Source organism: Microcaecilia unicolor, chromosome 1 (genome assembly GCF_901765095.1).
Source record: "Microcaecilia unicolor chromosome 1, aMicUni1.1, whole genome shotgun sequence".
Taxonomy (NCBI): Eukaryota; Metazoa; Chordata; class Amphibia; order Gymnophiona; family Siphonopidae; genus Microcaecilia; species Microcaecilia unicolor.
Window position 1 is genome coordinate 173224865 of NC_044031.1, and position 576716 is coordinate 173801580.

The 576716-nt window shown below is 43.8% G+C and overlaps 3 protein-coding genes across 4 annotated transcripts in view; 1 reads left to right on the top strand and 2 right to left on the bottom strand.

Annotated features, from left to right (window-relative positions):
• Window positions 1–111647: 111647 nt before the first annotated feature.
• Window positions 111648–262363, bottom strand: HACL1 (2-hydroxyacyl-CoA lyase 1). The gene is made up of 17 exons (XM_030202542.1): window positions 262225–262363; window positions 254897–255001; window positions 247968–248008; window positions 247666–247746; window positions 233559–233631; window positions 224742–224819; window positions 223823–223917; window positions 220460–220572; window positions 212655–212790; window positions 179843–179948; window positions 170390–170473; window positions 159958–160059; window positions 149720–149874; window positions 135593–135751; window positions 128799–128906; window positions 120747–120933; window positions 111648–112097 (listed from the first exon to the last, which is right to left on the bottom strand). The coding sequence occupies exons 1-17, from the start codon at window positions 262288–262290 to the stop codon at window positions 112065–112067; spliced, it is 1722 nt and encodes a 573-aa protein (XP_030058402.1). The 5' UTR covers window positions 262291–262363; the 3' UTR covers window positions 111648–112064.
• Window positions 262364–265475: 3112 nt separating this feature from the next.
• Window positions 265476–352675, top strand: BTD (biotinidase). 2 transcript variants are annotated; one of them, XM_030189974.1, is made up of 4 exons: window positions 265476–265573; window positions 327996–328228; window positions 342483–342635; window positions 350917–352675. In XM_030189974.1, the coding sequence occupies exons 2-4, from the start codon at window positions 328007–328009 to the stop codon at window positions 352096–352098; spliced, it is 1557 nt and encodes a 518-aa protein (XP_030045834.1). In that variant the 5' UTR covers window positions 265476–265573; window positions 327996–328006; the 3' UTR covers window positions 352099–352675. The 2 variants fall into 2 exon arrangements, with proteins under 2 accessions (XP_030045834.1, XP_030045835.1); XM_030189975.1 differs by lacking the exon at window positions 265476–265573 and adding an exon at window positions 326869–326886.
• Window positions 352676–418446: 65771 nt separating this feature from the next.
• The window catches only part of ANKRD28 (ankyrin repeat domain 28), a 435540-nt gene continuing 277270 nt past the window's right edge, over window positions 418447–576716 (bottom strand). Inside the window, exons 11-21 of the mRNA XM_030205533.1 lie at window positions 565760–565961; window positions 535405–535492; window positions 527834–527951; window positions 510827–511046; window positions 485073–485160; window positions 484898–484981; window positions 476136–476281; window positions 456049–456131; window positions 452589–452671; window positions 442112–442203; window positions 418447–419903 (exon numbers count right to left, since the gene is read on the bottom strand). Coding sequence (XP_030061393.1) covers window positions 419617–419903; window positions 442112–442203; window positions 452589–452671; window positions 456049–456131; window positions 476136–476281; window positions 484898–484981; window positions 485073–485160; window positions 510827–511046; window positions 527834–527951; window positions 535405–535492; window positions 565760–565961 — 1491 coding nt within the window. The 3' untranslated portion in view covers window positions 418447–419616. The remainder of the gene's footprint in view (window positions 419904–442111; window positions 442204–452588; window positions 452672–456048; window positions 456132–476135; window positions 476282–484897; window positions 484982–485072; window positions 485161–510826; window positions 511047–527833; window positions 527952–535404; window positions 535493–565759; window positions 565962–576716) is intronic.

Here is a 576716-nt window from a genome sequence, read left to right on the forward strand (position 1 = left end):
TTTCCTTTAGGAAGCTGTTCAGACCCTTTTTAAACCCTGTTAAGCTAACCGCCTTTACCACATTCTCTGGCAACGAATTCAAGAGTTTAATTACACATTGCGTGAAGAAAGATTTTCTCCGATTCATTCTAAATGTACTACTTTGTAGCTTCATCACATGCCCCCTAGCCCTAGTATTTTTGGAAAGAGTAAGCAAACGATTCACGTCTACCCATTCCACTCCATTCATTATTTTATAGACCTCTCTGCATGTCTTCATCTCTTCAAATCTCTAAACACCTTTCCAGAGCTAGGACCAAAGTTGTGCTACAGGACTTTCATCAGGCCCCGATGCTCAAAAGTAAACGCGAGTGCTAGAGGCCACTAGCGCTGGACTAGCACCCACATTTACCTGCGCAAAATGTTCAGAAGCCCGGAGCCTGGGAACAAACGAGCACGCAGATGAACATTGCAAATAGCATGCTATGGTAATCATTTGTGATGATTGTTTCTTCAAAATCTGCCAGTTTTGATTGCTTTTGAAAGCAGAAGGAAGGCCATTGAAGCCCTTAAATGCTGGCTGTGAGACTAAAAGTGAAAGCACACATTGGTATCTGCTTCCTGCATTTAAATATAAGCGTCCAAGGAGTGTATTGAGATAGCTGAGAAATCTGTTATTATGCTCTGGGATAATTTTGAGACAGTTGCTCATTCATTGGTCACTAAATTACTTTCAAAGGTTAAGTCAACTTACTTTGTTGTAGATTTCTGCCTATACGGTTAATCATTTGAGTACCAACTTGTCTGCTTAGCAAGACAAGTTGCTCACCACTGCCCTCTTTGATGTTTTGTTACTTTGTTGTTTGATGAGCGAGTGCACGTTGTTTTATTGTCATTATCGTCTTTCTATTTGATAATGGCATTCTTTTCTAACTACATTTTAGTCTGTACACTGCTTTGACATAGTAACATTAAAGGTGATTTGGAGGGGCATAATCGAACGACGCCGGCCATCTTCTGAGCCGGCTCCGCAAAGGGGCGGTGCCAACCGTATTATCGAAAAAGATGGCCGGCCATCTTTTCTTTCGATAATACGGTTGGGGCCGGCTAAATCTCAACATTTAGATCAAATGTTGAGATCGCCGGGTTTACAGATGGCCGGCTTTGGTCGGCTTCAAAAAAAGTGGAAAAAAAATTGAAGTGCTCGTCAGGGATGGCTTTTTCAGTAGTACCAGTGGGATTTGAACCGACCACCTCTGGATTACAAGACTGGTGCTCTAAATGCGCTAAATGCGCTGTGATTGGCTGAGAGAGACCTGAACTGGCATAATCAAAAGGGAGGGACATCCAAGTAAGTGGAGCTGTTGCCAAGTGGTCTTGTAATCCAGAGGTGGCCGGTTCAAATCCCACTGGTACTACTGAAACAGCAGAGCAAAAATACTTTTGATTTAGGACGTCCCTGACGAGCACTTTTTTTTTTTTGGGTGGGAGGGGATTGGTGACCACTGGGGGAGTAAGGGGAGGTCATCCTCGATTCCCTCCGGTGGTCATTTGGTCAGTTGAGACTCCTTTTTGAAGCTTGGTCATGAAAAAAAAGGGACCAAGTAAAGCCTGCGAAATGCTCATCAAGCCTGGCTTTTTTTTCCATTATTGGGCGAAGCCAGCCATCTCGTGAGCACGCCCCCGTCCCGCCTTCACTACCCTACTGACATACCCCCTTGAAATTTCGCCGGCTCTGCGACAGAAAGCAGTTGAAGCCGGCCAAAATCAGCTTTCGATTATACCGATTTGGCCGGTTTCAGGAGATCACCGGCGATCTCCCGATTTGTGTCGGAAGATCGCCGGTGATCTCTTTCGAAAATAAGCCTGATAGTAAGTCACTAATAAACAAGTACTAACTCCTTAACTGAGGCAATATTCCCAAAGGTCCTGAAAAGAGCTATTTTTTCACCCACTTCTGAAAAAGCCATCCCTAGGTGCACTTCTTCCAGAAAGTTCTAAAACCATATTTAATCTTGAAGAGCAAATAATTGAGCAAATAGCAGGCACTTAGTTAAAGTGCTGTCTAAATCACTGACTCCTGAACCTGTCCTTCTGGAAAAACCCCAACCTGTAGGGTTTTCAGAATATTTGTGATGAATATTCATGATAGGGATATGGATTTGTTAAACTTCACCTACAATTATCAGTTTAGAATTGTCCAGACTCAAGGTTGAAATTAATTTGATGAATAACATAAGGTCAGATCACACATGACTCGGGAATATAAGCCAAACATGCCCCATCACTTACTTTGTACTAAGAGTACCTTGCAGTTTTGAGAAAAGGAAGCATTAGTCTGCTGAAGTTGAAGATCCTACAAACCAACAAGAATAGAGGCTGACTGATAGACAAACCAGCTCAGGAGATGATGTTGGAGATGTTTTATTGATCAACTTGCACAGAGGACCCGACACGGTCCATGTTTCGGCGCAAACAGCACCTGCCTCAGGGGTCGCAGATAAAGTTTACAACATGTATTGGCTCGGAGAGTTCCCTCCAAACTTGTGCATGGTGAAATAAAAAACAAACTCTCCCTCTGGATGTTACAGTGGGGGAAATAAGTATTTGATCCCTTGCTGATTTTGTAAGTTTGCCCACTGACAAAGACATGAGCAGCCCATAATTGAAGGGTAGGTTATTGGTAACAGTGAGAGATAGCACATCACAAATTAAATCCGGAAAATCACATTGTGGAAAGTATATGAATTTATTTGCATTCTGCAGAGGGAAATAAGTATTTGATCCCCCACCAACCAGTAAGAGATCTGGCCCCTACAGACCAGGTAGATGCTCCAAATCAACTCGTTACCTGCATGACAGACAGCTGTCGGCAATGGTCACCTGTATGAAAGACACCTGTCCACAGACTCAGTGAATCAGTCAGACTCTAACCTCTACAAAATGGCCAAGAGCAAGGAGCTGTCTAAGGATGTCAGGGACAAGATCATACATCTGCACAAGGCTGGAATGGGCTACAAAACCATCAGTAAGACGCTGGGCGAGAAGGAGACAACTGTTGGTGCCATAGTAAGAAAATGGAAGAAGTACAAAATGACTGTCAATCGACAAAGATCTGGGGCTCCACGCAAAATCCCACCTCGTGGGGTATCCTTGATCATGAGGAAGGTTAGAAATCAGCCTACAACTACAAGGGGGGAACTTGTCAATGATCTCAAGGCAGCTGGGACCACTGTCACCACGAAAACCATTGGTAACACATTACGACATAACGGATTGCAATCCTGCAGTGCCCGCAAGGTCCCCCTGCTCCGGAAGGCACATGTGACGGCCCGTCTGAAGTTTGCCAGTGAACACCTGGATGATGCCGAGAGTGATTGGGAGAAGGTGCTGTGGTCAGATGAGACAAAAATTGAGCTCTTTGGCATGAACTCAACTCGCCGTGTTTGGAGGAAGAGAAACGCTGCCTATGACCCAAAGAACACCGTCCCCACTGTCAAGCATGGAGGTGGAAATGTTATGTTTTGGGGGTGTTTCTCTGCTAAGGGCACAGGACTACTTCACCGCATCAATGGGAGAATGGATGGGGCCATGTACCGTACAATTCTGAGTGACAACCTCCTTCCCTCCGCCAGGGCCTTAAAAATGGGTCGTGGCTGGGTCTTCCAGCACGACAATGACCCAAAACATACAGCCAAGGCAACAAAGGAGTGGCTCAGGAAGAAGCACATTAGGGTCATGGAGTGGCCTAGCCAGTCACCAGACCTTAATCCCATTGAAAACTTATGGAGGGAGCTGAAGCTGCGAGTTGCCAAGCGACAGCCCAGAACTCTTAATGATTTAGAGATGATCTGCAAAGAGGAGTGGACCAAAATTCCTCCTGACATGTGTGCAAACCTCATCATCAACTACAGAAGACGTCTGACCGCTGTGCTTGCCAACAAGGGTTTTGCCACCAAGTATTAGGTCTTGTTTGCCAGAGGGATTAAATACTTATTTCCCTCTGCAGAATGCAAATAAATTCATATACTTTCCACAATGTGATTTTCCGGATTTAATTTGTGATGTGCTATCTCTCACTGTTACCAATAACCTACCCTTCAATTATGGGCTGCTCATGTCTTTGTCAGTGGGCAAACTTACAAAATCAGCAAGGGATCAAATACTTATTTCCCCCACTGTAACTCAGGGGATAATACAGATACAGCGTACCGCCAGGAAACCATCAACTCGTGACGCTGTATCTGTATTATCCCCCAAGTTAACATCCAAAGGGAGAGTTTGTTTTTTATTTCACTATGCACATGTTCGGAGGGAATCCTGGGGGGGCTTATCTCTCCCTGAAAAGACAATAGGAATGTCTGGTAATTTGGGGTCCTTATGTACAGCAATTATCTCCCAAGGCATGTAGTGAGGTTCTGAATATATTTGCCTGGGGGAGGAGGTAGATTTCAGTGGGTGGGATTGCTGATCACCTGTAGAGCAGAGTCATGGCCTCAGATGACGATGATGTTCTGTACTGCTTTATCTTTGTTTTGTGTTACTTGTTTTTCGATCCATACAGAAGGATGTAAGGGGGTGGTGAGGTTGGGTATGGGATTATATACAAGATTGTACTTGTTTTTATGTTTAAACTTCAATAAAAGGATTGCGTTGGAGGCAAAATCTTTTTTTTAGGTATATTAAAAGCAAGAAGCCAGCAAAATAATCAGTTAGACCACTAGATGACTGAGGGGTAAAAGAGGCACTCAGGGAAGACAAGGTCACAGCGGAGAGATTAAATGAATTCTTTGCTTCAGTCTTCACCAAGGAAGATGTGGAAGAGATACCGGTGCCAGAAATGGTATTCAATGCTGACGAGTCAGAGAAACTGAATCAAATCTCTGTAAACCTGGAAGATGTAATGGGGTAATTTGACAATTGAAGAGTAGCAAATCACCTCGACCAGTTGGTATACATCCCAGAGTACTGACAGAACTGAAAAATGAACTTGCAGAACTATCTTTGGTTATACCCTACACTGTCAGTTAAAATGTTCTATTACGTTTTGTGTTGACATTGTAAGTAGTATTCTATCCAGCTTATTTTCGAAAGTGATGGGTGCCCAGATTTCGACCCAAATCGGGAGATGGGCGCCCATCTTCAAAGGCGCCCAAATCGGTATAATCGAAAGCCGATTTTGGGCGCCTTCAACTGCACTCCATCGTGGAAACGGCCAAAGTTGACGGGGGCGTGTCGGAGGCGTGGTGAAGGCGGGACTGGGGCGTGGTTATCAGCCGAGGAGAGATGGGCCCTTCGGCTGATAATCGGAAAAAAATGGGCGTTTTTAGCGCAAATTTAGGGCACTTTTTTTTTTTTACCCTTTTTTTTCACGAACAAGTCCCCAAAAAGTGCCCTAAATGATTAGATGACCACCGGGGGGAATCGGGGAAGACCTCCCCTGACTCCCCCAGTGGTCACTAACCCCCTCCCACCAAAAAAAAGAAGTTGAAAAACTTTTTTTTTCCAGCCTGTATGCCAGTCTCAAATGTCATACCCAGCTCCCTGACAGCAGTATGCAGGTCCCTGGAGCAGTTGTTAGTGGGTGCAGTGGACTTCAGCCAGGTGGACCCAGGCCCCCCCCACCTGTTACACTTGTGGTGCTTAATGCTGAGCCCTCCCAAAAACCCCAAAACCCACTGTACCCACATGTAGGTGCCCCCCTTCACCACTTAGGGCTATGGTAATGCTGTAGACTTGTGGGCAGTGGGTTTTGGGCGGGATTTGGGGGGCTCAGCACACAAGGGAAGGGTGCTATGCACCTGGGAGCTCTTTTAAGGTTTTTTTTAAATTTGTAAAAGTGCCCCCTAGGGTGCCCAGTTGGTGTCCTGGCATGTGAGGGGGACCAGTGCACTACGAATCCTGGCCCCTCCCACGACCCAATGCCTTGGGTTTATTCGTTTTTGAGATGGGCGCCTTCGGTTTCCATTATCGCTAAAAACCGATAGCGCCCAGCTCAAAAACGCCCAAAGCCTAGGCATTTGCCCCGCACAACCCATATTATCGAAAAAAAGATGGGCGCCCATCTTTTTTTCAAAACGGTTTGTCCCGCCTACGGAGATGGGCATTCACGTTCGATTATGCCCCTCTGTGCCATACTTTGTATTGTTAATTGAATATTTTTACTGCTGTAATTGTCTATTGCTCATGTTTCATTTATTCTTATTGTACACTGCCTTGAGTGAATTTCTTCAAAAAGGCAGTAAATAAATTCTACTAAATAAATATTGTTAGTAATATGTAATTTATCTTTAAAATCAAGCATGATACTAGAAGATTGGAGGCTGGCCAATGTAACGCGGATTTCTACAGAGCATATTCAAAAGCATGGATTAATGAGACAAAGCCAACAAGGATTTAGTAAAGGGAAATCTTCCCTCACCAATCTACTACATTTCTTTGAAGGGGTGAACAAACATGTGGATAAAGCTGAGCCGGTCAGTGTTGTGTATCTGGATTTTCAAAAGGCATTTGACAAAGTACCTCATAAAAGACTCCAGAGGAAATTGGAAAGTCATGGGATAGGAGGTAGTGTTCTATTGTGGATTAAAAACTAGTTAAAAGATAGAAAAACAGAGAGTAGGATTAAATGGTCAGTATTCTCAATGGAGATGGGTAGATAGTGGGGTTCCCCAGTGGTCTATGTTAGGACCGCTGCTTTTTAACATATTTATAAATGATCTAGAGATGGGAATACTACTACTTACTTAACATTTTTAACTAGTGAAGTAATTAAATTTGCTGATGACACAAAGAGGGCCATAATCAAACAGGGCACCCAAGCTTTCCTGAGGGCATCCTTGCAGGACGTCCCGCGAAGGGGCGGGGAAACCCGTATTATCGAAACAAGATGGGTGGCCATCTTTCGTTTCGATAATACAGTCGGGGATGCCCAAATCTCATCACTTAGGTCGACCTTAGAGATGGTCATCCTTAGAGATGGTTGTCCCCGGTTTTTAGCAATAATGGAAACATTGGACGCCCATCTCAGACCGAGGACACCCATCTCAGAAACGACCAAATCCAAGCCATTTATTCATGGAAGGAGCCAGCATTTGTAGTGCACTGGTGCCCCTGACATGCCAGGAAAAGGAAGGTGCAGCCTATGAGTGGGACAGTTCCTTTCCAGTCTCTTGTGGAGATCTCCAGTCCTGGCCCAGCCACAGAAATAAGGGGGTCTTTTAAAAAGTGGCAGTAAGCCCAACACGGGTTTACTGCTTGCTAATACGGAACTACCAACAGCCTAACACGGCCGCCAGCGGTAGTTCCAGCTGGAGTGCATGCCATTTCCAGTGCTCCGGCAATATTTTTTTTCTGTAGCACGGCGCTAATCCGGTGACAATCGGGCATCACCACTCGCTGCCCAGTTACTGGGGGAGCCCTTACCACCACCTCAGTGGGGTGGCAGAAAGGGCTTCCCGTCACATGGCCACATGGTAAGCAGGGCTGTCGAGAGGGGGGCAGGGGGGACAAAATTCCCCAGGCCCAGGCCTCCAAGGGGGGCCCAGCGTCACAGTCCCTGATCTCACCTGCCCTCGGCTCCATCGACCGTCCGCCACCGGGCCAGGCCCCCGCATTGAAATCATCACAGCGTCTGACACGAGGTTAGCGCAGCATACAGATGTACGCAGAGGACATATAATAACAGAATAACTTTTCATAGGTAGAGTAGTAATTTGTTATAAATCGTAATCAGTGTGTGTCATTTTGAGGTCTGAATTAGGTTCAAACCTAGTTTGGGGGTAATTCTGGGGGGAGGGGAGAGAAGAGGGGAGGGAAGGGAGAGGATGTTAACATGTGGGTTCAGATAGTATTGTTCAGAAGAAATATAATGATGGATATTGCTATATGGTTATACAGATGCATGGTGTGTTATAAAACTTAAGTTAAAAAAAAAGCTAGTTTGGGGGGTGTGGGGGGGCATTGCTCCCCCACCCACATAAACTGCAGTTTGTATTTATTTATCTGTTTATTTACTTATTTATGACATTTAAATCCCAGATTAAACATGAATTAAGTTAAAACCTAGTTTTGGGGGTGTGGTACATGAACTGCATGTCTGGAAGGGGAAAGGGATGTGTAAAAGATAATGTTGTAGGAGGTGCAAGAGGGTATTGGCCCCCCAAACAATGTGGAAGAGAAAATGGAGGGAGGTTATTTATTTAGATTTTGCTCACACCTTTTTCAGTAGTAGCTCAAGATGAGTTACATTCAGCTACACTGGATATTTCTCTGACCCAGAATGGCTCACAATCTAAGTTTGTAGATGAGGCAATGGAGGATTAAGTAACTTGCCCAAGGAGCAGCAGTGGGATTTGAACCAGCCACCACAGGATTGCAAGAGTGGTGCTCTAACCACTAGGCCACTCCTAGTCCTAGTGTGCTTTGTATTTTGGGGGTTATGGGTGGGAATTGGTTCAGTGGGAACTGTCCTAGGTGGGAATTGTCCAGATGGGAATTGGTAGGTGGGAACTGACCTAGAACCGAAATAATAAGTTAGATGCTCAGAATAGAATAGAATGGAATGCCAGCCTTTTGCAGATGTAAATTTTCACGCCTGAAGTTAGGCGCAAAATGCGCAATAAGTTAGTATTCTATACAGGATGCCCTTTACAGAATTCTAGCTTAGCATGGATCATCTTGGCACCTAACATTGAGCACCATTTATTGAATCTAGCTCTATGTACATGGGGAATTATATGAATGGCACACAAAATTGCACACTATTCAGAGATGCTTGCACAACTTAATTGGCTAATGAGCCAATTAGTGTGAGTAACTAGGTGCTAACTAACAATTACTGGCGCTAATGGGCAAAAATTTGGAGTTGTGCATTTATCTTGCTAAGTGCTATTCTATAAAGATGTGCGTGCAAATCTTTTAGCATGCAACTGAAAAAGGGGCATGTACATCAAGAGTGTTCACTAGAGATGTGCGCACTATTATAGAATTTGGGGGATCCACGCCTAATTTAGACACTGAGATTTGCACCTCACACCTAAAAGCTGGGTGCAGACCCTGGTGCTACGCGCTATTCTATAAACAACACCCAACTCGAAGAACCGTTTATACAATAACGTCCACCAATGTGGGCACCATTTACTGAATCTAGTCCATAGTGAGCACTATGGGAGAAATTCTATATATGGCACTGAATGTTAGGCACTACTTCTGTGCCAAAGTTTTGGCATGACAAAAGAGTTGTAACAGATGCAAGGCATCAAAATGGGGCAGTGTGAGGGGGTCTATAGAGCACTGCCCCTCTCCCTTAAGAACAGTCCCTCCAATCACCTGGACCACCTTAAGAGCACGAAACCCGCCCTGGGAGGAGGTGAGCTGGGAGGGGTGGAGTCAATACCTAGGAAGTTTAAAAGACCGGACCCAGGCTGAGGTTAAGGAAGCCCAGGGAAGAAAGAAATTAAGTATAATCGAAAGCCGCTTTTTGGGTGTGTTCAACTGCAATCTGTCACGGAAACGGGCAAAGTTGAAGGGGACGTGTCAGAGGCGTGGTGAAGGAGGGACTGGGGCGTGGTTATCGGCCGAGCAGAGATGGGCGTCCTCGGCTGATAATCGAAAAAAGAAAGGCGTTTTTAGCGCGAATTTGGGTCACTTTTTTTGGACCTGTTTTTTTCACAAACAAGTACCAAAAAAGTGCCCCCACTGACCAGATGACCACCAGAGGGAATCGGGGATCACCTCCCCTGACTCCCCCAGTGGTCACTAACCCCCTCCCAAAAAACCCACTTTAAAAACTTTTTTTCCCAGCCTGTATGCCAGCCTCAAATGCTGTACCCACCTCCATGACAGCAGAATGTGTTCTACCCTCTGACAGCCTTTCCTTGGTTCTGATGTGGCTCTCGGGTGAGTGTGACACCTTTTCTGTTATGCGCACTGCAGACTCACATCAGCAATGCATTGTGGTGGGTGTAGGGTATTGGGCTCCGTGATTCCACTAGCTTGTGGTAAATGCTCACAATGTTGGTAGTTGGTAGGCTGTACTCCCATGGTGCTGTTCCCCCTGCTTTCTGGGTCAGAGTGTGCTCTGTTGTGTTTCCAGTAGTCCATGAGGTAGTGGCCATTTCTGTAAGCCACTTTTAGATCCATTTCATGTGTTACCCACGTTAGAGAACTTAGTTATTACCTTGAATGTGGCTGAAAGAGGGCATTGTACACCATTCTGCCAGCTCTGACCTACTGCTAATCTCAGTACCAGGGAGACTCGTTGCCAGTGGGGCACAACCTGTCATCTGCACTTAACTGTGAGTAAACGTGCTTATTGAAATAAACCACTTTTTCAGAGAGATTAGTCTTCAGGTGTGAACTGGTGTGCCAAGGTTATATAGCAGCAACAAGTCCTGTCCCTGGAGGAGCCCTTTTAGTGAGTACTGCAGTGCACTTCAGGCAGGCAGACCCAGGCCCATCCCACCCTCCCTGTAACACTTGTGGTGGTAAATGGGAGGCTTCTAAAACCCCCATGTAGTTGCCCCCTTCACCCCTAATAGCTATGGTACTGTTGTACAGTTGTCCCTCCCACGACCAAATGGCTTGGATTAGGACGTTTCCGAGCTGGGCGTTTTTATTTTCCATTATCGCAAAAAATACAAACCGCCCATCTCAGAAACGACCACTTCCATGGGATTCGGTCTTTACAAACCGTATTTTCGAAACAAAAGATGGACGCTCATCTTTTTCAAAAATACGGTTCAGACCACCCCTTCTCGTAGACGTTCCCGGAGATGGGCGGCCCGTTTCGATTATGCCCCTCTATGTCTCGGGGCCTGTGAAGGAACAGGCCTGGGGAGTTCTGTAGATAAATACTTATTTTGTGTTCATACCTTTTGTCCGGCTGCGTTATTTCTCCGGCCCACTCCCAACCCTCGCTTGGGGTCTTACAGGCAGAAACAGCAGTTCTGCATGAAAACACACTTACATGCCCATTTATAGAATACTGCGTGTTTCCACGCAGATCTGCAAAGGGGGGCATGGCTATGGGAGGGGCATGGGCAGGCCAGGGGTGTTCCATTAAAATGCGCAGTGTTACATAATTCAAGGATCACGACTAATATGTGCACTGGGATTTCCACCTGGTTTCAGTTGGTGTAACTCTGCGCACCTAAAGTTAAGCATGAATCCCAGTGCTACGCACTATTCTACAAAGGGCAGCAATCTCGGAACACCCTTTGGAGCATACCATTCAGTGCTGAGTTTTTTTCAGTGCTAAATTTTGAGCACCATTTATAGAATCTTCCCCTATATGTAAACAGTGTGCATTTTGAAACTGACAAAAAAACAAACGAGAAAAATGAAATTAAAATTGGCCCCAGAGGTTCCATAGTATTCCCCCTGATGGAGTCCAAAGTCTGACAAAAGTCGCAGGAATAACTCAAGACAGCAGCTGCAAAGCTGGCTACCGCTTTTATAAAATCCAACCGACAAAGCTGAAATTCAGACTTTTTTAGTACTGGCACTGCAGAGTAATTAAGAGATAACCCTCAATTTAGTCAGTTTGAATATCATTGTTACATATATCCCAGACAAGTCGGTGGTAAGGTTTGCACTTGGTTATTATTTCAGCATCTCTCAACAACAACAAAAAAAAACCATAATATTTTTCCAGCCTCACTTCACATATACAGTACCTGATTTGGCCTTAGAATTCAATATCATTAAATCTGCAGTAATGCGGTCTGCGACAACATTATCAGATAAACAATGGGCTGTCTCCCTTCCTCCCTCTGTTCCACTTTGCATGATTATTGCAGGAATGTTTCAATGATGATTGTCCAGTGGCTTTTATCTGAACTGCAGAATGCTTCAATGTACTTAAATAGAGATCGCTATCTGCTTTATACAATTTCAGCTGTATTTGAACAGTGCCTGTGTGTTCTGGCATGAAATGCTACTAGCTTTATGCAGCGTTACTACCAAGGCACCTCTTTAAATGACCCAGTCAGCAGTTTAAAAGAAGCAAATTATTGGCCAATGTCCAGAAAACCAGCTGAAAATTATTTGCCTCTTCTCTTTCCCCCAGTCTGGCTAAAATCTGTCAATTTGAAACCACTCTGTGTACAGATACAGCCAGACCTAAAAGGGGCCATATCAGGGCATGCCTGAGGCAAGGTTTTCAAATGTAACTAGTTAGTGCAATATTCAGGGCTTGCCAGCTAAATATGGGGCTGCAGAAATGGTTGCCTTAAATCTAACAGTGCAAGAATAATGTGATTAGATATAACCGGATTTTGAACTGGTTAGCTGAAGCCAAATATTTGGACAAAGTTGACTGTTAAAAATGAACTTGTTAGTTTCATTGCTCAGCAACTCTGTGAAAAATTACCCTAAAGTTCTGATGATTCCCTTAGGTCAGCTAATATTTGATAAACTAATTCTTTGCACAGATACTGCAGTGAACTCTGGCTCTCTGTTTCACATATCGCTTTCCTTTCATTCTGTTGTGTGGTGATTCCAGAGCCCAGGAGCTGGGGTCAGGTTTTATGGGCGATCTGGAAGAGGGATTCGTTTTGAGAGTGGAAACATTTACATCATCTGCACAAACATTTCAAGCTAAGCAGGCTACCCAATCTGATTCCAAGCAATCTGATTTTGATGTGATTAGTTCCTGAGAATGACCTTGTTTCACTCCACACCTGTTCAGAAGGTCTGTGTGGCTGATACTAATGGTGAGGTTCAGCCAGGTCATGTCAGGCAGCTGACCTGGAACCTCTTTGAACTATTTCCTGTTGCAGCTGCTGTGGAAGGTGGGCCCCTCACCCCTCCTGCTGGACCTGATATCTCCCCCCCCCCCCCCAGAAAATGACCTCTTGCATCCACTTTCTTTATTCCAAACACAGGTTTAAGGCACATTGGCAGGGAAGATTCCACTGTTGCTGCTCCTGCCTGTGTTGTAGCTGTTTTGTGAATAAATAGAGAGGGCTTTGACTTACTACTACTACTACTATTTAACATTTCTAAAGCGCTACCAGGGTTGCGCTGCGCTGTACAATTAACAAAGAAGGACAGTCCCTGCTCAAAGGAGCTTACAATCTAAAGGACAAAAAGTGCAGTCAATCAAGATTGAGGCAGTCTAGATTTCCTGGATAGAGGAACAATGGTTAGGTGCCGAAAGCGACATTGACTTCAACTGCTTTTAGTCTGGAATCTCATGAGCAATAGTGTTCTCTTGAAAATTTTTAAACAAAACAAGTTGGAAACTGCACATTTACAGGAGGCCAGATTTCAATTGTGGCAGTGGAAGAAGGGGAGAGTTCCTTTGCCCTTCCCCATTGATTGCCCCCACCCAAATCCTACCCACCCTGTGGAAGTCCCACCCACCCCTCTTACACAGCTTCCTAATACAACAGAAACCCATGCGAGGGGAGGGTCAGAGTGCTACTGTACCTGCTCGCACATGAGGGCTCAGAGGCCACTTGCTGAATTTTGTTATCAAAGTTGCTGCAGCTGCTGCAAGGACCACTGCAAAAGGTTTGGATTGAGGCACTGTAGTGGAGATGGCTCAGGTGGCATTGCTGCATCTGTTAAAATTTGGCCCTAGAGGCAATTGTCATTGTTACCAGTGCCTAAATCCGGGTCCATGTTTACAGTGTAACACGACAGCAGATTTCCCTCTGTTAGCAAAGTCAGGCATGTCTGTGTGAGGGACTTGGAAAGAGGCGTGATGAAATGTGCCTCTCTAGGCCAAGGGTTTTCAACCCAGTCCTTAGGGTACACCCAGCCAGTCCGGGGTTTTCAGGGTATCCCCAGGATACCCTGAAAGCCCCGAGGACTAGGTTGAAAACCTCTGCTCTAGGCTATCAGGGGATGAGTGGGAGGTGCGGTATGATCTCTCTATGGAGAGAGTTTGTGTGTCTATAGCAGGGTTGTCCAACCTCAGTCCTCGAGGGTCACAATCCAGTAAGGTTTTCAGGATTTCCCCAATGAATATGCATGAGATCTATTTGCATGCACTGCCTCCGTTGTATGCAAACAGAATCCAACCTGGGAGGGCCGAGGTTGAACACCCCTGGTCTATAGGGATATCTATGTGGGTGTGTATCTGGAGGATGCTTGGGTGTGCGGGAAGATGCTGGGGGCAGTTGTATGAGAAGGTGTGTGTGTATGTGTGTGTGTGATGGAGGCACAGGATGTATCAAGGCATAGGGGTTTGTAGGGCGCACTATCCCCACCCCACCCCATATTCTCCTTTATCTTTCCTATCCCCCTTCTCTGCCCTTTCCCCTCCATAGTCTCTTAGCCCCCAGTGCTCCTCTCCTCTGTACCTTCCATGTACCTTACCTTCTAGGTAAGCCTGACATCAGTGCCAGGCAAAATAGTGGAAACTATTATAAAGAATAAAATTACGGAACACATAGATAAATATGGTGTAATGGGACAGAGTCAGCATGGGTTCAGCCAAGGGACGTCTTGTCTCGCCAATTTGCTTCATTTTTTTGAAGGTGTGACTAAATGTGGATAAAGGTGAGTCGATCGATGAAGTGAATCTACATTTTCAGAAAGCTTTTGATAAACGTCCTCATTTTATTTTATTTTTATTTGTAGCATTTGTATCCCACATTTTCCCACCAATTTGCAGGCTCAATGTGGCTTACATTTGCCGTAATGGCGGTTGCCATTTCCGGGTAACAGAATTACATATGGTATTACGTTAAGGTGCATACATACATGGTAAAGAAGAATAAAATCTGGTATTGCATGAAGGTTCCTGAGTAATAAATTGGATTCTAACATACATTGGGTCATTGACTATGGAGAGACCCTATTCAGCATACGGTTAAAGTGGTATTGCTTGATCATTAATATCAAAGAGGTTAGTCAGTCATGTGATAAGAGATCGGTTTTGTATAGATCTTGTATGGTATTGTTATTTATTATTTAAGATGGATGTTTGTGGTATGCCTTCTTGAAAAGATCTGTTTTCAGTAGCCTTCGGAAGATGGATAGGTTTTGTGTTGTTTTTATGGCCTTCGGTAGTGCTGCGTGCAGATGTATGAGAAACTGGTTGCGTATGTGGACTTATACTTTAGCCCTTTGCAATTAGGATAATGGAGATTGAGGAATGTGTGTGATGATCTTTTTGCATTCCTAATAGGCAAGTCTATAAGGTCTGACATATAGGTCGGTGCTTCTCCATGAACGATTTTGTGGACCAGAGTGCAAACTTTGAACGCAATTCGTTCTTTTAGAGGGAACCAGTGTCGTTTTTCTCTTAGGGGTTTGGCACTTTCATATTTCGCTTTCCCAAATATGAGTCTGGCTGCTGTCTTTTGAGCGGTTTTAAGCTTCTTAATGATTTGTTCTTTGCATCCGGCATAAATGGCATTGCAGTACTCTAGATGACTTAACACCATTGATTGTACTAGGCTGCGGAATACTTCCCTTGGGAAGAAAGGTTTGATTCTTTTAAGTTTCCACATTATGTAGAACATTTTCTTTGTTGTATTTTTCGCATGGTCTTCGAATGTGAGGTTTCGGTCAATTGTGACTCCCAGAATTTTCAGGCTGTCTGATATCGGAAGGGTGTAGTCTGGGGTATTTATGGTATTGGGTTTGTTTGTGTTGTATTGTGAGGACAGGATGAGACATTGTGTTTTTTCTGCGTTTAGCTTTAGTTGGAATGCGTCCGCCAATGAGTTCATTATTTGGAGGCAGTGTATGATTTCATTTGTGATTTTGGTTATATCTTGTTTAAACAGGATGTATATCATGACATCGTCTGCATAGATGTACGGGTTGAGTCCTTAGTTGGATAGCGATTTGGCTAAAGGTGTCATCATTAAGTTAAAAAGGGTTGGTGAGAGCGGTGATCCTTGTGGTACTCCGTATTCCGGTTTCCATGGTATTGATGTTCTTGAGTTTGAAGTCACTTGATAAGTTCTTGCTGTTAAGAAGCCTTTAAACCATCTTAGTACTTTTCCTCCTACCCCGAAGTAGTCTAGGATGTTCGAGAGTATTTGGTGGCTGACCATATCGAACGCGCTGGACATATCGAATTGTAGGAGTAGCACATTGTTTCCTGTTGCAATTAGTTGTTTAAATTTGGTTGAGAGGGTGGTTAGCACTGTTTCAGTGCTATGGTTGGATCGAAATCCTGACTGTGATTCATGTAGTAGTGTGAATTTGTTTAGGTAGTTGGTGAGTTGTTTGGTTACCATGCTTTCCATTAGTTTTACTATGAGGGGGATGGATGCAACTGGTCGATAGTTGGTTGTGTCATTTAGTTTTTTCTTTAAGTCTTTGGGTATGGGTGTAAGTATGTCATGAAAGACTCCTGAGAAAATTAGAGTTATGGGATAGGAGGCAAGGTTCTAGTGTGGATTAGGAATTAGTTATTGGACAGAAAACAGAGGGTAGGGTTAAATGGTCATTTCTCTCAACAGGATGAATAGTGAAGTACTGGGACCGGTGCTATTTAACATATTTATAAATGATTTGGAAATCTGAATGATGAGTGAGATGATTAAATTTGCAGATGACACAAAACTATTCAAGGTTGTTAAAACACATGCGGACTGTGAAATATTGCAGGAAGACCTTAGGAAATTGGAAGACTGGGCATTCAAATGGCAGATGAAATTTAATGTCGACAAATGCAAGGTGATGCACATTAGAAAGAATAATCTGAATCATGGTTACCTGGGGGTCAGTACTGAAGAAAAAGATCTAGGTGTCGTTGTAAATATGCTGAAATCTTCTGTTCAGTGTGCAGCGGCAGCCAAAAAAGCAAACAGGATGCTAGGAATTATTAGGAAAGGGATGGTGAATAAGACCAAAAATACTATAATGCATCTGTATCACTCCATGGTGCGACCACACCTTGAGTATTGCATTCAGTCCTGGTCACCGTATCTCAAAAAAGATATTGCGCAATTAGAAAAGGTTCAAAAAAGAGTGGCCAAAATGATAAAGGGAATGGAACTCCTCTTGTATGAGGAACAGTTAAAGAGGTTAGGACTCTTCAGCTTGGAAAAGAGACGGATGAGGGGAGATATGATTGAGGTCTACAAAATCCTGAGTGGTGTAGAACGAGTAGAAGTAAATAGATTTTTTTTTACTCGTTGCAAAAGTACAAAGACTAGGGGACACACAAGGAAGTTACAAGGAAATACTTTAAAAACAAATAGGAGGAAATATTTTTTCACTCAAAGAATAGTTAAGCTCTGGAACTCTTTGACAGGAGGATGTGGTAACAGCGGTTAGCGTATATGGGTTTAAAAAGGTTTAGACAAGTTCCTGGAGGAAAAGTCCATATTCTGCTACTGAGACAGACATGGGGAAGCAACTGCTTGCCCTGAGATTTATAGCATGGAATGTTGCCACGATTTGGGTTTCTACCAGGTGTGTACTTGAGACCTGGCTTGGCCACTGTTGGAAACAGGATACTGGGTTAGATGGACCATTGGTCTGACCCAGGATGGCTACTCTTGTTTTTATGTTTTTATGTGCAAACGAACAGATATATATGGAGGAACTGACAAACAGTCTGACCCTTGACAACAGGTACTCTTGTATTTTTGCAAAACAGGCCTAAAAAGACATGACATTCACTCCCAGTAAATGCTTTATTGCTACTAATGATCAGTTCCTGCAGCCAGAGTATTAATTGCCAGTAAATGCTCTTACCAGGGGCTATCACTGCTCTTTTCATTACCACCAGTAGCTTGCATTTCTAAAATATCAAACACAAGGAGTATAGTGGAATATTTATATAGACTTGAACCTCTGTAACAATGTAACGCAAAGTTTAAATATAGACAACTTTTTAAAAATAGCCAAACTTCCAGCTGTTTCCCACACTGCTTTAGCACCAGCTCTGAACTCTCAGAGTGAGAGATGGTTAATTATTGATCAGTTGATGCAGGCCAATTGAATTTATGAAACTGCCCGCCTGGGCTTGTGATTAATGGCGATTTAGTTAAACAGAAGGCCACCTCTCCTCTCATCTACTTACTATCTGGCAGCTCTTTCATCCGAAGGCCAAAGGAGACAGTAAGTGAAACAAATGTGCGGACGCATCACAAGGCTGAAATCCCTGTGCAAGCACAAGTTTAATTAAGGGGCAGAGCTAAGCAATAGTCTTTGTACTCCATCTGAACAAGACACCTGGAGCAAAATAAATTTAAAAAACACTGTGAACACAAAATTTCATTTGCATTTACGGCAGGTTTTCAAAAACAAGACAACATAACACAGATGCACTAATCTGCTTCAGAAATATGAGAAATGACACAGGGGAGCAGCACCATTTTTACCAATGCCACTCATCCTAACACTGAGAGTGGTAAATCCTGCCAGCAGCGATACAGTTTTTTAAACATTTTTTATATTGAAAATTTCTGCAGTATACTACTAACATTTCTTTAAGAAGAAACCCCCCAAGTATTTCAAGGTGCCCAAAGACCAAGCAAAGGGAAAGGTAGACATCTGCTTGCAATCGCAACGGAGTGAGACAGGAATAGCCTCAGATTTCTCAAAATTAATTTTTAGTCCCGAAAAAGAGCCAAACTGGAGGATAAGGGAAATCAGCCGTGGAACTGTAACAGTGGTGTTATCTAAATATATAAGCATATCATCTGGAAAGAGGTTAATTTTGTACTTTTGGGAGCCCACGCAGAGGCCCTGTATATCAGATGATTGCCGAATCTTTGCTAAAAGCAGTTCTAGAGACAGCACAAATAACATTGTCAAAAGGGGGCATCCCTGGCGTGTACCACATGCCAGGGTAAACTCCAGTGTTAGTGCTCCATTAATCATAATTCGGGCCCGTCAGATGATGATAAAGTGCCCTCACCCCACCCCCTAAAAACTCACCCAAGATACCAAACTGAGGGAGAACCCAAATTAAATAATCCCAAAGAATCCTATCAAATGCCTTCTCTGCGTCTAGACTAGTTATTATTGCATCCCCCAGTTCTCCACACCTGAACTGTAGAGCTGCCATGGCCTGCAAGATGTTGGTAGAAGCATAATTCCCTTGCACAAATCCAGCCTGACCTGCATGGACCAGCAAAGGCTCCACGTTCCAAGTGCAGGGCCCAAGACACAGGCAGAGTTCCGGAGTCCCAATGCGTAGATGAGACGATGGTGCAAGGAGTGTTTTAGATTTGTTAGGAACTGGGCAACATTCTGGGGATGAGGGAGCCTATTCCGAAAGGATGGGCTCCACCTTAACCAGGGTGGGACCAGGCTGCTGGCATCGGTATTTAAAAAGGAGATAGAGCAGCTTTTAAACTAGAAACTGGGGGAAGACTGACAGTTGCTCAAAAGCGCATGGTTTGGAATAAAGTATCTTTTAAAGATATCACAAAAACAGGGAAGATAGGGTATCCCGATAGCGAAGTTGCAATAGAGAGCATAGTAGACCAGTTGTCTTTAAACAAAAAGCAGAAAGGTTTTCAAGATTGCACATTATCACTGTCAACTGCTGAGCCAGATGTAAATAGGAACAACAAACATAGTTTGAAATGTCTATATGCGAATGCCAGAAGCCTAAGAAATAAAATGGGAGAGATGGAATATATTGTACTAAATGAAAAAATAGATATAAGAGGCATTTCTGAGACCTGGTGGAAAGAGGATAACCAGTGGGACACTGTCGTACCATAAGTACATAAGTATTGCCATACTGGGACAGACCGAAGGTCCATCAAGCCCAGGATCCTGTTTCCAACAGTGGCCAATCCAGATCACAAGTACCTGGCAAGATCCCAAAACAGTACAATGCACTTTATGCTGCTTATCCTAGAAATAAGCAGTGGATTTTACCAAGCCCATTTTAATAATGGCTTACGGACTTTTCTTTTAGGAAGCTATGCAAACCTTTTTTTCAACCCTGCTAAGCTAACTGCTTTTACCATGTTCTCTGGCAAATAATTCTAGAGTTTAATTACAAGTTGAGTGAAGAAATATTTTCTCGAATTCGTTTTAAATTTACTACTTTGCAGCTTAATTGCGTGCCCCCTAGCCCTAGTATTTTTGGAAAGAATAAACAAGCGATTCATGTCTACCCATTCCGTTCCACTCATTAATTTTATATACCTCTATCATATCTCCCTCAGCCGTCTTTTCTCCAAGCTAAAGACCCCTAGCTGTTTCAGAATTTCCTCATGGGGAAGTCAGCCAATCTCCTTTATCATTTTTGTTGCCCTTCTCTGTACCTTTTCAAATTCCACTATACCTTTTTTTGAGATGCGGTGATCAGAATTGCACACAGTATTCAAGGTGCGAGCGCACCATGGCACAATGCAAAGGCATTATAACATCCATGTTTTCATTTTCCATTCCTTTCTGAATAATACCTAATATTCTATTTGTTTTCTCTGCTGCCACAGCACACTGAGCAGGAGGTTACAAAGAGGGGCATTTTCAAAAGGGACGTCCAAGTTGCGATTTGGACGTCTTTGCAAAACAGCGAAATCCAGGGGCGGGGGAACCCCTATTTTCAAAACAAGATGGACGTCCATCTTTCGTTTTGAAAATACCGTCAGGGACATCCAAATCCTTAAATTTGGTCGTCCCTAGATTTGGATGTCCCTAGACATGGACGTTTCTGACTTTCGGCGATTTTCGAAACCAAAGATGTCTATGTCAAAAACGTCCTAATGCAAGCCATTTGGGCATGGGAGGAGCCAGCATTTGTAGTGCAGTGGTCCCCCTGACATGCCAGGACACCAACCAGGCACCCTAGGGGGCACTGCAGTGGACTTCATAAATTGCTCCCAGGTACATAGCTCCCTTACCTTGTGTGCTGAACCCCCCAAATCCCCCCAAAACCCACTACCCACAACTGTACACCACTACCATAGCCCTTATGGGTGAAGGGGACACCTAGATGTGGGTACAGCGGGTTTATGGTGGGTTTTGGAGGGTTCGCTGTTTCCTCCACAAATGTAACAGGTAGGTGAGGTATGGGCCTGGGTCCGCCTGTCTGAAGTGCATTGCAGTACCCACTAAAACTGCTCCCGGGACCTGCATGCGCTGTCATGGACCTGAGTATGACATCTGAGGCTGGCACGACATATTTTGAAAGATGTTTTTTGAGGGTGGGAGGGGGTTAGTGACCACTGGGGAGTAATGGGAGGTCATCCCCGATTCTCATCTGGTCATTTCGGGCACCTTTTTGTGCCTTAGTCGTAAGAAAAACACATCCAGGTGAAAACGTGTTCGCCAGGGACGTCCTTGTTTTTTTCGATTATGGGTCAAGGACGTCCAAGTGTTAGGCACGCCCAAGTCCCGCCTTCACTATGACTCCGACACGCCCCCTTGAACTTTGGCAGTCCTTGCGACAGAGTGCAGTTGGAGACGTCCTAAATCGGGTTTTGATTATACCGATTTGAATGTCCCTGGGAGAAGGACGTCCATCTTTTTTTTTTTTTGTTACATTTGTACCCTGCGCTTTCCCACTCATGGCAGGCTCAATGCGGCTTACATGGGGCAATGGAGGGTTAAGTGACTTGCCCAGAATCACAAGGAGCTGCCTGTGCCTGAAGTGGGAATCAAACTCAGTTCCTCAGTTCCCCAGGACCAAAGTCCACCACCTTTCGATTTATGTCGAAAGATGGACGTCCTTCTCTTTCAAAAATGAGCCCAAAAGTATCTCCTATCTCCTGTTCCTGGTTGGTGACTTCTAACGTGGAACCTTGCATCACGTAGCTATTTTTTGGGTTCCTCTTTCCCACATGCATCACTTTGCATGTAATTTCCTGGATCACCTCTGGAACCCTTTATATTTTAATCTGTTTATTGATATTTCCAGATTATAAACACGAATCAACAACAGAGCAAATAAAACCATATTACATGAGGCAAAGTACAAATCAACAAGAGTATACCACTAAGGGCCTTGTTTCTTATAGCCCTTCACTAAAACTCAGCACCTCTACCATGTACAGAATTAATGACAGTTACAGATTACTAATAGTATGTCATCAATTGCATGCTGAATTTTTAATACCGTTGGGTGAATATCAACTGGACCAGGTGAATTACTGTTACTCAATTTGTCAATTTGACTAATTACAACTTGATTCACCAAGATTTGTTCTAGTTCATTTGTATTGTCACCCTTAGTTGAAATCATTTTTAAATTTCAACTATTTTATTGTTGATTCCATATCACAACCAGCCAACAGGCTCCATATACAACAAATTACACACAAAAACCATCATACCAACAGCAGGATAATATTCCCATCTTCAACAAACCAAAATTTGTTTTTTAAGCACTTTTACTCTTCCCCTGCCCAAATTCCCCTCCCACCCCTCCCTCAAGTTATATATAAAACATTGTTATGAAAACAACAAGAAAACACAGTTATTCCCGGAACACAAGATCCTGGTGCAAAAACTGTACTATTATAAAGTTACTACTTCCTTATTCCCCAACAACTCACTATTCCCCCCCCCCCAATCCTCCCCCCCTACTCAAATGCCCATCCCAACTAAGTCCAGGGAAGGTAACAAACCGCCTCTTAGGGGAAGAGATCTGGAACCCTTTATAAAAATCGGTGTCACATTGGCCACCCTCCAATCTTCTGGTACCATGCTTGATTTTAAAGATAAATTACATATTGCTAACAATAGTTCTGCAGCAGTGGCATAGCAAGGGCGGGACGGTGGGGGCGGTCCGGCCCGGGTGTCAGCAGGTGGGGGGGGTGCTTCGCTCCCGCTGCTCCCACCCTACCTTTAAAAAAAAATCAGTGAAGCGGCGGCGTGGCAGGCAGCACCTCACGTCTGCCCTGCTTGTAAAAGAAGTAGATCTCCTCCTCGTCATTGGGCCTCACTGTGTCCCGCCTTCGCGGAAATAGGAAATTACCTCAGAGGAGGGCGGGACACAGTGAGGCCGGACGACGATGAGGAGATCTACTTCTTTTACAAGCAGGGCAGACGCGAGGCGCTGCCTGCCATGCCGCCGCTTCACTGATTTTTTTTCAAAGGCAGGGTGGTGCCAGGAGAAGAGGGCTGTCGTCTCGATGGAGCTGGTAGGCGAGATGGGTCGGGTCGGGGGGCCCAGATGGGAGAGGGGGATGAAGTGCTCAGATGGGGGGTGGGGTGAGAATGGGAGAAGGGGTTCCCAGATGGGAGAAGGGGGCTGGAACTGGGGTCTGAGAAGGTGCCATGCCTGGGGCTGGTGGGAAAATGGGGCATGCCTGGGTCAGGTGGGAGAATGGGTCTGGGGCTGAAAAGGGGGGCCCTAATGCAAGGCATGTGGATGAAGGGGGCTGGAACTGGGGCTGAAAAGGAGGGTAGGTGGGATAAGGGGGCTAGTACTGGGACTGGGGGCTGAAAAGGAGACAGGGAGAAGTGGCTGGGGCTGAAGCTCCGGACTGGTGGGAGAAAAGGGCTAGGGCTGAAACTGGGGACTGGTGGGATAGTGGGGCCAGATCCTGGATGGAAGGGGGAGTGAGAGGGAGGGCAGACCCTGGATGGATGGGAGAGGGAGGGCAAATGGTGGATTGAAGGGGCAGAGAGAAAGGGCAGACAGTGGATGGAAGGGATAGAAAGGGCAGACAGTGGATTGAAGGGATAGAAAGGGCAAACAGTGAATGGAAGGGGGAGAGAGAGAGGGTAGACAGGGGCAGATGGTGGATGGAAGGGGCAGAGATAGAGGGCAGATGTAGATGGAAGGAGCAGGGAGAGAGGGCAGACATTGGATGGAGGGGACAGCAGAGAGGGCAGACACTGGATGGCAGAGAGAGAACAAAGACAGATGCTGGATGGAAGACAGTGAAAAGAAGATGAGGAAAGCAGAAACCATAGACAACAAACTGTAAATAATATATATATATATTTATTTTTTTGCTTTAGGATAAAGTAGTATTGTAGCTGTGTTAATAAATGTTTATAATAGAACATGTAAACAAGGTAATCTTTTTATTGGACTAATTTTAATACATTTTGGCTAACTTTCGGAGAACAAAACCCCCTGTCTCAGGTTAGGATAGGATACTGTAACAGCACTATACTGTATAGACCTGAGGAAGGAGGTTTTGGCCTCTGAAAGCTAAATGTATTAGTCCAATAAAATGGTACCGCATACAGTTCAAGCTTCTCCTACTAACCTACAAATGCACTCAATCTGCAGCCCCTCACTACCTCTCTACCCTCATCTCCCCTTACGCTCCTACCCGTAACCTCCGCTCACAGGACAAATCCCTCCTCTCAGTACCCTTCTCCAGCACCGCCAACTCCAGACTCCGCCCTTTCTGCCTCGCCTCACCCTAAGCTTGGAATAAACTCCCTGAGCCCATACGCCAAGCCCCCTCCCTACCCATCTTCAAATCCTTGCTCAAAGCCCACCTCTTCAATGTCGCTTTCGGCACCTAACCATTGTACCTCTATCCAGAAAATCTAGACTGCCTCAATCTTGATTGACTGCACTTTTTGTCCTTTAGATTGTAAGCTCCTTTGAGCAGGGACTGTCCTTCTTTGTTAATTGTACAGCGCAGCGCAACCCTGGTAGCGCTTTAGAAATGTTAAATAGTAGTAGTAGTATTTTATTTTCTATATTTATTTTATTTCTATTTGTTAATTTGTAAAGTGGTGATTGGTTCTTGTTAGTTTTTTTCAAATTTACATCTGCTCTCTTTATATTTTGCACAGTACTAGGGGACATTTTCTGTTTCTGTGGTGTTGCATTGTATGCAGAGTCTGGCATCTTGGGGGTTCAGTTTAATTTTTGTCTAAATAGAAAGTTTATTATTACTTACTCTATAGTGGATTAGGGTGTATCTGTGTTTGTGAAAAAGATGTGGCTTTCAGTTGGCATTGACTGTGCAGGATCGACGATCTGTACTATTCTGTTTGGTTTCGTTTTACAATAGGTGAATTGATATTCTAGTGCTCACTGTAGTGTTTAAGATGATTTCCTTTTCCTTATGTGATTCATAGAAATGACTGCTTATGGTATGGTAGAATTGCTCTATAGGTCCTGAGTGTTTTGTATTCTCGGCATGCCTAGTACTAGATTTTGGAGGGGGTGTTAAAAAATGACCGGCCCCGGGTGTCCCCCTAGCTACGCCACTGGATCTGCAAGTTCCTGTTTCAATTTTATTAATACTCTGGGATGTATACCATGTTATCCTGGCGATTTGCTACTCTTCAGTTTGTCAAATTGTCCCATTACATCTTCCAGGTTTACAGAGATTTGATTCTCTGACTCATCAGCATTGAACACCATTTTGTCTTCCCTGAGTGCCCCTTTTACCCCTCGGTCATCTAGCGGTCCAACCAATTCTTTTGCTGGTTTCTTGCTTTTAATATACCTAAAAAAGATTTTACTATGCGTTTTAACCTCCAATGCAATCTTCTTTTCAAAGTCTCTCTTTGCGTTCCTTATCAGTGCTTTGCATTTGACTTGACATTCTTTATGCAGTTTTCTATTATTTTCAGTCTGATCCTTCTTCCATGTTCTGAAGGATTTTCTTTTAGCCCTAATAGCTTTCTTCACCTCATTTTTTAACCTGCCAGCTGTCGTTTGGTCTTCCTTCCTCCTTTTTTAATACACAGAATATATTTGGCCTGGGCTTCTAGGATAGTATTTTTTAACAGCATCCATGCCGGATGTAAATTTTTGATCTTTGCAGCTGCTCCTCTAAGGTTTTTTTTTCACTATTTTTCTCATCTTATCATAGTCTCCTTTTTGAAAGTTAAGTGCTAACGTATTGGTTTTCCTGTGTGTACATACTCCAGAGCTTATATCAAATCTGATCATGTAATGATCACTGTTATCAAGAAGCTCCTGCACCAGGTCATTCACTGCACTAAGGACTAGGTCTAGAATTGTTCCTCCTCTTGTTGGCTCCTGAACCAGCTGCTTCATAAAGCAGTCCTTGATTCCATTAAGGAATTTCACCTCTCTAGCATGCACTGATGTAACATTTATCTAGTCAATATTGGGGTAATTGAAATCACCCATTATTATCGTGTTCCCTAGTTTGTTAGCCTCTCTAATTTCTGATAACATTTCTACATCTGTCTCTTCATCCTGGCTAGGTGGATGGTAGTACACTCCTATCCTTTTCCCTTTACACATGGAATTTTCCTTACACAAGCAATTGCATGCTTCCCAGTATGTTATGGGACAACAGCCTCTGGGTCATTTTCCATCAAATAATCAACCCAACTTGGTGCAGAAATGTATGAAACTGGGGGTCTAAGTATAGAGTAGGACTCATACGCCACACCCTTGCTATATCTCCTAGACACCAACAAACATCTACCCACACTAAACAGTAATCTAAGATTGCCCCATCATCAATGCCAGCAGCTGTCACCTGAGAAAAAAGGAAGGGGCCCAATAGCAAGTAATCCAATCGCGCATGTACTCTGTGCATATGGGAAAACAAAGTGTAGTCGTGGTCTTCAGAATGCAGCACCCTCCAAATATCCAGCAACCCTAACTCTTGGATAAGCAAATTGGGAGGGTAGGGGAGCCAATCTACAGGTCGGTGCTTAGAGGGACGACAATCTATTAAGTGATCTACCGTAACACTGAAATCAGTTGGTACCCGCTCAACGACACTAGTTGGGTCAGTAATCGAGAAAAAAAGGAGTGGGAATATATATTAGGGGGATACACTGAGCACGAGGCCACTTTAGTTCCTACAAGTTCCCCTGCCCACATGACATACCACTCATCAGGATCTTGCATAAGTTCTACATGATATTTTTTGTGGATTAGGATGGCCACTCCCTGTTGCCTCCCATTGAAGAATGAATAAGCCAGCTCCCCTACCCAATTTCATCACAGTTTTAACTGTTGCATGTTAGACAAGTAGGTCTCCTGTAAGAGCACTACATCCAATTTCATCTTGGAGCAATACGATAATGCTTTCGTGCACTTTACTGGAGAGTGGATGCCATCCACATTCCAAGATGCAGTTCTCAATTTACCCAGTTTGCAGAGAGCATGACCACTCCAAAAGGTTAATCAACAGGTCGAGGAGGTGAGGGCAGCATCCCAGCCATGCCTCCCCCACCAGGCTATTCCAAGGGCATGGTAAAATTATCTGTTCCGAGCACACTCTCAAGAACCCCAGAGACCCAGAAGACTCAATGCAACCCCTCCCCCTGACCCCCATCCAAAAATCCCCCTATATTTTCCCTGTCTGAACATGCCCACAGAAAAAGAACCACATACACAGCCATTGTCCATTAGAACATTCAATTCAATTCAAATCAGGTCTTATATATCACTAATATCCCCTACTTAGGGTTCACTGCGGTTTACATCATCAGTGAGAGAGAAGTAGGTACAATATTATAAGTAAGACATAGGGCGAATGCAGTCTTGCTGGTTATATTCAGTAAGTACAACATTATAGTGGGATACTGGGTGGATGCAATCTTGATGATTGGATTCTGTTATTCTATTGAGTCATAAAACTATTGGGTGTGGGGAAGTGATTGTTTCATGTAGAAGTTCTATGGACTGCTGGGAGCTGAGGAGTAGTTCTTGTTATGTAGCAGCCTTTGGGAATAGGTAAGTTTTTAGCCTGTTCCGGAAACTGAGGTAGTTGGTCTCTAGTCTCGTGGCCAAATGGAGTAAGCTCCATATTGAGATTCCTGATACCAGGAAGAGTGAGTTAAACATCCACACAAACATACTCACGCTTTAACCAAGAGAACTTCTATTTGATCCAACCCCCCCCCCCCCAAAAAGAAAAGAACAGCTAGGAAAACTTGATCCCTTTCAAATAGTTGGGAGCAATAGGGAGTCAAGTGCTTACGCATCTCTGATACCCATGACGAGAAGTCTTGAAATAGTAAAAGCTTCAAACCTTGATATAGCACCTCTTTGCACTGGCGATATTTCGTTAGGAGCTGAGCTTTTTCTGCATAGTTGAGAACACGGGTTAGAACCGGGTGGGGTCAAGTGTTTTGATCTCGCAGCTCTCCTATATCATGTACCTGCTCAATCCGCAATCTCTGACCTTCCACTTCTAGGCCAAGTTCGCTGGGCAGCCATGATTCCACTATGTTCCAGAGTTCCTGCTCTTTTACACTCTCGAGTAAGCCTACAATCCGAATATTGTTTCGGCGGCTCCGATTTTCGTGATCCTCGATCCACTCTTCCAATAACTTACAATTGCTTTCTACACTGTTGAGCCTGGTATTCTTCTCTGCAGTTAAATCCTCTTGCCGGCCAGTCCGTTCCTCCGCCTGTTGTATATGTGTTGCATGTGTGGATATGCTTTCTTTTAATTCATGTAACTTGGAAAGTTTGTCATCCAGTATATCAGCCATGCTTCTAGTTATTTCTTTTATAGCTGCCTCTTGTAGTGCAAACAATGGCGGCTCCCGTGCTCCCTTTGGCGAGGTTTCCTCCACTGCCATCTTTGCTGCCTGGCTGATTCCTTACTCTTTAGTGGGCTGCGAAGTTTTGGCGGGCATACCCTACCACGCACTTTCAGGATCCTTCCAAAACTTGTCTGTGGGTAGCCCGAGCAATAAGGCACAGAAGCAAACTCACTAGCACTTCATTCAGATAAAACTGAAGGTATTTTAGCCGTTTTAACAGGGAAGAGGAGAAGAAACACCAGGCATCCATTCAGGATGAAGCCATTATGTGACCCCCACTCTGAGAAGGTAATTCTATAAAGGGATGGTGAGTAAATTAATAGAAACACTTCCACAACAGAATAATGAGGTTTCTGGAATCCAATGGATTGCAGGACTCAAAGCAGCATGGTTTCACAGATCATGTCAGGCAAATCTGATGAATTTCTTTGACTGGGTGACCAAAGAGCTGAAGTGAGGGAGAGCACAAGTGGTGTAATTAGATTTTAGCAAAGCCTTTGACACAGTTTTGCATAGAAGACAGGCGTGCAGTGACATTTATAGCAGGGGATTCAGTAGATATGCTAAACATTTGTGCAATGCATACCCTTAACTAAGGCTAATGTGCTGAACAATGTCACCTATAACATTTGCCACTTCTCATTTTGACTTCTGTGTTGATTTGAAGAAACAAGTTCTGTATCACCATCACCTTTCTGAAATCTATCCTTCATAGTTATACACAGACTGATGAGTGGCATGTTCGTATTCCTCACAAAAATTAAAAATATTACCCCATTATATCCCACAGGAGGTAGAAATGGTGGGGGCACTGGGCTATATGAGCTTAAGTAGTACAGCAGCAGCAGGAAGTGGTGGAAGCAAACCACTGACAAACTTGGAGGGAGGGAGGGAGGAGAAGGAACATATAATCTCACAAACTGTGTTTCTTGGTTTGGATCCCTAGGTAAACATATTTGTGGCCCCATCCCCCACCATCATTTCACTTCAGGGCCTCCAAGAGACACAGCTGGGCCTGAGTTGATTGCCTGGGTCCCCACCGGCAGAACTGGACTGCCAGGCACTGCCCACCTCACTCGCACCACCACTCCCTCCCGCCTGTCCCTTACCTTTCTGTCTCTACCTCCAAGGTGCCGGCAAGCCTCTTTCTGCCTGCCTGCACCCACGGTCTTTCCTCTCCTGCTCCTGTCCTTGCCAGGAGTCGGGACCTAGATGATTGCAGGAAGACAGGAAGAAGCTTGCCGGCGCCGGGACCAGCCCCCCCCCCCCTTGGAGGCCGGGCCCGGGGAATTTTGCTCCCTCTCTCAGCAGCCTTGTTTCACCTCTTCTGAAGTAGCAGCAAAAAGTTCATAGCCTAACTGTGGGTTTGATAACATTATAGTTTTTGAGTGAGCATGGGGACTATGCAAGAACATGCTTACTAGTTAGAGCTGGAGAACTGCCAAATTACCCAGTTCCAGGATGGAAATTTTGGGACAGTCCTGGATTTCTGCAACCCTATCCTGGTACATTATTGGGCTTATTTTTGAAAGAGAAGGACGTCCATCTTTCGACATAAATCGGAAGATGGACGTCCTTCTCCCAGGGACGTCCAAATCAGTATAATCAAAATCCAATTTAGGATGTCTCCAACTGCACCCCGTCGCAAAGACGGCCAAAGTTCAAGGGAGCGTGTCGGAGTCATAGCAAAGGCGGGACTTGGGCGTGCCTAACACTTGGACGTCCTTGACCCATAATCGAGAAAAATAAGGACGTCCCTGACGAACGCTTGGACGTTTTCACCCGGACCTGTTTTTCTTACGACTAAGGCACAAAAAGGTGGCCAAAATGACCAGATGACCACCGAAGAGAATCGGGGATGACCTCCCGTTACTCCCACAGTGGTCACTAACCCCCTCCCACTCTCAAAAAACATCTTTCAAAATATGTCGTGCCAGCCTCAGATGTCATACTCAGGTCCATGACAGCGCATGCTTTTTTGAGATGCAGTGACCAGAATTGCACACAGTATTTTAGGTGCAGTCGCACCATGGAGTGATACAAAGGCATTATAATGTCCTCATTTTTATTTTCCATTCCTTTCCTAATAATACCTAACATTCTATTTGCTTTCTTAGCCGCTGCCACACACTGAGCAGAAGATTTCAACATATCATCAGTGATGACACCTAGATCCCTTTCCTGGTCGATGACTCCTAATCTGGAACCTTGCATTACGTAGCTATAGTTTGGGTTCTTCTTTCCCACATGCATCACTTTGCAGTTGCTCATATTAAATGTCATTTGCCATTTGGATACCCAGTCTCCGAGTCTCGAAAGGTCCTCTTGTAATTTTTCACAATCCTCTTGCGATTTAATAACTTTGAATAACTTTGTGTCATCAGCAAATTTATGTTTCAAATATTTTTTATTGACATCACAGTACTCAAACAGCACATCAATTCAAACGTTTCTCACAAACACAGTATTGTGCATCTTTTCTGTAATCAATCTTCAAATTCGTCAGCAAATTTAGTGACCTCACTAGTTACTGCCATCTCTAGATCATTTATAAATATGCTAAAAATTTTAACATTTCTGGATTGCCAGAAATGGCACGCGCTCGACCTGAAACTATATCTGGTGGCCACGTTGGGCCGGCGGTAGTTCAGATTTAGCATGCAGTAAGCTGCTTTGTAAAAAGACCCCTTTAATGCAGTGACAAAAGTGTTTCCAACCTCTTCTTTAAGTGCATGTTTATTTCATCTAGGACAGTGTCTTTGGAGGAAAGTGCAGGATACAGGTTTATCAGAGGTGTACAGAGAGAATGAAGATATCAGGATTAACAAACATACCTCTTGCATTGAGTTTCCTGCCATTAGATGATGTCCCAGCAGGGTTTGAGAACATCGTCTAGACCTGTCCTCCTAAGATAACACCAATTGCAATTTGGAAATTCGGAACCGTGTGCTGGATGGTTTACCATGTACTAATAACTCTGTAGAAGCATGGCAGCGGTCATTTCAACAAACCATCGACTGTCACCATCCATCAATATTTAAACTTGTCAATCATTTTGAGGGAACAAAATCGCATTGAAATAGAACTTTCTTGTTATCGTACAGGCATTCGACACCCAGAGTCTTCTAAGTCAAAGTATATACAACTAAAGAAACATTTGAGAGCACTTGTTCCAATGTATAATACAAATGATATTATTACCTTCCTTAAAAGTGTAGCACATACTCTGTCTATTTTTTTTTATTTATGATTTTACATCCATTTCAAAAATGTAATAGATACAGAAAATATATTAAACATACCATAACATAGGAAATATTATTGTTTCTTCTTTGACCGCAATCAACACCACATTATGAGGCAAGAAACTAGGAAAAACAAAAATAGAAAAGAAAATTAATTGAGTTTAGTTTACTCTGCTAAGAGGAAGAAAACCCTAGTTACTCGCTAGCCGATATAACTGCATATTTAAAGTGGGGCCTCAGGTCTGAACATCAATCTTACTATGCTCTTTTGATTCTATATATGTTTGCATTTTTCTGGGTTCAAGGAACATATAATTAACACCATCAAGAGACACAAAACATCTACATGGATATTTAAGAACAAATGTCCCAGATAATGCGAGAATTCGTGGTTTTAACATCAGGAATTCTCATCTACGCTTTTGTGTCTCTTTGTTAAGATCAGGAAATATCTGGATCTTGGCTCCAAAAAAAAGTGCATTCATATGCCTGAAATACAATTTAAAGATATTATTTCTGTCAAACTCTAGAGCGAATGATACCAGGAGAGTTGTACGCTTGGTAACCACCTCCAATGAACTCTCGAGGAACTCGGTCAAATTCAAATTAGGATGGGATTGAGAAATCAGGGGTTGAAGTCGAATTCCAGATATATAATGAGCCCCAGTGATGGGTGGAAAGCCCTCCACTGGAATTCCTAGAATTTCTCCAAAATATTTTTTAAGCATGTCTTTAGCAGGAATTAAAGGGGACTTCGGAAAATTAAGGAATCTTAAATTATTTCTTCTCCCCTGATTATCCAAATACTTCAGCTTCCTAGTTAGAGTATCTCTGTCTTTTACCAAAGTTCCTGTCAAGTCTTGTAGTTTCTTAAGCTCACCTCCCAGTGCTTCAGTTTTTCCTTGATTTTCTTGTATTTTCCCACACAGTTGCTCTTGAGTTTGTTTTAAGCCTACAATTTCTTCTTTTATGGAAGTTGTTACCTTAGTAAGGCTGGTGTTCATCCCCTGTATGGCATCCCACAGCAACTCAAGCGTTATCACAGCTGGTTTTATTCTTTCACCGTTTTCCACGGAAGATGCCACCAGGACAGGAGTGAGTGCAGGACTCACTGCACCCAAATCTGTAGCCGCTAACTTCTCTGGGGTCGAATCTTCCACGGGGCCTCCTCCGGTCGCTAGTGCAGTAAACACTTCGGTTTGCATTAGCTGCCCCTCCGATGGAGAGCGAATGCTTCCGGGTTGTGGTGGAGCTGTGGTTGGAGGCGGGCTAAGTGACGCCGCCTCTATGCTGCGGTCCGATAGACCAGCTACGGACCCCATCATCGCGGGTACTGGCGTTTTGTTCATCTGAATGCCGTACTTCTCCAACGTTTGTTGCTGGAGCGCCGGGCTTGCAGGGCAGGAGAAGGACTGAATCCCTGTTTTCCCCTTCCTTTTCCCCATGAATCCTCATGGGGAAAGTGCTGCTCTCTCAGGTAACTGCGTCGGGTTTCAGGAGCTCAGACACTACTTCCTCTCAAATCGCCCATAGGTATAAAATATAATACACAGCATTTGGTGCATGCTAATTCTGTTAGCTCGCACTAAGCTTTAGTAAAAGGGCCCCTATGTGTATTCAGCACTGCCACCTATCCATATAGAGGCACTAAATATATGTAGTTTATAGTTTATTCACATTTGCTAGACTGCTGTAACTGACTGAGCAGAGCGGTGTACAGTATGATGAGAAAGAGAAAAGAACTCCATTTAAAATAGGAAAGCAAAGTGATCACACAAGCAAAGCAGTCATCCAAGGGGCTGAAAGGAGAGAAGAGGGGAAGGAAAAGTAACTGTCACAGGGTGGGTGGGGTGAGGACCCTAACTGGCTGCCGCAATCAAACTGACCTTCATCAAGAGCCTGTTTAAAAGCCATGTATTAAGCGCCACTTTTAAACTCTTGAAAACAAGATTACTACGAATAGGGAGGGGAAGGTTATTCCAGATGAAAAGAGAAAGAAAAAAAGAAAGCACTACGTCTGGTTGATTCACAGTGTGCAGCCTTAGGACCCAGAAGCACCAACAGTAATGATTCAGGGAACGGAAGAACCCTAGTGTGTGTGTAGAGAATGATAAGGTTGGATAAATAACCAGGGGCACCTGTTCTGAACAAGTCCAGATTGCAAGTGCTGTTCTACAGATAACCAGTTATACTGTTTGTTATGGAGTTGTGTGATCTGTACGGCAGGCATGACAAAGCAATCTAATAGCAGTGTTTTGAAAGGTGTTTTTTAATATCTCAACTGGCTAAAAAAAAACCCAAAATTGCTAGTAGACCTGAATATTTACAAAAAATTGCCATAAAAGTACTATCAATAAAAAATTTTTTTTTAACATTCCATCCTTCATGCAACTCTTATGAGACAAAAAAAAAATATTACTCCAAGCTACAACTTTCATCTATCAAAAACGTACAAATTAGTAATCTGGACATAAAACAAAGAAAACATTAACCATTATCAGATACAAATCTGCCACTACAATCTCTTTCCTGTCCCCCCCTCCCCCAGCTCTCACACCTCTCACCTGTTTTCCTTGGTCTCAAGCAGTATTCCATGCTAGAAGATTCTGATTTACTTCCTGGAAATCCTGCACTTCCTTTATAGTCCTGCAAGAGGAGCTGACTGATGTCATCACTTCCTGTCTAGTGGTATATAAGGAAGTTCCTGACTCTCAACCAGTGCCTTTGCAACGGGTTGCCTAGCCTAGTTTAGAGTGAGTCGCAGCCCTGTTCCAGTCTGTCGTACGTCCTATTGCAGCCAGCCCCAAAGGGCTCTTTTAAGAGCCACTCTCTATGCCTCCAATGGCTTTTTAAAGAGTGATTCCTGGCCTAGATTCAGCCAGTTCAGCCCCCAAGGGCTCTTTTAAGAGCCACTCTCTGGTCTGGTCTTTGCCAGGGTGTGATTCGCCTGCTACCAGCCAGGGCCCACCTAGTCTTCAGGTTGGGTAGGCAGCGTAAACCAAACTGTGGCCCAATGGCTCACCTACCCCGAGCCGTGACATCAGCAAGCTAGCAAGCATATCATCTTCAACCTACCCAACACCTGAAATAAAATATAAGAACAAAAGTGTTGCCATACTGGGACAAACCAAAGGTCCATCAATCCCAGAATCCTGTTTCCAACAGTGGTCAATCCTGGTTACAAGTGAGATCCTAGAACAGTACAATACATTTTATGCTGCTTATCTTAGAAATAAGCAGTGCATTTTTGCGCAAGTCCACCTTAATAATAGCTTATGGACATCTTTTTTAGAAAGCAAGCCAAATCTTTATTAAACCCCACTAAGCTAACTGCTTTTACTACATTCACTGGCAACAAAGTCCAGAGTTTAATTACATGTTGTGTGAAGAAAGTTTCACCAATTTGTTTTAAATTTACTACTTTGTAGCTTCATTGCGTGCCCCCTAGTCCTAGTACTTTTGGAAAGAGTAAACAAGAGATTCACGTCTACCCAGTCCACTCCTTCCATTCCACTCATTTTTATAGACCTCTATCATATCTCCCCTCAGCCATCTTTTCTCCAAGCTGAAGAGCCCTAGCCCCTTTAGCCTTTCCTCATATGGAAGTCGATCCATCCGTTTTATCATTTTCATCGCCCTTCTCTCTACCTTTTCTAATTCCATTATACCTTTTTTGAGATGTGGTGACCACAATTACACACAGTATTCGAGGTGCAGTCACACCATGGAGTGATACAAAGGCATTATAATGTCCTAATTTTTGTTTCCCATTCCTTTCCTAATAATACCTAACATTCTATTGGCTTTCTTAGCTGCCGCCGCACACTGAACAGAGGGTTTTAACGTATTATCAACAATGACGCCTAGAACCCTTTCCTGGTCGGTGACTCATAATGTGGAACCTTGCATTACATAACTATAATTTGGGTTCCTTTTTCCCACATGCTTCACTTTGCACTTGCTCACATTAAGCGTCATCTGCCATTTAGATGCCCAGTCTCACAGTCTTAACAACTTTGAATAACTTTGTGCTGTCAGCAAATTTAATTATCTCACTTGTTACTCCCATCTCTAGATCATTTATAAATATGTTAAAAAGCAGCAGTCCCAGCACAGACCCCTGGGGAACCCCACTACCTACCTTTCTCCATTGAGAATACTGACCATTTAACCCTACTCTTTGTTTTCTATCTTTTAACCAGTTTTTAATCCACAATCCCTGCTCGACAGAGCTTACAATCTAATTAGGACAGACAAACAGGACAAACAAGAGATAAGGGAAAATTAAGGTGAGGATGATAAAATAAGGGTTCTGAACAAGTGAATAAGGGTTAGGAGTTAAAAGCAGCATCAAAAAGGTGGGCTTTTAGCTTAGATTTGAAGACGGCCAGAGATGGAGCTTGACGTACCGGCTCAGGAAGTCTATTCCAGGCATATGGTGCAGCAAGATAAAAGGAACAGAGTCTGGAGTTAGTGGTGGAGGAGAAGGGTGCAGATAAGAGAGATTTACCCAGTGAATGGAGTTCCCGGGGAGGAATGTAGGGAGAGATGAGAGTGGAGAGGTACTGAGGAGCTGCAGAGTGAATGCACTTATAGGTCAATAAGAAGAGTTTGAACTGTATATGGAAACGGATAGGAAGCCAGTGAAGTGACTCGAGGAGAGAGCTAATATGAGCATAATGACCCTGGTGGAATATTAGTCATGCAGCAGAATTTTGAACAGATTGAAGAGGAGAGAGATGGCTAAGTGGGAGACCTGTGAGAAGCAAATTGCAATAGTCTAAGCGAGAGGTGATAAGAGCGTGGATGAGGGTTCTGGTAGTGTGCTCAGAAAGGAAAGGGCAAATTTTGGTGATATTATAGAGAAAGAAACGACAGGTTTTAGCAGTCTGTTGAATATGTGCAGAGAAGGAGAGGGAGGAGTTGAAGATGACCCCAAGGTTACGAGCTGATGAGACAGGAAGGATGAGAGTGTTATCCACAGAAATAGAGAATGGGGGAGGAGGAGAGGTTGGTTTAGGGGGAAAGATAAGAAGCTCAGTCTTGGTCATGTTTAGTTTTAGATGGCGCTGAGACATCCAGGCAGCAATGTCAGACAGGCAGGCTGATACTTTGGCCTGGGTTTCGGCTGAGATTTCTGGTGTGGAGAGGTAGATCTGGGACTCATCAGCGTAAAGATGATACTGAAAACCATGGGATGAGATCAGAGTACCAAGGGAAGAAGTATAGATGGAGAAGAGAAGAGGCCCCAGGACAGATCCCTGATGTACACCAACTGACAGTGGGATAGAAGTAGAAGAGGATCCACTAGAGTATACATTAAATGTACGCTGGGAGAGATAAGAAGAAAACCAGAAAAGAACAGAGCCCTGAAATCCAAGTGAGGACAGCATATCAAGGAGTAGGCTGTGATCAACAGTGTCAAAAGCAGCAGATAGATCGAGAAGGATGAGGATAGAATAGAGACCTTTGGATCTGGCTAGGAACAGGTCATCGGAGACTTTAGCAAGCATTGTTTCAGTTGAATGAAGGGGGCGAAAGCCAGATTGAAGTGGATCAAGAATAGCTTGAGATGAAAGAAAGTCAAGGCAACGGCAGTGAACAGCACATTCAAGTATCTTGGATAGGAAAGGGAGGAGGGAGATGGGGCGATAGTTGGAAGGACAGGTAGTGTTTGACATGTCCAGCACATTCAACATGGTTGATCACCAAATCTTAGAAAGAATACTCAATAAAATTGGAATTGGAAGAAAGGTGATCGAATGGTTCAATGAATTCCTGACTACTAGGTCTTATCAAGTAAAGATGAATTCCACAACCTCTTCCCCTTGGAAAGCAGACTGCAGAGTTCCCCAGGGTTCACCGCTCTCCCCAATATTATTCAATCTATTGATGGCATTTCTTGCCCAATCATTGTCCAAACAAGGCTTCAACCCCTTGATATATGCCGATGATGTGACAATATTCATCCCTTTCAAGAAGAACTTGGCTGAAATCACTACCAGGATCTTGGGATTGCATAAATGCCATGGAAAATTGGGCATCGGCATTCAAATTAACAATGAATGGGGAAAAAACACATTGCCAAATACTAACATCACCACACAATACTGAACAATTCACAAACATCAGCACCATGGGTACAACATGTTCTGTTTATAGTTTACAGTGAGGGGCATAATTGAACGCGAATGCCTATCTCCATGGGCGTCTATGTCCGAAAACGGGTACGTGAAGAGGCGGGACAGACCGTATTTTCGAAAAAATGGACGTTTTTCAGCTGGGCGTTTGTTTTTTTTTTTTTGCGATAATGGAAACTAAAAACGCCCAGCTCAAAAACGTCCTAATCCGAGCCATTTGGTCATGGGAGGGGCCACGATTCATAGTACACTCGCCCCCCTGACATGCCAGGACACCAACTGGGCACCCTAGAGGTCAGTGCGGTGGACTTCAGACAACGCTCCCACATGCATAGCTCCCTTACCACGGGTGCTGAGCCCCCAACCCCCCTCCCCCAAAACCCACTACCCACAAATGTACAACACACCATAGCTTTTAGGGGTGAAGGGGGCACCTACATGTGGGTACAGTGGGTTTTGCAGACCTCCCATTTACCAGCACAAGTGTTACAGGTAGGGGGGGATGGGCCTGGGTCCGCCTGGCTGAAGTGCACTGCGGTACCCACTAAAAGTGCTCCAGGGACCTGCATACACGCAGGCCTCTAGGACTTGTTGCTGCTATATAACATTGGCACACCAGTTGACACCTGAACACTAATCTCTCCGAAAATGTCCTTTATTGGAATAAGCACGCTTACTCACAGTTAACTGCAGATCAGAGGTTGTGCCCCACTGGCAACGAGTCTCCCTGGTACTGAGATGAGCAGTAGGTCAGAGCTGGCAGAATGGTGTACAATGCCCTCTTTCAGCCACATTCAAGGTAATAACTAAGTTCTCCAACGCGGCTAACATGTGAAAGGGATCTAAAACTGGCTTACAAAAATGGCCACTACCTCATGGACTACCAGAAACAAAACAGGGCACACTCTGACCCAGTAAGCAGGGGGAAAAGAACCATGGGAGCAGGGGCGTAGCCAGACAACAGATTTTGGGTGGGCCTAGGCAAGAAGTGGGTGGGCACCAAGTGTTCTCCCCCTCTCCTCCCCACACCACCACAAAAAAAAAAATATCTTAGCTGGCGGGAAAACGCTTCTTTCCACCTTGGCAAGACTGAGCATGCGCAGGTACCAGTATCAAGGAGAGTAGTGTTTTCATTACCATCAGGGGGACGTCTTCAGCTGGTGGAGCTGGGGATCCCCATCAGCTACCACTAAACGTGTGCTACTGTTGGGTGGGCCTGAACCCTAAGTGGGTGGGCCCTGGCCCACCCAGACCCACCTGTGGCTACGCCACTGCATGGGAGTAGAGCCTACCAACTACCAACATCATGAGCATTTGCCACAAGCTAGTGGAATCAAGGAGCCCAATACCCTACACCCACTACAATGCATTGCTGATGTGACTCTGCAGTGCGCATAACAGAAAAGGTGTCACACTCACCCGAGAGCCACATCAGAACCAGGGAAAGGTTGTCACAGGATAGAACACATTCTGCTGTCATGGAGGTGGGTACGGCATTTGAGGCTGGCATAGAGGCTGGGAAAAAAGTTTGTAAAGTGGGTTTTTTTTTGGTGGGAGGGGGTTAGTGACCACTGGGGAGTCCGGGGAGGTCATCCCCGATTCCCTCCGGTGGTCATCTGGTCAGTTGGGGCACTTTTTTGGGACCTGTTTGTGAAAAAAAGGGTCCAAAAAAAGTGACCCAAAATTGCGGTAAAAACGCCTTTTTTTTGATTATCAGCTAAAGACGCCCATCTCTGCTCGGCCGATAACCACGCCCCAGTTCCGCCTTCACCACGCCTCCAACATGCCCCCATCAACTTAACCCCTTTCCACGATGGATTGCAGTTGGAAACGCCCAAAATCGGCTTTCGATTATACAGATTTGGGCACCCACGGGAGAAAGACGCCCATCTCCCAATTTGGGTCGCAATATAGGCGTTTTTCTCTTTCAATTATAAGCTGGAGTGTGACCCTAAAATGTGTTTAATGCTTTTACCATTATTCTCACTTCTAAGGAATTTTACTGCTGCAGTCCTCACTGCAAGATATATGAGCAATGCATTGTGTGTAATGTAGTCTCATATGTAATGCAGCCACACCTGCCTGTCTGTATAAGAACTGTTACTATTGGTCTATGCTGCTACCAAGATCTCTTCTCTTTCTCAGCCAAGCTTGGCTCCTTTGTCTACCTGCTGTCATTTCCTGGTCATTCTTACTATCTCTGTCCTGAGAGGTCAGCCAGCATGGGTGTAGTTTGGGGGGGGCGAGGGGGCATTGCCCCCTAAACACAGGGCTGGTGCAATCCGGCTGTAGGCAGCTCTTGGTCCCTCCTCCCCCCCCCCCCTCAGCTCCCTAACAGCCCTCCTCTCCGTTCCTGCCACCTTGCGATTCAACCTTTATTTTAAGTCGCAGTGATGGCACTGGAAACAGCACAGCGGGCTCGCCTCCAGCTTTTCCTGTCCCTCTCAGTGTCCCGCCCTCGCAGAAATAGGAAATACATCATCAGAAGAAGGCAGGACACTGAGAGGGAAGGGAAAGGCTGGAGGCAAGCCCGCTGTGCTATTTCCAGTGCCACCACTGTGGCCTAAGATAAAAGGTTGAAACGCAGGGCAGCAGGAACAGAGAGGAGGGCTGTTGGGGAGCTGAGGGTGCGAAGGAGGGGCTGGGTTTGAACTGAACTCGGGGACTGAAAAGGGGGAGCTGGGGAAGTCACTGGACATGGATGGGAGGGGAGGGTGGGGGGTCAAAGGAGAGTTCGTTGGACATGGAGGGGATGGCAAGGGAGAGAGGAGAAATCATTGGGCATGGATGGGAGGGGAGGGCAGGGGGAGAGAAGAGAAATTGCTGGACATGGAGAAGAGGGCATCGGAGAGAGGAGAATTACTGAACGTTGATGGATGGAGGGGGCAGGAGAGAGAGGAAATTTGCTGGATATGGATGAATGGAGGAGAGGGCAGGGGAGAATGGAGAGTTGCTGGACATGGATGGATGGAGGGGAAGGCAGGGGAGAGAAGAGAAAGTGCTTGACATGGAGAGGAGGGCAGGGGAGAGAGGAGAATTGCTGGACATGGATGGATGGAGGGGGCAGGGGAGGGAAGACAGGAAGGAGATGCACATGGATGGAGGGGAGGAAAGAGAGGAGAAATGCTGGACATGGATGGAGTGGAGAGCAGGGAAGAGAGGAGAAATGTTGGACAAGAATGGAGGGAAGGAAAGACAAAGGAAAGAGATGCACACGGATGGAGGAGAAGGGAGAGAGGAGAATGCTGGACATGGATGGAGGGGAGGGAAGACAGAGGAAGTAGATGCACATGGATGGAGGGGAGGGAAGTGAGGAGAAATGCTAGATATGGATGTAGGGGAAACTGGTGAATTTAAGGGCTGGATTGGAACACTTTGAGAGCAGATGCTGAAACAGGAGGAAGGATAGGGACAGGGCTACAGATGGTAGACAGGACGCATAAGGACACAGGAGGATTGGTGGACATGGTGAGTGAAAAAATATCAAATGGAAAGAAGACACTGCATGCATAAAACAAGACACTGGGACCAAAGCGAATAGAAAAACTAAATGCTCAGACAACAAAGGTAGAAAAAGGGTATTTTATTGAGAATTTATTAATTTGAATATGTCAGCTTTTGGAAATGTGCATGATGTGCATCTGTGATATTTTGCATGTAAGTTTCAATTTCTCTAGTATTGCTGCATGCCGAGTCTGACTTCTTGAGGTAACTTTCCAGTTCAGTATTTTGTCTTCATATTTTTTGATTTCTAGTTCCTTGTGTCATGTTTGTTGTCATGTGTTTTTCATGTGTGATCAAGGTGCAGTATTCTGCTAGCTTGTAGTATTTGTAGCCCTTTTTGTTTTGTTTTTTTCACAAGGTAGTGTAATGATGTTTTAGAGCCTGTTGTAATTACAGTGTTGCCTTTCCACGCATAAGGTTGTAGCTTGTCCTGTCCTTGGAATTAGTGCTGTTATGGTTTGGTAAGGTTATGAGTGTGTTTTTGCACAAGTTTGTGTATAGCATTTTGCAGTGGAGAGATTGTGTGTTGGCTTTACTGAGGTGGTACCAAAACATCAGAAAGGGATTTAGAGCCTAAATCATGACACACTACTTCTTGAATGATCTACATATAGAGCCTATGCATTTCTAAGGTCAACACTGGCATGGTATGAGAAAGGGGGTAGGGAAATACTACTGGAGAGGAAGAGGGAGTGCTGGGTAAGGAGGAAAGCAGGAAGGAAGGGAGAAAGAGCTGGCTTTTTATTCCCAAAAAAGCCAGCTCTTCCTTCCTTCTTTCCTCCATATTAGCATATTCATTTGCATATATATATATATATATATATATATATATATATACACACACACACACACACACACACAAATGAATATGCTAATATGCCCCGCCCCATCCTTTGCCCCCCCCCCCCTCCCAAATGAAACAGTCAAACTACGCCCATGTCAGCCAGGTATGACATTTCCCTCCAATTGAGGGCTGCCCTCTTGGACCACCCCTGCTACCTGATGGCAGGCTCTGTCCCTCTTGGTCCCTTTACTTCCTCCTCCCTGGTCCTATGTGAGCCCCTTCTTGGCATCTCTTTCTCCATGAGGCATTCTCCATCTTGCTTCAGACAACACTTGTCCTGCTAAGCTCCTTAGAATGAACTCAGTTTTTACCTTGTTAATATCTCTATAATGATATATTGCACTTTCCAGCCACCCAGCTCTGATCTACTTCTACCTATTTAACTATTTTCCCACCTCTGCAATAAAGCTGCGCTCCTTCAGATTTCTACCTCCTACCAACCACTGATTCAGCTCTCTGAACCACGGAGTCTCTGTTGCCATGGGGCAATACTTCTGAACATCTGACTGTGAGTACATTATCTATATTTATTCAATAAAGGAAACTTCAGAAAATAAAGAGGCTTCAGGTGTGTGCTGGTGTGCCGAGGTTATACTCCAGGATATTAGGACTTTACAGATATTAAGTCCTGAGAGGCCAGATGCAACATTCCCAATAGCAGACATACTGCAAATCCTAGGAGTTATCATAGACTGCAAGCTATTCTTCAATGATCAGGTAACAAACACTACAAAGAAAATGTTTCACACTATGTGGAAACTCAAGCGGTTAAAAAAATTATTTCCTTAGAGATGTATTTTGCACATTTGTCTAAACAATGGTCCTTGCCCATGTGGACTACTGCAACAGAATCTACGTAGGCTGCAAGGAACAAACACTAAAGAGACTACAAACAGCACAAAACACAGCAGCAAGACTCATACTTGGGGAAAAAATGAATTGAAAGAGCAAATCCACTACTCCAAAAGTTACACTGGCTACCCATCAAAGCATGCATATCCTTCAAGATATGCATCATGACCCACAGAATAATCTTCAGACACGCACCAGAATACATTCATGTAGAAAATAAATAAAAATAAATAAATATTAAATGCTGGACACATGCCCAGCATATTTCTATACAGTTAGGACCAAATTCTATAAGTAGCACTAAAAAAAAACCACACTGACAAAAAGGCCCGTTTCTGACACAAATGAAATGGGCGCTAGCAAGGTTTTCCTTGGAGTGTGTATGTTTGAGAGAGTGTATGTGAGAATGACTGTGTGTGAGAGAGAGAGAGAGTGAATGTGCGAGTGTGTGTGTGTGACAGAGAGAGAGAGAGAGTGAGACTGGGTGCGAGGGTGTCTGTGAGAGTGTGTGTGTGAGAATGAGAATGTGTGCGAGTGCATATGTGAGACAGAGGGAGTGTGAGAGTGTGTTTCACACAGATACACGGTGTGTGAGAGAGAGAGTGTGTGTGAGACAGAGAGAGTGTGAGAGAGTATGTGTGTGATACACAGACTCTCCGTGAGACCGAGAGTGTATGAGACCGAGAGTGTGTGAGAGTGAGTGTGTGACACAGAAAGTGAATGATAGAGTGTGAGACATAGTGTGAGAGACTGTGTGAGAGTGAGAGAAAGACACTGACTGTGAGAGAGAGAGAGTGTGTGTGTGTGTGTGAGAGAGAGTGTGTGTGTGTGACAGAGATACCTCCCACCCTCTCTCTGTGGTCTCAGGACCCCCTCCTCCCCCTCTGGTATGAGGCCCCCCTCCCCTCTGGTCTCAGGATCCCCTCCCCCCTCCCAGGTCTTGGGACCCTCCCCCCTCTCATGTCTCGGGACCCCTCCCCCCTCTCAGGTCTCGGGAGCCCCTCTCCCCTCTCAGGTCTCGGGACCCCCTCCCCCCTCTGTGTTTCCCTCCCCTCCCCTCTGGTGTCAGGACCCCCTGCCTCTCCCCCCCCTCTGCGTGTTTGGCAGCACCATGCGAGTGTGTGTGTGTGACAGAGAGAGAGTGAGACTGGGTGCGAGTGTGTCTGTGAGAGAGTGTGTGTGATTGTCCTCTCTCCCCTGCCCCCCTCCAGCCACCCAGCAATTCTCCTCTCTCCCCTGCCCCCCTCCAGCCACCCAGCTATTCTGCTGTCTCCCCTGCCCCCCTCCAGCCACCCAGCGATTGTCCTCTGTCCCCTGCCCCCCTTGACCCATGCAGTGATTCTCATGTCTCCCCTGCCCCCCCTTCAGCCACCCAGCGATTCTCCTCTGTCCCCTTCCCCCCCCCTCCAGCCACCCAGCGATTGTCCTCTGCCCCCCCCCCCCCCTGCAGCCACCCTGCGATGTTTAAGTGCAAAATTAGGGAGAAACATAGCCAGGCTGTTTAGCCTCACGTTCATGAGCTATGTAGTGTAATAAAACGCACCTGCAACGTTGTGAAGCTGACACAGTGGCTTCATTGAAGGGTTCGTATCATTCGTAAGTCTGTCACATCTGTCTGTGCCCCGCCCTTGCGTCATGACGTTTTGGCGCGGTTCCCTCTGATAGGTCCGCTGCCCTCGACATCATCACGTTTTGACGCGAGGGCGGGGCAAAGAGAGATGTGACAGACTTACAATGTTACGAACCCTTCACTGAAGCCACGGAGTCAGCTTCAGAACGTTGGAGATGCGTTTTATTATAGTAGAAGAGGTGCTGAAAGTTAGGTGCTGTTTATAGAATAGCGCTTAGTGCTGGAATCTGCGCCTAACTTTAGATGTAAAGATTTACACCAACTAAACCCTGGTGTAAGTTTTCATGCCTAAATTAGGAGCAAATACCCCTTATTCTGTAATAGCATGTGTAAATTGTAGGAACACCCCTGATCTGCCCATGACCCTCCCATAGCCTGCCCCTTTTTGGAGCCGCATGTAAAATTTACACGTGGATCCCTGCGACTAAAAATGCATGTGTACATTTTAATTAATTCCAATTACCCAATAATTGATTATTAGCACTCAATTATCTAATTGGCTTATTATTTAATTAAAGTGTGTGTTCAAATTTGTGCACACTATTCTGAGCGCTATGTATAGAATTTGGGGGTTAATGCAAATTTTCAGTGTGTTAAGGGGGCAGTTTTTTAACTGGTGGGGAAGCAGAGGTACATGAGATTAAGTAGGGTCTGAGCTACTGAAGTCTTTATTTACTGTAGTCAGTTCTTAAAGCCTAGGAATCTTATTACACCCTAAATTTAGACTGGTGATCATACACTGAAATCTTGTCATGCAGACATGTGGTATCCAATAAAATAATTATATTTAGATTAATTCTGTTTACATTATGGAGACACAGATGCTACTTGAATGAGTTAGATATAATGAGACAGCATTTATAACTAACAAAGGATCATACTAACAAAGGATCATTTGACCCAAAATATTCTATGGGCATATTTCCATGCTTTATATGTATTTATATAGCAACATCAGTGTGAATGCCAAAACAGCCTATGCTTTTTGGAGTATGCATTTTTAAATACTGGGGGAGGAAGGGTGCTTTCTTTTAGTACTGACTAATTGTGTTTTTGTCTTTATATTTATATTCATCTAAGAAGGTGCAAGTGTCCCTTTACTAGTGATGCATGAGTCTCTAGAGACATGTGCAGGACAATTTTACATTTATTTATTTCATTTAATTTTTTTCTGTATAACCAACAAGCCCAAAAGCTATCAAATCAGTATACATTTATGTACAGTAAGCATTTTTCTGTCCCTAGAGGGCACACAATCTAAGGTTCCCTTTACTAAGGTGTGCTAATGGATTTAGTGCACGCTAACAATTAGCACACGCTAAATGCCGTGCAGCCCATTGTATACCTGTGGGTTGCATGGCACTTAATGCACACTGATTCGTTAGCATGCGCTAAATCTGTTAGCGCATCTTAGAAAAAACACCCCTATATTTGAACCTGAAGCAATAGAGAGAAAATAAAATTCAGAGTGCAGAAATTTCAGAGTTCTGTCTGCTGAGGTATTCTAGGACTCCAGGTCAGAGAGGCTACAAGAGAAGGAAAGGTGCTTGAGAAGGCTAAAAAGGACGACAGGCAGAAATTTTGGTGAGATTCTTTTAAGAAAGACTCCAAGTACAAATGTTGGTGAGTTTCCTTTTGAAAGGAAATTTATCCCAAGTTTCTTGATCATTTGAAAATCATCCAGAGTTGTGTGCTGTAAGGAGGAGAGAAACACCTTTGAGAGAAATATATCCACCCTGCCTAGTTTAAGAAGTTCTGCACCCAGGAGAGAAGAAATAGTGGCTTCTACTAAGGTGGAATCTTCAGGAAATGCAAAGGAGAAACCAGTGACAGAGAGGGGCATTTTCGAAAGAAACGTCCAAGTTGCGATTTGGACGTCTTTGTAAAACGTCGAAATCCAGGGGCAGGGAAAATCGTATTTTCGAAACAAGATGGACGTCCATCTTTCATTTCGAAAATATCGTCAGAGACGTCCAAATCCAAGGACATCCTTAAATTTCGATGTCCCTAGATTTGGACGTCCTGTCACAACTGTCAGGAATGGTGAGCCCTTGGACCAAAGCCGGAGCTTTGGCAGACAAATCTCCTGGGCTGGCACAGGCAGGAATCAGAACAGACTGGACTAAGATAAACTAACAGACTCAACAAGGCAGGACAGAGGTAACTAAACACAATGGATAAAACAAGGACCGGATCCAGATGAGGCAAGGAAAAGAAGGCAAAGGGGCCAGAACTGGAACTCAGACAGGAAAAGGGAGACTCGGAACTGGATTAAAACTGGGACTGGGACCCAGAAATGCAAGACAAGGCAAAACATGGAAGTAGATTAAAACTGGGTCCAGAAAAGGGCAAGACAAGGACAAGGCAAGGACTGGATCTGGACAGGACTAGACTGAAAGAGATAAGTCAAAGCACACCTAGACAGGCAAGACAGGGTAGGAGCTAGGCAACAAGAATAACAGAAGCAAGACAATAAACAAGGCAGGAACAGGATTCAGGATTATGGAACAGGCTTGGCTGGAACAGGATTCAGAATTCTCGAACAGGATTCAGGATTCTCGAACAGGCTTGGCTAGAACAGGATTCAGGATTCTGGAACAGACTTGGCTGGAACAGGATTCTGGAACAGGCTTGGCTGGAACAGGATTCAGGATTCTCAAACAGGCTTGGCTGGAACAGGATGCTCGAACGGGCTTGGCTTGGCTGGAACAAGATTCTGGAACGGGCTTAGCTTGGCTGGAACAGGATTCTGGAACAGGCTTGGCTTGGCTGGAACAGGATTCTGGAACAGGCTTGGCTTGGCTTGACTAGAACAGGATTCTGAAACAGGCTTGGTTTGGCTTGACTGGAACAGGATTCTGAAACAGACTTGGCTTGACAGGAACAAGATACTGAAAAGGACTTGGCTTGGCTTGACTGGAACAGGATACTGAAAGGAACTTGCCTTGACAGGGAGCAGGGACAGAACTAGTTCAAACACAGAGCAGGGGCAGAACCTGGCTCAAACACACAACAGGAACAGTACTTGGCAGAAACAGAGCTCAAGAGCCAGGAAGCAAACATAGCAGGCAAAGGATTAAGCAGACTAAGGGAAGACAAACAAACAAAGAAGCAATGTGCTTACCAGCACCCACAGCTGGAAAGGGAAAGGCCAGGCAGACTGAGAGGCAGCAGACACAGCTGCATAGCAGTGAAGTAATCAGGGATGATGCTGGCTTCTACAGACTCTCAGAATTAACAAACAAGAACTACACACACACAGGAAACAGAACAGGGAAAACAGGAACAGAGCTTGGCTAAACACAGAGATTGGCTTAAACATAGAGCTTAACTATAGCAATAGTCAAAAGCAGGGCTAGACTAAAAGCAGGAGCCAAGGGTAGAGCCAAACAGATACAGACACCAAGGGCAAGGTGTGCTCTACAGCCAGGATTTCAGGATCAAGGTTCAAAAGCAAACACAAAGAAAAAGCAAAGCATAGAAACACAAGACTCATAGAAACATAGAACAGACCTTCAGGAGCAAGACTCTCAGGAACAAGCCAAGCAGGGGACTATCTAACTTACTCTATAATTTACTCTTCATTTAAAAACTTTAATGTAATACCACTTTGTATTTCTCATTCCTTAATGGCGATCGTTATTACGACGTTCTGTAAGCCACATTGAGCCTGCAAAAAAGTGGGAAAATGTGGGATACAAATGCAACAAATAAATAAAAAATATGAACTAAACAGGTAACACAAAGACGAGATGAAGAGACTTCTTGAAAAGGCACCACATGAGAGTTCCCAGGTGCTTATTAAAGGACTTGCTGATGATGTCACAACTTGGAATGAGGCTTGAATTGCTGGCACATCAGAGTGAGGTTTGGATTGCAAGCACACCAAAGCGAGGCTTGGATTGCAGACATACTAGGCAGCAGATGCATCAATGCAGGAACAAGGCAGTCCAGAGAAGTCACAGAGCCAGATCACTGAAAAAAGGCGAGTCTGGATGCAGGGGCACAGCCACAACTGTGACACGTCCCTAGACATGGACGTCTTTGACTTTCGGCGATTTTCGAAACCAAAGATGTCCATGTCAAAAACGTCCAAATGCAAGCCATTTGGACGTGGGAGGAGTCAGCATTTGTAGTGCACTTGTCCCCCTGACATGCCAGAACACCAACCGGGCACCCTAGGGGGCAATGCAGTGGACTTCATAAAATACTCGCAGGAACATAGCTCCCTTACCTTGTGTGCTGAGCCCCCCCAAACCCCCTCAAACCCCACTACCCACAACTGTACACACTACCATATTTCCTCCACAAATGTAACAGGTAGGGGGGTACGGGCCTGGGTCTATCTGTCTGTAAGTGCACTGCAGTACCCACTAAAACTGCTCCTGGGACCTGCATATGCTGTCATGGACCTGAGTATGTAGCAAAAAAGAGGAAGTAATCTGAAACTCTAAACCTGTGATATATCAAAAGCTATCGTGAAGAGTCAAGTTATTGTCTATGGCAATATATAATTCTTTCTTATATATTGTTTGTCTTAAAAAGACAAGGAAAAGACCTCAAAATGCCCTACCGCTTACTTTTAATTTTCAGCGGCTTCAACTGGAGGCGTGGTGTTCATCACTGGTCAGAAAAACCTCATCATTTAATTTTTAATTTTTTAACATTTTTTATTATTTTAGAAACTTCTTCAACCTCTATTCTTTATTTGTTGAAAATATTCAATGCTTGCTTTCTTTCAATTATAAACAATTCTTCAAAGCATATGTTATTAATAATTATTTGAAGCAGAAAAAGTTGAGCACTTATCTGTTGCGCGACGGCGGCCACATCCGTTTCGCTTGATTGGCTTTTTCAAGGGCTGCGCATCGACATGGATAGCATTGATAATTACCTGAAAGATATATACCATTATGTTCATTTTTTAGGGAAACAAACTTCAAAAAACCTTCCTTTTGACTTACATTTTATCCTGTTGGCAGTTGGCTCAACAAAGCTTCAAATACTGAGCATCTGAATGCTCGTGATATTTAAATCATGAAAACAATATGAATGGACCAATCCAAAATTTCCCTTTGGCTCTTTCAATTCAAGAAAACTAATGGGGCACAGCCCTTGAAAAAGCCAATCAAGCGAAATGGATGTAGCTGCCGTCAGGCAACAGATAAGTGCTAGACTTTTTCTGCTTCAAGTAATTATTAATAACATATGCTTTGAAGAATTGTTTATAATTGAAAGAATGCAAACATTGAATATTTTCAACAAATAAAGAATAGAGGTTGAAGAAGTTGGCCAGCCAAGTCCCGTCTTCGCTACACCTCCAACACGTCCCCTTGAAATTTGGACATCTTTGCGACGGACTGCAGTTGGAGACGACCAAAATTGGCTTTCGATTATACTGATTTGGACGGCTCTGTCTGATTTATGTCAAAAGATGGACGTCCTTCTCTTTCAAAAATGAGCCTGATAGTAACAAAGTAAATGAGGCAGTTAAAGACCTGAACGGGCCATCCAGTCTGCCCAAGAAGATAAACTCATTTTACATGGTATGTGATATTTATATGTATACCCGAGTTTGATTTGGTCTTGCCGTTCTCAGGGCACAGACTGTAGAAGTCTGCCCAGCACTGTTCTTGTTCTAAAAGTTCTGAAGCTAACGTCAAAGTCCCTTAAATTTACACTCAAGCCCATCCATATATATTCAGTTATGATCAGAGCATAGACTGTAGAAGTCTGCACAGCCCTGGTTTTGCTTCCCTATTACCAGGGTTGCCACCCAATGTCCGCTAAGATTCCAAAGATTCATTCCTTCTAAGCAGGATTCCTTTGTATGTTTGAATTCCATTACCGTTTTCATCTCCACCACCTCCCGCGGAAGGGCATTCCAAGTATTTACCACCCTTTCCATGAAAAAATACTTCCTGACATTACTCCTGAGTCTGCCCCCCTCAACCTTAATTCTGCCCCCTCAACCATAATTCATGTCCTCTAGTTCTATCGCCTTCCCGTCTACAGAAAAGGTTTGTTTGTGGATGAATACCTTTCAAATATTTGAACATCTGTATCATGTCACCCCTATTTCTCCTTTCCTCGAAGGTATACATGTTCAGTTCGGCAAGTCTCTCCTCATATGGTTTGCAACACAAATCCCTTACCATTTTTGTAGCTTTTCTTTGCACCGCTTCCAGTCTTTTTACATCTTTAGCAAGATACAGCCTCCAAAACTGAACACAATACTCCAAGTGGGGCCTCGCTAACGACTTGTAGAAGGGCATCAACACCTCCTTTCTTCTGCTGGTTTTACCCCTCTCTATTTAGCTTAGCATCCTTCTGGCCACAGCTGTCACATTGCTTCTTCACCTTCATATCCTCTGACACCAACACCTCAAGTTCTCTCTCCTGACTAAACTAAGTGCTATCAATGAATTTGTATCATTTCAATATTTTATTCATTGCAGAATGTTGGCAGAGAATGGCACTGTTTTCATGCAAATGTGCCCTCCAGGCTTCATGGCATTTTCTCAGGGTACACTTATTGGCAACAGTGGAGGATTAATTATTATACTTACCTCTTTGGTTTGTAAATATCTTTTTGTTTTTGGATTCTGGTAAGGGCTGGGAAGTTTTGCTGTTAGAATCTGAGTACTCATCTAAATTGTATTTATTACTCTGCTATTTGCTGCCTGGAGCTGATGCTCTGCAAGTTGGTGAGTTAATTTAATTAATTGCATCAGCGCAGATGGAATGATTAATGCTGCTGGTGTTCAGAGAGCTTTATCCCCCTATCGACACTGTGCATAATATGGAGAGTGATTTTTTGGAAGCCCTCGATTCTGTACAGTTGGCACAGATAATATGGGAAGCTACCTCTTTAAGGGGAGATGTCTTGATCTGGCATTTCTTACACATACTTCTACACTTCCCATTCCATACACATGTATCCCCCACAATCACCCCTAAAAAAAACACTTCTTTCCATACAATTTCCATATATCTCAATAGACGTTTCCTATATATGCTCCCTCCATACACATTTCCCCCACAAGCATAACCTATACAAATCCCCTCACTTTCTCTCACATTCCACACCCCCAGCAACCTTCCACACACAATGTACCCCCACCTGCTCTACATAATGTCCATCACATACCCCCCCCAGCGCATATCTCACAAACATATACCTCCATATACCTCTCCATTCACTGCTGCAATATATGCTAGAGACCGTCTAAGTATGTCTGTTCTTATCAAGCTCTTACTTTCTAGTCATGGCCTCTAATGTTCTAGTTCCTTCATCCCATATCCAACAATAAAAGCAATGGGAAAATACACATAAATGGAAATCCTAAAGTGAATAGCCAAGAAAGGCGAGAGGAAGAATTCTACAAGAAATCTATGTTGAAAAGCATTCCTGAAGCTAGGGTTCTGTATACATTCTCTGTTTGATACTTATATACTGCCTATGATTCTTTCTTCCATGGGTTCAGTTGAAGTGTTTATTCAGCTCTTACTATACTACCTTTTGTAGTTGCATCAAAGTGGTTTACAATTTAAAACATATACAGAAACAGAAAAGGCAACAAGTGTCAGAAAATGGAACTCCATTTTAAAAACAGGATAGAGAAATAATTTGTTCCGAAAGACAGCAGTAGTAAGTTCTCTTAAGAAGAGGGAAGAAGGAAATAGAATGCCTCATTGTCATCTTCACTGAAATGAAGATATGTTCTAATTTTCTAGAAGATACTTCTACCACTCTCCATTTTAATGTATATGTATTTGTTAGTAAAAACAAGGCGTGAAGCACCACATTTGAGGCCAGAAGAGAAGAATTATGGGCTAGGTGTATAAAAAGTATTTAGAGTCCGCATGAGAGACTGAATAATGGTGAATTTGGCAATAATAAATGTAAACTCTGCCCACCCTAAAACCACAAAATGTATGCATCTTGGGCCCAGTATTCAAAAAGCACTTATGTGTTTAGTACCACACCAAGCATATAAGCAATTTAAAAAATAATTAGCTAGCATTATGGCAACAATTTCACAACTGGGCACTTCCATTTAGGCACCTCAAGGATGTGTGGTAAGATCCTATTCTGTAAGAGAATCTAGACACCCGGGTTCTGGTATAGAATACTAGTGTAACCCAGTACTGGCACACCTAACATTTAGACACTCGCAGATACACCAGCCATAGAGCTGGCATAAGTGTGGGCACCTAAGTGTGGCTGGGACACATGTGATGTTTGCCAAAAACATCTCAAAAAAAGTCTAGCTCCTAGCCATAATCGAACCAGAAAAACATCTAAATTTCTGGTTCAATTATGGCTCTGAGCTAGACGTTTTCATGCTAAAAACATCCATCTGCCGCTTTTGAGTCATTTTTCTCTTTTGAAAATGAGCAGCACTGGCATCTGTGTCCTTTTAAAATAGGCACCTTCTTGCCCTCTCAATCTAGGTGACCTGTTATAAAATGTATTTATTTATTTGGATTTTGCTCACACCTTTTTCGGTATTATCTCAAGGTGAGTTACATTCAGGTACACTGGGAATTTCTCTGTCCCTGGAGGGCTCACACCTCCATAGGGCCTGATTCTATATTTGATGCCGAAAAAAAATCAGTGTGAATGGAAAATGCGCCTACAAATATTCTATAAACTGCGCTTAAAGTTAGAAATGGTTTATAGAATACGTATAGCACCGTCCACACAACTAAAATTTAGGCACAGCCATTTACACCAATGAAAAGCTGGTGTAAATGCCCACACCTAACTTTAGGAATGGAATGGGTTATTCTATAACACTGCAGGTAAATTTCAGGAACGCCCACAACCCGCACATTCTCCTTACATGGCCATGCCCACTTTTGAGATCCGCATGGTAGAATTTCTGTGGACTTTATAGAATACGCTTAACGAGTAGTGCAAACAAATTCTTTTTTTCCATTTTGCGTTTATTACATTTTTAAAGAAAAGTTACAATACAAAATCAATCCCCAATACAAAACCCAACAAAGCAGCAATCCTAGTAGTATATAACAACTGACCCAACTCCCATTCTCAACTGTCTGTCCCATCCCCCCCCCTCCCAAATACACAACCCACATTAGCACAATACTGAGAGAGAAATATAAGCCTGATTCAATATGGCATAATTCCTCACATTCCTACTGTCCATCCCCAAATAATGTTACATAAAAGCTTTTCCCAAACGTCAAACTACTACCCTTACTAATTTTGATACCAGTGGAGAAAAGGCTCTCTGAAAGGCAGCCATCTGACCACGTCTTTGCGCGGTAAGTTTAATAAAATAATATGCCTCCCACAAGGCTCTCCTCAATTGAGGCATCTACGGAATTACCACAGTTCGCCAACATTTTGCTATTTCCCTGCGGAGAACCGCTAATCATGGGAGAAGAAGCAAACAAATTCTTCATTGCAGTCCATGGGTAAAAATTGCTTTCAGAGGGAACAGTTCTCATGGTTTTCTATAGAAATGTAGACCACCATTCCATTCCAAAAGCTCCCAGCTTCATCCTTCCAGCATTCTGCCATAGAGGAACCCTGGAACACAGCGTAGAGGAAAAATAACCAAAGTAGCAGTGACAGTTGGTACTAAAAGGCATCTTCAAAGCCACCTCTGCCACACTTCCACATCCCCCATGTCCCAAACACACAGGCACCCTCACATTCACTGCACAGACATGTACCTTCTCATATCCTTGAGCACACATGTTCACCCCTTCGTACACACATTTCTACAATTCCACATCTACTACACACACAATACTTACCCACATACTTCTGCACTCCAACACACACACCCCAACGTATCAATATACTCACAGCCACACTCACCCTACAACTCCAGTCACACACATAACTCCCTACATACTTATTTATTTTATTTTAAAAATGTATATATCGCCTATAACCTAGGTGATTTACAGTTTAAAACATACATAATAAAAACAACATCCATCTGCCTACCTCCTACTTCATCCACATACACCTACACATTTCTGTAATGCCACACTCACCACATACCTGTATATTCCTATATACCCCTACCATTCCCACATATGCATCTCTGGGCACAAACCTGGCAGTGGGGTCAATAAAGTAGGTTTGGTACCCACTGACTTAGGGGTCTTTTTAATATGGTGCGCTGAAAATTGGCCTGCGCTGTTGTAGATGTGTGTATTGGATGTGCACAGGTCCATTTTTCATTGCGCCTGCAAAAAAAGGCTTTTTTTTGGCCAAAAATGGATGTGTGGCAAAATGAAAATTGGCGCGCGTCCATTTTGGGCCTGAGACCTTACCACTACTCATTGACTTAGTGGTAAGGTCTCACACGGTAACCGTCAGTGCACGCACAATACTCTCACACGTTAACCGTCAGTGCACGCACAATACTGATTAGCACCTGATTAGCACCGCACACCAGAAAGTTTCCAGGATACATAGTGGGTTTGTGTAAAAAATGATATTACCGCCCAGGCCACATGGTAGCCAGGTGCTAGTTCTGAATTGGCGCATGTTGGGCATGCGTAGGCGTTTAAGTCTAAGCGGCTTAGTAAAAGGGCCGCTTAGACTTTCCAGAATCTGGTTCACTTGTCAGCTTTTCTCTTGAGTTATACTCATGAGAAATAGGAAAGGCATTAGACATGATTCCTTCCTTCCGTGGTCTCATCTGGGCTGTAGCAACTTCTTTTGAAAAGACAAATTAAATTCTTTTACTGTCCTATCAGCTGGTGAGCACTGTGAGAAAGCAATACTGTGCTTCTGATTAAATCATCTGATACATTCAAGTCTTCAGCCTCTTGTATTCTCTAATATCTCTAGAATTGCTTGATTAGACTTGATACAGTACAGTAAATTGTCTATGGACGATGCAGCCAAAAGCAATTATTCTGTTTGAGTTGGAGTCTGGATCTTGTCACCTGTTACCTGATGTTCTTTAAGTTTAAACTTTTGAGTACTGTACATTTATTAGTTATTTAACTATCTGGATGCCATTCCAAGTAATCAAGATTTGATATTTTGTACAATACTGATTTTGGTGGAAATGGTGAATGCAGGCTGTGCCAACCTGGTGGTGGGGGGAAGCACATTCGTGGTGGGTTTCAGCAACCTGTGGGGCTCAGGAGTGATCAAATTCTCTGTGAGAGGACTGATTTTAAAATTTGCATTATGCTTGGTCAGAGGTATTGCAAAAAAAAATATATAATAAAAAAAGTAAAGAAAAAAACACCTCTGTGCCAACTTATGTATTCCCTTCAGTCAACCCAATTTCTCAAATTCATGGAAAATGAAATGCACACTAAACTTGTGCTGACAAGATTAATGAGAATGGTTATACAATTGAGGGCATCTCTCTGTGAACCAATTTCATATGATATATTTCATTTAGGAGCTATTTAATTGGGAAACTGATTGCCGGCACCCCGCCTATAAGAGACAAATGGATTCTTTTGTCCTTTGCTCTTGCCATCTCTGTACAAGTCGTCATCATGTCTGCAGTATCTCTCAGAATTGCCCTTTTCTCACCTCTCTCTCTGTTAAAACTTCTCATTGAGGCCCTTATCATTCTTTCTTTTTAGATTTTTTATAACCCCTTGTTTTCCATTTGTCCTTCTCTATTTTCCAGTGCTGCTGTTCTAGAGCATGGGTTCTCAACCCCAGTCTTCGGGATACACCCAGCCAATCAGGGTACCCAACAGTGGCTAAAGGGGGCAGTGTAAATGTAGTATGGATAAATAGAATACAAAAGTTTTACCTCTCCTTTTTAGTGCTGGAGGGTCTTCGGGGCTGCAGAGGCGGTCTGAGGCATTCTGAGATGTATTCCGGAGGAGATCAGAGGCCAGTTTAAATCTTTTTGTTTTTTCCCTAATTTGGAGACCGTCCATGATACTCCTGGTTCATTTTTGGGACATTTTTAGGAGCAGGAGTTGTTTGTGACCAGCCCTGATGGATGGCTGGCTAGCTTTAAGTGAAGGAGAGGCAGAGAGCATTACTGGGTAATGGCAAGTTCTGCACATGCTCAGTAGGGTTCTGAAGCTCTGAGGAGGCCTGAAATCGAGGCCTAGACAGGGCTTTGGTGAGGATTAATTAATTAATTAAATAGCGCTATAGAAATGTCAAGTAGTAGTAGTAGAATTAAATCCGTTTTGTTAGTAAGGGCATTTGGGGGTCCTATTTGGGTGAACTATGGGGATCTGACTCAGAGGTGTAGCCAGGTTTTGATCTCAGGGGGAGCAGACTTTTATAAAATAGGCGCCCAGTGTTGCCAGGTGGAAAATTTTTTTCCCACCCAATCCAGCATAAAAACAGCCCAAAACCCGCCCAAACTCAAACCCCGCCCCTGACACCCCCACCCCCGCGTCATCACCCCGCCCCCGCCGTCATCAACCCCGCCCCCGCCGTCACCGGCCCCGCCTCCCCCGTCACGGCCCCGCCTCCCCCGTCATTGGCCCCGCCCAAAACGTCACTAACCCCGCCCAAAACGTCATCAAACCCCGCCCAAAACGTCACTAACCCCGCCCCCACGGCCGAAAAAACCGCCCGAAAAACCGCGGAAAAGAAAAAAAAGCCCAAAAAACCGCGACCCGCCGCAGGCAAAAATTTCCTGCGGTGGGTCGCGGAAAACCGCCCAATTGGGCGGTAAAACCGCCCACCTGGCAACACTGTAGGCGCCAGTTGGTGTCAGCTAGACAGCAGTGTTTGTGTTGTTGCTCAAGGGCTATGGCGAGCAATGATTAATACAGGCTGTCTCTGTTGCGTCCTGCCTACAAGGAAACAGTAAGTTATATCAGTAGGCAGGACGCAGAAGAGGTCCCTGGACTGGCCAGAGCAGGCAACCTGTCTTCTTAACTTCAATAAAAATATTCAAATCATGACCATCACTTCAGGAATAGCACACCCAGTCCTTCCACTGCTAGACTCCTTGTTTAAATCAAGATGGGCTTTTGTTTGTGTGGTGACTCTACAGGATGTGAAGAACACTAGTCTTGAGCATTTTTATTTTGGGTGCCCCAGAGCCTACTTTCAAATAGGGCTAGACACATTCAGGCTGAGTTTCGAAAGGGATCGCCGGCAATCTTCCGACACAAATCAGGAGATCGCTGGCGATCTCCTGATCCCGGCCAAATCGGTATTATCAAAAGCCAATTTTGGGCGGCCCCAACTGCTTTTTCGTCGCAGTGCCAGCCAACCTTCAAGGGGTTGTGTTGGTAGGGTAGCGAAGGCGGGACGGGGGCGTGGGTACGGGATGGCCAGCTTCACCTTATAATGAAAAATAAATGGCCGGCTCGATCAAGCATTTCGCCGGCTGGACTTGGTCCATTTATTTTTAGGACCAAGTCTGAAAAAAGTGCCCCAACTGACCAGATGACCACCGAAGGGAAGCGGGGATCACCTCCCCTTACTCCCCCAGTGGTCATCAACCCCCTCCCACCCCAAAAAAAAAACTAAAGCTTTTTTGGTCAGCCTGCATACCAGCCTGAAATGTCATACCCAGCTCCTTGACAGCAGTATGCAGGTCCCTGGAGCAGTTTTTAGGGGGTACAGTGCACTTCAGGCAGGTGGACCCAGGCCCATCCCCCCATTACCTGTTCCACTTGTGGTGGTTAATGTTGAGCCCTCCAAAAAACCCCAAAACCCACTGTACCCCCTTCACCCCTTAGGGCTATGGTAATGGTGTAGAGTTGTGCAGAGTGGATTTGTGGGGGGGGGATTTGGGGGGCTCAGCACCCAAGGTGCTATGCACCTGTAAGCTATTTTTTTTTTTATTTTTTAAGTGCCCCCTAGGGTGCCCGGTTGGTGTCCTGGCATGTGAGGGGGGCCAGTACACTACAAATGCTGGCTCCTCCCTTGCCCAAATGCCTTGCATTTCGCCGGGTTTGAGATGGCTGGGCCCGGTTTCCATTATGGCTGAAAAACGAAGCCGGCCATCTCATATAAACCCGGTGATCCTGTTCTAAACCCGGTGAGCGATTTGGCCGGCGCCAAGCGTATTTCAAAAATATGCTTGGCTCCGCCCCGTTGCGGAGCCAGCCCTGAAGATGACCGGCCATTGATTTGGCCAGCGCCATTCGATTATGCCCCTCTTTGTGAAATAACAAACCCCTGCAAAAAGACACCCAAAACCTATACTGAAAATTTACCACACCATAAGAGCCCTAACCCACCTATGAAAAGACAGTGCTATAAATATTACAGTGGGACCTAGACAAGTGTTTCCATAGGTGGTCCTGGAGTACCCCCTTGCCATTCAGGTTTTCAGGCTATCCACAATGAATCTGCATGAAAAAGATTTGCAGGTAACGGAGGCAGTATATGCAAATCAATGTCATGCATATTTATTGTGAATAGCCTGAAAACCTGACTGACAAGGGGGTACTCCAGGACTGCCCTAGAACACAAAACTTGCTACACCATAACAGCCCTAACCCACCTATGAGACGACAGTGCTATATATAGTACACTGGGCTCTGGAGCACCAATATTCCTACTATTGGGAAACTGGAACAAGCTGCACCGTTACACATTCCTACACAGATACTACATATGAGTTTATCTTGTTGGGCAGACTGGATGGCCGTCATCTACTATGTTACTATGTTACATGCTAGCAGATTCCTTCACCTCAGTCACACATGCAAAACATGGACAGACCCTCATCTATATAACATAAGAGTAGCCATACTGGGTCAGATCAATGGTCCATCTAGCCCAGTATCCTGTTTCCAATGTGGCCAACCCAGGTGACAAGCACCTGGCAGAAACCCAAATTGTGACAACATTCCATGCTACCAATCTAATGCAGAATAGGAAGCCACAAAAAAAAATAACAACAAAAATTGAAATAGAGAGACCCCTGCCCAAGGAAGCCAGACTCTAAACAGTGTCCCTATCTCCTTCTCCCCTTTCCAGTAGTGCCCTCTTTGTGTCCCTATCTCTTCCCCCCTTTCCAGTAGTGCCCCTCTGTGTCCCTATCCCCCTTCTTTTCAGTAGAGCCCCTATCTCTGCCCCTTTTCCATAGTGCCCTGTGTCCCCATTTCTTCTTTTTCTAGCATTGCCTCTTTGTGTTCCAGTGTCCCAACCCTCTCCCTGTCCAGTATTGACTCTGTGACCTTCTCCCTCCTTGTCCAGCATTTACTATATCCTTCTCTCTCCCCAAGTTAACCTTCTTCCCCGTCTCTTTCAGTGCTCCCCATCCTCCTTAGGGCCACATATCTCCCTGGCCTGCTCCCATGGTCCATCCTCTGGCAGCTCCAAGGAGGTTTTAATAGACAGGAGACCAAGTGACGTCAAAATGTTAAAACCAATTAGGCCAGTCTCAGTTTCCCCTTCCCCGTGCAGCTGTCATCGTCGCATTCTCAAAAGAAAGCAAGCAAAGCTATGAGTTGCTGCATCCACGTTGTCACTCTTTATTATTGGTAGCATTTGTATTTAATCTCACTTATATTTTCAAACATGTTGATTTGTTCAGTATACGGATGTACACAGAAGTATAATAACAGAATAACTTTTCATAGGAAGAGTAGTAATTTGTTATAAATCGTAATCAGTGTGTCATTTGGAGGGGCTGGTTATAGGGACACTCTAGCATGTGTTATATGTAAGCCACACTGAATCCGATTTTGCTTGGGATAATGTGTGATATAAATGTAAAAAAAAAAAAATCCTTTATCCTCCACGACACTGCCTATCCTGCTAGATAGTGATGGCACAAGGAAAGCAAGTTTGGTCCAGTGAAGACTAACTCAAAATAACTTGTTCCTTAACTGGGCCCTAGTATTAGCATATTAAAAATGCAACCATACCATGCCTCTGTGGCTACGTTCCACTAATGTTAAACAATTAACTGGATTTATTGAAAGGATTATATAAACGTAGGATGCATGACTAGTGACACAAACATATACAGTACTTATTTATCCAATATCACAATTCCTCATGTACTGCCACAAAACAACTTTTTTAGGGTGGATAGTGTTCCTTTTATTATCGACCAGATAGAGATAAGAGTTTTCAGTTTTGGCTTAGTATAAGTCATCATAAGAACAAAATATAAGAAAACAAATGGACTGCATTAGGGGCTTATTACCCATTTATGTTTAAACAAAAGAGATCTGCATGAAACAAAATATTTAATTTTATTTTTACTTATAAAATCACATGCCCCTGAAACATGTTCAAAAAACAGAATAATCCATTTGTGTATCTAAAAGGTAAACTTCTACAACACAGATGAAGATGTGATTCCATGTGCCCCAATGAAAGGAGAGTTTAATTCTACTTCCATTTAATTTCAGTATATTCTATCATCTGAAACAGCTTTAGCATTTTTACAGATGGACCAACAATAAAGAACGACAACGTGTATGCAGCAGATTGTAAGTTTGCTTGCTTTGAACGTCAACAATGGCTGCGCGGGGGTGGGGGGGGGAGTGGAAACAGATTACCAAAATTGGCTTCACCCTCTCTTCTGCCCGTCTCTGTGTGATTCACAGTCATCCTTCTGCCAGCGTCGGGGCCTCTCTCTCCTCAGGAGCGTCCTGCTTATTCGATTGCAACTTCCTGTTTTCCGCAGACGTGGGACGTGCCTGAGGAGAGGGAGGCCCCGACGCTGGCAGAAGGCTGACTGTGAATCGCCGTTGCTGCGCAGGAGGGAGACAGAGAAGGCTTCAGGGAAGTAAAAAGTGACCACGCGGACAGGACGGGAGAGACGGGCAGAAGGGGACTCGGGAGGGAGGGAGCAGAAAAAAATATTGCCACGAGGCGCATAGGCGCCATTTTTTCAACACAGCTGTTTAGGGGAGCGACCACTCCCCCTGTTCCCCACCTTGCTAAGCTACTGATCTAACTAAAAGAGATATGGTTTTTAGATTGTTTTTAGGGAGATAGTTTCAAGGGGGCTGCGCATCTTCGGGGGTACAGTTTGGAATTTTAATGGCTGTATAGGATGGAGGGGGATTTAAGGGAAATTATTAGATGGTGGCCAGGAAATTTAGTTAATTTATGGGGTTTTTTTATGAAAACGCGGTCGTGGGAAAATGTATTTTTAAATTTTAAAGTTACCAGGGTACCTGGAGAGATGTGCTACACCAGCGCAGCGAGCGGGAGCGGTGTGACATGTAAGGGTATCAAAATATTTAGGAAATGTGATTTCCCCATTAAAGTCTATGGGACTTGTGGTTTTAAAATGGAGCTGACTGACACCAGGAAAATTCAGATTCCATATTCTCAGCACAAACTGTAACTTTAGTGCTGGAGCGTTTGATTGGCTCAGGAGGGACAGATGATGTAATCTGATTCTGGTTTCCTTGACTACGGCTTGGGTTGAGGGACAGAGAAGTATAGGAAAGAGAGCTGACAGGGAGGTTGTTTGTAGGCTGGCAGAGAAAGAAAGTTTTATTTCTGCAGAGAAGCCAGGAGAAAGACAGGGGCTATTTCAGTGAAAGCTGTTAAAGCAGAGATTCATTCTGGAAGCAGTACTGGTAGGAGTAGGGAGATTAAAAGGGACTCTCCAGTACTTCAGGGAAAGGGGGTTTAGCTCTTTATGCGAAAGGCCAAAGTGGCACAGAAGCTATTTACCCACAGTTGTTGGGATTCTGAGAGAGCACCTTAGGGGGAGGGTTTATTATTTTAAAAGGGCAATGGTACAACCAAGTAGTGACATTTGAAGAATAAACTCCAGGATATAGCATATGATTCTTGAACAGGGTGGCTTAGGGGAGGATCTGTCAATTGAAGAAGCTGGGCCTGGGTTTAAGGTTAGCCAGTATTAGTGACAGGACTCCTGTTTCAGAGTCACAGTAGTGTTGAAGTTCCTGTTCCTGTGCCCCAACTAATGTAAAGCAGGTTCCTGTGGGTTCCAGCAGCAATTCTGAGTGGCAGCTGCTGATGTTCCAGAGTCGCTGATGTTTCAGAGTGGCAACAGTGATTCCTGACCGTTCCAGTTTCCTGCAGCAAGAGGATTCCTGATTGAAGTTGTGCAGGAGAGGATAAGTTATTTACTTTTAAAATTTTTAAAATAATTTTCCAGAACTATTTTTTTGTGTTTTGTGTGCACACATAATTTTAGTTTTGGACAGTTGAAACGGTTAAGGAAATTTTAAGCCTATGCAATAATTTTTTTTGCAAGATTTAAAGTTCATCACTTACCTGAATGCTGAAAGATCCTGAAGTTCCTGGAAGACTCGGATGTCTCTAATGTTGTTTTCTTCGACCTGTGGAAAAAGATAAATAATTTTAAACCAAAGAAAACTTGTTTTGGCAAAGGTTAAAATAGGAGAAAGAGTTCTGGACTATTAAAGTACTTATCTAATGCTTTGCTGAAGCTTGGGTTCTGCTGGGTTTTGGTTCCGAGTATTTCTGAACTTGGTTCCATGAAATCCGGAACCCTAGGAGGGAAGTGAATTTCTTTGTTAGTGCACAGATTAATGATATGTACTTTTGCATTCATTAGATATGGAAGGTTAAAAGGTATTCTTTAAAGTACGTTGAGTTCCACAAGGTGAAAAAGAATTTGACCTGTAAGATTCTTAAAGGGTTGTGAAACGTTTTAACAGAAAAAGTAGTATTTTGGGCTGTTTACATTATTTAGATATGTTAACTGCTAGACAAATATTGGTTGTGGAATAAACAAAATATATTTACCTGTTAAAAACTGTGGCTTATTGCTTTACCAGCGTGAATGGGGTTCCTCACACTATGAAAATAATCAACTCTGTTAATAAAGATTATTTTATTTTAGTTATTTTATTCATCCAGCGCTGGGTGGAAGTGTGCTGTGCTTCAGGGGAAACATCTTACCCCGGTGCTGTGACCAATAACAGATTTTGTTATTGTTGCAAAGCGGAGCAGCACTGAAACCTAGGGGGCCCTACATATACAAATGTATTACATGCATATTCATTGGGGATAACCTAAAAACCTGATTGGCTGGGTGTGTCCCAAGGACTGGGCTGAGAATACAGGGCCAGTATTCAGACTGAGGGCCATACTTTGGGGGGGTAGAGAAAGAAAAAGTATACAGTAGAGCTAATAACAATAATATAAAATCCACAGTACAGAATTGTTAATGTTAACAATTACCAGACTGTAATGCTGTTCTGGTGCCTCAACTGAAAGGTTGAAAATCAGCACAGACAGTTCCTTAACAAACACTAGAAAAACCTCACTAGTGCTGATGGAGTAAACAAATAGCATGCACGTAACTGCAGCCTGAATAAAGTACACATTAAGCCACAGTAATATGTATATACATTTTCTGCATTGTGTCTTTCTGAACACAAATTTAATTTATCCATTAATGTCAGCAATAACTGCTCCCTTTTCAGTAAAGGGGCCAGTCCCCATTTAGTATTCAAAGGTGTTTTGAATACTGAATGGGGATTGGTCCCTTAAATGACAAAGGACCAATCATTGCTGAGGTACAATGAACAAATGAATATTAAACACAGCTATAGCAGCACTTAATATTCAGCCCCTTAGCCTCCCTTCCTTTTGCTAGGCTTGCAGGGGTGAAGATTGGGTGAGTGGTCAACTCGGCCTGCTACATTTAAGGGGGTAGTTATCAGCGTGGGCTACTGTTAAGTCAGGTTATTTTGCCACAATTCGGGGGGGGGGGGGTAGCACAGAGTCCCATTTTATGCAATGAGACCTTGTGCTAAAACAACCCAACTTGAGCTAAAATACTATGGCTTTCAGTAACCCACATTGATAACATCCCCCCCTTATTTTATTTTTTATAAATTGAGGATCAGGTCCATTGCTGGCTCACCTACCTCACCTGGGGAGATAGGTGAGTAAAAAGAATTGTAAATCAATCATGCTGGCACATGAAACTGGAAAAGCAACCTAGACTAATGCTAACCTATTGCTCCCCTCAGATCAGGCGTTATATTCCCAGTGTTAACCATGTGTTTTGGGGTATGTACATACATCTTTATGTTGAGTGGTAATAGATTATGCCTTTACCAAGTTAAAGCGAATGATACATACCTGTAGCAGGTGTTCTCCGAGGACAGCAGGCTGATTGTTCTCACGACTGGGTTGACGTCCACGGCAGCCCCTCAAACCGGAAGAAAAAATCTCGCGGGAGGTCCCGCATGCGGGGCACGCCCACCGCGCATGCGCGGCCGTCTTCCCGCCTGTGCGCGACCGTTCCCGCTCAGTTAAATGACAAGCAAAGAAATGAGGAAAAAACGCAACTCCAAAGGGGAGGAGGGAGGGTAGGTGAGAACAATCAGCTTGCTGTCCTCGGAGAACACCTGCTACAGGTATGTATCATTCGCTTTCTCTGAGGACAAGCAGGTTGCTTGTTCTCACGACTGGGGTATCCCTAGCTCCCAGGCTCACTCAAAACAACAAACATGGTCAATTGGGCCTCACAACGGCGAAGGCATAACAGAAATTGACCTACAAAGAACAACTAACTGGGAGTGCAGCCTGAACAGAATAAAACCGGGTCCAGGAGGGTGGAGTTGGATTCAAACCCCAAACAGATTCTGCAGCACCGACTGTCGCGTCGGGTATCCTGCTGAAGGCAGTAATGAGATGTGAATGTGTGGACAGATGACCACGTCGCAGCCTTGCAACTCTCTTCAATAGTGGCTGACTTCAAGTGGGCCACTGACGCTGCCATGGCTCTAACACGATGAGCCGTGACATGGCCCTCAAGAGCCAGCCCAGCCTGGGCGTAAGTGAAGGAAATGCAATCTGCTAGCCAATTGGAGATGGTGCATTTCCCGACAGCGACTCCCTTCCTATTGGGGTCAAAAGAAACAAACAATTGGGCGGACTGTCTGTGGGGCTGCATCCGCTCCAGATAGAAGGCCAACCCTCGCTTGCAGTCCAATGTGTGCAACTGATGTTCAGCAGGGCGGGTATGCGGTCTGGGAAAGAATGTTGGCAAGACGATTGACTGGTTAAGATGGAACTCCGACACCACCTTCGGCAGGAACGTAGGGTGAGTGCGGAGGACTACTCTGTTATGATGAAATTTTGTATAAGGAGCATGAGCTAACAGGGCTTGAAGCTCACTGACTCTACGAGCTGAAGTAACTGCCACCAAGAAAATGACCTTCCAGGTCAAGTACTTCAGATGGCATGAATTCAGTGGCTTAAAAGGAGGTTTCATCAGCTGGGTGAGGACGACGTTGAGATCCCATGACACTGCAGGAGGCTTGACAGGGGGCTTTGACAAAAGCAAGCCTCTCATGAATCGAACGACTAAAGGCTCTCCAGAGATGGCTTTACCCTCTACACGATGATGGTAAGCACTAATTGCACTAAGGTGATTCCTTACTAAGTTGGTCTTGAGACCCAACTCTGATAAGTGTAGAAGGTATTCAAGGAGGTTCTGTGCAGGACAAGAACGAGGTTCTAGGGCCTTGCTCTCACACCAAACAACAAACCTCCTCCACTTAAAAAAGTAACTCTTTTTAGTGGAATCCTTCCTAGAGGCAAGCAAGACACGGGAGACTCCCTCAGACAGACCCAAAGAAGCGAAATCTATGCCCTCAACATCCAGGCCATGAGAGCCAGAGACTGAAGGTTGGGGTGCAGAAGCGCTCCGTCGTTCTGCGACATGAGAGTTGGAAAACACTCCATCTCCACAGTTCTTCAGAGGACAACTCCAGAAGAAGGGGGAACCAAATCTGACAAGGCCAAAAGGGCGCGATCAGAATCATGGTGCCGCAGTCTTGCTTGAGCTTCAGTAAGGTCTTTCCCACCAAAGGTATGGGAGGATATGCGTACAGGAGGCCCTTCCCCCAATGGAGGAGAAAGGCATCCGACGCCAGTCTGCCGTGTGCCTGAAGTCTGGAACAGAAATGAGGCAGCTTGTGATTGGTCTGGGAGGCGAAAAGGTCCACCGAGGGAGTGCCCCACACTCGGAAGATCTTGCGTACCACCAGGAATGGAGCGACCACTCGTGCGGTTGCATGAGTCTGCTCAGCCTGTCGGCCAGACTGTTGTTTATGCCTGCCAGGTACGTGGCTTGAAGAAGCATGCCATGCTGGCTTGCCCATCGCCACATCCTGACGGCCTCCTGACACAGAGGGCGAGATCCGGTGCCCCCCTGCTTGTTGATGTAATACATTGCAACCTGATTGTCTGTCCGAATTTGGATAATCTGGGAGGACAGCCGATCCCTGAAGGCCTTCAGTGCATTCCAGACCGCTCGGAGCTCCAGGAGATTGATCTGAAGACCGTGTTCCTGGAGGGACCACACCCCTTGGGTGTGGAGCCCATCGACATGAGCTCCCCACTCCAGGAGAGATGAATCCGTCGTCAGCACTTTTTGCGGCTGAGGAATTTGGAACGGGCGTCCCAGGGTCAAGTTGGTCCGAATCGTCCACCAGCGCAGCGAATTGCGACAACTGGTGGGCAGGCGGATGGCATCTTCTAGATTCCCTGTGGCCTGGCACTACTGGGAAGCTAGGGTCCATTGAGCTGATCTCATGTGAAGACGAGCCATGGGAGTCACATGGACTGTAGAGGCCATATGGCCCAGGAGTCTCAACATCTGCCGAGCTGTGAGCTGCTGGGACGCTCTGGCCTGGGAGGCGAGGGACAGAAGGTTCTGAGCCCTCGCTTCGGGAAGATAGGCCTGAGCCATCTGTGAATTCAGCAGAGCTCCTATGAATTCCAGAGATTGGACCGGCTGGAGATGGGACTTCGGGTAATTTATCACAAACCCCAGCAGCTCCAGTAGTTGAATAGTGCACTGCATGGACCGAAGAGCTCCCGCCTCTGAGGTGCTCTTCACCAGCCAATCGTCGAGATACGGGAACACGTGCACCCCCAGCTTGCGCAGGTACGCTGCAACCACCATGAGACACTTCGTAAACACCCGTGGTGCAGAGGCGAGCCCAAAGGGCAGCACACAATACTGGAAGTGACGTGTCCCCAGACGGAATTGCAGATACTGTCTGTGAGCTGGCAGTATCGGGATGTGAGTATAAGCATCCTTTAAATCCAGGGAACATAGCCAATCGTCCTTCTGAATCATGGGAAAGCATCCTGAACTTTTCTCACACCAGATACTTGTTCAGGCCTCTCAGGTCTAGGATGGGGCGCATCCCCCCTGTTTTCTTTTCCACAAGGAAGTACCTGGAATAGAATCCCTGCCCTTCCTGCCCGGGTGGCACGGGCTCGACTGCATTGGCGCTGAGAAGGGCGGAGAGTTCCTCTGCAAGTACCCGCTTGTGGTGGGAGCTGAAGGATTGAGCTCCCGGTGGACAATTTGGTGGGGTGGAGACCAAATTCAGGGTGTATCCGCACCGCACTATTTGGAGAACCCACTGGTCAGAGGTTATGAGAGGCCACCTTTGGTGAAAAACTGTCAACCTCTCCCCGACCGGCAGGCCGTCCAGCACGGCTACTTTGATGGCGGCTATGTTCCCATGGATCCAGTCAAAAGCCCGTCCCCTGCTTTTACTGTGGAGGCGCAGGGGGCTGCTTAGGCGCACGCTGTTGACGGGAACGAGCGCGCTGGGACTGTCCCTGTGCCAGAGGAGGCCTTCGGGCCGGTTGGTTGTACCTACGCTTGCTGTAAGCGTAAGGTGCAGCCTGCCTGATCCGGGAAAAACGTCCACCAGTGGGGGCGGATGCTGAAGGCGCCCGGTGGGAGAGCTTGTCGAGAGCGGTTTCCCGCTGGTGTAGTTGGTCCACCAACTGCTCGACCTTCTCGCCAAAAATGTTATCCCCCCGGCTGTTGCTGGGTGCGGTTGTCCAGGTCAGAGGCATGCAGCCATGAGAGTCTGCGCATCACTATACCCTGGGCCGTGGCTGTGGATGCCACATCACAGGTGTCATAGATACCCATGGACAGGAATTTTCTGCACGCCTTCAGCTGCCTGACCACCTCCTGAAAGGGCCTGGACTTGTCAACCAGGTCCGCCAGTTGCCGCACATTGTTCCGCATGTGGATGCTCGTGTAGAGCTGGTATGATTGGATTCTGGTCACGAGCATGGACGAATGGTAGGCCTTCCTCCCAAACGAATCCAGAGTGCAAGACTCCCGCCCTGGGGGCGCCGAGGCGGTATCCCTTGAACTCCTTGCCCTTTTGAGAGCAGAGTCCATGACCATTGAGTCATGTGGCAGCTGAGGCCGCATCAACTCCGGGTCTGTGTGGACTCTGTATTGGGACTCTGCTTTCTTAGGGATGGTGGGATTAGATAAGGGCTTCAACTAGTTCTGAAGCAGTGTCTCCTTGAGGACATTGTGCAACGGTACCATGGAAGACTCTCTAGGTGGTGATGGATAGTCGAGGACTTCGAGCATCTCCGCCCTCGGCTCATCCACGGTGACCACTGGGAAGGGAATGCTGATAGACATGTCCCGGACAAAAGAGGCGAAAGAGAGGCTCTCTGGAGGCGAAAGCTTCCTCTCCGGTGAAGGCGTGGGGTCGGTGGGAAGACCCGCAGACTCCTCGGAGGAGAAATATCTGGGGTCTTCCTCCTCCCCTCACGAGGCCTCCTCCTCGGTGTTGGACATGAGCTCTCTGAGCTCAGACAGCAACTGGGCCCGACTCGACCCCGAGGAACCACATTCCCGACGATGGTATTGAGAGGTGGACTCCCGCGCCGGCAGGGGCGAAGCTCCCTCCATCGACGTCGACGGGGATTCCACCTGAGTGGCGATCGAGACCGGTGCCGCAAGGGCCAGAGCCAGCCGGCGCGTCCATCAACGGTACCGTGGGCGCAAGCACCCTCGGTGCCGGCAAGGCCTGGCGCATCAGCCCCTCCAGGATCCCTGGGAGGATGGCTCGGAGGCACTCGTCTAGGCCCGCTGTCGGGAGAGGCTGGGGGGCTGGTGCGGGCGTCGGTACTGGAAGCTGCCCGGGTCCAGGAGACGGTACCGGGGTACCCGACGACCTGCGCATCGACACCTCTTCAATAGAGGGGAGCGCTCCTCCCTGCGTTGGCGCTTCTTAGGGATCGAGTCTCTTGATGTCCCGGAGCTGCCAATCCCATGCGCCGTGGGCGACCGATGACGGTGCTTCTTCGCAGCTTTCTTCCGATGCCCGTCATCGGCGCTCCGCGGCATGGACGAGGAGGAGGTGGAGTCTCCGTGCCCTCTGGGGGTCAGATCCGACAGGGTTTGGTCCCGATTGCCCTGAGCTGCGGGAGCGGCCAGGGCGGACTGCCCACGCGGACACTCACCGCCGCCGTCGCTGGCAGGTCGTCGGGCCAAGGGAACCTGTACTCCTGGGGTCGGTGCCATAGTCGGCATCAAAGACGTCGGTACCGAAGACCCGGCTGTCGACACCGATGCCGCCGAGGTCAACGTCAAAGGGCCGGCGCAAGTTCCAAAAAGACGGTCCCGAAGAACTTGCCTCGCCACCTGCGTCCGCTTTCTCAAGCCGAGATACAAGGTGCACGCCTTGGAATTATGCTCCGGACCGAGGCACTGGAGACATCAAGCGTGAGGATTGGTCTGCGAGATCTGCCGGCTGCACCGACCACACTTCTTAAATCCGCTCATGACCTTCGAGGACATTGACGGAAAATTCGCGTCGGCGAGGTCAAAATCGTCGATGATGGCAGTAAAAAGGAACACCACAAAATAAGAACGGATGCGCGGCCACAAGGCTGCAACGAGGCGAAACAAAAGGAGAAAACTCGATGGAAAGGAAAGTTTTTTTTTTGTAAAAGGGGGCGCGCAAACAAAGCGAAAGAAAATAAAAGAAAATCGCGGACTAGGCCGCAAATCGGTTTTCCAGGGCTGACACAGAGAGGGACGAAGACGCGTCTCTCTTCAGCGCAGAAATCGAAAAAACTGAGCGGGAACGGTCGCGCATGGGCGGGAAGACGGCCGTGCATGCGTGGTGGGCGTGCCCCACATGCGGGACCTCCCGCAAGATTTTTTCTTCCAGTTTGAGGGGCTGCCGTGGACGTCAACCCAGTCGTGAGAACTAGCAGCCTGCTTGTCCTCGGAGAATATTTATTTATTCATAGCATTATTTCCAAGCAACAAGTAGCCCACATCATGGAAGAAAAGGAGAGCAGTTACATCATATAATCAACCAAAGAAATTTAGGGGTCCTTTTACAAAGCCACGGTAAAAAGTGGCCTGCAGTAGTGTAGGCGCGGGTTTTGGGTGCATGCAGAAATATTTTTCAGCGCACCTGAAAAAAGGCTTCCCCCCCCCCCCCGAAAATGGACGTGCAGCAAAATTGTTGCGCGTCAAAATTGTTGCGCGTCCATTTTGGGTCTCTGACCTTACTGCCAGCCATAGACCTAGCAGTAAAGAATTTGGGCGGTAATGACCTACGTGCGTCAGATGCCACTTGGCACGTGTCCGCTATGTGCTCCAGAAAATAAAACATACCTTTCAGACGCGCGTAGTGGACACATGCCAAAAATGAAATTACCACAAGAGCCACGCAGTAGTCGGGCGGTAAGTCCATTTTGGCGCACATTGGGCGCTCATAGGCGCCTACATAGCTTAGTAAAAGGAGCCCTAAGAGAGCAATGTGGACACGATGACAACACTAGGATTCACACAAGTGATCAATTCTCCAACCCATGAAAAGGGTCACATACTAGACTTGGTTTTCTACAAAGGGGTTGACATCCCAGAATACTGGGATAGCAGTATTGAAATAACACCCCTATCATGGACAGACCATTTTCTAATTAAGTTTTCCCTAAGTGACCACCTGACCCAAATGGCACCTCCCAGAGTTTGGAAGGAGATCAGAGACAAGAACAATCTGACTGCTGAGAATTTCCTAGAGGCCTTGGACTATCCACATGTGGATGAAAAGAAAACTACAGTGTCAGAACAGGTTGATATGTAGAATACACACTTAGGTAAGACCTTAGAGAAAATGGCACCACTAAAAGAGGTCTTATGTCCCACTCACAAACCTTGGTTTTCTCCAGAACTTTGGACCCTTAAACACAAAGGACAGAAACTGGAAAGGAGATGATGTAAATCTCGCCTGGGTGAGGACAGACAAAACTGTAGGAATCACATAAGTACATAAGTAATGCCACACTGGGAAAAGACCAAGGGTCCATCGAGCCCAGCATCCTGTCCACGACAGCAGCCAATCCAGGCTAAGGGCACCTGGCAAGCTTCCCAAACGTACAAACATTCTATACATGTTATTCCTGGAATTGTGGATTTTTCCCAAGTCCATTTAGTAGCGGTTTATGGACTTGTCCTTTAGGAAACCGTCTAACCCCTTTTTAAACTCTGCCAAGCTAACCGCCTTCACCACGTTCTCCGGCAACGAATTCCAGAGTTTAATTTCGCATTGGGTGAAGAAACATTTTCTCCGATTTGTTTAAAATTTACTACACTGTAGTTTCATCGTATGCCCCCTAGTCCTAGTATTTTCGAGCCGCAGCAGTACACTGAGCAGAAGGTTTCAGTGTATTATCGACGACGACACCATGATCCCTTTCTTGGTCCGTAAATCCTAATGTGGAACCTTGCATGACGTAGCTATAATTCGGGTTCTTTTTTCCCACATGCATCACCTTGCACTTGCTCACATTAAACGTCATCTGCCGTTTAGCCGCCCAGTCTCCCAGTCTCGTAAGGTCCTTCTATAATTTTTCACAATTCTGTCGCGAGTTAACGACTTTGAATAACTTTGTGTCACCAGCAAATTTAATTACCTCGCTAGTTACTCCCATCTCTAAATCATTTATAAATATATTAAAAAGCAGCGGTCCTAGCACAGACCCCTGAGGAACCCCACTAACTACCCTTCTCCATTGTGAATACTGACCATTTAACCCCACTCTCTGCTTCCTATCCTTCAACCAGTTCTTAATCCACAATAGGACTTTTTCTCCTATCCCATGACCCTCCAATTTCCTCTGCAGCTTTTCATGAGGTACCTTGTCAAACGCCTTTTGAAAATCCAGATACACAATATCAACCGGCTCCCCTTTGTCCACATGTTTGTTTACTCCTTCAAAGAATTGAATTAAATTGCTCAGACAAGATTTCCCCACACAAAAGCTGTGCTGACTCGGTCTCAGTAATCCATGTCCTTGGATGTGCTCTGTAATTTTGTTTTTAATAATAGCCTCTACCATTTTCCCTGGCACCGACGTCAGACTCACCGGTCTATAATTTCCCGGATCTCCCCTGGAACGTTTTTTTAAAATGGGTGTTACATTGGCCACCCTCCAATCTTCCAGAACCACGCTCGATTTTCAGGATAAATTGCATATCACTAGCAGTAGCTCCGCAAGCTCATTTTTCAGTTCTATTAGTACTCTAGGATGAATACCATCTGGTCCAGGAGATCTGCTACTCTTCAGTTTGCCGAACTGCCCCATTACGTCCTCCAGGTTTACCGTGAAGTCAGTAAGTTTCTCCGACTCGTCCGCTTGAAATATCATTTCCGACACCGGTATCCCACCCAAATCTTCCTCGGTGAAGACCGAAGCAAAGAATTCATTCAATCTCTCTGCTACGTCTCAACAGCAGACAAAAAACAACATTTCTCTCAATGCATTGAACAGGCTACCAATTCAACCAAGCACCTATTCAGTATAGTAAACAGCATACTGCAACCCCACAACAGAACCAGCCTACACAGTCACAACTGAACTGCAGTGCTTTTGCTGCATACTTTGCCAACAAAATTAAAAGTCTCCGCCAGGATTTGCAAGCAGTCCCACCTAGTCTCCAATCTGCTTACCAGGAGTGCACAAACTCGACCCCTCCTGAAACAGACACATGGAACTCTTTTAACCCAATAACAGAGAAGGGCCTTGACACAGTCCTAAGAGACCTTTGACTAACTACCTGCTCCCTCAACCCCTGCCCATCAAAGATAGTGCAGCAGGCAAGGAGGGACTTCATAGATGGTGCTACAAAAATTGTGAACTCCTCTCTTTCTAATGGGCAACTACCAACAGCATTTAAAAAAGCGATGGTGTGTCTTATGCTTAAAAAAAAAGGTACAACCTGGACCTGGACAAATTCAAAAGTTACCAGCCAGTATCCAACATCCCGTTTTTAGAACAGTTTGTGATCAACTCAGTGATTGGCTTGTAACCGCCGATCAGTGGGTTCTCCAAATAGTTTGGAAGGGTTTTACCCTCAATTGGAGTCAAGCTCCTCCAAATTGCCCACTGATTGTCAAACTTCAACTCTCAGCATTGGGAAATGTATGCAGAGGAACACTCCTCCCTTCTAAAGGCCCACTCAGTTGAATATGTTCCACCAGGGGAAGAAGGGAAGGAATTCTATTCTAAGTACTTCTTTGTGTCCAAAAATATGGTAGGATTTCATCCCATACTAGACCCAAGGGGTCTGAACAAATATCCCATGGTTCAGAAGAACGATTGGCTATTCTCTCTGGACTTGATGCTTACATCCACATCTAGATATGTCCCAGTCACAGGAGGTATCTCAGATTTCTCAGATTTTGGATGGAGAACCACCACTACCAGTACTGTGTCTGCTTCCAGAGTGTTTACCAAGTGCCTTGCTAAGGTTGCAACGTTGCTACATAGATTTCTAGTTCATTTGTTTCCCTGTCTGGACAACTGGCTGGTCAAGAGCACATCGAAAGAAGGTACTCAAGAATCAATGCACAGAATGATTTGGGTGCTGGAGTTGCTAGGGTTCATTATCAACTACCCCAAGTCCCACCTGCTCCCAGTACAGCAATTTGAGTATATTGGAGCCCTGCTAGACATGGTTCAGGCTTCAGCCTACCTGCTTCATGTACAGGTGGATGCTCTCATGTGCATCAGCATTCAGGTTTAGCATAGTCAGTAGGTCACAGCTCAGCAGATGTTGAGGTTGTTGGTTCATATGGCCCCCATGGTGCATGTCACATCCATGGCTTGCCTCCATTTGTGAGATGCCTAGTAGCCCCTTACTTCCCAGTGATGTCAAGCCATGGGGAACCTTGTGGATGGCACCTCGGTCCCCCCTGAGTTGGCACAGTTCACTTTTGTGGTAGAAATTCAAAACCAATTTTACACTAAACAGTATAGGATACATAACAAAGAATAATGCATAAGAAAGTAATTTGTTGTAAGGATCCAATTTTACAATACAGTATCATAAACATACTGGGACTTTCATTCCAAGTTCCTCTTCACCAGAAGATACATCCAACCTGGGATGGGATGCTCATGTAGATGGGCTTCACACCCAGGGTCATTGGTCCACTCAGGAAACCCAGCTTCACTTCAATTTCTTTCTTTCTTAGGATTTATTTACCACCTTTTTGAAGGAATTCACTCAAGGCGGTGTACAGCAAGAATAAGTCAAACATAAGCAATATACAATTACAGCAGTAAAAATATTCAAACAACAATACAAAGTATGGTATAGTATGCTACATTACAATGCCAAAACAATACACAATAAAATATTTTAATAGCATAGGGTATAAGCAAAGATGGAACATATAGATAGATAATATAGAGTAACAGGAGTAAGAAAAGAAGGGACTAGTTTAAAGAGAGTTACAAATGAGGTCAGAAAGGTGCTTGAACATTATCTTGGCTAGGGTAGGAGTGGATAAACATGTCCTGCTATAATATTTATTTATTTTATTTAGATTTTGCTCACACCTTTTTAAGTAGTAGCTCAAAGTGAGTTACATTCAGGTACTCTAGATATTTCTCTGTCCCAGGAGGGCTCACAATCTAAGTTTGTACCTGAGGCAATGGAGGGTTAAGCAGTGCCGTAGCGAGGGTACCTGACACCCGGGGCGGGTCGCCGCTGCGCACCCCCCCCCCTGGGTGCAGGGCATGGCGCACCCCCCCCCCCCCCGAAATGCACCCTTACCTTGCAGCGGAGGGCAGGCAGGAGGGCCGATCCGCCCCCAGTGCACGTCACTGGGAGCTGCGTCGGCTCTGCTGCTTCCCTTTCTCTGCCCCAGAACAGGAAGTAACCTGTTCCGGGGCAGAAAGAGCAGGGAACCAGCGAGCCGACCCCCCCCCCCCCCCCTAGCGGCGTGCACCCGGGGCGGACCGCCCCACCGCCCCCCCCCCCTTCCTGTGCCACTGGGGTTAAGTGACTTGCCCAAGATCACAAGGAGCAGCAGTGGGATTTGAACCGGCCACCTCTGCATTGCAAGACTGGTGCTCTTTTACTTCTTCCATTAAAGGCTGTTTTTAATTAAAATAAGGCTGCTTGTATCACCTCCCAAGTTAGTACTCACCAACCACCCACAATTTAGAGAGAGATAAAAGACTATGAGGGCTAGCATATGAGAAAGGCAATTCTTTATTATTCTGCTTACCAATTACAAATACATTTCTCAGGAGAGAATCATACAGTAACATAACTGGATGTTATTCTGTTCTCATCTCCCAAAATATTCTTCTGAGAGGATAGTTTATATACCTGCTTCAGACAATGGTTCCTTCTTTTGCAAGACTGTCTCTCTCAGGGCTTATCTGATTTCCAGGGATCTGGCAACATCTTACTGTTTCCCAGGCCTGTCTGTAGGGGCCCCATAAATTCCAGGGACCATAAATCCCAGAGATCATGCAGGCTTATCAATTTTGAACAGACTTCAGAGTCCCACATCTCTGACAAACTCCAAAGTTGTCTCAATTGCAATAACGTGGTAGTGGGGTTCATTCAATAAATATATTACTGTTATTATCACCACTATCGAGTAAGAATGAATATATATTAAATATAGGCCCTTTGGCCCCACAAATTACAAAAAAATGGTTCTGTGGTCCCTAAAATCTACTTCATCAATCAGGGGGTTTATTAGGAACAAGCTACACCAATAAAGATAAGAATAAGTCCCAGTATCTATGCTACTAAACTGTTCACTTTCAGCTAAAGTTAATAATGTGTGCTCCCGCTTTATCAAGAGCTAATACCATTAACATGTGCTATTAGTAACTCTAGCTGTTTACTGTCACCAGAATGGACTCTATTGTTCACCATATTCTACTCAGCCAGTTCTTCACCCAATTTACCACTTTCTCTCCTACTCCTGTAGTGTCCAGCTTGTTTACAGGCTTATTATTAGGAACAGTGTAAAGTCTTACTGGAGCCTGGTTATGTGAGCAACATCTACGCCACCTTGTTGGTTCACTATTTATGTCTCTTCATTTTGAGTTCAAGAAAGATCGTCCAACAGGATATTCCCTTTATGAAACCACATTGTCTGTGATCCTACCACCTGTTGTTCACAGTGTGACACACTATCATGATAGTGTTTCTATAATTTCACCTTCTACTGAAGTTAAAGGGGCTGTAGTTACCTGTTCTCTTCCAATCTTAGAACCTCTACGTTCTTCAAAGACTAGTGGAAAAGAGTTATGAGTTGGGGTGTGTTCAGCACATTTAAGTATTTTAGACTGTATAGCATTGGGTTCCACAGCCTTATTTACTCATTTATTATGCACTTCCAGTACCTCCTTCTACAATTTATAGACCCTTCTCTAAACAGATTTCATTTTCTCCCTTTAGCTTTGGTTTTTCATCTTTCCCTTATATATCAAAAGAAGGCTCCTTTTAAACTTAAGCAATTTTTTTCTGCATAGTACCTCTTCCTCCTTGCTCTGCCCTCCCTGCCTTCCTTTATTTTTTTTTCTGACAATTGTGATAAGTGACTTTGTTTAATGTTTCTTTTTATTTTATTCTTGCTACCTACTTGGACAACATTGGTCTCTTCTTCCTTTCACACAGAGAATTGTTGCCTTCGCCTTGCTCCCTTTCAGTACTGATCAAAGGTCCTTCATACCCATCAGCTTTTAAGTCCCTGCTGAGGCCTTCTCAACACAATCAATCATTTTGAAGTCATCCCCCCCAAAGTTCAATACCTGACTTTTTAGTGTGGGTCAGTAGAGACAGACTTAATATCAACCACACTGTACATGAGCACTTGCAGCAAAATATCCCTTGAAATGGAGAGAGAATCCAGGGCACAAAAGGACAAAGCCAAACAGCAATAGCACAACTGACCTCCAAGAGTGGATTTGCAGCCAAACTTTAATGAGGGACCCAGGGTCATCAATATCAGTAACACAGTCTGTGGTGTCCTCCATTCTTTCTGGGTCAATGGGCAATAACATCACATAAAAAAAAGGTAACAGCAATGGGACCTGTTCTTTCAAAATGTTGAAAAAAACACTGCCAAGGCTCAAGAACTTGGAAGCGGAGAGTCTCTCTGTCACAGCAGTGAAAATGTGTCAGTACAAGATGCAGTGTAACTGCTCCAGGAGTGAGCCTTTGTACTGGTTACCTCAGTGCACCTTGAAGACAGGCCAGGACACCTCCATTCCTAGGTGAAATTTCTGCAGATAGACGCCAGCTCATCTTACATACACCAATACAGACAAAACATACAACAAAATATGTTCACTTGCTTTAGAATCAGTGGCATGGTAACTGGTGGGCCTAGGCCCACTCACTTTGGGCTCAGGCCTACCTAGCAGCAGCATAACTGGTTTTTGGCTGGGGGGGGGGGGATCCCCAAGCCCCACCAGCTGACAACTCCTGGCATCTCTTAACTTCTTCGCCCAAACACCCCTACCCCCCCCACTCCCACCACCACCACCACCACCACCACACACACACACACAGGTTCCTTTTAAATTATTCAGTACTGGGCAGCACACTCATACCAACTGCCTGTGCAGGCTCTGAACCTTTCCTCTGATGCAACTTCCTGCTCGCAGGAGCAGGAAGTTGCATCAGAGAGAAGCAGTGGTGTAGCAATGGGGGGTCCTTGGCCCCCCAGTATGGGTTCAGGCCCCCCAAAGTCTGCTGGTGTGGCTGGCGGAGGTCCCAGTGGGGAGCAGGGCAGACAGCATGGCAGCGAACATTACTGGAGGAAGGTTTCTGCTGGTGCAGCTTGGGGACCCCTGCCAGCCCAGGCATGTAGGGTTGTGGTGGACGCAGACAGCACCAGGGTGATGAGGCAAAATGCCCCCCTTTGGGCTCCGCCCCCTCCCCCCAAGCTGAGGTCTGACTACAACACCTGGAGGGAAGGATCAGGGTTGATGTGAGAAGCTGGTATGAGTTGCAGTTTGCTGCCAGCCCAGCACTAAAGGATTTAAAAGCTGCTAGGATGAGGTTAGGGGAGTGAAGTTAAGAGATTCTTGGGGGGGGGGGGGGGGGGGATTCTCTGCCCACCCAAAATTGGGTGTCTGACTACACCCTGTTCTGCACAGAACTAAAATAGTCATACATAAGAATAGCCTCCTGAAGCTACATCTACAGAATTACTAATGGTTAGTAATTTTGTATGTTTTCAACAAGATGAATATTTACTGCAGCTTCTTGTTTTTCTGAGGTGAGGTGAGGTAAGGTGTACAATAAAATGCAATAAAGAATATTGGGGGAAAACAAACTGTAAAAGAAATGACGTCTCAGCAGTTTTTCTTTCTTTTCTATTGAATTCCCTTGGCAGTACCGCCCTCTGCAGCCCCCTGTACTTTCTGCACTAATGCTGCAGTGCTGCAGGAGGCATCAAAATCCCCTCTGGTGCCAAAAGCTGATATTAGCAGGTTAAGCACAGCTGTCTGCAGTCACATGACCTGCAGTCACATCTCTCAGAAGCTAGCATTCTAATCGTCATCAGTCTTGTGAACAGCTTCCTTAAAAAAGAATCTTTGCAGCAGGGAGCAAGCGTCACACTACTGCAGGCATGAGCCTGATAAATAGAAATGTTTAGTCATTCCACATATATTGTAAGATCCATACGTTTAAATTTCAGCAAAAAACATAAAAGTTCTCTGTCACTCAATCTGATAAAAATTGAGTTGCTTAAGGGCTACAATTACACAGATGCAGTAGTGGAATAATGGATGTAATTTGCCAAATAATACATGTTAATTGACACTATTAATACCTATGGCAACTTTGGATCAACATTGTTACATCCTGGATTTATTGTGATCTTAGTTGTAATCTGCTATGAACTATGTGAATGGTATTAGTGGGCTATAAATTAACTAATTGTAACTGTGATAATGTGTCATTTTCGTTTAGTACATGATTGCAACAAAGGTAAATAATAATGATATACAAAGCAGCTCATAGTGGCAGATGAATAAAACAGCTTGCCTGAAACCTCACAAGCTGCGCTATTCATGGAAAGATAACGCCAGCTCAAGAGGGCCTTATTCCTGTCTACCTTATTTTCATTTACCCCAGTGCCACTATTCCTAGTTTCCCGTCTTGTCTTTTTCCAGTTTAAACAAACATAATTTCAAACTTATAGTCCGCTATACCTCTCAGTTCTTAGTGGAGTACAAGCCCAAGAAGCTGGAAATTACCAGGAATTACCATTGACAAAAGTAATAATATAGTCATAATACTAATACAGCCATCTCTACTCTGATCAAATATTAACAGTTTTTGCTGCCCAATACATATTGTTGAAAAAGAAACGATTCAATATTCTGTCTAAACATATTGTAATTCTGCGGAGAAGCTAAGAAAAGAGTATCTCCTTTCCAAGTTTTGCTGCCTGAAAGGCCAATAGTTTCTCAAACAATTTTAATCTCTTCATACCTCTAGAAGTTGGGAAGAGGAAGAAATTAGGTTTCCTGTATAACTTAAATGGATTAGTGAATAAGACATGATCGTACCAAAAGTAAGGAGTTATTCCATTTAAGATTTTAAATAGAAAGCATGCCAGTTTAAATTGGATCCTTGCCTCTACTGGAAGCCAATGTAATTTAATATAAAATTAGGAGACTATCCTGCCTTTTTAATGAAAAAATGTCTTATTGTTATGTCTTGAATAGACGGAAGCTTTTTCAACATATATTTAGGGCATCCTAAATAAATTACATTACAATTGACTTAATAATCAAGCTTGCAGTAATAAGCAAATGATTTTCTTCAGAGAATTTATGAATTGAATGAAGTTCTCTCAATAGTATAAACGATTTCTTAATTAAGAAATTAACCTGATGCTTGAGTGATAAAGTACTATCTAGATAAATTCCCAATATTCTTATAACTAATGCATGCTTAAATTCTGATTGATCAATAACAATAGAAGAGAGGTTGGGATCAGGACAATAATCAAGATGTAAAAATTTAATTCTCAGTGATCAATTTCAGTTTATATGCAAGCATTCAATCTTCCACCATATTAATGGCGTTTTTTAATGATTGAGGTCTCTGACTGAATGGAATGTGTAAAAGGGATCAGAATGGCGATATCATCTGCATAACTAAGATAAAAGAAACCATACTCCTGACATATTAGTACCAAAGAATAAGTGACAAAGGTGAACTCTGAGGAACACCACAAGGGTTACACAATTGCCCTGAGAGACAACCAGATGTCTTAATTAAATGAGCGCTTCTTATATGGTAACAAATCCTTGAAACCAATTATAAACCTGACCCATTATCCCTACATCCTCAGGAGTGCATAATAAGAAGTCATGATGAACAAGATCAAATCACTGTGTCCGACTGCCTTTCTGTCACAAAGCAGAAATTAAACTACTAGTGGTTAGTGCAGTGGACTTTGATCCTGGGGAACTGAGTTCGATTCCCACTGCAGCTCCTTGTGACTCTGGGCAAGTCACTTAACCCTCCATTGCCCCTGGTACAAAATAAGTACCTGAATATATGTAAACCGCTTTGAATGTAGTTGCAAAAACCTCAGAAAGGCGGTATATCAAGTCCCATTTCCCTTTCCCTTCCAAAAAAATATTTCCATTTTAATTTTACAGATCTTGCATCCCACTATGCCCAAAACAAAGTGACTGACCTTTAACATATACATCCTTCTTAAGTACCACTCTTAAACTGGAAAAGTCCACCAGACTCAGTGGTTTTATATTATACGGGCCACAATGGCCTCTTCGCATCTGAGTCATGCAGGACATATTTATCCACCCTTACCCCTACCCTAGCTGAGATAATATTTAACCATCTCTCTGACCTCATGTGCACCTTTCTTTAAATTAGTCACCTTACTTTATAACTCCTCTTACTCTCTTACCTATCTATTTAATAATCATCTCTTTGACCTCATGTACAACTTTCTTTAGTCTCTTACCTATCTATATGGTCCATCTTTGCTTATACCCTACACTGTCAATTAAAGGGGTATGTTTACTAAGGCACGTTAGCATTTTTAATGCACCTTTAAAGTTAAGGCACAAACGCTAATGTTCCAATACATTCCTATGGGCGCATTAGTGTTTAACACCCGTCAACCATTAACGCACATAAAAAATGCTAGTGCCTACAGCACGCTTTAATAAACATACCCCAAAATGTTCTATTATGTAATGTGTTGACATTGGTAGTATACTATGCCATACTTTGCATTGTTATTTGAATATTTGTGCTGCTGTAATCGTCTATTGCTCATGTTTGATTTATTCTTACTGTACACCGCCTTGAGTGAATTCCTTCAAAAAGGTGGTAAATAAATCCTAATAAATTTAGACCAATACTACTAACCCCCAAAACACGGTCAGAAAAACAAACCAAATAAGATATTGGGGCTCATTTTCAAAGCAATTATGACACACATTGTGTGTCTAAGTGCTTTGAAAATGAGCCCTATTACCTACCAACCCACTCCCACATCCTAAAAACGTTAAAACCAATAACTCCAATAAAATTTGCGTTTTACAAATTTTTTTTAAACGCTCAATGGGTTTCTAAGCATGCCACAGGAGTATTGGTGCCAACTGATGACTACTTCCACCCTTGGAGCGCATCAGACTTTGAAGATGACACAAAAGTAACAGAATGCAAAAAGCTGAGAAGAAAATGCCTCAGTTCAAACTGTTAATTCACAAAGTGCACAGCTAACAGCCCATCCTGGTTGGTCTTTCGTTCTTAAGAAACGTACAGGTGGCAATCAAGGAGAATTTATTTATAAAACTTATACCCCACTTAAACCTAAGTGGCTAACAGCAAAACATACACGTTAAAACAAAACATACAGATTCTGTTCCCTGCTAAAGCTTGTAGGGGAGGACTATTGAAGGGCCCCGTAGGGTAGGTGGGCAGGTTGGTAGGATTAGAAGCTCGCTGATGTTTAAAAATGGAACACAGATTTAAAAACAGTTATCACATCAGCTTGAAAAGCAGAACAGGTCAATTCACCCACAGATGCATTGTACCTAAAGCAACAGCTTGAAATATTAACATACACTGACCTCTGCTGGTCTGGAAAATAATTAGATAATTTTGTTCTACAATATAAATAGTTACACATTGGTGGATGAATTATTTTTTATTCTTCTGATCCCTCCTTTAACCTCAGTTAAAACTTCTGTAAAAGATGTTTTCTTGTTTTTTTTTCTCAAATATGTTTATTGATTTTTAAATACAAAATATACAACATATGTAAGAAGGAAACAAAGATTGAACATTATAAACAAGAACATGGGTATTACATGAGTACCATGGAGTCATGAGTGAATAGAATGGGCAAATGTGAGGAGTCAAATTTAAAGGACATAAATCCCAGTGGTAAGAGGATTATTATTAAGAAGAGAGATCAAGTTTCTACCATTTATATTGTCTGCTGAAGCAAGGAGAATGAAGTTCCACAATGTTTTCATATTTCCTCAAGAAAATAATACAGGTTCCACCATATATCGACATCCAACATTGAGTTATCTTTACAATGATTGATAACTAATTTTACTGCTATAGAAATAAGCATTTATGTTATTTAGCAGGTTCACAACAGCACATGAATTTCCATATCACGTTTAGCTTGCAGATTTTCACGAAACTGCAATATAAGCAGGATTTTATAGTCAAGTTTACGCATTCAAATAACATGTGAATGTATATCCCCTATGGGTGAGGTTTTTTAAAAGAGGGTGGTACAATAATAAAACCAAGGTGTAGGGTCCCACGCTAAACTCTCACCACTTAGGGAAGGTACAAAGAAAGGTGGGGAAATTCTGTATTTTGTATATTATACAGTGTGCAATGCAAGATGTTAAGCGAATTTTCCTAGATGTTACAAAATTTTAATGATGACAATATTGCACACTAACTTTTAAATTATAATAATTTATTGCACAAGATGTTTCTTCTTAACTTTTCAGAAAATGTATCAACTTTCAATCAATAAACTTTCCTCTGAAATTCTCAACACCACAAATCAGATAAGTAATACAAATAATTACTTTCTCTGTTACTCAGAATTTACTTTAACTATGAAATTCTAACAAGAAAATTGATTCTTTGTGTCAATTGCTTTCTTACAGATGTCCACTTCCTTCACTTTGCAATGTAACTGAATCTCAGCATAAACCTCCAGGTAAGTATTTACGTGTAAGTTTTAAAGTCTCTGAAACGGTGTAGGTGGTGATTTTTGTACTTAGCTGCTTCAGTTGAACTTTCTTGTATGATGGTAACTTTTGTCTTTTGTGGTAGTTGGTGCACGTGTCGCTCCTGCGATGGTCCTCTTGCGTTGCCCAACAGCCTCTGTACCTGTACTCTTGTTAACCAAAAGAAATTGAAACCCTGTCTCCCTATCCTGTGGGAATTTTTATAGGGATTTTTGTTATCAAAACTGTGGCCAACCTATCTAGAGTAAATCAATAGATAATTAATGTTCCCTATCGCAGGACCTGCCTTATTACTTTTCCCTGCCTAATGAGGAACACTCTTTTATGCATGTTAATTACACCTTGTAACCAGTCACACCTTTCATACCTCACTGCCCTCATACACAGCAGTTCAGTTAAGGACAACAGTCCTGTTTCAATTTTTAATCAGCACCAATTCTCACTGCAGACCGGTGCAAGGTGATCACCACCCTGCTTCGTGGTAGGTCAGTAGGAACACACCAGATTTGCACACTCACCCTTCACCAACAGGCTTCTACACAATTTGTAGCCCCTCCAAACTCAGGCAGACCCCTCAGTACAACCACCCATTAACAAATATGCATTGCACTCAAAGTGTCAGTCAAATGCACTGTGGCCACAACTCTGCTCTGAGACAGATCAGTGGAAACACAACAGTTTTCCTGCACACTCACTGTCACTAGCCACCTTCACTTGTTACCAGCAGGCTATTATACAGCTTTTAGCCTATTTCAACTCAGGCAAGGCTTTCTGTATAACCACTTAGCAAATTAACACATATGCACTCCCTTAGTGCCAGTCAGGTGTACTGTGGTTTTCAGCTTGTCTAGTCACACAAATTTCTTATACATACATGAGCAGATCATCTTTCATGCAGGTATATCTTACCTTTACCTACAGTCTCTCAGCTTTACTGAATTCCACTCTCTCTGTATCACCAGGTGTTCCGATTCAGTCAAATTATACTCTATTGAGGTTTTCCTCCTCATCCACACTCAATTTTCCAAGCACACAGAGCGAGCACCTCTCATACTGCGGTCCTGTCTCTCCTGTGTCAACAGTTCCTCTCACCTTGTATCAGACAACTCTTTATTTAAGCTCTCTCTCCTGTATAAATCAACTCTTACACACACACAGGTCTGTCTTCTCTTGTGTCTTCTGTTCCTCTCATAGTATCCAGCACTGCCTCCCCCTAGCAACAGGACTGCAGCTAGGCCATCTGACCTAGCAGCACCAATCAGACGCTAGCTTATGGCAGGTGAAACAACTATTACAGATTGTAAACTTTTCACAAACTCCATTTTAAAATCAAATTTTCCCATTAAAGTGTATGGAGAAAATGGATTTCCATACAAAATACACTATAACTCTTTAATAAGAATTATACCATCATCCAGGCCACATTTTCCTGAATCCAATCCATGTTTTTCATTTTGTAAACCATAAACAGGCACCATTTCACATCATTTTCATGTAAAAACCCCCCATAGTGCCAGCAGACCCCGGGGCAGCCCTAGCAGACCCAGGATGGCTCCTTTACAGGGGACACCCAGCATTTTATTTATTTTTTTAATACCCCATCTACATGAACAAGTGTACCTGTTCATGAACCACAAGACCAGCACTTATCAGATTTAGCAGTGCCAGCAAGTTTGGATTTTCTTAAGGTCCATAATGCTCTAGGTTGCATAAAATACAGAGACTGAGCAATATTAACAGAAAGAGAGTACCATGGACCACAGGACCAAACGACATTCCATGTTTCTGCAGGGATAGTTTTATCTAAACCTAGTTCCCAGACCCTTATGTACCAAGACAAAGTCTCTCTTGTTGAACTGAAAAGAACTGAAAAGCTTTGTAAAAGAGGGAAGCTCTATGAGGAGCTGGGACCATTTTAGCAATAAATTTGTCAAGAAAACAAGTATCAAACATAGCAGACAATTTTTAATGTGATGATTTAACAGCAAGCTGAATGAAGAGTAAAACAGAGGAGAGACGATTGAATTTGGACATTAATTGAGAAAAAGTCTTAAAGGAGCTGTCATGTAAAAGTTGTTTAACATACCAAATATCACATCATTGCCAAATTGACCATGATATAGGCTTACGGTTTATCAAGATGTCAGTATTGTTCCAAATGACAAGGTTAAAGTTATCTTTTTTTGGAATTAGGAATAGGGATTAATTTATGGAAAGCATAAATTGAGGATGACAGAACCAAACAATTGCTTGAGGGAATTAGGAATAATCATGTGTGCCAGAACATTAAGGGGGTATTGGGAGGATAATGCACATTTCAGTTTTTAACCGAGGAGGAGTTAAATGATCATTGGATAAGAAGAAAAGATTGGTTTGACTAAGGGTATAAGTATGATGATTATTTTTTAAAATCTGGAAACTTCACCTCGCCTAAGTAATTCGGCCCTTTCAAAATCTTCACAGCTATGCAAGGTTTTTTCTTCCATAAAATCTCTTGAGTATTTTATCTATCTTTTTAAAAGAATTAGGAGGAAATGAGACCAGAATCATACTAAGTAGGTAGTTTACTTGTTTGGGGGCTTGTGAAATTGATTGCTTTTGAAACAGGTGGGGAATCAGGCGACGAAAGGCAAATTTTGGTTCCAAACAAGGCAACTTTATTGCTAGCAAGTGAACAGCACCGAGTAGTCTCGGGACACTGTGTGTCATAAATCATCTGACACTTACATTTATACTCCCCTACTGGGCCTGCGCATTTGGCCCCTTACACGTCACAACCGACATGCGCAGTAAACATTTGTAGTTCTTACAGTACAAAATTGTAGTCCCAGTACGTACACACGTCATAACACTGAAATGATACTGGCAAGAAAAACGAAACTTAGCAGCTTATTCTTGAACACACAATGCTCCTTTCTAGCACAGGAGATAAGGTTCATTCGGCTCAGGAATGCAGGGCGGGGTGTCAGCACCCACCAAGGTCGTCTATTCAGATGGCGTTGCTACATGCAAGCTGGTCTTGTATAGGCCTTGCAAACTACTGTTACAAGCTATATGTCTAATAGCCCTGCATTCTGTCTTTACATTAGTAAACAGCAAACTTCTTTCGTTAGTAAACAGTAAAACTGGATAAGGCACAAATGTCCAGTGCAGTGATAAGGTGTGGCTAAACAGCCAAAAGCAGAGGTAGAGTGCATAAGTATAAGTCCATCAGTAGGCACAAAAAGGAAAACATGAGGTTGTCCTGTTGCTCAGTAGTATTCATAGTATTCGAGCAGTATCCGGCGTTCCACTCCTTCATTCCCCCCTTTTGATACTTGAACATCCATTCTGGTGGAGAGTATCACCTCCATGAACCCTGAAAAGGAAAGAAAGGACAAGGATAGTTAGCGAGGGAGGCAACAAGCAAGCCCTAAGCCCTTGCGCAGCCGGTGGTTGCTTCGCCGGGGTTGAGACGGAGGGCCCCTAGTGGAATCCCCCCCCCTTTGTATCCGGTCTTATGCTGACACAAGGGTACTGGCCCATTAAGTGACTCAGGAGGTGAAAGGTGCACGTCAGCCACAAGGTGCTTCATCGTCAGCTTCATCAGACTGGGGAATGGGGGAGTACATTTGGAGAGCCATAAGTTGGGCAGCAGCACGGCGATCAGCGATGCTTTCCATGGTGGAGCGGAAGCACCTGAAAACCAAGGGGAGAGACAAAGGCATTAATAAGCAGGACAACAAGAACAGGCCACCCATGACGAGGAGGCCATGCAGGCTCCCGGAGGTTGGTAGCCAGTTGGTTAGGGAGGAAGTCCAATCCCACGCACTGTTCCAGGTCTGGACGGGGACGTGGGCTAATTTGATCATCCGGTCAGTTATTTCTCTGATGACATGGCTCTGGTCATCAATCTGTAAGCAGCAATTACTGAGGTTAAACTTGCCACACACCCCGCCCTCCTGGGCTAAGAGGTAGTCAAGAGCCAAGCGATTTTGGTAAACTGCGGTAATGAGCTTAGTGTTCTGTCGAGCTAGGATATTGAGGGCAAGGGCCGAATCGTTGGTAAGGATTTCGAGTACGGCCTGTAGGCGAATAATGCGATTTAGCATGTAGATAGGGGTACGGTACCCGTATGTACCATCTTCAGCCCATGTGGCCGGTCCATAGTAATGAATGATGCGTTCAGGCGGCCACTCGTTGTCTTTCCAGTCTCCAATTTGGACTTTGGGCTTGATGTTTGGGAAAGACCGTTTACGTCTGGCAGGGTTATCAGGCCCCTTGTCCACGTATAGGGGGATACCCAAAGTTTCGCCGACTCGCAGGGGCAGAAGGAAAAAACTAGGTCGGACAGTGCCCAAGAGACAGGTACCGTACCAGCGGGCCGGGAGCTGTTCATAGGCCCTGCGTCCGCAGATATAGTAGTAGCCCGCCGGGGCTACCCACTTGAGGGAGGCGTTTCCTCCGTACGTCCATGTCGTGTTCAAGGTGGGTTCTGTCCAGATAGGCTCCGGGGCGGGCAGGTTGTCTGTTTGCCACCAGGTCGTCCGGCTTCCATTATACTGAAGAACCCCCGTGCAAGCGGAATCTCCCACTGGTACAGAGTAACGCTTCGATGGCGCTCGACTAGCGCAAAGGGTACCTATGATATTTGTTCTCAGGGCCCATTCGTACGGCTTCGGCCGCTGGGGAAAGGTAATGTTGGTGGTGTTGAGTGTATCCCATGTTTGCTGTCGAATCTCTCTCGCTTCCCAGGGCCATTGTTCACCCATGTCGGTGCCTCCACAGACGAAACAGTTGGCAATTCCCAGGGAGAGGGCAATGTTTTCAGCCAAGTTGAGGAACATATTCCGGGCTTCTGGGGAAATGGGGAATTTAGTCTCGGTCTGTTCAGCACGAGCGATTTCATCGAATACGTCTTGGTAGCCGACGACAGTAGTCTGGTAGTGCGTAGGAGGCTTCGTTTCGAGACTCTGATATATGGTAATATATGTCAACGGATCCATTCCTCCGCCGTCAATGCCGAGGCCCCACGTCCCCCTCCATGGCATGTCGTGTCCTCGAATGGGCCAGTCTAGGGACACATAGTTACCAGAACCTCGACGAAACTCGCCCAGGCCGGTACATCCAGCATATCCTCCTCCCGTATAAGCACATACTCGGTCCCAGCCCGAGGCTCGAGTGTCGCCGGCGCATGGGAGCCAAACCCACGGGGAGCAGCATCTCATGTCTGGACTGAAGGGGCAGACATACTTGTGGTCGTTAACATATGCCTTACGCCAACTCTGGCTGCCACACTTGCGAGACCAAGGGTGTTTGTCCATGGCGGCACAGACGTCGAAGGTTAGGGTTGCTACAGTTTGGATGCCACCGACAAGGATGCGAGTGGAATTTATGTAATACAGAATGCCATCTCCCTCGACTCCCGGAGGCCCGGCCACATACGCAGGGAGTCCTAAGCTGAGGGTGACATTGTAGTATCTCGGCTTGGTAGGGCTATGGCAGATAGTGAGATTTCCTTGGAGGCATCTGTGGAACTGTTGGAGGCCATTCGGAGTGATGAGGGCACAAGTCGGGAGAAGCCGGCAATCGCCTTCCGGGGGCTGCGTCTGGTGAATGAGGGTGGTGACTAGGTGATATCCTCCCTCTATACGATGGCGCACGAGGCGCAAACATTCAGTGCAATTCAGGCTCAGGGTGGCAGGATAGCTCGGGACTGCACACAGGAGAAGGAAGATGGTCAGCATTATATATGTGGTGGGAGGTATCCGAGCTTTTGCAGCAAGAAGATAATGAGGCCCACGATGAAGGCTGCGATAAACAGAGAGCCAAAAACGCAGTGGGTCCAGAAGCTGAGTTCCTGTTGCTGGGCAGGCATGAATCTGGTGGTTCACGTCTTTCTTAGAGTCAGCCGTAATGGAGCGTCAGGATGTTGGTGCGCAGTCCAACGCTTCAGGGTGCTGCTAGTGGGAGCAGCAGGTTTCAGTCGGGTCCAATGTATCCACACTGGGCTTCCTGCAATTTTAACAGCAGTTGAGGTCGTTAGGAGAACAAGGGAGGGCCCCTTCCATTTGGGCTTTAGGCAGTCAGATTCATCCCACTCTTTTACCCAGACCTCATCTCCTACCCTGAACCGATGTGTGGGACTGGTGAGAACCAAGGGAGCTACTCTTTCAGTGTATTGCTGGATGTCTTGCACTACCTCATGTAATGCTTTCATCTGTTTCACTAAGGAACTCTCGCCCTGTATCTGCAAGGAGTCGGGAAAAGAGGGTAGTGGTGGTGGCCTAGCATACATCATCTCGTAAGGAGTGAGGCCGGTAGCCTTGGGGGTGCACCTAAGATGCAGCAAGGCCAGTGGGAGCAGGTCGGGCCATTTGGCTTTTGCTTCTTGGCATAGCTTGGCTAGCTGGTTCTTCAGGGATCGGTTAGCCCTCTCCACTACTCCACTGCTTTGGGGTCTCCAGGCACAATGCAACTTCCAATCGAGGCCCAGTCTGGTACTGAGCTGTTGTGTTACTTCGCTGGCGAAGGCGGGACCGTTGTCAGAGTTTATTTGCTTGGGGAGACCGTATCTGGGTAGGATTTGATGAAGCAGTAGGGAGGTGACTTCTTTAGCCATTTCCGTTCTAGTAGGCTGGGCTTCAATCCATCCGGTGTAGGTACACACGGCGACGAGGATAGCTTTGTAGCCTCGTGCCGGGGGCATGTGTGTGAAGTCAATCTGGCATACGTGGAAAGGGCTGGTGCCTCGGAGAACATGTCCTGGCATAGGGCCGGGCCCCGTTCGAGGGTTGTTCCGGGCACAAGTTGCGCATCGGCTGGAAGCGTTTTTGGTCCACAGGGATAGTTTGTTGATGTAGTAGGTCTTCTCAAGTAAGCGCCCCAGGGCGTCCCTGCCCAGGTGGGTGCGGTCGTGAGCCTCCTTGGCCACCGTCCAGGCCAAGGCTTCGGGTATCCATATGCGCCCATCCTGTAGTATCCACCAGCCATTGCGTGACTCCAGACCCTCTTGTTGGGCCCACTCCGTTTCTTGGGGGGTGTAGATAGGGGTCTCCGTAGGGAGCTGGACGACGAGTACGGGGTCAGAAGGGTGAGAGGAGTGGGGGAGCTGACTTGCCCTTTTTGCAGCGTCGTCTGCCCGCTGATTTCCCCGGGCGATAGGATCCGTTCTCCCGGTGTGGGCCCTACAGTGCATCACAGCCACCTTCTTCGGTTTCCATACTGACTCGAGTAACTGGCAGATCTCAGCGGCATTTGCAAGCCCTCTCCCCTCAGCTGTCAGAAATCCCCTCTCCTTGTACAAGGCTCCATGCACCTGGAGGGTGAGAAAAGCGTATTTGGAATCTGTGTAGATGTTAACAACTTTTCCTTCAGCCCACCGGAGGGCTCTGGTGAGAGCTATCAGTTCCGCCTTCTGGGCTGACGTTCCGGGCGGCAGAGCCATAGCCTCGATCACGTGGTCCTCAGACACAACAGCATAGCCAGCTCTTCGAATTCCCTCTATCACCTGGCTGCTTCCATCTGTAAAAAGGGTGATGCCCCCTTGCCAGGGTTGGTCCTTCAGGTCAGGTCTGCTCGAGTGCACAGTGGCCATTACCTCCTCACAGTCGTGGAGTGGTGATTCAGGGGCCGGAAGGAGGGTGGCGGGATTAAGGTTGGTTGTGTCCAGGATCCGCACCTCCGGATTTTCGCACAGGAGGGCTTGGTATTTAACCAATCGGGAGTTGGTCATCCATCTAGGTCCGTGGCTCTCGAGTAGGCCGCGGATGGTGTGGGGTGTGGTCACAAAGAGTGTCTGGCCAAACGTGAGTTTATTGGCCTCGTGTATCAACAGACAGGCCGCCGCAATGCTTCGGAGGCAGCCCGGCCATCCTCGTGCCACGTTGTCCATGCCCTTGGAGAGGTATGCTACAGGGCGTTGCCAGGTGCCGACCAGTTGGGTGAGGACTCCAAGTGCCAATCCCTTCTTTTCGTCGATGAACAAGTGGAACGGCTTAGTCACATCTGGCAGTCCGAGCGCTGGTGGGGCCGCAAGGGCATCCTTAAGGTCCTGAAGGGCTTTCAGTTCGCTTTTCTCCCACTGGAGATCTTGGCCCTCGAGTTCAGGCCCCTTCAGTTTGGCATACAAACTGTGGGTCAGGATAGCAAAATTGATGATCCAAATGCGGCAGTATCCAGCGGCTCCGAGGAGTGCCCGCAATTCCTTCTTATTTGCAGGAGTGGGTTGGTCGCGGATGGCTTGGGTTCGGGGGGTACCGAGCCTTCGGGTTCCTTCTCGGAGGCGGAAACCCAGGTATTCGACTTCGATCTCGCATATCTGGGCCTTCTTGCGACTGGCCCGGTACCCCTGGGCTTCCAGGGTTTTCAAGAGGTAAAGGGTAGCTTCTGCACAGTCCGTGTACGTTTCACGGGCCACCAACAGGTCATCCACGTATTGGACGACCGGCCCGTACTCGTCTTGGTACGTTTTCAGGTCCTGGGCAAGCTGGTCACCAAAGAGGGTGGGGGAGTTCTTGAACCCCTGAGGAAGCCGGGTCCATGTATATTGCTGCTTGGTTCCCGTCTGTAAGTCTTCCCACGTGAAGGCAAACAACTTCTGGCTGTCGGCAGCAAGGGGGATGGAGAAGAAGGCGTCCTTCAGATCAATGACACTATACCACTTGGTCTGGGATGGCACTTGGGCTAAGATGGAGTAGGGGTTTGGTACGAGGGCGACTATGTCGGCCACCTGGTTGTTGACCTTCCTTAAGTCCTGGACGGGTCTGTATTCGGATGTTCCTGGCTTCTTAACGGGCAACAATGGGGTATTCCATGCGGATCTGATTGGTTTAAGAACCCCCTGTTGAAGGAGTTTCTGTAGATGAGTGTGCATACTATGCCGGGCTGCATAGGGGATGTGGTATTGTCCTTGGTTGACAACTTGAGCATTCGGTTTGAGCTCAATCCAGATGGGGATAGCGTTAACGGCCAGTCCTCCGGGGTTCACTTCTGCCCATACATCAGGCACTTCATCCATTATGGCTCGCGGCAAAAGGGGTATTCTGGTCGTAACGGCAGTCGCCAGGTCCTACAGTTGAGGGAGCGTGTAGTCTCCATTCTTCTCTTACTGGACAGATAAGTGTTACTGGCCGATCTTCAAAGCGAGCTTCCACTTCACCCGTGGTCTTGAACTTCAAGGTGGCCTGGAGCTTACAGAGCAGGTCTCGACCAATCAAGGGGACTGGGCATCCAGGGATGTGTATGAACTGATGAGACACCATCGTCCCTCCGATCTGGACTTGGCGCTCCTTGAGGAGGGGGGCCGCAAGGGATTTCCCGGAGGCTCCCACAATTGGTATAGTTTCTTTCGTGGCTGGGGCTATGGCGGTGGTGATAACAGATCGCTGGGCCCCCGTGTCTAGTAAGGCCTTCATAGACTCTGTCCCCACCCGAATTTCCACCAGAGGGTCAGTGGGGACTCTGCCCTCCCGGTATCTTCATGCTGTGCTGTCTCGGGTAGCGTCCACAGCCATCTGCCATTCCCTCCGGTCATCCCGTCCTCTATCTCTTCGGCCCCTTCCCCGGCCTCGTCTGGGGGCCCCTGTACGGTCGCCCGTCTCCTCCTCTCTCTGCCGGTCCCATGGTTCCTCTTCTCTCGGGCTGTCCCGTATCTCCTCTGGACAATCAGCCCACCAGTGTCCTTCTTGTCGACAATTTGCACACTGGTTCCGTCCTATGGGGGACCGCGTTCCTCTGGTTCTTCTGCCCCTCCCCTTTGGTCTAGACCTCATCCGTTCTTCCAGCACCGTGGCCAACACATCTGCCTTCTCCCGCATCCGCCTGGTCGATTCCTTTCGGGCCTCCGTCTTCTCTTCCTGGTCGCGATATCCGAATACGCGATCAGCTATAGCTTTCAGTTGGCTGAGGCTCATCCCTTCGAACCCCTCCGTTCTCTGTAGCTTTCTTCGTATATCCGGTGCTGACTGGCTAACAAAACTCATAACCACGGTTGGGAGGTTCTTAGGGTCTTCGGGATTTATCGGGCTGTGCCTTCTGAATGCCTCCATAAGTCGTTCAAGGAAGTCCCCTGGACTCTCGTCCTTTTGTTGGACTACACTGTGGATTTTCCCCATGTTGGTAACCTTCTGCTTCCCTTTCTTTAAGGCGGTCAGGTACGCCTGCTGGTATCGGCGGATAAGGGTTTGGCCTTCAGCGGTTCGGTAGTCCCACGCAGGGGCAGCGATGGGCGCCTCCGTCTCTATTAGGTTCTGTAAGTTGGCATGGGTAGGGTTCGCATCCCGGACGGCTTGCTCCATATTTTGTTGTAAAAGGCGGCGTTCTTCAGTGGTCAGGATGTGGGCGCTCAACTGCCTAAGGTCTCCCCAAGTCGGATTATAACTGTATATAATGCCTTCCACCAGCTCTACCAACTGCTCGGGTTTCTGGTCGTAGGACGGCCCATGGAATTTCCAGTTATACAAGTCGGCACTTGAGAAGGGAACGTGGCTATAAACTGTTGATTCAATGGGCTGGCCCCCCCCCTTCCACCGGGTTAGGGGTATAGGTGGTAGATTGTCGAACTGGAAATAAGTGGGTGGCTCCCCCTTTCCTACTCGAAGGGAGGGCATTGCGCGGACTCGATTGAGGGAATCGAGTAATGTTCTTCACAACCCGTTTACTCTTCCGTATGGTTGCGGGGCCAGGTGACTCAGGTGAGTCTGGACGGGACATCTCTCCGGCATCCGACTCTGACCCGGAAGCCTCAGCGTTATCCGGGCCCTCCTCCAGGCTCGCGATGTCGGGGTATATCGGGGCATATGGCGGTGGCGCGATGTCATCTTCGTATGCTTCCGCCGTAGCAAGTATCGGGGCTTTTGGAGGCTTCTTTTCGGGCAAACCCTGAACTTTCCCTGGGGTTTTCTTTGGGGGTTTCATTCTAGAAAGTGTGTTGGTCGTACTGGGCGTAGCTCCTGCCTTACCAATGGTAGCAGGGGGCGTGGTCTCAGTGGCTTCAGCGCTAGGGGCGGTAGGCCGTATGGGGGCGGTCCCTGCGGCCTTCGGGACGGCAGCGGTTGCCGAGCTTTGGAGAGCGAAGGCATGGGTCGGCAGGGTTTTAAGTTTAGTTTTCCGGCCTTTTCTCTGCTTTACCAACATGAGGGCGGCCTTTTCTACCTTTCGTTGGGCCCAAGCCGGCGGATCCCGGACTACATCCAACCACGCTTCTATGTGTGGAATGTCCTCGGGACAGCCTGGGTTTCCCTCGACTATAACAATATTCATGACCGCCGCCACTTTTTCATACTCGAATGACCCTTCCGGGGGCCATCCAGCAATTCCTAGCCCTGGCCACATAAATTGACATCTCTGTATCATCCCGGCCCTGCTACATTTATCTAGGTCGAACACTTCGCTAAAGTGTTCCGTCATTAAATCTAACGGTGAAGACCCACCCCCGCCCATCCTAACCTGAGTGCCAAAGGACAGGTGACGGACAAAGGGGGAAAGGGGCGGTGGAGGAGTAAGGGGTCTCGTTCCACCAGACACAGAAGGGTCAACACTCGGCCTGACCAGGACGCGGTCGCCCGGCCTGGAACTGCAAGCCCATTCACACACTTTCATACGCCACAAGAAACCCTCCCGTTCGCCGCTCGGTTTCGTCGTCGGAGCCTAGTGAGTTTCGGGACCTAGTCGTATACCAATAGTCCGTATTAGTCACTGGCTAAAAGAGGGTGATCACGCCTCTTCTTCGGTCCTTACTGGGCCGGTCACTACGTAGAGTATACTCGCCTGTCCGCCGTGGTCGCAGGCCGCGCCGTCGTACGCTTCTCTCTGAAATGGAAAAAGGTGCCTTGTCGGAACCACACAGCCCCCTCTACAGTCAGGCGGAGTTGATCGGCCCTCCTCCGGGAGATGGACGCTGAAATCAGCGGTGGCCACTCACCACCTTCTCGGGTGGGGGTCGATGACCCGATCCGACCGCAGTGGGGGAGGGGAAGAATATAATCCGATTCCCCTTTCTACTTCTGTCCCATCTGGGTCGCCAATGAAACAGGTGGGGAATCAGGAGACGAAAGGCAAATTTTGGTTCCAAACAAGGCAACTTTATTGCTAGCAAGTGAACAGCACCGAGTAGTCTCGGGACACTGTGTGTCATAAATCATCTGACACTTACATTTATACTCCCCTACTGGGCCTGCGCATTTGGCCCCTTACACGTCACAACCGACATGCGCAGTAAACATTTGTAGTTCTTACAGTACAAAATTGTAGTCCCAGTACGTACACACGTCATAACACTGAAATGATACTGGCAAGAAAAACGAAACTTAGCAGCTTATTCTTGAACACACAATGCTCCTTTCTAGCACAGGAGATAAGGTTCGTTCGGCTCAGGAATGCAGGGCGGGGTGTCAGCACCCACCAAGGTCGTCTATTCAGATGGCGTTGCTACATGCAAGCTGGTCTTGTATAGGCCTTGCAAACTACTGTTACAAGCTATATGTCTAATAGCCCTGCATTCTGTCTTTACATTAGTAAACAGCAAACTTCTTTTGTTAGTAAACAGTAAAACTGGATAAGGCACAAATGTCCAGTGCAGTGATAAGGTGTGGCTAAACAGCCAAAAGCAGAGGTAGAGTGCATAAGTATAAGTCCATCAGTAGGCACAAAAAGGAAAACATGAGGTTGTCCTGTTGCTCAGTAGTATTCATAGTATTCGAGCAGTATCCGGTGTTCCACTCCTTCACTTTGAGTTTACCCCATCAGTTAAAATACAAGGGAGACCCCAGTGTAACCAAATCATTAATATTTTTTTAATGAAGTGTCAACGTTTTTCTCAATACTGTCCTCTAAGGTGCAACAAAAGATACTTTGCACCGATGCGCGCATGTTGCAATGAACTGCATCTAGACAGCACCAGTACGACAGACAGGACCAGCTGTGACCCCTTGATAAAGCGTTCTGTGAAACGGGTGCCTGTCGGGGTCCCGTTGGCAGATAATAGACTGGATATTACACATAAGTCTGGCTGGTTTTTCCGGGTGCTTCATTCTTATTGCCACCATAAGTTACATTTTGTAGCAGAGTTTTTTGAAACAAATTGCATAAAAGAAAATTTGTGCACATTAGGAGAATCTGTAGTGTGCACACCAAACACTTTTTGGATAGAAAAAATATAAGTAACATTTAAAAATTAAAGATATTAAATTTGGTAGGAGGGGGATTAGTCAATGATTACACAAGGATATCATTAGGCAAATACTCCAATAAAGGGGACAAAAAGCCATTTGAAAGCCCGTGAGAAGTATATGAGACTTGTTCTTCCCCCTCCGACTAAATGTGAATCAGTATTGCAACACACACAGACGTGAACTTCTATCATTTATTTTCAAGTGATTGGTTTTTGATGATAAATCAGTATTGTGTTTCATATAAATTGAAGGTATTTCTAGAATAAGCAGTATAAAATGTATTTTACTGTTCTGGGATCTTGTCAGGTACTTGTGACCTGGATCGGCCACTGTTGGAACCAGGATGCTGAGCTTGAAGGACCTTTGGTCTGTCCCAGAATGGCAATACTTATGTACTTATGTAAGATCTTGGCGTACGCAGATGATATTTTATTGTACACTACTCCCGACAATAATACATATTTTAGACAATTAATAAATATGCTATGGAATCTGGCTATAAACTGAACATTACAAAACTGAAATAATGCCTCAATGCTTATATTTATAAGGAAGATATTAAACAATACAATTTTCAATGGGAACCAAATAAACTAAAATATTTACAGATATATTTTGGCCCATTCATTTAATTTACAATTGACTACAAAGACTGACCATATCATTGATTCTGTTAAACGACTCACAGGTTGGTCACTGCTAAAATTATCCTGGTGGAGTCTACTTGAAGCTATCAAAATGATGATTGCTCCAAAATTGAACTATGTCTTGAGTATGCTACCCTGTCTACTATATGAACAGACTTATAGAAAGCTTGATTCCATCTTATCCAAGTACTTATGGAATAATAAACCCCCAATAATCGCTCTGAAAAAATTAAGAGCTGTGAAAAGTAATGAGGGAGTGAATTTCCTTACTTAATTATCATCTAGCCTATTTATTGACACACTGGAGCCATTGGACTATGAATGGTCCCTCATCATGTACACTTACTTAGTTGGAAAAATTCCTCTCATTTAAGGGGCCCTTTTACTAAAGGGTTGGCGTGTGGCACTAGGCTTGCCGCGCGCCAACCTGGAACTACTGCCGGGTTCCGCAGGGACCCGGCAGTAATCCCGCCCCCAGCATGCACCATTTCTGATGCCATGGAAATTTATTTCCTTATTTTTACCCCATGGCAACAGGCAGCATCATGTCCTACCCGGTTACTGCCAGGTTAGCACAGGAGCCCTTACCGCCACCTCAATGGATGGTGGTAAATCTCCCCCCCCCCTCCAAAAAAAATGGCCACATAGCAAGTGCAAACTTACCGCATGGACATTTATTTTTTCAGCCTTTTTACCCTCTGTGGTAAAAGGAGCATCAGCGCATGGCAAAAACACACTGGCACAGTGCCCTTTTTACCGCAGCTTTGTAAAAGGGCCCCTAAATTACACCACTTGGTGGAACATAGTATGCCAATATGCTAAATTTGAAAAAAGTAGAAGCAGAATGTTCCGGTGCTATACGCATACTTGTACCTGGTCTCCTGTATTAACATAGTGAAATACAATAATCAATTTCTATAACATTCAAATTGCAATACTAACAACCTTGACCATATGTGAATGATGTTAGGCTTATATTTATAGCAATATTCTATTTTTAATATAATCCTTTTCTGTCAATTGTACATTTTCAATAGACCTGCTTCAAGGACATATCTATTGTTTGATTGTTGATGTTTTGCCTTGTTTTTGTAATTCTCATCATTCTTAAATAAATAAAAATTACTGAACTTAAAGTTATTAAAAAGATTTCCACTTTATTATTAACCTCCAAAGCTTTTGTACTCAGTATGAATATACCTTATTGTTCACAATCATAAAAATTACCATAATGTAAATAGTATTATACATACATCTTTAATTCATGTCCCAGGGAATACAACATACTATCCCCAATTAGATGCTAACATGGCCATTAGAGCATGTCTTTACTGTTGATTACATGCATCAATAGGCACGTTATTTTGAATCAATTTGTTTTTTTCTTTTTTTCAAAAGTTGTATGCCAAGAGAATTTAACAAAATTAAATGTGGTTTCAGACTATGGTTTACATGTTCTGCCATACTTACGTATTATTCCTTAAGAAAATACAATATTTGGTTCATCAACTGCAACTTTATTCAAAAGAATTTGATATATTCCTAGTCAACTGAGCACGGAGTAGGACATCCATTGTTACAGCTGTTACGGGGTCACCTCAGTTTGGTACACAGCAATAAACTGGAGAAGCCAGCTTGAGTGGTAGGAGGATTCTGTGAGAACTGATCTTGCCATCCTTGGAGAGCACCTGTTACACGAACTAAGTTACTTTCTTTGAGGACAAACAGGACATGAGTCCTCACAACTATATTCCTATCCAGAGGCTGCCTTCAACAAAGAGGAGGGGGGAGGGGAGAAAACAATTTTATAGCACGTCAGCAGGCAACAACTTAGAGGCTGATCTCAAGAGGGCTACCAACACTGCCGTGGCTCTGATATTGAGACTTGAAACTGGAGTGCAACATCAAGCCTGCCCTGCTGTAATGGAAAGCTATACAATCTGTTACCTAATTAAACAGCATGCACTTTGCAATAGCGTTGTTTGAGTCCCCATGTTTGAAAATGCCGAAAAGATAAGTACATTTAAATTGTTTGAATATAAAAATTAAGCCTATGAAGATTTGAGTGCTAATAAGATTGCCAAATGTTATTGCTGGACAATTAAGCACCACTGAGGCAAGGGTGGGATAAGTTTTGAAAGCTGTATAAGAAAATGGTCTAAGAACTGTTTTGATAAAGAAATCAGGAATATTGGGGCCTATTGGGATTTGATTTTGTTGATATATGGTCCCAAAAATATTAATTGAGATCTGCCTTGATGGTTGTCTTTGCAATAGCAATACATGTCTATTGGTATCAAAAGAAACAAAAGCTTGGTTCATGGTTTTATTTTATTTATTTGTAGCATTTATACCCCACTCTTTCCCGCTAATAGCAGGTTCCGTGCGGCTTACAGAGTATGGTACAAGGTATCAGAGAGACAATACAAAGTATGTAGCAATGTATCACAGAGATAATACAAAGTATTTTAGTCTGCTCCAGGCAGAAGGCTAAGAGGCATATTTTCAAAGCACTTAGCCTTCCAAAGTTCCATAGAAACCTATGGAACTTTGGAAGGCTAAGTGCTTGGAAAATATGCCTCTTAGGCTCTTTCCCATCCAAACTGTGAGGAAAAAAAAAAACTCTGGAAAGATGATTGACTGATTACAGTGCAAGTCTAATATCTTAAGAATGAACTTAGGAGATGTGTGCCAAACAATCATCTTATGGAAAAACTTGGCTTGGAGCTCTTGTTCTGTGCACTGAAGTGACCGCCATCTGGGTTAATGGCTCAAAGGGAAGTTTGATTAGCTGAGCTAAAAGCATATTGAGAACCCACAGCAGTGAACTTGAGGGGAAGCTTAAAAAAAAAGTGACTCCTGTATGTATCTAAGAACTAAAAGATTTACAGAGATGTATTTATCTTCTAAGTGGTGACAGTTAAATGCCAACTGCACTGAGAACTCTAACAGAATTAGTTTTTAACTGTCAGATGGTATTCAAGTAGTTTTGTGTGGGTCAAGAGAAAGGCTCTAAGAGACCTTTCCCTCACAGAAGATAGCAAACCTCTTCCATTGAAAACTTAGTAGAATCTCTTCTATATGCCAGAAGAACATGAGATTCCTCTAGCAGAATTGGGGGAACTGACTACTACCTCCCCAATATCCAAGCTGTGAGGGCTAGTGATGCAAATTACCCAACTGAACCGGATCCCTGATGGATAATTCATGGGAGCATGAACCAAAATTTGTTTCAGCCAGTCTCAGAGTTTAGCAGTCTTTTCTACTGGAGGAATCAGAGGATATGCGCAAAGAACAGCAATACTCCAAACCAGGCAGAACACATTTAAGGCTAGTTTGACATACGACACTATCTTTGAAAAGAATTATTATTAATGCCGTATCATGCATTGCCTTGATTAAAGTTTTTTTGCTAGGAAAGTTATAAACGTAATAAATAAGGAACCTTTCTTTTCAAAGGAAATACAAAATATACACTACAGGTGTCCTCCACTTGCAGAATATCTGGTCTGCAGTAAGCATTTAATGCAGCAGTTAGCACAAAGCTCATAGTTAATGTGGATGATTTGTGTCTGGTTAAGCTTGACATACAGATATCAATAGTAAAATCCAGTTGGAAGTGGTTAGACCACGGTACTGGCTTAGATTTGAATGAGTTAATCAAGCTATTAGGATAGGAAGTCTAACATATGGCCTTTTTCATGAAGGATCTTTTTAGAACTGCGGATACCTGTGGTGCAAAGGTAAGAGAACTGTCAAGAAGGACCTCCAAGATTTTTTTATAGTTTTTAATAATAGGCATAGAGCAGAGAAGAATGGGTATTTTTTTTTTTTGTTATTTCCTTGATGAAGAGGATGCATTTTGATTTCTCAGGGTTTAGAATGAGTTTGTTTTTCTTCATCCAGTCAGCTATTCATGTTAGTTTATTATTTAGAGTCTGAGCATGAACTTTCCCCCTGATGAGCAGAAGCACCCGCTGTTACAGAGACATCTGCAGCAGGACTTGGCCTTAAGCGTCCTCAGGGTCCAAGTGGCAGAAACATGCTTGGCTCCTGGTCAGGCTGGCCCTCCCACAGTGGAACGGTAACATGGTGCTTGGAGCCTTGATGGCTTCTCCTTTGGACCATTAAAAAGAGCCTTGCTTAAGGATCTCACTTGAAAGGTAGCTTTTATGGTAGCTATTGGCTCTGTCAACTGGGTGTCCAACCTGCAGGCCCTGTCTTCCCTACATGTCTTTTTCAGACACTGCTGTTATACTGCTTTGAAGAGTTCCTTCATTTTTGCCAATGGTGTTTTTCTCCGTTGTGTGTGAATTAGGTGGTCTCTTTTTCTAGACTTTTTGGACTTGGTGACTCGGTTCTTCATAGAAGCTCTATAAGTTGGATGTTTGCACAGTTTTACAGTTTTTTACAGGTTACCAACTCTCTCAGATCGGCTTTTCATGTGCAACAGGCTGCCAGCCTCTAAATCCTCCATAGCACGGTGGAGTAAGACTGTGATTTGAGGCAGCATACATCATTCATCAGAAAGTTGTACCGGCTTGTTTGTGGGTACATTCCACAAAGACTCAGGTGACTTCTTGGGCAGATGTCCAGAACACATTTGCAAAGTGGTGACATGGTCCTCACTGCATTCCTTTGTGAAGCACTACAAAAATTGATGATCTAGCTAGAGGGTGATGCAGCCCTTAGCAGGACAGGGAGCTTTGTCTTCCCCTTCCCAGTAAGGTTTTGCTTTTGTACATCTCATTGGTCTGGATTGGTCTAGCAGAATAAAAAGGAAGGTGAAACATATTCATACCTTTGGTTTCCTTTTCCCAAGTCCTGTTAGACCAGTCAGTGTCTGAGATATTTTTGGAATTGCCTGTTCTGTTCTGTTAGGATTTGTATATAGTTATTAGACTTGTGGTTTGTTGAGAGATGCTGCAGTGGTTCCGTGTGGGATACAAAGCGAGTCTAGCAAGTTCCTTGTTCTGCTTTGGCAGTGGCATACCGAAGGCTTCCAAGCTGCACAAGCCCTTATACAGGTGATGTCACTGAAAGAGTTCAGTATCTTTACCTCCATCTACTGGTACAGGAATACAACACTGGACTGGTCTAATAGGTATTAATACATTTAACCACATATCCGTGGGGCATTTACACATGTAAAAGCTGTGGCAGACCTTCTTAAAATTACCCCACATGATTTTTTTTTTGCACAAGTACCACCACTACTAGCTCCTTTCCCTTAAAATTCCTTAGTGTTTTGTTTTGTTTTTCTTTTGAGTTAGTCTTTTTCAAGGCTTCATTCTTGTGCAAGTATCTGTGCCCACTGAGTGGCAGCAAGTGGTCTTCATCATTGAGTTATTTAATTTCATTGGAGCTATTTTTTCCCAATGTCCCCAAAACACAAGGAAATGAGCTGTATAATGTTGGATTTCAGCAGTCATGATATATATGTCTGGGATCTAGGCATATCACTAATGGTGACACTTGTCAGAAGGTGACAACTAGGGTCTTAACTGTCAAGAGACCACGGGGAAAGCTGTTTGGTTATTAGAAGTCTGATTCAGGTGCATTGGTGGCACCAGACTCCTGTCCCCCACAGGAAAGGTGAAGTTATCTCCCTGAACACCTTTAGCAAGAAAATGTGATAGCCATTCCTTTCACTTTGGATGAAGGAGGAGGATGAGTTCAAGGTAAATTTGTTGGATATCCTCCAGTTCATTAATCCACTAAAGGATGATATAGCAGTGCCCCTTCATGATCTGCTGAAGGAGGGGCAGGTAAGAATATGGGAAACAAATTTTGAGTGGGGTACAGAGAAATAACTTCTGTCCTCTAAAGAAATGTTAACTTCTTTGTCCCCTCAGCCCTGGAAGGACTTTGTTCTCATCCCAGACAGCAGAGGGCCTTAAAGCCAGAGTGGGCTTCACAGACAAAACTTAATGCAGAGTTTTGACTGGCTCCAGGAGTTCTTACCCAATATTCCAGACACCATTTTGAAGACCCTTCTGGGGGCTACAGGGGGAGACAGTTTCCTAGTTTCCATAAACCACTAGCCCAGTATAACATCTAGTACATTTAGGAGGTCATTTTAGAAGCATCTACATATGGAAATAGCAAAATTTATATATGTAGGTTGCATATATGTATAAATGGTGATTTCAGAAACACGCTCTATACAGACAGAGATCTCCAGGATGCAAATTTACATGTGTATTCCCTATCTTACAGTAGAAATACATGTATATTCAAATTTCATCATTGGGTTTTGCACCAGCTCAGAGAAACACACAGATTTTCAAATACTGCTTATTCTGGCCAGGAGTTTACACAAGGAATTAAGGGAATAGTTCTCTTTCCTCCCCTCCCCTGTACATGGGCTTTTGTTTATTTGACCAGTATCTTCTCCACAGTACTTCCAATTTTGCATGCTTTTTACTTTTTTTTTTTTAATTATTATTTCTAGTATAACCTTGGTCATCTGGGCTGCTAATAGGTGACGTCTGTAGGCATTGCATGTGGGAAAACCCTGCGGATTGCCAACTGAGAAGCACATGGTCCACCTCTCAGCATCAGGCACTACTTCTCAAAGAACTCTCCCTCTTTAAAGACAAAAGAGGGTGGAGATTTTATTCCCAATTATTTGTACTACCCTGGATCTAAGGGCCTTGACAGATTCTTAAGGGAAATGTTCAAGATGGTTTCTCTGTGCACCTGAATCCCCTGAAGAAAAAGGAAATTGACTATCCTTTAAATCCAAGAAGCTTACCCAGATCTTTCCACCTCAACTGTGCATGTTGTGGTATGGCCTACCATGAATACTCACAAATGGGTCTATTTTTCTAAACCACAGTAGTTATTCAACAAGGCTTTTAACACTTACTAATGGTTAATGCTGCTACGTTTGCCAGAGTAGTATAGCTGTTCACCGCATGAGATATCTCTGTTAGCAGTATATGTGCTTTTCATCTGACCAACAAGGCATCATTTTGCATCAGATACGACTGGACCCCTGACTCAGGCCTTCACGGCCAAAACACGTCATTTGTGCAGATTTAAATAAAGACCTTGTTCAGGAAGACACCCATTGTGAGAGGACTTTTATTGTATCCACTGTTTGTTCGCTTGTCTGAGCTAACAGATTCCTTCACTACTGCATCTCCTACACATGGTTCGATCAAATCCTGCTGGACGCCAAGGTGAAAGCCATACTAGACAAAACTGTTCCATTTACTACTGAAAAGGTCAAGACATCCAGAAATTCGCCATGGTTTACAGAGGAACTATCCATCCTAAAAACGAATGTCGACACCTAGAAAAGCAATGGAGAAAGAACAAAGATACTACTGATAAATCCAAATGGAAGTCAGCCTTTCAAAGCTACAAAAAGGAAGTAGCTGACTCAAAACGCCAATACTATAGCAGCCTAATAGGTCAAGATGATCTTGACAACAAAAAACTTTTCTCCTTAGTTAAAACACTAGCTTCCACTAATAAGGATGATTATTCACAGAAAACATGTCCCAAGATCCTCCAAATTAGGTCCAAACTATCTAAAGCTACACCAATGAGGAAAATAGTCTAACACGTAGCTCAACATTAATCACCCAGAGATCCTACAACCCAAGGACTCAAAACTGACCAAAACTGGGAATCCTGTCAACCACTACCAGTTGAGGATGTAAGCTCAATGCTATTGAAATGCTCCTGAGCCAACTGCTCCCTGGATCAATGCCCAAAACACCTACTCAAATCCATCCCTATGGAAGCTACTCGATAATCTCAATGAGCTGTTAAAAACTGCTCTCTTCCTCCTGACCTGGGCAAAATTGTTCTCACTCCACTACTGAAGGGATCTGGGCTAGACATAACATCGCCTGCAAACTACCATCCAGTGGCAAGCATACCCCCTTTTACTGAAGTATTACAAACCTACATTAGTAAACATCTCTCTTTATATCTGGAAAAATGTTCTATTTTACACTGGTCACAATTTGGCTTCAGAGCGTCACATAGTACGGAAACTTTGCTGCTAGTTCTAACTACATATATCAAACAAAAGGTGACCAAGTAATTCTTCTCCAATTCGATATATTGGCGGTGTTTGTTGTGGTTGACCATAAATTGCTACTCTAACACCTGTATCAGATATGAATAACAGGGACTGTGTTCAAATGGTTCAGCGAATTCTTTTCAAATCAAAACAACCAACTTTCCAACTTCTGATCTCCTAACTGCGGGGTCCCGAAGGGATCTCCCCTCTCACCTATCCTGTTCAATCTCTTTATGTCATCTCTTGCCTGGGACTTAATGAACTACTATTCTATGCAGATGACATCCTGCTTCTCTTACCAGTGACAGCATCAAACATAGATCCAACTCCGTCTGTAGCAAATGGTATGACTGCTGTCGGCACCTGGGCCCTGACCAATAAACTGAAATTGAATGCGCAAAAAAAACAAGGTCCTGTGGTTCCAAAATCAGGGATTGAAACCAGAGTGTTGCTCGACTCTTCACTCACTTTCGCCTCCCACATTAACCAGCTATGGAAGAAAACACTATTTAAATGAGACAGCTACATCGTTCTTCGATCAAAGAGCCTTCGCATTACCAGCTCAAAATGTTAGTCCTACCTCACTTTGATTATTGTAACGTTCTATTTCTTGGTATTACATGTCAATATCAGAAAAAACTGCAAATCATACAGAACACAGCTACTAGAATAATATACAGATTAAATAGATATACTAGTGTTTCAACTCATCTAAACAAACTGCACTGGCTTCCTATAGCAGAAAGACTCAGGTTCAAAGCTGCTTGTTTAGTTTTTCAAATCCTACAGGGCTTTACCTCTGAACTGCTAAGACCACTTCACTATGTCTGGTCCAGTATAACAGACAAACAACAACTGATACTAGAATCACCGTTCTAAAAGACAATTAGAAATCAGAAGATTTTCAGCACTCTATTCCCCGTTCTTGGAGTCAAAATATGGAACTCTCTACCTATTCCCATCAGAACAGAAAACAGCTACCTCAACTTCAGGAAGAAGCTAAAAACCTCTCTTCCCTAAGACTGCTTCATAACAAATCAACCATGACTTCTACCTCCCAGTATTATCCATTCCTTAATGTTTTTAGTCTCATGCATTACTCCAATTGTCTCTAATGTTTCTCAACTCTCACACTAACACTATTGCTTTTGTCTCACCTAGAATGTAAACCACACTGAACCCTGGAATGGGGTATTAGAGGTATACAAGAATTGATTTGAATTTGAATTCAAGTTTTGATTAATCCACTCCATAAAATCCCTTTGCAACCCCCTGTGTTCACCATTCTAGTTCACTCCCTAATTATTAGCAAACTAGATTACTGTAACTCTCTATACAGTGGACTCAGAGTTAAGGACCTCCATAGACTGCAACAGATACAGAACATTATCATTAAACTGATCACATGCACTAGGAAATTTGATCATGTGACACCCCCCCCCTTCTAAAAGCAGCACATTGGCTATTTGTAACCCACAGCATCACTTATAAGATTCTACTCCTAGTATTCAAAGTTCTACAATCTGGTGACTCTCTATATCTTTCCTGGTTTAACTCCCTACTGCTCAACTAGAACGCCGAGATCATTACAGAAAAAAACATCGGCATATACCCTCTTTCAGAGAGACTGTCTATGACTACACACAATGCACCACCATTTCAGTCTAGGGCCCTGAGCAGTGGAATATGTTACCACAACACCGGTTACAATCCTCACTGCAACAATTCAAAATAGACGTCAAAACTTTTCTGTTAACTTATGCATACGCCAAACCCTTCTCCCTATCAAAGGATTGCTAGGGGCTAATCTGGATGATACAGCTCAGCCCCTCATGTGCCACCCCATTACTTTTCTAACAAATATTGTAGTTCTAAACCCCAACCTACCTCTTTCTGTCATGTCCAGCCTCCTTATTCCCCCCTAAATTAAGACTATAAGCCACTCAGATAACTTTGTTCATGGGCAGGATAGCAAGTCTTTAATAAACTTGGAAACTTGGTGCACCAGCACTCAGACCTGCCAGACATGGACATATGTTAAAGATGTAGACTGTCTCTGGGCCTTGAGTAAGGTAGAAACAGAGGCAAAGTAATCACTGTTTCTCACACAGGTGCCACTCAAGAGCCCTGCAATAAGCCAGAAGGGGTTCTTGGTTCCCGTCTCAAACAGATCCTGTTGCAGAATCTTTGGCCCTAAGACAGAAGATGACCTGCCAGTAACTGCTCGAGATTTGTGTACCATGGCTGGTGAGACCAGTCCAGGGACACAAGATCACAAGAAGTGGGTGCTTGGCTGTTCTCCTGAGAATCCTCCTGATCAAGAGCCAGCATGGAAACACATATAGAGGCTCCAGCAGTGGCCAGTGCTGCACTAGTACATCCATTCCCACTGAGCTGCACACTTTCCTGAGACTGAATTGGGAACACTTCACATGCCAGTGTAAGGCCATTAGATCACAGCATGGAGCACTCCACTGAACAATCAACAGCTAGGCTCCTATTCCCCTGGATCCAAGTCATTCTGACTGAGAAAATCTGCCTACACATTCTGTCCCTCAAATGTGCACCACCAAGAGCATGGGAAAGATAGATCTGTGCCCAACACCTGGGCCAGCCTGCTTCCAATTATCACTGCCACACTCTGGGTTCCCCCCGCTTGCTATGTAAACCATAGCTGTAGCATTGTTGGACTTCACCTGGCCCACCATTTCCTGCAACAGGGGAAGGAACTGCAGCCACTCTAAGCGAATGGTCTTGCTTCCAGACAACTGATGGATCAGGCAGCCTCCCACTGGAACCACTGACCAACCCAGACAATGGGACCCTCACCCACGGAGACTTATATTGGTGGTATCCATAGAAACCCCTGAAGCAGATGGTTAAGACTGTCCTGCCAAGCCAGACTCTGTCAAAGAGACCTCAAGGAGCAGGAGGTGAGTACTAAATTATTGGGATTGGGGGCCTAGTAAGACAGCAATACCTTCTGAAGCTGATGCATGTGGTCCAAGCCATGGAACCGAGGAGCTGAAGGTAGTCCCAAGCCCAAGGGGGTCTCCTGAGATATAACTCTCTGGGCCAGCAATTTCAGCATGCAATCCTATGGCAGGAATAGTCTCCCACTTGGTATCTAAGCACACTGAAGATCTGGATCCTGGGAGGGCATCAAAATACTTTTGGCACAATACCATCTAGCCAAGCCTTTCCAACAGATGAGTCACATCACCGTGGTCGCCTTTGAGTCAGCCTGGATCAACCAGTCATCCAAGCAGAGAAGTACCCGGATCCCCTGCTTGTGGAGATGTGCTGCCACCACTACCATAACCTTGGAAAAGGTCTGTGGTGCTTTCACCAGGCCGAAGGGCATAGCCCTGAATTGAAAGTGCTAGCTCAGGAAACAAAACTACAAAAAGCACTTGTGAGATTCCTGCATGGCAATGTAAAAATATGCCTCCACCAGGTCCACTGAGGTAAATTTGTCTGGCCTAGTTAAGGCCATCACCGGAGTACAGAGTTTCTGTAAACGCAGACTCAGATGTTGACCTCTATCAGATCCAAATAGGGCGATAAAGCTGCCCATTTTGGGAACCACCTAATAGATTGAACTGTGTCCCTTACTCTGTCCCCGGACCACCTGTGACAGGGCCCTATGAAGTGGGAAGGCCTCTGCATGTCCTCAAGGATGGAATCCCCAACAGCTCCATCTGCATCATAGCCAGGATCTGCATGGCTGTGGTCACCAAGTTGATAAGCTAACCGAGCTCTTTTGCGCCTGAACAACTGGACTATAGGAGACTCCTCTGGCAGGAGGCTCCCTGGCTCTGGTAAGGCAGCCTCCCACAGGAGTACTCAAATCCTTTCTCATCCAGTCCCCATGTGTCCCCCAGTGGGGCTACTACCAGGAGTAAGGCCCAACCAGGTTCCAAATTTCTACTGTGCCACCATAGGCACTTGGGGGTCAAGGGCCAGGACCCCCAAAACTCAGAGACCCTGTGCAGTCAGGGTGAGGGCTCCCATACATGGTGGGGAGGGAAGCCCCCTGGCCAAGGCCTACCTCTCACAAATTAGCAATGGCAGATAGCCATTTGGGCCCCAAGGTAGGCAGGGGACATATCTGCACCCATCCCACCTCAATAGCACTTCTCCCCTCATGTAGCTTCACATTTTGGTGGGAGGTAAAATGGCTGCTGTTCCTACTAAAGTCACGTGAACTGCAGCCAGCATGGATGGGCTTAAAAGGGGACCAGCAGCACTGTGATCCCTCTCAGAGCTCCTCGGAAGACAAGCCCAAGATTGCATCTGCCTCAGTAGAAGCCAACTGTAATGCTTAGCAGCCAGCTTCCAAATGTACCACACCACTGCTGCCTTGGGCAACAGGAAGAATTCTCCTTCCCAAAATCTACCTCATTGGAGGGGACCCAGGTCTGTGTGCTGGCTGTCCTTGCCAACCACAATAAGAACTGCTTCCTGCCAGGTTGCTTTGTTTTCAGCCTTCTGTGGTTTTTTTTTAATTAATAGCTGCTTTATTCCCCAACACTAGCAAGGAGAATAAAATTGAACAGCCAATTCTTTTTTTTTTCCTTTTAAGGCTGCAGAGGTGTACTGGGCAGGGTGGGGGTGGGGGGGGGGGGGGGGGGGGGGGAGACACATCCAAGTTCACAATTTCCCATATACTTAAAAGGCTTGCCAAACATGGAGGCTTTTGCAAAATACATATAAGGACGCAGGGAAATATCTGTGGTTTGCAGCATGTCCAGTGGGAACAGCCATTTTAGAAAGAAATATTAAAAAAAAAATCTTGGGGGCTTTGAATAAGTGCTGTATTTTACAAAACTGGGTATTTAGAAAGAGCCAATTAAGGAATCAAGTGAAAACACTTGAATTTTTTTTTTTAATTTATAACCAGAGTCTTTACTGAATGACTTCAGCAAAAATACAGTGTAACAGACACATATCTTATCATCATCTAACATAAGAAGTCAACTCTCTGAAGGTCTCCACAATGTGGAGCCCCCTCCTCTATACATCACAGTTCCCGGTTGTATTTTTAAACTTTTATAACAGAGTTATTAATAAAGATACCTCCTATGCCCCCCCAACAACCCCCCCCCCCCCCCGTATTCCCAGAGTCACCCTTAAACAGCTGCCCTTTACCTGCATCCAGCCTATTACAAGCTTTATTTGAGTCTCAAAGGAGTCCAAATCTGTTCCCATTTGGCCATGTTTTTTCCGTTCCTTAGCCATTAACCTCTCGCTCTCAGCAATATACTTCAAAAGGCTCTGCCACTTAACCACAGAAGGACACCCAGTTTGAGGTACTGTTAATCACTGAGGAACTAATCACAATTGTCCCCTTGATCACTCATGCAAGCCCTGTTGTCAAACAAGCAGTTAGCTGACACACCTGTTCTGAGCAGGTGTAAATGCTGATGTTTATATATGTATTACCATTGTGAAAATGGAAAATATGTATATACTTTTCTAGCCCACCTAACCTACACCCACAATATACCCCTTTGGAAACAGTGCCTGCTACAGATCTACACATGTAAATAGCAGTTTTCTAAAATAGATATTTCCTTATCTTGCTAGACCAGTCTAGACCTATGAGTTGTGTCCCCCTAACAGCAGATGTACTGATGCAAATAGAGATATTGAACACTTCCAGTGATATAGTGGATATGAGGGCTGATATAGCCTGGAACTCTTCAAATGATATAGGTTGGATTTGTGCAGCAGGTTTTTCTTAATACAGGCCTGAATCCCTGTCTGCATCCTCTGAGGTTGAGTACCTTAGTCAGTGTAGTTCCTGGGGTTCATACCATGGTTCTTAACCTTAGTTGAGCCTCCATATGCGCAAGCCTTAGCCCATGGGCTCTCACTCAATGAAGAATAAATAGCAGTGAAAGCAGTGAGTAAGTTGAAGGGGAAAGCTACTAATAGTAGCTTCATTGTGTGCCCTTAGTCCTTGTATTTTTGAAATGATTATACTCTGCAGGTTAGCCCCTAGCAATCCTTTGATAGGGAGAAGGGTTTGGCGTATGCATAAGTAACATATTCCACTGCTCAGGGCCCTAGACTGAAATGGTGGTGCATTGTGTGTAGTCATAGAAGGAGGAAAAAGAATGGCTCCAAGGCATTATTGTAGATCTCCATGTCTGCCTAGCCATGGCCAATGACATCAGGGCATGTTAGGAAACATAGCTAATTTATTTTAGCACACGCAAAGTCTTCTTAACTACATTTCCCATGCTGCTGAAATTCAAAATGAAGCATACCACAGACCAGGCAAGTGCAAATACAGCATTGTGACTCCTATCACAACAGTAGTACAGAAGGTGAAAATGCTGGTAATGTTGCAGCTGTGAACTCAATCAGCATTTACATGTGCAATTCCAGATCTCCCATTACAGGTTTGAACGGGTTAGCCAGGGAAAATCCTAAAAATGAAAAAAAAAAAAAATCCATAATGTGTTATAAATAAAAGTGCAAAATTAATTCTGTTCAACGTCATATTGAGATAATAAGCTTATTGCTTCCTTTCCCTGCTCTAGCAAGATGGATATACTTTGTTCAATTATTGTATTAATGATTGATGTAAAGAAACTGTAGTGCCCTGAAAGATGACACAACAGTGAGGATACTGGACTGTGTTAGTACTTATTTCCAGCTGTTGGCTTAGGTGCACAGTTCCTGCCAACTAGAAAACATCTTGACCTTTGGATGAGACATTGCCACAAACTATAAGAATATCTGGCAGGCACTGTCCTAATATGTGAACAAAGTTCAGGTCCTACACAAGTCACAAGATACTGGTGGTTATCATAACTAAGGAGACAAATATCAGTGGCGAAATAAATTTCATTTTATTGTCTGGACAGGAGGCAGGGTTCCCTTGACCATCCTGAAGTTTCTGCGAAGTGTTTTTTTCCCCCTATTTCCAAATTAAAAAAATTTGGGGGGGGGGGGGGGGGGATAGTATGCTTCCATTTTCTCCTATCACAAGATACTTCCTAAAGCATTGCATCTCATCACTGGCTTTCATACATCATTCCAGAACTTTTGAATGCAGTACAGCTCAGACTCTTTTTTGCTTTCAAACAGGTAGAGGACAGAATACTTTTATTATATATTTGCAATACATTATTTTTAAGGTCTAACACAATCCATTTATACTCTAATGGTAAGGGCAAGCAGAGAACAGCTAGGCTTACAGAATCCTAGGAGATCAATTATTTCTTTTGAAATCTGTACTTACTATAAAGGTGCTTTTAAGAATCAGCTACACAGGTGACAGCAGCCAGAATGTGTGTTAAAAAAGCTGCAATTTTAGGGGTATGTTTACTAAGGTGCGTTAGTGTTTTTAACGCTCCTGTAAATTTAAGGTGCATTAAACGCTAACGCGCCTATACATTTCTATGTTTAAGATATACTTATTACCAACCACAGGGAAAATTCACAATAATTAGTCACATATGAACTATCACCACTATTTGACTAATATAATTTTCTTAATATCTAAACATATTACCATCACATCGTTGTGTGCATTTGATTATACAATCTTTATTATGAAAATCGCACATATCTAAAAATAAAACACTATCTGCCCCACACTCTCACAGTAGTCGCTCCCCAAATCGCTCATCCCCAGAATCAAAGTCAGCTGTAGTTTGTCTCACAGTGTTGAAACGTGTTATCACACTGAAAATCTGAAACACTGTGAGACAAACTACAGCTGACTTTGATTCTGGGGATGAGCGATTTGGGGAGAGACTACTGTGAGAGTGTGGGGCAGATAGTGTTTTATTGTTAGATATGTGTGATTTTCATAATAAAGATTGTATAATCAAATGCACACAATGATGTGACGGTAATATGTTTAGATATTAAGAAAATTATATTAGTCAAATAGTGGTGATATACATTTCTATGGGCGCATTAGCATTTAACGCACGTAAACCATTTACACGTGTTCAAAACGCTAACGCGCCCATAGCGCAACTTAGTAAATATAGATGTTAGAAAGGAAAAAGTACACATATGGGGGTAAATTCAATAAATGGCGCCAAAATTTAGGTGATGGGATGATACGTGCTGAGTATGAATTCTAACACAGCAGAACTGCCATTATAGAATACTAGCATAACTCCACCTTTTACAAAGCCGCGTAGCAATGTTAACACAGCCCATTCAAAGTGAATGGGCTGTGTCAGAACTACCGCATCAGTAGCCGCTAGTGGAGCTTTGTGAAAGGGGGCCTAAGTTTGAAGTTCCTAACCTTAGGAACAAGCACTGCTGGCATTCAATAATCTGTGCACGTTAACTCACAGGCACACCCCCTCCCATGGCCATGGCCCCTAGAAGTTGCACTCGACAAAATGTATGCACAGCTTTGCACACTAACTGCCGGATTCTATATATCTCCCTTAATTTCCGCGTGGAAATCGAAGCGCATTCTATAACTGTGTGCATAGCATAATTGGTTAACTAGCTAATCAGTGCTCTCAACTGGATATTAACAAGCAATTATCAGCACTAACCGACATTAAGATTTAATGTACACAACCCACTACGCTTATTCTGTAACATGGTGCGTGTAAATTCTAAGTTGCATAGTTGAAAAGGGGCATGGCCATGTGTGGGGCACGGGTATTTCTAAAATTTATGTGCATTGTTAAAGAATACACCTGCTCTGCATCTAATTTAGGTGTCGGGATTACGCCTAGTAAAATGTGACGTAAATGGCCACGACTAAATCTGGTTGCGTGGAGAGGTGCTTGTCGTAATTCTATATACCATGTGGAAATTTAAGCCTATTTTATAAAATTTAGGTGTACTTTAGAGAATATGCCTAGGCGTATTTTTTTTCTGCGTGGAATTTTCAGGCGCCATATATAGAGTCTAGCCTAGAGTAAAGTTGGATGCCCGATGTTATAGAATTAGGGGGATATTGTGCCACTTTATATATGCACCCAGCAACAGCAGGCATCTAAAGCAAACACACACATATATGCCTGACAGGTTATGAACATAAGCTTTGTTCTTTGCAAAGTACATGTGCAAACTCCAAACATCCGCTGCCAGTAATGTCTACCTTATATATGTATAAAAGGATACATAGGATTGCAAACTGTGTATACCGTAGTAAATTTTGTGTACAGATCAATATTTAAACCCTGCAGTTTTTTTTTTTTTGTTAAATGTCACATCGTGACATCATGACATAAGCTACCCAAACTATTTATTTTGAACACTATGCCCCAAACTTGCCTCCATACTCCTAGTACATGCCTTGTTACCTTTTATACTTTTACAAACATGCAATTATCCCATGGGGTAAAAGAGGCTTTTTATATACATAAAACAGTTTAAATATTCCCAATATAGACATATAAAACAAAGGCCCCTAGTCATTAAGCTGCGCTAAGGTTTTGCAGTTATCATGCATTAATTGCTAAAATCAGAGTGTATTAACAGAAAAATCTGTGCTAAATGTTGGGGCGCTTCTTCTTGCAATACCCAGCTACCCTGCGGATTCAACAGAATAACCAGTGGCATGTGTTCACTACCCCAAAGGAAGCTTCATCTTGGGCCAAATCACTAAATCCCACTTGACTAAAAGACCCGATTAATTTGGACTGCACAGGTTAGAAGACTTGGGAGTGTGATGTTGTTTTTACAGTTGAAATACTATGCTGTAATTTAAAATTCTTTTTGAGAGGGGAGAGAGTTCCCTTTGCTCTATAACATCGAGAACGCGCCCAGTCTCAATCTCCCTGCAGGGGCGACACTATAGGATGTTGAAAGGGGAAGGTAAGAGGGGTTGGGCAAGGGGGGGGAGAATAAGGGGTGGGTAGGGAGATCTCAAGGACGAGGGGGAATGGGAGAGGGTGAGGGGTTGCTTCAGGAATATCTGCATGGTTGGGCATTTTATGATGTGAGTTGGGAACGTAAGTGTGCGAACAATATGATTTTTGTGAGTGTAAATGAAGGCCTATTCAAACAGCCTTTGGCTCTTTGCTCTGATGGCTTACGGAGATCCCCTGGGAGAGGGGCTGGGACCCGGGGGACTAAACACGACACAGTAGGGCCCGATTTCTCTTTTCCCACATTCCCCGAGGCAGATGACACATAGTACAGTCCATCGCATTGTATCATGGAACGTCTCGGGTATATCTTCCCCAGTAAAACGCTCAAAAATACTAGCCCAATTGAAGCACCGCCAGGCTGCAATAGCGTGCCTATAAGAAACTAAACTGTCCAACTCAGAGCATGCAAAATTATGCCAGCAACGGGTAGGCGAGTATTATTATTCCTCCACGGGCAGTGGACGTGGTGGCGATTTTAATCAAAAAGGGCCTGCCTTGCCAGTCACGCATGGTTCACAGGGACAAAGAGGGGAGAATAGTCTTGATTCACTTATCTCTTTATGGGCAAAAATTTTGTCTGTGTTCTATATATGGACCAAACGTATACACCCCTCAATTTTTTCAAACAATATCATTGGGTTTCCAATACGCAGATGCACCTTGGGTGTGGACAGGAGATTTTAACCAAGGAATGGATCCGCAAATGGATAGATCGGGAAGCCGACCTGGGGCTGGAACAGGCATTAGCAAGGGATTACCCCTTATGTGCAATTCACTGAGCCTCATAGATGTATGGCGCCTTCTTAATCCGACAGCACGGGATTATACACATCAATTCAAAGTGCACCAATCTTGGTCACACATAGACTACTTTCTTCTATCTCAAAACTGGTTTTTAAAGTGCAACAGGTAGAAATAGGCCCCATAGAAGTTTCAGACCACTCATTAATTTGGCTAGATCTAAAATTTGAGATCCCAGAAGGGGGCGGTTACTGGCGCTTTTCTGGCTTACAAATATCAGGACACCACCTTTTTGGCCTATCTGAGAGAACAGTGGGACTTGTACATGGAGAACAACACAGACTCTTGCAAATCACCAATTATACTTTGGGAAGCCTCGAAAGCAGTTTTAAGGGGTGGGGTGATAGCTTACATGAGTGCCCAGGCCAAGAGGTTATCAGCAGGCATTCTTAGGCTTGAGCGGGAATATAAAAAGTACTACTACTACTACTACTACTATTTAACATTTCTAGAGCGCTGTACAAATAACAAAGGACAGTCCCTGCTCAAAGGAACTTAGATTTCCTGGATAGAGGTACAATGGTTAGGCTAAGAAATCATTCGTATCCCATCCGTCTCAAAAAACTCGGGACAATATGTCTGCGGCCTTGGCAGCACTTAACTCAATTCATGAACAAAAAAAAAAAAAAAACTAGAAATGAGGCGCCTATGCTTTCATAGATTTAGGAACAAGTCTGTTAAGCTGCTTGCAAACATTGCTCGCAAGGGCTCAGGGCGTCAGCTGATTTCGGAGATAGTTAGCCCTGGAGGATTACAGATAAATAGCCCTGAGGGAATCACCCATGCATTTCATGATTATTTTACCAAAATGTTTGTCAAAGATAGTACTGATGAAGGACCCTCTGTTATTGATTACTTGGAGGATGCAGGCCTGCCTAAGCTGTCTCCGGCTGCTCAGACCCAGCTCTCCCAACCACTTAGTGCTCAAGAAGTACAGAAAGTAATCCCAACCACTTAGTGCTCAAGAAGTACAGAAAGTAATCAAATCGCTTCCTTTAGGATCGGCCCCGGGCCCAGATGGCCTGTCAAGTGAATATTATAAAATGTTACCCCCACAATTTTGTAGCTCTCTTATGGATTATTACGAATCCGTGATACAGCAGGGTTCTTTCCCACCACACACAAATGAAGCTTTAGTTAATTTGATACCCAAGCCAGGCAAAAGGCGAGACTGGTTAGAATCTTACAGGCCAATCTCCTTATTAAATGTAGGTATTAAAATCTTGGCACGGGACTTAGCAGACCACCTGGCATTGCATTTGCCCACACTGGTGGGAGTCCACCAAGTGGGATTTGTGCGGGCCAGGCACTCAACTCTAAATGTTCGCAAGATCTTTCTATCGCCCACTGTCAATCCTTTAGAACACCATTGCTTTTGACCAGCCTAGATGCGGAAAAAGCGTTCGACAAGGTTAACTGGAACTACTTATTCAGGGTATTGTCCTATGTAGGGGTGGGGGGCTGGTATCTCCAAGCAATAGAGACTCTTTACAGGAGACCAACAGTGAGACTGTTGGTCAACACAATGAGGTCGCCTCCTCTGGAAGTGCAAGCTGGAACGAGACAGGGGTGCCCCCTTTCCCCATTGCTATTTTTATTACATTTAGCACCTGTCTTGCGCACTGTTCTAGCAGACCCTGATATAATGGGAGTCAACGCAATCAGTAAAAGTCCTAGCCTTTGCGGACGATCTGTTCTTGATGCTCACCTCCCCGCAGAGGTCACGGCCTCATCTGTTGTCAGCCATTGATGAATTTGGGTATTTTTCGGGCTTCTCGCTTAATTTACAAAAGTCCATGGCTTTGCAAACCAAGCTGTGATAAAAGAATGCTGGGAGAGAGACTTTCCACTGAAGTGGGCACAACACTCATTAACTTACTTGGGAGTGCAGATTCCAGTGGACCTAACCTGTTTACACTCTGCAAATATGGAACCGTTAAAAAAAAGAGCTGGAGATATCTTGGGAAGATGGCAGGCCCTTCCACTCTCTCTATTAGGGGGAGTGGCATTATACAACATGGTCCTTTTCCCGATTTGGATTTATACCTACCACATGTTACTTCTATATCTGCAAAATAGGGACGAGCGATGGTTAAACAAACAATTAAATTTGTTCATATGGCAAGGGAAAAGGGCCCGAATGAATATCTCGAGAGCGCAACTTCCCCGCAACATTCTTTTCCATAGCAAGCTGCTCGAGACACATATCAGACTGACTTCGGGCTACATCCTACTTTTCTTGCACCACTGCGGAAACCCGATTTTTTGGTCAATTACACTTTATTTATTAGCTCCACGCGCCTGGGGGATGCGTGGGGCCCCTGGGCCCGGTCTCTCATATCTTTTGCCCATTGAGACAAACTTGGGCAGACTTATACGGTCTGTGCCAGAGCCGGTGGTGGGAGGAGGGGCTGGTGGTTGGGAGGCAGGGATAGTGCTGGGCAGACTTATACGGTCTGTGCCCTGAAGAGGACAGGTACAAATCAAGGTAGGGTATACACAAAAAGTAGCACATATGAATTTATCTTGTTGGGCAGACTGGATGGACCGTGCAGGTCTTTTTCTGCCGTCATCTACTATGTTACTATGTTACTTGGCGTTGGCTGAGTAGATTCTTCTCCTTAAACAGAGAGGTCTCTCCCCTGCTGCCAATAAGGAGAGACATTTTGTGCAACATAGGCCCCTTTTTGGGACTCACCCCCCACAGCTCGCAGTAGAATTCTGAATTCCTGAAAGGGTCAAGGGAAGGGAAGAGGGGTTGGGGAGGTTGGAAATGATACAAGATTTGGGAAGGGAGAAAAAAATAAAATGCCTATTAAAACACTCTATTGACTTTTTGTAAGAGAAGTTTCTGTTTACCCATGATGGTTTCTTTTTAAGTTGGACATCAAGAATGTTGTTAAATATGCTTAGTGTCAATAAACATGATTGAAAAACATTTTTGTAGATGACACAAAACTATTATAAAGAATAAATTTATGGAACACACAAACATGGTTTAATGGGACAGAGTCAGCATGGATTCAGCCAAGGGAAGTCTTGCCTCACCAATTTTCTTCATTTCTTTGAAGACATTAATAAATATGTCGATAAAGGTGAACCATTTGATGTAGTTAATCTAGATTTTCAGAAAGCTTTTGACAAAGTTCCTCAGGAGAGACTCCTGAGAAAATTAGAGAGGCATAGGATAGGAGGCAATGTTCTGTTGTGAATTAGGAATTAGTTATTAGACAGAAGACAGAGGGTAGAGTTAAATGGTCATTTTTCTCAATGGAGGAGGGTGACTAGGGATCTGTACTGGGACCAGTGCTATTTAACATATTTATAAGTGAACTGGAAACTGGAACAAGTGAAGTGATTAAAGCTTGCAGATGACACAAAACTATTCAAAGTTGTTAAAACACATATGGACTGTGAAAAATTGCAGGAAGACTTTAGGAAATTGGAAGACTGGTCCACTAAATGGCAGAATAAATTGAACGTGGATAAATACAAAGTGATGCACATTAGGAGGAATAATCCAAATCATAGTTACATGACGCTAGGGTCCACCTTGGTAGTCAGCACCCAAGAAAAAGATCTAGGTATCATTGTAGAAAATATGCTGAAATCTTCCACCCAGTGTGTGGCGGTGGCGGCAAAAAAAAAGCAAAACAGGATACTAGGAATTATTAGGAAAGGGATGGTAAATAAGAATAAGAATACTATAATGCCTTTGTATCACTCCACGGTGCAACCCCACCTTGACTATTGTGTTCAGTTCTGGTTGCCATATCGCAAAAAAGATACATCAGAATTAGAAAAAGTTCAACGAGCAACCAAAATTATAAAGATGATGGAACTTTTCTCATATGAGGAAAGGCTAAAGAGGTTAGGGCTCTTCAGCTTGGAAAAGAGATGGCTGAGGGGAGATATGATTGAGGTCTACAAAATCATGAGTGGTGTAGAACAGGTAAAAGTGAATCAATTTTTTACTCTTTCAAAAAGTACAAAGACTAGGGGACACTCAATGAAGTTACATGGAAATAATTTAAAAAGAAATAGGAGGAAATACTTTTTCACTCAACGAACAGTTAAGCTCTGGAACTTGATTAGCTTATCTGGGTTTAAAAGGTTTGCACAAGTTCCTGAAGGAAGAGTCCATTGACTGCTATTGAGATAGACATGGAGGAAGCCACTGCTTGCCCTGGGATGGGTAGCTTGGAATGTTCCTGCCTGTGACCTGGATTGGCCACGGTTCGGAACAGGATACTGGGCTGGATGGACCACTTGTCTGATCCAGTATGGCTCTTCTTATGTTCTTATTTAAGAAAACGACAAAAACAAATGCACAGATTTTGAGGCTGGCTTGCAGCAAAACTTGTTCCACAAGAAGATTTAAAAAGGCAGATATATGAGGTCAAATCAGGCACTTACCTGTTTCTTCCTATCTGAAAGTGGATTGATCATGACGTTGATCAGAGAAGGCATGGCTCTGTCTGCCAGGCTTGCTTTCAGGGCATCTTGCAACGCCTCTGGTGTTTGAACAAAGTAGCCTTTACCCCCAAAAGCTATCATAACCTGCTCATAGCGGGAATTCGGACTCAGGCAGAGAGGAGGTACACTGAAAAGAAGATGATTTTGATCACCATTAGAGTTACAGTTATACATGCATGAATAGGGATGAGATGCCAGTACTCAGGTTTAAAGTAACTTTTATGATGACAACAGATATAATTTTGATTTATTCTCAATTGTGCACTTCTTTATTACTTATGTAACAAATGAATGGAAACCATTAAAACAGTCACATAGCTAGCTTACACTGTAAGACAGAAGTCATCAGACCTACAAAAACTAAAGTTCTCTCATCTCATAATGAAACAAGGATACATCATAAAGGTAAATGGTCCCAAACTGAGCCAGTGCCGTTCCCCCCTTCCCTCTGGACTTCCACTATGATCTGGACCCAGGAGTCGGTGAATGTTCACAGGCCTTACCCCCAAATCCTATGTGGGTTTTCTTTACGGGTGGGTCTGCAGGCCAGCGCAGCCTTATTCCCATGCTGTATCCTGCTACCAGTGGCATAGCTATGGGGGGGCCATAGGGGCCTGAGCCCCCAAAATTGGCTCTGGGACCCCTGGTCTGGCTGGTGGGGGTCCCCAACCCCCACCAGCTGAAGCGTTTGTCCCATGCTTGTCTCGCCGCATTGCCTACCCTGCTCTTCTCTGTCACGCTATGCACGCTCATTTTAGTGAAACTGAGCATGCACAACTGAGAACAGAGCAGGGCAGGCAATGCGAGACCAACACGGGACAAATACTTCAGGTGGTGAGGGTTGGGGACCCCTGCCATCCAAGGTACCATCATGCGGCAGCAGCAGCGGCGTGGGGGGGGGGCAGGGCAGGGAGGCAGGCCAAAATGAGTGCCCTCCTCCAATTTGGGTTCTGCCACTCCCCCGGCGAGGTCTGGCTAAGCCACTGCCTGCTACATCCCCCTCATTCATATTTAATGCAGTTCCCCTCCCACCCTCTACTATTCCATTCACCCCGACCTCCTTTTATTTCATCTTTTCTCTTCTACTATCCCTACAACTGTAAGTTGCTCAGATATACTGTTTAATGTGCAGGATAGCAAATTATTTAATAAACTTGGAAACTTCTTGTTAAGACTGGAAATCCAAGGACAACGCTAGGGTTGTGAGTGCACACTGGCCCCATGCTTACTGCTGCTATTGTTGCCGTCATGGTGTAGGTAATAGGAAATGGATGGTAGAAAGGAGGGGGGGGTAAGAGGTCTGCTATTTTGTTTTATCTTCTGGGTGGGGGTGGGTACAATATGATTTTTTTTAAGTGTTAAAGTGGGGTCAGACTTCATAAAAGTTAGGGAAGAACTTCCCTAAGGAAACAGCATGAATGTTAAGTAGGAGTTTGGTCACCCAGCTTTATTTCTCCACACCAGACATCACTGCGGAAACCCAGGCCAAAGTATCGGCCTGCTTATCCGACATTGCTGCATGGATGTCCAATCGCCACGTGAAACTGAACATGGCCAAGACCGAACTTCTTGTCTTCCCACCCAAACCCACTTCTCCTCTCCCTCCACTCTCTATTTCAGTTGATAACACCCTCATCGTCCCCATCTCATCTGCCCGCAACCTCGGTGTCATCTTAGACTCCTCTCTCTCCTTCTCTGCACATATCCAGCAGATAGCCAAGACCTGTCGCTTCTTCCTCTATAACATTAGCAAAATTCGCCCTTTCCTCTCTGAGCACACCACCCGAACTCTCATCCACTCTCTCAATACCTCTCGCCTTGACTACTGCAACCTACTCCTCACTGGCCTCCCACTTAGCCATCTATCCCCCCTTCAGTCCATTCAGAACTCGGCTGCACGTCTTATCTTCCACCTGAACCGATATACTCATATCACCCCTCTCCTCAAGTCACTTCACTGGCTTCCGATCAGGTACCGCATACAGTTCAAGCTTCTCCTACTAACCTACAAATGCACTCGATCTGCAGCCCCTCCTTACCTCTCTACCCTCATCTCCCCTTACGTTCCTACCCGTAACCTCCGCTCTGAAGACAAATCCCTCCTTTCAGTACCCTTCTCCACCACCGCCAACTCCAGGCTCCGCCCTTTCTGCCTCGCCTCACCTCATGCCTGGAACAAACTCCCTGAGCCCATATGCCAAGCCCCCTCCCTGCCCATCTTCAAATCACTGCTCAAAGCCCACATCTTCAACATCGCCTTCGGCACCTAACCACCACACCTATACTCGGAAAACTAGACTACACCAACTTGACATTTTGTCCTTTAGATTGTAAGCTCATCTGAGCAGGGACCATCCTTCTTTGTTAAATTGTACAGCGCTGCGTAACCCTAGTAGCGCTCTAGAAATGTTAAGTAGTAGTAGTATTTAGTCATGGAGTTTATTGTAAAGTCCTATGATTAACACTGTGCACATAGGCAGGATATTTCAGTGGGAAAAACTGGTCTTTTGCCCTTTTGATGTGTGAGCAAGCTTATGCACATACCGTCTGTCATCCATATGAAAGGAGATGTTCCTGGAGATGGCGTTAGCATATACCTGTATATGCACATAAATTAAACCAAGAAATTTGTATGTGCCAAAGAGCAGATGTAAGTACGCACAAACTCGCGGGAGGATTGTGAAAAATTACAAGAGGACCTTACGAGACTGGGCGTCTAAATGGCAGATGACGTTTAATGTGAGCAACTGCAAAGTGATGCATGTGGGAAAGAGGAACCCGAATTATAGCTACGTCATGCAAGGTTCCACATTAGGAGTCACCGACCAAGAAAGGGATCTAGGTGTCATCGTTGATGATACGTTGAAACCTTCTGCTCAATGTGCTGCGGCGGCTAAGAAAGCAAATAGAATGTTAGGTATTATTAGGAACGGATTGGAAAACAAAAATGAGGACGTTATAATGCCTCTGTATTGCACCATGGTGCGACCGCACCTCGAATATTGTGTTCAATTCTGGTCGCCACATCTCAAAAAAGATATAGTGGAATTAGAAAAGGTGCAGAGAAGGACGACGAAAATGATAAAGGGGATGAGGAAAGGCTAAAGCAGCTGGGGCTCTTCAGCTCGGAGAAAAGACGGCTGAGGGGAAATATAAAAGGTCTATAAAATAATGAATGGAGTGGAATGGGTAGACGTGAAGCGTCTGTTTACGCTTTCCAAAAATACTAGGACTAGGGGGCATGCGATGAAGTTACAAAGTAGTAAATTTAAAACGAATCGGAGAAAATCTTTCTTCACTCAACTTGTAATTCAACTCTGGAATTCGTTGCCAGAAAATGTGGTAAAGGCTGTTAGCTTATCAGATTTTTCAATAGGTTTGGACGGCTTCCTAAAGGAAAAGTCCATAGACCATTATGAAATTGGACTTGGGGAAAATATTTCTGGGATAAGCAGCATAAAATGTCTTGTACTTTTTTGGGGGATCTTGGATTGGCTACTGTTGGAAACAGGATGCTGGGCTTGATGGACCTTTGGGCTGTCGCAGTATAGCAATGCTTATGTAACTCTAGGACAGACGGGTCAAAACACAATCAAAGCTCTAATCTGACCTGCTGAGTTCTATTTCCAAAATTACCAGCAGAAAGGGTCAGCATCCCCATCTCATAATCCAGCATTTCTTGTTCTCATTCGGTGGGCCAGCATCTCCCTTTTCCCTTTCCTATCCTTTGCCACTGCTGCATCAGTGGCACAATGAGAGGGACAACCAGAGTTCAGTGAATATCAGCAGCAAAAACAAAAAGGAAACGCAAGGCCTTTTAGCCCAGGTGCATGCTAAACATCCACCACAGTCCACATTCATTAATCACCCAACCAAGAGTGGGGACTGGAGGGTTTGGGTAGCTCTTCAAGTTGAGCTGTATGATATTATCATCTTTAACTGTAGGTGTGTTTTGGGTTGGTATGATTGAGAGCAGTAAATGAGGAGGGCAGCTGGTATGTGAGAGTGGATGAGGTGAGTGTGGGGGATGAGGGGACACTGGGAGGTTGCAATTTGAGGGCTTCATTTTAGCATGGTCTGCTGTGGTGCTCACTTCTCCTAAATCTACATGACTGGGTGAGGGCTGGTAGAGGAGGGTAAGGATTGGAAGGAGATGCTTCAGGGAGAAGGATGGTGAGGGTGAGGGTGAGGGGGAGGAGGATATAGAGGGACAGTTTGCTCAGGGACAGTGGATTTTCATTGTAAAAGTGGTATCCTTTGATGTTAAGGTGTTCAATTCCCCACACAAGCAGGGTTTGTTATTCAAGGAACTGCTGAGACTAAATTGTGACATTGCCCTGGTGCAGGAAACTCATTTACTTAAGAGCGCTGAGTGTTCACTTCGTGATAAATGCTCCTCTTAGATTTATCGCAGCTGTAGCTCCATGGCTAAGAAGATTGAAGGTTGGTTCTTGACCCCTCCTGGGATAGGTTCCTAGAAGTACAGATGTGGCACAGGCCTCCCACAAACAGTTGCTCACTATTACACAAGCCGTTAACCTTGCAGATTTATGGTGAAGTCTTTATCCAGCGGATAAAGAATATTGTTTTTGGGAACAGCACAGCAGTAGAGCCAACCTGGACAGGGATCCAGCAGCCGGTCTCTGCAGCCCAGGTATGCTCACAACGGGAGCAATGGATGGGGGAGCCAGACCTGGTGGTAACATGCGTTAACATTTTTAATGCACATTAAACATTTAACTAGTTGTGTTATTAATACATTAAATGTGCAGTCCTAGTTATTACAGTGTATGATTTTTGTATCATGATCAGACATTATTATGTATAGTAGGACTATGCTATTTTGTATTTGCTGATGGTTGTAGTTTGTCCGGAAAACTTTAATAAAAAGGTTACATTTTTTTTTTTAATTCAGTCACAGGTATGGACCAATTACATCTTTAAAAAATGAGAAAAAAAATGAGAAAAGTGTTATCAATAAAAAAAAGTAAGCAGCCCCAGAAATCACATACCCCACATTAGGTACCTGCAGTTTTTAGGCTGTAGAACATGAAAATCAAAGTTGTGAAAAAAAATTGCATAGTCCTATTCTACTAACTATATAGTACAAGAAACTTATTTACCCCTCTAAAATTGTAAAGCCATTATCCTCTGTTATTGGTAACCCCACTTTTGGTACTTTTTTGCTCTGCAGGTCACAAATGCTGGACTATGGAGGAATGGAAAAGAGGAAGAATGCTGACTGCATGGCGTTGGAGGAAAAGAAAGATAGAACAGGGAGATGCTGGACCATAAGAGTTACATGGAAATACTTTTAAAACAAACAGAAGGAAATATTTTTTCACTCAACGAATAGTTATGCTCTGGAACTCTTTGCTGGAGGATGTAGCAAGAACAGTTAGCATATGTGGGTTTAAAAAAAAGGTTTGGACAAGTTCCTGGAGGAAAAGTCCACAGTCTGCTATTGAGATAGACATGGGGGAAGCCACTGCTTGCCCCAGGATTGGTAGCATGGAAAGTTGCTACTATTTGGCACTTGTGACCTGGCTTGGCCACAGTTGGAAACAGGATACTGGACTACATGGACCATTGGTCTGACCCAACATGGCTACTCTTATGTTCTTATTTGAGTAGAGGGGAAAGGAGAGTGAGGTATTGGACTACAAAGATGGTGAAAGGAACGGAAACAGAGCTGCAGTAGTGGTAAAAAGAGGGCAATCTAAGTCTAGGTAGGGATTTAAAAAAAAAAAAAAAAAGGAACCAGAGGGGATGAGTGACAAGAAAGTAGCAGAGACAGATAAGGGGCTGAGAAACAGAGGATAAATGCTGGGGTGGGGATGAGTACAGCAGGTAGAAATGTGGTAATGAGAACTGGGCAAAAGACAAAATGGAATAAGAAGCTGATGAATGAAAGACAGGGGAAATGGGAGGGCTAGGGAGCGGGTGAGAATGAGATATGGGCTGAGGAAATGGTGAGCAAAGGAGATGCAGAACTAGAGGGTGAGAAGAGGGTGAACTCAGAAACAGAAGCAAAATGAAAAATGGAAGAAAAAACTGAAAGGGAAACATCAGAGACAGATATGGAAGATGAACGGAAGAAGCCAGGAAAAGAGGAGAAATGGCATAATGGGCAGCATAACTAGGAAAGAGTTAGAAGTCAAAAGGAGGAAAGCAGAAGGGAAACTAAGATCAATGTGAATGAAAACAAAATGCTTAGATAACAAAAATGTAGAAAAAATGTTTTCTTTTGCATTTATTGACAGGAATACATCAGCAATGAGTAATGTGGATCTCTGATTGCATTTTTTTTCTGTGTTGCTCCCTTGTCCAGTTAATTTTGTTTTATTTTTAATGTTAACATAATTTAATATGCAAAGTGTTCCTACTCACACCAGAGGGTTGCAACTTTGGAAAGGGGCTCTCAGGCCCACATTTAGTGCATTTTTCCCCAGTGTGGCCCAGCATCAAAATGAGCGACACCCTTGCCCAACAATAATTTTAAAAAGTGAAATTCATGCCCAATTTAATTTTGAAAATTCATCAGTACCCGCACAGGGAAAAGTATGCATGCACTATTTATTTTCTCTGAGCAGTTATACAATTAACCTGAAAGAGAGGAGTGAGCAAATGTTGAAATGGCTTTCAGCTTCTGAAAAAGGGGAAATCTCTGGTGCTGAGTGCAAATGCAAAAAGGTCAGCATCAATTAACTAAAGATTTGGAATAGGCAGAAGTCGCTCTGAAGCAGCTATAACTGAAAATATCTTTGTTTTCTAATCTAGCTCTTCTGACAGTCAGATAAAATGAGAGGACAGCACAAGGCACCGTCATCCCTCAGACCAAGTACCACCTGTTGCTACCAGTGTGGATTTTCATGCCAGGCCACAGATCTGTAACATTCTTGCGCTGCAGAATTCCTAATTCCTTCTTTCTAAACTGTAACTAGAGTGGAAAGTGGAGGCTGCTGCTAGTCCCGATTTATAAGAACATAAGCATTGCCATACTGGGAAAGACTGAAGGTCCATCAAGCTCAGTATCTTGTTTTCAACAGTGGCCAATCCAGGTCTCAAGTACCTGGCAAAATCCCAAAACAGATTTTATACTGCTGAAATAAGCAGTGGATTTTTCCAAGTCCATCTTAAAATATGGCTTACGGGTTTTTCTTTTAGGAAATTATCCAAACCTTTTTTGAACCCTGCTAATTGCTTTTACCACATTCTTTGGCAACAAATTCCAAAGTTTAATTACACGTTGAGTGAAGAAATATTTTCTCCAATTTATTTTTCAATTTATTACTCAGTAACTTCATTGCATGCCCCCTAGTCCTAGAAGTTTTAGAAAGAATAAACAAGTGATTCACATCTACCCATTCCACTCCGCTCAGTATTTTATAGATCTTTATCATATCTCTCCTCTGCCATTTCTTCCCTTTAAGGAAAGGCTAAAGCGGCTAGGGCTCTTCAATTTGGAGAAGTTGTCCCATCCCCTTTATCATTTTTTGTCTCCATTCTCTGTACCTTTTCTAATTCTGCTCTATCTTTTTTGAGATGTGGTGACCAGAATTGCATAGTATTCTAGGTGCAGTCGCACCATGGAGAAATACAAAGGCATTATAACATTCTCATTTTTGTTGTCCATTCCTTTCCTAATAATTCTAACACTCTATTTACTTTCTTAGCCACCGTTGCACATTGAGCAGAGAGTTCAATAATGTATCATCAACAATGACACCTAGATCCTTTTCCTGGGTGGTGAATCCTACTATGGAACCTTGCATCATGTAGCTATAGTTTGGGTTCCCCTTTCCCACATGCATCATTTTGCAGTTGCTGACATTAAACGTTATCTGCTATTTTCTTTAATTTTTCCCCTCAGAAAATCAGCACTAGGTGCTAACCTTTCACAGCAGTAACATTAGTAATACAGATATTAAGGTTCCTTGATCTTCTCTGATAAAGGTTTTACAATGCACAGGGGTTGTTGGTGGTACTCACTGTATGGCAGGATCTCCCTGTTTTAGCATCTCCTTCCAAATACTCTCATCAAAACCGCTGTAAATTCCGTTGTTATTTACCACAATAATAAGGACTGGTAAGTTATACCTGCAACAATTCACATGTACACAGTTGAATGATTCTTCATCTGAAACAACAAGGACTTTTGTCCTACTGCAGCATATGAATGGAGAATTATAAACATGAGAACACATTGCATGTAAAGTGATGCTCAAGCAGCCATGACGTAACCCACCACACAATTTTAAAATAGACAAGATATCCCTTTAATGTTACATAGCATTTACACCAGCTATATAATTGGCATAAGTATGAGTGCCACAAATAGAGAGGCTCCTCAGATCTGCAACAAAGATTGATTTAACACAAAGTGGGTCCAAAAATGGTCTCAATATAAATATCTTTGTCAGTGGCATGCTGCTGTCAATGATGTGCTGGAGAGTTGTGCTATATTTGTACATTGAGAGTGCAAGGTGCTTAGCACTCTCACCTTTTTATCATACCCCTAAGGCAACCTATGAATGGGTGAAACATGGACCACGTCCAGTGGGTGATTATAGTTGATAAAGATGAGACCATTTTTGGACCTGCTTTGTGTTGCATCATAAGTACGAGCATCTACATTAGGCATACATCTACATTAGGAGTGGAGGACTGGCCTAATGGTTAGAGCACCGGTCTTGCAATCCAGAGGTGGCCAGTTCAAATCTCACTGCCGCTCCTTCTGATCTTGGGCAAGTTACTTAACCCTCCATTGCCTCAGGTGCAAACTTAGATTGTGAGCCCTCCTGGGATAGAGAAATATCCAGAGTACCTGAATGTAACTCATCTTGAGCTACTACTTAAAAAGGTGTGAGCAAAAACTAATAAAATAAATATTATAGCAGGACATGTTTATCCACTCCTACCCTAGCCAAGATAATGTTCAAGCACCTTTCTGACCTCATTTGTAACTCTCTTTAAACTAGTCCCTTACTAATGTGGGGCGCAAGGATGTGATGACTCTTTTGTTTGGGATTGCTCCATATTAAAAGAAAGATACATAACAGTGAGGTAAAGGACTGGGGCTCTTCCTAATAATGATGCATGCTAATTTCTTGGATACAGTTTAAGCTTGATCTTTTGTATATTTAATAGTGAAGATGCCAAATTTGTATAATAAAACTATTGAAAAGGTACAATTAATGGAATAGGGAGGAGAAACAAAATGAAAAAACTTAAAGATAGAATGTGCCTGAGGGGTCCTATTATAGAGAATCAAAAGTACCGGAGAATTGTTGATGACTTATGGTGCATCTATGTCATTGATGTTGTCATTAATAAAATATTGTTGAATTTTTAAAAAAGAGAGGGAGGAGGGGGGGGGGGGGAATTGTTAAAAGTTTGATGACTGCCTTAATATGCTGTTTTTATTGTGTACATTTGATATTTGAAGTTCTGTACATTCATATTGTTGGATATGTTTCTTTCAAATTGTCATCAATAAAAAAAGTTGAAATATAAACTAGTCCCTTACTTTCTTACTCCTGTTACTCTATATTATCTATCTATATGTTCCATCTTTGCTTATACCCTATGCTGTCTATTAAAATATTTTATTGTGTATTGTTTTGGCATTGTAATGTAGCATACTATACCATACTTTGTATTGTTTGAATATTTTTACTGCTCTAATTGTATATTGCTTATGTTTGACTTATTCTTGCTGTACACCACCTTGAGTGAATTCCTTCAAAAAGGCAGTAAATAAATCCTAATAAAGAAAGAAAGAAATTGAAGTGAAGCTGGGTTTCCTGAGTGGACCAGTGACCCTGGGTGTGAAGCCCATCTACATGAGCATCCCATCCCAGGTTGGATTCATCTTCTGGTGAAGAGGAACTTGGAATGAAAGTCCCAGTATGTTTATGATACTGTATTGTAAAATTGGATTCTTACAACAAATTACTTTCTTAAGCATTATTCTTTGTTATGTATCCTATACTGTTTAGTGTAAAATTGGTTTGAATTTCTACCACAAAAGTGAACTGTGCCAGCTCATGGGGGGACCGAGGTGCCATCCACAAGGTTCCCCATGGCTTGACATCACTGGGAAGTAAGGGCCTACTAGGCATCTCACAAATGGATGTGACATGCACTATGGGGGCCATATGACCAACAATCTCAACATCTGCTGAGCTGTGACCTACTGACTATGCTAAACCTGAATGCTGATGCACATGAGAGCATTCACCTGTACATGAAGCAGGTAGTTCTGAAGCCTGAACCATGTCTAGCAGACAAATATCCAGAGTACCTGAATGTAACTCACCTAGAGCTACTACTGAAAAAGGTGTGAGCAAAATCTAAAATAATAAATAAATAATAATAAATAAATACCAATGCCAGGTTACATTAGTGTTCAGTAATAGAACCTAGGCACCTTGGTTCTGTTTTAGAACAGGCTCTTAACATGAGGCCTCAGGGCGCCTAAATGGAGGCACCTAGTTATAGATTACCCCCTTGTGCAGCCTACAAATTAGAAGATTTTTTTTTGGTTCGGAGCTATATATGTATAACAAGTACATGCGCACACCTGTAGAACCTTTTAAACAATATAAGAACAGGCATTCCTGGGTGTGACAAACAGGCAGAATGGGGGACAAGCTGGGTGCTCATGAGTGCTTTATCTGCCTATTCTTTCTGGTACACACATGCATACAATTACACCTGCTCTGAGACAGGTACAATGTCAGGGGCATAATCGAAAGAGAAGGGCTCCCATCTTTTGACACAAATCGGGAGATGGGCATCCTCTGAGGGTCACCCAAATCGGCATAATCGAAAGCCGATTTTGGGCGTCCTCAACTGCTTTCCATTGTAGGGATGACCAAAGTTCACGGGGGCGTGTCGGCAGCGAAGCAAGAGGGGACAGGGACGTGGTTAAGAGATGGGCGTCCTCAGCCGATAATGGAAAAAAAAAGGGCGTCCCTGACAAGCATTTGGCCGACTTTACTTAGTCCCTTTTTTTCACGACCAAGTCTCAAAAAGGTGCCCGAACTGACCAGATGACCTCCCCTTACTCCCCCAGTGGTCACCAACCCCCCTCCCACCCTAAAAAAAAACCAAAAAAAAAAAAAACATTTTTTTCCAGCCTCTATGCCAGCCTCAAATGTCATACCCAGCTCCATCACAGCAGTATGCAGGTCCCTGGAGCAGTGGGTGCAGTGCCCTTCAGGCAGGCGGACTCAGGCCCCTCCCCCCCACCTGTTACATTTGTGGTGGTAAATGTGAGCCCTCCAAAACCCACCCGAAACCCCCTGTGCCCACACGTAGGTGCCCCCTTCATCCCTAAGGGCTATGGTAGTGGTGTACAGTTGTGGGGAGTGGGTTTTGTGGGGCTCAGCACTGAAGGTAAGGGAGCTATGCACCTGGGAGCAATTTGTGAAGTCCACTGCAGTGTCCCCTAGGGTGCCTGGTTGGTGTCCTGGCATGTGAGGGGGACCATTGCACTACGAATGCTGGCTCCTCCCATGACCAAATGCCTTGGATTTGGTCGTTTTTGAGATGGGCGTCCTCAGTTTCCATTATTGGCGAAAACCAAGGTCGCCCATCTCAACATTTAGGTTGACCATCTCTAAGGTCGACCTAAATGTTGAGATTTGGGCGTCCCTGACCGTATTATCGAAACGAAAGATGACACCCATCTTGTTTCGATAATACAGGATGCCCCACCCATTCGTGGGGACGTCCACAGAGATGGGTGTCCTTAGAGATGGTCATCATCGTTCGATTATGCCCCTCTACATGTGCCTAATTTCCCGGTGCAAATTTTATAAAGGTACAGAGGTGCATATTTTATATTTTTACAATACGACACAACATATCTGTCTATATATTTTTTCTGCCCAAACTACCCTCATTCTTGCATTATGCATAGCTCCATGTGTGTCGCTCCTTTCCTCTGACTTAACTTAGATTTCATTAACAAATTAACTCTTCTTCCTCTCTTGCCTATCCTTATTCACTAATCTGGTTCAAAAAAAGCTCTAACCTCCTAATTCTAGAAGCTTGGGCACCCAACTTCATGCTTAATGCACAAAATTGGGCAAACAATTTAGGGGTCCTTTTACTAAGCCGCAGAGGCACCTAAGCGTGCCCAACGCATGTCAATTTTGAGTTACCACCCAGCTACTGCGTGGCCCTTGCGGTAATTTCATTTTTGACTTGCATCCGCTACGCACGCCAGAAAATAATTTTTATTTTCTAGTGCGCAGCAAAAACCGGGCGGTAATCATCATTCTACGTGCGTAGACGATTACCGCATGTTTATCACGTGAGACCTTACCGCTAATCAATGTTTGGCAGTAAGGTCTCAGACCCAAAATGGACATGTGGCAATTTTCAATTAGCCACACGTCCATTTTTGGCAAAAATTTTAAAAAGGCATATTTTAGGTGTGCTGAAAAATGATTTTGTGTGCGCCCAAAACACGTATCTACACTACCGAAGCCATTTTTTGGCATGCCTTAGTTAAAAGGGCCCCTCAGAGAATAAGGTCAGTTATGCATGGTATTTAATAACTGGCTGTTATTTTGACTGAAATTGGTATTAGTTAGCACCAATTGGCAGTTGCACATGCAACCAACCTTAGTCACTATTCCAGAAGCTATACGCTCATTTTCTGTCAAGTGCAACTTCTTGGGGGTATGGCTGTGGGATGGGCATGGGCAGGTCAGTGTGTGCCTAGGAGATATGCATGCACGTTCTAGAATACCAGGGGTTACGTGCCAATTGTTAAGCACAAGCACTTACACCAGCCTTTGACATGCTGCAACTATTTGCACCTAAAGTTAGAAGTGACACTGCAAACTTACACAACCTATTTATGTGGAGCTTCCATAACAGAATTTGTGCTCAATGCATATCATCCCCGCGCCATTTATAGAATTTCTAAGTACATTCAACCATTTAAAACATCCAACAATATAGAACAGCAAAAAAAACAAACAGATTTTCAATAAAGACACTATGGGGTTAATATTCAACCAGCAGCACTTCGCGTTTTACTGACCGCTGCAGGCGTTATACTCAGAAATTCAATGTGGGGTCATGTCCAGGCTCCAGCATTGAATTTCTGGGTTTACAGAGCTGGCAAAACCATAGCTGGTTAAGTGCGATATTCAGCAATTAACAGGAATGGCATAGGACTGACTTTTATTCGGTCCTATTTATGCGGTTACCTTGGCCGGTTAAATGCTGAATAACAGGACTAGAGGATGACATGGGAGGGGGACCCATGGAAAACCATGGTAAATCTGCGGTAACAAATATATATAGCAGAAGCAGAACTTTTTACCGTCCTGCGGGAAAGTAAAAAGCCTTGATCCCATGGTAAAAAAAAATTTAATAAATTGTGATTACCTCTTTCGCAGGTCCAGTACCTTGCTTCCCTTCCCTTTGCTCTACGTTTTGCTCTCCCCTCCTGCCATGGTGCCTCTAACCTTACTGAGCTGCTACAGCGATTCCTATAGGCCTGCTCTGGGGCCTTCCTTTTCCGGGTCCCGCCTTCTAATGCAACTTCCTGCTTTGCAGGTGTTAGCCAATATTCAATGGCATCACCCACATAGCTAACTTGGCAAAGTCAGTTCTTTTTATGTGGTCCTACATGTCCAGTTAGCTATGTGGGTACTGCCATTGAATAATCTTGGTACCCACATAACTCCTAGCTTCTCCCTGGCTCTGTCCCCTCTAATGCCCCTGACCTGCCCACTTAGGACACGGCTCGTGATTGCTGATACTCAGCAGCACTGTCTGGTTAAGAGCCAATGAATATTAGCGGCTAGTACTACTACTACTTACCATTTCTATAGTGCTACTAGGTATACGCATCGCTGTACACATTATATGTAGGTACTCTCTCTGTCCTTAGTGGGCTCATAATCTAAGTTCTTGTACCTGGGGCAATAGAAGGTTAAGTGACTTACCCAGGATCAGAGGGAACTACATTGGGAATTGAACCCAGTTCCCCAGGATCTCAGCCCGCTGCACCAACCATCAGGCTGAGCCTCCACGCAAGCACAAGTGGTTTAACCTGGCAGCTCTCCTGCCTGTTCAAATTGCTTTAAATAATCGACTCTGTAGTACCCAGTAGATAATTACCTGGGGACATGTATATGCCATTGCTCAAAAGACATCTACTATAGTGGAACGAATGTGTTCCTCTTCCCACTCTTTTCTCCCGTGATGTATATATTATATAAAGGGGGAAATTCTGTAATGGTGCACCTTATAAGGGCCCATTCTATAAAGAAATATATGCACCTACTTTCCTTTATACTAGGTGCATATATATATACACGTGATCACTTATGCCAGTCATAGAGCTTAAGTGCTGCAGGAACACATGTAACTTCCAGTATTCTATAAGTTACACATGCTATTTCAAATCCTATCCATGCTCCGCCCCAGTGTACATCCTGCCTACAAATACACACTATGCAAGTTGCATGTGTTGTTACAGAATAGTACTTAGGCAATATATTGATGTATCATGTTAAGTGCACATATACACGCACATATGTCAGCATGAAAAACAATTACACGCATGGGTTAATTTTAGTGTCTCATTTACAGAACTGTCCCAAAGAAATACATGGTGGCTATAACAGCAGGGCCACTCACTTCTGTCTGAAACGTAACAAAAAACAACTACAACACACATGCAACCGCCCACATCCACTGTGCCACATCCTGTTAAGTGAAAAAATTCCATTCAGTGGATTAATAAATTTTACCTGCAAATAGTTTCCACTTCCATACCAGAAAATCCAAAAGCACTATCACCTTCCACACAGACCACCCTCTGCTCTGGATTCCGATCCCGGGCCACCATTGCGGCTGCAATGGCAAACCCTAATCCAACGCCCATTGTCCCAAAGGTACCAGCATCAAGTCTGCATGTATAAAAATAAAAGAAAGAACAGAGCATGTTCAACACAGTATTTCTCAAGGGAATATAAAAAAACCGTATTTTGCTACGATTATCATGGATATGATCATGCAATATATATACTGTATATACTTTTTCCCATTTTGTTTTTGCTACTAGGGTTAACACTTTTTTAAAATGAATATATGATTGATTATGGTTTGCTATGATTATCTTTGACAAGATTAGATATACATGATATGCACAATATATAGTCAATTTTGTACTTTTGTTTTTGCTGAAAAAATACAACTATATAACCTATATTGTATCCATAGATATTGCTTCAACGGATGTTCTCCAGTACGATTTTACATGGCCATAAAGTTGTCATCGTTTCTAAGTTTCAGTCCTTAACCACCTTGTTTTTCCATGGTTGGTATTGCTAGTCCACGCTAAACATTAGGCAGGATATTGTGCTTCATTGACTAGTTTTGACCTGCATTGGAGCAGAATGGGCTTCTACATTTCACTTTATATTTTCATCTTTGGGATTCATGGCTTAGGCACACTTGTGGTGTTCTTTGCAAGGGTTATTCTTCTTCAGTTGTGTTTTACGTGATATTATTTAAAGTTTACATTTTGCTAAAGTCCTTATTCTATTATTCGTCGAGTGCAAACACTATGTGTGGTTCATGTAATATTAATCAAATTCACTTACCACTTGGGTCTTAGTGCACCACTCACACTGTGCACATAAGAGGGAAGTTTCTTTTAGACATTTTGCTCCATTTTGTTCTTTTTAAACTAAGGCTGCACGTCTCTTTGGTGTTGTTTTATCTTTTAAACCCACAAGTGGAGGATCTATACTGATTACATATTTGCTCTTGACATGGTTGCAGAGAAGATTGTAGACTTCACACTCAAGTAATCTTTTTACCTTTGTATTATGGCAGTCACCATTTTTGGCACAGATGTTTTACTTTTTAAATCAATTAATATTTTAGCCAAGCACCTCTGACTTTAGTATCATGGCAGTTTCAGCTATTTGAAGACAAAGTTCACATCTCCCTTTCCTTTCTTAACTCTTTTACAGAGCTATGATTGTCTATTACTGTAAGGCTCATGGGTACTGATAAGTATTGGTAGTTTTTTTTTTTTTATAGCATGTGTGACGCAGGTATGTGGGACTGACTTCATGAATGCTCTAATGCATCTTCATCACTATCTTTTGGTGTGGGCAAGTCTAACTTCTTTTCTGTGCCGCGGTGAGCATTTGTCGTCCAACATCATTCAGTGTTACAATCATCTTCTGGAGAATGGCTCTATAGTGTGCTGTTGCAGTCACTGTAGTGTTTTTATATTCTTCATAATATTGAACTTCACCTTTGGACTGCACTGTAAAGCTCTATAATACTGGCAGCAAAAATAATTCTCCTTTTTTTAATTATCTTCTGGAAAGTGACCCCATAGTGCGTGGTCAAGGTTATCAATTGTTTTTATAGTTTTTATATTTTTGGATGGCACTATAAAAGTTCCATATTACTAGCAGTTAAGAAATACAGGAGAAGCACGCTGACATTCTGCATCATTATTATTATCCCAAGAGCAATTCTATAATGCGCCAAAGCTAAAGCGAATGCTACATACCTGTAGAAGGTATTCTCCGAGGACAGCAGGCTGATTGTTCTCACTGATGGGTGACGTCCACGGCAGCCCCTCCAATCGGAACACTTTCTAGCAAAGTCCTTTGCTAGTCCTCGCGCGCCGATGCGCACCGCGCATGCGCAGCTGTCTTCCCGCCCGAACCGGCTCGTGCCGGCCAGTCTCATGTGTAGCAAGACAAGACAAGGGAAGACACAACTCCAAAGGGGAGGCGGGCGGGTTTGTGAGAACAATCAGCCTGCTGTCCTCGGAGAATACCTTCTACAGGTATGTAGCATTCGCTTTCTCCAAGGACAAGCAGGCTGCTTGTTCTCACTGATGGGGTATCCCTAGCCCCCAGGCTCACTCAAAACAACAACCATGGTCAACTGGGCCTCGCAACGGCGAGGACATAACTGAGATTGACCTAAAAAAATTTACCAACTAACTGAGAGTGCAGCCTGGAACAGAACAAACATGGGCCTAGGGGGGTGGAGTTGGATTCTAAACCCCGAACAGATTCTGAAGCACTGACTGCCCGAACCGACTGTCGCGTCGGGTATCCTGCTGCAGGCAGTAATGAGATGTGAATGTGTGGACAGAAGACCACGTCGCAGCTTTGCAAATCTCTTCAATAGTGGCTGACTTCAAGTGGGCTACCGACGCTGCCATGGCTCTAACATTATGAGCCGTGACATGACCCTCAAGAGCCAGCCCAGCCTGGGCGTAAGTGAAGGAAACGCAATCTGCTAGCCAATTGGATATGGTGCGTTTTCCCACAGCCACTCCCCTCCTGTTGGGATCAAAAGAAACAAACAATTGGGCGGACTGTCTGTTGGGCTGTGTCCGCTCCAGATAGAAGGCCAATGCTCTCTTGCAGTCCAATGTGTGCAGCTGACGTTCAGCAGGGCAGGAATGAGGACGGGGAAAGAATGTTGGCAAGACAATTGACTGGTTCAGATGGAACTCCGACACAACCTTTGGCAAGAACTTAGGGTGAGTGCGGAGGACTACTCTGTTATGATGAAATTTGGTGTAAGGGGCCTGGGCTACCAGGGCCTGAAGTTCACTGACTCTACGAGCTGAAGTAACTGCCACCAAGAAAATGACCTTCCAGGTCAAGTACTTCAGATGGCAGGAATCCAGTGGCTCAAAAGGAGGTTTCATCAGCTGGGTGAGAACGACATTGAGATCCCATGACACTGTAGGAGGCTTGACGGGGGGCTTTGACAAAAGCAAACCTCTCATGAAGCGAACAACTAAAGGCTGTCCTGAGATCGGCTTACCTTCCACACGGTAATGGTATGCACTGATTGCACTAAGGTGAACCCTTACAGAGTTGGTCTTGAGACCAGACTCAGACAAGTGCAGAAGTTATTCAAGCAGGGTCTGTGTAGGACAAGAGCGAGGATCTAGGGCCTTGCTGTCACACCAGACGGCAAACCTCCTCCATAGAAAGAAGTAACTCCTCTTAGTGGAATCTTTCCTGGAAGCAAACAAGATGCGGGAGACACCCTCTGACAGACCCAAAGAGGCAAAGTCTACGCTCTCAACATCCAGGCCGTGAGAGCCAGGGACCGGAGGTTGGGATGAAGAAGCGCCCCTTCGTCCTGTGTGATGAGGGCCGGAAAACACTCCAATCGCCACAGTTCTTCGGAGGACAACTCCAGAAGAAGAGGGAACCAGATCTGACGCGGCCAAAAAGGAGCAATCAGAATCATGGTGCCTCGGTCTTGCTTGAGTTTCAACAAAGTCTTCCCCACCAGAGGTATGGGAGGATAAGCATACAGCAGACCCTCCCCCCAGTCCAGGAGGAAGGCATCCGATGCCAGTCTGCCGTGGGCCTGAAGCCTGGAACAGAACTGAGGGACTTTGTGGTTGGCTCGAGATGCGAAGAGATCTACCAAGGGGGTGCCCCACACCTGGAAGATCTGTCGCACTACACGGGAATTGAGCGACCACTCGTGAGGTTGCATAATCCTGCTCAACCTGTCGGCCAGACTGTTGTTTACGCCTGCCAGATATGTGGCTTGGAGCACCATGCCGTGACGGCGAGCCCAGAGCCACATGCTGACGGCTTCCTGACACAGGGGGCGAGATCCGGTGCCCCCTGCTTGTTGACGTAATACATGGCAACCTGGTTGTCTGTCTGAATTTGGATAATTTGGTGGGACAGCCGATCTCTGAAAGCCTTCGGAGCGTTCCAGATCGCTCTAACTCCAGAAGATTGATCTGCAGATCGCGTTCCTGGAGGGACCAGCTTCCTTGGGTGTGAAGCCCATCGACATGAGCTCCCCACCCCAGGAGAGACGCATCCGTGGTCAGCACTTTTTGTGGCTGAGGAATTTGGAAAGGACGTCCCAGAGTCAAATTGGACCAAATCGTCCACCAATACAGGGATTTGAGAAAACTCGTGGACAGGTGGATCACGTCTTCTAGATCCCCAGCAGCCTGAAACCACTGGGAAGCTAGGGTCCATTGGGCAGATCTCATGTGAAGGCGGGCCATGGGAGTCACATGAACTGTGGAGGCCATGTGGCCCAGCAATCTCAACATCTGCCGAGCTGTGATCTGCTGGGACGCTCGCACCCGCGAGACAAGGGACAACAAGTTGTTGGCTCTCGTCTCTGGGAGATAGGCGCGAGCCGTCCGAGAATCCAGCAGAGCTCCTATGAATTCGAGTTTCTGCACTGGGAGAAGATGGGACTTTGGATAATTTATCACAAACCCCAGTAGCTCCAGGAGGCGAATAGTCATCTGCATGGACTGCAGGGCTCCTACCTCGGATGTGTTCTTCACCAGCCAATCGTCGAGATATGGGAACACGTGCACCCCCAGCCTGCGAAGTGCCACTGCTACTACAGCCAAGCACTTTGTGAACACCCTGGGCGCAGAGGCGAGCCCAAAGGGTAGCACACAGTACTGGAAGATGGGCAGAAGGATATGCTGAAGCAAAGCTACTACAACTTATTTCTATAGTGCTACTAGACGTACACAGTGCTATACACTAAACACATAAGAGAGGCACAGCAAGATAAAAGGAACAGAGTCTGGAGTTGGCAGTAGAGAAGAGTACAGATAAGAGAGAGTTACCCGATAAACGGAGTTCCCAGGAAGGAGTGTAGGGAGAGATAAGAGTGGAGAGGTACAGAGGAGTTGCAAAGTGAATGAACTTGTAAGTCAATAAGAGGAGTTTGAACTATATGAAGAAATGGATAGGGAGCCAATGAAGTGACTTGAGGAGAGGGCCAACGTGAATATAAGTCATGCAGCAGAATTCTGAATGGATTGAAGGGGAGAGAGAGTTTAGTGGGAGATCTGAGAGAAACAAGTTGTAGTAATCTGAGCGTGAAGTAATAAGAGTTTTGGTAGTGTGCTCAGAAAGGAAGGAATAAATTTTGTTGATATTACAGAGAAAGAAACAACAGGTTTTAGCAGTCTTGGATCCGTGCACAGAAAGAGGAGTGAAAAATGACCTCAAGGTTATGAGCTCACCAGACAGTGAGGATAGGAGTGTTATCCACAGAAATAGAGAATAGGAGAAGAAAGTTTGGTGTAGGGGGAAAAATGAACTCAGTCTTGGCCATGTTCACTTTCAGACGGCGGTGAGACATCCAGGCAGCAATGTCAGACAGGCAGGTTGAGACTTGAGCCTGGATTCCTGCAGAAACTTCCGGCGTGGAGAGGTAGACTTGGGAGTCATCAGCATAAAGATGATACAGAAAACCATGGGACGAGATCCGAGAACCAAGGGAATAAGTACAGATGGAGAAAAGAAGGGGTCCCAAGACAGAGCCCTACACCGACTGATAGTGGGATACCAATGGAGGAGGATCCACTAGAGAATACACTAAAAGTGCGATGGGAGAGATAAAAAGAAAACCAAGGAAGAACAGAGACCCAAAATCCAAGTGAGGGCAGCGTCTCAAGGAGTAGGCGGTGATCAACAGTGTCAAAAGCAGCAGAAAGATCGAGAAGGATGAGGATAAAATAAAAGCCTTTGGATCTGGCCAGGAACAGGTCACTGGAGACTTTAGCAAAGGCTGTTTCAGTTGACTGTAGAGGGCAAAAGCTGGATTGAAGTAAATCAAGAATAGCTTGAGATGAAAGTCAAGACAACAGCAGTGAAAAGCACACTCAAGTAGCTTAGAAAAGGAAGGGAGGAGGGAGATAGGTTGATGGTTGGAAGGGCAAGTAGGGTCCCAGTGAAGGTTTTTTGAGGAATGGTAACTATGGCATGTTTGGAAGAATCAGGAACAGTTGCAGTGGAAAGTGAAAAACTGAGGATATGACAGATAGAAGGGATGACATAAGAGAGAGAGAATGCCAAGTAGATGGGTGGGAGTATGATCAGAGGAACAGGTAGTGAGTTTGGAGGAGGAAAGAAAATGTGCAGTTTCCTCTTCAGTGATTTCAGAAAAGGAAGAAAAAGGTGGCAGGGGTTGAAAAAAGGTTGACAGACTGGATTGGGGGAAGGAGAGGTGGAGGTGATTTGGTTGAGAATTCAGAGGTTAATCCCGTGAACTTTGTCATGGAAGTACTCAGCCATAGTCTGGGGAGAAAGTATTGGTGGATATTGGACAGAGTGGGGGGGAGGGTGATTAAGTCTTAAAGTTATCAGATGATGGTCAGAAGGGAAGAGCTGGAGAAACTGGAGAAGTTCTGAGAGAAGAAGACATTTCTCTGGTAAGTGATCATTATTTTGCTCTGTGCTTTGGGAACTTAAACATTGGGGTTTAAAGGAGGAATTGTAGGTTATTGATAAGCAGAATAAAAAAAATAAAAAAAAAACCTATCAACTAGTCTCCATACCCTAGTTTTAAAACTTGAACTTTGTACCACAACATTAACAGATAGCCTCTAGTAGGCATAGCAGGGACTAGTTCAGTCTTAAGAAAATTAAAAAAAAAAAAAAAAAAGCAAGCAAGCATTATTAACTAGTTTCCATAGTTTTAAACTGAAACTTTCTCTAGAGGTAGGCACTTTTCCCATAGTTTTAAACAAACTTTTTCTAGAGGTAGAAACTTAACAACCAAAGAACATTAAAAAGGCCAGTAGCAAGGCTCAATTTTATTCTAAAAGACAGTTATTTTCTGTTCTTTGGCTGCTGGAGAGGTAGCACTGCTACTGACATGAATTAGGTGTTAAGGTGTGAGAAATTAGAATATTTGCAAAGATTATTAAGGGCAATCTGATTATTCAGTTAGCTTGAACTTTCTGTCACTGCATACAACATTAACAGAAGACACAGAAGGGCCTAGTTTAGTCTTCAATCCCATCCACCCTCCCCATCTCCCGTCCACCCCTAGCACAACTCTTCAATTATAGTCAGTTATTCTAATTAGGATAACAGGGGAGGAGTGCTCTTACAGAGTTTTATTTACATTTCGTTACTTTCAAAGAAGAAAATACTAAATAAATCACACAATATACCACAGAAGCTAAAGACTTTCTTATATTAGACTAATATCCTTAATACCTCAGCAAGTTTTAAATTATTGAAAAACTCAAAAATACTAAGATGGAGACAGAAGTACTCCCTCCTCCTGCAAGCGCTGCCTCAAAATGGTGGCTCCCTCCTGCCCGGTTTCTCCCTTATATGGTACCAAAGGCTCACCCAGTGCATCCCAGGATGCACCAGGCAGGTGCTGCCATTTTGAGGCGGTGCTTACTCCCTCCTCCTGCTTCCAGGTACAAGGGGGGGGGGGTTGGAGGGGCACTAGACCATCAGGCTAGGGTGGGAGAGAGGGTGCAGCTAAAGGTGAGAGCTTCTGTGTATGGTGGGGGAGGGGCTGGAGGTCCACTGGACCTCCAGACACTTTGTATCGATGGGGGACCGTAAGCTACAAATGAATGCTGGACAGGGTCTCCCCATTCCTCCCCAATGCCCTGGCAAATCCTAATGCCAGGTGTAGGGTTTGGTGCACTGCCCGCTGAATATTGAGGAGGAATAGGTAATGCGCTGTTTAGCATGCATTTGCATTATATTTTCGTTCAGAGCCGGCAAGCTCATCGTTACACGTGTTTGCTGGCTCTGATCATCGGGCAGAAGCTGTGTTTGCTTTTGTTGATCAGATATCTGCCTGTGAGGACCTTGCAACACCAAGCAAGCAAGATAATTGTCGTGATGAGGTATCATTGAAAACAAAGGCACAACTGAAAATCAAAGTAACTCACACTGAATGTCACCTGAGAAGGTATGCATAGAAGCTGAATTCCAAACTGCAGTGTCTCTAAGACTAAACCTTTAGGTGTTAATCATGATCATGCACAAGCCAGTGTTAAACCTGTGACTTTCAGGTGGGAAGGTACTCACTCCAAAAAGGAGATACTTTGCCATTTATTATGTATTCATTTATTTATTTTGAAATGTAACTGCTCCTAAAACATTCCACACATCCTGATTGACAGTGTCCAGAGAGCAGCCTAAAAGTCTGACCAAGTTACCCCACATAACTAAAAGACTGTTCTGAAAGACTCTACCTCCCCTTCCCCCACCAAAGTTCCAGCTTTATGTGCTATGCACTTTAAACTGAAGGACTGTTAGTGTTTACCATAGAAATCTGAAAATTCTAGCACTCCCAAGAACTCACACTCGGGTGTCAAACACTGTAAAATACTTAGTTCTGCACAGTTTAAAGAAGCAGTGATAAAATACACCTTACCAATGCGAAAAGTGGAGGGAGGTATGGGAGGTTTCAAACCTCCCTGAAAATAATCCAGTCTGCCACAAGAAATAGGAAAACAAGCTATTCTCAGAGGGCAGAGGCACACACACACTCAGTGGCAGAGTACTGACTTAGGGAAAAGGAGAAAACGCCAAAACATAAAACAGAACAAACTCACTATGCTGTCTTAAAGGAAACTTCCATAGTCAGGGGAAGGGATCTCAGAGACCTCTGAGATGTACCTCTGCTCCGTTTCTCTTTATTTTTTTATTTATAGACAGGAACTAGAGCAAAACAGCTGAACATAGGTATAAACTAGGTTAGGAGAAGCACAAAAGGACAACCCCAACTCAACACAGCAGAAATACTGGTTTGAAAAAAAAGCCACAGCTCAATTGAAAAACCAGTTAGAAACCAAGTCAGGTGCTGCACAGTTACTCCATCATCCACGGCAGTGTGGAAGGAAAGAAGGGGGGGGGGGGATCTGAAAACACACTGCCGAAAACTAGGCTCACCTCCCAGGCACTTAAAGCCCCTAGACAACACTAGGGGCCAAGGCACAAAAAGGACCTCCAGAAACAAAAGTACAGAAAAGGAAGGGAGAGGGACCCGGCCACCCAGGTTTGACACCCTTGGGGTACAATGTGACCTCCATGGGCCACAGCCCCAGCCAAGGAGCCCTGGGAGAGAAGCAGTGAAATTAGAAGCCAGAATGAAATACGAACACTGCTGATCCCAGTAACTTTTTTTTTTCTCTAGGACTAGGAACCCTCAGGCCTACTAGACCAGTCGAGACCGCACAGGCTCACACCTCTACCACCTGCTAGGAGACTGAGAAATACTGAGCCTGGGAGGGAATGAACAAATAATTTATTAGCTCCACCAGATGTCTGTAGTTCTCAGTCTCCACCCACCTGCTGGCAGGCGTGCATAACCCACCCGTCTACACCAGTCTAGAGGAACACTAAGGAACAATGTTTGACACACGCAAATAGGCTCTTACAAAAATGCCCATGGGGTAGGCATGTGTATGAATAGGCATACACATGTAATCACAAACAAAAATATGTGTTATATGTACAAGCATTCCTAGGGTTGCAAATAGAGTAGGGCAGGAATGACATTTATGCATTTAATTTATAAAATATGTGCATAAGTGCCTACTCTTTCTGACATACATGCTGTACAGCCACCTTGGTACAGATGTAAACATGTAACAAGGGTCTAGCAGTTAAAATGTAATGCCAAGAAACGCAGAGTGATACACTTGGGATGCAGAAACCAAAAGAGAGATACCGAATAGGAGGGGAGAGATTAGTAAGGTCGACTCAGGAGAGAGACCTTGGGGTGTTGTGTCAGAGGATATGAAGGTGAAGAAACAGTGTGACAAGGCGACAGCCATGGCCAGAAGGATGCTAGGCTGCATAGAGAGGGGTAGAACCAACAGAAAAAAGGAGGTGTTGATGCCCCTCTACAAGTCGTTGGTGAGGCCCCACTTAGAGCATTGTGTTCAGTTTTGGAGGTCCTATCTTGCTAAAGATGTAAAAAGACTGGAAGCAGTGCAAAGAAAAGCTACAAAAATGGTATGGGATTTGCGTTGCAAACCGTATGAGGAGAGACTTGCCGACCTGAACATGTATACCTTGGAGGAAAGGAGAAACAGGGGTGACATGATAAAGATGTTCAAATATTTGAAAGGTATTAATCTGCAAACAAACCTTTTCCAGAGATGGGAAGGTGGAAGAACTAGAGGACATGAATTGAGGTTGAAGGGGGGCAGACTGAGGAGTAATGTCAGGAAGTATTATTTCATGGAAAGGGTGGTAGATACATGGAATGCCCTGCCGTGGAAGGTGGTGGAGATGAAAATGGTAATGGAATTCAAACATGTGTGGGATAAACACAACGGAATTCTGTTTAGAAGGAATGGATCCACGGAATCTTAGTGGAGATTGAGTGGCAACGCCAGTAATTGGGAAGCTAAACCAGTGCTGGGCAGATTTCAACAGTCTATGCCCTGATTGTTACTGAATAGATATGGATGGGCTGGAGTGTAAATTTTAAGGGGCTTTGACGTTAGCTCCAGAACGTTTAGTACAAGAACAGTGCTGGACAGACTTCTACAGTCTGTGCCCTGAGAACAGCAAGGACAAATCAAACTCGGGTATACATATAAAGTATCACACACCATGTAAAATGAGTTTATTTTGATGGGAAGACCGTTCATGTCTTTATCTGCCATCATTTACTATGTTACCTGCTTTCTGAGTTAATTTTCATTTACTAAGAGGCACAAAGGTGCATAAGTTGTCTTTATAATACTAGTAAATAAGGCCCGTTTCTGTTTTAAAGGAAACGGGTGCTAGCAAGGTTTTTCCTCGGAGTATGTATGTTTGAGAGTGTGTGTGTGAGAGTGACTGTGTGAGATAGTGAATGTGCGAGTGTGTGTGACATACAGAGAGTGAGACTGGGTGCAATTGTGTGTGTGAGAATGAGAGTATGTGCCAGGGTTCCCCCTCCCTCCCAGTTCCAGGGTCGTCTCCCCCCCCCCCCCCCCCGGTCTGTCTCCCAGTTGCAGGATCTCCCTCCATCCCTCCCTTTTTCCCAGTTGCAGGGTCTGTCTGTGTCCCCCCTCCTTTTGTCCTCCACGTTTTAAGGCACCATCTATCCAGTTGAAACAGCTTTAGACTTGTTTCAGATGGAACAACAATTTAAAAACGACAATGTGAAGCAGCAGCTCCTAGGTTTGCTTGTTTTTGAGTGTATACCAATGACGGCTGTGTAGGGGAGTGGAAACAGATTAACCAATGGGCTTCCTTGCTTACCGTAGACTTGCTTAGCTCACTTCCACTCCCTGTCTATTAAATGTCCTGCAGCATCTATGTTTTTCTGTTTTAGCAAGGGCGTGTTGAGAGCTGAGATAGAGAGCCTGCCCTGTTTTTTTTTTTTCTTGACGTCTTCGGTGGGAGGGAGCTTTAATGTTGTACATGTATGAGGGCTTTTGATGTGGTGTTGTGTTCACTTTGGATGGTTGTTGGATTTTATCCCTTGGCTGGGGGTGGGGGTTGTTGCGTGTGTGAGAACGGGCAGAGCCTGTTTTTTTGTTGTTGTTGTTTGCGGCTTCGTTGGTAGGGTGCCTGGATCTTGTACATGTAGGAGGGCTTTTTTTCTGATGGGTTAAAGTGTGGGGGTCTGTCGGTGCAGATGCGTTTGCTGATGGGAGGCTGCAGATTATGTGCTTTTTAAACTTGGAGTCGGGAGGTAGTCGGTTGTGGAGGAGGTGGAGGGCGGTGTTCCAACGTCGTAGAAGAGAGGGAGGGAGGAGTTGGAGGGCGGTGTTTCGAGTTTGTTAGTTTGTATTAGTGAGGGAATTAGGCGGTAGCGTTTTGGGGTGTGTGAGGGGGGCTGTGTCCGGTTGTCGTGGTCTTGTGTTCAGTTTGAATGTGCGTTGCGTTTTTTCCGGTGGGTGGGGGGAAGGGGGGTGGAGGGTTTGGGTTGTTGTGGGTGTGATGGTTAACCTGTTGTTTCCGAAAGTGCTGATTGCCTTCTTCTTTCTCTGTCTGAAGAATTTATTGCGCTGTTGGCATTTTTTTTTTTTAATACGTTGTAGTTGACTCGCGCTGCTTTGCTGTGATTGGGCACAGTCGTTGGTGACGCTTCCGTGAGAGGGAGACGTCATCATGTCTGGAGATGGATACAGAAGCACGAATGCTTCAATGTTTTTGTCCACGCTGCCAGCTTCAGAACGTTGGAGGTGCGTTTTATTATATAGGATGTGGAACATGTGCCTAAATGCACTGTTATAAAATTACCCTCCTAGTGTGCTATTTGCCAATCCCTTCCAAAATATGCCCCAGGAGCACCTCCCCCAAGAATAGCTAGTAATACTTGCACCAAGAAACCATACACTCACTTTTAGACGGACTGAGGGAGGTCAATTTTCAGACGGTATATTCATCTTTGTAAACCACAGAGCCTAAATGAATAGCTCTGAACATTTTCACAATGGAAATTTGAAAGAGGCTCAAGCTGATCTTAAAACTTACCTATACCTATCAATAATACCATCTGTTTATAAGCAATCAGTCGGAACTGGCCCGATTGTTTCAGAGCTATCCTACTGATTTACCCTACCCACTTTACTACCCCTATTACTCTTATTGTGTTATGTCCTTTAGTCATGCTTCACTTTTTTCTTTTCTCACTACATTAGGTTGTAAACTGCCTTGAAGGTTTCCATAGGGCAGAGTAGCAAATATTAAATAAACTTGGAAACTTGATCTATGGAAGATAATCAAGTATGATTTAGGAGCCAGTGGGCCTGTAATCTTTACACTTCTGGTCTTTGATAAAAGACAGACTTAAGATTTAGTATTTCTTTCAATGGTCAAAGGTACTTATTACAATGGCAAAATTGTTTATCAATGGTTGACCTATGAGGTGAAGTCTTATTTTTAGTAATGCTTAACTACTTCTGCAAGTTATGGTAAAGCTATGTTTCTATTATTTCATCAACACTACTTCATTCTCTACACCAGGGAGTAATATTCTTAACAGTAAAACAAAGTTCTTGTTGTGAATGTGCTGTACCAACTAGAAGACCCACAACATGCTTCAAGGTTGAGAAAGCTTTGCATTCTAGTATCTTATTAATGGAATTAAACTCTTTCACATTACATTTCTTCCTTTTGGGTATACAGGTTACAGGCATAAAACCTCACCTTCCTGATGACTTACCTCTTGCTCTACTAGTCCTCTTACCTATGCCCCATTCTAATCCCTGACCTCACCCATGCATCTATTCGTTTTGATTTAGATTGCACGACTGAATCTGGACTACTGCCGGTGAATGGGCAGAAAAACAGTTGACCACCACACACTAAGACAAGGCTGTCTATCTATGGTCATGACTGTACTCTTCTTGGAAAGAAGTGGAGGAGTTACCTAATGGTTAATACATCAGGTTGTGGACCAATTCCCACTGCTGCCTAACAGTCAGCAGTGGGTTGAGATCCTAGGAAACCAGGTTTAGGTCCCTCTGCAACTCCATGTGACCCTCCACATAGCCCTACATTGCCCCAGGTACAATATACTACTTAGATTGTGAACCCATTAGGGACAGTCCCAGTACCTCCAAAAGAAATTGTACACTGATTAGGTCTAGGTGGTATATAAATAATTAAATAAAATTATGCCACAAAAATGTGTACAGTTATCACAGATACTCAATTGAGCAAAGCTTATTAGGGGTAAAATTGTAAAAATATACTGAGCACATCCAGATAGATCAGAAGACAGGAATGAGGAACTTACACCTAGGCAGCATAGAATTTAGTAACATTTCACCATTTATATTAAATGTATTTATTGTTTAATTGGAATTGCCCAATATAATATTCTTTTCTTTGGTGTTCCAACACTTCAATACTCACACTGCTGGAATATGAGTTACTGGCCTTAAATACACAAAGTAAGCCCACATCTGCAAACAGCACTTTTACAGTTAAACAACTTGTATTAGTGGATAGGCAAGAATGCAAAATGTATCAACAAATAGCCCAAACTCCCTGTAAGTTGGCAACAGGACCCAAAAAACTGATTAACAGACCTCTGACATTTACTTTGTAGAGCACTGCATATATTACCTGAACTGCGCAAACAATTAACTACTGTTAATTTACCTGTGACGGGGCTGATAGTTCTGAAGCATGGTGCGCCCAATGTCCATTGTGTTGGCTCCTTCACTAACAATGATGCAGTCCTTCGGAAGCAGCGATCTGATATGATGGAACACTGTATAATAGTTCATAGGCAGAGACTTCTGCATTGCCAGTGCCTTAAAATATAAAATATATTAAAAGTTCATGTGTGTGGTATGACAAGGCCTAAAGTTTCAATACCAAAATATGCCAGTCCTGTTTCGCCTTTTTCAGTTCACTTTAGTGGAAAGAGCCCCTTCCCCCTCCCAAAGTGGTTTGAATTAACAAGATTCAATAATTTACACTTAAGACAAACCATACTTAAACAATGAATTATCATGGTACTCGCAATACTTCAAATCAATCACAGCGAGGGTGACAAAAGGAGGAGCAGCAGACGATGTCCAAAAGACAGTTGGCTTTATTATGACATCCAAGACTCGACACAAGTCGTGTTTCGGCCTAAAAAGGCCTTCTTCAGGAGTCTTCTATTGGATGTGTGGTGATGCTTAGCTAGCCTTTGTGAAACTCACATGGTATCTTAATGCCCAAATCTCATTGAGGACATCCTGTTTCCTGATGGGTTCATTCTTAACTGTTGTTGCAATCTGCCTTGGGAAGCCAGTCCAATATTTTTCTTCTACGCAGTTAGAAGCCCTCACTTTGCACACGGAAGATTGGTCCTTGGATTCTGATTGGACAAGGTATTCCTTGCAGGTACTGTAAGCCAGTTTCAAAAAGGGAATCCCCTTCCCCCCACATAGCTTCCTTTGAAAACTGCATGTATGAAAGCGTAGATTTAACCTTTTTTTTTTTTTTTTTGCAAGCACAAAAGCGAAAGTGGGAAAAACCTCTCTGCTGCTCTCCGCTCTTCTGTGAGGAATCAGCAGCATCAGGGCTTGGTTCCACCCCCAGCTGTTCCTGCTGCCTCCTTCTATTGGCTGGCTGACATCCTAGAATGCCCATCTCCCTGAAGATGGACTCTCATTGGCTGGCTGCTGTCCTAACTCCTCCTCCCTGCAGGACTTCCCTGATGACATCACTTTAGAGTTGTGAACTGATTGGATCCGAACTTCCTGGTGTCCCCCTCCAGTACTGTCCCCCCTCCAGTAGTCCCCTCCTGGGACATCCCAGGCTGATGCTGTCCAATTGGTTTAGCCCCTCTCTGTGGAGGGGGACACCAGGAAGTTCGGATCCAATCAATTCACAGCTCTAAAGTGATGTCATCAGGGAAGCCCTGCAGGGAGGAGGAGTTGGGACAGCAGCCAGCCAATGAGAGTCCATCTTCAGGGAGATGGGCGTTCTAGGATGTCAGTCGGCCAATAGAAGGAAGCAGCAGGAACAGCTGAGAGTGGAACCAAGCCCATTTCCCACAGATGTGGTTCTTTGATGGACATCTTGTCTTCCTTGCATTTTTGGTAAGTCACCATTACTTTTATGCTTTACATTTCGGCACTGCCCCCCCCCCCCCTCCAATTTCTTTCCAGTAAACTGTCATTTGAAAAAGAAACATATGCCACAGCTTTCATACACGCAAAGAAGCTGTGTGTAAGCTGGTATACTTTTTTTTTTGTGTGCTCCATCTTCCCTGCCTTGTTTCTTCTCTTCTCCTACTTGCGATAATGAAGAATCAGCAGGTCTACACCTCCCGTTAAAATTTCCACGGTAAAGGTAGGGACCGCTTTTGTGCATGGGGTCGGAAACAGTAGTGCATCGCATCACATTCACATTATAATAGTAATTAGCTCATTATAATAACTTTGCATTCCATTTTTGTTAGCTGCTACCGTGACAGGAAAATGGCTCGGAGAACCCTTTTGTGCATGTCCCGGTTTACTACTTGCGTGCTAAACTGGCTAGAACTAGTTTAAAAACCACGTTGCTGGCTCGTTAAGTTTAGTGCATCTGGCCCTAAGTTAGAAGGTTTTGCAAGGAAGAGCGAGAAGAATTCCGAAAGCCAGAAAAGAACAATTCTTAGCTAGATAAAGGAAACATTTGGAGACTGTTATTTCTGCCAAAATAGGTGTTATCAAACATATAAATGGCGAGTGACCGACTCACTCGCAAATGCGCAGTAGAGACTTCCCTCTCTGTCCCGCCCCCGCGTCAATACGTGATGACAAGGGCGGGACAGAGAGAGAAACTGCGCCGCCGAGGTTGATACCGCTCCCCCCCCCACCCGCCCACCCGAGGTCGCCGCTACCGTTACCCCCCCCCCACACACACACACCCGGCCCCTCTCTCCGCTACTAAACTTACACATCCATTCGCCGGAACGCAGCACGCACATCAGCTGAGCTGCCGTCGGCCTTCCTTCCCTGCTTGTGTCCCGCCCTCGCTGACGTTACGTCACAGGAGGGCGGGACACAGGCAGAGAAGGAAGGGCCGACGGCAGCTCAGCTGATGTGCGTGCTGCGTTCCGGCGAATGGATGTGTAAGTTTAGTAGCGGAGAGAGAGAGGGCCCGGGCCGGGTGGAGGGATGGCGGCGGCGGCGACTCCGGGGGGGGGGGGGGGGGAACAGTAGCGGTGGCGACCTCACGGGGAGGGGGGGAGGGGGAAGGAAGGAAAACCCCAATACCAGCCCGTTTTTACGGGCTCAACGGCTAGTAATGTACTAACTGAAAGGGTGTTCAAACATCTTTTTCAGATTTTATTTGAAGCAGTAAAATAATAAACCAAAATGCTAACTGCATTAAAACTTTGAGAAAGAAGTCAGGTTTAATGTTACACCATGAAGAGTTGTGTTAGCTTCTGTTCACTTAGAATTCATTGAGTCACAATTTTACCAGGATGCCTATATTTTGCACACAAGCATATAACTTTACATGAATAATTTACCCGTACAAAGCTATATCTGCTAGTACTGGTGCCAAAATTAAATCAGTTATATAGATTATGCCTGAATGTTGCCATTCCTATATAAAACAATTCTGTCCCTAAAATGCCCTTGGCACCCTCTAATCTATAAGAATAAATTTTGATTGTTTGGGGGGGGGGGGGGGGAGTAAATTTACAAAGCATTTTCTGCATACAAAGCCTATTTTACACACAGAAAAAAGCTTTTATAAATTTGCATGGTGGCAAACATGCATGTGGCACCCAGAGGCTTCTTAGAGGAAACAGGAAAGTGTGTTACTTGAGGCTATCCACACAAACTTTTTTTTTTTTTAATTTTATAGAAGTCTTTATTGAACATTGCGAAATCAATACAATAACCACTCTATGCTCAACAATATACAATGGCACATTGCCCCGCAAGCTTTCCATGAGTGTGTAACAGTAATACCACCCATTCATTAACAATGTTAGAATAAACACCAATTCTACTTCAAGTTTTTTAATTTTTTATACTTATAACTTCCCCTATTCTACTCCCCCTTCCCCCCCCCCCCCCACCTTTCCGAATGCTCTATACTCAAACCAATTAATCGGAACAATTTTTTCGAAAGTGTTCCCACACCCTTTCCCATGTAGGCAAAGTTTTGGCTCTCTGGGCAGTCAATCTCTCCATTTCACATATGTATCGCACTTTGGTGTTCCACCTCACCATTGAAGGTACCGATGGTGACTTCCAATGTTGTGCTAAGTTCAAACGAGCTGCATGCAGGGATCCTCTCAACAGAAGCCACTGATCTGACGTAAGGCCTATTGGTCGCTGCCCAAGTAAGAAAATTAGAGGATGCCACCCCACAGACTTGCCAACCCACTTCTGAATACGGGCTTGTACCCCCTTCCAATAAGCCTTTGCTTTAGGGCAAGACCACCAAATGTGCCCCATAGTCCCCTCTCCCCCGCAGTTCCTCCACCATTCCTTTGGCACTCTAGCAAACATGTGCTGCAGTCTAACCGGCGTCAGATACCATCTATAAAATACTTTAATAGCATTCTCTTGCATACTCACTGCTCGAGCTGATTTCAAAATCATTTTCTCCAGTGTCACCCAGTCCGCCTCCGGTAAAGTGAAATGCAATTCTTGCTCCCACCTCCTCCTGTGTTTCACATATGGTCTGGCATTAGCCACCAAGTGTGCATACAGGAAGGATATCAATCCTCACTCAATCTTAGAGTCCATGCATATTTCCTACAATGGATGCGTCTCCCGCTTCAGACTTCCTCTGTAAGCCTGGCCTGTCAAAAAGTGTTGTACCTGTGTGTAGGCATAGTAGTCCTTATTGGAAACTGCACAGAACAAATGCAGCGTGGCTGGAGTGAAATATGTAACCTAATACCAAATGAAACAGCTCCAGCCAATATTAACTTTTGGTCGCAATACTCAATGGGTAAGATGGAGAAAAAGCCCTCAGAAACCACTAGTATGATACTGGTAGTTTAGTGCGAGGTTATACAAAGTTTTATAGAATAACTCACGCAGCGGTTCTATCATTGGGCAAAAAACTCCACTTCCCGGACTACTATTTAAATCTCAAGGTTCTACACACAATTTAAGCAATATTTAAGCAGTATTGTTTGTGTGCTCTATATTCAACAACACACAGAATGGCGAGTGGCACTTAGCTTAAGAACACAGATCAGCGGAACAAACCGTGGACGCGGTCACAGAAGTGAATTCTGCAGTTATTAATTTGTCGAGCAGGACATTATCCCTTGCAGAAAAGTCTATTCTTCTTAAGGGATTTTCTTACGTACCATCCACTCACTTCAATAACTTCCAATTTCATATTGATTTAGAAAAATTCATTAGGAAGTTAGAACTCAAATTGTTTTTCCACGACCGTGAAGACATGTATGACAGAACCATTATTAAACCTAAAAGCATTTGGAGACCACCAGTCCCACAAATCCCAGCATTGCAAACTTTCAAGACCATGATCCTCAAAGATTTGGATGATTTCAAAAAGAAAGATAGCCCCTTGCATTCCAAACACTTTAATACCACCAGAGATGAAAAAGAAGCACTTCGAACACTTAGAAAGGACAACGACATTGTTATTAAGAAGGCTGACAAGGGCGGTGGGATCGTTGTCTTGAATCGTAGTGACTATGTCAATGAGGCACTAAGACAATTGAATGACACTAAATCATACAAAAGACTTTTGCTTAATCCAACCAGTCGATTACAGTCTTTCATAAACAGAATAACTATGAAAGCGGTAGAAGAAGGCTTCATCACTTTCAAAGATAAAAAGTTTTTGTGTTGTAACTTTCCAACCGTTCCTGTTATGTACTTTCTACCCAAAGTACATAAAAGTCTCTCGAATCCACCTGGTAGACCAATCTTATCGGGCAGAAATTCTGTCCTTGAACCATTATCAACCTTCGTTGATTCTTTTTTGAAAGTTGAAGTACCCAAATATCCATCATATATCAGGGACTCCACCCACTTTCTCCAAAGATTACAAGAAGCCAAGGTTGATCACAACAAAATCATAATGGTCACCCTGGACGTGTGTTCTTTATACACGTCTATACCACAAGAGGAAGCTTTACAGACAATCAGACAAGTACTAGATAGTAGACCTAGACCACATCAGATACCTACTGACTTTCTTGTCATGCTTACCAGAACAGCAATGAAAGAGAACTACTTTATGTTTCTTGATAAGCTTTATCTCCAAACCAGTGGAGTAGCGATGGTGCCCCCTCGATTGCTAATCTGTACATGTCTCAGTTTGAATCGACATGGATCACACAATCTCCATTTAAAGAGATCATCCTGCACTGGTGGAGATACATAGATGATATCTTCATGATTTGGGCAGGCTCAACAGCGGATCTTCAGAGATTTTTGAATTGGCTTAATAGCTGCAATCAAGACATCCAATTTACGGAGCAACATTCGTCTAAATGCATCCACTATTTAGATGTGGAAGTCAACAATACCATTGATGGTTTCGTCACGAAAGTATTTAAAAAGACCACGGACAGAAATACCTTTCTACACAATTCCAGCTGCCATCCCTCACACCTTAAAAACAGCCTCCCTTTCTCACAAATGCTGAGGTTGAGACGCATTTACACTGATTTTGCCACTTTTAAAAAACAAGCTCATGACTTGATGGCAAACCTCTTGGACAGAGGTTATTCAAAGTCTGTCCTAAAGCATGCGTACCGGAGAGCAAAATATAATGACAGGCAACTATTGCTGTCCAAGCCTATGAAATACAAAGCTGAAGACAACACGCTTACCATGGTCATGCAATACAATGAACACAGCCCTTTTCTTGCCAATATGATTAAAAATAGATGGGACATTATGAGATCTACACACACATTTGAAAATACCAATCTTCGTATAGCGTTCGCTAGGACCAATAACATCAAAGAAACGATTAGTCCAGCTGACATCAAATCTCACACCAACAAACCAAAAATATTAGGACACTTTAAATGTGGCCATTGTCAAATTTGCAGCATCACCAAACAAATAAAACAGTTTGTAAATCCTCATACCAACACGGTACACAAGCTAGCACATTTTTCCAATTGCTCTTCTGATCATGTGATATATTCTCTATGCTGCCCCTGCAATAAAACATACATTGGCATGACAACGAGACCTTTGAAAGTTAGGATCCTGGAGCATAGATCAAACATTCGGAGGTCTGCAATAAAAGAACCTATTGTGGAACACTGTGTTATTCAGAAGCATAAATTTGAAGACCTGCAATGTTCTGTCATTGATTGGATAGCGCCGTCCAACAGGGGCGGCGATCGAAAACTCAAACTAGCAAGGAGGGAAGCAAGGTGGATCTTTGAATTGGATACTCTAGCACCCAATGGGCTGAATAGCTCCATTGATTGGTTCAATTTCTATTGATGCTTATCACGTCATCTTCACGCAAGTATATCTAACAGCTGTTTATACGTGAACGCTGAGGCGCCATTTTCAAATTTATGCCTCCAGCTCTAGTACGTCTGTCCGTGGGGTGACTTTCTGAAGGTGTGTTTACCAAAGATTTCTCGCACATTGACAGGCATTTAATATATAATTTGTCTGTTTCAGATTCTCAACATTACAAGAGAGCACTTCGTTCCTGATGAAGCCATGTTTCTAGGTGAAAAGGCGGTCCCCGTCGAACGGATATAGAAGAGTGCCGATTTAAATCTTAAGCTAAGTGCCACTCGCCATTCTGTGTGTTGTTGAATATAGAGCACAAAAACAATACTGCTTAAATATTGCTTAAATTGTGTGTAGAACCTTGAGATTTAAATAGTAGTCCGGGAAGTGGAGTTTTTTGCCCAATGATAGAACCGCTGCGTGAGTTATTCTATAAAACTTTGTATAACCTCGCACTAAACCACCAGTATCATACTAGTGGTTTCTGAGGGCTTTTTCTCCATCTTACCCATTGAGTATTGCGACCAAAAGTTAATATTGGCTGGAGCTGTTTCATTTGATAGTAGTCCTTATCCCTGATCCCAAAATCATCCACCAGCTGTACAAAAGGCACTATTTTCTCCTCTACATGCATCTGACCTAACATGTCCAGCCCAGATTCTGCCCATCTCCTGAAGGTAATATTTCCTATACCTGGCTCGAACATTGGATTATCTGCTATGGGAGCTAAGCTAGATACCTGCGGTTGACGTTCTGAAAACATAAGATCCCAATAGTAGAACGTAGCTTGTACTGTGGGCGGGAACATGTCAACTCTGCCCCTATATATGTTAGGAAGCCACATTAAATGGGCTAATTTCCGTGATCCCACTAAATCCTGTTCAATATCAATCCACAATTTATAACTATCTTTCCTAAACCAGTCCACCGCCGCTCTGGTCTGTGCCGCACAATAGTACCAGAACAAGTTCGGCACTCCCAACCCTCCTAACCTTTTACTTTTATATAGAAGAGCTCGTGATAACCTTGGTCTTTTCTGGTTCCAGATAAAGCGGATCAACTTATCCTGGAGACCTGATAAAAAGGTTCGGGGTACTCGTAATGGAAGAACCTGGAATAAATATAAAAGATGGGGCAAGATATTCATCTTAATCGCCGCGATCCTCCCGAACCAAGACAATCCCATAGTTGCCCATTTGTCTAAGTCTTTCTGCACCTCCCTCTTCAGAGCTGGATAATTAGCTTCAAAAAGCTCTGATAGGTCACTCGTAATCTTAACTCCTAGGTAACATAATGCACGACTCTCCCATTTAAATGCAAAAGACGTCTTCAGTGTCTCCATCAATCCCCGTGGAACTCCCACAGCTAAGCCCATAGATTTGCTAGCATTCAATTTGTAGCCCGAGACCCGTGCGTATTCCCCTATTTCTTTCATTAAGTTAGGCAAAGAAACCAGTGGATTCGTTAATGACAGCAGCACATCGTCTGCGAAGAGCACAATTTTATACTCCTGCCCTCTAGCCTGCACTCCAGTAATATCATTATTCTCACGAATAGCTGCTGCCAGGGGTTCCATTGCCAGAGCGAACAGTAATGGAGACAACGGACACCCCTGTCTGGTTCCGCGCCCCAAGGCAAATGTCACTGAATTCCCCCCGTTTACTCTCACACAAGCCCTTGGCAAAGAGTATAAGGCCTGGATCCAGGCTCTAAAATGCTGTCCAATTCCCACTCTATGCAAAACCTTATCTAAATATCCCCAGTGCACCCGGTCAAACGCCTTTTCCGCATCCAGACCGAGTAGCTCTGCGGGCCGTGTTTTTTTCTGTGTTGTGTATATAAGATCTATTGTGCGGCGTATTCTATAAATGGTGCCCAAACACAGGTCCACAACTGGGCACAAGTTTTAGACTAGGGTCAATTAAGTGTACAACAATTAACTAATTGCCACTAACTTGGCAAAGAAGAAGAAATTAGGTCTTAGTTCTTCCCAGTATTCCAGAACCTTCTATCCGTCAAGGTTGCGTCCACACAACTATCCCACAAATTCTGGAATAGTAGGAAGCTATGTAATGGAATTGGCTTTAACAAGCACTAATTTTATGTTGCATGCATAACAGACCACCCCTATTCCTATGGCTATTCTGTGTCTAACATCTCTTGTGCACAAATGCAAAGGGGTTGGTAATATGGGAGGGGTATAGGCACATCAGAGGCTTTCCTACTATTCTTGCTTGCTCTTTATAGAATAGTTGCATTTATGTGCCCAACTGCCGTTTTAGATGCCACTATTTACGCCAGCCATAGACATGGTATAAGAGGTTTCAACTAAAGTTTGGCATGTAACTGTGGACTTACACTAGCATTCTATAAATAGATTTGGCACGCACCTCTGCCATTATAGAATACTAGCTTGGCCTAACTTTTAGTACCATTTGTAGATTTCCCCCCCAATATGCACACGCAGCTTTTTCAGAGTAGATGCAAATTTGTGCTTTTGCATATTACGCTGCCTGATTCTGAAAGCCTATTTGATAAAACAAACAAGTGCCTACATTGTCTTTATAAATTAGGTTTAAATTAGGTGATCTGACTTTCCACATGGGTCTCTTATTATAAAGTTATCCCCATATTGACTTGTATGGCCCAAAATTTATTTGTCCAGCTGCTGGCACAATTTCTAGACCACCCCCATATGCAGTCTGTACAACTGCTGCTACTCACATAAGTGGTTCTCGGTATCAGCCCTGAGCACTTCTCCAAATTTACTTCATTCAGTTAAATGCCTCACGTATCCGGTTAGACCAGGGGTTCTCAACCCAGTCCTAAACAAAGGTACTTAGAATGCAAGTTCCCTTCCCCAGAGAAATTGCAGTCTGAACCCTGTCCTTGGTAGACATCGAGCCAGTCAGGTTTTCAGGATATACACAATGAATATGCATGAGATTTGCACAGAATGGAGGTAGCACATGTAAATTATCTCATGCATATTCAATGTGTATATCCTGAAAACCTGACTGGCTAGATGTTTACCAAGGACAGGGTTCAGAAACCCTGAATTAGACTACAATTTCTCTGGGGAAGGGAACTTGCATTATAAGTACCCTTGTTTAGGCTGCTACATAAACGTTGAAATAGAAATAAGATTTCCAAATGGAAGATCACTGAACTACAACAGCTAAGTAAATGTTCCATTTCATCATGAACTGTTTTAACAAATCCATGGAACAAGCCAGGTAAAATCTCAACTGCCAACCTTTACTGTTTTCTCTATATCATTACATTCTGTCAGGTTTATCCTGTTCTCAAGCCTATCTGATCGCTCTCTCCTCTGCAGCTCACTCTCTACTTCCTGGTCTAAGTTTCTCCAGTACTTCCTCAGCTGCTTCTCTGCAGTGTAACTAACCCCTTGGCACTTACCATGGCACTCTCTTCATTATTCTTCATTTTTTTCTTCAGATCATCCCACCACACAGAACTGGAAGGATATCTCCAAGACTGCTTACCCAACTGTTCTAAAAGCTTAAGAAAATACACAGTACAATTAATTTTAAGTAGTAACATAGACTTTTCAATCAAAGTAACATACCAGTGAATTAGGAAGGAGACTAGATAAGGGCCATACAACCCCAGTCTGCCCAATTTACTTCCTTTTATAGCAGGGAAGGGGGAATAGACCAATCAAGAGATAATCAGAGGTTGACTGCAGCAAATTTATTGAATGACACAATACATGAAGACTCTATATAGGAAACATTTTTTTAAATCTGGGATCTGGGTACTGCAGAGAGTCCAGGCCCATATTAAAATATTTTTTAAAACACTTTGTATTTAAAGATGGTGGGTTTCTAGGTAGGGATGAGCTCTGCAGAGACCATCCACACCAACATGAAATCTATAAACTTTGTTTAAATTTTATTTTAACCTGGGCACTGAGCCCATCTCCACCCAGAAACCCACTAGCAGTCCAGCATTACACATAATAAAAATTAAAACATTTGTTTTACCTGGGCTTGAGTGTCATTGAGTTTCTCAAAAGACTGCAGTTATGCACACTATGCAGTTAGTGTGCAAGTGGAACAGAGCACTGCAGACTGTGCTGGATCCCATGCCGGGTCGGATCCTAGGAGGAGCTCAGTACTGGCAGTGGAACACAGGCACAGTTAGAAGAGACAGGGTCCGACCGAGCCACATGCATGCTGCAGGGCGGGGGGCAGCAGGCACCAGTGACAGCAGCTGCAGAATGCAGACAAAGCACTATGGCAGCAGCAGTATTAGCAGCCGCGATGCAGTGTCAATTATGAGCTGGTAAACTACCCTCTCAGAGCAGGCCCTCCCGGCTCCCCCAGACTAACTCCATTACTACTACTACTACTTAACATTTCTAGAGCGCTACTAGGGTTACGCAGCGCTGTACAATTTAACAAAGAGAGACAATCTAATAGACAAGTGAACGGTCGGTCCGATAGGGGCAGTCAAATTGGGCAGTCTGGATTCACTGAACGGTAAGGGTTAGGTGCCGAACGCAGCATTGAAGAGGTGGGCTTTAAGCAAAGACTTGAAGACGGGCAGGGAGGGGGCTTGGCGTAAGGGCTCAGGAAGGTTGTTCCAAGCATAGGGTGAGGCGAGGCAGAATTACTGACTTCATGGTCCCGAAGTGTTAGGCAGGTTACAGGTAGGACTTAAGAGCTGCAAACAGGATACCGCTCCAGGCTTGAGTGGCTGAACTAAAAGGCTGTGCAGCCTAACCGGCGCCTAGAAGATTGGCGCCAATTGGTGGATCAGACAAACTGGGTGGGCTTGAGCCGAGATTGGGTGGTTACGCTCCTGCCCAGGACCCTTCACCTAGGTATCTTTTCTTAAAATGTAAACTTTTACATTTAAAGTAAAAAAATATTAACCCCTTGGGGGGGGGGGGGGTCTCATTAGCCTCCCATAAAATAGTGATTGCTTCAGCAGGGGTAGTCACTTTAATAAGCTTGTTATTCAATACAAAGGGTAAAGCTACCGATACCACACATTATTATCTGCCAGACAGCGTGTTACTGGCTACAAGTCCCTTCGCTGTTGCAAAATGATGGCGAAAATATCCTCAAAGAGCTCAAATTTGCACCTTCCAAAGTAATATGGCCCACTTTGCAAGCGGCCTGCAGAACATGTTCCTTAATGGGGAAGTGCAGAAAACAAGCCACAATATCAAACAGCCGATCAGCTGGCATAGGGCTCAATGCTCTGTGGACCCACTTGAATTCAATAAATGGTTGATCCATGGAGCTATCTGTAGCGTCCAAAAATTGACGACAAACGTGCTGCATAAGTGTAGCCATAGCTTGCTTTTTAAGCATTTCAGGAACACTGAATGCTCAGAGGTTGTTTCTGCAAGCTTTATTTTCACTGTCCTCTATTTTCTTATGCAGGTCCTCGTAGTTATGCTCTACTGAATCTGCATGCTTACGGAGATCCAGCACACTCTGGTCATGCTGAATCACACACTCCTCAAATTCATTTAGCTAGTGTCCTCATATCCAATTTTTTAATGAAGGTTTTCCACCACTGAATGCAGGGCCAAATTTATAATCTCAATAGATGGATTTGGGATCACTCATCCACCTCTGTAGGTCAGCTCTGCGAACCAGCTCATGCTTGCTCTGCCCCATTTCCTCATCCTCAAGCTTTTCATCCAGATCTCCCTGCTGCAGGGATGATAGAACCAGCATATTTCCCACCGCTCGATCCAATGGGCCCACTGTCTGGTAAGCGAACAATTTCAAATCGGGCTTCTACTTGCCATCGAATGCCCCACAAATTACTAAGCTGGACTCTGAACAACAGGAATCTAAATCCACCCCCTGGAGTCGCTAATTATTACAAATGTTCCCGGACAGCGAGGAGCTCGTTGGCTAGGCTGCCATCAGCTGAGAGAAGTCACTTCCACCTCCCTGGCAAAGAACTATTTTCTAATTGGTCTAAGAAATAGATCCCCTGCCTCCTGTTAATTCAAAACGCAGCTGCCAGCATCACTATTAACCACATATCACAGTTTGCACAAGGAAAATTATTTATAAGGCTACATCCATAAAAGTAAGGTAGATTTTCAGTCAACAACAGATGTATAAAACTATTAGAAAAACAGATTACTACTACTACTTAACATTTCTAAAGCGCTACTGGGGTTACACAGCGCTGTACAATTTACATAGAAGGACAGTCCCTGCTCAAAATAGCTTACAATCTAGTAGACAAGTGAACGGTCAAATTGGGGCAGTCTGGATTTACTGAACGGTAAGAGTTAGGTGCCGAACGCAGCAATGAAGAGGTGGGTTTTAAGCAGAGATTTGAAGATGGGCAGGGAGGGGGCTCGGCGTATGGTCTCAGGAAGGTTGTTCCAAGCATAGGGTGAGGCGAGGCAGAATGAGCGGAGTCTGGAGTTGTCGGTGGTGGAGAAGGGTACAGAGAGGAGGGATTTGTCCTGTGAACGGAGATTTTGGGCGGGAACGTAAGGGGAAATGAGGGTAGAAAGGTAACGAGGGGCGGCAGACTGAGTGCATTTGTAGGTAAGAAGGAGGAGCTTGAATTGAATGCGGTATCTGATTGGAAGCCAGTGAAGTGGCCTGAGGAGAGGGGTGATATGAGTATATCAGTTCTGGCGGAACATAAGACGTGCGGCGGAGTTCTGAACAGATTGAAGGGGGGATAGATGAGGGTGTTATCGAATGAGATAGAAAGTGGAGGAAGAGGAGAAGTGGGTTTTGGTGGAAAGACGATGAGCTCGGTCTTGGACATGTTCAGTTTCAGGTGGCGGTTGGACATCCAGGCAGCGATGTCGGATAAGCAGGCTGATACCTTTGCCTGGGTCTCCGCAGTGATGTCTGGTGTGGAGAGATACAGCTGGGTGTCATCAGCATAGAGATGATACTGGAAACCCAGCTGTATCTCTCCACACCAGACATCACTGCGGAGACCCATCTACATGGCATGGTACCTAGTAGTATAGAGGGTCTTTTACTAAGGTGCACTCACGTTTTTGGCGCACGCTAAACCTGTGAGCATGCTAAACGTTAGAGACGTCAATGCATTTCTATGGGTGTCTCTAACGTTTAGCGCGCCCACAATTTTAGCGTGTGCTAAAAGCGTGAGTGTGCCTTAGTAAAAGATGCCCATAGTGTCTGAGGCAGTATGGTGTGATGGACATAGAGGAAAGAACAGAAAAAACACCTAACATACACAAAATCAACAAAATGAGAGTAGGGGTGAACTCAAAAAATGACATCTAGTAGATGAATCAATGGGCAAACTAATTCATCTACTGAAGGTCATTTTTTGAGTCTACCCCAACTCCTGTTTTGTTGGCGATGACTTGGGTACTTATTTATTGCACATTTTGGAGGTAATGTTAGAATCAGCATCAGGATGTAGAACATTGTCTACACTCAAGCAGGTGCTTATAAAACTGATGCTAGAAAAACATAGTGCTTCCCTTGATGCAACATACATGTAGGCATTCCTTGGAGTGGGCAGAATAGCTTGCAGTTATTACTTCCGGCACATTTCTCTATTTCTAAAGACTGATTCATTTGTGGCTCTAATTGATTTAGATATCAAGCCCACTGATACTATTTTGGAAGACTCCAGAGTTATTTTAGAAGCCTCATCTGGCAACTCTGTATGAACAGTGGCATTTATCAGATGTACAGAGAAGCGACAAGACCTTTAGCAGAAATATTGGGGAAAGGAAAAAAGCTAGGAATGGAATTGTAAAACTGAAAGATGTTGAGAATGGCTATGTGGAGAGTGACAAGGATAAAGCAAATGTGCTAAACTACTACTTGTCTTTGGTGTTCACGGAAGAAAATCCTGGAGGTGCAGTTGGCTGCTGAGAGTATATCTGGGAATGGGGCGGATATTGCACCATTCATGGAAAAAAGCGTTTATAAACGGCTTGAAAATCTGAAAGTGGACAAAGCTATGGCGTCAGATGGGTTACATCCAGTGGTGTGCTGGAGCCGGCTCGCAAGAGCTGGTTGTTAAATTTTTAAAGCTCTTGCAAGCCGATTGTTCTGGCAGGCGAGCTGGATCCTAGGGGCGGCGCAACCCGGCGGTGAGGTAAGCATGGCAGGAGGGCTGCCACAAGCCATGCTTATCTCACCTCCCGCCGCTCTGGGGGGGTTTAAATCTTTGATTTACCTCCATCGCAGCAGCCGCAGTGAAAGCCCGTTTCTAATCTTCCCTTCGTTCCCGTCAGTGTCCCGCCTTCTTCTGACGTCATTTCCTCTTTCCACGATGGCGGGACACTGACAGGAAACAAAGGGAAGGCTAGAGGCAGGCCTTCACTGCGGCTGCTGCGACGGAGGTAAATCAAATATTTAACCCCCCCCCCTCAGGGTGGCAGGAGCAAAAAGAGGGAGAAGAGGGCGGGCAGGCGGGAGGGCAGGGGAGAGAGGAGGGTTGCTGGACATGGGTGGATGGAGAGTAGCGGGAGGGAAGACAGGAAGTAGATGCACATGGATGGAGGGGAAGGGAGAGTGAGGAGAAATGCTGGACATGGATGGAGGAGAAGGAAGGGAGAGAGAATAGAAATGCTGGACATGGATGGAGAAGGAAGGGAGAGAGGAGAAATGCTGGACATGGATGGAGGAGAGGGAAGGGAGAGAGAAGAAATGCTGGACATGGAGGGAAGACAGAGGAAGGAGATGAGATGAGGGAAAAGGAAGAGAGGAGAAAAACTACACATGGATGGAGAAAATAGGAAGAAGCTGTATCCACTGGACAGTCAAGTCTGCGGAGGACCAGAAATGAAGAAAGGAGGAAAGAAAAGAAATAAATGGAAAGGAAGCCCTGGAAACTGAGTCAAGGGAACAGATAGAGAGCAGCAGAATCAGATACTGGGCCAGCATGATCAGAAAAACAAAGTCACCAGACAACAAAGGTAGAAAAAATTATTTTCATTTTAGTGTTTGGAATATGTCCACTTTGAGAATTTACATCTGCTATCATATTTTGCAGTGTATAGCAACGTGTTTCTTTCTGTTTTTCTGGTATTGTGCTGCATGCAGAGTCTAACTTCTTAGGATTTCAGGTTAATTTTTGAAGAATTTGAATAGGGGCTCTCTCTATTCTGCATGTATGACTGCAAGGCCAAGTGTCTGAATAGGGATCTGTTTGTTAGGTTCTGAGATTTTGATAACACATTGTTTTTCAGAGTTGGCAAGACTGTCTGTTCTCTTAATTCCTGGTCTGTATGCTAATTTGGTTTGTGTCATTTTTGGGTATACTGCAGAGATTTTTTTTTTCCTGGTAAAGGGCTTCTAAAACAGACATCATGTTATGAGAATCAGGTTCTCAACGTTAAAAGCTTATATTTATTTACTAACTTATCCCACATTAAACATGAATTAGAATGGAACCTGGGAACATTTATTTATTTTTTTTCCTGGAGAAAGTAATACATTGCTGCCCCCCCCCCCCCTCTGGCTCTCTCCCCGGCTATAGCCAGCTCTGTGATTTGGAGGGAGCGCAGAGGTGGACAGGTGGGCGCCAGAGGTGGACCCGGGAGAGAGCCTGTTGTTAAACATTTACCAGCACACCACTGGATACATCCCAGGATATTGAGGGAGCTCAGAGAAGTCCTGGTGGGATCTCTTTAAGGATTTTTTTAATAGATCTTTAGAGACAGGAGAGGTTCCGTGGGATTGAAGACGACATGATGTAGTCCTTCTTCACAAAAGCAGGGAAGAAGTGGGAAGCTACAGGCTGGTAAGTCTCACATTCGTAGTAGGAAAATAATGGAATCATTGCTGAAGGAAAAAAAAAAGTTAACTTTCTAGAAGCCAAAGGATCTGAGGCAACATGGCTTTATCAAAGGAAAATCCTGCAAAACGAATCCGATTGACTTTGACCAAAGAACTGGATAAAGGATATGTGCTAGATATAATCTACTTGGATTTCAGCAAGCCTTTGATATGGTTTCTCACAGAAGACTTATGAATAATCTGAGAGGGCTGAACTCAGGACCCAAAGTGGTGAACTGGATTAGAAACTGGTTGAACGGAAGGTGGCAGACGCTGATGGTAAATGGAATCCGCTCAGAGGAAAGGAAGGTGAGTAGTAGAGTGCCTCAGGGGTCAGTACTAGGGCCAATTTTGTTTAATATATTTGTGAGAGACATTGCTGAAGGGTTAAAAGGTAAAAGTTTGCCTTTTTGTGGATGATACGAAGACAGCCAATAGAGTAGATACCCTGGAGGGAGTAGAATCCATGGGAATAGATTTCTAAATATTAGAAGAATGGTCAAAGGTCTGGCAGATAGAATTTAATGCAACAAGTGCAGTGATGCATTTGGGGTGCAGAAAACCAAAGGAGATGTGCCAGAAAGGAGGTGAGAGATTGATAAGCACAGTTCAGGAGAGGGACCTTGGGGTGATGGTGTCTGAGGAACTCAAGGTGACGAAACAATGCAACAAAGTGGTGGCACAACCAGAAGGATGCTAGGCTGCATAGAAAGGCGTATAACTAGCAGAAGAAAGGAGGTTGTTGATGCCCCTGTACAAATCGATGGTGAGGCCCCATTCGGAGTATTGTGTTCAGTTCTGGAGGCCGTATCTTGCTAAGGATGTAAAAAGACTTGAAACAGTTGTGAGAAAAATGGTGAAAATGCTATAGGGTTTGCATAGCAAGACATACGAGGAGAGACTTGATGACCTGAACATGTATATCCTGGAGGAAAGGAGAGACAAGGGTGATATGATATAGACATTCAAATATTTGAAAGGTACTAATCTACAAATGAACCTTTTCCAGAGACGGGAAGGTGGTAGAACTAGAGGACATAAATTGATGACTCAGGAATGTCATCAGGAAGTACTGGAGTCTTCAGCAGTGATTGAGGGAACAGTTTTGCTTACCGCTGTGACTCAATTGGCTCCTGATGTATTTGCTGATGCTTACATGTAAGTGCCAGTCTTACAACATAACACACGTAAAGTCTAGCCCTTATACATATGCATTTGTTGGCATTAAAGTCCTGTATGAAGTCACTTTTTTTTTTTTTTTTACATGTTTCTTTGTGAACTGGCTGCTGCTGCTCAATGTGCTGGCAAATACTCATTTATTTCCTGGCACCCTTATATTTATTTCACAAAAAGTAAAATGCTTGGTGAATTAACCTCTCAACTTAGCCATCCCAATTCCTACCTAGACATCATATACAAAATAGGGCTTCATGTCGCTAGATTACTGAAGAGTGCTACTGTGTTGGTGTGTGTTATTAGTAACTAGATCCTACAGCATAATAAAATAATATTTACAAAAATGTAATGTATTTTGTTTTTGTTATTCATTATGTCATACGTTGGTTGTAATCCATTAAGACTTGAGGCCCTAGTGGGCTATAAAGTTTTAAAATAAAAATAAGAAAAACCATGAGCTAGCTTCATTCAGCTTTAATAATTTCATAATATACAGACATGAATACTTGTAACAGAAGCCAGGGAACATTTATATCTACTATGGTGACTTACTAATCTGGCTATTAATTAAGGTGGAAAATAGTAGATACACCACTCAGTTTTTTGACGGTGAAGATTATAGTATAACCCAACACAACCCCTTTGGGCAAAACAAGGCCTGTGTCGGGCAGTGTATTAGGTTGAAACTCTACAATAAAGCTTTGTTTGTATCTCTCACTGATCTGCTCTGTTTGTTTCCACACTGGAGTCTGTGGATTGTTTGCCTTGTTGCTTTTTCGGACTATCTAGTGGTCAGGCCAGCCCTTCATATTTTGTTCAAGTGGGAGCCAGCTCTTCCTGCATCTCTTGCTCTGTCTGGTTCTGCGCAGGTACCCAACCATAGCACAGTCATTTTCATCACCATATGAGAATTGTCATCTCTTCAGGTCCTATGCAGAAGCTGTCTCTGTCATAGCACCACTCCTCCTGCTGATCCTATGCGAGAGCTAAGTCTGTCCACTGAAGGCCACAAAAATCTGCCCAGGGCCATATTTGAGAAACTCCATCACTTCAGAAATTTGTTAGATGCTTCAGTGGATCCCTTTGGGTATCTGTTTTATAATGGTCAATATTTAACTGCACTTTAAACACCTAGGAAGACATTTTAGAAGTGTTTCGCATCACTTGCCTGCATAAAGTTGATTTACATATGTAAATGTGCATATGCATATAGGCAGTGATTTTGAAAAAGCCAGTACTTACTTATGTATGCCTATGGCATGCACTGATTTTGAAGGGGGTGCAATTTATTTATTTCAGAAGTTCTGATATACCGCCAATAGGCCTGCAGATAGGCATCCAGCGATTTACAAGCATTAAAATTTTAATTAAAAAAAAAGTGGAGGCAGGCTGATCTAGTGAGCCTATGGGAGAGACAGAAAAAGATGTGTTTTTAGTGCTTTTTTAAAAGTAGACATTGTCGGTCAATTCCTGATGTGAAAGGGTAGGTTGTTTGAAAGTTTGGGACCAAGATACTGGAATAGTCAGGAAAATTGAGACGATCTGTGTGCATGCTTTGGGCAGATGTTAGAAGTGTTTTCCTTAATTTTCAAAACCCTTTCCCTGTCTGCATTTACTCCTCAGAGTCATGCATACCTGTCAGCTAACTGTTCAGAACTGAGGAGCTATTTATTGAGAGGTACAAGGGAGGGAGGATTGTTTGAGCTTTGGATTTCAGCTCCAAAACTGGCTCTCCTTGGAGTTGCAGTTTCAAAAATTCCACTGTTTGCACTTACATGTGGTAGTAGCAAATGTTGCTTACATGTGAAAGTGCCCCCTTCTTACCCATACAAAAGCCCTAAGTAATATCACTCTCTTTTGAACCAGTTTTGTAAAATGACTGTTTCTGCATACATTTTTTTCTACAGCCTTATGTGTATTTTACCAAAGGTTCCATGTTCAGTGAGCTTTTTGTAAAATACTTTGGAAATTTTGAATGCCCTGGCTTGGGCATCCCTTTCCTGACTTAGACAACCTATTAGACTGCGGGTATGCAATATTACAGTTATGTGCATAGTTTATTAAAAACTTTCTATACTGCCTTTCCAATGAGGTCAAGGCAGTGTACAGGCTAAAAACACATAGTAGAAAGGAACACCACTGAATAATATGAATGACTTTCTTGTATCTGTCTTCTTTCCTAACAAACTTGGGGAAGGGGGGAAACAAATAATTATGACATATGAATTTATAAACAGTTTATTTTTGAGTTTGTCATAATAATGTATGTGCTGAATATTTAGAAAGTCATTTTCAAACAGGTTTACCTGCAGGAACCCAGCCTCTTTTGAAACCTGTCCCCACTCAGTGGATAAAATAAGCATATTACAAAAGGACACATAGGGAATTGGGACTTGATATATCGCCTTTCTGAGGTTTTTGCAACTACATTCAAAGCGGTTTACATATACTCGGTACTTATTTTGTACCAAGGGCAATGGAGGGTTAAGTGACTTGCCCAGAGTCACAAGGAGCTGCAGTGGGAATCGAACTCAGTTCCCCAGGATCAAAGTCCACTGCACTAACCACTAGGCTACTCCTCCATACTCTTACTTGCCAACATGAGAGTGGAGCCGAGGCAGAAGGGGATTCAGGGGAGGCAGAGTACAAACAAGGCTTTCATTCTGGAAACCCCGGGTATACTTCAGCAGGTAGACTTGCACTTGATTCACAGCACTTGCAAATATAAGCACCAAAATCGGAGCCCTAGTCCTACAGGTAAGTAGGTTTTTACATGGAGGACACACACAGGCTTCTAGTCTTACGGGGATATTGTCTCACTAGATCTATAAAGCCCCCTAGCTAGTCTCAAAAAAAGAAAAAAAGCTGTCAGTTAGATGCAGAATTACCTGTTCAGTCACTGCATTGACATCACCCAACAAACATGCTGCAGGCTTCACATTATTGCCCAGCTCCTCTGCACAAATATCTACCTACAGGTTACAAAAATGAAACATTGGTTGTAAGGGTGAAAAGATGCAGGCCAATATTTTAATAACTGGTTAAGAGGGTAGTTCAGTACAGTATTTGTAAATGTAACACCACTTTTGCATGTTTAAAGTGTTACAAGAATAACACGCCAACTGCTACTAAACTTGGGTGCTTAATGCTGCTAAAGCAGTTTTGTTATTTTGACGAAGCTGTAATAACTCAATAAGAGGAAAAACACGCTCCATATAGGGCCAAAGAAGAGTGCAAACATCTGGAGATTCACACAGTCACAGACATTCACATAATTAATACACATCAGTAACTAGTCCCACTGCATAAGGAGAACCTGTGGTAAAATTATACACATGAACAGTATTATTGCACACTAACAAGGACCAACATAGAGAAAATAAAAAAAGACTGCCTGACATCGAGAGCCATTGATTTAAAACAGGCCACAAAACTTGCAAAGGAAATATGTACAAAACTTCCAGAAACTAAATACACACACACTTTCACTGATTTAGTATGCAAACTTTCAAGAAAGATTTATGTGCATACTTTTGAAAATCCCTAATTATGATCCGAAGTCCAAACCTGTCCCAGTTCCATCCTGAGAATGCCGCTACTTGTCACGAATAAAAGTATTCAAACCTATATTACAGGCAAACTTGAACCAGCATATACATAACAAGTCATTTTTACACATAAAAAAAAGAAAAAACACATAAAAAAGATATTTATGTCTATCATTTAATATTTAAACGTGGCAAACCACTTGGTTATCAATGAATGGTATATCAAATAGTAAAACTTTGACAGTTACTGTCCTCGGGAATAATTTTATAGGGGATGAGAGCATAGAAGGAAAAAATAGGTCTTACCTGATAATTTTCTTTCCATTAGTCCTTCCCACAATTCCAGAACCTGTGGGATAGCTGTATCAATCAACGAGCAGGAGGAGATAGATAACTGAAAACTAAGCTGAGACATCGCTTGGCATCCAGTCCAGCTACTTGGTATGTATGTAGACAAGCAGTAAGGAAAAACTCAAAATAGATACAACCTTAAACAACTCATTAACCTAACATTAACCAGATGGGCAAATATGTGTGCACCTCTCATCTCTGGACAACTGTTTATAATTAGGATCTGCCTCACCCATTTGCGCAGCGGAAGCCATGGGCTCTCTGTACTATCCTAGAGAGAACTGCAAATCCCCTCTAGATGCTTAATTACCCCAACCTTAAATCTGCTCATGACAGGCTTACACCGTCAAGGCAGTATAGACCCTTGTAATTAGAAAGGAACCCAGTATGTAGTAGAAATAATAAGATAGTTTATTACAATCTTACCAATGGCAGTACAGTTGAGTCAAGCATTCACATAATGGAACCGCATATCATGGTACGTCCTCTCTCTCTAGCCTACTGGAGTCTTCCTTCTCTGGTCTTCTACTACTACTACTACTATTTAGCATTTCTATAGCGCTACAAGGCATACGCAGCGCTGCACAAACATAGAAGAAAGACAGTCCCTGCTCAAAGAGCTTACAATCTAATAGACAAAAAATAAATAGTAAGCAAATCAAATCAATTAATGTGAACGGGAAGAAAGAGAGGAGGGTAGGTGGAGGCGAGTGGTTACAAGTGGTTACTAGTCAAAAGCAATGTTAAAGAGGTGGGCTTTCAGTCTAGATTTAAAGGTGGCCAAGGATGGGGCAAGACATAGGGGCTCAGGAAGTTTATTCCAGGCGTAGGGTGCAGCGAGACAGAAGGCGCGAAGTCTGGAGTTGGCAGTAGTGGAGAAGGGAACAGATAAGAAGGATTTATCCATGGAGCGGAGTGCACGGGAAGGGGTGTAGGGAAGGACGAGTGTGGAGAGATACTGGGGAGCAGCAGAGTGAATACATTTATAGGTTAGTAGAAGAAGTTTGAACAGGATGCGAAAACGGATAGGGAGCCAGTGAAGGGTCTTGAGGAGAGGGGTAGTATGAGTAAAGCGACCCTGGCGGAAGATGAGACGGACAGCAGAGTTTTGAACCGACTGGAGAGGGGAGAGGTGACTAAGTGGGAGGCCAGCAAGAAGCAGATTGCAGTAGTCTAAACGAGAGGTGACAAGGGTGTGGATGAGGGTTTTGGTAGAGTGCTCGGAAAGAAAGGGGCGGATTTTACGGATGTTGTAAAGAAAGAAACGACAGGTCTTGGCGGTCTGCTGGATATGAGCAGAGAAGGAGAGAGAAGAGTCAAAGATGACCCCAAGGTTTCGAGCTGAGGAGACAGGGAGAATGAGAGAGCCATCAACAGAAATAGAAAACGGGGGGAGCGGGGAGGTGGGTTTGGGGGGGAAAATGAGAAGCTCGGTTTTGGTCATATTTAATTTCAGGTGGCGTTGAGACATCCAGGCAGCAATGTCAGACAAGCACGCTGAAACTTTGGTTTGGATGCAAGGTGAGATATCAGGGGTAGAAAGGTAGATTTGGGAGTCATCAGCATAGAGATGGTAGGAAAAGCCATGGGATGAGATTAATGAACCAAGGGAAGAAAAGAGGAGGGGACCAAGAACAGAACCCTGAGGTACGCCGACAGGCAGAGGGATAGAAGTAGAAGAGGATCCACCAGAGTGAACACTAAAGGTGCGGAGGGAGAGGTAGGAAGAGAACCAGGAAAGGACAGAGCCCTGGAATCCAAGTGAGGACAGGGTATCGAGAAGTATGCTGTGATCGACAGTGTCAAAAGCAGCGGAAAGATCAAGAAGAATGAGGATGGAATATTGACCTCTGGATTTAGCCAGTAATAGGTCATTGGAGACTTTAGTAAGCGCAGTTTCGGTTGAGTGGAGAGGGCGAAAACCAGATTGTAATGGGTCAAGAATAGCATGTGAGGAGAGAAAATCAAGGCAGCGGCGGTGAACAGCACGCTCAAGTAATTTGGAGAGAAAAGGAAGGAGGGAGATGGGTCGGTAATTAGAGGGACAAGTAGGGTCAAGTGAAGGCTTCTTAAGGAGAGGTGTGACCACAGCATGTTTAAAGGCAGCAGGGACAGTTGCAGTGGAAAGTGAGAGGTTGAGAATGTGACAGATAAAAGGAATAAGAGTAGGAGAGATGGCATTAAGAAGGTGAGTAGGAATGGGATCAGAGGAACAGGTGGTACATTTTGAGGAAGAAAGGAGAAGTGTAGTTTCCTCAATAGTAACTTCAGGAAAGGAGGAAAGGGAATGAGGGGAAGGAGAGAGAGGGGAACGGACTAGTGGAGGGAGAGGTGGTGAGGTAGAGAAAGCAAGGTTTATCTTTTGAACCTTGTTGTGAAAGAATTCAGCAAGGGTCTGAGGAGATAATGAAGGGGGAGTTGGGGGAGGGGGCACCTTGAGGAGAGAGTTCAATGTGGTGAAGAGAAGTCGAGGATTAGAGCCAAGAGAGTTGGTCAGTTGGATATAATAATCCTGTTTGGCACTGTAAAAGAGCAGATTGGAAGGAGGTCAGCATGAACTTAAAGTGTAAGAAATCAGCAAGGGCCCGAGATTTCCGCCAGAGGCGTTCGGCGGAGCGGGTACAGGAACGTAGGTAGCGGATATTAGAAGTCAGCCAAGGTTGGGGTTTTGTACGCCTTACAGGGCGGGTCATCAAAGGTGCAAGAGTGTCTAAGGCAGAGGATAGAGTATTGTTGTAAGAAGAAACAGCCTCGTTGACAGACGTGGATGGTGCCACAGTAGAGAGGAGGTTAGAAACATGGGAGGATAGAGATGAAGGGTCAATATCATGAAGATTCCTAGATAAATTAGATAGGATAGGACGGAACTGGGAGGGGGGAGATTTAAGTGTGAAAGTTATAAGATGGTGATCAGAGGAGGGATGATCAGAGGCAAGGAAACTAGAAGGTGAACAGTTGGAGGAGAAGATGAGATCAAGACAGTGACCATTTTGATGAGTGGGGGAGGTGGAGCATAGTTGGAGATTAAAGGACGACGTTAAAGCGAGTAACTTGGAAATAGAAGAGTTGGAAGGATCATTAGCAGGAATATTAAAGTCACCAAGGATGAGAGAGGGGGAGGAAGGATCATGGAAGAAGGCAAGCCAGGCGTCAAAGTCACTGAGAAAGGATGAAAGGGACTTACCAGGGGGACGATAAATGACCGCTATTCGAAGAGGCAGAGGAGAGAAAAGGCGGATAGAGTGGACTTCAAAGGAGGAAAAACAGTGAGATTGAGGTGGAAGAAGGGGTTGAAATCTGGAGGAGGGAGAGAGAAGTAGTCCAACACCGCCCCCACGGCCAGCAGGGCGAGGAGTATGTGAAAATAGATAACCGCCATGGCACAGGGCTGCGACTGAAGCAGAGTCATCAGGGCAGAGCCAGGTTTCTGTTATGGCGAGCAGATGGAGGTGACGCGAGATAAAGAGGTCCTGGATATAGGGGAGTTTGTTACAGATAGAGCGGGCATTCCATAGGGCGCAAGAGAAGGGCAGAGAAGAGGAGGGGAGTAGAGGAATAGAGATGAGGTTAGAGAGGTCACGGTGAGATCTGTAGAGTTTGGATAATAGTTGGTGCGGAGGTCCAGGATTGGGATTGATGTCACCAGCTGAGAGTCCTCAAACTGCTCCTTATATACAATTTTGGCCCTATTCATTTCAATGGACCCCAGCTGTCTCAACAGGGCTCCTAGCCCTGATCAGTTGATCAGAATGACTTCATATGTTCCCAAACCTTCCTGTAGCCCCCCCCCCCCCCTTTGGATGTTCTCACCCGGGGTACAGCTGACCCAGTACTATCTCTACATAACCATAGCAACTCTTGCTTATGACGTCTTGCAGGTGCCAGTCTCAGGACTGTTTATAGAGTAGATTGCCCCCACCCTTGCCAGCTCTCAATTACCTCATTTCAGCACTTGCCACAGTGAAATGTAACTGTGTCAAAGGTGATCTCTGATTTTTACAAGCTAGCTCTCTTTTGTATCAGAGATGATTTTGATTTTAAGAAGCCTAGTTCTTATTATGAGCCATTGGCCTGTATTTTACTGAGAGCAAGGGCTAGCATAACTCTTCACAACTTGGAGAGAACAAGAAATACAAAAGACGTATAATGCAAGGTGACAGTCATTATTTGACCCATCACTTCACACTGACTAAACATCTCAGAAACCTCAGGGAGGTTCTGCAATAGTGGGAAGGACTAATGGAAAGAAAATGATCAGGTAAGACCTAATTTATCCTTCCATTACGTAGTTTCCTATTATTCTAGAACCTGTGGGATGTTCAAAAGCAATCCCTAGAATGGGTGGTATCCTGGCGCCACTTCCCTGAGGACCGAAGCCCCAAAACTGGTTTCCGAGCACACTGCAACATCCACCCTGTAGTGCTTAGCAAAAGGTATGCAGCATTAACCACGTTGCCTTGTAAATATCCACTGGAGATAGTAAGGTAGTCTCTACCCAGGATGTCGCTGTACGCCTCATAGAATGAGCCTACAAGGCCTGAGGAGCCTACTTTCTATGCAAGTAAATAATCTAGACGTAATAGTCTCCTTAAGCCATCTAGCAAGTTTGACTAGTACACTATACAGGTACAGCTCTATGTAGTTTCAGTTTAGTTTACCTTTTTTAACTGATATGCTATTTTAAATAGTCTGCATATTTAATTTCACCCTAGATATATGCATTTTTATTCTGTAACATGTTTTCAACCTTTATGCAGTCTCTATTTTTTTTGATAGATTTAATCTTTGTAATTTCTTATGGTACCTTTATTCATACAATGATTATATTATATTTCAATGGTGTACTTTCATGGTCCTTATGCTGAAATTATTTTTGTCTTGTTTATGAGTTCTTTACGTATATTATATCCTTTACTGTATATGCCTTATGTTAGACACACCTCATTTATAGACTTTTTATGTTTATTTTTTACATTTGGTTTTATAATATTTTAGATTTGCGCATTGCTTATAAAGTTTGTTGTACTGTGTCATTATTCTATTTGTTTTTATTATTGGTGTTTTTACAATAGCTAGTTATATATATATATTTATTTATTTATTTTCTGTATGATTTAGTAAGGAGGGCCTTCGCAGCTGAAACACGATTCGTGTTGAGTTCATTACATATTTTTGAATAAAACTCCTGCTCTGAACACTGAGTCCGTTGGATGTTTTTTTTCTACTTCTTCCCTTGTGTCACCTTCGCTGTGTTTGCCTGTTGTATTGACCTGTGCGGAGGTTTTTTGTTCTTCTGTGCTTGTCGATATATTATTGCAATGCCTCCTCCCCTTCTTTTGGTTCTGTTGATATGTATTATTTTGTATCCTGGTGAGCATAGATCTAGTAGTGCAGGGTCGTCTTCAAGGTGCAGCCAATTTTCAGTTATGAGCAGTAGTCCGAGTTGTTCCATTTCTATCCAGTCTCTTAGTAGTGTTGTCTTATTTACTGCTGATCTCGCATTTATGTAACCTATTTGTATTGGGACATACGTATCATGTTTAATGTTGGTGTTTTTAACAGTTTAATTGTCTGTGTGGTCTGCCTGTTTTGCTGTTGTGGTTTTGTTGGGAGTAGACTACCAGCCCTCGAATACGCCATGGATGTAGAGCATTTCCTAGCCTGAAGCAAGACAGCAACAACTAAATCAGAATAACCTTTTCATCACAAATAAGCCCTTTCAATGGCCAAGCTATAAAACCAAAGGGGCACGGATCCCCCATGAGCACTGGTCCTTGCTTCAGTAGGCTGTGTACCTGCAGAAGATGGAGAAGACCCCAGTCCAGTCGCCAAATCAGGTCTGTGACCAATCCAAGATGAGAATTATTCAACCCCGGTGGAATGCAGTCCTTTTCAACATATGGCCTACCGTGGGCCAAGGAGAGAAGACAGATGTCACTAGCCAGGGCTGCAGTACTGCATTGCCCCTATTGAGCCTAGTTCTTTCTGATGGCTGAAGAACTTGGGCACTTTGGCATTTCTTTTCATTGCCATCAAGTCCATAAGTGGAGAACCCCAGTGGTCCACCATCAGTGGAAACCCTGGCTGGATAGTTTCTATTCTTCCGGATCCAAGGGGTGCTTGCTGAGGAAGTTCCACCTCCACATTCAAGGACCCCGCAATGTGACCTGTTGACAAGCAGAGAATATTTTTCATCACCCAGCTCATGAGGGAGGCCACCTCCACTACCATCAGATGGCTGCAGGTCCTGCATTGCTTGTTCATATAAGCCACTGCCGTCGCATTTTCTGATATCCAAGCAATATATCGACTACCGAGACTCTTGTTACATCCATGTGCCCTGTGCCAGAGATGGAACTTGTAATGAGCTCCCCAACCTGACTTGCTAGTGTCTGTTGTCACCATCTCCCACTGTGTTATCGGAAAGGGAGCTTTGACAGTAAAATTCCTGGGCAATAACCTCCACTGCATACTCTGTCTGCAACCACCATCCAAGGCAGCTGTACTTCTGTGACACCGAAGACCAGCAGTCGAGAAGAGATTCCTGTAACAGCTGCATATAAGTTCTTGCCCATGGCACCACTTCCATCACCACCATCATTGACCTCACAATCTGAATGTAGTCTCAGAACCTGGGCTTGCCTTGACTGAGAAGACAATGAATCTGTTAAACCAGCTTCACCCTCCTGTGCTCTGTGAGGAAGATCTTCTCCTATGCTATGTCAAACAGAACACAAAGATACTCCAGTATCTGCGATAGAGTTAGGCTGCTCTTCTCAAAATTGATCGCCCAACCCAATTACTGCAGAAGACAGACAACTTTGACCTTCGCTGCCACACTGTCCGAATAGGACAACACACAAATGAGCCAGTCGAGATACGACTGAAGGATGCTGCTGCCACCACCACCATAACCTTGTAATGTTATTGGAGCCATGGTGAGACCGAACAGCAAAACTCTGAACTGGAAGTGATGGCCCAGCACTGCAAAAAATGTATAACCTCTTATGTGATTGGGGGCAGTGAGACATTTTCTCGCTTGAGCCAAGGTTATGACTGCTCTTAAGTGTCTCCATGTGAAGGAGGGACACTCAGAAGCAACGGTTTAAACCTTTGAGATCTAAGACCAGATGAAAGGTGACTTCCTTCTTTAGGATAATGAAGTAGATGGGGTATGTCTTCTCCCTGTTTGGCCTGAGTACTGGAACAATGGCCCAGAGCGCCTAAGACGCTATGGGGGCCTGAACCTCGACCGTCTTGGTTCCCATTCAACAAGACTGCACAAAGAGAGGAGTGACCGGACGGGAGAACTCCCTTGTAACCTTCTGTAAGAATATCCAGAACCCACTGGTCTGATATGATTTTGGCCCATTCCTCTTGAAACTCCTGAAGACGTCCTCCCACTGGAGGAAGAGAAGAGTGGACCACTGTGAAGCTCTGAAGGCTTTGGGCGCTGCCCCTCTGGAGGTGGCACTCATCGGAGGAGGGACTAGGATAGCATCCCTCCTCCATTCAAGGTAGCAGAGGTTTGAGGGAGGGGGGAAATCAGTCAGTCACCGCCAGTTGCCACTAGACCACCAGGGTATGGGCTGGAGGTCTGCTGACCTCCAGCTCTTTTTCTGTTGGAGTGGGTGGGGTATTAGGGGGTTGAGGAACCTTGATTAGCAGTAACTCCAGAGTTACTGCTAATCAAGGTTCCTCAAGACCAGAGCATTTGCTTCATTACTCTCTACATGTTGACGGACAATTCAACAAGTGGATGTTCCTATTTGACATGAGGCTCCTGATGCAGGCCTACCTGGCCGAAACACAGATGTGCCAAGTCCAGAACAATTTGCAATAAACTGTGTCTTTACTGATTGGAACATTGTCCGCTCATCCTTGTGTTATCTTCGCTGTCTCAGCGCATGTTGTGTACTTTGCGAAGATTTGTTTCTTCTGTGTATACATCACCTTTATAAAATGGGCATAAAATATGCACTTTTTTGCCATTTTCATATAAGCTCTCCGTTATAAAATTAGCTCCAACATCTTCACTCTTTTTGACTTTTAGAATTAAGCTAGATACTCGCACTGTCCTCCTCTTTCTCTATGTCAGCCCAGTTTGAGCTCCTCATTCTTCCCCTCCGAGTCAAGAACTTCAGTTCTCTACTATATCTAATCTCAGACATGAAGGCCTGGAGGCAGAACAAAGCCCACCCTTTACTGGATTCTCTGCCTTTTTTGCAGAACTAACCACTGACAATGGCAGAACAACTGCAGGAGGCAGTGGCCAACCGACTTCAATAAAACAAGCCCCTGTCAGGATTCAGCAGCCACAGCCTGGAAGGAGGTTACCATGAAAGAATAAGCCATGACAGTATCATTCACAATAAGAAAAGAGCAATCCCAAGCAGAGAGGCTGAAGGAAAACCCACATACAGGATGTTTTAATTTTCAAACCTGAATAATCTTCACTTTTGGTTGGAACCTTGGTGGAAGTCCAAAGTGTAAAATCCAGTTTAACCTAGCACCAAGTAGCACTATGACATCCGCATGCAGCAACGCACTGTAAGAACAAAACACAAGTGTTACATATGCCATGCAAAGGCCCAGTTTTGATTCTCTGGTTTGGGGCTGGGCACACTGCAGAAGCAGCCTTCATACCCTCGTAGTGAGTCCTACCCATTGCTCAGCAGCAACACCTACAGGCTGGAATTACAGTGTACACATATAGGGTTCTGGAGAAGGTGGGAGTTCTGGAGTGCTTCCCAGTCATGCACTGTCCCAGCAATGACAAAGATAGGAAAACTCATTAAGTACAAGGGAAATATGACAGATAGCTGCCAATGAACTTGTGGCTCTATGGCCCAAGTAGAGTTCAGTCTGGTTTGAGCTAAAAGCCCAAAAGGAGCAGGAGGAAATGGCCAGACTACAAATACAATTTTAAAAAACAGAATATGCTCCTTCTTGAAAACGGAAACAGCAAACATCAAGGATAAAAAGTAGGGCTGCATGTTAATCACAATTAACATGTTTAATTTTTTTAAATTGCGATTAATGATTAACCGGCCTCCCTCTATCCCTCCCCCCTCCGCATATCCAGTCTGGCATCTCTTCCTCCCTTCCCAGACCACCGGCAGATCGACTCTCCTCTCCCCTCCTAGTTTACCTTATTATTTGCAGTACATCTTCACCCTGCAGTGGCACTGTATTGATACGCTGCCTTGGCCTGTGCTAGGCCTTTCCTTCTGACCCGTCCTGTCCCCTTCTGACACAACTTCCTGTTTTCAGAAGGGGGTGCCAGGTCAGAAGAAAGGCCTGGTGCAGGCCCAGGCAGCAATACAATATGCTGCCGCTGCAGAGTGAAGACTTACTGCAAACAACAAGGTAAACAAGAAGGAGAGGGGAGGAGAGAGCCGCTGGTGGTGTGGGACAGATGGTGGGCAGGCGAGCGAGATAGAGAATGGGTGAAGGCATGGGAGGCACATGAGAGAGAGAATGGCTGAAGGCCCCCTCCAAAGCTACAGTACCTGTTCAATGGCTGGTGGGGTAGCTGAAGCCCTGCCAGCCAAAGAAATCCGCTGCCTGAGTCACCCCCTTCCTCATCGTACTGCCTCAGGAGCGAAAGTCGGCGGGGTGCCTCCATCCACCAACGCTTGCACTACCCAAACATACATAGTTCGTACTTGAACTGAGAATGCTCGGGGAGTACTGGCATCAGTGGATGGAAGCACCCTGCTGATTTTCTCACTCCTGAGACAACACAAGGAGGAATGGGTATGCTTAGGCAGTGGATTTCTTTGATTGGCTTCAGCATCCCCACCAGCAAAGGTATGATATCGAATGTAGGGGATGGGGAGAGAAAATGCATGCCCCCCCAGTCCATTCCTATGCCCCTCATTCCATCTCTTTGCCTCCCCCCCCATGAACAGCTGGCAATGCCCAGACTTTAATCGCACGATTAAAAATGTTAATCAGAATGCAATCCTAAAAATAAGAACATTTTATTTCAGCATCATTCACCTGCCAAGCTTGAGTTAATATTTCCAGTAGAACTCATACATTCACTTTCCTGGGTAGAAAATCTCTTTGTATCAAAAGCCCTTTAACGTAACTATCATTGTCCAGCACACAGCAGTCATACGTCATTTGAAGCAGAAGACATTCCAGAATCACTTAGCAATCCTTCTACAGAGCAAAAAAGTCAAGGTATTCAGGATATCATTTTAATGTTTGCACAGCTCTTGCTATCTTTTCGTCTAATTACCGCTCCATCTCCTGGGTCTGCAGCCCATACGCTACCTAGTATGACAAGAGTCTAAAACTGAAACACCTCAGGCTTAACGGTTAATGCAGCAAGCTTTGATCCTGGGTTCGATTCCCACTGTAGCTCCTTGTGACCTTGGGCAAGACACTTAACCCTCCATTGCCCCAGGTGCAAAAACATACGATTGTGAGCCCTCTAGGGACAGAGAAAGTACCAGCGTATAATGTATACATATCTGTGTACGTCTAGTAGCACTATAGAAATGATTAGTAGTAGAAGAAGCAGCTTTCTTCCCGCAATTCATGTCACTTCCCACTTTCAACCGTGCCTACAAGATGAGCAACACAGCTCATGGCTACATTTGGAGCCCAGAGTCAATGTAACCATTAGCTGGATGGGAGCTACTCCTGTTCAGGAATTAGTGGTGTACCTAAGACTGAACGGGCTGCAGGTAGAAAAGTTAAGATGGACCCAAACACCACCAGCCTGGTTAGAGAGGAGCCAGCAGCACTCAATGTGCTTCTCTTTCAAATATTTGCTGTTTAATAATGTATACTCCAATTTATAGTATTTTATAGTGAACTGCTATGATTTTTTTTTATTGAATGGTGGTGTATAGAGTCTTACAATAAATAAATAAATCTCTCTCCCAAGGTAGTGGAGTCTGGGAGGGGAAGGGAGGAACTCTTTAGAGGTCCAGTAACCAAACCCTGCAAAAGACATGCCAGATCAAAGCTATGGAGTCAGAAGCAATCGGAGACGGAGTTGGTAAAAATGTACTGGGCTCCAGCTTAAAAGAAAAAGAAAGAGAGATAGATTTGATAGATATAGAAAAGATATAGCTCTATCTACCTTTACCAGTACTTTAGATCCAGAACAAAAAATTTAAAGCTGTAAGCAGGGTTCTGAGAAAAGGCAGGAGGGAGACGAAAGAGCCGGGAGGTGAGGAGCTAAGGTTCTAAGAACAGGAAACTACAAGGACCAGAATTCTCTGGGGGTGAGAGAACGCCCTCTAGTGGGGAGAGATCGAATGGGGTACTCTAGACCGGGGGAGAACTACAGAAACCAGCACCACTTGCAGGGGAGGAGGGAACACAGGAAGCGGAATACACTCCCCAGGAGGCCATAGGGCCAAGAGAGGATTGGGAGATGGAGGATAAAGAAGGGGAGGAGGAACACCTGGAGGAGAGGGTGGGGAACGATTCTATGGAGGAGTTTGGACAAAGGAGAGAGGGAGAGATGGAGGATGGAGGGGAGGAGCAGATGGAAGTTTCTCTTCTAGATGCAGGGGAGGGCTTATGCCTGAGAGATAAAGAGGAGTGATTGCATGTGGAAATGCTGGACTTTGGTATCAGGAAGGGACTGCTAAACCAAGACTGGTATTATTATCAATACCTCTAAGGCAGGTCAGTCTGAACTGTGGGTGGTTGTCAGAGAGTTATTTGCTGACAAAGAGGGTGGTGAAGTTCAACCCGGTCTCTTGATTGGACTTGAAAGAGAGAGGGGTTAAAGACTGAACCTGGTATCTGTAGGACTGAGGATTCTACTGGTTTAGGGGGTACTGAGGGTTAACCTAGGGTGGGTGAAGAACTGTATGCTAAAGCAGGGGCTTTGAACTGAAACGTTAATAAAGGATCTTGGGGACAGTGTTTTAAACTGAACTATCCCAGTGACCCATGCTTCGGGGACTGTGAGGCTTAAAGATAGCCCGAGGCAAAAGAGGAAGTAATGGACTGTTTCTGTATTTGCCCTTACTGAGGGAGAGAAGCCCAGCCAGAACAGTTTGTTTTGAAGTATACTATAACTGCTCCCGGGAACTTTGGACTAACCGTCAGGACAAGGTCGGCTGGTTTCCCAGGAGGCAGATACTGGAGGTGATATCGGTGTGGCAAGGTTGGCGAACAGCACAGACTGGTGTGGAATTCAGGATGGACAGCACGGATGGCTGTTCAAACAGCACGGACAGGTACAGATCCAGTAGCGGACAGCACAGACGGAAGTGGCTGGCGGAAGCGAGTTGACAAGCCCCCTTCTCCCAGCCTAGCATTAAAACTCTTCTCCTATACTAGTAGTTCTCAAATCTGTCCTGGGGGACCACCAACTAACTGGATTTTCAGGATACCCCAAATAATATGCACGAGACAGATTTGCATGCAAGTCACACCTCCATTATATGCAAAACCTCTCTCATGTATGTTCATTACGGATATCCTGAAAACCTGACCGGATGGTGGTCCCCCAGAACAGGTTTTAAAACTACTGTCCTATAAACCATCCCTTACTCCCATTTCTAGCCCCTGTGTTAGCTCCAAGCCCCCTTCTTCCAGACTCAGCAGCAGACTTTTCCCAGCCCTAGTTATGAGCTTCCTTCTACCACCCTACCAGCTACCTTCATCAGTTCCCTTCTCCCACTCTCATGTCCAGTCCCCTTCTCCCACTGTCATGTCAACCCCAAGCTGCAGTATTAGCATTAGCCCCTTCTTCCTGCCCTCGTCTCAGCATCAGCCCCCACCTCTCTGCCTGTCTTCAGTAGGCTTTGCCTGCCAGCATCATACAGGAGTTGAGATTGGAGCGCAAGTGCTTCCTGTATTATACAGAAAGCATTTGCTCTCCTTTGTCAACTTCCTGTATTATACAAGAGGCACTTGCTCTCCGATCTCAACTCCTGCAGTGCCCATGGCCATAGCTGACTGGCTACTCTTATTGTCAAGTAATGCCTTCATGTGTACCTACAGTAAACATCATGGGTGACACTTTAAATATTTTAAACTCAATTATTTCAAGCATTTAGCAACATTAAACCATACAGACATCTATGCAAACAATTCAATTATATTTAAATATCCCTCAAGAGGCAGCATCTCAATTTAAACCTGATCAGACATATTTGCTATAAACGCAACTCAAAAATAAAGAGGAATGGAGGACTAATTGTCCAAATTCAGATAATAAATATAAATAAACTTCCAAAAATTAAATGTTCATTTAAATTAGAGTATCTAAGGAACTAATTCTTCCTAGGAGGAAAGAAAATGCCTCAGAATATTTTCAAACACTGAAACACACACATTTGAACACTTTCTCATGTTCAATCATCTACATAAAAATACCTCCTTTAGAATGTATCTTTCTTATCAAACAAGCATTTATACTTATATTTATGCGTAAATATTCATAAACTAAGAACTTAATGCATTCCATAGGTCCACCCAATGATGGTCAGCATTTTGCAGTTAAGATACCACCACTTCAGGAAGGTAGAAGCTAAAAGTAATGATCCTGTGTAAAAACACTCAGAACCTTACCATACTAACAACACTAACTCCCAGGACTGAAACAGCAACAACCCTATCCTTGAAAAGACAGCACAGTAAATATTACACTGGGCCCTAACACACCAATACACCACCTAGAGATACTACAGGACTGCTACAGATCACTACATAGAAAACTAACATTGCACTTTGGTCACACACACACAAGAGACAGACAGACCCTCAACAAATATGAAACAAGGGCCCACAAATCAGTACTACACATATGAAGAAAAAAAACTGAACTGGAAACCTTAAGTCAGACTCTGCACACAGCACTAATACAGAAATATAAACTGAAATGCAAGCTATCAGAGATACACACTTCCCAAAGCTGACATATTCCAATTAATTCAGAATAAAATACCTCTTTTAGGGAGCCGAGCGGCAAGATGGCCGCGGTCTAGAGGAGCTCCGCAACACCACTGGCAGGTTCTTTGTTCCCCCGCTCTCTGGACCCTCCTCGCAACATCTTGGAGATGCCCTAAGCCCCCCGGAATCAGAGGACTCCTCCGAATGTCTTCCGACGCGCTTCACAGTGCGGGAATAGCGGGCAATAGCGATGCACGCGACCCGAGCTAAGATGGCGGACAGTGGTGCATAGTGAAGAAAAACAGAGAGACAACAGCGCGGAAGAACGGCGAGTAGAGTAAGATTGTTGGGGCTGGTCATCGGGGAGACCAAAGGCGCGGCAGCATAGTGGGAGCGGGAGTATAAAATTGACGGCGCTTTCATTCTCCACCCCCCCACTGCCCCTAGCGAACAGAAATAGAACGGAATACCGAAGCACGGAGAGACCATGTGTTAATCATATAATACAAGGAGCCAAGAGTATTAACACCTGCTACAGAGTGCAAAATGGCTCCGCACATATAATAACACGGACATTTCAGCAAAGTTTGCAGTTACAGCACTTGTGGTAGTTGAGTGGCGGCTACATCGGCAAGAAGAGCAGTACGAGCCAGCATTAAATTGTAGCAGAGATTTAAAACAGCCAAGCTTAAATTGAACTTTGGCAGCTACAAAGCAGAGCCTATATAACTTTATTGTGCATCAACACAAGAGCCTGATGGTAAACTGAAGACTGTGGGCCCAGTCTGGCCAACTAGTTGAGGGAGAATTCGGGAAGAGATTAAACCTACAGCCTGGATAAGCGTGGAGAATTGGTTCAATAGACTCTTAAAACCTGACTGACGGTACACGTGAGCTTTTGGAAGCCTGACCCACCATACCATTGCATTACCCTCAGGTAAAAACACTAACATCACGAGATCAGACGCATAGAGATTAGTGAAAAAATTGCAGCACTCTCTGTATGGAGCAATTTTTGAGGCCCAAGTCATCAGGAACAACTACTACTACTACTACTTAACATTTCTAGAGCGCTACTAGGGTTACGCAGCGCTGTACAATTTAACAAAGAGAGACAGTCCCTGCTCAAAGAGCTTACAATCTAATAGACAAGTGAACGGTCGGTCCGATCGGGGCAGTCAAATTGGGGCAGTCTGGATTCACTGAACGGTAAGGGTTAGGTTGCCGAACGCAGCATTGAAGAGGTGGGCTTTAAGCAAAGACTTGAAGATGGGCAGGGAGGGGGGCTTGGCGTAAGGGTTCAGGAAGGTTGTTCCAAGCATAGGGTGAGGCGAGGCAGAATGAGCGGAGCCTGGAGTTGGCGGTGGTGGAGAAGGGTACTGAGAGGAGGGATTTATCCTGTGAACGGAGGGTACGGGCGGGAACGTAAGGGGAGATGAGGGTAGAGAGGTAGTGAGGGGCAGCAGACTGAGTGCATTTGTAGGTAAGAAGGAGAAGCTTGAATTGAATGCGGTATCTGATCGGAAGCCAGTGAAGTGACCTGAGGAGAGGGGTGATATGAGTATATCGGTTCTGGCGGAATATGAGACGTGCAGCAGAGTTCTGAACAGACTGAAGGGGGGATAGATGGCTAAGTGGGAGGCCGGTGAGGAGTAAGTTGCAGTAGTCCAGGCGAGAGGTAATGAGAGCGTGGACGAGAGTTCGGGTGGTGTGTTCAGAGAGGAAAGGGCGAATTTTGCTGATGTTAAAGAGGAAGAAGCGACAGGTCTTGGCTATCTGCTGGATATGCGCAGAGAAGGAAAGAGAGGAGTCAAAGATGACTCCGAGGTTGCGGGCAGATGAGACGGGGAGGATGAGGGTGTTATCAACTGAGATAGAAAGTGGAGGAAGAGGAGAAGTGGGTTTTGGTGGAAAGACGATAAGCTCGGTCTTGGACATGTTCAGTTTCAGGTGGCGGTTGGACATCCAGGCAGCAATGTCGGATAAGCAGGCCGATACCTTTGCCTGGGTCTCCGCGGTGATGTCTGGTGTGGAGAGATACAGTTGGGTGTCATCAGCATAGAGATGATACTGGAAACCATGAGATGAGATCAGGGAGCCCAGGGAAGAGGTGTAGATTGAGAAGAGAAGGGGTCCAAGGACTGATCCCTGGGGAACACCAACAGATAAGGGGATGGGGGGTGGAGGAAGATCCATGAGAGTGAACTTTGAAGGTGCGGTTGGAGAGATAGGAGGAGAACCAGGAGAGGACAGAGCCCTGGAACCCAAATGAGGACAGTGTGGCAAGAAGTAAGTCATGATTGACAGTGTCAAAAGCAGCGGATAGATCCAGGAGGATGAGGATGGAGTAGTGGCCTCTGGATTTGGCAAGGAACAGGTCATTACAGACTTTAGAAAGTGCTGTTTCTGTCGAGTGAAGAGGGCGAAAACCGGATTGAAGCGGATCAAGGATGGCATGAGAGGAGAGAAAATCAAGGCAGCGGCTGTGGACTGCGCGCTCAAGTGTCTTGGAGAGGAAGGGTAGGAGGGAGATGGGGCGGTAGTTGGAGGGACAGGTAGGGTCTAGTGATGGTTTTTTGAGGAGTGGCGTGACTACAGCATGCTTGAAGGTGTCGGGGACAGTTGCAGTGGAGAGAGAGAGGTTGAGGATATGACAGATGGAGGGGGTGATAGTAGGAGAGATGGTGTTAAGTAAGTTGGTGGGGATGGGATCAGAGGAACAAGTGGTGCATTTTGAGGAGGAAAGAAGGCGGGCGGTTTCCTCCTCGGAGATATCAGGAAAGGAGGAGAAAGAGGTCTGGGTTGGTTGGTTGAGGGAGAGGGTTGAAGGGTGAAGAGGAGGAGGTGGCTTGGTAGTGAACTCAAGGTTGATCTTTTGCACCTTGTCGCGGAAGTAGTCAGCCAGTGATTGAGGAGAGAGTGACGGGGGGGGTGGGAGCGGAGGGCACTTTGAGGAGGGAGTTAAGGGTGGCGAAGAGACGACGAGGGTTAGAGCTGAGAGAATTAGTCAATTGGGTGTAATAGTCCTGTTTGGCAAGGAATAGTGAGGACTGGAAGGAGGATAGCATGAATTTGTAGTGAAGGAAATCTGAATGGGTGCGAGATTTCCTCCAGAGGCGTTCAGCAGATCGGGCGCAGGAGCGAAGGTAACGGATGCAAGGGGTCAGCCAGGGCTGGGGATTAGTACGCCTTGTGGGACGGGAGGTGGATGGTGCAAGGGTGTCCAGAGCAGAGGAGAGAGTGGCATTGTAAGCGGAGACAGCCTCGTCAACAGACTCGGAGGACATGATGGAGGGGAGGAGATTAGAAATACTAGATGATAAGGTGGGAGGGTCAATAATCTGGAGATTCCTGGAAGTAGTGGTTAATGTTGGGCGGGGCTGAGGGGGAGGGTGAAGAAGTGTGAAGGTGATCAGGTGATGATCAGAGACAGGAAGAGCTGAGGTGTGGAAATTGGAGGGTGAGCCGGAAGAGGAGAGGACGAGGTCAAGGCAATGGCCATCACGGTGAGTAGGGGTGGTGGAACAAAGCTGGAGGTTGAAGGATGATGTTAGAGTGAGGAACTGAGAAGCGTGAGAGTTGGACAGGTCATCAACGTGTATGTTGAAGTCTCCGAGAATGAGGGATGGAGATGAGGGTTCAAGAAAAAACAGAAAGCCAGGCATCGAAGTCGGTGAGGAAGGAAGGGAGGGATTTATCAGGGGGGCGGTAAATGACTGCCACTCTGAGTGGCAACGGGTAGAATAGACGGATGGAGTGGACTTCAAAGGATGAGAAGCAGTGAGACTGTGGTAGGAGGAGGGGTTGGAAGCTACAGGAGGGCGAGAGTAGTAACCCGACGCCTCCTCCACGGCCAACTAGGCGGGGAGTATGGGAGAAGAGATAGCCTCCATGGCATAGAGCCGCAACTGAGGCAGAGTCGTCAGGGGAGAGCCAGGTTTCAGTTAGGGCAAGCAGGTGAAGGGAATGAGAGATGAAGAGATCGTGGGTGAAGGGAAGTTTGTTGCAGACCGAGTGGGCATTCCACAGTGCACATGAGAAGGGGAGGGAAGAGGGGGGGAGGAGGGGAATAGATATGAGATTGGAGACATCCCGGAAACGTTTGCATGGATAGGACGAAGACAGGTGTGGGGGACCTGGATTGGGATTGATGTCTCCTGCGGATAGCAGGAGGAGGAGCAAGAGAGTGCGGAGGAGGGTGGGGGAGGTAGGGCGACGAAGGCGACGAAGACGGGATGCGCTTAGGAGGAATGGGGATGGGTTAATGGCAGGAAGGAAGTGTTGAAGGTTGAGAGCTAGGAAGGAGGAGGGGGACAGGAGAGATGGTGAGGTGGTGAGGGACGGGGGTGAGTAGGGTATTGCAGTAGTGAGCAAGATGGGAGAGGACATGGGTGGGCAGTGAGTTCCAGTGGTAGACAGCGGTAGGGGGAGGGGAAAAAGATTAGGAAGGGACAGGGCAAGGAAGAGAATGTGTAAAGGGGCCATAAGTAGTAACTGAGGTGCATTAAGTACGATAAAGGGAAGAATTCCCCGCCACTCGCTGGGACCAAGATGGCAGAAGGGAAACTTGAAAAGCTTGGTGATTTCTCTGAAAAACAACTAGCACAGATCACCATGGCGGTTAGCGCCGCACTAAACCCAAGATTTGACTTGCTAGAACGCCAAATGAGCAGCCTAGAAGCTACCATGGCTGACACGGTGAGACGAGTGGGAGAGGCGGAGAGTAGAATCTCAGCGATAGAGGACACGAGGGCGCAGAATGTTCAAGATGTCACACGTCTGATGGAACAACTTAAGGCACAACAAGACAAGATTGAAGACATGGAGAATAGAGCGAGGAGGTGTAATTTGCGAATTGTTGGCTTGCCCGAAGCAATCCCTGAGAAATCACTTGGACATCTGTTGGAAAACTGGCTTAAAAAAGAACTAGCCTTGTCAGACAGCTATGGAGAACTGTGTATAGAACGGGCCCATAGACTCGGCCGCTGGCAGCAAGGACAACAAAGACCCAGACTGGTGATAATTAAAGTTCACAATTATCTACATAAGGAGGAAATCATGAGGGGCTTCCGACTGAAAAGAGACACTTTAAAATATGATGGGGCTCCAATAAAAATTTTTCAAGACTATTCGGCTGGTGTACAAGAGCAAAGGCGCCGGTTTCACCCTCTCTGCACAACGTTGGTAAACAGGAAAGCAAGATTCATGCTGATCTACCCGGCTGTTTTGAAGATTCAACATGAAAATCGATGGCGTTCGTTTCACTCTGTCCCGGAGGCCCAACAGTTTATAGACTCTGAACTGCTTGCACCAGTTGAAGCACCGCCATGATCTAATATTTTGTAGATTACACAAGGAGTAGAGAACTTTGCCTCGTTTCCAGCTTCCTAAGAAAGTGGTGATAATGCAAACATGCAAGCTAAGTTGTTCTTGTTAAAGAAAATGTGGATTAAGAGTTACTATGTTAAAAAGTTACAGTTGTGTTAATGGCAGACTGGGGGGCCTTCCCGGCAGAGGCGCCAGACTAGATCCAACTGTGTCGCCGGGGAGGTGGGGGGATCCCCTCATTAGGATGGGGGGGGGGGGGGGACGGCGGGGGGGATGAGCCACGTAGCGGTATTACATCTTTAGGAAGGAGAGAAGTTTAAGTCAAGAGGGAAGGGGTCCTCAACATGAGAAGGGGAGTGGGTGGGGGGAGGTGGGGCTCCAATGGGATTCAGTATTTAGGGAGGGGGGATTTTTGGAATACAAGGGTCAGGTCTCACACTCAGGTTATACAAAAGGAAAAAGTATGGGTAAGATGTCTAAGTCAGAATAATGGAACGAAAAAGAACACACAACATTTACAGCTGCTGGGGAAGGGCTGGGCCCCAGGGGCTGAGTATTTTAGGTATACTATTATGGAATTAGCATGTTCTGGTGGTATCACATTGTAAAGTAGTCACCTGGAATGTAGGGGGCATTTCGTCTCCCATTAAAAGGAAAAAGATATTAGCGCATTTAAAACGTCTCAATACAGATATTGCATGCTTACAGGAGACGAAGTTGACGGCTGCAGAACATGAAAAACTCAAACAGGGCTGGGTAGGTCAGGTGTTCCATGCGTCGTCGGAGGGGCGGAAGGGAGGGGTGGCAATCTGCATTCACCGGCAACTCGCCTGCACGGTGGAGACAGTTGTGCAAGACCCAAATGGAAGATATATTTTGGTTAAAATGTGGTTGCAGGGGAGGGAATTATACCTGCTAAACGTGTACGCCCCCACCCCCCCTGATGGCTCCTTCTTTCCTGAGCTGTCCAGGCAGCTGCTCCCCTATGAAAGCAAACACCTGATAATTACAGGGGATATGAATGTACTAATGGACCCCAAGATCGACTATTCAGGGGAAGGACATAGTGGAACGGAGAACAGGAAGGGGGCTCGGATGTTGAAAGAATTTAGTAACTCTCTCTCTGTGATAGATGCATGGCGGAATCTACACCCGAATTCAAGAGAGTATACACATCAGTCCAGGGCACATGGGACTTGGGGCAGGCTAGATTATATGCTTATTTCCCCAGCTTTGTTTCAGTGTGTCCGAGATACAAAGATTGAAGAGATATTGATCTCTGATCACAGCCCTGTCTGGTTAGAGTTGGGGGCGCCAAACAGCTTTCAGATGCACAGACAGTGGAGATTTCCCAATCATCTAGTAAAACATAAATCTTTTCATAAATTCCTGGTTAAAAAATGGGAAGAATATGAATCATTTAACAGAGAGCACAAGTCTGATCCGCAATTGTTCTGGTGTGCTGGTAAAGCAGTACTTCGGGGAGACCTGATTGCTTATGTGGCAAGTAAGCGGAAAAAGAACGCAGCTAGCCTCTTGCATCTGAATAGGCAACTACAGAAGGCTAGACGTCGTTATATGGAACGGCAAACCACAGTAAATAAGGAGGCCTATTTGTCTGTTCAGGCAGCTGTGAACTCACTGTTACATGAAAGAGTGGTAAAAAATAGGACTTTCCTAAAATATAGGTTCCACAGATTCGGAAACAGAGTAGGGAGTATGCTAGCCCGGATGGTTCGGAAGCGGGGAGGAGGTAGAACCATATCGGCTCTGAAAGAAAAGACGGGAAGCCTTACTAATAGTCCAGATAAGATCCTACAAATATTTCAGGAGCACTTTACACAGCTATACACCGCCGAGCAGCCAATCGGGGAGACACATATGACTGAATTTCTTAAGAAAGCCCAAATGCCAAGGCTCGGAGATTCCGATATCGCATACCTGGGGGCCCCCATTATGCCCAAAGAGCTATCAGAAGCTATAAAAGGGTTGAAGTCATATTCGGCACCGGGGATGGATGGGTACTCCGGAGAATTTTATAAAATGCTACAACCCCAATTGGTACGGTCACTATTTGAATATCATCAAGCAGTGATCCAAGAGGGGAGATTTCCATTACATGAAAACACTGCATGTATATCATTATTGTTGAAACCTGGGAAGGCTGCTGAGGAGCCAGAGTCTTACAGGCCTATATCGTTAATTAACGTTGATATTAAGCTTCTAGCGAAGATTCTGGCCACACGACTCAACAAATGCTTACCCAGTGTGATTGAGCCTGCACAGGTAGGATTCCTCCCCAATAGACACTCTGTGCTACATATTCGGAGAGTCTTACTCACAATGGCAAGATGCCGATTGGAAAAGACTCCTGGGATCTTGGTAAGCTTAGATGCCACCAAGGCTTTTGACAGGGTAGGGTGGGATTTTTTGTTTCATATGTTAAATTGGATAGGGATCCCTGCTGGAGTAAAGCAGGCAATAGCGGCTTTATATACTGGTATGGAAGCACATGTAACAGCAAACGGGGGGCTCTCGAATAGATTTCAGATAGGTAGGGGAACGCTGCCCCTTGTCACCACTCCTGTTCGACCTAACATTGGAGCCATTGCTACGTCTTTTAAACTATGACCCCAGAATCAGTGGAGTGCAGCTGGGTGAACAGGAAGTCCGAGCTTTGGCTTATGCCGATGATGTCCTCCTGGTGCTGACCAACCCACAAGAGTCCTTTAAGACAGCCCTGACACTGATAGAGGAATATGGGACGATGTCGGGGTTTGGCCTCAATCTTTCCAAGTCCTGCGCGATGTCTATGGACACGGACACTGATTTACATTGGCAAGGGGAGGCTCCTCTTAGATGGGAGACAGCGAAAATGAAGTACCTGGGGGTGTACATTACCTGCGATAGAACCATCATGTATAGGGAAAACATTGCCCCATTGTTAGAAATGACTAAAAGTAAGTTGTCGATGTGGAGGGAGTTACCACTCACTATTTGGGGTAGAATAGCATTATTAAACATGATGATTGCCCCCAGGTGGCTCTATGTCTTTCAGCAATTACCACTCTTTTTGAAACATAGAGATGATAAGCAGTTGCAGCACTTAATACAAGCATATCTGTGGCAAGGGAAGAAACCTAGAATACCGTACCACCAGATAGCGGCCCCAAGAGAGGGGGGCGGTATGGGACTTTTAAATATTAAATTTTTGGCAATAGCGAGTTCCATGCGGCACATAAACGATTGGTATAGGGGAACATCAGATTTCTCCGTGACACCAGTGGAGACCTCGATGTTTGCGGGTACACACTTTAGTCACTTGCTTCACTCCGGGACTCCACTGCCCACGGCGGCATTTCAGAGACACCCATTATTGAAATCTCTCAGGGAAACTTGGAGGTGGGTATGTAGACGTCATCGTTTCTCCCCCCGAGTATCCCCTTGGATGTCAATTTGTGATAACCCAGCATTTCCCCCAGGTCAAGGGGTCAGTATATTTAAAAGTTGGGCAAAAAAGGGGATCATATATCTGGCACATATAGTTACAGAAGAGGGACAAATTCTCACTTACCCGGAACTACAGTCCCGATATTGGATTCCTCCGACACATCGATTTGCATATTATCAATTACACCATTATGTAGCCTCCCTAGAATGTCGGAAACACAGTCACAAAAGAGAGGGACAACAGCATACAAGTACAACAAAGCAAACAAAAAAGAAGCAAAAACTGGGCCTTCAGGATTGAGAAAAAATGCAGTCCTTTATTATCATAAATACCCGACACGGGCCGTGTTTCGGCGTACAAACGCCTGCATCAGGGGTCTAACATAAAGATACATAAAAATAAATAAAAATAAATATAAATATAAAAACCATAAATTGGTTCAACAATATCAATAAACCATAATTGCACATCATTGTCATATCTTCAAGCCATATACATATACATTTATAACTGCTGTACTATATATACACACCACACACAAAAATACGTATATATATAAAAAAGAAAACATTTAAAAGAACATTTAAAAGAACATTTAAAAACATATTGAACAACATTTGAAACAAACTTTCAAAAAAATTGTTTCTGAAAACAACCCTTTAAAAATGTGTATTCCTAGATGATATCTATATATGCCCACCTATGTATATATCTCTATAAGCTCAAATGTCCATATACATATGTGCATGTACATACATATATATAAATAAAGAGATTAGTGGTGTGGAGATGAATATAACTACAATATTAAAGCTTCCACCTAATACAAAATTACAAAATTATAATAGTATGTGGGGAAAAGCCTCAAAGAGCTCCCAGATCAAACATCAATCCGTCGGAGCTAGAACAGACCATCCGGTCTTCTCTTCATCATAGGCATAAAAACCCACTCTAGGTAATTCTCGATGAAGTTCTATAGGCAAAAACCCCTGATAAACTACCCTGTATAAATTTCAACTAGGGCCGCAATAATTGCAATAATTAATTCAAAATATTTTTAGTTTCTCGTAAATTCTTATTTACGAGAAACTAAAAATATTTTGAATTAATTATTGCAATTATTGCGGCCCTAGTTGAAATTTATACAGGGTAGTTTATCAGGGGTTTTTGCCTATAGAACTTCATCGAGAATTACCTAGAGTGGGTTTTTATGCCTATGATGAAGAGAAGACCGGATGGTCTGTTCTAGCTCCGACGGATTGATGTTTGATCTGGGAGCTCTTTGAGGCTTTTCCCCACATACTATTATAATTTTGTAATTTTGTATTAGGTGGAAGCTTTAATATTGTAGTCATACATATATATACACATACCCAAATATGTATATTTTCTTAATTGAACCCTTATATATACATACAAGTCAATTCACCCATATAGTCATATTAAGTCACATGTTTCTGAATGGAGCATTGTCAGAGTCTACTAGACACTATAAAATCGCATATACTAAATGACCCTTTCTTACCAATAGACTCCTATCGGTCAGCTTGCAAACTGAAGCACAAAAGGTAAGTAAACCAATCGGGGTAAGAATCCTAATGTGAGAGAGCAAGAAAAAGAAAAAGGGGTTGTGCATAATCAATCATCTGATAGTGGCCAAACTATAAACAATAGATTCTTCAAACAGAGAAAAAAACAGAGAAAAAAACGCCCCCTGTCTCAAAAGGACTCCCTTATATCGTAAACAATATATTAACTGAGGTATATCATGATAAGGCCATATTCAACATCTCTTATACCGAAAAAACAAATAGATAAATGAAAAAGCGTTATTTCCAGAGCCCTAAAGACTTTTAAAATACAAGTGCTCGTATGCAGTACCGGATTGCATGGTATTCTTGGTTTTAAACCCCGATTGGGGCTGCTTTACCTCACCTCAAAGCCATTTAATATCCATAAGTGCAAGGGAGCATGTATAAAAATCATTATATAACTAACTTTCGTAGATTCGTCTTTTAGAATCAAAGGGTCTTTATAACACAGTTTTGATACAACCCACAACATGAGGGGAAGAACGGTGGGTATAAAACTTTCTAAAACAAGCCTAATCCCCAAGCAATACAATTATTAAGAAAAGACTAAAAAAAGAAAGACAATGCCTACCCGTTGTTCGAACCGCTTGTCTCTATTCAGAAAAACGCCTTCAAACCTGGCAACCGCCAAAAGTAGTGGCGTACGCACGCAAGTTTTCAAAAATATACTTCCTATAGTGACGTAACGGGGCGGGGTCCGACATTTAAGGTGGTCCTTCGGAAATCTCCACAATCGCCCACTCTAGACTCTGCATCAAAATCCCCATAATAAGGGGCATGCGCACAAGATTACTTCAGCCTGTATTTTCTGTAACAACGTGATAGGGCAATTTTCAACATTTAAAACAAAAAATATACTAAAGAAACTAAAAAACACTCGTAATGCCCTGCTTTTGACTTCATCCAGGAACAGAGAGCATGGGAGCTGAAAACTATTCATGTCCATTCGTCCAATTTTTTATTCTTCAAACTAAAGATATGATAAACCTCATCACATGCATTTCTATGGGATCACATAACAGACATGTTGTAATAGACAGGGGACACATCACTATCTAAAATTTCCATATATATTTGTAAATGTAATATCCATAAACCCACTTATTAAAATATTTATCATTAAAGCATAAAACATGGTTAATAATAACAATATAAATCGCTGTCACATGATACATACCAGTGTGTAATTCATATTTAAAAATCAAAAACCAACATCTAAGTCTGAAAATGTAGTAATAAATTATACTCATCAAAAGATTGATTTTATCAGGCTAATATCCCTCAAATATTGAAGAGAACCATTCTCATTTCAAATGAGATAAGATCAATCTTTTCTATTATTGATCACTGCTGATGTAAAAATTACTCAAAGTTCATCCATAGAGAAGAAAAGCGAAAAAAAGATATAATCAGAATCCAATAGAATTCTCTACAGTACTTAAAAATTTTACCAAACATCCAATTTAAAAATATTCTCAGGGATGTCATCTGTCCAAGTGCTCGTACTGAGCACAGACATAAAATGTAATCCACCATCTCAAAGGAACACAGATAGGTCCGTTTCTGAATTGAGTCCAGTGGGGAAAACCGTATTCAACTCAAAAATGAAACGTAGTTCCTGTTGTAGCAATATCTTATTTAAATCTGTTCCCCGCCATGAGGCCTTAGCTACCTTCAGTACCAGGAACCTGAGATCAGAAAAATCATGTGCACAGTCTATACAATGTTGAACCAAGGGGGCCGTAATATTCTTTCTCCTGATATTACTTCTGTGTTCAATCATCCTTAATTTAAGTTTTCTAATGGTCTTTCCTATATAAATCAAATTACAAGTACAAATGATAAGATAAATAACACCCTCTGTGTTACAGTTAGAAGAATGATTAAGATGATATTGTCTACCTGTCTGTGGGTGAATAAATGTTGAAACCGTCAAACTGGATGAACATACAGAGCAGGAGCCACAGGGCTGGTGTCCTGCATGTACTGATGGTTGTAATGATCCTGACGGTAATGCTGATGGTGCCACAATTTCTTTGATATTTCTACCACGTGTGTGGGCTATAGTGAGCCATTTATTCTGAAAACATTGGTGACCCTCCAAGATGTGCCAGTGTCTTCGCAATATTTTCTTAATGTCATGAGAGTAGTTGGAAAATCTCAAACTGCAAACAATATCTGGTGTACTATGTATCACTTGTTTAGACAGTAGTTCCTCTCTATTGGCATTAAACGCTCTCTTAATGCCCCTCTGAACACATGCTTCAGGGTAGCCCCTCTCTGTAAATCTCTTGGCCATAGGTACTACTTGATGTTTAAAATCCGAAAGGTCACTACATACCCTTCGTAGCCTCAGAAACTGGGAGGTGGGAAGATTCTCTTTCAAATTCCTGTCATGATAGCTCTGAAAATGGAGATAATTATTTTTGTCCGTAGGCTTTCTATAGATAGTTGTGTTGAAGCCGTGTTCATCTTTTTTGATCATGATATCCAGGAAGGGAATTTCACTGGTATCAAAATGCATTGTAAACTTTAAATTGGTGTCCAAACTGTTTAGCCATCCATAAAATTCATAAAGTCTATCAATTGTTCCCTTCCATAATACCAAAATATCATCAATGTATCTTTTCCACAACCGCAGTCCGTCCTGATATGGATGATTTTCCAGGAATTTCTCTTCAAAAAAGGCCACATATAAAATGGCAATATCAGGGGCCATCCTTGCTCCCATCGCGGTTCCTTTTATCTGTTTAAAGAATCTCCCTTGGAACGCAAAAAAGTTATTCTGAAGAGCTATTGAGGCTAACTGAGTGATGAATGCAGTTGGTACTCTCATATTTTGTTCTCTCTTGTTCAGATATTCGGTAATTATTTGAATAGCCTCCTGTTGTGGTATATTAGTGTATAAAGATTCCAGGTCAAAGGTGACTAGAGTGACATCTGATAAATCTTCTTCAAAGTCCTTCAGTATGTTAATGGCATGTGAGGAATCCCTAATGTAGGATTTAACCGACGGTATTAATGGTTTGAGGAAAGAATCCACAAATGCAGAGAGAGGCTCCAAAATTGAGCCAATACCCGAGACAATAGGTCTACCTGGTGGATTCTCCAACGTCTTATGGACCTTTGGTAATATATAGATGACAGGTATAATAGGAACTTGCGTTATTAAAAAGTCCTTTTCCTTTTGTGTAAGGAAGCCTGAATCGAATCCAAAATTGACCCAGAAATCAATCTCCTTTCTAATGTCATCTGTAGGGTCCACATCCAAAGGGGCGTAAAATTCATTTTTAGAAAGTTGCCTCTCAATTTCTGCAATGTAATTAACTTTATCCATAATCACAATACCTCCGCCTTTGTCCGCCGGTTTGATAATGATGTCAGAGTTATCTCGGAGTTGATTGAGAGCCACGTTTTCCTCTTTAGATAAGTTGTAGAACCTCCTTTTCTTTCTATTCTCCAAATGTGTTATGTCTCGCAGGACACATTGTTGAAATGCAGAAATTAAGGGGTCTGTGGGTCCTGGAGGGATCCATTTTGAAGGCCGTTTGACCATCGATGAATCATTGTAAATTGATTCTGTCTTTGCAAAAAAATGAGTGATTTTTAATTTCCTTTCAAATTTAAATAGATCTATTCTAGTCTGTAAAGGGTTATAATGATCCGTAGGAATAAATTTAAGACCCTTTTGCAGAACTGAAGTCTCAACATCTGATAAAATGTGTTGTGATAGATTGATTATTGGAATGTCTGGTCCCTGTATGATAGATGCCGTGGGTGACCTGCATTCCAGGTCTTTCCTCTTCCTCGACCCCTTCCCCTTCCTCGGAACTCGATTCTGTAGTTGTGATAGGGAGCCCTCTCTATTTTCTCCTGTGCCATGTTCTGCCGTATATGGACATTTGAGCTTATAGAGATATATACATAGGTGGGCATATATAGATATCATCTAGGAATACACATTTTTAAAGGGTTGTTTTCAGAAACAATTTTTTTGAAAGTTTGTTTCAAATGTTGTTCAATATGTTTTTAAATGTTCTTTTAAATGTTTTCTTTTTTATATATATACGTATTTTTGTGTGTGGTGTGTATATATAGTACAGCAGTTATAAATGTATATGTATATGGCTTGAAGATATGACAATGATGTGCAATTATGGTTTATTGATATTGTTGAACCAATTTATGGTTTTTATATTTATATTTATTTTTATTTATTTTTATGTATCTTTATGTTAGACCCCTGATGCAGGCGTTTGTACGCCGAAACACGGCCCGTGTCGGGTATTTATGATAATAAAGGACTGCATTTTTTCTCAATCCTGAAGGCCCAGTTTTTGCTTCTTTTTTGTTTGCCTCCCTAGAATGGACAGATCTTACAGAAGATGTGGTAGAGGTTCTCACAGAGGAGTTTACTCTGGGAGCGCAGCTTAGGGTACCATTGAAATTTCATCACCAACAACTCAAAGACACCACAGAAGAGATAGACTTCCGGCGACTAGCACAGGAGTGGTCTAGGGACTTGGGTTGTACACTTACCGAGGAAGAATATAGGTCATATTTGAAATCTATCTACAAGCAGCGGCTTTCCATTCCACAACGGGAACGGCTATATCGGTGGTTACTCAGAACACATATATCTCCTCATAGAGCACAGAAAGCGGGGTTTGATACAACAGGAGCATGCCCTAAATGTAATCAAGGTGCGGCCTCTCTTGGTCATATGTTCTGGAGTTGTCCCTGCGCAGGGCGGTTCTGGAAACAAGTTATAGGGGGGATGGACCAACTATGGCACTGTACCCTTGTGTGGGAACCTTTAATTTTATTTAATATCTTTAGGTATACTACAGATCCCCCAGAGGGCTTTAAGGCATTTGCAAAGATGGCAATATATTTTGGAATAACTACCATTTTGCAATTCTGGAGAATGAAGGAAACACCCCCTCTGCAGATATGGCGCTCGCAGTTAGTGAAACAAATGAGACTTGATAGGTGCGGGGTGCATGATTTGGACAGTCCAGCGGGCCTTAGGTTTAAAGCGCAGTGGGAGGCACTTTGGGTCACTCTCCCGCCCAGAGCGAGAAGTTTATTGCTAAATTTCTAACCTTTATCCGGTGCCCTCTGGTACCCTACATCACACGGGGAGCCTGTTGGCGTGGACAAGGTGGTATAGTACCCCGGACGAGAAAGCCCTCGTTCAAGCAATAGCACACAGGCAGTCATCCTGGATATATAAAATAACATGACAGACATCACCACATTTGATATTTGATGTTTGTGAGAGACCCAAACATTACCTATTGTTGAACCTATAGGAAACCTGAAGGGAAGGGTAGAGGGTGGGTTCAGTCGGGAGGAGGACAAGCGAAGAGACACATCAAGTGGGCAACACGGGCTAAACACTTTACACATGTAGCTTTGATATTATCAGAAAATAGTGATAATGCCCAAGAAGCATTAGTTGTCACTGGTAGGGAGGGAGGGAGGGAGGGTGGGTGGGTTGGGGAGAAATATAAATGCAATATTGTAATTTTCCATGTTGAATATGTGACTTTGGATGACATTCCTTTGTAATGTAACTTCTCTGACAAGTATTTGTTAATTGTTCATGTCAATTAATAATAAACAAGATTTAAACATAAAAAATACCTCTTTTACCTTTGTCTGAGCATGTTATTTTTCCCCCATTTACTTTGGTCCTAGTATCTTTCTGCTTTTCTCTTTTTACCTCACGCGTCACCTAGACAGGATTTTAGATAGTGCTGGGGAGGAGCCGGCTGTCTTGGTACATGTGGGTACCAATGACATAGGAAAATGTGGGAGAGAGGTTCTGGAAGTCAAATTTAGGCTCTTAGAAAGAAAGCTCAAATCCAGATACTCTAGGGTGGCATTTTCTGACATACAAGCCGTTGCACGCGCAAGGCCCAAGAGACAGGCAGAGCTCCGGAGTCTTAATGCGTGGATGAGACAATGGTGCGAGGAGGGTTTTAGTTTTGTCAGGAACTGGGCATCATCATTTAAAAAAAGAGATAGAGCAGCTTTTAAACTAGGAACGGGGGGGAAGGCCAACAGTCGCTCAAAAGCGTATGTTCGGAATAAGGTATCTTGCAAAGATATCGCCCAAACAGGGAAGGCAGGGTTTCTTGATAGTGAGGTTGCAAGATACTGTAGTGGATTCAGTGTCCTTAAATAAAAATAATAAAAACCAGACAAAAGGTAGTAAAATAGTTCAACATGATGTGATAAGGAATAAGTCTAGCTTGAAGTGTCTATATGCAAATGCTAGGAGCCTAAGACATAAGATGGGAGAATTGGAATATATTGCACTGAATGAAGAAATAGACATAATAGGCATCTCTGAGACCTGGTGGAAGGAGGATAACCAGTGGGACACTGTCATACCGGGGTACAAATTATATCGTAGTGATAGGGTAGACCGGATTGGGGGAGGAGTAGCATTGTACGTTAACGAGAGGCTTGAATCAAATAGATTGAAAGTTCTGCAGGAAACAAAAGACCTCTTGGAATCATTGTGGATCGAAATTCCATGTGCAAAGGGGAAAAGGACAGCGATAGGGGTATACTACCGTCCGCCCAACCAGGATGAGCAGACGGACGCAGTCATGTTAAAGGAAATTAGGGAGGCAAATAAATTAGACAACTCAATAATAATGGGTGATTTTAATTACTTCCATATAGACTGGGTTAATATAACATCAGGACACGCTAGGGAGGTAAACTTCCTCGATGAAATAAAGGACAGCTTTATGGAGCAGCTGGTACAGGAGCCGATGAGAGAAGAAAGAATTCTAGACAGTCATTTGTGGAGCACATGATTTGGTACAGGAGGTAGCGATCCAGGGGCCGCTTGACAACAGTGATCATAACATGATCGCCTTTGAAATTTGCTTTCAAAAAGGTAAGCATAGGAAGTCAAATATGTTAGCGTTTAACTTAAAAAAGGAAGCTATGATAAAATGAGAAGAACAGTAAAAAAAAAACTTAAAGGAGCGACTGAGAGAGTAAGAAACCTACAACAGGCGTGGATGCTGTTCAAAAACACCGTCCTGGAGGCCCAGCCCAAACATATTCCACATATCAGAAAAGGAGGACGGAAAACCAAACGAAAGCCAGTGTAGTTAAAAAGTGAGGTAAAGGAGGATATTGGAGCTAAAAAGTAATCCTTCAGAAGATGGAAGAAGGAACCAAATGAGGAAAATAAGAACCGGCATAAGGAATGTCAAGTCAGATGCAAAGTGCTGATAAGAAAGGCAAAGAGGGATTTTGAAAGAAAGATAGCGATAGAGGCGAAAACTGATAGTAAAATTTTTTTAGATACGTTAAAAGCAGAAAATCGGCAAAAGAATCGGTTGGCCCACTGGATGACCGGGGTGTAAAAGGGGCGATCAAGGAAGACAAAGAAATAGCAGAAAAACTAAATGAGTTCTTTGCTTCGGTCTTCACTGAGGAAGATTTGGTTGGGATACCGGTGCCAGCCAGGGTATTCGAAGCTGAAGAGTTGGAAAAACTTATTGAAATATCTGTAAATCTGGAAGACGTAATGGAGCAGTTCTGCAAACTGAAGAGTAGCAAATCTCCTGGACCGGATGGTATTCACCCTAGGGTACTGATAGAACTAAAACATGACATGCAGAGCTACTGTTATTGATTTGTAATTTATCCTTAAAATCGAGCGTGGTACAGGAAGATTGGAGGGTGGCCAATGCAATGCCGATTTTTTAAAAAGGTTCCAGAGGAGACCTGGGAAATTATAGACTGGCGAGTCTGACGTTGGTGCCAGGCAAAATGGTAGAGACTATAATCAAGAACACAATTACAGAGCATATTCAAAAGCATGGACTAATGGGACAAAGTCAACATGGATTTAGTGAAGAGAAGTCTTGCCTCACCAATCTGCTGCATTTCTTTGAAGGGATAAACAAACATGTGGACAAAGGTGAGCAAGTTGATATTGTGTATCTAGATTTTCAGAAGGTGTTTGATAAGGTCCCTCATGAAAAACTACAGAGGAAATTAGAGGAACATGGGATAGGAGGTAGTGTCTTACTGTGGATTAAAAACTGGTTGAAGGGGTCACGTGACGTTATGGTGGAGAGAAGTCGTGTGTGAGCTTTTCTCCGTGGCCTGACTGCTCTTATTAGACTCAGTAATAGATTCGGAGCCCGGAACGGAATGTTCCCTGAGACAACATACGGCAGTGAATGAGATAGTATAAGAACGAAACTTTAAAACAGCAGGATGGCAGCGAAATCCGCACAAAAAGACAAACTCAGAGGGAAGGTACCTGAATATAAAATGGCGGCCTCTCCTCCCGAGGCAGGGCCTTCGGTGTCGTCCGCCTGGATAAGCGAGATTACGGTGGTGATGGAGGATTTACTAGAACGCCGCCTCGCTCCGCTTGACAAAAAATTAGACAATAAACTTGAACAACTAAGTTCGAAGCTGGAAGAGCTGACCAGAGAATGCGGAGCGTACCAGACTAGGACCAGCGAAGTGGAGGAAAAAATGACTGTAATGGAAGGCCGCCAAATAGATCTAATAAGCCAATGCAAGGTAATGGAAGCTAAGATAGAAGATTTGGAGAACCGCTCCAGGCGGAACAATATCCGTCTGGTAGGGTTACCGGAGGCTCTCGGTGGCCGCTCGTTGGAGCGAGTGCTGGAGCAATGGCTTACAAAGGCAATTGATTTTCCCGCTGAATTGGGTCCCTTACGCATAGAGAGAGCCCACAGACTAGGAGTGCGGCAAGAGGAGAGAAATAAACCAAGAGTGGTGATATGCAGAGTGTTAAACTTTGCACATAAGCAACTGATACTCCAAGCAGCGCGTTCCGATAAGGCTCTGACCTTTGAGGAATCACGGATCCTGTGCTTCCAGGATTACTCGGCCGCCATAGTGACAAAACGGCGCGCTTTTTCAGCAGTGTGCTCCCAGCTGTTCAGCATGAAGATCCGATTCACACTTCAATACCCTGCCACTCTGAAAATTATATATAAAGGCACTACAAGATCATTTGTATCCGACAAAGAAGCTAGAAAATACTTGGATCAACTGGCGAACTCAGATCGACTGGCAACGGAAGATGGCGGGCAAACTTGAAGGACTATAGAGGCGCACTTATAAGGGATTACAAAGTACAGTGGTATATAAAGCAAGGGAATGGCGACGAGTTTAAGTCTGGAGGCCATATTGAAAAGTGGCACAGTATTTGTTTTATATTCATATTAAGGTTGAGAGTTAATTGTTAGATGTTACAGTGTTAAAGTTCCTCCGACTGCAGCATTTGGAACTCGTACCGTCCTCCTTAATAAAGACTCAGAAGGAACACACGGAGGCTATCTTTGTGGAACTAAAGGCAAGGTGAGAGACCTTTTGATTGGGAAGGTTTTCAATTGGGGATCTTAACATCTGTGAATACACCAGAACTCTGCAATCGGACAGCAAGTCCAGTGTGCGTGCTTTAAGCTCTGAGCTCTCAAATGGAGAGAGGTGAACATGCGACAAGTATTGAACTTAATACTGGAGTTATGAAGTAGATATACTTTTAAGAAATTTTCACTGACTTAAGAAGCCATAGCTCTGGTGCAGACGGGAGATGGGCTTCCGCTGAACTGGTGTTCTTGTGGAAAACAGCTAAAGATTACCGAGAAAGTTAAGCTGAACATTTCAACATGTGCAAAAGTGTTGATTACTGCATTACAACAAGAAGAGTATGTAAGGAATAGGTTGACTCTATTATGGTACTGTTGGGGGAAAGTGGGTTATTATAAATGTGAGACTTATACTGGATTGAAAGTGGGGAGAGGAGGTACTATCTACTAAAAGGTTAAAAGAGGGAAGAGGGGAATATGGAGTTAGGGACTAGGAATTCCATAGAGTAGTGGGGTAAACGTTAAGCGTGACGGCTTTCTATAGGGAAGCATGGAGAGATGGGGAATTTGGGAATGGGATGGGAGGGTGGGAAAGGGGGAAGGGGGACTTCAAAGAGAGGGAGGGACAGAGGGGTAACAGCCATTTCTTTGGAGGAGTTACATGTGTGGTTGGAAGGGCAGAAAATGTTTGGTGTGTGATATGGCGGGATGAATGGACTGAAGGGTTAGATCCGGAACAACAAAAGAATTATAAGACAGAGGGGAGCTATAGGCTGGGATGGCTCCACTCGATAACTACAAATGACCATCAGAGATTAATCAATGAGCTAGGAGATGGGGGGGATTAAAGTAGTGACTTGGAATGTAGGGGGCATCCACTCGCCTATTAAAAGGTCAAAAATTTTACAATATCTTCAAAGAATTAAGGCAGATGTGGCCCTTTTACAAGAAACCCACCTATCAGACCTAGAACATGCAAAATTGGTCAAATGGTGGGTAGGAGATTGCATAGCTTCTTCAGCGGTGGGGCGCAAAGGGGGGGTTGCTGTTCTATTTAGAAAAGGGATTGCCTCACAGATTCACCAGTTGCATAAAGATCCGGAAGGAAGATTTGTTTTTTGTAATGTCACCATTGCGAGGAGACAATTCATGTTAGGTAACATCTATGCTCCAAACACATTAGATATGAAATTCTATAAGAAATTGACTATGATTCTCAGTGAGAATAGCTCACTCCCTGTGATCTTAGGCGGCGATTTTAACGCGGCCTGGGATCCACAGATCGATAGATCGCACCCACCGGCAGCAGGGGGACCTAAGAGAACAAGGGGTTTACCGGACATGTGTGATACTCTAGACCTCATAGACATATGGCGCACATTGCACCCTGGGGATAGGGAATACACCCATCAATCAAGGGCACATCATACCCACTCTAGGATTGACTACCTGTTGGTCTCACGAACATTCTTTACCCATATTAATGAAGCTGTCATAGGCCCCTGTGTAATCTCCGACCATGCAGCGGTATGGATGACCTGGCAGATAGAAAACTCAGATCAGGAAACAAGGGGGTGGTCGTTTCCCAGTTATCTTTATGGCAATGAAAAATTTCGAGAATTCTTATGTAAAAAATGGGAGGAGTATAAGCAATTTAATGAGGGGACAGTACAGAAGGCCTCGACTTACTGGGAAGCAGCCAAAGCGGTGATGAGAGGGGAAATAATTAGCTTTGCTAGCCATTATAAAAAGACCCAAGATAGGGAGATACTATGGTTAGAGAAACGCTTGGCTAAATTGCGGAAGCAATATGGGAGAGCCCCATGTGTTAGAGTGAGGAAAGAAATGGAGGCTGACCAAATAGCACTGACCTCATTACTCCATGATCGAGCAGTAAAGTCTCAAGTATATTACAAATATCAATTATACAAGCATGGGGATAAGGGGGGCAAACTATTGGCAAGACTAGTGGCACCGCAGTATACATCCAAGCACATTCTAGGTATCAAGGATAGGGAGGGCAGAATAGTGCGCACTGATAAAAAAAATACAAGAAGTCTTCCGCAGCTTCTTTCAGAATCTTTATAAAGCGGGAGATTCTCAAGGCCTACAGGGAGATATATATCTACAAAATGTGAGGATTCCTACACTGACACAAAGAGAACGTATAAAATTGAACACTCCTATTAGCAGCAATGAAGTTCAGTGGGCCATTGGTCAAAGCAAGTTGGGGAAGGCCCCTGGCCCTGACGGATTTAAGGCCGAATTCTATAAGCTACTGGGTGACCATATAACTCCCGCACTCACTGGGGCATTTAATGAATGGGTGGAGGAGGGGCGTCTGCCTGATCGTTTAAACCTGGCTCAAATCATAATGTTGCCCAAACCTAACCGAGACCCGTTGTTAGCATCTTCCTATAGGCCTATTTCGTTGCTAAATAATGAAGTGAAGTTGTTTGCAAAGATATTAGCTAATCGGTTAAACAAGATATTGCCCAGGCTAGTCCATGAAGCGCAGGTAGGTTTTATCCAAGACCGGTCTGTTACTAAGAACCTACGGAGTATCCTAACGGCTTTAGAAAAACTTCGGCAAGACCCGGAACCGGCTATTTTGATCAGCTTTGATGCCGAAAAGGCCTTTGACCGGGTGGAGTGGGCTTTTTTGTTCTCCGTCTTGGATAATTATGGTTTCCATGGTTGGTTTGTGCAAGGATTAAGGCGCTATATTCTTCACCTCGGGCCAGAATAATGGTGAATGGGGGGAGATCTGAGGACTTTGAGATTAATAGGGGGACCAGGCAAGGCTGCCCTTTATCCCCGTTGCTGTTTGCTCTTTATTTAGACCCCATGATCAGAGACATCCAGGATTGTCTAGCCATTAAGGGAGTGAGGATAGGTCGGCAGGAGTTTAAAATTGCGGCATTCGCCGATGATTTATTGGTCATAATCACGAACCCGCGACCATCCTTGGAAGACTTACTAGATCTTTTTCACGAATTTGGAGATTATTCAGGCTTTAAATTGAACCTGGATAAATCAGAGGCCATAGCAGTAACATCAGACACTCGTCATTTGTGGGCTGAGGGATTCCCTTTAAAATGGGCGGAAGGTGCATTTCGATACTTGGGGATCCTTCTGACAGCTAACCCTGCAGAGATATATAAACTAAATGTCAACAGGCTATTAGCGCAGACAGAAAGGCAATTGGATGCCTGGAATGTGTTGATGATGCCTTTGGGAGGCCGCATTAGTCTTATCCGGATGGTGATACTGCCTAGATGGCTGTATGTATTGCAAATATTACCGTTGCGGCTTCTTAAAAAGGACATTAGGCAATTTTATAAGGTTGTGATGAGATTTTGCTGGGCAAAAAAGAAGGCAAAACTTAAGTCGCAGTTTTTGATGGGAAATTGGAGTCAGGGAGGTTTCAGCCTACCCCATCTACGGTATTATAACATGGCCTGTCTGTTGAGGGCGTTGAGAGATTGGATCTTTGGGTCTAGTATACATGTGCCGCGTGAGTTGGAAGAGGCCTTTTTTCAGCCCTTTAGTTTAATCGCATTGTTACATACCAGAAGACAGATGATACCAAAAGCCTTTGGACATAGTATTTTATTAATGCCCTTCTGGGACGCATGGCAATTTCTAGGGAGAAGTTTAGGGGGAGACCCGAAGGTATCGGAATTAATAACGATTAAAGGGAATCCAGAATTTTTACCGGACTTGAAAATTCGGTATTTCAGCAATGGGAAACCAGAGGATATTGTAAACTAAATAATATATTAGATGCCTCAGGGAAAATCAAACCCTTAGACCAATTAATATCACGTGCTGAACAGAGATGGGGGGATGTATTTGCATATAATCAGATCCGTCATTATGTTAAGTCCTTGGGTAAGGAGAATCTAGAGGTCAATCTGGGAGAAAAGGTACAGGCTTTTTACGATGAGATTTCGCCTGAGGCTCCATCTATTTCGGGACTTCACAGAAAATTATGGATCTTGATTCCGAGAGAAGGGCTGGCGCAGCTTCGGCAGAGGTGGGAAGCAGATTTAGGATTAGATTTAACCAGTTGGGATATTGACAGACAAATTAAGGGGATTCCTAAATTAATTACGGGTGCCCGGTATAGGGAATGTGCTTTTAGGACACTCCATAGGGCATATTTTACACAAACACAACTGTTCCGGTCAGGAGGGATTCACTCACCAGTGTGTTTGAAATGTGGACAGTATGAAAACACATTTTACCATGCCTTTTGGGAATGTGTAAAGACACAGAGATTTTGGCAAGGAGTAGTGGAATTTTTGTCTTATATATTATCAACACGGATAACAGGCACCCCCTGTCAGTTAATTTTAGACTGTTTGGGGTCATTCGGGGGTTTATCAGCGGTTAAGATATTTCTGTGCCGTAAGCTGAGTTTAGTAGCCAGGAAATGCATACTGCAGGTCTGGGTGTCAGAGAGTCCACCAGAATATTGGCATTGGCGTAACCAAGCACATCAATTGATGGCCTAGGAAGTGCGGGAAGCAAGAGGATCCTGCAAACGTAAAAAGCGCTTCCTTAGTATTTGGGGCCCACTCTTGGGGACTCTAACTCAGAAAGGTAGAAGCCATATTCTTAATACGCTGTGAATCTGCTGGGATACTACACACTATAAGAAAGAATATCCTGCTGCTCACAACCACACACACATAAGACCATACATCTGATTCCTACGATAGGTAAGGTAGGATAGGACGGAGGGGTGGGGAGGGAAAGTAGGAGAGGGGGGGTTAAGTATATTCAATGGTAAATGACAACATAAAAATACATGTCCAAGGGATTTAATGGGGATTTGATTAAGGTGGGGCACAAGGGTGTGGTGACTTGTATGTTGGGGATTGCTCCAAATTAAAAGAAAGATACATAACACTGAGGTGAAAGACTGGGGCTATTCCTAATTATGATGCATGATGGTTTCCTATATATGACTCCGTTGGAGATAGTTTAAGTTTGATTTTGGTATATTTAATAGTGAAGATACCAAAATTGTATGGTTTGCAATGGAACTGTTGATAGGGTACAATCAATGGAGTAGGGGGGAGAAACAAAATGTTAAAACTTAAGGATGGAATGTACCTGAGGAGTTCTATTGTAGAGAATCAAATGTACCGGAGAATTTTTGCTGACTTATGGTGCATTTATATCATTGATGTTGTCATTAATAAAAAATTGTTGAACTTTAAAAACTGGTTGAAAGATAGGAAACAGAGAGTAGGATTAAAAGGTCAATATTCGCAATGGAGAAGGGTAGTTAGTGGGGTCCCTCAGGGATCGGTGCTGGGACCTCTGCTTTTTAACATATTCATAAATGACATAGAAATGGGGGTAACTAGTGAGGTAATCAAATTTGCCAATGACAAAGTTAATCAAAGTAGTCAAATTGCGGGAAGATTGTGAAAAACTACAAGAGGACCTTACGAGACTGGGAGACTGGGCGTCTAAATAGCAGATGACGTTTAATGTGAACAAGTGCATAGTGATGCACGTGGGAAAGAGGAACCCAAACTATAACTACATCATGCAAGGTTCAGCGTTGTGAGTCACGGACCGAAAAAGGGATCTAGGTGTCATCGTAGATGATATGTTGAAAACTTCTGCTGAATGTGCTGCTGCGGCTAGGAAAGCAAATAGAATGTTGGGCATCATTAGGAAAGGGATTGAAAATAAAAATAAGGATATTATTCTGCTGTTGTATCGCTCGAGAATCGTGTTCAATTCTGGTCGAGGCACCTCAAAAAAGACAAAGTGGAATTGGAAAAGGTGAAGAAAAAGGCGACAATGATGATACAGGGGATGGGACGACTTCCCTATCAGGATAGGCTGAAGAGGCTGGGGATTTTCAGCCTGGAGAAAAGGCAGCTGAGGGGAGATATGATAGAGGTCTATAAGATAGTGAGTGGAATGGAACAGGTTGATGTGGAGCGTCTGTTTACGCTTTCCAAAAATACTAGGATAAGGGGGCATGCGATGTAGCTGCAGTGTGGTAAATTTAAAACGAATCTGAGGAAATTTTTCTTCACTCAACGAGTAGTTAAACTCTGGAATTCGCTGCCGGAAAAGGTGGTTAAGGCGATTAACTTAGCGGACTTCAAAAAAGGGTTGGATGGCTTCCTGGAGGAAAAAGCCATAGAATGTTATTGAATGGACGAGGGAATAATACAGTATTTCTAGGATGGCCGGGACAAATTGCTTGTTCTTTTGACCACTGTCAGTGACGGGGTGCTGGGCTCGATGGACCCTTGGTCTGTCCCAGCATGGCAATGCTTATGTACTTAATTCTCTCCATTTCCACCATATATCTGCCTTCTGAACATCCAAATATATCTCTGTTTGTCCATTTGTCCTTGTCCCTATGCTTTATCCATACCCAACTTCTCTTGTGTCCCCATCCCTCTTCATATCCAGCTTCTAACCTCTTCCCTTCCTCCCATACCCCCCCACCTCACACTTCAGGGCCAGCATCTCTCCCTATCCCCTATCAAGAGATGCCACACTGCAGGGGGGCAGAGAGCCAATGTATGAGAAGAGGGCACTTCGGTCCAACAGCAGGCAGCCTTGGGCTTTTTGCCAGACTTGCTCAATGGTAGCTATGTCCTGTCAGGAACAGCTGGGATCCCCTCTTGAAGAGCTATGAAGGTGAACATCACCATTATCACATCTCTTCATTACACAGAGTTTTGTGTTATCAGCAGGTAGGATCAAAAGAGATGATCATATGATGAGATCTTGGCATAGAAATATTGCCACTGCACTAAGTTCAAACATAAGAACACAAGTATAAAAGGGTTTCTCCCATTTTTAAATTATCTATGATACAAGACAGACAGCAGGAGATTTCACCAGCTTTATGAATAAGCAGCTAGGAATTTGAGGTCAACATGACTTGCTTGTTTACTCTTTCTAAATTCAGTGCATATATAGAAGGGACATTCAATATTGCCCATTTTGTTACACGCATTTCATTACAACTCAGTGGTACTCAATGTTTTGTGGAATTAAATTTCATGTCATGTGTACTACAGCAAATAGAAAACCCACCAATGCTGCATCTATACATTTCTGAATGCACTAAGTGCAACCACTGCATCCAGCCAAGAGAGGACACCTACATACACAGATATACAAGCATCATAAACCATGAATACAGAGGAGCATTAGTGTCGGGACTGAGGGCCCCTGCAGCCTGTGCTAACTCAAAGACCACTCGAACAATTCACAAAATCAAGCAAAGCACTTATCAGAAAAACTCTTTGGGGGCAAGTAAGGACTTGCCACAATCCACACCAGTTTGGTTTCTGCGTTCCTTTCATTCTTTTCTGCACCATTTTTATTTTGTGCAAATATAATACCCTACTAGTATTAATAGAAATTACTGTACTGGGAATGGAACTGAGATTTCAAAAGGCTGATAATTAAAGTTTCTATGCCACTTAGAGTGCTTAACTCCAGGTATGATCAAATTTTGGTTTCATGTTTTTTTTTTCCTCTTCTAGTCTGTTCAGTGTTTATTTATTTATTTTGTTCCTGCTAGAGGCAGTGTGAAAAGAAATGGGCTTTATTCTGCTAACCTGGATCTGGCTGCTGACACGCAGTTGGGATGGTTGTCGGGAACAATGCCTTTCCCCATTGGAGTCGGTAAGAATGGCAGCCCACACTGGTCCACCAGCTTTTGAATACTCTTCTCAGCACGTGAATAAGCAGCACCTGCAGATAACATAACAACAGAAACCTATATTATATCTTCCAACAGAGCACACTGAGCCTGCAATCTGATTTTATTTCCAAAGTAAAGTCAGTAATACAAATAGTTGAAAAACACCACAAAGATATTTCTTTCTTACTATCCGAGAATCCACAAGAACTATGTGCTCCCAATGCACACAGAAAATCCTGCAGCTTAAGTGTTCCTTCTTGCCATTTGTGATTTTAAACACAAGAGAGGAAGGTAAGATCCAGAGCCAGTAGTAGCAAAAGAGAATGGATCAAGGAAGATTAAGTACAGCACTTATTAAAAATAGCCCAACATGACCACATTTTGCCTAGTACAGGCTGCTTCAGGGGCAGCAACTAAAGGGGTCTCTTCAGCTTGCAGAAGAGACAGCCAAGGGGAGATATAATACAGAGCTATAAAATACTGAGTGAAGTGGAACAGGTAGACGTGAATCGCTTGTTTACTCTTTCCAAAAATACCAGTAGTTTCACTGCATGCCCCCTACTCCTAAGTAGTAAAATCAGACAAAATTCTTCACTTAATTCTGGAATTTAATGCCAAAGGATGAGGTAAAGAGTTAGCTTAGCAGGACTTAAACAGGTTTGGACAATTTCCTAAAAGTCCGTAAGCCATTATTAAGATGGACTTGGGAAAATCCACTGCTTATTTCCAGGATAAGCAGCATGAAATCTGTTTTACTGTTCTGAGATCTTGCCAGGTACTTGTGACCTGGATTGGCCACTGATGGAAACATGATACTGGGCTTGATGGACCTTTAGTCTGTCCCAGTACGGCAACATTTATGTTCTTATCACACTTCCCCTTAGGAAGTGGAAGTGTATTGTCAGAGACCCCCTTTAGTTGCTGCCCCTGAAGCAGTCTGCAACAGGCGAAACGTGGCCATGTTGGGCTATTTTATTTATAATTAAATTTTCCCCAAAAACAAAACCAAACACAGCTTATAAAAAATCGCATTCATAACATCACAGAAACCTAGCCCTCCCTACCCCCTTCCCCACCCTGTTCTTACACAACATCAATCCCACACTATTCACCAACATAACATTTCAAAGATCAGTGCCCCCGTGGTCTCTCTGCCAGGCCTCATAAATGTCCCAAACTTTGTGAAACTGCAATATGCACCCTTGACAGAGGGCCATCAACTGAGAAATCCAAAAGACATAGTCCAGTCTTCTTAACACTTGATCTTCAAATGGGACAGCAGTACACTTCCAGTTGGCCGCTAATGAGATTTTACTAACCGTGAACAGAGAAGTAGCCAGTTTGTGTATATCCAGTTTGACTCCCACCAGCTTAAAGTTCAACAAGCAGTGTTCTGCCCATAGAGCATATTGAACCTGTGTAATGCAAGTCAGCAAGTCCAGAATAGTAGTCCAGTAGTCAAGCACCTTGGAGCAAGTTCACTATACATGAATAAAGTCCCCTGGTGTTTCAGTTATGCCAGCATTGCCCCAAACCTGTCATATATTTGATAAAAATGCATGGGAGTATAGTACACTACCTATATAGTATCTTATAGCCATTTTTTTAATCAAGGTAGTAGCCAGCGATACTTTCAATAATGGTTTTAAACCCTTCTCCCACTGTCGATCAGTGAAGGCAGTACCCAAAATCAGTCTCCCAAAGGTTAGTATACTGTGACATAGGGGTTGTATAATGCAAGAGGCGTGAAACACAACCCTTGGCACCCCCTCCCCTGAGGGCAGCCTCCAGTGAAGTCTCTGCTAGACTTCAAGCGCCTTCAGCCCTTCTCAATACATAAATCTCAGACTCGTCTATAATGAAAACCATCCCTGGGGGGGGGGGGGGGGGGGGGAAGCCTGTACTCTTCCTGCAGCTCCGAGAACAGAATAAGGTCCCCCTCCTCCCAAAGGTGGCTCAAAGTTTTAAGCTCATGTTGCGCCCAGCAGGCAAATACTGGATCTAGATGCCCTAGCAGAAAAGCTGGTGCATATTGGATAGGCATCTGTCTGAGAAGAACCATTGGCATGTCCTATACCAGGTCTGAAGTGGGAATTTAAATAATCACAGAAGCCGAGCATACGGCCCTCAGAATTCAAGATCGGACAGTCAAGGAATTGCCCAGAGAGGAGTCTGTCTCATACTAAGCTGTTCCATCCTTGCCCAGATTTTTGTGGAGGAACCTCCCATTCACTCACTAGTTATACGAAGCTATGCTGCTATGTAGATACAGAGGAACATTCACAAACTCTTTGATGAATCAGAACCAAAACTTTGAACAAGATTCTGAATGATACTGGCAACCAATGAAGCTTTTTTTTTAACACTGGACTAATGAATGCTGATCTAGGTAGTCCAGCAATCACATGTGCCTCTGCATTCTGCACAACCCGCAGAGCCTGAAGTCTAGCCGATGATAAACCTAAGTAAAGAGAATTACAAAAACCCTTTTGGCAGCAATAGCCTCTTTTACTTTAATTTTTTAACCATGCTGGCTGTCGCTTTCTCTTCTTTCCACCATTGTAAATACGTGGAATGCATCTGGTCTGAGCTTCCAAGATGGTATTTTTTTAATTAACATCCATGCTTTATTTAGTGCCCTAACTTTAGCAGCAGATACTTTTAACTTCTTTTTAACCATTTTCTTTATTTTATTATAGTTGCCCTTTCGAAAATTAAATGCAGCTACAGTAGATTTTCTTTGCGGGTTCATCCCAGATAGAAGCTCAAACTTAATCATGTTATGATCACCGTTTCCCAGGGAACATTTGAAGAATCTGAGAAGCAGTCTACATCAATGGCCAACAGTGGAGGAGTGGCCTAGTGGTTAGGGTGGTGGACTTTGGTCCTGGGGAACTGAGGAACTGAGTTTGAATCCCGGCCCAGGCAGCTCCTTGTGACTCTGGGCAAGTCACTTAACCCTCCATTGCCCCATGTAAGCCGCATTGAGCCTGCCATGAGTGGGATAGCGCGGGGTACAAATGTAAAAAAAAACACACACAAAAAATAAAACACAGATTTTCAAGCACAGGCTACCCAAACAATTATACTCAAAAGGGGATGATAAAGCGAGAGCTTCACATAGAGAACCACTCATCTCTACAAATGTCAGATACATACACACACACAATTATTTTTCACACTTATATCCCGCTTTCAACCAAAGTGGGTAAGAAACATAATTAAATTACATTTTCAGAAGGCGTTTGACAAAGTACCTCCTGAAAGACTCCAGAGGAAATTGGAGAGTCATGGGATAGGAGGTAGTGTTCTATTGTGGATTAAAAACTGGTTAAAAGATAGAAAACAGACAGTAGAGTTAAATCGGCAGTATTCTCAATGGGGAAGGGGAGTTAGTGGGGTTCCCCAGGGGTCTGTGCTGGGACCGCTGCTTTTTAACATATTTATAAATGACCTAGAGATGGGAGTAACTAGTGAGGTAATTAAATTTGCTGATGACACAAAGTTATTCAAAGTCATTAAATCGCAGGAGGATTGTGAAAAATTACAAGAGGACCTTACGAGACTGGGAGACTGGGTATCTAAATGGCAGATGACATTTAATGTGAGCAAGTGCAAAGTAATGCATGTGGGAAAGAGGAACCCGAATTATAGCTACATCATGCATGGTTCCATGTTAGGAGTCACGGACCAAGAAAGAGATCTAGGTGTCGTCGTTGATGATACGTTGAAACCTTCTGCTCAGTGTGCTGCTGCGGCTAAGAAAGCAAATAGAATGTTAGGTATTATTAGGAAAGGAATGGAAAACAAAAGTGACGACATTATAATGCTTTTGTATCGGTTCATGGTGCGACTGCACCTTGAACATTATGTTCAATTCTGGTCACCACATCTCAAAAAAGATATAGTGGAATTAGAAAAGGTACAGAGAAGGGCAACAAAAATGATAAAGGGGATGGGACGACTTCCCTATCAGGAAAGGCTAAAGCGGCTAGGGCTCTTCAGCTTGGAGAAAAGACGGCTTAGGGGTGATATGATAGAGGTCTATAAAAATAACGAGTGGAGTTGAACGGGCAGATGTGAAGCATCTGTTTACGCTTTTCAAAAATACTAGGACTAGGGGGCATGCGATGAAGCTACAATGTAGTAAATGTAAAATGAATCGAAGAAAATCTTTCTTCATTCAATGTGTAATTAAACTCTGGAATTCGTTGCCAGAGAATGTGGTAAAGGTGGTTAGCTTAGTGGAGTTTAAAAAAGGTTTGGACGGCTTCCTAAAGGAAAAGTCCATAGACCATTATTAAATGGACTATGGGAAAATCCACTATTTCTGGGATAATCAATATAAAATGTTTTGTACTTTTTGGGATCTTGCCAGGTATTTGTGACCTGGATTGGCCAATGTTGGAAACAGGATGCTGGGCTTGATGAACCTTTGGTCTTTCCCAGTATGGCAATACTTATGTACTTATACAACATCAAACAACTAACATAAAAACTATTTTTAAGCAATACACAGAGATAAATCATTGAAACCCATATATACACTTGCAAAATATTGATCAGTCTTCTAAATACACTTATTTGTTAAGGGTTACCTTCAACAAGCACTTAAACTGTAGGACATTATCGCATAGTATCATGTACCCAGGGAGACTATCCCAAACACCAGGACCACCAGCAGAAAAGGCATGCAATCTGGTTTCAGCTTAATGAAAAACTGTTGCCAAAAGTAAACTGTTTAGATTTTTCAGACTGCAAAAACCAAGTAGACTGATACATTTTTAAAACATTACAGAGATACAGCTTGGAAAAGAGAGGGATGAGGGGAGATATGATTGAGGTCTACAGGGCCGCCGAAAGACTAGACCAGGCCCGGGGGCAAGGCTGCCCCCCCGCTTCCGCCGCCCCGTCGCTCTCCCCGCCTCTCTTCTGGCCTTCCCTCCCTGTGTCCCGCCCTCGTCTGATGTAACTTCCGGTTTCCGCGAGGGCGGGACACAGGGAGGGAAGGCCCAAAGGGAGGCGATCTGTGACTGCTGCTTCAAATGCAGGGGGCCCGGAGCTGAGGAGGCAGGCAGGTGAGACCGGGGACTGCAGCACTGGTGGCCTGACCCCAGTGCCGGGCCTGGGCCCTGGGAATTTTGTCCCCCCCCCCCCCTGCCCCCCCTCAGTGGCCCTGGAGGTCTACAAAATCCCGAGTGGTGTAGGATGAATAGAAGTAAATCAATTTTTACTCGTTCCAAAAGTACAAACTCAAGTTACATGGGAATACTTTTAAACAAATGGGAGGAAATATATTTTCACTTAACGAATATTTAAGCTCTAGAACCCTTTGCCACAGGATGTGGTAACAGCGGTTACCATATCTGGGTTTTAAAAGGTTTGGACAAGTTCTGGAGGAAAAGTCCATAATCTGCTATTGAGACAGACATGGGGAAGCAACTATAAAATAAGTCTACCTTATTATAAAGTTGTAAGTTTTTATTTTGAAGCTAGAGTCATATTTTTACCAACTTTTTTTTAATTGAAATTTAGAAAATAACATACGAGTTATAAGCTTGAATAAACAATATGGAACCACAACCAAAGGATAAGAAAACAATATCAGAAAAATCAAATTTTTTTTTTTTTTTTAACCAACTCTGATGCAACGCAAAATTTGCGGGGGGGGGGGAGGGGGGGGGGATATAACCATGAAGATTTTCCAGCTAACTCCCTGTGTTTGGCTGGCTAACTATTTCATAACTCTATGCATACATTTACATCGGCTCTTCTCTCCAAGCTCCCCATCTTTCACTGAGCATTTTCTTCTCTCACTATCCAATGAGTTAAAGCGAATGATTTTGCAGTTACCAGCTGCTTCTACTTAACAACTGTATGGATGCTTTTGCTCACAGTAACCACTACCAACATTTCAAATCTGTCTTTTGCTTCCGGACAGAGATGCATAACAATCCTGTCACACATCTGTTCTTCATTCCCCCTTGTCGTGTCATACACACTAAATTCCCTGATTACCCTCCTCTTTCTACACACACAGGAATGAAGAGAAGACAAGGATTATTCTTCACAGGAAATGGCAGGATGGCAATTCAAATCACCTACTCTAGTTTATGACCTCTCAAATTTTGTGGCTGTAACCCCATTTTTAGTAGGGGGGGGGGGGGAGCATACGATCCCCAGTGCTACCATGCTGTCTATACCATCACGTCAAGCCTTTGTGTTGTGTTGCCTGTGATGCTGCTGTAATTTCCCACGTTCTGTTGAGCGCGTGCAGACCTAGTTATAGCATTTCTCCCTGGGCCAATGAGGAGGTTCCCCCTCCCACACCCAATGTGGGAGCTGTGGCCTCATTTTGGGTCCCAACTCAGTGTTTGGGGAAGTGCTGCTCCTCTCTGCCCCTCCTCCCTCTCCCACCAAGAGATCCTAATGCCAGGAGTTCCCCCTTGTTACTGTCTGAAAGGGAGGTCAGAGCAGGCCAATGGTCTAGACAAATAACTAAAAAGAAGAACCAAATAGAGGGACTGTGCAGACCTGTCACATAGTTTAAAAACCTTAACGACAAGTGTGTGTGAACTGTGTCGCAGTGCTGGTGAGAATGTATGGGAGTTCAGTGGACTCTGAGCTTGGCAAAAATGGTGATGATATAAACTCTTCAGGCAAGGGACTTACACATATGAATTGCCTTAAAAGAAGCCTGCATGGAGATATGTGTTTTAACATCAGCTCCATATTGCTGCAGCATCCTCAGCTTGTATTTTAAGGAGATTACAGGAGCTAACTGACTCTGGAATGTTAGGAATTTACAGAAAATACTGTAGCTGGACAGGACAAAGAAACAGAATAAAAAGCGGGAAAGAGTATTCTGGAACATGGGAGAGATGAAGACTGGGAGAAAGATGATAGGTGGAAAGAACAGATAGGCAGATGAGTGGGAAGGGATAGAGAGCTGGGTGAAAAACCTATAAAATGAAAGAACGCCTTAGCCTCTGGGGGACAGTGGGCACTTGGGAAGCCAGGTGACTGCTAGCTCTTCCCACTTAATCTTTTCTCTTTCTTATGTTTTAGTAAACTGTTTGTGCACTGCTTCTGCTATGATCTAGTGGCCTAGTGGTTAGGGTGGTGGACTTTGGTCCTGAGGAACTGAGTTCAATTCCCGGCACAGGCAGCTCCTTGTGACTCTGGGCAAGTCACTTAATCCTCCATTGCCCCATGTAAGCCGCATTGAGCCTGCCATGAGTGGGAAAGCGCGGGGTACAAATGTAACAAAAAATAAAAAAATCGTGTTCGTCATTTTAATTAAAGAAAAATAAAGAGAAGTTGCTGAATTGACAACCGGTTGTGTGAGAATTATTGGGTAAGCGTCACCCTATCGCAGAGGTGGCGTGAAGAGGTTAAACCTCTCAAGTTGAGTGTAGTAGTAGTAGTAGCTGTGCTTTGGCGGTTACACCCTCCCCACACACCCCTTTTTTACACCCCCACCCCAAAGTGTAATGCATGTAATGTTCTGGAATTCACATTCCAGAATTAAAAAGTTATACTATCTTGAAATAAAATAAAAACAAGGGAAAGCTAAACACACCCTCATGAAAACAGAAGGCCTAGCATAGGAGGTGGAAGAGAAGGAAACAGGTAAAACATGATAGAGAATTCCCGTGAGGGAAGTAGTCAAGAACACTGGTAGATATAACAGGTCAGCTCTGCCTCACAATGCAGTACCTTTGCCAAGGATCAAGAGAGGTCGCTGGGCATTCATGAGAACAGAGACAGCCCGAGACACAGCATAGGCATCTGCCAGGCTAACAGGAGGTGTCAAGCAGCAATCAGCATACCTAAGAGGGACAAAAGGAGTCAAAGTCACAATATGGTACTCCAGGAATTGCATGCCAAGTGACAATAAAATTATGACCATAGGCTAGCCTAATGACCCAATAAATTATGAGTGTTTTATTTTGCTACGGTAGTTATGATTATGTTTTAGTTGTATTTAAGCAGAACTGAATACTACTCTAGTTCTCCTTGTACAAAGCACAGTGGCGTTCCTAGGGGGGCTGACACCCGGGGCGGATCGCCGATGCGCCCCGCCCGGGTGCAGCGCGACCCCCCCCACCCCGGCAAAAGAACCCCCCCTCCTGGGTGCACGTCGCTGGGGGGGTGCCTCGCGCCGGTCAGCTTCGTTCATTTCCATGCTCCCTCTGCCCCGGAACAGGTTACTTCCAGTTCTGGGGCAGAGGGAGCATGGAAACGAACAAAGCTGACCGGCGCGCGGCCCCCCCCCCCCCCCCCAGCGGCGTGCACCCGGGGCGGACTGCCCCCACCGCCCCCCCCTTGGTACGCCACTGACAAAGGGCGGTATATCATATTATGAATCTGGTTTCAATTGCAAAGCCTTTTTTCAGTTCCTCAGGCTGGGATTTCTGAAGCAGCAAAGTTTAGAACTGCTGACAAGTGGAGACCTCAGCTATCACACAATACAATACCTAGTGCTAGACTCAGAGTACACACATATCAGGTTCAGGAGGGTGTTATGGACTATGGCCTCCAGCCAACTGTTACAATGGTTGGACTACATGATAGAAAATGAAAAATGGGATGACTTTTCTATTTAGGAAATTTCTGAAGCTATAAATCTTAATTTCATTTTTAATTTTACATGTTTATTGTCATATCGGGGATGTTTTTTCCCCTTAAATTTGTTTTTATTGTAATCTGCACTAAACCTTCTGGTAAGATACAGACTAAGTCCCCTGTATTATACTGAATTGTACTGTACTCTATTGTACTTTCTGTAGATATTCCGACTGGCTTACTGCAGTAAGGGGGCCTTTTACAAAGCCACACTGGCATTTTTTAGCTTGTGGTAAAAATCAGTTGGCGGTAAACGCCAAGATGCCCATAGGCCCCTAAGGAAAGAGCAGTAAGGACTACTTATTGTTTAAAATTACAGCTAAAACAATCCAATCAATTTGCCTACATTTCACTTTTCTTCAGTTAGCCAGCTGGGGGCCACTTCCAAGCCATATCAATGTACAACAAAGACATGTACCAGGGTTATGTTATATTATACACTGCTTTTATTCCACAGATATGATTGGTTCATTGCGGATTACAAATGGTTAACCAACAAAAAGACTAACACATATCATCTCACAATATCATAGGTAAACTAGATAGCAATCATATCAAAATGATTCTGTAAATATAAATGTCTTAACAGCTTTTCTAAAAGCAAGATAATTTAAAAGAACCCAAAGTTGTATAGGTAACACATCCATACAGACACTGCTTGGTTGTAAAGAGAGGAATCAAACATTCTACATTTAGTGACCCGCCTAGTGGAAGGAAAGCACAATAACATTTGGTTTTGGGTTCTAGATCCAGCCTTCATATGAAGTAGAATAACTCAACCTATCAAGTAAAGAGGAGTATCACCATATATAATCTTAAATATTAGTGTACACAGCTTAAATTTTGATTTAGCGCAGACAGGAAGCCAGTGAACCCTCTGCAATGACGACAAAGCACAGCCATATTTACTTGATAACAGCCTAGTGGCTGTATTCTGATTAATTGTAAGCATTTCACTACAGCACATATATATTACAGTAGTCTAGCTTAGATAATATTAATGCCTGTCTTGCTAAAGATATAAAAAGACTGGAAGCGGTGCAAATAAAAGCTACAAAAATGGTATGGGATTTGCGCTGCAAACCGTATGAGGAGATACTTACTGACCTGAACATGTATATCTTGGAGGAAAGGAGAAACAGGGGTGACATAATAAAGGCATTCAAATATTTGAAAGGTATTAATCCGCAAATGAATCTTTTTCAGAGACAGGAAGGCAGTAGGACATGAATTGAGGTTGATGGGGGGGCAGACTCAGGACTAATGTCAGGAAGTATTTTTTCACACAGATGGTGGTGGATATGTGGAATGTCCTCCCGCGGGAGGTGGTGGAGATGAAAACGGTAATGAAATTCAAACATGCGTGGGATAAACACAAAAGAATGGTTCCATGGAATATTAGCGGAGATTGAGTGGCGACGCCGGTAATTGGGAAACAAAATGGGAGCTGGCCAGACTTCTATGGTCTATGCCCTTTTTGTGACTGAATAGATATGGATGGGCTGGAGTGTAAATTTTAAGGGGCTTCGATGTTAGCTTCAGAACTTAGTACAAGAACAGTGCTGGGCAGATTTTTACGGTCTGTGCCCTGAGAAAGGCAAGGACAAATCAAACTTGGGTATACATATAAAGTATAAAAACATTGAACAGTAATGGTGCTCGGGAAGATAGGTGGCCCAAACAAATACTGGGCCTAGGGTATAAGTTGAGTGTTCTCTAAGGTCTCTCTGAAAGGTACTTATTGCTTTTCCCTAGGTAATCTAGCATTTGTGCATTATTCTCACATTTATATTTTGTTATATTTGTACCCCGCGCTTTCCCACTCATGGCAGGCTCAATGCGACTTACATATTATATACAGGTACTTATTTGTACCTGGGGCAATGGAGGGTTAAGTGACTTGCCCAGAGTCAGAAGGAGCTGCCTGTGCCTGAAGTGGGAATCGAACTCAGTTCCTCAGTTCCCCAGGACCAGAGTCCACCACCCTAACCACTAGGCCACTATATTATATTACATGCTGCTAATTAAATAAAAAGCTATCTATTTTTGATATTTGAGCCTTCTGTCCATTACTTGTCGGTATAATTGGGGATGTGGACTTGGATCCATACATAAAAGAACGTATAATTGTTTTTCTAATCCCAGAATGCACCTTCCTGACTGCACCGTCTCCGGTGCGATCTGTGTTGCCCACTCAGAAACAGCTTCCAGTACCAGCTGTCCTGCTATGAAAGGCCTTGATTTGCTTACTGGTAGTTATGAAGAATCCAAAATTAAAATCCACAGTTTCTCAACAAAAACACAAACAAATTAATTCAAAACACCAAGATTTAGAAGCTGATAAACTTAACCAGACAGTTGTCTGTTAAGCTGTCTACAGGAAAATTATCAACTTTATTGGAGAAAGCAACATTTGTATTTCTGACTAAACAAATTAAAGTTTCTTGTACACACCTGATAGAAGTCTTGTTCACAAGGCTATTTACAAAGTCTCCAGGTATGTCAATGTAACAGGCCCCCGGACGACCATAGATGCTGCTTCTGACTGCCTGGATTTAGGATGATAGAAGAACATGAAATTATTTACATGACCGGGCACAGTACATATCAGTCATTCTGCACTGTGCTTTTATAATAATAATAAAAAAAAACATCTGTTAAATGCTACCGGTACAGTCCATTGGCCCTGCATAGAACTGCCAACAGCTCTTGACTTAAGTCACTGTGCTCACAAAAAACATTTAGTAGAGGATTTTACACAGAACATTGAGACTGGACTCCAGATGACCAGGCTGGAACATTCATAAATTGAATCTTTTGTAAAATACGCATCAGTATTTGCAGAAGTCCATATGGATTTGCCAACATGTACAGAGGAAAAGTCATCATTTTGCAAATATTCATACGGAAAAATGATTTTTCACGCTTTCAAAAAGTACAAAGACCAGGGGACACTCAACAAAGTTGCATGGAAATACTTTTAGAACAAATAAGAGGAAATATTTTTTCATTCAAAGAATAGTTAAGCTCTGGAACTCACTGCAGGAGGATGTGGTAACAGCAGTTAGCGTACCTGAGTTTAAAAAGGGTTTGGACAAGTTCCTGGAGGAAAAGTCCATAGGTTGTTATAGAGATGGACATGGGGGAAGCCACTGCTTGCCCTGGGATTGGTAGCATGGAATTTTGCTACTAACTGGGTTTCTGCCAAGTACTTGTGACCTGGATTGGCCACTGTTGGAAGCAGGATAAGCAGGATACTGGGCTAGAGGAACCATTGGTCTGACCCAGTATGGCTATTCATATGTTCTAATAGACACCGACTTTCATAGACAGAATGTGAGAAATACAGATTGCCTGTGACTGTACTTGGTACCTTTTCAATGACACTGGGAATGGCTTCAAGACTACTGGGTCTGGCAGAAAATTTACTGTACAGTCGACAAGCTTCAACCTGAAAAGGCAAAACAGAAAATACAAGTTTAATCAATGTTCCTCCATGTCACAGCAGTGAAAGCATAAGTTCAGATTATATCTGTCTTTTTTTTTTTTTTGAAAGTGTGTTTATTAGCATTTCCATATCAAACAAACATCATACACATCACATCCTAAACAGCATATCTTTATATCCCCATCAGAACTATACAATATCCCTTCGCCCTCCCCCCAGGGTATTCAGAAGGAGAAATCTTATCCCAGAACAAAGACAACCACCTCCACTAGAGATCACACTGATAAACCCCTCCACCCCATGTATGCAGTCCATGTTTTTAGAAACCGAATCATACCACCTCTCCGTAAAGCAGTAAGTTTATCCATTAGACAGCAGTAGTCCACCTTAGTCAAAACCTGATCCACCGTTGGGACCGCAGTTTGCTTCCACATTCTTGCAATTAAAGTCTGATGGCTCATATTGTTACAGCAGTCAGGAGAGTGTTGCGAACCACGGCGCATCTGTGGTGAGATATTCAGCAAACATAAGCCCGGACTAAGGGTGACCGCAACTCCCAGGCCTCCATGCAATCGGGCTTGTAAGTTTCTCCAAAACTGTTGAATCACCGGGCAAGTCCCACCATATATGCCAAGAAGTTCCTATGGACCCACATTTATGCAAGCATTGTGCCTCACCAGTTTTAAAAAATGCGGGCTATTCTGTTAGGGGTCATATACCACTGATATAACATCTTGAACCCATTTACCACCATTGGAGTGGCAACCGAAAAGGACAATAGATTCTTATAGATCCGACCCCACCGGGCTGGATCATATTTAACTGCTAGTAAGGACTCCCACTTATGAACACAGCGTTCTAAGAGTTGGGATCTAAGTAATAGTGCATGATAAATCCTGGAGATTCCCCCTCTCCATTCCTCATTGCCATTTCTAACACCGTTACAGGCAGGGAAAGTTCTGATTTTGCTCTCTGATACACAAAATCCCTGATCTGCATATAAGGAAATCTATCCCGATCTGTGAGGCCAAACTCATCCTGTAGGGTGTTAAATGAAAAGCAAGTCCCCTCTTCCCATATCTGCCCCAACAGACGCAAAGAAGCGGCTGACCATCGCCCAAATACTCCCTCTACCCAACCAGGAGTAAAATCTGTCGTGTATATAATGGGTGTGGTCAAGTGATATTTACACCCCGGAAACCAGACATTCCTACATCGTGCCCACTCACCCAATGCCACCTTCATCTGATCATTTAACCCCGATAGTAAGCCCCGTAGCAAAGGCATGGGCAACCATGGTGCCGCCCAAATAGGCACCCCTTTCAATCCCCATTGTGCAGTGTGGGTCCATAATTTAGTTGGCCCTTTCAGGCACATAGCTAACATTTGAAACAGAGCAGCTTTATAGTATAACCCAAAATTTGGTACTCCCATACCCCCATTTTTGCAAAGCTGATATAAGATCTTGCGGTTCACCCGGGGAGGTCTCTTACGCCAAATAAAGGTGAACACCTTCTTATTAAGTGTGTGGAAAAATGTATGCGGAATAGCAACCGGCACAGCCATAAATAGGTAAAGCAGCCTAGGCAGTATGGTCATCTTCACCGCCGCTATTCTCCCCATCCAGGACAAGCGAAGCCCCCCCCCCCCCATCTATCCAATTCCCGAAATAAGTCCTGTAATTTAGGGGGAAAGTTTTCCAGGTATAAATCCTCAGTTTTAGGTGTCAAAGTAACTCCCAGGTATCTAATACCTTTAGGAGTCCATTTAAATGGGAACAGCGGTTGTAATTCAGCTTGGAGCCCCTCTGGAAATTGTAGCGGCATGAGTTCAGATTTTTGAAGGTTAATCTTTAGGCCAGCGGCCATTCCATATTGCTTAAGAATCTCCATCACAGCTCTCAAAGAAGTCTGAGGGTGTGAAACCGTGAGCAGCACATCATCCGCATTAAGCAGAAGTTTAGTTTCTTGCCTCCCTATTCTGACACCTTGCACATTGGGATCCCGTCTAACCAAGCTCGCTAGGGGCTCCATAAACAACGCAAACAGCAGCGGTGATAGAGCACATCCCTGCCGTGTGCCCCTATAAAGTTCAAAGGGCACCTTATTGGAGCCATTAATCCGTAGTTGGGACATGGGGTGTCGATAGAGCGCTTAGACCCAGCTCATAAACTGCCCGTTAAAGCCCGCTCTTTTCAGCACTGCAAAGAGGAAGGGCCACAGCACTCTATCGAAAGCCTTCTCGGCATCCAAAGAGAGGAAAACCGCCGGTTGTCCCACCTTCTCAATCCGCTCCAATATATATTGTGCCCGCCTGGTATTATCAAAAGTTTGTCTGTTCGTTATAAACCCAGCCTGGTCCTCGTGAACCAGATGGGGCAATACTTTTTGCAATCGCCCAGCCAAAATTGTGGTCATGATCTTATAATCTGTCCCTAATAGGGAGATGGGCCTGTAAGAGCTGCAGCATTGAGGATCTTTATGAGGTTTAAGTACAAAACAACTGTTGCCAGCCTCCACGGTCTAGGAAGAGTCGTGTCCGCCTGTATGGTATTAAACAATCTAAGTAGTATGGGTGCTAAGAGTGATTTAAAGCATTTATAAAACCTATTGCTGTACCCATCCGCCCCTGGTGCCTTACCCCCGGGCAGGCCCTTAATGGCCCCTATCACCTCCTCCAGTTCTATAGGAGAGGACAGCATATCCTGCTCGGACCCCCTCAAAGTCGGCAAGTCCACCCCATCTAAAAAGGACTGCAGATCAGCATCTGACAGAGGAGCTTCCAGCTGGTAAAGCTTCTGGTAATATTGCAGAAACACTCTCTGAATGTCCTCTATTTGATCCCAGTGCTGCCCCTCCTCATCGCTCACACTACCAATGGCATTCCGACCTGCCAGTTATTTTAATTTATATGCAAGGAGCTTACTAGCCTTATTATTAAATTCACAGTGCTCCTGCTGCACTCACTGCATCTGTTCCTTAATAGCCACAAGCTCCAGCGCTAATAGTTGTACTCTAGCCCTATGCAGATCCTCCTGTTGATCTGCTGTAGCTTGCTGACCTTTGACCAGCATGTCTAGCTGTTGTATCTGTTGTCGTTCTGCTTCCTTTTCCCTGGTATCTTTATTCAGATATGCTTGCAACGAGATCACTTTCCCTCGGATCACCAATTTTAGGCTCTCCCATAATGTCTCCAGGCTGATGTCCGGGGCATCATTGAACTGCAAAAATTCCCTAATGTCCCCCTCAATACGTTTAACGTTTTTGGGATCATCCAGCAACCCATCAGGGAATATCCATTTTCTATCCCCCCTATTTAAGGGACCGCCCCTCGATGTTATAGTAATAGGGGCGTGATCTGACCAGGAACGAGTATGGATCTCTGCGGAATCTACTTGAAGGACTGTGCCAGTGCTACCCATCCACATATCGAAGATTATATCTGTCTCTATATAAAAGACAATTTGGTTTGTGTGCTTCTCCAGTGGGTTGCTCTGTGCATAAGCTGGAGCAGACTGAGAAACAGGAGTCCTACAGCTGACCCACTGGTATCTTGGATGTGGCGGGTCAGTGAGGTAGGAGTGATTAGGTATTCCTCCTGCCCCTGAAGGCTTTGGCAAACCAAAGGGGAGAAGTAATGAGCCGGAGCTGGCTAATCTGGGGTGAAAAACACCAAGGTATATAGGGAGAGGTCTAAAAATTGTGCAAGTTGTGAGGGCTTGATTTATTATTGTTTTACTGGCTTGGCTAGGGGAAGGAAATTATGTCAAGATGAGGAGGAAGAGAAGGGGCTTTACTACTAGTTTCTTAATAAAATATATGAGTTAAATAAGCAAAAAATGGCTAGAATGAGGAAATATATATCTTTAATATTTGCATTTAGCAAATACGTTAATACTTTATATATTTTCAAAACACAAGATGCAGAATATTGTAATAATACAGTATTTTTATTTATTATTTATTGCATTTGTATCCCACATTTCCCACCTCTTTGCAGGCTCAATGTGGCTTACAATACATCATGAATAGTGGAAATAAGAAGAGAATAGACGTTTGGTATTACAGAAGGATTTTATGTTACATGATAATGAAAAACATGATAGTAATATACCAAGAGAACATTTTAAGACAGTTTTGGATACATGTGGGGGAGTTCACATGTGTTAATCTTTGTGGTATGTCCTGTTAAAGAGATGGGTCTTCAGTAGTTTGTGAAAGTATAGGAAACTACAAAAAAAAATCCCCCCTCTCAACCTCCTCCACCCCTGCTCTATCTCCCGGGAAACGGAGTTTACCATACTGGCCAAATCCAAACCTAGTTAGAGCAGCTAATTTAAAGACTGGGTTTAAAAGAGGAAATGAAAGTTATTGATAAACACAGTTAGAATAAAAAAGAAACAGCAAACTTTATTAACTAGTCTCCATACCCTTTTCCCCATAGTTTTAAAACTTGAATTTTCTGCGACACAGCATTAACAGATAAGGCACTAGAAGGCACAGCAGGGCCCAGTTCAGTCTCAGAAAAAAAACAAAAAAAACAAGAGAGAAGCAAGCTTTAACAACTAGTTTCCATAGAGCGGCATAATCGACCAGAAACGCCTATCTCCATGGGCGTTTATCTCCGAGAACGGGTCCGTGAAGGGGCGGAGTGAACCGTATTTTAAAAAAAAATAGACGCCCATGTGTTATTCGCCAAGGTGTGAGCTGGGCGTTTTTGCTTTTCAGCGATAATGGAAAATGAAATCGCCCAGCTCAAAAACGAATAAATCCAAGGCATTTGTTCGTGGGAGGGGCCAGGATTCATAGTGCACTGGTCCCCCTCACATGCCAGGACACCAACCGGGCACCCTAGGGGGCACTTTTACAAAAACAAAAAAAAAGGTAAAAGAGCTCCCAGGTGCATAGCACCCTTCCCTTGGGTGTTGAGCCCCCCAAATCCCCCTCAAAACCTACTGCCCACGAGTCTACACCATTACTATAGCCCTAAGAGGTGAAAGGGGGCACCTACATGTGGGTACAGTGAGTTTGGGGGGGTTGGACGACTAAGCATTAAGCAGCACAATTGTAACAGGTAGGGGGGGGATGGGCCTGGGTCCACCTGCCTGACGTCCACTGCACCCCCTAACAACTGCTCCAGGGACCTGCATACTGCTGCTTGGGAGGAGGGTATGACATTTGAGGGTGAAAGTAAAACGTTGTGAAACATCATTTTTTTGTGGTGGGAGGGGGTTAGTGACCACTGGGGGAGTCAGGGGAGGTCATCCCCGACTCCCTCTGGGGGTCATCTGGTCATTTAGGGCACTTTTTGGGGCCTTATTCGTGAAAAAACAGGGTCCAGGAAAAGTGCCCTAAATTCTAGCTACAAACGTATCCATTATCGGCGAAAGGCGCCCATCTCTGTTCGGGTGATAACCACGCCCCAGTTCCGCCTTCACCACGCCTCCGACACGCCCCCGTCAACTTTGTCCGCATCCGCGACGGAGTGCAGTTGAAAGCGTCCAAAGTTCGGCTTTCGATTATACCGCTTTATTTGTTTTTGTGAGAAAAACGCCCATCTCCCGATTTAGGTCGGAACTTGGGCGTTTTTCTCGTTCGATTATAAGCAGGATAGTGTACAACCCTTTTCCACATAGTTTTAAACTGAAACATTCTCTAGAGGTAGAAACTTAACAGCCAAGAGGATTAAAAAGGATAGTAGCAAGGTTCAAACTTTGTCCTAAAAGAAAGTTATTTTCTGTTCTTTGCCTACTGGAAAGGGTGCACTGCTACTTATCTGAATTATGTGTTAATTAAGATATGAGGAAGTAGAATATTTGCGAAGGTTACCAAGGGCAATCTGATTACTGGGTTAACTTCAAAGGGTTTGTTTGAAGCAGTCTCCCTTGAATTCAAGTTATATAGAGAGGAAATGTCCCACTTAACTTTCTTTCTGAGAAGTTCTGAGAGAAGAGGATATTTCCCTGGGTAAGTGTAATTAATTTGCTCTGTGCTTGGGTTTAAAAGAGGAACTGTAGGTTATTAATAAACACAAACACAGAATAAAGAAAAAAAGAAAAAGAAAACTTTATTAACTAGTCTCCATATCCTTTCCCCCATAGTTTTAAAACTTGAATTTTCTGCCATAACATTAACAGATAGACTCTAGAAGGCACAGCAGGGCCTAGTTCAGTCCTCATTACCACCTACCCCTATCTTAACTCTTTCATTTATAGTTAATTATTCTAATTAAGACAAGAGAAGAGTTTTCATTATAGTTTTAATTACATTTAATTTGTTTCTGAGAAGCAAACACTACATACATTACATATTATACCATATAATCTTAAGGCTCTTTAGATTAATCTGATATCCCTAGTACCTTAAGTAGTTTTAATTAAACAACTTTATAATAAGATGCAGACAGCAGTCCAACAGCAAGAGGGGTGCTACCAGTCTTTTGCATTGAGTGTCACATGTATGGTTATCTCCCAGTTGGTGACAGATCATATGTGTGTGCTCCTAGCCCTCAGAGAGTGAGTCTGTTCTCTTGAGGCTAGAGTAGTAGACTTGGAGGAGCTGAGGGAGACAGAGAGGTATATAGAGAAGGCCTACAGTGACAACATAGAGAAGTTCCACCTCCAGTCTGGCAGTCCCTGTGCTGCCTTGGAGGATGGAAGTTTTCTAAAAGGAGAGCATCATTCTGGTGAAGCTGGAAGTAATCCTGTAGCCAGGACCAGCCCACCAGGGGATGCAATATCCTCTCTTACAGAGGATGTGTCTCCAAGGAGCTTCTGCCCAGGAGGGAAGGGTTAGGATGGCTGTTGTAGTTGGTGATTTGATTTTTAGGTATGTAGATAGCTAGATGGCTGGTGCGAAAGTGGTGGACATCATGTGTCACCTAGGTAGGATTTTAGATAGTGCTGGGGAGGAGTCGGTTGTCTTGGTGCATGTGGGTACCAATGACAGGAAAATATGGGAGAGAGGTTCTGGAAGCCAAACCTCTAGGGTAGTATTTTCAGTAGTGCTCCCCGTTCCTCGCGCAGGGCCCAAGAGACAAGCAAAACTCTGGAATCTCAATGCGTGGATGAGGCAATGGTGCAGGGAGGAGGGCTTTAGATTTGGAAGGATCTGGGCAACATTCTGGGGAAGGGGGAGCCTATTCCAGAATGTTGGACTCCACCTTAACCAGGGTGGGATCAGGCTGCTGGCATCAACATTTAAAAAGGAGATAGAGCAACTTTTAAATTAGAACCTGGTGGAAGACTGACAGTCGTTCAAAAGCGCCTGGTTCAGAACAAGGTATCTTTCAAAGATATCACCAAAACAGGGAAGATAGGGTATCCCAATAGTGAGGTTGCAATAGAGACCATAATAGACCAGGTGTCTTTAAATAAAAAGCAGATAACATATTGCAAATTATCTCTGTCAACTGTAAGCAAGATGTAAACAGGAACAAACAAACATAGTTTGAAACATCTATATGCGAATGCCAAAAACCTAAGAAATAAGATGGGAGCGTTAGAATATATTGCACTAACTGGGGCAGCAGCAATCCTCAGTCACTGATCCCCCTATCGTCTCCGCTGTCAAAATGGCTCACAAGACGGCTCTTGAAGGTTTCAGCAGCCATTTTGATGGCAAAGATGGCAGAAGTGACTGGGCATCATTTCTGCCCCACTTAGGCAACAAGACAACCAAGGTTTAAGGTAAGCCTGGGGTGGGGGAGGTGGGGAGAAGAAAAGAGTGGGGCCCGGCCAGTGTTATTCTCGATTGAAAACAGAGTGGCAAATTTCAGCAACAGATTTGGTTTCGGCCAACCTCTACAGCAGAGAGAGCTACTTGCGCATGCTAGTCTGAATATACACATTCTGGTTAAAAAAAAAAAAAAAAAAAGAAGGTCACAAGATGTGTGGGCAAGTTACAGAAGCAGAGTCATGGGATTTGGATTTTACATCACACGTATCAAATAAACTTCTACACTACTCTTCTGTATCAGAAGAATTGCCAGAAAAACATTCATATAAAGTGGAGAAAAAAAGACCTCAGTCAAAAAGGAGACACACCTAATTGTAAGACAAACCTACATTTTATAGGTGGCTCTTAATAATCATCAGTCATAAAAAAACTCCACATATATAAATCCCCAATTATCCACTTAGGAGGATACAAAACCAGCAACCTCCTTACTGATAAAGAAAAAAGCTGAACATTCTATCAAAAATTTTTTTGTTGCCACAAACTTCAATTCATATCATACTTATCTTGGAAATAAAAGTGTCCATATACTTCTGTTTGCAATCCAGTCACACTGCTCACATCCCAACAGGGGTTCCCTGTTTCGCCATTACAGACTTCTTCAGGGGAAAAAAGCTTTTCAATTAAAAAAAAAAGAAAACCCAAGATACTAATCCACAACGGGCTACTTCCTCACAGGAATTCCAGCTTTCGGCACTATCAATATGAATGTTTTTCTGGCAATTCTTCTGATACAGAAGAGTAGTGTGGAATATTTTTTGATACGTGTGATTGAAATTCTACAGGATCTTTTCAATTGTGGATTCAGCCATTTGGATTTTACACTCATGCAGTAGCTGGTACTACAGGTTACTAAAACAGTAGATGGTTCAGATTAATAGCATGTCAGATTACCACTCTCTAGTATATTACCACTCTCTAGTCTGAACACCGGTACATGGAAAAGTACCCTATAAACACATATAGCTGCAAACTTCAACCAGAATATTAATAACACGGCACATACCTGCGGAAACTCCTGAAAAGCCCCCGAAGTCTCCAGATTTCTGTCAGATGAGCCACCAATAATGAGCAAAGGCCTGGAATGGAAAGAGCATTATTCACCCTTCACACAAAAAGACAAACTTAACACAATATCCCAAGCATCAAGAGCTGCAATCTTGACAAAGTGCCTGAAGTGCCAAAGATGTGAAAAACCAACAAGTTTCACAATAAAATGCCCCATGGTATTACTGTCCTAACCAAAATGAAAGTCTGAGTGCAGTTTTTGCATGTAAAGCATAAAAACCTAATTAAAACAAATCTAAAAAAGTGGAGGACTCATGCATGCCTATTACAAAAGGGAGACACGGGAGATGGAGATGAAACTATTATAGCATCTATGATATTACACAATATCGAATTCACAAAACTACTCAGCAAGGATTCCTACTGAAGTCACTCATTAGCATTAAAACATACATCAAACTCAAAACAATCACCTAAACGTAGAGTACGGTTTCTTCAGATTTGGACGCCATACCTGCAAACCCTTAGCCCTAGGGGACGTAGTTTGCTTATTAATGCCTGATAAATCGAGGGGAACAGTGGGGGAGTGAAGGCAGCCTGGAGTTGTAGATTAAGACTAGAGCCGTATACTGCTTGCAGGGGAAGAGGGGAGAAGGTGGGAAGAGGGGGGTAGTTGGGGGTAGGACTAGGGAGGCGGGTGGAGGGAATGGAGGTTATTGAGTAATAGTGAGAATAGGATTCTGTACAAAATCACTGTCGCAATGCAGCTTCACATGGATCTTGGTGCCCTTAGTTTATGGGACCATTCAATTTGCTGGGGAATGGACGATGTGGAGAAGGGGGGTACTCCAGACATGTGGAGGTAAGAGAATGGACACATGAATCCGTTTGACTTGCGTATCATCAACACACCTCCATACATGCATAAAAGCAGGGGGGGGGGGGGCGCTGGGAGGGGGGCTGGAGGGGTTGAGTGAGGTGACTATCAATAAAAGTTTGGCATGGAGGAAGTGACGTCAGCAGCACGAATGGCTGCTTGAAACGGGAGCTCCTCAGCAACTTGTCGAGGCAATAGCAAACGAGCGGCACTAACGACCCACTCCCCAGCGAAACTATAAGAAAACGAGGGGGGAATACGAGGTGAAAGCCCAGATGGCGTCGGGGGCGGCCAAATCGGCCGAGTTGCAAGCATACGGCTTCAAACGTAGGGAGCCGAAATCGGGCCTCCTGCAAGATGGTGAGAGCACGCGCCTGACTGGAACGCAACAAGGGAGCCTAGAAGTAGCAGAATTAATGGGAGGCGACATGGAGAACATACCTCAGCAGGAAGTTTGGGCAAAACTCTGCACGTGGTTCCAGGAGATACGAATGGACTTAAAAGATTTAAAAGAGGTGCGTCAAGATATAGCAGCCCTTGGGGCGGAACTTAGAGGAGAGATGGTGGAGCTGGGCAACCGAGTAGCGGAGGTGGAGTCGGGCCTAGAGGAGAACGCGGAGGCAGTCCAGGCGCTGGAGCAGCGGGCACGAGGTCAGAGAGAGGACACCCAATTTCTACTGGACAAGGTAGAGGACCTCGAAAACAGAAGTAGGCGCTCCAATATCCGGATTCACGGCGTCCCGGAACTCCCAGAGTACATGAACTGTGAGCAGGTAGTCCAGCGTATAGCGGCTCAGCTATTATCAACGCTGGAGGACCCACGAGACCCAACTGATATCATAATTGAGAGGGCACATAGAGCGTTGGGAGGACGGAATAAGAATGCACCTAAGGACATAGTGGCCTGCTTCAAGGACTATAAAACTAAAGAAGAAATAATGAAGAAGGCGAGAGAAGCAGAGCCAGTGGAATGGGACAGTTATCCCATAGAGCTGTATCATGATCTGTCGTCCACCACGCTCAAAAGGCGGAGCGAACTGAGACCACTGACTGCCCAACTTAGGGACGAAGGGATCCGATATAAATGGCAGCATCCTTTTGCCCTGCTGTTCTTCAAGGACGGTAAGCAATGCAGAGTGGTGTCGCTGGAAGAGGCCCAAGCATATCTGGCGCAGGAAGAACCAGTTGCAGAGAGCGAGCGCTCCCAGGTAGCAGAGCGCCCAAGGAAAGTCAGGCCGAAATGGCAGCGAGTTACGCAGGGCAAGGGAAGACTGCGCAGGCAAATTTCGGAGAAGAAACTGACACAGTCTGCAGACAAGGGATGAGACTGGATTGAGCTGCTGGGAGAAGCAGACGCAATTTTGTGCTGAGTATACTTTGTATGCTTGACAAGAAGTTGTGTGTCGTTATGTTAAGACTGATAGCTAGTTGCTGAAGGTTAGACGTGACTTCCTCTATATGGACATGCCATGTATGGGTAACAGGGTATGTCATGATTGGAGGAGGGGGAAGGTAGGGAGGGGGTGGAGGGAGGGATGGGAGGGGAAAGGGCACTGGGGGGGGGATATGACTAGCGAGACAGAAATGGATAGTTATGACTGTATGCACATGTGTAACACTTAATGTGAGAGGTCTTAACACCCCCCAGAAACGTAGGCAGGTTTTTAGGGAAGTCATACGCTTAAAAGCGGATGTGCTGTTTATTCAAGAAACTCACCTAAAGCGTAATCATGAACATTTGATGCGTCATAGACGATACCCCATAGGGCATGGAGCATCCAGCTTAGATAATAAGAAAACAAAGGGGGTGCTTATAGCCTTTTCAAGCTCTCTTCCCTGGGAGGTCCATAAAGTACTAAAGGATAAAGCGGGCAGATACGTGATAGTGGTGGTATCCCTGTACAACACGTACTATACTATGGTATGCGCATATGCACCCAATGAGGGACAGGGTATATTTCTGGAGGAGCTAGAGGGGCTTTTGCTGAGATCTGCCAAGGGCCATTTGCTTGTGGGTGGGGATTTAAATCTAACAATGGACCCCTTGGTGGATAATTCGGGGGGAACAGTAACATACGCAAAAAGGGAGCGAGTAGCGCTGAAGGGATGGATGGCACGGTGGGGGCTGATAGACCTCTGGAGAGAGTCTCACGGGTCAGAAAGGAATTACACTTACTTCTCCCCCAAGTACAACACATACTCTAGGATAGATTATTGGCTGGGGGATGGTCTGATACGGGAAAAAATGATGGAGGTGGTTATTAAGCCTAGAACCTGGTCTGACCATTCCCCTGTGGTGCTGACTATGAAGATAAGTGAAGGGGGTAAACAGCGGAGGCAATGGCGTTTGAATGAGGCGATTCTCTTAGATCCACAGAATATATCTGCAATTGAAAAATACATTGTGGAGTATCTCCAGTTTAATGATACGGGAGAGGTGCATCCGGTGAGCCTATGGGAGGGATTTAAAGCAGTTTTACGGGGACAATTAATAGCTCTTAAGGCACATTTGGACAGGACGAGGGTAGAGCGGGAAACCTCCCTTAGGGTGGAGTTGGCAGAAATGGAGAGATCGCATAAAGCAGACCCGAATGATAGTATGAAGGCAGGAGAGCTACATAATCTTAGAGCCCAACTTAATGACCTACAAATGGCAGAGATCGCGATGCAACTACAACAAACACAACAAGAACACTTTGAATTTGGGAATAGAGCCAGTAGGTTGCTCGCGCTAAAACTTAAAAAACAGGCCCAACGTAACGCCATCTCGAGCATAAAGAATGAGTCGGGGGAACAATATACCCAAACAGAGAAAATAAAGGAAGTGTTCTGGGAATTTTATACACGACTGTATCAGTCGGAACGGGTGGCATTGCCAGAGGAAGTAGCCCATTATCTGCAGGGGATGGAATTCCCGGGGGTGTCTAGGGGGGAGCTGGAGGAGCTATCGAACCCTGTGACCTTGGAGGATATAGAGAAGGCAATCGCCGACCTCCCTAATAATAAAGCCCCGGGCCCAGACGGATCCCCCATTCGGTTCTATAAATTATTCTCCAAGTGGATAGCGCCCCTATTGCTAAGGGTAATTGCCTCTTTTGATGAAGCTCAGGAACTTCCGAGCTCCTGGAGAATGGCAGAGATAATCGTGATATTAAAGCCGGGGAAAGATCCAGTGCAGTGTGGGTCGTACCGACCGATATCACTACTAAATACAGATTATAAGATTTTTACCAAAATTTTGGCCAAGAGGCTGCAGGGGTTGATGCCCTCCTTGGTTCATGAGGACCAGGCGGGCTTTATCGCCGGACGTCAGACTTTCGACAACACCCGCTGCCTATTACACATTATTCAACAAGTTAGGGACGAGGAAGTACCGGTACTTCTGCTCTCGGTCGACGCAGAGAAGGCGTTTGACCAAGTGGAATGGCCCTTTTTGTTCGCAGTATTAAGGCAGATAGGGGTAGGAGGCAAGTTTTTGAAGTGGCTCCGACTACTATATACCAAGCCAATGGCAGCGATCAAGATTAATGGTTCACTTTCTAAACCTTTGGACTTGGGTAGGGGCACAAGGCAGGGATGTGCGATCTCTCCATTATTATTTGCACTCTCAATCGAACCATTGGCCAAGAGAATCCGAGAACACGGGGAAATAAAAGGGGTGGTAAGGGGTAAGCGAGAGCATAAAATTATGCTCTTTGCAGATGATATCTTGTTGACCTTAGCGCATCCTCGGCAGTCTTTAAAGCGAGTAATAGAGGTTATGACACAGTATGGGCAATTGTCTGGATTCAAAATTAATATCAATAAATCAGAAATACTTAACCTTACAACACCAGTACAGGAGGCCCAGATGTTACAGAGGATGTACCCTTTTAAGTGGGCCGAGAAATCTATTCAGTATCTAGGCATTCAGGTAACTGATAGGATAGAGACTATGTTCCAGGGGAACTACCCCAGAAAGCTGAAGGAGCTGTTTGAAGAATTAGACAGATGGGAAGGCATGACACTGTCATGGATGGGGAGAGTGCATGCCATAAAAATGATGTTATTGCCCAAGTTATTATATCTATTTTTGGCTCTCCCAATACCGATCCCGCGCTCCTTTTTTCAACAGCTGAATAGGAAAGTGTTTGCATACATATGGCGGAAGAGGCCACCGAGGGTGCGCAGGTCGATGATGTTTCAAACACCGTCCAGGGGAGGTATGGGAGTCCCAAATTTCCTCCTCTATTATCAAGCAGCACAGTTGCGGGTTTTGGCCAATTGGTACCCGGAAAACAACAAAAAGTGGTTACACTGGGAGAGAACATGGCTAGCTACACGATATCTGGGAAATATCCTCTGGTCCCCGGAGAGTGAGATAAGAGCGGTAATCCGCAGAGTCCCGGTGGGCTTAAATCATTTATTGACAACCTGGTTACAGGTGAGAAGGAGGGTGTTCCCGGATAGAAAGTACTTCTTACAAATGGCTATCTGTAGAGCTCCAGGGTTCCCACTGGGAGAGTCTGAGAAAGTCTACCAGGACTGGGCACGCAAAGGGCTGTATAGGTTGGGGCAGGTGTGGGAACAGGGGTCGATAAAGGAGTTTGCTGAGCTGCAAGAAGAGTATGGCCTAGAGGAGCGCGACTTGGTGTTCTACCACTGTTTAAGGAACTTCCTACGCCGGCGCGCAGGGGAGGAATTGGATCTGGTGGAAACAGGATTAGAGAGAGCAATTAGAGAGGGAAGGGGGAAAGGAAGTGTAACTAGAATATACAGGGCACTGCTCTTGCTTGTGGCCCCGCAGGATTACTATGTTCATAGGTGGGAGCAGGAGCTGCATAGGACCTTCCCCTCGGGTGACTGGATGCATATCTTTAGATCTTTGTTGAAACCCTCAATCGCACAACCACTAATTGAAAATGGGTATAAAATTTTTTACTGGTGGTACTACACGCCGGTAAGGCTTAAACGGATATACCCGAGCCTGTCAGCGGAATGTTGGCGAGAGTGTGGGTCACAAGGGACATTTATGCATATATGGTGGGATTGTCCAAAGGTGAGAGAGTACTGGGCACGGGTGTTGCACATGGTTTATACGATTCTTAAGGTGCAATACCCAGGGCGAGTTGAATGTTGCCTGCTACATCTTAGACCCCCGGGAGTGAAGGCCCGCTTGCACAAATTGGCCGTGCAATACTTTGTAGCAGCAAAAATTGAAATAGCTCGGGCCTGGAAACAGAAAAACACACCATCATTACAGTTGATAACTCGAAAGGTGGATTTCATCTATCAGATGTCAAAATTAACAGCTATGAGAAGGGGGCAGGTTGCATTGTTTCTAAAAATCTGGCAACCATATGAACTTATGAGGGAAGAGCTGCTATCTTCCCCGTAGTGCCTGAGGGAAGGAGGGATGGGGGAGGGTGGGCAGGGGATATATGTTTGAGCGACTAAAACAATGTTCAGTTAAGCTTTGGAAAGTTGTATGATGCGTTATGGCTATGATATGTTTTGTATTCAAAATTTTCAATAAAAATATCGTTTAAAAAAAAAAATAAAATAAAAAGTAAAAGTTTGGCATCGCTCCAGAGCTTTGATGTTCCGATACTGTTGGTGTTTTATGATATGTACTATTTCATCTAACGAGTCATTTTAAAGCTTGTGATGTCAATAAAACAGTTGAAACATAATGTTAACAATCGCTGAAAATAAAAAGTTGTAAAGAGGGGAGGGGGGAGGAGAAAATGGAAAAAGTGTTCGACGATGTTGAATATGTTGTTGGTATGTTGATTTGTATACTGATCCATGCTGTATGAATACTCCAAGTTGAAGTTACACAACCAGGTCCAAAATTATGTATTAGCTAGATGAGCTACAGCTTAGGGCCTCATATTACAAGAGGCCTCATTATTATTATGCATTAATTTTAGTAACAATAAAAATGTATGTAAATATAGTGTTTTATGCATATTCTTTCACAAGCATGAAAAACTAATAAACAGTTAGAATTATGGCAGTTTAAATTTAATGTGAAGAGAAGAGAGATGCACTTGGATCTGCAAAAATCCAAAGGAGATCAGCAAGATTGGAGGCCAGAGACTGATCAGTACAGCTCAGGAGAAAGACCATGGGGTGAGAGTGTCGGAGGATCTCAAAACAGCAAAACAATGTGGCAAGGAAATGCCTGTAGCTAGAAGGATACTAGGCTGCACAGAGAGGTATAACCAGCAGAAGAAAGGAGGTGTTAATGCCCCTGTAGAAGTTGCTGGCGAGACTCTACTTGGTTTCCAAAACTGAACACAATACTCTAGCTTCACTAATGACAAAAAAAAACAAACTTGAAACTGTTCAGAGAAAAGTGACAGAAATGATATGATGTTTGTGCCAAATGACGTACAAGAACAGATGTGAGGACCTGAATAAGTATACATTAGAGCAGTGGTTCCCAAACCCCAGCCAGTCAGATTTTCAGGATATCCACAATGCATATTCATGAGAGAGATCTGCATGCAGTGGATGTGCTGTCGGCTCTGCTGCCCCTGGAACAGGAATTTGACGTCAGAAGGAACAGAGGACAGCAGAGCTGACTTTGCATGCCTGAAGGCTGCTGCGGCCCCGCGCTTGCTTTTCTTGTTTTGCCATGGCTGCTGCTCATCGAGAGAAGCAGCAGTGGCCAAGAAAAATTGGGCACTGGGTGGGAAGGGGAAGGGGGAAAGGGCGTGGAGAGGGAGACAGAAGGTGCTAAATGGAGAGAGCAGAGGGGAGAAAATGAAAGAAGAGTGGGGACGCTGGATGGAAGAGGAGTACAAAGAGAGGGATTAGTGGAAAGATGGGGAGAGAAAGAGGGAACATGGAAAAGGACAGAAGAGAAGCTGCAGAGGAGAAGAATGGGGAGAAAGGGGGAGACCCTGGCTGCTCAAAGGAAGAGAGAAAGAGGGAAGATGCTGAAAGGATGGAAGGATAGGCAAGAGAGAAAGAGGGAAGACGCTGGATGGAAAGGGGGGAGAGAATAGAGCTAGTGAAAGAGTGGAGAATAAGAGGAAGGGGCAAGGGGAGAACAAAGGTGAGGAAAAGATGAAAAGCCATAGGTAGATGAAGTAAAAAGAGGGAAATTAAAGAATGGATAGTAAGAATTAATTAAATCTGGACAGAGAGGCAGAAAAATAAATTGAAAACAAAGAAAAAAATAGAAAAATGACAAATGAACAGGAGACCCTGGCAAGAGAGTTAAGAGAAGATGAAGGAAAGCAGAAAGAGACTATGACCAACACAATTAGAAAAAGTAAATGGCCAGACAACAAAGGTACAGACAATAATTTTATTTTTAATTTAGTATAAAGTAATGTGGTAGCTGTGTTACTAAAAGGTTAATAAATGCAAATAAAACACAAAATAGAAAATAAGGTGATACCTTTATATTGGACTGATTTTAATACATTTTTGATTAGGCTTCAGAGACCAACACTTCCTTGTTCAGGTCAGGAGAGGATACTGTAACAGCAGTATACTGTCCTGACCTCAGGCAGAGGTTTTGGCCTTTGCAAGCTAATTGAAAAGGGTATTAGGCTAGTACAATAAAAAGATATGATCTTATTTTCCATTTTCAAGTGCCTGAACTGAGCATATGCAGGAGGTCTGGCATCGGTGGTTGAAGCACACTGCCAACTGCTGCACTGCTCAAACAGCATGGTAGGAGGCTCATGCAGCAGACCTCTTCAACTAGCAGGGCTGGGGCAGCTCTGCAAGCAATTCACCCAGTGCCACAATTTTGGAGTGGGCTTAAGCTCGAAGTGGACGTGGACGTGAGGATCGCCTGGTGACTTGCCTGCCTGGTGCGAAGGTGGTGGACCTCACGCGTCATCTAGATAGGATTTTATATAGTGCTGGGGAGGAGACGGCTGTCTTGGTACATGTGGGTACTAATGACATAGGAAAATGTGGGAGAGAGGTTCTGGAAGCAAAATTTAGGCTCTTAGGTAGAAAGCTGAAATCCAGATCCTCCAGGGTAGCATTTTCTGAAATGCTACCTGTGCCACGCGCAGGGCCCAAGAGACAGGCAGAGCTCCAGAGTCTCAATGCGTGGATGAGACGATGGTGCAGGGAGGAGGGCTTTAGATTTGTTAGGAACTGGGCAACATTCTGGGGAAGGGGGAGCCTATTCCGAAAGGATGGGCTCCATCTTAACCAGAGTGGGACCAGGCTGCTGGCATCGGCGTTTAAGAAGGAGATAGAGCAGCTTTTAAACTAGAAATGGGGGGAAGGCCGACAGTCGCTCAAAAGAGCATGGTTCGGGATAAGGTATCTTTCAAAGATATCACCATAACAGGGAAGATAGAGTATCCTGATAGTGAGGTTGCAAAAGAGATTGTAGTAGATCGGGTATCTTTAAATAACAATAAAAATCAGACAAAAGATTGCCAATTAATACTGTCAAGTACTAAGCATGATGTACTTAGGAACAACAAACATAGTTTGAAATGTCTATATGCGAATGCCAGGAGCCTAAGAAATAAGATGGGGGAGTTGGAATATATTGCACTAAATGAAAAATTAGATATAATAGGCATCTCTGAGACCTGGTGGAAGGAGGATAACCAGTGGGACACTGTCATACCGGGGTACAAATTATATCGTAGTGATAGGGTGAATCGGATTGGTGGAGGGGTAGCATTGTATATTAACGAGAGCCTTGAATCAAATAGATTGAAAATTCTGCAGGAAACAAAACACTCCTTGGAATCACTGTGGATTGAAATTCCATGTGCAAAGGGGAAAAGGATAGTGATAGGAGTGTACTACCGTCCGCCTGGCCAGGACGAACAGACGGATGCGGAAATGTTAAAGGAAATCAGGGACGCAAACAAACTGGGCAACACAATAATAATGGGGGATTTCAATTACCTGCATATAGACTGGGTTAATGTAACATCTGTACACGCAAGGGACATAAGATTTCTTGATGAAATCAAGGACAGCTTCATGGAACAGCTAGTTCAGGAGCCGACAAGAGAAGGAAAAATACTAGACTTAGTCCTTAGTGGTGCTCATGATCTAGTGCAGGGGGTAACGATACGAGGGCCGCTTGATAACAGTGATCATAATATGATCGGTTTTGATATTGGCATTGAAGGAAGTGAAACTAGGAAATCAAGTACGCTAGCGTTTAACTATAGAAAAGGTGATTACGACAAAATGAGAAAAATGGTGAAAAAAAGACTGAAAGGAGCAGCTCGCAGAGTAAAAACTTGCATCAGGCGTGGATGCTGTTTAAAAACACCATCCTGGAGGTTCAGGACAAATATATTCCACGTATTAGAAAAAAGGGAAAAAAGACTAAACGTCAGCCGGCGTGGCTAAACAGTAAGATAAAGGAAATCATTAGAGCCAAAAAACAATCCTTCAGAAAGTGGAGAAGAGAACCAACTGAAAGTAACAGGATAGATCATAAGGAATGCCAAGCCAAATGCAAAGCGGAGATAAGGAGGGCAAAAAAGGACTTTGAGAAGAAATTAGCGTTGGAAGCAAAAATACATAGTAAAAATTTTTTTAGATACATTAAAAGCAGGAAACCGGCCAAAGAGTCGGTTGGGCCGCTGGACGAAAATGGTGTTAAAGGGGCGATCAAGGAGGACAAAGCCGTAGCGGAGAAATTAAATTAATTCTTTGCTTCGGTCTTCACCGAGGAGGATTTGGGGGGGACACCGGTGCCGGAAAGAATATTTGAAGCGGGGGAGTCGAAGAAACTAAACAAATTCTCTGTAACCTTGGAGGATGTAATGGGTCAGTTCAGCAAGCTGAAGAGTAGTAAATCACCGGGACCTGATGGTATTCATCCCAGAGTATTAATAGAACTAAAAAATGAACTTGCGGAGCTACTGTTAGAAATATGCAATCTGTCCCTAAAATCGAGTGTAGTACCGGAAGACTGGAGGGTAGCCAATGTTACTCCGATTTTTAAGAAGGGTTCCAGAGGAGATCCGGGAAATTATAGACCGGTGAGTCTGACGTCAGTGCCGGGCAAGATGGTGGAGGCTATTAAGAATAAAATTGCAGAGCATATACAAAAACATGGACTGATGAGACAAAGTCAGCACGGATTTAGTGAAGGGAAGTCTTGCCTCACCAATCTAATGCATTTTTTTGAGGGGGTAAGCAAACATGTGGACAATGGGGAGCCGGTTGATATTGTATATCTGGATTTTCAGAAGGCGTTTGACAAAGTGCCGCACGAAAGACTCCTGAAGAAATTGCAGAGTCATGGAATCGGAGGTAGGGTATTATTATGGATTAAGAACTGGTTGAAAGATAGGAAGCAGAGAGTAGGATTGCGTGGCCAGTATTCTCAGTGGAGGAGGGTAGTTAGTGGGGTCCCGCAGGGGTCTGTGCTGGGTCCGTTGCTTTTTAATGTATTTATAAATGACCTAGAGATGGGAATAACTAGTGAGGTAATTAAATTCGCCGATGACACAAAATTATTCAGGGTCGTCAAGTCGCAGGAGGAATGTGAACGATTACAGGAGGACCTTGCGAGACTGGGAGAATGGGCGTGCAAGTGGCAGATGAAGTTCAATGTTGACAAGTGCAAAGTGATGCATGTGGGTAAGAGAAACCCGAATTATAGCTACGTCTTGCAAGGTTCCGCGTTAGGAGTTACGGATCAAGAAAGGGATCTGGGTGTCGTCGTCGATGATACGCTGAAACCTTCTGCTCAGTGTGCTGCTGCGGCTAGGAAAGCGAATAGAATGTTGGGTGTTATTAGGAAGGGTATGGAGTCCAGGTGTGCGGATGTTATAATGCCGTTGTATCGCTCCATGGTGCGACCGCACCTGGAGTATTGTGTTCAGTACTGGTCTCCGTATCTCAAAAAAGATATAGTAGAATTGGAAAAGGTACAGCGAAGGGCGACGAAAATGATAGTGGGGATGGGACGACTTTCCTACGAAGAGAGGCTGAGAAGGCTAGGGCTTTTCAGCTTGGAGAAGAGACGGCTGAGGGGAGATATGATAGAAGTGTATAAAATAATGAGTGGAATGGATCAGGTGGATGTGAAGCGACTGTTCACGCTATCCAAAAATACTAGGACTAGAGGGCATGAGTTGAAGCTACAGTGTGGTAAATTTAAAACGAATCGGAGAAAATTTTTCTTCACCCAACGTGTAATTAGACTCTGGAATTCGTTGCCGGAGAACGTGGTACGGGCGGTTAGCTTGACGGAGTTTAAAAAGGGGTTAGATAGATTCCTAAAGGACAAGTCCATAGACCGCTATTAAATGGACTTGGAAAAATTCCGCATTTTTAGGTATAACTTGTCTGGAATGTTTTTACGTTTGGGGAGCGTGCCAGGTGCCCTTGACCTGGATTGGCCACTGTCGGTGACAGGATGCTGGGCTAGATGGACCTTTGGTCTTTCCCAGTATGGCACTACTTATGTACTTATGTACTTATGTGGGGGGGGGCAAGACCCCCTCGCAGTTATGTCCCTGGGGGGAATAGATGCTGGATTGGGGGTGTAATAGAGTGAACACTTCCTCTTACCCAACTCCTGCTGTCACTGGTGTAAATAAAACATTTTCTGGAATGGCCATGGGATTGAGGTGTGCCAGAGGCGCAGCCATGAGGTAGAGTGGGGTGGGGCTGGGGTGTGTACTAAAATCTCCCTCTCAAAAAATCGGGACCCCCTTGGCACCTCTGTGCACTCAGGACATGTGACAGAGATAAGCTTCCTTCGCTGGCTGCTTATTGTAATTTTCTTTTCCCTCTCTCTCTCTGTGATTGTTGTAAACTGCTTCGATAGCATTCCAATATGCAGTATATTAATAAACTTGGAAACGAACTAAATTCAGCTCTGTATACAATCTAATGCTGTTTTGCCCATTGCTCTGTACAGTTTACAGCCGAAGTAATGCCTACTTACTGCAGTAAGTTTTCATTTTTAACACAGACTGGGAAACAACGTCCCTACAGGGTATAGACTAGCAGAGATGGCCAGGTTTAAGGAAGTTGTACTGGGTCAAGAAAAAGATCTGGCAGACAGGAAAAGAGGAAGCAAGGAGATGGTGCTGTACCCTAAATGGTATAATTGGCAGATAATGAAATGATTCAGAAGGAAAATGAGATGCAGATGAGTTTAATTTGTGATCTATTCAGTTTCTGCAATATGACTATTCATAAAGTGGCCCACTGGAAAAGGTGTGAAAAGCAGAATATATTGCTCCTGTTGCTGAGAGATAACTACATCTCAACCATAGCATGTTTCTGGGTAAAGTCAGTTATCTATCCAGTATGTGTACAAGCATAACACAGGGAAAATACCTAACAGTGTGCTGTAAATTACAATACACAACTGCCAAGAATTAACATTATATTTTTTTATTTTAATATCACAACATCCTCTTACTGGGAGAGCAGCTGTACTTTTGGTACGGTAGGAAACATTTCATAGTTCAAATTAATTCACAGAATTGAACTGCAGTTCTTCAGTATGAATGAGATCAAATCAGTTTATATTTAGTTTCAGGCCTGCTCAAGTGCAGTGTCACAGTACTAAAAAGACTTGTTGGGTTTTGCTAAGCACCTCCTATCAACGAAATTGAGGTGCTTTTATAACAAAAAAAGTTTGTTTTTTTCAGTTATACTGTAGGTTTAAAAGACATTTATTACCAATTATTCTATTTACACAAGGAGGCCATTTCATTAACCTTTCACCAGGACAGCCGGCCTCTATAAACAGAACTAAAGTGATTTCATGCCGAGTCTGCCTAGTCCTGCCCCCATAAACCTTGCTTTGCAAACAATGCCAAAATCTTTGCTTGAATCTCTCAGGATTGAATACATTAAAAACAAAATAGTAAAAAAAAAACTTGCAGAATTAACTTTTCAAGTTCAGTCTTTTAGTGGAACTTGCTAACAGAATCACATGGGAATCAAGAACTCCTAGACTTCCTGCAACTTTGCAGTAGTTCTGAAGGGTGCAAAAGAAACATTTCCAATGGCCAACTAAAACAAATGATCTGTATACTACAATTTTAGACAAATATATTTCTAAAGCTACAGACACAGTATTTAAAGTAATACTATTCCAGCCCCGACATACACTGCATGTGTAGTTTGTTAAGAAGTGAACAGCAGTGGTGGGAGAATTTAACATACTTTTGTATATTTAAAAGTGCTTGCCTGAATTGTTTTGCAATTGATTTTCTACTTGTTGGTCAATGCATAAGTTATATATAAAAAAGAATTAGCTTACCAGCAATTCATGTTAGCATTTGCCATTCCACTCAGAGCATTGATGAGACCTGGCCCAGAAACCACGAGGCACACACCTGGTCTAGAGAAAAACAAAAAAAACACAACACAAGAAAAAAGGCAGCCACAGCTGAGACAAACAGAGGTGTGCACTCAAAATCAATCTTGAGTCCTGGGATCCAAAGCATGTACGAGTCTTAGTTATGTCTGTGTGAACTGCTCCTCGTCAGTTGCAACCTAGCCCACTTCTAGAAAAAGTATGTGCCCAGCACCTTCCAGAAATGCCCCAAGCACCTCGCTCACCTGCCTGTTAGATATCCGACAGCAGAGGCAGCATAACAAGCCTGGAGAAAGACAACAAAAATTAGTCCGTCAGTTGTGCATGTGAGACATATTGATGGTAATTTTCAAACTTCTTCCATGGATATAAGGAGAGCTTGAAATTGAAAACAAAAAAAAGAGAGAGAGAATAACAAAAATTAGCCTTTGCATCCAACAGCATTTTTTTTAATTGGCCCAATGTCAATGAACTACCTCAGAAATTGATTTTGTAGAACTGGAATTCCTGTATCCCACACATGGTAATGGAATTCAAACATGAGTGGGATAAACACAAAGGAATCCTGTTTAGAAGGAATGGATCCATGGAATCTTAGCGGAGATTAGGTGGCGACGCCGGTAACTGGAAACAAAACGGGAGCTGGGCAGACTTCTACGGTCTACGCCCTGATCGTGACTGAATAGATAGGGATGGGCTGGAGTGTAAATTTTAATGGGCTTCGATGTTAGCTTCAGAACTTAGTACAAGAACAGTACTGGGCAGACTTCTATGGTCTGTGCCCTGAGAAAGGCAAGGACAAATCAAACTCGGGTATACATATGAAGTACCACATACCATGTAAAATGAGTTTATCTTGTTGGGCAGACTGAATGGACCGTACAGGTCTTTATCTGCCATCATTTACTATGTGTTACTATGTATACTTTAAACACATAAACATCTTATTGACAAAAGCTCATGTTGTATCTGGATTGGGACTGTATTACAGGAACCAATAACATAGCCACAAGTCCATTTCTGGTTGGGCCCATGCATTTCCTCTCTGCCTTGTCCCTCCCACCCCCCAGGTTACAATTAACACTTTGGATGGAGGGTATGACCAAGCCCCGCCAACTGAAGATGTCTCTGCATGAGCTCCCTGTGCCATTTGAGCAGTGGGGAAGTTAGCAGCGTGCTTCCATCCATCAATGCCAGCACTCCCTGCGCATGCTCATTTGGCACGGTAGGGAAGGGGAGGTTGGGCAGAGAACATCTTCAGCCAGAGGAGCTTGGGCACCTCCACCAGCAACACCAACCATGTGTGCTGCTGCTGGGTGAGCTTGGACCCAAAAGTGAATAATGGCTGGCCCTAAGGGAGTGCAGCACCCAACAATCCAGTGGGCAACATGGAACCTCCTCTGGACTGGCCCAGATCATTCCACATACTGCAGCAGCTGCAGTTCCTGCCTCACTAATGCTCTTGCAAATGGCAACTAATTTTATATATATATATTGAAGGTAGGGCACTGCACCCCTCAAACTCCAACTCCCTCCCACCAGTAATACAGTAGTGGTGGGAGAATTTAACATATTTTTGTATATTTAAAAGTGCTTGCCTGAATTGTTCTACAATTGATTTTCTACTTGTTGGTCAAGACTGATGCTTCATTTACCAATGAGAACATAAGAAAAGCCTTGCTGAGTCAAACCAAGGTCCATCAAGCTCAGCATCCTGCCTCTGACAATGGCCACCCTGAATCACAAGTATCTGGTAGATCCTAGAAAAGTAATCTATTTCCTCTAGTTTATTTCCAGGGATGAACAGTGGCTCTCCCAAGTCTACCTAGCTAATAAATTTTGCATGGACACAACCAACCATTCCTTACTTAAACTGTTCCATCCCACTCCATTTTATAAACTTCCATCATATTCCTTCTTAGTTGCTTTCTCCAAATTAAAAATCCCTAATCTGTTTGGCCTCTCTTCTATCTCCATCATTTTTGTCACCCTTCTCTGAACTTTTTCTAGTTCTGCTATACAGCCAGAACTGCACACACTCTCAAAGCACAAACAAATCAAGGACTATCCAGAGGAATACTGATTCTGTTTTATTGCCCAACCTTTTTTGCATAATCCCTAACATTCTATTTGCTTATTTAAATTTAAGTGAACAGATGGCAATGACCACATAGCTTATTCACTCTGTTAAACCTACACTTCCAGAACAGCAGTACAAGTCTGCAGCTTTTCAGTTTGTCCAAATTTCTCATCACACGGTGTGACAAAAATAATAAAATCAGACTCAAGCAGGGAAGGGAGTTTCAGCCACTGCTCAACAGGCCAACTACGGTAGAAGTTCAAAAAGTTGCGTTATTTTAAGTTGTTTTATAAAAAGCAATATAGACAGCTAGGAGAAATTACGTCTTACCTGATCATTTTCTTTTCTTTAGTCCTACCAGACCAGTCCAGACAAGTGGGTTGTCTGTAGATCAGCAGATGAAGACAGAGAAAAAAAAAAGTAGTTTTTTGTGAGATGCCCTTTAAGGGTATTGAGCAGCCATGGAATGTTCAGTATTTCGACTAGCCAAACAGTGGTGCCTATGACCATACTATCATTCACTAATGAAAATTTGAGACAATATCAAGCTCATTTTCAAAGCACTTAGCCTCCCAAAGTTCCATAGAAACCTATGGAACTTAGCCTCCCAAAGTGCTTTGAAAATATGCCTCTATGTCTCATTCAGCCCAACAGCTTTCCCAATAAAGAAGGAATATACTCTACTAACTTTCAGATATTGCACTGAGTCAGGAGGTTTGTGAGACTGAGCATATTGAAGAGAATTGAAATTTAAGTAATTAAATCTGCAAAAACAAGATATATAGAAAAAGAGAAACCCTTTGTTACTAAAACTAAAATGAATCAGGCTGGGGTTCTGGACTGGTCTGGCAAAACTAAAGGAAAGAAAATCATCAGAAAGATAATTTCTCCTTCCTTTTCATCCATACCAGACGAGGCCAAACAAGTGGGATGTAGCAAAGAAGTACCCAAGAAGGGTAGGACTAAAGACTCAAGACAAAAATTGCTTCTTTCTATACACTTGAAAAACATGTTGAGCTTGGCCAGGCAAGTGTCCAAATCAGTTTGAGAAGACATCTAACTTATTCAGCCCAAGAATAAAGTCTGACTCATTCTGCTGGTAAACAGAGTTGAAACATTCAGCCTAGGAACAGACGAGACGTATTCAGCCTGAGGATAGTAGATGACACCTGCCTGAGAAGGCTATAAATTGTGTTAGCCTGGAAACAAGGCTGAATACTCAAGAGAAATGAACACGTAACCATTACAGGTAGGAAGACAGCTGACTGCAACAGGCCTCAGAAAGAGCGATGCAGTTCTCCAACCAGAGAAGTAACAAACAGCCTTGGGAAGGCAACTGATTGAGATCACAAAGAAACCCAAGTCCCTCAGGATGGTAAGAAATTAGACAGTTAAAAAAAATAACAGACTGCCAGCTTGGGAAGGTGGTGACCGTCCACCTGGGGAGACAGACAACCATCATGATGGACATATAAATTACCACATCAAATAGAACAGACCCAACATGGCCAACTTGGACAGTGCTTACTCTACCAGAGCAAGTAGTGGACTGAATCTTGACCTGGAAAAAAATTAAGGTCTCCCAGAGCACTATAAGAAAGCTGTATAGCACGGTCCACCTTGCAATAGAGCTGAATGACTGTCTCAACTTGTAAAACCATCAACTCTTTCAGCTTGAATAGGCTACTGAGCCTATAAGCTAGAACTAGAGAGAGAGATTCTCCTTGTATCAACCAGAAATCTGCTCTTCCAGATAGCAAGACAAATGTTTTGAGGACTCCTTCAGTTTGGAAACATAGCTGAACCACTCAGCTTAAATGTCTAGCTGAGCGCTACAGAAACGTAACAGAGTTTATTTACCAATCCTTCCAAAAAGGGCAAGCCTTCCAAAAATAGAAGGGATGTGATTTTCAGTGCTGAGACAGTAGCAATCCATGCCCAGAATCCCAAGGCTGAGGCCTAAATGACAGATTCGAGGATGGCGTCTCTGATATGGACCTGACCCTGACGCAGCATCTGCGAAACATGCCACATGTCAGTCTTGTTTACTATTGGTCCTGTTTACTAACAACAAATAACTACTAAAAAGCTAAGTTCTAATTCAATTAGTTACTTTTAAATGAGTAATATTTTGTGCAAAAATGAATAAATGTTATGGAAGGAAGGTTGAGTGGACCGATGAGGAGCCAATGGCATGTTAAGAGTTAAGAGCAATTGGGTCTCTTGACAAATGAATCGACGACGCTACCACACTCATTGTGCTACTGAGGTCCATTAGCTAATTGAGCCAAACTAAGTTCATTTAAATCTAAAAAGATCAGATGTATATAAGTATTGATTTGAAAAGTTATAAGGGAAGATACTACACTATCATTATTATGGGAGCTGATGGCGCTGGGCAATTGTTGAATGAATTAGTGGATATTATATAGCCCCCGCCGATTGAATTAATGATTAAGTTACATTAAGTCCTTACAGTAAACTTAAAGACTTTACAAACGAATCAGGGGACAACCACGTGGCCACCTAACAAATGTCCAGAACGAAAGAGTGTTCAGCCCACAAAGTGGACTGAGCACTTGAGGAATGTGCCGTCAACATCTCAGGCGCCCGTTTCCCAGTGACCAAGTACACTGAAAAAATGGCTTCCTTGATCCACCTGGCCAGAGCAGCTTTAGAAGCCACGTGACCCTTCCGCAGCTCGGCAAACAAGACAAACAATCCAACTGACGGAAGTCCTTCATGCGGCACAAATAACAGAGCCTTCTTAACATCCAAGTGACAAAGTGAAAGAGTCCTCCCTGCAAAACACAGGCAGGGAAACAGTCCGAGATGGAAGGAAGAAATGATCTTCGGCATAAATGAAGGTATGGGATGGAGAACCACCCACTCCTCTCAAAAGAGAAGAAAGGACTCCTGAGTCCTCACAGGAGAAAGTCTAACTCAGAGATGCACTAAAGTGATGATCACCAGAAAGGCAACCTTCAGGAAGAGACCCCTCAAAATAGCTGAGGACATTGGCTGAAAGAGTGCCACCACCAAGGCTGAACCACCTCACAGAGGACTCAAATGCCAAACACTCTGGAGGAACTGTACGACATCAGGCTGATGCTACTGGGAATGGCCGCGTATCGGGTCCCTGAAGGTGGCTAAGGCTGCCAAAAGTGTACACAGAGTGAGGAAAGGGACAAACACTTCTCCAAACCAGCCTGCATAAACTGTAAGATCTCCAGAATGGAAGATCGCAGGGGAGCCACCCTGTGGGTGTCACACCCACATGTTCGCCAAGGAAGTACAGCGCTTCTGAGAACTCAAGGTAGAAATAATGCCAGCAGAATAGCCTTCCCTCAACAAGAGCACCCGTTCAAAAGCCATGCCGTAAGCAAGAGGTGACCCAATTTTGAACATGACTACTGGATCCTGCAACAGAAATGGATGCACCAGAGAGAATCATAGGGGTTTCTCGACCACCAGCCAGCGGAGGTCACCACACCATGTCCGATGGGGCCAGTCTGGAGGGGGAGGCAGGACTGCACAGGGGTTAACATAGACAAGTCTTCAGAAGTTTCTCAGTCTCCCCATCTGCTGGTAGGAAGGCATAATACCCACTCGTTAGGAATGATCTGGAGCAGATGCCAAGGAAATTTACTTGCTTCTGCTAATTATTCTTTTTTACTTTCAGCAGGATTTGAAACTCCCTGGTTCTCAGCCCACTGCTCTAACCACTTAAGCTACTTCTCTCAAGGACTGCAGATTCCCTATCCCTAGCATACAGTGCTGTAGCCCAATGGATGCTGACTCCGAGCTAGAAGCCCAAGAGCAGAAGAAACTGTCAACCCCTGCCACAAAAAAAAAAACCCAACAACCCAAAGTTCACTGTGGCCATCTATTTTAAAATGCCAGGTGCTGCAGTTAAGTTATACCCAGACATCCAGTGCCAGACATCCAGAGTTACCCAAATAATGGTAATAATCATACAGATAATAAAGCTGAATATTACCAGATTTTGGTAACTTGCCACTGAATTTCTACAGATAGTACTAGGGCATTATCTAGATAGTGCTGCTGAAAATCCAGGTATGGTACACACGAGATGTTTGGTGCATACGTACTCTAAGAGCAAACCCTCTCTGCACACAATGCGCACTCTTGACATTTGTTCCGGAACAAAAAGACAACATTAGTTTGTAGGGTGGGCAAACCTTCATATCTTTGAAAATTAGTTTCTGAATGGGATGCTGCAGCAAGCAGGGTCTGAACTCAAAAGTACTGGGCCCTTTTCACACCTTGGTATCCATCCTTTAATATCTGCTTTTCCTCCTTTGGGTTGTTTGCCTACCAGCTGCTCCTAAAGCCACATAATTCAGTCTGCAGTCTGATTCCCCAACTTCACTACTACCCACCCTGCCAGCATCAGACTACGTTTGTGCAAGAAATCCCCTTTTACTGCTGACCCAAATGATCAGACATCTGACAAAGCAGCTGCACAACACAATATGCCACACAAGACAACTTCAATCACGGGCTAATTTTTTAGTTGTTCCTTCCTGCCTAAGCTTTTGGCATTACTCTTCAAGCAATGCAGCTTTTAGCATAGTAGAACCATCTCTCTGGACCTCCTTGCCATTAGAACTGAGGCTGAAGAGATCATTTTGAGATTTTTTTTTTTTTAATGGTAAAAGCACGGTTGTTTAGGCAATATTTTGCTTGTTAATGGACTAGTTGGTCATTGGTGGGGGTAGCGCTCCTGGGAGGTGAGTGGCCTTTTTGTTTTTTTTTCTAAATCCTTGTGTCTCTATTATATTATAATTTGCATTGCTTACTGGTTAAAGATTGCGCTATTTTACATCCCCTTCCTCTTGTGGTGTTTTAGTCTAGTTTTTTTTTCTTTTTCTGTAAACTGCCTTGATATATACCACCTTTCAAATAAAAATATCAAATTTTACAAAATAAAATAAATGATAACTCCAGAATGTCTCCTGCCACGTCTATGGTGGGATAAAACCTCATTGTGAAGAGCAGTGCCAAAGCCAGAAACCCCTTGGCTCCTTCCTAAAAGGGTTACATTTTGATTGCAGGGACAAATGTACTCACCGCTTGTTCATTCCTCATCCCTATGTACTTGATCCCTGCTGCTTGAGCTGCAAGCGCAACTTCAATGACCGGGATGCCCACAACACCAAACATATACTCAATGCTCTGAAGAAAGAAATAAGGAAAGAAAATATGCAAATGTTTTCTTTTTTTAAGGTATTCCTAGTTCTCATTGTGTTTTTATAATTTAATTGCTAACTTGTCTGGCTGCTGCAGCTCAAAAAGATATTTTTACTACAAAATAGCAAGCTAGTGCTTATTTTACTCTTCGAAGGAAAAGACCCGAGAAGCTCAGCCTGTGGAGTTTGTTTTCTACCTCAGTTGCTAAGTGAACTTCCTCACTGGTCCGATAACCTTCATTTTTTGTGATTTTTCTGGGTTTTTTAAATATTTTTTTCTTTTTCAATATTTTTCTCCTTCACACTTTCATTTATTTTTATATTGAAGTTGTCATATAGATAAAACAGGCACTTAAATATAAAAAAAAAAAAAATCACAAAAAATTAAGGATATCGGACCAGTGAGGAAGTTCGCTCAGCGACTGAGGTAGAAAACAAACTCCACAGGCTGAGCTTCTGAGGTATTTTCCTTCGAAGAGTAAAATACGCACTAGCTTGCTGTTTTTATAATTTATAAAGAATCCCACAGAATAAGCCAACAGCAATAAAGTCTGTAGTTCTCTTGAGTTCTTTGTCAGTCTTTACAAATATCTTTAGAGCGGCAATTAATAAATAAAACACTTAGGGGGCCATGTTTACTAAGCTATGCTGTAGGCGTGCAAATTTTTTAGCGCATGCAAACGACAGAGACACCCATTATATTCCTACGAGTATCTCCATCGTTAACGCATGCTAATTTTTAGCACACGCTAAAAAGTTTGTGCGCCTACAGCACAGCTTAGTAAATAGGGCCCCTTAGATAAATAAAATTATGTTCACCAGCTTGACTGAAGAGAAGTCATTTGTATCTTATGGCCACCCACATGTTCTCAGAGAGCCCATGTAGATCACAAGCTGAAGTGCAAGCTGTAATGTCTATATTAACTTGAGCACATCAAATCCAGAAACTGTCATGGGCATTCTCAGTCTGCATGTTATCCAGATTCCTGCTACAAAAAAAAAAAAAACACCAGATGGACGCTCAAACTACAATGACCAATTAAATCTTCTGGGGGGGGGGGGGGTCTGAGCGGTGCACATATATATGCAAAGTATGAGAATACTGTTGCTGTCAAGTTGCAGCTAAATTTCAGGGAAACTACCTCGGTGGCTCAGTTTGCATGAAGTATACATGCTAAAAGCCACAATGCACTGTGCACCTTGAATTCAGTTTTCAGATGAGCACAGGCTGTTTTAACACCTCTCCATGCTACCCAAATTCATGTGTTTGTTTGTTTTGGGAGAGAGAAACAGTACACATCTCCAAACACCTTTTCAACCTGTTTAAAAAGCAAATAAGATGTTTAAACCCAACTTAACTGGATAAAATCAAGCCAGTAGAAGGGTGTGTCTGGCAGGCTGAACGTTTTGTAATAACCAGTGTTATTAATAACACTGTAACAAGGTTTTGTAATAACAGTGTAATAACCAGTGCTGTGCTCGCATCAACAGGGCCCTATGCTCTGAACACCGGTGTTAGAGCCAATTAGTGCTGGACTACTACCTGCGTCAATTGGCACAGAATGTTGAGAGGGCTTTAGTGTAGGAAACAATGGCATGGAGGAGTGGCCTAGTGGTTAGAGCACCAGTCTTGCAATCCAGAGGTGGCCGGTTCAAATCCCACTGCTGCTCCTTGTGATCTTGGGCAAGTCACTTAACCCTCCATTGCCTCAGGCACAAACTTAGATTGTGAGATCTCCTGGGACAGAGAAATATCCAGAGTACCTGAATGTAACTCACCTGAAAAAAGGTGTGAGCAAAATCTAAATAAATAAATGTATGCAGCAAAGATGGCTGCAAATTGTATTTAAGGTAGTGAAAGAGATGTTAATGAGGTTACTTGGTATTCCCTCCCAATGCTCAGAGAACAGCATACAAATGAACTCTGCTCTTAATATAGGAAACCTACTGCCAGCTTGGATGTTGGGGGGTTTGAAGAGAGGATTTCTTATGATTTTCAGCTTAAAATCTGCCAGTTTTGATTTGTTTTGGAAAAGAAAAAAAGCCCGTGCAAGCCTCTAAGGACCGGTACTAAGAAACAGATGTGTGCGAGTCCAAGCAAACCCAAAACTGAAAGCACACATTGGCACCTGTTTTCCGCACTTAAATATAAGCCTTTCAAGTGAAAACATTTTTTTTTAAAGCTTATATTTAAAGGCATAGAATTGCGTCAATGTGTGCTTCACTTCTGGGTTTGCCTGGGCATGCGCAGAAGAGCTGCGCTTACTGTTAAATTCTTTACGCATGCACCAGCCACATCCCTTCCCCTTACGTTCGGTCTCATAGTGCACATTTGATTTGTATGTCATTAGCATTGAGGAGCTACATTTCTGCACTGTTCCCACGCTATAGGGTGGGCACTGTTTGCTTTAGCGCCAGAATTCTGAGCGTTGGGACCCAGGTCTGTCTGGCAAGCTACACAGTGGACGTAGGAGGCCAGATGTTTGAACAACAGCCACACTAATATTGCTGGCTTTTTACATTATTATAGAGCTATGAGATAGTTCTCTCCAGCATACAGATTTGCCATGCCTAAGTGGGATTCTCGTATGCTCTCCTATGGAGGAAGACAAACAAAAAAAGACCCGTCATAGATAGGGAGAAACCCTGCTAGTGGTTCATGCTCTGTGGAGGCAGCTAAGATATATCCTTAGCAATGTGGACAGACTGGATGGGAGATCTTGTGAAGATTCTTAAATCTGATAGAGCACACAGATGGAGCAGGATAATTAAGGGACCACAGAAACAGAGCAAAACAACTCAACAGGCTTCATATTAGAACCTAAAGGAACAAATATTAAAAACTTGATATCATAACATGCATGTTTTACAAACATTGCTATCTGCTGAAGTGTACTTTTTTCCTGTAAGGAAAAATACTTTCTATCATTGCCCCGTTTGTCCATCTATACATACCAGAGCCACCTTCCACACAGGGATTTAGATAGGAAACACTCCTCCTAAAAACATTCCAGCTCTCTCATCAACTTTCATCCTATCATCATGTAGAGTACCTATCATCAATACCAGAATAGTAATAGAAAGCAGGTATATCAAACAAATGAAGTGAACTCTCAACTGGCAGAGAGAAGGTTGTGACACAAGGAGACTATGGGCCCTGTTTACTAAGGTGGCATGCGCGCTATGTAGGCGCCTATAGGGATACTATAGGCACGTACATGGTTAACATATATACATGGTTAATGCACGTTAAAAATGTTAACTTGCCTATAACGCTCCTTAGTAAACACGACCCTATGTTAGGGGACTGGTTGGCATAATGGAGTGGCTGCCAAGAAGCAGAGTGTAGGAGGTGGGCAGTGATGTTACAAGACTTATGCAGAAAGCCTACTGTATTTATGAAGCAAGAAGCCCAAAGCCTTTTGGTTTAAACAAATTTATTCTTGTTCCTTTTCTTGTAACCAAGCAAGTCAGGTTCACACAATTTTGATAACTGAAGTTTGAATTAGAGGATAATATTTAAGAGTCAGGATCATATGCAACCGTCACTGCTTACAGAAAAAGCACTACTTTATAAATATGAATTGTAATTTATGTATATTATGAAGGTGTATATGTAAAACAATGTTGTTAGATATCACCATACAGCACCTATTTGGAGTGGTGAAAGACATATTTAAAACAAACTTTAGGAATGTTGTATTAAATATTCTCTTGCAATTAATGTCATGATTTTAAATAAATAATTTGAGGATGGGTGAACCTCTCGGAAGATGTACAAGAAATACTGAACTCAGCCCTAACGCTGAGATCTCAAAGTACAGTGCCGTTGAGATTTTTTCACCGCAATTTACTGGATACGACAGAAGATATAGACTATGCCAGTTATGCGAAGAAGTGGACAGCGGACTTGGCTGTTGAAGTCTCTGAGAGTTTGTTCAGATTTTCTTAGAAGCATCTTGAAGAGGGCCACATTCTCACGAGACTGGGAACTGCAATATAAATTTGCATTAAGACTTTATGTGGCACCTAATAGAGCATTCAGGGCGCGCTTTGGAACATCAGGGGCATGTCTGAGATGTGGAGAAGATCCAGCAACTTTGGGCCATATGTTCTGGGCTTGCCCGCAAGTGACTAACTTTTGGACAGAGATCTTGGATGCGATTAAGAAGTATTGGAACATCACGGTGCCCTTGCAGCCGCTTCTTCTATTTGAGGAGTTTAAGACCGGGAACCCTCGAGCACCAGGGTTACAAGATTTCCTGTGGAGATCAGTTCTACAAGGGAAAAGAGTGCTACTACTGAATTGGAGAGAGTCTACCAGTCTAACCTTGGCGCAATGGCGGATACAAATGATTGAGCGATTAAAACTGGAACGACGCGGGATTAAGGACCTTGAATCAACAGAAGGCAAGCGTCTACAAGTGGTGTGGAGTCGATTCTGGGACACTTTACAACCACTAGCCAGAAGTAGCCTCCTCAATGGTTAAATGTATTGTCTTTTTGGAATGTCTTGTTAAGATATTATATGCCTATGTGTTGTCATTGTGCCTCAATCCTAAGAAGGGATACATAGGGGGGGAGGGGTTATAGGGAGGTGGGGGGAAGTTAAGAAGAAGGTTTAAGTGAAAATATTAGATACCAAACCTTGAATGGAAGGTAATGTCATAGTGTTGAAGAGATATTGCAAATTTTGAGAGCATGTTTACCCTGTTTACCTGTTTAATAAAAAGATTTAAACATAAATAAATAATTTGAAGAAAGATTGATTTTTCTTATTGGCTGCAATGCGTAAAGTGTTTTTATTTTCTCCTTTCGTCCTCTATTTCTTTTGTACTTTGCACCATCTTCATAATCACCCCTCTACAGAGTAACTAACTTTCGCAACAGTGTTCAACTCCTGGCCCTTCTCCAGCTAAAACAAACAGTAAAGAACCGACATTTTCATTTTCTGAAAACAGAAGCAGCTTATATGCTTCATGCTTGCCTAGCTCCAGAGTTACCAAACTGATTTCAGTGTACTTTTATAAATTCACAGAGACAGGAAAAATCTAATCTCTACCTCCCAAATGTTGGGGGGGGGGGGGGGGGGGGAGCAAAAAGACCATTGTGAAGGTAATGGAAGGCCTAGTAGATAAACAATTAATGGAGTATATCTCTCCCTATTACACAATTCACAGGATTCAGGCCAAGCTACAGTACTGAAACAGTGCTTACCACCTTACTATCTAAATTTAAAAGAAGAGTGAGCACTGTAAAGAAAGCCATCATCTTACAATTTGATATGTCCAGCGCTTTCAACGTTGTTGATCACAATATTTTATCCTCACTATTTCATGAGATGGGCATATATGGAAATGTTCATAAATGGTTCATAGGCTTCCTACAATAGAGCATAACAAGTTAAAATGTCCGGCTCTATCTCACCAGCCTGATTATCAGACTGTGGTCTGACCCAAGGGGTCTCCTATCTCTCCCATTCTTTTTAAATATCATTTACTGGAAGTCAAAGGTTTAAAATCTTTTATATATGCTGACGATGTCACTATTTTATGTACTGTTTGATAACCATATTCAGGATATCCTTAATACCATCCAAAACATCCAAGATCTGATGGAAACCTGGGCATCCACTTTTCATCTCAAATTAAACAGGGAAAAAAAAACAAATACCTTGTCATTTTCAATCCCAATGACAATCATAACTTTACCAGCTTCACAATCAACCAACTCACTAGAGTCTAACTTGAAAATACTAGGGGGTAGTTATTGATCAAATTTTGACCTGCTTAAACCAATTCAACTCAATGGTCGCAAAAGCCTTCAAGTCTCTTTGGAAGTTAAAAAGAATTAGGCCTTTTCTTCCAACTACCACCTTCCGCTCCCTTGTCCAAACTTTCCCCCCTGTTTAAAAAAAAGCTTAGCTCCAGTTATCTGTAGCAGAGCACATTTTATTGCTATGGGCCCAGCTGTAGATAGCTGGAGCTAAACTTTAGTAAACAATCCCCTTTGTTTTGGGTTTGTTTGTTTTTTTTATCTCAGTTGGACTATTTGTAATATGGTTTACTGAGGGAACAAGGCATTTCTAATTCAGAAACTCCAAACTACATTAAACACAACCACTAGATTGGCTTACAAAGCATCCAAGTTTGATAGGGCATCTCCACTCCTAATAAGATTATACTGGCTCCCCATCACAGCCAGAATCATTTTCAAAACTTGTACATTCATTTACAAAATAATCGACAGGATGGTCCCAGATTATATGTTGGAATTGATATCTCTTCCTGCCCAAAATGCATTTCCATCTTCAAGGGACTTTCTCATTCTACGCTTTCCTAACTACAAAAACATGAGATTTAAATCAATACTAAACAGAAATTTCTCGCACTAAGGTGCCAAATGATAGAACTCCATCCAGGTGAAATAAAAAGTATCTCTAGCTACTCAACTCTCCACAAATTCCTAAAGGCATCACTTTTCAACAAGTTTCTACATCAACTAATGTATTCTTCTGGTGTACTTAAGCAATATTACTGTAAATCTTCTCTGTTGCATCACTATACTTAGATATATTTATGACTGCTTTATTTCTGGAACAATTACTGACTGTAAAACTTCTTTGCCTTCAAGTTTCGTGCGAATCGGTTTCTTTTCGAGATTTTATTTTTTTTACTGTAAACCTCTCTTGCTGACTGACTTCGATATATATTATGTTGTACAAAGAAGCATATTTTCAAAGCACTTAGTAACCTATGGAACTCTGAAAGTCTAAGTACTTTGAAAATTAGCTTCTTGTGTGTTAGTTCTGCTTCTTTCCTATCAAATGTAAGCCACATAGAACTCAATACTGGAATTCGGATTATGTACTATATAAGAACCAATAAATAAATACATTTTGGAAATAAAGATGAAACGGAATGAAAAGTCAAGAAAGAGAACATAAAAGTGTGAACCACCATGCATCAAAAGCTTATTCATCCCAGACTCAGGTTAACATTCACAAGATTTGGAAATAACCGTTTAACTTGCACCAGGTATGGTAAAAGGATTTTTACAATCCAGTTCAGCTCATATACCTGTACGTCCCTACCCCTGCTAGAATCGCTGCCTTGGAACAGACAACTGCTCGCTAACTGCAAGAGCTTACACTCGCCGACGAAAAAAAACAGCTATACCACTACCCCAACACCCTCTCCTCATGCTGACCTGCGCCCTCAGAGCCTGGGCAATGATCTGAGCTCCAGTGACCGGCTCCTCCGCCCAGACTACCATGTCTCCAGCTACAGCGTACCCTACACACAAAAACCTCTGGAATGCACAGAATACAAGCCTAGAGTCTACAGAAGACCGCGCTGAAACACTAAGGGACTCCGTGACGTCACATAGCAAGCCGTGAACGCTCCTGCCACCAATCCGCAACCGTCAAGCTCATGATTGACAAATCACAAAGCTCCAATAATCTAGGAGAATTCTAGAGCATTCTCCTAACTGGGAGGAGAGACGGGCAAGGGAGCTACAGTCCAGACCCAAGGAGGTTAGAGAATAGGAGCCGGTACGAGGCTATCTAGCCCATTATATGGGTTGAAGCCAGAAGATGTAGCTTGCTGCCAGTAGGCGGAATCACAAGTACACCCACAACAATAGCAAACGCTGTTGAAAGCAATAGTAAAAGATTATTAGAAATAATGGACTGCCTATGTGTGGTCCATCTGTAAAAAGTTAAAAGCTGTTCCAGTTGGATACAGTGCCTTAAAAGGTGGAGGACAAAAAAGTCTTTTTTACTTATTTTACAGCTTTTTATTTATTTGAAAGGTTCCCATATGTAATTAATATATATCATGAAATAAAAACTGAATATCACTAAAACAGCTTCAAAAATTGTTGTCGTTGGTGGAAACAGCACTAATAAAGGCTGTATTTTGTGCTAATTTTTCTGCACTGTTCTATACAATACAGTACGACGTGGCCAAATTTCAGTGAGGATATCCTGTTTACTGATGGGTTCATCTTAACTGTTGTTATAATCTGCCTTGGGAAGCCTGGAGTTATAAAGATTAGAAGTAAAATTACATTCTCCTTTCATTGGGGCACATCTTCCCCTCATCTCTTTTGTACAAACTGAATATTCTTTTTTTAGCATGTTTCAGGGACAAGTGGTTTTCATTAAAAAAATCAATATTTTCGTTTATGCAGATTTATTTGTTTAAACATAACTAAATGGACTATAAGCTCCTAGTGCAGTCTGCTGGTTTTCTTATATTCTGTCCTTGTGATAACTTATACTGTGCCAAAACTGGAACTACAGTGAGACAGAATAATATAATTCAGTAATATCAGAAACTTATTTTTTTATGTTTTGAATCATCTTTATTCAAAGCACAACATGTTGGTTGATAAGCTTCATACAGAACAAGAAAAAACAGTGAACCATCTAACATGGCACAATAAAACTTTTACAGAGAAGTTACTTCAAGAACCCTTCCCCTCCCTTCCTATAAGCCCACCCGACTGTTTCCACTCACTAAAATAACACAACGGATGTACAGATCAGTAGGATCCAAGCATTACAAAACAAGTAAAGTCATAAACAACACAATTTATACCAAATTGTTTAACCACCCTTGAGTTTTGCATTTGGGTTTAACAGTGTATGTAAGGTCTAGATAAATTAATTTAAACAATTTATGTTTAAGGCATAAGCCCTAAATAAGCAATACTACTACTACTACTAATACTTAGTAGCAATAATCAAAGACTGATGGAATATTTACATAGCAGGCAGCCAACAGATTTAATTTCCACTGAAAATAATTAACTTTGTATTAACTTGGCGGCTATTACTGTGCTGCTTGCTAGTTTGTATTTTGGCGTTGTATTGTTTGCCTGCATAATAAAATCGCACTTGCAAATATTTTTCTGCCACAGATTTAATTAACAAAAGCACATGATTTCCTATGGGATCATATTAATATATGTGACAGAGATAGTTCTGTTTGAGAAGCTTGTTAACACATACTGCACTATTTCAAAACAAGAAATTTGAGAAAGGGAAACACAAAAATGCAGAAATCCAATGCTGTGAAAGAAAGGGCTCTGATGGAAACCTAAGCAAAGAACATGTGACAATTACCAAATTGTGGACTTCGGCTACTATTGTATGAATGAGTTAATCCAGTGGTTCCCAAACCTGATCCTGGAGGCTCCCCAGGCAGTCAGGTTGTCAGGATATCCACAATAATATCCATGAGCGATATGTGCATGCACTGCCTCCACTGCATGCACATCATTCTCATCAGAGGCAGACAAGGTTGTATAATTAACATTATGATTGTGTTCACATTGGGGTAATAACTGAGAAAATGCTGTTATCACATCATATTAGGAAGCCTGAAGTTGACTTGGTTAACTTCTGCTGAATATCAAACAGCTAATAGTTTTAAGCCTAGATTTTGTTTGCAGAACTCATGTTGACTCATTTCCACTCCACCAGATTAGTTCCTGTCATTCTGCTCCATGCTTTTCCCTTAGCCTTCATTATTTCCAGGATACATCTATATACATTATTTAATCTCTCCCTTATAAATAGTAGTAATAAACAATATTAACTGCATTTTTATAATATGCCACTGCATTCCACAAAAGAAAAGGTGCAAGTTCCCACAAACCAACTTTTTTCTTTTGATCTAGGCACAGGAAAAAAAAAAGATTTTAAATGCTCCCAGGTTTCAACCTAATTATTAATGTTTGGTGGTGGATATAAATGCCATAAATAAGTAAAGAAATAAATAGATAGAAACTCTAAATGTTAAGCACCTGGTTTTGATGAAACGATGTCAGTTTTAGTGGTGCTTTACCAGGAGAAAAAAATGTCTGCACGAACACGTGCTAGGGAGTCTCTATAACCAGCCCCTCTACTACCACTACTAATGATAAATAGTTTATCATTTCTATAGCACTACAAGGCATAAGCAGCATGACACACTGATTACGATTTATAACAAATGACTACTATACCTATGAAAAGTTATTCCATTATCATACTTCTTCTGTGTGCATCCGTGCTGGCATGTTTGAAAATATAAGTGAGATTAAATAAATTTCTACCAACAATAAAGAACTGCAACTTGGATGTAGCAGCTCATAGGTTTGCTTGGTATGTTTTTAGTGTACGAAGAACGACGGCTGCGCGAGGAAAGGGAAACACAGACGAACCTAAGTGGCTTCAACTTCTTCACGTCATCCCGGCTCCAGTCCTCAATCAAACCTCCTGTACAGAACAGCGCACGTAGGACAAAGTCCTACAACCCACCGAACGGGGCAAGCATCCAATCCGAGAACAGATACCTCCGAACCGTCCAATCCTAGCGGCTGTCCATGCCCCTGTACCTGTAAGCGAGCGTTCTAGCGCGTTTTGTCCGCTGGCTCCGCCCCTGGGCAGTACATGAGATGTCTTTCGTTTTGTCTACATGTATGTTATATTTGGGTTTTATCTGTCGTTGCTGTGTGATTGAAGTACTCAAACTCCTTGCTTAGTCTTGGTAAATTTGTGTCGCAGGTATGTTGTCTAGAAGTTATTTGAGGTATTTTTCCCATCACTTGAAAATCTTTAATTCTTCTCATTGTATCAGCGCAGTGCATAGTGTTTATTTAGATTTAGGTCATGGCTTTTTCCTTTCTTTGATAGCTTAAGTATTGACATACTGGGACAGACAGAGGTTCCATCAAGCCCAGTATCCTGTTTGCAACAGTGACCAAGCCAGGTTACGAGTACCTGGTAAGATCCCAGAACAGTAAAACAGATTTTATGTTGCTTATCCAATATGCAGTGGATTTTTCCAACTCCATCTTAATAATGGTTTATGGACTTTTAGGAAATTATCGAAACCTTTTTAAAACCCTGCTAAGCTAACTGCTTTTAGTTGAGTGAAGAAACATTTTCTCTGATTCATTTTAAATTTACTACTTAGTAGCTTCTTTGTATGACCCCTAGTCCTAGTATTTTTGGAAAGAGTAAATAAGCGATTTACATCTAAGTATTTTATATACCCAGTGGCGTACCAAGGGGGGGGTGGGGGCGGTCCGCCTCGGGTGCACGCCGCTGGGGGGTGCCGCGGTGCGCGCCTGCGCTGACTTCGCGCGTTCGCTGCAGCTCCCTCTGCCCTGGAACAGGTTACTTCCTGTTCCGGGTCAGAGGGAACTGCAGCAAACGCGCGAAGTCAGCGAACTCTGAGCAGGCGTGCGCTGCGGCACCCCCCCCAGCGGCGTGCACCCGGGGGGGGGGGGTCCGTGCTGCATCTGGGGGGGGGGGGGTGCTGCACTTGGGGGGGTGGGGCGCCGCCCCGGGTGTCCGCCCCCCTAGGAACGCCACTGTATATACCTCTATCATATCTCCCCACAGCAGTCTCTTCTCCAAGCTAGAGCCCCAGACGATTTAGCCTTTCCTCAAAGGGAAGTTGTCCCATCCCCTTTATCATTTTCATCGCCCTTCTCTGTACTTTTTCTAATTCTACTATATCTTTTTTGAGATATGGTGACCAGAACTGCACACAGTATTCAAGGTACAGTGATACAAAGGCATTATAACATCCTCATGTTTGTTTTCTATTCCTTTCCTAACATTCCATTTGCTTTCTGAGCCGCTGCTGCACATTCAGCAGAGAGTTTCAACATATCATTAACGATGACACCTAGATCCTTTTCCTGGATGGTGACTCCTAATGTGGAACCTTGCATCATGTAACTATGTTTTGGGTTCCTCTTTCCCACATGCATCACCTTGCACTTGCTCACATTAAACATCAGTCTCATAAGGTCCTCTTGTAATTTTTCACAATCTTCTCACGATTTAACAACTTTGAATAACTGTGTCGTCAGCAATTTAATTACCTCACTAGTTATTCCCATCTGTAGATCATTTATAAATATGTAAAAAAGCAGCAGTCCCAGCACAGACCCCTGGGGAACCCCACTATCTACCCTTCTCCATTGAGAATACTGACCATTTAACTCTACTCTCTGTTTTCTAGCCTGTCACCAGTTTTTAATCCACAATAGGACACTACCTCCTGTGCCATGACTCTCCAATTTCTTCTGGAGTATTTCAAGAGGTACTTTGTCAAATGCCTTTTGAAAATCCAGATACACAATATCAACCGACTTGCCTTTATCCACGTTTGTTCATCCCTTCAAAGAAATGTAATAGATTGGTGAGGCAAGATTTCACTAAATCCATGTTGGCTTTGTCTCATTAATCCATGCTTTTGAATTTGCTCTATAATTTTGTTTATTATAATAGTCTACCATTTTGTCCAGTACTGACGTCAGGCTCACCGGTCTATAATTTCCCGGATCTCCTGTGGAACCTTTTTTTAAAATCGGCGTTACATTGGCCACCCACCAGTCTTCCGGTACCACACTCGATTTTAAAGATAAATTACATATTACTAACAATAGTTCTGCAAGTTCATTTTTCAGTTCTATCAGTACTCTGGGATGAATACCATCCAATCCAGGAGATTTGCTACTCTTCAGTTTGTCAAATTGCCCCATTACATCCTCCAGGTTTATAGAGATTTAATTCAGTTTCTCCGACTCGTCAGCGTTGAATACCATTTCTGGCACCGGTGTCTCTCCCAAATCTTCCTCAGTGAAGACTGAAGGAAAGAATTAATTTAATCTCTCCCGGATTGCCGCCTTTTACCTCTCGGTCATCTAGTGGTCCAACCGATTCTTTTGCCGACTTCTTGCTTTTAATATACCTAAAAAAAATTTTACTATGTATTTTTACCTCCAGTGCAATCTTCTTTCCAAAGTCCTTCTTTGCCTTCCTTATCAGAGCTTTGCATTTGTCTTGACTTTCCTTATGCTGTTTCTTATTATTTTCAGTCGGTTCCTTCTTCCATTTTCTGAAGGATTTTCTTTTAGCTCTAATAGCTTCCCTCACCTCACTTTTTAACCGTGCCAGCTGTTGTTTGGTCTTCCTTCCTCCTATTTTAATACACGGAATATATTTGGCCTGGGTTTTCAGGATGGTATTTTTGAACAGCATCCATGCCTGATGTAAATTTTTGACCCTCACAGCCGCTCCTCTAAGTTTTTGTTTTTTTCAATGTTCTTTTCATTTTATCATAGTCTCCTTTTTGAAAGTTAAACTCTAATGTATTAGACTTCCTGTGTATACTTACGCCAAAGCTAATATAAAATCTGATCATATTATGATCACTGTTATCAAGCTGCCCCATCACCATTTCCTCCCGCACCAGATCATGAGCTCCGCTAAGGACTAGGTCTAGAATTGTTCCTTCTCTTGTTGGCTCCTGTACCAGCTGCTCCATAAAGCAGTCCTTGATTTCGTCAATGAATTTTACCTCCCTAACATGGCCCAATGTTAGGGAGGTAAAATTATTATCGTGCGCCCAGTTTGTTAGCCTCCCTAATTTCCGATGACATTTCTACATCCTTCTGTTCATCCTGGCCAGGCGGACGCTAGTACACTCCTATCACTATCCTTTTCCCCTTTATACATGGAATTTCAATCCATAGGGATTCCAAGATGTGTTTTTTTTGTTTCCTGCAGAATTTTCAATCCATTTGATTCAAGGTCCTCCTCAACATACAATGCTACCCCTCCACCATTTCGATCCACCCTATCACTACAATATAATTTGTACCCTAGTATCTGTCCCACTGGATATCCTCCTTCCACCAGGTCTCAGAGATGCCTATTATATCTAATTTTTCATTTAGTGCAATATATTCTAACTCTCCCATCTTATTTCTTAGGCTTCTGACATTCACATATAGACATTTCAAACTATGTTTGTTGTTCCTATTTGCATCATGCTTGGTACTTGACAGTATTAATTTGCAATCTTTTGTCTGATTTTTATTTTTATTTAAGGACACCTGATCTACTATGGTCTCTTTGGCAACCTCAGTATTTGGATATTCTATCTTCCCTGTTTTGGTGATATCTTTGAAACATACCTTATTCCGAACCAATCACTTTTGAGCGACTGTCGGTCTTCCCCCAGTTTCTAGTTTAAAACCTGCTCTATCTCCTTTTTAAATGCCAACGCCAGCAGCCTGGTCCCATGCTTGTTAAGGTGGAGCCCATCCTTTTGGAATAGGCACCCCCTTCCCCAGAATGTTGCTCAGTTCCTAACTTATCTAAAACCCTGCACCATCGTCTCATCCATGCATTGAGACTGCGAAGCTCTGCCTGTCTCTTGGGCCCTGTGCGCGAAACTGGTAGCACTTCAGAAAATGCTACCATGGAATTTCTGGATTTGAGCTTTCTACCTAAGAGCCTACATTTGACTTCCAGAACCTCTCTCCCACATTTTCCTATGTCGTTGGTACCCACATTTACCAGGACAGCCGGCTCCTCCCCTGCAATATCTAAAATCATATCTAGGTGACGCCGGAGGTCTGCTACCTTTGCACCAGGCAGGCAAGTCACCAGGCGATCCTCACATCCACCAGCCACCCAGCTATCTACATGCCTAATAATCGAATCACCAACTACAACAGCAGTCCTAACCCTTTCCACCTGGGCAGTAGCTCCTGGAGACACATCCTTGGTGCGAGAGGATATTACATTCCCTGGTTTGCTGGTCCTGTGTACAGGATTACTTTCAGCTGCACCAGGGTGATGCTCTCCTTTTAGAAGGCGTTCCTCCTCCAAGGCAGCACAGGGGCTGCTAGATTGGAGGTGGGACTTCTCTACAGCATCCCTGTAGGCCTCCTCTATGTACCTCTCTGTCTCCCTCAGCTCCTCCAAGTCTGCCACTCTAGTCTCAGGGAGAATTGACTTGTTCTGTAAGTGCTAGGAGCTCTTTGCATCAAGCACACACATATGACATCTCACCAAATGGGAGATAATTATACATGTGACACTCAATGCAAAAGACTGGATAGCACCCCTCTTGCTACTGGACTATTGTCTGCATCTTAGTATTATAGAGTGGTTTAATTAAAACTTCTTAAGGTACTAGGGATATCAGATGAATATAATGATCCGTATGACTGGTGTAATTTGTAATTTATTTAGGGTTTGCTTCTTAGAAACTAATTAAATGTAATTAAAACTCTAATGAAAATTCCCCTCTTGTTGTCTTAATTAGAATAATTGACTATAAATGGGTGGGTGGGAATGAGGACTGAACTGGGCCCTTCTAGAGACTATCTGTTAATGCTGTGGCAGAAACTTCAGGTTTTTAAAACTGTGGGGAAAAGGGTATGAAGACTTTAGCTAATAAAGTTTGCTTGCTTTTTTTAATTTTAATTTTTTAATTTATTTTATTTGCTTGCTATTTTTTTAATTCGAACTGTGTTTATCAATATCCTACAATTCCTCTTTTAAACCGTAATCTAAGTTACCAAACTCAGAATAAAATAATGTCACTTACCCATAGAGATGCCCTCAGAACATTTCAGAAAGAAAGTTGTGGGACCTTTCCTCTCTATATAGATGTTGAACAGAATGTTGAACCATCAGCATCCCGGATCACACCCTCCCAATCTTAGACAGCCTGAAAATCCTCGGTGTAACATTAGACCGCTACCTAACACTAGAGACCCAAGTAAAATCCACAACAAAGAGAATGTTCTTCACAATGTGGAAACTCAAACGAGTGAAACAATTCCTCCCGAGGGAAATATTTCGCAACCTGATACAATCAATGGTGCTAAGCCATGCTGACTATTGCAATGGAATCTACGCGGGATGCAAAGAACAAATCTTAAGGAATCTTCAAACCGCTCAAAACACAGCGGCAAGACACTTCTTCAGAAAAACACAATTTGAAAGCACAACTCCCCTTCGAGGAAAACTACATTGGCTACCAATCAAAGAACGCATTGCCTTCAAAATCTGCACAATGGTTCATAAGATCATCTATGGTGAAGCACCGGGATATATGACGAACTTGATCGACCTACCAACCAGAAACACATTCGCATCAGCACGACAGTACCTAAACCTCAACTACCCAAGCTGCAAACGACTAAAATACAAATCAACCTACGCATCCAGTTTTTCCTACATCAGCACACAACTATGGAACGCACTACCAAAAACCATGTACAACCACCTCCAATTCAGGAAAAAACTAAAAACCCACCTGTTTCAAAAGGCTTACCCCACCGACCCAACTTAAATACCTGAACTCCGCGACACTATAACACCATAGTCCGTACTGATCACCAAACAATCTCATCTGTTCTTGCTATCCTCTTTATGGTCCTACCACATGTTCCTTCATGTGGTCCCTACCCTCCTACCTCAACTTAACCATTATTTGTATTTGTTTTACTCCAGAGTCTATCAACACCTCTCCGGTACTATGTAAGCCACATTGAGCCTGCAACTAGGTGGGAAAATGTGGGGTACAAATGTAACAAATAAAAATAAATCAACAAATAGGTGACAGTATCAATCCTTGTGGTACCCCGCAGGTCAGTGCCCACGGTGGTGATGAGTTGCTGCCAGACATTATGGATTATTTATTGCCTGCCTGATAGATAGGATCTGAATCAGGCAAGTATTGTTCCATTGATATCTGTTTCTGTCAGTCATGCTAGCATGATATCATGTCAAAAGCTGCTGAGAAATCTAGCAGTACTAACTCAGAGGTGAATCCCCTGTCTCGATTTCTGTGAAGATCACCTAATAGGGATACGAGGACCGTTTCTGTACCATAACTGGATCTGAATCCAGATTGACATGGATCTAGCCAGTTTCTCTCTTCTAGCCAGTCATTAAGTTGAACACAGACTGTTTGTTCTCTAGAACATGGGATATTGGATACTGTCCTGTAACTTTCAAGTTTGTCCTGGTCAAGGTTGCTTTTCTTTAGCAAAGGGTGAACCACTGCCCTTTTTAATGCTGTTGGTAGTTGCCCATTAGAAAGAGAAGCGTTCACAATTTTTGTGGCGCCTTCTATGAGGCCCATACTTGCCTACTGCACTATCTTTGATGGGCAGGGGTCAAAGGTCTCTTAGGAATTTGTCAAGTCTGTCCTCTGTCATTGGGTTAAAAGTGTCCCATCTGTCTCTCAGGAGGGGGTGAGTTTGTGCACTCCTGGTTAACTGATTAGAGACTAGGTGGGATTGCCTGTAAATCCTGACGGAGGCTTTTAATTTTGTTGGCAATGCAGCAAAATCATTGCAGTTCAGTTTAGACTGGGCAGGGTGGTTCTGTTGTGGAGGTTGCAGTAGGCTGTTTACTGAACAACTTCTTAGTTGAATTGGCAGTCTGTGCAATGCATTGAGAGAAATATTGTTTTTTGGTTGCTGTTAAGGCTTGGCGGTACTTTGTTGTGTGCTTCCTGCAGTTTAGCTTGTCTTCATCCAGGTGAGATTTATGCCATGTCCTTTCCAGTTTCCATCCTTCACGTTTAAGGATCCGAAGTTCTGGAGAAAACCAAGGTGAGCGTTTGTGAGGCATAAGACCTTTTTTAGTGGTGCCATTTTCTGTAAGGTTTTGGCTGAGTGTGTATTCCAAATGTCAACCTGTTCTGACACTGTAGTTGTCTTGTCATCCACATGTGGATAGTCCAAGGCCTCTATGAAATTCTCAATGGTCAGCTTTTTTTTTTGTTGTCTCTGATCTCCTTCCAAACTCTGGAAGGCTCCATTTATTTCAGGTGGTCACTTGGGGAAAATTTATTTAGAAAATGGTCTGACCGTGATAGGGGTGTTAATACTGTTAGCCCAGAATTCTGGGATATCCACCACTTTGTAGAAAATCTTTCTGACATGGCCACTCCTGGGCTGAACAATATATAATAGAGGGTTCTCTTTTACATCTTGCACATGCACAGAGGTTATAGGAAGAAAAGCCTTGAGAAACTCCTAGAATTTTTCAACAATCATATAGGAGTGGGACTTCATCATTGGCAAAAACCTCCTTAGTTGGTTAGAACAGTCTGTAAATCTTTATAACATAATCTGGCTTAGGCTGTCAGGTCTCTACTCTTCTTGAGAACTCTTCAACAGACTGCAATCAACGTGTAATCCGTTGGGTTGGTCGTGAGCCCTTGGGCCCTGGCCGAGGCCAGCAGGGCGCCGACCCAGGCCAAGGGGAGACCGACCCACCACCGCACACCCCAGCTACACAATACCCCCTAAGCTACCCCTCCCCCCAGTCCCTCAGGAAGAAGGGAAATAGGCATACAGGCGGGCCTCGCGGCCGAACCGGAACCCACGCAGACAAAGCCACTCGTGCGAGCCTCACGGCTGAACTGGAACCCAATCACACACAGGGAGGGGTGAAAGAACCCAGAGGGCCCCAAGATGCCAGACACGCGCTGAACACCAGCAATAGGGCAGAGGGGGAAACAAAGGACCAGAGCGGGCCACGCCCACACAGGGGACTAGCGCAGGACAGGGGAACTAACACAGCAACCCCCCCCCCACCAGGGTAGGAGCCCCAGGCAGAAGCCAGAGGAACCAAACACAAAAGAAAGGCAGAAAGCCCTTGCCTCAAACCCACTGTAGACAGAGGCACACAGAACACAAAGGGTTAAGCTTGTAGAGCCAGCAGAGAGAGAGTGCCATAAATCAACAAACAATCAGAGAGAACGCTTCCCCTCCCGAGAGGGAGTGGGGCCCATCCAACAAACACACTGGCAGAGGCAGGAATACAATACACACAGTACACAAAGGGTTAAACTCACTGAGCCAGCAGGCCGGGACACTGGGAAGAGAAATCCTTAAAACAAACAAACAAAGGAGAACACTCTCACTCAGCCCAGAGCCCCGGAGGCTGAGCAATGCCCAGCCCCCACTAAACAACCGAGCAGCTGACCCTGATTACAGAGCTAGGTACACACACACACACAGCAGCAGCTAACCCAGAGGGAAGGAAAAGAATACTCTAAATCAACACAGATCCCTGTCAGAACCTAGAGCACGTTCTGAGAGAAACCTATCAGGCTTTCCTGTTACTACCAAGAAGTAACGCAAAAGCAGAGAAACTCCTCAGCTGCAGGCTAAAGTACTATCCCCTGACGTCAGCACAACCCCTGGCAGCCAATCAGAAGAGATGTCCCCCCTCCCCCTCAGCCAAACCGGCAGAATCATAACACAACGGTGCCCAGCGTTTCGATTAATTGCTTCAGGATCACAGGCCAGAGGAATTTTCCATTTAGTCCGACGGAGGCTGCAGAGATAACCTCTGTGCGTGCGCAAGTTGTAAAAGAGAACACTCTATTGTACATTTCTATGAATCTGGGTGTCTATTTAGTTCACTCCTGGGCTGAACCATTCAAGGTCTGATTATATTACTAGAGATCTGTTGAGACTTCATGTCTAGGATCAGTTAGTTCTGTCAGATGAGAAAGGAATCTTGATGTGTCTCCATTCTGTCTTATGGTTTGGCTCTTGAAAGGGCACAGTTGAACAAGAGGTGATATTCTACTGGAATTAGATACCCTCCTGTTCTATGTCCTTGGCCTATGTGAAAAATTTTTTTGAAGGTTCAAATAGGTGCTCTTGTGTGGTTTAGGGGTTTGGTCCAAGGCAAGTCCTTAACTACTCATCAGGATGTTTTGCCAAGTATCCAGATGTATTAGATATTTATTTATTTAGATTTTGCTCACACCTTCTTCAGTAGTAGCTCAAGGTGAGTTACATTCAGGTACTCTGGATATTTCTCTGTCCCAGGAGGGCTCACAATCTAAGTTTGTACCTGAGGCAATGGAGGGTTAAGTGACTTGCCCAAGATCACAAGGAGCACAATGGGATTTGAATCGGCCACCTCTGGAGTGCAAGACCGGTGCTCTAACCACTAGGCCACTCCTCCACATATATCTCACCCATCAAACAATCTTCTAAGTGGTTTACAATTCTAAATTAGGGACATAGGAAAGATATAGGAGTAATGGAAGAAAGATGGAATTGCAGTGGTGAATAGGGGTGGCAATAGGAAGGGGGAAGGAGAGAACTACAATTATTAATAGGAAAGCAAAAATATAGAGTAGACCAGGAATAGGAGAGAAGGCTATGCTTTGCAGGCTCACACTGGAGACAGTTTTACAAATACTTTGTATTTCCTAAGAGCAGTCTGATGCATGGCATTGGCCGCTGGCTTACAATTCGTTGTGTATTTCCTCTGAAAGCTGCAAATGACCACTCAGTCACTCAGGAAAGTCAGATAAAATACTTAGCTTTTATTTGCATACTGGAATCTCAGGACGCTCAGACTGTTAACCCTGTCCAGGATTATCATTGTTACCAGGTAGACAGGCACAAATATGAGAGCAGATTTCCAACGCTTCCTGCATGTATTCAGAAAGCTGACTGGAGTGAGCATGAAGGAAATACATATTTCATCAAAATGTACCAAGAGAGTAAGAAAAAGTGTGCCAAACGGAACAAAAGCAATACTATTCCACCCTCTGCTTAAGGATCCACAGTGGCAACAGCAAATAGAAAAACATGGGACCAAAAGAGGATAAAACAGATTGCAAGCCCCTAGCATTGTGGGCAGTGGTGCTTGTCTATGCTTATTAGGTAAGAAAGGAATGTGCCAGTCTGCCTCCCAACGCTGATTTGGGCTATGTCAACCTGGAGACCCCTTACAGGGCTAGGGGAAATTTGATTTATCATCAGCCTTTGTTCTTGATCATGAAATTCTACTATATTTACTAGAAGAGCTAGGAATTGTAGGTAAGGTTATACATTGGTTTGAAGGCTTTTTGAAGCTTGGGTCCTACAGAGTGGGGATGGGAACTGAAATACCTAAGCCCTGGCAGTCCATATGTGAGGTGCCTCAAGGGTCTCTGATCTGCCCAATTTTATGTAATGTTTTTATGTCTACCTTAAATGGCTTATTTGATCTTACTGAGATTTCTCAGATAATTCACTCTTGCTTCTTAAAAATGGAAGGTTGGTCTAAACTAAACAAAACCGTCTAATACTTAATGCAGACAAGACCAAACTTCTGTGGTTAAGACCTTCATCTAACCATTCACCCTGACAGACTATTGATACATGGTAAAGAATTTACTTTGGGCTGGTCAAGATGGCGTCAGGAACGGAAGTGAGGTACCTTAGCTCCTGAGACTCGAAAACGCTCTTGCGCGAGGACTGATCTTCCCGATTTTACTATGGGAAAGAGAAAGGGGAAAACGACGGTTCCTTCCTCCGCGGTTCCGCCGTCAACTCCCGCCACTCGCCAGATGACCTTGGAGAGCTTTCGAGTGGTGCCTCTTGGAGAACAAATGCCCACTTCGATTGGCTCGGTCTCTCATGGTACCGAGCACAGCATAGAAGGAGTGATGCTAAGTCCTCCTTCCCTCACTGCACCTCCGCGACCCGGAGGCGATTCTTTACTCGTGGGGTCACGACAACCTGAGGTTCTGGATTTACCCAGACCGGTAGTACTCGTAGAGGGAGGACCTATGAGCACTTCAACCCCGGGAAAGGAAACAACATTACAGGACTCAGTGCAGGCCGCTGTTCCTGTTTCTCGGGAGATTGCAGCCGCGTCTATCGGAGTTCTAAAGAGACCAGCAGTGGTAACTATGAATACAGGGCCGTGCCTAGGGTCTCTGGCGCCCCCCTGCAGACTATCAGTTGGCGCCCCCCCCCCCCCCCGTGAAAATGATCACGCCCCCCCCCCCCCCCATGAAAATGATCGCTCACCACTTGCCACACTGAAAGGAATTGTCAGCAATATTCTTAGAAACTAATTGCTATACATTGCAAAATAAGATAGCAGATGTAAATTCTCAAAGTGGACATATTCCAAACGCTAAAATGAAAATAAAATAATTTTTTTCTACCTTTGTAGTCTGGTGACTTTCTTTTTTCAATCATGCTGGTCCAGTATCTGATTCTGCTGCTATCTGTCCTCTTAACTCCATTTCCAGGGCTTCCTTTCCATTTATTTCTTTACTTTTCTCCTTTCTTCTTCATTTCTTGCTCTATATCCATTTCCAGCAATTTCTCCTCTCTCCCTGGGTCCTGCCCTCCCATCCATGTCCATTCTTGTCCCTCTCTGCCCTTCCCTCCTCCATCCATAGCCAGCAATCCTTGCCTCCTCTCTCCCCTCCCCTCCATTTCCAGCAATTTGTCCTCTCCCTGGGCCCCCATGTCCATCCTTGTCCCTCTCTGCCCTTCCCTCCTCCATCCATAGCCAGCAATCCTTGCCTCCTCTATCCCTTCCCCTCCATTTCCAGCAATTTGTCCTCTCCCTGGGCCCCCATGTCCATCCTTGCCCCTCTCTGCCCTTCCCTCCTCCATCCATAGCCAGCAATCCTCTCTCCCCTCCCCTTCCCTTCCAGCAATTTGTCCTCTCCCTGGGCCCTGCCCTCCCATCCATGCCTCTCTGCCCTTCCCTCCGCACCCTGGGGCCTTTAAATCTTTTACTTCCGGTCGCAGCAGCGTCAGTGAAAGCGGAGCGCTGCCGACGTCTCCCTTCCCTTTGCGCTCTTGGTTCCCTCAGTGTCCGCCTTCTTCTGACGTCAGAAGAAGGCGGGACACTGAGGGAACCAACGAGTGCAAGGGAAGGGAGACGTCGGCAGCAGTGGCGTAGCTAGGGTAGTTGACACCCGGGGCCGGTCATTGTTTAACACCCCCCCCCCCCCCCCAATCCAGTACTAGGCATACCGAGAATACAAAACACTCACGACCTATAGAGCAATTTTACCATACCATAAGCAGTCATTTCTACGAGTTACACAAGGAAAAGGAAAGCATCTTAAACACTACAGTGAGCACTAGAACATCAATTCACCTATTGTAAAACGAAACCAGACAGAATAGTACAGATCGTAGATCCTGCACAGTCAATGCCAACTGAAAGCCATGTCTTTTTCAAACACAGATACACCCTAATCCACTATAGGATAAGTAATCATAAACTTTCTATTTAGACAAAAATTAAACTGAACCCCCGATGCCAGACTCTGCATACAATGCAACACCACAGAAACCGAAAATGTCCCCTAGTACTGTGCAAAATATAAAGACAGCAGATGTAAATTTGAAAAAACTAACAAATACCAATCACCACTTTACAAATTAACAAATAGAAATAAAACAAATACAGAAAATAAAATAATACCATTTTATTGGACTAATACATTTAGCTTCCAGAGGCCAAAATCTCCTTCCTCAGGTCAATACAGTATAGTGCTGTTACAGTATCCTATCCTGATCTGAGGAAGGGGGTTTTGTTCTCTGAAAGTTAAGTCAAAATGTATTAAAATTAGTCCAATAAAAAGATTACCTTATTTACATGTTCTATTTATAAACATTTATTAACACAGCTAAAATACTATATCCTAAAGCAAAATAATAAAAATATATATTTACAGTTTGTTGTCTTTGGTTTCTGCTTTCCTTATCTTCTTATCACCGTCTTCCTTCCATCCAGCATCTGTCTTCGCTCTCTCTCTGCTCTCAAGTGTCTGCCCTCTCTAATGTTCCTTCCATCCACATCTGCCCTCTATTTCTGCTCCTTCCATCCACCATCTGCCCCAGTCTGCCCTCTCTCCCCCTTCCATCCACCATCTGCCCTCTCTCTCTCCTTTCCCTCTAGCATTTGCCCTCTATCTCTGCCCCCTTCCATCCACTGTCTGCTCTTTCACTCCCTTCTATCCACTGTCTGCCCTTTCTCTCTGCTCCTTCGATTCACCATTTGCCCTCTCTCTTTCCCCCTCCCATCCATTCAGGGTCTGCCCTCCCTCTCACTCCCCATTCCATCCAGGATCTATCCCCCCTCTCTCACTGCCCCCTCTTTTCGGCTCCCAGTTCCCACCTGCGGCTGCCCCTAGTTCCAGATCCATTGATTCTCCCATCCACCCCTGCCCCAGGCATGACCCCATTCTCCCTCCTGCTCACTTTTCAGACCCCAGTTCCAGCTCCATGCCCCTTCTCCCATCTATCTCCCACCCAGTCCCTTCTGCTATCCAAGTGCCCCCACCCTCACCCCATCATCTGTCTCCCACCCAGTCCCTTCTGCCCATCCGAGTCCCCCTCACCTCATCTGTCTCCCACCCAGTCCCTTCTGCTATCCAAGTGCCCCCCACCCTCACCCCATCTGTCTCCCACCCAGTCCCTTCTGCCCATCCGAGTCCCCCTCACCCCATCTGGCTCCCACCCAGTCCCTTCTGCTATCCAAGTGTCCCCCACCCTCACCCCATCTGTCTCCCACCCAGTCCCTTCTGCCCATCCGAGTCCCCCTCACCCCATCTGTCTCCCACCCAGTCCCTGGCCTTCTGCCCATCCGAGTCCCCCTCACCCCATCTGTCTCCCACCCAGTCCCTTCTGCTATCCAAGTGCCCCCCACCTTCACCCACCCTCACCCCATCTGTCTCCCACCCAGTCCCTTCTGCCCATCCGAGTCCCCCTTACCCCATCTGTCTCCCACCCAGTCCCTTCTGCTATCCAAGTGCCCCCCACCCTCACCCCATCTGTCTCCCACCCAGTCCCTTCTGCCCATCCGAGTCCCCCTCACCCCATCTGGCTCCCACCCAGTCCCTTCTGCCCATCCGAGTCCCCCTCACCCCATCTGTCTCCCACCCAGTCCCTTCTGCTATCCAAGTGCCCCCCACCCTCACCCCATCTGTCTCCCACCCAGTCCCTTCTGCCCATCCGAGTCCCCCTCACCCCATCTGTCTCCCACCCAGTCCCTTCTGCTATCCAAGTGCCCCCACCCTCACCCCATCATCTGTCTCCCACCCAGTCCCTTCTGCCCATCCGAGTCCCCCTCACCTCATCTGTCTCCCACCCAGTCCCTTCTGCTATCCAAGTGCCCCCCACCCTCACCCCATCTGTCTCCCACCCAGTCCCTTCTGCCCATCCGAGTCCCCCTCACCCCATCTGGCTCCCACCCAGTCCCTTCTGCTATCCAAGTGTCCCCCACCCTCACCCCATCTGTCTCCCACCCAGTCCCTTCTGCCCATCCGAGTCCCCCTCACCCCATCTGTCTCCCACCCAGTCCCTGGCCTTCTGCCCATCCGAGTCCCCCTCACCCCATCTGTCTCCCACCCAGTCCCTTCTGCTATCCAAGTGCCCCCCACCTTCACCCACCCTCACCCCATCTGTCTCCCACCCAGTCCCTTCTGCCCATCCGAGTCCCCCTCACCCCATCTGTCTCCCACCCAGTCCCTTCTGCTATCCAAGTGCCCCCCACCCTCACCCCATCTGTCTCCCACCCAGTCCCTTCTGCCCATCCGAGTCCCCCTCACCCCATCTGGCTCTCACCCAGTCCCTTCTGCCCATCCGAGTCCCCCTCACCCCATCTGTCTCCCACCCAGTCCCTTCTGCTATCCAAGTGCCCCCCACCCTCACCCCATCTGTCTCCCACCCAGTCCCTTCTGCCCATCCGAGTCCCCCTCACCCCATCTGTCTCCCACCCAGTCCCTTCTGCTATCCGAGTCCTCCCCCACCTTCACGGTCACCCCATCTGTCCCCCACCCTCACCCTGCCTCGTCTTCTCCCTCCCTGCCACCCATCTTTAAAAAGAAATTGCCGACGCGATAGCGAGCGCAGCACCTCGTGTGGAAGTAAAAGAAGCGAATCCGATCATCTCATTGGGCCTTCCTTCACTGTCCCGCCCTAGAGGAAATAGGAAGTTGCGTCAGAGGAGGGCGGGACAGTGAGGGAAGGCCCAATGAGATGATCGGATCCGCTTCCTTTACTTCCACACGAGGTGCTGCGCTCGCTATCGCGTCGGCAAATAAATTTAAAGGGCTGGTGCGGGGGGGGGGGGGGTGCCAGGATGAAGAGCAGCGGGAGCGGCGGCACCCCCCTTTCTAGTGACACCCGGGGCGACCAAAAGATTTAAAGGCCTCGGCGGGGCGAGGGTAAGCACCGCGGCGGCGCCCTCCAGAGGTGGGCGCCCCCCTGCGGCGCTTACCTCGCTTACCGCATCGGCACGGCCCTGTATGAATACACTTTGGGATGCCATTCAGGCAATGAACAATACTTTACTCTTGATGAATAACTCAGTTAAAAGTGATATAACGGACCTGAAACAGGCTAATCAAACATTGTTAGCTCAAACTCAGGAGCAGCAAGTTAAAATTATGAAAATAGAAGGAGAGGTTGAAAAACTACAGAATATTTCCTCAGTTTTGATTAAAGAAAGAGAAATCCAAGATAGAAAAATGGAATACCTTGATAACAATGCGCACAGGAACAATTTGAGACTTTTGAATTTTCCAAAATCACCATTGATAAATCCTACAGATATGCTTAAGAAATATTGTACTGAGGTATTGGGGATTCCAGTGGAGGGGTTTCCCCCCATAACGAGAACCCAATACATAACTGGTAGATCTGCTCAATTAAATGAACAACCTCAAACAGCTCCTGGCACTACATTAAATTTAACAGAATTCTTGGAGAACTCTCTCGAACTGATATCTGAAAGAACTACATTATTGGTAACTTTTGCCCTAGAGTTTGACCGAAACAATATTCTTCGGTTATATTTTCGACATATTAACTAACGATTCTTTCATGGGACAAAAGATTCAAGTGTTCCCAGATTTAGCAAGGGTCACACAGAAGAGGAGAAAATAATTTCTTTTGTATAAATCTAGGGTGTTAAAATTAGGAGGCACATTGGTGCTGAGATTTCCTTGTAAATGTTGTATTGCAATTGATCTGGTGAACTATGTTTTCTTTACTCCCAAGAAGTTATTGGAGTTTATTGAATCAAGGGAAAAGGCTGTTCCTACCGTGGAGGCACTCCCTTAGTTTAAATATGCTGAATATCGGCACATTTGTTCCTCCCATCTGTTAGTAAATTGTTAATTTATTATAATTTTCCATTTGAACTATTTCTTAGTATCTTGACCAAATAATTGTGGACAAATTATATAACAATTTTTTTTCCTTATTTTTGAATGATATAAAGTATTATGTCATACATTTTATTATATTTCTGATATTTCAATGCATTTATGTTTGATGATATAAATGTCAAAACTTATAAATAAAGAATTAAAAAAAAAAAGAATTTACTTTGGAATCATCCTTGAGGGTCTTAGGATTTGTTTTAGATCCTTATTTGACCATGTGGGGGCTCATTTTCAAAGCGCTTAGACTTACAAAGTTCCGTAAGTTACTATGTAATTTTGTAAGTCTGAGTGCTTTGAAAATACACCTCTCTCATTTCAAATCAAGAGTATCCTTAAGAAGGTGTTTACTAAACTGCATCAGCTCCAACATACTAAATGATACTTTTCTCAAGAACGTCCTTTTTTTTTTAGGCAGTTATTTTATTACAGTTGTTGGACTACTGCAAGTTACGTTATCTTGGATGTATAGTTACTTCATTTAAATGATTGCAATTGACTCATTGTAGCAATCAAAATGATTTTTGGAGCACGTAAGTTTGGTAGTGTCACTCCATTGTTGAGAAGACTGCACTGGCTCCCTGTGGAAGCTCACTTCTATTTTAAAATGTGTATGTTGTTTTTAGGATTCTCCAAGGTCAAGCACCGAGCTACTTGATACAGCAAATTGAGATATCTCATACTACATATGAGTTGTGTTCTAAAGACTGTTTAATTCTTTTATATCTTTTAGTGGAGTTACCAAAACAGAAAAAATATTCCAATGCAACATTTTACATTCCAAGCAGCTAGATGCTGGAATGCTCTTCCTTTATTTATCGGATGTGAACAATGTTATGTAGGATTCAGGAAATTATTGACAACCTTCTTGTTTAGTAGATTTTAACTTTTAACATGGATTTCTTGTTGTTTTCACTAGAAATGGCTAGTGTTTTTATCCACGCAGAGTGTTAGAAGTGTGCAGCAGAATACAAATATTTTATTGTATTGTATATGTAGCTTAGAAAAACAGTAACTTAGAAATGCTAACTGTGCCTAGGCTGCTACCTGCTTAGGCCACTGCCTAACTTTCACATATTTTGTTTGTTGCAGTTTCCATCACAATCAAACTGTTGAATCCTCCCTGAGGGCTGGCCCTTATGGGATTTAAATTTAGTCCTTTTGGCCTTGGTATCATGGCTTTTTGAACCTCTTAAGTACACTTCCTTAAAAGATGTTACACTAAGATGTTTTTTTTTTTCTGATTGCCATTTGCTCAGCTAGGAGGATTTCTGAGCTGCTAGCATTATCATCATGTTCTAGTGTTTTCTAGGGAGAAAGTAGCAATCAGGCCAGTTTTTTATTCATTCCTTGGATATAGGACACATGTTGCTAACTTTATCTTAAGAGAACAGAAGAATTCAGGAGAACTGACGGATTGTTTGGGGGAGCCCTTAAAGGAGAGTTGATGTCAAAGGCAACTGTAGCAGGGTGGATTAAAGAGGCTATTGCTACTGCCTACATCCTCAGTGGATGTCCAGTTCCAGAAGTCTTGAAAGTGCATTCTACCCAGAGTCCATCTTCGTCTTGAGCAGAGCATGCCTTCATTCAGCCTCAAGAGATTTTTCAAGACAGCCACCATTGTAGGCTTGATGTTCAGGCTCAAGAAGATGCAGCCTATTAGGGGGGGGGGGGGGCGGCAGGGGGAGATGCAGAGGTCTGGTTTCAGGGCTTGTGGCTTCCCTGTCTAGATGATCTGATGACTGCTTTGGTATGTCCTAAGCGTCTGGACTGGCCTGGAGGGATAATAAAGAAGGAGAAATTAGATCTTATCTGCTAACTTTTTTTTCCATTCAGACCAGTCCAGAACCCACCCTTTGAAAGCATTTTTTCTCTTTTTCTGTATTTTATACGTGTTACACTTGAATGTCAAGAGAGATGCATTGTATTCCAACTGCTTAGCCATTTTTTGATTCTATCTGTTCGATATTCAAAGCGATTTAACCATCCAGAAATGGCTCCTGGCCAGTTAAATCACCTGTTTGGTGCTAACCGCTGGCTAGTGCTGCTGAAAATAACCGGATAGCACCAAACTGCAAACCAGCTGTGTTGGGGACATTCTGTGGGCTGAGTCGGCACTTGGCTGGTTAAGTTCTGATGTTCAGCACTTAAACCAGCCAGGTTAACTGCATAAATGGGACCACATAAAAGACTGTCCAAGCTTTATGCGGTAACCCATACCGGTTAAGTGCTGAATATTTCACTTACTTGGCTTGGAAAAGAGATGGGAGGGGGGAGGGAATATGATTGAGGTGCACAAAATCCTGAGTGCTGTAAAATGGGTAAAAGTGAATTGATTTTTTACTCTTTCAAAAAGTACAAAACCCAGGGGACACTCAATGAAATTACATGGAAATAATTTTAAAACAAATAGGAAGTCTTTTTTCACTCAAAGAATAGTTAAGCTCTGGAATGTGTTGCTGGAGGATGTGGTAACAGCAGTTAGCGTATCTGGGTTTAAAAAAGGTTTGGACAAATTCCTGAAGGAAACGTCCATAGTCTGTTATTGAGATGGACATGGGGGAAGCCACTGCTTGCTCTGGGATTAGAAGCATGGAATGTTGCTACTCATTGTCCACAGTTGGAATCAGGATACTGGGCTAGATAGACCATTGGTCTGACACAGTAATGGCTATTCTTATATTCTTATGGCTATGTGTTAGCCAACTCTGCAAAATCGGATATTCAGCGCCAAAGCCTGGACAGGGCCTGGCATTAAATATCCTGGAATAACCATGGTGGCAGTCAGCAAAATGCTGAGTGCTGCTGGCTGAATATCTAGCCCTATATAAAGAGTTAAAAAAAAAATATATATATATATATAAATATACATACATATATAATTTATTTGGTCGTTCATTACTTATTTACTGCTTTGTTTGATAAATACTGACTGGTCACTGGCTACACAGGATACTTAAGTGGTGATATCACAAGTCTTTAAGCCTCCACCTGCTGGCAAGATAACATATACCCAAGTGTCTGGACTGGGTAAGATCTGATTTCTCCTTTTGTCACACTTGATAGAATAAAAATCATGCATCGCTGTCTGACCATTTCAGTTTCATGCACCTGTCGTTCTGGAGGGGGGGGAGTTTTTTTTTTTCTTGTTCCTTGGTCACGTAGTGGTACATATGCTCATTGCTGTGCATGTGCCTCAGTGCTTGTTACTGCAGGTTAAAGTACAGTATACTTCCTCACTGACCCAGATACATAGAAAGTGTGTTTACGACACAAGGCAGGCAAGGCAGAGTTTCCTGTGTTTGTATACTATAAAAAAAAAATGGAAACTAGATATTTGTACTGCATAATGAGCTCCAGGCATTATCTCCTAAGTAGGTTACATACCTGGTATGAAAACACATTTTTACTCGGTTTGCTTAATGAAAGTGTATTATGTTATAAAGGTGATTTTGCTAGACTGATCTAAAATCTGTGAAATTGAACCATCCCTCTCCCCCAAGTTAACCTAATTGTACCACTCCAAAATAAAGTGCTACATTACATCAGACTGAAAATCTTTTTAAGTAAAATATATTTTTCTCTGTAGTTTGGGACTCTCTTGCTGATGCAAGGCTCCACATTCTTGAACGAGTGGAAAATAAATTTAAAAAATAAAGATGTAAATGTTTTCAGTTTTGAGGTTGCATTATAGCACATATACATGTTGATTTGTTGGAGTCTAGGTGAAAGTACCTAGGTTGAATCTTGGCTGTTCTTGCTGATAAGATCTTTCAGCAGTATTTATAAACTGATCTTAGCTCACAAAGTTTAATTGGCTTATTACTTTCTAATTGGGGGTTGTGCTGGACCCCCATTTCTGTTCTCAGCCCCTCACAATAGAATCTTATTTATTCTTTCATGCCCCGTCCCCCTCCCCATGCAGGATCTTTGTCCATGGCTTTCACCTCCAGAAGTAGTATACAGAAAACTGCTAATCCTATTTCTGGGTAGGGTATCAGTAGCAGATTGTGACTGAGCATGAGAACTGTGCAAGTATATGCTTTTGAGTGGAGTAGCCGGGGCTGGTGGTTGGGCGGTGGGGATAGTGCTGGGCAGACTTATATACGGTCTGTGTCAGAGCCGGTGGTGGGAGGCAGGGATAGTGCTGGGCAGACTTATACGGTCTGTGCTGGGGCTGGTGGTTGGGTGGCGGGGATAGTGCTGGGCAGACTTATACGGTCTGTGCCAGAGCTGCTGGTGGGAGGCAGGACTGGTAGACTGGTAGTCTTTCTTTACAACATCCGTAAAATCCGCCCCTTTCTTTCCGAGCACTCTACCAAAACCCTCATCCACACCCTTGTCACCTCTCGTTTAGACTACTGCAATCTGCTTCTTGCTGGCCTCCCACTTAGTCACCTCTCCCCTCTCCAGTCGGTTCAAAACTCTGCTGCCCGTCTCATCTTCCGCCAGGGTCGCTTTACTCATACTACCCCTCTCCTCAAGACCCTTCACTGGCTCCCTATCCGTTTTCGCATCCTGTTCAAACTTCTTCTACTAACCTATAAATGTATTCACTCTGCTGCTCCCCAGTATCTCTCCACACTCGTCCTTCCCTACACCCCTTCCCGTGCACTCCGCTCCATGGATAAATCCTTCTTATCTGTTCCCTTCTCCACTACTGCCAACTCCAGACTTCGCGCCTTCTATCTCGCTGCACCCTACGCCTGGAATAAACTTCCTGAGCCCCTACGTCTTGCCCCATCCTTGGCCACCTTTAAATCTAGACTGAAAACCCACCTCTTTAACATTGCTTTTGACTCGTAACCACTTGTAACCACTCGCCTCCACCTACCCTCCTCTCTTCCTTCCCGTTCACATTAATTGATTTGATTTGCTTACTTTATTTATTTTTTGTCTATTAGATTGTAAGCTCTTTGAGCAGGGACTGTCTTTCTTCTATGTTTGTACAGCGCTGCGTATGCCTTGTAGCGCTATAGAAATGCTAAATAGTAGTAGGCAGGGATAGTGCTGGGCAGACTTAAAGGGTCTGTGCCAGAGCTGGTGGTTGGGAGGCAGGGATAGGGCTGGCCAGACTTATACGGTCTGTGCACTGAAGAGGACAGTACAAATAAAAAAGTAGCACATATGAATTTATCTTCTTGGGCAGACTGGATGGACCGTGCAGGTCTTTTTCTGCCGTCATCTACATGTTTACTATGTTTAGCCTAGTGATTATAGCAGTGAGTTGAGAATTAGGGAAGCTGCAGTTAATGCAGCAGAATGAGAACTCGATAAGCCACGTTCAAATCACACGGATGCTCGTTGTGACTTTGGCCAAGTCACTTCACCTTCCATTGCCTAAAGTACAAAGTTACTTCTGTTTACTAAGGCACATTCCCCCAAATTCTATATATGGCGCTTTAAGTTGTATGGCTGCATGGCCAAATTGCGTGCACAACTTAATTGATTAACAAGCTAATCAGTGTCAATTGGTACTTAACCAATTAGCAACACTAATTGGCTTTAATTATAATTTATTCACACAACTTTGTGGGCGTATTCTATAACACAGTGCATGTAAATTCTAAAGCACACAGTCAAAAAGAGGGTGTGGCCATGGGTAGGTTGTGGGTGTTTTCAACAACTATGCGCACTAGTATAGAATATACCTGAACTGCACCTAACTTAGGCAAATGTATTTAGGCCTGGTTTTAGGTGGCCTACATGGGTACACCTAAATTTTAGGTGCAAGAACGATATGTGAGCGTATTCTATAACCTATAGCCTAACTCTAGGATAACCACGTGGTTTTACAGTGCCAATTTTTAAGGCATCATATATAGAATTTCCCCCATTATGCCAATAATGCGTGTTATCTGCCAATTAACATGCATTAATTGGCAATAACATAAAGGTCTAGTATGTCTTTGTTTTTTCTCTCATGTCTAATATAAAGCAGACAGTCTAATATATATGTGTATGTATTGTGTTTATTTGCCACCTTTACTATGAAAACCTAAATTATCAGCAGCATTAATCTAACAAATTGCTGTTTGTTTTATTTACTGTAGAAAACTGATCATGTTTCTTTAGATCACCAGCTTTTACCTTGTTACTTTACAGTCACTTTAAGCTGTTTACATCACACAGAAAGTAGCATTACTTAGGCATCATAGATGTCATTGGCGTCCATATTCTGTTGGAAGTTGTCAAACATAGAGTCTGTTCTTGTGACATCATTGATGATCTTGTCCTTCCTGCCACTTCCCATAACGTGCATCCCTCTGCCATTGACGTACAACTTCAGGAACTTGAAAAACTAGAGCAAATCCAAACAAATAATCATTTGGTGAGATCTTTAACCTGCCATGAATGACAAAGAACACACATGCTGTTTGTCAGCCGGACACTGGCCTCTCTTCCTGTGGTTATTGTAGCCTAGGACATTGAGCTTCAGTAGTTAATGTGCTTGGTTCATTGTACAAATTGTTGCTGGTCCTCATTCAGAGTGTCATTCTGGCTTATGGAAAAGTAAGAAAACCAGTAAAAATGAACAAAAACAAACGGATACCATTCTTAGATACTATTTGATAATATGGGAACAGTTTTCAGACTGTCCTATGGGATGAAATCTGTAGGTACTAAGTTTCAAAAGGAAAGTGCACATATTTCATCTTTGAAATTTGCCTCACAGACTTTAACCCATATTTTCTAGTTATGCCCAAAACACACCCTTCAGGAGTGCTGCTCCTGAACTTAAATGCAGCTGAGAAGTATGAATGTTCTGTAACACCGTGTTTGGTATTGAGGGAGGGCAGTTTTCAGACAGTTCATTTATGCAGGTAAATGACTTTGAAAATTGTTCTCATAGTACATTTGATAAAACTATTAGATGAGCCACAAATTCCTCTGCTTTTCAAAACTATTATTGACTTGGGGATATATGAAGCAACACTGTGTGCACCTGAAAGACTTGACTGAAAAAGATTTCTGCTTGTCTTGATGCTCTGAACTCCTGCGAGCTAAATTAGGAGGCAAGGCCTAACATTTCAGTCAAACTGAACTAGGCAAAAAGACAATATACTCACCAGAATTTCTCTCGATGAAACGGTTGACTTAATAAAGGAAAGGTTTGGGAGGAATTTTATGATAGAGCTAAAAAATCACCATATTCTCATGGAATAAAGCAGACCTTCCATTTTGAAAATAGTGGCCAACCTGTAGCAGAAGGAAGAGGAGGAGGAGGAGGAGGAGGAGAGGTATTCATTGGAATCAGTAAGTATATTGGGGACCAGCATGGGGGCCTATAGGTTGGGTGGGTAATTAAATGAGTTAGGCAGGCGGCTCAAGGGCCACAGTGCAAACTCTGACTTGGGGTCCCTGACTTTGATCTCCAGCGCTTTACGTTTAATGCACTTTCCTGATTTGGAAGTAATTCCGTATGTAGGATTTTTTTCTGTGCATTTGCATGAAAAGTGCACTAAATTTTTTTTAGTGCTAACTCACATAGGAGCAAATTTTATCAATGAAAAATACATGCTAAAACCATAGACAAAAAAACAACAACCCACAGTAATGTTGGCATGCTGTATTATATTAAATTCATGCATGCTCTTGGGGTGCACAGCCCCCAAAATTTCACTTTGTATCTCTTCCTATGAATTTTGGTTTTGTTTTGCAGGGTTTTTTTTCCATTATGAGAACAATATCGTTAAGTGCGTACTCTTTTTCAGCACAGTGTGCATTATTAATGACGCAAAAAACCTCTGAAATTGTTGGTTCTTTCCTGTCATTTTGTAGAAAAAAAAATAACACAATAACATGGGAAATGTTTCAAATAAATGTGCATTACTTGTATGTATTACTACACTTTTCATGTAGGTGGTTGCCACTAATGAGATAATGGTGTAAGAAATGACCAAAGAATCTTCTTTTTAATGGTACCTCACTACAGGCCCCTTTTACAAAGCGTCGGTAAGCCCAATGCGGGCTTACCGCTTGCTAAAAAGGAAGTCCCACCAGTCTACCGCAGCAGCCTGGTGGTAGTTCCCACCCCCAGTGTACAGTCATATCCGGAGCTACAGTGTTTACCAGACGGTAACCGCTGGGTTAGTGTGGGAGCCCTTGCTGCCACCTCAGTGGGTGGTGGTAAGGGCTCTCCCTCCCCCCCCCCCCCCCGAAATGGCCATGCGGCAAGTGCTTCACTTGCTGCACAGCCATTTCCACAAAAAACACGTGCTGATGCCAGTGCAGGCCCCCTTTTGCTGCATCTGGCTAAAAAGGGGTCCTTAGCTTCGGTTTACGAAGCAGTGCAAGCAGCACTAGCGCGTGGACAGCCATTAGTGCTGCTTTGTAAACAGTCTGTAAAGCACATCATGCGAAAGCTCAGGTATCTGGCACGTTTGTTCTGGAAACTCCTCAGTAACAGCTCACTTCTTTCCACTGCCTTGTTTTTTCCCCTGTCTAGCTCCTCACCATTAATTTCTTACTCCCCCTCCCCTTTTTTTTTATTTTTGCCATGGCTTCTGCTACCAGCTTTGGGTATGTTATGCTCCTCTTTCTCCTTCCCATCTTTTCCTTTTGTACAGTTTTGTGATCCCCCAGAGAAGTCCATCCCCTGTTTTTGCTCTCTCCCTTTCTTTCTCTCTCATATTACAAATAGTGCTGTGCTGCACCAGGGTGATCAGAGTGTGAAGGCAAAGGGGTGAGGAGCAGACAGTAGAAACACTGCTCTTAACCCATTAGTGCCCAATGTTCCCATATGGGATTTTATTATGGGAACATTGGGCACTAATGGGTTAAGCACTACTGCTCCTGCACCTGCTTCAACAGCATCCTGTTGGCTATGAGGACACATACTGATGACCAGCTGGGCTGCAGTTGGAGATGGGGGCAGAGGTGTGTAAATGAGGCACATCCTTCCTGCCTGTCTGCCTTCCCAGTCTCTGAGTATGGCACCAGTGTAGTATCAGTCTACCACTCGCTAGCTTGTACTCTGCATTAGCAGTTGACAAGCTGGAAATTTTGTAAGATTTCAGCAGGGATATGACTCTTACCTTGTTCGCTTTTCCTGTTTGCTGTGCCTGGTCACCCCAGGTTTCTCCTTATCCTGTCTTATCCTCGGAGGCAATCCCTCTCCCATTATTGAACTGCTGTAATGCTTTACATCAGTTACTACAAGCACTGCTGTGGTTCAGGTTTCTTTTGTTCACTTCTGTCCTTTATTTTTGTAACTAAATAGAAAGCCCTTCTCAGTCTCAAATGTAGGGAATATCAGGGAACGTGTTAAATTGGTTTAGAGGTTTTCTCTCTGGAAGATCATATAGAGTTAAAATGGTGTCCTTTCTGAAAGTTGATCTCCAAGATGTGGGGTGCCTCAAGGATCTCTCTTGTTACCTGTCTTTTTTAATGTTTTGTCATCATCCTTGGGGAAGAAATTAGAGATGGCAGGATATCAAATAAATATCTGGAGATGACATCATTGTTCTCTTTCCAGTTAATTCTGAATTAAAAGACATGTACTCTGGGGGTTGGGGGGAGGAGTTAAGATGGCGACAGGCGAGGTCGTGGTGGTGTGAGCTTTGTCTGGCTCATTCTGTTTTTCGAGGCATCAGCCCTTATGCGGAAGTGAAAGGGCAAGGCATATACCTTTCCCGCTGAGGATGGTACCAGAGCCCTCTTCTGTCAATGGACTTTGGACCAGTATATGATTCCCATGCAGGAGGTAGGTTCGGATCAGGCACACTGGTTCGGAGAGATTGTGTATTCTGAAGGGGGAGATTTCTCCTTGTGCCCTGAAGCGTGCGACATACTTCCAATACCCAGAAGTGAAGCTGCATCAGGAGTCATTGAAGTTGGTGTGGTGTCGGATGGCATCTTCACTCCGAAGAGCGGCGAGGCGACTGCTGTAAATAATACAGCTTCCGAAAGATTGTACAGTGAGACTTGATCTCTTGATGGGTCCGGAGGGGGAGTACCCTCTGGGACAAGAAGGAGTTTGGAGACAACTGGTCAACAACCTATTGAGTCCCAGGCATCCGGTGTGTCGGCTGACAGATTGAGAGAGGTTTGGGGGCCATTGGCAGAATGGAAAAGTCTTTGTCCACACGTATTGATATTTTTTCTGAGAAGTTTGATTTTTCTACAATCGCAGGTTTCAGAGTCCAAGGAGAGAGTGAGTAGTGTGGGTAATTCCCTGGGGGAACTGTGACCGGTGGGTTGGAGAACTGCAGACTGTGCAGCAGGTTTTAGTTAAAGATAAACTTGTGATTCATCATAAATTAGTGGCATTTGAAAATCAGCTAAGACATTTGAACTTAAGATTTATAGATTTTCCTAAATCTCCTCTTTTGTCACCTGTTGAGATGGTTAAGAGATATTTTTGGGAAGTCTTGCAGATCTCCCAAGAGACTATCCAGCTCATTTTCGAAAGAGATCCCCGGCCATCTTCCGACACAAATCGGGAGATGGCCGGCGATCTCCTGAACCCGGCCAAATCGGTATAATTGAAAGCCGATTTTGGCCGGCGCCAACTGCTTTCCGTCGCGGAGCTGGCGAAACTTCAAGAGGGCATGTCGGTAGGGTAGTGAAGGCAGGGGGCGGGACAGGGGCATGCTCACGAGATGGCCAGCTTCGCCCGATAATGGAAAAAAAAGCCAGGCTTGACGAGCATTTCGCCGGCTTTACTTGGTCCCTTTTTTTTTCACGACCAAGCTTCACAAAGGAGCCCCAACTGACCAAATGACCACCGGATGGAATCGGGGATCACCTCTCCTTACTCCCCCAGCTATGTACCTGGGAGCTATTGTTATTTATTTATTTTTTTTAATTTTTAGAAGTACCCCCTAGGGTGCCCGGTTGGTGTCCTGGCATGTGAGGGGGGCCAGTGCACTACAAATGCTGGCTCCTCCCACGACCAAATGCCTTGCATTTCGCCGGGTTTGAGATGGCCGGGCCCGGTTTCCATTATGGCTGAAAAACTAAGCCGGCCATCTCCTCTACACCCGGCGATCGATTTAGCTGGCTCCTACCATATTTCGAAAATACAGTTGGCTCCGCCCCCTTGCGACGCTGGCCCCGAAGATGGCCGGCCAGCTATTTGGCTGGCGCCATTCGATTATGCCTCCTATCACAACAGCATATTGTATAAGAACTAGGAACCAACCTGGAGATGTATCAGTGGACAGTCTGGAGTTAACTAACTTTCTGGAAAATTCTCAATAGGAGGTTTTAATGCGAGCAACACTTATAGTCACTTTTGCCCTTGAACCTGACCAAAACTGGGTTCTGAGACTGTTTTTGCGCTATAGAGATGAGTTGTTTTTGGGTCAACATATATTCATATTTCATGATTTCTCTAGATCCACGCAAGTAAGGTGCAAGATATTGCATCCACAAGTGATGGCTCTGCGGGCAACTTTTTTCCTTCAGTTTCCTTGTAAATGTTGTGTTAAATTTCAGGGTAATAATTTTGTGTTTTTTGATCCTCAACAACTGAGTTTTATTAAAGGCAAAAAGGTTCCATCAAGTCTAGTGGTCATTGTTACCCCGTCCGTTTGAATTGATTTGCTGTAATTGGATTATTCCCCTCCAGATGATTTTATTTTCTTGGACTCTCCTGATGAGTTTATTCTATTTCCTTTTAGTTACCTTTATTTCCTCCACATTTCTCTGGATGTGGAGTGATTTTCCCTCTTCTCCCTTCTCTTCATTCCTCTTTTTTTGGTTTTTTTTCTTGTTTTATGGGGCCCTTTTACTAAGCCACGCATGCGCCTACGCACGTCCTATGCGCATCGATTTTGAACTACCATCCAGCTACTGTGTGGCCCAGATGGTAATTTCATTTTTTACATGCATCCACTAAGCATGCCAGAAATCTTCCGGTGCGCAGCGGTAACCGGGCAGCAGTCTGTATTGTATGCGTGTAGACCATTACCACCTGGTTAACATGTGAAACCTTACCACTAGGTCAATGGGTGGCGGTAAGATCTCAGGCCCAAAATGGACACGTGACAGTTTTAATTTTGCCGCATATCCATTTTCGGCCAAAAAAAGGACCTTTTTTTGCAGGTGCACTGAAAAATGGACCCACACGCGTCCAATACATGCATCTACACCAGCGCAGGTCATTTTTCAGCACACCTTAGTAAAAGGACTCCTATGTAATTACATAATCATGTTGTTCCAATTATTGTCTTTACTTTAAAGTTATACTTGAAGCATATTTTTGAAAATTATAGCTACAATTTTAAAAAAGACATATACTCTCAGGTATCACATTGTATTTCCCTGATTGGTGCTAGCCGTTTGAAACTGAATAAAGACAAAACAAAGGGCCCTGTTTTCTAAGATGCATTAGCGTGCTAACCGTATAGGCGCCTATACGAATATTGTAGGCATGTTGTACACGGGTGCCTATAGGGATATTGTAGGCGCGTACACAGTTAACATGTTAAAAATGCTAATGCACCTATAATGCGGCTTAGTAAACAGGGCCCAAACATCTTACAGATTAGAAGGAAATACAAATTAGTTACAGAATCAAATGTTTTTTTATAGATAATATAAATTACAATTTAGAGAAATCTTTTAAAATATTGGGCATTAGTTTTGATCATAATATAACAACCAAACTTGAAATTTAATTATTTGGTAAAAAGCTGCTTCCATTACGTAGCTTCCCGCTATTCCAGAACCTATGGGATACTTGTGTGCAACTGGCAGATGGAGATAGAGACATATCTAATTTGACATCCAGCCCAGCTTCTCAGTATTTTCTATCTTCAGCAGGTGGGTGGACACACTTTCCAGATTCTGGTTCTGAGTGCTTTGCCTTGAGAGTGCAGAGTCATTCTGGTGCCCTGCAAATTTACTTGTTCCCTCCCTTCACCTCTCCCCTGTTTCCTATGAAGCTCTCCTTTCCCAGCACAACAACCTTAAAATTAAAAAAAAAGGAGAAGGAAAGAGGTTTGTGGACAGCATGGAACAGTCCTGAGCCTTTCTCATCTGTGGTAAGACTTGAGGAGACTGGGGGCTTGGAGGGAGCTGCCTGCAGTGGTAAGTCTGACTAAAGTTTGACTTGGAACTGCTTAGAGAGGTGCAAGGTATTATTGCAAGGGGAAGAGATCCTGACTCACCACCGCCTGGGACACATGCTGAGCTTGTGACAGTTGGGGTGAATAGCAACTCCCACGGAGGCAATTAAGCAGTGTTCCCACTGTGGGACTCACCAGATGGTGTCGAGGCGTTGCAGTGCATGCAAGCTGGCAATCCCGTGGGATGTGGAGGAAACAGGTGGCGGCGGTGGCATATCTATGGATTTGATGCAGCATCCGAATATGCTGGGGTCTTTGGGCTCTCAGGCAGGGCCGGTGCGTAGTTTGAAGCAGGAGAGTGTGAGAACAGGTGTCAGCAGTCTCTGATCATGTGCAGAGCACAGCCACCGTTTTACAGCCTCAGGGCCTAACAGAGCATTCAGCTGCATTGGGATCGTTGACTTCTCCAGAGTTTATATTACTCTTATACCAGGCCTATTTACTGAAGCAGGGACAATCAGAGTTGCTGCAAGGTGCTTCATTTGCTTGCCCCACAGCCCCTTCGGCTGTTAAGAGATCTTGTTTAGACCTGCAGGATTGGGCAGATGAGGCTATCTGCTTCTCCCTCCTCATCTGATGTAGCTTCTGTCTATTCAGAGGAGCCATCATTGAAGGAGCCATTAGAGGAGGGAGAGCTCCCTCCTGAGGGAAGGGGATGATCCTAAAGTACTGAGGTTGGATCCTAAAGTACTGAGGTTGTTTCATAAAGAGGAGCTCAGTGCTCTCTCTCTCTCTTTTTTTTTTTTTTTCTGAGGCACTGGCAGTGTTTTCCATTGAGGAGCCTCCGCTGATCATGAGGGGGTTTCGAAGTCCTTCTAAGGTCTTCCCAATGCATCCAGATATTCAAGACCTGATTACATAGAATGGGTCTCACCGGACGTGGGGCCGAGAACCATGGCTTGCCTCAACCCGTTAGTTCCGGAGGAGAAAGATAAATTTAATCTTCCCAGGGTGGACTCCTTGGTTACGGCGATGACTAAGAAGGGGTAGAAGGGGGCATTGCCCTAAAAGACCTACAGGATAGGAAGTTAGATGGCTCACTGAAACAAACCTTTGGCCTCTTTGGGCCTTCAAGCAACAGTATGCAACTCATTTGTGGAAGAGCATGCCTGAAATGGCATCAGCAGTCGGCAACACAAGACAGACGCCGTAACACAACTGGAGGAGTAGTTGACCTACTTGGTGGATGCTATTTATGACATGTTAACAGGTTACACCCCACATTATGTCTTTGGCTGTCATGGCACATCGGCAACTCTGGTTGCTGCATTGGGCAGCGGATGTAGCATTAAAGTCACATCTAATTAAACTGCCCTTTTTGAGCAAATGTTTGGAGAAGATCTCAGTAACTTGGTGAAAGAACTGGGGAAATCTAAGCCACAGCAATTGCCAGAGGATAAGCCAAAAGCCTCTGATCTTCCATCTGCAGGGTGCTCTCAGTTACGAGACAGCAGACAGTACTGGCCTGGTCGTCAGCAGTATGATCAAAAGTCCTGCTTTCAGACATGCCAATCTTCATTTTGTGTGGACAAGAAGCCCTCTTATCAGTCAACTAGAGTGCCCAAGTCTTCCAGAGCTTTGCAATAATGCGAGGCTGGTCCACTCTTTCCTTCCTCCGGGGGGGGGGGGGAGGATGTGTCAGAGGTTTCAGGAGGAGTGGGCCAAAATCACATTAGACCAGTGGGTTCTGGATATTCTTAAGGAAGATTACAAGTTAGAGTTTTGCCCTGTTGATTCTCTATTTCAGTCTTCTTGTCGAAAGGGAACCAAGGCGGTTGAGCTGCAGACCACTGTAGATTCCTTGCTGGTGCTCTGGGCCATTGTTCCAGTTCCCCAGGCCAAATGGGGACCAGGTAGATATTTGCCTACTGCATTGTCCCAAAGAAGGAAGGCACCTTTCGTCTGGTCTTAGATCTCAAAAGTCTAAACCAGTGCCTCGGAGTGTCCCACTTTCACACGGAAACACTAAGAGCAGTCATAGCCTCAATTCAAACTGGAGAATTTCTCACTACCCTCTATCTCAAGGAGGCATAATTGCATATACCTATATGGCCACTGCATCAGAGGTTTCTACATTTTGTGGTGCTGGGCCGTCTCTTCCAGTTCGGGGCTTTACCCTTCGGTCTCACCATGGCACCAAGAACGTTTACCAAGGTTATGGGGGTGGTGGTGGCGTCCTTCCTTCAACACAATGGAATCAGAGTTCACCGTATCTGATGACTGGCTCATTCGTTCATCATCCTATTCGGAAAGATTGGCAATGAAAGACACTTGTCCATCTTCTGCAGTTTTTGGGTTAGGTGATCAATTTTGAGAAGATCAGACAAACTCCATTTCAGATGCTGGAGTATTTGGGCAAGTGTACAGTTCTGGAGACTGTACCATGGATATAGACCAGACCACAGATTTTCAACCTTTTTCATCTCATGGCAAACTTGCACTGCACTAAAATAGTCAAGGCACACCCCCACACATGGTCCAGTATTTTACCTTCCTCCCTTCTCCACAAATAGCCCAGCATTTATCTTCTTCCCCCCCCCCCCCCACAACCCTCACATATAGTCCAGCACCTCGCCCTCCTCTCTACTTTCCAGCCAGTGACCAGGCATCTCCCCTTCTCTCTGTTGAGCCCAGCCACCACCACCGGCAGCAGTGGGCAGCAATTCATACAGTCTGTTCGTGCCAACCCCGGAGTCTTCTCTCTGATGCTTCCTACCTTTGCAGAAGCAGGAAGTTACATCAGAGAGAAGGCTCCAGTTTGGCACGAGTAGGCTGTATGAATCGCTGCTTGCTGCCACCAACCACCCAGAGACTTTCATCCTTAACTCCCACAGCACACTTGTGGGTGTGGTGTGGCACACAGGTTGAAAAATGCTAGATCAGATGGAGTCAGTCCAGAGGACAGGTACTAAACCAGCCAACCATGTATATTGTAAAAGATATGAAGAGAGACTTAACAATCTGAATATGTATGCTTAAGAAAGGCGAGATAGGATAGAGACCTTTTTAGATACTTCCATATATAAATGCATAGGAGGCAGGTCTCTTTCAGTGGAAAGAAGGCTGTGAAATGAAGGGGCATAAGACGAAGATGAAAGGGGATAGACTTAGGGGTAATCTAAGAAGATATTTCTTTACAGAAGGGGTGGTGAATATGTGGAACATCCTCCCACTGGAGGTAGTGGAGACAATTCAAGAAAGCAGGGGGCAAACACAGAGGGTCTCTGAGGGAGCGAGAAGGGATTCTAGAGCTGTTCCTTTGTCATGAATAGACAGACTAGATAGGCCAGGCAGTGTTTGTGGCTGTGACCCTCATAATCACAGACAAATAAAATTGTGTGACACTCCCCCCCCCCCCCCCCAAAGAGGTGTAGAGTAATGATGCACCCAAGGGGAGCCAACACAGGTATAACCTATGACCCTAGATAATTTGTGATACCATTTGTTTGAACCAACATAAGGATTATCTAAAGAAGATATTCTGCACAAACTTTCTAGACCAGCTGAGAGAGCTGCCTTCAGACATCACATTCTTCTGGGATCTGCTCTGATGAAGGATGAAAACCCACATCCACCATCATCCCTGGGTGAATCTTGTATTAGTCTGATAAAAGGGACTACAACTTGCAGAGAGTCTGTGTCTCTTCAAAAGAAGCCTTGCTAGCTGAAGTGGGTAGTAGAAGGGTTTTAAAAAAGGAGTGCCACTGCAATTAAAAGCATAAGAAAAGCAAATGCAAAATACAGCAGCCACAGAAAGAGGACCTATATCACATCTCTCATGATGGGAGAAAAATGTATATGGGCAATTAAAAAACAAAAAAGAGCAATGATGGGGCCAGAAGCAGGGTGGGAAGTAGTTGCAGGTATATGGCTAGAAAAGATGCATATTTAAAAAAATAATCCAAACATTTTACTTTTGATATTGTTATTTTGAGGGAAACAAAACTTATGGTCTCTAGTAACAAAAAGACTTTTACTCATATGCATATTTTATACCACTTAACATTCCCTGCCACAATCTTGTTGGAGAGTAGAATTCCCAATGAGTTATGTTGCATGCAGAATTTTAAAATTCTGCATGCAACATAACTCATTGGGAATTCTACTCTTGCCTATCATTTTGCTCTCCTTGCTAAAAACAAAAAAATGCTGCAAATTGGAGTGATGCAAGGGATCTGCCATCTGCTGCCCAGGTGCACTAGTGCTGTTGTGACACAAGCCAGCTGGATGGAAATGGACTGCCATGCACAAGAGAAACCCTATCCCTGACCCAGCTCATTTACAACATCATCATTGAATAATCCTCATGCTCATTCAAACACAGCTGCAGGAGAAAACTTTTAAGCCATTTCACATTTTTAGTACATGCACTTTGAATGATCTGATCACCAAAAAGCACTTGGTATTTTTCTACAGTAAGTGGCTGCTCCCACTTTTAAAATGTGAGCAGTATGCTCTATTTCAAAGATAATGCATAGGTCAGGAAGAAACAGCAGTCTTTCCTATCAGGATAGCTAAAGATATCTTGATTCTCTTTTGGAGTTAACACATCACAATAGTGCCTAGGTGTTCATTGTCAACCCATTACTTACCAAATCTCTGTTGTGTGGGTTTCCCAGAGATTTCCATTCCCTAGAAGTTGGATCAGCAGCCACACTGGCGAAAAGTAATGAAATCACAGTGATTATTGCAAACCGATTGTTTCCCATTCTGTAAGTAAGTGAACAAATAAAAAAAAAACATGGTTTATGATACCAAAAGATGAATTATTTCATGCCCTAAGAATGTAACTTAATATGTTCCAAAGAGTAAATATGAGGGACCCCCCCCCCCCCACACACACACACACACAAGGCTGGTATAATTCCAAGTTGTCCCAGCTGATGCTTTCTCTTACCTGCCTGTGATTAGTTCTTTCCAACACTTCTAGTCCAGCTTTCTCTTGCTACTGTGTTCTGAATCCCGTGTGCTGACAGCCAGCTCACTCCCTCAATTTATACATCTTAGAGATGAGACCCTTCCCACTCTGGCAGATGAGCCGTATCAATTGACCTTCAGTCACTTTTTTTTTCTTTTATACCTTTTTTTATGCAGAAGAGAGATGCAGAGTGCCTTTGTTACAAAAAGAAAAAAAGATTAATACAAGAATAGTGGTTTTGTAGAATTGTAGAGAGTGTTTTTATTTTCTGAGGTTTGAAGAGGATCCTTGTATGGTAAGAGGGAGAAATCCTTCCCTTATGTCCTAGAATTGATAAAATTAGTGTGATTTCCGTGTTAGTGCCCTCAAATGCATAGAAATGAAGGTTAAACAAAAGCATGCATAAGATGATATATTTTTATTAGATGAAATAGATTTCAGACTAGCTTTGGGAGCTAACACCACCTTCCTCCATGTCAGGATGTCCAGTATGGAAGAGGTTGCATACTGATTGGGATTAATAGTTTTGATCAGAAACATTTTTGTATCATTGGGGTTTTCAGCCTTTCATTATAACTGGTTTATGAAGTATCTTCTTCATATATAAATAACAGCATGTACATATGTAGATTGGCTTGATGTACAAATGGTGGTTTCGGAAAGCCTCTGTTTGCAATTGCAGATGGCCAAGACAAAGTCAATATTCAGCCTGTCACAGTCATTGTTTTTAACAACAAAAAAATTCTGATCACCATGGGCTGAACATCCGGGTCTTTAATTGGCTCCGGAGGTTGTCCGGATACTGCCAGTATTTAGTGCTGGTACCCAGACAACTATCTGGGCATTAGGAATATGTTTTTTGCAGTCCCATTTGCCCAGTTATCCAGACATTTGTATCGAAATTCTGTGGTGCTCTCATAACTTCTGGGTCTGTCCGGCACTAACCAGACAGTGCCGCAGCGGTCTGCCCAGATATTCAGCAGCTGTATCCAGCTGAGTGCTGCTGAAAAGCTGGGTATGACCTGGCAGTGGAACTCATCCAACTTGGATAAGTTCCACAGAATATCATCCCAAAAGAACTTTAAGATGGTGTGGTTTGGGTGGATCAAACATGTATTCCCCATTTTACAGTGGGAGCATATGTTTAACAAAATTTCTCCATTGGCTTTCGTACCAATGCAATGCCATGAATACATTTCATACAAGTGCTCATTTTTGTCAGGGCTTTAAATGATTCATTTTCTTTATCTTCCACTTTTTTTATTTTGCCTCACAATTACAAGTAAGAAAAGCATACAGAACATGGCTTATGGAATTCTTTCCAGCCCCTCTGCATATAAGTGTAGAGGTGTGTGTATGTGTGTTGGTATGTTTGTATATTTATTTATTTGTAGCATTTGTATCCCACATTTTCCCACCGAGTTGCAGGCTCAATGTGGCTTACATTTGCCGTAATGGCGGTTGCCATTTCCGGGTAACAGAATTACAAAGGTATTGCATTAAGGTGCATTACATACATGGAAAAGGAGAATACATTATAGTATTGTATATTGGTTCATGAGTGATAGATTGGATTGTAGCATACATTAGGTTGTCGACTATAGAAAGGCCATATTCGACGTAAGGATTGGACTGGTAATGCTTGTTCATTAATATAGAGAGGTTAGACAGTCATATGATAGGGTTCCGTTATTCTAGTTCATGTACAGTCTTATTATTTAGTATTGAAGGCGAGTGTTATTGGTATGCCTTCTTGAACAAATCAGTTTTCAGAAGTCTTCGGAAGATAGTATATGCTTGCATGTGTGTGTGCCTTGTGTGTATGTGTGTTGGTATGTTTGAACATGCTTGCATGAGTGTGTGCCTTGTGTGATGAGGAGAGAAGATGAGAGGGGAAGACGGTTTGAAAGGTGCAGTTTCTTAATCACTTTGCTACAGCTGTTGGAACAACTACTCACTTGGAAATTTATTTAGGCATTTTTTGGAAATCAGAACAGTTCCTGTATTTTATTCCTCTTGTTCTCCTAGACTGTTGTTGTGCTTATTGTCATAATATTGTGGCTAAACCAGTGGCATAAATACTGACCCAATAGTCCCTCCACTATGAGGAAGGAGAGGGCAGTCAAAAAGGTGCCACAACCTAAAACTGCAGGGGTGAAAGTGCGCAGCACTTGCTGTTACAGTCTGTGTTGTCGCACCACCTTATTTCAATACCTATTGAGCTCAGCAGCAGAAGTGCTTAAGCACGCCATCTCCTTCCTGGTGGGGGGTGACAAGTCTCACGATAAGAACCGCTTCTGGGCCTGATGGAGTCATTGAAAATGCAGGTCAGGAAGCAGCATGGTGGCACTGCTAGAGGTAAGGTCAGCTTTTGTCACGATCCCAGGCTTTAAACAAACAGTCACGAACTCTGGAACAACGTGAGCCCTTGGCCTACTGTCGTCGAGCGGCAGCAGGAGGCAAAACCCCCCAAGCAGGACTGGACTAACAAGATTGGCTTGGCTGGAACCGGATGCTGGGACGGACTTGGCTTGACTGGAATAGGATTTAGGATACTGGAACAAGCTTGGCAGGAACAAGATTCAGGATACTCAAACAAGTTTGGCAGGAGCAGGATTCAGGATGCTCAAGCAGGATCCAGGATTTTCCAACAAGCTTGGCAGGAACAGAAGCTGAAAGCAAACAGGGCAGAGACAAGCAGGAAGGGGACTGAAGCTGAAGACAAACAGGGCAGACACAAGCAGGATACAAAGCTGACCCACACAGACAAACAACAGAACTAAGGCTGAAGCTAAGGTAGAGGGGACTAGAACAAGCAAGGCAGACTAGGCAGGACACAAACCTGACCCACACAGACAAACAACAGAACTATGGCTGAAGGCTGAACCTAGCACTCAAACAGACCGAGAAGAACAGAAGCAGAAGTGCACACAGGCACCCTAAACAAGGAATCAAGACAGAAGTGCCCACAGGCTATGAACAAGCAACAAGAAATCAAGACAGAAGTGCCCACAGGCACACAGACAAGAACAAGACAGAAGAGCTACAATGGACACCGACTAACCTGGAGACCTTTGGCATTGCAAAGGCACTGAATGAAAGTGCACCACTTCCTTATAAACAGGACAGAGGCAGGAAATACACTGAATACACCAAAGTGAGGCTTGAAACACGCAGGAAGTGGAAACCCTACAGGACAGAGGCAGGGAACACACTGAACACCAAAGTGAGGCTTGACACACACAGGAAGTGGAACCCTACAGAACAGAGGCAGGAAATACACTGAACCCAAAGTGGGGCTTGAAACACACAGGAAAGAAACAATGCAGACAGTAGCCAGCACAGCAGCTGACCATCTGGACATAAGGTGAGTCAGGGAGGGATCACGACCACAGTCGTGACAGCTTTTGACACACTTGCCTCTTGCCAGCCTTAAAGGGCTTATCTGGCTTGGGAGGGGGTACAGGGAGAAGAGATAAGAAAGGGAGGAAAAATGCAAGGAAAGGCAGGGAGGGAGTTTGGTTCCCTCTCCTTGCTCCACCCTCGTTCCCAGAACAGAAGGGGATGATCCCCTCTGCAAAATTTTGAATTTGAATTGGTGCTGCCAGTTTAAACTTATCCAGGTCAATATTTAAACACCAGCTGCAGCATTTAAATAAGTCCCATGTATTCAGCACCGCTATCTGGATGGCTAGCAGCACTGAATATACTTGGAGAGCGGTCAGTGCTACTGCTTTCCAGATAGCAGTGATAACATCTAGTCTGCTAATTCAGATAACTTGAGGACAGCAAAAAGGTTCTTCTAAAATGATGGGTAGTGGACCAGTTCTCCGAGGACAAACAGGCCAGTAGTATTCTTACAGTTGGGTGATGTCATCTGACAGTTCTCGGTGTGGATTCTAACACGTGAGAAGTTTGTAGAAGTTTCTAGCAGTATCCCATTGCGTATGCCCAGGTGCCTTCTTGCCTGTCATGTGAGCACAGGTCCCTCAGTCTTCATTATTCACGTGTCTTCGCGGTCTCCCTTCAGTGCTTTTTTTCTCTGCTTTTACAGTGCCTTCCCATGTGGGTATTTTCCCTTCATTCTGCAATTTTTGTCTTTAATTTCAGTTTGTGTTATTTCCCTCTTCTTAGTGATTTTGGCCCTCCAGATTTTCTTTCTTCTTTGTGGCTTGATAGGCCTGTGCACCGACCTCAATTTGGGCTGTGCCCCTTTTCATAGTCCACAATTGAGGAGTTTAATTTGGCCGTGATCCTAGTGTCTTCAGATGGTGCGCTCAGTATAATCAGTTGATTTTGGTAATGGACCTGCATTCTTGGTGCATCAGGTGCTTTGGACCTAAACATGACCCTAACTTTTGTTCTCTCTGTTTAAAAATGCAGCAGAATGCACATCAGGTCCAACAGGAGAGACTTTTTAACTCCTTGACGGCCTATCTATCGACATCGGCACTGAAAGCACTGACCTCAATGGCTGCTAAGACTTGAACAACCACTGGGATTGCACCGGCATTGAGATCTCCGCTTCTCTCAACATAAGATGCTGAAAGTAGGCCCTGGGATTGGTTAGCCTCAGAACTGAAACCGAGGACGCATATGGGTTCGACGTTGTCCTCGTCGGCACCGAAGGACTGCAATGTTGAGCATCTGGGAAACCCTAAGAAGCATAAGCATCGGTCTTCTTCGACACACGAGGCCAGGAGCTCTAGAGTATTGGCTTTGCCAGCAGAGGCATAGCAGGTGGGTCACCAGGAGAGCTGCCGTTCCCCCAAATGGACTTCCGCCGGCACCTATTTTTCACGAGATCTGTCGCATTTAAAATACGTGCAGTTATCATCCACTCTCTGCTCCCCCTGTGCCCCTATGCTTCTGATTGCCAGTATCTGCAAAGCGCCGGCACCAGGAGGAGCGTGCCTCCTCATTGGTATAGGTGCTGGTGCACAAATCGCTGAGCAGCCAGGTTCCCACTTCCAGTTCAGTACTGACGTCTTCTCAAGCAACCTCTGTCTCAGCTCGTCCACCTTTGCCAGTGCCTTCCCTCAATCAGTGGTACTGAGCTATACTCGGGGAGAAGCTAGCGCAGATATTGCAGTTGCAATCTGCTCAGGCATCAAGGGTGCTTGCACCAGCTGTGGATCAGCCCCACATTTTTAAGGCTCCTGTGGAGAGATCCTTGACTTTGGCATCTCAAAGGGTGTTGATGTCAGCATCGACCCATGCAGCACCTCTCTTGTCTTGAGGGAAGAGGTTTCCCCAGAGTCTGAGGGTAGGACTGCACCTCAGTGCTCTTTGAAGTGTGTACGTGGTTCAATGAGCTGGGGCAGGCACAGACTCGGCCAGTCCTATCTGAGTACAAAGTGGAGTCTGAGACTGCTCGTGGGACTCAGAAGACCCTCATTACTTCTTATAGGACTCATTACTTCTGAGAGGAGGAGTATTATGGGATCCCTTCTGATACTTCCCCACCTCAAGAGAGAAGTAAATCTCCACCTGTGGGTCTCTTTCACCAATTTTGTCAAGGAGATAGCATTGTCCATCCCATTTAAGTTAGACATGGAGTAGGAGCCCAGGGCAGAGATGTTAACTGTTCTGGACTATGAGTCGCCTCCTAAAAAAAAAAGGGTTCAGAGTACCATTGCACCCATCCTTAAAGATGCACTGACGAGGAACTGGGAATCTCCCCTCTCAGTGCAGGTCACCCAAAGAATGTGGGTATGCAGTATCGTATCCAGAAGGCTCACAGATTCAAGAGGGCCCAGCTGCCTCACCACTCTTTTGGTTGTCAGGTCCACCCTCAAATGAGCTTGGAGTTCTAGGTCCTTCCTCGGCTCCTCCAGGTAGAGAGGCTCATACACTCAAACCTTTTAGGCCTTGATGTTTATTGCCCACATCCAGCTCTATATGAGCCTTTACTTGAAATCTTTGGTAAACAGTATGCTAAGTCTTGTGGATTCTCTCCCTCAGGAGCAGGCCACAGAGCATTGCCAGTTGACCAAACAGAAGCAGGAGTGCAGGAAATATCTGCCCAGGGATGCTTAGTATTCATTTAATATTGCATCCAGACTCTCTACCATAGGTGTAGGGATGCACAGACCTTCATGGCTTCGTGTCTGTGACCTGGAACCAGCAGTTCAGGAGAGGTTGGCAGACGCACCTTGTCAAGGAGACAATCTTTTGGGGACAAAGTGGAGGAGGTTTGTGACCTCATCAAGAAACACATTGGTACCATCCAGTTCCTGTCTTGGCATCCTCCAGCTGCAGCCTCTTCTAGGAGGTATACAAGTGGGCCTAGATGGCGACCCTACTACTCTCAAAGGCATTGGTTTCCACTGCCCTTCCCTCTGTCCAGAACCCCCAGGCCCAGCGTTCTCATCCTCGTCAGTCTCAACCACCAAAGCCACAGCAGGCTCCCTAGTCAAAACAGGGGCCGAGCTTTTGACTGGCTCTAGGAGAGCATAGTCACATTACAAGTAACCATTCCAGATGGCCTACCGTTAGGGGGGAGGCTGTATTTTTTTTCCATTAAAGGTGACCCCCTTATAACCTCCGTCCAGTGGGTTTTTCAAATGATTACACACTACATTGGTGTCAGAGACCACCAAATTGCCCACCAAGAGCTTCATACATTAGCTGTCAGCACAAGCAGGTACTTGTAGAGGAAATCTTCGCCCTTCTTCAGGCCGGTGTGGCTGAACCCGTGCCATCAGAGGAAGAAGGAAAGGGATTCTATTCCAGGTACTTCCTTGTGCCCAAGAAAACGGAAAGATTTTGTCCCATCCTAGACCTAAGGGCCATGAACAAATTCCTGGTCAAAGAAAAGTTCGGAATAATTTCCCTGGGCACCCTTCTCCACATGATTCAGGAACAAGATTGGCTATGCTGTTTGGACTTAAAGGATGCCTATACCCACATTTCAGTACTTCCCATTCACAGGAAGTATCTCAGATTTCAAATAGGGAAACACCACTACTAGTACCGTGTTCTCCATTTGACTTTGTGTTAGCTCCCAGGGTGTTCACCAAGTGTCTAATAGTAGTAGTAGTGTATTTATGCATACTGGGAATCTATGTGTTTCCTTATCTGGACGATTGGCTGGTCAAGAGTATATTGCAGGAGAGAGTGACAGAGTCAATGCACCTAATTATTTGGATATTAGAGCTGTTAGATTTCATGATAAACTACCCCAAGTCCCACCTACTCCCGGTTCAGCAATTGGAGTACATAGGAGCCCTGCTGGATACATTGCAAGCTCAGGCTTTTCTCCCTCAGCAGAGAGCAGAGACCTTGATAAATGTCACCTTTCAAGTCCAAGGCAGCAAGCAGGTCACAGTTTGGCAAATGTTGAGATTTAATGGTCCACATTGTCTCGACAGTGCATATCGCTTTCATGGCACATCTTCATTTGAGAGAGGCCCAGTGGACTCTAGTTTCCCAGTGGTTTCAGGTGGCTGGGAACTGAGCGGATGTCTTCCAGATTTCTCCAGAGTTGACTCGTCCTACTACTACTACTACTATTTAGCATTTCTATAGCGCTACAAGGCATACGCAGCGCTGCACAAACATAGAAGAAAGACAGTCCCTGCTCAAAGAGCTTACAATCTAATAGACAAAAAATAAATAAAGTAAGCAAATCAAATCAATTAATGTGAACGGGAAGGAAGAGAGGAGGGTAGGTGGAGGCGAGTGGTTACAAGTGGTTACGAGTCAAAAGCAATGTTAAAGAGGTGGGCTTTCAGTCTAGATTTAAAGGTGGCCAAGGATGGGGCAAGACGTAGGGGCTCAGGAAGTTTATTCCAGGCGTAGGGTGCAGCGAGACAGAAGGCGCGAAGTCTGGAGTTGGCAGTAGTGGAGAAGGGAACAGATAAGAAGGATTTATCCATGGAGCGGAGTGCACGGGAAGGGGTGTAGGGAAGGACGAGTGTGGAGAGGTACTGGGGAGCAGCAGAGTGAATACATTTATAGGTTAGTAGAAGAAGTTTGAACAGGATGCGAAAACGGATAGGTAGCCAGTGAAGGGTCTTGAGGAGAGGGGTAGTATGAGTAAAGCGACCCTGGCGGAAGATGAGACGGGCAGCAGAGTTTTGAACCGACTGGAGAGGGGAGAGGGGACTAAGTGGGAGGCCAGCAAGAAGCAGTTTGCAGTAGTCTAAAAGAGAGGTGACAAGGGTGTGGATGAGGGTTTTGGTAGAGTGCTCGGAAAGAAAGGGGCGGATTTTACGGATGTTGTAAAGAAAGAAACGACAGGTCTTGGCGGTCTGCTGGATATGAGCAGAGAAGGAGAGAGAAGAGTCAAAGATGACCCCAAGGTTTCGAGCTGAGGAGACAGGGAGAATGAGAGAGCCATCAACAGAAATAGAAAACGGGGGGAGCGGGGAGGTGGGTTTGGGGGGGAAAATGAGAAGCTCGGTTTTGGTCATATTTAATTTCAGGTGGCATTGAGACATCCAGGCAGCAATGTCAGACAAGCACGCTGAAACTTTGGTTTGGATGCAAGGTGAGATATCAGGGGTAGAAAGGTAGATTTGGGAGTCATCAGCATAGATATGGTAGGAAAAGCTATGGGATGAGATTAATGAACCAAGGGAAGAAGTGTAGATAGAAAAGAGGAGGGGACCAAGAACAGAACCCTGAGGTACGCCGACAGGCAGAGGGATAGAAGTAGAAGAGGATCCACCAGAGTGAACACTAAAGGTGCGGAGGGAGAGGTAGGAAGAGAACCAGGAAAGGACAGAGCCCTGGAATCCAAGTGAGGACAGGGTATTGAGAAGTATGCTGTGATTGACAGTGTCAAAAGCAGCGGAAAGATCAAGAAGAATGAGGATGGAATATTGACCTCTGGATTTAGCCAGTAATAGGTCATTGGAGACTTTAGTAAGCGCAGTTTCGGTTGAGTGGAGAGGGCGAAAACCAGATTGTAATGGGTCAAGAATAGCATGTGAGGAGAGAAAATCAAGGCAGCGGCGGTGAACAGCACGCTCAAGTAATTTGGAGAGAAAAGGAAGGAGGGAGATGGGTCGGTAATTAGAGGGACAAGTAGGGTCGAGTGAAGGCTTCTTAAGGAGAGGTGTGACCACAGCATGTTTAAAGGCAGCAGGGACAGTCGCAGTGGAAAGTGAGAGGTTGAGAATGTGACAGATAAAAGGAATAAGAGTAGGAGAGATGGCATTAAGAAGGTGGGTGGGAATGGGATCAGAGGAACAGGTGGTACATTTTGAGGAAGAAAGGAGAAGTGTAGTTTCCTCAATAGTAACTTCAGGAAAGGAGGAAAGGGAATGAGGGGAAGGAGAGAGAGGGGAACGGACTAGTGGAGGGAGAGCTGGTGAGGTAGAGAAAGCAAGGTTTATCTTTTGAACCTTGTTGTGAAAGAATTCAGCAAGGGTCTGAGGAGATAATGAAGGGGGAGTTGGGGGAGGGGGCACCTTGAGGAGAGAGTTCAATGTGGTGAAGAGAAGTCGAGGATTAGAGCCAAGAGAGTTGGTCAGTTGGATATAATAATCCTGTTTGGCACGTAAAAGAGCAGATTGGAAGGAGGTCAGCATGAACTTAAAGTGTAAGAAATCAGCAAGGGCCCGAGATTTCCGCCAGAGGCGTTCGGCGGAGCGGGTACAGGAACGTAGGTAGCGGATATTAGAAGTCAGCCAAGGTTGGGGTTTTGTACGCCTTACAGTGAACAATTGAGACAAATTTGACTGTGCAACTACTATTCCAAATTCCACCGCCTCAGAAGGTGTTAACAATGGATACTTCCAGGTTGGGATGGGGAGCTCATGTAGATGGGCTTCACACCCAAGGATCTTGGTCTGCTCAGGAAAAAACTTACCATATCAACTTCCACGACCTCGGGGCCGTTTGGAACGCTCTAAAGGCTTTCAGAGATCGGCTACAAAACCAAATTATTCTCATTCAATCGGACAACCAGGTTGCAATATTTGTATGAACAAGCAGGTGAGGTACGGGATCCTTCCCTCTTGTGTCAGGAGGCAATGGGAATGGAGATGAAGCAGTGGACCCTCCACGGAATTGTTCTTCGAGCCCAGGTACCTGGCAGGCAAGGAGAACAGCCTACCAGACAAACTGAGCAGAATTTTGCAACCACACAAGTGGTCTCTCAACACGGGCATAGCCTGCAAGATCTTCTGAGAGTGGGGCACTCCCTTGGTGGATCTTTTTGCCACTCATCTCAACAACAAAGCCCCCCTTGTTCCAGGCTCAGATGCTTTTCTCCTATATTGGGGGAGGGTCTTCTATATGCGTATACCTCTCATAGAGAAGACTGCAGGAACTCGGACAAGACCAGGGAATTATGATCTTAATAGCCCCTTGGCCGAGGCAGATCTGGTTCCCTCTTCTTCTGGAGTTATCCTCCAAAGATCCGTGGAGATTGGACTGTTTTCTGACCTCATTTTGTAGAAGGAAGTATCCCTCCTACATCTCAACCTCCAACCCCTGGCCCTCACCGCATGGATGTTGAGAGTGTAGAAATCGGGACCTTAGGTTTGTCTGAGGGTGTGTCTGGCATCTTGCTGGCTGCCAAAAAAGACTCCACTAAGAGGTATTACTCTTTTAATTGGAGAAGGATTGTTGTCTGCTGTAAGGGCAAGACCTTAGATACCCTCACTTGCCCTACACAAAAACTGATTTAATACCTCCTGCACCTCTCTAAGCCTGGTTTAAAAACCATCTTAGTAAGGGTTCATCTCAGTGCAGTCAGTGCTTATCAACATGTAGGAGGTAAAGCCATCTCTGTACAGCCTCTAGTTGTTCGCAACATGAGAGGTTTTCTGTTGACAGTCACCTGTCAAACCTCCCACCGTGTCATGGGATCTCAACATTGTCCTCACCCAGCCAATGAAAGCTCCTTTTGAGCCACTTGATTCCTGTCTTCTGAAGTATTTGACCTGGAAAGTTGTTGATGATGGTAATCTCAGCTCGCAGAGTCGGTGAGCTTTATGCCCTAGTAGCGGGTCTACCTTACACTTGGTTTCAATCACAATAGAGTAGTTCTAGGCACGCACCCTAAGTTCCTTCCTAAGGTAGTGTCGGAGTTCCATCTTAATCAGTCAATCATTCTACCATGGTGCCGTCGGTAACCCACTTGAGGTCAGTGTCCATAGAGGAGATCTGCAAAGCTGTAACATGGTCTTCTGTCTAAACATTCAGATCTCATTACTGGCTTGAGCAGGATACCCGACGTGGCAGCCAGTTTGGTCAAACACTGCTGCAGAATTTGTTTGGTGTCTAGAATTCAATTCCACTCCCGTAGGCCCAGTTTTGTTCTGTTCCAGGCTGCACCTCCACAACTATAATGTACATAGTTTTCAGATTGATTGACTTCAAGTCCTCGATGTTTTCAGTCCCTATTCTCCTAACGTTGTTGTTTTTGGTGAGCTTGGTAGCTAGGGATTCCCAATACTATTGGCCTTCTTGTCCTCGGAGAAAGTGAAGTTACTCAGCTGTAGCAGGTGTTCTCCAAGGACAGCAGGCCAAGTATTCTCACAAACCCTTTTTCACCCCTCCTTGGAGTTGAATTCTTTAGCTATATAACATGACTGAGGGACCAGCGTATGCATGGTGGGATGTTGCTAGAAACTTCTACAAGCTTCTTGCTAGTCAGCGTCCGCACCGGGCTTCATCAGATGATGTCGTACAACTGTGAGAATACTTGGCCTGCTGTCCTTGGAAAACATCTGCTACAGGTGAGTAACTTCACTATATCCTACTGTCCAGATACTTGGCTGAAATGCCCTTGTTGCTCCCCAGCCCTATCTGGATACTGCTAAGGCAATCTGTAAACATGTTCAGTGTCACTATACAGATAATGCTACTGAAAATCCACAGATTGGACCACTTACTTTAATACATGTGGTGCCTGACTGTCTACTCACTCTGCAACTGGACTTCCTGTAATTTAGACTATTTCCTCATTCAACTGTACATATAATCTGTCTTCAGTTTAGCCCCCCCCCCCCCCCCAATCTGTCTATCCCAATGACTTTGTATTACCCATCTTGTCTCATCTATATCTCAATTGCACTCCCCCCCCCCCCCCCCCCTTGGTTGCCTGTTGTATGAACAGCATTAGCATTGTATCTTTTATTTGAAAGTTGTAATGTGTGCCTATTAAGGTGTTTAATTTGTATTGTGCTGATATCACGAATATTATATCTGTTATATGAATGTTATTCTATATTGCCTAGATTGCTATCATGTATTGTGCTGAAATTTATCATATTTCTATTGTATGATTTGTTCTACAGTGCTGACAAATGTTTGTGTTTTTCATTCTGTTTCACGTTTACTCTTATTTCTAGGAATTAATTTGCCTCAGAGTTTACCTCATGTGATTGTATTTATAAAAGTAAAGGGTCATGGATTTGATACTGCTTTTCTGTAACCGAAGTGGTTTACATATATTATACTTTCTCTGACACTAGTGGGCTTACAGTCTGTTTTGTACCTGGGGCAGTGGAGAGTTAAGTGACTTGCCCAGAGTCGCAAGGAGCTGTATATAATATATAAACTGCTTTGATTGTAACCACAGAGAGGTACTATATCTAATCCCACCTCCTTTCCCCTTTTCCCTTCCTTTACCCAGTTTCTCAGCCAATTGCACTGTTAGGCTGCTAGTCCACTTATATTTGATCATTTCTCCACTGTTATGCTGTTAACAAAATTGTAAGTATTATGACGAGCTATATCCAGGGGCGTACCAGACCTCGCGGTGGGAGGGGGCCAGAGCCCGAGGTCGGGGGCAAATTTTAGTCTGCCACTCCCTCCACTGCACTCCACAGCAGCAAATACCTTGAGTGGCGGGGGTCCCCAACCCCCGCCAGCCGAAGCCTTCTCCAGCGCCGGTCCCTGGCGCTGCTGCATTTCCTGCCCTGCTTTTTCTTCCTCCTCGCATCCTGCATGATCCTTTAAGTGAGACTCAATTTCACTGAAAGGAGTGTGCAAGATGTGAGGAGGAAGAGAGGGCAGGGAACGTTTCCGGCGCTGGAGAAGGCTTCAGCTGGTGGGGGTTGGGGACCCTGCCAGCAAAACCAGGGGTCCAGAAGAAATTTGGGGGGGCCCAGGTCCCCATGGCCACACCTAGTTGCGCCACTGGCTATATCTGCTGTACACTGCCTTCAGCAAGTCTCTTTGTAAAGGTGGTTATTAAACCCAATTAATAAATAATTAAAATTTATCTGGATAACAGCTGCCATTGTTTGAATAAATACCTTAGATTATCAGGGCCATCAAGCTTTTAAAAATAGGAAATTTCTTCCAGGCACAGAATAGAAGAAACCCATCACTAACTAGGGCTGAGAGGCAGATGCAGCAACCAAACGTAAAAAAATCTAAATCGTTAAAGTCCCTAACGATTTTAAAATAACGAAAAATGCACCAAAAAAAAAAAGTCACACATGCTGAGATCGGTATTGAAACGTACAATGTACCAAAGAATCACAATACACATCGTTAATCGGCCCCCAAATCATGCGCAGAGCAGCCAAGCGTTATGTTAGCTGCTCTGCGCATGCCACAAACAGTCAAAACACAGTCAAATCACAAGCACATGGCTCCCAAATCAAATCAAAACAAAAATAAAAAAAAAGGGTCGGGAGGGGGCAAGGGCGCTCATCAGGAGCGTCCTGTACGGACGGCTTTGCCCCCCCCCCCCCGCTGCTCGCCACTTTCCGCCGCTCCCCCACCCCGAAAAAGCAAAATGCTAGCTGCCCCGGTCCCCCTCCCTTCCTCACTACTCTGTCACCTCAGCTCCGCCTCCCGACATCCTCCGTCCTGTGCCCCGCCCCCTTTTGGGGTCGTCGCCGCCATTCCCCTCCTCCATCGGGCCCCCCTCCCTCTTACCGGGCCCGTGCAGCGCCTCTCTCCTCTGTCCGAAGGCGCTGCACGGGCAAGAAGAAAGCTGAATCAGCTGATGCCTGCCTTCGCGATGGCGCGTCTTTCTCCTGCTGGGCCCGCCCCTTTCTGACGTCGGTAACCTACGTAGGATACTGACGTCAGACAGGGGCGGGCGCAGCAGGAGAAAGACGCGCCATCGCGAAGGCAGGCATCAGCTGATTCAGCTTTCTTCTTGCCCGTGCAGCGCCTTCGGACAGAGGAGAGAGGCGCTGCACGGGCCCGGTAAGAGGAAGGGGGGCCCGATGGAGGAGGGGAATGGCGGCGACGACCCCAAAAGGGGGCGGGGCACGGACGGAGGATGTCGGGAGGCGGAGCTGAGGTGAGAGTAGTGAGGAAAGGAGGGGGGCAGGGGCTGCTTGAATTTTGCTTTTTCGGGGTGGGGGGAGCGGCGGAAAGTGGGGAGCAGCGGGGGGGGGGGGGCAAGGCCGTCCGTACAGGACGCTCCTGATGAGCGCCCTTGCCCCCTCCCGATCCTTTTTTTATTTTTATTTTTTATGTGTTTTCTGAGGTCCTTTGGACCAATCACAGCGCTTTTAGCTCTGCTAATGCGCTGGGATTGGCTCAAAGTTTGTTTATTTTTTCACTTAACACTTTTTCCTGGCACAGAGCTGTCCTAACGAGAGGTCCAGACCTCTCGTTAGTTTTCCTGCCTTTTTCCTGCGTAAAGGCAATCGGAAAAGGTTAGTGCATATCGTTTCAATGGGGTTTTCACACTAATTGCTCATCTCCATTCCGTTTTCGTTAGCTGCTACTGTCGTCGGAAAATAGGCTTAAGTGCATGGAAAGGATAGGAAATTCTTCCCTGAGGGCTCATTTAACGATGAAAAACGTTTAGTGCATCTACCTCTGAGTCTGGTTTTATGTGAGAGGTAATGAGAAAGATGCCTGAAGGAATTCGAGATACAGAAGAGAGGAGAGGGTAGGATGGGAAGTGGCTGGAGTTCCATGCTAGTAAGAATCAAAGGGAAGAGTCCCTCCTTGGATACAGAGTGCTGCCAAGACTATTCACTGAAAATGTGGATAATTTGGGAGATTAGAAACTTGGAAATAGAGTCCAGCAACAGGGATGTACCCTTCTGAAATCTGTACTTTAGAGCCCGTAATCCTGAGAAAGTTCACCAATGCCATATGGATGAGAAGAATTCAATTATGCAGACAACTTGGACCTACTACTACTACTACTCTGATGTATTAAGTAAACATGGGCTATTATTGTTTATTTGTGGCTTTTTAAATGGGCCGCTGTACGAAAATGGTGTTAAAGGGGCGATCAGGGAGGACAAAGCCGTAGCGGAGAAATTAAATGAATTCTTTGCTTCGGTCTTCACCGAGGAGGATTTGGGGGGGACACCAGTGCCGGAAAGAATATTTGAAGCGGGGGAGTCGGAGAAACTAAACGAATTCTCTGTAACCTTGGAGGATGTAATGGGTCAGTTCAGCAAGCTGAAGAGTAGTAAATCACCGGGACCTGATGGTATTCATCCCAGAGTATTAATAGAACTAAAAAATGAACTTGCGGAGCTACTGTTAGAAATATGCAATCTGTCCCTAAAATCGAGTGTAGTACCGGAAGACTGGAGGGTAGCCAATGTTACTCCGATTTTTAAGAAGGGTTCCAGAGGAGATCCGGGAAATTATAGACCGGTGAGTCTGACGTCGGTGCCGGGCAAGATGGTGGAGGCTATTATTAAGAATAAAATTGCAGAGCATATACAAAAACATGGACTGATGAGACAAAGTCAGCACGGATTTAGTGAAGGGAAGTCTTGCCTCACCAATCTAATGCATTTTTTTGAGGGGGTAAGCAAACATGTGGACAATGGGGAGCCGGTTGATATTGTATATCTGGATTTTCAGAAGGCGTTTGACAAAGTGCCGCACGAAAGACTCCTGAAGAAATTGCAGAGTCATGGAATCGGAGGTAGGGTATTATTATGGATTAAGAACTGGTTGAAAGATAGGAAGCAGAGAGTAGGATTGCGTGGCCAGTATTCTCAGTGGAGGAGGGTAGTTAGTGGGGTCCCGCAGGGGTCTGTGCTGGGTCCGTTGCTTTTTAATGTATTTATAAATGACCTAGAGATGGGAATAACTAGTGAGGTAATTAAATTCGCCGATGACACAAAATTATTCAGGGTCGTCAAGTCGCAGGAGGAATGTGAACGATTACAGGAGGACCTTGCGAGACTGGGAGATTGGGCGTGCAAGTGGCAGATGAAGTTCAATGTTGACAAGTGCAAAGTGATGCATGTGGGTAAGAGGAACCCGAATTATAGCTACGTCTTGCAAGGTTCCGCGTTAGGAGTTACGGATCAAGAAAGGGATCTGGGTGTCGTCGTCGATGATACGCTGAAACCTTCTGCTCAGTGTGCTGCTGCGGCTAGGAAAGCGAATAGAATGTTGGGTGTTATTAGGAAGGGTATGGAGTCCAGGTGTGCGGATGTTATAATGCCGTTGTATCGCTCCATGGTGCGACCGCACCTGGAGTATTGTGTTCAGTACTGGTCTCCGTATCTCAAAAAAGATATAGTAGAATTGGAAAAGGTACAGCGAAGGGCGACGAAAATGATAGTGGGGATGGGACGACTTTCCTATGAAGAGAGGCTGAGAAGGCTAGGGCTTTTTAGCTTGGAGAAGAGACGGCTGAGGGGAGATATGATAGAAGTGTATAAAATAATGAGTGGAATGGATCGGGTGGATGTGAAGCGACTGTTCACGCTATCCAAAAATACTAGGACTAGAGGGCATGAGTTGAAGCTACAGTGTGGTAAATTTAAAACGAATCGGAGAAAAGTTTTCTTCACCCAACGTGTAATTAGACTCTGGAATTCGTTGCCGGAGAACGTGGTACGGGCGGTTAGCTTGACGGAGTTTAAAAAGGGGTTAGATAGATTCCTAAAGGACAAGTCCATAGACCGCTATTAAATGGACTTGGAAAAATTCCGCATTTTTAGGTATAACTTGTCTGGAATGTTTTTACGTTTGGGGAGCGTGCCAGGTGCCCTTGACCTGGATTGGCCACTGTCGGTGACAGGATGCTGGGCTAGATGGACCTTTGGTCTTTCCCAGTATGGCACTACTTATGTACTTATGTACTTATGTACTTAATATTTTAGGACAACAATGCAAAAAAAACCTGTACAAATGGGGGTGGGATGGGGACCTTTTAGGATTTTAATCCCTGATACAGTTTTTACAATCCAGCAAGATCAGGCTTAAAAAATGATTGTGGGCTTTAATTATTTTAGTTAAGACTATTTAAAATTATCCAGCAATGAAACTCCCCTGAAAAATACCCAGATTGGCACATCTCTTATATTAAGTATTTTATTCTCAGAACCATGTGTAATCCACTGCCATCAGTTCATTTTAGTGGGGATAGCCTGCAGGTTTTATGAGTCCTGCTTTTGAAAGGAGGCATTTGAAGGGAGAATTTTAGAAAGTACCAGTGGGTACTCACAATGACATAACTCACGGGCATCAGGTAAAAAATATCATCACTTAACTCCAGTAGCAGAAATATAAGAGAATGACGAGATCCCAACACAGCCCGTGTTTTGGTAGACTCCTGGTTCAGAGAAGAATTGTTCAAAAATCAACAGCATTAAAGATATTTTCTTAAAGATTAGTCTGAAGTCTCACATGGTCAGAGTGAAACGGTTCCAAACCTCAAAAATCTCGTGCGGCACTCATTGGGATGAACTGAGCCAGGCGTTGCTTTGTTTAGCAGTGTGGACATTTTGGCTCAAGATATTAGCTTTAGGCCATTCAAATCAGTTCTACTGGAACCTGTGATGGTATCTGAATCCAGATGTGAAGTAATGAAAGGCCAGCATGCTGGCCCACTCTTCTATTAACATTTCTGGTCTGTTCAGTATCTGCCAGTTTCAGATACTCTTATGCTTCTTCTTTCTGCACTACATTGAACAAAAGTTGCAATAAAGGGATATTTCAGTTTCAGCTCCTGTATAGAACAGCGTATGTATGAATCAGTACCAGGTGCAGAAATACAAATTGAACTTAATATGGGTTGTTTTGTCATGAGTGACAGTTTCTTTTGCGTTCACCTGTAATGGTGTACACTAGTATCTACCAGAGTTACGTTCTTGCCAGAATGTTAGTTTGGTGGGTGTGTTGAAGTCCCTGGGCAATGTGACATGAACAGTGTGATTGGCAACGTTGTGCATGGGCAGCCATCCCTGACCTCGGTCTAACCCTGTAACAGAGCTTTGTCATCTAGCAAGCAGCAACTCTTTTTCTAACCCTTTCTCAGAGTCAATAGCACCCATTCTTTGAAAGAACCAAAGTATCACGGGGCTATGGACCAGAAGTAAAAGGCCCGAGCGGGATATCCATTCCTTGAACACAAAGGCCACCTACTACACGCTGTAGCTAAAGAGACACAAGAGGAGGGTGAAATCACATGAGGTTTCATTGCTAGAGGGCTGCCTTTCACATGTTCTGAGTGCCAGAAACTGGCAGGTCCCATCAATTCTCTTGTTCCTTGCTTACTGTCTTCTGTTGCATAAGAGAATGGTAATTATGATTCTTTATAATTACTCTTTAATTGTTCCATTTTGTGCTGTGTATAATATTTGCAAGTTGTGTCCTGTGCGTTGTCAGTACAAACGTTCTGGAGAACCTCTTTCATTGAGTGGATCTGAGTGTTAAGGGAAGAAGGAGGGGAGGCGTAGCTTAATGGTTAGTGCAGTGGCCTGGGGAACTGGGTTCAATTCCCACTGTAGCTCTAGTGCCCTAGATATAAAATAATTACTTATATATAATACTAGTAAAAAAGGCCCGTTTCTGACACAAATGAAACGGGCGCTAGCAAGGTTTTCCTCGGAGTGTGTATGTTTGGGAGAGTGTATGTGAGAGTGACTGTTTGAGAGTCAGAGTGAAAGAGTGAGTGTGTGAGAGAGAGAGTGAGTCTCTCCCTGAGCCCTGCCCTCCCAATCCATGGCCATCCATGTTTCTCTGTCACCTGCCCCCTCCATTCATCCCTATCCTGCATTTCCCCTCTCTGCCTGAGGCCTGCCCTGCAATCCATATCCATCCATGCCCATCTGTCCCCTCTATTCATCCCTATCCAGCAATTTCCCTCTCTCCCTGAGTCCTGCCCTCCCAATCCATGCCCATCCATGCTCCTCTGTCCCCTGCCCTCCATTCATCCATTTCCAGCAATTCCCCTCTCTCCATGGGCACTGCCGCCTCCATTCATCCCTATCCAGCATTTCCCCTCTCTGCCTGAGGCCTTCCCTGCAATCCATATCCATCCATGCCCATCTGTCCCCTCCATTCATCCCTATCCAGCAATTCCCCTCTCCCTGAGTCCTGTCCTTCCAATCCATGCCCATCCATGCTCCTCTGTCACCTGGCCCCTCCATTCATCCCTATCCAGCAATTGCCCTCTCTGCCTGAGGCCTGCCCTGCAATCCATATCCATCCATGCCCATCTGTCCCCTCTATTCATCCCTATCCAGCAATTTCCCTCTCTCCCTGAGTCCTGCCCTCCCAATCCATGCCCATCCATGCTCCTCTGTCCCTTGCCCCCGCCATTCATCCCTTTTCAGCAATTTCCCTCTTTCCCTGAGCCCTGCCCTCCCAATCCATGCCCATCCATGCTCCTCTGTCCCCTGCCGCCTCCATTCATCCTTTTCCAGCAAGTCCCCTCTCTCCCTTCCATGGCCCCCCCCTCGCATCCATGCTCCTCCTCTCTCTCCCATGTCCCAGCCTGGCCCGCCCCCCCCTTCGCATCCATGCCCCCCCCTTCGCATCCATGCCCCGCCCCCTTTGCATCCATGCATCCCTTTTTTGTTTTTTTTATTCTTTTTAACTTTACCTCCATGGCGTTTCCGGCAGCGAAGCGTCAGGGAAGGAGGCGGCACTCCCGACGTCTAGCTTTCCCTTCGCTGTGTTCCGCCTTTTTTTGAAGGCGGAACACAGCGAAGGGAAGGCTAGACGTCGGGAGCGCCGCCTCCTTCCCTGATGCTTCGCTTCCGGATTTGTTTGTTTAGACGCGAGGGCGGGGCAGAGACGGCTGGCTGGCTTGAAGGCTTCACACCACGAATCCACGAACCCTTCAGCCTGGGAGTGACGTCAGATGGCTTCATGGCTTCATGGCTTCACAGAACGTTGTCCTCAGAACGTTGAGGGTGCGTTTTATTATATTAGATGTAAACTGCTTTGATTGTAACTACAGAAAGACAGTATATCAAATCCCTTATCCATCACCCCTTTTCTCAGAGACAACAGAGGGTGGATAAGAGAGGAGAGGGGTGTAAAATGAAAAGGTGCACCTTGTTATCTCTCTTCACATTCCTCTCAAATGTCCAGGATCTTGCCACCTGCTGTGTTGTAGGCTTCTGTATTCCAGGCCCCAAGCTGCCAGGTATTCACTCCTTTCATCCTTACATTATGTGGCTGTTGTAGATTGTGAATTTCTGCCTGAAGTTAGGTGAGTTTCCTGGTGTTTTGAAATGTGGGCTGGTTAGACCCATTCTTAAGAAGCATCAGTCAAATTATCTACCAATAACCTACTTGTTCTTAGGAAAAATTGAAGTTTATATTTAGAAAAGTGAATGAAGAAGATTGCAGTTCTGCACAAGCAGCAGTAAGGTTTTCGTGCTAAGTATAATACAGAGTGAGTTTTACTGGATGTATTTTAATTATTTAAGAATGCAAGGGGGAAAAGGCTTGATTGAGATGTGCTACTGGTTATCTTCAGTTTATTGTCAGCCTTTGATACATTAGTTCACAGCATATTAGCTAGGCCAGAGGAAGGTGGTATGGTTTATAATACTTATGGAATCACCAAGGTTTGAGTTTTGTCAGTCACCCCTATTTACTATTTGTTTAATACCATTGGTGGATGTGATTTGTATTTGTGGGATCTGTTGTCACCTCTTTGTGGATGATATTCATTTGTATTTAGATATGAACAAGGATCAAGAAGAATCCATCCAGAAGTTTAATTCCTGCTTGGAAATGGTGAGCACCTGATTATATCAACACAAATTGATGTTGAATCCATAAAAAATAAAGCTGTTGGGAGTATCAAAGAACAAGTGTGACTGTTATGTCATTCTCATTTAGAATGCAAAAAAGGAAGAGAAAGTACCACAAATCTCAATATACACTAAAGTTAGTGCTAAATAAATTCCATTAAACAAATATAAAATATGTGAAATGTGTGCTCAGACCATAAGTGCCAGGTCCATCAATCAGTAGAGGCAACTTGGCATTCCTTCATTGCATAGACAGCTTGACATTCCATCCTTACATTCAGCTTTTTCAGAAGTCTTCAAAAGAACACAACTTGGAGACAAGGCAGGGCTTGGAGCTTGGCAGGAACTCAGAGACAAGGCAGGGCTTGGAACTTGGCAGGAACTCGGAGACAAGGCAAGGCTTGGAGCTTGGCAGGAGCTCGGAGACAAGGCAGACAGGGTCCAGGACAAGGTCCAGGAGCTATACACACCAGGCAAACAGGGTCAGACAAGAACAAAAGACCTTGTTGCGAGGCATGGGGATCAAGCACGGGCCTTACTTAAGTACTGTGGGGCAGGAAGTGACACTCCCCACGGGAACTCCCAGCAGCACTGCGGCAACACTATAAACTGTCTCTTCAGCGCGCATGCACCCTAAGAAGGAAAGCACAGTGCACCACACCATGAGAGTGAGCCAACATCAGGAAGAGCACCGGATTTTAGCACAGGACCCAGCCCGACACCTCCACGATGTTGGGAGGAGGTGAGTTGATGCAAGTCACGGCAGGAGCCATGACAGATATTCAGCACCAGGGTATAATAAACAGAGCCACAAGTTCCCCAGATAGCTAATTGGATAACTTTGGACAGCTTTTTTTTTTCCTCTTGGCCTCTGGGTAACTCCCAACTCCACCCGGGTTCCATCCTGACACTTTCCAGATAGCACAGGGATTGTCTGCAGAGATTTTAAGTGGTGTTATCCAGATAATGCCACTGAAAATCAGAGTAAGGCCCTGGTTAATGCTGCTTATTCAGATAACAGCACCTGCTGCCAGGATACAGTAAATGGCTTTCAAACAATATTGGGCTGCTAGTTATTTTTCTCTGAATGATTAAGGGGAATGCGGTAACGGTGTTGGATCCACTGGGAAACAGTGATCGTAACATGATCAAATTTGAGCTAATATCTGGAATGAAGTCATTAAGGAAATCTACAGTAACAACTTTTAATTTTTGAAAGGGTGACTATGACAAAATGAGGAAAATGGTTAAAAAGAAGCTGAAAGGGTCAGCTACAAAGGTTAGGACTTTAAATCAGGTGTGGACGTTGTTTAAAAATACCATCGTGGAAGCCCAGACTAGATGTATTCTACATATTAACAAATGTGGAAAAAAAAGCAATATGTGAGGTGAAAGAGGCTATTAGAGCCAAAAGAACATCCTTCAAAAAATGGAAAAAGGATCCAAATGAAGAAAATAAGAAGCAACATAAACTGTCAAGCCAGATGCAAAGCATTCATAAAGAAGGCTAAAAGAGAATATATTAAAAAAAAAATTGCCAAAGAGATGAAAACTCATAGTAATACTTTTTCAACTATATCAGAAGCAGGAAGCCTGCAAGTGAATCTATGTGACCGTTAGATCAGGAAGGAGCACTCAGAGAGGATAAGGCCATAGTGGAGAGAGTGAATGAATTCTTTGCTTCGGTCTTTACGGAAGAAGAGATCTACATATACCGGAAATGGTTTTCAGGGGTGATGATGCGGAGGAACTAAGAGAAATTTCGGTGAACTTGGAAGATGTAGCGAGCCAAAATGACAAGTTAAAGAGAGATAAATCACCTGGACTGGATGGTATACACCCCAGGATATTGAAAGAACTCAAACAGGAAATTGCTGATCTGCTGCTAGTGATCTGTAACCTCTCATTAAAATCGTCCGTAGAACCTGAAGACTGGAGGGTGGCCAATGTGACGCAGATTTTTAAAAAGGGTTCCAGGGTGATCCGGAAAATTACAGACTGGTAAGCCTGACTTCAGTGCTGGGCAAAATACTAGAAACTATTATAAAGAATACAATTACAGAACACGTAGATAAAAATGGTTTAATGGGACAGAGTCAGCATGAATTCAGCCAAGAGAGGTTTGCCTCACCAATTTGCTTTATTTCTTTGAAGGCATGAATAAACATGTGGATAAAGGTGAGCCAGTTGATGTAGTTTATCTAGATTTTTAGAAAGCTTTTGACAAAGTACCTCATGAGACTCCTGAGAAAATTAAGTAGTCATGTGATAGGAGGCAATGTCCTTCGGTGGATTAAGAATTGGTTATTGGACAGAAAACAGTGGAGGGTGAATAGTGGAGTGCTACAGGGATCTGTACTGGGACTGGTGCTATTTAACATATGAATGATCTGGAAATCAGAATGATGAGTGAGGTGATTAAATTTGCAGATGACATGAAACTATTCAAAGTTGTCAAAACACAAACGGATTGTGAAAAACTGCAGGAAGACCTTAGAAAACTGGAAGACTGGACACCCAAATAGCAGATGAAATTTAATGTAGACAAATGTAAAGTGATGCATATTGGGAATAATAATCCGAATTATAGTTATCTGATGCTAGGGTCCACTTTAGGAGTTAGCACTCAAGAAAAAGACCTGTTGTCATTGTAGACAGTAGGCTGAAATGTTCTACCCAGTGTGCGGCAGTGGCTAAAAAAAAGCAAACAGGATGCTAGGAATTATTAGGAGAGGGATGCAAAATAAGTCCAAAAATAATATAATGCCTCTGTATTGCTCCATGGTGCAACCTCACCTTGAGTATTTGGTTCTGGTTACCGTATCTCAAAAAAGATATAGTGGAATTAGAAAAGGCTCAAAGCAGAGCAACCAAAATGATAAAGGTGAAGGAACTGCTCTCATATGAGGAATGGCTAAAGAGGATAGGGCTCTTCAGCTTGGAAAAGAGATGGCTGAGGTGGGGATGTGATTGAGGTCTACAAAATCCTGCGTTGTGTGGAGCAAGTGGAGGTAAATCGATTTTTCAGTCATTCAAAATGTACAAGGCCAGGGAACACTCAATGAAATTGCATGAAAATACTTTTAAACAAATAGGAGGAAATATTTTTCACTCAATAGTTACGCTCTGGAACTCATTGCTAGAGGATGTGGTAACGATGGTTAACGTATCTGGGTTTAAAAAAAGGTTTGGACAAGTTCCTGGAGCCAAAGTCCATAGTCTGTTATTGAGATGGACCCAGGATTGGTAGCATGGAATGGTGCTACTATTTGGGTTTCTACCAGGTATTTGTGACCTGAATTGGCCACTGCTGGAAACAGGATACTGGGCTAGATGGACCATTGGTCTGATGCAGTATGGCTAGTCTTATGTTCTTATGGGTTTATTGGTTCTATAAGTGGCAAGGCATATTAAAGGTAATTCTATAACTGAATGTGCATCTACATACTGCGGTACTGCAAAAGTACAAAACATGGCTGTCAAGCTTATAATGAATTCCAAAAAGAAATTTGACCATGTAACACCTTTACTTTATCAAAAGCATTGGTTACCTGTTAGTCATAGAATTATATACAAAATCATTATATTGGTCCACAAGGTACATCAGGCTTTCCACAATATTTGTCCAGATTGTTGATTCTATATGTCTCCTTTAGACTACTGCACTAATTACAACAACAACAACTGATGTCTTCCTGGCAATATTTTAATTGTGTTTAGTATCACACCCTCAGCTACTGCCCTTGTGCAAGCCATGGCCTGGTGGCTGCCAGCACTTGAGAGTTCAATCCGAGGAGAAGTCCGCATCTTCCATGCGCTGGTGTTGAGGATGTCCCTTGTTATGGCTTGCCTTGCTTCATTCTTGGGCTCTGGCCAGCTCCCCATCCCAGGGTCACTCTTACCAACATGAATTGTCTCCGTGACCTGAGAAGCTAGAAAAGGCCAGTGCTAGCCTGCATTAGGAGTATCTGGAGCCCTTGCTGCTGAAGGTAGGGTTAGTGAAAAATATAAGAATTGGGATAATAAAAATGTGTAAAACAAAACAAAAAAATATGTACAGCATGTACAGTAAGAGAAATATGTCAAAGGTATCTTTTTGTACACTAGCCATGCAATCCATGGTATATAACATCAGGTCAGATCCAGACTCAAGTATATCGGTGAAGAACAAGGCCTTCAAAATCTGCTTGCAGTCTTCTCTTCTAACCCTATTAAAGGAAATTAAGCCTTAATGTAGAGTTGCATGTTTTAAAGTGATCTTTGGCAAACACAAACTCTGAATATTAATCTTGTGAATAAAATCTTGAAGGATACAATAATTTTCCTATTAGGTAGAGGAATAAAACTCTTAGATGTCTGTCAGGAAATCAGCCCAATTATCCAGATCTTGATTTGGATGGTCCCTGGGAGATCGTTGTGGTTCTGTACAATTCCATTTATTAAAGTGAACTGGTTACCAATACTGACCCATTTGTTTCAGATCTTGTAGAATTATCAAAAAGTACTAGAAACGTCCTACACTTTGTTAAAACTGAGGGAGGGATGAGGATTCCAAAGGTCACCTGGTGTGTTTTTTTTTAATTGATTTTACAAAAGAAACAATCCAATACAAAGATCAAGTTACAACATACTTTCAAGCTAACATCATAAACTAATGCAGAAAATATCCCCTCAACCCTCCCTCCCCTCCCCCCCCCCAAAAAAAAAACAAAAGTGCAGAAAACGCAATTCAGACAAAGACTGTTCATCTGTGAATGGTCACCTAGAGCTGCGAGGTTAAGTGTCATAGTTGAGTTTAAGTGTCATAGTTGGACAGTACCATTGTCACTTTTGTTTAGGGGTCTCCATGTTTGGTACACCCGACACACTTTATGAAAATGATGAGCTAGCCCAGTCAAATCGCTGTTAGTTTAGACGTCAAGTGACCATAGTCCATTTTGTATTTTAAAGTTAAGAAGCTGATAGAATAGCATGGTTTGCTGATCAGTATTGAGCAATCAGAGATGGGTTGATAGGAATTAAAATGTCTTCCATGGATTTCTAGACCTCTCCAGTGAAGAGGCTCAGGGTCTCATCCTTTAAAATGATATAGAGGACAATCGTTCAAGTGATATACATGAATAATATTTTACGGATGTAAATAAGCTGTCTGCAAGTTGCCTGCCCTCCACTGTGGCTAGAAGTTCATGCAAATATCCCACAGCAGGCATATGTTTGGTGGATTCAGAGGATGCATTTCAGGTTATAGGGGGTAAAGTGCACATGTAGATGCCACATTCAAATCTTTGTACTTACTTTTGCTCCGAGTACATTTTTGCTGGTAAAATTTGTGCCAATGATCACATGTATTGTTTATTCAAGTTGCTAGAGTATGATGTTCGTATTTTCACTTTCAAAATTGGTGCTGTGCCTTTGGGTGAAAACGTACACATGGTGTTTGTCCCAGTGTGAACAGTGTGAAGGTTGGTTTTCCTTGCTGAACAAAAGTTAAACAATTTTAAACGGTTCATTTTTTATGTCCATCCTAAATAATTCCAGGTTTCACTTGGATTTTTCCTCAAAAGATGCTCAGAATTGGGATTTCCATGGGCTTGAAAAACTTGAGACAGTGCGCAGCGGACAGATAGTTTTGAGGAACTACAGCAAAGGTTGACCGAGAACTGCTATTCATTTTTGCAAAGGAAAAACATTGCAGAACAGAACAAAAGGGGGGAGGGCAGCCCTACTACCAACCACCCAGGGTACCATTATGGTCAGTGAAAATTAGCAAAAAGGTATGTGGGACATGGGTAAAAAAGCACCCAGAAACCTTGTACCTGTTATGCTGCAGGGCAGGTGTGTTTGGGAAAAATCAAATCTGCCCAAGTTTTTGCCTTCCCTGTTCCCTTTTTCCCTTATGAGTAAATATACTTAGGTGTATATTTCCTCTGAGATGGACAGTTTTCATGTTGGGTAACTTGTTAGCGGGAGCTTTTATTAAGAAGCTTCCCCCATGGCTGTTTTGCAGACATGTAACTGGGTTTCTGAAAGGAATGATGCAAGGTCTTTTCCAGCCTCTGCTGGTTCCAAAACTAAAAATCAAACCCTGGAATCCTTTCATATATTACAGATCCTTAACAACAGGGCCTTTGGAGCAGAATAAAGAGGTAGAGGTCGTATTACTAAAGTGCATTAAGTAGTTGATCTGCCTATCAGTGCATGCTGTTAGCACATGAGGGTGGTAACTGTTACCACTCTAGCATAACAGTGTGTGCTAACTTGCATGTTAGGGGACAGGAACTGGACAATTTTGGGTGAACGGGTGTAGACGCCACACTGCAGTTAGTGCACTGTACATACTGCATGCTGTCACTTGCGCAGTTGGCACGTCTGCACTTACTGCCTGCTCGACTGAAGGGGATAAGTGCATCCACTCTGTGTACACTCCATAGGGGACAATTTATAAAGGGTGCCAAACATTAAGCACCAAGATGCGGCACAGTGAACGTGAATTCTATGATGGCATCTGGGCGCCCAGATTCTGTTCTAGAATACTAGCGTAAGTCAGCATTTACATGCTAACATTTAGGCGCACCCACTTCATGTCAATAGCCAAAATGCAGCACTTCAGCACATAGCTTATAGTATTCTGTAAGTTACATGCTTAATTGTTGGATACATCCATGCACTTCCCCCTGTAAACATCCCCTTGCATTTATGTGCTAAGGGGCCCTGTATACTAAGCTGCGGGAAAAAGGGCCCTGCGCTGGTGGTAGGGGCTATTTTTCCCGTGCGCCAGGGCCCTTTTTACCGCAGCGGGTAAAAAAGCCGCTAGCACACATGGCCATGCGGTAAGAGAACTCTTACCGCATGGCCACACGACAGGGAGCCCTTACCACCAGCCATTGAGGTAGTGCTAGTATTCTGTAACTCGTGTATGCAAATTGAGGCCTCTTGTAGAGTGAGGAGAATAATGCATAGTAAAGAACTTTTCTGTGTAGTAACTGCAGGGCACATGCTGAGCATGATCCCAACAGTTACTGCACAGCCCTTCCATTCACCTTGCATTAATTTTTGCATTTATGTATTTATTAGGATTTATTTACTGTCGTTTTGAAGAAATTAATTCAAGGCAGTGTACAAGAATAAGTCAAACATAAGCAAAAGTCAATTACAGAAGTAAAAATATTACAATGGATAAAGCACAGAGGAGCACTGTAGTTAGTATAAGTTCTCAACAATCCTTTGCTCAAGAGCTGCTTTTGCTGTCTTTCAGATGAAGAAACCATGTGGGGAGCAAGCTTTAAGTTCTTGTTTCCCTTCTTCTGCTATCAAGTTGTATTGCCTGAAGTAATCCAGGAAGGGCATTATTACATTGCTGCTGTGTATGAACACAGAGCCATATTGAATCCCAACCCAACAGCCCTCTCCAACCGTGCCTCAGCCTTAGCGCTCATGAACAGAAACCTAGACATCTATGAAGCACAAGTGGATACCGCTGCTCAGCAGGCAAGGCCAGCCTTCCATTGATGAACTTTGGTGGAGGTTTTATTTCTCTAATAATTCTCTGTCTGCAGGGTAATGGAGGATATAGCAGCTATACAATTGGCAGAATACCTGAATAAACATAATGTTTTGCTCTCAATTGGGATTCAGAAGTGGGTTTAGTAGAAAAACAGTTATGGCTACGTTGATCTCTGATATTAGAGGGGAAATTATTTGGGGTAAGTGAATTTTGTTATTACAATTTCATATGTCTAGTGCATTTGACTTGGTAGATCATGCTATATATTGCTGAATGATGAGCTCTTATGGCATAACAGGAACAGTTCTGCACTGGTTTATAAGTTTCCTTACCAAAAGATCCTACCAATTGAAAATGATGGGTGAACTATCTTTGGAATGGATGCCTAGACGTGGAGTGCCCCAGAGCTCCCCAGTGTCTCCAATTCTTTTTAACATACTTATAGCCCTTTTGGGCTTAAAATTGGAGGCAGTGTGGCTACACCCTTTTATGTAGCCATCTATATTTGACAGTGAGATTCAAGATATTATAACTAAAATCAGGCAAGAGTTGCAGTGCTTAAAGTCCTGGGCCATCATGACATCTAAATTAAAAATGAACGCTGACAAGACAAAATTTATACTTCTAAGCCATCCTCGCCAGATGTGTTTAATTAGTGATTTTATACTTGATGGTGTAAGATATAAACTGGAATTGAAAATCTTGGGTGTGACAGATAAGGTTTTAAAAGTTGAATCCCATATGCAAAGATGTGTACATTGTTGTGGAAGTTAAGACGTATTAGGACTTGTTTTGAACCTAAGAGTATTTCAACTTGTAGTACAGACATTAATAATGGCACATTTGGACTATTGCAGCATTTTATATGTTGGATGTCATGTATTGATTACAGACATTACAGAACACAGCAGCCCAAACTGATATGTAAAACTTCTAAATTTGAAAGTGCCATGCCATTGATTTGTAAACTCCACTTAGTACCAGTGGAGGCACTCTCAATTTTTAAGTTATGTTTGGTCTTTTTAATTCTATATGGCCAAGCACCGCAGTATGTGGTAAATTAAATTTCTATACTTAGTAAGAATTGTGTTAGTAATTCTAGACATTATTTGATGCTTCAGTTTCCTTCAGCTCAATGTATAATCTACAAGGCAGAATTCTCTTTAACTTTTCTATATCAAGCAGCAAAATGGTGGAATATGCTGCCAAAGAATAGATGCTATGAGTCTGCCTATATGATCTTTTGAAAGTTGTTAAAAATGTGGTTATTCCAGAAGATTGTGTTACGTTGAATTGTGATAGTTTTATGGTTTTAATACTCTGTATACTCTGGGTTTTGCCTTATTCTTTGTTTGTAAGCCACACTGAACTAAATTTTGGGTATGTGAGGCCTATAAGTGCTAATTTTAATGTAATGTCTGCTTTACTGAGCTCATAGTTCCTTGGATAACCTAGTTTATGGTATCTGTCATTAAGTAGGTTTTTTTAAAGGCTTTTCTGGAATTCAGATACAGTCCTTGGCCATGCATCCACCATCTTCTCTGTAAAGAAATATTTTCTCAGGTTACTCCTGAGAGTCTGTCCCCTTTTACCTTCACCCTGTGTGTGCCCCCTCATTTCAGAGCTTCATTTCAAGTGAGAGACTCTCCTCTTGTGCATACAGAGGTATTTAAATGTCTGTATCATATCTCTCCCCCCCCCTCGCCTATCTTCCCAAATATTCATATTGGGATCTTTGTCCCCAATACTGGCAGTGAACCACTGAGTCCAGCCTGTATAACACTTCTTACCACAGCTATTATATAGAGTTTATAACTTTAAAAAATGTTGAAACCTTTAGAAGGTCTCGTCTGCACATCTTTTATGGTAGCTTGTCCCTGTAGTTTGGGCAGAGCAGGAGCAGCATTGTATTGTGCACAGATATACATGGACACGCACACAGTTTAGCTAATTTCTTTATTTATGTTATTTTAACCATTTATAACCCATTCTAAGTGGCTTACAAAATGACATACACAATCAGGTGGAGAACAGGAGGCAATAAAATGAACTTAATAAGCCAAAATAAACTTCAAAATACTTAACAATTTTAAAACTTGACTGAATAGATTCACTTTCAAACATTTCCGAAAATTCACTTGCCTCAGAGCAGGTATGTGTGAGAGACTGTTTGTGTACCAGGCTAGGGATATGCTCTCTGAACTATTTCATTAAGTCACGTGGAGGGGCATAATCGAACGGGGCACCCAAATTTTCCTGAGGACATCCTCGCAGGATGTCCCCGAGAAGGGGCGGGGAAACCCGTATTATCGAAACAAGATGGGTGTCCATCTTTCGTTTCGATAATACGGTCGGGGACGCCCAAATCTCAACATTAAGATCGACCTTAGAGATGGTCGTCCCCGATTTTCGGCGATAATGGAAACCAAGGACACCCATCTCAGAAACAACCAAATCCAAGCCATTTGGTCATGGGAGGAGCCAGCATTCGTAGTGCACTGGTCCCCCTCACATGCCAGGACACCAACCGGGCACCCTAGGGGGCACTGCAGTGGACTTTAGAAAAAGCTCCCAGGTGCATAGCTCCCTTACCTTATGTGCTGAGCTCCCCAACCCCCCCCCCCAAAAACCCACTCCCCACAACTGTACACCACTACCATAGCACTTAGGGGTGAAGGGGGGCACCTAGATGTGGGTACAATGGGTTTCTAGTGGGTTTTGGAGGGCTCACATTTACCCTCACAAGTGTAACAGGTAGTGGGGGGTTGGGCCTGGGTCCGCCTGCCAGAACTGCGCTGCAGTATCCACTAAAACTGCTCCAGAGACCTGCATACTGCTGTCATGGAGCTGGGTATGATATTTGAGGCTGACATAGAGGCTGGAAAAAATATTTCAAAATGTTTTTTTTTTTTTGAGAGTGGGAGGGGGTTAGTGATCACTGGGGGGGAGTAAGGGGAGGTCATCTCCGATTCCCTCCGGTGGTCATCTGGTCATTTAGGGCACATTTTTGTGGCTTGGTCATAAAAAAAAGGACCAAGTAAAGTTGCCCAAGTGTTCGTCAGGGATGCCCTTCTTTTTTCCATTATCAGCCGAGGACGCCCATGTGTTAATCACGCCCCAGTCCCGCCTTCGCTATGCTTCCGACGCCCCCGGGAACTTTGGTTGTCCCCGCGATGGAAAGCAGTTGACGCCCAAAATCGGCTTTTGATTATGCCGATTTGGGCGACCCTTTGAGAAGGACGCCCATCTTCCGATTTGTGTCGAAAGATGGGCGCCCTTCTCTTTCGAAAATAAGCCTGATAGGCCACCTATATTGTCTGTATAAAATAGATCCCCCCCTTTTATTTATTTTTTAAAATTAGGCATCCAGTTATGAAATTATTCTCTTAAAGCTGACACCATTTCATTTCATCAGGTGAAATGCAGTAAGGCTGCTACTTTTTTTTTCCTGTTCACTTGGTTTTTTTGTTTTATTTTTTTCTCTGCTTGCAAGGTTTTTTTTTTTTCCACGATATTGGCATTTCTCTGCCTCCAGTAAATTGCTCTTGGATCTCTCAGGCACACATGTTGTACTGGATACCCTTGTGTGAGAAGCCAAAACAGAAATGCTAAATATGCATCATCTGAGAGGGCAGTGCTGCTGAAAGCAGCAGAGCTAAAGGACATTTTCAGCCCAGCCAGGAAAAAAAAACTGTTGGCCTTAAGCTGATAACTTGTAACATGTGGTCTTCCGTACAGTAGCCTTCCCCTCCCACAGTAAAATCATGATATGTAGCATTTAATCATTTTATATCCCTACTTTGTTTACTAAGCTAGTATGATCCATGAGGGGAGTAGAGAGTTTATTATATTTTGCCTGCCCTGGATGTAAATGTTGGTGAGTGGTGAATTGTACTGTACATGCCAACACAGGAATATTCTCGGCCTCAAAATAGTGCACGATTGGCTACCTTTTCATTTCTAACAAAAATATCTGGCTGATTTTCAGTCACCCCTTTAATCGTAGGTGGAGATGAGAATGTATGTGTAAAATCTTCTATACATAGCTCCCCTAAGGCTTTAATGTCCTACATAGAATTTACTGGCCTGTGGAAGCTAGTTAAGACCTTTGGTCTGCAAATATATGGAAGGCTCAGTAGCCGTAAGTATTACACATTGTATTCCTTCAGCATAAACTATAGTGTAAAGTCAACTTTTTTTATGTACTCCCTGGAGTTCTATACCTTTGTCTGCTTATGTGATACATTATCCAGCTATATCTGAGACCATAATTTTGCTATTTCATTAGATTTTTCTGAGTTGGCTAACCCTAATAAAAGTTGCTTTTGGGTTAATCAGTGAAACGACTGATGGACTTTACTTCTATAATCTTAGTGGGCCTTTTGCAAAGGCGCACTAGCATTTTTAGGGCTTCTTTTACAAAGTTGTGCTAGCGATTCCTGCGCTGCAAATGAGAGGAAGCCCATAGAAATTGAACGGGCTTCCTCTTATTTGTCGCACTGAGAATCAGCAGCACAGCTTTGTAAAAGAAGCCCTTAGTGTGCACAAAAAATAAGCATGCACTAAATGCTAGAGATGCCCATATATTCGGCATCTCTAGCATTTAGTGCACACTAAAAACATTACCGCGCCTTTGTAAAAGACCCCCTTAGTGAGAGAAGAAAAACTTAAAGCAGTGCTAAGAGGGAAATAATGGTACATTTTACAAAATTTGGAACAAAGCTGGTGTTTTACTGGCCACAATTTTATCAAGAACCGTCAGACTTGAACATATTGGTGCAACCTATAGTGATGTGAAAAAGTTTAGCGCCCCCCCCCCCCCCCCCCCGATTTCCCCTATTATTGCATATATGTCACACTGAAGGGTTTCTGATCTTTAAATAAAATGTAATATTAGATAAAGGGAACCTGAGTAAATACATAACATAGATTTTAAATTATTATATAATTTGTTTAAGGAACAAAGATAATTCAACACGCATATCACCCATGTGAAAAAGAAACTGTACCCTTAGTTACTCAGTCAACCAATTAACCAAATTTCATTGATAATTAGATTGAACTCAGCCAGGCTTGACTGCAGCCAGTCCTGTTGAATCCAAACCTCAGTATATAAAACCTTACCATGAGTGAAGTAATCACCACAAATGGGTCCTTTTATAGGAGTAAAAGCTCCTGCCACAAGATAATAGGGAATTACAGAAACTGACCATGCCATACCTGTGGTATAACTGATATAGATTACCAAACATACAGTGCTCTGTGTTTCAATACAGGAACTTTTGCTATGATTAAACTTGTATAATAATGCCCACTCTGAAAAAAGAACCTGCGACCCTGGCTGGTGCACAATAAAGGAATGTGGACAACCATGACAAGGATTCTTGGTCATTTGGACTCCAGTCTCCATGGAGCCTGAATTTAGAAAAGCCTTCAGAATGACATTGGAGGACATTCCTGTGGTTTCTTTAAGCCATATCATTAGGGCACAAGACAATCACCTATCTAATCATCAGAGATATCACTCATATCAAAGTAATATAAAAGGATACCTGCCTTGGCAAGAGAACCTACTCATATCATCACTGGAATTGTTCAGAGCAAGCACTGCCTGTGATGAATCCACCTGTTGTTCTAGTCATTCCCGAGGAGGGGTAACGGTGAGATGTGTACCTGGGACCTTTTATGTGAAGTCCACTTAAGTGCCCTCTAGGGTGCCCCACTGCTCTGCTGGGATGTCTGTGTGGCCAGACAAGTCCATAAACCACTACTAAATGGACTTTGGAAAAATCCACAATTCCAGGGATAACATATAGAATGTTTGTACGTTTGGGAAGCTTGCCAGGTGCCCTTGGCCTGGATTGGCCGCTGTCATGGACAGGATGCTGGGCTCGATGGACCCTTGGTCTTTTCCCAATGTGGCATTACTTACGTACTAAGAATGCAGGTTCCTCCTACATCCCAATGGCTTGATTTTGTTCATTTTTCACTTTTTTTTTTAATGGTCACAAAAGTAAAATGCACTGAGCACAAAACGTCTAGGAAATGGCCATTTTTGAAAAAAAAAAAAAAAAAAGATAGTCGTTTTTCAGGTTCAAAAATAGTCATGTGCTCCACTTGATGTTTGGACATTTTCAGTAATATAGGCTGGCAGAATTAGTCTGCTAAAAATGAACATTCTTCCCTACTTCTCTTCTTTTTTTTACATATGCCCTGTCCCATGCCTTTGAAAATCTAAACTCCCCCAGGATTTAATTTTCTGTTTATATCCGGAATCTTAAACTTTCCAAAGTCAAGTATAGTGGTTTGATTTCCTAAGGACTGCCATGGAGTGGCATGGCCCAACCTTAAGAAACATTAAGTGGCGAGATGGCATTGTCCTGAAATTGTACTAGAGCCCTTTCTCTACCACTGCCCCCACCCTGCTCCCTTCATTGTTCAGGAAGCAAACCTTTTCAATGGAACATTAGCACTAGGGGTCACACTATGAACCTTCAAAGGAGTAGATGGATGCCTGGCGTTCCCTCTCAAAGAAGGTAGTAGAGACAACAACAGTAGCAAAATTCAAAGTAATGCGAGTTAAAAAAATAATTCCTGAATGCATGAGGATGGAAATGAAGCACTGGATAACTTGCAAAGACTAGTATGTTAAACCCAAGGCAGCAAGATAGAACCGAGGGTAATCTTCATGAAGCACCCCCTAAAAGGCAGTGGTACTGGTTTGAAAGGTTAGATGAGGGAGGTGGGGGGGAGGTTCCAAAGTGGTCAAACCACTGTTGACAGATTGGAGGGAAAATTTTGGTCCTTATTGGCTGTCATTTACACAGTAAAGCTTGTCAGGTATATAGAAACATAATAAGTGATAAAGACTATCATGATCTATCAAGTCTGTCCAACTAGGTGGTCATACCTAACATGCAAGTTACTTCTTCTATGCTTTTGTGCCTGCTGCTCCATGCCGGTTACAGCTGTGTAATAAACCACCTCTACCTTTTTAAAAGCAGAGGAATTGTGTGCTGTTTTTCAAATTACTCTTCAGCCATTATAACTAAAGTTTCATTATTCCATTGTTGAATAATATGCAAAAGGAATATCCCTTCCTCTCCATTGCTGGAAGTCAGCATATGGGATGGGGGCATGGAAACAGATTAATAAAGTAGCATCTGTTAAGAGGCTCTTGCTTAGAGATCAACTCAATTGTTAAGAGAAAATATGGAATCTCTGCTTGAAAAGACCTGTACATTTGCTTGATTATATATAGATCAACATATCGTAAAGGCTCCTTTGTTTACCTGTCTAGTATTTCTTGTAGTGTCATGTTATGCTGTTCATTATTCTGTGTTTGTTAAATAAAAATCTTACACACAATGAACATATAAAATCAAATATGTTATTTTGGGATTTTTTTTTTTTTAGTGTGAGATTGAAGGTAAAATTAGCCAGAAGGAGTAGAACCAATGTAATGTCAGTGCTGCCATGGGGAATACCCAGGTCTGAGACCAGCAGTGGTCACTCACAGCCTCTGGGGTTGCATGGAAAGAGTGAGTAAGGAATGCAAAGTGATGCACTTAGGGAGTAGAAATCCATGGGAGACGTATGTGTTAGGCAGTGAGAGTCTGATATGTACGGATGGGGAGAGGGATCTTGGGGTGATAGTATCTGAGGATCTGAATGCGACGAAACAGTGTGACAAGGCGGTGGCCGTAACTAGAAGGTTGCTAGGCTGTATAGAGAAAGGTGTGACCAGCAGAAGAAAAGAGGTTTTAATGCCCCTGTATAAGTTGTTGGTGATGCCCCACCTGGAGTATTGTGTTCAGTTTTGGAGGCCGTATCTTGCTAGGATGTAAAAAGAATTGAAGCAGTGCAAAGAAAAGGTACGAGAATGGTATGGGGTTTGCATTACAAGATGTATGAGGAGAGACTTGCTGACCTAAACATGTATACCCTGGAGGAAAGGAGAAACAGGGGTGATATGATACAGATGTTCAAATATTTGAAAGGGGGCAAGCTTTTGACTGGCTCCAGCAGAGCATAGCGGCTATAAAAGTGACCATCCCAGAAGACTTGCAGGTCGGGAGAGGCTAAACATTTATCAAGAAAGGTGGCCCGTTGTAACCTCCGACCGGTGTGTTCTTCAAATAGTTCATCTCGGTTACACCCTGCATTGGCACAGAGACCACCAGATTGCCCACCAAAAGCACATCACTTCAGCTCTCAACACAAGCAACTACTTGTAGAGGAACTCTCCACCCTTCTCAAGGCCAGTATGATTGAACCCATTCCACCAGGGGAAGAAGGGAAGGGATTCTATTCCAGGTACTTCCATGTGCAAAAGAGTGATGACATGCCATCCTGCAAGATGTATCAGACCTCCATATTGATCCTATGGGAGATGAGTATGGAGGTCTGATACATCTTCCGTCCAAAAGAAACGGGGAGGGGGGGATGCATCCCATCCTAGACCTAAGGGGCTGGAACAAATTCCTGGTCAAAGAAAAGTTCAGGATGGTTTCCCTGGGCACCCTGCTTCCCATACTTCAGGAAAATGATTGGCTATGCTCTCTGGACTTAAAGGATGTTTATACTCATATCCCGATACTGGACCAAAACAAAAGATACTTCCTGTGAGCTGGAAGTATTGTATGTTGCCTTTTGGCCTCGTATCGGCTCCCTGGGTTTTCACTAAGTGTCTTGCAATAGTCGTAATGTGTGTATCCCAATCTCAACTACTGGCTAGTGAAAAGCACATCTCAGGAATCCATGCGGAGCACTATTCGGGTGTTAGAGCTACTATGGTTCGTTTTAAATGACCCCAATTTCCATCTGCCCCCTGCCCAGCGATTGGAGTTCATCAGAGCCCTGCTAGACACGCAGCCAACTTGGGCTTTTTTGTGGCGCAGGTAGATGCTCTTGTCGCTCTCACCACTTGAGTCCAAGCAGCTTGGCAGATGTTAAGGTTGTTGGGCCACATGGCATCTACTGTTCATGGAACACCCATGGCATGTCTTCACATGAGAACTGCCCAGTTGTTACACTCCTACCTTGTACTCCTGGCAGCAGCCATCTTGGGAGGATCGTCTGAGAAGCAGCCATATTGGAAGGCTCATCAGGGAGGCAGCCATATTGATTAGCTTCCTCATTGGCGTGCCCAATGAGATACTTCGCCTCGCAGCTGGGACCGGGATCCTCTGATGGGAGGCCTACTTAATAGCAGGACTGTGCCATCATCTTTGCTTCAGCTTCTTTCTGTTTAGAAGTCTGGTACGTTGGATTGTGTTTCTGTCTACCTGATTGTTGGACCTGATCTTGGATTGGACCTGAGCTTGCTTAGCCTAGCCGCCTGCCCTGACCTTGGATGGGACCTGACCCTGCCCTGCTTTGCTGACTGCCTGGTCTTGTGTAGCGGTCGCTGCTGGTCTGTTCCTGTCTCTTCTGCCTGCCACGGCTGGCGGCCGTCTGACCCCGTTCGGAATCGGAAGTCCTGGTGGCCACCTGCATCTGGGGGCTCAACTACTGGGGAACGGTGGTCACTCCTAGGTGAAGCTGGGGTTCTCCGGCTGCCCGACCGAGTGCGGCATTACTCTTCTGTACCGTGCTCAGTCGGAGCACAAGGGCTCACTACCGAGGATCGCAACACCAATGGACCCTAGCTTCTCAGTGGTGTCAGGCCACGGAGAACCTAAAGGATGTTATCTGAGTTCCGCCAGAGCTTGTTCAGTCCCTACTCTGGTGGACAATTCAATCCAGTTTGACGCTGGGACTCCCATTCTAAATTTCACAGCCCACGAAGGTGTTGACAACAGATGTGTCCCATCTAGGGTGGGGAGCTCATTTAGACAGGCTTCACATTCAAGGTGCTTGGTCAGCCCAGGAGACAGATCTCCAAATCAACCTTCTGGAGCTCCAGGTGATCCGAAATGTTCTAAATGCTTTCAGGGATTGGCTGAACAACCAAATTGTACTCATTCAAACAGACAATCAGTTTGCCATGTACTACACGATCAAGCAAGGGGGCACCAGATCATGCCTTCTGTGTCAGGAGGCCATCCGGATGTGGTGTTGGGCACACCAGCACAGGATGCTCCTCAAGGCCATTTACTTGGTGGGCAAATTCAACAGCCTAGCTGACAGACTGAGCAGGGTCATGCATTGCCCACGAGATCTTCTGAGCATAGGGTACTCCCTTGGTGGATCTCTTTGCCACTCAGTCCAATCACAAAGTCCCTCAGTTCTGTTGCAAGCTCCAGGCCCACGCAGACTAGCATCGGATGCCTTCCTCCTTCATTGTGGGATAGGAATTCTGTTTGCATATCCTCCATTTCCTCTGCTTTGCTGAAACTCAAGCAAGACCACGGGACCATGATCTTGATCACTCCCTACTGGTCCCAGCAGATCTGGTTCCCTCTTCTTCTGGAGTTATCCTCTGTAGAACCATGGAGACTGGAGTTTTTTCTGACCCTCATCACGTAGAATGAGGGATCTCTTCTGCATCCTAACCTCTTGTCTCTGTCCCTCACGGCCTGGATGTTGAGAGCTTTGAATTTGCTTCCTTGCATCTTCCTGAGGGTGTCTCCAGAGTCTTGCTGGCTTCTAGGAAATATTCCACTAAGAGGTGTTTTTCTTTCAAATAGAGGAGGTTTACTTTCTGGTGTGAGGGCAAGGCCCTAGACCCTATTTTCTGCCCTAAACGGACCCTGCTTGAATACCTTCTGCACCTCTCCAAGTCTGGTCTCAAGACGAACTCTGTAAGAGTTAACCTGAGTGCAATTAGTGCTTATCATCAACGTGTAAAGGGTAAGCCCATCTTTGGACAGCCTCTAGTAGTTCGCTTCATGAGAGATTTACTGTTGACAAAGCCCCCTGTCAAACCTCCACCTGTGTCATGGGACCTCAGCATTGTTTTCACCCAGCTGATGAAAGCTGCTCTTGAGCCACTTGATTCCTGTTATCTGAAGTACTTGACCTGGAAAGTCATATTTTGGTGGCTGTTACTTCAGCTTGCAGGGTCAGTGAGCTTCAGGCCTTAGTGCTGGATGCACTTTATACAAAGTTTCATCATAACAAAGTAGTCCTTGGAACTAGTTGATTGTCTTGCCAACATTCTTTCCCCATCCTCATGCCCATCCTGGCATTGCACACCTTGGACTGCAAATGAGCATTGGAGTGGACTAGGCCCTACAGACAGTCCACCCAACATTTTGCTTCTTTTGATCCCAATAGGATGGGGGGTCGCAATCGGGAAATGCACCATTTCCAATTGGTTCGGAGATTGAATTTTTTCACTTATGCCCAGGCCTGGCTGACCCTTGAGGGTCATGTCAGGGCTCATAACGTCAAAGCCCACTTGAGGTCAGCCTCCATTGAAGAAATTTGCAAGGCTGCGACATGGTCTTCAGGCCACACATTCACATCTCATTACTGCCTTGAACAGGATACCCAGCGCGACAGTCGGTTTGGACAGACAGTTCTGCAAAATTTGTTTGGGTTCTAGAGTCCAACTCCACCCTCCTAGGCTTGTTTTGTTGAGTTCCAGGCTGTACTTTCACTCAGGTTGTATTTACTTTCAGGTTAATTACTCTTTTCTATTCTATCCTCATCCTTCTCGATCTATCTGCTGCTTTTGACACTGTTGATCACAGCCTACTCCTTGATACGCTGTCCTCACTTGGATTTCAGGGCTCTGTTCTTTCCTGGTTTTCTTCTTATCTCTCCCAGCGTGCCTTTAGTGTATACTCTAGTGGATCCTCTTCTACTTCTATCCCACTGTCAGTTGATGTACCTCAGGGATCTGTCCTGGGACCTCTTCTCTTCTCCATCTATACTTCTTCCCTTGGTACTCTGATCTCATCCCATGGTTTTCAGTATCATCTTTACGCTGATGACTCCCAGATCTACCTCTCCACACCAGAAATCTCAGCCGAAATTCAGGCCAAAGTATCAGCCTGCCTGTCTGACATTGCTGCTTGGATGTCTCAGCGCCATCTGAAACTAAACATGACCAAGACTGAGCTTCTTATCTTTCCCCCTAAACCAACCTCTCCTCCTCCTCCCCCATTCTCTATTTCTGTGGATAACACTCTCATCCTTCCTGTCTCATCAGCTTGTAACCTTGGGGTCATCTTCGACTCCTCCCTCTCCTTCTCTGCACATATTCAACAGACTGCTAAAACCTGTCATTTCTTTCTCTATAATATCAGCAAAATTCGCCCTTTTCTTTCTGAGCACACTACCAGAATCCTCATCCACGCTTTTATCACCTCTCGCTTAGACTATTGCAACTTGCTTCTCACAGGTCTCCCACTTAGCCATCTCTCTCCTCTTCAATCTGTTCAAAATTCTGCTACACGACTAATATTCCGCCAGGGTCGTTATGCTCATATTAGCCCTCTCCTCAAGTCACTTCACTGGCTTCCTATCCATTTCCGCATACAGTTCAAACTCCTTTTATTGACCTATAAGTGCATTCACTCTGCAGCTCCTCAGTACCTCTCCACTCTCAACTCTCCCTACATTCCTCCCCGGGAACTCGGTTCATTGGGTAAATCTCTCTTATCTGCACCCTTCTCCTCCACTGCTAACTCCAGACTCCGTTCCTTTTATCTTGCTGCACCATATGCCTGGAATAGACTTCCTGAGCCGGTACGTCAAGCCCTATCTCTGAACGTCTTCAAATCTAAGCTAAAAGCCCACCTTTTTGATGCTGCTTTTAACTCCTAACCCTTGTTCACTTGTTCAGAACCCTTATTTTATCATCCTCACTTTAACATTCCCTTATCTCTTGTTTGTCCTGTTTGTCTGTCCTAATTAGATTGTAAGCTCTGTCGAGCAGGGACTGTCTCTTCATCTTCAAGTGTACAGCGCTGCGTATGTCTAGTAGCGCTATAGAAATGATAAGTAGTAGTAGTAGTAGTCTTTTGCCCTCACTGTTGCAAGGTCCAATTGACCACTTGTGGTTGTTTTTCATGAGCCTGGTAGCTAGGGATTTCCATATGTGAGAATTACAGGGCCTGCTTGTCCTCGGAGAAAGCAAAGATACTTACCTGTAGCAGGTATTCCCCGAGGACAGCAGGACTTATATTCTCACATATCCTCCCACCTCGTTGTCTCGTCTCGTTTTTTTTCTTATGCTTTATATTGTATTGCTGGTCCTGTGCTCTTGCGGTGGGCGGGAAGGCACTTTTACATGTGTAATGGAGCACTTCTCATACTCAAAGACCTATTTTAAGCTTGTTACAAGCTCTGGACCAGCAATGCAGGCCTGCATTACCCATATGTGAGAATATAAGGCCTGCTGTCCTTCGAGAATACCTGTTGCAGGTAAGTGTCTTCGCTTTTTACGAAGATGGCTACCCATAGTGGTTTTATAATGTCATTAGTTGGAAGGCCAACTAATCAAACTTCTTCTCTGTCCCTCCATGTGTCCTAGTTGCTGATGCAAAACGTTGGTAGAGCTATGGTCCACCCTGCTCCTCAGCTTATGTATTTATTGTATTTTGTGTCTCTTTGTATTTTTGTTTGCTTAGTCAAGATCGGGAGGCGGGGCTGGTGGTTGGGAGGTGGGGATAGTGCTGGGCAGACTTATACGGTCTGTGCCAGAGCCGGTGGTTGGGAGGCAGGGCTGGTGGTTGGGAGGTGAGGATAGTGCTGGGCAGACTTATACGGTCTGTGCCAGAGCCGGTGGTTGGGAGGCGGGGATAGTGCTGGGCAGACTTATACGGTCTGTGCCCTGAAGAGCACAGGTACAAATCAAAGTAGGGTGTTCAGCACCTAACCCTTACCGTTCAGTGAATCCAGACTGCCCCAATTTGACTGCCCCTATCGGACCGACCGTTCACTTGTCTATTAGGTTGTAAGCTCTTTGAGCAGGGACTGTCTCTCTTTGTTAAATTGTACAGCGCTGCGTAACCCTAGTAGCGCTCTAGAAATGTTAAGTAGTAGTAGTATACACAAAAAGCAGCAAATATGAGTTATCTTGTTGGGCAGACTGGATGGACCGTGCAGGTCTTTTTCTGCCGTCATCTACTATGTTACTATGTTACTATATTATTGGATTTGTGTTCTTAATAAATAAATGTTAGATGTTCTCTCTTTCTCTCTCTCTCCAAGCATTGAAGGGTACGCAACTAGACTCATTACTATTGGTGTTGAAACTGTGCTAACAAACTGTTAATGGTCGAAAAAGGCGCTCAGCTTTTATTAATTAAACACAAGTACCTACCATTTTTTCTCTGTTTAAAGGGAGCGCAGATCATTGTCTTCCCTGAAGATGGCATCCACGGTTTCAACTACACTAGAGAATCTATTTACCACTTCCTTGATTTTATTCCTCCTTCTGTTCACTCTCTGCAGTGGAATCCGTGCTTGGAACCAAACCTCTTCAATGATACTGAGGTGAGAAACCCGAGGTTATTCTGGCTATACTTCATGCTATATGCTAGTATATAAGGGGAGGACAGAAGATGTATGTAGGATATTTGTGTTCTTCTAAATATGTACTAATTTCTTGCTCTGAATCAAAGCTGTCACCTTAATTCTATGCACCCTCCTCCCAGTATGTGGATATGAGTATTAGGTGACTGAGGTGCAGATGATCAGAACCGCGCTGTTCCAAGCAGCGCTCTAAAATTAGCGCCAAAACATCATGGGGCATTAATACCCTATGGTCAGAGCTAATAGCAAGCAAATTTAGACTGCTGAAACAATCAACTCAATCCTACTTTACCCTTTTTTGTAGTCTTTTAATAACCGGAGTTATTACTCAGGGTAAGGGTGAATATAAAACACATTAAAAAGAGAATTTCAATTTCAGTTGTATTTTGATAAGTGTTAATTAACAGATACACTTCTGTTCACAGCTGTCTGAAACTTGTATCTTGCTGTGTTCTTTTTTTTTTGTTACATTTGTACCCCGCGCTTTCCCACTCAGGGCAGGTTCAATGCGGCTTTACATGGGGCAATGGAGGGTTAAGTGACTTGCCCAGCGTCACAAGGAGCTGCCTGTGCCTGAAGTGGGAATCGAACTCAGTTCCTCAGTTCCCCAGGACCAAAGTCCACCACCCTAACCACTAGGCCACTCCTCCACTCTTTGTAAAAGCAGGGCCAGTTGTGGACCCAGAGTTGCATAGAGTTGTTCTGTACTACAATAAAGAAAGAGGCCTTGTGGTGCAATCACTAGGTCGCTTGCTTATTGCACCCATGACTTGAGTTCAAATTCCACACTGGGATTTCTGCCAGGTAGCCAGCCTCTGGCCAACTCAGCCATTCATCCACTTTCAGTTGGTAAATGAGTACATGGCCTCAACCAGGGGGTAAAAATGACCGGGGAAGGCAATGGCAAACTACTCCACTAATAAACTGCCAAGAAATCGTTGCATAATTGGTGGCTCCCATAAGTGATTTGCAACTTAGTACTTATATACAGGGGACTGCTTTTTCCTTTTACAATAAAGAGAGAGAGAAAAAAGAAAGAGTAGCACAGCTTGGGACTTTATGCCCGTAACTACACCTATAACTTGTCAATGTTGCAATGATGGATTGCAAGACTAAGGCAGCATGCTTTTACTAGAGGTAGGTCTTCTCATATGAATCTGATTAATTTCTTTGACTAGGTAACCAGAGATTTGGCTAGAGGGAGAGCACTAGCTGTGGTTTATTTAGATTTTAGCAAAGCCTTTGACACGGTTCTGTGTAGGCAACTTATATATAAACTGAGGTTTTTTTTTTGTTACATTTGTACCCCGCGCTTTCCCACTCATGGCAGGCTCAATGCGGCTTACATGGGGCAATGGAGGGTTAAGTGACTTGCCCAGAGTCACAAGGAGCTGCCTGTGCTTGAAGTGGGAATCGAACTCAGTTCCTCAGTTCCCCAGGACCAAAGTCCACCACCCTAACCACTAGGCCACTCCTCCACTCAGTATGGGCCCTAAAATGACTGACTGGGTAAGAAACCAGTTGAGCGAAAGGTAACAGTAGTGGTAAATGGAGCGCGCTCTGATTAAAGGAACATTACCAGTGATATGCTGCAGGGATGCTTTTTAATATTTTTATAAGTGATATTGTGTAAGGGATGTCTGGAAAGGTTTGCCTCATTGCGGGCGATACTAAATTTGCAATGGACTAGATATCCTCGATCGTGTGGATTATTTATTGATTTAAAAAATTTATAACCCACACATCTACAACCCTGAGTGGGGAACAAATCATTTTCATAATAAAGATACACATTTCACAAAATGTACAACATAATCATAATATCTGCTAAAACATCAAAATCCAACAGTAACCAGGCAGTCCAAAACTTACCCTTAAGAAGAAATATCAAATGCCTGCTTAAACAAAACAGTTTTTAAAGCCTTTTTGAATTTATCCATATTTCGTAAGACTTTAAGTTAAGTAGGTAAGGAATTCCACAGTCTAGGTCCTATGATATAAAAAAATTGAGTTCCTATATTTATCTAAGAATACAGTCCTAAAAGAAAGAACATCAAGCATGTTTGTTTTTTTTGTTACATTTGTACCCCGCACTTTCCCACTCATGGCAGGCTCAATGCGGCTTACATGGGGCAATGGAGGGTTAAGTGACTTGCCCAGAATCACAAGGAGCTGCCTGTGCCTGAAGTGGGAATCAAACTCAGTTCCCCAGGACCAGAGTCCACCACCCTAACCACTAGGCCACTCCTAGTAAATGCAAACTTGCTGAAATGACAAGAGAAATTTTATTAGTTATCACTTTGAATCCCAACAACAAGATCTTATATTGCACTCTGTATGATAGGCAGCCAGTATAAAGACACAAGGGCAGGAGTAATATGTTCAAAATGGCTCGTTCCCAAAAGCACATGGGCCATAGCATTTTGTGCAATCTGTAATGATTTGTAAAGCATATTTTGGCAAGCCTAAAATCAAATCTTACAGTAATCAAAGTGAGGCATTACTATTCTTTGAATCACAAAATGAAAATTATCAAACGATAAATAATCCTTCAATCTTCTAACAAGTCTTAATTTGAAGAAAACAGTACTAATCACCTTAGCTACTTGAATTTTCATATTCAGTGATGAATCTATCAAAACACCCAAAGAGCGAATTGTCTTACTGAAAACAATCTCAGTACCATCTATTGAGAAAGTTTCCGGAACATCAGCTAGAACAGAACCAGATACGATAGCCTGCATTTTTGCCATATTCAGGCTAAGATGATTTGCTCTCATTCATTATCTAATCATCTTCAGATATAAACATAACAGCTGGATACTCTCCTTCACTGAATTCTCTGTTTTAAAGAAAAATTGGATATCATCTTCATAAATGTGATAGTAAACGCTCAAACCTTTAAGAAGAGTACATAATGGAAGAAGGAAAATGTTAAACAAATATGAGGAGGGATCTAGTGAAGTTTGAAAAATGATCTATTATTTGTCAGCTAAGATTTAATGCTAAAAATATGCAGTGCCATGCATTTGGTTTGTTAAAACCTGAGGAAGCAGTACAGTATAGAGGGTGAAGTACTCTCGTGCATGAAAAAAGAGCGGGACTTGGTGGTGATCATGTGTCCAAACAGGTAAAAAAGGCAACAATAAAAGCCAGAAGGATGCTTAGTTTTAGTTTATTTAAGTCTTGATATATCGTCCTTCCCAAATAAAATCAGAGCTGTGCATAGGTAGAGGAATGGCCAGTAGGAAAAAGGAGGTGTATATATCTCTACTGAGACCCCATTTAGAGTACTGTAAGCAGTTCTGGAGAGCACACCTTTTAAAAGAGATAAACAGGATGGAATCGGTCTAGAGGGTAGCTACTAAAATAGTTAGTGGACTTTGTCAGGAAGCGTATGGGGACAGACTTGAAGTTCTCAATATGTATATGTCAAAAGCAGAGCTAGCAAGGGATTGTGACACCCTGAACCAGCATTTGATCAAGGTCCTCCTCATGTGTCTTCCTTCCAGTCAGCCAGCTTCCTCCCCCCCTCTACAGTATCCACCTACCCACATCAGCTGCCTCCCAGTGAGCCTCCCCACTCACATACCCTGACTCATTGCAAGGGTCCTGGTGACACAGGAACAGGAATGATCCCCCGCTACTTGCTCCTGCCTTTTTCAAAATGGCACTGCTGATTCATAGCGGTAGTTTCACAGCTCTAAACAAACAAATGAGCAGGGATGGACCAGGCACCTTCCAAATAAAAACCCAGAGTGTCCGAGATTGTAGCTAAAAAGAAGTTTATTAAAAATCCACAACCAAGCCAAAGGACCAATAATAAAATAGCATATCCACCAGAAGACTTGCAGGCTCATTTTCAAAAGAGATGGACGTCCAAAAAGTGACATAAATCGGCACTTGGACATCCTTCTCACAGAGACGTCTTTCTCAGAAGTCCGTCGCAAGGACGTCCACATCTCAAGGGGGCATATCAGGGGCGTGTTCGAGGTGGGATTTGGGCGTTCCTAAGACTTGGATGTCTTTGAGCCATAATGGAACAAAGCAAAGGCATCCAGGACTAAAACTTGGACGTTTTCACCCAAACCTGTTTTTATTACGAATAAGGCACAAAACGGTGCCTGAAATGACCAGATGACCACTGGAGAGAATCGGGGATGACCTCCTGTTACTCTCCCAGTGGTCACTAACCCTCTCCCACCCTCAAAAAACATGATAAAAAATATTACTTGCCAGCCTCAGATGTCATACTCAGGTCCATGACAGTGCATGCAGGTCCCTGGAGTAGTTTAGTAGTAGGTGCAGTGCACTTCAGACAGGTGGACCCAGGCCCATACTCCCCCTACCTGTTACATTTGTGGAGGAAACAGCGAGCTCTCCAAAACCCACCAGAAACCCTCAGTACCCACATATAGGTGCCCCCCTTCACCCATAAGGGCTATGGTAGTGGTGTACAGTTGGGGGTAGTGGGTTTTGGGGGGGCTCAACACACAAGATAAGGGAGCTGTGTACCTGAGAACATTTTATGAAGTCCACTGCAGTGCCCTCTAGGGTGCCCGATTGCTGTCCTGGCATGTCAGGGGGACCAGTGTATTAAAAATGCTGGCTCCTCCCACGTCCAAATGGCTTGAATTTGGACGTTTTAGACTTGGACGTTTTTGGTTTTGAAAATGGCCAAAAATCAAAGACGTCCAAATCCAAGGATATCCATGGTATTTTCGAACACAAAGATGGACGTCCATCTTTTTTTGAAAATGACCTTCTCCTCGCCTCCAAATTTGAATGTTTTACAAAGACCTTCAAATTCCAACTTAGAAGTTTCTTTCGAAAATGCCCCTCATAGAATCACAGAATCAGACTCACAGTACTACCATTAATGGGTTCAAGCTGCCATGTAAGGGAAAAAAGTCCTTATATGGAAGCCTATATAGTAATACATAGGCTCTGTACTTGACAGGCCATATGGTCTTTATCTGCCATTATTTTCTGTGTTTCTGTACACATGTATTTGGTGCCACTTACATGTGTAATTGTTTGAGTCTATAAAACTACATGTACAATAGGAGCCAATAATGGAGCGAAGAGAAATACATTTAACAGAACAAAAATTGCTAGAAAAAGATAACAGAAATATGTATAATTGTCACCTCAGTCATTGGTGGAGACCCTATGTCCAAATGAGCAGATAGCTAACATTTATATCTGCCTCACAGCAGCTCTAAATGCCAGCAAAGGAAGGATTAAACATCCCTATAAAATAGAATACATGTGTATATATTTTTTGACCATCCAAATCAGTTCAGAACCCACACGCTTTAAATCTATGCATCTTGCAGTATTTTCAGGTGCAAATAACATTGTAAAATCTGCACCTGTATGTGACTTACATATATAAATGCGGCATAATGCTTCTGAAATGACCTCCTAAGCTGTTCACAAATTGTATCTCAACATAATTTATGTTATTAGGAAAACAAGTATGGCACTATAAATTCTAGCAAAGGACATCAACATCCAGGAGCAGTGATAAAGATGCATAAAAAATAAACTGTGAACTTCAAAAGTTTACTGGTTGTTTGTTATGTTCTTGATATACTGTCTTTCTGTGGTACAACCAAAGCGGTTTATGTATTATACACAGGTGGTCTATTTTCTTTGTCCCTAGTGGGTTCATAATCTAAGGGGTCCTTTTACAAAGGCATGCTGAAAAATGGCTTGCGGTAGTGTAGGCGCGGGTTTTGGGGCGCAAACCAATCCATTTTTCAGCGCGTCTGTAAAAAAGGCCCTTTATTTGACGAAAATGGACATGCAACAAAATCAAAATTGCCGTGCATCCATTTTGGGTCTGAGACCTTACTGCCAGCCATTGACCTAGTGGTAAAGAATCCAGGCGGTAATGACCTGCACACGTCCGTTACACGCGTCCAAAAATAAATATTTTTCAGACGCATGCCAAAAATGAAATTACTGCAAGAGCCATGCGGTAGTTGGGCGGTAACTCCATTTTGGCGCACGTAAGCACGTACGCAGCTTAGTAAAAGGACCCCCTAAGTTTTGTACCTGCATGATGGAACACTACAGCAGAGTTCGTCACAAAATGGACGAAGCAATGATCAGGTCACACTGAATAGAGAAGGCACACACCTCTAAAGATTTATTCCTCAATACCATTGATGCTATATGTGGATTAGGCAGAAGAAACATTTTAAAATATGAAAACAGCAGTGTACGTTCTAGTTAAGAAAGGTTGAACATGGATTTGGAATGGACTGTTTCTTTCAAGTACTTTTGTATTTGCAGGCAGAGCTCTCTGAATTAGGACAAAAGATATTCTTATTTCTAGAAGACCGTACAATTAATGCTGCCATAATCTCAGAAGTGATCAGTATTACATCCCTTACATTTGTATAGAGCTGCTGTGTTCATAATTTCATCTGACCTGGGTGAATTATTACTCAGTTCTTCATCATATTTGTGTTTAGCTTTAACGTATTTTCTTTCGGTGTAAACAAAGGACTAATCAGAATAATGCCCAAGCTGCTGCTTTGTGTGAATCAAAAAATTTATTTTAATGATATGTAATAATGCTTAAATGAATCTTCTTCCATTGTAGATATAAAAAGCAATAATAGCTGCTGTCATCATCATTATTCACACTGTTGTTATCTTGATGAAATGCAGCACTTTTATTACAGCACAATCTTCCCTAAAATATGGAACCTTTCAAACTGATTTGGCTTTTAGTGTCCACTTCATCATATCTTTGGACTGGATCTTATATGGATTTCAGACTTCCAGCACTATTCATAAACAGAAACTACTACTACTTATCATTCACTACAATACTACCTATTTACTATAATATTTTTGAAAAACTAAAATGAATTTGGTATATTTTAGTGATTTGAAAGAAACTCTGAGCCTATTTACTAAAGTTTTTCTCCCATCCGTGTCTGTGCGGAAGAAGTTTGGGAGTAAATATTCAGCTGCTGCCAGCTTTCTGTCCCAGTATTCAAGGCCAGGCCATGTCTGGGCACCAGCATTGAATATCCATGTGATCAGCTACCTGCTACTTGGTTAAGTGCAGTATTCAGCATTTAACTGCCTAAGCAAAACCAAAAAGATAGGACCGAGTTTTATGTGGTCCAATTTCTCCACTTAACTAAGGGCCTTCTTTTGCTAAACTTCGCTAGTGATTCCTGTACAGCAAATGAAGAATCCCATTCAATTCCTATGGGCTTCCTCTCATTTGCCACACTGGGAATCAGTAGTGTGGTTTAGTAAAACAGGCCCTATGGGGGTCTTTTACTATGCAGCGGTAACATTTTTAGCTTGTAGTAGAAATCAGCTGGTGGTAAACGCCGAGATGTCCATAGGAATATAATGGCTGTCTCGGCGTTTAACGCCAGCTGATTTGTACTGCAAGCTAAAAATGATACCACGGCTTAGTAAATGACCCCTTAGGCAGTTAAGTGTTGACACCACACACAAAATTGCTGGTTTTCAGTTTAGCTGTTAGCGTTGATATTCATGGGCACTAACCTGTTAAGTGACACTGAGAGAACCCCACACAAGCAATTTAACTGTCGAGAAGTCTCTCCTGCCCAGTTAAATCACTTTGAATATTAACCCACTGATAAATAGGACCCTTAAATTAACACTTAGTAACACAGTCGATGATGGCAGATAAAGACCTCTATGGTCTATCCAGTCTGCCCAACAAGATAGACAAAGAAACTGCATCCCTGTTATTTCACCTGCTTTCTCCTGACCAGGTTTACTTCTGTGTTCACTTTGCATAACAGTAGCAGTACATTATCTCCTTTTTACCTTCAGGAGTCCATCTAACAGTCTTTACTCCTCTTAACATAACAACATAAGCACTGCCACACTAGGACAAACCGAAGGTCCATCAAGCCAAGCATCCTGCCTCCAACAGTGGCCAATCCAGGTCAAAAGCACCTGGCAAGATCCCAGAACAGCAAAACAGATTCCATGTTGCCTATCCTAGAATATGCAGTGGATTTTCCCAAGTCCATCTCAACAACAGCCAATGCACTTTTCTTTTAATTGTAAGCACTCTAGAGGCAGGGAACTAACTGCTGTCCCTGAATAAAATTGCCTTGCACCATCAATAAAAAGCTATGAGCTAAATTCACATATATATATTCACATGTATGATGGTGTATAAAATTATAGTGAAAGAAATAACGTATTTTCCATATAATATGTTTTTCAGGTTCTCCAGCGTCTGAGCTGCATGGCAAGAAGAGGTAGGATGTATTTGGTGGCAAACCTAGGTACTAAGCAGCCTTGTGAGCTTAGTGACCCTCAATGCCCACTAGATGGAAGATACCAGTATAATACAAATGCTGTCTTCAGTGCCAATGGCACTCTACTGGCAAGATACCGAAAACAAAACCTTTACTTTGAATATGCTTTTGATACACCTTCAGAGGTTGATTATGTGGTCTTCGATACACCATTTGCCAACAAGTTTGGTGTCTTCACTTGTTTTGATATACTCTTTTATGAGCCTGCAGTGAGTCTCATCAGGAATTTCAGTGTGAAGCATGTTGTGTTCCCAGCCGCCTGGATGAATCAACTTCCACTCCTGACAGCCATTCAGATTCAGCGAGGCTTTGCCACTGGCTTTAATATCAATGTTTTGGCAGCTAATATCCATAACACAGCGCTAAGTATGACAGGAAGTGGTATATATACACCTTCAAAGTCCTTCTATTACTACGATATGAAGGGTGAAGGAAGTAAACTAATAGTGGCCCAGATCCCTGTGAATCCATCAGAAGAAAGCTACCAGACCAATGGCCGGAGAGCCATAGTCTTTAGAAATTACAACCACCCTGCCCTGTTAAATCTGCCTGTAAATAATGAAGTTTGTGAAAAGGAAGTGCAAAGGAACCATGCTGGAAGATCAACAACTGGAAATCAGATATTGATAGCTGCATTTTATGCTGAGATGATGTATGACAATTACACTTTTGTTCCAGTAACTGAACATAAAGGGGACCTCCAATTGTGTGCTGGGTTCCTTTGCTGCTATTTGAGTTACCAAAAAATTGCCTTATCCAGTGAACTGTATGCTTTTGGTGTTTTCAATGGTCTTCATACAGTGCATGGTACATACTATGTTCAGGTCTGTGCATTAGTAAAGTGTGGTGGCCTCAGCTTTGACACATGTGGGCAGGAAGTCACGCATGCAAGTAGTATTATAGACTTTCACCTTTGGGGTAATTTCAGTACCTCATATGTATTTCCTTTACTGTTGACTTCTAATGTTACCCTAAATTTGCCAGATCAGTGGGGTTGGGAGAACCGTTACTACTATATGAACAAAACTGAAATGTCCTCTGGCTTGGTGGCAGCTGCTTTGTATGGAAGATGGTATGAGAAGGACTAATGTGGCAATGAAAGCTTGCAAGAAGCTGAACAGATACAATGTGCAATGGTACAGCCACTGACAACACACTGAGTGTCTTCACTTTTGAAAGGTAATTCTTTAGTAGCAAAGAGGTGATGTTGGCTGTGGGGCTTTGCAGTGCAAACCAAAAACTATGAATCTGTGGAATGGATAAAGTCTAATTAAAAAAATGAAAGAATTTTGAATAGTACATCATATAAAGGAAGAGGAATGTGGACATAGAGTTGGTTATTTCAGAAGCTCTATTCTTGTTTTGAACATAAACCTGGCATTTCCATCATGTAGCTCCTGACTGCTGTAGAACCAATGGGATAGCTGTGCCCATCAAGCAGCAGGTGGAGTTGGAGGACTGAAAACTGATCTGAGACATATCTTTCTTGGCATCCAGTCCAGCTCTTCAGTATTTTTTAAAATCTCCAACAAGTGGATGGACACACTTTTCAGCATCTGGTCCAGTTAGTCAGCTGGTCCTCAGTTGTGCTTTGCGGATGGTTTGAGTCTGCAGAGTCATATCTGGAGGTCTTCAGATACCTGTCTCTTGTACCTACAAAATTACTTCTTCCCTCCCTGTCACAAAATGCCTAGCCACCCGCCTGGGGTTACCCCACAGCCACTTAGAGGATCTATCCCCAGCACAGCTCAGGTCCACCTGCACCAGCCGCTCGAGCTGTACACTAGCACCCTCTTCCCACCGACTGGGTCACAACAGCCTCTGGGCGAATCTCCACTCTCAAATTATCCCCAGAGATTTCTAGATTACTGGGGCCACACTCCCAGTGGTTCCACAATTCCCTGAAGTGGCATCAGCAGTCTGCAACACAAGACGGGTGCTGTAATGCCCAGCTGGAAGTAGGGTTGGCCTACTTGGTGGATGCTATTTATGACCTATACTAAAGCACCATAATGTCTTTGGCTGTCACAACATGTCAGCAACTCTGGTTGCAGCATTGGGAAGCAGATGCAACATCAAAGTCCCGTCTAGTCAATCTGCCCTTTCAGGGAAAGTGGCTATTTGGAGAAGATCTCAGTAACTTAGTGAAATAACTGGGTGAAACTAGGCCACAGTGGTTGCTAGATGATAAGCCAAAGGCTTCTGGTGCTCTATCTTCAGGGGGCTGTCACTCTCAATTTTGAGACAGCAGATGGTACTGGCCTGGTCATCAGCAATATGGTCAGAAGTCCCGCTTTCAGGCATGCCAGTCTTCCTTTTGTGTGGTCAGGAAGTCCTCTCTGTCAGAGCACCCAATGTGTCCCAAGCTTCGCAATGATGCAAGGCTAGTCCACTCTTGTCTTTCTCCAGTGGAATAATGTCTTCAGGAGTTTAAGAAAGTATGGACCAAGATCACATCAGACCATTGGGTTCTGTATATTCTTACCGAAGGTTACAAGTTGCAGTTCTCCCTCCCAGTCGCTTCTCTCTTCTTGAAATCTCCTTATTGAAAGGGAACCAAGGTGCTTGAGCAGGCCAGCAATTTGGGTTGAGGAGCTACAAGTTCCATCTGGCACAGGGCACCTGGACAGAACAGGAGTCTCAGTAAATCGCTTGGAGCTCGGAGCAGTGCAGAATTCCTTACGTGACTTTGCTCCCTTTCTGGTGGGGACCCAATCTGAGTTTTTTCTGACATAATGTGACGACGGTGACTTATATCAACAAGCAAGGTGGGACCCGCAGTCATCCAGTGAAGGTGGAAGCGGCCTCCCTCATGAGTTAAGTGGAGAATAATCTCTGCTTGTTGGCAGCTCATATCGTGGGGTCCTTGAATGTGGAGTCAGACTTTCTCAGCAGGCACTTCTTAGACCCAGGTGAATTTTTCATCTGATTGTGGACTGATGGGGTTCTCCGCTTCTGGACTTGATGGTGATAAAAAGAAATGCCAAAGTGTCCAAGTTCTTCAGCCGTTGGAAAGAACTGGGCTCAGTGCCCTACTGCACCCCTGGCCAGAGACACATCTATTGTATGTCTTCCCTCCTTGGCCCCTCATAGCCATGTGTTGAAAAGGATCTCATTACACTGAGGTCAAATAATTCTCATAATCCTGGATTGGCCGCTGTATGTGGACCTGATTCAACTGCTGATCAAGGATCCTCTCTGTCTTCCACAGGTATATGGCCTACTGAAGCAAGGTTTGGTGCTCATGAAGGCTCCATGCCCCTTTGGTCTTCCAGCTTGGCCATTGAAAGGGCTTGGTTGAAACGTAAAGGTTATTCAGATTCGATCATTGCGGACGCATTCCAGCTAAAGCTAAATGCTGAAAAAACACAATGTCTCATCCTGTCCTCACAATACAACACAAACAAACCCAATACCATAAACACTCCAGACTACACAGTTCCGGTCTCAGACAGCCTGAAAATTCTGGGAGTCACATTTGACCGAAACCTCGCACTCGAAGACCATGCGAAAAATACAACAAAGAAAATGTTCTACTCAATGTGGAAACTCAAAAGAATCAAACCTTTCTTCCCAAGGGAAGTATTCCGCAGCCTACTACAATCAATGGTGCTAAGTCAACTAGACTACCGCAATGCCATTTATGCCGGATGCAAAAAACAAATCATCAAGAAGCTTCAAACCGCTCAAAACACAGCAGCCAGACTAATATTTGGGAAAGCGAAATACGAAAGCGCCAAACCCCTAAGAGAAAAACTACACTGGCTCCCACTAAAAGAACGAATTACATTCAAAGTCTGCACCTTGGTCCACAAAATTGTCTACGGGGAAGCCCTGACCTACATGTCAGACCTTATAGACCTGCCTACTAGGAACGCAAAAAGATCATCACGTACATTCCTCAAGCTCCACTATCCTAACTGTAAAGGGCTAAAATAGAAATCCACATACGCGACCAGTTTCTCATACATTTGCACGCAGCTATGGAATGCTCTACCGAAGGCCATAAAAACAACGCAAGACCTAACCATCTTCCGAAGGCTACTGAAAACAGATCTTTTCAAGAAGGCATACCATCAACATCCATCTTAAATACTAAATAATAACATTATACACGACCTAAACAAAACCAAACTTTTATCGCCTGACTGCTCAACCTCTTTGCTATTAATGATCAAGCACTACCACTTTAAACCTATGTCGAATAGGGTTTCTCTACAGTCAATGACCTAATGTATGTTACAACCCAATTTATTACTCAGGAACCTTCTTGCAATACCATAATGTATTCTTCTTTACCATATATGTACGCACATGGTATATACATATACCATGATCTGTTCCATTTATATTACGTTCCATGTATGTTACCATGAATATATACACCTTAACGCAATACCATCTGTAATCCTGTTAACCGGAAATGGCAACCGCCATTACGGCAAATGTAAGCCACATTGAGCCTGCAAATAGGTGGGAAAATGTGGGATACAAATGCTACAAATAAATACCTTGTTTCAGGCTTGGAAACACTCTACATCCATGCCGAATTCAAGAGTGTGGAGGACATTTGAGGGTTGATGCTCTGAATGTGGACTTTTCTCCCTTTTCTGCTCAAATTGCACATATCCTAGCATTTCTCCAGGCAGGTCTTCAGAAAGAATTGGTGTTGGGTTCTCTAAAAGTTGAGATTGGGGCTTTGGCCTATTTCAGGGGCTGACTACAGAAGACATCTCTTGCCGCTCACCCAGATATTGTTCAATTCTTGCAGGGAGAGGGCTGCTTGCAGCCTCCCTTTTGTACACAATGTCCAGAGTGGAACCTTAAGTTAGTCCTTCAAGCTCTTCAGAAGCCTTATTTTGAGCCACTCCAGAAGGCCTTCTTGAAAGATCTTACGCTAAAGACAGCGTTTTTGGTGGCTGTTGCATCAGCATGTAGGGGTTTTCAGTGCTTCAGGCTCTCTTTTCTCAGGATCCTTTTCTTAGCTTTTCAGAAGCAGGGGTCTCCCTGCGCATAGTTCTTCCTATCTTCTGAAAATGGTATCAGCATTTCATCTCAACCAATCTGTGGAGCTTCTGTCCTTTCACAGAGGAAAATTTGGCTCAATATTCTTCCTTGATGTTTCTTGATGTGCACAGAGTCTTCATTAGATATCTGTAAGTCACAAATTAATTTCACAAATCAGACAGACTGTACTTTTTGGTAAGCAGAGGCTTGGCCTCATGGCTTACAAGCCCACAATTGCTAGATAGCTGAAAGAGACAATTGTGTCAGCTTATTTGCTTGTGGGGAAGCAGGCGCCTCAGGCCTTGCAGGTTAATTATACGAGCTGTACAACAACATCCTGGGTGGAGACTACCTTATTGTCTCAGCGGATATTTGCTAGGCAGCAACATGGTCAATACTGCATACCATTGAGAAGCACTACAGGGTGGACATTGCAGTGTGCTTGTAAGCCAATTTTGGGGCTTCGGTCCTCAGTGCGACTCACTATAGGGATTGCTTTTATACATCAAACAAGTTCTGCAATAGTGGGAAGCTATGTACTGGAAGAACAAACTAGGTTTTACCTGATAATTTTTTTTCTATTAGTCCTTCCCACTATTCCAGAGGCCTGCCAGAGGTTTCTGAGATGTTACGACCCATAACCATGGGTCAAATGACTGTCACCTTGCATGGTGCTTCCGCATACCTCTTGTTCTCTACAAGTTGTCCAGAAATGAGAGAGGTCCACACATTAGGTCGTCTGGTTAGTGTTATGTTAGCTGTTGTTTAAGGTTGCAGTGTTCATTCTGAGTTTCTCCTTGTTTACTTAAATACTGAGGAGCTGGACTGGATGCCAAGAGAGATATGTCTCGGCTCAGTTTTCAGTTCTTTATCTCCACCTGATGGTTGATGGACACAACTATCCTACAGGTTCTGGAATAATAGGAAGGTCTAATGGAAAGAAAATGATCAGATAAGACCTGATTTCTCCTTAGATGTTCATATTGCATGTCCAGATCCCAGTTCTATAAAGCCAGGAAATGAATTCCTAACACTCTAGTACATTCATATGGAAAGATGGCATGGTTTAAGTGTGTTTTGTGACTGATATGAATGCCTAACACTGTAGTACATTCATATTGAAAGAGGGCATGGTTTGAGTGTGTCTTGGGATTAGGGAAGGGCCAACTCTGATCACAGAAGGGAAAGGATGTCTGTGTCTACAAAGATGGACATCTGTATTCTGACCTCATACTTAGCACATCCAGGTTACAGAAAATTGAGCAGCTCTCCACTGGAAGGATTAAGGCACAACAACTCCTTAGTCCCCTAGTAGTCGCTGACCCCCTTCCTCTCCCCCAAATGTGAATCTGGCAAGGGATACCAGGTTCTATGACAACTTCAGGTACTATGGGCATTCTTAACAGAGCAGCATGCAGATCTGAAGAGTAGCCTAATGGTTTGTGCAGTGGACTGAGGACTAGATGCACTAAACCTTAACGACCCTCTAACAACCCTTTAACGAAGGAAATTCCTAACCATTGCATGCATTAAAGGCCTTTTTCCTATGAAGCAAGCAGCTAATGAAAACGGAATGCAAACGAGAAACTACCATTGAAATGTGGACAATTCAGAATGCACTAACCATACCGACGATTGCAACGAATCATTTACTGTCAGAAATTTTATGTGAGCTCAGACCTGTCGTTAAGGCCTGAGCTGTCATCTCCCCACTGCCCCCTGCACCATAAAAATCCAAGCCGGCATGTTTAAAAAGAAAAGTGAGATACAAACACAAACACGTGGCTCTCCGCTCCCCCCTGCATCACTACAAAACTAAACATACCTCAAAAAAGGATCGGGAGGGGGCAAAGGCGCTTGTCAGAGGCGTCCTGTATGGACGGCTTTCCCCGCCCCCCCCCCCCCCCCCAGATCATACAGACACTGCTCCCCACTTCTCCCTGCAGCTTAAAAATCCTGTCTCTCTCTCCTTCTCCCACAGCTTTGAAAATTAACACTCTCTGCTATCCCCTGAAGCCAATTACCCAGTACTGTAAACAAGCTGCCCCTTCCCCCTTCCTTCTTGTTCCATAACAGTGAAAGAGGTCTTTTGTTACTTCCAATTTGTAAATACTATAGAACTTCAATAAATCATGTACTTAGCTTGACATAAAAGGACTAGTGCCGACATAGGCCATGTTTCGCTCTGATGAAAGCTGCATTAGGGCTAGGTCCTCAATTACATAGCTCTTTTCTCACTTCACATGCTTTCAAGATGTTGCCCTCTAGTGCTAGTGATATGATAGAGGTCTATAAAATGAGTGGAGTGGAACAGGTAGGCGTGAATCATTTGTTTACTCTTTCCAAAAATACTAGGACTAGGGGGGCATGTGTTAAAGCTACAAAGTAGTAAATTTAATATGAATGGTAGAAATTTTTCTTCACTCAATGTGGCCAGAGAATGTGGTAAAGGTGGTTAGCTTAGCAGGGTTTTAAAAAGGTCTGAACGACTCCCTAAAGGAAAAGTCCATAGACCATTATTAAAGTGATTTGGGGAAAATCCACTGCTTATTTCTGGGATAAGCAGCCTAAAATGTATTGAACATTTTCGGGATCTTTCCAGGTATTTGTGACCTGTATTAGCCACTGTTGGAAACAGGATGCTGGGCTTGATGGACCTTTGGTCTGTCCAATACTTATGTACTTATGATTCAACCTGCAGATTTCTTGCACATGGATCTGGCCTCTCTCCTTGGATCACGCTTTGTCTGCACTGATACCCAGATGATCGATAGCCCCGCACTGTTACAAACAGCGCTCTACAACTAGCACTGGAACAGCACGGGGCTTTACCACCCCTATGATCAGGGATAATAGCATGCAACTTTATGTGCCCTAATATATCTGTTCATAGGGTAAAGTGTGGGAGGACTGTGCCTGAGCGACTTGTTTGACAGATCCAGGCTGTCAAATGCCCAGACCTATCAAACACAGGGGCTGGCGGGCCGTGGGACCAGCAGACCCTAAACAGCACGCTCCTGGTGGCCTAGTGCCCCCACAAACCCCCACTCCAAGCCAGCAAAATGGGGCTGGAGGTCTGGTGAACCTCCAGTCCCCCCCCCCCGACCCCCCTGACACAAGTTCATGAGGGGCTAGAGATCCAGTGGATTTCCAGCCCCCCCCCAACCCTCCCTAGCATCCCCCCTCAAAAAGCCCTGGTGGCCCAGTGGGCTGCAAATAAATCCCCCCCCCCCAACCTGATGGTCTAGCGGCCCTCTTCTCCGCCCCCCTTGTACCTTTGTTGGAGGAGGAAGGTAGTACACTCCCTCCTCTTCCAGTGCTGCCTTGAAAATGGTGGAGCCCAACCCTGCCCAGTGCATCCTGTGATGCATTGGGCGTGGCTTCACACCATATCCCTTGACTTTTAAGTGTATATTATTCCATATTAGTCCTGAGTTTGATGCACTAGGAGAAGACATTCTTAAGCTATTACACATATTAACAGCCACAGCATTGCAACATATTCTGAAAGCATTGACATCTGCAATTCTGGTGGAATATAGTATTTCTTATCTATAGATATGAAACATATGGGAGAAGTTAAAGGGAATATGTGTAAATGCCTGATGATTGCGGCACCAATGCAAAAGTTTCTGGACACTGTATCTTAAAGTGTGAACAGTGTTAGACATGTAAATTTATACCCTACTACGATTAAGACAGATTCCTGATGTATTGGGGGGGGGGGGGGGGGGGGGAGAGAGAGAATAGGAATATTGCTTCTTTTCCTGTCCTCTAGTGTGAATATGACTATGTATACAAATTCTAACTCATGCAGTTGCTGGTTTTTTTATGCTTTTGAAATCTAAGTTTTAATGAACTTAAAAGAAAACGTTCTACCAAAGCCTCTACATTTTCTTCAGTTGATCTATATGGTAAAAAAAAGCCTATCTTATGTTCTCCTGGTTAAAAGACTAACCTCCTACATGTAGTGGTCTAAGGAAGAGTAGAAAATAGGATGTATAACTGCTTGGTTTATGGAAGAGAATTCTTTATTTGAATATTACTATCTCTGTTTTTCTTGATACAAGATGTATATTCTTTGTAAATTGTTAAATTAATTAAATAAATAAATAAAAAAGCAGCTATCCTCTTTTGTGTGAGATCTAACCTTCAGAACTGCAGGGACTTCAAAGGAGTGTAATTAGGTCACTTCTCCTTTTGAAAGGGAGGCAAAAGAAATCCTAAAGCAAGCAAGCAAAAAAGCTCCTTAAAAAAGAAAAATAAATGAAGTCCTCTCTACTTAAACTAGCAGTTATCCCAGCAATATAAATTACAATTTAAGTGAACTCTTTCCTAAAATAAATCAGCCAGAGCACTTGCTGCAAAAAAAGCCAGAAAAAAAAAATTAAAGAAAACTACCGCAATTTCTATTGTCCTCTTCCTAATCGGCTGAAAAACCTATAAAGATCAGCCTTGGGTTAGGTGGTAGAGAATTAAATAGAGACTTCCTTCAGCTGCTAGCAGTGCTCTATTCTGATGTTATGTTAAATTCTAAAATGCAACCTAAAATACTAGATTTTAAAACCACTTTTTATTCTGAAACTGTAACAGAGACTTCAAAACCTACACTATTATCTAAACCAGTGGTTTTTAACCAGTATGTCGGGACATACTGGTATGTCCCAAAGGCAGGATGTGACAAAACAATTGTCATTAGAAAAGCACAGGCGTCTTAACAATCATCTGTGACTGCAAGCTGGGGAGACCAGGGATTCTGAGAGCCAGGGTCCTGAAATCACTATAGCAGGTTAATATTTCTGATTCCCCACTACTCCCGATGATAACTTTCATTTTGAAACCTTGCCATGCTAACTGCTTTTACCACATTCTCTGGCAGTGAATTCCAGAGTTTAATTACACATGGAGTGAAGAAATATTTTCTCTGATTTGTTTTAAATGTACTACTACAATATTACTTTGTCATTCTAAGTGCTTTGAAAATACAGAGCGATCAAGCAGCTTGCAGAAAAACTGAAAGACCTAGTAGATTAAAGTAGGTCAAACCTGAGAATAAGTGGGGTGCTCAAAGGTGTGGAGAACGGGATGGTTCAAATCCCCCTGCTGTTCCTTGTGATCTTGGGCAAGTCACTTAACTCTCCGTTGCCTCAGGTACAAACTTAGATTGTGAGCCCTCCTGGGACAGAGAAATATCCAGAGTACCTGAATGTAACTCACTCACCTTGAGCTACTACTGAAAAAGGTGTGAGCAAAAATCTAAATAAATAAATAAAATAAATTATATGCAAAAGCTCCTGCTCCACTGCTTTCCAGGTACATCAGCAGAGCCTCCCTATGAAATAGAAAAGGCCCATTCTGAACTGTGTCTGTGTTCTGGTATGCCACCCAGAGCCTTAATACTTAAACTTTTATGGGTTGGAGAGACAGAACATGCTTTAAAAATGGCAAGACAACACCACGTCCTCAAGTATGATAATAGGGAGATGAGGGTGTTTCCACACTTTAGTACTGAATTGATTCAAGGAGGCAGCAACTGCTGCACTTCATGCAAGTCTTGCTGGAATGTGGAATACAATTGGGAATTTGGTATTCCACAAAATTGATAATCACTGTGGATGGAGGGCATAAGTTTTTGAATACTAAGAAAGAGGAAGCAGACGAAAGCTTGGCTCTTCAAAGAATTCAATGGAAGAAGCAACTAACTAGGTAATCGCAGAGCTGCAGAGAGGGGATGCGGGGGGCACGATTCCCTGGGCATGGCCTCTAAGGGGGTCCCAGTGCTGGGGTCTCTCTCCTGCTCCTGTGTGTCGGGACCCGAGTGATTGCATTAACACAAAAACCCAGGTCCCAGCACACAGGATCAGGAGAGTGACAGACCAAGGGAAGAGCAGATGCAGGAAGGTAAGGGGCAGGAGGTGGCGGCTGCTCAAGTGGGTGGGGGGGGGGGAGCAGGGGCAGCCAGAGTAAGGGCAGGGCTGGGGCAGCGATGGCCCTGCCCTGGGCCCAGTTCTATCTCTCGGCAGTCCTGTGTAATCACATAGACTGACTAAGAACAGCTGCACATAGTGTAGCTGAAGTTGCTTATCCACACCTACTCTAACTTAAATCATTCTCCCGCACCTTTTCTGACTTCATGTGCAATTTTTCTTTAACTTAGTCACTCTTATTTCTGTCTTACTCCTGGTACCTCATACAAGACTCCCTAGAAAAATAGGAGCCCTTTTACTAAACCGTGTAAGTGTCTACGCGCACCCAACATGGGCCAAAATGGAGTTACCGCCCCACTACCGCATGGCTCTTGCGGTAATTTCATTTTTGTCGCACATCCCAAAAAAATTTTCGGACGTGCACCAACTGGCATTTGGGGTGCGTAGGTCATTACCGCCCGGTTACTGCGTGAGTCTTTACCGCTAGGTCAATACCTGAGATCGCAGACCCAAAATGGATGCACGGCAATTTTGATTTTGCCACACGTCCATTTTTGGCAAAAATTTTAAAAAGGCCTTTTTTACAGGTGCGCTGAAAAATGGATCGTCGCACACCCAAAACCCTCACCTACACTACCGCAAGCCATTTTTTAGTGCACCTTAGTAAAAGGACCCCTTAGAGTGATAAGATAGGAGGTTGTGCCCTTCTGTGGATTGCAAACTGGCAAAAAGACAGGAAAGCGACCACTTGGAAAACAGTCACTAGTGGAGTGCTCCATGGGTTTGTGCTGAGATAGTGATGGTTAACAATTTAATAGATGATCCAAGATAGGAGTGGTAAGTGAGGTGATCAGACTGGCCATGAGATTGGAGCCAGCATAGACAGGCAATCAGTCCTCATTTTTGTTCTGGGGGGCCTTGGACCTCAATCAGGAGTTGCTCTGGGGGGGCAGGGAGCAGGGGCTGCATCAGAGTTTCAGTTTCAGCTGAAAATACACTTGTATGTTTGGTCTAAACAGAAAAAAATGACTGAATTAGGATTTCAGGTTGGTTTGGGCACCAGAACCAAAATTCAGTTGGCTTCTAGACAACATTTTAATGTGGATGAGTGAAAATTGATGATGCTCATAGAGAAAAATAATCCCAATTCAAATATAAAATGCTAGGTTCTGAGTTAGTAGCCACTCCAGCAAAATAAATCTTGGTGTCACTGTGGACAATGTATTGAAATTTTCAGGATATCCTAAATAAATATACATGAGATAAATCTGCATTTGTTACCTCCATTGTATGGAAATCCACATAGAATAGATATCCTGAAAACCTAAATGGCTGGATGTGTTCCAAAAACTGGATTGAGAAACCCTGAGCTGGAAAGATCTTTTTGTCCTTGTAAGTGATAAGCTTTTTTTTTCCTGGGCTTTCCCTATCAGTGCTTAGAAAGAGATATGGGTTTGCAGATCCAACACATCTTCAGCAATTTGAGTTAGAAAATGCTACTGACAAAGCAGTGTAGAGGTATTGGTGAGGTTTAGGGGGTATCTGTTAGAATATCTCTGGGGATCTTGATGAATTTTGTCATCAAGTTTCCTCTTATGTATTATTATTTTCCTATTTTTGTGGGTCTCCCATTGATGGGGGCTATAAGATGAGCTATATTTCCTTATATTTTATAAGCTTTTGTTGGGATGTTATTATGAAACAACTGACGGCAAAACCAGGGACAAAGGCAGTTATACCACATATAGATTCTGAAATATTAGCAAACTTCATTTAAAAAATTGATAAGCTAAAAGCCCATTTTCTTAGTATGACAATGTAGAGGATGTGTCCATTTCAAACTTGTCGAGATCATGGCATTCATTTGATCTTCCATCCTTAACATCATTTCAAAAACTGATGTCAAGCCTCTCCATCACTTACTGTTCTCTAGACCTTATACCTTCAAATTGGCTTAAGATTCCTTCCCTAGGGCTGTTAACCTGTCTATAAGTCTCACAGATGGAGTTGTTCCTGAAATTCTTTAGGAGGCTCTGGTAAAGCCAAATCTAAAAAGAAACCCTCTCTTGATCCTCATTCAACTATCGTCTGGTTTCAAACCTTTCATTTATGTCCAAAATATTGGAAACGGTTGTGTTTGTACAGTTACAATCTTACGCAGAATTGATAAATGCACTACATCCTAGACAGTCAGGCTTCAGGAGAGGCTATAGTACTGAGACAGTTCTAACTGCCCTCTTAAGTTAAGTACATTCAAGACTTGATTGCTTTGATTATCTCACTCGATCTGCAGTGTTTGACTTGATTGACCATAGTTTATTACTCAAACATCTGGAAGAAATTGGTATCTTTGGTACAGTTTATAACTGGTTCTCCTCTTTCCTTAGCTACCGTTCATTTAAAGTCATACAAAATTTGTCTATTTCAAAATCCCATTCCATCTCTTGTGGGGTTCCACAAGGATCAGTCTTATCACCATTATTGTTTAATGCCAGTCCACTGGCATTATTTATTCAGTCCCTGGGTATTAGTTCATAGTCTTATGCAGAAGATTTCCTTCTTATTCACTGTGTAAATCCATTAAACATAGATTTGAAACCAGTTCAGAAATGTCTCAATGAGGTGGCTAGTTGGCTCACTAAGCATCATCTAAAACTAAATCCGGATAAGACGATAGCATCCTGGATAACAGGCCATAATCCCAAAAACCTACATTATTTGATATGCAAATAGTTCCAGTACAATCCTTTAAATATCTAGGTGTGATTATTGACTCTGCTCTTTCTTTCAATGAACAAATATCTGATGTAGTAAAAAAGTCCTTTTATCACCTACAGAAATTGTGTTCTATTAGAAACTCGATTGATAAGGATTCCATATGTATTTTAACGTATGCTTATATCATAACGTGTCTTGATTATTGTAATATTATTTATGCAGGCATTACTAAGGTCAATCTAAAATGTTTACAAACAATTCAAAACACGGCTGCCCATATTATCTGCCGAGCCTCAAAATATAATAGGATTATACCTCTTTTATATCATCTCCATTGCCTTCCGATTGAGGTCAGAGTAAAATTCAAGGTTCTCATTCTGACATATAAAGCATTTATCTACCCCATCGTACCTTGCAAACCTTACTATTCCATACACACCGACAAGCACGCTTCGTTCACTTTCAGACAATAGATTAGTGATTCCTTCACCCTCAAGGGCTAGATGGGAATCCATGCGAGCCTCAGCCTTTTTCTTTTTATCCCCTGCACTGTGGAACTGCCTTCCAAACTCTATTAGAGTGGAAGAATCATATTCCTGTTTCCGTAAATCTCTAAAACGTATTTTTTTCAAAACGCTTTTGAAAATATAATATGATAATGAGAAAGAAAACCACACAGATACGAAGGATACTCAAACTTGATAAGTAGCATTATAACCTTAGGAAATGGTGTATGAATGGTATAATATCTGTCTAGTTACTTCTTTAGTGTGGATGCTTTTGTTTGTTCTGTCCTATCAAATGATGGCTTTCCTAGCTTAAACTAAAATCTATTTTAATGTATATTTTTTTATGTAAACCGTTCTGATTTGCTATGGCAATAAGTGACGGTACAGTAAACAAATAAATGATAAACAATAAATAGTTCACATTTTTAGTATAACTCTCTTGCCATGCTAATGTAGCTTTAATAATTTTACTTCTGATTAGTAAAAAAAAACCCCAACTTATCAGCTGCTAATTAGTATTCTCTGTGTGACAGGAACTTGCTCACTGGAAAATATATTAGCTCTTAATAAACTCGGCTGTATTATAAACTCGTAACCTTTTTTGCCTAATATGATAACAGTTAATGGACATTTGAAGTGAAAGGCTAAATTAGGATCTTCTAAATCACAAATGCTCATTAGAGAGAGATGGTAGAAAAAGCATAATGTGATTTTCGCAATTCCAAATATTTCTAATTTATTTCAATAGGAGTTAATAATTATTCAGCTCAATAACTCAATGCAACTTGTCTATCATAGACTGCATCATAGACAGTTGGTGGCTCAGCTGTTTGGGATGGCTGAAGTGGAAGGGGCTGGGGTGGAGTCTGGCCATAATTGTCTGAGAACCTATGTCAAAGAATAAAAGTGGCAAGAAAATTAAATAGTGCACAGCCAGTCTACCCCCCTCCCCCCACCTCTCTGGAGTGTAGGAGTAGCCTAGTGGTTAGTGCACTGGACTTTGATCCTGGGGAACTGGGTTTCATTCCTACTGCAGCTCCCTGTGACTCTGGGCAAGTCACTTAACCCTCCATTGTCCCAGCATTATAAACCATATAAAGGGAGTAGGGGAGGGAAGGAAAACACTAGATCAGAGTGCAGAGATGCAAATGCTGGTCCATCCCAAACAGTGAGAAAATATCACCCAATTAGTGAGACTAAAGGCCAATGAGAGAGGTTTTTCTCACAGTGCACTTTGGGTGTAAATTTAGCATGGTTGTGAAGGGCCCGAGGCTGGGATGCTGGCTACTTTTATTGACAAATTATTTATTTATTTATTGGGATTTATTAACTGCCTTCACCCGTGTAGAGCAGGTACAGTTTAACATAAAACTTACAATTTTGTTAACAGCATAACAATAGTAAAAAAAAAACCCCAAGAATAAGCATAAATTCAATAAATGAGATAAACTTGAAAACAATAAATTGAAACCTAATAATAGAACTATCGTGAACCAGTAATGCCTTCACATGCACCTAAAAATGGATTTCTGTATCATAGATGACACGTTACATATATTAACTCAACTATTTCAAGCACGTTCCAACACTAAATCACATATGCATCTGTAACTTGATAAAATGTCTCCAACCTAAAAGTGTGATGGCAAAACTAAACTTGAAGAGTGCTTCTCGCACTTAACACACACTGTGTGCCGCCAAAAGCACTCTTCAAGTTTAGTTTTGTCAAGTTTCTAGCAGATTTGTCTTTTTCAAGACAAGGCTGTTTTCTCTCAACAGATGGTTTTGAACCCTTGTCACTTTGGAACTAGATGCCATCATTAGACCCCTGACGCAGGCTATAGTTTCTGAAACACGAACCAGGTCAGGACTGTTGAAAAAAGTGAAGTTGAGATGCCCCCATTTTTGAAGATTCCTTGTGCTTTCCGTTTGTCATATATCATACATACCAGTTTGAAAGTGATTAATGTTTGAAGGAATAACCAATGTAAACAAATTGGGGAGTGGGCTTAGAATGCCTGGGCACTGTCTTTTCATAGGTAGGTTAGAGCTGTTATGATTGGTAAGCTTCCTATATAGGTTTTGAATGTCTTTTTGCAGGATTTATTTGTTATTTTGCAAAGTGTCTGGAAATATTTGAAAGCAGAGCAGTGGTTCTCAATCCAGTTTTGGGGTTGCACCCAGCCAGTCAGGTTTTCAGGATATCCAAAATGCATATGCATGAGGCAGCTTTGCATAACAAGGAGACAGTGCATGCAAATCTATCTCATGCACATGCATTTTAGATATCCTGAAAACCTGACTGGCTGGGTATGCCCTAAGGACTGGGTTAAGAAGCACCGCTGTAGAGTCGCCACACAAACAAAAACCCATCTAAGTTAAACAAATTGTCTGGCAGTGGAAGGAGCATGTGCTGTTCCTGAGGTGATAATCACAATTTGATTATTTCTGTATGCATAGAAGGCCATGGCATCTTATATTGCTAATTTCAAATTCTTTTTGTGTGTGTGTGGCGGGGTGTATATTGTAGTAGTGTGCAAAGCTTGCCCCCTCCATACCTAGCTTTCCCCCTGTTTCTACCTCAATTATTTATGCCTGGAGATGCCACAGCTTAATCTGCATTGGATGAGGGTCTGTCTGTATTCTGCATATGTGACAGTAGTAAAGGATTCTGCTAAGCATGTAGTTCAAATGCCGGGATCTGTAGCAATCCAGCTTGTGCCAGTTTCCCAACAATAGCTGTATTGGTGTTCTAAGGCCTAGTGTAAAATTTACAGTGTCATTCTACATCCTAAGACAGAGAAAGGGACTGAAAGGAAATCTAAGGTAAAAGAAGAGTCAAGAAGAGATGACAGGAAGAACAGGGGAAATGGTTATTTGTAGTTTTCATCCATCCCTGTGTTCACTGGTGCAAATAAGGTATTTTTAAAAATGGCTATGGGATTGCGGTATGCCAGGGGGTGGAGCTAGGAGGTAGGGCTGGTGCAGATGGGGCTGGGGCATGGATTAACTTCTCCCTCCATCGGAAACTGGGCCCCCTTGGCAGCTCTGGCTCTGCATACGCTGCTTTTAGTTCACAGAAAATGGACCACCTTGCTGTTTTATTCAGTGGCGCCATAATCATGTCTCTCTCGTTCTGGGAAAAGCGTTGCCACCAGTTTTGCCACTTTTGAACTTCTTACATTTGGCTTGTGCCACTATGAAGTTAACACTGTTACGAAGAGGCATAGTGCGCACAGAGTTATACTTAGCAAGTAACAAGACAGAGGAAGTCGATGGTGGACGCGCAGCAATGCCGACACAGTCCATTCAAAGTGAATGGGCTATGTCAGCATTAGCGCCCGGCAGTCGCTAGCACTGCTTAGTAAACAGGGGGTCAATGCCAGTGCAGTGTCAGCCGCTATCAGGGTAATTCTGTAATTGGGATGTGCTTCAATGGCACTTACGCACACAAGTATACTGTCTGCTAGATTCAATGTAGCATGCCTAGTGTTCCATGCTCAAATCTAAGTGTATTCCATAATAACACACTTTAACTGGCTTAACAAGCTAATCAGCATTGATAATAGTGCGTAACAAGCAATAATGAGCACTAATTGGCAATAATTAGAATTTATACACATGACTCGCTAAGTGTATTCTGCCATGAACTGCACCTAAATTCTAATGTGCGCAGTTCAAAAGGGGCATATTTATGGGTGGGAAAATGGGCACTTCATGGGTATGTCAAAATTTATGTGCATAGTTATAGAATATGGCCCAGTGCATGTAAATCTACACGCAGGGATTTACGTGACGTTTTTGTTGGTGTAAATGGAGGTGCATAGTTTTAGGCGCTGGCATATCAACTAAGCATACTATATATACCACGCCTAAATTTGGGTGCTGCTTATAGAATACACTTAGCTGGAAATGTTTACCGTGTGGATTTTTTTAGGCGCCTTATATAGAATCTGGCCCTATATGCTATTCTATCAGGTAGCGCCAAAGTGCTATAGCATGTAACTGCAAGGGGGTGTACATGGGGGGTGTCAGCAAGCTATGTGTGCAACTTGTAGAACACTAGCCATTTTGCATATTGCATGGATAACTTAAAGAAGCCATTAACCTGTATAAGTGGTCATGCCTAAAGTTTGCTATACCGCTGCGGCTTTACACTAATATTTCTGAACGGCTTAGGCATGCCCAGATGCCATTACACAATTTGTGCTAAGGGGGGAAACCAGCAAAAGGAGAAATGTAATCGGCAGGGTTCTCCTACAAAGGAACAGAAGGATGAAATCCAAGTGTTGTGGGTTCAGCAAGAGATGCAGGAACAAAGTGACAACTTTATGTTCACCAGTGATTCCCTATACAGCCCCCTGATGTAGGCTTCACGCCAAAACACAGTACTGTATCAGGTCTTGAAGAATAAAGGTTCTGTTCACTAAAATTCCTCGTCCTTCTGTTCCTTTGTGGGAGAGCCCTGCTGATTACTCTACTCCTTTTGCTAGAATTTGTGCTAAGTCATCAAGGCACCAAGTTATGCAATTGCCCCTTAAATGCACTAGATGATCTACTTTGTTTAGGTGGTCTAGCAACAGCAATAGGGAGGTTGCCAAAGAGTGGAGCCGCACAGCCATTGGAGATCCCTTAGAGTGTGGTAGAAGAGCTTGGGTTCAAAGCTGGAGAAGCTGCCACAGACCCCGAGGCAGCTGTTACGTCTATGATCATCAGGGCCCTAAACAAGGTATGAGCTGCCCAAGATCATGCACGATGTGAAAGGCTCTTACATTGATTGGTACCTGCAGTGGTCTAAGTACTGGGGGTATGGTGGGGCAGTAGCAGTGTGCCAAGAGGTAGGAATAGCATCAGAAGAGGTACTACAGATAGGCTGTAGCAGAAAGAGGATGAAGACTGAGTCTGACAACGGGGCAGTGATCAGCTCTATGTTTAGCAAAGGTAGAAGGGAGTGCTTTGATTCTCCCTCCCTCCCTCATTGCTCCCTGTGCAGAAACATACAGTCAATGCTGTAATTAAAAATCATTATGCCTCACTGACATTGCTGCCAGCCCAAATCTCTGCCAGTGTCAAAGCTGGCACCCATGCCTGTGATTCACCGTCCCTGCCAGGAGGCCCAGTACTCTCATAATTAAGAACACAAATCTATAATCAAACTTGTTATGCAGTAGTGATTAGTAAGATTAGATCTCTTTTACATTTGCTTCTTCCGAGTCAACTTGCAGTGTTTTTCTTGAAAACTTTCTATGTGAGCAGTGTTTATTAATACCATTCAGCACACAGATCTTTCTGTATGACAGTGTTCCTGAGACTAAAAACAGAACTGAACGTTAGCATTCACATCAACTCTTTCAAAAACTGGCTGAGAGCTCTGTGAAAGAGACATGAAAAAAGCATTTAGCAAGGTGGAACAGTCCCTCGTAGATAGTGGATCATGTCTGAATAAAGCAGAGAGGTGTGTGGTACTCACCTCTGTGGAAGAACCAGAGGCGTGCCTCAGGTCTTGGGACTTTGAACTCTTGTGTCCAACTTCTGGACCACTTTTGTCTGTGATAGTGCTTTTTGTTTTTCACTTTATGAACTGTACGCACTTTATGTCCGGATTTTTACCAATTAAGGTATTTAAGTTAAGCATACCCATGGTGCCCATTTGCCTTTTGGTATTTCATTTCCTTCCAGCTTAAGGTCTTGAGCTTTGCCTTCTTCTGACCACCAGGATCTTACATAATTTTTGTGCACTGGTTTGCATTTTTGTTTATTATTTTCTCCTTATTCAAAGTATCAGTCACCTCCATATTTTCTTTTCTGTAGGGCCTCCAGGGTTACCCTTCTTCCCCAGTGAGAAGACAGCTGCAATACATTAGCTTTTCTAGGATCAATGTGTCATGGACTGTGTTAAACCACAGAAATATGGAGGCAGTAATCAAACTTTCCTAGTAGGAGGCTAGTAGAAGAAAGTGGACAAAAGGCTTCTATATGGTCCAGCAACTTTCTCTTGCTGCTTTGAGCTTCAGTAGTTCAACTGGAATAAGCTTACACTGGGCTATGAAGCTCATTAGCAAAAACCTTGGATTTTTTTTCCCCTTTATTTTTATAACTCCTCCGAACTCAGTCCAGCTATTGCAATGATATTCCTCAACTGTGTTTGTCTCTGGAGCTGACTAGACATGGCTTCCAGGTCTCTCACTGTTGAGTGAAGGCTGAATCTATCTTCTCCCAAGGGCTTGGATAGTCCAAGGATCAGAAGCCTGACCTGGAAATTGAACAGTGATCTCACTCATGGCAGTGCATATCACCACCATGCAGCTACTAGGCTACCACATGGCAGTACCTATCACTGCTACTGAAGCATTCCAGATAAGGGATTTCCTATGGGCAGTTCTATAACTGGGCAAATGCAAGGGGGGGGGGGGGAGCATAGGCAGGGCTGCTACTTACAATTGTACCTTTCAGAGCACAGTAAGTTATGCACACACTTGCCACAATTGGGCACCTGCAGTTACACCAGCTCTATGACTGGTCACGGATTTGATATACGGCCTTTCTGTGGGTACAACCAAGCGATTTACAGATGATATTTGCAAGTACTTTTGCTGTCCCTAGTGGGTTCACAATCTAAGTCTTGGTGTAACTGTGCTGCCTAATTGTAAAGTGTGCCGATACCACGTTATACTGGTGTTTTATAATGGAATTGGGGCTGTTACAGAATAGGGGCTCCCTAAGCAGCATTGGAGTGTCTGAAAGGAGATGCCTTGACTAGAACAGTGGAACCTGACACTGAATCATAACCCAGCAGGATTAAAGTATAAGATTCTGGGTAGAGAATACCAGTAATACATCTTCTGGTTTAATTATTATGCTCAAATCCCATGCTGGGGGTTTGAACGTGCTCGTGAAAGCAAACCCCCTTTCAGCAGTAAGTCGTTCTTCTGCAGCATGGTTGTAGTCAGCTATGACTGGTGTAAAATGTTGCATTGCGTTTTGAATGAGCTAATTGCAACTGTTAAGCTTTTTGTATAGCTTCTCAAATCTTGTGCCAGTCTTTGTGGTAGAATATTCGATCCCACTTGGCTTGTTATTAATTTATATGGCAGACACTACAGGGGTCATTTTATGAAGCATTTCCTGCTTGTCAATTATGTTTTGCACCCAGAAAATGGCTCTTCTAAAATTGTGCAGCCAAATGTGCACATAGACATTCTCAGAGGTACAGTGTACACAAAGCAGGGGGAGAGTTGCAATGCATGTCTATATTTTACAAAATATACACATTCATGCATAGAATATGTGCACAAGTTTACACCATCTTTGGCGCAGGTATAAATTTGTGTGAGATCATTTGTCCCCTACTGAAGATATTTCTGTTACAGTTCTATAAAAAAAAAAGGTTTTTTTTGAATCACAGTGGTATCAAATATTATTTTTGATAAATATTGAAAACATTGCACTGATGATTATGATGTCTGAGGTGTTTAGTCTACAGTTTGGTCATTACCTCATATATGATGGTCCTTTAAAACTGTGGTTCTGAGACAATGTGATTCTATCAGTGTTTGGCATTGGAAGAGATCTCAAGGTGCCTTTTCCATCAGGCAGTGAACTGGCCATCCCTAAGTGACATTAGAAAGGGCCTCTTCTTTCCTGCTAAAAGTAAGCACCAGCTACAGCCTGCTGAGAGGATGTGGTTCTACCAGCATTTGGCATTAGGGAAGATCTCGAGTTGACCTTTTAATCAGGCAGTGAACTAGCCATTCTGAAGAGACATCAAAGGGGGGGACCTCTTCTTTCCTGCTATGAGCATGCACCTGCTGTAGCATTTGACTTCAGGGCATGAACAAAGGGACATGCCACATCCCTTGAAACATCACAGAGCGCCTTTGAAATAAGTTTTCTTTGTTGAGTTTTCTATTTTTTTTTCCTAATGGTGAAGAGAAAAGGAAATGTTAAATTGTCAAGGCCTGGGAAAAGGGACTGGCCTGATTGATAAACAGCTAGTGCTGTGTGGAACTGTTCCAGCTTCAGGTCCTCATTCTTTCTCTCTCTGGAGCTTCTTTAAGCTCTCCAGAACACATAACTCCTAACCCTTCATTAGACTTATCAGGCTGATGAGTGGGGGCCAACTATCAACCCCTACACCTGCAGCCACAGGAGAAACTGGTCTTATGACTTCCTTTTCTTTAACACACAGAACTTCCAGTTGTTCTGAAATCACAGGATCTTGAGCTCCTGGATCCTAAAAGGGAGCAACAGGATATTACTTTACAAGATTTATGGTTGGGTATTACAAGAATGAAGGCTATGCTCAAGTCGTTAATAGCCCAGACTACTACATTTTCACAAGAAACTTGAGAATTTTACTAATGTGGCCAAAAATATTTCAGCTAATGAAAAATGCTTTACTTTCATTGATAAAGTTTCTACCCTACAGGCTAACTCATTATCTACTATTAAGGATTCCCTTAGTATTCATGTTAAATTAGGAGCACTTGAGAATGTCAATTGGAATAAAAACTTGAGGTTTTTGAACTTTCCATTAATTTATCTTTTGAGTTCTGATATTTTACTAAGAAAATACCGTAAAGAAGTGTTAGAAATAGCAACTGCAGATAATTGCTATTATGCACCTATTTAAAAATGTGGCTCTGCAGAGGGTTTTTCAAATTGCAAAATGCACAACTGGAATGGGGGCATGAATCTTTGAAAGGCATGGGTGGGTCAGGGCGTGCGTAGCACTTATGCATGTGGATTACAAAACTATCAGTTCCGTGCATAGCTGACAGCAGTTAGATGTGAGCATTTACACCAGCTACTGCTTGCATCCAAAGTGAGGTGTGTGGCTTAGGACTTGCACTAATTTTGTATATTGACAATTGTGTGCATAATTGCCAATATAGAATTCACACTTAAGGGGTCTTTGACTAAGGTGCGCTAGCATTCCTATGGGCATCTCAGCTTTTAGCGCCAGCTAATAATGCTAGGGCTCCTTAGTCAAAGACTACCCCCCCCTAACTGTGCTTCATCCTGGTGGCTAACTTACTTTATTTTTTATTTTTGCTTATTTTCCAAACTTGATATACCTCAAGTGATCTATTGAGGTGACTATGCAGTTTACATAATAATAAAAGCAATCGGGAGGAGACAAGAAGGAGGGTGCCAAACTAACGAGAGGATCCAAAGGACTCACTGCACAGATGAGTTTTGAGCAGTATCTTAAATTTAGGGTACAAGGGTTCTAAGCAGACGTGATGGTAACAAGTTCAACAGGAATGGGCCTAAGTAACTGAAACTGGTTTCATGGGAAATTAAAAGTCGAAAAGAGGGAAGGGAGGGGATAGCAAGCAAGTTGCCATTGGAAGAGCGTGGGGAACGAGAAGAGACATAGGGAGTAAAGAGAGAGGTGAGATAAGCTGAGGCAGAGGGGAGACGAGATTGGAAAACCAGATGGAGCAGCTTAAACTTAATATGAGCGGCGATGGGGAGATCATGTTCAGAACGAAGAAGAGGAGTGATGTGGTCAAAACAATGAATCTTGACAACAGTTGACTGACCTATAGGGAATTATCCCCTTAATGGGTATAAGTGTTTCACATATTCCTATGAAAAGATATTTATATGAGATCTATAAATGGACACTGCTATTCTTTGGAGTTTACTCTGGGATTTACTCATCTGTAATTGTTGCTTTCTGACAGTAGTATGCAAATAGCATTATGTATTGGGTTATATGACTAAGCTGCATGTCTCTCAGAAGAGCCTTCACAGGACAATAGAGTAGTTTAGTATTTCCTGACAGTGCAAATCCTTGTTAGGACCTGCTGCATCAGTTATTGTAACTGAGCCCATAATTGTAGCTTCTTCTCATATAATAAAACACATATGCATGTATATGTGAAATACCTGAGATACAACTATTATTAGCAGACTGATATACCTATTTGAACATGTCTTATTGCTTAAATAAGACATCAAATTTTAGATTCCAGGATTAGAAATGGATTGAATTTGTTAGGACAAATGTGGGTCTTAAAAAAATAACAGCAATTAAAATGTCATAAGCAAGCCATCTGTGTGTTATCAGCAGACATGGAAGTGAATTTGGGTCAGACACATCAGGAAAGTGGGTCATCTGCCACGTAGGCATGTCATGAGTAAGTTGTGCATGGTCTCAAAGGGATAAAATGTTAGCTTTACTTCTGTCTGTTGATTCATACAGACCAATTATGGCACCTTTGTAGGTGGTCTTGGAGAAGAAAGCCCTTGACTTTTACATTCTCAGCCAGTACAAGGGCTGTGTTCGAGTGGAGATTAAAACTGATCTGGAATGAAGGGGCTGGTTAGCATGATTTCACTTCTTGAGTCAGTGCCTTGGCATTTGCAATAGTAAAGAGAGACAAATGATGCCAACCTTACCCTGACAACTGGATGGATGAAGGGGGAGGGAAGAGAACCACCATTTTAATAAGAATTATTCAATTTATGTCCTCTGTACCCGACTGCAATCTTCTTCCTGGTTCTGTGATGCACTATATTTGTATGTCTCAGCTTGTTACAATGATCATTCTGGACATTATCAGCATATTCTGGTAAGATCAGTTAGAGAGAGGGTTACTTTCTCCATATGTATGATTTAGACAACTATTTCTCTGGAAATTAAGTATAGCGATTTTAACATTCATTTATAATAATCAATATTTATGTAAGGTGGGTCCCTTTGCTTATGTCCAGAGACTATATAGTGGGACTGCTAGGGCCGGTCTTAGGCAGAGGCGACCGAGGCGGCCGCATAGGGCCCCGTGCGTAAGGGGGCCCTGCGCGGTGCACCTCAACTCTGCCTCTCCGACCCCCGTTCGCTCGGACCGCAACCAACCGCATGATCCAGCAATGACCCGATCCCGCTGCTCGCTCGTCGCTCCAGACCGGATTGCGATCATCGCTCGCTCCCGCCACCCCCCCCCCACTAAGCCCGCCGACAGCTCCCGCCTCCCAGTCCCACTCCCAGGAGGCCAGGACGACGACGACAGTTGCAAGCAACTTGCAGCATAGCGACGGCCCGCCCCAACCTGACAGACAGTTGCAGCAGCCACAGGCACAACGGCTTCGCTCACCCCAGCTTTTCCCTTCCACCTTCCCGCTCAATGTCCCGCCTTCCGATGATGAGGTACTTCCTGTTTCCGCGACTAGGGCGGGCAGGAATCATTGAGCAGGAAGGGACAAGGAGCTGGAGAGCATGGTCGGAGGTGAGCAGCCATCGGGAAGGAGCTGGAGCGTCGTTTGTCGTGGTCGGAGCGAGGTGAGCAGCCAAAGCCAGCCATCCAAGGGAAAAGGAGCTGGACTGGTAGTTCTTTAAATTAGAAAAATTGTCGAAGTGTAAGCGGGCAAAATCGACCTGTCTGGAGGGAGGGTTCGTTGGAGAAATGAAGAACCTTCTTATTTGTTAAGGAGATCAGTTGGTGGGTTTCCCAAACTGTCTCCAGTCCACCCACGTGACGTTCCTTCTTCAGTATGATCCTGAAAGGTCTGGAAAACACATTGTCACTGTTGGTTCAACAGTAGGTATCATAGCCTGCAAAGAATTTAGTTTTCTCTAGAACCAGGACAACTCTGGAAACTCTGCACTGCTTAAAAAAAAAAGCAAGCAGAAAAAAATGGAGCAGCCTAATGGTTAGTGCAGCAGCAGCCTGAGAATCAGGGGAACCTACTCCTGCCATAATTCTGTGCCAAATAATTTGAAATTATGTTCAAAACATTTGCAAATTCTACAAAATTCTGCACATTTTTTTAAACAATATTTTTGCCATCCACCTTTGTTCCCAGTCCCCCTCTCCCTGTACTCATCCATCTTACAGCCCCCCCTCCCTGTACAGATACCATCCATATTTATTTTTTCAAGTCCTCCCTCCTTTCCTGCCTGCACCCACACTTTATCCACCTTACAGCCCCCCCTGCACCCACCCTTCATCCACCTTACAGTCTCCCTCCTTTCTCCATGTACACAAATACCATTCATCTTTTTCCAGTCCCCCCAACCCCTGCACTCACTGGTCCAGCACTGGAAGAGTGCACATTGGGGTGGAGCTAGGGCAGGGCGGTGCTACAGTGGGGCGGAGCTAGGATGGGGCGGGGCTAGGATGGGGCTCCACCAAATTGGTCTGCATAGGGCCCTGCACTTGCTAAGACCGGCCCTGGGGACTGCTCACATATTTATTTGGTTGGGACTAGGGCCGGGACTGACAAACACCGGGAGACTGTAGGCAAGTATTCCACACATGCTGCACACCCCACACATTCATGGCCAGATGGTCAGAAGCAAACGCGAGCGCTAGAGGCCATTAGCACTGGACTAGCGCCTGCATTTGCCTGTGTAACAGGATCAGAGCCAGTGAGCTCGTGAAACAACATGCTTACCGGCTCTGACCACTAATTGTATGCAAATGCATGCAAACAAGGGTCTCCCACATTCCTCCCTCATGATCAGCAGGCAGCATACCAACCAGGGTGCTGCTCCCACTGCAAGCCCTACACTAGTTAGGGTTTGGAGAAATAGGGGAGACCAAGAGGTTTGCTTGGCTTGGGATTTTCTCCCAGACCTGTCAAACTGAAGCCTGTCCCCTTAAACAAAAGGCCTGGAGGTCCAGTGGACCTTATATTGTAGGGATGCACTGGGCAGGGTGCTGCCATTTTGGAGGTGGCACTGGAAAGAGGAGGAAGTGCTACTCGGTTGGGGCCACTAGACTACAAGGTTGGGGACCTCCAGCCCTTTCTTCTGTTGGGGGGTGGGAGGTAGGGATGGGGTAAGGGGGGATGCTAGACCACCAGGGGAGGTCTATTCATCTTCCATTGGGGGGATGTCTTGCCAGGTGTGGCTGAGCGTGCCTGCTCTGTTAGGGGGCGGGGTCTCAGCTCCTTGGAATGTTTGATAGGTCCAGGCTTTTTTTTTTGTTTGTTTGGGTTTTGTTTTTTTTGAAAGCCTGGAGCTGTCAAACAACTTCTGCAGTAGGATTGTGCCTGTTTGGAACAGCATGGGGCTTCTGATCATCTGCATCTCAGTGAGCCAGATGACTCTCTCAATTGGTGTTCTGAACCAACTATTTTACTTTAAAGTGTTTTGGTAACAAATAACTGGGTCAATCACAATAGTAGAGGCAGTAATCAACAATATTTACAAGTCTCTTATCTCCCTTGTATCCTTTACTTCTTTTGAGGCTATGTGAATATCCTCTTTTTTACTTTCCTTAATAACAGTCTAGAAAGTACTATAGATAAGTATCAAATATGGTAGTCATTACAGTCTTTGTGGTCTGAAATTTTAAAAACAGCAAATGTATTTCCCCTATTTCTAGTCCAGAAAGACCAGAAAGACTGTTCTAATAATTATTTTTAATAATAATTTATCAGATATGCAGTACTCACTCTGTACATTTTACTTTTGAGGGAAAGGGCTCACAATAGAAAATAGCCAGACCTGGGACCTAGGGAAGAGAGAGGGGTGCCCACAGTTAACATGGATGAACACTAAGTGTATGGGTCTGAGCAGTATAATCTTAACAAATAATGTCTTGGCATGCAGCTGGTGGCCCCTCCCATAGCTGCACTGGCCTGGAAACCAGGTTTGATTTTGGTTTCTTATCCGACTCCAGCAGAAGTGAAGCAACTCCTGCTCAGGTCAGGCCTAAGCCACCATATGCTATGGCAGAAACTGACTGGGATCTCTATGGTGTTCCCCCCCCCCCCCCCCCCCCCCAAAAAAAAAAAGAAAAGAAAAGAGCACAGCAGTAAGAGTCTAATTGAGGTGCAGAAGAGATGGGTTAGGACCATTCACACTGTAGCACTGACACTAGGCCTCCTGCCAGGGGGGTCCACTTTTGAGAGAGAGATTTTAGTGCATGCCCCCAACCCCACCCATTCTACATACAGTGGGGGAAATAAGTATTTGATCCCTTGCTGATTTTGTAAGTTTGCCCACTGACAAAGACATGAGCAGCCCATAATTGAAGGGTAGGTTATTGGTAACAGTGAGAGATAGCACATCACAAATTAAATCCGGAAAATCACATTGTGGAAAGTATATGAATTTATTTGCATTCTGCAGAGGGAAATAAGTATTTGATCCCTCTGGCAAACAAGACCTAATACTTGGTGGCAAAACCCTTGTTGGCAAGCACAGCGGTCAGACGTCTTCTGTAGTTGATGATGAGGTTTGCACACATGTCAGGAGGAATTTTGGTCCACTCCTCTTTGCAGATCATCTCTAAATCATTAAGAGTTCTGGGCTGTCGCTTGGCAACTCGCAGCTTCAGCTCCCTCCATAAGTTTTCAATGGGATTAAGGTCTGGTGACTGGCTAGGCCACTCCATGACCCTAATGTGCTTCTTCCTGAGCCACTCCTTTGTTGCCTTGGCTGTATGTTTTGGGTCATTGTCGTGCTGGAAGACCCAGCCACGACCCATTTTTAAGGCCCTGGCGGAGGGAAGGAGGTTGTCACTCAGAATTGTACGGTACATGGCCCCATCCATTCTCCCATTGATGCGGTGAAGTAGTCCTGTGCCCTTAGCAGAGAAACACCCCCAAAACATAACATTTCCACCTCCATGCTTGACAGTGGGGACGGTGTTCTTTGGGTCATAGGCAGCATTTCTCTTCCTCCAAACACGGCGAGTTGAGTTCATGCCAAAGAGCTCAATTTTTGTCTCATCTGACCACAGCACCTTCTCCCAATCACTCTCGGCATCATCCAGGTGTTCACTGGCAAACTTCAGACGGGCCGTCACATGTGCCTTCCGGAGCAGGGGGACCTTGCGGGCACTGCAGGATTGCAATCCGTTATGTCGTAATGTGTTACCAATGGTTTTCGTGGTGACAGTGGTCCCAGCTGCCTTGAGATCATTGACAAGTTCCCCCCTTGTAGTTGTAGGCTGATTTCTAACCTTCCTCATGATCAAGGATACCCCACGAGGTGAGATTTTGCGTGGAGCCCCAGATCTTTGTCGATTGACAGTCATTTTGTACTTCTTCCATTTTCTTACTATGGCACCAACAGTTGTCTCCTTCTCGCCCAGCGTCTTACTGATGGTTTTGTAGCCCATTCCAGCCTTGTGCAGGTGTATGATCTTGTCCCTGACATCCTTAGACAGCTCCTTGCTCTTGGCCATTTTGTAGAGGTTAGAGTCTGACTGATTCACTGAGTCTGTGGACAGGTGTCTTTCATACAGGTGACCATTGCCGACAGCTGTCTGTCATGCAGGTAACGAGTTGATTTGGAGCATCTACCTGGTCTGTAGGGGCCAGATCTCTTACTGGTTGGTGGGGGATCAAATACTTATTTCCCTCTGCAGAATGCAAATAAATTCATATACTTTCCACAATGTGATTTTCCGGATTTAATTTGTGATGTGCTATCTCTCACTGTTACCAATAACCTACCCTTCAATTATGGGCTGCTCATGTCTTTGTCAGTGGGCAAACTTACAAAATCAGCAAGGGATCAAATACTTATTTCCCCCACTGTAAGAGCATAGCTATTCTGGGTCAGACCAGTGGTCCATCTAGTCTAGTATCCTGCTTCCAAAAGTGGCCAATCCAGGTCACAAGTACCTGGCAGAAACCCAATTAGTAGCAACATTCAACGCTACCAATCCCAGGGCATGCAGTGGCTTCCCCATGTCCATCTCAATAACAGATTATGGACATTTCTTCCAGGAACTTGTCCATACCTTTTTTAAACCCAGATACGCTAACCACTGTTACCACACCCTCCGGCACCGTGTTCCAGAGCTTAACTATTTGTTGAGTGAAAAAAATATTTCCTCCTATTTGTTTTAAAAGTATTTCCATGTAACTTCATTGAGTGTCCCCTGGTCTTTGTACTTTTTGAAAGAGTGAAAAATCGATTCACTTTTACCCGTTCTACACCACTCAGGATTTTATAGACGTCAATCATATCTCCCCTCAGCCGTCTCTTTTCCAAACTGAAGAGGCCTAACCTCTTTAGCCTTTCTCATATGGGAGGAGTTCCATCCCTTTTATTATTGTGGTCACTCTTTTAACATTTTCTAATTCTGTTATATCTTTTCTGAGATACGGCGACCAGAATTGGACGCAATACTCAGGGTGAGGTCGCACCATGGAGCAATACAGAGGCATTATACTATTCTTGGCCTTATTTTGCATCCCTTTCCTAATATTCAAGAATGTGGCTTTGGATTGTGGAATTAAGTGCTACTAAAATGGATAATTGATGATTGTTTTCTTAGGTCTTATTGTAAGCTGTTTCCTGTGCAAGTGCTGTTTGATTTTCTACTTCATATGCTGTGTTTTATTTGATTTTATGGTGGTTATGTAATTTTTCTAAGCTACTTTGTGCAGCCTTTTGGGCTGTGATTTCAGGATAAAAGTTTGTGTCTGACCGTCTGATGGTATGGGGATCCTTTTTTGTGCATAAGTCTTATGTGCATAGAAGGTCTTTTATAAAATTACCCCACTAGTAAAAGCACATGCGGAGATGAGAAGGTATGAACTGTTACCCAACCAGGGCTAAGTGTGCTTGGGGGAGGAATTTCAGCAGCGTATACGCGGAGTGTTGGAATGCATGCAGTGATTGTAAAAATAGCTGTATGCCAGCTGTGCCCATTTGTACTTAACTCAAGTTTGGCGCTAATGCATGTGGATACATTTTAGACATGGTTTTATTTATTTATAGCATTTATATCCCACATTTTCCCACCATGGGCAGGCCCAATGTGGCTTACATCAGTCTGAAAAGGCATACATCAATCCGGCACAAACAATCAAGTACATGGAAGTAGGAGAGATCAGTGAGTAATTACAGAGAAGGGGAAGGGGTAATAGAGTTGAGGATGTCGTTAAGATAGTTACAGTTCAGTAGTTATGGATGCAATGGCGGGACTTTTTAAACATAAATATAAGAATAGCCATACTAGGTCTGAGCAAAGGTCCATCTAGCTCAGTATTCTGCTTCTTAGAGTGGCCAAGCCAGGTCACAAGTATCTGACAGAATCCCATATTCTCTGCTACCTGCCCCCAAGGATAAAGCAGTGGCTTTTCCCATGTCTACCTTGATAATTCATAGACTTTACCTCCAGGAATTTGTCTAAACCTTTTTCTACCCCTTGTTCATCTAAATGTGAAAATGCTTCAAAAATTACCCCCAAAGAATAAAGCTGGTTTTATATGTGGAAAAGACCTTAAAAAAAAATACAATAAAAAAATTGCACAGCTGTTTATGCATATGTGTATGTACTACTACTACTACTACTACTTAGCATTACACCTTCAAGATCACATGTACCTATACACGCACCTTGCATAGATGTTTCTTGGGTATAGTTTAGTCAGAGTTGCAATGTACATGAATATTTTGCAAAAATACATGGCTACATATGGAGTACACGTACACAGCTACACAACCTTGTAAATGTAAATTTTAAGCCGCTTTGAACTGAAACATGTTTTTGGATAACAGTGGGATACAAGAACGCATGCATAAAGAAATAAATAAATCTAGGGCAGGTGTATTTGTGCACTGTGGTTGGTTCTGGGAGTCTGTTTTATAAACACATATAGAAAGTTGCAAGCGATGTGACATCACACCATTTTTGCAAAACGTTCATTGGCTACCAGTACAATACGGGGCTAAATTTAAAACTCTATGTCTAATCAAGGACTTGCATGTTTCCTGTATTTACTAAAATTATTTTATTCACCTTGTTGGGGGGGGGGGGGGGGGGGAAGGAAGGACGGGGTGGGGGATGGTGTTATAGTAGAGAATGAACTCCCCTGTGACCAGTTACCTTTTTTAAATTTATGGCTGAAAATGTTCTCAATTTTTTCCATAACTGCCCTTAAAATGATCACTTGGAATGTTGGTGGGTCAAGTTCCACAATAAAAAGGAAGATCCTGGTCAAGATGGCGGCGTAACAGGCAGCGCCGAAAAGTCGCTCTGAGAACCAGCCCGGGAGAAAACTCTTGCGGACAATATGCCCCATACTAAAAGGAAGGGGTTGACGAGGATAGTTCCCCCACCTACCTCGACTCCTTCATTGCCTCGGACGGGACTAGAGCGTTTTTTCAGCCTGATTTCCCAAACAAGCAGAGATGTGGATCCCATAGCGGGGCTCCTTGGGGAAGTGGAGGTCCCGCTGGGAGAGGATGTATCTCTTTCTCCACCATCTACTAGTAAACCTCCCTGCCCAGCATCGATGGCGAGTACCGATGTGGATCAACGCCCTACCGGAAGTGTATCGGGTGAGATCCACGGTGAGGGTCGGGAAGTTCCACAGAAGACGCTGGGAGTAGAGGTCGTAGGAACCTCAAGGAAAACGCAGGAGGTAAATCTTGAAATGATTTGGGTAAAGCTGAACAGAATGGATATGACTACAACAAACATCGGGTGAAGTCAGTAACTTTAATAAGAGATTTGGTGAGTTAAATGCAAAGGTAGACCTGCTAAAAGAAGAAACAGCTAAAAAACTGACTGTTATTCAAAAGAATGTAAACTCTTTACAAGAATTTAAAATAAATGTGGTGAAAGATAATGTTGAACTTCGGAGACGAATGGAACAAGTTGAAAACTTTAATAGAAGGCTAAATCTACGTTTACTGAATTTTCCCAAACTCCTAGGGATTACTCCTCTAGATCTATTTAAGAGATATTTGAACGAGGTGTTGAAAATGCCTCTGGAAGCTATACCGCCTGTTAATAAGTTATATTATATTCCTACGCCTAAAGGAGAGATTGGGAAAACTCAAGAAGCTCAACTTATGAATATAGATCCTGGAAACATTTCAGCTATACTTGAACAAACACTTGATGAGACAACAGAAAGGTCTACATTGATAGTGTCTTTAATATTCGAACAGGACTTGAATAACATAATGAAACAGTATTTTAAGAATTTAAAAACCTGTTTTGGGGGTATTAAGGTACAGATTTTTCCTGATGTTACAAAATCAACTCAGCAGAGGAGGAAAGCCTTTTTGGCATTGAAATCAAGAACTGTTGAGATAGGAGGGATGTTTTTCCTGGCCTATCCATGCAAGTGCCTTGTGAGACTGGGTCAGGTTAAATATACATTTTTTTCACCAGAAGCCCTTAAATCTTTTCTAGATTCTAAACAATTGTAATACTACAAGGGAATATTACGCCACCTAATTATTTTTTGTGAATTATTGTTATATTTTCCCCATAACTCTTTTCGTCTCCTTCAAAAATGAGGTCTAAGGAAGCAATAATTATCATAATTAATTAAGAAATTATACTATTTTTGAAGTAGATTTTACTTCTGTAAGAAGTTTTCTTAAGGAATGTTATTATTTCTGTATAAATTTTATTATGGCTATATTTCAATAACAAGTATATTCTTGTTAAAATGTAAAAATTTAATAAACAAATTGAAACATAAAAAGGAAGATCCTGACAGCATTAAAACATCAAGGAGTGGAGGTAGCCATGCTCCAGGAGACCCACCTCAGTAATATTGAACATGGCTCTCCCACCTTTTGACAGCTGTGTCAGGATTTACGTAGTTGGGCTGGAGGTTGGTTATCTTGGTGGGGTCAGATAGCCGCAGTAAAAATGAATGTGCTCCTTAGATTGCTGTTCTTGTTTCAAACCCTGCCTTTATTGGTACCCTGGGTAGAGCTACTGAGGTTCCAGGCTGAGATCAGCAGTTGTTTGGGGAGGCCGCTTGTCCCAATTATCAAAGAAAGTGATGTGGGGCAGGCTGTTGAGTTAGGGGGCCAGGGGGTGCACAACTTGTTGTGGTATTTGGGCAGCACAGTTGAAACTTATTTTCGCTTGGAGTCAGAAAGAGCTGTGAGTAGTTATGGTAGTGAAATAACGTACTGTGCAGGGATATTGATTGGGTGCAGCTCTCTGGGCAGCTCTCATCCAGTCCTTTTGTTTCTCATGTACTTTTCCTGTGGGGTTCCTTAAAATTAAAGTTGTAGGGCGCTCAGAGCCCTTCTTCTTTTGCTCATATTAGTTCAGAACCAGGGTTTTTAGCAGGATTTAGGAGAGCTGTTTTTATACAATGGAACTTGAGTTTCTTTGTTTTCCATATTTTTTTAGATGTGGGTGACCTCCATTCTTTTGAGGAACTTAAAGAGGCATATGGTCTATCCCACTCAGACATCTTTTCTTACTTACAAGTTAAACATTATATTTCCTGTCAAGGGTGGTTAAAATCGGATCCAGATGACACTGTACATTTGGAAAACTTACGGGCATCCTTGGGAAACTTTTGGGGGAATATTTTGATCCTCATTTTATTCAGGGTAGTGGGTTTTATAAATTTCCACATATGTTACATTGGTAACGGGATTTGGGGGGTGAGTTGAGTGTGAGTGAGTGGAAGGCGGAGCGTTTGTAAGTAAAAAAAAAAAAAAAAAGCTTTGATATGTGTACTTCTTAAAGAAAATGCTTATAAAGTGTTGACAGGATGGTATTATACTCCTGTTAAGTTAAAAGCTATGTTTCTTGATGTTTCAGACCTTTGTTGGAGATGTGGCCTCGAACGGGGAACTTTTTATCATATTTGGTGGACATGTGATCGGATTCAGGAGTTTTGGAAGGGGGTTACGAAACAGATGATATCAACGCTTGCTATTGCATTTCCCTGTGACCCTAAATGGTGCTTATTGAGGTTGAGGAATAGATGGGGCCCTAAGTGGCGACATCGTCTCAAGCGTATGTGTTTGGCTGCTGCAAAAGGCATGATTGCTGCTCATTGGAAGAAGGCAGAGGGGCCCACATTGTTTAGTTGGTTTCTGAAGTTAACTCTAACTGGGGACTTAAATAAGCTTACAGAACGCAGACTTGGGCGATATGCACCTTCTGATGAAGAATGGGTTCACCTGGACTTGTTACTTAAGGCTATTTCAAGTTGATGGGCAGGGAATAAGGGGAGGAGGTTAGGGAGGGGAGAGGGGGGGTTAGGTATTGGGATGATGGGCTAGGCGCTCTGAAGAGTCCACTGGGTGCCTAGGGTTTGATTGTGTTTATTATTGCTTATCTTTGAGGGGAAGGAGGGTTTAGGATAGGGAGAGAAAGGGGGGTAAGGATTTGTGGAACAGGGATTGCTGGGATTGTTTACAGTTTGTTTGTTGAGATTATTCTCTATATTCTTTCTGGCTTATAAGCTATTGCTCTGTATTGGTTTTTCATTAAAAAATTTTTATAAAACATTTAATGGAAAAAAATATTGAACATGGCAAATTGTGCAGGGAGTGTGGGGGCTCCTATTACTACTTGACAGCCCCTGTGCCCCGTAGAGCGGGTACTGCAATCCTGATTCACAAAACTATTCCCTATGTAGAGTATCAATTTTGCACAGACCAGCAGGGCCTGTGGGTTTTGGTTCATTGCTCTCTATATGGGAAACCCTGTTAGTCTCATTGTACGCTCCAAATGTGTACGATTGTTCCTTTTTCCCAGCCTTGCTTCGCAAACTATTAGAATTTCCACGCTGCCCTTTAATTGTGAGATGGGATTTCAATGATGTTGACAATCCCCAGTCGGCTAAGAAAACTCAGACTACAGCAGCAAGACCTTCACATTGCTGGGGTAGTGACGTTCTTTGCTCTACTTTAAATCTCATAGATATTTGGTGAATTCTGCACCCTGGTGAATGTGACTATATTCATCTATCCCGAGCTCATCTATGTGAAAGTAGATTACATTATTTGTTGCTGCCTGAGTTGCATGTCCAGGAAACCTCTTTGGTGAATGCCTTCAAGCATTCAGGATGATGACAATTTTCAAATTTTTCTCCTAAGTGGAAGGATTATTGTGTGAACAACAGCCAACATCCCTAGGGCTGTTCTGGGAGACAGGGATGGCTGTGCTCTGGGGAGAAATTATTTCCTATCAGTCCCATAAATATAGATGCCTAAGTTGCCAGATCCTCTATCTCCTCCACACACAATCGAACGAAACGCCTCGTGCACTGGTTCACCTTATGACCCCTAAGAATCAGGAGCAGTATTCTCATCTGCAGCGTACCTTAAATGGGCTGATTCACCAGCATACTATAAACACTCTGGTGTACTGGAGGCATAGTTTATACCGGCATGGTAATCACATGGGTACCTGTTTGGCATGATTGGCGCGCACTGAGTCTGTCCTCTGTTTTATCCTGGTTTTGTAGGGCCCGGCGGTTGCTTTACTAATGAATAAAGCAGCAATTACCCGTTTGATAGTCAATTTTTATAAGACACTCTACTCAGCCCGCAATTCGGAAGTGGAAGCCGTGGGGACTTTTTGGGAGGGCCTGGGGCTTCCGGTAGTGATAGAGGAGGATCTGGCAATCTTGAATGCTTCCCTTCATGTAGGCAAGGTGCAATACACTATTAAGATCTTGGCCTGGATGGCTTCTCCCTTAAGTTTTATAAACTCCTATGCAATGAGATTATTTTCACCCTGCTGGCAAGTATATGAGGAATCCATCGGTGTGGGGTGTTTACCCACTACACTGAGGGGAGCCACCATAATCCTGTCCTAAAGCCTGGCATATGACTAGCTCTTATAGGCCAATCTCATTGTTAAATGTAGATGCTAAAGATCTATGCTAAGATTCTGGCAAATAGATTGCTTGACATACTGCCACATTTGGTGGCTCAACAACAGGTGGGTTTTGTGAAGGGGCGGAATACGGTGGCCAATGTTCAGCGCTTGTTAAGTGCCCTGGGAAGCGTTACCCTTTATCACCTTGATGCTTTGATCATAAGCTTTGAGATCGAAAAAGCGTTCAATTCGGTCAGGTGGCCCAACCTGTGGGAGGTTTTGAGACGGTTTGGTCTTCAGGACCCAATTTTTGATGATTCATAAATTGTATCAGAAGCCTTGGGCAGAGTTTTTGGTGAATAATATTTTATCTGCCCCCTTTGACATCTCCCATGACATGCGGCAGGGCTGCCCGTTATCTTCTATATTATTTATTTTATGTATGGACCTTTTGGCACAGAACCTTCCTAAAACACCCAATATGAGAGGCATTCCTGTTTGCACAGAGTAGTTTCAGGTGGCCCTGTTTGCAGATGACCTCCTGATAGCCTTCACGAACCCTTTCCTTTCCCTGCAGAGGGCAATGGAAGTCCTTGACATTTTTGGTCAGGTCTTGGATTTATGGATTAAAGCTGATAAGTCTGAAGCCCCGAGCCTTACCCTGCATTTAGATCGTAGATGGCCAGGAGTCTTCCCGATAAGGTGGGCGACAGATAAACTTAAATACTTGGGGTTATATATCTCCTTGACTCCATCTCGTCTCTATTGTTGTAATGTTCCCCATCTTTTGCAAACTACAAAACTTTTATGTGACAAATGGCATGATATGCCCTTGTGGGGACGTATTGCATTGGTTAAAATGATTCTCCTAACCAAATGGCTATATCCCCTGCAGCACAACGTCCTTTGATTTTAAAACCACATGACATGTGATGCTATAATGGTATCATTCAAAAGTTCCTCTGGGGCTCAAAAAAGCCAAGATTATCACTGCATCAACTTCAATTGATGCGTCAAGATGGAGGCTTGGGCTTACTGGATTTTCATGTATATAACATCACATGCCATCTGCGAAACTTTAGAGATTAGGTCTTCCGCACCTCTGAGTTTTGTGATACTGCTTTTAAATTATGCATAGGGGGCTCCTTATTGTTAACTTACTTGGCACATGACCATCCAGGGCAATTTTGCATACCTTAACCCTGTAATCGCCGCATGTATAATGCTTGTCCTACCAGTAGTGTATCTGTATCTATGCCTTGGTCAAAGGAGAAAGGAGTGGGGGTGGGGTGTTCTGGAAGAGGAATAATAATCAGTATTTTGTCTTTTCTTGTTTGTTCATGTGGCTGTTTCAATCTGAAAAAAATACATATTTCATCATAAAAAGAGGAACTACAAAAACTTGACAAGAAAGGGTGAAATTTCATTCACATGAGGCCAATTAAGCCTAGAAAAGGAGAGAAAAGTACAAGACAGGGAAAAAGAATGTAATGGGCAATGTAAGGGGAAATAGTCTTTAGGGAGTGGTAGAGTAAAGAAAGAAAGAAAGAAAGAAAGAAAAAGCACAACCCAATGCTATAGAATCACAGTGACTCTAGGGACGAGCAGATGTGACCTGGAAGAGCCAAGTTTTTAAAGCAGACTTGAATTTTTAAAAGGATAATTCAACTCTGATGGGGAGGTGCAAGGAATTCCTAAAAATGGATCCACAAGAATGAACACTCAGTGTTTGATGGATTCTAATTGAGCTTGTTTAGGACCTGTTAGCACCAGACAGTGGTCATTCAAAGAGCAGAGGGACTGGGCAGGGGAATATGGAATACTAAGAGATGACAAATAAAGAGAGAGACCTATTCTAAGAAATTTAAAAGTAAGGAGAAGAATTTTAAAAATTATATGCTGTTTGACCAGGAGCCAATGGTGATCTTGAAGTAATGGAGAAACATGATCATGTCGTCGGGCATGACAAAGGAGTCTGATGGCAGTATTTTGAAGAGATTGCAGTTTCTTCAAAAGAAGGAGTGCATCCGAGGTAAATTATGTTGCAGTAATCCAATCTGGTGGTAGATAAGGAGAGCATAAGCAAGGCTGAGCAGATAGATCTCATGACTGTAATTTATACTCATTTTCCTATTACAGGTGGGTCAGCTTTTGAAACCCAACTTGTCTTTGGACATATCAAAGAGCAGGTTATTTATTTATTTATAGTACGTTTATACCCCACATTTTCCCACAAAAGCGGGCACAATGCGGCTTACAAAATTACATAAAGTTACATATCAAAGAGGGTAGTGACTGAATAACTGTTTGAAACAGGTTCAGTCAAAAGGAAAAAGGTGTGAACTGAGTGATGTAGTTGGGATAAGCCTTCTCAAACAAACTAAATTCAGTGGCACCATGAGAGAGAGAAAAAAGACAAAAATGAGCTTCTTTTTGTATATATATTTTTGAGAGTAGTAACAAAATGAAGATGAATATATAATATTTAAGGAAAAGGAAAAAATGTTAGCTAGCTGGTAAGCTGCAGACTGACAGGCTTGTCAACGAAAGTGCCAAAAAGGCATAATATGTCCTGGCTTGTCTTGCAGACCTTTCTCAATAAAGTGAAAATTGAAGATATTTAAAATAGTGATAAACTGCAAGCTTTAACTTTAATTTGTATTGCTGAAAGGTCATTAGGGACCCCTCTTCAAAACAATCATTTGATTAATTTCCTTTTTTCCTTTCTGCTTGGTTTTCCAGCTGCTGGATTGAGGAAGGTCTGATAGGTACAGTGGTGGAAATAAGTATTTGATCCCTTGCTGATTTTGTAAGTTTGCCCACTGACAAAGACATGAGCAGCCCATAATTGAAGGGTAGGTTATTGGTAACAGTGAGAGATAGCACATCACAAATTAAATCCGGAAAATCACATTGTGGAAAGTATATGAATTTATTTGCATTCTGCAGAGGGAAATAAGTATTTGATCCCCCACCAACCAGTAAGAGATCTGGCCCCTACAGACCAGGTAGATGCTCCAAATCAACTCGTTACCTGCATGACAGACAGCTGTCGGCAATGGTCACCTGTATGAAAGACACCTGTCCACAGACTCAGTGAATCAGTCAGACTCTAACCTCTACAAAATGGCCAAGAGCAAGGAGCTGTCTAAGGATGTCAGGGACAAGATCATACACCTGCACAAGGCTGGAATGGGCTACAAAACCATCAGTAAGACGCTGGGCGAGAAGGAGACAACTGTTGGTGCCATAGTAAGAAAATGGAAGAAGTACAAAATGACTGTCAATCGACAAAGATCTGGGGCTCCACGCAAAATCTCACCTCGTGGGGTATCCTTGATCATGAGGAAGGTTAGAAATCAGCCTACAACTACAAGGGGGGAACTTGTCAATGATCTCAAGGCAGCTGGGACCACTGTCACCACGAAAACCATTGGTAACACATTACGACATAACGGATTGCAATCCTGCAGTGCCCGCAAGGTCCCCCTGCTCCGGAAGGCACATGTGACAGCCCGTCTGAAGTTTGCCAGTGAACACCTGGATGATGCCGAGAGTGATTGGGAGAAGGTGCTGTGGTCAGATGAGACAAAAATTGAGCTCTTTGGCATGAACTCAACTCGCCGTGTTTGGAGGAAGAGAAATGCTGCCTATGACCCAAAGAACACCGTCCCCACTGTCAAGCATGGAGGTGGAAATGTTATGTTTTGGGGGTGTTTCTCTGCTAAGGGCACAGGACTACTTCACCGCATCAATGGGAGAATGGATGGGGCCATGTACCGTACAATTCTGAGTGACAACCTCCTTCCCTCCGCCAGGGCCTTAAAAATGGGTCGTGGCTGGGTCTTCCAGCACGACAATGACCCAAAACATACAGCCAAGGCAACAAAGGAGTGGCTCAGGAAGAAGCACATTAGGGTCATGGAGTGGCCTAGCCAGTCACCAGACCTTAATCCCATTGAAAACTTATGGAGGGAGCTGAAGCTGCGAGTTGCCAAGCGACAGCCCAGAACTCTTAATGATTTAGAGATGATCTGCAAAGAGGAGTGGACCAAAATTCCTCCTGACATGTGTGCAAACCTCATCATCAACTACAGAAGACGTCTGACCGCTGTGCTTGCCAACAAGGGTTTTGCCACCAAGTATTAGGTCTTGTTTGCCAGAGGGATTAAATACTTATTTCCCTCTGCAGAATGCAAATAAATTCATATACTTTCCACAATGTGATTTTCCGTATTTAATTTGTGATGTGCTATCTCTCACTGTTACCAATAACCTACCCTTCAATTATGGGCTGCTCATGTCTTTGTCAGTGGGCAAACTTACAAAATCAGCAAGGGATCAAATACTTATTTCCACCACTGTATGCTGTACAGGGTTTCATATATCTTTTAATTTAGTCCCAAATGTTGATTGAGAGGTATAAAACTTTAGTTAATGCAGCAATTTTTCTTTTCAATATATCATTTAGCAACTTTATGGGTTTAATCAAAGTTGATTCTGAGCCATGTACCCACTTGTGTATCATTCGATTTATAATTTTTCTAGTCCTTGATTATTTTCCTATCTGCAGCCAAATTCTAAAGCTTCCAATCTGGGATGAATAAACCATTGTTATTATTAGAGAAATTAAATTTGCTTACATGTCACAAGTGTCCTCTGTAGACAGCAGGATAAATCAGATACCCAACTTGGTGACATCATCCAACAGCACCAAACTGGGTTAGCTCTCAGAGCTCAAGGTTTCTGAGAATATGTGGGAGTTTCTGTTCAGTATGTCCCCCAAATGAGCCCCTGAGATGGTTATGAAGCTTGGCTTCAACTCTAGTGCACATGAAAGGAATAATGTGACTGAGCTATTCTGCTATCTCTGTAGATCCCTTGTAATAGGTATACAACTTTGCTTTCTCCTTCAACAAGCAAAATCTGCTATGCGTGTGGGCTCCCACAGCTGATGGTTCCAAAGAGGCACAAGAAAAAAACGGACAGGGTGTGCAGTACTTAGCTTAAATATACTATTCACATAAAGCGAAGATACTTACCTATAGAAGGTATTCTCTGAGGACAGCAGGCTTCACATTCTCACAAGTGGGTTGACGCATCCCGCATCGCCTGGGCTGGCCAAATACCAGAGAGATTAAAGAGAGTTTTCCGGAGGGCAAGCAGCGCCCCACTGAGCACGTGCCTTCCTACCCGAGGCATGACTGTGCCTTTCAGTTTAATACAAAAGCAATATATTAAATAAACTATGAAAAAAACAACTCCAAGGGGAGGTGGGTGGGATTGTGAGAATGTGAAGCCTGCTGTCCTCAGAGAATACCTGCTACATGTAAGTATCTTCGCTTTCTCCAAGGACAAGCAGGCTTACCATTCTCACAAGTGGGGAATCCCTAGCATCCAGGCTCACCCAAAACAACAAACATTGGTTAATTGGACCTCGCAACAGCGAGGATTTACAACAGATTAACCTGAAACTATATACAACTAGTTGGGGGTGCAGCCTGGAATAGAACAAAATGGGCCTAGGAGGGTGGAGTTGGATTCTAGACCCCAAACAGATTCTGCAACACTGACTGCCCAAATTGGGTGTCTTGCTCAAGGCAGTAGTGAGATGTGATTGTGTGGACTGAAGACCATGTCACAGCCTTGCAAATCTCCTCAATGGAGGCTGACTTCAAGTGGGCTACTGACACAGCCATGGCTCTAACATTATGAGCCGTGACATGACCCTACAAAGTTAGCCCAGCCTGAGCATAAATGAAGGAGATACAATCTGCTAGCCAACTGGATATGGTGCATTTCCCGATGGCAACCCCCATCCTGTTGGGATCAAAAGAAACAACTGGGCGGACTGTCTTTGGGGCTTCATCTGCTCCATGTAAAAGGCCAACACTCTCTTGCAGTCCAAGGTGTGCAAGCTGCTTTCACCAGGATGGGCATGAGATTGGGGAAAGAATGTTGGCAAGATGATTGACTGATTCAGATGGAACTCCGACACCACCTTCAGCAGGAACTTAAAGTGCATGCAGAGGACTACTCTGTTGTGATGAAACTTAGTATAAGGTGCATCCACTAATACCTGAAGCTCACTGACCCTATGAGCTGAATTAACAGCCACCAAGAAAACAACCTTCCAGGCGAACCCTTACAGAGTTGGTCTTAAGACCAGACTCTGATAAATGTAGAAGGAATTAAAGCAGAGTTTGTGTAGGACAAGGAAAGGGGATCTATGGCCTTGCTGTAACACCAGATGGCAAACCTCCTCCATTTGAAAGAACACCACCTCTTAGTGGAATCTTTCCTGGAAGCCAGTAAGACCCAGGAGACACCCTTCCAAAGACCCAAGGAAGTGAATTCTAGGCTCTCAACATGCAGGCCGTGAAAACCAGAGACTGGAAGCTGGGATGTAGAAGCGATCCCTCGTTCTGAATGATGAGGGTTGGAAAACACTCCAATCTCCACAGTTCTTCGGAGGACAATTCCAGAAGAAGAGGGAACCAAATCTGTCACGGTCATTAGGGCGCGATCAGAATCATGGTTCTGCGGTTTTGTTTGAGTTTCACCAAAGTTTTTCCCACTTGAGGTATTGGAGGATACACATATAGAAGGACTGACCACCAATGAAAAAAGAAAGCATCGGACTCTAGTCTGTCTTGGGCTTGAAGCCTGGAACAGAACTGAGGGACCTTGTTGTTGAGCTTAGTGGTAAAGAGATCCACCGAGTGGGTGCCCCACGCTCGGAAGATCTTGCAGGCTACGCCTATATTTAGAGACCACTAGTGAGGTTACATTATCCTGCTAAGTCTGTTGGCCAGGCCGTTGTTTTCGCCCGCCAAATAAGTGGTTGGAGAAACATGCCGTGTTGGCGAGCCCAATGCTACATCTGGATGGCCTCCTGACACAGAGGGTGAGATCTGGTACCCCCCTGCTTGTTGGTATAGTACATCGCAACCTGATGTCTGTTTGAATTAGAATAATTTGATGGGATAGCCGATCTCTGAAAGCCTTTAGAATGTTCCAGATTGCTCAGAGTTCCAGGAGATTGATCTGAAGATTCATCTCCTGGAGGGACCAAGCTCCTTGAGTGTGAAGCCCATCTACATGAGCTCCCCATCCCAGGAGAGATGCATCTGTCATCAGCACTTTTTGGGGCTGTTGATTTTGAAATGGAAGTCTCAAGGTCAAATTGGATCAAATTGTCCACCATTAAAGAGATCGCACAAGCTCCAGGGACACTTGGATGACATCTTCTAGACTTCCCGTGGCTTGATACCACTGAGAAGCCAGGGTCCATTGAGCAAATCTCATGTGTAGATGCGTCATTGGTGTAACGTATACTGTGAAAGCCATGTGGCCCAGCAAACTCAACATCTGCCGAGCTGTGACCTGCTGTAATGTCTGAACCTGGGATGCTAGTGAATGAAGATTGGCTGCACGTGCCCCCAGGAGGTAAGCTTGGACATTCTTTGTATCGAGCAGGGCTCCTATGAATTCCAGTTGTTGAACAGGATGGAGATGGGACTTGGGGTAGTTGATTACAAACCTGAATAATCATCCACATGGACTCCCGAGCACTGTCCTTGGAGGTGCTCTTCACCAGCCAATCATCGAGATAAGGAAACACATGAACTCCCAGTCTGCATAGCAATGCTGCGACTATCGCTAGACACATGGTATAGACCAGGGGAGCTGACGCAAGGCCAAAAGGCAACACGCAGTACTGAAAGCGATGTATTCCCAGCCGAAACTGAAGATACTTCTGGTATGCTGGAAGTATCGGGATGTGTGTATATGCATCCTTCAAGTCCAGAGAGCATAGCCAACCTGAATCATGGGAACAAGGGTGCCCAAGGAAACCATTCTGAACTTTTCTCAGACTAGGAATTTGTTCAGGGCCCTTAGGTCTAGGATAGGATGCATTCTCCCTGTCTTTTTCTGCACAATGAAGTACCTGGAATAGAATCCCTGCCCTTCCTTCCCTGGTGGAACTGGTTTGACTGCATGGGCCTTGAGGAGGGTGGAGAGTTATTTTGCAAGTACCTGCTTGTGCTGAGAGCTGAAAGAATAGGCTCTTGGTGGGCAGTTTGAAGGTTTGGAAAGCCAATTGAGGGAGTATTCGAGCCAGACTATTTGAAGAACCCACCGGTCGGAGGTTATGAGAGGCTTCCTTTGGTGAAAAAACATTAACCTCCCCTGAACTGGCAAGTTGTCTGGGACGGACACTTTGATTGTAGCTATGCTCTGCTGAAGCCAGTCAAAAGCTCGTCCCTTGCTTTTGCTGGGGAGCAGCCGGGGCCTTGGGCACATGCTGTTGACGAGAATGAGTGCACTGGGGCTGAGCCTGAGCAGGTTGGTGAGCCACAGGAGTGTACCTACGCCTAGAATAGGAATAGGGAGCACTCTATGACTTACCAAAAAACCTCCTAGATGAGGAGGTAGTAGCAGAAGACGCCCAGTGGGAGAGAGAAGACATATCATCAGTGTGCTTCTTAATTTGGTCAGTAACCTCTTCTACACTTTCTCTCCAAAAAGATTATCCCTCTGGCAAGGGGCATCCACCATCCTCTGCTGAACAGACTGGTTCAGGTCATAAACATGCAGCCATGAGAGTCTGCGTGTTGCTATACCTTGGACAGAGATTCTGGATGCCACGTCAAAAGTGTCGTAAGTGCCCCTGGCCAAGAACTTGTGACACGCCTTTTGCTGCTTGACCAACTGGCGAAATGTCTCAGCCTGCTCCGGAGGGAGCACATCGACCATGTCTGACAGCTGCCTCACCGAGTTCTGCAAGTAGACGCTTGTGAAGAGCTGGTATGATTGAATACAGGTGATGAGCATAGAGACCTGATACATTTTCCTCCCAAAAGAGTCCAGGATTCTATCTTCTCTGCCTGGGGGAGCCGAGGCATAGTCCCTAGTACTCCTGGCTTTTTTGAGAGCGACATCCACCACCATGGAGTCGTGGGGTAACTGAGACCTCACTAACCCAGGTTCCCCGAGGATCCGATACTGGGTGTCAATTTTCTTGGGGATCACAGGGGGAGACAGAAGGGACGCCCAGTTCCTAACGAGGACTTCTTTGAGTACCTCGTGGAGAGCAGCCATCACTGCCTCCTTAGGAGGGGAGGTGTAGGCCAGGACTTTGAGCATCTTGGCCCTGGGCTCATCCTCCACTTCTTCAGGGAATGGAATGGCCTCAGCCATTTCCCATAGAAAGGAGGTGAATGAGAGGCTCTTAGGTGGCGAGAGTCTCCTCAGGTGGAGGGGAGGGCTCAGAAGGAATCCCATAGGACTCATCTGAGGAAAAGTACCTGGGATCCTCTTCTGATTCACATGAGCGCTCCTCTTCAGTATTGGACAACACCTCCCCCCCTCAAGGATATCCGAGACCGGGTCCGCCTTGACATCGAGGACCCATGTCCTCAAGAACAGTGTTGAAGAGCTGGCTCCCATCTTGACTCTGGCGAAGCTTCCTCCACCTACTGAAATATATTAGAGTATCAATATACCTGCTAATGGGCAACTGGACCAAGATGGACTGATTCTTATACAGACATCACATGTCAGCAGAATCTTTCACCTCAATTACAGATGACTCTCATCTGATATAAAATAGGGAACCACAAAAAACATGCAAACTGAAAGCACAGATATCAGACTCTTCATGTTGTACAACACCAGAGAAAGAAATGCACATCCTTCTGTATAGTGCAAAATAAAGACAACAGATGTAAATTCTCAACACCGACATAATTCAATCACTAAACTGAAAATAAAACAATTTTTCCTACCTTTCTGGTCTGGTGATTTTATTATTCCATCATCTTGTTTCCAAAATTTGGCTCTGCTTTCCTCTGTCAAGCTATTAACTCTGATTCCAGGCCCTCCTTTCCATTTGAAATTTATTTTTTCACCTTCTCCCTATGTCTGTTTGGTGCTGATCTTTCATGTTCAGCTTTCTTTAGTTGCTCTGCCTCCTCAAATCTATATTGTATCTTGTTCTCCCTCTCTCTTCTCTTCCCTATATGTGCAGCCTGTCTCTCCTCTTCCCTTCATTATATGTGCAGCCCCTCTCTTCTTTTCTCTTCCCTTCATGTGCAGTCTGTCTCCACTCTTCTTTTCCCTATATGTGCAGCCATCTCCCCCTTTCTTTTCCCTTCCATATATGTGCAGCCATCTCCCTCTTTCTCTTCCGTTTCACATATGTGCAGCCTATCTCCCCTTTTTCCTTCCTTATATGTGCAGCTTGACTTCTCTATTTCCCTCGGCTCTAATCTTTTCCCCTACCTTCCTTCACCCACCCCTCGGACCTTTCTTTCCTCTCCGCTCCTTCAAACTTTGCGTTGCTGGCAGCTATTAGAACAGGCCTTCCTCTGGCTGTTCCAAGGCTTTCTCTCTGCCACATCTCTCCCATATGGCAAAAGGAAATCACGTCAAAAGGGGCTGGCCAGAATAAGGCCTGTTCTAATATTTGCCGGCAACCGCAAAGTTTGAAGAACTGTGGTAGAGATGAGAGAGACCCGGGGGTGGGAGGAGGAAGATCATAGTCATCACACGATTTGCCTCATTATCTGGAGCAGATTCCCAGACTCCCCGCGGCAAACCTGGGGAGCAGTCACAGCACACTGCTTGAAAAACATTGCTTTAGATCATCCTCTTTGGATATTTTGGCATGTACAGTTCAAGGTAGTTCTCTTCAAGATATTTTGAGTATTATTTTATTTTACTGTCCACCTAACCAATGGAAACAAGCTTGTGTTGATTTTATTGATTTGATAACTAGGCTAAATGTTGGTTTTAATAATATTATTTTGCTTGGAGACATTAATCTACACTTAGAAAATCAAGCAGATTCTAAGGTAAGTCATATACTTGAATTTTTGCAATCTTTGGATTTTGAATAGCCTATGATTACTCTTGATGGCTGTATTCATGTTAAGGGTCATCATTTAGATCGTTTTGCTTTTAACATTTTTAATTCACAAAGTCTGCACATTTCAGACCACTTTTGGGAACCTATTATCTGGTCTGATCACTATGCATTAATTTTAAATTAAATGGGCAGGAATCAAATATACCAAAACCTTCATTAAAACATCATCTTTATTTATCACTTAGGAAAGCTGAACCACAAGAATTCTGGGAAAAAGCAGATATCTTGTTTATTACAGTCTCAACTGGAACAGGGAGCTCATAGTTTTTCTAATTGGGTTAGGCTAAGCAATAATATTATGGATGAAATTGCTCCTGTAAAAGAAAAGAAAAAACATTTTCCCAGAAGACAAAGTTGGTTTTCTGGAGAGCTACTTAGATTAAAAAGATATTGTAGGACTCTGGAAAGAAAATGGCATAAAACTAAATCATGCGCTTATCCGATGTGCACTTAAATGGAGTGCACTGTATATCCAATCAGTAAAATGATACAATCTATCCCAATTTAACTGTGAAAACAAGCAAAGAAGCTTTACTACTACTACTATCATTTATATAACGCTACTAGACGTACGCAGTACACATTGTATACAGGTACTTTCTCTGTCCCTAGGGGGCTCACAATATAAGTTTTTTTTTTTCGTACCTGGGGCACTGGAGGGTTAAGTGACTTACCCAAGGTCACAAGAAGCTGCAGTGGGAATTGAACCCAGGTTGCCAGGATCAAAGCCCGCTGCACTAACCACTCTAGAGATAAACACTGCATGTGGAAATGAAGTAGGAGATAGTTCACTTATCTGTATCTCACAAGATAATTTAGAATTGAGAAATACACTCAAAACGTCGGACTTCTCTTCTGTATTGAGCACTTCCCCAGATTGCAGCACAGTCTTCCTTCTGATAATCACATCTGAATCCCCCCTCCAATTTTTTTTTTGGTTTTTTGCTTATTTAACTTCAAAAAGTTGTTATGTGTCCAATCATCTATCAAATAACATACTTGGCAAACTCGTTCATTTCTTCAAAGGTTACTCATGCAGGACTTAAAATAAAAATATCAGCATAAGGTAACCTAAAAATACTCAGATTAGACAGCATTTCCCCCAGAGGACTCATATAGACACTAAACAACAAAGACGAATGAGGGGAACCTTGCAGAACTCCACAATGAGCCTCCCATGTTGCTAAAACTGAATTTTGACCCTTAACACAATATTTCCTTTTCTTCAAAAATTATTGAAAACCATTTCAGCACATTACCTCCCATGCCCAAGGCGCTAAGTTTACTTAACATTTGATAGTGATCAATGGCATCAAAAGCCGCAGACATGTCATACTGAAACAACATGGTGCATTTACCACAGCATAAGGTTTTTCTGATCTCAGACATTAATATCAACAGTAATGTCTCTACATTTTATACATCATGGTTTCTGCCCATTTCATAGCATAATCTTTAGAAAATATAATCTGAAAGCTGCTGAGAAACTGCATATTCCAAAACTTTAGTTTGCTAGGGAATGCTGGCTACTGGATGATAATTTTCTACCTTAGATCTAATCCTATTGCTTTGGAGATTGGAGTATGTAATATATCAGTTGTCAAAGTAGAATATGAATCTTCTTGCAATGTTGTATTAATGAAATGAGTTAACCAATGGGAAATGTGACTTGGTAATTGTTTTAACAGAGAAGGTGGACATATATCTAAGTGATAGTGGGAAAGTCTTTGTAACGTCCTGGAAACCCATTGATCAGAGACTGGTGATAAAACTCTGTTCTCACTATGCCTTGACAACACCTCAGACAATATGTTTGGTACATGTGGACTGACGGTTTGTCGTATCTTATGTACCTTGGATTGAAAAACATTAGTTAAATTATTGGCTGAAGGTTGCAGAGAATTTTGTACAGAGAATGCTGAATCTAAACTAGTCAAGTCAGAAAAACCTTAGATAATTCAGTGAAATCAATTTTTGACTGTTTTGTCCTCAAGAAAACAATCTTTTTGCCTTACTAACTTGTATTGTTTAATTTATTCCAAACCAGAAAAGACTGTTTATTAATTCTTTAATTTCTTCCATTTCTTCTCCAATCTTCTGCAAACTCTTTTAAGAGTCAATAATTCCTCATCGAACTAAGGAGAAAAATAAACCCTCTTACTTTGCCTATCAAGGGAGCCACATCCTCTAAAACTTCAGTAATTGACACATTTCAATCTTCTATCATAGACCTAGAAGTAGTAACTTCTAAATTAAGATTCTAGCAACTTGCCAAAATTGATTAGAATCAACTTTACCACGTCCCAATAACTACCCGATTCTTCAGTAATTTAGGAACTGTGATATAAAAGTCTAATAGATCATGAACTGACCACATAACCTGATCCCAAGTAATATGGTCAACTAAAGGGTGTGTTCGCAACCAGACTGATAAGCAACAAAATCTAATGCATGACCCTTATTGTTTGTTGTAACAATTGAGCCTAACAAAAATTCAGAGGATCTAAAAACTATAAATTTTAAAGTTGATACCTCAGTTCTAAATGTAAACTTAAGTCTCCTAGGGGTCCTTTTACTAAATCACATAGGCGCATACGCACATCAGTTTTGAACTACAGCCCGGCTACCGTGTAGTCTGGGCGGTAATTTCATTTTTTACGTGTGTCCACTAAGTGTGCCAGACATTTTCCGGCGCACAGCACTAATCGGGCGGTAATCGGCATTGTGCGTGTGTAGACCATTACCGCCCAGTTAACATGTGAGATTTTACAGCTAGGTCAGAAAAAATTGTTGAATAATGTAGTATAACATCAAGGAACCATCAGCATGTATTTTTACTCACAGGGAGGGTGGGCAATTTTCAAATAGCCCATTTACCTGGATAAATAGCTTTTGTAAATTGTCCTTTCCTTATATATATATTTACATATGATGTCTGTTTTGTTCAAAACTGTTCTGGAAGGGTTGATGGGGTAATCTTGATTCTGGTTGATATTCAATATGATTTAACTGGCCAGAAGCAGCCACTGACTGGTAAATCGCTTGTTCAGGGCTATCCACTAATTTTCAGCAGCACTTAACTGGTTATCCCAGCTAAAAATTAGCAGTTAGCACCTAAGTGAAAACCCAGCTAATTGGGGAGCATTCAGGAGGTAGAGGTAGCACTTGGGCGGTTTAGTGCAGATATTCAGCACTTACTCAGCCAAGGTAACAACATAAATGGGACCCTATAAAACACAGTCCTATTTTTATGTAGCAACCCATGGCCAGTTAAGTTCTGGATATCAACTTAACAAGCTATGTGTTTGCCAATTCTGCATAAACCGGACAATTTACAAAAGCTATTTATCCAGGTAAATGGGCTATTTGAAAATTGCCCACCCTCCCTGTGAGTAAAAATACATGCTGATGGTTCCTTGATGTTATACTACATTATTCAACAATTTTTTCTGATTTAATACTAGGGGGTCCTTTTACTAAGATGCGGTGAAAAACAGCCTGCGCTGGTGTAGACGCATGTATTGGACGTGCACAGGTCCATTTTTAAGCACGCCTGCAAAATAGGCCTTTTTTTGGCCAAAAATGGACATGTGGCAAAATAAAAATTGGTGCGTGTCCATTTTGGGCCTGCGACCTTACCGCCACCCATTGACCTAGCTGTAAAATCTCACATGTTAACTGGGCGGTAATGGTCTACACACGCACAATGCCAATTACCGCCCGATTAGTGCTGTGCGCCGGAAAATGTCTGGCACACTTAGTGGACACACGTAAAAAATGAAATTACCGCCCAGACTACACGGTAGCCGGGCTGTAGTTCAAAACTGATGTGCGTATGCGCCTATGTGATTTAGTAAAAGGACCCCTAGGAGACTTAAGTTTACATTTAGAACTGAGGTATCAACTTTAAAATTTATAGTTTTTAGATCCTCTGAATTTTTGTTAGGCTCAATTGTTACAACAAACAATAAGGGTCATGCATTAGATTTTGTTGCTTATCAGTCTGGTTGCGAACACACCCTTTAGTTGACCATATTACTTGGGATCAGGTTATGTGGTCAGTTCATGATCTATTAGACTTTTATATCACAGTTCCTAAATTACTGAAGAATCGGGTAGTTATTGGGACGTGGTAAAGTTGATTCTAATCAATTTTGGCAAGTTGCTAGAATCTTAATTTAGAAGTTACTACTTCTAGGTCTATGATAGAAGATTGAAATGTGTCAATTACTGAAGTTTTAGAGGATGTGGCTCCCTTGATAGAAAGGCAAAGTAAGAGGGTTTATTTTTCTCCTTAGTTCGATGAGGAATTATTGACTCTTAAAAGAGTTTGCAGAAGATTGGAGAAGAAATGGAAGAAATTAAAGAATTAATAAACAGTCTTTTCTGGTTTGGAATAAATTAAACAATACAAGTTAGTAAGGCAAAAAGATTGTTTTCTTGAGGACAAAACAGTCAAAAATTGATTTCACTGAATTATCTAAGGTTTTTCTGACTTGACTAGTTTAGATTCAGCATTCTCTGTACAAAATTCTCTGCAACCTTCAGCCAATAATTTAACTAATGTTTTTCAATCCAAGGTACATAAGATACGACAAACCGTCAGTCCACATGTACCAAACATATTGTCTGAGGTGTTGTCAAGGCATAGTGAGAACAGAGTTTTATCACCAGTCTCTGATCAATGGGTTTCCAGGACGTTACAAAGACTTTCCCACTATCACTTAGATATATGTCCACCTTCTCTGTTAAAACAATTACCAAGTCACATTTCCCATTGGTTAACTCATTTCATTAATACAACATTGCAAGAAGATTCATATTCTACTTTGACAACTGATATATTACATACTCCAATCTCCAAAGCAATAGGATTAGATCTAAGGTAGAAAATTATCATCCAGTAGCCAGCATTCCCTAGCAAACTAAAGTTTTGGAATATGCAGTTTCTCAGCAGCTTTCAGATTATATTTTCTAAAGATTATGCTATGAAATGGGCAGAAACCATGATGTATAAAATGTAGAGACATTACTGTTGATATTAATGTCCGAGATCAGAAAAACCTTATGCTGTGGTAAATGCACCATGTTGTTTCAGTATGACATGTCTGCGGCTTTTGATGCCATTGATCACTATCAAATGTTAAGTAAACTTAGCGCCTTGGGCATGGGAGGTAATGTGCTGAAATGGTTTTCAATAATTTTTGAAGAAAAGGAAATATTGTGTTAAGGGTCAAAATTCAGTTTTAGCAACATGGGAGGCTCATTGTGGAGTTCTGCAAGGTTCCCCTCATTCGTCTTTGTTGTTTAGTGTCTATATGAGTCCTCTGGGGGAAATGCTGTCTAATCTGAGTATTTTTAGGTTACCTTATGCTGATATTTTTATTTTATGTTTCAATGATTTTTATTGACAGCATATCAAGTACAATAACAACTCTTTGGAAATTACATGGTAAGTCTGTGCTGTCTAACATTTTTATCTATGAACGTCCCCCCTTTCCCCCCCCTTTTTCCCCCACCCAGCCTACCCCCCTCCCCCTTTCCCTTTTAACTAAAATACAACAATGACATCATCAAGGAAGAGTATTGAGTTTGAGTTTAATTGGCAAGTAAGTTTCTCTTGGCTGACGGTTGCAGCGTATTCCAGAGTCTGCCCCATGTCTGTCGCAACCGCCTTCTGTCTTCTAGGTTCTGGGCGGAGACCGCGCATCTTTCCAGTTTAGATAAGTCAATCATCAATATTCTCCATTGGGTGATATTCGGTCCATTCCGGTCCATCCACCCATTTAAGATCACCTTTTTTCCAATCATAATCGCACGTTGCAGAAATCCACGGTATCCCGGCAACGCCGGCTTGGCATATTTGTATATTCCAAATAAGAGTAAGGGCTGTAGCTCTATCCTTCTGTGCCAGCATGTCCAGATTGCTTCAAGCACTTGTTTCCAGAAATGTTGCACTCTCTGACAGGCCCAAAACATATGTCCCAGAGTGGCCTTTGGCGCATCACACTTTAGGCAATTTCCAGTTGCTCCATACCCTGCTTTCTGGGCTCTGTGTGGTGAGATATGTAAACGGAGCACAAATTTGTATTGTAATTCCCAGTATCGCGTGAATGGCGATGTGTTGAGTATAGAAGTCAAATAATTTTGTATCATATTGTCTGTCACCTCCGCTGACAAATCTGCGGACCAGTCCTGTGCCCTCTTCTTGTAGTCTATGTCCTCTGTTGTGTCCAATAAATATCTGTGATGGTACCTTAGCGGTACTTCATTTTGAGATCCCAATGTTAAGGCTGTGCTCAATGTATCCTGAACATCTTCACACAAATTAATCCAGCCTACTGATGTAGCATAGTGTTTCACTTGAAGGTAGGCGAACACATCCGAGGCTGGCAATTTGTATTCTCTCTGCAAATCTGTGAAAGGACGCATTTGCCCTTCCACATTTATTAGTTGGTATAGGAATTGAATACCCTTTCCCCGCCAACGGGCAAACACTCCGGAAGTTGTTCCCGCCGGGAAGTCCGGGTTGTGGTATATTGGCAGAAACGGTGTAGCACTCGCTGAAAATCCATGCCGTCTGCATAGCCATCTCCACGTTGCTCTGGTTGATGTCAAAAACAAGTTCTTAGATATTTTAATGTCTGGGTTTTGTTTGCCTGTATGCAACAACCAACCAGGGTGCAGCTCTGGGAAGGCCAATACCTCTATGTGAGTTGCTGTGAATTCTTGGCCTCCCACTAGCCAATCCCTTATATGCCTCATGGAGCACGCTATTGTGAGGTACCTTATACTTAATAGTCCCATTCCTCCATGCATCCTAGGTTTGTGTAAAACATCTATTGGGAGCCTCGGTCTCTGGCCTCGCCACAAAAAGGTCTGGATTACTCTAGACAGGACCCTCTCCTCTCTCTGTCTTAAATATAACGGGAGCATTTGAAAGGTGTATAGCCAGCGAGGGGCCACCATCATATTAAACAGGGCAATTCTAGCTGTAAGGGAAAGCGGAGCCCTCCCCCATCTTTGTAACGTACGTCTGGTTTCAGTGAGCAGTGGTATCACATTTTCATCGTAAAGCTGCAATGGGTCATTTGGTATCTCTACCCCCAGGTATTTCAACCGCTCGGTTCCCCATTTCAGAGGAAACTGCCCTTGCCATTCCGTTTGAACCTCTTCCCTCGTCGGCATGGCCAGAGATTTTGTGTAATTGAGTCTAAAGCCTGATACCTCCCCATAGTTCCCCACCTCTTGGAGCAGGGCTGCTAGTGATGTCTGAGGGTCATCTAGGAGAAGCATGAGATCATCGGCATACGCCAGTAATTTAGTCATGTGTCCAGGTAGTTGTGCTCCTTTGATTTCTTTTGTATTTCGTATTACAGATAGAAGTGGTTCTAGTGTAAGCACAAATAATAATGGGGAGAGCGGGCACCCCTGCCGCGTCCCCCGCTCAATCCTAAACTCCTTTGTCCTAATGCCATTGACCAAAATGGAAGCTGTTGGCGATGTATAAAGAGCCTGAACTGCCTCAAAGAACCAACCCTGAACTCCCACCCAACGCAATGTCTCAAACATGAACGGCCACTCGACTACATCAAATGCTCGTTCTGCATCTAAGCTAACCAATAGTCTGTTTGTGTCTGTCTCTTTTGCATGCATCAGCGCCGCCAACAGCCTCCGCACATTAAGTACCGATTTTCTACCTCTGACGAACCCCACTTGGTCTGTATGAACAACCTTAGGTAGACTCTGGGCCAGTCTATCCGCCAGGATTCGAGACAGGATTTTAATGTCAACATTGATTAGTGATATTGGCCTATATGTGCCGGGCTGCATGGGATCTCTCCCGGTTTTGGGGATCAAGCTGATCAGAGCTGTATTTGCGTATTGGGGAAAGGCGCCCTGCTGGACCGCTTCGTTATATACATCTATCAACGGCCCAATCACCTGGCCTTGGAGCATCTTATAGAACTCGCTTGTATAGCCATCTGGCCCCGGTGCAGTGTGAAGTCTGAGTGTTTTAATACCTTGACTAATTTCTTTTGCGGTTATTGGGGCGTTCAGAGCCTCTATCTCCTTTGTAGAGAATTTCGCCATTCCCGATCTTTTTAGGTATTCTGCTGCTTTGATCTCTAATGTTTCTTTTTCCCCTGCTTTTTTATAGAGTGATTCAAAGTGCTCTTTAAATAATTCAGCTACCTCATCCATATTAGTTGCAGTCTTGCCGTCTGGTGTGCGCAGAGCTGTGATAAAGTGTTGTTTCCTATTGTTTTTAACTACTTTAGCCAGATAAGCACCGGCTTTGTCTCCAAATTTCTGGAGCCTAAATTTCCGATATACGAGGGAACGTGTCATTCTCTCATGTAAGAGGCTGTTAAGTGCTGTTCGAGCTACCATAAGGGTATCATAGCATGTTTGAGTGGGTGTTTTGGTATATGCTCTCTTTGCTTCCCTCAGCTTACGTTCAAGGGCTATGACTTGCTGGTTGATTTTACGGTTGCGCCTACACACATACGCTATGATATCTCCCCGTAGCACTGCTTTTGCCGCTGACCAGAATAGGCCGGGGTCATCTAAATGACACTCGTTGTTCTGCTGGTATTCCTCCCACCTTTCACATATATATTTCTTAAAATCTGGGGAGGAATAAAGGTATGTGGGGAACCTCCATCCCGCGGGTTTCTGAAAGAATGCCTGTGCTTCCATATCTGCCCATATCATTGCGTGATCGGAGATTTCCTCCGGGCCTATCTGGGCATCCAGCACCTGGGGAAATAGCGTTGGGGACAAAAAAATGTAATCTAGCCTGGATTGTGTTCGGTGCACTCTGGATGTGTGCGTATAGTCTCTTTCTTCCTGGTGCAGTAATCTCCAGGGGTCTATTATCCCTGCTAGTGTACAGAAAGACTCTAATATGGTTCCTCCTGCTTTATCACCCTGCGGCATGCCTCTGGACCTGTCTATCTGTGTATCATAAACCTGGTTCATGTCTCCTGCTATTACCAAAGGCAGATGTGTGTATTGCTGACATCTGTTTAGCAGTTGCGCAAAAAAACTTCTGCTTTTAACCAAGGGCGCATAGACTGCCACCAGTAATATTTCTTTCCCTTGTAAGTTTATTTGTACCCCTAGGTACCTCCCTTCTCCATCTTTGAATCTTAACTTGGCTGTGCATGCAAGGGCTTTATGTATCAATATTGCTACTCCTCCCTTTCTTCCCATGGCTGGTGAGCAGAACACCTCTCCCACCCAATGTCGTTTTAACTTGTCATGCTCTTCTCGAGACAGCCTCGTTTCTTGCAGGCAGGCTATCTGAGCTCCATGATGCTTAAGGGCAGCTAGGATTTTTGTGCGTTTTACTGGGGATGTGATACCACACACGTTCCACGAAACCAAACGTGTCTTTTTGAGTCCTGATCTAGCCAGGGACTTCTCCATAAGTTACATTCAGCTTATTTAGTGCATAACACCCCCGGGCGCCCAGCCTCACCCTTAGGGCTCTCTGTTCCGTTTTATTCTTTTCATTGTCTTCCACTGTTTCCTTTACTAGACCCATATTGTCTCTTCTTCCATATTTCTTCTTAAATTCCCTTCCTTTCTGTCTGTTCCTATATCCTATTCTCCCTCCCTCCCTCCCCGAACTCTCCCCCCCTCCCCATCCCCCCCTTGAGTACTGCCCCAACTGTGACATTAGAGGACACTTCCTTGCTCGAGGCCCCAACAACTTACATATTGTTAAGTAAAACTTAATAACCCGCAGCAGTATGTTACCCGCTGCCTTACCCTACACATTCAGCCAGGCAAACCTTGATACAGCGGCTTCAGCTTTCTGCTGCGTTGTTTTTATTCTCATTTTGTTTCTTTTCAATGCTGCATACAAATTCTTTTGCTTCATCTATGGATTCAAAAGTTTTCCAGGTGTTCTCCTGCTTGATCTTAAGTATAGCTGGATAAAGGAGCATAAATTTAATGTTTAGTGCAACCAGCTGCTTACATACTGGGGTAAATTGCCTCCTTTTGTCTTGTAACTGGGCAGAGTAGTCTTGGAAGATATGTATCAAGTGTCCGTCAAACTTCACCTCGTCTCGCTTTAGTCGGTACCCCCGCAGGATCTCTGCTTTGTGGAGGTAATTATGTACTTTTAAAATCACCACGCGAGGTGACTGTCTGCCATCTTTGATTCGTCCCACGCGGTGCGCGCGTTCCAGGCAGAGCGGCCCTGAGGAGTCCGACAAGGCAAATTCTGAAGCCAGCCAGCGTTCCAGCGTTGTTGCTAATACACGGTCTCCGATTGTCTCCGGCAGCCCCACAATCCGCAGATTTGATCGCCGGGATCTATTTTCTAGGTCGTCTATTTTCCCGGTCAGGAGTTCCACCGTACCAGTAAGTTTTTTAAGGGCTGCTTGCATCGGGTTGTTAGCGTCCTCTAGCTCTGATACCCTTTTTTCCACTTCTCCGGTTCTCCTCATAGTCTCCGAGAGCCGCGTTTCAAAGGCTTCATATTGAGTTGCCAACTTTTCGAATTTGGGCTCCAGTGCTGTGATTACCACCTCTGTCATCTGCGCTAGTTGCTCCGCCGAAAAAACCGGCCCAGCACAAGATGGCGACTTCTCAGTCCCAGCCTCAGTTGCTCTCATTTTCTCTTTGTCTTTTTTAGCTCCTCTGCTCGCCATTCCCCTCGCCGGCGTTTCTAAATATTTGTCCATAAATGTTCGGCTGTTTGCCTCTGGCTTTCTGTGTTATAATTCCGGCGTTAGCGGGTTATTTAGAAGTCTAGAATGTTGGGGCCTCGGAGAGAGCAGAAAACGCGTCTCACCCTCTCATCGCACCACGTGATCCTCCGATATTTTTATTTTAAGTCCTGCATGAGTAACCTTTGAAGAAATGAACGAGTTTGCCAAGTATGTTATTTGATAGATGATTGGACACATAACAACTTTTTGAAGTTAAATAAGCAAAAAACCAAAAAAAAAATTGGAGGGGGGATTCAGATGTGATTATCAGAAGGAAGACTGTGCTGCAATCTGGGGAAGTGCTCAATACAGAAGAGAAGTCCGACGTTTTGAGTGTATTTCTCAATTCTAAATTATCTTGTGAGATACAGATAAGTGAACTATCTCCTACTTCATTTCCACATGCAGTGTTTATCTCTAGAGTGGTTAGTGCAGCGGGCTTTGATCCTGGCAACCTGGGTTCAATTCCCACTGCAGCTTCTTGTGACCTTGGGTAAGTCACTTAACCCTCCAGTGCCCCAGGTACGAAAAAAAAAAACTTATATTGTGAGCCCCCTAGGGACAGAGAAAGTACCTGTATACAATGTGTACTGCGTACGTCTAGTAGCGTTATATAAATGATAGTAGTAGTAGTAAAGCTTCTTTGCTTGTTTTCACAGTTAAATTGGGATAGATTGTATCATTTTACTGATTGGATATACAGTGCACTCCATTTAAGTGCACATCGGATAAGCGCATGATTTAGTTTTATGCCATTTTCTTTCCAGAGTCCTACAATATCTTTTTAATCTAAGTAGCTCTCCAGAAAACCAACTTTGTCTTCTGGGAAAATGTTTTTTCTTTTCTTTTACAGGAGCAATTTCATCCATAATATTATTGCTTAGCCTAACCCAATTAGAAAAACTATGAGCTCCCTGTTCCAGTTGAGACTGTAATAAACAAGATATCTGCTTTTTCCCAGAATTCTTGTGGTTCAGCTTTCCTAAGTGATAAATAAAGATGATGTTTTAATGAAGGTTTTGGTATATTTGATTCCTGCCCATTTAATTTAAAATTAATGCATAGTGATCAGACCAGATAATAGGTTCCCAAAAGTGGTCTGAAATGTGCAGACTTTGTGAATTAAAAATGTTAAAAGCAAAACGATCTAAATGATGACCCTTAACATGAATACAGCCATCAAGAGTAATCATAGGCTATTCAAAATCCAAAGATTGCAAAAATTCAAGTATATGACTTACCTTAGAATCTGCTTGATTTTCTAAGTGTAGATTAATGTCTCCAAGCAAAATATTATTATTAAATTTCTATGGGGACAAACTGGTTTAGCGCACCACTGATAAGTGCAAGATTCACTTATATGCATGGTTTAAGCTCCTTTGCACAGAAGGACTCCGGACGGTTGGTGAGAATGGGGGGTACAAAAGGGGGAGGGCGAGGGGGGGAGTTCTTGAGATTTTGGGGGTTTGTTTTCGGGACAGTTTATTTTCATGGTGGACTGACTGCGTGCACTGGGGGGAGGCAAAGGAACATCTGGTGGCTAGACGAGGGAGTACCTGAGGGCTGGGAGGTGCTCTTTCCATACATTAGACAATTGAACAAATTGAGAAAAGCCTTAACTTGGAGCGCTGGGGCAGGTTAAGTTAATGTCTTGGAATGTGGGGGAGTCTCATCGCCCATAAAGAGGAAAGAAATTCAGCAGGCTCTGCGGCGCCATGCGGTGGACATAGCATTCCTTCAAGAAACGCATTTGACTTCCATAGAGCATGATAAATTTAAGCAGGGCTGGGTGGAAGCTGTAGTTGGATCCCCAGCACACAAAAGAAGGCTGGGGTACTGATCCTATTCCGGAAGGGGTTGCAATTAAATATCAAAACAGTAAAGAGAAGTTCAGTGGGTAGATATGTGTTGGTCGAGGCAGAGTTGGGAGGGGTCTCCTACACTTTTTGTAATATATATGTGCCCAATGTCTATGATAAAAAATTTTATTCAGAGATCGTGACACTGCTAGCCCCCTACCAGCAGAGACCGGTGGTCCTTGGGGGTGATTTTAATATGGTTTACGACCCAATATTGGGGCAGAGATACTATTCCAAAGGATTGCCGTTTCTGTGCACTGCCCTTGAATTGATAGATGTGTGGAGGGTGCTCCATCCAGGGTGTAGAGATTATACACATTTGTCCAGAGCCCACTCATCTTCATCTAGGATTGATTATATATTCATTTCAAGGTCGCTCTTCTCTAAAACTGTGGCAGCGGAGATTGGGCCAGGAGAAATTTCTGACCATTCACCAGTGTGGGTGACACTGGAAGTAGCGGGGAGTAAGAGGGGTTATGGGGGGTGGTCCTTCCCATTTGAGCTTTACCGAGATGCAAAATTTAAGGAACATCTTCAGGAAAAGTGGAGGGAGTATGAACTCCATAATAAAGGTCATATAGAACAGCATGGGTTATATTGGGAAACCGCAAAAGCGGTGCTGAGAGGAGAAATAATCGCATATAGAGCACGGAAAAGGAGGCAAAGGCATCAGGAGATCTTGCGTTTGGAAAGGGAGGTTCGGGTGCAGCGGCAGAGATATGGGAGGGTCCAGACAGAGGAACAGAAATTGGTGTATTTGGAGTCTCAGAGGGCATTAAATGAGCTCTTGCAGGAGAGGGCATACAAATCGATCATGTATTATAAACATCAGTTGTTTATGTATGGGAACAAGGCGGGGCACTTGTTGGGCCGGTTTGCCAGAGGGTCAAGGGGGATATCCCGGATCCTACAGGTGCAGAACCCGGATGGTAGAGTGCATAGACTTGAGCAGGACATAGTAGAAAGTTTCCGAAATTATTATGCAAAACTGTATGAAGCGGATACAGATATAATACCTGATAGTGTTATTTCTGGATAATATTGACCTGCCAGAGTTGGCGACACCACAGAAAGAAATTCTTAATGCCCCCATAGAGGAGGGGGAATTATTATTAGCTTTACAACAGAGTGATATTCATAAGGCACCAGGGCCTGATGGCTATAGTATAGCCTTTTACAAACTGATGTATGAACAGGTAGCTCCGCCTTTGTTAAATCTGTTTAATTCCATAGCGATCTCCGGTAAGGCTCCGGAGTCTTTTACCAAGGCAAAAATGATCATGTTGTTGAAACCGGGGAAAACCCCAGAAGATATGGGTTCCTATAGATCAATTTCATTGTTAAGCTGCGACGCTAAATTGTACGCAAAAATTCTCGCTAACCGATTGGCGCGGGTGCTCCCTAATTTGGTAGCGTTGCCACAGGTGGGGTTTGTGAGGGGTAGATCGGTGGTAAGTAACATGAGGGCCCTTATTGCTTCCTTGGAGAAGGTGGAGGAACAGGGAAGGCCTTCTCTGCTGATAAGTTTCGACGCAGAGAAGGCCTTCGATAGGGTGGCATGGCAGTTCTTATTTGCTGTACTGCAGAAGGTGGGCATCGAGGGTTTTTTCTGCACTGTGGTGGGAGCGCTATATGTTAACCCTCAGGCGTTCCTGTGGATTAATGGAGAGAAATCATGGGAATTCCAGGTTCGAAGAGGGGTGAGACAGGTGTGTCCACTCTCCCCATTGCTGTTTGTTCTGACTTTGGACCCCTTGGTACGAGAGATTGTGTCACATCCGGAAATTGCAGGAGTAAAATGGGGAGAGATGGGTTTTAAGATTTCCGCTTTTGCGGATGATATTTTGGTACACATCACGGACCCTAAAAAATCTCTACATGCGCTGCTAGAATTGTTTAAGGAATATGGGGATTATGCTGGATTCAAACTCAACTTTTCCAAGTCTTTAGCACTAACGGCAAGGGATGATGTGAGGGCAGAATGGGGGAGTGAGTTCCCCTTAAAATGGGCCAAAGGGAGTTTTACATATCTGGGGGTACAGATAGCCATGAGGACGACGGAATTTTATAACCTTAATTTTACACGGCTGTTGGAGAATATGCAGCTTAGGCTGCAAAAATGGGCAATTTTGCCGCTGTCGCTGCATGGGAGGGTCCAATTATTTCGCATGGCAGAGTTCCCTAGATGGCTGTACATGTTGCAGGTTCTTCCAGTGCGTTTGCGAAATAAAGATATTATGAAATTCAATCAGCATTTACGAAAGTTTGTTTGGGGGGGGGGGGGGGAGTCTAAGCTGCCGCTGAATTTGTTAATGGGCACCTGGAAAGTGGGAGGCTTCGGCCTGCCAGATATACAAAAATATAATCAAGCCTGCCTGCTAAGACATTTGGGTGACTGGCTGCTGGACAAACAAGATTATACACCGCGGAAACTGGAGCAAGCTTTTTTTGCTCCCTTTCACTTACACTATTTATTACATGGTCCGCAGAGTTCGGTACCGTCACAATTTAGGGGTAGTTTGTTGCTAAGACCCATAAGGGAGGTGTGGCAGGATTTAAATAGGTACTGGGGTTTCGGAGCGGATATATCTGATCTATTACCGTTGCAGGGAAACCCAACATTTACACCTGGATCTGAGAATCAGGTATTTCGGAGGTGGGCATTACTGGGAATAACAAGGGTAGAACATGTATTAGGGACAAGGGGTGGTCTGCTAAACTTGGGGGCATTGGGGGTAGGAATTAGTGCAAGTCATGAATTTGCATATCAGCAACTAGCTCATTATATTCGGTCTCTCAATATGGAACAGTTGAATTGTGGACATGGGAGTAAAGTCAGAGAGTTCTTTAAGGAGACCCCGGGACAGCGACCCTCAATATCGAGTCTGCATAAGCTTCTTTGGGTATTAGACCCGCAGAGACATACTGCAGCAATCACCACTCGATGGGCCCGTGACATGCAGAGACCCGGTTTGACTTTAGATTATACAAAGTTGGTGTCCCGAATCCCGGAGATCTCTGTGAATGCGAGTCTGCGGGAATGTCAATTTCGAATTCTACACAGGGCTTACATGACCAAGACGCAGCTGTTTAAGATGGGAGGGGTGCCTGATCCACTCTGCTCTAAGTGTCAGCGGCAGGAAGGCACACTGTACCACTGTCTTTGGGGTTGCACTGCCACACAAAAATATTGGCATCAGATCATAGAATATTTGGAGGGATTGGTACAGTCTCTAATAAGTTTTACTCCTCTGGGGATACTATTTGATAAATATGAGCTTTTTGTCTTCCAGAAGAGGGGCTCGAGACAGTTGATCTGCAGGGCCTGTTTGATGGGGAAAAAAGTGATTATGCATGGGTGGGTCTCTGCGGACCCACCTGATTTTTGGCATTGGAGGAACAGATTTCATAATCTTCTATTGCATGAGCGAAGGGCGGTGGGACCCTCACAGAAGAAGAGGACACAGTTTCTGGAGACTTGGGGTCCCTATTTCCAGTCTCTGACTCCACGCGCGCGCAGCTCAGTGTTAAACGGTTTATAAGTTTTTTTTTTTTTTTAAAGGGGGGAGGGGGGAAGGTACAGGATGTATTACTTGGATGCAAATGTGCCTTATTATGGAGAATCTTTAGTTGCATCGTTGTGGGCGGGTGGGGGGGGGGGGTGGATTCATGGGAAGGGGGTGGGGGAGGGGGACAGGGAAGGAGGGGATTACACCTAAAACATAAATTTACTTTGAATTATTCTTGAGTGTTCTGTACATGTAAAAAAATCCCATAGAGTATGGACTAGTATTGGAGGGTGTGAACTTACTGCAAGCCTATGTTTGTACTTCTTGTGAATGGTGTAATGTTTGCAGTGTGTCAGTTAAAAGTGTTGAAACATAAACTCCTTTGCAGGAAAGACTCCTCATAAGCGCGCGCGCACGGAATATGGAAGCCAATTGGCACATGACAAAGGGGTGATAAATTTGAAGTCTCATTGGTTAACTGCCACAGGCACAAGAAGCGAAAGAAAGTTGTTAGAGTGTACACTGGAGTCGTTGTCGTCATCGCGCAACTGTTAGACTTAACACTGGCTGAACGAATAGAAGTTCTTAAAAAATTAGAAAACAAAGTCAAGTATCTATTGCTAAAGAATATGGTGCCAATCCCAGTCAAATTTCACGTACCTTGAAGCAGAAAGATCAGCTTCTGGAAGACTGGCAAAACAATACAAATCCACACAGGAATCGTAAATGGGCGGGAAAAGCTGAGGATGTCGAAGATGCTCTTCTTTGGTGGTTTTCTCAAGTCAGGAGCAGACAGTTTCCTGTCAGTGGTCCACTGCTTATGAAGAAAGCTAATCAGCTAGCTGAAAGTCTTGGACTAACTGAATTCAAAGCCACTGTTGGATGGTTGGAAAGATGGAAGGCGAGGAACAACATAAAATTCAAGAAACAGCACGGTGAAAAACAAGACGCTGATGACTTTGGTGCTGAAAATTGGGTTGTTTCAGTTCTTCCTACCATCTTGAACAAGTTTGCACCTCGTGACATTTTCAGTGCTGACGAAAACAGTCTCTACTGGCGAGCGATTCCTGATGGAACACTTGCATTCAAACAAGCCGAAACTACAGGAAGTAAAACGTTGAAGGACCGACTGATGATCGTCCTTTGCTACAATATGGATGGGAGTGAGAAGTTGGAACCACTCTTCATTGGAAAGAGCAAACAGCCCCGTTGCTTCAAGAATGTTAAGCGACTTCCTGTGTCATACGAGGCTAACGCAAATTCATGGATGACTGGGGAAATTTGGAAGCAGTAGCTAAAGAAGTTAGACACTAGAATGCGGGCACTAAGCATCAGATTTTGTTGCTTTGTGATAATTGTGCTGCACACAGTGATGATGTCAGGCTGTCTAATGTCAAGGTGGTCTTCCTGCCACCAAACACTACCTCCCTGAACCAACCTATGGATCAGGCATAATAGCCAATTTAAAAAAACATTATCGGGCTCTTGTGCTACGTCATCTGATGAGCGTTAAGGATGACCAGACTGCCAAGGATAAACGTGCTGTTGAACTGGCTCATAATCTATCACTGCTGGATTCCCTACATATGCAGAAAGAAGCCTGGAATCATGTTACACAGGCAACCATTGTGAACTGCTACAAGTTAAGGATGTGGAGAGGGATGAAAGAGATGCAGCTGTTGTAAACGCGTCAGATGAATAGGCTATTGACATCCTAGCCGGTGTTACTGAAGAGGAGTTTCATCACTACGTAGCTGTTGATTACGATCTACAAACAGCTGACGACAGCACTGATGTCGAGATATGCGCCTACACGCAGGCAACGGTTGATGATGAAACAGATGATGAAATGAGCAGTGAGGCATATGCTGACGAAATTCAACAACCTCCTGTCACTTTTGCAAGAGCGCTGGAGAGTCTCAACACCGTGCGGGCCTATCTGGAGGCCACTGGATGTCAGTGCTATGACAGTTTTTAACGTCTGGCAGACGTAGTCTCTGGAACTCACAGACCCAATAGTGTAGTTAACAGAGACTGTATATTGTACGTATAATAAACAGTACTATACATATGTTTATCAGATGTCAAGCTTCTTTGGGTCACAACGGTTAAGTGCATGCTCCGGTTAACTGCATGTATTTCTTTGGTCCCAGACCCTTGCACTTAAGCGGATTGCATTGTATTTATTGAAGGCTTTCTGCACAAGGTATGTGCAATATGCAGCTTGAAATTGTTTCTTAAATGACTGAATTCAAATGGTTCATTTTATGTCATTTTATACTTGTTTTTAGTTATCTTTTACTGTTAATTTTTATTCAGCTATCCCTATGGTTAGTTTGATTTATTTAGTAAGATCGATTTTATATTTTATTTTAATTACTGGCTGACAGTATTTTATATATATGCCATTTTGTATAAGAATTCATCTGAATAGGTCATTCGCACATTGATTATATTTATGTTAACAATATATGTTGGTGATATTTATATTATGAATGTTTTTTGCCGTGACCCCTGACATAGGCAGTTTCACTGAAACAAGGACCATGTTGGGTCTGTTTAATAAAGCACTGGTTTGATGCCCCCTATTCGTGAAGGCTCCTTGTGCTTTTTTGCTCACTTATACTGCCACCTACAAACTGCCCAGTTTGCCTAATGCAGTGGTTCCCAAACCTGGTCCTGGAGGCACCCCAGCCAGTAAGGTTTTCAGAATACCCACAATGAATATTTATGAGAGATTTGCATGCACTGCCTCCACTGTATGCAAAGCTATCTCATGAATATTCATTTTGGGTATCCTGAAAACCTGACTGGCTAAGGTGCCTCTAGGCACAGCAAACAGGAAAAACCTCTACTTAGACATTGAGCTGATGCCTTCAGGTAACGCTGTGTGTTTGGATTCTCTTCTGAACGGAGGTCTTTGGGCAATTTTATTTGTTCAGGACTTTCTTGAACATTAATGTGACCCCTGAGGCAGGCGCTCGATTGCACACGAACTGTGTCAGGTCCTTTTGTCCAAGCAGTGAATAAAGCATCCTTTAAGCACTATTTCCTGTGCTGGAGTGTCTGTTGGCCAGCCTCTACTTTTGTTTGTTAGGGTGCCTCCAGTACCAGGTTTGGGAACCACTGGCCTAATGGTTAAGCTGGCTTCGAAGCTCCTTAAGACATTGATGTTGTTACAATTTCTTGGTTTTACTGATTTACTTCACTTTGGATAGCCATGGCAACCATCAACCCTTTCATAACAAGGGCTCACACTCAAAAACACAAATTATTCATAAAATACAATGCACTTCTTGTTTTTATTATACTCCATAAAATATACAGGAATCTTGATGTACTGAAAGAGTGCAAGTAAATACGGTATTCAAGCAGTCACTATTTCTATATACATGCGGATATTAATTCTTCAAAAACCCCACAAAATTATCAAATAGATCAAAATACTGTCTTGTATTTCATACTTTATATTCAGAAAACCAGCTGATAATTTATTAAGGTTTCCAGTTTTATAATACAAAATGGATAAAAGAAATTAGAACTGATTTATAGCAATTTGCTTGTATTTTACCTGGATATGCAAGAATACCTTGCATGTAAACTAAGCAATTTCATCTGTAAAAAGTTTTTCATAACGCTAAACCAAATAAAGTAGTCATGTTTAACAGACAAACCTCAGCTTATGCTGTTAATTGAGATAGCTTTTTTAATTCGGTAGACAACATTTTTACAGTAACTGTTATAAATAAAAAAAAAAAAGGGTGAAATCGTCACTATATAACAAGGACCTGCATAACAAATTATGAAAATCTCTCCTGAGAAAGATCTAGGTGTATCTTTTGAAAACAGAGAAAATCTCTTATATTCATCATCTTTCTTCTAGGAATCCAGGATTAAATATACAATATGGCGCCACAGAAGTATACTAAGTTGTGTGAAGAAGAGGGTACGTGACTGACAAGCCATTTCTTTGGAGCACAGGCCTACCATGTCTATTGGGCACTGGGAAACTTTTTTGAATTTTTTGTGACTTCAATTTCGGTAAATCACAACACATACTTTAAAAATAATTCAATTTAAAACCCCAAAGTTAAAACTCTAAAACTGTGCAACAAATACTGTTCCCCCTTCTTTACTGTACTGTACACGTATCACCCTGACTGCACCTTATTAGCTGGTTTTAATTTAAGGTTTAGCATTACAAAAGTACTATAGAAACAAATAGACAAATTCATCCGTTTTCCTTCCTGGTACATTTAGGAGAATCTTGGAAGGCAATTTTATAAACAAATCAACATTAAACACCACACTGAAGTGCAATTCTCAGAAGTAATGAAGGTTTGTTAAGACAAATACTTCTCTCTCTTCTGATTCCAGTTTTCACACAAAAGGTATTTAATTTAAAACAAAAAAATATTTAAATTATTTGGTCCTTTGGCAATTTGCTCTGCACTCAGAGGCTACCTACTATACCAAAGTTTTATTGCCTTCAAAATGTTTTATCTAAAATATTTTACGTTACATTTTCTTACCTGTACAATAGTGTTTACTCATCCAAGATACAATCCACCACAAGCTGACATCATCCCTGGCACCACAAATAAAATGATTATGACATTCTTTCATCTTTCTTACAATTTCTAAATATATTTGTGGGCCTGTTCATCAAGGGTTTTGTAACAGGTAGAAAAATGAAAGGAACCTGAGGTAAACAGGGCTTATAGTCAGGAGCCTAGAGTAGTACTCAGTTTGTTGACGTGCACATTGAAAATGTTCCTAAAATGAGCACTTTTTCATAAGGACATACAAACAAAATTGCTTTTCTCAGGTCTGTTCTGCGTTAGTGAACATTTCTGTTTGTAACTTCCAACAACTGGGGCTCATGGAGGAAGTTTCAATAAGTCTCAGAATCTGAATCATTGAGATCATCTTCTTCTGTATAAGGATATCCATCTTCCCTGCCAATATTATTGAAGTTGCAGTAAGAACTATGTTCACTCCTCATGATTGGCAGAGAGTCAAATGTGACAGTTTTTGAGGTGTTGGTATAATGATTTATGGCATTCAGTGTCAGTGAAGGTAGCGTGTTGCTTGATGAAATGGGTGCCATTGTGGCCAAAATCAGAGCTAGACAATCTGCAACATCCTTGTTGGGAGCACAAGCCAAAGCAGGTGTGTAACCTGAAAATTCAAATGAGAAAAATTAAAACCTTTATTTAACCATTACAGACTACATGTACAGCTAGAATTACAATCTGCTACTGTTTTATTAGTAACTAGGTCTGACTGCATAAAATGGGACCTGTAGTAAAACAACATGCATTAATGGTACAAGTTTTAAAATAACTAGTTTTCCTGACATATCCATTAATTTATCTGAACACGCTTTTTCCTACTTATTCTATAATGTAAGGCTGCCTTCTTTACTCTTCCTTATAGGCATTATTCATTGGTCTCTGTTTCTCTCTCTTTTGCCCAGATCTCATATATATTACTGCAACAACCTTTTGCATTTCCTGAGCAAATGCTGGTTTCTGATCAGATAATGGGTACAGTAAAATCTGATCATTAATTTAAATTTATAGTAAGGTTTCTTTTATAAAAGAAATAAGCTATCAGTAAAATCTACATTTTAATAAAAAAAAGTTTTGCACAATGATAAGATAATCTATTACACTTTAAATAATAATATTACAAGTCTAAATCTATGAGTTTCTGAACTAATGGTTGCTTCCCATATTAAGAAACAGAAGAATATAATTATCTAATTTTTGAGGGTAATATTTGTATAAATAGTGTATTCAGTATGATCTTGATGGGGGGGGGGGGGGGGGACCTTTACTGAAAAACAATGGTGCTGGTAGAGGCGACAGGTACAGTAACAATGCCAGGCTTAAGGGTGGGTTGTTAGAATCGCATAACCGGCAACAGCACAGTGACACCCCCTCACCCCCAGTCTTCCAGTCACCCTCCTGGCTATGTCCTGGCAGCAGAGTGCTTCTTGCTACCTTCGCTTCATGCCCAGGTATGGAGGGGAAGAGTACTGGAATCATCATTGGAGGGCGGAAGGGGAGGAAGGTGATGTGCACGATCTTCCTCCACTCTCCCTTCACAACCCAAAAGTTCCCATTAGCAGGCTCTTCTGAGTACTTCTGCGCCGAGTCCTTGGATCAGGTAGAGCTATGCGAGTCTCTTTTGACCTGGGTGAGTGTTTGAGTGTTTTAATGTAGAGCTGTGAATGAGTCATATCGGATAACAGGACTGGACTCGCCCTGCCTCCCTTTCTCTCCCTTCCCCCTCTGGGTCCTTACCTCTGGGCAGGAGGGTGGCTGGAAGACAGGGGGGGGGGGGTGTCAATGTGCCGTTGCCGGTTACACGATTTTAACAACTCACCCTTAAGCCTGGCATTGTTACTGTAGTCGTTGCCTCTACCAGCACCAGTACATTCTGATTATGGTGTCATATTTGTGAAGGGTTTCTCAGATTTTAGCTTTCGGTACTGGTTACATCAGGACTTAGTAAGCTCACAACACAAAATTTGCTGCTTAGATAGCTCAGGGGGATTGCCTCCCTCCCTTCCCTCCCGCTCCTTAGACAGCTCGAGGTACTTGTATCATTGCTGCCTCTAGCTTTCTTTTTTTGTTGTTGTGTGTGTGTATGTGTGTGTGTGTGTGGGGGCGGGGGGGGGGGGGTGAAATATTTTATTAAGGTTTTAGAAATAAGTACAAAAAGATTAACATAAAATTTGCTCCATAGATGTAAATTGGTGTGGAACTTGGGAACTGAAGGTGAAGCTGGGGGTACAGGTTGGATATCCCCAAACAAAAAAGCATTTTGATGCCCCTGGGAGGAGACAGAAAAGGTGCTAGATGTGGGAGGGGGGGAAGAGGGGGTTGGAGGAGAAAAGAGATGCTGGATGGATAGGGGGCACTCACTAATAAGCAGCAGAGGAGCACCAGAAACCCTAGCACTGGCCCTGCACTGCCCTGTGTCAGCCTTCTACTCAACCAATTCTAACTCAGTTAGTTACTTTAGGGCCGATAGAGAGAGCACTCAGTTTATTTATAAATCATCTATGCTGAGCTATGTAAAAGACTTGCTAAAATCTAAGTACATCATATCTAGCGCTCTAGTCTTCTGTCTGGATCAGGGGCATAGCCAGACATCAGCGGGAGGGGGGTCCAGAGCTCGAGGTGAGGGGGCACATTTTAGCCCCCCCTGGCACCGCCGACCCCCCTGCCACTTTTGACCCCCCCCCCGGCGCCGCTGCCACCACCACTTTTTTGACCCTCCCCCTGGCGCCCCTCCCCTTTCGACCTCCCTTCCTGCTGCTGCCATCAGGTACCTGTGCTGGCGGGAGTCCCCAACCCCCGCCAGCCAAAGTCCTCTTCAGCGCCGGTCTCTGGGCCGGTGCATTGCTGCTGCAGTTGATGTGGAAGATTCTGTTTCTGTGTGAGTGGTCCTGACGTCCTTCATGTTCCTACGTGCAAGACGTCAGGACGACTCACACAGAAACAAATTGGCTACTTTTTCTTCCATTTGCATTTTTGCTTTCCTGTATACTTTACCAGCTTCTCTTAGCTCTTCCAGATATTGTTGCTTGTTTTCCTCTTTCTGTAATCTCTTGTAGGTTATAAAGGCTAACCTCCTCCTTTTTTCCTTACCTTTTCAGTTACTACTTCTGAGAACAAAAGCAGCCTTATTTTCCTCTCTCTTATGTTCTCTCCTTACAAGAAGGTTTGTGGCCCTTTAAAATGGCTCTTTTCAATTTTACCCACTGTTTTTCTATTTCTTCCAGATGTTCCCATCCAGCTAATGATTCCTAGAGGTACTGTATGCCCCTATCTCAACAAAGTTGAGGAGGAGTGGCCTAGTGGTTAGGGTGGTGGACTTTGGTCCTGGGGAACTGAGGAACTGAGTTCGATTCCCGGCACAGGCAGCTCCTTGTGACTCTGGGCAAGTCACTTAACCCTCCATTGCCTGCTGCATTGAGCCTGCCATGAGTGGGAAAGCGTGGGGTACAAATGTAAGAAAAAAAAAAGTTTGTTTTTTTTTAATCTAGAATCTTCACTTTTGAATACGTTTAGTGTAGTTTGTTTATATTTGATATACCGTCCTCGCTGGTGCACAGATCAGAGTGCTTTACATAGCACAACAAAATCAGAAGCATAAAAAGTAAAGGAACTATAATTTAAATAGGACAGCATTACAAACATACAAAGGGTAAAAACAAGGCTGGGGAGATAAAAGCAGGAAAACATCTCTCAGCAGGTCCTGATGCTTCATCTCTAAACACTAGATAAAACAGATGAGCCTAAAGGTTCAATTTAAATTGTAAGTACAAGGGTAGGTTTATTCCAATATGAAGGAGCCACAAAAAAGAATGTAGAATGCCTTGTATTTGCCAAGTGAGCAAGACCTGGAGAAGGCAGTACTAAACAATGGTCATTAACTGAGCAGTAAGTTGGCAGTTTCGAAAATTCAGGTCATACATATTTGCAACTATTTCATAAAAGAATCAGGGAATACTAAAAATGTCAGCTGATGCACAAAAGACAGAGCCATTTTATAAACATGCATGCACAAATAATGAGTGATTTAGCATGGGGGTCATATACAGCTATCTACATCTATCTACAAGTATATGTTGTTAATTTTTCTTTTTAACTGTGAGGACTATTGTCTAGAATGAGGAAGAGGCTTTATTTTTGATCCATATATTACAGATCCTTCACCTGTGAGCCTATTCCCACGTGTGTGATGTTATCCTGTCTAAAACTTATTTTTGTAGGTTACTTCTCTGAGATGAAAAACATCAGTTCAGCAGCTTACTAGAATTCGCGTAAGATATGGTCTACTGCACTATAATGCCCACTTTTCAAGCTTTGGAAGGGAAAGTTTATTAACCTGTACAGCCCTATCTAGAGTCAGACCACATGACAGAGACAAGACCTTTAGAACCACTCAGTGGTTGGGATTGTTCTCCCCTGGCTTGGACTTCAGGAACCAATTTTATTAAAATGGGAAAGTTCATTTAGGAGAATAGGAGGTTCTTTGTGAGGCAGTGACATACAACTTCAAGGAGCTATAGTAAAGTCAGCAAATCTTTGTTAAGCCTTCTAAAAGTGCCAAAATACCTAATAAAGGTGATTTGAGATGTGTATGATGGAGAGATCTGAGACAAAGTGCCTACAGAAGGACTTCAGAAGGAATAATATATCTAGATGAAATTATTTGAGGAGAGCTGTGGAATTACATAGAACTACCTTGCCTAGGAAATAAAATGCTTTTTTGGCTTGTTAAGAGAGCTCTGAATGAATCTACTTGATGCTGACTGAATTTTCATGCCCCATATCTACGTGTGTTCTGAAGAAAACCCTCACACCCATGACTGTTAAGCAAAGTACACTGAGGTTGTGAATAGTTTCATATAGCCAGGCATCACATTTTCTAAGTGTGTGCACTGCTTCAAAAGCAAGTGACCTTTATAGAAAAACAATGTGCAAAACTTGCATCTCTCTCTCTCTGCCTTAATAGAACAAATAAACATTCCCTTTTCATTGTATTTTGTAGCTTTACTATACTAATACTCTATCCACCAATGTGGCTGAAATCCCATTAATATAAAGGACTAAAGACATTGAATGGTAATGATTTTTCTTATTCACTATTGAGGTCCATTTACACCACCTCAACAATTGTGTTTTTCCCCTTTATGATACCTTTCCAGAATGATTTAGTTAAATATATTGCTTCAAAAGTAGCTATTTAGTTATTTCAAGACAAAATTGTGCATGACTAAAACTGATTATGCAGTTAACTAAACCTCTACTGCCCTCTGCTTTGACAGTCTATATCCACATCCCAGCAGATCTGTTATCATCAGTTTACGTTTTGTTAATAGTACAATGCTTTAAATATATTTCAGATTAATCTGTTCTGTGGAAAGTCTTTGTTTATGCACAATATGATTTTATGCTAGGTCATTCATGAATCACATAGCATTTTACCAGCTCAAAGAACCAGCACAAAATCACACAAAAATATTATACTTTGTTTACAGCAAATAGAAGTAAAAGAAATGCACATGAATTGAACCACAGTGAATCTGATCTTACTCTCCATGAGCTGATAGATCCTTCAATAATCTGTCAAAGTATAAAAAACAGCTAGAAAAGGGGAGGGGGAAGAAATTTTAGATGTAGCCCATGAGATTTGAACTTTGGCTTTCCTGATTCTTAGCCTGCTTCTCTAACCATTAGGCTACTCTTCAACCAGCTACCATTTTTCATTACCACAATAGAACAAACATTACATTATCTAGAACATATGAACATAACATAAGCGTACCAATACTGGGTTAGACCATCTAACCCAGTATCTTGTTTTCCAAACAGTGGCCAAGCCAGGTCACAAGTACCTGGCAGAAACCTTAATCGTGGCAACACTACATACTACAAATCCCAGGGCAAGCAGTTGCCTCCCATGTCTGTCTCAATAGCAAACTATGGACTTTTCCTCCAGGAATTTGTCCAAACTGCTGTTACCACCTCCTCCGGCAAAGAGTTCCAGAGCTTAATTATTCATTGAGTGAAAAAAAATTTCCTCCTGTTTTAAAAGTATTTCCATGTAACTTCCTCGAGTGTCCCCTAGTCTTTATACTTTAGGAACGAGTAAAAAAATTGATTTACTTCTACTTATTCTACACCACTCAGGATTTTGTAGACCTCAATCATATCGCCCCTCATCAGTCTTTCTTCCAATCTGAAGAGCCTTAACCTCTTCAGCCTTTCCTCATATCAGAGGAGTTCCATCCCCTTTATCATTTAGTCACTCTTCTTTGAACCTTTTATAATTCCGCTATATCTTTTTTCAGATATGGCGACCAGAACTGAACACAATATTCAAGGTGTGGATGCACCATGGAGCGATACAAAGGCATTATACTATTTTCAGTCTTATTCACCATCCCTTTCCTAATAATTCCTAGCATCCTGTTTGCTTTTTTGGCCGCCACCACACACTGAACAGAAGATTTCAGCGTATTATCTACACCACCCAGATCTTTTTCTTGAGCACTGACCCCCCCAAGGTGGGCCCTCGCATCAGGTAACTGTGATTCGGATTATTTTTTCCAATGTGCATCACCTTGCATTTGTCCACATTAAATTTCATCAGCCATTTGCGCACCCAGTCTTCCAATTTCCTAAGGTCTTCCTGCAATATTTCACAGTCCGCACGTGTTTTAACAACCTTGAATAGTTTTGAATCATCTGCAAATTTGATCACCTCACTCGTTGTTCCAATTTCCATATCATTTATAAATATGTTAAATAGTACTGATCCCAGTACAGATTCCTGCGGCACTCCACTGTTCACCCTCTTCCACTGAGAGAAATGACCATTTAACCCTACCCTCTGTTTTCTGTCCAATAAGCAATTCCTAATCCACACCAGAACCTTGCCTCCTATCCCATGACTCATCTGCCAACGGGATACCTAGTCTCCCAGTCTTTTAAGGTCCTCTCACAATTTTTTTTTTTACAGTTCTCTTGTGATTTAACAACCTTGATCAGAGATGCTAACTCCATGTTTTCCTGCCCAATTGGGTGGGGTTTTAAAGTCAGTCACGGAAAATTCCTGGCGGACGCAGGATTTTGGGCTACCTTTAGTGTGTGTGTGGTTTATTTGGGTGGCTGTTTCTGGTTCCAGCTACTGAGCTCTTTCCATTTCAAGCCTCTTTCTGGGGCTCCAATAGCTTCTCTCATTCATGCCTACATCATCAGATTTGTCATCATGGGCCGGGCCAGGAGGAGAGAGGAGTATATTTTATTACAGCCACAACCAGAGTAAATTTGTCCTTACAATTTGTCAAGTCAATTCAGCACTAGGACACTTTCATTATCCTGACCTGATACTGTATCAGGACTATCAGCAACAATGTTAGAAACATTTATTTTGATGAACTAAGACAGGAACTAGCTGATGAATTTAATAAAGTAAATTAGTCTTTTCTGGGTCCCCTTTTTCGCTTACAAAATAAAGACGATCACTCTGAGGAACTATTTAGCAAGAACAGTTTTTAAAACAAAACCATTCTTATATTCCTTGTGTCCTATTCCAGCCAACAGGACCACAGTCTTTGGTGCAGAATCAGCAGAAAGAACTTTACTCCTAGAATCAAGGTTGCGACAGTAAACCAGCTGGCAAGAGCGTAAAGGAAGCTACTAAAAATGTAACTTGAAAAATATTTCAGTTTTGTCCTTTTACATTCTCAGAGTACTATTTTTAAAGGGAAATGCTGGAGCTAGAAAGAGAAGACATATACTTGGGTAAAAGAAGACAATGAACTTCATATTTTGGCAGCAAAATACTGAATATTTACAAATAAGTTATAATATGGACAAACATGGGCTAGGGCTTATTTATGTTGGAACTTAAAATGGGCTTTTAATATATGAGAAAAAGATGAGAAAAAACCCACAGGGATCTTTTGAAACTAAAACAAAACGGTATCCTTTAAGATGAAGAGTAACAGATTTCACCATATTCATAGGCTATAAATATTTTACTTGATGTCAACAAATATGGTTATGGGTACAACACTAAATAATCTAAATTCTGAAGTATATTAGGTGTTCAATGTAGGTTTTAACACACATTATAAGCTTAATACATAGAAAATAGTGTTAATTTGTTAAATCCCAGTACTAACAGCTGGAATGCGTATTAATGCATTTTACCAGCAAGGCATGTTGTTAGCAAAAAAATATAGCTATATCTCTACAGGTGTAGTTAACTGCTTGCATGGTAAAGCAAAGATACTTACCTGTAGCAGGTATTGTCCGAGGACAGCAGGCTTCATATTCTCACATGTGGGTATACGCCGATCCGCATTGTCTGGGCCGGCATTTATGCCCAAGTAAAAAACCCCCCAGAGCTTTGTGAAGCTCGAGCCGCAATCCACTGCGCATGGGCGAGTGCCTTCCTGCCTGCTGCAAGAACACGGCTACCTCAGTTTAATTTTAAAGCAAAATAAGGAAAATAACCAAGGGGATGTGGGTGGGATTGTGAGAACATGAAGCCTGCTACAGCTAAGTACCTTCACTTTCTCCGAGGACAAGCAGGCTCTCATATTCTCACATGTGGGAAATCCCTAGCATCCAGGCTCACCCAAAACAACAAACAGTGGTCAATTGGGCCTCGCAACGGCGAGGACATAACACTGATTAACCTGAAACTATACACAATTGAAAAAGTGCAGTTTGGAACAGAATAAAATGGGCCTAGTAGGGTGGAGCTGGATTCTAGACCCCAAACAGATTCTGCAATACTGACTGCCCAAACTGACTGTAGCATCGGGTATCCTGCTCAAGGCAGTAGTGAGATGTGAATGTGTGGACTAAAACCACGTTGCAGCCTTGCAAATTTCCTCAATGGAGGCTGACCTCGAGTAGGCTACTGACACAGCCATGGCTCTGACATTATGAGCCGTGACATGACCTTATAAGGCCAGTCCTGCCTGGGCATAATGAAGGAAATGCAATCTGCCAACCAATTAGAAATGGTGCATTTCCCGATGGCGACCCCCATCCTGTTGGGATCAAAAGAAACAAAAAGCTGGGCACACTGTCTGTGGGGTGTTGTCTGCTCCATGTAAAAGGCCAATGCTCTCTTGCAGTCTAAGGTGTGTAAGTTGCTTTCGCCACAATGAGCATGAGGTCGGGGAAAGAATGTTGGCAAGACAATCAATTGGTTCAGATGGAACTCCAACACCATCTTCAGCAGTAACTTAGGGTGCGTGCAGAGTACTATTCTGTTGTGATGAAACTTAGTATAACATGCATCCACTACTAAGGCCTGAAGCTCACTGACACTATGAGCTGAATTAACAGCTACCAAGAAAACGACCTTTCAGGTCAAGTACTTCAGATGGCAGGAATTCAGTAGCTCAAAAGGAGCATTCATCAGCTGGGTAAGAACGACGTTGAGATCCCATGACACTGGTGGAGGTTTCACAGGTTTGACAAAAGCAAATCTCTCATGAAGCGAACAACTAAAGGCTGTCCAGAGATAGGCTTACCTTCTACACATTGATGATAAGAACTAATTGCACTAAGGTGAACCCTTACGGAGTTGGTCTTGAGACCTGACTCTGACAAGTGTAGAATGTACTCAAGCAGGGTCAGTGTAGGACAAGTAAGAGGATCTAGGGCCTTGCTGTCGCACTAGATGGTAAACCTCCTCCATTTAAAAGAATAACAACTCTAAGTGGAATCGTTCCTGGAAGCCAGCAAGACACGGGAGACACCCTCCGAAAGATCCAAGGAAGCGAATTCTAGGCTCTCAACATCCAAGCTGTGAGAGCTAGAGACTGGAGGTTGGGATGTAGGTGCGACCCCTCATTCTGAGTGATGAGGTTTATAAAACACTCCAATCTCCACAGTTCTTTGGAAGACAATTCCAGAAGAAGAGGGAATCAAATCTGTCTCAGCCAGTATGGCGCGATCAGAATCATGGTTCTTCAGTCCTGCTTGAGTTTCAACTAAGTTTTTCCTACTAGAGGTATCGGAGGATAAGCATACAGGAGACCTGTCCCCAAACTGAGGAGGAAGGCATCCGAGACTAGTCTGTCGTGGGCCTGAAGTCTGGAACAGAACTGAGGGACCTTGTGGTTGATCTGAGTGGCAAAAGATCCACCAAGGGGGTGCCCCATGCTCGGAAGACCTTACGGGCCATGCCCATGTGGAGAGACCACTCGTGCGGTTGCATTATCCTGCTCAGTCTGTCAGCCAGGGTATTTGCACCTACCATATAAGTGGCTCGAAGGAACATGCCATGCAGTTGAGCCCAATGCCACATTCAGACAGCTTCCTGACACAGAGGCGTGATCCGATGCCCCCTGCTTGCTTATTTAATACATTGCAACCTGATTGTCTGTTTGAACGAGAATAATTTGATGGGACATCTGATCTCTGAAAGCCTTTAGACTGTTCCAGACCACTCGAAGCTCCAGGAGGTTGATCTGAACATTTGTTTCCTGGAGGGACCAAGTTCCCTGAGTGTGAAGCCCATCAACATCAGCTCCCCATCCCAGGAGAGATGCATCCACCGTCAGCACTTTTTCTGCCTGAGGAATTTGGAATGGAAGTCCCAGAGTTAAATTAGATCAAATTGTCCACCACTGAAGAGAGCGAACAAACTCTGGGGACACTTGGGTGACATCTTCCAGGTTTCCCGTGGCTTCATACCACTGAGAAACCAGGGTCCATTGAGCTGATCTCATGTGAAGAGGTGTCATTGGTGTAATGTACACTGTGGAGGCCATGTAGCCCAGCAATCTCAACATCTGCTGTGACTTGCTGAGAGGTTCGAGCCTTGGACACCAGCAAGACTAGATTGTCTGTTCTGGCCTCCAGGAGATAGGTTCAAACCTTCTGTGTGTTGAGCAGGGCTCCTATGAATTGTAATTTCTGGCAAGGGTACAGAGGGCATAGCCAATAATTTTCCTGAATCATTGGGAGAAGGGTGCCCAGGGAAACTATCCTGAACTTTTCTCAGACTAGAAATTTGTTCAGGGCCCTTAGATCTAGGATCGTACGTATCCCCCCTGTCTTCTTTTGCACAAGGAAGTACCTGGAATAGAATCCCTGCCCTTCTTCCCCTGGTGGAATGGGTTTGACCGCATTGGCCTTCAGAAGGGCTGAGAGTTCCTCTGCAAGTACCTGCCTGTGCTGAGAGCTGAATAAATGAGCTCTTGGAGGGCAATTTGGAGGTTTGGAATGCCAATTGAGGGTGTATACGAGACAGACTATTTGAAGAACCCCACTGGTTAGAGGTTATGTGAGGCCACCTTTGATGAAAAAATTTTAACCTCCCCCAAACTGGCAAGTCGTCCATGATGGACACTTGTACAGTGGCTATGCTCTGCTGGAGCCAGTCAAAAACTCGTCTCTTGTTTTGACTGGGGAACAGCAGGGGCCTTAGGCGAACGCTGTTGATGAGAACGAAGGTGTCCGGCGGGAGAGAGAACATAGTAACATAGTAGATGACGGCAGAAAAAGACCTGCAAGTTTCATCCAGTCTGCCCAACAAAATAAACTCATATGTGTATACCTTACCTTGATTTGTACCTGTCTTTTTCAGGGCACAGACCGTATAAGTCTGCCCAGCAGGATTCCCCGCCTCCCAACCACCAGTGCCGCCTCCCATCACCGGTTCTGGCACAGACCGAATAAGTCTGCCCTCCACTATCCTCGCCTCCCAACCACCAACCCCTCTTCCCCCCACCTGCTCTGCCACCCAATTTCGGCTAAGCTTCTGAGGATCCATTCCTTCTGCACAGGATTCCTTCATGTATATCCCACGCATGTTTGAATTCCGTTACCGTTTTCATCACCACCACCTCCCGCGGGAGGGCACTCCAAGCATCCACCACCCTCTCTGTGAAAAAATACTTCCTGACATCTTTCCTGAGTCTGCCCCCCTTCAATCTCATTTCATGTCCTCTCGTTCTACCGCCTTCCCATCTCTGGAAAAGATTTGTTTGCGGATTAATACCTTTCAAATATTTGAACATCTGTATCATATCACCTCTGTTCCTCCTTTCCTCCAGGGTATACATGTTCAGGTCAGCAAGTCTCTCTTCATATGTCTTGGAACGCAAATCCCATACCATTCTCGTAGCTTTTCTTTGCACCGCTTCCATTTTTTTAACATCCTTCGCAAGGTACGGCCTCCAAAACTGAACACAATACTCCAGGTGGGGCCTCACCAACGACTTGTACAGGAGCATCAACACTTCCTTTCTTCTGCTGATCACACCTCTCTCTATACAGCCTAGCAACTTTCTCGCTGGCCACCGCCTTGTCACACTGTTTTGTCGCCTTCAGATCCTCGGATACTATCACCCCAAGATCCCTCTCCCCCTCAGTACCTATCAGACTCTCACTGCCTAACACATAAGTCTCTCATGGGTTTCTACTCCCTAAGTGCATCACATTGCATTTCTTCACATTAAATTTTAATTGCCAAACCTTAGACCATTCTTCTAGCTTCCTCAGATCCTTTTTCATGCTTTCCACTCCCTCCCGAGTGTCCACTCTGTTGCAAATCTTAGTATCATCCGCAAATAGGCAAACTTTACCTTCTAACCCTTCGGCAATGTCACTCACAAATATATTGAACAGAATCGGCCCCAGCACCGATCCCTGAGGCACTCTACTACTCACCTTTCCCTCCTCCGAACTCCATGTACCACCACCCTCTGTCGTCTGTCCGTCAACCAGTTCCTAATCCAGTTCACCATTTTGGGACCTATCTTCAGCCCATCGAGTTTATTTAAGAGCCTCCTGTGGGGAACCGTGTCAAAAGCTTTGCTAAAACCTAAGTAGATTACGTCTATAGCATGTCGATGATTCAATTCTCCAGTTACTCAATCAAAGAATTCAATGAGATTCAATGAGATGGTTTCTTGATCTGGTCAGCGACCTCCTCAACCTTCTCTCCAAAAAGATTATCTCCCTGGCAAGGGGCATCTTCCAACCTCTGATGAACAGAATGTTCCAAGTCAGTAACACGCAGCCATGAGAGTCTGTGCACTACTATATTCTAAGCAGATTTCCTGGATGCCACATCCAAGTGTCGTAAGTGCCCCCAGCCAAGAATTTTTGACACGCCTTCTGCTGCTTGACCACCTGGCGAAAAGGCTTGGCCTGCTCTGGAGGGAGTGTATCAACCAAGTCAAACAGCTATCTCACCGAGTTCCACAAATAAACGCTCAAGAGCTGGTATTATTGAATGCAGACGCTCAAGAGCTGGTATTATTGAATGCAGGAGATGAGCATAGAGGCCTGGTACATCCTTCTCCCAAAAGAATCCAGGGTTCTAGCTTCTCTGCCTGGGGGAGCCGAGGCATAGTCCCTAGAACTCCTGGCTCTTAAGAGCGGATTCCACTACCATGGAGTCGTGAAGCAACTGAGGCCACACAAACCCAGGCTCTCTGTGGATCCGGTACTGGGTGTTGATCTTCTTGGGGACAACAGGAACCGACAGAGGGGACATCCAGTTCCTGAGGACTGCCTTGAGTACCTTGTGGAGAGGAGCCATCACAGCCTCCTTAGGAGGGGAGGTATAGTCCAGGACCTTGAGCATTTTGGCCCTGGACTCATCCTCCACTTCTACAAGGAATGGAACAGCATCAGCCACTTACCTCACAAAAGATGGAAGAGGATCTCGGGTGGAGACTGTCTCCTCACAGGTGGTGGGGAGGGATCCCATAAGACTGATCGGAGAAAAAGTATCTGGGATCCTCCTCTGATTCCCATGAGCGCTCCTCCTCGGTGTCAGATAAAATGTCTCTACGAGATGACAAAGACTGAGCCTGCCTCGATGCTGAGGAACCATGTCCTTGAGAGTGGCATCGAGAGACTGAGTCCTGCTTCGACTCTGGTGAAGCTTCCTCCACTGACATCGGAGGGGTGCCAGCCTGGGTGATAGCTGACACTGGTGCCACAAGTGGCAATGGCGTTGGAGGCCGCACTATAGACTGAGGGCCAGGTGGGGCCGCAGCGGGAGGTATGGAAGGCGCAAGCACCCCCGATACCACAGAACATCGCTGCATGGGGCCATCCAGGAGCTCAGGGAGCAAGCCCGGATGCGCTCATTGAGGGCCAACATTGGGAAAAGCTGGGGAGTCAGCTGAGGCACAGGTTGCAGAACCGCTGGGGCTGATAAAGGAGCAGGATCTCGGCTGACTGGAGACAACTGCATCAGCACCTCCTGGATGGAGGGAGAGCGGTCCTCCCGGCGCTGACACTTCGAGTGCCGTGTTCCTTGGTGCCCAGGAGCTCCCAGCACAGTGTATTGAGGGTGACTGGTGATGGTGCTTCTTAGCCTTCACCAGAAGCACATCACCCATGCTCCACGATGCCAACGAGGACAATGTCAAACCCTCATGTCACCTCGGGGTCGGGCCCGATGATGGAAGGTCTCGGTGGGCCTGCACAGCAGGAGTCCTCGACACAGGTAGAGATCCATGTGTCCTGAGGTCTCAAAGCAGTCATGCTTACCGATACTCCCAATGGCGCTGCCTCAGACCTCGATGCCGAGGAACCAGACCTGGCTCCAAAAATCTTTTTGCGTTGAGCCTCTCAGGAAACCTGGGTTCTCTTCGTCATATGAAGGCAGAGAACACAGTTAGCAGGGCTATGGTTGGGCCCCAGACACTGCAGATACCAAGAATGGGCATCTTTTCCAGAGATAGTCCAGCTGCATAGGGTGCAATGCTTGAAGCCACTGGGACATGGACAGGAAGACCTTGCCGGGCAAATCAAACGGCTCAAGGGTGCCTGAAAAAGGGGTAAAGGCACAAAAAAGGACTTTTTTTTTTAAGAAACAAAGAGTAAGAAAAAAAGGCCAAAGGCACTCAAAAGCTCAAAAAAACGGACAAATGAAGAGAAACTGAAAAAGAAAAGCTTCTCTTTATTCGGAGAAAAAGAAACTGAAGGAACTGCATTCTTATGGTGGGTGGGAAGGTACTTGCAGTGCAGTGAAGCGCAGCTCGTGCTTCACACAGCTCTGTTTTTTCGTACTTGGGCATAAATGCCAGACCGGACGACGTGGATCAGCGTCTACCCACATGTGAGAATATGAGGCCTGCTTGTCCTCTGAGAATACTGGGTTCTTGATTACTAACATTGTTTTGGGCTCCTTTTACAAAGCCGTGCTAGCAATTAGCGGCACAACAATTCTCAATCAGTTCCTATGGGTGCACAGTAATCATTACCACAGCTTGTAAAAGGAGCCCTGTATTTGTTTTGAGCTAAATATATTTTTTAAATAGTTTCAGGCATCTTTTTAATAAATCTCACTTAGAAGGTAAGAATTTGGTGGGTTTTTATAATTATATGCTAGATTTTACATTTCTGCATGAAAAGTATGTGTCACCTTGTAATATTTGAATCTGCATAATTTTTGGTATAATCAAACTGTAGTAGTTTGTTAGTATAAGAATAGATAGCACTCATAGCTGTGAGTGATAATAGAGGTTTAATTATTTTTTAGACCTCTGTATTACTGTTTAACAAAGAATCGGATGTTGTCTGTTTTCTTGTACTTTACTAAAACAGATTTGAATAAAAATTTGATGCTGAGTAAAAAAATATGTTGTGTTAGAGAAACAAACTGAATATACATTATTTTGTTTACAAGGTTTAATAAAATGAAAATCTAAGGCATCTACACAATAACGTATATTTTCAAAGCACTTTGACTTACAAAAGTTACAGAAGCGTATTTTCAAAGCGTTTGGACTTACAAAGTTCCATAGTAACCTATGGAACTTTGTTAAGTTTAAGTGCTTTGAAAATGAGCCCCATAGTCTACTAATAAGATATTGTACATATTTGGTATTTTTGGTTTGATTTGCTTCAGGCTTTCACTTGCATAAGGCAGCATGGTATGTGGTGGGAAAGACCTTACCCAGAGAAATGTGCACAGATTGTATTTCTGTACAAAGAAAAGATAGCAATAAGAGCAACTGCAAAGAAGCTGAAAGTTGCTCATTCAACTATCATTGTAATAGACAAAATGAAGAACTGAACAGTTTTTCAGTCTCGGGTACGCTCAGGTTGACCATGAGCTACGGATGTATGAATGGACAATGTAATCATAAAGGAGGCTAAATGTTCCCCAAGAGCATCATCAAGTGTTATCATAGTCAGAATTGCAGGTAGTCCACTGAAGAAACAGGCAACAGGACAATATGAAGGAGATTATTCAATGCTGGACTTTATTATTGGCCTGCTCGAAAACTGAAGTTGTCTGCCAAAAAATATTAAAGATCAGCTCACTTTCCAAGCAATGGACAGCTGATCAATGAGAACGAATTAGGTTTTCAAATTAAAGCACTTTCACTCAGTTCTACAGCTTCTGTAAGGAGAGCTTTAAATCTGAGACATACCCAAGGTATGTTATACCCACGGTGAAATATGCACCAAAGGTTATGATTTGGGATGCAGTATCAGGATCTGGTTGAACAGGACTGTGGATTATGCCAAAGAATACTACAATCAAAAGAATTATTTGAATGTTGTCAAGGAGAAGCTGCCAAGCTATGTTAATTCACAACATAACTGATTTCCAGCAGGATGGTGCACTGTGTTATGGAACAAAAGCTGTTAAGGCATGGCTGGCTCGTGAATGATAGAACTGATAGAATCTTGATCGGGCAATAGCCCAGATTTGATTATTATTGAAAATTTGTGGACTGTGATGAAGCAGAAAGAGGCCATATACAATCAACATCTGAAGCAGATGTTATACACAGGATCAAAGCTGTGTGGACTCGGGAGATAACTCAAGAATCCTGCAGAAAAATGTCCAGATCAATGCCAGAAAGTATATAGACAGTTATTAAGAACAAAGGACATCACTATAAATGCTGACACCTAGCAGAAAATGTCTGTAGACAATGACTTTAGATACTAAATACAAATTTGTAGCTTTAAAATCGGATTTGTTTCATGTGTATGTTGTTAAATATCAGTCATAAATAATGAAAATGGTGGTGGCTGCAAACCTTTGGCCATGACTATATATTTATACTGTTGGATAATCCAAAATAGGAAGGGAAAAAGCCTCAAAAAACTCAATAGGCTTAAAGAAATCAGTGTGCAAAAAGATGGTCTAGTTATAATTTCTCATGCAGTGGCCATTTAAAGTTTAAGACTGTGAAAGATGGCCATTGTTGGAACAAGACCCGCAAACAATATATGTTAAGTGCTCTGATTTTTGGAAACTGGGGAACAAATTAAATAAGAATTCACACCCTCATGATCAAAAGCCCCGCGCTGTTCCAAACAGCTCTCTAAAAATAGCGCTGGAAAAGCGTGGGGCTTTACCGCACCGATGATCAGAGATAATGCATGCAAATTTAAGCAGCGCAATTATCTCTGATCATGGGGTAAAAGTGCGGGCGAATTGTGCCGAGCATGTGCTCAGCACAATCCTCCCGCACTTGTTTGACAGGTCGGGGCTGTCAAAAGCCCAAACCTGTCAAACCCTCATGATCAACAGGGCTGGAGGTCCATGGGACCACCAGGCTCTGTCTACCCCTGCCCCGAGCAACGGGGGCCGGAGGTCTGGTGGACCTCCGGTCCTCCCGACGATCCCACCCACCCAGGTTCAGGGAGGCCTGGAGATCCGGTGGGTCTCAAGCCCCCCCAAACCCCCAGAAAATGTCAAGTGGCCGCTGGCCAAACCCTCTCCTACCCTCCCACCGGAACTCCAGCCCACCCCAACTCCTCCCCCCAGCGTTGTCCGACCGATCCCTGGTGGTCCAGCGTGAGGATAAGTAGTAGTAGTAAGGACAACCCCCCCTCCCGGCCCCCTCCCTTTAGTTGGAGGAGGGACACAACCTGCCTTACATGATCTATAGCCCCGCCCAGCGCATCCCAGGCTGCAATGGGCGGGGCTGGGCGCCGCCATTTTGCGGCGGCGTCAACAGAAGGAAGAGAAGAGAGGCAGGCTGCGTCCCTCCTCCAACTAAAGGTAGGGGGGCCGGGAGAGGGGATGTCCTTACTACTACTACTTATTCTCACGCTGGACCACCAGGGATCGGTAGGACAACACTGGGGGGGGGGGGGGGGGGGGGAAGTTGGGTGGACCTCCAGCCCCCCCCCCCGTCACTCGCTGAGTGGGAGGGTGGGAGAGGGTTTGGCCGGTGGCCACTTGACATTTTCTTGGGGGTTGGGGGGGGGCTGGAGGCCCACCGGATCTCCAAGCCTCCCTGAACCTGGGGGTGGGATCGTCGGGGGGGGGGGGGGGACCGGAGATCCGCCGGACCTCCAGCCCCCTGTTGGCAGGTGACAGGTTTGATTTGGGGGGGGGTGTGGAAACGGGAGCCTGCTAACTGCATGCTGGACAGGGCTCACCATTCCTCCCCAATGATCGGCAAACCCTAACGCCTGCTTGGAGCTGGCATAGGGTTTGCCGCGGCCAGCGACCCAAATTTTGGCGCGCTGGCCGCTGATCATTGGGGAGGAATACCTAATGCCCTGTTTAGCATGCATTTCCATGCTACTTGCGCAAATAGCCTCGAGCGTGTTGTTTCACTTGCTCGAGGGCTCTAATCATGGGGCGGTAGCAAACGCCGGCGCTAGTATGGCGCTAACAGCCACTAGCGCCGGCGTTTGCTTTTGCTCAGATAGTGAATCACATTATTTCAAGGAAAGTTGTTGTTGTTTTTGTTTTTTTGCTGATGACTAAAAAATTGATCCTAAGCTCTGAAAGAATTAATCCTGTTGAGTTCTCTAAAGCTCTTTTCTTTATTATTTCTGACTAGTATACGTGTATTATCCCACAGTATTTAAGGAGTAAAATTATTTTGTTGGTATGGTAGTAACCTTTTACTCCTAACTGTACTTTGGTTGTATTCACACAATGGAGGTAATACTGCAGGCTGCATCTCCTCCCCACATACTGACCACACCCCCAACATTACTAAGAAAGATTGTCGCTAATGTGCGTTGATGGCAAAACTTTACTGCAATTTAGTAAACAGGTCCCTAAAACAATTGAAAAGTAAATTGGACATGTTTTTAGAAGAAAAAAAAATACTGGTGGGTATTACATGTACACAAGCTAGAGCAAGTGTTAAACCCAGCAATTCTGAGCTTATTATTCTATTTGGAGTTATGAAAGAAGAGAATGATTAAAGAAATCATCATCATACTAAACTCAACTTAGAAACCCGTGCTGAAAAGAGTTTATTTGTTAAAGATCAAGACTCATATTGTTATGTCTACACAGAGGGAAAAAGACCTCAGTGGCTCTCATATGTTCTATTAGGAGCACATGGAAGAACCTCACAAGGGCACCACCATCACTGGCTATAAAAACCCTCCATACTTTTTCTGATTATATCATAATTCATTTTTTGTGACATGACAGATTTCTAGTTATTTACACCAAAACTTCCAGTGATCATAAAATCATAACTTCATTATCGAGTGAATGACCAAAATGTCCACATTAAATCAACAACTTTGTAGCAAATTGAAATACGAGGACTTATAACGCTCTGGGGCTCTTTTGTCTTGGGCACGAGATTTTAAGGCACAGGCTCCCGATGAAGCTTAAACAAGCTCTTCTTGTACGCAGTACTTTATTCATCTACTCAGTTCCAAAGCTCAAACCAACTCTCAGAGAAGTGGGAGAGATTGCTTTCTTTATGAATCCTGCTGTCTATGGGAACACCTATTGTCGATGAGCAGCACTGCTTTTTCCATTGACAAGAACTGACTCGGGTGTAGATTCAACATTATTACAGTTTGATCTCACTGCCGCTTTCAATACAGTTATTCATGAAATTTTGCTATTTAAGTTTAACTGCTTAGGCATTACTGATTATGTACTGAACTAGTTCAAGGAATTTCTCTGTGATCATCATTATAAGGTAAAAATGAACAATTTTTTTCATTCAGCTGGAAGTCACATTATGAGGTACTCCAGGCGTCCCCACTTTCTCCTATTCTTTTCAACATCTATGTTTTCTTTTGGTGAGGATTTTTCAGGTTCAAATGTATGCTTCTATTCCTATGTATGCTGCTCTTTGTTTTGGCAACAAAAGATGTACCTGATACCACCTTTTTGATTAACAATAGCATTGAGGTGGTATAGAAATGGAGCAAAACTCATGATTTAAGCTTGAATGCTGCTAAAACTAAACTATTAGGTTAAGTAATTCTTGTAATTCATTTCCTATAGCAAGTCAACTATCAGATGGACTTTCATTAAATGATGAGAGTTCCTCCCAAGATATTGGGTTTTTACCTTGGATACAAATCTATCCTTTGAAACTCGGGTTAACTCAATTGTCTGTAAAATCTTTTAAAAATTATGTCAACTTTCAATGTCTGCTCGCTGTTTCTTGAAGAAAAGTTTTGAGTGTTGTTTCAGGTACTCATTATTATTTCACACCTTGATTACTGTAACTGTCTATACGGTTAGATTAAGGATCAGACTTGAAACCCTGCAAAATGTCTCTGCAAGACTAAATTTTGATATAAAGAAAGATGATAGTGTTACACCACAACTGATTAAATTACTCTGGCTACCAGTTCAGGCTAGAATTCCTTGCAAACGGCACTATAATATTTAGATTTTTGAAGGTGCTAGTCCTGAATATCTGATAGAACTCTCTTTCTAAGATTAACTAGACCGCTTAGAGCTAAGGAGACTTCTTCTTTTTTTTTTTAACCTTATTTCCCTTCCATTAAAAGGGTACATTTTAATGTGTCTCTTGAGAGTTCTATAAATTTCCAAGTGGTTGAATTTTCTCACCGATTACCATTCGAATTAAAATCCTTGAAGTCCTATTCTCTATTTCGCCATTCTCCTACTCCCATATCCAACATCTCTCTCTTTCTTTTCCCTCCCTCTCTTTTCCCAGATTCATTATCTCTCTTTCTTTCCTGCAGTCTCTCTCTCTCTTCCCTTTCTTCCTCCCTCCCATTGTTCAGCACCTCTTGCTCACTCCCATGAGCAGTGACACAAACTTGGTGATGAGCAGCACCAAGCTCTTCTCTTGACAGCTGGAGCTTACTCCCCTCCCTCCATCCGGGGTTCACATCTTCTCCCCTTCTCAATCCTTTCTGCTGGTCTACCTTAAAGGTGGTCTTCTGTTAGTCCCTGGAAATGACAGCATTGCACATATACTGCCTGTAGCTCGCCCTGAAGCTTTCCCTATGGCCTATCCTGCCTTCTCTGATATCACCTCTTTTATCTGCATGGGTGGGAAGGGTCGGAGGGAAAGCTTTGGATCAGGGTGCAGGCAGCATATGTGCAACATTGCTGCTGGCAAGGATCACGCAGGGGTAGGTGATGTTGAAATGCGGGTGAGGGGAAAGATGTGGGATTGCGCTGAGAACAGTGGTTGGTAGTGAAAGGGAGTAGAAGAGATGTATGAAGGAGACAGGAGACGCCACTGCACAATTACATTTTTTAATCACGATCAATGATTAATGCATTAGTCACAGAATTAACGGTGATTAAAATGCAGCCCTACTAGTTTGACTTAATGGGCCATGCTGGTCTTTATCTGCTGTCACTTATTACATTATTATGATATTACGGCAGGCATGATGACCCTTTGTCCTGAAGTACTGCAAATAGGCCTGCTTTTCCATGATTTATATTTATGTAAACTGAATTAAAAAAACAAAAACAGGATAATTTGGATACACTGAAATTGGTTTGTGGTACTCAAAGCCATAAGTTTACAATTTCTTTGCAAATGAAAAATAAACAATCACTTTTATAAACACTTAGTTTATTCTACTGTATAAACTAGTAAAAAAAAGGCCCGTTTCTGGAACGAATGAAACGGGCGCTAGCAAGGTTTTCCTGGGAGTGTGTATGTTTGAGAGAGAGAGCCAGAGTGAATGTGCGGGTGTGTGACAGTGAGACTGTCTGTGTGACAGTGTGTGTGTATGACAGGGCCCCCTCCCCTGTTCCTAATGCCCCTCACCCTGTTCCCTCCCCTCCTTTTCCTCCTCCTTCCCACACTTTGGGTTCCTTAAGGCTTTCAAAAGTCTATGTACCCCCGTGGCCCTAACGCCCAGTATCCGGATACCCCACCGCTTTCCTCCTCACCCCTACCCCAAGATGTAATACTTTCACGTCCTTCATTTAAAAAAAAAAGTGTCCTATGTACCCTGTGTACAAATGCCCGGCATTCAGATTGTGTTCCTCTCGTAAATTTTCATTTCTTTCATTCATTCAGAACTTGCCCCCCCCCCCCCCCCCCCCCCCGAACACTTTGGTTCCTTCAGTCTTTTAAAACTCTCCTATGTACCCTGTGTGCTAATGGCCAGCATTGAGATTGTTTTCCTGTCCCAAATTTGCATGTCTTTCAGTCATTCACAACTCCCCCCCCCCCCCTTCTCCAGTTTAACACTTTTGTTTCCTTCAGTCAAAATTTTAAAACTCTCCTATCTACCCTGTGTCCTAATGGCCAGCATTCAGATTGTTTTCCTTTCCCAAATGTTCATGTCTTTCAGTCCTTCAGAACTTCCCCCTCCCCCCATTTGACACTTTCAGTTCCTTCAGTCTTTTAAAACTCTCCTATCAACCCTGTGTCCTAATGGCCAGCACTCAGATTGTTTTGCTTTGCCAAATTGTCTGTCACTGATGTCACTGAGGTCAGTGCGTGCCTGCCTAGCAGACCACTTCCAGCAAGCACGGTCCCAAGCACATCCTGTTGGAGATGAGAATTATTATATAGGAAAAAGAAGATGCAATTGGGGCAACACATATCAGAGAACACTTAGGATACAAATTTAAAATAAAGTTAATGGATTCTGAAAAATAAGGGAATTCAACCTTACCATTTTCATCTACAGCAAGTACACTTGCTCCTTTTCCCAAAAGCTCTTGAACTACAACTGTTAATCCATTTCGGGCAGCGACATGCAAGGGTCTATTAAAGAATAGTTAAAAAGTATCATTAAAACAGGTGCTACAAAATGCATTGTAATTACTGCTACAAACTATAGGCATTTGGTTTGGCACTGTAATGGCTGACAACATAAAAAGAAAGTATATTGTATTCCAAAATTTAACATTTTGATAAATGTATATATGTCTCAATACATGCTATATGGAATCTTCCTATGCTTAAAACTTCTAGAATTTTATTCTATGCGTGCTCTTCTATCTAGGCAAGTACAGATTTAATACATTTAGGGCTTCTTTTACAGAGCCTATGGGCTTCCTCTCATTTGCTGCATGGGAATCGCTAGTGCGGCTTTGTAAAAGAAGCCCTTAATTATTATGAAATACTTTCCATTGATTTATACTATTGTAGATTAGCAAAATGTAGACTACTACTAATAAAGGACTGAAAAACTTAAAGATCTTATATATTTATTTATAAAAAATTAATCTCTCACCAACTGAATCCTTCTTGGTGGGTAACATATTTGAAATAATAATGGCATAAAACAAACATTAAAATACATACCAGCTACAGACCCATAAAACTAAGTTGTATGATAAGCATCAAACCTCAGAACCAAAGGTGAATTGGAACAGATGCATTTTTTATTTATTTATAGAAGTCTTTATTAAGCATTGTTAAGACAAAACAAGTCAAGCACAATGCATCACATTTCAAAACAAGTTTGCAGAAAATATATCAAAGTACATTACAATAACAAGCACAGGGCATAACAACACTATTCCAACAACCAATTGTACTTCAGGATTTATCAGTTTTTAGAATTATAACTCCCATATCCTACTACCCCACCCTCTCATAAATCCCCCCACCCTCCCTCCCTCCACACCCCCTACCCCTTCCACCCCGCCCTTCCAAGCCAATCAACTAATTATCCAGAACAAGCATTCAAGAAAGGTCTCCACACTTTATCCCATTTAGGCAGGGTTTTCTTTTTAGCTGCCGTCAATCGCTCCATCTCACGTATATAATGCACCTTTGTAATCCAACTCACTAATGAGGGTACCAGCGGCGATTTCCAACTCTTTGTCAGGTTTATACGTGCTGCATGAAGGGTCCCTCGAACCAGAAGCCACTGATTGCCTGTGAGGCCTTCGGGTCTCTGCCCCAATAGGAATATTAAAGGATGCCACTGCACAGACTTGCCTAACCAGACCTGAAGGCGAAATCAAATTCCTTTCCAGTAGGCTATAGCCTTAGGACAGGACCACCAAATGTGGCCCATGGTCCCAACTCCTCCACAGTTTCTCCAACAACTCGCAGATACTCTAGGAAACATATGGTGCAAATGTACCGGAGTAAGATACCACCTATAAAATACCTTGATAGCATTTTCCTTCACAGCCACCGCTATAGAAGACTTCAAAATGCACTTCTCCAATTGCAACCAGTCAGCATCGGATAAAGTAAAATTCAACTCCTGTTCCCATCGTCTACGATGTAAATGGGAAGGCTTGAGATGCATCCCCAAATAGCCATATAGAAAGGTTATCATTCCTCGTGTACTCCGAGAGTCCACACACACTTCCTCTAGGGGATGAATCTCTCGCCTCCGACACTGCACATAAGCAGGCCCTGTCAAAAAGTGTGTCAATTGCCCATAGGCATATTTGTCACAGGTTTGAAGCCTATAATCAGTCAACAATGTCTCAAAAGGTACTAAGTCCTCTCCCACATGCAGTTGACCTAACATATCCAATCCCGGACCAAACAGAGGATTATCAACAATCGGAGCCAATCCAGACACTGGAGGTTGGCAGTCCCGGAACATTTGGTCCCAGTAATAAAAAGTAGCCTGCACCGTAGGTGGAAATCTATCAACTTGTCCCCTATATTTACCCGGAAGCCACATTAAATGCCCCAGCCTACGAGAGCCCACTAGATCTTGTTCAAGGTGTACCCACAATTTATGATCTTCCCTTCGGAACCACTCAACAGCCGATTTAGCCTGCACGGCACAATAGTACCAATACAGATTAGGTACCCCCAAACCTCCAGCCCGCTTACTTTTGTACAGGAAGGTTCTCGGTAAACGCGGTCGTTTCTGATGCCAAACAAAGCGAATCAGGCTATCCTGTAGGCTGGATATAAATGCCCTGGATACATGCAAAGGGAGCACCTGGAATAAATACAGCAAACGGGGCAAAATGTTCATTTTAAGTGCAGCTATCCGCCCAAACCAGGAGAGATCTATCGAACTCCATCTATCTAAATCCCTCAGGAGCTCCTTCTGAAGAACCGGGTAGTTAACAGCAAACAAATCTGATAAGTTTCCTGGGATCTGTACTCCTAAATATCTAATATCCCGATCTGTCCACTTAAAGTCAAAGGATGCCCTCAGCGCCTCCAACCACTCCGGCGACATCCCCACAGCCAGACCAATGGATTTACTCGCGTTTAGTTTGTAGCCAGATATCCTTGAATAGGCCTCTATCTCTTTCATTAAGTTTGGAAGGGAAACCACCGGGTTGGTTAATGATAAAAGCACATCGCCCGCAAATAAAGCAATTTTGTAATCCTGGGCCCTCACTCGCACTCCAGTGATGTCCACATTCTCCCGAATAGCAACCGCCAAGGGCTCCATCGCCAGAGCGAACAGCAGGGGCGACAGCGGGCATCCCTGCCGGGTGCCACGGTCCAGGTAAAACATCCCCGAGTTCCCACCATTTACTCTCACGCAAGCCTGTGGCAAAGTGTACAGTGCTTGGATCCAAGTTCTATAATAGGGGCCAATTCCCACTCTATTCAAAACTTTATCCAGATATCCCCAGTGGACACGGTCGAAGGCCTTTTCAGCATCCAACCCCAATAATACCACTGGCCAGGCCCTCGACCGAGCTGCATAAAGCAAGTCCAGCGTTCTATGGATGTTGTCCAGAGCCTGTCTATTTGCTACAAAACCAACTTGATCTGGATGCACCAGACTAGGCAACATCTCACCCAAGCGATTTGCCAACACCTTAGCCAAAACGTTTACGTCCGTGTTGAGTATAGAAATGGGGCGATAAGATGCACACTCAGTAATATCTTTATCTGGCTTTGGTATCACAGCCACCCAAGCCTCCATCATTGATTTCGGAAAAGGCGCACCCTCCCGTACCGAGTTAATAACCAACATCAAATAGGGCGCCAAGTCCCCCACGAAAGTCTTAAAAAACTCATTGGTAAATCCATCTAATCCCAGCATCTTCCTCGTCGGCAGCGCTTTAATAACTTAAGTTACTTCCTTAACCGTCACCGGTGCTTCCAAGTCTCTCTTCTGTGATTCAGATAACACCGACATACCCAGGTCTGCCAAGTATTGGTCAATAGCTTCAGTCTGTACAGCATTATCCTCTTTATAGAGATTCTCATAAAAAAGGGCAAAGCGCTCCCTAATCTTATCTGAGGTGTATAACATAGTACCCCTATCATCCTTTACTCTCAAAATGTGCCTGTCTGCCCTAATCTTTCTTAACTTAGCGGCCAGCAACCTGCCCGGTTTGTTTGTAAATTCATAGTGGACTTGTCGCAGGCATGCATTAACAAATTGCAAGCTCTCATCATGCAAAGCTGCCAGCTCCAGTTGTACTGCCTGTAGCTTCCGGAAATCAGATACAGAGCCAAAGGCCCTATACCTGTCCTCCAGAGCACCCAACCTCTCCATACACTGGGCCAGCCTCACTTTGTGAGTTCTAGAGCGCTGACTAGCACATTTAATAAAGTAGCCTCTAGACACTGCTTTAAATGCATCCCACACTGTACCTAAGTCTGGTCCAGATTCCATGTTAAGGTCAAAGTACTCCTTCAGTACAGAGCGAAAGTTAGCTACAACCTCTGGGTCCTGTAATAAACAATTGTTAAAAGTCCACCTACGGACATGCATCTCTTCCTTCAAGGAAGGAATTACTGCCCAGGCTGGTGTATGATCTGAAATTGTAGTATGCCCAATAAATGAATCACCCCCCCCCCCCCCTCCCCATCTGACAAGCCCTTGTCCAAAAAAACATAGTCCAGTCGGGAGTGGGAGAAGTGTACTTGTGAATGAAATGTATAGTCCCTTCTCCCCACGTGTCCCAATCTCCATACATCATAGAGTCCCATAGCCTCTACAAAATTCCCCAAAGCTTTGGAAATTCTATAATCATTGGAGGAGGGAACAGCAGTCCTATCCAACCTAGGTTGCATAGTGGCGTTAAAATCTCCCGCCACTATCACCTTACCTCGGGCAAAGTGGAACAGATGCATTTTTAATAACTTCCTAAACTAAAGTGCATCACCTTCTAGTTGCAACAGAGATGGGAGGGAATTCCAAGACTATGTTCTGGCCACAGAGAAAACCCATTCCATATATAAACTTGTGGGGCAGATTTAAAAGACAGCATAACTAAGGGCTCCTTTTACTAAGGCACGCTAGCAGATTTAGCATATGCTAACAATTAGTGTGCACTAAACGCTAAGATGCCCATTATATTCCTATTGGCATCTTAGCTTTTAGCTCAGACTAAATCTGCTAGCACACCATAGGAAAAGGGGATCTAAGATAGCTTGTTGAGAGGAATGAGCAGTGCAGCCTGGTTGATGCATAATTAAAAGGTCAAAAACAGCCGGTCTCAATTTCTCACCGAGTCTCGCAGGAGGAGCGGCCAAGATGGGGGATGGTGAGGAATCAACGCCGCTCACACTTCTATCCGTTGTCGACTCATCGGGCATTGAAAATCCAGCAGGGCCACCTCTAGCTACTAGAGATTCCATCTGTAGCTCTCCTGTCAGCATCAAATCTCCTCCGGGTCTCGGTGGAGCTGTTTGTGGAGACGGGCTCAAAGAAGCTGCCTCTATGCTAAGATCTCCCGGAAGTCCCGAGGATCCAACCAAGGTCGGTATGTGTGCTCCAAGTGTTTTGGACTCTGAACCTCTGCCTGGACCCGGACTGTGCTGCTGCTGTTGTCATCTGCCTGCAGACTGCGTCCGGACCCAGACTCTGCCTTGCTTCCCTTCGCCCGATGGCAACTTCGGTTCCCTTGCTCTTCATCTCCATTCCGCAAGGTAAGGCCAGGGTTGTTCGGCTGTTAGACTTTGTCTGACACAGGGACTCACTATTCTACTCCGGGGTTTGACAGTTAAAGCCACAAATTCTTGCACTAGGAGGAACTTTCATACTGAAGTTTGCATGTAGATGCTTAGTTTCTTTGAATAGGATTAATTATGTATTTTTTGATCCAGATAAAATGTGTCAATTTATTATTGCCAAGGAAAGCGGTGGTGAATTAATCTCAAATGCACCAACAGGGAGCTAAAACCGCTGGTTGGATTCTGTGCTTCCCCATCTCAGTTGATTATATTCAGATGTTATTTTCTTCTTTTTTTTTCTAAATTTCTTTGTATCTTGACTGAAGGATGTGGACTAAGTTATGATAAAAATTTCTATGCTCTTGATGTTAGAGGAAAAGAGTAATTTTCCTTAATGTAGTTTTCAGACATTTATATTATGTGAATGTATAATTGAAATTCATAAAGAATAAAAAAAACGTTTGCATTAAAAATATGCAGTTTATTAGATCATAATTATTTTCAAATATATCTTACCCCAATGTCTGTTATTCAATTCATATTGCATATATACTTTATGGGGGCAATTTTTAAAACAGCTCCCCTAGATGCAAAGCCAGTGGGTGCCAACTCTGTGTGGAGGCAAAATTTGGCTGGGAAACAGCATGTGTACATTTGAAAATATAATGTATGCACCAGTGGCGTAGCCAGAAAGCAATTTTTGGGTGGGCCAGCAGGTTGGATGGGTGGGCACCCATGCTCTGTCCCTACCCCATTCCATGCTGAACCTCTACCTTACTCCCCACATGGTCCACATCTCTCCCCTTTCCCTTCAGCCATCCCCAATCCCCTGCATATCCAGCACCTATCCCAGCCCCCCTTCTACATGTCCAGCACCTCACCTCCCCTTTCCCGCCAACCCCCCGCCCGCATATGCAGCTCCTCTCCCTTTCCCCCTGCAAATCCAGCACCTCTCCGTCTCCCCTTCCATGCAACCTCCCCCCTGCAAGTCCAGTGCCTCCTCACCTCACAGTCTCTGTGTCCTACCCCCGCTGCAGAGCTTGCAATTTGCTATCGTCAACGCTGCCTGACACAGCTGAGCGACGCGGCACGACGTCCTGCTCCGGGGCCTTCCCTCTGCCGCGCTAATTCAACTTCCTGTTTACGCAGGGCGGAACGCACGTGGCAGAGGGAAGGTCCCGGAGTAGGACGTCACGCTGTGTCTGTCAGTTGTGGCAGCGCGCCGACGATAGCAAATTGCAAGCGCTGCCGCAGGGGTGGAAAACGGAGACTGTGAGGTGAGGAGGCAGCGCCGATAGCATTAACGGGAAGCACTACGGTGGGGGTGGGAGAGGGTATGAGGAGACACGTCGGTGACGGAGGTGTTGGGAGTCTTCTCTGGATGGACCTGAGCCCAAACTGGGCGGGCCTGGGCCCATCCAGGCCCACCCGTAGCTACGCCCCTGGTATGCACACAGTTCCCTAATCCTGCACAAAACATGTCCTCAGGAATAGTTTTTCTTAACCCATTTCTAAGCATGCATGCTGAAGAATCCCATTCATAATTTTAGCCAGATTTTCACATGGCCATTTTACCATGATTTATCCATTTTTAACCCTGTTGCTTAGGCAGGGTAAAATAAAAACATATATTTATTTATTTTATTTGTTACATTTGTACCCCACATTTTCCCACCTATTTGCAGGCTCAATGTATAAATTAAAATATATATATATATATATATATATATATATATATATATATATATATATATATTTAAAACATGTAAAATCACACAAAAAGCACTCTGATGCCCCCTAAACCAACAGGTCAGTGATTTTTTACAATTGTCCTCCACATATCATCCATAAAAACTCTGAGACACTAACAAGGATCCACATAAAACACATCCAGATTTCCCTAGATGTATTACAAAGGTAGTGGGTAAACTGAATGTACCTTCAAAAAATTTCAACACCAGTCCATGGTGATGAGGGTTAAAGCAGAGGTGTAGCTAACGGTCACAACGGGAGCAGCGGTCGCTACCTCACATGGACTTCCAATGAAAATGGCGCCTATGCAGGTTTTTCTATAAACCTACTCACGTTGGTGTCTATCATTTTACACTGTCTGCTCCCCCAACGCCAAAACCTAGCTATGCTTCCGGATTAAAGATGCAATATACTGAGCAGCGGCGGGAAACTTTTCAGACAGTTTTGAAGGAAGAAGGTTCATAGCATCAGTCTCATTACAACTTGGCTCCCTTTGGTTTTAGAGCTCAAATGAATAGGAAAAACTACTAGGATACAAAATAAATGAAATATTAAAACTGTGTTGATTGTATCAAAATTAAAATGGAGGATTCAATCAGGGTAATATTCAGCCTGCAGTGGGCAATTTTTAAGCCTAGATATTCAACGCTGGGTTACGTCCTGGCTCCAGTGGTTGTGTCAGGTCATTTTATGTGAGAGGACCAATTTCATTAATAGAATAACCTTTTATCTACTACAGTGGCGTAGCTATGGGTGGGCCTGGGTGGGCAGAAGCCCACCCGTTGTTGCCTCAGGCCCACCCAGTCTAGAGGCTCTAAAAGCACCTCATTGGCGGTGCCTCACTCCTGTCGTTCCCTCTTTTTCACGTTAGCTACCCATCTCTGAACCCACCCACCCTCCATCTACCTTTGAGTCATTGCCGGCAACTATTCCTATAAGCAACCTGCACCAACCCTGAAGGCTTCCTTCTAACGCATTCCACTCTTGATAATGTCACTTCCTGTTTCTACTCACAGTGGTGTAGCTATGGGTGGTCGTCTAGTGGCCCCCAAAGCACCTCATTGGCGGTGCCTCACTTCTGTCTCTCCCTCTTTCTCGCGGCAGCTGCCCATCTTTCCCTCTGAACCCCTCTGTCCCCCATCTACCTTTGAGCCATTGCCGGCAGCGATTCTTGTGGGCGACCTGCGCCAGCCCTGAGGGCTTCCTTCTAACGCATTCCACTCTTGATGATATCATTTCCTTTTTCTTCAATGGCGGGGAGCTGGGGACACGGTGGGGGGAGTTCTGCAGGGTTGGCGCAGGTTGCATGCTGGAATTGCTGCCGGTGACAGCTTGGAGGTAGACCAGGGAGAGAGAGAGGAGCAGATGCAGAGTTGGGGGAGAGAGGAGGAGATACCAGGTGGGGAGGTAGATGATGATAGCAGGTGCAGAGGGAAATTGTTTTTTAAATAACTGCATGTACAGGGATGGAGATGGAGGTGGAGGTGGGAAGGGCCCACCCAGGTTAACTCGGGGCCCACCCAAAATGGCAGCTCTGGCTATGCTCCTGATCTACTGTCTTTCTTGCAACTTTGGCATACTGCAGATCCTGACAACCTCTGCTGTTTTCATCGACAGGCGCAGTCAGTGCATTCTATATGGTTTCACATCTGATTTGTTGATTAATGCAGTATCATTATACATGGTTCGATCTAATAGACCGAGAGAACAATTGATCTTATCTTCTTGGTTTTGTAAGGGGATTCGGCTTCAGAAGATTTGCAACTATTCCCTGTATTAGGAATTTCTTTATGGAAATCTTTACCTCTCGCTATCAGGTCAGATAATAGTTATCTCAGTTTTAGGAAGAGGTTAAAAAACGTTGTTATTTCCAAAGTCTGATACATGATAATTTCCTTAATTGCTTATTGGTGTTTTATCTTGTTTATTACGTATTAACCACACTGAACCCTGAAGAGGAGCATTTAGTAGTACATAAGATTTGTTTTGATTTGAACTGCTTTAACATCTTAATATTCTGGAAGATCTCATGATCTCAGGTTACATGATTGACATAATCAATCTCCCAATCAGAAACAGTACCAGTTCATCATGGTCTTATCTGAATCTCCACTACCCTAATTGCAAAGGACTAAAATATAAGACAACCCATGCGTCCAACTTCTCTTACATAAGCACGCGCCTGTGAAACGCACTGCCACAAGTGGTGAAAACAACTTATGATCACCTAAAATTCAGAAAATTATTAAAGACTCACCTATTCGGAAAGGCATATCTGAATGACCCAACTTAGGTGACTCAACCCTGCCACACTTCACTATCAAAGATCGTATTAACATTGACAAACCCTTTTACCTCAAACCCAACTTGATTGATTCTTATCTTCCCTATCCCACTATAACATTTTGTACTATTCCCATACCGGACTTGGCGAATGCCTTCACGGTATTATGTAAGCGACATTGAGCCTGCAAACGTGTGGGAAAATGTGGAATACAAATGTAACAAATAAAAAATAAAAAAAATACTGGTTAAGTGTAGTCATCCAGCAGTTAATTAGGTAGTGGCTGATATTCAGAATGGTGACTGGTTAGCTTTGTGGATAAAGTTAAGACAGCAATTTTGCTGTCCTAACTTCATTCCACTTATTTAACCAGTTAGCAGACTGAATATTACTGCTAACTAGTTAAGTGCCAGCTGCACCAGGGGTGTGCTGGTAAAATTTTAACAACAGGCTCTCTATCCGAGCATAGCTGGCCCTGAAATTTGGGGGGAGGGGGAATACATGCCTCTCTCTCCCCTCCCTTGTGCGGGCACGCTAGGCATACCTTTGCTGAGCCTCACCAGCCAATAAATGGACTGCCACCATTCTCTACTGATTGTTTCTGGCTCTGAGCAGCATGATGGAACCTTCTTGCGCTTGCATGAAAAGTCCCAGCCTGATGCTCAGAGTCAGAAACAAGGAGCAGAAAGCAGCAGCAGTCTATTTACTTGGCTGCTGGGGCCAGCATCACTGCCAGCAAAGTAAAAGAGAATTCAGGAGGGGGCCCAAGCCCACATTTTGGGAGTCAGTTGTTAAAGTAGCCATGGGGAGGCCTACTTTAACAACCGGCTCCCAAAATTCTTAAAAACTTAACAAACGGCTCTCGCGAGCCCGTGAGAGCCCACTCCAGCACACCACTGAGCTGCACCCGAGTACTAACCGGACAGTGCCACAGAAGTCTGAAGCAATATTCAGCAGCACTACCCACTTAAGTGCCATTGAATATTGGAGGATGGCCATCTTAGTGGGGTTTAATCAGACAGGAGCCTCTACTGCCAGATTAAACTCTTTTGCATATCAAGCCCAATGATTTTATGCATTTTAACCGTGAATTGACATATCTGCAAAATCCACAACTCCCTCCCCCAAAAAGAACAACCTCCCCCCCTGTTTCTAGTATTGCTTCATTAACCAATATTTCTAGTTATGAACAAGAGCACAAATCTAAAAATGATGCAAGTCTTTAGAAAAAGACTCAAAAGTACTTGATAAGAACACTTACGTTTGCAAGGCGGTATTAGTTGCATTGATGAGGCTTCTATCTGTAATCCTCTCCAGTATTAACAAGGCACTAGTTTCATGACCCTAAATAAAACATGTATGTTAATGTTTAATTTATTCTTTTTTTCTCATGTTTGTTCAGTCAAGCAAAATTCTTCTCCTGACAATTATGGATTTGTCCCCTTTTTTATAGCCAATTTACAATTTTCTCAAGCAGAGCTTGACTAAGGAGAATCAACTTTGCATCAGTTAGAAATCAGACAACACACAGTATAAGAAAAAAATAAATAACTAAAAACTGCATGCAATTTTTTTTAACTTAGCCTTGAAATTAAGTGAAAAAAACAAGAGATCCATAAGAAAAGAGGACTAATCAAACAACATAAAAAATAAATACTAAACCGCACATAACTATAGCTGTATCAATATTATATGAGGTTATAAGCTTAGAAGTAATCTAAGGAATTACTTTTTCACAGAAAGGGCGGTGGGCGCGTGGAATAGGCTACCAGCGGAGGTGATGAAGATTAGGACCGTATCTGAATTTAAGAAAGCATGGGACAGACACATGGGATCTCTTAAGGAAAGGAGGAGATAGTGGTTGCTGACAATGGGCAGATTGGATGAGCCATTTGGCCCTTATCTGCTGTCATGTTTTCTATTTAACTGTAGAAGCCAATTACATGCAACATTCTTTGGAATATACATCTATAAAATATTGCCTAATACTACCAGCTAGCATATTAGCAGCTTTGTTAGCATCTAAAAGAGATCATGATCTTATGAAATCATAAAAAAGTATATTGATTGCTAGCAAACTTGTTCATAAACAAAAAAAAACCCTAAACAAAAAGAAACCCTGCAGGAAAATCACAGCTCTCAGGGCTGCTTCCTCTTGACACATTGCTAGAGTGTTTCCTTTTTGACCATGTCACTTGTTTAGATTAGTTGAGGCCTGTATTTTACATTCCCAAAATAATTCATCTGTATTGAAAAAAGAAGCTACAAAACCTAGTCAGTCTCTGGTTCCAAGGAAAGGTGCCTAGGAGGATGAACTAAAGAAATCATGCTGGGTCATACCAAAAATCCACTGAGCACCCTGTCTCAGACAGTGGCCAATCCAGGTAATTAGGAAGTGCCCAGCAGATCCCAAAAAGTAGAACTTTTCTTTGCAGCTCACTACCACTGAGAAGCAACTGGCTTTTACAAGTCTACTTGATTAATTATTGTTTATGGACTTTTCCTATACGAACTTCTCCAAACTCCAGTTAGGTTACATGCCTTAATGTTGACCTCTGGCAACAAATTTGAAACCTCTTCCTCAAGTGAGGTCTCCAGAATCTAAGTGAAGTTGAGGATATAAAAATGTTATTCAGGGAATATCTCCCATAAGGACTGCTCTGTTTGTAAATGGCATATACTAAATTCTGGAAAAAGTTGGAATAACTTCATGTTTATTCCACACTTGATATACCGTCTTTCTGTAAGTACAAAGCAATTTAGATATATCATTTATACAGGTACTTGCTGTCCCAAGTGGTCTCACAATTTATAGGTTTATCTGGAACTCTGAGCTCACCCTATATTTTTATTTTATTTTTGTTACATTTGTACCCCGCGCTTTCCCACTCATGGCAGGCTCAATGCGGCTTACATGGGGCAATGGAGGGTTAAGTGACTTGTCCAGAGTCACAAGGAGCTGCCTGTGCCTGAAGTGGGAATCGAACTCAGTTCCTCAGGACCAAAGTCCACCACCCTAACCACTAGGCCACTCCTCCACTTTTTAATAGACTTTTTAATACTTGTTACTAAGGAGTATGGTAGAAGACTTCATAAACCTCAAATTAAGAGGTCCAGCCTGATTCCATAATACTACAGAGAAGTATATTTTCTTTAAATAAGACCCAATATAGAGGCTTTTAAAGTGATTATCTGCTACATCATGGTCTCAATTTTCCCTAAGTGCTAAATTATATCTCCAGACTGGCACTGGATTTGGGATTGCAAATTACTGTAATATCTCCAAATCCTTTAGATGTATGAACACAAAAAGGCTCATACTGCTTCTAGGGTAATTACATGTTTTTTTCAAGCTGCTTTTTCAGCAACAGTTCCAACAGAGAGTGAGGGATTCACCTCAGTAATTACCACAGAAGATGAGTTCCCACTGGCTGGTCACCACCCCTTGTGGTACCCATTGATTCCACAGTATACACTGCCACTGACCTGCTCTCTATAAGCCCGGCTCAAATATGGCTGCGTTCTATTGGATTAATCTAAGATCTGTCCATTTATCCCCTTCCTCAGGATCCTTAGCCCTTGAAACACCAGGGATTGCAGATGTCATCTATTGCCTGGCACTGAAAACGTGTCCTGGAACCAAAGGAGCAGCTTGATCATCAGTACTAAGTGTTGTTCCTACAAGGTGATCATTCCCAGATCAGCGTTCCCAAAGGAAACATCTGCCAAAATGCAAGATGGCCAAGTCACAAAACTTGCATGTTTGACGTACCTCAAAGAACTCTCAAGGGTAAGCCCTTGTTTTCCTATTTCATTTCACTCTATTGACAAAAAAATTTAAATGTGCAACCTCAAAATTTAGAACAAAGCTCGAGCAGTCAGAAATTAATCAATAAGTGCCATCTTGGCTCCTCTTCCCCTATCTCAGGACATGCCTCTTAAGGAACTCTGGGCCCCTTTTACCAAGCTATGGCAAAAGGGGGCCGGCGCTGGCGTATGCTTTACATGAATGCCGAGGTCCCCTTTTACCGCAGCTGGTAAAAGGAAAGTCTTGCTTTCCGAAAGGAAATGGCCAGGCAGCAAGTAAAGCACTTGCCATGCGGTCATTTCGGGGGAGCCCTTACCGCCACCCATTCAGGTGGCGGTAAGGGCTCCCGCGTTAACCCTGCGGCACTGCCCGATTACCTCCAGGTAGATTCTGGCACTACAAAAATAAATGTTTGTAGCACCTGAAATGGTGGCTCGTTAGGGGTGGGAAGTACCGCGGGGCTGCTGCGGTAGCCTAGTAGTACTTCCTGTATAGCAAGCGGTATGCCCACGTTGGGTTTAGCGCCGCTTAGTAAAAGGAGCCCTCTTTGTGGTTGCTTTTTGGTGTTGTTATGCAGTCTTAGGCATTCTGTCCCTCACTGTCCTAGTCTTCCATCTAGACCAAGCAGTAACCTCACAGGACCAAGATAACTGTCAATGAAATGATCGATGATGCTAGGAAAGCAAGCCAATGGTTTAATCACAAAAGCAGTGTCATATTTACCCTTTTTCAGGGCAATAAGAATGCCTCCCACAGTATTCTTTGCTCCAGTAAAGCTAACGTGAAGGAATTCACAATAGGGGATCAGTTCAAGCAGCTATCACAGTATATATCACTTCCTCTTCACCATTAAGATGATTTAAAACATACCACTAATCAAACTGATTTTCTGATAACCAAAATGTGTACATACCTTGCTGCATGCCAAATGGAGTGCTGTATTCTTATTGTTATCTTGCAAGGTTAGGTCAGCCTTGGCACTGCTAACCAGCACCTCTGAAAGAAATACAAATTTATATGAAATATGATTCCTAGCAAGCATCCTCAAATTTCATATTCCTTCCTGCCCCAGAAAATCCCATGAGCTACACTGAAATTCTATCATGCAACCAAATCAAATGCAGTCTGAACCTAGTCTCCTATAGTCAAGAAAGGACAGAATTGTAGCACCAATTATGAAGGGGAAACGTGGACATACCTGTTAATTTCCTTTCCTTGAGTCCTGCTAAATCAGGTTAGATGAGTGAGCTATGTCCCCCTGCCAGCAGATGAAGCCAGAGAAAATAGCTCAGAGCTGACTTCACTCCCTTCATTGGCGTGGGGGGAGGGGGGGGGCTTGTGCTGCCTTCAGCTCCTCAGAATCTTGTATCAAAGCTTCGACTACTGAAAGCAATTCTTACGTTATGGGTTTCCAATTCACCCCAAAGCCAAACTTGGTGCAATCAACATAAACTGTTCATGATTACTAACCCAGCAATGAGAATTCCATATACCAAGGAAACAACTATCTTCAAAGTGGACAACACATTTTGTTAGCATTCTAAGAGCCCTTTACTGCCAAGGCTTCCATGGGTGTTCAGGACTGGTCCGGCAGGATTCAATTAAATTAAATTAACATACAAGTCCAAAGTTCTCCTTCCTTACTATCCATGCCAGACCAGTCCAGGCAAGTGGGATGTACCTAAGTTCTACCCAGACCAGACAAGATGAAATCATGATAGCTCTCAGAACTCCAAGGTGTCATACATTCAGACCTGCATACCATGCTGAGGCACTTAAAAAAGGGGGTACAATAGAGGCAAGGGCACTATCCTACTAGTACCTTCTAGAAGACAGAGTCTAACTCTGCCTAAGAGGATTATTGTGCTCTGATTGGGAAGTGGGGGGGGGGGGGGGGGCAGACTCTTGGCTCTTTGGGACTTGCCAACTCTTGTTTGTGTTGTTGAAGATTATCATCTCCTTGATTCCTCCTGGAATTGATGCCTTAAGGACCATAACACCTTATTAGGACACATCAATAGAAAAAAAGGGATATTCTAAAATTAAGAAACACCTGGGAACTTACAAACATCTCCACGCTGACCAACAACTGGCTTGTTTTATATCCTTGAAAGGCATAAAAAGCCTGATTCCATCAGAATAAAATACAACTCTCAGAAGGGGGAAAGTGTTGGGCAGAGACATATGTTTTCCTTTAAAATTACCCAAGCGCCAACCTCTGCCACAAGATCTAAGAAATGCAACCTTGAGAAGCTTGAGAGAAATCTCAGGACTAAATCCAGGTACTAAATAGCATTCTTACATGTTTGACTCCCTACAGGAGAGTATCTCATTTGCAAGAGTACACAAGAGTGTCTGTTCCCATGTCCCAGAGCCAGCCTATTCAAGTTTATTTTCACCCCAATCTCTTGTGGAGAAAGGCAGCTGAATAGATCCCTCAAGGGGAAAAATGTTCTCCCAAAACTGAACTTAGAGACTTCAAACTCCTATGTTGTCCTCTTTCGCTTCACCAAAGACTAGACTGTATCATTGACACCAAGGCACTTATTTTTGAGCATATGAATGTCTCAAAAGGATGAAATGGGCGTCTATATGCTTGAAAGATCCAAGTACCGATTTTGTATTGGCATTCTTAAAGCAGGAAGCAAGACTGAAAAGCAGCCTAGTGGTTAGTGCAGTTGTCTATAAACCAAGGGTCCTAGGTTCAAATCCCACTTCAGCTCTTTTGTGTAATTTGTAATTCTGAGCCCTCCAGAAACAAACATATCTACTGTACCTAAATATATGTTATGTAATGTAATACAGCTCTTGTATCCCACTAACTCTCACAAAATGTGGTTCAAAGTGAGTAACAATTAAAGAATAATAAAAATTTCTTAAACAAAAAAGTTTTCAGACTTTTCAGAATAGAGTAATAAGAATCCACAGAGTATAGTTCTAATGGCAGAGATGACCAAAAATGAGGAGCCTGATAAATAAAAGAGTCCTCAAGATAATGCTTGTATCTGACTCCTAAGAAGGAAGGCAGAAACAAGCAAAATGGATCCATAGTTCTAGCAAAACTATTAACTGTAGGAAATGAAAAGAAATCAAGAATATCAGCAGGAACAAAACCATCTAACATTTTGAATATTATACAGGACAAATTAAACAAAACACGGGCTTGGAATGGGAGCCAATGAAGGGAAATAGCTGAAAAAGCACTATCCAGTCTTTTAAGGCTCAATATCAACTTGGCTGCAGTATTTTGCAAGATCTGTAATTCTGAACAGAGTTTCACAGTAATGGATAGATATATCAATTACAATAGCCAAAATGAGACAATATGATAGCCTGCACCTAGGTAGCAAAATGACGAGCATTAAAAAAATGACGAATCCAACGTAACTGATGACGTTTGAAAAATACAACTTGTGTGATATGACTTACTTGAGGTTCAAAAGAAAAAGTGGTGTCCAAAATGGCACCAAGAACCTTTGACGTTGTATTGACCTTTAAAGAAAGATTATCAGAAATAATTATAGAATCAGGAACAGAATCAATATTTCTATCTAACCAGAGTAGTGTTCAATTTAAATCCATGGATAAGACTGTAATGATTAATTTTAGAGATACAAAACACACAACCACTGATAAAATGTCTTAACTGGAATTAGCAAAAGCATATCATCAGCATAAAAGTAGCATTTTACACCTACAGAAGAAAAAACAAAATCCATCTGGGTCATATAAACATTAAACAGGATGGGTGACAACAGGGAACCCTGTGGGACTCTGCATGGTTGATGCCAAGATTAGTGATGTCTATTAGTCAAAAATTCTTTGAACCAATGTAAAACATTATCAGAAATATCAATGGAATTAAGCTTAAAAAAGAAGAATATCATAATCAACTGTAACAAACACAGCAGTAAGGTCAAACTGAAGTAAAATAAGTGGAATACCTCTAGCCAAAAAAGACCTGGCATCTGAAACAAGTCACCTGCAAGCCTAAAGGCTACAGAAGTGATTTAAATTCAGGCACAGCAGGTATGTTGCTGTTCCTGAAGCGCTCATAATTACAAAAAAAAAAAAAAAAAAAAAAGAGTTAAAGTGGGATTTGAACCTGAGTTCCCACTACACTAACCACTAGGATGCCCCTCTGGTCCCCATGGATGTCTGTGTGGCTATTTTCAAAGAATGCTGCCATACAGATATTCACGTTCCTTGTTTTTCCACATTCATATTTGGATGTTCCAGTTTGTAAAATGGATGTTCATGCTGGATGTTTCCAGCATGCGGATGTCCATCTTACATATTTTTGAATAGGAAATCTTGATGTATTTCATATTCAAAAATACATGTAAGATGGACATCTGTTTGGGGTGCTCTAACTTGGGACATCACTATTCTGACTTGGATGTCCTTTCAAAAATGCCCTCTAAGTATCCTTGTTATGTTGTGCTATTTTCTCAACAGTCAAGGATGAAAAAGAGAATGGAATTTATCTTCCAGGAAGGAATCATCTGTCTTTGGAAAAAGGTAAATTACCCTTCTTGACTGGCTCCTTCAGAAAACAGATCAAGGCAAATCCAGGTTTCCAGCAGGAACTTGCACAGAAGACTGGATGCCAGTCCTGATTATACCAGACTACCCAGTCCCCGTGGCTTCTGCTTTTACTTCTTTTGCTGAAAAAAACCTTGCTTATATTAAAATTTCACAGAGCCAATATGAGGTACCCTAACACTTGACCACTAGTACTGCCACAACCACTTTCTTCGAGTCCTTAACATTCAGGTCCCAAATATGGTTGACTTAGAAAATTCATGCCAGGTCCTGCAGGGTAACTCTATCCCAGACCAAATCTGACACGCTTACCAGGGCACCTGAGGGCTACCCACTTTCCCTCAGCTTTGTTCCCATCAGCAAAGTGTGGTCTTGCCTACAACCACCTGAACTGCCTTGTCCCCAGCTAGAGGCCAGGATTGCTCGATTGCTAGATGGCTGGCTATCAGGTTCACCTCTATAGTGTTACATAACCATGAAAGGGACTCTCAATCCATTTCCTGCCAGAAACAACTGTAAACATTACTTTCCATTCTCATTAGAAAAGCAAAACTAGACTTGTGATGCTGGGCTAATGGAAGATGCCTTGAAAGGAGTCTGATCCAGGAGACATACATATGGGTCTGAGCCCAAGGTACAAAATATAGGTCTACTGTCCTGGAGCCTAGGACCTGAAGAAAGGACCATTCTCAGGGAAGATGTGGAAGCAGATCTGCACACAGAGTGAGATCTTCAGCCCCTGATGTCTAGGGCTACAAACACCATGTTTTTCTTAGCAGACAAGAAGGCTCCCCTATGCTCCAGAAACTGGGAAAGACAAAATTGTATTTTATGATAAATCATCAGCACAGGGGTTCCAAATCCTGCAGAACCCTGGCTACTGGCAAACTCTCCTGTGCTGATTCAGTCCCAAATAGCCAGATATCTGAATTTATGACCCTTTGACTGACAGGTAACTTTGGCCATCATTAGCCCAAGAGGAGAGAGCCTGAAGCTGTTAGTGAGAGATCCAGGATATTGAATCTGGGACTATGTTGTGGTAATCTTTGGAGGGAATGTCCCTGTGTATTCATGCATGGAACCATATGAGAAGATGTCACGGAGAAGGTAGACTCAGAGTCCTCTTACTGAGCCCCAAACCCTATGGCTCACCACTAACCTAACATTGCCCCAAAGTTTTCAATGAAAGTGAAAAGAATTCTTCCTGAGCAGTGTCCAGCTACCCAGTAAGAAGATTCCACATGTTTCCACAAAGAAGCACAGCCAGAACACAGCAGTTTGCAAGAAAAAGAGGTTCATCCCAGAGCTACCATCCAGAGGAAGGGAGGGAACTGACAAAATAATATTGCTCTTGGCTTCTGAACTTGGACCAACAATGACCAGTACTGGGAAGAGGGGCCTGAGGCAAGGAAGTACATCCAACTAGCCTCTGAATTTTGGTTCCTAGAATTCCAGGACTTCTTCAAAAGAAAGAGGGTGAAACTGCACTACCTTTTTGCGACTGCCATGTCTATCCCTTTTCTGAGAAGGCAATTGACCTCTGACAGCTGAACCGGCTACCTCCTCCTCCTCAGGCATCCCACACATTGCCAAAGTCAAGCTATGGTTCCTTCTATGCAGCGACACATAGATTAGGGCTAGGACTGGCTCAAAGCAGAACCTGAAAGTGCTGCCATAGCAGGTCACCTAGGATTTTTTAAAACAATTCTTTGGTTGCAGAAATCTTTTGTGCTTTGCAAGTGTAATATGGTCTTAAAGGAACTCTGAGAAGCTTCATTTGTATAAAGGGGCAGAGAACCATCATCTCTGCAGGCTTTTCCCACTATTGCTCCCCTAGCTGGAAGGGAATGGGGAGAAGAGAGCAGCTCTGATGCCACCTGCTGAATTATTAACTGGAGCTGTATAGGCTCTGCAAATGCCTTCCTGCTCCTAAGCCAGGCCAAATTCACCAGCTAACATGCTGATCTGCCATGACTTACCTGTAGTATTTCACCTCCTTTTTTCCCCTGACGTACTAAGAAAAGTAGAGGGAAGGAGGGGGAGTGCAATCACTTCATATTCTTTAAGTCCCCATCTGATGCAGCACAATAGCAGAGCAGGACACAGGCTTGGAAGAGGCTGCACTGAAGGCTTTTTTTCACATTTCTGCCTCCTCTTCAAAAACTGCAGCCACAACCACTGTAAGGACTGGGGGGGGGGGGGGGGGGAGGGCAAGTGGAAGTACCCAGCACCACCAGGTTTAGAACCCTGGGCTCTGTGAATTGACCTTCTCCAGTCCTAACCCTCTAGTCTGTTCCCAAGGGAAAAGGGACCAGGCAACAAGTTTAAAGCCCCTGAGCTCTGTGGCTCCACCAGTTCTAACCTTCTAGTCTGTTCTCAAGGGGGGAGAGAAATCATTCCCAAAAGGACTTCTGTGCTTGCAGTCTCCTCCAGAATCTGTCTATACTTCACTGGGAATCTGGACCTACAGCCTTCCTAGGTGCTACTTTTCCTATTCATAGTTGCTGCACTAGGCCATATGTCTGCATCATCTGCCGTAGCCAGAGAAAGCACCAGCCCCCTTTAAGGGGAGTGAAATCAGCTCTAAGCTATTTCCCTCTGGCTCCATCTGCTGGCAAGGGAACTTTGCCCACTTGTCTGGGATTAGTCTGGCAGGGAAGAAAAAGAAATAACCCGTTCTCTCCATCTGAGTTTTTCCCTACATTCAGCTGTCAAGGCTGAATTGAAAATAGTGGTATGATAAGGAGTGAGAGAGAGAAATGAGGGCAAGGCAAAATATAGGAATGAAGACAATATTAAGGAAAGAGTCGGCATGACAGTGAACAGAAAGGGAAAAGGTTAGATATGCAGAGAGTAGAAAAAATTATTTTGAAAGAAAACTAAAATACAAATAGCAACTGATACACACTGTAAGTCCTATAAAGGACTACTAGACTCTTGGGGTTATCACAGACTTCAGGCCATTAACATTGCCTATCAAGTCAAATTCTGTTCCCAGCCCTATATCACACTCTTCTTGGAGGATTCAACATAATCCTACTACATGACTCAGGAGCAACCTTATTTACATGTTGTCTGGAAAAAAACAGGACCTCATACACAGTTTCAAAATACTCTGCAATTGTTTAAATATTTAGTATGACCTTTGAAAATACATTAGTCCAAACTTTATTAAGAAACTCCCTTAGCAAACACTTTATGCCGAATGCTTTATTTTGTTGCAAAAAATTTCACAACTTTTCACTAAATGCCATTTTGCTGAAACAGGTCTTAATGGTCACTTCCTGAATGATGTCATTCTGAAAAGAGGGATCATCCAGTTTTTACAGCATCTTCAATAATAGCAATATATATATTTTTAATAACAGTACATTTGTTTTTGGGTTATTTGGAAAAATGTTGGGGTCCTTTTTTTTTTTTTTTTTTACAAACACCTTGTATATAAATGATAGCAACTAAGAGGACAACCAATAGGGTGCCTAGATTGGTACAAAATAAGTACCTGAATACACTATGTAAACCGCTTTGAATGTAGTTGCAAAAACCACAGAAAGGCGGTATATCAAGTCCCATTTCCCTTTATAAAACTGTCTTTCTGAAAGGTCCTGCATGAAGTTTCAACTGCTCCAAAGCAGGAATGACTTTGTGCATGTATGAGGTAGTAAGAATTTGTGCTTATGCATGTATTTCATAAGAAACATGCGTAAGTGTTAATCCTGCTCCACCCCTGGGAATGCATACATGTATATCACATGAAAGTAGGTGCTCTTTTCCTAGTGTCTACCATGTATATGCTAGGGTTATAAGTTCTTGCTTGAACACATAAAACATTCTTCTATATGATCCAGTCACTTATAAAATTACCCCCTGCATTCAACTACAGAGAAGTTCCTAACTATCGTGCCCATACTGAGATATTTTATATTATCAAACAAGTTTATTTATTGGGATTTATTAAGTGCCTTTATGAAGAGATTCACCCACGGCAGTGTACAGTAGGTACAGTTAAACATCAACTTTATAATTCTGTTAACAGCATAATAGCAAAATGTACAAGTATAAATATAAATACAATGAAAGAGGAAAACTTGAAAACAGCAAATTGAAACCTAATAAGATTACCATGAAAAAGGATCAAAAATACACACATTTAACAGCACTGAAATTTAAATAACAGAGATATAATAGCATGTAAGCATAATAGTGATAGTATAGTGATAGTGACGTCATCTGTATGAAGTTAAGTACTACATTTAAAACAAATCAGAATAAATATTTTTTCACTCAACGAAGTTAAACTATGGAATTCATTGCCAGAGAAGGGGTATAAAAACAGTTAACATAGATGGGTTTAAGAAACATTTAGATACATTCCTGGAGGAAAAGTCTATAAACCATCAACAAGTTAGGCTTGGGGAAAGCCACAGCTTATCCTTGAAGGGCAAGTTAACACAGAATCTAACTACCTTTTCAGATCCTGCCAGGTAACTGTGACCTGGATTGGCCATGATTGGAAATAGGATATTAATCTTGATAGACCTTTGTTCTGACCCAAGTTGGCTGGTCTGGACTGCCACAGATTTTCTACTGGATTCTGGTCTGGATTTTGATTCTGCCAACTTGAGTACATTTATTTTCTTCTTGCTGAGCCATTTCATGGCTGCTTTTACATAGTAACATAGTAGATGACGGCAGAAAAAGACCTGCACGGTCCATCCAGTCTGCCCAACAAGATAAATTCATATGTGCTACTTTTTATTTGTACCTGTCCTCTTCAGGGCACAGACCGTATAAGTCTGGCCAGCACTATCCCCGCCTCCCACCAGCAGCTCTGGCACAGACCGTATAAGTCTGCCCAGCACTATCTCCGCCTCCCAACCAGCCGCGCCTCCCACCACCGGCTCTGGCACAGACTGTATAAGTCTGCCCAGCACTATCTCCGCCTCCCAACCAGCCGCGCCTCCCACCACCAGCTCTGGCACAGACCGTATAAGTCTGCCCTGCACTATCCCCGCCTCCCAACCACTATCCCCGCCTCCCACCACTGGCTCTGCCACCTAAACTCGGCTAAGCTCCCAAGGATACGTTCCTTCTGAACAGGATTCTTTTTGCTTTGTACTAGGAACAGATTTCACCCTAGGATCTCCCTGCTCTTTGCACTGTCCATCTTTTTCTGAATTTCCACAAGCCTCTGTCTCTCCACTGTAGCAAAGTAGCTCCACAGCATAATGAAGCCATCACCATGCTTTATGATTATGTTTATTAAAACCTTGATATACCACCTCAACTGGAGAGCAGATCACAGCGGTGAACAAAATACACTAAAATAAACTAAAAGAGTAAAGAACTCCAATGCATAAGTAACACTCATACCATACAACAAACATACAAGATCATATAATACAGCAGGTGCTTGGAACCTCACCATGTAATCAAGATAACAGAAGCCCTTCATATGCCTTGGCATGAGGCTGAGATAGAAATATCAAATAAATGAAGTGGAATCTTAGGCAAAGGTAACGGAACCTGTCACCCAGCATGCAATGGTTTTATCCATGTTCAAGGTCAGCTTATGACTGGTCATCCAGCTAGCAAGTGATTTCAGGAACATTTGTAAGACAGATCAGGACTCAACGGAGATGTAGAGAACAGAAGCAGAATGTCAGCATAAAAGTAAAACTGTATACTGAAAGACTAAAGAAGGGTAGCAAGAGGACTGAGATAAATATTAAACAGTAAGGATGACAAAAGAGAACCCTGTGGAACACCACAAGAAACAGAATGAGAAGCAGTGAGGAGTGGCCTAGTGGTTAGGGTGGTGGACTTTGGTCCTGAGGAACTGAGTTCGATTCCCACTTCAGACACAGGCAGCTCCTTGTGACTCTGGGCAAGTCACTTAACCCTCCATTGCCCCAGGTACAAATAAGTACCTGTATACAATATGTAAGCCGCATTGAGCCTGCCATGAGTGGGAAAGCGCGGGGTACAAATGTAACAAAAAAAAAAAGCTCAGATCCTCAGAAGCTTAGGGGAGATTGGGTGGCAGAGCCAGTGGTGGGAGGCGGGGGCTAGTGCTGGGAGGCGGGGGCTAGTGCTGGGCAGACTTCTAGGGTCTGTGCCATGAAAATGGCAGATACAAATCAAGGTCAGGTATACACATAAAGTAGCACAAATGAGTTTATCTTATTGGGCAGACTGGATGGACCGTACAGGTCTTTCTCTGCCGTCATCTACTATGCTACTATGTAGAAGTACCAACAGAAGAGACAACAGTGAAAGAATGATCACCGAGGAATGAAGAAAACCAGGAAAGTATCAATCAAGCAAGATGAATAGAACCTAGCTGGGCTATAAGGAGAGAGTGATTCACCAGGTCGAAAGCCACTGACAGATCTAAAGAGATGGCCAAGAATGTACTGTACTGTGAAACTGTCTAAATCCTGCTTGTCTAGGATGCAAGACAAAGGTCTGTTCAACATGGGCAAGCAACAAAGAGAAATACTGGATCACCAGTAGGATGAGAAGTGGAAGAGAGAGGGAGAAACGCTTTACTGCGGGTAGGGGCAGGAGGAAAAATTTCATGCCCATCCACTTTAGGCTCAGGACCACCCAAAATTGACCACCTGGCTATGCCACTGATTCACAAAACACAAACAGCTTGATTTTTTACCCAGGAATATTCAAAATAGCTCAGCTTATGTGACAGTACACAGGTAGGCTCTATTTAACATCATGGATCTTGTTAAGGGAATTTTTAGAAGCAGACCTAATTTGGGTTTGCTAATACAAAGGATGTGAAGATTTCTGCAATCAAAACTTTCTGGTTTCTTATCCTTACTTACCTTCAAATATTTCTATCACTGTACTTTCACAATGGAATTGTAGAGTATCTGGTATAGATTAGTGGGAAACAAACTCCTACTTTAATGCAGTCTGAATTGTTTTAGACAGCAGAATGTGAAAACTATACAAGGGTGTAAAGGCTTTTGTAGGGCACTTAAGGTTACCACTAATCAAATAAATCTGCCTTTAAAAGATGAATACATTATAATTATGTTGAACACATTTATTCTGAGAGCTGGATGAATACTATTTCTCAAAGACAAAAATTCAGTTTACTAGACAGCAGCTGAGGTTGTCATTTACTGGCATGGCAGGAGCGCAGCACTTCAAAGCTGCTGTCAGTGCAGTGTGAGGCATTCCAGCTCAGGCAGATACTTTAGCCCCTGTGGCGTCCCATCTACTTTTGACAGGAAGCCTGCATAGGATGGGTGTGGGATGCAGCAGGGTGTCACATTTCGGGATGAGTGAGCCCTCGGACTGCGGTGGAACACTGAAGCAGGATCTGCGCTAGAACCAGGAGCTGTGCTGGAGCTGGAACCAGGACTGGAAGCAGGAACTGTGCTGGAGCTGGAGCCAGGGCTGGAAGCAGGAGCTGTGCAGAAGGTAGAACCAGGACAGGACGCAGGAAGCTGTGCTGGAGGTGGAAACAGGGCAGGAAGCTGAAACTTGCGCTAGAAGCTGGAACCAGAGCTGGATGCTGAAGCTTCTGCTGGAAGCAGACAGAGGTGTAGCCAAGTTTTGAGGTTGGGGGAGCAGACTTTTGTAAAATAGGCACCGTTTGGTGTCGGCTAAGCAGCAGTGCCGATGTTGTTGCTTTGGTGCCATGGCTGTGACCAGCAATGATTTAACACAGACTGCCTCTGCTGTGTCCTGCCTATAAGGAAAACAGGAAGTTACATCACGAGGCCAGACACAGTCGATGCCCCAGGACTGGTGGGAGCAGGCACCCTGTCTTCTTAACCAGAAGTAAAAATATTTCAAATTGTGACAATCACCAGCACTTTGCCCCTCTGTATCTTCCCTTCCTCAGTCTCCTACTCCCCCTCATCTTTCACCCACTTCCTTACTCCCCCATTCCTAACCCCTGTAGTCACCTTCTCAGCCCTCATGTACCTGCCACTGCCTCTTATTCTCTCAACAGCCCCAGCTCCATCCCTGTTCTCTCCTTCCTTCCCCTTGTCTACAGGCCATGCTTCCATCTGTTACTCTATACCCTATGTCCTACTGCTTCTCTTTCACTGTCTTTATTAACCCCATTTCCACCCTCACTTAACCCTTTAGAGACCCATCCCTGCATATGCGTAACTATAAAATGATTTGGCTACCAATGTTTTTAGTAGGTTGCCAAATGGCCACAAGGTTTCAGAGTTGCAGGTTTTTAGTTTATCTCCTCTCTCTCTCCATCTGCCATGCAGGACTCCTCCCTCTCTTTTTTTTCTCTACTGTCCCATCTGCCATTCAGGACCATCTCTCTCTCCCCCTCCCCCATCTGCCATGCAGGACCCCCCTCTTTCTGCCATCCAGGATCTCTTCTGTGACTCTCTCTCATGTCCCCCTCCAACATCACTCCATTCTCTCTTTCACCCTCTCACCATCCAACATCACTTCTCTCTCTTCCCCATTACATCACTCTTCTGTCTCATCTCCCAGCATCCAGCTTCACTCTGTCTTTTTCTCCAACTCCCCTCTATCCAGCTTTGCCTGTTTCTCCACCAGTACTCCTGTCCCTTTTTTTTCCTGTTTATCATGCAACATCATCCCATCTCTCTTCTCCTCATCCCATTGGCCCTGGCCCCACCCAGGACCCTCTCTCTCTCTCCCTCCATCTGCCATGCAGGATTTCCCCCCTCCCTTCTCCCCCCAGACATCCCACATCACCCCACTGTCTCACCCCTTCACCATCCAACATCACCTCTCTCTCTTTCCATTCACATTGCCCTTTTGTCTCTCATCCCTCACCATCCAGTTTTATCCTCTTTCTCTCCTCCCCTTTGCCTGCCTTTCCCCCAGTACTGCTCTTTTTTTCCCCCTGTTCATCATAACCCCATCTCTGTTCCCCTCACCCCTCCATTGACCCTCTCTCTTTTTTTTTTTCCATCCCTCGTGATCACTCACTGACATTTCCTCCTCAGTCCTCAGAGTCCTGGAACAACCACGAGCTTAGCTTCCCTTCTCCAACCTTTTCCTGGCCCTCACTTAATTGTTTTCGCCGCTTACTGCTTCCCTGACCCCAACTTGGCTGCGAAGTAACATAAGAAAGCCACACGCGGGGTCATAGCTCTATTGTGCCTCTTCCGGTTTCCTCCCCTTCTCTAACCTGCCCCTCGTTTATTGGTTCACAACGCTTACTGCCTGTCTGCCTCCCCGATCCTGACTTGGCTGCAAAGTAATTAAAAGTAAAATAAGAAAGCTGCATGCTGGGTCATGTCTCTGTTGCACCACTGCCAGTTTCCTCCCCTTCCCTGACTTGCCCCTTGCTTATTGGTTGGTGCCACGACTGCCTCCCTGACTACTTGGCTGTGAAGTAAAAGTAACAAATGAAATAAAGACGCACGTGGGGTCATATCAGCAGCTCTATGTGCGCCGCTGCCGGTTTCCCAGGAACCAGAGCTGGAAGCTGGAACCCGGGCTGGAAGCTGAAGCTTATGCTGGAAGCTGGAACCCGGGTTGGAAGCTGAAGCTGAGCTGGAACCCGGGCTGAAAGTTGAAGCTTGTGCTGGAAGCTGGAACCAGGGCTCGAAGCAGATGCTATGCATGACACTGGAACCAGGATGACCTGTTGCAAGGCAGAAAGCAGCAACTGCAGAAGAAGGCCTAGAGTGATGATGTAGGCGAGGGGAGGACCTGAGCAGTGTCAACCTGAATCCAGCCTCCCGCAAACGAGCATGCACAGCTTTCAGGAGGCCAGAGGAGGGAGCAGCACATAAGGCAGCAGGGCGCATCGCTTGGGACTACAATGTGGAGGTAAGGGAGCGCAAGGGTGACCGTGGCAGTACCCCCTTCCCCAAAGGACCCTTCCTACCTGCTACTGGTTTGGGTCTATGAGGAAAGAGACGATGAAATCTTCCAACAAGCAAGGAAGCATGAACACTGGATGCTGGGTCCCAAGAATTCTCTTCAGGTCCATAACCTTTCCAGGTGATGAGATACTGAAGTCTGCTGTGGACTTTCCTAGAGTCCAAAATGTCCTGGACCTAATACTCCTCATCAGGATCCACAGATACTGCAGAAGGAATAGGTGGCTTTTTCCTTCTCAGATTCAGTATCACAAGCTTGAGGAGAGATACATGGAAGACATTATGTACTCGATATGTAGGTGGCATTCTTAGTTGATAGGACACTTGGCCCACTTGGCGAAGAATTGGATATGGTCCAATAAACTTGGTTGCAAACTTAGCAGAGGGAACTTTCAGTCGTAAATTCTGAGTGGATAGCCAAACTAGATTTCTGGGCTGAAATCGAGGTGCAGATATCTCTTATCGGCTTGCCTTTTGTAACGTTCCATGGTTAGTATCAAATGTCTTTCTGTCTTCTTCCACTATTCATTTAAAGATATGACAGCTGCTTTGGCGGCCGGTACCGCAACTGCATCAGCTATAGGCAGAGGTATCCTAGGGTGTTGTCCAAAAACAACCAGGAATGGAGACATTTTGGAGGACTCGCTCATGTGACTATTATAGCTGAATTCGGCCCAGGGTAATAATTGAAACCAATCATTTTGCTGAACAGATACGTAGCTGCACAGGAAGGTCTTTAGGATCTGGATGATTCGTTCAGTTTGACCACTGGTTTGCAAGATCAGGGTAATATGCATGAATTTACATAAACTCTGCCAAAACTTGAATGTAAACTGAACTCCATGATCAGACATGATAGAAGAAGGTAACCTATGGAGACAGAAAATTTCCTTGAGAAAATGGCATACCAAAGCAGGAGCTGTCAGTAACCCAGGTACTGGAATGAAATGTGCCATCTTCAAGAATCGGTCAATGATCACCCAAATAGTGGAAACCCATCAGAATCAGGGAGGTCTGTTATGAAATCCATACCTATGTGGGTCCAAGGTTTTTCAGGCACTAGGAGGGGTTGAAGAAGGCCCCAAGGTCGAGAGTGAGCGGGCTTGTGGTAGGCACAGACAGAATAAGAACCCATAAAATCAGCCACATCCTTCTTTATGCTTGGCCACCAGTATGTCCAAGAAATGAGATCCAGTGTCTTCTGAATATCAGAATGTCTAGCTACCCTGGACTCATGTCAGTACCGAGTCCTGGAGGTGCTTGGGAACAATCATCTTGCCAGGTGGAATCAGTGTAGATGCTGCAGCAAGAATTTTAGCAGGCTCTATGACTCAGGAGTCTCTTCAGAACGTGGAAATGACTGAGAGAGCAATCAGTCCAGAGGTTCTTCTCGGCTGGGCAAAAGACAACCTGGAAATCAAAACTAGCAAATAACAAGGACCATCAAGCCTGCTGGGGATTAAGCCGTTGAGATTCCTGTAAATAACATAGGTTCTTATGATCAGTGGCCACTGTGAAAGAATGCCTGCTTCCTTCCAGAAGATGATGCCACTCCTCCAAAGCCATCTTGATGGCTAATATTTCCCGGTCGCCTATGGCATAGTTCTCCATTGGAGAAACTTTCCTGGAGAAGAAGGCACAAGGTAACATCTTGCCCACATTATCAGCCTGAGCGAGAACAGCCCTGGCCCTGATGGAGGAAGCATCTACCTCTACATAGAAAAGCTTCTCAGCACCAGGATACCGGAGTATAGGTGTTGCGGTAAAGGCATACTTCAGATGCTTGAAGTGCTTCCTAGGGCCAGTCCTGGGTATTAGCTTCCCTGCGAGTAAGGGCGGTGAGCAGAGCTGCTACCGAGGAGTAATTCTAGATAAATCGGTAATAATAATTAGCAAAGCTTATGAAACGTTGCAGTGCTTTACTCCCTTGGGAGCGATGCCAATCAAGGATATCACATAGAGGTTCGCAGAATCCATCTTGAGGCCATGATCCCTGCACTTAAAGATGGTTCACCTGCAGACATTGTAGGACTAATTTCACTTGTTCACGATGTTGAGCCAATGTCCTGGAGAATATCAGGATATCATCTAGGTGGACTAAAACACAACTCTGTATGAGGTCTCGGAAGATGTCATTTACAAAATTCTGAATGACAGCTGGGCCATTAGCCAGGCCAAATGGCATAACCAAATATTCACAGTGGCCATCTCTCATATTGAAAGCTGTTTTTGTTTCCGTCTTTAATACGTATCAAGTTATATGCCCCTTTCAAGTCCAATTTGGTAAAGACCCAGGCTCCTTGAAAACGGTCAAAGAGCTCAGAGATTAGCGGGAATGGGTATCTGTTCTTCACTGTAATGGCATTAAGACCCTGGTAGTCAATGCATGGACAAAGGGTGCTATCTTTTTTCCCCACAAAGAAAAATCCTGCTCCAGCCAGTGAGGTAGAAGGGCGAATAAGCCCTTTCTGTAAATTCTCTGCAATATAATTCAACATAGCCTGGGATGGAAAGGGGATAAACCCTTCCTTGAGGTGGCATCTTGCCTAGGAGATCAATAGGCCAATCGTAGTCCTGTTGAGGAGGAAGATTTTCAGCATGTGTTTTGGAAAATTCATCCACATAGTTTGCATATTTTGACAGGAACGTACCTGAGGAACTTGTCAGTCATGGCTAGAGTAACAGTGGGCTATACAGTTATCTAAGCAGCGTTGGCGACAGGTAGAAGTCCACGCAGTTAGTTCCCCATTCTCCCAGTCTATACTAGGACTGTGTTTCTGCAGCCAGGGTAGACCAAAGACAATGGGATTGGAAGAGTCTAAAAGAGGCAGCAGAAGTAAGGGTCCAAAAGTACACAAGTCCAGTAGGCAACACAGAAAAAGCACAAAAGGGCTTCCAAGGTTGAAAAAATGCACAAACGTTAATAGAAGGAGACCCGACATGGGCTGTGTTTCAGTGCTCAAAGCGCCTGCCTCAGGGTTCAAGAAAATGACATCTTGAATACCAATGAGCATATAGACCGCTACGCACTAAAGTTTTTGTGACAGTCAGTTATGTGTGTTTACCTCAACGGAGTCTATACGCTCATTGGTATTCAAGATGTCATTTTCTTGACTTCTGAGGCAGGTGCTTTGAGCGCCGAAACACGGCCCGTGTCGGGTCTCCGTCTATTAACGTTTGTGCCATGTTTCAACCTTGGAGGCCCTTTTGTACTTTTTCTGTGTTGCCTAGAGGTCTAAAGGACACAGAAAATGATGGATTCTCTGTGAATAGACCCTCTTAGACAGAGGCACAGTTTTGGATGTTCCAGTAGATGGAGGCGACCAGAATGGTCTTAGTTAATTCTTGAACGGGAATTGTGAAATAATGCACTAGAGCTTCATCGATAAAAGTTTCCAATGGCTCCTGAATCAATAAAGGTCTTGGTGCTCTTGACCTCCTGACCCAGGTCCAATGTTGCTGGGACCAGAAATTGAGTGCAGGGAATCCTGGCAGATGACATTTAATGTGAGCAAATGCAAGGTGATGCATGTGGGAAAAAAAGAACCCGAATTATAGCTACGTCATGCAAGGTTCCACGTTAGGAGTTACGGACCAAGAAAGGGATCTGGGTGTCGTCGTCGATAACACACTGAAACCTTCTGCTCAGTGTGCTGCTGCGGCTAGGAAAGCGAATAGAATGTTGGGTATTATTAGGAAAGGTATGGAAAACAGGTGTGAGGATGTTATAATGCCGTTGTATCGCTCCATGGTGTGACCGCACCTTGAGTATTGTGTTCAATTCTGGTCGCCGCATCTCAAGAAAGATATAGTGGAATTGGAAAAGGTGCAGCGAAGGGTGACTAAAACAATAGCGGGGATGGGACGACTTCCCTATGAAGAAAGACTAAGGAGGCTAGGGCTATTCAGCTTGGAGAAGAGACGGCTGAGGGGAGACATGATAGAGGTATATAAAATAATGAGTGGAGTGGAACAGGTAGATGTGAAGCGTCTGTTCACGCTTTCCAAAAATACTAGGACTAGGGGGCATGCGATGAAACTACAGTGTAGTAAATTTAAAACAAATCGGAGAAACTTTTTCTTCACCCAACGTGTAATTAAACTCTGGAATTCATTGCCGGAAAATGTGGTGAAGGCGGTTAGCTTAGCAGAGTTTAAAAAGGGGTTGGACGGTTTCCTAAAGGACAAGTCCATAAACCGCTACTAAACGGACTTGGAAAAATCCAAAATCCCAGGAATAACATGTATAGAATGTTTGTATGTTGGGAAGCTTGCCAGGTGCCCTTGGCCTGGATTGGCCGCTGTCGTGGACAAGATGCTGGGCTCGATGGACCCTTGGTCTTTTCCCAGTTTGGCATTACTTATGTACTTATGGAGAGCAGACCTAACGCTGTTTCCCCAGCCAGGGCTATGCCTGAAAGATTCCAAGCTTCTTGGGATATTTGAGGGCATTGTGACCCTTCTCGCCACAATATAAACAAAGACTCAAGGTTTGGTGTCGATGCGGGAAGTGGAAGCTTGTGCTGGAAGCTGAAGCTTGTGCTGGAATCTGGAACCCAGGCTGGAAGCTGAAGCTGAGCTGGAGCTTGGTGTCACGGCGGTGCCCAGGTTCCATGCTCAGTCACCTCGCCCCCTGGTGGTTAGACCTGGTGGCTGCTGTGAACCGACGACTTGGAGTTTCCCATGTTCCAGAAGATATGCTGGTCCGGTCCGGATCTTCCAGCTTTTCAGATTGTTGTGGGAGTTTTTTGCAACTAAGCAGTACCCATACCTGGTGAACTCCCTGGTAGGCTGCCTTTATTAATCACTTGGGAGGGTTTCTAGTTTGCCTTGCAACAGGGTTCTTCAGAGGTGTTCCTTTGTGTGAGTTGTTGCAGTGCCTTTGTGCTTTTACTCTTTTGTGACTTTGACTCTGCTTGTCTTCTGGACTTTTCTTCTGCTTGCCGCCTGCCTAGACCCGGATTGTTACTGGACTATTCGTTGGTTTGCTGTTTCTAGTATTTCCTGCTGTCTGTCTGCCTGCTGCTGTGTCCTGCAGTCCGGCCCTCCTGTCCTGTCCGGTAAGTCCTGCCGGCCGCCTGCAGCCTGGAGTTTAACTCTGGGTGAAGGGTGGCTAAGTGTAGGTGAAGCCTTGCCCCGATCCACTGTGTTCCAGTTCCGGTCTGCCTTGTCTTGTGTTTGGGTGATTCTCCTGCTGCTGCTGCTCCTCGGCAGTGGCACAAGGGCTCACAAACCTAGTTACCTGCTGTGTATACGTGACAACTGGGCTGAAAGCTGAAGCTTGTGCTAGAAGCTGGAACTAGGGCTGAAAGCTGAAGCTGAGCTGAAAGTTTGAACCCAGGCTGGACGCTGAAGCTGAGCTGGAAAATTGGACCAGGGCTGAAAGCTGGAACCAGGGCTGGAAGCAGATGCTGAGCAGGACACTGGAACCAGGATGACCTGTTGCTAGGCAAAGAGGCAGAGAGAAGAGACTGCAGAGAGAGGCCCAGGGTGATAATGTCAGCGAGGGGCAGACCAGAGTCAACCCGAATCCAGACTCTCCCAAACAAGCAGGCTGGAGGAAGGAGCAGCACATAAGGCAGTGGGGCGCATCACATGGGAGCCCGACGTGGAGGTAAGGGAGTGCAAGGGTGACCATGACACAGACCTTGAGCTCAGGCCTTTACTCAAGACCCTGCATTGCACTTTGTTTTGCTGCTGCTGCCTTGCGCTGCAGCAGAGGTAGGGTGGCAGCAGTAACAGGTCTGGCAGGGGGAAGGAAAAAGGTGGGATATACTGGACATCTTGGCTGGGAGTAGGCAAGGGGAATGGGAGATGCAGACATGTGGGGAGGGAAGGAGGGGAAGATGCTGGAAACCTTGACAAGGGGAGGGAGGGGGCAGGCAAGGGAAGGGGGGATGAGATACTAATACTATGGGGCATAAAGAATGGAAAGGGAGATGCTAGCTTATAGAGGAGAGGGGTAGGGACAGTGGAAGGCTTGCCTGGAGCATCAGAAACCTATTGGTTGACCCTGGCTGGTTCATGAAATGTTAAGCAAAATACAACCCCTTTCACTCTTAGAACGTAAGCCAATTAGAATAAATGTGCAACAAAAGTATAAAACATCACTACTAATGTACCAACAGGCCGTTGCACTGGCATATTATAGGTAGAACAGAGCAAAAATATTACCCTTATTTAAATACCCATTCAATGAAAATTGAAATTAATTTTTTAAGAAAAAATTAAAACCTTCAGAAAAGGTTCCTCGTGGTTGATTTAGATGCTTATAGAGCATCAAATCTGCTCTACCCTAATTTCAGATCTACTACAGTGCAGACTTCATACTAGTACCTCAGCTTATCATTTAAATTACTCATTTGAGTTTCAATTTGTTTTATAAGTGCAAAAGATCAGTCAAAAGGAAATCTGAGGCAGTCTGGTCTGTATGTTTGGCAATAAAGGTTTCTGTTTTAATTCAACAAGAGTCAATTATCCTTTCACTAAATTTATAACTTTAATTTATAAAAAGGGATTAATGACCTTTCATATTTCATGGACTAAACAGATAATTAGATTGAAAAATGTAGCAAGAAAGCATAATCTTCTTTACCAACTGCATTAGTTTGCCCATTTTCTGCAGCCATCATTAGTGGTGTCTTTCCAAAAGAATCAATAGCATTCACTTGGGCATTATGGCTGAGAAGAAGTTGTAAACATTCTACATGATCCGTGAATGCTGCAGCATGGAGAGGTGTCCTGAAAAGCATCAAATTCACTATCATTCATAAAGCTGTTCGCATGGTGTCAAAACAACACTAGTTTAATAACACACCTTTCCAGTAGGTACCCAAAGCATGGCAGAAGACTACCCCCTCCCCCCCCCCACAAAGAAAACAAAATATCAAAAACAAATATAATAAAACTCTAAAAGCTGATATCATCAATATAAATATAACATGAGCATAAAAATAACTATTGGGGGCGGGGTCAATATTTAACGTGATTTAACCAGCCAGAAACAGCTTCTGGCCAGCTTAATCCCTTGTTTAGGCCTAACTGGTTATATTCAGTGGTACTTAACTGGTTAGTGCCACTGAAAATGTCAGCCAACTCAAAACCAGCGATTCTGGGGGCATTCCGAAGGGGGGGGGGGCAAAACCAGCACTTGGCTGGTTAAATGCCTATATTCAGCACTTAACTGACCAAGGTAATCGCATAAATAGGACCACATAAAAGTCAGTCCTATCTATGCAGTTCACCATGGTCGGTTAAGTGCTGAATATTGCACTTAACTGGCTATGGTTTTGCCAGCTCCGTAAACCCATAAATTCAATGCTGGAACACAGACATGGCCCAGCAATGAATTTCCAGGTGTAACACCAGTGGTAGTCAGCAAAATGCTGAGCACTGGCAGCCGAATATCAACCCCTATTTGTAAAACAAATAAAAAAAATTCAAGCATAAAATAGGAAAAAAAGAAAAGCCGGTTGCAGGGCATCAGGCATAAAAACTCGGTTTAAAAAACATGCATTTACCATTCTACAAAATACCATGTAATCCACTTGTTGGCACACTGCAAAAGCAAGCATGATTACATGTACTAGCAATTTAACGCCCTTCACTGGAGATATGGTTAAAAAGATTTTTCAGTTGAATGAAGAGCATGAACAGGAATATTAAAAAATCATACAGATAATATGACTGTGATTTACTGTTTTGAAAATTCACATAAGTACTGTAAAAAGGACCTTATAAGCAACTGGGAGCCAGTAAAGCAATGTGAAAATAGAGTTAACTTTTTTCCTCCACTTAGTTCTTACAGTAATTCTGTGATAAGTTTCTGTACAAGTTGCAGCTTACAGTCTTTGAGGAAGCCAATATAACAAATTACACTGCCCTGCTAAACAAGAACACTATCTTCAGTAAATCACAAACTTTTCTAAACATTAATTTGCCAACCTGACAATATATTTTGTTTCCAAAGGTTGCGTGTGTGTTTTTATAACACCTTTGGAAACAAAATATATTGTCAGGTTGGCAAATTAATGTTTAGAAAAGTTCACTTTCCTTAAAATGTGATTTACTACAGATACAGTGTGTTTGCTTAGCAGGGCAGTACAGGGGTTCCACACTTTTCAAAGGAATGTGCCATCGCTGTAGGCACCAACTGCAGAAATCTCCCCTTGGAGTCTGCTAATTTGATATGCCAACAAAGGTGGAAGGCAGGGAACATGGCTCCCAATGACATCACAGATAGTGTGTCACTAATATTCATAGATTTCTATGAACTTGGAAACTCTGTCACACTCATGGCATACATGTCCTTTGTATCTGCCTCCTGAGAAGTATGGGGTGGATATGTTTGACAAAATACATCCTTTCCTTGTCACTTCTCTTTCATCATTTACCCTTCTCATCACTTTTTCTCACCCCATCCACTCAGGTACCTCATGCATTTTTTTTTAAAACTACACATAGAACAAAAGTTGTCTAAACTGCTGTAACGTAGATATATATATATATATATATTTTTTTTTTTTTTTAACAGCAGGTGTATAACTGCTCCATCATCTCTTAAAGTCTACCCCCTCTATAATTCATCAAAACCTGACCTAGCAGCTTTAAAAAGCCATTTGGGCAGGGATCTAGAACACCCGATGTTGATTTTATATCTGTAATTTTTCTGTCTCATTTACAAAGATCAGTTGAAAAGAGAAAAAAAAATACTTAGAAAACAAAATATTGCGCAACCATGTAAAAATATGTGGATGGAAATGTGGGTCTACTTTGATGCATTCTACGCATAAGAGTTCCCAAGGCCATAGTTTGGCATATGTACTGTTCCTAAGTCAAATACACATGCTTGAACGAACTTCAGAGCATGTTAAAATCGGGGATAGATCTTAGAGTCTATTTTATGAGGTCACGTGGAGGGCCATAATTGAACGGGGCCGGCCCCATAAAGTGGCGTCTCCGACCGTATTATCAAAAAAGATGGCCGGCCATCTTTCATTTTGATAATACGGTCGGGCCCGGCAAAATCTCATTGGGACAGACATAGACAAGTGCTGCTCCTTCTAATGACAACTACTGTGCTCACCACGCAGGGTATGTTCCAGTAGAGAAACTCCAGTGAAACCGGAAAACTCATTAAAGCATACTTTAATCGACAGCCGTGGCAAACGGACCCCAGCCAGAAAACGCCTTTTCAGCACTTTTCAACTAGGGTTAAAGTGATTCAGCAGTGTGACCTTGATAGCTTTGCTAAAAGATTACCAATCAGGTATAGATTTGACAGGAATGTGGAGCCAGAAACCCATTCTGTTAGAAATAACCTCAATCTATTCCAGGATACTTGGAATGCCCTCCCGTGGGAGGTAGTGGTGATGAAAATGGTAACGGAATTCAAAAATGCGTGGGATAAACATAAAGGAATACTGTTCAGAAGGAATGGATCCTCAGAAGTTTAGCAGAGATTGGGTGACAGCACCGGTGGTTGGGAGGCAGGACAGGTACTGGGCAGACTTCTACGGTCTATGCCCCGAAAATGGCAAGGATAAATCAAGGTCAGGTATACAAATAAAGTACACATATGAGTTTATCTTGTTGGGCAGACTAGATGGACCGTACAGGTCTTTATCTGCCATCATCTACTATGTTACTATGTAAAGGATCTGGAAATGGGAATAATGAATGAGGTTAATAAATCTGTTGATGACAAGTTGTTAAATCAGAAGAGGATGTGAAAAATTGCAAGAGGATCTCATGAGACTGGGTATCCAAATGGAAGATGACATTTAATGAGAACAAATGCAAAGTGATGCATGTAGGGAAGAGGAACATAAACTATAGCTACATGATGCAAACTTCCAAATTAGGAGTCACTGGCCAGGAAAAGGATTTAGGTATTGTTATTAATGATACATTGAAACCCTCTGCTCAGTGTGAAGTGGCAGCTAGGAAAGCAAACAGAATGTTAGTAAATAGGAGAGGAATGGAGAACTGAGATTATTATACCTTTGTATTGCTCCATTGTGTGACCACAATTGGAATAGTATGTGCAATTTTGGTCACCACAACTTAAAGATATAATGGAATTAGAAAAGGTATTGAGAAGGGTGACGAAAATGATAAAGGGGATGGGATGAATTCCCTATGAGGAAAGGCTAAAGAGGCTAGGGCTCTTCAGCCTGGAGTTGAGACAGCTGAGGAGAGAGATGATAGAAGTCTATAAAATTACAGAATGGAGTGAAATGGGTAGATGTGAATCACTTGATGACTCTTTCCAAAAATACAAAGACTAGGGGGGGGGGGGGGCACACAATGAAGCTACTAAGTAGTAAATTTAAAAGAAATTGGAATTTGTTGCCAGAAAATGTGGTAATAGCAGTTAGCTTAGAAAAGTCCATAAGCCTTTATTAAGATGGACTTGGGAAAATCCACTGCTTATTCCTGGGATAAGCAGCTTAAAATCTGTTTTTAGTCTTTTGGGATCTTCCTAGTTACTTGTGACCTGGATTGGCCACCATTAGGAACAGGGTAATGGGCTTGATGGACCTTTGATCTGACCCAACATGGCAATGTTTATGTTCTTATTTAAGGGAATCCATCTTAACCAAATTCATTGACTACAACTGATTCAGAAAACAGCACTCAAGATCATAAATGGGGGGGAAAGAAATATGTTATATTATACCTTTATTACAGTGAGAACATTGGCTTCCTATTAAACATCGTACCACTGTTATGCTTCTTACTTTAGTTCATATGATTTACTATTCAGGCCTGCCAGCATTCCTATCTCTGCTTCTAGTACTGTACTCTGCCTCACATTCGCTATGTTACACTCAACAGAACCAGCTAGCTCTCCTCTCCTCCTCTATTAATTTTTTTTTTTGACAATATTTGTGAACCTATATTCAGCATCACCAGACCAACTCTCTGGATGCACTACCTTAAAATCTATGTTTAGAACTATCCTTTTTAAGGATGATGTAAACCTTGTACTCTTTTATACTAACCTAATTTTATTATTGTAAACCGCCATGAAGGCACTGCTATTGGCAGTATATCAAATATAAATAAACTTGGAAAACTTGGAAACTAGCTGATTAAAAGATCCCTTTTGCCTCGCGTATTATTATTATTTGTTACATTTGTATCCCACATTTTGCAGGCTCAATGTGGCTTACATATAACCGTTAACGGCGTTAGCCGGTTATGGTTTGAACAAATACATAGTATGAATGAATACAAAGTGATATTGTGTTATAATGAGGTATATGTATGGTAGGAAACATTTGGAGGGAACTAAGAGAGGGAAAGGGGGGAAGATGAGTCAGGTAATGTCTGTTATGGTCTTTGGTTATATTTTGTCGCAAGTGACCGGTATTTTTGTGTTGGGTCAATGGGGTATGCTCTTTTGAACAAGTCTGTCTTTAGTATTTCCGAAAATTTAGGTGGTCAAGCATGGTTTTACTGCTTTTGGCAATGAGTTCCATAGTTGTGCGCTTAGGTAGGAAAAGCTGATTGCATAGGTGGATTTGTATTTGAGTCCTTTGCTGCTTGGGTAGTGGAGGTTTAGATATGATCGTGCAGATTTTGTGGTGTTTCTGGTTGGCAGGTCAATGAGGTCTGTCATGTATCCTGGTGCCTCACCGTAAACATAGGAGCCAACTTTTCAAAATTATTGGGGGTGCTAAGCCCAGTGGAAATAACCCCTCCCTGGACACATACAAGGAATTTTCTCAATATTGGGGGGTGCTCAAGCACCCACAGAATGGGCTCCTATGACCGTAAATAATTTTGTGAACAGCTGTGCAGATTTTGAAGGTGATGCGTTCTTTGATTGGTAGCCAGTGCAGTTTTTCTCTGAGTGGTTTGGCGCTGTCAGAACGTGTTTTTCCAAATATAAGCCTGGCTGCTGTATTTTGGGCAGTCTGAAGTTTCTTTATGATTTGATCCTTGCAACCCGCATAGATTCCATTACAGTAATCTGCGTGGCTTAATACCATGGATTGAACCAGGTTACAAAATATTTCCCTCGGAAAGAATGGTTTTACACGATTGAGTTTCCACATTGAGAAAAACATTTTCTTTATGGTGGCTTTCACTTGGGTCTCTAGTGATAGGTTATGGTTGATTGTTACTCCGAGAATTTTCAGGCTGTCAGGGTGTATCCTGGGGTGTTAATGTTTGTGGGTTTGTATGTATTGTATTGGGATGAGATGATGAGACAGTGTATTTTTTCTGTATTGAGTTTTAGTTGGAATGCATTTGCCCATGAGTTCATGATGTTTAAAGCTTAGTTTGATTTCGTTGGTGATTTCCGCCAGATCATGTTTGTATGGGATGTATAATGTAACATTATCAGTGTAGATAAATGGGTTGAGGCCTTGGGTGGATAGGGACTTGGCTAGTGGGGTCATCATGAGGTTGAAGAGGATCGGTGATAGTGGTGAACCCTGTAGTACTCCGCATCCTGGTTTCCACGGTGACGATGTTTGATTTTGATTTCACTTGATAAGTTCTTGTGGTTAGAAAGCCCTTAATCCAATTCAGAGTGCCACCACTGATTCCGAAGTATTCTAGAAGTCTTAGCAATATGTTAAGGTTGACCATGTCGAATGCACTTGGCATGTCAAATTGGAGGAGGAGAATGCTCTTGCCTATTGCTATTTCCTGCTTGAATTTGGTTAGGAGAGTGAGAAGTACTGTTTCGGTGCTGTGTAGGGGTCGAAATCCTGATTGTGACTCATGTAGTATAGTGAATTTGTTTATGTAGTCATTGAGTTGTTTGGTCACCAGTCCTTCCATGAGTTTGACTACTAATGGGATAGAAGCTACTGAGCGGTAGTTGGTAATATCATTTGTTTTTTTCTTGGTGTCTTTTGGTATTGGGGTGACTAGGATGTTGTCTTTTTCTTGAGGGTATATACCCTGTTGTAACATGAAGTTTAAGTGGGATGTAAGATCTATTATGAAGCGCTGGGGGGCAGATCGTATTAGGTAGCTGGGGCAGGTGTCCAGTTGACTGTGGCTGTTTGAGTATTGTTTAATCGCCTGGGTAACTATGTCGGCAATGAGTAAAGCGAAATTTGACCATATTCGGTCAGCAGGGTATTCACCAGGGATTGGGTCTAGACCATTAATGAAGTTTTCTATGTCCATGTTGTTCTGAGGTAGGGTTTTGCATAGGTTTCTGATTTTTTCATTGAAATATTTAGCAAAGTTGTCTACAGATGGGATGTCAGTGTTGGCTGTGGTAACCAGTATTGTGTCTAGTAGTTTGTTCATGAGATGGTATAGTTTCTTCATGTTTTTGTAGTCCGGCCCAATTTTAGTTTTGTAGTATGACCTTTTGGTTTGTTTTATTGCTTATTTATATTTTCTTTGTAGTTGTTTTTATGCATTGAGTGCTTGTTCGTCTTTTATTTTTTTCCAAGAGTCTCATGTGTCAAATTCTAGGTTTCATGCAAAGTAATGCACTTTAGTAATTAGTCCCCTTTAATAATCAATTTTCACATTCAATGAACTGCCTATTTTTAATGGAAAAAATAAAAGCCACTTTTAGCTGTATTTAGGGGAGGCATTCCCAGAGGTCTTTTTTTCAGGCAGGATCAGAAAACAGTATGTCTGGCCTCTGTTTTCAAATCTATGGGGCAGGTTCATTAAAGTGTGATATGCGGTTAGATAACCATAAGTGCAGGTCTGTGCCAATGGCTACCGCATGCTAAAATGGCTGGTATAGTAAGTATCCCACATTAACTGCTTAGTGTGGGACATAGTAGGATATGGGCAGAGGTTGGGTGTGGACTGCACATTGTGCAGTTAGCACAGGTGCATGTAACACCACATCAAAAAGCAGTGTTAGGTGCATCTGTGCTAATCGTGCTTCACAGTAAGAAATGATAGGGAACATGTCTGTGTGCAATTGCAGGGGGGAATATGCTGTACACGTCCCATTAGTTACTGCATAGCCGTTGTACTTAACAACCATTAATAATGGCTTTTAACCTGTGTTAAGTGCAAAACATTACTACACTATAGTTAACCAGCTCAGTAGTGTAACCCCCATTTTGGGCTCGGGCCTTCCACTCAAACTGCAGTACCCTGAATGGCTGGCGGGCATGCCCAAACCCAGCCAGCCTTAGAACTCCACGGCCTGAAACTCCTCTGGTGTGAGGAAGTCAGCAGTGCACTTTCCAGGTGCCAATGCTGGTACTCCTTATGCATGCTCAGTTTGCGTGCATGAACTGAGTATGCATTAAGAGTGCCAGCAGTTGGAATGCACACCGACGACTTCTTCACACTGGAGAAGGTTCAGGCCACAGAACTCTTCTGCTAGCGGGATTTGGGTATTCCCTCCGGCAAAGGTAACATTTTTAACAGGGGAAGGGGTAAGAGAGCAGAGAGGAATGGGTGCTTCCCCTAGTCCACCTGAGGCTCCCCAAAAAATCGGTTGCGGCCCTGAACTAGCCCTCTATATGAATTATTCTCAATGAAAAACTACTACACAAAAAGCAAGTGCAAAACTCCAAAGTGCTTTGTGCCCATAGCAGATATCAAAGTGAAAGTACTTGTGTATTCTCTCTTAAGACTGGTACAAAATTTGGGGGTAAAAACTTCAAGGACTTTGTCTCAATCAGGGCAGTTTAAAAATTGATGACCCCCGCCCCCATGTATATTATTAGGTGTTTAATATTACATGAAAAACAACTGAGTGACATTGAGACGATTATTAGAGAAGTTTCTGCCTTTATATCTAAACACTTACTACTTAGCTGCACAGTATTTAAATATTTGCAGCTCATTATAAAAAGCATCATTTTTCATTGCAGATGTACATTAGAACATATCTCCCTGACATTAGCAACTATCCAGCATAAAGTCAAGGCCCAGCAGTTGTTTTTGTTCATTTTATTTAATCCTCATTTTCTTGGAAGGAACAGGTTGACTGGTACTTTATAACCAGAGAACAGCAAGATATAGTCCCCTGCCCCCCCACCAAAAAAAATGATTACACAAAAAGGCCCCCTAAATTCACAAATAATCATGTGTAATCCTTTGAACATTAGGAAGAACGAAACATTTTAACAGTACTTATTTTATATGTAGAATATACTTACTGACATCAAAAGAAAAATATTTCTAGATAAGACAGCCTTGTTCTGCTAGTGAAGAATTTAATCTTTTGTACTAAAACTCCGCAGAACACTCGTTTTGAACAATTAAAGCCTATAATGGAGGATAGCAACATACAAAAAGTACAGAACCATAAGCAGTAATTCATTTTAACTTATATGTCTTCAAATGGCAAATGCTCCTCTGAGAAGTAAGATAAAAGTGACCAACATCCAATTATTTTCTTACCTTCCTTTTGAATCTATTGAATTTACAATGCTGGTACCCAAAGTATCTATAAGCATTTCAGCAGCACCTTCATTGTCATTGATCCTATTACAAAAAAACAAACAGGCAGTGTTACGGAAACAGTTAAGTGAATCTATCTGAAAACGGAATATAAGAATAATATTGGTTTTCTTACACAGCACAATGTAAGGGGCTGAAAGCATTTCCTTCCTTTTTCTGGAAAACTTCTTGTTCCAAAAGCAGTTCTACACAGGTGTCATGGCCTACAAATAGATCAAACACCATCAGAAGGCTAAGATTTAAAAAAAAAAAAAAAAAAAGTAATGCATATCAAAATCACAGAGGATAAGTTTTGACCAGACTTGATTGGCCTCACTTCCTTAAAAGTTTAACTGTTTTTTTCACAGTATGCTGAATGCTGGCGAGGTACACTGCTGAAACCGGAAATTTGGTAGCAAAGACCAAAAATTTAAGGGCTTAAAACAATCTCAGTGTATATTCTATATCTGTAGGTGAATGCATGCCTAAAAATGCCAAACTGGCTAAATCAAAATTTATATACACAGGATGTGTGCTTGGATAGTAGCAGCAAAGCATCCAGGATACTTTCACAGGAGGTGCATCTCCCGCCCCGGTCTGTACCCTCAAATGAGTTCCATTCCAGTCTTGACCGAGCAGCAGCACTGACTGCCTGTGCCGAGGACTTTCTTGCACTCTGAACTGTCTCGCCCTTCACAAAACAGAAGTTGCGCCAGAAGGAGCAGGACAGTTCAGAATGCAAGGAAGTCCAAGTGCAGGTGAAGGCAGCCTATGAATGCCGCTGCTGCCGCCGCCTGGGTGAAGACTCAACAGAGGTGGTTTGAAGGCACACCGGGGGAGGGGGGTGCCAGGAAGGGATGTGAGAAATGTCAGTTTATCCGCATTCTCCCTCCTGCCTTCTGCTGCAGAGGAAGAACGCAGATAAACTGACAGGGGGTGCGTACGCAACGCACATACACACCTTGAATAGATATGCCACTAGACAGTAGAGCCTTAATTGGATTTATGACAATATAAAGGAAAGAAAAAAAATAATTTATTTCATATTAGGCTGTTTATATCCCAGTGTTCTTAGTATTTCTGGTAAGAATTAAGTAAATAAGCAGGAAAAGTAGGCAGTGCTCGGCTCATGGGATTCTTTCAAACCCCTCTCCCTATGCATGTGTGTGTCAGGTTCTGTGTGTTTCTGACCTGGAGAAGAGAGGAATAGAGCAGTTTGAATGGATCAATACTTAAACATTCCACTGGTTAGGATTGAATAATAAAATTAAAATAATTAGATGCCACTGTCAATGGATTTCAAAGTATGCATTTTACAGTTCAACCACAGGGCACCACTCTCTAAAAACCAAAGTAGCAAACAGTAGCAAACTACACAGTCCAGTCAGTATGTGACACAGTAGAACTTCAAACAAAAAAAATGAAATGCACATCTGAATCACTAACAGCCAGCCCAGCAGAGATAGGGCTAGCAGTGAAGGCAGGGGAAAGCTATTTCTTTTGTGCATGCAGGGACAGTGCAAAGGTATTAGGTGATTAGACAACTCTTCAGTCTTGTGCACACCCTCATGAACTTTTAGGCTCTTTGTCCCCCCCCCCCCTCAAAAATCAATGATCAGTCTACCACTACTACCCCTTCCAAAGGATCTGGGTAAATGGGCTATTTGAAAATTGCACAAAACACAGCAAAGATGACACAAAAAATAGATCTCTTGACAATGCTTGATTAGCCCAGATATATTGTTTCAGCCCACCGGCCTGCCTCAGGAGTCTTTGCAGTCTAAATTAAAACACACAAAGAACATAAGATTTAAACAACTGCATACATTTAAAGAAAAAAACTGCAAAAATGATACAATCAAGAAAATAATGCTAACAATCAACAATAAAATCAAGCTAAGAGAAATAAACATATTATAGAATTAAGGTAAAAAAACCCCAATACTACTACTACTTGTAGACAATAATAAAATTAAAATCAGTATAAAAGAATAATAAACATATTATGGAGCTAAGCTAAAAGACAGTCATAACAATTATAAATTAAAATGATCTCACTGAAATAAAATGACTCTTATTCTCTAAAACTTAGCTTAATAAAAATACACAAGAGAACAAATAGAGATGGAATTGTCAAAATAGTCTACACCTCATATCAATCAACATATAGCAAACCCCATATATAAATACACACCTGTAAAATATATCAAATAGCCTGTATCTCATACCAAACAACATATAGAACTACTCAAAAAGCAATCATACATGATATTCAGAAACACAAGTCAATGTGAACATCTATAATGTAAATCAATCTAGATATGTATGGAAAAACAAATATATATGTACCTCTCAAAGACGTCTAGATAAAAAAAAGGACAATGTGTCTATCGATATAAAACCAAGTTTGAAAGCTGGTATCATGAAACCCTGAGTGAAAAACATAAAACAATGTATAAACATGTAAACAGGAAGCAAATAAAACATATAAAAGAAGATGTAAAAACAAGACAATAGGTGATTATCATTAAACATTAGGGAGATGACTATAATAATGCCCAAATGTTGACAATTGAGGAATAAATGAGTGAAATTAAAATGAGTGGATTGAAAACATTATGTTGAGAGGTGCCCAGCTCTCCCACCGGTTGCCTTCTCAGGTGCCGTGGAGGACTTGCAGCTCATCTGCATATCCTCGGAGCCTTCGACAGAGTGACTCCCAGGTCCGTTCCGATCCACTCGGGGCCTCTGCTCAAGGCTTTCCTTCTAATAAGTTCTGGGAGAAGAGGATATTTCTCTGGTAAGTGAACAAATTTTGCTTGTGCTTTCGGAACTTGAAGATTGGGGTTTAAAGGAGGAACTGTAAGTTAGTGATAGGCTGATATCCTTAATACTTTAGCAAGTTTTAAATTACGGAAAAACTCAAAAAACACTAAGATGGAGTCAGCAGTCCAGCAGCGAGAGGGGTGCTATCCAGTCTTTTGCATTGAGTGTCACATGTATGATTATCTCCCAATTGGTGAGGTGTCATATGTGTGTGCCCGATGCAAAGAGCTCCTAGCTCTCAGAGAACGTGTCCGTTCCCTTGAGGCTAGAGTAGCAGACTTGATGGAGCTGAGGGAGACAGAGAGGTACATAGAGGAGACCTACAGGGATGTTGTAGAGAAGTCCCACCTCCAGTCAGGTAGCCCCTGTGCTACCTTGGAGGAGGGAGGTCTCCTAGAAGGAGAGCATCACCCTGGTGAAGTAGGAAGTACTCCTGTAGCCAGGACCTGCCCACCAGGGGATGTATTATCCTTTCGCACCGAGGATATATCTCCAAATGTTGCCCGGGAGGGAAAGGTTAGGACAGCTGTTGTACTTGGTGATTCGATCATTAGGCATATAGATAGCTGGGTGGCTGGTGGACGTGAGGATCGCCTGGTGACTTGCCTGCCTGGTGCGAAGGTGGCGGACCTCACGTGTCACCTAGATAGGATTCTAGATAGTGCTGGGGAGGAGTCCGCTGTCTTGGTACATGTGGGTACCAATGACATAGGAAAATGTGGGAGAGAGGTTCTGGAAGCAAAATTTAGGCTCTTAGGTAGAAAGCTGAAATCCAGATCCTCCAGGGTAGCATTTTCTGAAATGCTACCTGTGCCACGCGCAGGGCCCAAGAGACAGGCAGAGCTCCAGAGTCTCAATGCGTGGATGAGACGATGGTGCAGGGAGGAGGGCTTTAGATTTGTTAGGAACTGGGCAACATTCTGGGGAAGGGGGAGCCTATTCCGAAAGGATGGGCTCCATCTTAACCAGAGTGGGACCAGGCTGCTGGCATCGGCGTTTAAGAAGGAGATAGAGCAGCTTTTAAACTAGAAATGGGGGGAAGGCCGACAGTCGCTCAAAAGAGCATGGTTCGGGATAAGGTATCTTTCAAAGATATCACCATAACAGGGAAGATAGAGTATCCTGATAGTGAGGTTGCAAAAGAGATTGTAGTAGATCGGGTATCTTTAAATAACAATAAAAATCAGACAAAAGATTGCCAATTAATACTGTCAAGTACTAAGCATGATGTACTTAGGAACAACAAACATAGTTTGAAATGTCTATATGCGAATGCCAGGAGCCTAAGAAATAAGATGGGGGAGTTAGAATATATTGCACTAAATGAAAAATTAGATATAATAGGCATCTCTGAGACCTGGTGGAAGGAGGATAACCAGTGGGACACTGTCATACCGGGGTACAAATTATATCGTAGTGATAGGGTGAATCGGATTGGTGGAGGGGTAGCATTGTATATTAACGAGAGCCTTGAATCAAATAGATTGAAAATTCTGCAGGAAGCAAAACACTCCTTGGAATCACTGTGGATTGAAATCCCATGTGCAAAGGGGAAAAGGATAGTGATAGGAGTGTACTACCGTCCGCCTGGCCAGGACGAACAGACGGATGCGGAAATGTTAAAGGAAATCAGGGACGCAAACAAACTGGGCAACACAATAATAATGGGGGATTTCAATTACCCGCATATAGACTGGGGTAATGTAACATCTGTACACGCAAGGGACATAAGATTTCTTGATGAAATCAAGGACAGCTTCATGGAACAGCTAGTTCAGGAGCCGACAAGAGAAGGAAAAATACTAGACTTAGTCCTTAGTGGTGCTCATGATCTAGTGCAGGGGGTAACGATACGAGGGCCGCTTGATAACAGTGATCATAATATGATCGGTTTTGATATTGGCATTGAAGGAAGTGAAACTAGGAAATCAAGTACGCTAGCGTTTAACTATAGAAAAGGTGATTACGACAAAATGAGAAAAATGGTAAAAAAAAGACTGAAAGGAGCAGCTCGCAGAGTAAAAAACTTGCATCAGGCGTGGATGCTGTTTAAAAACACCATCCTGGAGGTTCAGGACAAATATATTCCACGTATTAGAAAAAAGGGAAAAAAGACTAAACGTCAGCCGGCGTGGCTAAACAGTAAGATAAAGGAAATCATTAGAGCCAAAAAACAATCCTTCAGAAAGTGGAGAAGAGAACCAACTGAAAGTAACAGGATAGATCATAAGGAATGCCAAGCCAAATGCAAAGCGGAGATAAGGAGGGCAAAAAAGGACTTTGAGAAGAAATTAGCGTTGGAAGCAAAAATACATAGTAAAAACTTTTTTAGATACATTAAAAGCAGGAAACCGGCCAAAGAGTCGGTTGGGGCCGCTGGACGAAAATGGTGTTAAAGGGGCGATCAAGGAGGACAAAGCCGTAGCGGAGAAATTAAATGAATTCTTTGCTTCGGTCTTCACCGAGGAGGATTTGGGGGGGACACCGGTGCCGGAAAGAATATTTGAAGCGGGGGAGTCGGAGAAACTAAACAAATTCTCTGTAACCTTGGAGGATGTAATGGGTCAGTTCAGCAAGCTGAAGAGTAGTAAATCACCGGGACCTGATGGTATTCATCCCAGAGTATTAATAGAACTAAAAAATGAACTTGCGGAGCTACTGTTAGAAATATTCAATCTGTCCCTAAAATCGAGTGTAATACCGGAAGACTGGAGGGTAGCCAATGTTACTCCGATTTTTAAGAAAGGTTCCAGAGGAGATCCGGGAAATTATAGACCGGTGAGTCTGACGTCGGTGCCGGGCAAGATGGTGGAGGCTATTATTAAGAATAAAATTGCAGAGCATATACAAAAACATGGACTGATGAGACAAAGTCAGCACGGATTTAGTGAAGGGAAGTCTTGCCTCACCAATCTAATGCATTTTTTTGAGGGGGTAAGCAAACATGTGGACAATGGGGAGCCGGTTGATATTGTATATCTGGATTTTCAGAAGGCGTTTGACAAAGTGTCGCACGAAAGACTCCTGAAGAAATTGCAGAGTCATGGAATCGGAGGTAGGGTATTATTATGGATTAAGAACTGGTTGAAAGATAGGAAGCAGAGAGTAGGATTGCGTGGCCAGTATTCTCAGTGGAGGAGGGTAGTTAGTGGGGTCCCGCAGGGATCTGTGCTGGGTCCGTTGCTTTTTAATGTATTTATAAATGACCTAGAGATGGGAATAACTAGTGAGGTAATTAAATTCGCCGATGACACAAAATTATTCAGGGTCGTCAAGTCGCAGGAGGAATGTGAACGATTACAGGAGGACCTTGCGAGACTGGGAGAATGGGCGTGCAAGTGGCAGATGAAGTTCAATGTTGACAAGTGCAAAGTGATGCATGTGGGTAAGAGGAACCCGAATTATAGCTACGTCTTGCAAGGTTCCGCGTTAGGAGTTACGGATCAAGAAAGGGATCTGGGTGTCGTCGTCGATGATACGCTGAAACCTTCTGCTCAGTGTGCTGCTGCGGCTAGGAAAGCGAATAGAATGTTGGGTGTTATTAAGAAGGGTATGGAGTCCAGGTGTGCGGATGTTATAATGCCGTTGTATCGCTCCATGGTGCGACCGCACCTGGAGTATTGTGTTCAGTACTGGTCTCCGTATCTCAAAAAAGATATAGTAGAATTGGAAAAGGTACAGCGAAGGGCGACGAAAATGATAGTGGGGATGGGACGACTTTCCTATGAAGAGAGGCTGAGAAGGCTAGGGCTTTTCAGCTTGGAGAAGAGACGGCTGAGGGGAGATATGATAGAAGTGTATAAAATAATGAGTGGAATGGATCGGGTGGATGTGAAGCGACTGTTCACGCTATCCAAAAATACTAGGACTAGAGGGCATGAGTTGAAGCTACAGTGTGGTAAATTTAAAACGAATCGGAGAAAATTTTTCTTCACCCAACGTGTAATTAGACTCTGGAATTCATTGCTGGAGAACGTGGTACGGGCGGTTAGCTTGACGGAGTTTAAAAAGGGGTTAGATAGATTTCTAAAGGACAAGTCCATAGACCGCTATTAAATGGACTGGAAAAATTCCTCATTTTTAGGTACAACTTGTCTGGAATGTTTTTACGTTTGGGGAGCGTGCCAGGTGCCCTTGACCTGGATTGGCCACTGTCGGTGACAGGATGCTGGGCTAGATGGACCTTTGGTCTTTCCCAGTATGGCACTACTTATGTACTTATGTACTTAAACAATAGGGAATAAGAGGCAAATGAAAAAGATATAAAAAATGAGAGAATATCCTCATGGCGGTTAAGAACAAGCTATTTATGTGAGAAATACAGCTGGCTGGGAACACAGCTCATATACTAAAAGTGTGTCAATAATTAATGTAAAAAAATGTGTGTTAAGTGATAACAGTGCACATCAAACAGATCAGTATCGGCGGTGTGCGACTGAAAAAAAGAGCAAACCTGGTGAACACATCTGTTGGAACTGCACGTGAGATAAACCACTCGGTGATCTAAGTGTTTCAACCGAGGTATATAAAGAAAGAAGCAAACAGCTGTGGTGCACAGAAAAAAAGCAATGTATAATAAAAGGTATATTGAAAAGGTGACAACTGGGCAAACAAATTCGTATAACAATAGATATTGAATTAACTGTTGTGACTGACTTGGTAGTGAAAGTTAAAAAATGCATTAAAACTCACCCTATGCAAGACCCTATCCTTGGCGGGAAGGGGAAAAAAAAACGACTAAATATATTACACTGTAGGAAAATAAATGAGTAATGGATAATATTACAGTTATACGATAAGTGAATCCAAATACTTAAAATGTGAATGCTGAAAGTGGAAACCACAAAGTAAGAAATGTTTTAATTTTATTTTGTGTGTGAAGTAACACACTTGCATAGTAGGTGTACAAGGGGACATTGTATGACATGCCAAAAGGCTATTGTATCTAACCAAAATAACTACATGTACTCACCAATGCTCAAAAGAAAAAAGCTGTACAGAATCAACAAACATGTGTTGCCTTCTGTGAAACATAAAACAGAGGCTTGTTCGAGTGTGAGCGAATTTAAACCGGAAGGGTGACGTAAAAGACAACGTCATGATGTTGAATAAAGTTATACAAGGTAAATAGTGGGAGACACTTGGAACTTAAGGGTTCATGATATGAAACAGAAGAAGCAGACATCTGAGTCCTAAGAGAAAGATAAATATAAATGTCATCTTGCCTGTATCGTAAATGCAACAATTTAGGCAACTGTGATCTAATCAAACCCAAAGGATAATGCAATTGACAACACTGTAATACTGTGCACTGGGTGTCCAATTAAGGTGTTACTTTTTGTATTCCCATGGTTTCTTTTGGATACATTTTTCAACTTAAGATCTGTTGTCTAAAAAGAGGTAGAGACAAAATAATCTATTAACACCATCAATGATAAATATTATGAAGCCTAGAGCTGTATATTCCTAAAGGTGACATGATGTGGTCAAAACTAACATTTAAAAAAGAAACTTACAGGAAAGGCTATGGTGTCTGTACTAAAAATCAAAGTACTAGTGAAGTGCTCAATGAAACAAAAATAGCCAGGAATCAGTGAATTATTGAAAGAAACAATTGTAGCCATGAGTAAGTGACTGTTGTTGAAACATCTCTAAACATATAAAGAATGCTGCCTGTAAACTGCTAAAATCATAGGAAGGATAACAAAACTGAAAGTAATGTGAAAAATGCAAAGTGTGGTTACTGAAGACTGACAGTAGGGAGTGAAAGATACAGCTACTGAATATTATCAGTAGTGAATCAAAGGAGATGTAACCATAACTGTGTCAATATGTGGGTGGCTATATTTAAAAAAAGTACAAAATTGTAGTCTTTGAGAGATAATACATATAAAAAAGGTATCATAAACCTGGCTAAACCATGACCTTGGTGACTAAACAAGGAAATGTTTATATTGTAAAACTAGGCAATAGAAATGGTGTAAGGTCAAGTTCTAAATTTAGGCCATAGGGAGTAACTGTATTTAAATTAAAAATATAATGTTGTTGTTCTTTTAATAACGCATCCTCCATGTTGCCTCCCCTCCATCTTGTCTTTATTTGTTTGATTACAAAAAACTTCAAACCTTCAACAGAGTGGTTTGTCTCACATCAGTGGGATACTAGAGGTGCAGACTGTATATTCCTACTAATACATGATCTATGTTCTATAAGTCTTGTCTTAACCATCCTCTTTGTTTTACTTACGTATAAGAACTTACATGGGCAAATGATAATATAAATTACGTTAGATGAGGTGCAGTCTGTTGAATGTCTCAACCTGTATATTTTATGTGTAACAGGATGTACAAACTTATTGATGACTAAGTCTTGTGAGCAAATGGTACAATAGTGTGGCCCCTGTAAAGCCCTTCGGCATTAGCTGCTGGTACTATAGAAGAAGGTACAAGCCATTCTTTCAGGTTTCTATTCCTTGCATGTGACATGATCGTTTCTTATCTTTGAAACACTGATGCATTTCCAAAATATGTCAAGTATCAAAAATGATTTTACAAAATTGTTGCGAGAAACGAGAAAACTTCAAGCTACAGACCATATCTGATTTGCATCTTGTCTTCTTAGAAGTCAAGAGAGAGTTCCTGTCTTGTGTCCTTGATCTATTCAAACTTCTCTGTATACATTCTTCTGGATATCCTCTATCTTTGAAACGTTGTCCCATTATCACAGTTTGGTGTTCAAAATCTTCAAATTTTGAGTTTAATTTCTTTTATTGGTTTTCAATACAATACAAGCAAGAGCTCACAACATAACAACAAGCAACATTTTACAAATCATCGCAATACTGGAGCTCACACTGAAGAAGTAACTATCCACATCTAAAATCACATTAAGAAAAAGGGAAGAAAGAGGAAAAGGAGAGGAAAAGGGGGAGGGCTGGAGGATACAAATCAAGGTATAAAGCTTGCATAGGCCACAAAATGCATCAAACTTAGTGCTTATCGCTGTACCGAATCAAAATAAGATACAAGTGGTAGCATCATAAGTGTAGAAACTGTGAATATGGTAGGTTATTTTTGAGACTATGGTTAAGGAAACTATTGAAATGAAGAAATGAGTTTTTATCTGCCAGTTTCTTGAAAATATCCGTGATGAACCTATATGTGGTCTTAGTGATCAAAATATCAAGATATGGAATCTGATGGTGGTATATTGTATCTTAAAATGTAGACTGACATCCTGATTAAGCCAATCATAGAATTCCATAAATTTACTTTCTTCTCCTCTCCATAATAAAAGTACATTGCCTATGTATTTTTTGTAAAACACAATTTCCTTTTCATACGGATGACTTGTTAAAAAATTTTCTTCAAAGTTAGCCACATAAAGGTCAGCTAAATCCGTGGTCATCGTCGAGTCCATGGCCATGCCTTGGATTTGTTGAAAAAAAATCTTCTTGAAATGAAATGTAGTTGCAGGTTAAGGTAAGGGTAGAAAATGTAATGATCAGAAAATTAGGAACATGTAATATTTTCCTACCTTTTAACATATTTCTATGATTGATATTGATTCCAGTTGATATCAATATTGATGTACATTGGTGTACAGTGCATCTATGGCAAGAGTAACCAAGATAATGTCGCTAAGATCTCCATCAAACTCTTCCAAGAGTGTGATGATGTGCGAGGAATCAATTTCATCTGTGGAATATATGTTCTTAAAAAATAGTCTAGAAACAGAAAAAGAGCAACACTGGGCTTTCAGGAACGAGATAATTAATGTCCTCCTTTATTGAATGATGACCTGACATGGGCCGTGTTTCGGCACACAGGTGACTGCCTCAGGGGTCAGAAAATCCTGTTCATGACTTTCTCAGAGATGTGTGTATAACCACATAGGCGGGGTACAACGTCTCTAATGCAGGCAGTGTCTCTTAACTCAAAGAACGCTGTTGATACAAAAAACGCTGTCGGTTAACAGACACTTCCTGCATTAGAGACATTGTACCTCGCCTATTTGCTGTCCCTCGGCACAGCATGTCCTCTAACCTTTCCTGGACCTCTGGTTCTAGGTCAGAAACATGCAGCCATGAGAGCCTGGACGTGAAATCAAAAGTATTGTACGCACCCCTGGCCAGGTACGTCCTACACTCCATCTGTTTACTGGCCAACTGGTGAAGCTCACTGGCCTGCTCCTGAGGAAGAGAATCCGCACGTTTGAGTGTACTGTTTAACAAAGACTTCTAAGTAGAGGCTTGTGTACAGCTGGTAGGACTGGATGCAGGCAACGAGCATTAAGGCCTGAAAAGTCTTTCTCCTAAACGAGCCTAAGGTCCTAGCCTCTTTACCAGGGGATGCCGAGGCATGAGACATGGAACTCCTAGCCTGTTTGAGAGTAGATTCGACCACTGCAGAATAGTGCAGAAGCTGTGCATATCCACCTTCTTGGGTGCAACCTGCACTGACAAGGGAGATTGCCAGGTCTTCATCAGTACGCCCTGAAGGATAGGGTACAATGGGACATAGTGACCCCATTCCTTAGGAGGTGACTTGTAGTCCAGAACAGTCAACATCTCAGCTCTGGGCTCTTTCTCCATTGGTAACTTAATGGGACAGCAGCCGTCAATTCCCCCACAAAACCTGTGAAAGAGTCCCTCAGGAGGGGACTTTTGTCTCTTGAGGAGAGGGTTCAAAGGGAAGGCCATATGATTCCTCCTCCAAGAACTAACGTGGATCTTCCTCTGAATCTGATTAGTCCCAGACCCTGCAACATAGTCATAGTCAGCCATGTCCATGCCCTGAAGGGCTGCGAGGCTCAGTCCTGCCTTCAGACCCCTGGGACGCTTCCTCCCCTGACACTGAGGGGAGTCCCGAGTACTTCAATGTTGATGTCGACACTTGCTGAGGCACCGGAGTCTAGGATCTCCGCCCAGGCATCAATGGCTCCTCAGAGAGAGGCTAGAGCTGATCCTCCTGTGGTGCAAGTGCCCTCTATGCTGGAGTGGCCCGCCTCTGCAGCAACAGAGAGGAGCAAGACTCAAAGGTTCTCCACATCCTTGCAAATGCTTTTGAGGTGGAGTGCTTTCTAGCCTACAGTAAGGTGGCAATCACCCCATCTGAGTATCCTTTTCATTTCAAATGTGACCTTTGAATATCCAGGTCACATAAGACAAAAGTGTGCCAGATCCTCTATTAATATTGGTCCCTGAAATAGAAGACCATTCTTCTGACGGAGGTGAATTGGTTATCTACCTGGAGCTAGATGAGGTCTGCAAACCAAGGTCTTCTGGGCCAGTATGGAGTCACCAGGATTAGTGGCCCGGGGTGATAGGAAATCCTTCAAATTACCCTGCCTAGCTTAGGAAGAGAAGGAAAATGTAGAGACAATCCTGCAGCAAAGTGTGTAGGCCTTCAGATCTTTGTTTCCTTCTTCTTACTGAAGAAGCATGGGGCCTTATTCAAAGTGAAATGGGAACCACCTTGAAAGTTGAAAAAAAACCCTTGAGTTTTAGGAATAGTAATGGGTTCCACACTAGGAATGAAGCTGCAGATTAATAGTTTGGCGAACCCCCTCCTCCAAACTTAAACAACTCAGTTTAATTCATCCATATTTTTTGACGAACATTTTTCTCATTAAATCATTAGTACTTTTGCAACTTGATTATTGTAATGCTTTATAAACTAGTTTCAGTAAAATTGTTATACAAGTAATACAGAACACTGCTGCTCAACTGATATTTAGGAAGTCAAGATATGATTGTCACGGTTGTGGCTGTGTCCCTGTGTCCAGACACCTTTTTTCCAGTGATCTGGCTCTGGCTTCTCTGGACTGCCTTGTCCCTGCATTGATGCATCTGCTGTCTGGTGTTTCTGCAAACCAAACCAAGCCTCGCTTTGGTGTTTCTGCAATCCAAGCCTCGCTCTGGTGCTCCTGCTATCCAAGCCTCATTCCAAGTTGTGACATCATCAGTAAAGTCCTTTATAAGCACCTTGGAACTCATGCCTTTGTGTTCCCTGTTTAGATCCAATCCCTGCTTGGCTTTGTTCCTGCATGCTTTGATTCCAGCCTGGCTTTGGTCCCGTGAGTCTTGCCCCTGAAGGTCTGTTCTGTGTTTCTATGAGCCTTGTACTTGAATGCTTTGTTTCTGTGTATCTTGCTTTTGAACTTTGCTCCTGAAAGCCTGGCTCTAGAGTCACACCCTGCCCTTGGTGTCTGTTACAGTTTGACTCTACCCTTGGCTCCTGCTTTCTGTTAAAGCTAAAACTCTGTTCCTACTTTCTGTTAAAGCTAAGCTCTGTTCCTGCTCTCTGTAAAAGCTAAAGCTGCCAAGCCAAGTCCGTTCCTAAATCCTGTTCCAGTTGCCAAGCCAAGTCTGTTCCTGAATCCTGTTCTAGCTGCCAAGTCCATTCCCGAATCCTGTTCCTGCCTTGTTTATAGTCTTGCTTCTGTTTGTTCTTCTTGTCTCGCTCCTGCCCTGTTTTGCCTGACTAGTTGTGCATTGCCTTGTCTTGTCTCATTCAGTCTAGTCCTGTCCGGATCCAGTCCTTGCCTAGTCCTGGTCTTGCCCTTTTCTGGACCCAGTTTTAATCTAGTTCCGTGTCTTGTCTTGTTCTGCCTTGCCTTGTATGCCTAGGTCTCAGTCCCAGTTTTAATCCAGTTCCAAGTCTTGCCTTGTCCTGTCTGGGTTCCAGTTCTAGCCCCTTTGCCTTGTTTTCTTTGCCTCGTCTGGATCCGGTCCTTGCTTTGTCCATTGTGCCTTGTTACCTCTGTCCTGCCTTGTTGAGTCTGCTAGTTTATTCTAGTCAAGTCTGTTCTGACTCCTGCCTGTACCAGCCCAGGTGACTTGTCTGCCAAAGATGCAGCTGCGGTACAAGGGCTCACTATTCCTGACTTTGGTGACAGATTGAAAAGGTCTTTGGCCGTGACAATGATCATGTAACTCTGTTGTTGATACATCTCCAATGGCTGCCTGTTAGAGCTCAAGTACAGTTTAAGATATACTGCGTACAGAGGGGCATAACCAGCAGAAGAAAGGAGGTGTTGATGCCCCTCTACAAGTCGTTGGTGAGGCCCCACTTGGAGTATTGTGTTCAGTTTTGGAGGCCGTGTCGTGCTAAAGATGTAAAAAGACTGGAAGCGGTGCAAAGAAAAGTTACAAAAATGGTATGGGATTTGCATTGCAAACCATACGATGAAAGACTTGCTAACCTGAACATGGAGGAACATTGGAGGAAAGGAGAAACGGGTGACATGATACCAGACGTTCAAATATTTGAAAGGTATTAATCTGCAAATGAACCTTTTTCGGAGATGGGAAGGCGGTAGAACTATAGGACATGAATTGAGGTTGAAGGGAGGCAGACGCAGGACTAATGTCAGGAAATATTTTTTCACGGAGAGGATGGTGGGTATGTGGAATGTCCTTCCGCAAGTGGTGGTGGAGATGAAAACGGTAATGGAATTCAAACATGCGTGGGATAAACACAAAGGAATCCTGTTTAGAAGGAATGGTTCCATAGAATCTTAGCGGAGATTGGGTGGTGACGCCGGGTTTTGTGGAAACAAAACGGGAGCTGGGTAGACTTCTACGGTCTACGCCCTGATCATGACTGAATAGATAGAGATGGGCTGGAGTGTAAATTTTAAGGGGCTTCGACGTTAGCTTCAGAACTTAGTACAAGAACAGAACTGGGCAGACTTCTACGGTCTGTGCCCTGAGGAAGGCAAGGACAAATCAAACTGGGGTATACATATAAAGTAACACATACCATGTAAAATAAGTTTATCTTGTTGGGCAGACTGGATGGACCGTCATTTACTATGTTAAGATATACTATTTGCTTTTTAAGTCATTGGAAGGAAGTTTGTCTGAGAGCTTATGTTCTACCACAAGATTATGATGATTTAATAAGTTGCATCAAATTGTTAAGCATTTACTTTTGTTTTTCCTTTCTGTAAAGGATTTGAGGCTGACATCTTTTTATGAGTTTTCATTATTTTATCAATTCGTAAAGATATAGAACTCATTGCTGTCTGAAATCCGTTTTACTGCTTCTTGTCTTTTCAGAAATCACTATAGAGGTCTTTTACTAAGGTGTGGTAGTGTTTTTAGCTCATGCTAAAAATCAGCTGGCGCTAAACGCTGAGATGCCCATAGGAATATAATGGGCGTCTCAGCATTTAGTGCCAGCTGATTTTTAGCGTGATCTAAAAGCACTAGCACACCTTAGTAAAAGACCCCCTATAAGCATACTTTTATAGAAAAAAATTTAGTATCTGAAGATAATTTGTAATCTGTTGTAGACTTGTTTTTTAGTTTCAACGCTTTTATTGATGACATTGCAGAACAATAACCACATTCTACTTGTGAAAGGTACAATAACTTAACCGTGAGTAAGCAAACAGCTAATACAATTTGTTATCTTCTTTCATCAGGCTTTTATCGTTCCCCCCCCTCCCCATCTTCTCGTTATCTTTAATCAATTATTATTGCATTACAAATTCACATAACTCAAATTCCAAAACAACTGGTCATGCTATAACATTTTAATTATTTAACTGTTCATTATCCATTATATTTTCTCTTTGGGCTTTCCTCTCTTCTTCCCCTCCCCCATAATTCCCATCCCTCTCCCCCTCTTCTCTTTTCCAATACAGTTATTGAGAGGTGCATATATTGCTGATCTGTATCATATCCATCAGATCTCACAAAATTCCAAAACCTCACAGTTAAGAACAATAGTTGTAATAACCTCAAAACTTTTATTAATGTCTCTCCCCCCTCTGCCGTGAAGCTCATCCACCCAGCAGTGATGCCTGACACATTGATTTTGTCTCATGTTTCTAATCATATTCATTCCATGCATACCGACTAACCCAAATTATTCAAAACTTGACTCCGTGCTCGTGGGGATATTTTGTGTAGGTACGCCACCCAAATTTTTATAAATAGTTGACGCCTCTTCGGTGTATTACGGGGCGTCCTACATTTCCCATAACATAAGCTCGTGGAGCCTGTTTCTCCAATACCAATATGAGGGTCCCCTATCTGTTGTCCAGTAATTTAGAATACATTTTTCCCCCAAAATACAGAGTTTACTAAGGAGCATCTTTTCTTCTGAAGTTCCTTTGTTCCATGTCATCATGGAGAATAGTATCACCCTCTCAAAGGACAAACCCAGCTCAAAAACCTGAAGAGAGCTGACCAAAACCCCCGTATCTCTCTACATTGCCACAAACCGTGGCTGAATGATGCATTTGCTTCTGCACATTTGGGGCACTTACTTGTTTCTACCACTCCTGCATACCATGTCTGCTTAACTGAGAAATATGCCCTGTGTATGGTACGAAAATGGCATTCCTGCAACTCAGCACTATATATCACCCTTACCCCTCCCTGGAGCGCTGCTAATATCTTCCCTTCTGTTATTCGGTCTTCCACCCCCCGGCTCCATCTTTCAGCGACCATCTTAACATTTCTTTTTGGTTGCTTCCCCTCCAATACCTTGTGAAACCATGACACCGAAATTTGTCCTGCTGCATCCCCAGCCAAAAACTCCCTAATGTCCTTCTCAAAACCTGGCAATAGACTTACAGTGGGGAGCTCATGTATATAATGTGAAAGTTGGAGATAGGCTAATTTCGCTAACAATCCCCCAGCATAATGTCTCTCGAATTCTGAGTAAGCCATAACTGTCCCATCCTTTTGTAGAAAGTTTTCCAGAAGTATCACTCCCTGCTTCCCCAGGTCTCGAAAAATTTTATTTTCTCTCCCCGGTGAAAACTCCGCATTACCTGTAATTGGCAACAGTACACTACTCTCTGAACTATGTTTCCAAAGTTATCGCTCTCCACAAGTATCTTAAAGGCTGCAAAAGTGGGCTATGCTTAACTTGCTGTAGAAGATTTCTGTTGTAGACTTTTATATGAAGTTTCGTAGTACCCCGATTAAAGATAGAATCAGTCTCTACATTACCTCACTATGAAACCTCTGGAGAGAAAGCAAGTTATAAAAGCCTAAAGCAAAGTAAAGTGAAGTGATCTTTGTCACCCTAAGATCCAGCAGTGGATTGCCTCATTGTCTTGTTATTAGCCGAAAGGCCTCTTGTGACAATTCTCACTCTCCCAGATCGAGAGTGTTTGCTGAGATAGTTCACCTGGGAAGTTGTGAACTCCTGCAATATTAGCAGCTGAAACACCGAGGAAGCTCTTTTCTGCCCAAACAAGAAACTCACCTTTTGGGGTGTCAGTACACTTCTGTCCCCCTGCTGTTTAATGTAAGCTAACACCATTGCATTGTTTGAGAAGACTCTCATGCCCAGATGCACTAAACCTTAACGACCCTTTACTGACCCTTAACGAAGAAATTTTCAACCGTAGCATGCATCAAAGGCCATTTTCCAACGAAGCTAGCAGCTAACGAAAGCAGAATGCAAACGAGAAACTACCATTGAAATGTGGACAATTCGGAATGCACTAACCATACCGACGATTGCAACGAATCATCTACCGTCTGAAATTTAACGTGAGCTCAGACCTGTCGTTAAGGCCTGAGCTGTCATCTCCCCGCTGGCCCCTGCACCATAAAAATCCCCTGGCATGTTTAAAAAGAAAAAAAAACACAAACACGTGGCTCCCCGCTTCCCTCTGCCTAAAATAAAAAATGAAACAAACATAAAAAAAGGATCGGGAGGGGGCAAAGGCGCTCATCAGGAGCGTCCTGTAAGGACGGCCTTGCCCCCCCGAGGTCGCCGCTGCTCCCCGCTTCTGCTGGTATAAAATAAAAAAATTAAAACAAAACTAAAAAGTTTAGCAGCCCCGGTCCCCCTCCCTTCCTGTCTATCTCTGTACTGCTTCTCCCATAGCTCCACCTCCTTGCATCCTCCGCCCCCTTTGTATGAGGAAGGCTCACAACGATTCAGACCATGAAAAGCACATCCTAGCTTCAGATCTGAGCTGTGTACGTGTAAATCTCTCTCTCGCTCTCTCTCTCTCATTGAAATCCTAGCCGCACAGAGCCACCTGACAGACTCTGCAGACGAGGCAAGAAGAAGCTTTTCCTTTCCTACTGCCACACTCTCCGCAGCTGCAGCTCCGACACACTGGGGGGGGGGAGGCAGTTACATAGGTAACTTACGTCAGAGGAGGGCGAGCACAGGAAGAAGGAGAGAGACGTCGGTGAAGGCAGAAGCGATCGCCGATCAGCTGTTCCATCCCGTGCAGCGCCTTCACACAGAGGTGAGAGGCGCTGCGCGGGCCGGTCCGGTAGAGGGGGGGGAGCGGCGGCGCCGAACTCAGGGGGGCGGGGCTACGGGAGCAGTATAGAGAGAGACAGGAAGGGAGGGGGACCGGGGCTGCTAAACGTTTTAGTTTTGTTTTAATTTTTTATTTTATACCAGCAGAAGCGGGGAGCTGCGGCGACCTCGGGGGGGGGGGGGGGGGGGGGGGGGAGTCCTTCCATACTGGACGCTTCTGACGAGCGCCTTTGCCCCCTCCAGATCCTTTTTTGATGTATGTTTATTTTTGTATTGATGCAGGGGGAAGCCGGGGAGCCACGGGTTTGTGTTTTTTTTTGTTGTTGCTGTTTTGGATGTTTGTGGCATGCGCAGAGCAACCAGCATAACGCTTGGCTGCTCTGCACATGCTTTAGGGGCCAATTACTGACGGGATTACGAATCTTTGATACATTGTACTTTTCAATACCGCACCGAACATGTGTGACTTGTTTTTTTGGTGCATGTTTCGTTTTTTCAAATTCGTTAAGGGCTTTAACGTTTTAGATTTTTTTACGTATGGTTGATGCATCTGGGCCTCAGTTCCATGCCTATTATTGTGAAAGACAAGGATTGAAGAGCTAATTGAACCACCCTGAGTTCTAGGTGCTTGATCGACCAGGATGCTTCCTGTTGTGTCCAACTGCCCTGCGCTATCTGATCATTGCAGTAGACTCCCTAACTGTAAAGACTCACAGCAAGTGGATTTGAGAACAGAACTTGATTCATCAGTGTTTTGGAAGAAAATCTAACCATAGTTTGTTGTTGAATCTTGCTCCCAAGTACATAAGATCTAGGGGGGGGGGGGGGGGGGGGGGGTCAATTTTTCTTGGAAATATCGTCCATCCAACCTAAGGGACTGAAAAAGTTGCAGAACTTTTGCAATTACTTTCTTGCTATCTTGTTGCTTGCTATTTCAAATTATCCAGACATCCAGTAAGGGTGAACTCTGATTCCTGTTTGATGCAAGGGAAAGGGGATGGAATTTGATATACTGCCTTTCTGTGGGTACAATCTTATGTATTATATACAGGTACTTATTTTGTACCTGGGGCAATAGAGAGTTGAGTGACTTGCCCAGTTACAAGGAGATGCACTGAGAATCAAATCTAGTTCCCCTGGTTCTCAGGCCACTGCACTAACCATCTGACTACTTCTTACAACTGTAAATACGCAGTTACTACAACCATTACTTTAGGGAATGTTCTGGGTGCTGTGACTGGACCACAAGGCATGGCAAGAAAATGATAGCGATGATCTCGAATTGCAAATCTCAAGAATCTGTGGCTTCAGTGACAAAGCCATGGGTGGGCCCAAGTCCTCCCAGCAGCAGCACATCCTTGCTGTGGCTGGCGGGGATCTCCAAGCCCTGCTGGATAAAGACTTCTGGCATATTTCCCAATCTCTCAACCCCACCGTATACCTTTTAAAAAGTTCCCTTCACTGTTGGACATCAGCGGCGTTGGGCTTGTACTGGCTCTAGAATCTTCCCTCTGATGTGGCTCCTCCTATCCAGAGCCAGGAAGTTGTATCAGCGGGAAAGCTCTGGGGCTGGTGTGAACAGCATATGTGGGTCTCTGCTTGTGACCTCCAATAGTGAAATACTGAAGGGGGGGGGGGGGGGGTTGAGAGACCAGGAGAGATGCCAGATCATGAATGGGGGAGGGGAAGGAGAGACACTGGACTGCAATCAGCAGTAGAGAGTGGAGAAGAAAAAAAATTTGTGCCCATCCAAAACTGGCCCTCTGGCTATGCCACTGCATGGTTTATCCTCACAAAGCCTCTGAGGTCTAGGATCTCCCAAATCTTTAATAATCTTGAAACGATTATGGATCTTGAAACTGAGATGGATTTTGGAAGCAGTATCTGCTGCCCAATTATGGAGCCAAACCAGTTGTCTTGCAGAAACAGCTACAAACAATGTGTCTGGCTGAAGACCTTATCAAATCAAAGAGGGCATCTACAACATACGAGAACCAACACCTTTAACTTGCTGAATCCATAGTACAGATGCTCTAGAAACACAGGCACTACATGCTGCTGCTTGCAGACTTAAAGTTGAAATACTAAACGCCTGATTAAGTGAGGTTTCCAGCTTGCAGTCCTGTACATCTTCTACGGCACAACCTCTTTCTACCAGAAGTATAGTCTTCTTGGTGACAGCTATCATTAAAGTTTGGGTTTTCTTAGTTTTTCTTTTTCTTTATAAAGTAAGGGATAAAGCTCTGATATAGCTCTTGCTTCTCTGAGACCAGATTCCAGGGAGTCTCACTCCACTGAAATTAGGGACTGAATGAATTCATGGATAGGGAACGCTCTGGAAGATTTTCCAGCTCCAACTAAAATGAGATTGCTCAACTTTAGACCTTCCTGAGTCTAGAAAACTGAAATATTCAGAATAGCCAATGTTTTGAAAATTAGCAGCAGAAAGTCCTCTTTCCAAAAAAGATGGACCACTGCAGGATTATTTCTATCTTCTGCAGAAAGTTCTCCTTCCTCAAGATGTTTTGAGAATCCACAGGACCCAGGTGCCAAGGAACCAGGGTGGCGAGGCAGAGGAGCACAAAACTGGGAATGACAGTCTTCAACATCTAAACCGAAAGAGGATTCTGAAAAATTACAAGAAGACCTTACGAGACTGAGCATCTAAATGGCAGATGACGTTTAATGTGAGCAAGTGCAAAGTGATGCATGTAGGAAAGAGGAACCCGAATTATACCTACGTAATGCAAGGTTCCACGTTAGGAGTCACTGATCAAGAAAGGGATCTAGGCGTCGTTGTTGATGAAACGTTGAAACCCTCTGCTCAGTGTGCTGCGGCGGCTAAGAAAGCAAACAGAATGTTAGATATTATTAGAAATGGAATGGAAAACAAAAATGAGGACGTTATAATGCCTTTGAATTGGTCCATGGTGTGGCCGCACCTCGAATATTGTGCTCAATTCTGGTTGCTGCATCTCAAAAAATTTATAGTGGAATTAAAAAAAGGTACAGAGAAGGGCAACGAAAATGGTAAAGGGGATGGGACAACTTCCCTATGAGGAAAGGCTGAAGCGGCTAGGACTCTTCAGCTTGGAGAAAAGATGGCTGAGGGAGATATGATAGAGGTCTATAAAATAATGAGTGGAGTGGAACAGGTAGACGTGAATCGTTTGTTTACTCTTTCCAAAAATACTAGGACTAGGGGGCATGCGATGAAGCTACAAAGTAGTAAAATTAAAACGAATCGGAGAAAATCTTTCTTCACTCAATGTGTACTTAAACGCTGGAATTCGTTGCCAGAGAATGCAGTAAAGGTGGTTAGCTTAGCGGGGTTTAAAAAGGATTTGGACAGCTTCCTAAAGGAAAAGTCCATAGACCATTATTAAAATGACTTGGGGAAAATCCACTGCTTATTTCGGGATAAGCAGCATAAAATGTATTGAACTTTTTTGGGGATCTTGCCAGGTGTTTGTGACCTGGATTGGCCACTGTTGGAAACAGCATGATGGGCTTGATGGACCTTTGGTCTGTCCCAGTGTGGCAATACTTATGTAAAATCTGAGGCACTGGTGACTCTCTTGCCCTGAGTAGGTACAGGAATATTACTCTCTTCCTGAGTGCTCTGAAAGCTTTTTAACAGAAAGATTCTATGAAGCATTAGCACAAACTCTGGAGAAAAAAATTCTGCTGCTTCTCAAGAACTTAATAAATCACTCAAGACTCTAGGCAAAGCAGGCATGGAACTTGAGCTGAAAACAATCTCCTCTAAATGTCTATTTAGCTGCTTCTGCAACTGCCACAGTGGGGTCCCCATGAAAAAAATGGTGAATCCTTCTGCTTATCCAGAGAGAGAACAGCAAGAGAAAATAGCTCCAAACCATGACTTTCTAACCATCCCGAGGAGGACTTTTCTTTTTTTTTTCTGGGTTGCCCACCCAATCCAGGCCTTGTGAAGAACCACCCCCTCAAGAGGAGCACACTCCCGCTTGACTCCATCTGCCCCTGCAGCACCAACAGTGCTTAGCGCATTACACTGGGACCTCCATGATCACGTCAGCTGATGGTAACCTCAGGTGTGCCAGCCGCAAAATCAAGGCCAGTGCTGCGGACTTGTCAACATGGAGAACCTATCATCTCAGCACAACTGCCATGCTGCCAAATTTCTCCGGACAGCAGACTAAAATTAAAGACTCTCCCAGTGACCCTTCAAAACTGGACTTACAGAGATAAAAGACTTTCCACTATTTTACCAGGTGAAATTTCTCTGTTCTCTTGTCTGCCTTCTTTCAGTATTTAGCTGCAAGTGTCTAAGCAGCAATGGGACATGGGGAGAAGCAAGGGATCTCAGACTCCTTGGAGATATTCCCTTTATTCTAGCGTCACCTTTTCTTGAAAATAATATAAACGAAATATAAACTGCTACAGCATAAATTGGTATCCCCAGCTCAACTGAAGATCGGCTCTCCAACCAGTACAGGAGTTGCACAGTCTACCTTTAACCAGTCTACCTTTAACTGAACATCTGAGGTTGCAAAGTGCTCTTATAGGGAAGAGTCCAAAAGTCTTTAGTTTATGTCTTCAACTACTGGTCCATGGGCACAACCCACAGGTCCTTAACAGGCAAAGACACTAAGGAAGCTCTATTATGGATCTCAAACCTATCTTCCTCTCTCATCCATCCCCTCCCCAAGGTCTGGTTTTCAGGATAACCAAAGTATGTGAATGTACCCAATTCATGTCTCACAATCATACATTGTTGATATCTTGAAAAAGAGACTTGCTGTATTGGGATTCAGAACTACTGTATAGTAGATCATATGCCAGATGTTGATTGGGGTATCCTTATTGCAGGGTCTTCTAGAAGTAGGGAGATCTTGGATTCTCTACAGGGAGAACTATTCCAGCAGTGGGTAATGGAATGGGGCCATACTAGACTTACTGTTTACGAATGGGGAGAGTGTTTCTGATGTTATACTGGGTGACCATCGGATGGCGTGATTTAGTATTTAGATAAATGTGGAGAGAGTTCATTCAAAAGCGAAGGTTCTAGACTAAAAAAAAAACTGTTCAGATGGGGGAATACCTCAAGGAATTGTTATCTGGATGGCAACATCTGGAAGACACAAAAGCAGTGGGCAAAACTGAAAGGAGCCATTGTAAGGGCAACAAACATTTTTTGAAGGAAAGTAAAGGGCAAATTTGGTCCCTCTCCACAAAAGTGGAACAAAGAGGTTGAGAACAACAGGCTGGTAAGTCGGACTTCTGTGGTAAGTAAATTAATGGAAGTGCCTTTAAAACACAGATTAGTAAGGTCTTTGGAGTCCAATGGATTACAGGACCTGAGGCAACATAGTTTCACACTAGAGGCAGGTCCTGTCAGACAAATCTGATTAATTTCTTTGACTGGGTAACTAGACAGTTGGACTTGGGGAGAGAGCTAGATGTGATGTATTTAGATTTTAGCAAAGCCCTTGACACAGTTCAGTACAGACAACTAATAAATTAATTGAATGCCTTTGGTAAGGGGCCCTAAAGTGACAGACTGGGATAGGAACTGGTTGAGTGGAAGGTAACAGATGGTAATGTTAAATGGAGTTCACTCTGAGAAAAGGGATGTTACCAGCAGTGTGCTGCAAAGTTCAGTTCTTGGGACGATTTTTAAAACATTTTTGTAAGCAATATTGCTAAAGGGCTGTCTGGTAATGTTTGCCACTTTGCAGACGATACCAAAATTTGCAATAAAGTAGACACCACTGATGGTGTAGAATACATGAGAGAGGACTTAGTGAAGCTTGAAGAATGGTCCGTAATTTAGCAGCTAAGATTTAATGCTAAAAAATGCAGGATCGTTGATTTGGGCTGCAAAAACCCAAGGGAAGGGTACAGTTTAGGGGGTGAAGAACTTTTGTGCATGACAGAGGAGCGGGACTTGCATGTGATCGTATGTGATGATCTTAAGGTGGTCAAACACGTAGAAATGGCAACGGTGAAAGCTAGACAGATAATTAGGTGTATAGGGATAGGAATGGCCAGTAGGAAAAAGGAGGTGATGATGCCCCTGTATAAGACTCTGGTGAGACCTCATTTAAAATACTATGTAAAATTCTGGAGTCTGCATTTTCAAAAAGATAAAAACAGGATGGATCGGTCCAGAGGGCGGCTACTAAAATGGTCAGTGGTCTTCGTCAAAGTGTATGAGGAGAGACTTAAAGATCTCAATATGTATACTTTGGAAGAAAGGCGGGAGAGGGGATATATGATAGAGACATTTGAATAACTACATGAACAGGAGGTGAGTTTCTTTCAATTCATAAGAATCTCTGGGATGAAAGTGAAAGGGGACAGACTCAGAAGTAACCTGAGGAAATACTTCTTCATGGAAAAGGTGGTGAGTATGTGAATTGGCCTCTCGGTATCTGAATTCAAGAAAGCTTGGGACAAGTACATAGGATCCCTAAGGGAGTGAAAGGAAGAGCAGATGGCATGGATGGGAAGACTAGATAGAAACAAAGATGAAGACCATATGACCTATTAAACATGCAGCACTACTAGGTGATGGCTGTCAATATCAGGTGGACTCCATTTTTATTAAATGTTGTATAGAATGAACATTGACCATATGTCCCCCATCTCCAATTTACAGAACCTAGAAGGCCAAAGCCTGCAAACTCAGAAAAACAGACCAGCTCAGAGTAATTGTTTTCTTACGGAACACTTCCATTTTTATTAAATGTGTATAGAATGAACATTGACCATATGTCCCCCATCTCCAATTTACAGAACCTAGAAGGCCAAAGCCTGCAAACTCAGAAAAACAGACCAGCTCAGAGTAATTGTTTTCTTACGGAACACTTCCATTTTTACAGTTCACCCCACAATGTTAAAAGTAAAATAGTCCCCTGTACTTAATTACCATACTGTGAACAACCTAAGGCTGACCTGAAAACCTCTCTCTTCACAGATGCCTTTTGTTGAGCCATTAGCTCCGTTCACTGCAGGCACTGGAAACAGAATTATCTGACAACACAATTATCATCCCTTATGTATGCTCCCCAACCCCGTCCTATCATAATAATTGTAGTTCTCCCCTTTTCCTCTCGCCATGTTCGTCTTTTCTGTAACGCTATCCCTTTTTTAGCCTGTAAGCCGCCCAGATGGTCTGTCCGGCGGGTGGGGTAGTAGATTATGAACTTGAAACTTATTGGGGATTCAAACTTAGATTGTGGGTGTAGTGGGTGAATGTCCAGTTGCACCATATCTCATCCCACAAAATTGGTCTATAATACCTAGACATGGATTTTCTAACCCAACATATACACCAGCGATTAAAATATGTAGTAACAAAAGGCAAGGAAGTTAATCTATTAATCTACATTCTCTATCATGTCCAAAGCCTTGGGCTAGTTCTTAACACATGAGTTCTACCTATAAGTGATACAGATTACTAGACATGGATAAATTACCCATGACTATTTCTATACTACCTCAAGTGGACTGGACTTAAAGAGTTAATTTCTCTAACTCACTTATCAAGCTCACTTTATGTATCATAAAATCAACTGACAGTAAAACAATAAAGTTGCATAAAGGTGTATTACTCTAAGCCAATTTGTTTAATGATGCAAGCTTTCAGAACTATAGAGGCCTTTTTTTTTTAGAAGAATCATGGAAGTCCTCAAAAGTTTGCATTTTTAAACACATTTGCCAGCTCCTAGTTTTTTTTTTCTTTAATTTATTTTTAGATGGCTAATTAAGTACTTCCTTTCTACTAAATATATATAGCATCTGTATAAGCTTAATATATTAAGCTTACCATTATAACATGCCCAGTGAAGTGATGTATATCCATGATTGTCTGCTACAGCAGGAATAATATCTACAGATGCTGCTGTCTGCATAAGGGTTCCAAGAACACCAATATGTCCACAAGCAGCAGCTAAATGTATAGATGTCCGACCTCTGCGGTCTCTTGACAGAAAGTTAGCACCATGCTGAAGCAATGCCTCCACACATTCTTCATGCCCTGTCACAGCCTGCAAAAGAAAAATACAGTCCACAATGTATCTAGATTAATCTATAATGCTTACATTTACATACAAATATTTGTAAATTATTTAATATTTGTATTAAACCCAGAGGTTTTATAATGTTAAAACCATGAGACTATAAGTTGAGATGTTTTCCAATCACAGACGCAAGAGATGGAAAACGTATTCAGTTCATTTTCCTTATTCCTTGCCAATGTGTGATATTTTACTGTAGCAAAGTGTTATCAGAATTTCAATAAGACAAAAAGCATTGCTTCTTATCTGTGTTTCCAAAGACAACAGAATTAATCAGGCACCCAGGTGGGTGAAGGCTCTGAGAAGATGCAACTCTCCCAGAGCTCAGAATTAGTTGTGCTCTCTATCGCTCAGTTACTTCCACAGACCAGGATGGAATGCAACTCTCAGGGATGTGGATGAAACTGTAAACGTGATCAATCCTGTTATCTACAGAAAAAATGAAGTTACACGCCTGTAGCAGGTGTTCTCCAAGGACAGCAGGCCAAGTATTCTTACATGTGGGTGACGTCATCTGATGGAGCCCGGTGCGGACACTGCCTAGCAAGCATTAGTTAAAGAAAGCTTTGGAAGTGTCCCACTGCATACGTGTGGGTGGCTTCCCATTTGACGCACGAGTGAAGGTCCATCAGCCAAATGATATAGCGGAAGATGACAACTCCTAGGGGAGGTGGGAGGGTTGTCCTCGGAGAACACCAGCTACAGGTAACTTCGCTTTCTCCGAGGACAAGCAGGATAGTGGTATTCTCAAAAGTGGAAATTCCTAGTTACCAGGCTCACTGAAATCAACAAAGTGAGGACAATAGGGACTTCAAATGTCAAGGCCTCGAATTCAATTAACCTGAAAGCAGTGGTGTGCTGGAGCCGGCTCGCACCGGCTCACAAGAGCCGGTTGTTACATTTTGTACCGACTTGCGAGCCGGTTGTTTCCCACTGCGAGCCGGCTCTCCTCCCTCCCGCCCGCCCGATCCGGTCCCTCACCTGACTCTTCTAATTCTTCAGCGGGGCAGGCAGTCTTGCCTGCCCGCTACCAGCGCTGACTCTCCCCTGCCGGTTTGCGCTTTAAAAATGGCTGCCGAGACTTCCAGAGGCGGCCTCGCGAGACTTCTACTGAAGTCTCGGCGGCCATTTTGAAGCGCGAACCGGCAGGGGAGAGTTAGCGCTGGTAGCAGGCAGGCAAGACTGCCTGCCCCGCCGAAGAATTAGAAGAGACAGGTCGGTGAGGCACGGATCCGCAGGGAGGGAGGAGAAGTCGCCGGTGAGCAACACGGGAGGGGTGGCAGGGGAGAGAAGGGAGTCCCTTGGCATGGGTGGATGGAGGACAGGGGAAAGAAGGGTCACTGCTGGGCATGGGTGGATGGAGGGCAGGGGAGATTAGGGTCACTGCTGGGCATGGGTGGATGGAGGGCAGGGGAGAGGAGGGTCACTGCTGGGCATGGGTGGATGGAGGGCAGGGGAGATTAGGGTCAATGCTGGATGGAGGGCAGGGGAGAGGAGGGTCACTGCTGGGCATGGGTGGATGGATGGAGGACAGGGGAAAGAAGGGTCATTGCTGGGCATGTGTGGATGGAGGGCAGGGGAGAGGAGGGTCACTGCTGGACATGGGTGGATGGAGGGCAGGGGAGAGAAGGGTCGCTGGCCATGGGTGGATGGAGGGCAGGGGAGATTAGGGTCACTGCTGGGCATGGGTGGATGGAGGGCAGGGGAGATTAGGGTCACTGCTGGGCATGGGTGGATGGAGGGCAGGGGAGAGGAGGGTCACTGCTGGGCATGGGTGGATGGAGGGCAGGGGAGAGGAGGGTCACTGCTGGGCATGGGTGGATGGAGGGCAGGGGAGAGGAGGGTCACTGCTGGGCATGGGTGGATGGAGGACAGGGGACAGGGTCACTGCTGGGCATGTGTGGATGGAGGGCAGGGGAGAGGAGGGTCACTGCTGGACATGGGTGGATGGAGGGCAGGGGAGAGAAGGGTCGCTGGCCATGGGTGGATGGAGGACAGGGGAAAGAAGGGTCACTGCTGGGCATGGGTGGATGGAGGACAGGGGAGAGGAGGGTCACTGCTGGGCAAGTGTGGATGGAGGGCAGGGGAGAGGAGGGTCACTGCTGGGCAAGTGTGGATGGAGGGCAGGGGAGAGGAGGGTCACTGCTGGACATGGGTGCATGCAGGGCAGGGGAGAGAAGGGTCGCTGGCCATGGGTGGATGGAGGACAGGGGAAAGAAGGGTCACTGCTGGGCATGGGTGGATGGAGGACAGGGGAAAGAAGGGTCACTGCTGGGCATGGGTGGATGGAGGACAGGGGAAAGAAGGGTCACTGCTGGGCATGGGTGCATGCAGGGCTGGGGAGAGGAGGGGAGAGAGAAGAAATGCTGGACATGGATGGAGGGGAGAGAAGAGTGAGGAAGGAGATGAGATGAGGGAAAAGGAAGAGAGGAGAAAAACTGCACATGGATGAAGAAAATAGGCAGAAGCTGAGGACCCAAAATGAAGAAGAAAGGAGAAATGGAAAGAAATAAATGGAAAGGAAGCCCTGGAAACGGAGTTAAGAGGACAGATAGCAGCAGAATTGGATACTGGGCCAGCATGATCAGAAAAACAGTCACCAGACAACAAAGGTAGAAAAAAAATCATTTTATTTTCATTATAGTGTTTGGAGTATGTTCACTTTGAGAATCAGGTGCTCAACATTAAAAGTTTATATTTATTTACTTATTTATGGCATTTTATCCCACATTAAACATGAATTAGATTGGAACCTGGGATCATTTAATTTTTTTTCCTGGATAATGCATTGCCACACCCCCCCCCCAGGCTCTCTCCCTGGCTATAGTCAGCTCTGCAATTTGGGGGGGGGGGGGGCGCAGAGGGGGACCGGGGAGAGAGCCTGTTGTTAAACATTTACCAGCACACCACTGCCTGAAAGTATATATTTATTTGTTACATTTGTATCCCACATTTCCCCACCTTTTTGCAGGCTCAATATGACTTACATAGTACCGTTAACGGCGTTAGCCGATTCCAGCCTGAACAAATACAAGGTATGAACGAATACTGTTGAGATTGTAGTAAAATGAGGTACACGTATGTTAGGTACATTTTGGGGGAAATAGAGAGAAAGAGGGAGAGGAAGAGTTAGGATATGTCATTACAATCTTTGGTTACGTTGTGTAGCAGGTATCCAGGTATTTTTTATGTTGGGTCGGTGGGGTATGCTTTTCTGAACAGGTCTGTTTATAGTACTTTCCGGAACTTTAGGTGGTCGAGCGTAGTTTTTACTGCCTTTGGCAGTGCGTTACATAGTTGTGCGCTTGAGTAGGAAAAGCTGGATGCATAGGTGGATTTGTATTTGAGTCCTTTACTGCTTGGGTAGTGGAGGTTTAGGTATGATTGTGCTGGTTTTGCGGTGTTTCTGGTTGGCAGGTCAATGAGATCTGCCATGTATCCCGGTGCCTCGCCGTAAATAGTTTTATGAACAGTCGTGTAGATTTTGAAAGTGACACGTTCTTTGATTGGTAGCCAATGCTGTTTTTCTCGGAGTGGTTTTGCGCTGTAAAAATGCGTTTTCCCAAAAATGAGCCTAGCTGCTGTGTTTTGGGTGGTCTGGAGTTTCTTTATGATTTGATCCTTGCAACCCGCATAGATTCCATTGCAGTAGTCTGTGTGGCTTAGTACCATTGACTGTATCAGGTTACGAAATATTTCCCTCAGGAAGAATGGTTTCACGCGTTTTGAGTTTCCACATTGAGAAAAACATTTTCTTTATGTAAAGGTGTAGCCTGAAACAGAACAGAATTGGGTCTTGGAGAGTGGCATTAGATTCTAGACACTAAAGCAGTGTACCAAGGGCGGGGCGGTCCGCCTCGGGTGCACGCTGCTGGAGGGGTGCTGAGAGCAGCCACGCACCTGTCGGCTCCGCTGGTTCCCTGCTCCCTCTGCCCCGGTACAGGTTACTTCCTGTTCCGGGGCAGAGGGAGCATGAATGCACCCGGGGAGGGGGGATCATTGTGCCAGGGAGGGGGGGGGGGGTGTCGTGCTGCACCCGGGGGGGGGGGGGGGGGGGGGGGGGGGGGAGGGTGTGTGTGTGTGTGTGTGCGCATCAGCGATCCACCCCGGGTGGCAGCCGACCTAGGATCATCACTGCATAGGACTGTATGACTGAACTGGCTGCTCAAGGCAGTAGTGATGTGAATGTGTAGACTGAAGAATGAATTGCAGCTTTGCATCTGTCCTCTGTGGAGGCTGATCTCGTGGGCTACCAATGTAGCTATGGCTCCAACACTGAGCTGTGACATGACCCCCATGAGTCAGCCCAGCCTTGTCATAAGCGAAGGAGATGCAATCTGCTAGCCAACTGTGAATTGTGCATTTGCTGATGGCCACCCCTATCCTGATTGGATCAAAAGAAACAAAAAGCTGGGTGGACTGTCTATGGACTTTAGTCCGCTCCAGATAGATGGCTAAGGCTCACTTACAGTCTAAGGTATGCAGTACACTTTCACCAGGATGGGCATGAGGTTTTTGGAAAAATATTGGCAGAATGACTGACTGGTTAAGATGGAACTCTGACACTAGCTTAGGAACTTAGGGTGTGTGTGAAGAACTATTCTGTTGTGATGAGTAGTATTCAAGCTGTTTTTGCATAGAGCAAGTAAGAAGATCTAGGGCCTTGCCCTCACACCAGATGCAAACTCCTCCATTTAAAAGAATAACACCTCTTAGTGGAATCTTTTCTGGAAGCGAGCAAGAATTTGGAGACTCCCTCAGATAGATTCAGGACTGAAATTCTATACCTTCAACATCTAGGCCATGAGGGCCAGGGTTGAGGTGCAGAAAAGACCCCTCATTCTGCATGATGAAGGTCAGAAAACACTCCAATCTCCATGGTTCTTGAGTTTTAGCAAACTCTTCTCTATGAGAAATATGGGAGGATAACGTATACAGAATACCCTCGCCCCAATATAGGAGAAAGAAATTAGAAGCTAGTCTATCACGTGACCAGAGCCTGAAACAGAACTGAGGGACTTTGTTGTTGAGAGGAACGGCAGAAAGATCCACCAAGGGAGTGCCCCACTATCAGAAGATCTTGTGGGCTACGCCCATATTGAGAGACCATTCGTGAGGTTGCATCACCCTGCTCAGTCTGTCCACTGGACTGTTTTACTTGCCAGCCAGGTATGTGGCCTGTAAGATCATACTGTGAAGGACAGACCATTGTCACATCCCCAGTGCTTATTGAGGGTTATCCCATCCTGACCTAAGGGGTAGGATCCTATACCCCCTGCCTGTTCACGCAGTATACTGCAACTTTGTTGTCTGTATGAGAACAACTTAGTTCTGTAAACAATCTCTGAAACACAGAAACATGATGGCAGATAAAGGCCATATGACTCATCCAGTCTGCCCATCCTCTGTAACCCCTAATTCTTCCTGTTCCTAAGTGATCCCACATGCTTATCCCATGCTTTTTTAAATTCTGGAACAGTCCTCGGCTCCACAACCTCCACCAGGAGGCCATTCCACGCCTCCACCACCCTTTCTGTGAAATAGTACTTCCTTAGATTACTCCTAAGCCTATTCCCTCTTAACTTTGTCATATGCCTCCTCATTCCAGAGCTCTCCTTCATTTGAAAAAGGCTGTCTTCCTGTACATAAATGCCCTTGAGATATTTAAACGTCTCTATCATGTCTCCTCTCTTCCTCCTCTCTTCCAGTGTATACACGTTGAGGTTCATAAGCCTGTCCCTATAATTTTTGCATTCAAGACCGCTTACTAATTTTGTAGCCGCCCTCTGGACCGACTTCATCCTGTTTATATCTTTCCGTAGGTGCGGTCTCCAGAACTGCACGCAGTACTCCAAATGGGGCCTGACTAGAGACTTATACAACAGCACTATTACCTCCTTTTTCCTGATGGTCATGCCTCTCTTTATGCACCCAAGCATCCTTCTGGCTTTGACTGTCGCTTTTTCTACCTGTTTGGAAGTTTTAAAGTCATCAGACACAATCACCCCCAGGTCCCGCTCTTCCTTCGCACACTGAAGCACTTCACCCCCTGTACTGTACTGTTCCCTCGGATTCCTGTGACCCAAGTGCATGACCTTGCATTTTTTGGGATTAAACCTTAGTTGCCAAATATCGGTCCATTCCTCCAGCTTCACTAGGTCCTTCCTCATGCCATTCACACCCTCCAGGGTGTCCACCCTGTTGCAGAGTTTAGTATCTTCTGCAAAGAGACAAACCTTACCAGACAGACCTTCCGCAATATTGCTCACAAAGACGTTAAAAAGAGCCGGCCCTAGGACCGATCCCTGCAGTACTCCACTGACGACATCCTTTTCTTCAGAGCAAGCTCCATTTACCACTACCCTCTGTCTCCTACCATTCAACCAATTTTTAACCCAATCAATTACTCTAGATCTCATACCAAGGGCACTCAATTTATTTATCAGTCGCCTGTGCGGAACCGTGTCAAAGGCTTTGCTGAAATCCAAGTATACCACATCAAGCGCCCCTCCCACATCCAACTGTTTGGTCACCCAGTCGAAGAAGACAGTCAGATTCGCCTGACACGACCTGCCACTAGTGAAGCCATGCTGCCTCGGGTCCCGCATTCCATTCAGTTGAAGAAATCTCACAAACCTCCTCTTTAGAAGCGTTTCCATTAGCTTACTCACCACCAAGGTCAGACTGACAGGTCTGTAATTCCCAACCTTCTCCTTACTTCCACTCTTGTGCAAAGAAACCACATCTGCCCTTCTCCAGTCCACCGGGACCACTCCAGTTTCTAAGGAAGCATTGAAGAGGTCCGACAGCGGAGCTGACAGAACTTCTTCGAGTTCCTTAAGCACCCTGGGGTGTATCCCCATCTGGCCCCATCGCTCTGTCTACTTTTAGTTTGGCAAGCTCCTCACAAACACAGTCCTCCACAAACGGATCTTGGTCTACCATACATCCTCCATCCTCTTTAGCGTTTGTTTTCTGCAGCCCTACCCAGCTCCATATGGCCCTTTGCTTCACGAGGTTGATGTGGCGATCTGTCTCTTAAGCAGGTCATGTCCCTTGGGTGTGAAGCCCATCTACATGAGCTCCCCATCTGAGATTGGATGCATCTGTTGTCAACATCCGCTATGGTGTTGGAATTTGGAATGGTAGTCCCACAGCCAAATTGTCCATCAGAATAGGGATTGTACTAGCTGGGGGGGGAGGGGGGGGGCTGAAACCACTAGGAAGCTAGAGTCGATTGGGTCCCTCTCAAATAGAGGAGATCCATGGGAGTGACATGCTCCATGTAAAATGAGTTTATCTTGTTGGGAAACTAGATACACTGTCCAGGTCTTTATCTGCAGTCATTTACTATATTATGTATGTTACTATGGAGGCCTTATGGACTAGTAATCTCAACATCTGTCGAGCAGTGACCTATTTGCAGTGGTGAACCTGTAAATTGAGTGCAATCAAGGTAACCGCTCTCGCAAGGGGCAGGTAGGCCTGAGCTCGTACTATATTAAGCAGGGCTCCCATGTATTCAAATTGTTGTAATGGGTGCAGGTGGGATTTGGGGTAGTTTATAACAAACCCTAGAAGCTCTAGCACCCAAATAGTTCTCTGTATGGACTAATATGCCCCCTCCTCCGATGTGCTCTTGACCAGCCAATCATCCAGGTAGGGAAACAAATATACTCCTAGTCTGCATACCGAAGCCGCATCTACTGCTAGGCATTTGGTGAAGACCCTGGGAGCTGACTCAAGGTCAAAAGGCAGAATGTGATATTGGTAGCGATGCCTCCCTACCCAAAATCTGAGATACATCCTTCGAGTACAGAAAGCACAGCCAATTTTTTTCTGAATTATGGGGAGAAGGGTGATCACCCAAGGAAATCATCCTGAACTTTGACTAGGAATTTGTTCAGGGCCCTTAGGTCTAGGATGGGACCAAATCCTCCCATTTTTGGGGGGCACAAGGAAGTACCTGGAGTAGAATCCCTTCCCTTCCTCCCCTGGCAGCACAGATTCAATCGCATTGGCTTGCAGAAGAGCAGAGCTTTCCTCTACAAGTAACTGCTTGTGCTGAGAGCTGATCAACGATGCTCTCAGTGAGCAATTTGTTGGTTTCTGACGCCAGTGAAGTGTGTAAACAAGATAGACTATTTGAAGAACCCATTGGGTCCGAGGTTACAAGGGGTGACCTCTGATGGAAAACATTCAACTTCCCCTACTGGCAGGTCATCCAGGAAGGTTACCTGGACTGCAGCAATGCTCTCCTGAAGTCAAAAGCTCGTCCTCTGCTTTGACTGGGGAGCCGGCTGAGACTTCTGGGTCCATGCCTGGCATGACCTGGAACGCTGGGGTTTGGCCTTCTAGGCAGAGCAGGAAGGTGGAGGAAACCTATACCTCTGAGAGTAGCAGGGTCTCTGACTAGGCCCACTCCTAGTAGAGGATGATGCAGCTAGAGGCTGCTGAGAAAGGGACTGGATGGTGTCAGTGTGTTTCTTAATGAGGTCAGTGACCTCTTTCATCATGTCTCCAAAAAGGATGTCATCTCGGCAAGGTACATCTGCCAATCTCTCTTAAGCTGCTGGTTCTAGATCAGAGACATGTAGCTCCACACCCATGGCAGAGAGCCTAGGTGCAATATCAAAAATGTCATAGGTGCCCCAGGCCAGATAAGTCCTACACTCCAACTGCTTCTTGGCCAACTGGTAAAGCTCTGTGGCCTGCTCCTGAGGGAAAAGTCCACAAGACTAAGTGTGCTGCATCTCAAAGACTTCAAGTAAAAGGCTCATGTAGAACTGGTAGGTCTTGATGTGGGCAATGGGCACTTAGGCCTGATAAAGCTTTCTCCCAAATGATTCCAGAAACCCTGGCCTCTCTACCTGGGGGGGCTGAGGCACGAGTCCTGGATCCTGGCTCGTTTGAGGGTAAACTTGACTACCAAGGAGTGGTGAGGCAATTGTGCCCTTTTGAATCTGGGAGCTTTTTGGATATGATATTGCATATCCACTTTTTTTGGTATGACCTAGATTGAGAGGGGAGATTCCCAGTTCATCATCAATGTATTCTTCAGGATAGGGTATAACGGAACTGTGACCCCTTTCCTTGGGAGGAGATCTGAAGTCAAGACTGATAGCATCTCAGCACTGGCTCCCCTCCTTGGCCTCCAATGGGATAGCAGATGCCATCTCCTTAACAAAACTGGTGAAAGAGATCCTCAGGTGGGGATTTATGTCTCTTGTGGCGAGGTGGGACCAGAAGTGATCCCATAGAATCTTCCTCTGACTCCCATGAATGGTCCAGATCAGACTCCCCAAAAGTACTCTGGATGGACTGAGTCTCTGCCTGTCCCAGCTCAGTTGGACCCTGCCTATGCCCCAAAGGTTGCTGAGGTATAGCCTTACCTCTCAGACTCTGGAGAAGCATCCTCACTTGATGTTGAGGGTGGTACTGCATGGGTCCACGTCGATGCCTGTTGGGGCACAAGCATCAAAGACCACTCAAAAGGCAAAATGTGGGCCTCAGGAAGGAGCCGAGGCTAAGGTGCAGCTGGAAAAAGCACCCTTTAGTATATGAGCAGAGTGCAGCTGGAATATCTATGTTAGCTCCTCCGTGAGCATGGTCTGGTACTGTTCATCGAGGGCAGGCATCAACATGGGATGGAAAGCCGGTTCAGAGATAGCCTGGAGAAGTGTCAGTGTTGAACCGGAAGTGGGAACCTGGCTGCCCAAAGACATGGCGCACTGGCACCTCCACTACAGAGGGGGGAGCAGTCCCCTCGGTGCCAGCGCTTCTTGGGTACTGACGACTTCAATGCCCCAGTGCTCCCTGCACCGCTCTTCAAAGTGTACCTTTGCTTCATAGGCTTCCCTCAACACTTGGCATCACAGTCTCTCAGTGCCGACGAGGACAATGTTGAACCCATATTCGTCCTTGGTGTCATGTCTGATTCCAACTGATCCTGGGGTCTGCTCTCAGCGCCCGATGTTGAGGGAAGTGAAGACCTCCTCGATGCCGGTGCACTCCCAGTGGTTTATGCAGTCTGGGCAGCCATCAAGGTTGATACTTCTGGTGCTGATGCCGATGGGCTGGCCTTCGAGGAGCCAGTGAGTTTCTCCTGATGGACCTGACACAATTTCTGTGTCCTCAACTGCATTTTTAAATAGAGGGAACAAGAATCAGCCTGGTGGCTAGGCCCTAGGCACCGATGCACCAATTGTGCAAGTCCATCATAGAAATCACCCAATTACATTGGGTGCACCTCTTGAAGTCACTGGGGGTTGTCTTAGACATTGAGAAAAGAATCATGGCCATATTAAATTCCTCAATCTTGAAAGTAAAAAGGGGCAAAACTCAAATTGAGGCCAGCGCTCAGGCCTAAGCAGCCACAAAAAGAAAAGAAAAAGAGGAAGGGCCAAAAATCTAAGATTTAACAGGGAAATGTAGAGGCACTAAAATATTGAGGAAAATAAGTAAATAGAAATAAAAACCAGCATGGGAAGGCAAGGAAAAAAACACGCTGAGGGGAGACCAGAAAGAGGTGTCATCCTAGCATTGTGGAAAAGAAGACACTGATGGACCTGCACTCACACAACAGGCCAGAAGGCACCTGCGCATGTGTGTTAGAAGGCATCTGCGCATGTGTGTTAGGATGCTGCTAGAGCTTTCTTTAACTAATACACGCTAGGAAGATGTCACCCATGTGTGAGAATACAACTGGCCTGCTTGTCCTCAGAGAATACCTGCTACAAATAAGAAACAATGTTTTTTTTCCCCCATCAATAAGCAAGACTGAGTCAGGCACACAACTGGGTGACTCCCAAACTCAGGGGCTTATGATCAAAAGCAAACGCGGGCACTAGACACCATTAGTGCTGGACTAGAACCTGTGTTTGCCTGCACCCCAGGAACAGAGCCTGTGAGCACTAATTCCATGCAAACAAGGGTCTCACGAATTCCTCCCTCATGATCAGCGGGCAGCGCGCCAAACAAGGGTGCTGCTCCCGATACAAACCTATGCCAGCCTGGAGCTGATGTTAGGGTTTGCCAGCAAGGGAGGAATGGGGGAGACCAACAGAAGAGGTTTGACAGGTCCGGGATTTTCTCCTGGACCTGTCTAACCTAAGCCCGTCCTGCAAATACTAAAAAGACCCTAGTGGTCCAGTGGGACTGCTAGCTCCCCCCCACCTCTAGCTGAAGGAGGGAGGGACTAGCACTTCCTCCCCTCCTCAAAATGGCGGCACCCTGCCCTGTCCGATGCATCTTGGGATGCGCTGGGAGGGGCTTAACTTCCATACAAGGGCTAAGCCCCGTCCAGCGAATTCCAGGATGTATCAGGCCTTTTTGAGGAGATGCCTGCAGAGGAGGGAGGGAGGGAGGGCTAATCCATTTAGTTCCTTTCGCCTTTAACTACGAGATAGGCCGTTGGGGGGGGGGGGGGGTGGAACCCGGTGCAGGTGTGGCGGGCTAGTGGCTCCACTGATCACCAGGTTTTTTTTGTGTTGGGAGTGGGGGCTAGCGGTCCCACTGGACCACCAGGGTCTTTTTGGTGTTTGGGGGAGGGTGGGGGAGGGGGCTTAGGTTTGACAGGTCCGGGTCAAACCTCTTCTGTTTGACAGATCCGGGTTTTTTTTTTACTTTTTTGACTGCTTGGACCCGTCAAACAACTTCTGTGGGAGGATTGTGCCTAGGCATGCGCCCCTATGGTCAGAGCTAATAGTGCACCTAAATTTGCACGCTATTAGCTCTGATCATAAGGGTGTTAATGTCCTGTGCTGTTCCAGCACTAATTTTAGAGCACAGTATGGAACAGTGCAGGGTTTCTGATCATCTGCACCTCAAGGCTGCTCAGTTTATAATTTGTTTACTGACCAGAACCAGACTGGCTAAAAAGAAAGATTCAAGAGTTTCCAATGTTACAAAGGCAGGTTGGCCAGCACAGTTTGATTGAATGCATTGTCTCTAACTATGGACTGATTCAAACAGTAGTGCAAAGTGACAGTATGAAGAGAGGCCCGAGTCACTGCTTTGCATATGATGTCCTGCAAAACAGAAGACAGACATTGTAGGTGCAGTGGCTCTGATTTGATGAGGTCTCACCTTATACATTGTTTGGAAAACAACTGGATATGGAATGCTAGCCAATTTGGCTAAGTTTGCTTTGCTACTGAAATACCAAGTGTTTTGGAGTTGAAGGAGACGAACAGCTCTGCAGATCTTCTGATCCATTCCGTTCTAGGGTAGCAAGTGAGAGCCCTTTTGCCGTCCAGAATATAAAGGGACTTATTGAGAAGATTTTGTGAGGCTTAGGGCAAAACATAGGGAGCACTGTTTTCTCATTGAAAAGGTATAACTACCTTTGGTAAAAACTTTGGATGAATATGAAGAACTACACAGTTCATAAGTGACTAGACCTGAAGTCCACTTATTCTTCTAGTCGAAGTAACCACTACAAGAAAGAACATTATCCAGTGCAACATGCTTTACTGAAGAAGAAAACATTGATTTAAAAGGTGGCTTCAAAGAGAGGGTTAAGGTCAACATTAAGCCTCATGGCACAGGAGATTTCTACAATTAGTAGCCTGTCATGAAAAACCCCTTTCATGAATTAAGAAATGATTGAATATTGTGAAGCCAGGAGTTTATTGATGGGGACATAATACCACCAAGATGTACTCTGATGAAAGACATCTGCAGACCCAGTTGATAGAGAAGACACATGTACTGTACTATGATATTTGGAAGGGCCGTGCTATTTGTGAAACACTAAATGGAGAATCTCTTTCATTTAAAAATTTCTGTAGGTGTGCTTGGCAAAGGGTTTTCTTGATGCAACTCAGGATATGCGCAGAGAAGGAGAGGGAGGAGTCGAAGATGACTCCGAGGTTGCGGGCAGATGAAACGGGGAGGATGAGATAGAGAATGGAGGAAGAGGTCAGGTGACATCTGATGCTTGTGCCTGTGTCAGAGCTGAGGTCTGCGCATCAGCCCAGGAGCAGAGAAGATTAATAATAACATAGTAAGTGATGGCAGATAAAGATCTGAACAGTTCATCCAATCTACCCAATAGTCATACTCATTTTATCAATTCATGATTAAATGAACGTGATATTATATACTTGATTATGGTCTTTGGTGTTTCTGGGACATAGACTATAGAAGTCCCCCGGCCCTATCCTTATGTTCCAACTGCTGGAGTTGCCGTTGAAGCCCACTCCAGCTTATTCGTCTTCTCATTTGTGGGACACAGACCATAAAAGTCTGTCCAGTACTGTCCTCATGTTCCAGCCACTGAAGTAGCTGTCTAAGCCCTATCCAGGCTATACTAAACCAGACTGCCATATATGAAACACAGACCATACTAGTCTGCCCAGTATTGGCCCACGTTCATCAAAGCTACAGTCGCAATCTAAGCGTCAGTTGACACATCCACACACATGCAGCCATTTAAGTTTAGGGTTTTTTTTTTATAGCTTTCATTTTATAATTAGAGATCATCTGTGTTCATCCCATGCCCTTTTGAAGTCTGTCACCATTTGTGTCTCAACCACCTCCTTAATGGAAGACTTTCCACATCTGTGCTGTTAAAGCAAGGAGGAGGAGATAGCACTCAAAAGAACATGGTACTCGGTAGATGAGAGGCTGGCGCAGGTGCAGCTTACACTTTCATGGGAACCCCGCAGGAATTGTTTCAATCCACCCAGGAACCCAGAAGAACTGCTTCAATCCCTGCAAGATTCCCGCAAACCCGTTCCAATGCAGGTCTCTACTACAGACTTCTAGCAGTTTCCTCAGAAAATTATACCCTGACCCTTAAAATGGTATGGGGTTGGATTTTCACTTTTATGAGGATGATACTTGTGGTTTTTGCCTACAGGGTAGGATCTGCAGGTGTTTATGGAAAATCGAGCTAGGAGACTGTGGGTAGTAGCTGCTAGGTTGGCTGCCTCTAGTATAGTTTTGAATTTCTCCAAAACTATCCCTGAATTCCTCTCTTTGACGGTGAATAGATTCCTTTTAGTTGGATTCTGCTTTAATCATTCAAGTTGCAGGCTCAAGAAGTGATTCTTAGTTGTTTTTACAAGCCTCATGCCAAGTGAAGGCTTTTATTTTTCAACTATTTCTGATTTTAGTATAGTGTTGCAAAGTCTAGTGATTATATAAATGGATTATTGTAATGAGATTTATGAGGATCTGCCAGGGGTGCATTTCAAGGCTTTTCAATTGATTCAGACCATCACTGAATGTTTAGTTACTGGTTGTGGGCGATTTGACATTAGCTTTTTGTGAAATGCTGGTTAAGATACATGATTTTAGTAATAGTTTTTAAGATTGAAAAAGGATTGCTGCAGCTGTCTGACCCATCCTCTGACTTTTTATGTAACTTTTCTTCCGTCTGAGAGCCCGTGTTTGAGTATATCCATTGGTGTGGATGGCGAGCATACTTTCAGTGGTTGGTCCTAGTTTATGGAATTCCTTGTCAATGAGCTTGAAAAGTGAGTAAGATCTGTTATCTTTTAGAAAGAAATTAAAGACCTATTTAAGGTAGCTTTTTCAGGTATGCCTCTCAGGTAGGAAATGTCTCCACAGAGAGATTCAATTTTTGGATGAGGAAAAGATAGATCAGAGAAAATTCCCTTTTTCTAAGAAGAATTCTGAAGAAACAAAGTCTGAAGCTGGGTAGTCTTCTTGGGCACTTCGAGAAAGCTCTAATCCAAGTGGGGGTGGGAAGTAAAAGAATGTTCCTGTTAGGTTCAAAGCTTGAAGTAGACAACAGAGAGACCAATGGAGCTTGAGATAAACATGTCTCTCTCTGCGCAAAAGTAATACCCATGGATTAAGACAGCATTACGCTTGGCTATTGAAATATTGAACAGATGACATATCTTTACAATATCCTGTGACAAAATTGCTTGCTCATTGAAATGAAGAAATTTATCATGAACAAACTTTCAAAACATAAAAACTTTGTTTGAATGGCACACCCAAGAGTTAGGTTATTAAAGAAAATTCTCAATTTTGGTGGTGTTTTCCTCTTCTTGGAAGCAACGGCTGCTTCGATTCTTCAGAGAACTGGCAATAGGATTGACTGAGTTTTTTTTTAAATGTATAGAAGTCTTTATTAGGTTTTGAGAAACAGTACAAAGGTATAAGGAATATCAGCCATCAACAGCGCAAATACAACACGAATGTAAACCCCCTCCTAAAGAATTTGTAGCGAACCCCAATAACAGATAAACAGTATAATATTCTCTCAAAACTGGAAAGTTATCTTACAGACTACTCCTGGAATTTATTAGTGATTTTTGTGTTCTCCCACCACCACCACCTTATCCCCTCCCCCCTCCAACCAAATGTACTCAACACGAACAGTGTGACACAAAGGGATCCCAAATAGCTTCCCATCTGGACAAAGTTTTGCAACGAAAAGCCCAAAGCCTCTCCATTTCACAGATTGGTGCATGGTAAGCCCACGATGGTTTTACCACCACTTTGTAAAAGGGCACCTCTATGATAGGAACAACAAGAAACTGATACAATTTAAAGGTGATACCACATGTGAATCAAGGGGTGTTATCTATGCTATTCGTTTTCCCTGTCAGTTATTGTATGTGGGACAAACTTCTCATATTTAAAACAAGCATTATAGTACATCATCATTGTGCGACTCTTAAGAAGCTTGAACCTTCACTTGTTCAGCACTGTATTAAGTTTTAGCATGAATTTCAAAGATCTACTCTGTTGGGTAATTGAGCAACTTTTTGAAGGTGAGAGGGGTGAGGATTTAAAAAAAGTATTATATCACGTGAACAACACTGGATCTTTTCTCTCAAAAAACTCTTGAACCTATTGGTTTAAATGCTGCTATTGAATGACAAGCTTTTTATTAAGCATGTGTGCTTTAAGAAGTTGCTGTTCAGCGACTGGCTGCTCCTATGAAGGTTTGTTATAAATATTGGGCACCATTTTGAATGTATTAATACTCTGGTTCCACCTCCTGACACAGCAAGTTCACGAAACAAGTGGCCCTTGTAGGAGATTTGGCTGAGCTGGGAATGACCTTTGCAGAGTATATGCACAGAAGGAGCTTGAAAGTGGGGACCATTACACTGGAAGTTTGAAAATTTGGAAGAGCCAGGTGAGCACTGGCACAATGAAGCTGACCTTCTATAACTAGCTAATCATTTGTGGAACTGTATTTTTGTGAGATTTTCCCAGATGACATGGATACTAATTAGGACAGGATTTGGAAAGTTTTGTATGTTTGAGATATTTGTGACTGTTTCAGATTACAAATGTTTTACCACTTTTTCTCCAGCTTTTTGGATAGCAACTGTGCTTCTCCAGGTTTTTTTTTTTTTTTTTGAGTTTTGCAGTTGCTTTCTTTTTTCTGGAGTTTATGTAATAAGGCCGATGATAATAATATGGACTCCCAATTGAGATACTGACCTTTGGTTGTCAGTTTCCATGCTTACTGAACTTTGAGGCCTTTTGTTTATATTGAAAACTTTTTTGGTAGCCTCATGATCCGATTCAGCCATATCTAATCAGCAAACTATATTTTATAAGGTTGACATTGTATGAAAGTTTGCTTCTCCTGTTGATATTATTGTACTAAATACAAACACATTCATTAAAATATTAGTTAATAGTAAAAATACATAAAACCAGAAAAGAAACACTAGTACGAAACCCTTCCCTTACAGAGTAACAGGACAAAGTGAAGTAAATGAAAATTAACAAAATAAAGACAGATGTTATTATCTTACCCCTCTGTGTAATGCTGTCCTTCCCCATTTGTCTTTGGCATCTACATTTGCTCCCTTATTAAGCAGCGAATAAACACAATCTGTATGCCCGTTCAGAACAGACAGCATCAATGGTGTCCTGAGTGATAAAAGATATGAATAAGGATAGGGTAGATGGAGGTTTTATAGTAAGACAGTCAAGTGGTCAGCAATAATTTATTCCCATAACCAACATGTACTTATCTGCACTGCAACCTAATTGTTATTCTTGGATGACAACAGCATAATCAGTCACATTGCTGAGTCAGGTGATTCATATTAGCTCAGAGGATTCTTCTATAACTTTTCTAATGAGGTTTGTGAGCATGAGCAAGGGTTCTCAGTCTGCTGGCAAACTTGCTACTCCTTTATGTACTACATAATGTAACTAAGCAATCAGCATGTAAAAATGTAGTAACATCTAAAGCGGGAAATGAATAGGTAGCACAGCACACACTGTATTTCTGTCATCACCACTATACCTGAATATAACACACCTTGAGTTACATCCAAAAACATAAATGCAGGGTCACAGGAAGATTAAATTTTTTAATCGTGATTAATCATGTTGTGCAGTCGCAATTAACAAATAAGCTATTTTTGGACAGTTAGCTATTGAACCTGCCCCCCAGCCCCCACATTTTTAACGAACTGTAGTGCTTATTACCCTTCTCTCTCTCTCCCCTTGCCATCCAGTATCGCCCCATCTTTCCCCTCATACCATTGCCATGTTTCACCCCAACTGTCTCTCTTTCCCCTCTATTCAGCATAATTCAATCTCCCCTCCTCTCATCATCACCACAATCCAGCGCTGCCCCATCTCTCTCCCATTCCCCACCACCATCATCTAGCATGGCCTAGCTCTCCTCCGCACTCCAACCCATCCAGTATGGTCCCATTTTTCCCCCTCTCCCCACCACCACTATCGAGCATTGACCCATCTTTACCCCTCTCCCCAATACAACCATCCAGCATAGATCCATCTCTTCCCCAATCCCACCACCATCATTCAAGCATGGCCCTGATTTTCCCCCACACCCCAACCATTCAGCATGACCCCATCTCTACCCCTCTCCCCACCACCACCATCCAGGATGAACTCCTCTCTTCCCCAATCCCCACCACCATCATCCAGCATGGCTCTTTCTCCACCCCCCCCAACACCCTAACCATATAGTATGGCCCCTGTCTCCTCCATCCAGTATGGACCCATCTATCCCCCAATCCCCACCACTACCATCATCCAAGCATGGCCACATCTGCTTCCCTTTTCTCCCACCCTTCCTTGTTTACTTACATGGCCAGGCTGCTGCTTCTCCCGATTTGCACAGCCGGGGGACAGCAGCACAAACAGAAGGCAGGCAGATGCAGGGAGACTGACTTGCATGTGCTGCTGCTGGCTCTGCTGGTCTCAGACACAAGAAGTAACACCAAGCTCTGATATCAATTCCTATTTCTGGATCCAGCAAAGCCAGCTACAGCTTGTAGAAGGCAATCTCCCCACATCTTCTTGCCTTCTGTTGCTGCTGTCCCGCGGCTGTGCAAATCGGGAGAAGCAGAAACCCAGCTAAGTGAGTAAACAAGGAGGGTTAGGGAAGAAAGGGAGAGAGATGCGGCCATGCTTGGATGGTACTGGTCAGTGAGAAAGACGGGGCCATGCTGGATCGTTGAGAGGGGGCGTTATACACAGTTATACACAGGCAACCTTACAGACTGTAACAGAGTGGACACCCAGGAGGGTGTAAAAAACATGAAAAAGGATCTCAGGAAGCTAGCAGAATGGTCTAAGGTTTGGCAATTAAAATTCAATGTGAAGAAATGCAAAGTGATGCACTTAGGGAGTAAAAATCCACGGGAGACGTATGTGTTAGGTGGTGAGTGTCTGATAGGTACAGACGAGGAGAGAGACCTTGGGGTGATAGTATTTGAGTATCTGAAGGCGACGAAACAGTGTGACAAGGCGGTAGCCATAACTAGAAGGTTGCTAGGCTGTATAGAGAAAGGTGTGACCAGCAGGGTTTCTGATCATCTGCACCATAGGGTGCAGCAGAAGAAAAGAGGTTTTAATGCCCCTGTATAAGTCGTTGGTGAGGCCCCACCTGGAGTATTGTGTTCAGTTTTGGAGGTTGTATCTTGTTAAGGATGTAAAAAGAATTGAAGTGGTGCAAAGAAAAGCTACGAGAATGGTATGGGATTTGCGTTACAAGACGTATGAGGAGAGACTTGCGGACTTGAACATGTATACCCTGGAGGAAAGGAGAAACAGGGGTGATATGATACAGACGTTCAAATATTTGAAAGGTATTAATCCGCAAACGAATCTTTTCCGGAGATTGGAAGGCAGTAGAACGAGAGGACATGAAATGAGATTGAAGGGGGGCAGACTCAAGAAAAATGTCAGGAAGTATTTTTTCATGGAGAGAGTGGTGGATGCTTGGAATGCCCTCCCGCGGGAGGTGGTGGAGATGAAAACAGTAATGGAATTCAAACATGCTTGGGATAAACATAAAGGAATCCTGTTCGGAAGGAAGGGATCCTCAGGAGCTTAGCGGAGATTGGATGGCAGAGGCGGGGCTGGTGGTTGGGAGGCGGGGTTAGTGCTGGGCAGACTTATACGGTCTGTGCCCTGAAAAAGACAGATAGAAATCAAGGGGCTGGTGGTTGGGAGGCGGGGCTAGTGCTGGGCAGACTTATACGGTCTGTGCCCTGAAAAAGACAGATAGAAATCAAGGGGCTGGTGGTTGGGAGGCGGGGCTAGTGCTGGGCAGACTTATACGGTCTGTGCCCTGAAAAAGACAGATAGAAATCAAGGGGCTGGTGGTTGGGAGGCGGGGCTAGTGCTGGGCAGACTTATACGGTCTGTGCCCTGTGCCCTGAAAAAGACAGGTACAAATCAAGGGGCTGGAGGTTGGGAGGCGGGGCTAGTGCTAGGCAGGCTTATACGGATGGTGCCCTGAAAAAGACAGATACAAATCAAGGTAAGGTATACACAAAAAGTAGCACATATGAGTTATCTTGTTGGGCAGACTGGATGGACCGTGCAGGTCTTTTTCTGCCGTCATCTACTATGTTACTATGTTAATGTGAGAATTTTTTTAACACATTAAAATTTTAGTGCATTAATCACATTATAAATGTGATAAATCTGCAGCCCTAAAAAGAACAATTATAAGTAAATAATTATTCTTTCTCTAATGAGCTACAATTATGAATTAGAATAGGGAGGACTACTTAGCTTAGGCGGATTTCAAAATCAAAGAGATAAGACATGACCACAATTAAAAAGGAGTAAATTTTTTCATTTTTTAAAAATCTCTTTTTTCCACCCAACTATATCAAATGAACATATAGGGATGAAAAAATAATCCAGGAAACCAACAGAAAGAGTCCCTATGAGGAAGTCTGCCCTTGGTCCACACACGTGTTGTGGCATAAATTATCTATCAATCAATCTCAGCCCCGGAGTAGTAATCCAGTGTTGGCTGATGACTGTATGGACAGTATTCTATACTGCAGCCCATAGGAGCCAGCTCTGTAGGTGAATGAGCACTCTCAATAATGATCAATTGGGATGATAAGCTCCTTGGGAATTAGACACTCTGTGGAGTTATGATGTCAGCTGTCACTGAATTTGGCACAAAATCAGTCACTGTAAAGTGCACAGTGGCTTTTAGTTTTTATTGCCTGTGATCCATGTGTGTGGAGGCTATTTGCTTGGAGGTAAAATATGGTCTTTCGTTATTTAAATTATATTCTGGCTTGGTTTAGCAGAGAGATGCACAAGCTCTCAAATCCCCAGTGGCTCTTACTAGTTCACAACCACATAACAAAACAGCAGTTTTCGGTTTTGGTTTCAGCCAAAACCAGGCAACAGGTTTCGGCTGCAGTTTCAGTTTTGGACGAAAGCTTTCAGACAGTTTTTGCAGCAGTTTCAGTTTTGGCCAAAACAAAAAAAAGCAGTTTCGGTTAGCCTCTGCATCAGAGAAAAGGTAGGCCTGGGATACTTCTGATAATTATGAACCAACTATAATAGGTCATTACCCCTGTGCAGGGGCGTAGCTATGGGTGGGTCTGGATGGGCCCAGGCTCACCCAGTTTAGCCTCAGGCCCGCCCCACCCAGAAGCAGAGTCCGTCAGCTCCCGGACCCTGACAACAGCTTGCCACCGCCGATCGCGATTCCGTCTATCCCCTCTTTTCCTCCCACCCTCCGGCGCTGCAGTCTTTAATCTACCTGGGATCCCGGCAGCATTAGCGATGTATCCACGCTGCCTTCGCACTGCCCCAGAAGCCTTCTCTTAAAGGCTTCCGGGGCAGTGCGAAGGCAGCGTGGATACATCGCTAATGCTGCCGGGATCAAAGGGAGATTACTGCAGCGCCGGAGGGAGGGAGGAAGAGAGGGGTAGACGGAATCGCGCGATCCTGGACCTCGCAGGCGGGCGCCTTTGCACTGCCCCGGAAGTCTTCTCTTAAAGAGAAGGCTTCCGGGGCAGTGCGAAGGCAGCGTGGATACATCGCTAATGCTGTGTGCCGGGATCCTAGGTACATTACTGCAGCACCGGAGGGAGGGAGGAAGAGAGGGGTAGACGGAATCGCGCGATCCTGGACCTCATGGGCGGGCGCGGTGCAACTTGATCTGGGAGAGGTGGGGCACAGCAGAGGGAGGGGTGGTGAGCAGAGGGAGGGAAGGAGCAGGAGATGGATGGGACTAGGAGGGGTGGTGAGCAGAGGGAAGGAGAAGGAGATGGATGGGACTGGGAGGGGTGGTGAGCAGAGGGAAGGAGCAGGAGATGAATGGGACTGGGAGGGTAGGTGAGCAGAGGGAAGGGTGGGACTGGGAGGGGTGATGAGCAGAGGAAAGGAGCATAGGGTGGATGGGACTTGGAGAAATGGGGCACAGCAGAGGGAAGGAGCAGGAGATGGATGGGAGGGCAGGGCCCAGGGAGAGAGGACAAATTGCTGGACATGGAGGGAAGGGCAGGGGAGAGAGGAGAATTGCTGGGTATGGATGAATGGAGGGGGACAGGGGATAGAAGAGGATTGCTGGGTATGGATGGATGGAGGGGAGAGGAGAGGAGAGTTGCTGGACACGGGTGGATGGAGGAGAGGGGAGAGGAGAGTTGCTGGACACGGGTGAATGGAGGGGAGGGAAGAGGAGAGAGGAAGGTTGCTGGAGTCGGACATGGGTGGATGGAGGGGAGGGAAGAGGAGAGAAAAAGGTTGCTGGAGTTGGACATGGGTGGATGGAGGGGAGGTAAGAGGTGAGAGGAAGGTTGCTGGACATGGGTGGATGGAGGGAAGGGAGATAGAAGAAATGCTGGACATGGATGGAGGGGATGGAAGAGTGAGGAAGGAGATGAGATGAGGGAAAAGGAAGAGAGGAGAAAAACTGCACATGGATGAAGAAAATAGGCACAAACTGGATCCACTGGACAGTCAAGTCTGCGGAGGACTGTTCCTCTGATCCCATTCCCACCCACCTTCTTAATGCCATCTCTCCTGCTCTTATTCCTTTTATCTGTCACATTCTCAACCTCTCACTTTCCACTGCGACTGTCCCTGCTGCCTTTAAACATGCTGTGGTCACACCTCTCCTTAAGAAGCCTTCACTCGACCCTACTTGTCCCTCTAATTACCGACCCATCTCCCTCCTTCCTTTTCTCTCCAAATTACTTGAGCGTGCTGTTCACCGCTGCTGCCTTGATTTTCTCTCCTCACATGCTATTCTTGACCCACTACAATCTGGTTTTCGCCCTCTCCACTCAACCGAAACTGCGCTTGCTAAATAGGTCTCCAATGACCTATTACTGGCTAAATCCAGAGGTCAATATTCCATCCTCATTCTTCTTGATCTTTCCGATCACAGCATACTTCTCGATACCCTGTCCTCTGTCCTTTCCTGGTTCTCTTCCTACCTCTCCCTCCGCACCTTTAGTGTTCACTCTGGTGGATCCTCTTCTACTTCTATCCCTCTGCCTGTCGGCGTACCTCAGGGTTCTGTTCTTGGTCCCCTCCTCTTTTCTATCTACACTTCTTCCCTTGGTTCATTAATCTCAACCCATGGCTTTTCCTACCATCTCTATGCTGATGACTCCCAAATCTACCTTTCTACCCCTGATATCTCACCTTGCATCCAAACCAAAGTTTCAGCGTGCTTGTCTGACATTGCTGTCTGGATGTCTCAACGCCACCTGAAATTAAATATGACCAAAACCGAGCTTCTCATTTTCCCCCCCAAACCCACCTCCCCGCTCCCCCAGTTTTCTATTTCTGTTGATGGCTCTCTCATTTTCCCTGTCTCCTCAGCTCGAAACCTTGGGGTAATCTTTGACTCTTCTCTCTCCTTCTCTGCTCATATCCAGCAGATTGCCAAGACCTGTCGTTTCTTTCTTTACAACATCCGTAAAATCCGCCCCTTTCTTTCCAAGCACTCTACCAAAACCCTCATCCACACCCTTGTCACCTCTCGTTTAGACTACTGCAATCTGCTTCTTGCTGGCCTCCCACTTAGTCATCTCTCCCCCCTCCAGTCGGTTCAAAACTCTGCTGCCCGTCTCGTCTTCCCCCAGGGTCGCTTTACTCATACTACCCCTCTCCTCAAGACCCTTCACTGGCTCCCTATCCATTTTCGCATCCTGTTCAAACTTCTTCTACTAACCTATAAATGTACTCACTCTGCTGCTCCCCAGTATCTCTCCACACTCGTCCTTCCCTACACCCCTTCCCGTGCACTCCGCTCCATGGATAAATCCTTCTTATCTGTTCCCTTCTCCACTACTGCCAATTCCAGACTTCGCGCCTTCTGTCTCGCTGCACCCTATGCCTGGAATAAACTTCCTGAGCCCCTACGTCTTGCCCCATCCTTGGCCACCTTTAAATCTAGACTGAAAGCCCACCTCTTTAACATTGCTTTTGACTCATAACCACTTGTAACCACTCGCCTCCACCTACCCTCCTCTCTTCCTTCCCGTTCATATTAATTGATTTGATTTGCTTACTTTATTTATTTTTTGTCTATTAGATTGTAAGCTCTTTGAGCAGGGACTGTCTTTCTTCTATGTTTGTGCAGCGCTGCGTACGCCTTGTAACGCTATAGAAATGCTAAATAGTAGTAGTAGTAGGACCCAGCTTTTACTTACGGATATAGAGCAAAAAATGAAGAAGAAAGGCGGAAAGTAAAGAAATAAACGGAAAGGAAGCCCTGGAAACGGAGTTAAGAGGACAGATAGCAGCAGAATCAGATACTGGGCCAGCATTCATACCAGTGAGTTTTGCTCTTTGCATTTTCGTCATTATCTAAGGTCATGTAAACTTTTAAGGGTTAAAATGTGGTAAGTTTGGAACACTCCACAATGTCCTCAGTCTGGCAACTTTCACAAAATTTTATAACAAACTGAAGTTTTCTATGTATTCCAATCGAAAGTACTGGGATACCACAAAACTACTCTCTACATACAGTGCAGGTTTAGCTCTAGGCATCTTATTCCATTAAGCAGTCTACAGTTAAAATAAAATCTGAGTGATTGTCCAAAGATGAGAATAATTTGTTTCTTACTGTCCATTTCCATCTTGAATATCTACTGCTTTCTGTACATCAGCATTTCCTATCAACAGCCGTAAGCATTCTGAATGACCATTTGTAGCTAGAATAAAAAAAAAACACAGTTTATAAATGGAAACGTTTGAATGATTTCAAATTAAATTACAGATACACCTAGTTTCTTGTGTTTAAGGCCAGGACAAGCAATCACATAACAGACTTAGACAATAACTTAAAATAGAACTGGAAAAAATGCTACTGCAACTTACTTCTCACAGGTCTCCCACTAAGCCATCTCTCTCCTCTTCGTTCTGTTGAAAATTCTGCTGCATGATTTATATTCCGCCAGTATTGCTATGCTCTTATTAGCCCTCTCCTCAAGTCACTTCATTGGCTCCCTATCTGCATGTGGTTCAAACTCCTCTTATTGACTTGCAAGTGCATTCACTCTGCAGTTCCTGAGTACCTCTCCACTCTTGGAGAGAGAGTAGTTACTTACCTGTAACAGGTGTTCTCCGAAGACAGCAGGCTGCATATTCTCACAAGTGGGTGACGCCACGTCGGCCCCGGAGGATTTTAAAGCAAAATCTCAAAATCTCTTTACGGCGTTCCGTCGCGCGAGCGATCGTACTGCGCATGTGCGCACACCTATTCCCGCTCGCCGAGCGGACACGCCCCTCAGTTATATCCAAAAGATGGAGGAGACAACTCCAAAAGGGGAAGGTGGGAGGGTTTGTGAGAATATGCAGCCTGCTGTCTTCGGAGAACACCTGTTACAGGTAAGTAACTACTCTTTCTCCAAAGACAAGCAGGCTGATATTCTCACAAGTGGGGTATCCCAAGCTTTCAGGCTTACACAACAAACAGTGGTCAATAGAGTCTCGCAACGGCGAGGCCAGAATAAACATTGACCTGAAATATCTAAATGAGTGTAGCCTGGAACAGAACAAACATGGGCTTAGGAGGGTTGGAGTTGGATTCTAAACCCCAAAGAAGTTCTGCAGCCCCGACTGCCCAAAAACCGACTGACGCGTCGGCTATTCTGCTGAAGGCAGTAGTGAGATGTGAATGTGTGGACTGATGACCACGCCACAGCTTTGTAGATCCCTTCAATAGTGACTGATTTTAGATTAGTCACCGATTCAGCCATGGCTCTAATTTTGTGAGCCGTGACATGGCCTTTTAGAGTCAGTCCAGCTTGGACAAAAATGAAGGAGATGCAATCTGCCAGTTAAGAAGAAATGATGCGGTTTCCGACAGCAACTGGCATTAAAAGAAATAAACAACTGGGCGGACCTTCCGAGGGAGCTCGTCTGCTCCACGCAAAAAGTGCGCAGCTTGCTTTCGCCAGGGCTTGTAAGAAGAGGGAGAAAGCATGTTGGCAAGACAGTTGACTGGATCAGATGGTACTCTGATACCAGCGCCAGTAAGAACCTTGGCTGCATGCGGAGAACTACTCTGTTAAGATGAGAAGTAAGGTAAGGAGCTTGAGCTACTAGAGTCTGAAGCTCACCGACCTTTCGAGTTGAAGGAACAGCCACCAAGGAAAATGACCTTCCAGGTCCAGATGACAGGAATCCAGTGGCCCGAATTGAGCTTGCAGCAGCTGGATGAAAATGACATTGAGACCCCAAGATACTGAATAAGGATTGATAGGGGCTCTGACCGAAGCATAAGAGCCAACTGTAAAAATTATTGGGGGTGCTAAGCCCAACAGAAATAATCCCCCTTAGACACATACAAGGAATTCTCTCAATACTGTGGGAGAAGTAAACGTCATGAAGTGGACAGCTAAAGGCTGACCTTTACACGTTGATGATAAGCTCTTATTGCACGAAGATGAATACTGACCGAGTTGGTCTTGAGACCAGATTCAGACAGGTGTAGAAAGAACTCAAGCAAGGTCTGTAAGAGACTAGAGGCAGGATCTAGGGCCTCGCTGTCACACCAGACGGCAAACCTCTTCCATGAAAAGAATAACACCTCTTTGTGAAATCTTTTTCTGGAAGCAGGCAAGAGTCGGGAGACACTCTTCTGGAAAAGTCAACGAAACCTACACTCTCAACATCCAGACCGTGTGAGCCATAGATTGGAGGTTGGGATGTAGAAGTGCCCCCTCGTTCTGTGTAATGAGAGCTGGAAAACATTCCAACTCCAGAAGAAGAGGGAATCGTATCTGACGTAGCTAGAAAGGAGCAATCAGAATCATGGCTCCACAATCTTGCCTGAGAATCAGCAAAGTCTTTTCCACCAGATGTATGGTAGGATACGCATACAGAAAACTTGTCCTCCAAAGAAGGAGAAAGGCATCCGAAGGTAGTCTGCCGTGAACCTGCAGCCTGGAACAGAACTGAGGGACTTTGTGATTGAACTAAGTTGCTCAGCCTGTCGGCCAGACTGCTGTTTACGCCAATTAGAAAAATGGCTTGGAGAAAACAAGCCGCGTTGGCGAGCCCACCGCTACATCTGCATGGTATCTTGACTCAGAGGACAAGATCCAGTACTCCTTTGTTATCGAGTACATCACAACCCGATTGTGTGGTTGATTAAAATAATTAGGTTGGATAGCCAGGAGGGATGCAACCTTCGTCAGCAGCTTTGACTGAGTAAGGTGGACTGGACACCTCAGAATCAAAATGGAGAGAATTAACCACCTCTGAGGGGAATTCCAAAGACTGGCGAACAGTTGGGTTACATCCTCTAGATGTGCAAAAGTGTCAAGGGAGTGACGTGAACTGTGGAAGCCATGTGTCTAGAAGTCTCAATATTACTGTGCTGTAATCTGTTGAGACGGGCAATCAACGTGTTAAGGGAACACTTGCACTCCCAGTCCATGAAGATACGCTGCAACAACAGCTAGGCACTAGGAAAAACATACTCTGGACGCAAAGTGAGTAGAAGAATCTTGTAAGTCCAGAGAGCATAACCATTCGTCTTCCTGAAGAATGGGAAGAAGGATGCCCAGGGAAATAATCCTGAACGAAATCTGTTGAGGCCCCTTATGTCTATGATGGGACGGAACCCACAAGGAAGGACCTGGGATAGAAACTCAATCCTTCTTACCCTTGTGGAACAGGCTCGACTGCATTGGTACTGAGAAAGGCAGAGAGTTCCTCTGCAAGTACTCACTGTTGATGGAAGCTAAAGGATTAAACTTCCAATGAACAATGTGGAGGGTTTGATTCTAGATTGAGAATGTATCCTAACCGGACTATTTGAAAAAACCCCCCGGTTGGAGGATATAGAAGTCACCTGTGGTGGAGAAAATTTGAACTTCCCCCCGACAGGCAGATTGGCCGGTACGGACATTTGTTGTTTTTTATATACAGTGGCTATGCTGAATTGGAGCCACTCCAAAACCCCTCTCTGGTTCCTGTGGAATAGCTGTAGGAGCCTGATTAGGTGCACGCCGCTGACTAGAACGAGCGTGCTGATCTCTTTAAAGAAGTTCCGAGATGAGGAAGTGTATGCACAGCATATCAGCAATTTTCTGCTGAGTCTCCTCCTCCAGGTGAGAGGCACACAGTCATGAGAGTCTGCGCATCACCATACCTAGAGCAAAAATCTAGGTGTTACAATACAAGTGATGAAAACGCCATTGGACAGGAACTTGCGACACTTGGAAAAAAGATGTAGCCTACTCCGGTGGGAATACTCATAAAGATCTGGCAGGACTTGGTCTTGGACGCGATCATGCCAGCCTGGTACGCCATTCTCCAAAGGAGGCTAAGGAAGTATGCTCTGGCCTCGGGGGCGCCGAAGCAAGTTCTTAGAACTGCTATCAGTTCTAAATTGAAGATGGTAGTCCAGGACCTCGAGCATCTGGGCTGATTGACAATCTCCATTGTAATGTGTCAAGACAAATAGAGGAGCTAGAGGATTCTCAGCGGAGAAACCCCCATGACCTTCATGTTCATCAGATGAACCATCATTGAACTGAGCCAACTACTCAAACAGAGCAGCTCAGATGCAAACATTGACCAGTATAGAGCAACTGTCATACATACAATTCTACAGAACAGCTATGGAAAAATATGTTCTCCTATAGCAAAATGGCTGTTCTTAACATGCATTTCTGGGCCTGGAAGCCAAGGTATGGAGGCGCGGTAAGTTCTACGAGCGAACACCCATACCAGAGGTAGCATCGGTGAAGGAGACCAGTTGAAAAGCTAGATGCCGCGGGAGGCGGTAGCATCCATGGCATCCAATGGTACCCATGGTCTCGAAGCCAAGGACAACATCTGGCAATGCAAGGGAATCGAAACCAGACTGCCAGATGACTTCCATAACAGAGATGTGACCGATGATACTGATAGTACTCATGGCACCGACGGTGCCGATGATACACATGGTACCGATGACCCCCGGTACCCATGGAACCCATGGTACTTGGTACCGACCTAGTACCGAAGGGACCCTTGACATGTGGTACCGATGGTACCCATGATATTCGGCACCAACAGCACCGACGGTACCTATGGTACACATGGTATCGACGGTGCTCAAGACACCTGGTACCAATGGCAGCCATGGCACCGATGGTACCTGGTCATATTTGGTATCGACGATACTCATGTACCGACGGTATGCATGATACCTATCCATGGTTCCGACGATACCCGACACCGATGGTACTCGTGATACTCGGTACCGATGGGCGATGATACCTGTGATCGATGGTGCCCATGATACCTGGTGCCGACGGTGCCCATGCACCGAAGACACTCGGCACCGATGGTACCCATGGTACCGATGATACTCGGTGCCGACGGAATCCATGGTACCGATGGTACCGGCACCGACGGGACCCATGGCACCGACCATGGTACCAATGTTCCCGGTACCGATACTCCTCGGTACCGACGCACCGGTGACATTCGGCACCGACGGCACCCATGGTACCGATGATACTCGGTACCGACGGTACCCACGACACCCGGTACCGATGATACTCGGTACCGACGGTATACTCGGCACCGACGGTACCCATGACACCCGGTACCGATGATACTCGGTACCGACGGTACCCATGACACCCGGTACCGATGATACTCGGTACCGACGGTACCGATGATGCCCGGTACCGACGGCACCCATGGTACCGATGATACTCGGTACCGACGGCACACATGGTACCGATGATACTCGGTACCGACGGTACCCATGACACCCGGTACCGATGATACTCGGTACCGACGGTACCGATGATGCCCGGTACCGATGCGGTGTATCGACGTCCAATGCCAGGATACCTCCATAATAGAGGGAGCAACGCTCTCGGCACCGACTGATGTCTGAAGCCCAAATACCTCCATAACAGAGGGAGCAAAGCTCTGGGCACCGATGGTACCGACACCCGCTGATGCGCCCGAATGACCTGCCAAGCAGGAGGCGCCGAGGCAGGTGGAGACCTACTTGATGCATAACTATACCCAGCGTGCATCGGTCTCTGTCGGACTCCCTGGCAAGTAGCATAAGTCTCGTCTTTGAGACACTACTTGCGCTTCACAGGGAGATGATCCGGTCCTTTGGGCATCCCTGGCAGAGTAGAATACGTCTCGGTACTTTGAGACACTACTTGCGCTTCACAGGGAGATGATCCGGTCCTTTGGGCATCCCTGGCAGAGTAGAATACGTCTCGGTACTTTGAGACACTACTTGCGCTTCACAGGGAGATGATCCGGCCCAAGACACTTCCGCCGATGCGTCCGAATGACCTGCAGAGCAGGAGACGCCGAGACGGGTGGAGACTCACTTCAAAGGTTACACCACTGATATTGTGTCACCAGGCTGCCCATTCAGTGGCTGACCAGGGATGTACCTGCTTATGTGACATACACCTTCACCACTTGTGAGGCTTAAAGACAGTAGTGTGCTGAAGCAGGCTCTCACAGCTCTCGAGAGCAATTTGTTTAAGTTTTAATAAATGGATCAAAAAATGTGGGCTTGTTTTATTTGCTGGCTAGAGAGAGCCCACAGATAACAATATACCAGCACTTTCAAGAAAAAAGAAAAAGAGAAGCCTATAAGCTTCGTTGAGGCACAGCCCCTTGTGACTCTGGCAATTACTTAAATTTTTTCTTGCCTCAGGTACAAAAAATACCTGTATATATAAGCCACAATGAGCCTGCCATAAAATGAAAAAATAAAAAAGAGATTTACTCCGAAGACCTGAAGAAAACACGAAGCCCTAACGAACTCCGTGTCTCCTCAGACGCGGAAAAAGAAAAACTGAGGGGCGTGTCCGCTCGGCGAGCGGGAATAGGTGTGCGCACATGCGCAGTACGATCGCTCGCGCGACGGAACGCCGTAAAGAGATTTTGAGATTTTGCTTTAAAATCCTCCGGGGCCGACGTGGCGTCACCCACTTGTGAGAATATCAGCCTGCTTGTCTTTGGAGAAATAACAGTACCTCTCCACTCTTATCTCTCCCTACTCTGCTGCCCGGGAACTCTGTTCATTGGGTAAATCTCTCTGTATTCTTCTTCTCCACTGCCAACTCCACACTCCATTCCTTTTATCTTAATGCACCATACACCTGGAATAGACTTCCTGAGTCAATACGTCAGCTCCATCTCTAGCCATCTTTAAATGTAGGCTAAAAACTCACCTTTTTGAGGCTGCTTTTAACTCCTAACTCCTATTCACTAGTTCAGTACCCATGTCTATTTTATCAATCCCACCTTAAATAAATCCCTTATCCTTTATTTGTCCTGTTTGCCAGTCATGATTAGATTGTAAGCCCTGTCAAGCAGGGACTGTCTTGAATGTTCAAGTGTACAGTGCTGCATATGTCTAGTAGTGCTCTGGAAATGATAAGTAGTAGTAGTAGTCAAAACATTGGCTGCCTTTCTCTTTCTGCATTCAACATAAAATTTTATTGTTGGTTCACCTATATTTTTGTTTTGCTTCCTGCTTCCTTCTATTTCAGTCTGTCCTCTTTGATCCAGTCAACCAAATTTGTTGATGGTTTCTTCCTTTAGATATATTCATTTATATTCTATTAGGGGATTCCATTTTCAGTGCTGTTGCACCAACACTCTGGAATGGCTTACCATTTAATTTAAGATTAATCACTTTCCAAATTCAAAACAGGACTCAAAATGCATTTTTTTTCACTAAGGCTTTTGAACTTTGTTAATGACTTCATTTAGTTGGCAGGTCAGGGCAGTGGCGTAGCCAGACCTGACTTTTTGGGTGGGCCCAGAGCTAACATGGGTGGGCAATATGTATATAGGTATGAATAGTGTTTCTTTTTTCTTGGGATACTACAAAATAATGCCTTAGAATGCTGCCCAACACCTGCCCTGCATCAATAGAAACCACATAAACCAATATTTGTAAATATAGTTACATTATGCCATATTAAACTTGACCAGACATAAGTCTACTATAATGGCAAACATCTCAACGCACACAACAGGATCCTGAATTATAATTACAGCAATGACATATAACAATGTATTCATATTCTGGTAGCACCTCAATAATAGCAATAAAATCCTGTCACTGCCAGGTACTTTATGAAGTAACACTAAATCCTGCAAAGAGGCTTCTTAGAGCCTATATTGCAAACCATAACACCAGTTCCAATAATGGTACCTTTAAAAAGGCAGCAGTGAATATATATACACAACAGCAATACACATCCCATTGGAAAAGCCAGACAAGTCATAGATCCCCATATAAACCACTTGCCAGCAGAAACTCTCACCTGCTCGGTCACATGCAGACCACAGACCAACCCTCATCAATTACAGAATAAAGGACCAAAAATTATAAATTTATTTTCTAAATATTTATGCCACATTATCTGTGCAATTCTAAACAGATCACAATTCAACACACATTAATTTTAAAACATATTACAAAAACATAAAGACCTTCACTACCCTACCCCATCCATCCCAGCAGCCTGGCATCAGCTTTTCCCTTCAATACTCTCTATCCATCCCCGTAGCTCAGGTTCAGCCCTTCCCTTCTCTACCTTACCCCCCCCCCCCCCAATCCATCCCTGTAGCCCAGTATCAATCCTTCCCTTCCCCACCATCCATCCCATAGCTAAACATCAGCTCTATTCTTCCATCCCACTCCTCCCTGTAGCCTAGCATCAGCCCTGTCCTACTCCCTACCTACCCCCTATGGAATTAAATAAAAAATACTTTTTTCATGATCACCTCTGCACGCACCAGTTCACCCAGAGAAAACCGCCGGCGCCTACACTTTTTTAAAAAATTTTAAACTAGGCACTGCAGAGACCATCCCCACCCAAAAACCCACCAAAATGAGAGAAAGACAACTTTTTTTTAAATTAAGCTAGCTTGGCACTATTAAAATTTATTGTTGTGGAATTTTTGGTTGGGGATGGTCTCCTCATTGCCCTAGGCACTGGCAGTGAAACATCTACCCCCCCCCCCCCCATCCAGAAGCCCACTACCAGACCACAGCCATCATTTTGATTACAAAAGAGTAATCAAAATGCTGGCTGGGCATGGTGGGGCTTCTGGGTGGGGGTGGGCTCTTCACTGCAGGGCAAAAAAAGGTATATTTTAATCATTAAATATATATATTTTTTGCCCTAGGCAGTGAAGTGCTTACCCCACCCAGAAATTCCACAACAATAAATTTTAATTATAATGCCCAGGCCCCAGCTAGCTTAATTAAAAAAAAAAATTACATGATGATGATGTTAAAATTATGATGTTAAAAAAAAAAGCATTTACAATTTTATTACCTGCTGGGCTGGGCTGGCAGGAACTCGATTCTCGATAATCTTGGACTCAAAGATCCTTTCCTGGCCAATTCCCACGTTTCCACAGGGCAGGGCCAGGCTGAGGCTCACTTCGCACTAGTTCAACTTCAAAACTCAACCCACCGGCCTGCGTGCACATGCAGCTATTTTTTTAGCCTGCCCTCATGTGAGCGGAGCGAGAGCGAGGCTGAGCACGCCGCGCACAGTAGCCACGTCATCGGTACCACTACCGCGTATGGATGGAGGGAAGGGAACAAGTCAACAACTATGACGCGCTGCGCGGCATTTTTCAGCAGTGCCGAGCCGAAGGTAGGCGGGCTGATGAGCCATGGAGAGATCAGCTGAGCCGGCCCTGAGCGGGTGCCTGCAACATGGTATGCAGTGTGTGTGTGCTTGGGTGGGCGGGCCTGAGCCAAAATCAGGCTGGAGCCTGGAGAGTTCAGCTCAGCTGAGCTAGAGCAAACGGGTGCCGATTCTTTGTTTTCGCCGGGTTTGAGATCGCCGGTTTTGTTTTTCAGCGATAATGGAAAATAAATGCCAGCCATCTCAAACCCGGCGAAATCCAAGGCATTTGGTCATGGGAGGAGCCAGCATTTGTAGTGCACTGGTCCCCCTGACATGTCAGGACACCAACCAGGCACCCTAGGGGGCATTTCTAAAAATGTTTAAAAAAATACACAAATAGCTCCCAGGTGCATAGCTCCCTTACCTTGGGTGCTGAACCCCCCAAATCCACTCCCCACAACTCTACACCATTACCATAGCCCTTATGGGTGAAAATGGGCACCCATGTGGGTACAGTGGGTTTTGGGGGGGGGGGGGGGTTGGAGGGCTCAACACTTACCACCACAAGTGTAACAGGTAGGGGGGGATGGACCTGGGTCTGCCTGCCTGAAGTGCACCGCACCCATTAAAAACTGCTCCAGGGACTTCCATACTGCTGTCAGGGAGCTGGGTATGACATTTGAGGCTGGCATACAGGCTGGTAAAAAAAAAAAAGGGTTTTATTTTTATTTTTTTAGTGTGGGAGGGTGTTGGTGACCACTGGGGGACTACGGGGAGGTGATCCCCCATTCCCTCCGGTAGTCATCTGGTCAGTAGGGGCACCTTTTTGAGGCTTGGTCATGAAAATAAAAGGACCAAGTAAACCCGGTGAAATACTGATTAACGCCGCCTTTTTTTCCCATTATCCGCAAAAGCCGGCCATCTGGTAGCCACACACATGCCCGCCCATGTCCCGCCTTCGCTACGCAGCTGACACGCCCCCTTGAACTTTTGCCGGCGAGGCAACGGGGAAAGCGGCGATGCTGTCAAAAAAGCTGCTTTCGATTATAACGATTTCGCCGCTTTTGAGAGATCGCTGGCCATCTCCCAATTTATGTCGGAAGATCGCCAGCAATCACTTTAGAAAATAAGCCTGATAGAGAACTAAAATTGAGGCTGACACTAGAAACTAAATGGAGTCTGCAGTGCTAAACACAAGAAGGGCCTTGTGATTTTTTTTTTTTAAATCAAGGTTTGTGCTTCAGGGCACAGACCTTGATTTATTAGGGAATTTTTTTTTTCAGTTGTGCCTGTGCACTTTGGATTTTGGTTACTTACAGCGTAAGTAGTGATTTTTTTTATTTTATTTGTTGCATTTGTACCCCACATTTTCCCACCTATTTGCAGGCTCAATAGTCATAAAAAGACAGTTAAGAACATAAGAATAGCCATACTGGGTCAAACCAATGTTCATCTAATCCAGTATCCTGTTTCCAACAGTGGTCAATCCAGATCACAAGTATCTGGCCAGAAACCCAAATAGCAACATGGTTCCACAGAAGGACTCGGACTGCTCCTATGTTCAAGTAACAGGTTGCCATTATACGAAGAGGTTTCAGATAATGAGAATTTAAATATGCCACCAGAATAATAAAATTCATTTTCATTGCCTCTACTTGCTTCCTCCTTGCCACCCCTCACCCCCTATAGATCATATTCAGTGTTCAGGCCAAAGAAATACACTAGTTTGGATGGCAGCTTTTCTTATGGCCACCACATATCTATCTGGGGTTATGATGATAATAAACAACTAGGACCAATTTTATGAATGCTTAAAGAATGGATTCTCTAAAGGTCTGGTGGGAATCAAAAACAAGAATATAATTATGAAAGACCCTGTGGTAATAAAGGAAGCCACCACTCTACTCCTTTTTTTTAAATTATTCCCATACTTGGGAATAATTAAGTGTACTTCTACTCTTATCCTCCTCTGTATTGCTCACTAGAAGCTGTAGTCCCATCCCCGGAGACTTATCAGCCTCATTGGGATTACTTCTCTCTATATGCTACTATGTATTTGTCCCAGAGTTGTATTCTCGTTTCTGGAACCTTATCAGCTTCCTTGCACCTACTGTTACTCTATTTTCCACTCTTTATATATTCCCGGAGTTGGTACTCTCCTCTCCAGTACCTGTAAGCCACATTGAGCCCACTGCTATGCGGGAAAATGTGGGATACAAATGTAATAATAAATAATAAGTAAGTAAGGTAGATAAAATTAAGAGATTCATTGAGTGGTAAGGGGGATATTTATGAATATCTTTTTATTGATCCCTCTAAAATTCCAGATAGGGTTTGGGATGTTTTAAGTTTATTACACCAAATGAAACCTTAAGACTCCTGAAGAAATATGCTAGTTCTCATTGTTCATTGGATATATGTCCTGCTTATTTGTTAAGATCACCTAGTTTACTGTTTGTGGATTTAACAGATTGGCTTAATTTACAACTTCAGGCTGGTTGTTTTCCAGTATCAAAGTCTGAGAAAGTGCTTACTCCTATTTTGAAGAACCCAAAGGGAGATATGCAGGAACTAATTATACACTGGTGGTGTCAATTCCTCTATTAGTTAAACTAATAGACGGTTGGGTCACAGAACAATTGGTTAATTATTTGGAGAAATTTCAAATACTGCACCAGTCACAGTCTGGCTTTCGGAAGGGTTTTAGCATGGAAACTGTCCTTATTTCACTACCTCTCCTCTCCCCCCATTCTCTATTTCTGTGGATAACACTCTCATCCTGTCTCATCTTCGACTCCTCCCTCTCCTTCTCTGAACATATTCCGCAGACTGCTAAAACCTGTCGTTTCTTTCTCTATAATATCACCAAAATTCGCCCTTTCCTTTCTCAGCACACTACCAGAACCCTCATCCACACTCTTATCACCTCTCGCTTAGACTATTGCAACTTGCTTCTCACAGGTCTCCCACTTAGCCATCTCTCTCCTCTTCAATCTGTTCAAAGTTCTGCTGCATGACTAATATTCTGCCAGTGTCGTTATGCTCATATTAGCCCTCTTCTCAAGTCACTTCACTGGCTTCCTATCCATTTCTGCATACAGTTCAAACTCCTCTTATTGACCTATAAGTGCATTCACTCTGTAGCTCCTCAGTACCTCTCCACTCTCATCTCTCCCTACATTCCTCCTCGGGAACTCCGTTCACAGGGTAAATCTCTCTTATCTGCACCCTTCTCCTCCACCGCTAACTCCAGACTCCGTTCCTTTTATCTTGCTGCATCATATGCCTGGAATAGACTTCCTGAGCTGGTACGTCAAGCTGCATCTCTGGCCGTCTTCAAATCTAAGCTAAAAGCCCACCTTTTTGATGCTGCTTTTAACTCCTAACCCTTATTCACTTGTTCAGAACCCTTATTTTATCATCCTCACTTTAATATTCCCTTATCTCTTGTTTGTCCTGTTTGTCTGTCCTAATTAGATTGTCGAGCAGGGACTGTCTCTTCATGTTCAAGTGTACAGCGCTGCGTACGTCTTGTAGCGCTACAGAAATGATAAGTAGTAGTAGTACTTACTACAGCTCAGATGATGTTAAGTTTAAGACAGACTTCCCTTATAGTGCAGTTTGATTTAAGTAGTGCTTTTGATTTGGTGGATCATACTCTTTTGCTACTTCTATTGGATGTTTTTGGTATCTTGGGTCCTGTTTGTATTGGATCAGAGGTTTTCTAGATAGATCACATATTGTGAAAATGCAGGGGGAAATGGTGGAGCCCTTGAGAGCTACTTGTGGGGCCCTCAAGGCTCCCCATTGTCTCCTACACTGTTTAATATCTTTATGCATCCATTAGCAAAAAGTCTAGAGAACTCAAAGATCTAATCCTTTATATATGTAGATGACATTACTATGGTATTGCCTTTCACTATTGGCAACATTGGACATGAACCTACTCTTTCTAGTTGTTTAGATTTAATAGGTTTCCGCATATAAATTGAAATTTAATAAAGAGAAAACAAAGCTTTTATGGGTAGGTCCACTGTTACCTTTGAGTGATATGATGTTATAAGTTAATAATTTTCAGATAAAACTGGATGCCTCTTCCAGAATTCTGGGAATTGAGGTGGATAGTCAATTATCTTTAGGAACTCAGGTTCATAAGGTGGTAAGAGCTTCTTTTCTGTTATTAAAGAAATAAAGAATTATTCGGAAAGTTTTTGAATTGTCTTTAGATTGTTGGTTCTGGTTTTGATACAATAGTCCAGTTTTGAAAGTAACTACTTATACTTGTTGCACAAAGTTGCTGAAGTCTAAATTACGACAAGTACAGAATGCAGCAAGTTATTTTTGCAGCAGACAAATATGATCATATTACTCCTTTGTTATTCCATTTGCATCGGTTACCACTGGAGGCAAGATTTCAACTTAAGGTATCAGCCTTGACCTATCAAGCATTGTATGGATCGACTTCTGCTAATTTAGGTGTTCATCTTGTTTTTCTAAATTATTTTATTTCTAGATCTACGAGACATCAATTTTTACTAAAATGTCCCTCATTTTGCCATTTAAAGGCAAAGAGGATTTTTCAATCTACTTTTCCTATCAGGCTGCATAGTTTTAGAATTCTCTTCATTCTTTTCTTTTAAGAATTTGTGGTTATCTTCAGTTTAGAAAAGCTCTTAAGACATTTCTTTTTAAGAAATTTTACTAATTTGTGGCAATTGTGTACGTTTTTTAAATTATTGAATAATTTGGTTTAAAATATTGTAATTCCTGAAGTTTGTTCAGCTTCTGTCTGTTGTTACCCCAGTGAACTTTTGGTATTTTACGGGTTATAAAACTGTAGTAGTAGTAGTAATAATAATAATAATACTTATCACCACACACAAGCAAACAGTAACTGAAAGCGAATTTACTCACCTGTAATATTCTTATTTTTGGATGATGACATCTGACACAGCCTTCAGCGGAGCGGAGATGCTCCCCAGTGTTCTTTCCTCAAAGCTTTTGGGACCAACTATGCATGTGCGCACCTTACCGCCTATCGCACCGTGTTGAGACCAGAGCAGTCTAACATAGTAGCTGATAGAATACAATTCCAAAGGAAGGAGTGCAGGGCTGTGAGATTATCGGGCTCATTTTTGAAAGAGAAGGATGCCCATCTTTCAACACAAATCAGAAGATGGACATCCTTCTCCCAGGGTCGTCCAAATCGGCATAATCGAAAGCCGATTTACGACGTCCCCAACTGCTTTCCATCGCAGGGATGGCCAGGCCAAAGTTCAAGGGGATGTGTTGGAGGTGTAGTGAAGGCGTGACTTGGGCGAGTTTAACACTTGGACGTCCTTGACCCATAATCGAAAGAAACAAGGACGTCCCTGACGAACACTTGGATGACTTTCCCTGGTCATGTTTTTCTTACGACCAAGGCACAAAAAGGTGCCCGAAATGACCAGATGATCACCGGAGAGAATCGGGGATGACCTCCCCTTACTCTCCCAGTGGTCACTAACCCCCTCCCACCCTCAAAAAATATCTTTAAAAATATTGATTGCCAGCCTCTATGCCAGCCTCAGATGTCATACTGAGGTCCATGACAGCAGTATGCAGGTCCCGGGAGCAGTTTTAGTGGGTGCAGTGCACTTCAGGCAGGCGGGCCCAGGCCCATACCCCCCCCCCTACCTGTTACGTTTGTGGAGGAAACAGCAAGCCCTCCAAAACTCACCACAAACCCACATCTAGGTGCCCCCCACCCATAAGGGCTATGGTAGTGGTGTACAGTTGTGGGTGGTGGGGGTTGGGGGGCTCAGCACACAAGGTAAGGGAGCTATGTACCTGGGAGCAATTTATGAAGTCCACTGCAGTGCCCCCTAGGGTGCCAGGTTGGTGTCCTGGCATGTCAGGGGGACCAGTGCACTACAAATGCTGACTCCTCCCACAACCAAATGGCTAGCATTTGGTCGTCTCTGAGATGGACATCCTTGGTTTCCATTATCGCTGAAAATCAGAAACGATCAAGTCTAGGGACGACCAAATTTAAGGATTTGGATGTCCCTGATGGTATTTTTGAAACGAAAGATGGACGACCATCTTGTTTCAAAAATAGGTTTCCCCGCCCCTGGATCGGGACGTTTTGCGAGGAAGTCCATATCAAAACATGGACGTCCCTTTCGAGAATGCCCCTCCACATGTCCTGCTGTCCTTGTAAAAAACCGACTACAGGTGAGTAACTTCACTTTCTCCAAAGGCAAGAAGGATACATACTCGCGTCTAGGAATCCATAGCTACCAGGCTGTCGGAAACAAAAGGGGAAAATAGAACATAACATGCCTCCAACAATCAGGGTCAAGAACATGTCCCCCCCCCCCCTTTGTATTGGGGGGGGGGGGGACCTAGAAAAGAAACAAAATGGGCCTAGGGGAGGAGTTGAAGTCTAGACCCTAAACAAAGGCTGAAGGACTATCTGACCAAATTGATTGTCACGTTGGGACTCTTGCTCAAGACACTGAGATAAGAACATGCAGACAGAAGATCACGTTGCAGTATTTCAAATGTCTTCTATCGAGGTTGATCTCAAGCGGGCTACCGATTGCAGCCATGGCTCTGATATGAGCCGTGACATGATCCTCCAGGTTTAGCCCAGCCTGGGCATAAGTAAAGGAAATGCAATCTGCTAGCTAATTGGATAAAGCGCATTTACCAATGGCAGATCTCATCTTGTTGCGGTCATAAGAAACAAAAAGCTGGGTGGACTGTTTATGTGATTTAGTCCACTCCAGATAGAAGGCCAAGGCTCTATTACAGTAAGTGTACAGTGAGCTTTTGCCAGGATGGGCATGGGGTTTTAGGAAGAACGCTGGCAGAACAATTGACTGGTAAAGATTAAACTCAACACCACTTTAAGAACATAGAAATCATGCAGAGAACTACTCTGTTATAATGAAATCTTATGTAAGATGGATCAGCTACTAGGGCCTGGAGTTCACTTACCCTGCAGGCTGAAGAGATCACCACTAAATATAAAACCTTCCAGGTCTAATACTTCAGATGACAGGTATCAAGTGGTTTGAAAGGAGCTTTCATCAGCTGGGTTTTGACCCCATGACATTATAGAGAGCTTGATGGGAGGTTTAAGGAACAGCAAACCCCTCATGAATCGAACTGAAGGCTCATCTGAGATGGCCTTACCTTCCACACTGTGATGTTAAGTGCCAATTACAGTGAGATGAACCCTTACAAAGTTGGTCTCGAGGCCAGACTTGGAAAGATGTAGAAGGTACTCAGGCACTTTTTGTGTAGGACAGGAAAAAGGGTCTAAGGCCTTGCACTCACACCAGATGGTAAACATCAAATTCTCTTAGTGGAATCTTTCCTGGAAATAAGCAAAACATGGACGACATTCTCATGCAGTTGAAGGGAATCAACATCTAACCTCTCAACATCCAAGCCACAAGGGCTAGGGACTGAAGGTTGGGATGCAAAAGGGATCCCTCATTCTGGGTAATAAGAGTTGGAAAACACTCCAGCCTCCACGGGTCCTGGATGGCTAAGTTCAGAAGTAGAGGGAACCAAATCCGCCTTGGCCAATAAGGGATAATTAGGAGCATAGTTCCCTTGTTCACCTTGAGTTTCAGGAGAATTTTCCTATGAGAGATATGGGAGGTTATGAATATAGAAGACCCACTCCCAAACGAAGAGAAAGGCATCCATCCAAGGGTAGTCTGTCGAGTAATGCCAGTCTGGAACAGAATTGAGGGACTTTGTTGTTGAGATGAGTGGCAAAGAGATTTATTGAGTGGTTGTCTACTCTTGAAAGCTCTCTCCGGTAACACCCATGCTGAGATACCACTCATGTGGTTGCATTATCCTGCTCAGTCTGTCTGCCAGACGTTTATCTACCCAAATAGTTCTGTGCATTGATTCTTGAGCTCCTTCCATTGATGTGCTCTTGACCAGCTAATCATCCCAGTAGGGAAACATGTGCACCTCCAGTTTGAGACTACTTCAAGACATTTTGTGAACAGTCTGGGGGGCAGATATGAGGCAAAATGGCAATATTAGGCACTGGTAGTGGTGTTTACTTCTGCTTTAGGTACTTGCTCAGGGTTCTTAGGTCTAAGATGGGACAAAATCCTCCCCCCTTCTTGGGAACCAGGAAGTATGTAGAATAAAATCTCTTTCCTTTTACTCCTGGTGGCACAGGATCAACCATTCTGACCACTAAAAGGGACGAGAACTCCTTTATAAGTAATTCCCGGTTCTGCGAGCTTAACCTGAATGCCCTTGGTGGGCAATTTGGAGGGATTTTCTAACTGAAGTGTGTAACTCATCCAAACTATTTGGAGAACCCACTAGTCTAAGGTTACAAGGGGCCACCTTATTTGAAAAAAATTCAGCCTACCCCTAGTCGCAGGCTGTCCAGGATGGATACTTTTATTGTGGCTATGCTCTCCTAGAACCAGTCAAAAGCCCCTCCCTTGCTTTGACTGGAAAGCCAGTTGGGTCTTTGAAGTGCTCTGTTGCTGCTGACTGGGGCGGGAGCAGTGGGTTGGATGGGATGAATGAGAGGGAGGAGTGTACCAACAGTAGGTCCTCTGTTGCCTTCTGGCTGAGAACCTTTAGGACAAGGAAGTCACAGAAGGAGTGGTCTGGGAGAGAGACTTGATGATTGTCTCCAAAAAAGATCATCTCCCTGGCATGGGACATCACCCAGCTTCTTCTGAACTGTTGGTTCTAGGTCTGAGGTACCCATCCTGGTACCCATAGCAGAGGTTCTGGAAGCTATGTCAAAATCATCATTGGTTGCCCATGCCACATGCTTTCTAAATTCATGCTGCTTGACTACTAGCTGGCGGAGATGAACAGTCTTCTCAGGTGGCAGTGTATTGCAAATCCTGCCACACTATGCACTAAGTTCCGCTAGTGTATGCACATGAAGAGCAGATAAGAATGTATGTGGGACAGTAGCATCAGGGCCAGTCTTAGCAATTGCGGGGCCCTGTGCAAACCAATTCGGTGGGGCCCCCTGCATAGCCCCACCCTTTGTTGACAAGATGTGTTTTAAAATTTTTTATTTTTGAAATTTCAATAAAGACAAATTAAGCACAACTTGTACAGAAAAACTAATTCAAATAAGCACAATTATATCATAGGAAACCTAATATTAAGCAATGAAAATAACCAGAAATTATTCAGTTAAAGTCCACTACAATTAGGAGTTCCAATTCTCATAACATAGAAGAGAATATAAAGAAAAATATTAATGAAGAAAAGATCCAGGTATGTGGGCAAAGTACTTTGCCCACATACCTGGATCTTTTCTTCATTAATATACTATAAAACTCCCCTATTACTGTAAAACTGACACACATATGTACATTTGATGATTTCACAAACCCTGTCTAATGTTATGACAAACTAAAATTAAATTAAAGTTTTGAAGTCACCTCAGTAAGGCGAACACACAATCCCTCCACTTCAAAACACTAAGCACAAACGCGTGCAAAAACACACCCAAGACCTTACTATACCATAACAGCACTAACTCCAGGACGCAAAGAGAAACAACCTTATCCGTGAAAAGGCAGAACTGTAGATATTATATAAGACCCTAAAACTCTCACTATCTAGTGAGAAAAGAGAGAAAAAATGGGACTGCTACAGATTTCTACACAGAAATTACACGCTAGCAGAATAACGTACCTTGCTCACATGTGCAAAACATAGACTATCAACAAATATGAAACAAAGAATCACAGATCAGTAACAGAGACACAAAGGCAAAAATCTGAACTGGAAAACACGAGTCAGACTCTTCATATACAGCAATACTAGAGAAACAGAAATGCAAATGCAAGATGATAGCACTGCATTATTTTCCAAAGCTGACATGTTCCAATCGATAAATTCAAAATAAATATTTTTTTTTACCTTTGTAGTCTGAGCAGTTTATTTCTCCATTCAATTCGGTCCGTATCTCTTCTGCTTTTTCTGGATCTCCTGTCCATTTTACATTTATTCTCTCTCCATGTCTGCCATCCATCTTCTCTCTGTGTCCCTATCTGTCCTGTCCAGCATCTCTCCTCTGTGTTCCTGTTCAGCATCTGCCTTCTTAGCATCCCTATCCACTCCTTTTCCAGCATTGCCCTGTGTCCTTTATTCTTACTCCATGCCCAGCATCTCGTCTGTGCCCTGTTTGTCCCCTCTCTCTTCCCTTCCTCCCACACCCCACAGGTTCAGCATTTCTCCCGCTCTATCTCTTGTCCCCCGTGGTCTAGCATAACTCCATCTCTGGGTCCAGTGCCTCTTCTCTTCTGTTCCACTCCCCACCCCTCAATCCGGTCTCTGTCTCTTCCCTCCCCCAGTCTGGTCTCTATCTCTCTCTCCCCTCTTGTGCTTCCCTTTCCGGCAGGTCCAGAACATATACAGCTTCCTCTAACTCCAACCACCCTCCCGTCTAGCACATCTCCATCTCCCTTCAATGCCCCTCCCATCTCTGGTCCAGCACATCTCCATGTCCTTCCAACTCCCTTCAGCCCAGCACATCTCTCTCTCTCTCTCCAACACCCCCCTTCCCAGTTCAGCACAACCCCATCTCCCTCCAACTCTTTTCTTGCCTAGCACATCTCCATCTCCCTCCAACACCCCCATTCCTAGTCCATCACATCTCCATCTCCTTCCAACTTCCTCCTGCCCCAGCACATCTCCATCTCCCTCCAATGTCCCCCCTCCTGGTCCAGCATATCTCCATCTCCCTCCAATGCTCTACTTCCTGGTGCAGCACATCTCCATGTCCCTCCAACTTCCTCCTGACCTAGCGCATCATCTCCCTCCAGCACCCTCCCCCTCCTGGTCCAGCACATCTCCATTTCCCTCCAGCCTAGCACACATACATCTCCCTTCAGCAACCTCCCCCCAGTCCAGTACATGCCCATCTCTCTCTAGTCCCCCCCCTCCGTGTTTAGCACATCTCCATCTAGCAGTCCTCCACCCCATCCACATTGCCCAGCATATATCCACATCACTCCCCCCCCACCAGCGGGTCCAACATATTTCTCCTTTAATTCTCCCCACCTGAAATCCAGCATCTATCCCTCCCTCCCAGATCCTCTAAAGTTGCTTCATCTCCAACACCGGCCACGATTAAGGCACACTGCTGTGGTTGGCGTCGGGTCCTTCTCTCTGCTGATTCTGCTTTCCGGTTGAGGTTTCCTGTTTCTGCATGGGCAGGACTGGCAGAGGGAAGGACCCGATGCCATCAGAGCAGCGTGCCATAATCGCAGCCATTATTGGGGATGAAGCAATTTTAGAATTTCCGAGAGGGAGGGAGAGCCGCTGGATTTTAGGTGGGGAGGAGAGAGAGGGTTACGCCAAGGCCGCTGTGGGGCTCCTGGGAGCGTGAGGCACTGTGTGACTGCCCCTAAGACCGGTCCTGAGTAGCACAGCATTCTGAAAAAACTTCCTCCCAAAAGATTATAATGTTTGAGCTTCCCTGCCTGGGGGCGCAGAAATGTGAGTCTTGGAGCATTTGGCTCTTTTGAGAATGGATCAGATGACTATGGACTGCTGCAGAAGTTGAAGCTTCTCAAATCCAGCAGTCTTCTAGACTCTAAACACAGAATCATCCTTCTTATGAATGGATGTACAGAGAAGAAGGTCTCTTACTGCTTCATCAGTACTGTCCTAAGGACGCGGTGCAGGGGCACTGTTACAGCTTCTTTTAGACTTAGCCATCTACCATACAAAATCAGTGAAGGAGATCTCTTCAGGGGGAGATCTCCTTTCATGAGGTGGAGTAGGATCTGATGGGATGCCAAGGGACCCCCCCCTCCTCTGAGAGGACCTCTGGCTCCTGATCAGAATCCCAGGAGCAGTCCGAATCAGACTCAAAAAAATAGTCCTGAGGATAAACTAGAGTCTGAGTCCTCCTTGGTCCACTGGCCATCAGGCTAGGCTCAGGGCGGGAATGCCTAAGGATGGAGATTTTCTAATGTCCCAAGGAAGTTTTCCCCCTGATACACTGGACAATGACACTGTCTCCAGTGTTAATTCCTACATCCTTTGAGGCATCCGCATTGAGTGGTGATCAGAAGTTACATAGGCCTCTAGGATGGGTTGAGGGTTCATCAGGGCCCAAAACCGATAACCTCGCTGCTTCAGCATCACACTGGGTGAGAAGGTGCTAAAACCCCTCCCTGCAGCATGGCCCAGATCTGCCCTTCAAGGTCCAGAATCAGCAAAGGCCTGCTTGGCTGGTTGAATCATGTCCTTAGAAAGCATCAGGGTCAAATTGGTGGCCTGGACTTGGCTCAATGGAGGATGATGCTTCTGCTCTGGTGCCTTGGAGAAGCTTTTCTCTCGACATGGATGCTTCTCAGATATCAATGATGTTGATATCCCGTTGCTCCTGAAGCCATGATTGAACACTAATACTGATGTTTCTTGGTCTCACTCTGATGCATGGCATTGGTACCTCTCGGTGTCAACAAGGGCAATGTCTAATCCTTTTGTGTCACACTGGAGGATACCCACTGCTGATAGGCACTATCGATACTCAATGTCAAGGCAGGGAAAGACCTCCTCAATATTGATGCAGCTCCTGCAGCTATAGGGATGGATGCCAAAGTCAATGTACTGGTCTTGTTGATGCCCAAAATAGTTTTGTGCTGCTGTTCATGACTCAGTGCTTCTTGATGAAGGCTGTGAACACAGTTTACACAAAGAAGAATATGGTCAGGTCCAGACTTGACGGGTACCATGAATGAGGGTCTGTGAGGGACATGGACCTGCTATACCCGGTAAACTAATTAATTTTGATCAAAAAAGGGGAAACTTACCCAACTGGGTGCTCAAGGACAAAGAAGGCCGGGGCAGCCGCGGAAAAAGAAGGAAACTTAGAAAAATACCAAAACTATAAAAAAAATTAAGATGAAGAGAGGGGAACCTAGTTCCATGCGAAGGAGAAACAAACCAACACTATTAAACAAGAAACCAGGAAAACCTGCTGTATGAGGGAAAAAAAAACTAGCATGCTTGATGGAGAGCAGACAAAAGCTTACCCTCATCTCCATGAAAGAAATAGACTGCCCTGGTCCCACATGGCAATTATGGCAGGTGGAAAGGTGGGTGCATATGCGGTCAAAAGCTCCAAAAGCTTTGAGAAAAGAATGCTGGGCAATGTTTCTGCTGAGGGCTCCACTGGATGACAACACCCAGATGTCAGTATAAAATGTCCTGCTGTCCTCAGAGAATGGTTACATCTCACAACAGTCCAATGTAAAGCTTAAATGTGAATGTGGAAATAAAAACAGTATACAGCTTCCTTGGGCTTCCATCTCCTGCCCTGACACCTCTGCCAACTCATCTGACTCCTCTTCATTTTATTGTGCAGCATCATTATCATGCAAGCAGGATAATAATTTCCAAAACATGCATCCATTCACTTGATCTGCTCTCTCATGCTAAGAAACACTTTCAGTGTAATCACAGTAAGTTTGTTGAAGTCTGGAAAAATGAGATCTGCTTATTCTGATACCGTACAGGGTTTTGAGTCGCACTGTCTGAAGTATCACTGCAACAAGCGAGTAAGATTGTTCCATACAAGGTAATAGTTCTTGCAAAAACTTAGATGCAGCTATTCCCTTGGCACCTTCAGGAATCCATAAAATGTAAATACTATTACTGTGACAAAGATTAGTAAGAACTTTGAGTGCTGATTATAGCATAGATACTATCTGTAGCTTGTGCTGCATTTGAGCAAATACTCCTAGCCACTGGTGTGATTCTTCAAACTGAGCTTGTATCAACAGAACTTATTTTAAGTTTGATAGTATCAGCTTTGTTTCCCTGCAGCAGGTTAGTCATCTAATTTAGTTCCTCTATTATAACTGTGAGGGAGGGATCATCTTCCTCCTGTGGTCCATCTTGGTCAAGAATGGCGGTTTAGACTTTTGTCTCTTAGCTCTGAATAGGGCCTAGCGCAGGTTCATTTTTCATTGTTTTTCAACAGCCATTTGCCAGTACTTATGGTTTACTGATCGACAGTCAATATATTGTGGGAAATGATGATATGTAGACAGATCCTTTCCGGAGACCTTCACCTTGGCTGCCATCTTGTGAGTGCTCATTAGCATGCTTGAGGGTTGTCAGAGATGGGTAATAACAAAGTACTTAAGTATAATTGTCAGTACTTGTAACCAATTACATTTTTTTCAACTTGTAACTCATTACAAATAAGCAGCACTTTTGTACTTTGTAACGAAGTATAAGAAAGTATTTTTTAAATAAAAGTATTTTCCGTACCTTTTGCAGCTGATTTGGGCCCAAACTTTCAGTCCCAAAAACAGCTGAGCTGTGACTGGACGTTTGGGCACAATCATCTGTATACCAACGTCTGATGTCATTGTTCCCCTCCCTTCTCTGAGGCCAGCTCCGCCCCCTGTCCCCCAAATTAGAAACTCCCACTCATGAACTTCTTCTCTGTTTTAAAGAGGAAACCCTCCCTCCCTCCCTGACCCACTGTAGGCCCCTCCCCGGCCTACTGTACAGTTCTGGTGGAACAGTGGTGAGCTGGGGCAGGAGAAGTGGTGTGCTGCAGCCAGCTTGCCAGAGCTGTTTGTTAGATTTTTAAGAATTAATTTTTTTAAGCAGTGCTAGCATATGTCAGCAAGAACAGACTGCTTCAGCCAATCCCAGGGGGCTTCCTTCAGTCCTTGGGGGCGGGACAGGCTGAAGGAAGGCCCAGAGAGAGAGCCTGTTAAAATTTTCCCAACATACCAGTGGGCAAGAGCAACCCACCTACGCTCCTTCCTGTGCATCTCCGTATTGAAAATGGCTGCCGCTAGTTCCTGCGGCAATCTCGCGAGACTGCTGCTGAAACTTGAGTAGCCATCTTCAGTACGGAGACCACATGGGCAGGAGCACAGGAGGGTCACTCCTGCCCCAGAAGAGCTGCAAGATAAGCCTGGGGAGGCGGCCATGCATACTGTCCACTCTAAGCTGCGCACTTTTTGGTAAGAGGCTATGCTGACATTCAGGCACCACTCTGACTCCCTCCGCTGCTGTTGCTGCTTTCCTGAACCAGCAGCAGCAGTAACAAACCAAAATACAGCAGTCACAGGAGTGCTAGTATTTTCCTCCACTCTATTCCACCCAGAGCTGGGAAAGCCCTCAAAGCATTCAAGCTTTCACCTTTTCTGCTGCCAGTGTCATTGTGGGAGTCAGCGTTGGCAGCACCGTCTCATGACAAAATTTCTTTTTCACAGTACTTAAGTTTTTTTTCCTGCCTCCTCTTGGTAGTGCGAAATTATGGACAGGAACGAGACAGCCAAGCCGCTACAAATAATGGAGGAAACGGAGGATTTTTATTTTTTTTTGTGTGAATACGTATAATCCATAAGGACTTATGTATTTAAAATCTGGACAGCTCGTGTGTTGATAGATTTGCATCTGGGTAACAGGATCTGAAAATGGCAGGAGATACAAAAGGGAGGGTTGGAGTGAGTTGTATTTTTGTACTCTTGCTGTAACTTTTTTTTTTTTTTAATAATAATAGAAAGCTTTCAGAATAAGAACTGTATCTAGCTATGTGTCTACAGAGAATTATCCCAGTGCAGGGCAACTTGTGGTGGGTGGAGTGACAAAGTGCTTTCCCTGCTTTAGAAAGCATTAGCCTAAACGTGAGCAGGTTGTAGGTTCATCCAGACCCAACATCCTGCCTCTGTTTAGATGAAGTGAATGAGTTGGGCCCCAGGACTTTTTGGTGCCTGTTTTTAGGAAGGCTGATAAGGCATCCACCTGTACTCCTTTCTGAAGAGGAAGATCTCAATGCTCAGAACGGAACCCTGGTTCACCCCGAGTCTCTGTCTCTCAACCTAACCACTTGGCTGCTATAGTCAACACCAAAGATCCTCAGTTGTTTCAGGGAGGGATTGTAGTGCTTTTAGCTGCACAAAAGAATTCCAGAAAGAAAGCATACACATCCAAATGGCAACTCTTTGAACACTGGTGCGATAAAGAACATTCATATGGATTAGATTTTCATATATATACACCTCTGATCAGAAAATTAGTGTCTATTGAATTTTCATCTCTCTATATGGATGTGCATATATGTTTTTATTGGCATTATTTATATGTTATATGTTTTGATTTGTAGTGTATTTATTGACCCCTGATGCAGATGCTTTTTAGCGTCGAAACACGGCCTGTGTCGGGTCGTTATCTCTGATATAATAAAGACTGTTGGATTCACGTCTCCAGTGGTGAATCGTCTATTAGTCTCTACTTTTGCCTTCTGAGCTTTTTATTGTGGACTGTGCTGCTATTCATATTAATTCTTGCAGTGTGCAGTTTTTCACCTTCAGGTGATATCATCAATTGATGCCCCTAGAGGATTAAAGTGATGTTTTTGCCTAAGTGAAGGGGTGCTACAAAGGAGCACACTCCTTCAACTGACCCAATGTGCTAACTTTATTTAAGCTGCAAAATTTCTAACAGTTTAAGATTTACTTCCAAATGATAAGCGTTTGCTGTCTGAAACAGCTGATATCGATTTGAATATTTTCCTACTGAGGTGCTACCAGAAAGAAATACTGTATTTGAAAAAAGTTAATTTTTTTTCTCTAATATTCAATTATGACATCATTAATTATTCATTTTTTTTAGCAGCATTGGCTCTCATATTACCCTGTTATAATATGGTCATACCTGTACTCATTTGAGAAAGATGTCATAGTTTGTGGTGTTGTTGTAGCACCGTTTTCAAAGTCTGGATATTTCCCCATGCAAGTTTTTGAGTTCTGGCAATACCTCTTCTATGTATTTTTTTTCTTCTCCTCTTTTTCTCCTCCTTTTCCTACATGCTTATGATTTCAGTACCTCTTATGTTCCTGTTATAGATTTTCTTATGACTAAGAATATGATTTTGTATTCTCTTTAGTAAAATTTTCATACTAAAAGGTAGATATTGGTACACTGCTCAAGAGTGTATGCTGCTCTTTCTATACCAGCTGTCTGTGTGATAGGTTGTGTCCTGCTTTTCACTCTGCAATGCATTTATATTTATGAAGGATGTTATTTCCATTTTTGTGCATTTAATGTTCAAGCTATTTCTGTTCCATTGTACCCTCAGAGATCTAGACTGATCACAATTTGATATGTATATATTCACAATACAGTACTGCTGCTTGTAAACATACTAATTCTGTGGTTTGACTTAAGAATACTTTGTAGTAAAAATGTAATTTTAAGAGCTGTACTTTATTACTTTTACTTGAGTTATTTTTTTTTTATAAGACTTTCTTTCACTTTGCTACTTTTGAAGCCAGTACTTTTACTTTTCACTAAAGTACTTTTAAAAAGTAATGAACCCATCTCTGAGGGTTGTGAGGAAACAGTGGGTTACTCCACTTTGAAATCTAAGATATTGTACCCTTCACTCATTTGCTTACATAAACATTAGATAAAAAATATACTGGTGCTTTGTGTACATATCCTATATACTATTTATCCCCAACTACTTCATTAGTTTCTCTTTGAAACTAGTTACAACAAAAGTTGTAATAAAATTGCACACATATTTTGCATCTACAAAGGCTATTGAAAATTGCCTCCTAACATTCCAGATAATAAGTTCCATATCTGGAGGTCATACTCTGACATTAAAAATCTGCTCTATTTCATAAAACATTTCTACAAGAACTGTAGAAGCAAGATGTGGTAACTTTTACTGAACCAATATAGAATTACCCAATGATATGATGTATGTGCATTTTCAAATCCACTTTGGACCCTTTCTTCAGAGACAACAATTATATGCAGGGAAGGAAATACATACAGTATATTTGCTGTCACCTTTGAAGAAGGAATCCAGATATCTCAAAAACATCTGTGGATGAGATGTGCACAACTTATAATCTGTAAAGAAATTTGCACTACTGAAAAGATATCTTAGGATCCTTGCCAGGAACATATTTAAAAGTATGTTTGTTTAATAAAAGTTACAACACAATCTCTTTTATGACTACTAATTCTGCTGTTTTAACTATTTCTTGCTTGCAACATAAAATCTGTAGCAGTAGTCAATGGGAATGAAAATAAGAATAGCAGAACTTTATAAACAATTGCCTCAAGTCCACCTACTCAGTAAATGACTAGTGTTTCTCATAGGTTCAAGATTGCTAGCAATACAAGTGCAGTGCTTTTGTCCAATGTAAAACAGAAATGATCGCAGATATTTAAAAGTTGGGAAGCAAGAGAGAGGTGCTGTTGCTGGGAGATTTCAATCTGCCGGATGTAGATTGGAAGGTTCCGTCTGCGGAATCGGAAAGAAGTAGAGGGATCGTGGATGCTTTCCAAAGTGTTTTGCTCAGACAAATGGTGATGGAACCCACGAGGGAGGGAGCGACACTGGATCTGGTGCTCACAAATGGGGATAGCGTGTCAAATATCCGAGAGGGTGCCCACCTGGGCAGCAGTGACCATCAAACGGTTTGGTTTGATATAACAGCTAAAGTGGAGAACGGCCACTCAAAACTCAAAGTCCTGGATTTCAAGCGTGCTGACTTTAGTAAAATGGGGGACTACCTGAGGAAGGAGATGATGGGCTGGGAGGAAGTACGAGAAGTGGAAGGACAGTGGTCCAGGCTGAAAGAAGCTATAAATAGGGCCACGAACCTTTATGTAAGGAAAGTAAATAAAAGCAAGAGAAAAAGGAAACCTATATGGTTCTCCAAGCAAGTGGCTGAGAAAATAAAGGCTAAAGAGTTGGCGTTCCAGAAATACAGAAAAACTCAAGAAAAGGAACACATGGAGAAATACCGGATGAAAATGAAAGAAGCCAAGAGAGAGATACGACTGGCAAAAGTGCAAGCGGAAGAACAAATGGCTAGAAATTTAAGGAGGGGTGACAAAAATTTCTTCAGGTATATTAGTGAAAGGAGAATGACTAAAAAGGGAATTGTGAGACTAAAAGATACTGCGAACCGCTATGTGGAAAATGATGAAGAAAAAGCAAATTTGCTAAATAGATACTTTTGTTCTGTTTTCACAGAGGAAAATCCTGGAGAAGGACCGCGATGGACTGGAAATAGTACAATTGAGAATGAAGTGGATAGAGCACCGTTCACGGAAGAAAGTGTGTATCAACAACTTGAAAAGCTAAAGGTGGACAAAGCCATGGGACCGGACGGGATCCACCCCAGGATATTGAGGGAGCTCAGAGAGGTTTTGGCGGGTCCTCTTAAAGATTTGTTTAATATATCCTTGCAGACGGGAAAGGTTCCGAGGGATTGGAGAATGGCAGAGGTGGTCCCTCTTCACAAAAGTGGTGATAGGGAAGAAGCTGGAAACTACAGGCCGGTAAGCCTCACTTCGGTTATTGGAAAAGTAATGGAAGCGATGCTGAAGGAAAGGATAGTGAATTTCCTGGAAGCCAATAAGTTGCAAGATCTCAGACAACATGGTTTTACGAAAGGGAAATCGTGCCAAACGAATCTCATTGAGTTCTTTGATTGGGTGACAGGAGAATTGAATCAGGGACGAGCTATGGACGTAATCTACTTAGATTTCAGGAAAGCTTTTGACACGGTTCCCCACAGGAGGCTCTTAAATAAACTGGAGGGGCTGAAGATAGGTCCTGAAGTGGTGAACTGGATTAGGAACTGGTTGAAGGACAGACGCCAGAGGGTGGTGATGAATGGAATTCTCTCCTCGGAGGGAAATGTGAGTAGTGGAGTGCCTCAGGGATCGGTGCTGGGGCCGATTCTGTTCAATATATTTGTGAGTGACATTGCTGAAGGGTTACAAGGTAAAGTTTGCCTATTTGCGGATGATACTAAGATCTGTAACAGAGTGGACACCCGGGAGGGAGTGGAAAACATGAAAAAGGATCTGAGGAAGCTAGAAGAATGGTCTAAGGTTTGGCAATTAAAATTCAATGCGAAGAAATGCAAAGTGATGCACTTAGGGAATAGAAATCCACAGGAGATGTTTGTGTTAGGCGGGGAGAGTCTGATAGGTACGGGTGGAGAGAGGGATCTTGGGGTGATAGTATCTGAGGATTTGAAGGCGACGAAACAGTGTGACAAGGCGGTGGCCGTAGCTAGAAGGTTGTTAGGCTGTATAGAGAGAGGTGTGACCAGCAGAAGAAAGGGGGTGTTGATGCCCCTGTATAAGTCGTTGGTGAGGCCCCACTTGGAGTATTGTGTTCAGTTTTGGAGGTTGTATCTTGTTAAGGATGTAAAAAGAATTGAAGCGGTGCAAAGAAAAGCTACGAGAATGGTATGGGATTTGCATTACAAGACGTATGAGGAGAGACTTGCTGAACTAAACATGTATACTCTGGAGGAAAGGAGAAACAGGGGTGATATGATACAGACGTTCAAATATTTGAAAGGTATTAATCCGCAAACGAACCTTTTCCGGAGATGGGAAGATGGTAGAACAAGAGGACATGAAATGATATTGAAGGGTGGCAGACTCAAGAAAAATGTCAGGAAGTATTTTTTCACGGAGAGAGTAGTGGATGCTTGGAATGCCCTCCCGCGGGAGGTGGTGGAAATGAAAATGGTAACGGAATTCAAACATGCGTGGGATAAGCATAAAGGAATCCTGTGCTGAAGGAATGGATCCTCAGGAGCTTAGTCAAGATCGGGAGGCGGGGCTGGTGGTTGGGAGGCGGGGATAGTGCTGGGCAGACTTATACGGTCTGTGCCAGAGCCGGTTGTTGGGAGGCAGGGCTGGTGGTTGGGAGGTGAGGATAGTGCTGGGCAGACTTATAAGGTCTGTGCCAGAGCCGGTGGTTGGGAGGCAGGGCTGGTGGTTGGGAGGCGGGGATAGTGCTGGGCAGACTTATACGGTCTGTGCCCTGTAGAGCACAGGTACAAATCAAAGTAGGGTATACACAAAAAACAGCAAATATGAGTTATCTTGTTGGGCAGACTGGATGGACCGTGCAGGTCTTTTTCTGCCGTCATCTACTATGTTAGAAATAGTGCCAATTTCTTACTATGGTCTACTAATGCACCTTGGAAAACATAGTGAAGAATTACTTCAACATGTGAGAAACTACAGGTTTATTCCTTATATATTTTTTAGTATTTATGTTGTGCTCCTTGTTCCTTCTTTGTGCAGTACTTCTCCTTTGTGTACTGTGTGATGTTTGTCTTGTGTGGCATTGTACAATTCTACTGTAAACTGCTTTGATGTAGAATTATTAAAAAGCAGTATAGCAAATTGCCAAATAAACTGAGTAGATTAACGTCTAAAAAAAAAAGTGTCTTTAAATTTTAAACTCTGGTATTCCATCAAATCCTTAACTAGATTTTCAGTGCAACATACCTGCAGCATGTATTGGAGTTCTCTTCACAACATAGTCTTTCACCATGATTGATGCTCCTTGATTAATAAGTACATCTACACATTCAACATGCCCTTTAAAAGCGGCAAGATCCAAAGGTGTCCTTCCGTAAGTGTTCCTTACATCCAAGTCCAGTAAAGACTGCACCAGAATCTCTAAAGCTTGATGATGACCACGATAAGCCTGAGAGACAATTGAAACCATCTGTTTAAAAAAAATCTAAAGATAACACATTTTTCAAGTCTTTTACGCTGTGCACACAATAAAAAGTTAGCCCCCTGTAACAAAGGATTTATAACACGGCTCCTAACATAAGCAAAGCAAATGGGACAATAACAATCCACAGATACTGTTTTGAAAAGTAACGGTGACAAACACTGTAAACTTCAGAGAAGGAGAATCACAATATGGCTTTTTTTAAAATGTAAAATAAGCTATTATAAACAAAATAGACACCATTTTCTCTTTCTGAATTATCAAGAATAGGAAAAGGTAATGGCTTACTGTAACCATTCTTCTCTAATGATAGTGTTACAATGAGCCATACTGATGGTAACATGCCCTGTGCATGGTGTCAGAGGATCCTTACGGCGCAGTAGTTCTCAGTCCTCAAGACCTATCTAGTCAATCTGGTCTTTAGGATATACACAATTAATTTGTATGAGATATGAGGTATATTTGTAGACCATGGAGACCATGAATTTAAACATTTCTCATGCATGGGGATAATCTGTAAACCAGACTGACAGGTAGATCCCTAGAATCAGATTGAACCATAGTTCTATAGTTTTCTCAGAAAGATTATGCATATGTGCAGAGGATTTACTACTGGCCATTGGAAACAGCTGCTTGCGTAACTTAGTTTTTAACAAACTGAAGCTGGGACAAGAACAAATTTCAAATGGGAAGGATGGGTGGCTTGTCTCTCATTATATGGCTCTAATCAATGCATAACAATGGCAAACAGCAACAATAACATACTGACAGAATACTGACCCAAATGATCATCTTCAAATAAAAAGGGAGAGACATGAAACACAAATTGGTAAACATACAATAAAATGTTTTTAACACATGCTTATTATTTTATAGTGCAACTGGACATATCCAACACTGTACAGTGGTAATTATACAGGCAGAATATGTCCCTGCCCGAAAGAGCCTACAAACTAAGTGTGTACCTGAGGAAATTGGAAAAATGTGATTTGCCCAGGACCACAAAGAGTGTCAGTAGCATCTGAACCTGGCTTCTCTGGTTCTCAGTACACTGCTCTAACCATTAGGCCACTTCCTTACCAAGAGAACTTACTTAGGCTTTTTTTTATATATTTATTTTTTGTATCATCCATAGAACTTGAAAAATAAGGACAGGAAGACAATCCTAGAAGGCAAAAGAAATGGGCTTTAGGAGGGTAGGAGTATTTCTCTTCTCCATAAACAAGTCTTATGTTTCATTCCTTTATATTAGAAGAAAGAAGCAATAACAAAAGCTAAACCAGTTTCAATGCGAGTTATTAATACAAAAAGAACACCCTATACTCATCCCTCCCTCCCAAACCCCCCCCCCCCCCCGGTCTCACAACAAATATAGGGTACATCTATCTGCAATGAAGAAAACCTCTAAAGATTTAAAAACCAGCTTTGTGCCAGGTGAGTCAAAGTTAACCAGAATGGTTTCCAGATCTTCTAGTAAACATGGTCCTCTAGGGTGTGAAATATCATGTATTTGCATACGTTCCATATGCAATTGTTCAGTCATGTAAATCTGCCACCACTGTATGAAAGGAGAAGTTGCTGTTGTCCAGGTAAATAAAATCGTTAAGCCCAAGGAAAATTGCAGTTTAAATCCAGCAGGCACGGGGTCATTCAGTACATAGGTACCAAAATGTAGCTGAGGTTCCAGCTGAAATGCACAAGACCAAACAGTCAATAAGGTTGTACGGAGATGCATCCAAAAATACTGAACCTGTGTACAGTGCCAAAACATATGGCCTAAAGTAGCTCTACTTATACCACACTTAGGGCACTGATCACCAGGCTGAATTCCTGCCCTGTAAGCTCTATGTGGAGAGTCAAAAAGTCATAGTAAAAATTTATAGGAAGTTTCTCTATGTGAGATGGTTAAGAAACCGCTTAGGCAAGCTCATAATGTCATAATGCAGGTTTGCAAAAGGGAAGCTGAAATGGTGGAAGTCAAATTGGCAGTACAAAGCGCTGCCAATCGGGTATAGTATATATCAGCAGTGGTGTCCTTCAAATATCTAAGGTAAAAGGTTAAAGGTACTGTCAACTGAGAGCCCAAAGTAAATAACCCTCCAGTAGTCTCTTGGACATCTTCTATCAAGTCAGTCCATGGTAATGAAGAGACATAATGATGAAGTTAAAGACATGTTAAAGACCTGGTGGCAGGGCAAACTCTCATTGCAATTCCGGAAAGGTTTACATTTTGCCCTCTTCAGGTCACCACCTGTAGTAAATACCTCATCCCCAATGACCTTCATCTAGTAAAAATTCCCCCATCCCTCCCAGGAAGGAAAGCAGGATTAGCACAAATTGATAAATATGGCGTCACTACAGGAGTAAAGTGGTACCACTCACACAGCCAGCGCCACACTCGTCTACTAGTATAGAGGAAGGGATAACACCGAAAAATGCTTGAAGGCAAGTCAGCAGTGGCATGCAGAATGTGGCTAAAGTGAACCTCAAGTATCAATTTAGTTTCTAGATCAGTGACTAAAAATATGCTGTATTTCTAATGTGCTGCATTCCGCACTCCACTGTCATATAATGTATGATAAGCAATCCCACGCCTTCATGATCACGTGGAGTTTGTAACACCCCTAACTGGGTTCCTCCACTTCCTGAGATAAGATTGCAAGAATCTATGTAAAGCTTTCTTGTCACTATGACACAGATGAAAGGAAGAAGTTGAAAAACATATAACCAACGTGGGATTTGTATCATGTTATACAAATGAATACATCCCCATAGTGACAAAGGATAAGCTGTCCACACTGATAATCTCTGCACAGTATCAGCAAGTAAAGGTTGTATACATGGGCGTAGACTGGGGGGGGGCGAGGGGGGCAATGCCCCCCCAAACGCAGGGCCGGCACCAGGCAGCTCTTCCTTCGCCCCGCCCTCTCCCCGTTCCTTCTCCTCCCTCCCTCCGGATCCGTCCCTCACCAACCTGATCTTCGAATCCTTTGTCTGCCCGGCACGCTAGCGCTCTCTCCCCTGCTGGTTCGCGCTTTAAAAATGGCCGCCGAGACTTCCAGAGGCGGCCTCGCGAGACTTAGTCTCGGCGGCCATTTTGAAGCGCGAACCGGCAGGGGAGAGTCAGCGCTAGCGGGCAGGCGAAGAATTCGAAGATCAAGTTGGTGAGGGATGGATCTGGAGGGAGGAGAACTGGCTCACTGCGGGGGGGGGGGGGGGGAAGGAACAGGGAGAGGGTGGGATGAAAAGAGGGCAGGGGAGAGGAGGGTCACTGCTGGACTGGGTGGATAGAGGGAAGGGGAAAGGAGGGCCACTGGGCATGGGGGCAGGGGAGAGGAGGGTCACTGCTGGACTGAGTGGATGGAGGGCAGGGGAAAGGAGGGGCATGGGGACAGGGGAGAGGAGGGTCACTGCTGGACTGGGTGGATGGAGGGCAGGGGAAAGGAGGGCCACTGGGCATGGGGACAGGGGACAGGGGAGAGGAGGGTCACTGCTGGACTGAGTGGATAGAGGGAAGGGGAAAGGAGGGCCACTGGGTATGGGGACAGGGGAGAGGAGGGTCACTGCTGGACTGAGTGGATGGAGGGCAGGGGAAAGGAGGGCCACTGGGCATGGGGGAAGGGGAAAGGAGGGTCGCTGGACATGGGTGGATGGAGGGCAGGGGAGAGAAAAGAAATGCTGGACATGGATGGAGGGGAGGAAAGAGTGAGGAAGGAGATGAGATGAGGGGAAAGGAAGAGAGGAGAAAAACTGCACATGGATGAAAAAAAAAGGCAGAAGCTGAGGACCAGAAATGAAGAAGAAAGGAGGAAAGGAAAGAAATAAATGGAAAGGAAGCACTGGAAACTGAGTTAAGAGGACAGATAGCAGCAGAATCAGATAGTGGACCAGCATGATCAGAAAAACAGTCACCAGACAACAAAGGTAGAAAAAAATTATTTTATTTTCATTATAGTGTTTGGAATATGTTCACTTTGAGAATCAGGTGCTCAACATTAAAAGTTTATATTTACTTATTTATACCCCCCTCCCAGGCTCTCTCCCCGGCTAAAGCCAGCTCTGCAATTTGGGGGGGGGGGGGGGGGGCGCAGAGGGGGACCGGGGGGGAGAGTCTGTTGTTAAACATTTACCAGCACACCACTGCCTGCCGCCAAACCCGCTGCCTCTCCGATTCAGTGGCTATCCATCGTCAAACGAACACTGGTTATTCCCAAAAAAGCCAGCTCTTGCTCCCTTCTTTCCTCCATATTAGCATAATTTGCATATACATATATGCAAATGAATATGCTAATATGCCCCGCCCCTTCCTTTGCCCCCCCAAATGAAACAGTCAAACTACACCTATGGTTGTATATTATAATTATAAAGTTTAGTCAACTCCACGGGGAGATACAATACCAAGTATTTCAGGGCTTCCTCCTCCCAAATCAAGGGAAAGGGTCTCACCCAAGAAGTCTTTACACAACACAAAAGAGGCATGGCCTTAGATTTTTCCAAATTTAAATTTAGAGTGAAGCCTGAAAAAGTCCCAAACATATCCAAAAGATATAACAAATTAGGAAGACTCTTTTGTGGGTCTGTTAAAAGAACCAAAAAGTCATCTGCAAAGGCCAATGCCTTTAATGTTGTATCATCTATAGTCACTCCTGAAATAGTAGGGTCCCCATTCAAGAGATGTAGCAAAGATTCTATAAATAAAACAAATAGAGGAGAAAGGGGCATCCCTGGTGAGTCCACCAAGATACCTGGAACGACACAGTTCAATCCCATTCACTATAATCTGGGCCTGAGAAGAATAGAGAGCTTTTATTGCTTCGAAATACCAAACCTCAGATGTCAACTCTAGCAAGAATATCAAACATGTGAGCCCATTTGACTATATTAAATGCCTTTGCCGCATCCAGGCTGACAGCCAAGGATGGCAGTTTCTGAGCGCGACAATATGACATTGCAATCAACACCTTCCTCACATTACTTACCGACTGGTGACCCCTAACAAATATGACCTGCTTCCCAGCAACCAAAATTGACAAATGACCCACTAGGCGACTAGCTAGCATCTTAGCTAGAAGCTTTATGTCTACGTTCAAGAGAGAGATAGGCCTATAGGAATACGCCTCCTCCTGAGGTGTGTGCTTGGGCAGAAGTGTGATTAATGCTACATTATCATATAAAGGAAAGGACCCTGTCTGCACTACTTCCTGATAATAATCTAAGAGGGGTCCCACCAACTGAAGCTGCATGGCTTTATAAAATTTGCCCGTGTAACCATCCACCCCTGGCACTGTATGAGTTTGCAGCGACTATCGCTGCTTGAAGCTCCCTGGCTTGCAATGGTGCATTCAAGGTGTCTACTGCTTCCGGAGGTAAAGTAGGCAAACCCACCTTATCAAGAAGCTTCTGAGACTCAGCAGTGAGCTGAGGACTCTCCACAGCATACAACTGATGGAAGTGGTCTAAAAATCTCTCTGCTATTTGATCAGTACGGTTAGTGAGGGATCCCAAGCTAACTCTTGATGAGGGTACAGCCCGAGAGCCACTCGAATTCTTAACTAGCTGAGTCATATAGAAGCCAGCCTTATTCAAAAAAGTATAAAATTTATGTTTATAATAAAGAAGGCCGTGTGTTTTTTTCATGAATGAAGGTATTTAAGGCTGACTGTGTAGAAATCAGTGCATCCTTCACTGCCTGAATAGGTGTGTGAAAGTAAGTCCTCTTAACTTGGTGTAGCTTCTTTTCTAGATTAACTATACCAGCAGCCAAATTCTTATTTCTCAAGCTAACAAAGGCAATGATGTCTCCACGTATCACCGCCTTGGCGGTATCCCAAAATAGTGTTGGCTGCTCACTGTGGTGCCCATTTGTTGTGACAAAATAGTCCCATCTTGCCCTCAAATATTAAACAACAAAAAACAGGGTTTCTCACCAAGTATGCAGGAAAATGCCATCCCTTTTGCATCCTATGAAAAACAGGCACCTCAAGAACAACCCACACCATGGAGTGATCAGATATGATCTCAGAGCCCATGACTGCTGCCCCCTTTGCCAGGATATTGTCATCCGTCTCCATTAACAGACGAACAATCCATATCTGCATGCATAACAGTGTTCACGTCCCCCAAAACTACAATATCTGCATCCGCATAGGGAAGATGATGTTGAAGCAATGAAGGATAAAAGGAAGCATCAAAGGGCACGGGGCCATATACCCAGTACTTGTTTTTTTAGGAAAAAAGGTACCGGTACTCATACAGTGCCAACCTTAAGGGCAGGATCACTATCTTAAAGCAGGCCGTGATAAATTTTCACTAAATCTAGGAGCCAGCGGTGGAGACCTCTTCTCCTTCCCCATACTTCCAACACTGTCCCCAGTGAAGTTGGGGAAATGGGGAACTCCTTCCATATCATCAGTAGCTCTTTCAGAAACGGACTTACTAAGGCTCTTTTCCTGTTTTGTTTCTTTGGGCAATGAAACTGTAGTAAATCAGTTCCTTATAGTGCCTCACTGACAAAAGCCGATAGTCTCCCTTCCCAAAGCATGTGACTGCACTCTCTAGATAGGTGGAATAGAGGCAATTGCTTCTTTGTTTCACTGGTCATCATAGCCTGGGTCCCCCCCACCAGTCTCTTTCTCGCTTGAACATACCTCCTCCCTACAGCCTTCACCCAATGTCTCTCACACTCGCACATACTAGGCCCCAGCCTTCATCTATTCCCCTCACCTTGCGGGTTGCATTTTTAGAAGAAATGGCACACTTCCTAGTCCCTGCTGCGATTCATCTCTCATGTAGACTTGAATCACACGGTACTGGAAGTTTGGGCTGGTCTTGCAGTGTCAGTCATTTGAGACTCCTGAACTTCCTGCACTATATGGTTCAAGCTTATATAGACAGTCAAATCGCGGTGCAGAAGCAAAGAATGTACCATTTGAGGTAGTGCTTCAAAAAACCCTAAAATTAGGGGGTATGAAATCCTGGGTGCCAGTGCAATTTCTAGGTGCCTGGGATTTGTTGAGCCCTGACTTAAGTATGAAATCTCTGAAACCCTGGTCTTTATATAGACATATAGGAAACCTCCATTGGTATTGACCCGGGCTACTCTCGGAGGGCTCCCATATAGCCATCACCATAGCATGGTCTGATATTTTGATGGGTCCTATTTCTGCTGCACGAATTTTTGTAAATAAAGGACGAGAGATAAAAATGTAGTCAATCCGCGACATGGTGGCATGTGCGCGGGACAAATTAGTATAATCTCGCTCTAATGGATGCAGGGTGCGCCACACATCCACCAGGTCCAGGACCTCACTTAACACTCCTATGCCTCTAGAGTCCGTACTCGATCTCCTTTTCTCCCCCTGTGATCTATCCAGTTTAGGATCTCCCACTGCATTGAAATCTCCTCCTACTAGCAGGGGGGTTCCCTCAAAACTAGTTAAATGATGCAAAAGTTGTTTGTAGAACGCCTTGCTATACGTGTTGGAAGTATACTCATTACATATAACTATTGGTTGGCGCTCTACAGTTAAGTGTGCCAATACAAATCTACCTGCTGCATCAGCAACAATTTTGTGTGTAGTAATTTGAATCCCTTTCTTAATCAAAATTATGACCCCCGCTTTTTTGGCCTGCGCCGGAGATTCATAATATGAGCCAATCCACCAACGGCATAGTTTCTCATGTTCTTTGGCATTTAAATGTGTTTCCTGAAGCAGTGCTATTGACACCTTCTGCTTATGAAGTGCTTGAAGTATCTTCTGCCCTTTAATTGGCGAAGAAATACCTCCCACATTCCATGTCACTACTTTAAGGGTCGTCACTTGTTATCATTTAGCAAAGAATATGTTAACCGGATACCTTCACTGACTAGGCAAGGGGGGCATCCCAGCCTATACCCCCACCACCTATGGTGAAACAGAATTCTACGTAGACATACATTCCATGTAGCTCTTACTGTATTGCCTGCTGTCCCCTGTTCCCCTTTGACCATGAAGATCTTGCTCCTCAATGTTCCCCCCTCTACCCCTCCCCTACCCACCCCCTGTCTTCCCAACCTCCCCATATTCCTAGCAGCACCTACGGTGCACTACTTCCGGGTCCCCAATCCGGGATCGCAACCAGTCCAACAATGTATATTTATATGTCCCCCTTCCACCTTACAGGGTTCACAAACAGCATAACAACTATCAACATAACAACCTCAGAACTTAAATTTCAATTACAAATTATCACGAGTCTTCTCGCCTTTACTCCTCCTCCTCCTTCAGTTTCGAAGATCACTCTATATTCCTTCTAGAGCCCTGTTCATGTATTTCCAGATGTACTTGGCCTAAACTTCTCCAGCCGATCCACAAATGCTTGAGCAGCTTCTACAGTGTCACAGAACCGTACTGTACCATTATACTGGATTCTTAATTTAGCCGGGTACAATAGACTGAACCAGATCTGCATTTTATGTAGTCGCCCACAAACTGGCGAGTATTGTTTGCGTTGGAGGGAGACTTTAGTAGAATAATCTTGAAAGCACAGTATCTTATGCCAGTCTACCTCCAGCATTTCCCCTTTCCGAAGAGCGGCTAACACGTCCACCTTGTGCTGATAATGGAGCAGTCTCAAAATGACCACTCTAGGTCGGTGTGTTGGTCTCCTTCTTGGGCCCAGGCGTGTGCTCGTTCTATTTAAGTGGCCCCGTCATACTCTGATTAGGCAAAATCTTGGCGAGCTATGGTTCCAAAAACCCTCTCAGTTCCGCGTCCACTATTGATTCTGGTATTCTTACCAGCCGGAGACTGTTCCTGCGAGAACGATTCTCCAAATCTTCCACTTTATCTTCTAGTGTAGAGACCATTTTTTGGAGATGTTCAATTGACTTTGAGGCCTCTTGCGAGGAAGTTTCCACTTCCCCCAGTCGTTGTTGGACCTCCTGGAACTCGTTAGTAAAAGTAGTGATTCTTTGATCCATTCCGTCAAGCTTGTCTATGATTTGTTGTAACTTGTGGCTCATGGTTTCTTCCACCACCATTTTTACCTCTGTAACAATTTCTGAGGCCCAGGCAGAGCTCACCGATGGTGATGATGGAGAACTTTTTTCCGCCATCTTTGTACCCCTGCTCTTATATTTGTCCAGGTCTTTCTTGGAACTTCTAGTCGCCATGCAAGAGTACTGAGGGTATCTATGATCAGGTCAGCAGATTATGAATACTTTGTTCTGCCCCAGATTCTCAGCTGCTGGATTGAACTGTCCATATATTTATATTTTGCTGAGTACTGTTTCAATGCTGTATAAATGCTCACTCGAGGCTGTTATATTTTAAATCCGACTCCCAATCACAGTCAGTCAAAGGCTCTGCTCATTTGCAGGCCACTGCTTGTGCTGACGGTAGATCCCACCTAACTAGCAGCTTCTTCCACTTTTGTTAAGCGCTCCTGTGATCGTTTGCAAGGACGAATTCTGATGCCGTTATACTGGCTGACTCGTGCCTCTCCTCCCCCATTCAAACGCTCATTCTGATACAAATGCGTTCTGGTGTCCCCCACTCTGCGAGTCCCACTCATGAGCCCACACTCCTCCTCACCTCGTCCGCCTGCTCATACCTCCGATGCCATCACCTGCTCTGGGTCCCTCTGGTAAGAGTTTTCCACCTCCCCCCCCCCCCCCCCCCGAGAGCGTCACTTGTATCGGGTCTGTTGGTTATCTCCTTCCTGGGATTCTCTCCAGTTACTGCTCTGTGCGGCTCCACGCAGATGCGGGCGGGCGTGAGCGCACTGGATTTCTCCGTTCCGTCTGTTCAATTCGGTATTCGCGGCACTCAATCTTACTCGTTTAACATTCTGTGGCTGGGGGACACCTTCTCCACCATATTTTAGGGGTTGGAAATACTTTTTCTGGCTGGATCCCCGATCGTCGCCCCAAAAAACAACAAGGCAAACGATCTGCAAAATCCAATATGGAAAAAGAAGCCAGCAGATCAATATAACATCAGAAATATTTTATTGAAGATACCGTATGTATTTCCCAAAAAACACCAAGGCAAACAATCTGCAAAATCCAATATGGAAAAAGAAGCCAGCAGATCAATATAACATCAGAAAGATTGTCGCCTTCAGGAGCTCACTGTGCGGCGGCCATCTTGACCGGCAGCTCCACCGGAAGCTGAGCCCTGACTTAAAAATACCAATGTTTGAACTGTTCTCCAATAAAGGGGGGTCATTTACTAACAGTTAACACCCTTATTGTAAGCTACTTAGCGCAGGGCCCATAGAAATAAACTGTGCCCTGTGGCAGATAAAACACGATAATGCTGCCATTGTTCATTAACTGTTAGTAAATGACCTCTACAATGTATACATCACTACATACTTTTAAGTAGAAACTGAAAAAACTGATAGTGTATAGTATTTTTTCCTTTCTTGTTCTGCCGGTCAACAAAGTATAATAAAATAAGTGTTCAATTATCCTAGTTTTTATCCATAGTTTTACAGTATACTGAGCTCTATAGGTTCAGTAGTAAATGTTTAGTTTATAGAGGACAGGACTGAAGCTTCTAAACTTGTGGGTAGGTTACAATAATTATAGTCAGATGATATTAAAACAGCTTACAGTCTAGGATGTTGACTTGAATTGGATTTAGTAATATCACTGTTAAAATATTAAATTTCAGTACTGTTGTAATGGTTTAATAAGATCTGTTGAATGGTACTTTAGAAATGACAGAGGTAAAA

What these genes read in the sequence shown, in the direction of transcription:
- HACL1 (XM_030202542.1), bottom strand. Translation starts at nt 262,290, where the DNA reads ATGGTAGTCTGGGCGGAGGAGCCGGTCACTGGAGCTCAGATCATTGCC. An exon ending in TTCCCAGTGTCATTGAAAAG is followed by an intron (nt 223,918 to 224,741) that starts GTACCAAGTACA and finishes TCCTAAATCCAG; the next exon opens with GCAGTCAGAAGCAGCATCTA. An exon ending in TCTCTTGATCCTTGGCAAAG is followed by an intron (nt 212,791 to 220,459) that starts GTACTGCATTGT and finishes TGTTATCTGCAG; the next exon opens with GTGCTGCTTATTCACGTGCT.
- BTD (XM_030189974.1), top strand. Translation starts at nt 328,007, where the DNA reads ATGTGGGGAGCAAGCTTTAAGTTCTTGTTTCCCTTCTTCTGCTATCAA. An exon ending in TGGATACCGCTGCTCAGCAG is followed by an intron (nt 328,229 to 342,482) that starts GCAAGGCCAGCC and finishes CTCTGTTTAAAG; the next exon opens with GGAGCGCAGATCATTGTCTT. An exon ending in ACCTCTTCAATGATACTGAG is followed by an intron (nt 342,636 to 350,916) that starts GTGAGAAACCCG and finishes TATGTTTTTCAG; the next exon opens with GTTCTCCAGCGTCTGAGCTG.